This window comes from Psittacula echo, assembly GCF_963264785.1.
Source record: "Psittacula echo genome assembly, chromosome: 3".
Lineage (NCBI taxonomy): Eukaryota > Metazoa > Chordata > Aves > Psittaciformes > Psittacidae > Psittacula > Psittacula echo.
Window position 1 is genome coordinate 117,690,504 of NC_137736.1, and position 576,716 is coordinate 118,267,219.

Sequence of the window (576,716 nt, forward strand, 5' to 3'; positions counted from 1 at the left end):
TGCTGGGGCTGGACTCTTCATCAGGAACTGTGGTGACAGGACAAGGGGTAACGGGTTCAAACTTAAACAGGGGAAGTTTAGATTGGATCTAAGGAAGAAATTCTTTACTGAGAGGGTGGTGAGGCACTGGAATGGGTTGCCCAGGGAGGTTGTGAATGCTCCATCCTTGGCGGTGTTCAAGGCCAGGTTGGATGAGGCCTTGGGTGACATGGTTTAGTGTGGGGTGCCGCTGCCCATGGCAGGGGGGTTGGAACTAGATGATCTCAAGGTCCTTTCCAACCCTAACTATTCTATGATTCTATGATTTCCATAGGAACCCTAGGTTAAGTGACCCATTTCTTAGGGCGTTTCAATCTAAAACTACCTGGTGTTGTATCCACTTGGTTCTTGTATGCCAAGGAAAAAAGGACTGGAACTGGAGCTAGAAAGCAATGGACTCATGGGACTAAAAAGCTAGTCAGACTTGGTGATTGCTTGATTAGAATAGGTAATTTTCTGATAACCATCATCATGTGAACCACATCATGTGCTTGGATTTGTTTTTCCACTGTTACCTGTGATTCAGAAACAGCAGTCTGGCCTTTTCACTTTGATAACTAACGAGTACCAGCGAGTCAACAATGGTTGAGGGTGCAGTGCCATTTGGTGGCAATGTAAGGTGGATTATGTCTCTCAGGGGTGATAGACAGAACAGTAGGTCATGGTGTAAACTGGAACTTCTTGTCTGGATCCATTACCTTGCCTGAATAACACAAGCTGATCCCCTGAATTATCAGACACCCTGAGTATAGCTGCTGTTTGGGGGTAATGCATTTAGAGCGACATATCTCTCTTCAGTGATAGTCAACATGAATTCTAAACACCACTCCGATTAGTGTAAGAGTGTTTAAGACAGAAACATCATTGTAGTACCAGAAGTGGTGTAGTGCTCTTGTGATGGTCTTCATTCCATATGAGTTTCATCTATTAAACTCTTTGAGGTGAGGTGTGTTTTTATGGGTATTAAATCAACCACTGCACTAGACTTTTCTACTTAATGTTGAAATCATGCATCTAGTTTGGGATTTTAGTTTACTGTCAGTTTCAGAAAGGGTTCAAAAGAATCTTCAACTACTTTTTCATCTGTTGTGCCGTAATAATCATGCTTTTCTTCTGGCACTCTCCTAGCACAAAGGATAAAATCATATCAGCTGACAAAGTTATATTTATGGTAAATGTTAACTATTCACGCATAGACTAGAATTCATTAACTGGACAAAATGCCTGGAGGTATACTTGTGGGAATGGTTCAGGATTGTTTTTTAACTCAGTATGATTATTAACTCAAACATTAAGAAATTAAACGCTGCCAGACTTTGTTTTGCTGGCACAGAGGAAGTGACTGAAAGCAGAATGCCAAGTGGAGAATTCAGGAAGCAATTTCGAACACACTGTGGTGGCACTATGTTTAAAACTGACACAGAGAAAAGAAGTCAGCTTATCTAGTTACACGCTGTTGCATGCATTTGCTCTTTCAGTCTTGCACTTGGACTTCAGTTTTGCCTTGAAAAATACATCCCAACAGCAATGGCCAGGCTGAGTGGCAGAAAATGAGCAAAGAAGAACTACCATTTGATCTCAGAGAAGTGATGTAAATGTGAGCAAAGTGCTGTTTCTGTCTTCAGCAGGTTTCTGACCTGCTTCTTCCCTGTCGGTGAGGTCAACAGTGGGCTGCCAGAGGGGATGTGTGTTGGGGAGTGCAACCGATGATAAATGGAATGTTTTCACACATTAATATTTATGCGGCATTCCCACAAATGGCAAAGGAAGGTTCATTTTAGATTAAATTGTATTTCTGTGAATACAAATCTGAAAAGGTGTTGTGGGACTTCAGTGGAATAACTGATATAAAAAAGTGAGGGTTTTGTCTCATCAGGAGTCAAGGGAGTTTTATCATATTAAATCTATACGTTTTCATGAGTGGCTGAAGACACATTTATTCCTCCATCAGTTTCACAGCCTACTGCAGACAGGCACTGGTTACTGTGCTATTAATTATTAAATGATACTGTATACCTCTAATGGGCTTGAACCATCACCAGAAATGTTTTAGCTTCATTTTTGACCATGCTAATAAGTCTCACCTGCCTTATAGCATGCTAAAACTTTAATGTTTTACTTTCTGATTATGCTAGAAGCTGCAAAACTTATTTTGGTAACATAATGGTAGGATATATACCGTTTTGATCTGTATTACCTTTTCAAGTGCCATTATACCTATCCATTAAGTGCTTACAATGGATGAGCTGAAAACATGACTGTCAGAATAATAAAGAGGTGCCATATTTCTGTGTCTCAGTGACTCAGCAGCAGCCTCTGCTGAATTCACAAAAAAATTTGGATTTTTCGTCCTGCAAACTCATTTTCATCTCTGATAGTCAACTGGGCTCTTGACTGCTCAAAGGTCACCATCCCTAATAAAGAAAACGCTTTGAAATGAACACCACCATGCTGCATTCTTTTCATTATCTATAGAATTGCTCTGAGAGCATCCTATCTATCTTCTCTGTGAAGATATTTCTGAATGGATTGTGAGACTTTGACCAGCAAGGACAAATCTCACCTTGATTTTCAGAACCCCTGCTGGAAAATAGGATTTGCAGTTAAAAACCCCTGTAGTTTTAAAATTCAGAGCTAAGCAAATTGATACTGCAGGCAGTGAAAGAGTAAATTCAGAACTCCAATCACCTTGCAGGTTTCTGTAATACTTCAGTTGGTTTAACACTGGTTCTAATCCAGAAAATAAGTATTTACATTTGAATATGCTTTAGTTCGACCATGTGGCTGAATACCTCAGCAAGAGGTAAGTGGAAATCTTGGTAGTGATGTGAATCCTTCAGAGTGAAGACATGAGCTCCAATGAGCAATTTTTTGCTCTAAATGAGCAAATTCATGAGGCTGTTTAATGACACACTCCAAATTGCATATCCTGGATTGCTCTTTTGTATGCATTTGAGTACGCTAAAAGGGTGATTTGTTTTAAATAAGCAAATTACCTTTAGGCAGGAGATCAGTATTGTTAATGGCAGAATTTATGCAATTCGTCTACATAATCACACACGTTTTCCCAGACTGATGCACTTACATGCAGTCTGTTTAATAAAGCACGTCCCCTATCTCCTAGCTGCAGAGATTATACAGTAGCTGGATCAGAAGATAAATGTTTCTTCTAAGGCTTCTTTTCCTTTCAACAAAATGGTTAGGAGGATGGACACTGAAGGCTTTCAGTCAACCATAAGCTTAGGTGCATCTTTACCAGAGTTACTGGACTTGTTAAGCTTTTTGAAGATAGTGTACAGATTCCATTAGAGTGACAGCAACAATATCCTACAGTTGTGGTTGACAGACCTTTAGATCAGAGGACACCTCAGACTTTGTGAGCTCCCAGCATTGTAGCATACTGCAGGTCCATAAACTACTGTTTGATATAGTTTTGCAGACTTCCTTAGACTACACACTGCAGCTTCAAGTGTTTCAAAAAATTGTACTGCAATATGTTGTCGAGAGAGGTTGTGGAGTCCAAGCATGGGTTTTCATAGAAGTTTTCAAGAGTCAAATGTATAAAGGTCTGAATAACCAGGTCTGATCTTGTACCTGACCTTGCTGTGAGCAGGAGGTTGGTGTAGAAACTTCTTGAGGTCCCTTTCAACCTGAATTATTCTGTGATTTTATGAGGCTCTCATATATTTATGTTTAATCCTCTCAGACGTAATTCTTGGCTTTTTTGTTCTAGCCCATGGCTACTTTCCCTGCAGCTTTCGTACTTTCAAGTACTAAAATGCACCCACAATTAGTGCATTGCAGAACCAGGACAGCAACAAGCATAAAACCCCAAACATATAATATGATAGTTACATGCTGTTCCACATTTCTCCTAGGTTTTCCAGATTTCAAAGATGTATTTGATAGCCAGAAACAAACTCAAAATCTTCAAAAAGAAGAAAATGTTTCATTAGAATTTTGCTTTTAATCCAGAAGAGTTGAGTGTGGGTCTCTGTTCATTAGCACACCAGAAACAATGCAGCTTTATTAGAAAAGGAAGATCTTTTGCCCAGTAAGTGTTCTGCCATCTCAAAACCATGGCGGGAACAACTCTGCAGAGCTGGAAAGTGATTTATTAGATATTTTCTTGTCTGGCCTTGGTTACATTTTAAACATGCTAGAGATGTGTTTTAGATGGCTGATGTCTTATTGTGATAACAAAGCTAGTTTTAATTTTAAAAGAGAAGGTCAATCTGAGCCTTTGCTTGCTACCTGTATTATGCATTTGCACCATAGAAGCAGTGAAAAAAAGGAACAGTGGAGAGATACACGACTGATACTGCAGGAATGACTGAGGTACACAGTGTTTCATTTGAGTCAATGCAGAAAATGTGATGTCAACTATCATCAGGTACTTAATTTTAATGACAATGTAGAGGTGCAGAGCAAGATAGAGCAAGAAAGCATCAAAGACATTTAGATAAGTTAGATTCAACTTGTTCATAATTACTGAAATTCACTCTGAAGTCATTAAAGAACTTAACCATTAAAAGTTGCGTGCAAGAATTTCTGTAGGTGAGGACATAAGAGCAGACTGCATGGAGCAAAATTTGAAATCAACAAGATTAAATTCAATAGAGGCGGTTGTGGTGAATGAACATTAGGAAGAGGAGATCAAACACAGAAGTATAAAAATAGTAACTCAGCTGAAGAGCTACAGAAAAAGGATTTAGGGGTGCAATAGGTCAGAAACAAACAAACATATGAGAGAAATTGAGACACAGTGCAATGTTTTTTCCTGAAATGCAAGAAATTCTGCATTAACAGAAGAGGAAGTGATAAGATGGATATTTTTTCAGTCTATTAAGAACTTAGCTAAGCTAAGCCTTACTGAGATACTGCGTACAGCCTAAGCATCATATCTTAAGTAAAATGTAGATAAATTCTGATTGCTCTCAGAGCTCTGTCCAAGAATAATCAAGGATTAGATAACATGACATCAGAGGAAGGTCTAAACAGATTGAATATGTTAGTCAAGAAAAGAAAACATGAGAGAAAATATGAAGACAGAATTCTGGTTGTAACAAGTTGCTATAAAATAGACAATGAGCACTTGTTCTCCACATTCACAATGATCAGGGGAGACAGGAAGCAGAAATCTGTTGTATTACAATGAAGAAAATTCAGTTCATGTTCTAAGAAATGCTTTTAACTGAAGGTTGGACATAGATATTTGTGTGGAGATAATGAAAAATCTAGATTAGGAAAGGCAAACCAAGCTCAGGAAGAGGCTTAAGGTTTTCTACCAGAGATCCAGGTTCTATGAACAAGTCAAGTTTGCACCCTAAAGCAGAATTCGTGCAGGCTCTTGAGTATAAATCAAAGAAAGTCTTAACTCATTCATGTCCTCCCACAGACAGGCCTGCAAAATACGCAATTAATTATTCATGTGCCTGTCAATGCTGATGTTAAAGAGAGTGACTGTGATGCTGTGTGACATGTGGGGTCTGATATGGAGCAGAATGAGCATTAAACCTTGAACGTACAACAAATAGAAATGCAGAATGCAGGATAACACATCACTTCAGCTGAAAATGGAAATATTTTAACATCTCTAGTACTCTCTTCTGCATTGTAATTGTGTTCTCCTTTTGTTCCATTTGCAGTTCACATTAGAAGTCAGCCTGAGTAGGAAGGGATAAAGGTGGAGTAACAGGAAAGGAAACTGTTGAAGAAGTTGACATTATATTTAGGGCTGCACTTGATGGCAATGTGTGTGCCTGTGAAGGCAGGAAGAACTATAAAGCTATTACAGGGTCCTTTAGTTTGAAATGATACTTTCTGTCAAATTGTCACCCATCCTTACCCCTTATGCCTGCCTATGATTGCCATTAGGGGTGCAATATTGCTATCAAGGAGGTTTACGTGACAAAAGATGCCCAGGTTTATTGAGTAAAGAAGGGATCTAAGAGCAAAGGAAGAGACAGGCTCTCTATTCGCCAAAGTTAGCTGGTTTTGGTAATATCAGAACAGCAGGTGTTGGAAAAGATAATTAAGGCATGAAGTTTACAGTGTTGTGAAATACTATGTAAGGATGGAAAACTGTGTTAGCAAAACACCTCTGATGTTCAGTGGGGAGCAGCTCCATGCCAGAATAATCTTCAGAAGTGTGAAATATGATGTATAAGTAAATCTAATGGATAAAATACCCATTAGCTCAAACTTTGTTTACATGAGGAAGACTGACATCCCTGTGAGTCAGGTTTGAGGATCTCATATGCAGAAAGGATGCAGTTATTTTTGAAGAATTGCCAAGGTTTATGGAATCTTGTGTCTGATATATTCAAAGGAAAATTTCCTCCAGAGTTGAAGCTGGTTTCTGTGTCTATAAATGTGTGTATGTGTATGTGTATGAGTACATTTTCTTTCATGAGTAGACTGCATTAAGAACAGTTGTAAAGAGCAGATGAGTGTATCATTTAAAATCTCTTTACATTAAAAAAAAGAAAAATTGTGATGTATCTTTATGCACCACAGAACTCAGTTCTTCCATCAACCAAATAATGATATCATATCAGTGAATTCATTAAATAATTTATGCTGCTAAAGGAAATAATATGTTTAAAACAAAGCTTTTTCTTTTTTTTTTTTTTCATTTTGCTCTTAAAACAGATGCATCAACACAATTTTTCTTGGATTATTTCTTTAGGAATAGGGTGAGAAATTCTAAGAAGGAGTCTTCATTATCTTGTGAAGATGAGGCCTTGTGATTTCAGTGTAAGTTTAGAACAAACTAGAGAGTCCGTATGTCCCAAAGTCTGTCTAGTGCTGTCAACACGCCTGAATGCCCATGCATCCAGAATGGATGACCAGAAAATCTGAGGTCAGCATGATTTATCTCTTCCCTTAAGGATAAGTTTATGGACTCATAGTTAAGCTGAGGAGCAGAATGATTCTTCAGTTTCATTTCATTCTTCTTTATTTTCTACCTGCTTAACCTAAGTACAGGTAACTGGTGCCAGGCTGTACATAGAGACCAAGCCAGAAGGGATTTCTGTTAATTCACTTTTGCTCATGCTAATTCTTTGATGCCTTGAGTAGTTGTTCTTTCAGAATATCTGCAAGTTGATATGGAATATTTATGAATGCTTGCAGAAGTCATCTTGCTCATTGTAATTATGCTAATGCTAAAAGGCTGAAAGAAGCAGATTCATTTGCGGTATCACTACTATGCTGATTAAAGTCAGTCCAGTACTATTCCAAAGGAGACTGCAACTTCTTTGCCATCCCATTGTCTTGAAAAGGCTATCAGTATTACACTGTGTCTGTCGAGCACTGACAGTGTTTAGTGTTAAGACATGAAATATAGTTCCTCCTGCTAGAAATTAAAATTCTAAAGGAATCTGGTATGCAATGCGCAAATCACTATGAAACACCAAAATAAAAATGATCACAATTTTCTATTATGCATTTCCATAGCTTTTATTGACCATTTTGTTAAAGGTAGTATGGATAAATGTAATGAAACTAGGATAAAGCTTAAGAGAACTGTGTAATTCCATTTATCTACAATTGTGTAAGTTCATTCTTTAGCATAACAGGTGTCTTTTGCATTGAAAACAATGTGTCAGAGAAACCTAGGGCTGATTCATCTGATTGAGGGTGATATTTTCAGCTATTGAACTACATGTTCACATTCCCATTAACTGTAAATGAGTGGAGTAGGCATTTCTTTGGTGAAATTCCTTTTTTTGCTAAAACAGATATTTAACATAACGCAAATGAACCACATCTCAAGAGAGGCTTTCGCCATAGACATCAACAGTTGTGGTGGTCCTTGATGGCCTGCTCATGATCTCTGATTGCTTGCTCCAGTCGGGTGCTAGAAGAGGTATCCTGACATAGGATACCTTAAAAAAATAGAAGCACGGACCTTCAAAGAACAGATAAATGGGAAAGCTGTGTAGTAGGCTGGCTTTTTAATAATGATTTCATACCAGATCTTGCTAAAATTAATGATACATATATAACTGCTTTCAAACTGTTGTGCAGGTACTATAAATGAAGCCCAGAACAGCAGATTTCTGATAGGACAGAAATACAGGGTGAAGAACATTTTGCCTAGTTTGACATCTACCCTTGAAAAATCAGTTTCTCTCTTTAAAAGAAGCCTAATCCCACTAGCTGTAAAGTTAGGCGAGATGAGTATGGCTCAAAGAGTGCTAAGAGATTATTGCAAACTTGTAAGACCTGTGTGACTGCAAAGATTAAACTCAAGTTAGATAAGGCATGGAGCAGAATAGGTGAGAAAGGCAGCATTTGGCCGAGCTGATCAGAGAAGCAAACGTGCTGTGTGTGAAAAAAATGCATCTACCTGTGATAGCTCTGCCCAGTGCTCTAACTGCAGCTCATCTGTGATCAGAGGGCAAAACAGCCACCACCAAGGAGGCTTCTTTTCACTTCGTTCTTACTGCTGTTTCTTTCTGGAAAGGTATTACACCAGACATATCTTGCTTCCATATAAACAGCACTTCCCCACACACACACACACATAATACAGCATGTGACAAATATCACTCTCCACTATTTTTTTTTTTTTAAAAGAAAACAGCGACACAACTCTGCATGGTTCGGCTCTTTCCCATTGTAAAGAACTGTTCTGGTTTCGGCTGGGGAAGAGTTAATTTTCTTCCTAGTAGCTGGTACAGTGCTGGATTTTGGCTTTAGTCTGGGAACAATGATGATAACACACCGATGTTTTAGTTGTTGCTCAGTATCACTTACCCCAATCAAGGACTTTTCAGTCTCTCATGCTCTGCCAGTGAGGAGGGGCACAAGAAGCTGGGAGGAAGCAGAGACAGGACACCTGACCCAAACTAGCCAAAGGGGTATTCCATACCTCAGCACATCATGTCCAGTGTATAAACTGGGGGAAGTCACCCTGAAGGGACTGATCACTGCTTGGGTTGGGCTGGGTATTGGTCAGCAGGTGGTGAGCAATTGTATTGGGCATCACTTAAGTGTTTTTTTTCTTGGGTTTTATTCCTCTTCCTCTTTTCCCTATTATTATTATTACTATTACTATTATTATTATTACTACTACTACTATTATTATTATATTTCCTTTATTTCAATTATTAAACTGTTCTTATCTCAACCTGCGGGTTTCACCTTTTTCTGATTCTCCTTCCCATCCCACTGGAGCAAAGGCAGGGGAGAGCGAGCAGCCGTGTGGTGCTTAGTTGCTGGCTGGGGTTAAATCCTGACAAGACCACAGCCACAGTCTCAACCTTAGAGTATCTTTGTCAGACTGATGGCACATGGTCTTGCATTCAGGCATGATCATACATGGAGCCTGTTTGTAGCTCTCATGTCTCTCCAGAGTTTATTAGGGGTTTTGCTGATGTACCCTGTGAACTTAGGATAGAAGTTTTAAAAAAGATTGTGGCCAGTGTCCAGACATTGCTCAGTACATATGCATGGGTATATATACATATATACATATACATATAGGAGCACAGGACTGGGGTCATCAAACCAAATCTCACCCTCTGTAACTGAGGTCAACCATGTAACGTGTGTCAAACACACAAGATCCCACATGCCCTCTGGTCCACACTATTCCTCTGTGCAAAAAATCAATGCAAACAATTTGCAAACAATTTGCAAAAATCCTTTAGCAGGCCAAATGGCCAGAAATAATGCAGTATGTCCAGGATGGTTCACCAGAGCAAGAGTGGTTTATCAGTATGTACCTGGCACAAATCAGTAAGCATTTTCACCACGGTCCATGTGATTTTGGCAGCTAGGGCCCCAGTAACATTTATTCCTTGAAATGATGATGAGAAACATCCTCACATGACATACTGGGTTTATCACAAGTAGAACTGAACTGAAGTCCGTCCTGTCAAATTATAATTATAATTCAAGCTATGTGGAAGATGAAAAATTATTTTCTTTGATGACTTGCTAATTAACTTAGCTAACAGATATGTACTGCAGTGAAGAGGGTGTCTGACTGGCAGTTTATTCTTGAAAACCAGAAATGTTTCTGTCATTTTTCTTTTCTATTTTTCTTTTCATAGCTTTTAGTAGAAATGAGGTTTATAGTCAGAACAGCAACTAAACAATGCAGTTTGCAGCAGCTAGTGAATAAAGTTCATGTAATGTCTTCGCCATTGTATAATGACTCATAGAGGTGCTAATGATGAGTGAGACACGACTCAAGATCTCTAGCTCACTGAGCTCATGTATTTCCCATTCTCTTCTTCAGAGTGTCATCAAGAGTGTGAGCATGTACCACAGTCACCACTGCTCATTACAGTGAGTGTCACTGCTTCTTATTATACCATATAATGGGCCTGAGTGTAATCTCATTGTCTCCTCTAAACACCTACTAGTTTTCCTTTCTTTTGCTTTAAACATCATTGACTGTTCTAGGCCATCCTACAGTTTTCTGAAATTGGCTGATCTCATCCATGGCATGTGGGTACACCAAGCTTGGTAAAGTACAGATCAGAGTTAAGACAAAACTGTGAAGGATTCGGTTTGAAATTAAGTTCTTTAAATTAGGATGTCTGCACAGGGATGTCTATTTGTGAACTATGTGAATTACTTAAAAATCTTACCTTAGGTCTCCCTTAGGATATTTTAAAATATCCTAATGATATTTGCGTAAATGTATTGCTTAAAATCAAGGAAATTGAGTGGATATTTACTAGGCTAGTCACTGGAGTTGTTTTTAATGTTGATTTAATTAGGCTTTCTAAGTGCTTCAAGGTCTTGGTAACATTTTTGTTACTATATCCCAGCAAACAAAACTAATATTCAAGCTCCAGAAACTGCAAGAAAGCCATAAATAAAGAACAGCAATGAACCAAATGGAATCTTCAGAGACTGGCACATATTTTAATGCCAATTTGAAAATCACTGTTTCTTAAATTATAATTAATCACAATTAGCATTTTTCTCCAAAAAAGTGTTGGAAGGGATTTGCTGAAAGGATTTGCCAAAGCGATATGAGAGGAGATTACTTTTAGCATTTAATCCACCAACATAACCTAAAATGGCAATTATCATCTAGCATATAAATAACACTTATCTGATGAACTATGTGTTGGTACTTGGTGTGCTTTTCTAGACCCTTCAGCATTATCAAAATCTATAGTGTTGCAGAGGTTTTAAAGGCATTTAGCACTCAGCATTCAAAACAGCAGAAGCTGCCATTAACACATAATAACACTAAGAACTATGAGATGATTCCACTTGTTTAATTTTTATTATCTCAGTAGGAATGTTAGATCTTCTGTTGGCAATCTGTTGCAGCTTAATTGACTTCTAACATATACCAGCTGGTGGTCTGCCCACTATTTTGGGTTTGTAGTGCTTAGGATTAGAATATTCATATCTCAGTCCTAGACAACTTGAATAAACAAAAATTATGACATAGCTTTACAATCTAGAATCATAGAATGGTTTCAGCTGGAAAGGACCTTAAGATCATCTAGTTCCAACCCCTTTGCCAAGGGCAGCGACACCTCGCACTAAACCATGTCACCCAAGACTCCATCCAACCTGGCCTTGAACACCGCCAGGGATGGAGCATTCACAACTTCCTTGAGCAACTCATTCCAGTGCCTCACTACCCTTACAGTAAAGAACTTCATCCTTATATCCAGTCTAAACTTCTCCTGTTTGAGTCTGAGCCCATTACCCCTTGTCCTATCACTACAGTCCCTAATGAAGAGTCTTCTGGTTTTAATAAGACCTAGCTCTTGGACTCATCAGGATTGACTCCGAAATGAAATTAAGGTGAAACTTAAATAAAGTGTTCAGATTCAAGCTCTTTTCAGTTCTAGGTCTCTTTTCCATGCTGTATTTTGCCAAAATCTTTCATCTAATGAAAGGATTTTTTGAGGAAGCTGTATGTGTCAATGGATTGAGGGCCTCACTAAATTCACCAGCATACTTTAACACCAAAAGGTAACCAGGAGTTGTCTTCTCTGGACTCTAATAAGAGGAGCTGAAAGATGCTTCTCAGGCGCAGCATTTAATCAGTTATGAGATCATTAAAGAAACAGAAATGTTCTATGTTGAATCATGCAGTCAGCTGAGAGTAGGATGCATAAAAAGTGGGGGTTGGAACTGTATGATCTTAAGGTCCCTAACTGTTCTATGATTCTATATCTTCTTTAGCAATCTCCATAGGAGAAAATTAGCAATGTAGTAATGACAAAATTTAAAATAAAGATTGAAAGGAGCTTTGGAAAAAAATGGACCTGGTGCAGAACTTTTATAAATTTGAGGTGTGCTAAGGCACAGATGTTTCGTATTAGCTCATTAAACTGACATATAGCTGTTGCCTCTTTTTGAACCTGCAGGTCCATAGAAAATTATATTAACCAGCTTTCATAATTGACAAGTGAACATCTTTTTCATAAACTGTCTTTCAAATTAAATATAAAAAGAATTGGCCTGGCTTATAAAAATGCTAAATTCAATAAGCGTTTTTTCCCATCGGTTGCTTTTAAGCAGACCTCCAGTTATGAGTAATACTGCTAGGCTGATTCTTTACTTCTGTGATTCTATCAGTGTCAGGCATTATCAACTTACACAAGTGCAGCTCAGACTGCCAGATGTTTCAAAAGTGGTTTCTAAATGGTGGGTCTTTTATTTATGTGTGTTTCCTTTCCCTTTATATGACATAGGTACTGGATTTGCTCTACTCCATTTCTTAGGAAAAATCGGTTCAGAGAAGACAGGCTTGGTATAATTTCTGTTGTGAGCTCCATCAGGCCTTGCCCACTCAAATTCGTTATTTAATGTATTCTTTCTGCATTCTAGCCCACATTCTTCTCCCTTTGTTGAAATTCATATGAATCATTAGTAAGCATTTTTCCCCAAACAAAAATCTAAGAAGCTTCTGAATACTTCAGCCTTCTCTCATCATCTGTTATTTTCTCTGCAAATAATAATAGGTTTTACTAGGCCTATGGTCTCCTTTATTTTTGGTATTTCACACATTTGTAAGAGCCTTTTGTTATTACTTTTACATAACCCACTAAGTGAAGCTGATTTTTTCTGGGTTTTTTTGAGGGGGTTTGTTTTGGCTTTTTTTGATTTATAATTTTATATAAGCTTATGGCATTCTTTATCCCTTGCCATAGTCATGCTCTCTAGTCACCACTTGGTGTGATTCTGTATTGATTTTCAAGTCCTTAAAGACCTGTAATGCAATCACAACAATCTCTATATTTTTCATCTTCAGTACAATGGTTTTCTATGGTATATCTATTTCAGTAACTTTCAGAACTTCTGCTGTCAGAAGTGGATTATCCCACGGAATTGTACCTCATAGCTCTGTGAGTCTGACACAGACTGAAGTTGCTTGTTGACTGCAAGAAAACATGACAGCAGCAAAAGAATCACAAAATTATTCTGGTTGGGAGGAACCTCAGGTGACCACTAGTCTACCCCTTGCCTAGAGCAGGGTCAGGTAACGTATCAGACAAAGTTATTTAAGTTTTCCTGGTTTTTTTCTGGTTGGATCTTGAAAAACCTTCAGGGATAGATATTCCTTTAACCTTTATTGACCACCATTTCCAGTACCTGACTGTCCAGATGTTGAAGAAGTTCTTACAGTATCCAGTTGGAACCTTTCCTCTTACAGTTTATGACCATAGTTTCTTGTCCTCACTCCATACACAGCTGTGAAAAGCCTGGCTTCATCTTGAAAACCTACTCACAGGTACTGGAAGGCTGCTGCTAGGCTGCCATGAAACTGTTTCTTATCCATCTGGAACAAGCTCAGCTTCCTCAACCTCTCCTTACAGGTCAAGTGCTTTATCTCCTCCTGCCCATTTTAGTGACCCTATGCTGGAGTTCATTCAGTTTATCTACATTTCTGTTTAGAGACCTGACAGCTTCCCTGAGCATCTTTTCCCCTCAGTGCTGTCTCCCATGGGATCCCATCTCCCACCTTTCCAGACAGACTGAAGTCCAGGATCTGTATTCAGCTCTTTGCCTTCCTCAGTCCCCTCAAGCCCTTGAAACCCATTATTTCATAGAATCATGGAATCATAGAATAGTTAGAGTTGGAAAGGACCTTAAGATCATCTAGTTCCAAACCACCTGCCATAGGCAGGGACGCCTCACCTGGGCCGTGTCGCCCAAGGCTCTGTCCAGCCTGGCCTTGAACACTGCCAGGGACGGAGCATTTACCACTTCTTTGGGCAACCTGTTCCAGTGCCTCACCAAAGCTGTTCCAGTGCCTCATTGTCACTATAGCCAGGATTATCAATGGGTATCACATCCCCAGCCAATTCTTCCTTGATAGTGAATAGCGGATCAAGTTGCTCATCATCCTGGTTGACACATCCAGAGACCTGGCACCCTTCAGAAATGTGGATTTCTTGCATTCCATTTCATTACTTTTCCAGCAAATGTCAAGGAGATGAATGTTCCCATTAAGAAAAATGGGATCTGTAATCCAGAGACTCCTTCAGTTAGTTTCATATTTCTTCCATGGGTGTAATGATACTGGCACAAAACATTTATCTTTGTCATATTAGTGACAAGTATCACTAAAAGCTACAACAACCCTTCATTTACAATAAGGCATATTACAGTTTATATACTCTTTATATATCAGCATTGTTGGCCTAAGTGTGTAAAAACAATGTTAAAACATTCTAGCTCATCTAAATGCTCATATCATTTTGTTATGCTTAAATAAAGGCATGCATTTACATCTTCACTTCATCATCTTACTACAACTGGAAAATACATCAATGTGTGAAAGATACATGATATTACTTAAGCAATATTTACAATATTTATAATTTTGGGGAAATTTAAACAAATGTATGTGTTAAGAAAAATACACAACCGCCTGATAGAACTGCATCTGTTTAATTTGTTAAATAACTTAAATGAGCCACATCTCAAAGGTTAAAAATGTATTTGGTAATAGCATAGATTAGAAGAGACCTGGGTTACTTAGAAAAGATCTTGTTCAGCGTCCGTCTCTGAACATTCTCCTCACTGTTTCCCTTCTCTCCGTGGGTAACAGCAATGCCACTTTTGACAGGGTAACATATGGCCATTCTGCAGAATTCCTGGAAGGAGATATCCAGAAAGATGACTAAGTATGGGCTTTCCCAGCTGCTCCTGTTTGAAACTGTAAAAAGGGACAGCACCACACAGTGCCATTTGTCAGTGCAAATGTACAAGTGCATGAGCCAATGCAGCTAAATTGGAGAGCTCACACACAGAAGCTGTCCTTCTCTAGTTACTTGTCCTCTATAAATACCCCATGTCAAGTTAATCTTACCACAAGCAGTCTTTTGCTTGATGAAAGTCAAAGTCATGATGCAATCACAGGATTGTGGGATAATTCGGGATGGAAGGGAGCTCGGGAACACTATTTTGTGCACTGATGCCCCATGGGAGCAAATGACCTTTGGGAACACTGCTGCCCCTTCTGCTGTCAGTGCAAGGGGCGTTTCTGTGACCAGGCATTCTCCAACAGAGCAGACACCAACACGCAGCACTGAACAACACATTACAAAGCAATTAAGTCTGCACACCTCGGCTGATAGAATTGCCTCAGCTGGGAAGGTACTAAGAAATTACACTGATGAACACAGACTAAAAATTTGTCAGGAGCAAGAAGAACTGAAGCAGGACTTGCGTTTCTGCATTTATTTTGTCAGCATAGTAACTGTGTACTCAAAATCAAAAGAAATAAAATGCTCTTTTGCTGCTTTATTTCAAGATTCCGGCATATCTTCTAGGAGATTACTGATGTCCTGAACAGAAGTGGGGTGACAATATGCTATTTGTTACTGTGTTAGCTTTAAGATTCTATTTGGATAATTAAATTGTCAACAGCTTAAGTGTTGCCACATTAAACTTGCCTGGTTAAAACAGCCGTTAGATTGCTACAACCCTTTACTGTTACCTGTGTCAACCTAATGTTAACACACTTAAAAACACAGCCGCCAACAAACCTGATTTCAACAGTGCACCTCAGGAACTGGCTGGTCTATGGACCATATATCATCTGAGTGCTGAAACCATAAAGAGGGGACCTCAGTGTGGTAGTGAATTCTCTGGATTTCTCCCTGAAGCTAAGAAGAAATACCAGTGACCTACAATTGGGCTTATGAAACCTAGGAAATAGAGCCAAACCACATAAGTTTGGGTCCACCACAGATATGTTGCCTGTTTGTATGGTATCACATGTTCAGAATCTCTGCTAGTTAACATTGCCTGAAGAACTGAAAAGAAGGTATCCAGGTAATTTTCACTTTGCATGGTATTTCTGTCCATACTTCTAAAATTATGTACTTATCACATAAGACTGTGTGATGGTCCTCTACTTTTTCTTCTTTTACTAAGTCATAAAGCACTGCTGGCGTCTTGTTCTGCACATTAGCATACCTTTTTGCAATGGGAATAGTAAACCATGGATTACACCTCCCCATTCTAGTGACAAACTTTGTACTGATTTGGTACTCACACTTGTACTCACTAAACAACATGGAATGAAGCCTGAGAAATTGCTGTATTTAGAGCCTGGGTGATCCTTCTTCTAAAATTGTCTTTTAAAGAAGAAGAGATAAATTACACTTTAGAAATGCCCATTTTCCCCAGAAAACTGAAAATTTGTTCACTGAGAGTTTAGCTCGTCTGTAGACTGGAAGCATAAACAGTGAACTTGGTCTCAGTGCTTCAAAATGAGCTATTCAGCTAAAAGCGTGATGTCATGACACACGGAACAATAGCGTATTTTAGATTGCAGAAGACCTCTGGAGATCACCTAGTCTGACCCAGCAATCACTGCAGGGCTGAGTTCACAGTTAAATGAGGTTGTTAAAAGCTTTGTCGATAATTCAGTTTTTCTCATCTTCCCTTGCTTTTCCAGATTTTCTTGTGGATTAAGACATGGAAGCAAAGTCCCAGGAACTGCAGACACCAAACCTGCTTCCACTTCTCTCAGCACAAGTTGCAGAAGAGTAATGTCAGTGCTTAGTCAGGATGAATGAATCACAGCTTGTTTTAAGATCACTTATTGGGGATTATCTGTCTACCTTTCTCCATAATATTTGCATCAACTAAACTGCAAAGGTTTGGAGAGGTCAGAGCACTGTTGTCTCATATCCAGCTGCAGGCAGAAAGATTTTGGAAGAGCAAAGGGTAACTATCACTTTCCTGTAAAAGCCTGAAGAATAAAAATATATCCATAGGCCCCATCAGAAGCTGAAATCAGGGAGAAAGAAGGAATTTTACAAAGGAGAAAGTACCACTGCAGAATGGCAGCAAATAAAAGAGTAACCCCAAAACAATTCTGAGAAGCACAAGCTTCACAGGAGCAGTTACTGCAAACAGTAGGAAAAGAATATAGGAGCAGTAAAACAGACTCACAAAGGCAGCATCATACCCAGCTGCAGCTCCATAAAAACATTTAGCTGAAGACACACATGTTGGCCTGGGAAATTATATCATTTCCAGACAGCGTTAAGTTTCAGCATGAAAACATGAGGTACCCCTTCCTCAATGAGAGCATTTGAGAACTTCACTGCCTGGCAGGAAAGCAGCACCACAAAACTGCTGAGGATAAGAGTGTCATGCTGTCTTAAGGAGTTACATCCACACCATGGGTACCACTTTGAGGAAACTTTCCAAAACCAGTATCTATGAGAGCTACATTATTGCAATTCAAATGCATCCAGGATTGGAGGGAACTGGAAAGGCATTTTATGCAATCTCTGATCTTCCTTCAGAGCTGCTCCAAATGTAGGGGTTGGGAACACCCAAAGATGGAGCCATGACTTCTCGCAAAGTTTAATTGATGCAAAATGCCATTAATGACTGAAGAAACAAGGAGAAACAATGAGAAACTGCAGCAAAACCCACCCAGAAAAGCAACCTGAGGTGAGCCATGTCCTCTGCTACCTAGTAAATATTAGGTTAAGAATGCCTCAAATATGTCTGTATGTAAGGTATTTTAAGCAATAATGGGTGTCCCTGCCCATGGCAAGGGTTTGGAACTAGATGATCTTAAGGTCCTTTCCAACCCTAACTATTCTATGATTATATGATTCTATGATTACAAATTAATATTGAGGTTATGGAGCCATTCATTTGTGTGAACCCTCTTCTCTCTTGTATAAGCAATTCAGATTATATGTAATAGACCAGAGTTCACCTCAGTCAAGATATAGCTAATTGTTTTAGTCAAGATATAGCTATCTCTTTTCTGTGACTTGTTCAGAAACAGTAGAACAGGGCCTTGTGTGACTTTTTTCATGTGCTATAGCACATTGCCCGCTGCACTGCAAGGTCATTGAGTTCTGCCAAAAGATTGAAGGCCTCAAATCAAAAGCACATTGCCAGATTTCAGCAACATATGATTAATTTATCCCAGCAGAGCCACTTGATATCCAGTATTTGTTGACGGAATGGTTAGTAGCACTGGGAGAAATACCTGCAGCATGTTTAACATGCTCAAAGTCTTTCTCAAATCAGAGTTTGAAGATAAAAGTGGTGAGAAATAACCTACCGCTGAGTGGACTGGTGCCCTTAGCAAAATGCTGAGGTACATGTGTTTGCTGCTTAAAATAGCATCTGAATGACATCCACCCTGGACTCCTGCCTTGTTTCCCTCCAGTTTCCCATTTCTCCAGTTGTTGTAGGCAATTCAGAGTTGTCTTTGCAACTTCAAGGTATTGTGGAAGGGCAGCAAATGCATGAAGAACTTTACCAGAGATTTACACATCATCTTACCTTTACTTTGCATAATTAAAAAATTCATAATAGAAAATAATGACAGTTCGAAGAAAGCTCATTCAACTCTTTCATGAAATTTTCATTAAAATAGAAATAAATATAAGAATAAGTAAGTCTCTGGCTAGAAGCCATTGTCCAGTTGACCATAAGCATTCATTTACATACAGCTTTATAAGCTATATAAGCTAGCTGTGTATGTATATTCTACATATGAAATTTGGTATATTCTTTGTGTTGAATCTACGTACACCATTCTCCCAAAGTTTACTATTTGGAGAAGTAAAGACTGAGTGTTAAAAAGTGCATCATGTCCTTGGATCTTGCTCTCCTCCTTCCTCCATTATTATTTTGGGACATCTTACCCTCTTTGTTCCTCCACTTGTTTTTGGGCAAGCAACTTCTTTTATGACTCTGTGGAGGGGTATGACATAAATGGAGGTCCTGTTGCAAAGAAATAGAGTGAAAACAAGTCTGACTAATCCAAGCCAAATAAAATTAAATAGACATTCTACAATACAAAAATACTTCCTGAGCACTAAGACACATTCAGGAGATGAGATTGTATAAGGAAAATCATATATAGCTCTGGAAAAAGTTCACAAAAAGAAAAAGTGCTGTTTGCAGTCATTTTTTATTTGTTCTAACATGGCCAGGTACCAGATCCAAATGTCACTGTGAAATTCCAGATTATGGAATAGAGGCAGTTTGTATATATCCCCTCCAAGAAAGTGTAGGACATTTATAAGGCCCAGCGAAAGAAAAGCAGAGATATAGCATACACCAAAAAGAATAGTATATGTTCCTAAACAAATAGATCTAGCTTTAATATGTACACATATTAACTCCAGGACTAAAGAGTAGCTTAGTCATGTTTCACCTTCCTATGAGCAGAATAACAATTTCTCCTAAATTCCGGGATTCTTATGTATAATACATGTAAAACTTTACATATTTACATGTAAAACTTATATTTACATGTAAAACTAATACATGTTTAATTTAATTACATGTAAAACTAATACATGTACATATTTACATGTAAACCTAATACATGTTCCAGAAAAGTAGCTAAAACCAGTGATTATATTGTCAGAAATAAAGGTTTAAGAGAAATAGGTGCCAGTACATATTCATTCTGATGGAAAATATCCAAAATCTACTGTACAACTGCTATAACAATAGCCAGTTTAAAAGCAAGGCGTCAGTGGCTTATGATTCATCTGTGTCCTTTGAGAGGTCAGAGTGTGTGGGACAGAGCTGTCTGTGGATTTCATTTCTTCTTGGCAGGAATGGAGCCACAGGACATGATCAGCTGATACAACATTACAAATAATCTCCCAGACTTCATTAGCAATTACTTACTACAAAGAGATAATGTCAGAATAGATGAAAACCCACTGAAACCTGGAAGAGGCAGATCATCAATGTTGGCACAAAAATATCATTGTAACTTTTGGTATATTTCATTAGTATCACAGCATTTTCAAAAGGAAGCATGCCAATGAATAGCTGGACTACAACACAGACTTTATGGCTCTGTTGATATGCCTATGTAGAAAAGATATGCCAACAAAGTCAAAAAGTGACGATGAGCATTTAACACTTGGTCTAGAAGTGTTTATACAGCCAAAATGTGGTCTAATTTAACTTAAATGTAAGGCATAATTTACACATTTCTTTGGTAAGTGTGAGAACACGATTAATGCTGTCAACTCTGTGATCAAATACCCTTCAAAACCTTTTGGTGTCAAAGACTGATTTTGTTAATGATCTTCCTCAGTGTCACTTTACTGAGTTCACTAAGTCTGTCTGGAATCCCCCATGTGAACACAACATATTTATACTCTCTCCTGGTTGTTTTCTTGCCTTGTGCTTAGAGTGCAAACTCTTCTGGTCTGTCTAGGCAGGACCCATCTGACCAAGTGTCTGCATTGCAGATATTCATCCTGAGTTAGCCACCCTGCTTTACCTCCATAGTCAATATTGAGGCACTTCTAGGGCATGATTCAGATCCAGATCCAGAAGCCTAAGCTATTACACAGTATTAAATGTTAGTTATCATGGTTATACCTTATTCCTAAGAAATTTATTCTTATTTTAATACTTGAAGCATCGGGTCATTATTCCTTTCAGATAGAGGCAGTATTGATTCATGTCTATGGTGTCTCAGGTTTCTGCTGACCACAGACAGCAAAACTTTCTGCTTATAACTATAAAGGAGTTAGGCAGAGATTCCAGCTCTCCCTATTCTCAGATCAGCTCATTCTTAATTCGACTGTGTTCTCTTCTTCCTTCCAAAAAGGACCCTTTTCCAATTAAAATTTTGACTAATTGCAGCATTATTACTGCAAGCCAAATATCCCCCTTCAAGCTTAATCTAAAAATACCATACAGTCTGTATGAAACCATATGATTGCAGTCTGACTAGATAATGCACGGACCCATCTTTGTGTGTGTCTGGACACTCAGACCTTCTAATGTGAGCATCGTAGGTCAAAGGAGGTGATTCTGCTCTGGTGACACCCCACCTGCTGTGTCCAGCCCTGGGGCCCCCAACATAAGAAGGACCTGTTGAAGCAAGCCCAGAGGAGGCCACAAAGATGATCAGGGAGCCAGAGCACCTCTGCTCTGAAGACAGTCTGAAAGAGTTGGGGTTGTTCAGCCTGGAGAAGAGAAGGCTCTGAGGAGACCTAAGAGCAGCTTCCAGTACCTAAAGGGGGTTTATAAGAAAGATGGAGGCAGATTTTTTAGCAGGGCCTGTTGCAATAGGAGAAGGAAAAACAATTTGAAACTAAAAAAGGATAGATTCAGACTAGATATAAGGAAGACATTTGTCACAATGAGGGTGGTGCAACACTGGCACAAGTTGCCTAGAGAAGTGGTGATGCCCCATTCCTGGAAACCTTCAAGGGCAGGCTGGATAGAGCTTTGAGCAACCTGGTCTAGTTGAAATGTCCCAGTGTGCTCATGGCAGGTGGTTGGGCTAGATGACTTTTAAAAGTTCCTACTAACCCAAATCATTCTATGACTATGAATGTGGAAAGTTTTGTCTCTGTTGAATGAAAAACCAATTTTCAGGCTGTATGAGTCTTCCTGTGGTGATTTTTTATCTCTTTCTCTTTCTTGTCATACCCAGGCAGAAAAAGAGCTACAAGATATCAAAAGGAGATTGCCTGGGAACCAGGCTAAGAAAATTGTCATGTCATTTTAACAATATCAGGAAACAACAAGAGTCTTGCAGCAGAAGATGACGGAAGTGCAATTAGGAAGGAAAGTATTTAATCTTCCCATTATATCAAATTTTCATGTCCTATTTCCTCCTTTAATTTAAGGGACTGAACCATGATGTGATAAATGTAGAGAATCTTTCAGCAAAGAATCTTACTGAATAGTGTTCTGAGTGAAGAAAAAACCCTGGTTATACTTCACATCCACAAAAACCTGGAAAAATGTTCTCCAGCTGCGTGCTGTGATTGCATGGGAAGTATTACCCAACTGATCACAAGTCATAGTAGTGGGTTAGGATAGGGAAGTGTGACTGCACACTTCCACAAGTCAGCTCGCCAGGACCTGGTGATTTCAAGAAATGGGAAATTGGAAACAGAAGACTGGATCTGATCTATCCCTAGACACATTCAACCCCAAGAAATGGATTCCAGTGATGTCGGTACATTACAGATATTTGTAGGTGTCTCATCCTATGATGACTCTTGAACAGTGAACTTACCAAATACAAGCTGCTTAGGTTAATTGCATTCTTCAGCTGCTCATGGGGCTGCACTCATGGTACCACTACAGGAATACTTCTGATGTGCTAATGAATCATAGAACCATAGAATCATAGGTTGGAAAAGACCTTAAGATTGTCTAGTTCCAACCCCCCTGCCATGGGCAGGGACACCTCACACTAAACCATGTCACCCAAGGCTCTGTCCAGCCTGGCCTTGAACACCGCCAGGGAACAAGCATTCACAACCTCCCTGGGCAACCCATTCCAGTGCCTCACCACTCTGATAGTAATGAACTTCTTTGTTATATCCAATCTAAACTTCCCCTGTTTAAGTTTGAACCCGTTACCCCTTGTCCTGTCACTACAATCCCCAATGAAGAGTCCCTCTTCAGCCTCCTTATAGGCCTGCTTCAGATACTGGAAGGCTGCAATGAGGTCTCCACGCAGCCTTCTCTTCTCCAGGCTGAACAGCCCCAACTTTCTCAGCCTGTCTTCATATGGGAGGTGCTCCAGTCCCCTGATCATCCTCGTGGCCTCCTCTGGACTTGTTCCAACAGTTCCATGTCCTTTTTATGTTGAGGACAGCAGAACTGCACACAATACTCCAAGTGAGGTTTCAAGAGTGTTTCCCACAGTGCCACTGATAAGGGCAACTATTACTATCTTCATTTGTACGTGCGGAAGTGCAACACTGAAATTAAGTAGGACACAGGCCCAGAGGCAGAGATCTAAATGTATGTGTCTAGAGACAAGTTATGAGTCTGAGCTCCCACAGCAATTCAAGAAGCTCAAAAAGCAGAGAAGCTCACCCTACTGCAGGCATCACTAAATTCTTCTGTAGCTTACATTCACTGTACTGTTCATTCAGTGATTATTATTATTAGTTCATTCACTGGTTATAATGAGAATTTATGTGATTAAAATTATTCAGTTATTTCCAAGCAGGTTTCTAGGGAAACCTGGAATTATCTTTGACCTCCAGCTGCTTTGCCAGCAGTACATGGGTCCTATATGCCAATTCTGTGCAAATGTGTCAAGACTGTGCTTGACAAGACTCATACCTGGGGGCAGAAGGATCAGGCCTAATAGAAACAGATGGGGTATGTTATTTGGGGTTTGGTTTCTGTTTCAAACAGCCTGAAGATAAATCACTGCAAACTGATGTATCGATTTATAGGAGGAGCCTCCACTTAGTGTTAGGAATCAGTTTAGCTTCCTAAACATCAACAGCTAGTAGAATTTGAGATGCTGTAAAATCTTCTGACTAACTGTTGCCTTTTCCAGGTCCTGTGCCAGCCTTCATGGTTGCACAGGTGCCCTGTCACATCCTAAATTACATTAGATATCTCTGTGTGGGCAATTGAATGAAGTGTTCCTTGTTGACTAAGACACTGGTTTGTCTTTTGTGTTGATAAGCATTTCAGCAACCGCATATTGTGTTTGCTTATGTCCAGATCCCTGAGGTTCTGCTGCACTCTGCATGCTCATTAAATACAGTTTCATTTTTCTACTCTAAATATTAAATAATAACTCACTGGAATTGATAATAGTGTTAAGCAGAGGCATTTCAATTGGAAGCCACAACCCTGCATATTCTTTTGGCTTTCTCTGGCTGTTGCATTTATGCATAAGTGAGCCGGCCAAGCAGAACAAAAGTAACTTCTTCCTACTTGTGAAATGTCAATGTGATATCGTGGGCATGGGGTATTGGAATCCCAGGAGAACCTAAGTGCTGTGAGTAACCTTATTCTCTCCAGAAGTAGAGCTGCACCCGTTGGCTAGATGTGTATGACACACTTTCCACAGGCCTTACGTACGTGCTTACATTGTTGATGGGGCAAAAATGACTCATTATTGTGTGGGTTGGCTATCATCTCAGCTGAGCCTTCTAACTTCAATGCAGCTACTTAATTCACTCTGACAAGTCCATATCTATCTTTTATATAATATTTTATAATGCCCTAAGGTTAAAGTTCTGCTCCTCTTGCTTTACCTTCTTTTACAGAACATTCAAAAAATGAACTAAACCAGCTGGAACTAAATGTCATTTAGGTGAATGTACTGTACAGTAACATTTTCTTTCTTTGCTGACAAACAAACTCTGTAACAAACGAAATAAGAAACTCTGTCAATATCAGAAAACCTGAATTGCTTGTTAGGGAATATAAAGCTGGTAAAATGTCATTTTCTGAGTGGGTGGCAGGTGCTTTCATTACTGGCTAGAGAAGTCACTGTGCCTATGTATGTATGTGAAACAACCAAAGCCAATGGCCACTGTTCTGTGGTGCACGGTTGCCCTTACATTAAGGAGTACTATAGCTAGAAAGAGTGCTAATGCTTAGAGTTAGAGAGCAAACAAGTAGATTATGGTTTTAAAATTAAATATTGTTTATTAATATGACACTGTTCAGGAGCTGGATGAAAGAAGTAACTAGAAATGTTGTTTATCAGGAGCTCTTCCAATTTGTATTGCTCTGTTGCTCAACCAGCAGGAGAAAGCTGATTATCAGAGAGGTTTCATGACTACTCTCTTGATACTGAATTATGGGAAACACTAAATTCCACAGATGGAACATTATGAAAATAATAACCAGTGAAGGATAAGGATTCCGGATGCCCAGGCTCTCGAGATACTGTTCATCTATCTAACTTTACCCATCTTGGTCTTGAGTGCCTCGTTCAGGCTAGTCATCTAGTCACCTATTATCCATGGGAAAGAGAGTGGCTCATGTGGTAACTCACAGTTGATTAATCTCTACTTAGACGTCTCTTTCAGAATTGAATGAACCCCTCTTACTAGGTTAGTCTAAGACTTAGCTTTTAGACAACCAACGTTAGAGGAGACTAATCCCATCCTTAGGTTTCATTTGGAGAGGGCAGGTACTGGCCTTTTTCCTATGTTTGTGCAATGACTGGTCACCAGTTTTGGCAAGCAGGCCATGGTTTATGATGGAATTTCTCAAGTGCTATTGAACCCCACTTGTTTTTCTAAAAATCTCACTAATTTCACTGGATATTGCTGTATTTCAGTTCTTTTGGCTGATATTTAGTGGTGTCTAGCCCAAAATGAGGATGTAGATAGATGATCCGAAAGATGAAAGAATAGAAATTGTTTTAGGAACTGAAATAATGAAGATGCCTATATGTTATTCGCTGCAACATAGATAGATAGATAGATAGATAGATAGGTAGATAATCATAGAATCATAGAATAGTTATGGTTGAGAAGGACCTTAAGATCAGCTAGTTCCAACGCCTGTGCTATGGGCAGGGACACCCCACACTAAACCATGCCACCCAAGGCTCTGTCCAACCTGGCCTTGAACACCGCCAGGGATGGAGCATTCACAACCTCCCTGGGCAACCCATTCCAGTGCCTCACCACCCTCACAGTCAAGAATTTCTTCCTTATATTCAATCTAAACTTCCCCTGTTTAAGTTTGAACCCATTACCCCTTGTCCTATCACTACAGTCCCTAGTGAAGAGCTCTCAAAATCATGCACTGCAGGCTGTTTTATCAGGACAATCTTATGAAATTCAGAGAGTTATTTATTTAATATTTTGCTATTTTTAAATTTAATTAAAACTTTTTCTAGTGCTCATCTGTAGTGCACTTACTTAGTCTATACAAGAGTGACTTAAGTTGCAGGGAAAGTGCCAATAATTACAGCTAGGCACATCACATTGTGGGGAAAGTAGATAGTGGTAGAACCTGAACTAAGATTCATGACTTCATAAAATACAGGATTTATATGATACATACTGTAGGAATGAGGCCTGAGGCCTTGAAAGAAGTGATGAAGGGAGTAATGAACTGCAAGATCCTGATACAGGTGATGAAAGCCAGATGGCCTGCATCAGCAGGGTGGACAAGGGAGTGATGCTAATGTGCCATAGTTCTGCTCTGTTCTTAGGTCCCACGGATGCAGTGCCTGGCCAGTCCTAGTCAGGGCTCTCTTTATCTCTCATTTACACGTCTAAATGCACCACAGTGGGAAAGTGGCTCCTCCTCACACCGCCTGTGATGGCAGTCAATGATTTTACTACAGTTTCACCTCCACTTCTCTAAAAGTATAAATCGGGCATTTTAACTTCTTCATGAAGGAGGGTGAGAATACAACCCCACATCTGGGACAATGGGCCTGCTCCTCTCTCCTCCCCAGATCAGGGGTGCCTTTTTGGTAAGATCTGTGCCTCCAGCTATGTTGGGTGATACTCAGGTGAAACTAACTTTAATTAATTGCGACTTGGTTTATTTTGGTTTTCCATATGAGCTCAAGTAATTGTTGCCAAGCTTTTGAATTTTAGTGCTAATGCAGTTAGCGGGTTTATCAATGAATCTGTGTTTCTGTTGCTTCAATAAATCACGCTATTCATTAATCTGCAATAGTGATTGAACATAATCACTTATAGTGCCAAATTCGTTTGAAATCAGAAATTAAGTCCAGACATCCCCAGTCCCTCTGATCTCTGAGGACCAGCTGCAATGCAAGGAGGTTTATTTTTTGCCACATTTCTATACTTTTAATGCAACACATACATCAAGATACATCTAGAAAGACACTCTTATTGGTATAAAATTTCCAAAACAATCTTGGCTATCTGCATGCATCACAACAACATCTCACAAAACAGAGGTACTGTAGCTGAGTGGATGTCACTGCAAATGCATTTCCCCAGTAGAAGCTTCTGCTGCATCATCTTACATGCAGTATATTGAAACAAATGGAAAACAAGGACCTTCCCAGTCACAATCTGTGTTTTATAAAGGCATGTAGTGAAAGATGACTTAACCGTCCACACCACACCTGCTGCTGTGTTTTCAGGTGAGGTATAAAGAAAGGCAAGAAAACATTCAAACAAACACAGTCTTTCGAAGCTCAAATATATTCAAATGTACAAAATCTGGAAGAGTAGTTTGGGACAACTTACACCTTCACGTAACCTAAGGAGGAGACCGGGAGTTTGCTGAATTGAATGCTTGACAAGAAACTGAAGTTGTAAAGCCAGCTCTGTCATCCCTTATATGAGTGTGGGATGTGTGGGAACTTGGAGCATAACTGGCTTTCGGCAAGTTGCAGTGTGGCTCTCTCCAAGCGCTCTGCTGGGAAGCTGTCCAGGGGATATTGACTTGTGGTTTTCTGGATCCAGGAAATAGTACTGTCAAGTCCTGGGGGGTAAAACTAATCCTTATTTAATTAAGAATTTTGATTAGCTGAGTTTGGGTAAACAGGATGGTAAAGTAACGAAAATATCTTGAAAGCAGCATATTGGAACTGAGAGGCATATCCCTGTCCAGCCACTCATCAGTAAAGATACATCTTTTGTCTCCCTGCCCTTGCAGCTGCTGGGGATAAAAATGCAGCCTCCTGGCTGGGGAGGGATCAGTGTGAGCAGAGGTAGGGGGAGATTTTGGTAGCATTCATGAAAGGCTTCTGTCAGCAGTGTTTTATAGCATTAACTGTGCTACCAATTGAATTAGAACTAAAGATGAACTTTCGTACTGGCTCTGCTTGGGATGGAGCTAATTTTCTTCATAGCAGCCTGCAGGCAATTTGTTTTGGATTTGTGACCAAATCAGTGTTGATAACAGGGTTTTATCTGTTGATGAACAGTGTTTGCACAGTGTCAAGGCCTTTTCTTTTTTCCACTGTCCTCTTCCCAGTGAGTGGGCTGGTGGTGGGCAAATGGTTGGGAGGGAACACAACAAGGAAGCTGACCCCAACTGACCAAAGGGATATTCCACACCGTATGATATCATGCTTGGCTATAAAAGCACACAGAAAGACAGAGAAATGGCGGATGCCTGTGATTATGGCATTTGTCTTCAGAGGTAACCATCGCACACAGTGGAACTCTGCTTTCTGGAAGTGGCTGAACATTTTCCTGCTGCTGGAAAGTAGTGAATGAATTCCTTGGTTTGCTTTGCTTGTATGTGCCACTTTGCCTTACTTATTAAACTCTTTATCACTACCCACAAGTTTTTGTTGCTTTTGCCTTTTTGATTCTCCCATCCCAGTGAGGGGGATTAAGTGGGCGTTTGGGTGGGGGTTCACCTTCTAGCTGGGGTCAGCCCCCCACAGCCTTGCAATGAGACCCTCACAACAAGTTCTTCCCCCACCTCTCCCTTCAGATCTTCAGCATTCAATGTTTTTCCCCTTTAACTTATGCAAAAAATGCTCAAGAAATACTCAAAAATGGGTCAAAGTAAGAAACATGTAAGTATGCAGTTGCATACTTCTTTCATGTGCACAACTGTGAGGACACATGCAAAGGAGTCACTCAGAAATGAAGACTTGTATCTCTTGAGTGGGTTGCTTATTGGATTCTGAAACAATCATTTTCCAAATGTTATTTAGTTTGAGTGATGTAACTGCTCTGTTTGTGTGACTGACCTCCTGCAACGCTATGCCAAAGGCTGTCCTCAGGCATAGCCATTCAAGTGTTGATTTCAGTGTGATTACACAGACATGGCTGCAGAGAGAAGCTCACCTCAGTGATGTACCTTCCTCTACTTCACAATCACCCACTGTTTAGGTCCTATTTTTGCTATCATAGCTTGCTTATGCTTGCATAATTAATGTGACAGTGTATGAGTGATTCTGTTTTCCAGCCTGCAAAAAGGCACATTGTCCTGAGCACATGCCAGGTCATACTGGGAGAGCTTCCTTCTAAACTTGTTCCTTTGCTTCCTCATTCATTAGTTTATCAGAATCCTCTTTGTATTTTACCTGATAAAATTGTATTACTATTTTGCTCTATAACAGTGTAAAAAGAATTGATTTAGAGTAGCAATGATGGAGGAATGTTTAGGTCACTATCAAAGCTCTCTGTCAAAATTAAAGGTGGATTTTTTAAGAGCTTAGTGTTGAGATTCTGCTGTCAATACTGTTACTCTGTATTTCAAATGCAGGTGAGACCATGATGGTGGAAGCAGACCCTCAAACTTTGCTAGCTCATTTTCTTAATTATCCTCACTGTTAAAAGGCTGCGTGGAGACCTCATTGCAGCCTTCCAGTATCTGAAGGGGGCCTACAGGGATGCTGGGGAGGGACTGTTCATCAGGGACTGTAGTGACAGGACAAGGGGTAATGGGTTCAAACTTAAACAGGGGAAGTTTAGATTGGATCTAAGGAAGAAATTCTTTCCTGAGAGGGTGGTGAGGCACTGGAATGGGTTGCCCAGGGAGGTTGTGAATGCTCCATCCTTGGCGGTGTTCAAGGCCAGGTTAGGCAGATCCTTAGGGGGACATGGTTTAGTGTGGTGTGTCCCTGCCCATGGCAGGGGGGTTGGAACTGGATGATCTTAAGGTCCTTTCCAACCCTAACTATTCTATGATTCTATAAGTTGCCATCCCATTTCTAGTCAGAATATACCTGTCTTCAGCTTCCAGCTGTTGGATTCCATCAGAGGCATGAATTTATTCCAGCAAGGTTATCTGATCAGGCACCTTGTCAACTGAGGGGAAAGGGGAAGCCAGAAACCAAAATATACAGAGACACAGATCTGACAAAGCAAACACGAAGATAATAACAAGAAACAAACCTTGCCAGTCATGCTAATTGATGGGCTACCAGGAAAGTACAGGCAGCACTTCCAGGAAGATTAACCTTGACTTTGCAACTGTAAACCAGGAGAGACTGCAGACGCCGGGCTGGGAGGGGTACAGGAATTCATAGGATAAATAAGTCCCTGCTCCAAGAAACGCATTGATTCTTAAGGAGAGTGACATTGGCCTCACTCCAAGAAGATGCATTCATTCATGTGGAGGGCTGAATAGGCTTCAGCCTATTCATTTGTATAGAGCTGCCAAACAATAGGATTTCATGCTCCTTTGTGGTATGCGCTGCACAAAACCCAGGAAAAAGGAGGTTGGGAGTGTGAAACAAGCAGCATAGCTGGGGAGCAAAGTGAATTTCAAAGGTGTTTGAAAGACCTTTGCAGTCCAGTTTACTGTCATCAGTTATTGTTATCACAGTACGCCACCACTCTCAAGACTATGTCTCTTTGTCTTTCTTTTTCCTCTTGATGCCTCCTTAGATCATACCAATGCAGTCTCATTTTCCGCTCCCCTCCATTCTTCCTGCAGTCAATTTTCCATGTGAGGTACCATGCCATTGTATTTTTCATCTCTTTCCCATCTTCCCTTTTCAAAGCTTTCTGACTGAGTAAGGATCCTATTCCAGAAACCTCTTTTTTTTTATCTTGGCAAACTACGAAATTCTTCCCTCCTTGATACATAATGTGTGCAATCATTATACACAGCCATCACCTCAAAACGTCATTTCAGAATACACCTGAATGGTTTAGTGCACAGTCTGCAAATGAAGGACCAATTTTATAAATACCTTGATCTTTTCAGCCTTTATCTGTCACACCGTATGTCCTCAGCAACTTTAATGACCTGTTGGAGGCAGAAGACAGAAGGATAAAAAACAACAGTGCAGTGATATGTTTGATAGATAGACAATTCAAAGCCCATTTCGTCTGAGGCCATACATTAGCATCCAACATCCACCTCATAACTCATGAGACACAATTTAAGTGATGGATACTTTTATCTTGATCTTCATGGCTAGAGTTACTATGTACCCAGTTATGCAAAATAGCAGAAATCAGTGTTGTCAGGAAGCCAGTTAATAGCATCTTGGTGTATTCATATGCTGGGACATAAAGTGCAGCAGGCTGAAGGCTATTTTAATAAACTACTAGCACATTGTACCTACACAAGCTCAGCTGCTTCAGCCCTGACAGTTTGCTTCAGCAGGTATCAGGGGCAGAAGAGTATTGATAATGGCAACTCTGACTGTATGCATCAAAGCAACCAGCACCAGCCTCGAGGCCTTTCTGCCTGACAGGAACAATGTGATCCTCTGTATAGGGGGATCTTAAAGGCGAGATGTAATTTTGTTGCTTTGTCATCAAATCACTTCAATCAGGTTTATGGGGGTTTTGGTGGGCTTCCTGCCTGCAGGATTCCTCAAGAGCACTCACCTTTGCCGCTGTATGGGCAAGTTAGGGCTTCTACAAACCTAGCTGAATACTGAAGAAATCAGATGCTGACTTTCAGTTAAAGTCACTGTAGGTGAGAACAAAGACACCTTGTTCTCAGAAAATGAACTGAGAACTATATGAGAGTGTTGGAAGGAAGGAGATGGAAAAAAAAGGAGAAAAATAACAACTCTGTCAGGTTTGTTGTTCAAAAAAGACTTGATGGTTTGAGTCAATTCAATCTGCCTGAAATCAGGATATTTATTCTTAGTAAAAAAATCTTTGTTAGATACTTAATCTAGGTGTCTACCATTTCACTTTTCACAGGACCACTGGGGCTGGACATGTCACTTTTAGGAAGTAACCATAAGATGAGAAGAAACCTGTCATTGGAAGACAATAACTTCAAGATAAGGTTAAGAATTTGCTCTGGTCAGGGTTAGGAAGACAAATCTTACAAGATAAGCATCAGGTGGCAAATATTGTCTGTGTTTCTCCTGTGCTATGCTTAGCACTTGTGGATAATAGGTGGCAAAACTCCAAACTGCTCCAACATTCACGTCAACAAATGAAGCATAGGCATCCAGTGCATGACCCAGATGAACTAGGTCTCCAAGGATAATGCTCAGAGCTAGTTACTGGCTCTTACCCTCAGCCTCCCCTCAACAAGGAATGCACCTCTCTCTTCTTCCCGATCATCATGGGTTAAAACTACTCCTTTCTGTGGATTTGCATGGTCATAAAACTGTGCCTGCATTCAGAAATTTGAAATAATCCAGATCATAAAACATTACAATTCTGAGAGAAGTCTTTTTCAAACCCAAGATCTCTTCACAGAAGCAGGAATTAATGCGTGGGGATGGGCTGGGGGTGGGAACCACCTAAACTAGGTGTAATAAATTGAACAGGCTTTTTTCTGTGTTCTCAGTCTTATTCCTTTGACTGAGACCTTGCCAGAACGTGCAGCTGGCTCTCTGTAAGAACAAGTGCTGTTTAAGAAGCTGAGATGAAGTATTTGCATGGGGTGGGGAGCAGGCAAAGAATTATAAGTAGCTGATCTCTGTTTACTATCCACATTATATAGCCGGGTGTATAAAAGCAGCAGAAAGACAAGTTCCTATCCCTGAAGAGGAATTTGGAAGACAAAGACCAAAGTAATATGGGAGCTACATTTCATATGGCTGTGATTCTTTTGCCTGAATAGGTGTTTAGGGACACATCAGTCACACAGACTATTCTGCTTGTCTTCCAGCTGCCCACCTAGAATAGCATGGGTCTTATGCATGGCTTATGCCATATTTATGTTGGTACAGATATGCTATAGCATCTTCATACCCTGTAGCATCTCAAATGGACAAAAAATAAGATATGAGTCATTCTTGGATGCATCAAAAGAAGTGTGGTCAGGAGGTTGAGCGAGGTGATTCTTGCCCCCTATTCTGCTCTTGTAAGACCTCACCTGCAGCACTGCATTCAGCTCTGAGGTCTCTAGCACAAGCATGGAGTGGGTCGAGAGGAGGGCCACAAAAATGATCAGAGGGTTGGAGCACCTCTGCTATGAAGACAGGCTGAGAGAGTTGGGGTTGTTCAGCCTGGAGTAGAGAAGGCACATTCATTCCATTGCACCTAATTCCAGACCCTAATGCTGCCTTTAGTCCAAATCCTCTTTTTTTTTTTTTTTTTTTTTTTTGTGGGGGGGGAAGTGTTTTAACCATAATTTATGTCTTGAAAGAGTTATGAACACTGTAAAAGGAAAATACAAATTTGAGACCAGAGGAAGGGACATGACTATGAATGGAGTGATGCTTTCTGTGGTGTACATGATGTGGTTTCAGTCTCACTTTGGCAGATCCCATCCTACACATGACACAATTCAGCTGCCCCTCTATTCAATGCAATTACTTTTGGAACTGCTCCAGCAGGAAAACCAGCAAGCAGTTGCATCAGCAATGTGTGTGGGTCATTAAGTTGTGTCTCAAAGGCAAGAATCAGTGACTACAGAAGAAACTTCATATCTTCTATACCCATGGAGAAAAATCTGTATGAAATTTCTTTAGATGAGCTCAGAATCTGGAAATCCTTTATCCTGAAAATGGACTTAAATGGCTGTTGCCAGTGTGTTTAAGAATAAGGGTTATGGATGATCTGGTGGAAAGGGGGAATCAGCTTGTATTTTACAATGAGAAAAAACTCTTCATTCGCTGTCTCAAGGCCAGTAGTCCAGGCCCTAGTGCAAACCCTTGTACCTCTCAGTGCTGTGTCACACAGGCATTTTACTGCTATTCATTACATGTAAATGTTTCTTTGTCCCAACACAAACTTGCAGCTGTCAACACAGCCAGCACTAACTACCAGGAAATGATCTGTCTGAGAAAGAAATGTTGCAAGCTATCAAGTCCCCACAATGTGCTAAAACATCCGTAGAGGCAGACTGCCAGGAGTTTATTATAAACTATGGACCATATGTTCTCTTGGCTTCCATTGGTTTGAACAAGGAAATGTGTCATCAAATAATCCCAAAGGGAAGGGAAGGGAGAATGAACTTTGCAGAAGGAGAATCATGATACTTCACTGGGATGGTACCCCAACATCTGCTTTCCTGAAGAGTGTGAAGGCTAAAAAGACCAATAGGGATATAAAAACGGGGTTGTTACTAGAGTGTGGATAGGAATAAACTTGGCAAGAACTCCACCATATGGCAGCCTCAGGAGATGGGATAGATGCCTGAGAAAAACCTTCTGTCACTGATGTCGGTGTGAGAAACAATAACCTTCTAATGTATCTATCTCTTTTGGCTGTAGTCAAGATAGGTATGTCAAGACTCAAGGCGAAGCAGAGAGGTAACCCCACCATCCAGTCTTGCTGACCATGCTGTTGAACTAGCTCCACACATAATGCAGTGTAGACATGATTGGTATAGAATAAGAACTGAGTCTGGTAAGACAGATCACATAGGAAGGAAACTGAAATGAAGCTACATCAGTCTTTACCAACCCAAACTGGTAACATTTCTTTCTAGGCTCATGTTTTTCTATGCTGATACCAGACAGTGCAGGTAACGCTGCTTTTTCCACTCCTGACTCCTGCTATTGCAAAACACTGAACTGCATGGGCTACAGCATATTTTTCTCTATTTACCTGACTGTTGATGTCACTAGTACTCAGAATGATTGTTACAGTTCAGTGCAAAGCCCTTCAGACCTTGAAAATATATTGACAAGCAGGCACCCAGAGTGAATCAGCAATGCCTGAGGTGAGGAGACCAATCAGCCCACTGGAAACAGATTGCAGGGCATGGTAGGTACCTTCAAACATATGTTTCTTACAAGCCAAGATTAGGGGAGAAGCTGAGTTTGTTCTTGCGAAGTATGAGGTTGGCCAATTGATGACCTTTAAAGGTCCCTTCAACCCAAACTACTTCATTATTCTATGATTCTATGTGAATCTCAGCTTTGTTCTTAGCTGCTCTGTATGATTGTGCTCCAAGAACAGTTTTGGCTGACTGTACAAAGGAAGCAGTTCCAGCAGCACCTCTACCCTCTGGGGGGATACTGACAGAACTGAAACTGGTTCTTTCTTCACTAAATATCTTTCAATCCGTTGGCTGTCTTGAGGGGCTGGGCATTTTCTGTTTGCTTCTTAAGGTTAGTGAGCATTGCAGAAATTCTTATGTAGAGGATTACATATATGAAAGGTTCTTAAATATGAAGGAGAGAAGTTCTCTCCTAGAAAAAAAAACAGTTTCTATGAATTTTGGTATAATATACATATTAGGGTTTATACAAACTATGGCTGTCAGCACTTACACGTCCTTCACATTTAGCAGGGCCTGTTGTGACAAGACAAGGGATAAGGGTTTTAAACTAAAAGGGGAGATTCAGACTGGATGTGAAGAAAAAATTCTTTACAATGAGGGTGGTAAAATACTGGTACCATGATGTGATCAGGACTTCCCTTGTCCTTTGGAACATACACAGAATGTATGGATATAGTGACATGCCACACCGGAAAGTAGCATGTATGGCTTATAGTCAGTTGTTATCTGAGTTTATAAGGTTCCTGTTCAATTTTCTCAGTTCATAAACATAAAAAAAACACATAGATGCTATGTGGGGACAGTCCAACATGATGCTTTTATTTCAGCATTAAATGCCGTAAGTTCTGTATCTCCCAACTGGGACACAAGCACAACTATGCTGAGGAATTCCTTCCTGTGTCTTCACTCCCACTATACTCTGGCTGTGAAGAATGTGCTACTTCTTCATTTTTCTGAATTGGAACTAATAGAACTGACGTGGTGCAGCTGTGGGAGTGACTCAGCAGAATGTCTTTGCATCTTCATGCACATGACATCCTGTGACAAAAAAATCTCACATTTTCAAGGTAAAAAGTGTCTTAGTTTCATTATTTTCTTCTTCAAAATTATTTTGAAGGGGAAACAGTAAAACTGAGATTCCACTCCAACAATCTGTCAAGATGGCAAACACGAGAATTAAATTGATAATGTGTTATACTTCAGATTTTATTGTATTCATAATTCTTCTCATGCTTTCCAGGCAGAATTTAGGAGTATCTAAAGCAAAGCTTACAATGTGAAACATACGGCAGATGAAGTGATGCTGATATCAATGGGGACAAATGAGAAGGGAAATATTTTGCTAACAAGCACATTTTACCTCAGGATTAAGGAATAAACTTGGAATTTGGTAGCTAGAAGAGAAATATGATAGAAATCCTTCAGGATTTGAGTATCTGACTACTAAAAGTCCAAGGTGAATGCACGGTTATTTTCTTTTAATAGAAAAAAAAATAGTAATGTGGGTCAATTAGTGGCTTGTAGTACCTGCTGTTGTTTCCAGCATGCAGATTGCATATGAGAGAACCCTTGAATTGAAAACACATCTTGTGAAAGGTGAAAAACTGTCTCTGTGTATCCTCACAGTGAAAGCCAAGGGTAGGCCGAAGTAAAAGCATTTGCTTTGTGTGGGAAGAAACTTAGGCCAGTGATACAGAGTTACCTCCCACACTTTGGCTGGTATGTGTCACACTTTGAAAAGGGTATTAAACATTAGATGAGACAACAGAGAAACATTCAGTCAGCTGGTATTTTGTTCTGCTCTGTCTACACCCATCTGAATGCCATCCCAGCATTTCCCTCTCAGCAGAATTCTAAGTTTGTTGAATCTTCCACTCATCCAGTGGAAGCTCCTGCACATCCTCGTGTTTTCTGGGTGATGCCTGGATCACTCTGGTAGTGTCCTGTGAGTCGACTGCCCTCCCCATCCCACCAGCTTCCCTCCAATGCCTGACCTCCACCTTACCATGGACAGCTGGTGTGCGATGTGTATGCCAAGATCTTGTGATTGCAAACTTTACCTTAGTCTGCTGGTGAATTCAACCTTGAAACCGAAGTGTGATGTGTAAGGTGGAGAGAGTAAGGACACATGAACAGAGCCCTTGGGTGACATAGCCTTGGGTGACATGGTTTAGTGTGAGGTGTCCCTGCCCATGGCAGGAGGGCTGGAACTGGATGATCTTAAGGTCCTTTCCAACCCAAACCATTCTATGATTCTATGATGCTATGATTCTATGACATAAGACATGCTCTGCCTATGTCTAGACCTACATTCTGGCTTCTCAATGCATCTCAAGCAGCATCAGTGAGAGATGCTGATTAGGGAGAACATGTGTGCCTGGCATGTGCAGTCAGTTATTTAAGAGTAATCATCAAGATTCTTCATCTCGTTGTGAAGTCCAAAGCTGAAAATTACAACAAGCTATTTCTTTTCTCAGAAAAACAAACTGTATCCCATACCACAGGAAGAAAATGCACCCCCACACCCTCCTTGCTTCTGAAATGACTAATTCTGTAAGCCTACAGCAGAGTACTGACCACGCTATATGGTTTCCTTTTTCTGGTTTTGGCTGGTCTTTTGGTTATTAAGAGAAAAGCAACAAAGAGAAATCTAAGCTCTCCAAAAGCAAATACTACTGGGGAAAAACTCACTTATGGTAGTGTAACTGAAAAAAATATTTGGACATATCCACCTATTTCTCCCAGTCTTATCTTTTCTCTACAACCAGCCTCCCACTTTTCTGTGTCGTTTATCCTCTCTCTCCTCCTGCAAGGTTTTCCTTAAATAATGTCTTCCCTCAAGGCTTTGTTATGCATCTTTTCCAAGAACATTTTTATGTTTGAATTCCTCTGGTGCAGTATACTTTTCTAAACAAGGTACCACGTTCGTCAGGATACAGGTCCTGTCTCTTGTTGTGAAGAAGTGGAGAAATTTATAACACTTTAGGAATTATTTACAAGTTTAAGCTTTCTGCTTCATTTTTTTTCTTCCATAAAACCACTTTTTGTTCTCATTAGCATGTCATAGTTATAAACAGTTATTGTACCTTCTGATTACACTTGCACAGCAGCACTTCCAAGCCAGGGATCTCAAAAGAGTTCTGCAGTCCTGTACTCCCCCATTTAAGAGACAGATAGAGTTTATTATTGCCTTCAGACAGACACTAAACTTTAGTGGTTTGCTCAAGATTTGCCAACAGCTGAGATAAAACCTAACCCAAACATCCACCACTTATTTTTCTATGAGCAATATTCAGTAAGATTCAGCTCATCTCACACTAGTAATCGCATGATTGGAACATGGCTTTTGCTGTTGAGTGCAGTGAGATGCTGTCATGGACTGAAGCCTAATATTTCTATCATTAAAGTCAGGTCTCCGATGAATTGCAGTGCTGGTTGCAATGTCATCAGTGAAACCTGGGAAGTTTATTAAGACAGAAAGAAAAATAGGAAAGGATAAGGAACTGGTCCTGCGTATCTATATTATTGAAGTGGTCGAAGGCACAGGACTGATGCCGCACTGCTAGTGTGTTCACAGTCTGTTCTGGGCCTGTGCTCTCTGACATACTGCCCAAGTGCCGTAGGGTCACAGCACATGGCATGAACCATTCTAAAACCACCTGAGCATGACTGCTTCAGTTTTGCACTGACTGCACAGCCCTGTCCTGCACAGCCCTCCAACAGTGCCCCAAAGGCTTCCTTTGCAACACAAACCCTGGGCTTCCCACTGTGAAAACAGCTTCCTACAGGACCAAGACCCGCAGCCTTACATCGTCTGTGGATCTGAACTTGGAGAAAACCTACATGAACAGGTAGGTAACAATTACCTGTTTAAGTAACAAATAGTAAGTACCAATTATGGTAACAATTAAGTAACAATTATGGTAAAAAAAAGTAACAATTATGGTTGAAGGCCTACAAGGGAGACATCACATTGAACCCAGAAGAGACTCAGGGCCTGAGGCTGTGCAGCGTTTCTCTCTGGCCTCATGGCAAGATAGTCCCTCAGCAAGATGCTCACTGGCTTCAGTTTAATATAGCAAGGAGGCCACGAAGATGATCAGAGGCTGGAGAGCCTCTCCTGTGGAGACAGGCTGAGAGAGCTGGGCTTGTTCAGCCTGGAGAAGAGAAGGCTCCGGGACGAACTTACAGCAGCTTCCAGTGCCTAAAGGGGCCTACAAGAAATCTGGAAAGGGGCTTTTTACAAGGGCATGTAGTGGTAGGAAAAGGGGTAATGGCTTTAAACTGACAGAAGGTAGATTTAGATTAGATATTAGGAAAAGTTTTTCACTAAGAAGGTGGTGAGATGTTGGAACAGGTTACCCAGAGAAGATGTTGGAAGGGTTGCCCCATCTCTGGAAGTGTTCAAGGCCAAGTTAGGTGGGACTTTGAACAGCCTGATCTAGTGGAAAGTGCCCCTGCTCATGGGCATTTGGAACTGGATGATCTTTAAAGTCCCTTCTAACCTAAACCATTCATGATTCTATGGTTCTATGATGAAGATGCATTCTATGTTACAGTCCAGAGTATATAAGCAAGGCACAGAATTTCCTGCACTGTTTCATATGTCCTGAACATAGCATCTCTTCAGAGGACCATGTGAAAACATGTTTGACTCAGCTCTGCTCTGCACCAAAGCTGCTGAAAATGATCAATGTTTAACTCCCCCAGACAGTAAAACTAAGGATATGAGAAGAAAAACATTCTCACAGTTTTAGAATGGTAATGTGCTATTTAATTTGAAATACTGTATTTTCATGCTTTCTGAGTTTTTCCTACAATTTAAAACATATTTTCAGCCTGTGCAAAAGTTATATGGATACTCAACCAGGAGTTGAACACTCAAGAGTCTGAACCGGCATCGTTCCAGCTGAGCGAGTGGCATTATAGCTATTAAATTCAAGTATAAATCTAGCCCAATAAACAAAAAAACACCAAGCATCAAATTGTGAAATTATGTGGACTGGTAACTCATTAAACAACATTCCATATTGTTAGGCCAGCACCAGTTGTAATGCAAATGAAATTGCAGAGTTCTTTAGAAATCACATTAATGAATGAAGGATGTTGTTATCTCACACATGGATGATAATTCCATGGCAAGGGAAAATTACACATCCTCTCCCTCTGCCTCTCACTGCCAGCTAATCACTCACAGCGGAGGACACTGAGGATTCCCATGCGCTGGAGTGCCGCCAGCAGCAGGATAATGCAGATGAACTGTAATGGAAGGACAGGATTTGGGAAATTTCAGGAGGATTTCCATTCTCAGCAAAATGTCAGCACTCACTGAAATTCTCTCTCTAATGAGCCAAATGCTGATTGCTGCCATTGCCAGAGCAGCACAATGTTGTCCAGGCCCTTCCTTTGCTTCACATGGGATACTAAGTGAAAGACAGGCTTGATAGATTGTTAACATATTTGCTGTCCAGGCAGGTCAAATATTAATTAACCTCATGCTCATCGCTGCAACTTGGAGAGCTGACTCGGTATCTACCATACAGCTACAGTTTGATCTGGTAACTACCATGCAGGGGAGGTGATAAAAGTTTGCAGAGCATCCCAGGAAAGGAAGGAGACAGGCTGAATAGGCACCTCTTTGAATAGGGTGGACCCAGCTGTAGGAAGCATCCTGCATACAGGGATTGCTGTGGGCAGAGGGGCAATCTAGGACAGACAGGGCAGACTTCAACACCGGCCCTGGCTTTGCAGTGTCAGCCAGCCCTCATGTGCAGCTCCAGCCTTGCCTAATGGATGATTATAATTACTTCTTTCAGAGTTTCATTACTGCCATGGCAGCAATCCCATAGCAGTTTTTCCTTCTTTTTCTGGAAAGGCTGGAATTGACAGCTTGTTTTCTGCAGGGCTGCTTCTCTCTGGCAGAGGCTTGAAGATCCCCCATGCCTTGGTACCATCCTTGATACAGCACTTATAAACTGGGGGAGAGGGGGGGGGGGCAACTTCCCCTCCAGGCAAAGCTGCTTTCTCTGTCCTCTTTTGCGTGTAAGATTTCTGTGCTTTTAAGGATGAGCTGATGGCAACTTTTGTTTGTGGAACAACTGGAGGCACTAAGAACATATTTCCCTCCAGCTCCAAGCACATTTCAGCCTTTAAAGTCGATGGTATTTTACAGAATGAGGGAGGGGAATTTTGCAGCCCCATCCCGGGTTGGCAAACCTGATGCTCCTTTATCATTTGAATGCCTGTTGAAAAACTGCTTGGCTGCCCTGCCTGTGGGATTAGGATTGGGAGATATCACTCTCTAGGGAGGCAAAAGCTGTGGAACAAAGGGCTTTTCCTACAGCTCTCCACAGGTCACTGTCTCAGTAACAGTGGCTTGGCTGATTATATTATAATAATATAAAAGCAATTATATCTATGAAGAGGCATTGAACATTGAGCTCTAGTACTGATCAACTTCAAAACTAGATACTCAAGCTAAATCTGGTCAAATTTTACCAAGAACATAGTGAGAGGCAAGCTCAGTTAACATGTATAAATGTCAGTTAATCAACCAGCAGGCAGTTAATGTTATATGTGATATTTCTGTTATAAAACATACCATGTAAATGTAAAACATTGAAGAGCACTGGAGTGATTCTGGCACTGAATATTTCATGGTTTCTAACAGGAAGAGCTGCCTCTCTTTTAAAATCTGTGTACAGGACTCAATGGGCATGTTAAACATCTCTGTGAATGCTCCATGGTGTGAGGTACAGGGCAACAAGGCCATTGCACACTCCTCATGCTAGAAAAGACAAGTGTTATCCCACAGCTGGAAAGGCTGCAGCTATATCTGGTCAAAGTACTTGGCTCTTTAGGCAGATATTCCTCCTCTGCCCTATGTTAGAAGATGCTTGCAAGGTTTCATGGAAAATTCCAGTATTCTGCTGGCTTTCTCTTGCTGAATGTTTCTGCAAAGAAAGGGACTGTGTGCAGCAGGGTCCTGTTTTCCTTTGGCTTGGACAGCCCCTTGCTTTGCTGTCCCAGTCTCTTCGGGTGCTTGGTGGACTGAAGATAGACACTATGCTTTTAACTAATAAACATTCTTTCATGGTGACATGCTGGTGCTCACGCTGGCCAAAAAAGAAGAGAAGGAAAACATGAGACTTGTTGCACTTTCATTCCCCATGTCTCAATATGGATTATAATTACTTCCTTAGTGCACAAAGCTTCTCTTGATTTGTTTAACTTCACTTTTATTTTCTGAGGAGTTAACAAAATAAACAACAGATTCAATAACAAACCTTCCCTCTCCCAGCTGTTGAAATGATCTGGCAGTCTGGAAGAGCAGCAGTGGAACAGATTAATCTATTACAAACTGATTTTCATCATACATACATAGGGTCCGGACTCTGTGATCAAGGATTCTCCTGATGCACAGAAGTTTAGACACAGAGTTAGAGGCTGACAGTATAAATTGCACTTGAGGAGACCAAACGTTGATCAAGCCTGCAAACTGACTCTCTGGACCTGAGGCCCCTATGTTTGGTCTGGATTCTTTATTACCTGCAAAAACTTTCTTAAAGAATCAAAAACAACTCTTGGATTGGTCCATGGTGGCTATTCAGTCACCATCTCCAAACACATCACATATTGTCATTCATTGACTGTTTGAAAAGCAATGTGTGTGAGTAGAGAATATTTGTCAGTAAAGCAGCAAGTGGATTTTCCAATCTTTCTTCGCGACCGCAGGTAGCTAGTATATCTGGTATGCCTCATAATAAGAACTGCATATTTCTTCATTTTCTCTGTGTAATGCATGTATTTTCTGTAATGTTTGAAACACAGAATCACAGAATCATAGAATAGTTAGGGTTGGAAAGGACTTTAAGATCATCTAGTTCCAACCCCCCACATGACAGTGATCAAAATGTGTTTAAAACAACAAAGCAAATTTAGGTCACATGAGCTTACGTGAATGTTTAACACATGGCCCTGTACCAGGTAAAAGCAAGAGTGTCGCGCTGCAGAAAGCACCTCAGCATGTTTCATGCTATTAGGGAAGGAGCCGTACCCAGCCACAGAGAATCAGCAGGACGCCGGCCCTCACTTTACATCGGTTCCAGTGAAGAGCAATACTAATGTTCTGAGGCCACCTACTGTTTACTTTTAAAATCTACATATTAATGGATAGGGTACCGTCCAAGAGAGCAGCCGTTCCTTAATGGCCAAAAAGTATTCCTGATGGTCCTTAAGGAAGTCAAGATACATCACAAACAGAAATTTCTCTACTTTGCCATTGCTTTGTGACTATAATAATCCCCAGTTTGTTAATATAATTTTTCATGGAAAATAATTATTACCATCTTGATAATTTTTTACTTCATTAACATCTTTTGGAATCTCTGCAAGAATACCATCATAAGTGCCAGATCCTCCCAGAGCTTCCACTTTCAAGTACTCAGGAGGAGTTTAGATGAACAGAGTGAAATCGTAGCTCCACTGACTCACAAGCAATTATTCGCCTTTGTACCAACAGAGCTAAGTTAGTTTTTTTTTCTCTCAGTTCATCATAACTGGAATTTGCTGACTCCATGCTGTTAAACCCATCTGCTGCCTCAATCTTGGGCTTTGAGCACAATGAATAAAAGGGAGAAAGGAACTAAAAAAGGAGGAAGAGAATCAGAAGCTGTTACCCACAGTATGTCTTATGCTGAAAGCCTCAAGCTGAGCCTCTGGAGGTCAACCACTGCAGCACAAATGGAACAAAAGCTGAAGCTCCAGGCAGGACAATCTTCTGCCTATTACTAATAGCATATTTATATGTATATATAAATATGCATATGTATATAAATATATATATGTAAATATATGTATATATATCCTATATATATTTATATATACTAATACTACTGATTATTAATACTAATTCAGTTGACTCTTACACAGTGACTTTCTTCCATTTACACATTTGTTAAGCATTCTCAGCTGCTATTTGGGCATGGGCTCCCAGTTCTTGTGACACAGGCTCCAGGTTTCTTCCCCTTAAACAGGGTCAGTTGGATGCTCAGCCTTCCTCTTTCAGTTTCATCTAGCAAGCAATGGGACACTGAAGTCTACTAACACCAGTCCCTCTCACCAGCACCAGCTTATAAAGTCTTCAGTGAATCAATAAATTGATCAATCAATCAATTATCAATCAGTTAAGACATCTTTTTTGTCCATTTTACTCCACTAAAGCACTCTTCTGCCTAAACCACACTCTTTAGAAACCTGTAGAAATCTGTTTTCCCAAAGTTGCCTCTCCTCAATCTGCTCTACCTCATTCACAAGCTGTACCTTGACTGATAGCAGGTCTTGCGTAGAACCTTTGCTGCTGGGTACAGCCTACAAATCCTAAGAGAGAAGTTATGTAGCATGTTCCACAGAGCTGCAATCACCCATCTCCAAGCAAGATGAAAACAAATTGAGGCAGATGTGTTGTCATATTCTTTTTAACATACATAAAGTAATATAGATATAGAAGATAGTAATTTAAAAACTTACTGTAATGAGTAACCGTGAGAAAGTCACTTTTAGGGACTGAAAATCTTAAGTTCTATACTGATTTCCTCACTGACTGTTAAGCAACACCTTAATATGATGATGTAAGAGGCAGTGGTTAACGAGTGGCTGGTTACTTTGATATATGCACTCCCTTTCCTCACCATCACTGCAAAATTATTAGAAGCAGCTTGCCTTGAATTATTTTTCCCTTTTAGGTAAAAACTGTTACTTTTTTTTCCCCCCAAATCAGCCCTGAGGGTTTACAGGATGATGCTGAATTCAGAAAGGAATGGCATCTCAAACATGAATGACTGGTATTATTAAGTGTAAACCCATTGTGGTAGTTTAAGCCATTAAATTGCTTTATCCAGTCTCTGAACTCACTGCAGGGTGTCAAACTGAAGATCAACCTAGTCACCACAAACAAGAATGTACAGACAGAATGATCAGGACTGCTTAGTATCCTTAACTCATCCAAGCTGTGTTTTGGTGCAGCCAATAGCAAAGTTACACATGTAAAAGCAAGAACAAGCTGGTTGCACCAGACAGAGAATACACGAAATGGGACAGTAACTCATAAGGAGCAGTGGTTGGAAAAGTGTTTTACAGACTGCTTGAACAAACAGATGTGATGTTACAAAGAACTAGCATCATGTCTGAATCTATAATCAGGTCAATAATTAGTAGACATATTTAGACTGCATTTTTCCATTGCTTATTTGGAATACATTAACTCAGCAGTGGAGTATTGCATCCCTTCAGGATTGCTTCTTAAAATCTGTAGGTGATCAATAAAGAGCCACAGAAATATGTGAGGGCTGAAGGAAATTCTTCTTTGGGACCAAATTAATGAGCTCAGTATGTTTAGCTTGTTAAAACATAACCTGACAAATTTCTTGTTTCCAATCTATAAGACCATCACAGAGGAATACTGAGCTTTAAAGAATTAGAGAGAAAGTAATAAGAAGAATCAATGCCAGAAGATGGAAATGATCTTTGGCAAATTAAGTATTTGACAGAACTTCTTATACTGGAAGTGATTAATAAAAGGAAAAACCCAGCAAAAGGAACAAACCAGCAAGGGAAGGAATGGGCTCTCTGTTCCCTGGTATCTTCATATTTGGACAAGATGTCAGTCTGGAAATTTTCTTTAGTTTAGCATAAGGCTTGCCCATAGAATCATAGAACAGTTAGGGTTGGAAAGGACCTTAAGATCATCTAGTTCCAAGCCCCCTGCCATGGGCAGGGACACCTCACACTAAACCATGTCACACAAGGCCTCATCCAACCTGGCCTTGAACACTGCCAAGGATGGAGCATTCACAACCTCCCTGGGCAACCCATTCCAGTGCCTCACCACCCTCTCAGTAAAGAATTTCTTCCTTAGATCCAATCTAAACTTCCCCCGTTTAAGTTTGAACCCATTACCCCTTGTCCTGTCACTACAGTCCCTGATGAATAGTCCCTCCCCAGCATCCTTGTAGGCCCCTTGCATACCTGGGTGAAATACAGTGGCCTGTGTTATGCAGGGCTTAGTGAATCACTGAGGATTTTGCCTTATACCCCTAGAATTGTGTCTTCTCTTGCCTCCACCTGCAGCTTGCCTGCATGAACACTGAGTATAGGAAACCTGAGCAATTCAGACCAGTCATCATTATTCATCTTGTCCACAGGCCCTTTCCTTGAGCACAGGCTGCAGTGATCTATTTGAACATCAGGACGCAGCTAACAGACAAGATCTCTCTTACCTTACACTCATTTGGCATACACTTGTTACAAAGGAGCTGTGCATATTACATGTTGGCATTACAAGGTGCTGTGCTGTCACATGTTACAAAGGTGCTGTGCAAGCACTGTTGCAAACCTGAAAGGAAGCAAAATTGTAGTGGATGCACATTTCTTTACTGCTGTCCTTCATCCTCATTACACTGAAAAATTTAAACTCAACCATTTCATGATCGCTGTGGTCAAGATATCCACCTACCATCACATCCCCTAGGAGTCCTTCTCTATTCACAAATAGGAAGTCTAGGAAGGCATCTTTCCTAGTTGGCTGAGTACTTCTGACAAGAAGTTACCTCCTGCGATCTTCAAGAATTTCCAAGACCTGCTTATCACAGCAGCATGATATTCCCAGCTGATGTCTGAGAAGTTAAAATCTCCAATAAGGACAAAGGCTACTAATCCAGAATTTTCTCCTGTCTGCCTATAGAATAGCTCATCTATAGTTACATCCTTGATGCGTGATCAGAAGTAGACACCCACTGCCACATCTCCTTATTTTTCTATCCCCCTAATGCTTTTCCCAGAAGCTCTCAACCACATCATCACTAACTGTAAGGTCTGTGCAATCAAACTTCTCCCTTATGTATAATGCTACACCTTCTACTTTGTCTGCCTTATCTATCCTTCCTGAACAGGTAGCCCTCCATCCCAGCATTCCAGTCTTGGGGCTGGAGAGGACTTCCTCTCTTTTCTAGGGGGAGGAGAATTTCCCATGTTTTTCCCATGGTTTTGTTCATCTATTAGCTCCAGAAGAAAGTAGAGTGAACGTTGCATCAATACATGCATTTAAACGCTTACACTAGCATAATACAAATTACATGTGCATACAGCCACATATTTTAAGTTCCTCTGTGACAGAAGGTCCAAATAAACCGCAAAACACACAGTTTTATTAACAGCCAAAATTTCATGACAAGCCATGTATAGATCATAAAGTTCTTTAATTGTCAGTTTCATGCCTTGAAAACCAACTGGTGACTCATGGATGTTGTCAAATCATGCAAAGTTTGCAAGACAGCTAGTCTTCTACCTGGAATTGTGCAAAGCCTTTGACACTGTCCCACATGACATCCTTGTCTCTAAATTGGAGAGACATCAATTTGATGGGTGGACCACTCGGTGGATAAAGAACTGGCTGGATGGCCGCACGCAAAGAGTTGTGGTCAATGGCTCGATGTCCGGCTGCACACCGGTAAAGAGTGGTGTCTCTCAGGGATCAGTGTTGGGACCGATCTTGTTCAACATCTTTGTCGGTGACATGGACAGTGGGATTGAGTGCACCCTCAGCAAGTTTGCCGATGACACCAAGCTGTGTAGTTCGGTTGATACGCCGGAGGGAAGGGATGCCATCCAGAGGGACCTCAACACGCTTGTGAGGTGGGCTGATGCCAACCTGATGAAGTTTAACCATGCCAAGTGCAAGGTCCTACACCTGGGTCGGAGCAACCCCAGGCACAGCTACAGGTTGGGCAGAGAAGAGATTCAGAGCAGCCCTGCAGAGAAGGACTTGGGGGTGTTGGTCAATGGGAAAGTGAACATGAGCCGGCTTCAGTGTGTGCTCGCAGCCCAGAAAGCCAACTGTATCCTGGGTTGCATCAAGAGGAGCGTGACCAGCAGGTGGAAGGAGGTGATCCTGCCCTCTACTCTGCTCTCGTGAGACCTCACTTGGAGTATTGTGTGCAGTTCTGCTGTCCTCAACATAAAAAGGACATGGAACTGTTGGAACAAGTCCAGAGGAGGGCCACGAGGATGATCAGGGGACTGGAGCACCTCCTGTATGAAGACAGGCTGAGAAAGTTGGGGCTGTTCAGCCTGGAGAAGAGAAGGCTGCATGGAGACCTCATAGCAGCCTTCCAGTATCTGAAGGGGGCCTACAAGGATGCTGGGGAGGGATTGTTCATCAGGGCCTGTAGTGACAGGACAAGGGGGAACGGGTTCAAACTTAAACAGGGGAAGTTTAGATTGGATCTAAGGAAGAAATTCTTTACTGAGAGGGTGGTGAGGCACTGGAATGGGTTGCCCAGGGAGGTTGTGAATGCTCCATCCTTGGCGGTGTTCAAGGCCAGGTTGGATGAGGCCTTGGGTGGCATGGTTTAGTGTGGGGTGTCCCTGCCCCTGGCAGGGGGGTTGGAACTGGATGATCTCAAGGTCCTTTCCAACCCTAACTATTCTATGATTCTATGATTCTACTCAGTGATTTCCATTTTTAATTCTGCAGCAGTCTGCCTATGAAGTCTTTTTATCAGTTGCTGATATAGGAACAATTGATGTTAATGAGAAATAACTCGCGTACTTAATTCTCCCCAGTCATACACAATAGCACAACCAACAATCAGGCTGACATTTGCTTCAACCCATTTCCAAACTTTTTGCCTATGATAATTACATCTAGAGAACAAACCTGCTACCCATGTACAGTATGTGTGCTATTTTACTCAAGTCATTGCCAAACTAAGGGGGAAAAAACGCTATCAATCTAGCTTAGTTGTCAATTTACCATGCCCTTGTTTATTTTGTCAGCAGTTTAGTCTCTACTACAGTTAGTCTACAGTTAAAAATAAACTTTTAATGCCAGTTCTTCCACAAGGAGGAATACTGAAAAGAAATTTCACTTTTTTTTCAATCAGTTTGCTTCTTTTTGGAACATTTTCTAGGAAGCATTCATACACAGTGTGTCTGTATACACACACTGTGACCTTTCAGTATAAAAAGTGAACTTATAAGAAAGATGGAGAGGGACATTTTAGCAGGGCCTGCAGTGACAGGATAAAGGGAATAGGTTTTAAATTGAAAGGGAATGGATTTAGATTGGACATAAGGAAGACATTTTTTACGATGAGGGTGATGAGGCTACCCAAAGGAGCTGTGGATATTCCATCCCTGCCAGTTTTCAAGGCCAGGTTGGACAGGGCTTGGAGCTACCTGGTCTAGTGGAAGGTGTCCCTGCCAATGGCAAGGGGTTGGAACTACATGGTCTCTAAGGTCCCTTCCAACCCAAACGCCTCTATGATTCTGTGACAGTCCATGATCCTGTGTATGAATAAACTAATCAAAACTACTTGCCAAGGGAATTGGTTGGGTCACCATCCCTGGAGATACTTAAAGGATATGTAGATATGGCACTTAGGGCCACGGTTTAGTGGTGGACCTAGCCATGTCAGGTTTATGCTTGGACTTGATGATTTTAAAGGTCTTTTCCAACCTAAATAATTCTGTGAATTTATGAATGCAGAATAAAAAGACAACAAGGCATTATTATTCTCTAAGAAAAGGGCACTGTCTGTAAATGTGGGAGTGGTTAGGTGCAACATTTATATTCATGACTCCCACTAGTTTTATTGGAAATTTATTTCAGCTTGAAAGTTGTGTTCTTATTCGCAGAATGTAATAAAGTTCCTTTTCAGGTGAGTTGACCAATTTGTATTCTGTGGTGATCATTACAGCAATTTTCTGCCCACTGCTGGTATTTTAACAGAGTAGGCCAAAACTGCTACCAATTGCATCCTGTGCAACCCCTTTGACTTCAGTAAGATTGCAAGGACTATAAATTAGTGTAAAAATTGGTCCAACCTTTGTAGTCTTCTTTTGGAAACATATAACACACGCACTGGTAGAAGAAAAAAAGCATGTATTTGATGGAAGAACAATCACCTGGACTCCTTAATAGCAGTATGAATACAATAAGTCACTTGAAAAATCAGTGTCCTTGGATTTTCTTGCACAGTTGAAAGTGTCATTTAAAGTGGCATGATTCATAACTACTCAAGTCCTGTACTTCTGTAGTTTTACAAAGAGCATTTATACATTAACTTGGAATAAGGGATGCTAAAAATGAATAAGTGCTGCTTAGGGTTATTTTTATTAGAATAGATCACATTAATTAGCCCTGATATGCAGGGGAGGAGAAGTTTCTCTTGAATGCTCCACTCTGTAGTGCATTATTAATTCTCTCATTCATTCCTTTTTAGCTCATTAGCTTTTAAAGGTTACAGTTTAATGCTGAGGTGAAGCTAGAAGTATCTGTTCACTTTTCCATCCGTTTCAAGCCATCTCACAATCATTGTCATGATTAATTCATATTGTCATGGTACCCACTCCAGGGCTGGGGTGCTATTGCCACAGTTTGTGGTGATGAGAAAAAATGAACCTTTGAAGAGAGATTTCTTTCTGTGCCATTTTAGGACTTTTCAGGGTTAAAGTAAATTAAAAAAATTATTAAAACTCATGTAACTTTCACTTTCTAAATGCAAGCAGAGTATTGGGGAGAAGTATGCAGTGGTGAGATTATGGCATATGATGACTGGTGTCTGGAAAGAGAACTGAACACTGGGAGATTTTTCCTCCAGATAGAGCATTGCACTTTGTAACCTACAACTAAACACTGTCTTTGCATGCTGACTTGTAGCCAAAGAGTTAAAGTTTAACAGCTAAACTTTTCTTGGGTAAAAGTTGGAAAAAATATGTAGTAGCAGCCTCATAGAAGGTAATAAGCCCCACTGAAAATGTATTGTGGGTACTAAAGGGGAAAACAAATATCATAGAATCACGGAATCAACTGGGTTGGAAAAGACCTTTAAGATCATCAAGTCCAACCATTACCCCAGGATTGCCAAGACCATCACTAAACCATATCACCTCATCTACATGCTTTTGAACACTTCCAGGGATGGTGATTCCACTGCTGCCCTGGGCAGCCTGTTCCAATGCCTGACCACCCTCTCAGTGAAGTAATTCCGAATATCCAATCTAAACCTCCTCTGTTGCAGCTTGAGGCTGTTACCTCTTGTCTTATCACTTCTTACTTGGGGGAAGAGACCACTCACCTCCTTGTTCCATCTTCCTGTCAGGCAGCTATAGAGAGTGATAAAGTCCCCCTGAGCCTTTTCTTCTCCAGACTACACAACCTTGGTTCCCTCAGCCATTCCTCATCACACTTGTGCTCCAGGCAGTCTCACCTTGTGAGATGGAGGAGCCCGACTTTTCATTCCTTTCCTCTGGCAGCTGGTTATTATAGCACCAGGGCTTGGTTCACCAGGACCTTGAACCTTGTCCAGTGCTTTAGTGAACAAAAATGCATTAAAATTATAGTTTTAAATTAAGTTGTTACGTGAACACCTAACTAAAGGAAGAACCAGTCTGCGAACATCTTCATTGTCCAAATGCTGATATTTTATATGGAGATCTTCATATCACAGTGCCATATTGTCTATGCAAAACACATGTTAGCAGATAGAACCTGCACCAAGAAACTGCATCTACTCTTTGTAGGCAGCAGACTCAAAAAAGATTATTAGAATACAAATACAAATATTGGGGACTTGCATACACAATAGCAGATATCCCTTAAGGAACTTTGAGCTGTTACCTTCATTTTGCAGGATACCCCTTTGATTAAGGAATCACTAGGCTCACACTTTCGGAAGAGATCTCCCATATGAGATTGTACATTTTGTGGCCTGAGGCTGTAAGCAATTTTTTTATGCTATTCTTTTGTTATACACCACGCAGTGAATGTCATAGAGCTCTTCCCAACTGACATACAATTTCTTATGCATAATTACCTACCTGTAATACTCCCTATGTCAAAGAAGACTGTTAGATACACTGCAGAAAGTGGCTCCCTCCACCACTGTGCTAAGGATTAGAAGTACCAGGAACTGTTTTTTTTTTAAGGAGACAGCTGAAATATGTGAATTTTCTGAGAGCACTGTGGCCCTGTGTTTATTTGCTAAGAGTGTACTGCTGAAAGGATTATACAGGATAAGGAAATATTTCCAGGCAGGTAAGGTTTCTCCCACAGAGTGAAAAACACATGACTCACTTCATGCTAATCACACAGTATTTTTGTAGCAGTACATGATGGCAATTTCTTCAGTTCTTGTCAGTAATTTACCTTCCTAATGATGTGAAGGTGTTGAAAGGGAACCAAGAATCAATAGATGTTGAAAGTCATTGAAATCTGAAATGTGAACCTAATGATGAATCTCTTCAGCTTTACACTTTCTGCCATGCTCTCCCCACCCACTCAAATCCCTTTTAGAAACCTCCAATTATTTTAATCCCTCCTTAACAGAGTTCTCAGAAGGGCTTCTCTGCCACATCTACCTTGCTCACAAGGCACAACACAAAGTATGGCTCTGCCCCTGATAATGTGTGGTGAGACACCACACTCAATGTAGGGGATAGACACCATAATGCCCTGTGCAGCACAGCAACCTTTTTCCCATCAGGACATACACTGTAGAATCATAGAATCATAGAATAGTTAGGGTTGGAAAGAACCTGAAGATCATCAAGTTCCAACCCCCCTGCCATGGGCAGGAACACCTCACACTAAACCATGGCACCCAAGGCCTCATCCAACCTGGCCTTGAACACCGCCAAGGATGGAGCATTCACAACCTCCCTGGGCAACCCATTCCAGTGCCTCACCACCCTCTCAGGAAAGAATTTCTTCCTTAGATCCAACCTAAACTTCCCCTGTTTAAGTTTGAACCCGTTCCCCCTTGTCCTGTCACTACAGTCCCTGATGAACAGTCCCTCCCCAGCATCCTTGTAGGCCCCCTTCAGATACTGGAAGGCTGCTATGAGGTCTCCACGCAGCCTTCTCTTCTCCAGGCTGAACAGCCCCAACTTTCTCAGCCTGTCTCCATACAGGAGGTGCTCCAGTCCCCTGATCATCCTCGTGGCCTCCTCTGGACTTGTTCCAACAGTTCCATGTCCTTTTTATGTTGAGGACACCAGAACTGCACACAATACTCCAAGTGAGGTCTCACGAGAGCAGAATAGAGGGGCAGGATCACCTCCTTCCACCTGCTGGTCACGCTCCTCTTGATGCAGCCCAGGATACAGTTGGCTTTCTGGGCTGCGAGCGCACACTGAAGCCGACTCATGTTTATTTTCTCATTGACCAACACCCCCAAGTCCTTCTCTGCAGGGCTGCTCTGAATCTCTTCTCTGCCCAGCTTGCAACTGTGGCTGGGATTGCTCCGACCCAGGTGTAGGACCTTGCACTTGGCATGGTTAAACTTCATCAGGTTGGCATCAGCCCACCTCACAAGCGTGTCGAGGTCCCTCTGGATGGCATCCCTTCCCTCCGGCGTATCAACCGAACCACACAGCTTGGTGTCATCGGCAAACTTGCTGAGGGCGCACTCAATCCCACTGTCCATGTCACCAACAAAGATGTTGAACAAGACCGGTCCCAACACCCATCCCTGAGGGACACCACTTGTTACCGGTCTCCAGCCGGACATGGAGCCATTGACCACAACTCTTTGCGTGTGGCCATGCAGCCAGTTCCTTATCCACCAAGTGGTCCACCCATCAAATTGATGTCTCTCCAATTTAGAGACAAGGATGTCATGTGGGACAGTGTCAAACGCTTTGCACAAGTCCAGGTAGATGATGTCAACTGCTCTGCCCCTGTCCATCAGTTCCATAGCCCCATCATAGAAGGCACCAAATTGGTCAGGCAGGATTTCCCCTTAGTGAAGCCATGCTGGCTGTCACCAAGCACCTCCTTGTTTTTCATGTGCCTTAGCATGCCTTCCAGGAGAATCTGCTCCAAGAGTTTGCCAGGCACAGAGGTGAGACTGACTGGTCTGTAATTCCCCGGGTCACCCATTTTGCCCTTCTTGAAAATGGGGGTTTTATTTCCCTTTTTCCAGTCGTCGGGAACTTCACCTGACTGCCATGATTTTTCAAATATGATGGCCAGTGGCTTAGCAACTTCATTCGCCAGCTCCTTCAGGACCCATGAATGGATTTCGTCAGGTCCCATGGACTTGTGTACGTTTAGGTTCTTAAGATGGTCTCGAACCAGATCCTGTCTTACAGTGGGCCTAGGGTCCTCATTCTCACAGTCCCTGTGTTTGCCTTCCAAGTCTTGGGTGGTGTGGTCAGAGACTTTGCCAGTGAAGACCGAGGCAAAGAAGTCATTAAGAACCTCAGCCTTCTCCAAATCCTGGGTAGCCAGTTCTCCTGATATCTTCTGAAGGGGGCCTACGTTGTCCCTAGTCTGTCTTTTACTCGCTACGTACCTATAGAATCCCTTCCTATTATCCTTAACATCCCTAGCCAAGTTCAATTCTAACTGGGCCTTAGCTTTCCTCACCTGGTCCCTAGCTTCCCGGACAACATCCCTGTATTCTTCCCAGGCCGCCTGTCCTTGCTTCCACCTTCTATAAGCCTCTTTTTTCCTTTGAATTTTCCTGAGCAGCTCCTTATCCATCCAAGGAGGTCTCCTGGCCCTCCTGCTGCACTTCCTTCTAGTTGGGATGCAACACTCCTGAGCTTGGAGCAGGTGATCCTTGAGTAACAACCAAGAGTCTTGGGCCCCCCTGCCCTCTAGGGCTGTGTCCCATGGAACCTTACTAAGCAGGCTCCTGAAGAGGCCAAAGTCTGCTCTCTTGAAGTCCAGGGCAGTGAGCTTGCTGCACGCTCTTCTCACTGTCCCGAGGATCTCGAATTCGGCAATCTTGTGGTCACTGCAACCAAGGCTGCCCTGGAGCATCACATTTCCAACCAGCCCTTCCCTGTTGGTGAGCACGAAGTCAAGCATGGCACCTCTCCTTGTCGGCTCCTCTGTTACTTGCAGAAGAAAGTTGTCTTCCACACAATCGAGGAACCTCCTGGATTGCTTGTGCTGGGCCATACCTTCACTCCAGCAGATGTCAGGGTGGTTGAAGTCTCCCATGAAAACAAGGGCTTGTGAGCATGAGGCTGTTCCTATCTGCCTATAGAGCACTTCATCCACAGATTTCTCTTGATCAGGCGGTCTGTAACAGATCCCCACAATAATGTCCCCCATCGCTGCTCTCCCTTTAACCTTGACCCACAAACTCTCTGTCGACTGCTCACCCGTCCCCAGACAGAGTTCCATACTCTGTACATGCCTCACATTGTACTGTTGGGGAAAAGAGATTATTTCAGTCTTGCTGAAAGCTGTGGAAAGTTATAAAACTTTACATGTTTAGAAGAAGTTGGGGGAGAAGATCTGCTGCTTTTCTGGTCTACACCTTTCATTCCTCTTCATGTCTTCACAACAGCGTTGCCGCCAGTAAGCACCCTCTTTTCCATGCCCAGGTTTTTGTTTTTATTTCTAATAAGAAAAAAATCTTATAAAATACCTTATCTCCTGTTTCCTGATCGCAAACATCATGTCTGAAGTCCAGTCCACTGCCATATTGCACAAGTTGTCATAAAATCTGCTCTCGATCCCTTTTCCCAAAAAATAATTGAAAGCTTCATAATGGTTCCTTTGGAGAGCTGATTTGGCTCCTGAGTCTGACTGTACCTGTGGTTTATCTCCTGGAAGCACAGTGGCCTTGGGTGCTGTATCAAATCAGATCAATATCCCTATTGACAGAAACAAACCTGTAAGTATTGACGTGGTTCTGTTGCTGGAGGCTTTCCGTAGAATTCTATGAGCTGTACCTATTCATTGTGATCCTTTCTCTTCAGCTACTGCTGTTTCAGCTTCATGGATCAGTCTTGAGCAGAGCTATGTTTCCATCAGGCATAACAGCTGACTTCTGCCAAAAAGCAGGAGTCTCGCTTCTCCCTCCTGGCCACGTTTCTGATGCTTATCTTCTGCTAGCCGTTTCTGGAGCTCCTTAACTTTTAATCACCCAGTAAACATGGTGGATATTCTTTTGCTACAGTAGCAAGCCAGGTGGATCGCAGTGTACTCCAGTGAGCACACAGCCATTGTGCTCTCTTACAAGAGTGAGTGCATAGTTTGTAGCAGAGGAGGTGAAGCAAGGCTTGCCTTATTTGATGGATGTGATTGAATTAGCTTAGACGTCTGCTAAACATCTTGCAAGCGTACTATGACTTATCAACAGGAGCACCTTATTACATGACTTTGAGTCCACTACCTGGAGATAGATGGTAGTCAGGATGCGTTTCTGGACACATCCTTATTAGTAAATGGAATACAATGCAGAGATACAGAGCAATGGATTTGCTACTCCATGCCTGGCAACAGCACAACCTTTCTTCCAGCATGCTGTGTGAACACCAGGGTACCTTGCTTCCTTAGAGTGACAGTGCATCTGTTCGCAAAGCAGCTAGCTTCAAAGAACACAGCTGAAGAAGGAACTAGCTCCTACATATACACAAATATATGAGGTCTGAACAAATCCTCCAAGCTGAGAAGGCTGAGGTCCCACTCCTACTACAGATATGGCCTCTAGGAAGCTGTCAGTGTAGTATGATAATGACTTGCCAGCTCAAGTTCAGAAACAGGTCTGAATGGTCCCTCCCAGCTCAGTAGTTCAAGCACTGCGTCACCCAAAATACCTGTCTTGCTTCCAGTAATGAAACATTCCACAGACCTCAGCTTTGGGGTTAGCACTCAGCCATGGAGTTGGAGCTCTCTGTGCCTATGACATAGGTGGTCTGAGTCATGTGACCATCATGGACTGTTAGGTGACACTTGGAAAAGGAAACATTACACCTATTACAATGTTCCAGGGAACAAATTGTTTATTAATTTATATATGACTTTGTTAGCACGATTCTTGAACAATAATTATTCTCTTTGTATGAAGATATTTTTTGTCTCTTTGCTGTAATAAAAGTTTCAGTGAATTTCACACTGGCCTATTAGAAATAAAAAGTTTCCAGCCTCCAGAAATTAAAAGTTCAGCAGGTTCATTTGAGAAATGCAGTGTGCGACATCCTAGGAAAACAGTAATTGTGTATCCATTAAGTTACCACTGTTACTGCCTAAAATAAATGGAAAACCACTATTTTACTTATAAGTTAAACCAGTGCAGTTCTGTACCAATGGCTAGCTCAAGACAGATAAAAAAGGAGGTTGATGCAACAATGACACGCAGGCCATGTGTCTCTGAACTCTCTTCCAGATCAGAAAGCCTCTTCATTCTGAATGTTCTCTTACTCTCTTCCTGGAAATATCAGCTTAGTTTCTGAGTCAGCCAAGACCACATAGGTTGATTTAATCACCAAACCCAATGCATCTCACTGACAATTTCCTCAGCACTGAAGGAGGCCAGAACCTCCATCAGACCAATTACTGCAGCCCCAGCTGCAAAATCTGGAAGGTGAGAGCTCATCTCACAATCAGCAATATCTGGATGGTTCTCTTCGTTGCACAAAAAATAAACCACTTATCTGCAATTCATACAACCTAGTGTTTATAATGTAATTTGAGATGTAGCTGCTACAGCAAAACCTTGCATTTCCATGGCATTGGCATGAATTCCTCCCTGTCCATCTGCCCCCAGATCAGTAATCTGGTTCTTTTGTTTTGTTTTTGGTTTGGTTTGGTTTTTGAAAGGAAATGTATTGCTGAATTAAAATAAACACTGCTGAATTAAATGATGTACTATTTACCTGGAGGGCTAAATTCACATAACATGTTTCTTCCAAGATATATCTTTGCTGTGTGAAACAGGCATTCTTTCTATTTCCCAGCATATTGTCCCTGAGTCTTCTTCACAGTCATGTCCTCCTTATCTTGATTTAAAAAAGAGGTTGAAATAACCCTACAGAAAGAAACTCTGCATTTGGAATAGACTTATGGAAATTCCTGGGTCATACAGATGACTAGATATTTAAGAGTTTTGGCTCATCTTGCTTTTGAACTGTGGCTTATTAGAGTTAATTGATGAGCAATCTGACAAAGAATGAAGCAAGAAAATCCCTCCCTCTCGCTAAAGCTTTTTAGTTTTTATTCATTTATCTTCTGTTATATGGAAGATTCATCAGAGATATGTACTCTGAATCAAGGTTGATGTGAATCATCGCAGTAGCGTGGTAGTAGTAGAAGTGGAAACAGAATAGTGGAGGAGAAGACCTGAGAAACTGGAGCAGAAAGGAAACCTTCCTGAGGAACCTCAAGTTGTCCAGAAATGCTTCCAGCTGGAGACGTGACTGGCAAGAGGTTTGTCCATTCATGAATGCAAACAGACCTTCTGGAAAGCAAAACATGCGAAAGGGAGCCATTTTTATTTTAATATTAGTGGGTTGGACTCACGAGATTTAATAGCTATATTTAAGTGAGGAACAGTATGACAGCTAGACAGTCATACCTATTTAAAGAATACTGTGTTCAGAGAAATAACAGTGCACTTGAAAGATAACAGCTTGATAGGAGAAGCTGAAAGAAAGAGGGGAACTCCTGTATCATTTATAACATATTTGACAATGTGGAGAGGAATACACAGTTTTGGATGCTTTTCAGAATCTGAGTCCAGATGGGGTATCAGGGACATAAAAAGAGAAACAGAACTACTAAAGCTACTTTTTTAAGCTGAGGCAAAGCAATCAGAATTTGTCAGGCAGCAAAAAATAGCTGCTCAGGAAGAAAACTGATTAATAGTGAATATCTGAAGAGGGCCTAAAAGGATGCTGGAGAGGGACTTTTCGTTAGGGATTGTAGCAATAGAACAAGGGGTAATAGATTTTAACTTTAAACAGGGGAAGTTCAGGCTAGATATAAGTTTTTTACTTTAGATAGAAGAAGTTTCTCACTGTGAGGGTGGTGAGGCACTGGAACAGGTTGCCCAAAGAAGTGGTAAAATCTCCATCCCTGGCAGTGTTCAAGGCCAAGTCAGATAGAGCTTTGGATGACATGGTTTAGTGTGAGGCATTCTGCTCAAGGCAGGGAGTGTGAGCTCGATGATCTTAAGGTCCTTTCCAGTCCGAACTATTCTATGATTCTATGTATAGTGGACTGCAAGATCAGCAAGATCCTACAGAATGTGCAAAGGAAAAACAAACTCACATATTCTAGGAAAGGATTTGAAAGATAGAACTTGGGTAGATTTGCAAGGAGAAGCATGATAAGCAAAGTGAGAGTTTATTTTGAGGAGAGCCAGCACACCTCTGAAAAGCAATTATTTTTCAAGAAAGAAAAGAATGTACTTAAAGAAAAGGATCCCCAGTCTACTTGGAGAATCAGAAACCTTTGTGAGAGCTGTTCAAGATACATCAAGGTGCATCCAGTGTATAGATAATACTTTAAGGACAAAAGAAACTCTCTAAGTAGGCTACTGGGGCTAAACTCTGTTGGGCATTGTGCAGAGAAAATTGCATCTGTTGGGACAAAGAGGTAAACCTCAGATCTTACAATGGGAAATCATTCTTTGTGATTGAAAGTCTCTTAGCTATTAAAAAAATAAACAGAAATAGTAAAAGGCCAAAATTTGCAGATCTTTCTGCAAACAGATTACCTGCCGTTGAGTGGGAACACAGCCCACACCAGGGTTAGGAACAGTCTCACCCTGAGGTGCCTGCAGTGGACACATCTATACCTGAGTGAGCACACTGGGTCCCCTTCAGTCAAACAGAGAGGATTGCCTGAAAATAATTTCTTCTTTCTCAATAGACTTTACCTTAAATATTTAGGGCTCATTCCTCTAACAAGCCCCAAACAGGGTAAGGAGACATCAGGTATCCCTTTGTTCCTTCATGTGGCTGCCTGTAACTGTATTCTATAGAGATGGGAGAATCTAACTGCTAAGAAGCTGCTGTTTCTGCGTCAAAAATGTTTCAACATAAAAAAAAACCCAACAAACCCAAAATAATTGCTACCTTTAAATTTGAATGATAATTGAGAATCTAAATTTTCTTTGTGAACAGAAATTATTTTGAGTATTCTCAGTCATCTCGAGTATTTTAGGCACATTTTAGTCCAAATTTTAATTTTAATTCATTAATTTTAATTCATTTAATTCATTAAATTCATTATGAATTTAAATTCATAATTTAAATAATGAAGTTTGTGGCTCAAATTAAACCTCTAAAGGAAAAGCTATTTTTGCCTGACGAAAACCAAATCCAACAACATTAAAATTAGATGTTTAGACAGCTTACATTGTCTAGACCTTCTCCTACAAGAAAAAACAAGTTTAGCTTCACTAAATGGGCACATTGATAAAAATACATTAATTTTCTGGCAATTCTTTTTTATTTTCATAAACAAAGTATTATGTATTTAATCTGACATTGACCATCTCAACTGTCTTGGTAGAGAGTTTGGAGTGATGTTAACCAGAGAAAGACCTGGCTAGCCTAACTTCCTTATCAGTGTTTTAGGAATAAACAACTGGATATTTTGGCTCAATCCCAGTAAGAAAGACTGCAAAATCATTCAAACTTATGATAAAATCTTTATTGTATGTCAGCACAGCATCCTGTCCGAAGGAGTTTTACTCTCAGCTGGGGTCTTGAAGCAGAACTCTGATAATAAAAGATAATAAGTAACTGGAAAGGAAGGAAAGCAGAAATGCAAACTTTGGGCCATGGGATCTCTCTCTTGCTCTGTTACACTGATGGAGGTGATTATCTGATTGGACACAGGAAATTTTTTCACTATGAGAACAACCAGCCACTGGAATAATGGCTCCAGGGAGGTAGTGATTCCCCAACACTGGCCACTTTTAAGATTCATCTGGGCAGGATGCTGGGACTTCTAGTCCGAGCCGTGCTTTTGCCAAGAAAGGTTGGACCAGATGATCCTTGTGGTCCCTTCCAGCCTGGTATTCTATGATTCTATGATCTGCCATGTATATTTTCAGGGAATAAAATGTGAAAGTATTCAGATGAAGAAATACAAATCATAAAATTTAAGTAAGTCTTGTATCATCTTGTGTTGGATACCAACTTTTTCCAGAACACATAGATGCCTTGGGAACTTCAAAGGGAGAGCCAGTGTGTTTTAAATAGAAACACTTTAATCTCAAAAGTGTCTTTTCAAAGTCCAAAATGTTCATGAAACACTTTAACTTGTTTTGAAAGTGTCGTGTTTTTTCCAAGGGGTTCATCAGAAGAATGATGATGAATTCTACCTGTATATTTTCCCTCTAGTACAACAGATCTAATCCTCAGTAGCTGTGCCAGGTTAGGTAAGTTGCAAGTGAATTGGTGCAAATGTTGAGCACTCACAACTGCTCAAGGCTAAGCAGCCACATGAGAATAACTTATCTGCATGAGAAAATTATCTGCATAAAGATGTTTACTTGGGAGTAAGTATTCAAGCATGAAATAGCTACTGTCCTTTACCTTCATAACATATATTAATCTGACTTAACTGCTAGATGCAAAAGGACACACTATAAAATTTTCAATTTCCAGCCAAATGTTGAACAGAGGATGGAGGCACAGTAAAGGCTTTAGTGAGAAAAGCAAAGCTTTCCCTTAAACTGAGCTGCTCCATCAGGTACATCCTCTGGCTTGTCCTTAGCTCAAACGTGCTGGTGAGTAAACTCAAAATCCCTGCAGAGCCTCACCTCTGGTTTTTGTCCCTGGCCAAAAAAGGAGGCTTTGAACCTCCTATTGGTCTGGGCAACAATATCACTCCTTTTCTGAAGTACGTGCTATAGTCTAAGAGTAGAGCTTCAAAGCATTTTTCCCATCATCAGGGTCCCAAGAAAAGTGTTTTTTTCCTTGCTTTGTTTTAATCCCAAACCAAAGCATATTACAGACCCTTCTGATCCTTTTATAGCTCTGTTGCCACAACAGGGGGATGGGAAACTGTGATGCTCAAGTGGCTACACCATGAGTGAGAGCAGGTTCGAAATTCGTAGGAACACTCATTTTAACATCTAAAACCTTTTAAATCTTTTTACCTCTTTGGTCAAGGAATTCTGTGTTCCCAAGACTGCAGGTTCTGCTGCTGCACATGGTTCATTGCTTTTTAGCCCAAGAAATGAAAATGGCCCCATTAGTAGAAAGTTATATTAATTTTATTAGATTGTTATTCAAGAACATTGGAAAATATTGATGTCTTTATATGGTTCTGATTTTTAAGATGCTTTTTATTTTATCTAACAAGGATCATTAACACTAATAGAACAGTTCTGTTTTCTTGCGCATTGTAAAACAAGTCATAATATTTCAGGCATATTACAGAGAGCACATTAAAATGAAAGACCTCACCTTTAAAAACTCACAGTATCCTCATTGTAATTCATGTCCAAATTGTGATAATTTTACTTACAATAAATATGAATTGAATATATTATTCTGAAAGCTGCACCATTAAAAAGAATCATAGAATCATAGAATAATGGAGCAGCTTACGTAGTAATATACTGCTTGCCAGGAGTAGGGATACCTGCGTTGGTCCCTGTATGTTGGTGATAAAATAAAACGGAAATACTAATGTAGGCTTATGCTAAAATAAAATATGCCATCAGACATCATGCTTCATGGGAAATAAGGCTGCTTTCTGCTCCTCCAGACTGCTGTTATCCTTACCTTGTGGGACTAGCACATCTGTCCTCATCTTTTCTTGCATTAACCAAAGAGGTCACACTGTTCATCTGAGCAGGAACAGTAGAAGTCAGCCTGGTATTTAGGGCTAGGAAGGGGTCTGAACAGAGATAACTGGACACTTTATGAGGAGAAACATCCTGCTCTATGCACATGTGTCACTTCTGCGCACGAATAAAAGAACCATAATTGCCAGCACTTTATATAATGGACTGTTTTCCATTCTGTCTTCAGCTTCAGAGACATTATTTTTCCTAAAGCTGCAATGATGTGACAAGCCTTTGGGCTCAGGTGAGACTGAAGTGGTCCAGGGGCCAAGTTCTCCAGGGAGAGTATTGTCTCTCTCCATTTGCCCTTTTCAAGCATGCAGAATTCATATGCATATTATTGCTGTCCCTTCATTGCCTCCCAACCACCAGCTTCTTCTCATGCTGCCTTGAATTTCATGGTAAACCTGAGATGCCTTCAACAGGTTACAAAGGAAAAAAGAGACTTATAAAAAGTGGAAGCAAGGACAGGCGGCCTGGGAAGAATACAGGGAAGTTGTCCGGGAAGCTAGGGACCAGGTGAGGAAAGCTAAGGCCCAGTTAGAATTGAACTTGGCTAGGGATGTTAAGGATAATAGGAAGGGATTCTATAGGTACGTAGCGAGTAAAAGACAGACTAGGGACAACGTAGGCCCCCTTCAGAAGATATCAGGAGAACTGGCTACCCAGGATTTGGAGAAGGCTGAGGTTCTTAATGACTTCTTTGCCTCGGTCTTCACTGGCAAAGTCTCTGACCACACCACCCAAGACTTGGAAGGCAAACACAGGGACTGTGAGAATGAGGACCCTAGGCCCACTGTAAGACAGGATCTGGTTCGAGACCATCTTAAGAACCTAAACGTATACAAGTCCATGGGACCTGACGAAATCCATCCACAGTTCCTGAAGGAGCTGGCGAATGAAGTTGCTAAGCCACTGGCCATCATATTTGAAAAATCATGGCAGTCAGGTGAAGTTCCCGACGACTGGAAAAAGGGAAATAAAACCCCCATTTTCAAGAAGGGCAAAATGGGTGACCCGGGGAATTACAGACCAGTCAGTCTCACCTCTGTGCCTGGCAAACTCTTGGAGCAGATTCTCCTGGAAGGCATGCTAAGGCACATGAAAAGCAAGGAGGTGGTTGGTGACAGCCAGCATGGCTTCACTAAGGGGAAATCCTGCCTGACCAATTTGGTGGCCTTCTATGATGGGGCTACGAAACTGATGGACAGGGGCAGAGCAGTTGACGTCATCTGTCTGGACTTGTGCAAAGCGTTCGACACTGTCCCACATGACATCCTTGTCTCTAAATTGGAGAGACATCAATTTGATGGGTGGACCACTTGGTGGATAAAGAACTGGCTGCATGGCCGCACGCAAAGAGTTGTGGTCAATGGCTCCATGTCCGGCTGGAGACTGGTAATGAGTGGTGTCCCTCAGGGATGGGTGTTGGGACCGGTCTTGTTCAACATCTTTGTCGGTGACATGGACAATGGGATTGAGTGCGCCCTCAGCAAGTTTGCCGATGACACCAAGGTGTGTAGTTCAGTTGATACGCTGGAGGGAAGGGATGCCATCCAGAGGGACCTCGACACGCTTGTGAGGTGGGCTGATGCCAACCTGATGAAGTTTAACCATGCCAAGTGCAAGGTCCTACACCTGGGTTGAAGCAATCCCAGGCACAGCTACAGGTTGGGCAGAGAAGAGATTCAGAGCAGCCCTGCAGAGAAGGGCTTGGGGGTGTTGGTTGATGAGAAAATGAACATGAGCCGGCTTCAGTGTGCGCTCGCAGCCCAGAAAGCCAACCGTATCCTGGGCTGCATCAAAAGGAGCTTGACCAGCAGGTGGAAGGAGGTGATCCTGCCCCTCTACTCTGCTCTCGTGAGACCTCACTTGGAGTATTGTGTGCAGTTCTGGTGTCCTCAACGTAAAAAGGACATGGAACTGTTGGAACAAGTCCAGAGGAGGGCCACGAGGATGATCAGGGGACTGGAGCACCTCCTGTATGGAGACAGGCTGAGAAAGTTGGGGCTGTTCAGCCTGGAGAAGAGAAGGCTGCGTGGAGACCTTATAGCAGCCTTCCAGTATCTGAAGGGGGCCTACAAGGATGCTGGGGAGGGACTCTTCATTAGGGACTGTAGTGACAGGACAAGGGGTAACGGGTTCAAACTTAAACAGGGGAAGTTTAGATTGGATCTAAGGAAGAAATTCTTTACTGAGAGGGTGGTGAGGCACTGGAATGGGTTGCCCAGGGAGGTTGTGAATGCTCCATCCCTGGCGGTGTTCAAGGCCAGGTTGGATGAGGCCTTGGGTGACATGGTTTTGCGTGAGGTGTCTCTGCCCTTGGCAGGAGGGTTGGAACTTGATGATCTTCAGGTCCTTTCCAACCCTAACTATTCTATGATTCTATGATTCTAAGTTCCTGTACAGGCTCCCATGTGATCAGCAGCAGACCCAAATGTCCTTTGGCTGGAGAAGACTTTGCTTTAGTTAACACCCAAGGAATATAGGCTTTTTCAAACTGTACCCCAGGAACATGTGGAGAGATCTGTGGGTGACTCCACCTTCAGAAATACCAGCAGCAGGAGGCTAAAGAGAAACATGGATTTGGGAAAATCATTGAATCATATTATCATAGAATGGTTTGGGTTGGAAAGGACCTTAAAGATCATCCAGTTCCAAACCCCCTGCATGGGCAAGGACGCTGCAGGTTGTGCAAGGCCTCATCTAACCTGGCCTTGAACACTGCCAGTGATGGAGTATTCAGTATTAGAACAGGCAACCTCTGCTACGGGAAGAACGGTCAGAAAGGGATTGCATTGAGAAATCTGAGCTCATACCTGCTAGCTAATAGCTGATACTGTTGGCCCTTACTGTAGTTGAGGTCAAAACCACAGCCTGAATGACCAAGGGAATTATTAAAAGGGCTTTCTCCCCTGTTTTGATATCTCTGTTTAATTCGACAGTAGAGTTTTAAACCCTAGTTACTTATTGCTCATCCCCAGCTTCCCCCTCTCCTTGTTCAATGCAAGTGCCTCACTCAAGTAGTCCCTCTATGCCCAGCCAGTGTGGAAGCGCAGCACCCGATGCTGTGTGTAATGTGGGAGGGGGTCAGCACAAATGCCCTTCTCAGCAGCGGAGATGCTGTCAGGAGCTCCTCTAATAACACACCTGATATTTCAGTGTAGGTGTGGGCACAGTTGGCTCTTTGCCTGTAAGTGAGTGGGTTTTCATCCACAATCGGGAGGTGACTTGACCTTTGATGAAGAGATCTGAGCTCTGTGCTTGACAGCGGGACACAGGATGACACACATGCTATTTTTATTCTGTGCTATGCTTTGGTTTCTTTCTTCCACGGGTACATAAAAGAAGAGGAACTCATGGATTTGACTGACATGCTTGGTAATTGTTTTCAACCAGAGCTCACCAATATAGATGTGTATTAAAAAACAAACAAAACCCTCCCTCTAGCCCTTACTGGTAAGCACACCTCCATGTCTGCCTTGTCCCCACTGTCCCCATTGTCAAGTGCCAGTGATGCTGGGGTGCTGGAAGTCTATGCAAGAGCAGGCATTAGACCCCAGCTTTCTTTTGTCATGGGTTCACAGCTTCCAGATACTGCTAACAGGTTCCTACAGTTTGCATCAGTTTTCTTGTAGGCGCTGGAAACAAAAGGAGCTGCTTCATGCTGAGCATTGTTGATAAATTCAGCACACTTACTAGCATTGTGATAAGTATTGCTCTTGGTTGAAACAATCAAACACACAAACAGAAACCTGCTTGGTGGTTTTCAAATCCAGCTGGTTGTTTTCGGCAGAGAGCTCAGAAAAAGGCAGGACATGCAGTGGAATGGATACTAGAAGGGGTTTTGGGAAGTCCGTGTCAGACTCATTATTATGACACTACCCATTCATGTTTGCTCAGACTATTCTCGTAAAGGTTGCAGTGATGGAGATCCACGGCTTCATTCTTCTACTGAATATTTCCGTTATATCTAACTCAAAATCTTTTGCAAACTCTAAATCCATGGGACTTGCTCAGAACACAAGCTTTCTATCTTTGTTTGAGCAGATGTTGATGGAAAATAGGTATGTTATTGTGAAGCAGAACACAAATATACAAATTAAAATACAAAGCCTGAAGAACAGAGCACCAGGTATGGTAGGAGCAAACATTGCTACCTTGATGTTTTCCAGGTCATGGGCTCTGTTTCTTTAGTAAAAACGACCGCTTTCTGCATTTGTCTGGTTACTCTGTGGAGCAGGCAACACACCAATGACTTATTCATATGTTTTCAGATGTAGTATGTTTAAACAATGCCTTTCAAACAAGTCTTGGCAATCTTTTAGCAGTTTAGTTGTGGAGGAGACAAAATTCATTGTGTGCACACTTCTAACATTATGTTGAGTCTTCTTTCACTACATACGGTACATTCTTCCATTAAATGCTTTCTGAAAGTTTTTTGTCTCTCTCAGTCACTTCCTTACAGAGAGATGCACCTGAGATGGATGTGCATGTACCACTTAAGAGAAGAAATGACAATTTTGTCTGCTGGTAGAGACAGTATCACTTTTTGAGGGGTCAGAATCATAGAATCACAGACTGGTTTGGGTTGGAAGGGATCTTAAAGATCATCTAGTTCCAACTCCCCTGTCATGGACAGGGACACCTTCCACTAGATCAGGCTGCTCGAAGCCCCATCAAACTTGTCCTTTAACACAATGGCATTTAAGTGATTCAGTTCAGCTGCGACTATATATTGCTGTACAGAAAAAGTCCTAGTTCTACATCTATCAGTCAATAAGTAGCTGTAAGCCACCTCTTTGTGTCTGAACCCTGAATAATATATATCTCCACACATGTATTGCTCTTCCTTCCCTTCTCCTTTCAGTGAGTGCTCAGAAGCATATTGAAGGAGGGTGAGGTAACCCAAGAGTCTCCTTTATGAACTTTTCATAAACAGCTTGAAAATGAAAGATTCTGGTTTTGCTTTTAAAGTAAGTTGATCCACTGGTGCAAACTCTTTAAGCATTCTTTTATTTTCGAATAGTGTGCTGCCAAGAGAAAAAGAAATGAAGTGCATCCCTGCCTCCAGATACTTGCAGCATTTAATGAGTCATCTACTTAAATGTCAAAGCAGATGCTTGAAATCAGACTGTACTTGCATGCGGATGGGTGGCCTTGTAGCAATCACCAATAGCACAGGGACTTAATAGAGTAGTTGCAGAGCCTAAAATCCCTTTCCTTTTGCACAAATAGCCAGACACCCTTGAGTAAAGTTCCCATTTTGTGTCTTTTTTGTCTCTGGATCTATCCTTTTCTTTCTTTCAATATGAAACTCAATGGACCTGTTTCAGACCCACCTTCCTGTGCATCTGCCACTAGTTCAGCAGCCTGATGCCACAAGTCCATGGGACCTGACAACATCCATCCACAGTTCCTGAAGGAGCTGGCGAATGAAGTTGCTAAGCCACTGGCCATCATATTTGAAAAATCATGGCAGTCAGGTGAAGTTCTGACGACTGGAAAAAGGGAAATAAAACCCCCATTTTCAAGAAGGGCAAAATGGGTGACCCGGGGAATTACAGACCAGTCAGTCTCACCTCTGTGCCTGGCAAACTCTTGGAGCAGATTCTCCTGGAAGGCATGCTAAGGCACATGAAAAACAAGGAGGTGCTTGGTGACAGGCAGCATGGCTTCACTAAGGGGAAATCCTGCCTGACCAATTTGGTGGCCTTCTATGATGGGGCTACAGAACTGATGGACAGGGGCAGAGCAGTTGACGTCATTTACCTGGACTTGTGCAAAGCGTTCGACACTGTCCCACATGACATCCTTGTCTCTAAACTGGAGATACATCAATTTGATGGGTGGACCACTCGGTGGATAAAGAACTGGCTGCATGGCCGCACGCAAAGAGTTGTGGTCAATGGCTCGATGTCCGGCTGGAGACCGGTAACGAGTGGTGTCCCTCAGGGATGGGTGTTGGGACCGGTCTTGTTCAACATCTTTGTTGGTGACATGGACAGTGGGATTGAGTGCACCCTCAGCAAGTTTGCCGATGACACCAAGGTGTGTAGTTCAGTTGATACGCTGGAGGGAAGGGATGCCATCCAGAGGGACCTCAACACGCTTGTGAGGTGGGCTGATGCCAACCTGATGAAGTTTAACCATGCCAAGTGCAAGGTCCTACACCTGGGTTGGAACAATCCGAGGCACAGCTACAGGTTGGGCAGAGAAGAGATTCAGAGCAGCCCTGCAGAGAAGCACTTGGGGGTGTTGGTTGATGAGAAAATGAACGTGAGTCGGCTTCAGTGTGCGCTCGCAGCCCAGAAAGCCAACTGTATCCTGGGCTGCATCAAGAGGAGCGAAGAGGTCGAAGGAGGTGATCCTGCCCCTCTACTCTGCTCTCATGATACCTCACTTGCAGTATTGTGTGCAGTTCTGGTGTCCTCAACATAAAAAGGACATGGAACTGCTGGAACAAGTCCAGAGGGGGCCACGAGGATGATCAGGGACTGGAGCACCTCCCGTATGGAGACAGGCTGAGAAAGTTGGGGCTGTTCAGCCTGGAGAAGAGAAGGCTGCGTGGAGACCTCATAGCAGCCTTCCACTATCTGAAGGGGGCCTACAAGGATGCTGGGGAGGGACTGTTCATCAGGGACTGCAGTGACAGGACAAGGGGGAACGGGTTCAAACTTAAACAGGGGAAGTTGAGATTGGATCTAAGGAAGAAATTCTTTACTGAGAGGGTGGTGAGGCACTGGAATGGGTTGCCCAGGGAGGTTGTGAATGCTCCATCCCTGGTGGTGTTCAAGGCCAGGTTGGATGAGGCCTTGTGTGACATGGTTTAGTGTGGGGTGTCCCTGCCCATGGCAGGGGCGTTGGAACTAGATGATCTCAAGGTTCTTTCCAACCCTAACTATTCTATGATTCTATGTTTCCTTTCTTCTCTCAAAAAGAGATCCCTTCTCTTTGCAGAAGTGCACAAGTACTCTATGCTCAGCCTCAAGAGAGAGCTGGAACAGGTTCAGTCAGCTGCTACTGCTAATTTTCTACAGCACCCCGATTGTCTCTTTTCTTCATTTCCTCTCTTCATGACTTCATTATACTGTTTCTGCAAAGAAACAAGGAGGATGGATTGGACCCATCATATGCTGGCTGTTCTTACCTTGTGTAGTTGGATGTGGACCAAAGGTCTTCACACAGCCTCTGAATTGTACTTTTTCAGAGTCTGTAAACCAGAGCAGAATCCAAAGCACCACATGACCCATGTAGAAAGTAATATTTTAGTGTGATGTGCAGAACAACTACAGTGTTCCTTGCCCTTCACCGACGCCGCCTTTCCACATAGGTGCTAAACATTTTTCACATTTATTCACATTGCCACAGAATATGATGCATACTTCTGCATGACCCATAAAATTGAAAATGGGCTTTCTGTGAAGTTTGAAGAATGCACGTGAAATGGATCTAAAATATTCTGGAGACAGCTCTACATACTTTAATGATGCTTTCTCTGGCTATCTTGCTCACTGCTGGAGTCATGTGAATCAGAAGGCTTATCAGGTGGTAAGCCTGGTCACATTAACGAATCAGGGGACTGACTCATAGGAGGTAAACCTGGAGGTGAAACTCTGGTGTTGGACTAGTATGGGAGACTAGGGAACAAGGAAGAAATTTCACAAAATTCAGTCTAGAATAAATTGGTCCACACTAACATCACCATCATCATCATCAAAACGAACCCCCTAAACTGGGAAAAAGAATTGAAAGGACAATGATATATGAAATAGCGGGTGCAGTTTATCTAACCTAAATGAAGATGTCTAAAACAAGTAAGGGGTTTTGTGTCCTAAAAGTGCTCATTTCTCTCTTTTGAGTTTAGAGGGGAATTTGACAGTGGCTAGTTCAGATGCTGATATACCTCTGGAGGGTATTTAAACTGGAGATAATATAGATTACATGAATCCCACCCCTAAAGTCTTGTTATTTATGTATTTGAAACTGGTCACCCAATGTTAAGTAACCTTGAATACATTTTTCAGAAAACTTTGATTACAGACCCAGTTTAAGACACTGGACCAATCTATTGTTTGAGAACAGTTGGCTGGTGACCAAAGGGAAGAACTGTGTTGAGCATGTTCTCCATCTGAAGAACTGAGTGTGCTCTTCAATCATGCTCATTGCCAGTATGTTGTATCAGGCAGGTTGGAGATGAAAGACTGAGAAATGCTAACATGAGGCTGTTTGTAACCCAGCTAACATCATCTCAACCCAATGGTACAGTGAAAATTACTATTTCATTTTAAACATGGGGCAGTAAAATGTGGTCTTCTGCAGACTAACGAAGCCAGCTCTGTTTCATAGAAGACATCACAGATCCATGCCATGCCAATAAGATCCAGTATACAGAAAACTGAAGAGGGTGAGGATGGGGAAATATATTTTGCACAACAGTATATCCTCAGCAGCCCCAGGCAGTAGAGAACCCTAATGAGAGGTGTATGGATGGAAAATCAGCTTCAGTGAAAAATGATTCCTTTTTCTATATTGAACTTACCACCAAAAAGTTGTAAGTGTATAGCTTACATCGAAACTCCTCAATGATCTGGCAGCTCTTACAGCTGCACTTGAACCTGTCTAATCAGGGAAAGCTGTAATTTATTCTGGGAGCATGTCAGCCAGGTCAAGTCATACTCAGGGACTGCACAGAATGTGTGAACTTCAGATGAACCTGTCCCAAGAACGTGGTGGCAGATGAAGTCAACAATGGAAATGAATGTAAGTGAACATCAATACAATTTTACAGTGCCTAATATAATATTCAGATCAGCAAGACAGTTAACTCAAAATCTTGAAAACACTAATTGAACAGAGTATATCAGCTACAAGTTCAAAAAGCATGGCTCAAAAACAGACCTGTGATTCCAACTGTGATAGGGCCATTAATCTTGTGCAAGACAAATGTCATCTGACAGAAGGCTACCTGAAGTCACATAACTTTGCTAAAACAAAACCCAGGTAATTATTGAAGAGATATTGATAAAAACTAGGTCAATACTGACAATCTCACATTGCAAAGAGTACTGGGTTTTGTGTTCCATAGCATATCCAATTATGAACATAAGAACGTAGGATAACACTAACAACACGCATGTCTTGCCTACAATGGTGACTAGCACAAGATGCTTAGTGAAAGAATGTAAGAAATAGGACAACTCCCAGTATGCAGTGATACTACTGGAGAAGTCATTAATTTAGGCATTAGTCATTAGCCATTTCATTAAAATTCATTAATAGCCATCGAGGGATCTATGAAACATTTGCTTTTTCAGCTTCATATGATTTTGTTCTTATTTTAATCTCCATTTATATTTTGGACTTCATAACTACTTAAGCAAAGAGTTTCACAAGTTAACTATATGTTAAAAAAAAAAAAAATACTACTTTCAGTTTGTTTCAAAATCACTGCTAAACTTCATGGGTCCCTCTAATTCTTTATATGCAGTAGGAACCATAGTAAATGATTGTTTTCTAGGAATGTTCTCTGTACAGTGTTCAATATTTCAAGGGTTTATAGATCTTTATCATAAAACATTTTGCTATTTCTTTCTAAGATGAAATATCTTAATATACATTTTCTTCCTGTATGGCAGAATACCATTATTGCTAATCTTTTCTGCACCTTCTGCAATTCAGATAAGTCCTGTGTGAGATGGAAGACCAGAACAATACACAAAATTGAAGATAAGGGCTCTTTATGGATTTAGATAGAAGCATATGTTTACCTGAATTTTCAATTGCTTTCCTAATAATTCCTGATAAGAACTGGTTTTGAACAATTTCTAAGCACTACGTTGATATTTTGAGAGAAAACCTCATTTTCACAATAACTGCTCACAATGACTCCTAGATTCTTTTTTCCTGAATAAAAATACACCATTAGAACTCATTATCCACATAGTTAGAGCTATTTTTTTGTAATTTGCAGTACCTGGCATTTATTGACGTAAAATTTAATCTGACATTTTATCATAGTTACCAAGAACTGCGATAACCTTCTGCAACTGTTTGCAGTCAGCTTTGATTTTGACTATCCTGAACAACTTTGCAGCACTTGCACACTTTGGTACACCACTTTTCTGAATAATTTGTGAATACGTCAAAGAGTTCAAGTTGATTTGTGAGAGATTATTTCAAACAACCAAATCAGTGCTAACTTTTCTCTAATACTATTCTCTGTCATAGGTTCCAGTTATTTGTTTAGTGCAGTGGTCGTCTTACTGGTCTGTATTTACTGAGAGCTATTTATAAAATTCATCATCACAGTTGCTGACTTCCATTCCCCTGGTATTGTTATCAACTAAACCAATAAGTTTATCAGAAGTGCAGCAAATTTGTAACTGTTTGAACTCTTGGGGAAATTCTAGGAAATTCAGATATCAATTCACAATGGGACAGTCCTGGACCACCAGCAAATGTGTTCACCTTTAGCAGAAGTACAATTTCACTTACTAACCATATCTAGGGCCATGAGAAATCACTTAAAAAACCTAAGTTGTTTTAAAGCCCCAATTAAACGAGTGGTTTTACCCCCTGATTCTATTTGTATGCTTTCAATAGAGTGGCACAAGGCAACTTCAGTTTTAATCCATGTTTGTCTTACTACTTTGTTTATATTACACCAAGAAGCAAAAGCCAAAGCTTTCCAAACTCTCTGTGATCAAATGTTTTCATGATGGAAGAATATAACCCAGGAGGATGAAATGAACTACCAGATGCATCAGAGACAACAAAAGTGACACCAGTATTTGTACAGCAGTGTTGCCTCTGTACAGATAATATAACTTTACTGAGGGTTACAAAATGTCCAAACCACATCCAGCTAAGTACATCTTCAGAGTTGAACATACTTAAGGCCAAGACTACTAGTGGGAAGTGTCATACATGCTGTTGTGTTGTTGCTTTTCCCTGGGTAATCTGTATTGCCACTGAGGGTTGCTTTTCTTTTCCTCTGCACCACACATCCCTGCTTCCAGGAATTATCCCTCTTTTGCAGATGCTGGACAGAGGTTATATCTTTTTGGCAACACTTATACTCTGGTGGCAACAGCCAGAGATCACTGTGCATTAGCCTCATGTGGACTTCAGAACTGGAGTAGGTATCCACGCACCGGTGTTTACATAGGTGCTCCAAGTCCTCACACAGGTCTGAGTCCAGATGGATCTTAAACCTGAGTTATTACAGCCTCTTCTACAGCCTTACATACCTAGGCAAAGCCTCAGGCAATAAAATCTCTGAATGGACTCAAGTTTTACTCCCTTAATTCATTATTTTTTTTTTCCTCTAGTGTATTAAATTTTGTAACAATAGGTTTGGGTTTTTTTTTTTTTTCTTTTGGAAAGAAAAAACTCAGAACTTGATTTTTGGCTTTTGAGGGTGATTTTTCAGCACTGGAATCTGTCCCCAGCTTAGCTACAGACTTTTAGCATAACCCAGCTCCTGAATTGCTGTTGTAAATAGATTGATTTGGTTCACAGAGAGTTAAGTATTTCCACACTGAGCTAAATCCTTATTATCCCTTTACTGTAAGTACTTCATTTATTTTGGGAGACAATGGTACTTAGCAAAAGGGCATCAAAATTATTGCAATATTAATAAAGATGCATCACAACAGTTGTGGAATAAACTATTAGGCTTTAAATCAGAGAAGTAATTACAGGCCTATTATCCAATATGGCTACAGCTGCTCTGTGTATTTATACACACAATTGCTTTCACATATGCACCAGGAGGATTACAATGAAATAAAACCCATCAAAGAAAGTACTTATTCAGGGAGTGAGAGTAAAAGCAAAGATTTCCTTTCCATACCAAGAAAAATGAAACCAAGCAGCTGTTCAGTTATTTTGGATTCTTGCTCTTGGTTGACAATGATTAAAGATGTTAAGATCACCAAAATTATGTGTCAAGATAATAAATGAGATTTTCTTTGCGATCAGCATCTGTCATCAGAATTTCTATTCCTCTCATCAGCATTTGACTACTTATCAGGAATTCCTCCTTCCAACAGAGATTGCATTCTATTTGTTGTTTCATGTCAATCTCTCCCTCTCTCACCGAATATTGATATATTTTTCATCATAAAACTGGAAATCCAAGGACGGAAATGAGAAAATGATCAGTAATAGAGGATCTCACTATTTGTCCATTTTAACTGAGGAAAATTTGCCCAAGCAGGCAAAATGTTCATAGGATTTTAGGAAATAACTACCAATACGGCCATGAAGTCCATGTTGCTCTAGCAGCCAATTTCCTGCAATTCTGTTGTGGCCATGCACAAACATTTTTACCAGTTTTCTCTCTCTACTATGATATTCAATTGCATTCTAGCCTAGTTCACAAGTTAAGCTTTCAAATGCTGCTTATTTACTGCTCACACTGCACTTTGGTTCAGGTCAGTTTCTGTGGGCACAGGAGGATGTTACAGACGCTCTAATCTGCTTTCAGAGAAAGTTTTAACAAAAGAAACTGACTTCTTTGAGGAGTGAAGTTTTTATGTTAGAGTCAGGAATTGGAGAGGGCAAAAGATGAAAAGAGCCTGTATGTCTAGAGGCAGTTTCATCATCAGCCCACTGAAGAGTTATCTAGCTATTGCTTGCGCTGCATCCGGAGGATGGAGGCATCACCACTCTGTGCTTTGGGACGCGATGCAACATATACGTCTGGAATAACAAACCATGCAATCTCCTTAGGCAGAAAGAGCACAGGGAAGAGGAATGCCTCTGCTTTTCACAGCCACCTCAGGCTCCTGACAGCACCAACTTATTATGTTCAGAGCAGTGGCTCCCAGGTAATTTGCTTCTCTCTATGGCTAGATGATCAAAGTATCCTAGATGTGAAAATAGCTTGTAGGACAAAAGCAGGTGTTGTGGGATCATGCCATGACAGAAAGTCATGCTAAAACTGACACCATGAGCCCAGTCTGAAGACAAGAAGAACCCCTTTGGCACAAGCAACAGAAACCATGGCAACAGGTGGTGTTTTTTTGTCTTAGCAGAGGTTTTTCGTTAAGGGGAGAACTACACAGATGGAGAGGACGTGGGAGGGTATAAGGATGTCAAGGAAAGGGCATATACAAGCAGTTCGCTGGTGAGCCACCTTGCATTTGTGCATTGAGCCCACATCAATGCCAACATCACTACCCTGGTTTGTACATAACAGCTCCCACTGCTATGAATCAGCCAGGTCATGGCCAGAATCTCCAACCAGCCAAAACATTGCAGAGTAAAACAGCTCCTCTAACATGACTATTGTTTCCTCCTTGAACCTTATTTTAGTTAAAGCTGCCTTTTCATACGTAGCTTCAATGTGGTTTCCCTGGGCTGTTCTCTGCCTTCATCTCATCCTACTTCTTTGTTTATATATTCTTCTGCTTCTTCATCCAAACAAGAAAGCAAAGGTTAGAAAGAGGATAACAAATGAAACAGGGACTGATGCAAAGTCCAGCCTTTCAGGAGAAAAGGAATAAGAATACTGAGCAACAACAGACAGACACAAGTAACCACCAAAGCACAGAGATGTCTTAGTGTTGGATTGTACTGATGGCTTCTGCCTTGCTGCTTCCCTGGCTCCAGAGACTTGCTGTTTGCCTGTCAGTTTGCTCAGTGCTCCAGGCAGGAGGTCAGGACAATATGACAGCTCAATGATTTGCACCTTTCCTCACAGACAAGGGAAGAAGATGTAAGAGTACTGTTTCTCCATCTTCAGCCTTTGATAGGATTCAAAGACATGAGGGAGAATTCAGAAGGGCTCTAAATCAACAGGGAGAAGGATGCTTTTGATTGCCACTGAGGCAGCTAACCAACAGAACAGCATTTCGTGGAAGACATTGTTTGGACTGGAAAACTTTGAGATGAGTAAGCTAATGTATATTATTTTAGTGTTGCCTAACACATACTAGGTACTTGACTACACTTTCTGAAGAGTTTTACATAACTTTTCCAGTTGTGCATACTTCACAACTGGAAAGGGGTGTTAGCAACATGCTGAAAGACAGTTAAAAGGTCAGCTGAGAGATACTGACTTGGTTACAGTCAATTATAGAGACATAAACTAAAATACACAGCTTGGATTTTTTTAAGTTTCTCAGGATGATTATGGAACCAGGATGAGTAACCTGCATTATTTATCTGCAAGCCTTCAAGTGCTTATCAACACATAAATGGGTGGCTCCTCTTAGAATCATAGAATCATAGAACAGTTAGGGTTGGAAAGAACCTTGAGATCATCTAGTTCCAACCCCCCTGCCATGGGCAGGGACACCTCACACTAAACCATGTCACCCAAGGCCTCATCCAACCTGGCCTTGAACACCGCCAAGGATGGAGCATTCACAACCTCCCTGGGCAACCCATTCCAGTGCCTCACCACCCTCTCAGTAAAGAATTTCTTCCTTAGATCCAATCTCAACTTCCCCTGTTTAAGTTTGAACCCGCTACCCCTTGTCCTGTCACTACAGGCCCTGATGAAGAGTCCCTCCCCAGCATCCTTGTAGGCCCCCTTCAGATACTGGAAGGCTGCTATGAGGTCTCCACGCAGCCTTCTCTTCTCCAGGCTGAACAGCCCCAACTTTCTCAGCCTGTCTCCATACGGGAGGTGCTCCAGTCCCTGATCATCCTCGTGGCCCCCTCTGGACTTGTTCCAACAGTTCCAAGTCCTTTTTATGTTGAGGACACCAGAACTGCACACAATACTGCAAGTGAGGTATCATGAGAGCAGAGTAGAGGGGCAGGATCACCTCCTTCGACCTCTTCGCTCCTCTTGATGCAGCCCAGGATACGGTTGGCTTTCTGGGCTGCGAGCGCACACTGAAGCTGGCTCATGTTCATTTTCTCATCGACCAACACCCCCAAGTCCTTCTCTGCAGGGCTGCTCTGAGTCTCTTCTCTGCCCAACCTGTAGCTGCGCCTGGGATTGCTCCGACCCAGGTGTAGGACCTTGCACTTGGCATGGTTAAACTTCATCAGGTTGGCATCAGCCCACCTCACAAGCGTGTTGAGGTCCCTCTGGATGGCATCCCTTCCCTCCAGCGTTTCAACTGAACCACACAGCTTCGTGTCATCAGCAAACTTGCTGAGGGCGCACTCAATCCCACTGTCCATGTCACCGACCAAGATGTTGAACAAGACTGGTCCCAACACCCATCCCTGAGGGACACCACTCGTTACTGGTCTCCAGCCGGACATCAAGCCATTGACCACAACTCTTTGCGTGCGGCCATCCAGCCAGTTCTTTATCCACCGAGTGGTCCACCCATCAAATTGATGTCTCTCCAATTTAGAGACAAGGATGTCGTGTGGGGACAGTGTCGAATGCTTTGCACAAGTCCAGATAGATGACGTCAACTGCTCTGCCCCTGTCCATCAGTTTCGTAGCCCCATCATAGAAGGCACTAAATTGGTCAGGCAGGATTTCCCCTTAGTGAAGCCATGCTGGCTGTCACCAACCACCTCCTTGTTTTTCATGTGCCTTAGCATGCCTTCCAGGAGAATCTGCTCCAAGAGTTTGCCAGGCACAGAGGTGAGACTGACTGGTCTGTAATTTCCCGGGTCACCCATTTTGCCCTTCTTGCAAATGGGGGTTTTATTTCCCTTTTTCCAGTCGTCGGGAACTTCACCTGACTGCCATGATTTTTCAAATATGATGGCCAGTGGCTTAGCAACTTCATTTGCCAGCTCCTTCAGGACCCATGGATGGATTTCGTCAGGTCCCATGGACTTGTGTATGTTCAGGTTCTTAAGATGGTCTCGAACCAGATCCTCTCCTACAGTGGGCCTAGGGTCCTCATTCTCACAGTCCCTGCGTTCGCCTTCCAAGTCTTGGGTGGTGTGGTCAGAGACTTTGCCAGTGAAGACCGAGGCAAAGAAGTCATTAAGAACCTCAGCCTTCTCCAAATCCTGGGTAGCCAGTTCTCCTGATAGCTTCCGAAGGGGGCCTACGTTGTCCCTAGTCTGTCTTTTACTCGCTACGTACCTGTAGAATCCCTTCCTATTATCCTTAACATCCCTAGCCAAGTGCAATTCTAACTGGGCCTTAGCCTTCCTCACCTGGTCCCTAGCTTCCCGGACAACATCCCTGTATTCTTCCCAGGCCGCCTGTCCCTGCTTCCACCTTCTATAAGCCTCTTTTTTCCTTTGAATTTTCCTGAGCAGCTCCTTATCCATCCAAGGAGGTCTCCTGGCCCTCTTGCTGCACTTCCTTCTAGTTGGGATGCAACACTCCTGAGCTCGGAGCAGGCGATCCTTGAATAACAACCAAGAGTCTTGGGCCCCCCTGCCCTCTAGGGCTGTGTCCCATGGAACCTTACTAAGCAGGCTCCTGAAGAGGCCAAAGTCTGCTCTCTTGAAGTCCAGGGCAGTGAGCTTTCTGCACGCTCTTCTCACTGTCCCGAGGATCTCGAATTCGGCAATCTTGTGGTCACTGCAACCAAGGCTGCCCTGGAGCATCACATTTCTAACCAGCCCTTCCCTGTTGGTGAGCACGAAGTCAAGCATGGCACCTCTCCTTGTCGGCTCCTCTATTACTTGCAGAAGGAATTTGTCTTCCACACAATCGAGGAACCTCCTGGATTGCTTGTGCCGGGCCATACCTTCACTCCAACAGATGTCAGGGTGGTTGAAGTCTCCCATGAAAACAAGGGCCTGTGAGCTTGAGGCTGTTCCTATCTGCCTATAGAGCACTTCATCCACAGATTCCTCTTGATCAGGTGATCTGTAACAGATCCCCACAATAATGTCCCCCATCGCTGCTCTCCCTTTAACCTTGACCCACAAACTCTCTGTTGACTGCTCACCCGTCCCCACACAGAGTTCCATACTCTCCAGCCTATCCCTAACATAAATAGCAACTCCCCCTCCCCGCCTGCCAGGCGTGTCTTTTCTAAAGAGCCTGTAACCTTCCATTCCAACACTCCAGTCGTAGGAGCCATCCCACCATGTTTCTGTGATGCCTACTATATCATACTCCCGTAGTCGTGCACACATCTCTAATTCCTCTTGTTTGCTCCCCATGCTACGGGTGTTTGTACAGAGGCATCTGAGCCGAGCTCCAAATGAAGCCGGCTCATTGGCTGGAGAGGCTGGAATATCTCTGCATCGCTCCGAGCATTTATTGTAGGTGCTGGCAACTGACTGGATGTGTTGGGATGGAACGATGCTCCCCTCCCCCAACACATCTAGTTTAAAGAAACCTTGACCAGCCTGGCAAGCCTCCTACCGAAACCTCTCTTCCTCTTCTTTGTCAGATCAGCTCTACCAGCCCCCAGTAGACCTGGCCTGCTAACTTGGGTCCTGTATTCAAAACACCCAAACCCCTGACTATGGCACCATCCTTTTAACCATTTATTAATCTGGCCAATCCTCCTAGCTTTTTGAAGGTCTCCCCTGTATCCTGGAGAATTGATGAAAAGACTATCTGAGCTCCAGAGCCCCTAACCACCTCTCCCAGGGCTCTGTAGTCCTTCTTTATGTTCTCCAGGCTACTGCTATCAACATCACTAGCACCCACATGGATCACCAAAAGTGGGTAATAGTCCGTGGGTCTCACTAGAGCAGGCAGCCTCTCTGCAACATCCCTGATCCGTGCCCCAGGTAGGCAACACACCTCCCTCGAGACCGGGTCAGGCCGACAGATGAGTGCCTCTGTCCCTTTCCAAGTAGAGTTCCCTACCACTATGACCCGTCTCTTTTTCCTGGCAGCACCAGTAGTGATCTTCTTTACCGGCGCACCAGCCGGTTGTTTCTGGTGCAAGCGCCCTTCCTTCTTATCACCCTGCAGAACAGCAAAGCGGTTCTGGGTGGGGACAACAGCTTTAGGAGGAAGCCCCTTGTTTTTAATTGTCCTCTTCCTCCAAATCCTGAAAGCCCACATTGACGCTGAGCTTTTAAAGAGGTCATAACCTTGAAATTCAGTGACCTGACTTGATTCATCCCTATGCAGAACTCGATTACTGGCTTCTGCTGTTGAGGCCCACTAGACTGTAGCAGTGTCTTTATGAGCGCTTACATAGCAGTTAGCACAATACTTCTGTGAGAGGCAGCAGGAACACCCAACAACAGTTTTCATTATGACAAATCCCAAGATGTCATTGTCATATCACTTCAACACATTCTGATTTAAGGACCTAGCTGAAAGCTACTATGCTGTTGTCTTCTGTGCTGCCAAGAGCGTAGACATTATCTTTCCTCATCTATATGTGTATGGGAATATGCTGGAGCCCTTTTTGTTATCAAAACCATTCAGAGTTTGAGTTTCTAGTGAGTGCTTTTGACAATTTGAAGTTTTTCTCTTTTATTTAGTTCCTGTAAGCAATGAGTAATTCTCCTTAGCATGATAAACTCTACTGACCTCTAAAAGTCATCTCCTGTGAAGAAACCACGTCAAAGCAGTGATCTAACGTCAAAATCATCTCTGGCTCAAGAAACCAGAGCAAACAAGACAGAGAAAAAAGAAGAGAAAGAAAAAAACACCTTCCTTGGCAATTTGGAAGACAATTTCTTTCTTCCTACAGAGCGCATGATGAGTAATTTCTTTGTAAATGCTAAATCCCCTCAGAAAGTGTTTCCGAGTGATATAGTTAAAGTTTTAATCTTTCAATATTGCACCCAATATAATGAAACATGCCTGGATTAAAAATACAGCTTAAGACAGAAAAAAAGCAGGTGGTGAAGGAAGAATGAAATATTGCAAACGATGAATTAGTGCTCATAAATAACCCCCTTCTCCCTCAAGAGTTACCAGCAAAGTTCAGCACTGCTGCACCTCATATGCTCAGCTGCAGACGTTGGCCAAGCAGGGCAGGATGCTGCGGTGGTGTTCACAATGCAGACATGGCCCACGGGCTTCTCCAAACAGGGTTTGCTCAGCACCAAAGGGAATTTTATCTCAGACTTTTCATTTCCTATCTATGTGAATGAATGTTTGTTTTTAATAATAGAAGTGATCAATTCTGACCATATTGACTGGCTTTGTGTTTACCACAGACCAAACAACTTTACCAGGGGTACTGTCAGTTTTGCAACTTTTACCTGAAACACTGGTCATTGATTTATAGTTGGATGAAAATTGCTGAAAATAGAGTTAACGTGAGTTATGGGAATTGTAGAGAAGAAGGAAGCAGAGAGATGACTGTGGCCTTCTTAGTTACCATGCACCTGCTTTCTTATGGTAAAAAGAAGAAAATACCAGGATCTCAGAGGGGAAGGAGCCAGAGGCGTTGCCACGGATTGGCCCTGCAGCCAAAGACAGTGTCTGCATGGAGGGGAGTAAGAGAGTAGGAAATGAAACGAGGGCATTCTAATGGGGATAAATTTCGAGGTTTCAGTGGCATGGAGGTTCAGGAGTGATCTGTGTGGAAGGAGGTAAGGGTTAGGGTTTGCCCTGTGCTGGTAACAGCCGATCCCTTTCAGCTTTGAAGATGATGTGAACAACTGATCAGGTGTTAAAACCTCATGCTCAAACATATTTAAGGAAAAGTGCCAGTTGTAAGGACTAAGGCACATGGGAAGAGACACAAAAGGAAACCTGTGGAAGATGTTGTTGGGGCATGACTGCAGATGGTCTTGGAAAAAAGTGCTGAGGAACTGTGGCAGTAGGCTGCCCACACAAGGGCAGGGACACTCCTGCAGCTTGTGAAAGAGGTGTTTCCCTAGTTTTTTTGTTGAACTGGCTATGTTTTCCTCTCCTTTTTAACCTTGTTACCCAAATCAATAATCGGAAGATCTTGTTAACTAACAATGAATTAAATTAAATAGAATTCCCTAAGCAGAGACGGCTTCAAAAATAACAGCCTCATTAGCATCATCAGCTGGAGCAAGGCAGCTCTCCACTTTCTCTGGATTCCCATTTGGGGAGTGCTGCAACCACACCTACCTATGTGCAGCACAAGAGACAGGCGGGCAGAGGCTGTAGCACAGTGGTGAACCATGCTTTGAAGAGGGTGACCAAGTTGCAGTACCCAGCATTCAAGCTGAACAGGCCTTTGGGTACTTTTGAAGGTGAATGATTATGTTCCCCTTAATTTGTTTCTGTTTGCTATTACTTGCAAGTCACTTTTTCATTAAATGGCTCCAATTTATCACTGAACAACAATAATGATCAAAAGAATTAAACTAGCCTTACCTGTGGCCTGGGAAACAATTATGCCATTTTCCAAAATGAAAGGGCTATATAGCACAAAGCCCAGCACTGAACAGTATTACAGTGCTGTATTTTCCTGTGGTCTTGCAGCACTGCTGTCCTCCTGGAGCCTCTGTCTATGGCTCTGCTGTGTTCTGAAGAAGACCTCCATCTCTGGTCTCATGTCCTCTTGTCATTCCAGCAGTTGCCCAATTTAGCTAATAGGAGATGATTATGGAAATTGTAAGAGGATGGCCAGTAGCTTTTAACATAAAAAAGGTGTGCTTTGTTGGTTGCCTCCAGACCTTCTGTTCTTTGAATTAGACTCTCCACAGCTTAAGATCTTGTATTCTCACTCAGGACTTCTTGATCCAGGATCTCCACTGTTTCATATTTGAATAGTAACATCAGCTCTCTGAGTACATAAGCACACCACTTCTTGCTGTTACACTAGTTTAGGTCTGTGTAGACCCTTTACTCACAGGTGGAGGAAATACAGCTCTTTCCTGCTCTGGAAACATGAGATTTATGTAATGAATGTCTGTCCAGGAACCCATACTACTTGGTTAACAACTGTAGGCCAGTGGAGAAAGCAACATTCCTAAACACTTCCAGGTTTTTAAGAGAGGGAGAGAGGAAAAATTGACTAACCCTGAATGCTGAGCAGGTCCCGCCTCACCAGCTGTATTGATGTACAGCTTGAGTACTGCTGGTTACAACAGGCTATGTGTGGATTCAAACAACAGCAGACAGAAAACCAGCATGCATTAGCAAAACTTCAAAATGGAAATCAGGCCTTAATCGAAGCATTGTCTTCTTGCTTTAGGAATACAGAGCATTGTCTTCTTGCTTTAGGAATAACTTTTGGTTTTGTTTGTTTTGGGTTTTTCTTCATAGAGTAACATGGTTTTGAGTTTGCATTAATTAGCATTATGAAAAGTGAACAGTAAGCAGAAATAATACAAGGTAATTTTCCCTGAGGATCTATTAAATAAGATTTATGTTTCCAGTAATGCATGAAAGGCAAATAGTATACATGGCAAAGAAGGAATTTCAGTAGAATAGGAAACATACTTTATTTCTTGGCGCAGAAATAGACAGAACCACAGAACAGAGTAAGTTGAGTCCTTTAAATTCTTCCCATATGTCATATATTCCAGCCCCTGACCCTCTCGATGGCTCTCTTCTGACCTATCTCCAGTTTACTAATCTCTTTGTTTTGTAGCAGTAAATATACTTAAAACAATTGCATTACAAAATTCCCAATAGAAAATTATGCACTGGGGATGGAATCCATAGGACCCAAACAGAAGTTCATGGCTGAGATTATCCTCTGGAATCCTTAAAGGTCACTGAAGACAAATCATCTCTTCTCAGATGGTGTCCTTCTAAAGTAGATATTAACAATAGGTTAGATGACTTTGCATCCTAGATCCCTTCACTGAATATGAAGAAGCTAAGAGTGACTACCTTAGATGGAGGAACTATCACTGTGGATATCTGAGGGTAGATGTCAGGAATCATTCCCCCATGACTGCATTTGGTCTTTACTGGGAAGGAAGCACAAGGCACAGTTTTGCACTGAAAGCCCCACAGGCAGCAGCCCCAGTACTCCAGGTATTAATCTTTGACCACAAGATGTACAGAAAGAGCTAACCCTGCTTTGCTCTAAGTGGGATGGAGAATGGCAGGAACTTCGTCTCCTTGCAACCTCTCAACTCACACCTAACTTCAAATAGCATATTTATGTTTTCCTAACAGATAATTTCCAGGAGAAACCCTTCCTCCTGCTATTTAAGCAGTGGTAATGTCCCAGCTGCTGGGTTACAAGCATCACATTCTCAGGGAGACCCTGTGAAGTTACTAAAGACAACAGGAGTGGACTTAAAACCAGCACATCAGCTTTTATGTGTTTCAACGCTGAATTACTTGTGCTGCGTGTATTTAATTTTCTAAGTTATTTCAAGTAAAATAAATCCCTTAAAGTGACTCAGGGGAAAAAAAATCCTCTCCACAGTTTCTTCTTTATTTGCCATATAAATGACATTGCAAACCCTCCCACCTGCTCGGTAGGTTGCAGCAGGCAGCTGCTTTCTCTCTTTTCCCAGTTTACAGCAACAGTTTTCTCTTGGGAGTGATTCATGACATGTCTGAGCAAGCCAAGAACTAGCCAAGTGGGACATCTGGAATTAGGCTCTGTGCGGCTGGTTCTTTGTACCTTCCTTCTTCCCTAGGCAATAGCTTCAGAGTAGCTGTGTCCACAGAGATCAGTGGATTTACCCTGAGCTTGTAAAGCACATTTGATGGAGGTGCCTTTGGCTGTCCTTTGCTCTAGTTGGAGCTCGAGTTAGGTGTACTGTAGAAAGTTATTCCAAAGATGCTGGAAGCTAAAAGTCATATCAAGCTTGCAGTGGACTTACAATTCACATGCCTTTGAGCTAAGGTTGTGAATGCTCCATCCTTGGTGGTGTTCAAGGCCAGGTTGGATGAGGCCTTGGGTGGCATGGTTTAGTGTGGGGTGTCCCTGCCCATGGCAGGGGGGTTGGAACTTGATGATCTTAAGGTCCTTTCCAACCCTAACTACTCTATGATTCTATGATTCTAACTGGCTTGCTTTTGATCGTCCTTGGCCATACACCTATAAGCAACATGGCAGCTGCCATGGTGACACTAGGGTTTTCCCTGCCAGGACTGGTCATCACATCTTTATGTGTCTGGCTCATTGAGTCCTATAAGGAGCCCTACTAGATGACTTCTTCTCCACCCCGTAACCAGAGGAGTGCGAGTTTCATATGCTGGAAGGAAGAAATTTAGGTAGTCTCTGGAAGCCTAGAAAAGCAAGTTTAACTGGAGACATGAACTAAATATACGTATAGAAAGACCCTTGGTACTGCTGGGGAGAACACACATCTGAAAGAGTTAAACTAAGAGCAGAAGAACTCGATGTTCACCTGCAGCTACATTTTCCTTGCCTCCTCTCCTATGAAACCATGCATGTTCCCCTCTGCAGACAGGAGCCCTTCCTTCAGCAGGCTGACATGCCTTCCAGAAAAGGCTTTCTTCCTTGCAGTATATGACTGCAGGCTGAAAACAGGTAGGGGGGTTCTAAATTGCTTTCTTTGAACTTGAGAGAAAGTCACAGTCATTGCACTGATTTTTTACTCCCACTGCATGATAACAGTGGAGGGAGGCAGGAGGAAAAGTGGAAGCAGGAAAGGTGTTACCAGCAGGGAAAGGTCTTTCTTTGATCTGAGAATGGAGATGCTCAGAAAGTTTGCAGATAGGAAGGACTGTCTCCTCTTCACATGCAGCAGGCTGATCCCTAGGATACTGCAGGAGTCTTCCAAGGTTTTCAGAAGGGCTGGAAATGCCACAGCCAGGTACCTAACTCTGATTTTCACATTGTTTTGCATTACAGATGTTCTGTGCAATTAAAGAAATAGCTTCTGTATAAATAACTCCAGGTCCACTGAAATCACTGGAGCTGTCATTTTAGTATCTGCTCCGCCTCATTTTTTTCTCATTAGATGTTTGGAGGTGGTTTCCACTGTGCTGGGCAGGATACACTGCAAGTTTACACAACCTGTTACTATAATACATTGGCCCAAGAGACAACCAGTGGTGGTGGTTCCATTTCGAGAAGTCACTTGCATTTGTTTTGACCTGTTTGCCATCTCAATTCTCATCTTTTCCATCTTAAAAGACAAGCTGATATTATTCCCTACCTTTAGTTTTGGATATGAAACAGAGGCAAGCATTTTAAGTCATTTATTCTTGAATGTTATCCAAACTACTCTAACTTCCTAGTATAATGCTCTGCTGTGTCTCACTGTAACACTGAGCCTCACTGAACTGCTATTCTCCTTCTGCTGCCACAAATATTACCCTAGGATTGTGTCAAAGTCGACTGGGGAAGGTGGAAAAGAGGAGCACCTCTATGATCGCGGAATATAGAAACAGAAAATTACACAGGAAACTGGCCAATGTAAGGGACTCATTCATTCTAGGAAAACCCCTTAGTATTCTTAAGGAAAGAAAGACTTCTGATGTTGATATTTTGCCTTTCTATAGCTAACACTTTTGTTTCAAGAATGTCGAGAAAGGGTGCTGGTGCCCCAGCTGGCAGGTTGGTTCAAACACTGCTATGAGTCCTACACATTTTAATGGGATACTATGCTGCAGGCAGCATCCCTCCTCTGCAACAGCATGAAGTGTGCTTCCGGCTGCATCATGGCAGGGTGTTCAAAGAGCTCTGGAAGGAACATCTCTCCTTCCTCTCACATTGCAGCTAGGCACGTTTCAGTCCAGCCCAGCTGGGGCAGCTTGGGCTGTGGAGCTGAACAGACCTGAGGAAGGAGAAGTAAATGGGATATCCCTGAATGCAACCCCCTGAGCAGGCTGAGCATTATGCCTAGCACAATGACAGCCCTTCCCTGGGGCAGTGCTTACACTTGAATTTGTCCCAGCTGGTCCCAATCAACAATGCTGAAGGATAGAGATGCCCATGGTAGGAGGCAAATCTTCCCTGCAACACTGTAGAGCAGGCTGCTGCTTTATGCACCCATCCCTTGTACCCCCACTAAACAGCTGGGTTGTCCCCGTCAATGGAGCTCACTGCCTATGGCTACACGATGTGATGACGCCTTCTGCACCACTTGAGTATGTGGATTTAAGTAGGCAACTTCCTTAGCATATACACACCAGGTAAGCACCTCTTGGTAAGAGAGCTCTGCGGTGTGAGTAGAGGCCCCTATGGAGGAATTGTCATGTAATACTGAAATTAATTTGAAGAGTCCCAAAAAGTAGCATTTTCTGCAGTCCTGTCCATAGGGAGGCAATGACATGCTACATTCCTTGCAGAACTGATGTATCTCATCTTGTTTGCTCCTTTGGAAGTAGGAGAAAAATCAAGAAATAGTCAACACAGCTGGGCTTTTCTTTTTGTTTACTTGGAAAACTTGTTTTAACCATCAACTTTAGCAAATTTTGGCAGTTACAAACCTGTACACTTTTTTTTTTGTTGTTTTGTTTTTATAGCAAAAGAACACAAGACAATACTGCCAACAGCAATTATGAAGGAACAATTAGTTTCTGAATGAAGGAATATACCCACTCAAAGTGATTAACCTTCCCTTTTGCATAAGGTTGATTTTGTTGTCATTGGAGAAATGACATCTCTTAATACCTACTTGAAATGGCATAAAAATCATATCTCCATCTTTTTTGTGCAAAACACATTCATTTAAAAAAAGTCAATAAAAACCATCTTCTTAAAAGCAGAAAAAAGTTAAACAGAAAGAGCTGAACCCAAAGGAAAGTTACAGTACAGTTTGAAATCATTAAAAAGTTTTAAAATCTAAAACCCTTTGTTTTTTCTTTTTATTTTTTTTTTGCTGTTACTTTAAAAGTTTAAACCAATTTTGATGACTCTTTAGAATTACATCAAACAAACAAACAAAAAGAAATTAAAGCGACCTGATTGGCATCAAATATCTACAAAAGCCTGGTAATTTGAAACCATTATATACATTATTTTATAAACTTCTTTTTAAACACCAAAACATACATCTTTTACAAACCAGCCTGCTTGCAACAGGTAAAATTTACAAGACAATCTTTTCCGATACAGTGCTTTAAAGAGAACTGCTTTCACTCCTAAACATCTTTGTCACCTCCTGAAAAGCGGCAGTATGGGCTCCTTGCATTGTTAAGTAATAGCGATTCAGGTATTCCTATGACAGAAGAATGTTACAGTTCTGAGGGCTCCAATCTCTTTCCATAATACAGTTCAAGTGCACTCTTAACATTGGTGAAGATTACATATGGCCTTTTGTGTAACACAACATACTTGCAATTATTGCTTTTCATTATTACATAAAGAAATGAAGTTAATTTCATTTCCTCCCCATCCACCCATCCCTTGGATGATGCAGTTAATTTACTAACTGAATGGCCCCTCTGATAATGGAGATGTCAAATGTCAAGTTTATGAAACACAGGCTAAAAGCCATGGATAATGGGCAACAGTCTAAATTTCTAAGGCTCACATCACAGTTTGGTGTATTGAGAGGAACAGAGATGCAAACAGGCAAAAAGCACGGTTTTACTGCATGATAAATGATGGTAAACCATCAGAAAATGAACCTGAAGTTGTAGCTCTCTTGCTGGAAACCTATGAAATGTGCATTATTAATTGATTAATATCTCCAAAAACAATACCAACGAAGCACATAGGTACTTCAAATGGGTTTAAAATAGCTGTTTATCTCCATTATTAAGGATGCTATCTTTTCAAACGAAGCTTGGCAGAACTGGCCCAGGGCACCTTCAACTCACTCTCCCATGACTACAATTATTATCAGCTGTAAGAATACACAATAGCATCCATTTAGCCTTTTCAAGCAGGAGTTCGATGAGGAGTAAAGCTTAAGCATTTGTCCTGTCCAGCCCACATTTCTCTTTACAACTGAATTTATATTGAGCCATCAGCAACAATTTTTATGTCATATTCTCATGCTTCCCACCTGCCTGGCTCACAGAGACAACAGGCTGCTGCCTCCCCCTTAATCAGCATCTCAGTGGCATACATTTTTTCACTGCATCTACTCTGAGTTTCTGACTGGAGAGGGTAGCAATACATCAAGGCTAGCACTACTTCAGACTAGACTGCAGCATTTAGACATGGGGAGAAAACAATTCCGAGGACCAAAATTTAACCTGTCTGTGGGACATACAGAGGGAGAAAGCCCACTTGAGAGATGAAGCACACAACTTTCTGACTTCAGGAAAACAGTGGTACTCAGAAGCCTTTGACTCCTTACAGCCTTTTACTGAAGCTGTAGGTTAAAGAAACCCATGGGACAATTGAGGATCAAAGATGTCACTGAGCTTTAGGAAAAATAGCTTGACTGCCTGGAATGGCAGTACTGCAATGAATCTCTGCGTTTCAGCATCCTCCTGGTTGCCTTCTTACGCTGCATCCTATAGGAGGGTCCTAGAGGAAGGCAACTTTGTGATGGTCTTCTAGTGGGGTTGTCCATCTGCCTCCATGGTAGGGAAGTGATTCTGCAGCTCCTTGGTGTCACCTTTGGCCCTCTGCCCTGCTATAAGATACTGGCTTAGGACAGCAATCACATCCAGTATCTAGGGTTTTGTGTTCTGGTTTGTGTTTTTTTTTAACCTTTTTTTAGGATGTTTATAATACAAAGTCAAAAATTAACATATTTAATAACATAAGCCTAATTTTTCCTTTTGCACAAGGCTACTTAATGTGGTATTTGCAGCATAAATTATGTTGTCAGTCACTTCAAGGCTCTTTCCACTGCCCAAGTTATCCAAAAGGCTGTCAAATGTGCATGACATTCTCAACCTGATCACAACACAGAAAACAAGCACCCTCAGACTCATACACCCCTGTTGAAGTTAGTGATTTCTGATACAAACATGTATTTGCATTTTAACAGGTTGCTTATTTCTTTTGTTTCTTTACAGAAAACAAAGACTGTCTTGATCCTAAGAGTTATAATTCACTGATACTCGAAAGTACTTTATTAAGTCAATGAAACCTCTCCTACAGACGATTCCGAAAGGAAATACTGTGTAGTGGAGCCATCTACAGGAATGTGAACTGAAATACAGACACAGGATAAGCAGATATGAGGGGAAGCTCTAACCGAACCAGGGACCAGGCAATGATAGCAGCAGCGATATAAAAATCATCATAGGCAGAAAAAGAAATATATATTGGATGGATTAAAATGAACAATAATTCTTACATTAGGTTATGAATGTGTTGTTATCTTCCAGGTTAGATGATTATGACCTGTCCACGTTGAGCAGTAATTAAAAAGAAAATAAAATGGTCTGGATTAACAAGAGACATTTTAATATGACAACTTTACTCCTTAAGATGTGCATTTGAGACCTTGAGATCTGCATTTGGATCTTATCATTATCAAAAATAGCCAGAACAGAACCAGAAAGGCCACAGAAGTACCAATATTCACAGAGGGTCATCTGCTTGAATATGGATTAGGCCCATTTGATTTGGAGGGGAGGAGATACTGAGGTATAGAAATCATGAGGGGGTCAGAGAAGGCTGAATGATCCTTGGCACCCTCCCAACAGCACTTTAATAAGTAGGCGTTCTGTGAAATGAAATGGCAACAACATCAAAACAGAAAAAGTACTATAGATCGTATTTATGCATATTTTACTAGTAAAACTCACTACCAACAAGATATTATCGAGACAACAAGCTTGGTGAGAAACACTGATTTTTCTTTTGTATGGCAATTGCCAGGTTGCCATGGTGTTCTTCCTCATGACGTTTTTGATATGTCCCAGTAAAGTTTTGATATAGGTGTCTCAGGCTTACTCAAGAATTTTCACTACAGAAAACAGATGACAGGTACACTTCCAAACTAGCTGGGGGCTCGAATAGAACTAATTGCACAATGGATAAAAATGCCTCACATCAAAAGTGAGCAAGAGGGAACCTCATGTAAACTGAAGCCCGATGCTGAGAGAGCATTACATTCTCAGAAAGTCATTCCAGCTTTAAAAGTGCAGCTAAATTTACAGCTTTGTTTTTCAAACTCAGGTGTTCCTACTCTTGAAGAGATATCAATCTAATTGCATCTGCTTCCCTGCAACATAGACTTCGTGAACAATGCAAGTCATCCTCTATCTGTGCCTCTAGGCTTGCCAAACCATTTCATGGCTTATTGGCAAATCCCTCAGTTCCTTGCAATCACAATGTAAATTTCCATATTTTTTCCTTCTTGAAAACACAGGGATAGTATCATGGAAAAGGAGTCAAAACGTACCATGAGCACATTCAGAATATATCACTGTTACAGAAGCGTGTTTACTTTGAGAAGACTGAGTGACGTTCATAAATTCAATGGACAGGAACTATTTGCAGACAAGTACTTGACAATACTTGTATGTGCAGTACATTCTTTCTAGAAGTTCACTCAATTTATTCATGTACCTGTACAATGAGCTGTTTTTTAGTGAAGAATTGCTGCAAGATCCCTATCTGCAGTGATCTTTCACAGCTACATGAGCTATTGGAGGGAATCAGCAACATACTGTACCTACTCCGAGAACTTTAGAAATCCTGTTTTATTAAAAGTGTTACAAGCTGCAGTCATTTAAATTACATTCTATTAATAATTTCTTTCTGTTGGGGGCAATTTGTGAATAAACACTTGCTGTATGTCAACGAATGGCCCACACTAATTTTGGGTGAAACTCAAGTCAGTTAAGCACATGCCCTGGAATACAACGCTGAAACAACCTAGTTAAGATGTCTGACCAAGAGACAGAGCCTGGAAAGCAGCAGAGGAATGAATCTATTTATCTATAACAACGATTTATGCATTCAATAGCTTTTCAGAATGACTGAATTATGCCATGGAGGGAATGGATGAAACCCCAGCAGCAATGCAGACTGCAGGCCCACATTCACTGTATAAGATACACAGATGCTGTAAAATGCAGCGGTAAAAACATTTTCATAGCACCGAGCAACAGGTATGTATATTCTGCTTTAATACATTGAGTGAAACCCCCAAATTTCCATATTGCACTTGGCTGCTCAGGCCAAATTAGTGTGAAAGGCCATTTATTCCAATCAGATTGCATAAAAGCACACAGATGCCATGGGTTTCCTCATCGCACCACAATATTCTGAAGTCTGCAAACAACTTTTTGAAGTCCTCAAATCCTACGAAATCACACATCCAGCAGAAAATCTAGGGCCAGATCTTTGGCTGCAGCCCATCTGTGCAGTTCCACCAACAGTCAGTCAGTTTACAGCAACTGAGAACTCATCCCATAGACTAAGGATGAACATTTGTCAAATGACATTATGCTGACGATTTGAGGTTACAGCAGCATTATATGCAACTTAATTGCAACTAATTTCACTGCAATAATTGTAGCATGATGACTGTTGTTAAATAGGTGATTGCCCAAGCAGGGAATTCCAAGGAAGTCAGAAGCGTTCTGTAGGTAGTTGGGTTTCCTGGTGTTTCCAGATATATGTTCACGTTGCATACCGAAGTCAAGGGAGGCTGTGCAAACACAGCTGGGGCAAAATTGGGCCACCACTGAGCCAAAATCTGACATTTCTAGAACTCCTCATGGGTGAAGTTATGCACATGCACCTGACATCAGGTTTTAAAAAGCGGCAAACAAAACAGGCCAATTTGGAGAAAATATATGTTGTATATATGTTGCTCTATATGCATACAAAGTAGAATGAAATGCTATTATGTAACAAAGAAAACTATAGGTAGATATTTATGGACAAATGACTGGTCGCTTGTCTTTGATAGGTTAATTTGTAAGTGATGCTTTTTCAGCCATCTGACGTGTTGTACACAGCAGCCTTAGCCATCAATCGCTTTCACTCTTTCGTTGACACAAAATGTCATGAACCAGGGTATCTTGGAATAATCCATACCAGTTCCTTAATACTGTGGGGAGTTCATAACACTGTAACACTTTTAATAATACAATACAAAATAAAGATACAAATAATCAAACTTTAGGGGGAGAGAAAAATTATTTAGCAATTATTGTTTCCCCCTGCCTCAAAAGTGGAGTTTTACTCTTGGTAATAAATAGAAGGTACATATTCTCCAGATTGTCTGTAACAATTTCGTGATGTATAGTATTTAGCACAATTGGTCTCTTCCGTGTCTGCACATACAGTATCATTTCTGAACAAGTTAATAATGGATTATACTGTATTTCTGCCTTGCCCAATATATATAGATACACCTTCAGCAAAATTTCTTCTCAATATTTATACTATTAATTGGACCAAATGGCAAAAAGAAAAACCCCAACAAAAACCCCAAACAAACGAAGAAGAGGAGGAAGAAGAAGGGAGCTTCCTTTACACTTGTGTCTGATGCTGGGTCTCCACAAATGGAATGTGAACATTTTCTAGGTTGAGTTCCTCCACGCTTTCATAGTCACTCATGGCTACTTCAGAGTCATCAAAGACGCCGCTGGCTGAGACATCAGAGGAGGAGGCATCTAGAGAGTTGTGCAAGGATAAGGGCATCTTACCTGCACTAACGTTTTCTGTGTTCTGGCTTGGGCCAACAGCAAAAGTACTAAATTCATTCCCAGTTTGAGACCCTGTGGTGTCCGTCTCGTTGGGGAACTGGTGAGGAGGGAGGTATTGGCTAGGGTGGAAGTGGGGCCGTCGCCTGCAGTCGAGGCTCAGTGTACTTGCCATTGAGACTGGCTGTGAGGGCGGGAGGGTTTCATATTGATCTGGATAATCCCCTGGAAGAGGAGGTGGTAACTGGTCCTGGCTTAAAAACTCCTCTTCGTGGGGCGGAGGATAGTCGCTGTCAATGTCATAGCCACCAAGGTAGTAATCTGTTTCCAGTTCTCTGGTACTGCCGTGATGAGCTGAGCCTCCATCTGCTGTCTCAAAATTGGGCACTTCCTCAATGTCGGACAAGCGAGCACTTGGCATCCAGTCAGAGGTATCCCAGTGATACGCTGCAGCATGAAACAGAACCACAGCACTCTGTTAGGATGGCACCACTAATGAGAATGAAGCGTCCTGCATGCACTCGCCTCAGTCCTCACAGCACGTTCAAATCACAGCATGCCCCACAGGCCATCACCACAGGTCAGCCATGCTCTAACTGGAAGGGCAGGGCAGGAGAAGTTGTATTATGATACTAATGCAAACAAGCAAAGAAATAAAGCATGGCCACTCTCAGGCACTGTGCTCTTTAGGATGCTACTGGGTTGTATTAGAAACTATGAGTCCAAGAAATCAAAATGACAAAAAATCTCAGACTTCATGCTTTTCACAGTTAATTGAAAAACCCCCTAAGTGCAGTCAACATGCTTATGGTATCACACCTAGTCTTCTCCCTTTCCACCTCCAATGACTTCATTTAAGAAAAGAAAGTGCGCAAGCAAATAATGTGATTGACTGAAAACTGGATCCTGAAATAAAAAAAAGTGGCTGGCCATTTTCATGCAGCATTTGAACCCAGCAGAATTCAAACAAAAAAGGATGCATAACACAGTTAAAGAAAACACCAGATCGAGTCAGTGCCTTGCCCAGCCCAGCCCAGTCCAACAGGCAGAAAGTGTCTCAGAAAAATCACCTCTGTTGTAGTTCTGTCCTTGATCCATAACAGACACTGTCAGATACAAAGTGAAAGGTAAAAACTGGTAACTTGGAGCTTGTTACCAGCACTGTATAACACGTGAAAACACAAAACTCTGCATGCATACTTCTAAAGTACAGCTGCCTTAGTGTCATTTTAATAGGATCTTTAATTGTCCTTTATTTTAGCATACAAGATAAGCTTGCCCAGTCAAATGCAGACATATATAAAGAAATTATTATGTCATGTCTATTATATCCCTTTTCTACCATAACTTAATTATTTACCCTCACTGAACAGATACGGAATTATACTAGAGCTGGAATTCTTAATACGTAAAGGGCTATCCACCATCTCTACGGTTTATAATTGCAAAGTACATTTCTCTCTCACTTGTTCACTTTGAAACAGAAAAATAAGAATCTACCATTCTCAGGGCCGGTTCAAACAAATCTGGGCCCACCTGGGCTCAGATACCATGGTGATGGGCACGGTATAAGAACCTGAATAGAATAGAATACAAAGCCATTTAATGGGGCTGTCAGCTGCAATGCCCCACAACCCCATACCCACCTCCCACCTGCACTGCCATGCTAGCTGGTGGGGAGGGAGGCATTCCAGTATGGAGAGGGTGCAGCGGTGGGGGAGAGAGCAAGGAAAGAGGTTTTATGTGAGACAAGAGCGGGGAATAAGCTGCAGCATTTTCTAGATGAGATGCTCTTGTTCAGCCACATGTTACTGGGCTTCATGCAAGAAATCACTGGGCAAGGTCTCTGGAGATAAATAAAAAGGCCAGACGAATGGGCCTTTATGGCATTACAGCACGTAACCTCTGGGGCTCAGCCATAGATGAGGGCAGAGAAGACTGTTCTCCAGGCCTCCATCTACTAACACCACTCTTGCCCTTGCTTATCACCACATGGCACATGTGGTGATGATGATTTCTTCATTAGCTCGTTAGACAGACAGTAGCTTTCTACCCACTCTGAGTTAGGCTGGGGTGAGGAGGGTTGGGGCTACTGCTGGTTTAGCAGCAGTGTCTGAACCGGCCCTAACCACTCTTCTCCTTCAGTTCTTTCTTTGTAAAGCAGATTTTGCTGTCTTTTGGTCAGTAATGACACTGCACCCAAGATGCGTCAGGTCCCTCTGAGCTGTGTGGATTCAGGATCCAGGAGAACCTCGCTAACTTGCTGACTCGCACAACCCCTGGCAGCTCCCTTAGGACCAAGCCTCATTCTGCCCATCATGCACTGGGATCTTCTGCTTTCACCAGCTCCACTGCAGGTTTCTAAGTCACATATAGGGAACTGGGAAGTGGGCAAAGCATTTTCAGTGACAGCCTCTTGAAACTGCTGCCAGACTGGCTTTTTCTGCCCTGTAAAGCATGGTGGGGAGCCAATGTGTTTGCTTAAGCTTTCCTTTAGGAAGGCAAGGCCATTTACTGTGTCTATAGTTCCTTTTCAAGGTTATTTCCTTAGCTTTGAGTGGGACTTTATTTTTGAATTAACCTTGGCTAGTATTGCATTGTAGTAGATAATGAAAAGAATGTCACTCTTACTCTTCAGGAAATCAGTAAATACACTACAGACAAATACTCAGGAGCCACCACTTGGCAGGAGTAAAAGTGCTTTTCAAAGTTACCGTGATATTGGCTCAAGAAAAAAATCAGTCATTTCACAGAATAATCTACTTGATCATATTTAAGCATTATGCAGACTGGATTAGATGAAGTCTGCAAAACTTGTCTTAAAATCTGCTGAAGACAAATACAATTTTGGACTTGTGGATAACTTGAGTTGATGTTGAGTTGGCATTTTCCCATTTATAAATAAATGAAAGTAATGTTTACCTACAATACATCGCATTTCCTCAGCGCTTTATGGAAGAGGAAAATAGGTCAGTGGCAGAGCTGAGTGTTGGGTCCCTGGATGGCCATGCTGTATTTAATGGGCACGTCAACACCAGGGTAAGGTAGCAGCAGCGGGCTGCCTTGCTACATGACATTCATGGAGATGTGTCTACAACTCTTCTATTTGCCAGTGCTATGTGCGAGAAACCAGCCACTCGTTACCACCACTTTTCCATGTGGGCCTTTTGGAATGCCTAACCCAGCTCTACTACTGCCTGGGATACTTTACAACCTTTCTGTATCTTCTGTTTCACACTCTCTGCAGCCAGGATAATCTCAATGATTTGACTCCATCATCAACATAATTCTTTTCTCTGAAAGCAATGAGAATAAGCAAGCAGGAATGTTGACTTGAACATAAGAGGATGAAGGCCTTGACACCTTTTCTACCACCTCAAATTACCCACAGATAGTTTGTGGTACATCCCTCTGGTGTTTTGGTGTTTGGTGGTGAACATGCTGATCTGCAAAACCCAATCCTTGCCACAGGTTTGCTGGTCAGTGTAGATTAGTGAGGTTCTGCTGGAATGTTTCACAATGAAAACAGGAAGCATTGTTGCATAACAAGAAAGAAAAAAGTTTAAATACCTTCATTTTCTATAGTGTCAACTACATTGTTGACAAGCTGTATGACAGTCACTATGGAAGCTTTCAGGGGAGGGAAAGCAGAAAACAAAGGGAGGGGAAGGACAGCTTCAGGTTAGTATTTAAAACACACATCATATGTTACCACAATAAATTCTCTCAAACAGAACTGACATTGGAAAAAAAAAAGGCTGCTGACCAGTGCATGATTTATGTGGTGCCTTGCAGGACATTTCATTTCAGATAATCCCATACGTTTTCACAGTGGTGATAAATTCCATACCAGCATCTCCAGAAAGGCACAAGGGATGATGTGTATCACCTCATAAATTCAAGAGGACTGGCCAGCTGATTCAATTAACCAAAGCAGTATCTTGTCTACCTGACACTAATTTCTAATTCATTCTGGCTTAAAGGTCTCCAGAGACTGTACCATGCGCTCCAAGGATCATTATCTTTTAGGCCATCACACCATCTAAAATGGCGCTAAGCTCAGCCTATTTCCTAAGAGGCACGTTTTACTTATTTACTGCTTGTGCTGTGCCATGTAATACCTCTGGGACATTAAGCAGTACTGTTATAATTAGGAGGACACATCCATGCAGGTTTGGTTCAAATTTTACTCTGTTTGACAGATCATTTTCACAAATGCAGGTGTTTTATTAAAATATACTTTTCCCTTAAAATAATTAATACAGACTGTGCAATTGTTTAACATGGGGTCCAACAGGCCTAGAATGTGTGTCCTCTAGATCATCTGCATTTTGCATCACCTAACACCCCTGCCCTTCCCCAGAGGGAAAGCTCTGGTTCAGCGGGTACTGGATCCATGCCTTTTCCTTTGTCTTTAAGTATGAGAAAACCAATTGCTTTGGAGCAGGCTAAGAAAGGGATCAGAAATGTTGCTCAACACATACTTTTTTTTGTTTCACACAGCCAATAGACTTAGAGGTCACAAGAAACAACAGTAATAGTGCCATTCAAATATACGTTGAATATTTTGACATCTTTGTTAAATCTGGGGCATGGGATCAAGGATCTCATCCAATTTCCTCAGTCCTTGTGAAGGCTTGGCAAAACCAGCCTTGATAAAACAACGAAACCATGTTCTATCTAGGGCCATGTTGAGCATGTTTATGTCATTGACAGCACTGGTAATTGTACAGGGGAGGACTGTATAAGCCAATGCATAATAAACATTATGGAAAAATAAGTGACTCCATGTAATTAGCTGCTCTATGGCTGGGAAAAGAGGTGGAGGGCAGCTGTAAACTCTAAGAGGAGAACTGAAAGTGAAAAATAGGAGGTCAAAAATCAGGGCCAGCAGAGTCTCTACTGCAACTAAGGACTGGCTCTGTTGGGAGTTCATGGAAGGGAGGGAAACTTTACCCCAGGCAAGCTCTCCCCCAGCTCAGTGCAGGGCAATAGCCAAATACAGCATTGCCCAGGGGTAAAAACTGCTGTCATTGACGGGATTTCCCTGGCCTTCCCAGCACAACCATCCACTGGCCCAAAGTGAAACAGTAACTTAAAAATATACCTTTGTCACATCTCCCCCCCTTCAAAACAGCTTATCACAGAAACCGGTAACTTGCCTTTGAAGTGACTTCTCAAAATATTATTGCTGAAAGTGGACAACTCTTTTTTTTCATTTTTTTTGTATTTGTGACTAGTAAAAATTTTGCTTTTTGATCACAAAAAAGTGGTTAAATACTCTCAGCAAGCCTAGGGGAGCAGAGTAATTTTAATGCAGTAGAAATAAGATGTCACCCAAGGCTCTGTGGAGCCTGGCCTTGAACACTGCTGGGGATGGAGCATTCACAACTTCCTTGGGCAACCCATTCCAGTGCCTCACCACCCTCACAGTAAAGAACTTCTTCCTTATATCTAACCTGAACTTCCCCTGTTTAAGTTTAAACCCATTACCCCTTGTCCTAATTTTAGGCTCTTTCACTGCAAACCTTCCCTGCTGCTGCAAGAAAACCAGAGATGCAGACTTGCATTAACCTCAAATGACTCAGATAATTTAAGTTTCTTCCCTTATTCCCCCTGAAGATATGGATTTGTTTAGAGCCTGAACTAGAACTGTTATCTCTAAAGGCTGCATTTTAAATGCAGCTTTCACAGAAAATGAGCAGGCACAGAAGGTCCAATCTACCTTTAGTGGGTACTGTGTCAGCAATTTAAATGGGGGCAGGATCAGATGCTTGAAAAGCCTAGTTAGAATTTGGGAGACATAAAAAGTAACCACGTACAATAAAAGACCAGCTGGATAATTATTCTAAAGGTAATGTATATTAGAATATACATTATTATAATATAAATATATATTATTAAAATAATAATTGTAAAAACTACTCTAAAAATCACTAAAGGCTTTGTTTTGAGTGTAGGGGTAAAAAAGCACTGAGAAGCTTGACAAAAATACTCATGATGTGTCAGGCACAGCTGAACCAAAAGGAACTGGAAGTACATTTTGCTTCAAGTGCTTTTTCCAACATTTAGGAGTACCTAGGGAAGAGCTGCATGACATGACCGAGGAACTGAGTCTCCAGACAGTTCATTAACTGGCAACCGAAGAAACTAAATACAATTTCTTTGTGCTAATCTTTTTCTGTGTATCTGAATGAGGCTTCCCTGACATCCATCATCCCTTCCTGGCAGAAACATCTTGCCTTTTCTCAGACCCAGTGCTCAACATACATGGGCTGCAGGAACAAAAGTTTGCTCTGACTTTGCAGGCCTCTTTTAGGCTGTGCATGGCTCTGCTCATGTCACCCACTGAGATAATGATGTAGGACATGAAGAGCAGGCAACGAACATGCACTGAGCAGGGCTTTAATGGTGCTCTATTATTTGCTGAGCTGTGATTGCCAGGGAAAGGCCAAGCCACCAGGAACTGGCTCATCTGTTCATTGTTGCTGCTGAGCACCAGCAGAGATTTGTGGGGATCATGAATGAAACCTGGCAAACGGCACAGACAGTCCCTTCAATTTGACTGATGAAACATGAAAGTCATCCTCTTCCAAGAGGCAAAATGATAGAAATTCTACAGTTTCACTTGCAACCTAGTAGTCAACTTATATCTGGGCAATGTGACTCTGCTGCATCATACCTCTAAGTCACTGTAAAGTTTTTAACTGATACAACTCCAAGCATCAAGATTTTAATTACATTCTTACAATTCAGAACTTGGACACAAAGTAAAGACCCAGGACTTTCTAATTTCTAGCATCATTAAAAGGTTTCTAGATGTCACCTAAATGTTTTTAATAATATTAGAGAGCTGAATGGCTTTTTCCTGAGCATAATGAACATAAACCCATTTCTTACCATTATCATCACCGGAATCAGACTGGAAGGAGCTGAGGGACTGTACTTCAGAGTTGCTGCCTTTATTACTTCCTGCAAAACAGGTCACTTCTTCAGCGTCATCAACCCCTTTACCTTCATTGACAGCAAAAACAAAGCAAAATGGTACTCTCTAGGTATGCACATTTGTCTATTTACACCACAAAGCCATTTAAAACTTGCCAACAAGTAGCCTTCTATATTTTGTCTGAATAAAATGATTTTCTTCAGACAGAGGAAATGACCTATTCAGCAGACAAGGGGATGAAGATACCTAGACTCCTGAGGTGTTTGAAGTCCAAAGAGTCTTTCAAGTGGCTGATACCACAGTAATCAAGGAAGAAACATCTGTACTCAGTATTGCCTTTTTAGATGACATGTAGGAAAGAAAACATGTAGGAAAGGTAACAAAAAATGTGGTATAAACATCTTATACAAGATAGTACAGTTACATTTACCTTTACTGTTCATTTCCTAAGTTTAGAGCCTCACTGAAGGCTTATTCAATGCTCAGTAAAGTTATTGTGCATCTTATTATTCATATCAGTGGCCCTTAGATCAGATTTTAATGGCTCCACCACTGACATAAAATAGATTATGCTTCAATTTACATTGCTTTTCATCAGGGACATTCAGTCCTGACAGCTGTACACTTTAGACATGTAACTGCAGCGCATGGTATAAATTCTCACGTAATTAAACACACATGAATAAACACATTCAGCTGCACATTATATGAGTGATAATAAGGAACACAAAAAGTTATCCTCCATAGTAATCACTGAGATAGATACCTGAAGCTAATTATAAATGAACAAGCTCTGGTGCTGCAAACACATAAAGGCAGCTCTCCATCTGCTCGCTATAGATATTTCTACCCAGCATGGGGCACCTCCATACAGTAAGGGCTGATTTGCTCCTGCTGAGAAGCAGGGCATGTAGTAGGTGGAGTGAGTGCTGCAGTAATGAAGCTGCACTGCTTCCCACTCCTTGATAGCACAGGTCCATCTTCGTGGCACGGCCTCATGCTGTGCAGAAATTCATACAGACACCAGCAGCGTCTGTGGCAGAAACAGGAGAATACAGAACAGAGCATGTATGGCGGACAGCATGCTGATGCTTTTAATCAGCAAAACTATATTTAATAATTAAAAAGATCAAGCACAACACAACTTTGACATACAGCCCAAAGACATGAAAAATAAGTCCTGTTTTTCACTAGCAGACCTAAGCCAGTGTGCTGCCATAGATAAAAATGTGCAGGCCAGGGCATAGGCACGGGGCAGTGCCAGATTCCTCTCTCTGTTCCTCAGTTCCTACAGCTTAAAACTACAGGACTGAAAGTTTCTGGATGATGTAGTTGTATTTGACAGTTTTGGTTCAAGATGAGTTGCAATGGGGTTGAAGATGCATTAAAAAAACTACTAAAAGATAAAATATCTTAACCACCACAATATGCTAAAGCAAACATCTGCCAGTCCATATGACATATTCTGACTTGCAAGAATAGGTGATGTAGGGCTGTAACTCTGTCCCAGCAAACTGGCATTTCCTGCTATGACAGAATATGTGAAGTTTGCTGCATCTCAGCAACCTGTTGTGGAATGGAGGGGGCACTGTGTGAAGAAATCAGGTGAGAAACCATCAGAGCACAAATGGGGTAAGCGTGGGGATCAGAAATTTTGTGATCACTCTCATACTGAATGCAAATAGGAATGCAATGGACTGAAACGATCCTACAAGTACTACATGATTTCCTGATTCATTTCATAGACACTGGAAGTAGAGAATATTAGTTCATTTGTCCCTGTTGCAAAACAGGATTGCATCTTGCAGAAGGTTTAAATGTTTTAACTCCCTCGGGACATAAACTGCCCAAACATAGCAGAGTTTATACCTGAGAATTCTGCCCCAAATTACTGTTTTTCTAATAGAAAGATGATTACATCACTTGAAGAATTAACACTCGGAGCACTTACTCATATGTGCTTTCTGAACAAGGGGAATAAATGCATTTAGTCATCCGTAATGCATAGAAGTAGAGATCTTGTATACTTAGTTAATTATAGCCTTTCAAAATTAAGCCAAATCACTTCTTGGAGAAATGTAACAATTGCAAATGGATTAAGTTGGAGCATTAAGAGTACCTGTGCCACTGTACCTGCTGCACCCTGAAGGCAACCCTTACTTATGGCAAGGAAGAGCAAGACGAGCCACACAGCGGTACTTACTTTCCATCCCGGTATCCCATGTGCTCTTCCTGATGGAATCACAGTCGGAGCGACAGGGGGACACAGCGGGCAAGTTCGGAGCTACGCTGCACACCACCACCCCGCGCCTGGCTGTCAGGATTCGAGGGGACTCGGGATGAAACGTCGTCATCTCCTGGTGCTCCACACCAAGCCCATCCACTATCTTATCCAGGTTATTCCGTGAGTCACTCTGGAAGCACGGGGTATAGGCCATTGGCCTCACTGGGACCTGCGGAGGCCCAACCTCTTGGTAGATATTTCGGCTGTCTCCACTGTTCCTGATGTTCTTGAACTGGACGCCATTGCTCTTGTTGAGCAGGGCGGCTGTAGCCGGGTCCTGTACCAGAGTGATGTTGTTGCGGGAATAGTTCTTCCTGAAAACTTTCTTGCGAAAAATGATGAAGAGGATGATCAACACGAAAATGACAAACAGGACCCCGGCTATTCCTATCAGCTCCTCCTTGCCAACATAAGAATGCCCAGCTTGTATATTGGGAACCACCACAGGGCGAAGACCACAGTATTGCCCCACATAGCCAGGGGTGCAGTTACACAGAAATGAACCAAACATGTTGACACAGGAGCCACCATTTTCACATTCTTCTCTTTCACACTCATTGATGTCTTCTTCGCACCTTAAAAGAAAAGGAGAGTTTGGAATTAGGAGAACACCTAGGAAAAAGCCCAGGTTGTACATGATGACTTACCTTGTCAAAGTGGTATCACTTTGATGGTGCTTGGCAAATGATCTTAATATTATCATATAATTTAATAGTATTTATTTTTTTCTACAGCATTTCCGTTGCTTTTCAAGATGATAAAATGGAAACATCAAGAAGGAAGTAACATTTTTAAAGCATCTGATAGGAACAAGCTCCCTGGCCCTAATCAGGCTTACTGAATGCAACAAAGAATCTCAGACTTTTTATATTGTTTTTGGATGATCCCATGGGATTCGGTACAAAATATTAGGAGGATTCAAGGAGAAAATAGTTGAGAAAAAATCAGAGTACTTATTTAAGAGGAAGATACACTGACTGTGTAAAGTTATTTAGGCCTGGAGAAAAAAATGAGCAAATATTAGACAACCAGGGGGAAAAAAGAACAGGAACCTGAAAAAGAGGAGAACTGGAAAGAAGAAAGGGTGATAAAACAAGGCAGAACAGAAAGTATAAACAGCAGACAAACTAGATGAGAAACAAGCATGTTGATGGGCAGGTCAGAGGATTTTCTGTTTCTACAAATATATGATCAAGGCTGGGATGTTTAAAATAAACATGAAGAAATGAATGCAATGAATTAGGCTTTTATGTTAGCACTAAAGTGATTAAATGACCCATTTAAAATACTCCCCCGAAACATTACACAGCAGTAATGTTTTGATCAAATGCTCAAAAAGCCTCTAACACTTACGTGTGTATATCTCAGTGAAAACTGTCTGGAGATAACATCCTGAAACAATAATTTAGGAAGCCGGGTTCAGAAATGCATTTCTGAACACGCGAGCCTCATGGATTTCTCAGCTGTCATTAGCTTAGACTTGAAATAAGCACTAAGCCTTGGGTTATTCTTGTGCTAGGTGAATCATAGCTTTTTGTTACAGGATGTGTGATCAAAAAGCCCATCACTGAATTGAAAAGCTCCCATTGCCCTCCTGGGGAGGGTCACTTACGTTACTCCTGTCAAGCCATTTTTGCAGTTGCAGATGAAAGCGTTGCCAATGGGATCGCATGAGCCTCCGTTCCGGCAGGGGTTTGGGAAGCAGGCTGTGATCTCTGACTCACAATTCCTTCCTGTAAACTGGGAGAGGCAGTTGCACTGGTAGCCTGGGAGGTGAGGGACACAGAGAAATAAATGAGAAGCCTACCACTGTATCTGTCTAGGAGCAAGGGGATCCATTTGGATACTTTACTCAAAAAAAACATGCTGTACTTTCAGGGAAGGCAGTATTTATACTCATTCTGGTATGTCTGTGTGGTCCACACTAATGCCAATTGCAAGTTCATTTATCTGGGATGTCTGGACAATTGGACCTCATGCCTACAACCAGGGACCAGAGGAATTGCTTCAGCCCAGACCATCCCAAATGTTACAACCCAGGTAAGAACAAATGTCACCCAGGAACAACTCTGGTTAAAAGAGTTATTCTAGATCAAGAATGCATCTCCCAGTGTTTCTGAAAATACAGAACATCTTTGCTGATAGTGGCAGCCCACTCTCCTTCTGGGGCTTCTCCAAACTAAAATACATCAGCGGAGAGCTTTTCCACATCTGCTTTTCACAAGGACAAAACAGTAGGGATGTGACAGTGATAAAACACTTGATGGGAAAGTGATAAACCACTTTCATGAAGCATATCATGCAGGCATGAACTATAAACTTCATAATACCAGCAGACCTGAGCAATGCCAGCCCTAATCAGAGCTGCTTATGTGCAGTGTGTGCTATTAAAATACTGATTAATCACTGGCTGCAATACATCAGACATAACTCCACTGAAGTGGAAGGGGACCCTATAGGGGATCAAAGTCCTACTTCCATGTTTCTTGCCAACAGAAAAGCAACATCAGAGTAAAAAACAATTCTTTAACTCATCAATTCTCTCTGCCAAGTATCAATGACAAATACCTCTCTCCCCCTCTTTTTTTACTCTCCTTGTGATTTTGTGTGGCACAATGCCATTAATAAAAACTTTATTTAAGGTCAAAAAGAAATCCTGTGAGGTAGTGAACTGGGTATCAAGACCTGACCGCTTTTTCACCCCAAAAGAGCAAGGAACATGTAGGCTGTGAAAGCCATGAGATAGCTAACGTAGTCCCTGGGATGGAAGGACTCCTAGATTAGAGCTGTTGAACTAGCAAAATTATCCTGGACATCTGTAAAAACCTCTGACTGATTTTTAAAAGAAACTACTTACACAACCCAAATGTCCTAAACAGATGTTTAGGCAAGGTTCAAGTTCCAGTGATGGGGTTCACATAGTTACTGAATACAGCATATTAAGCAACTGGAGCAAGGAATCTTCCTGCCATTAATCCTGCTGGAAGTTAGAACTGAAATGGTTGAATGCAACTCAGTTCAGTGTCAAAATTATTGGAGATCAAGCTGATGTAGTTGAAATACCATCCCAGTGGCGAGCCTTTTAAACTTATTTTTAAAAACTTTCTGTATCTATGCATCTGAAAAAAACAAGCCACTGTTGTAAGAACAAGGCAGGGATTTCCAGAACAGTTGGAAGGAGAAGAATTTAATGGAAACAATATGGGAAAGCCCAGTGGAGGCAAGAAGCAAAAGCAATTCTGCGTTGACTCCCACATCTTTTATGTCCTATGCATTTCAGTGTGCCTTGTTCTGTTACTTTAATTGAATTGTTTCATGAGGATGGGCTTTTGAGAATAAACTTGGAATCAGATTTGCTGGTGTATTCAGTCAAGAGTCCAATCCTATTTAATTGAAGATAAATGAAATAGATACTCAAATATCATGCTGTTTTGCTGTCTGCTACAAGAAAGGAGATAGAAGCACTGTTGTTTTCAAGGCTGCAGGGTTAAGAAGAGAAATGGGGATACTTAGAAAGCACGTTTGGTCAGGATCAGAAGATGGGATTATGTTTTGGTCACTCACACAATGCAAACAACTTCCTGGACCTGCAGATATCTGGGTCTGAAGAAATACAGAACTGCTACTGTAGGTAGAAATCACAGCATGAATAAATAAGGCTGTTTCAGTGCTTCATTTTATGACTGAACAGTGACATCTATAGTCCAAAAATTTACAGTAATGTTTCATATATATATTTATGGTTTCGATGAATTTAAGTGAGGTGAAAATGTTCAAGTATAAAACATTTTATTCATAAACAAATCTGTTCCCTTATATAATAGCAGAATAGGTATGTTCTATTTGTTATCTGATGTTTTAAACCTTCATCATTTTAAAGGGATTCTAGAAGCCAACTTTCCGTACCTAAGTTGCTAGCTGCCAGTCATTTGTAAGACAAAGCCTTTGAGTTGCATTCTTTTCACGTCTTGTATTTGTTTCAGCTGATTGATTCCTGGGTTCTCACTCTGTAACATATTCTGTTACATTTATTACTGCAGAAAAGCTGAGAAATATTGATTTGTTAAAAAGAAATTAAAAACCTTTTACCACCAAGTAGAAAAGGAACATGGATTTATTCATTATTATTATTGCCCAATGATTTTATTAAAGATGGACTAACTTCAATTAACATTTTATACTAAGAGGAGATGAAACTGAATGCTTCAAATGGGTTAGAGATCAATTGGGCAATGTATGAACAAGACCAAAATGAAAAGTGTGCTTTTGATAGCCTACATTTTTGATGGAATTTGATCTGATGATGGTGGAACACAGATATTACAAGACCAAAGTATTCAGTGTAGACTCTAAGACTATGGATCAAAGTTAGAAATAAAAAAGGCAACAAACAAAGGCAGCATTACATTACAATATTTATCACTGACTTTTCCTATCATTGGAAGCACTGCCATACACCTGCCAACTCCGAGCCTCTGGCAAAAGACAGAACTTCCCAGTGACACACACGCTCAGAGCTGCAGAGCATTCACCCAGGAGGTCTCCAACACAGCAAAGCATATGTCGAAATTCATCGAGTAGGGATGTGGAGAGCTGATATGATGGCTCAGTACACAGCTTACATCAACTGAGCCAGCAGACTTGCCAGACCTTTTATGCTTCTCCAAACCTCTCGGCAGAGACTGCAGTTTTGCCCGCTACTGCACATTGTAGCTACATGGCCACGGATTAAGCACAATCGTAAAGAAAGCCCTTCTGGTCAGGAGTGCATTTTGGGTCCCGCAAACAACTTTTAATTTAATTACACTTTTAATATCCTGCTTATGTATCATGCATTTCTTTGCACCCATTTAGCACAAGAATAACAAGCACACTTCCACATCTGAGGACAAAGAGCTCTGTTCTCTCAGCAGGGAATGAAAAAACCCTTTCAAGCACCCTAGGGCTTGCTCCTGTTCACCATGGAGGTACTGGATGTCTTGGAAATTCATCAATATTTAAGATCAATACAGTCCACCTGAGCTCCCTCCAAGAGACATGAATATTTCATTTTGCTAGTAATGCTGATCAAAATGTTGATCTGGCCAAAGCAGCAAATTTTGTGATATCATCATTGCATTTCTTCAGAGGGAACCAGTAGAAAAAGATAGAAAGTGTGGTAAACACACCTGCAGTGGTGCTGGGGTGGGACCACAACACCCTCAGCATGTGCCACAATAGCCTGTACCAACAGCTGACCTGAGAGCAACAACAAGCTATGGGCAATGGTATAGCCCTTTTAGGCTCTACATATATTAGCAAGCCCTGCAGAGCAACAGCAGTGGGTCTGTGGAGCAAAATAGCTGGTGCTGAGGACACAGCACCCCCAGTGCACCCATTTTAGAGCTTCGGGATCATGTTAGCTGGTCCCCTGGTGTCCATCTTCCAGCTCAACACTGTCCAGAAAGAAACCTCGCCCTGACCTGACCTCTCCACAGTGGGAACCAAAGCACAGTGCAAGGAGATGATCAGAAGACTCACATCAAAGCTCATTTGTGATCTAAAACATTAAGTAGACATAGTCCTCTCCTGCTTAGACTTGGGCTTTCTGATTGTTTTATAAGGCTTCTCTCATGCTTCTCCACTAATTAGAGTCTGCTCTATGGAGCTGAGTCTCACCTCTCTTTGAATCCAACAACTTCTCTTCCAGCCTTGTTGGCATGTCCCTGTTCAGAGCTAAAGGGACTTTCCAGCTCAGACCTTACTGAAGAGCAACATGCTGTAAGCAAGGACACTACACAGGCTTCCTGCCTATACCTATGTTTACTTGGCACTTAATAAGCAGAGACAGTGGCAAAAGGCAGGCATGGTGCCATCAGCAGATGGAATGCTGTTATGCAGCGAACGCCTCTGTTGGTAGCATTCCCAGCCTGAGCATCTGAATGTCTGTCTATCCTCAGGTTTACTTGGCTTTATTAAAGAGGATGCTCCAAACTGCTGCCAATTCTTTTTTTGAACATGTGTATGCTCCTGTTTGTATCTATCACATGCAAGAGAAGCTGGCTTTTATCTGTTATGTGCTTTGGCCTCTCATTTTATCTCCCCTTGTAGCTTCTTTCCCTGCTGTGTGCCTAGACCTGACAAACTCGATGTCCAGAAAGAAGCCTGGCCTTGGGCCTGCTCACAGCAATGGCAAGTTAACTGATGTGAAGAGCTGAAGGTGAAAAGGACCTCTTCCAGCATTTGTATTTTGGTATGTTTATAGACATACCAGGCCTTCAAGAACTGTGTGATCTTCAGCCACACATATTCCTGCCACTTCAGATTGAACTCATTCGTCTTCAAGCAGATGACTGCCTCTTGCCACTAGTTGGTATGAAAATGAACCTCAGTCTTCATTAAACAGGTGCTTTCTACGAAAAGGATTGGCATGAATGTGCTTTGAAAGCGGGAATTTAAATCCAGATGTCTAAAAGCATAGCTATTAAAAAGATTAAACCACTCCAAATTTCTAAAAAGCTTTTAAAAATTAACTGATGTGCATGTGGTGTTCTCACATTACAGCATGCTGGTTTATTTGTGTGTGTGAGAAAGCGAGACCAAGAACATAAATAAGACCAGGTCAGTTCATGACTATTAATACACCTATTTTTCCCTGATATCATTCTTATGAACCACTTAATACTCAAAATCACCTCTGTGTCAATGTTGCCGACACGCTTTAAACCACGTATTGAATCTGCCATCTAAGTGCCACATTGTGTTTTCTCCTCAGTTTAGATTTTAATTCTGTTCATTAAAAAAAAGGAAAAAAAGAAAAAAAAAAGGGAAAAATGGGGGAGGGAAAGCAATGTCTTTCTGTCCTCACACTTTGCCCACAGTCCTTGACTCAGTATTTCTGCTCAAATAAAATTGCCTACTCATATAAGCTATTTACTTCAATCAAAGCCAGATGTATATAGGACTGATCAAATTAAAAGGAAGCAACTATACTTACAATTGCAGGCTTTACAAGCATGAGGTTTCTCTCTGTGGTTGAAAACCTTGGCTCAGTGTTTGCATTTGATTACAGTAAAGCCTTCTATTGCTGTGATTGCTCATGTTGTTATTCATGCAGATAAACATACATTTACCACTGGCAGACATGGTAACGCCACTCTATTATTAAGATTGTGTGACATTTCCCATTTTAAGACCTCTTATTCAGCAGCTTATAGCTTAACCACACTTTAAACACTTGGTTGAATTTTCTTGGGACAGTTCAGTCCAAAGAGCCAAGCTGTTTCTGAGAGTCACGCTGTTTGTCAGGTCTCAAAATGCTAACAGCTCTCTTTAAAAATAGCTTTACTGACCCGTACTTATGGGTAGGTCTCCAAAAGTCTGGAAAAATGTGGCCTGTATGTCAGGGCTGTGGTTTCCAGAGTCTCTCAAGAAAATTGTCCTAAAGCCCTACGTAGCTCCTTCTGTCAGACCTAGTGAGTGCTTGTCTCCCTTTCCCAGCCTTTTTAAGGATGCATGGGATCTCCCCATGGGGTCCCTGGACACACAGTACCTCTCTTTAACTGTTGACAACTCTGGGCATACACTGCTGCCACAGAGCTGGATTCTGTCCCGTGAGAACACATGAGTGCATGCCATGGGCGTCCAGAAACCATATTTTGAAAGCAAGGAGTTTTTTCTGTGCTCTTGTGATTTCTCAGAGCATCTAAGTTATCCATGCTTTCCTACAGGCTGAGATCCTCAGACCAGGTTGGACAGGGCTTTGAGCAACATGGTCTAGAGGAAAGCACCTTGTCTGTGGCAGGGCATTGGAACTGGATGAGCTTTAAGGTCCCTTCCAACCCAAACCAGTCTGGGATTCTATGACTGGTTTTGTCCTCTTGTTCAATAGGCAGAGGTCAGACAGAGTCAGCATTACTAGCTCTGTGCCAACTCTCTTTTTGAGACACCACCTTTGCAATCAGTCCTGAGCTCTATGCAGCCCATGCACAGCACTGTTCCTGAGACAGGTTACTTTGAAGATGCTCTGGATTTACCCATAGGAAACCTAACAGCACGAGCATGGACACATTCCTAGTGCTTATAAAGCATCGCTTTAGCAATTCTCCAAACAGAGTTGTAATATTGCCCTATTCCCATAACCACAGGATGAAGTGGAAGGTAATGAGAAGCAGCTTTCTATTAATGGTGAACCGGGCAGTAGGCACTTCTACTGAACGGAAGAACTCACAACAGGAATGCTACTATGGATCAATTTATGCAAATTACATGTAAATTAGATATGGCCCCTCTGATTTCTGGCATGTAGCCAGCAACTCTTTCATATTATAATGTTGAGTAGCCTTTGTTTGACTGTTTTCTTTTAAAGTCAGCTATAAATCTGATCTTTCTTTTTCTCTTAATTTTCTTATAAAGCACAGTAGGGTTTCTGTAAGAACAGGATGTTAACAGTATATGAAATCTGCTCAGTTAAATTCGAATTAGAGGCTTTATTTATTAAAATAAATCCTGTCAATATGCCAAATACTTTCTGTTTAGGAAGAGGAAACTTTATTCTCCAGAAACTTTAACAGGAGGATAATATCATGGAAGATATTAGTCAAGAGATTCTGATGCTACTGAATAGGACAAGGGGTAATGGGCTTAAACTTAAAGAGGGGAAGTTCAGGTTAGATATAAGGAAGAAGTTCTTCACTGTGAAGGTCGTGAGGCACTGGAACAGGGTGCCCAAAGAAGTGGTGAACACTCCATCCCTGGCAGGTTGGACAGAGCTTTGGGTGACAGTGACATGGTCTTAGTGTGAGGTGTCCCTGCCCATGGCAGGGGGGGTGGAACTGGATGATCTTAAGGTCCTTTCCAACCATTCTATGATTTTATGATTCTGTGAATGCCTGGGATTAGGAAAAGGACCTCTGCACAGTACATTTTTGAATGCTTCTCCCCAGAAAAAGAAAAAAGCTGCCATTTTCTTTCTTCAGGTAAAAAATGAAGTGTTATTACTTTTTTTTAATATGTTAAATGAAAGTCAGCTGCCAACGTCTCCGTCAGCGAATACAGTGGCTGATGATTCTTAAATGCACGTTGCAATTTGTGGCTTCGCAACTAACATGTGCAATGCTGTTGGGCTCTCACCTCTATGGAATTTAATTATGTGGCCTTTTTGTACACAGAGGACACCAACAACGGCATCGCTTTGCTGGTGGAAAGAAAAATGCCCATGCCTTGTCCTTGTGGGCTGGGCTGCAGAACCACCAGCGTACAGTCAGGGCCCATTGCCCTGGAATTATGGCTTTATAACAATCCTTTATTTACATATACTGCTGAGGCAGTAAAAACAACAGACAGATTTTTAGCAGCAGGCAGCTGAAACATCCCTGCAGGGCACGTGCCCCTCGCCGAGGCAGGAAAACAGGCAACTTGAATCAGTTCCGTGCCTGCTTTCCAGCAGCGAATTATGTTGACATGAAAATGGTGCGTGCCATTCCAGTACTAAAATGGGTCCAATCTTCAGCACCGCCTGTTTCTCCCCAACCCCGCATCTCCCCTCAGTTTGAATTGGTATGTACGTGGCACTAGGAAAGAAAGAATTACTGTAAAGCCTTTAGTTAGAAAGGTTTCAATTTACTCATCACGAGATTGCTGAGCAATACTGTAAATAGACTGAAATAAAATCAATAGAAAGAGCTGTTCTCATGCTTCCTAGGATGCTAGGCGAATGGTTAACCTCATTTATTAAGTATGGAGTCTGAATCAAAGCCATGTTGCATTCATGCACATACTACAGCTGTATTTCCTAGGGATTTAAATAATCTTGCTTAGCAATTCTCTCAGTGGCTGCAGCATCTTTCTGCCTCAGAAGGATTTACTTTTGCCCTTGCTATGTATCACTCTCTTCTTAACTTCCTTTGGTAAATGAAGACCCTCAAGGACACACACAAACAGCAACATTTGTCCTTGTGCTGCACATCAAATCCTGGCTTGCCAGTGCTGTGCTTCATTCCTCCCAACTGTCCTCCCATCTCTATCCACCCACAGCAAAGCTGATAGCATTCCTGATGCACCATTTGCCTTGGTATGGGAGAAGATGTGGCTGGATGAAAGCCAAGGATCCAGAGGAGATGCTAGCTGTGATAGCTCAGCATCAGAAAATCCACACTGTCAGGGTTTACCCTACAAGGGCAGGGTTATCCAAATGAGAAACTTCTGCCTGTCAGTTTTGCTCAGATCTCACTGGATTTCAGCCTGGAAAACGAAACTGTTCTCAAGTTTTAGGAAGTTCCTAAAGTTCAGAAAAATCTATGGGAGGAAGGAGGGTCAGAAAGAAAACATGAGAACAACACCTAAAGCAAATAATAACTATGGGTAGAAGGGAACTGCAAGAACACATTAAAGCAGAAAGCCTTGGGACAGTGGCTAAATGTTCCCCATAAAAAAAGTTTAGTGGGAACTTCCCTAGGGAGCTATGACCAAAACCATTGACAGCGAGTGGATGGAAAGCTCTGAACTTGCAGAACACTTCTCTGCTGAGCATCCTCCTTTTCAGAGGAATTTTTGGTCTATCAGAAAAGGTGAGCAATGCTGCTTGCTAATAAAATACAGAGAACTGGAAGGGAAACTTGTACACTGAAGAGACAGAACAGCCCTAGAGGGAATCACTCACAGTTATGGCATTTGCTTTTTTCCTGCTAAGATGCTGACTGTTATTACAGTCTGGTAACTTGTGCACTGCATTACTGGGTAGTAAGTCACTCATACCAAATCACACAAGCCACTGTATAACCACTGGGTAGGAAACTCCAACACGAGCACAGTTTAAATCAATGCCCTTATAAACTCTGGATAATATTACTTAGACCTTGAAGCACTCAGGCCTCTGAGGAGGCTGTAAAATACACTTCTAGGGGGGGTTTATAATGGGGCTGACTCGCTATTTTCCATGTAGACACGTAATCAAATTACTCACTCACAAAAGGACCTAGGTGTTTGTGGACAGCTCAGTAATTATTTGTGACAGCTTCAGAAACAGAGAAAGGCAACAGTGCCATTGCATCTGTGATGGATGTTTGAAATCACCATCTTTGTGTACAGCCTTCGGTGCTGTAAATGGATCCTGAAAAATCCAAGTGAGCATTACAGTAATTTTAATTCTATTGGTTTCTATAGAAATAGGATTATCCTAACAGCCAATAAATCAATTTCCTCCTGGAACACTAATGCAATAAGAAGGGGCGCCATTCCACTGTTATTTATAGAGCAAACAGCTTTTACACAATTTGCAATACCTATCAGAGTTTTATGGACTTCATGAGATTTTTTCAACCATGTTGCGGCATAAAACCGTCTCCGGTAATAAATTATAGAGGAAAACAGGGAGTGTGGGGGGGAAAATCCATAAAGTAATGCAAAACATTTACCACCAGATGGCACGCTGGTACAGGTGCCGCCGTTCTGGCAGGGATGCCTCTCGCAAGCATCAGGATATAGGACGCAGCCAAGCTTTAACTCGGTCAGGCCAACCACTTCTGCGAAGCTGCTGCGCTTGTTTTGCAGCGGCAGCTCGTTGTTATTGAGGACAACGGAATCCAGGCAGCCCTGAAAGCCGCTCAAGACCTGCGTCGTTCTCTTGTCAGTGAGGCTGCGGACGTTATCCACTTGGACCTGGGCGCCGAAGTAGATGGAGCTATCCGTGCTGAGAGTCTGGAAGTAGAGGGGGGCTTTGCGGCGCTCCACGTAGCTGTCGTCCAGGGACAAGCTTGTGAAATTGCGGTTCAGCTCCAGGAAGACCGAATGCCAGCTTCCATCATTAACGGCCCTGCCAGAAATTCCCAGGATTCCCGGGCCACTTCCGCAGTCCAGCTGGAACCACAGTTTGCCATCGACAGTCTGTGGGGGGAGAAACAGAAATCAAAGTGCTTCAGGCACTCAGCCGTCCAGTAATATGCTGGCACGGAGAATGTGGGCTTCTAGACAGTCTCTACACAGTGTTAAAGCTGCTCTCCTACATGACACTGAAATAGCAAAAAGCTGTGCCTTTATCATCAGAAAAAAACCCTGATGATATCAGCTTAGAATTTACCTAAAGCTGCTAAAGCAGGCAAACTGAAAATATAGAAAACATAGAAATCCAGCACACAGGCAAGGACTGGGATAACGATATGTCTCACTGAACTGGGCATGAACTGCAAGACCCATGTTCAGCTCTTGGTTCTGCTGCTGAGCAGCTGCGTCTCTCTGAGCAAGTCCCGTCAGACACCCGTGTGCTGTGATTCTCCTCCTGGCGGTTGATGCTACCAAAAGACAAGGAACCACATCAGGGTGTTTGAGAAAGGCTTGTAGCAAAGTCAGCAGCCACCGTTTTCAGCTGGGGACGTTGGGTGCTCTGCTCGTGCACACATCCTGTGCCTCTGTGACCTTTTGGAGCACCTTAGTGAGGAACAGATTTGCCCCTAAGATTAGTAAGTCCAGTTTCATTAAGTACAACAGTAAGATTCTGCGTGGCCTGAACTCAGATATTTTCCTAGTGTGCTATATTTCATGCTCTGTGTGTATCTCACAGATGATATAAGATGGTTGTACTTTTCTTTCTTGCCTCATATTTATGCTGGGTTGATGGCTTTAGGGATGATGTTAGGATTTCTCATGCTCCCTCCTGTCCCTCACCCATCTGTAGTCTTCATAAAGGGAAAATCTGTGTTAGCCTGCTGGGACAGGCAAAGTACAGAGTGAGGGAATAGGTATGAAGTGCTGCTTTCCTGATTAGCAGTTTTCTCAAAGATTTTAGGTTCTCTAACAGATGGCAGATAAGTTTAAAATGGCTGACAAGGCTGGAAATAATTTCTTATGACACATTAATTGGATTCAAGCTCTCCAAAAGCTCTTGCAATTATTTTACCTTTATGTCATGCTCTAGGAAGTATTTATTTCTGCAAACCCCATCTCGAGACAGTTCTGTCCCATTACTTATCCCCCTGAAAAGTTCAGGGGCTGTGTCCTTTTTAATCCCTCCCTGCAGCACACATTGTACACAACCCTACTGCTCTCCCCGAGCAGGGCAGAGTTGCCATAGCTGTCAATGCAAGAACCCCTCCACTGGGCTTTGGCGGCCTGCTAAACTTGCATGGCTAATGCAAATGTGAGAAGGCTGCATTGTGTCCATTTCTCTTTGGCCTTTTTTGACCACTTCTGGCATGAATAGCCATTTGAAACTGTGTTAGCTAGAGACATCCCTTGGCATGTCTCTGAAATGATGTTCAACTTGAAGGTAAATGTTAATCTACAGAAGCAGACTGTGCTGTTGTGTCATTATTCGCATTTTACTGTCCTTGCAGGTTCATAAAACTACCTGGAGAAAGGTTAAGGGTAAAATCTTGACTTCTGATGATCTCTGGACTTCCTTCTCCACTTCCTTCTCCTTTCCAAGCCTCAGTCTCTTGACTGGCTATAACCTCAAGCCAAGTCACACTGAGCATGAGGGGTGTAAGCCACACTGCTCTGCAATCACTTGGATCGGGGGACACAGAGATGCCAAGCATGTGATAAGGTCCTTATAAATGCCAGCTACCTACTTACTACACATGGCATAAGGGGTGTTAGAGGGATATACACGAAGCCAGAAGAGCAACAATTAGCCCCTGCTATGGACAGCTGGCTATTTACAAGTCTTTGACCTGTAGGATGCAATGAAACTGGGAAGAAATTAAATCTATGGTTGTAATCCTACATGTTAGAGGGATGGATGTTGCTTGGTACTGCTAGAGCTCAATCAAAAATGGCTAATGGATGTATAGGAATATAACTCTGGCTTATTTTTCATTTGAAAATCTTCTCTTACAAGACCCAAATTGTTTACCCTCAGCTGTAAACTGTTTCTGTAGATTGAAATTGGGCTATTGAAGCATCGGCTCAGGAGGAATCTCGGTAAACAAGATGTCCTGACAAATTGAGCTGGTTTCTCTCCAGAGATGGAGCAGTAGTTTCTTTTCTCCCTGTGCAACAAAACAGTCCACAAACCTTGAAGATGCTGCTCAGAAAGTGTGGTTTGGCTCAGCAGGAATACAAATCATTATTCTAGAAAAATACATGCCAACATATAACACTTTGAAAAGCAGCCATCATCAGATAAGCAGTTAACTTGCTTCTTACTCAAAAGGCTTTTTCCTATAGAAACTACTGTACTGATTGTGTATAATATACATATACCTCCCCTAAGAGTGCTTATACCCTGAAGGACCTACTGCTGCATGTGTGTTACCCTTACTCACAGAACATGCTTTTCCAATTATCTTTATAAATACAACACTGCATATGAGAACCTGGGATAAATATTACACCATTTGCATGGGAAATGACGATCTAAAAGATTTGCCATCAAAATATGTTTTATCCATCTTTCTCACCCACTTTTATTTCTTTTTACCAGCAGATGATCTGCAATACACAGTAAATACATATTGTCTGAAAGGCTTTGCTTCCTTCCTTTTATTAAAAAAGCACTAGTAACCCCCACCTCAGGCTGGAGTTAAAGATTGAAAGGATGGTCTGACGCTTACAGTACTAGCCTAAGATGTGATAGATATGCATAGGAATCCACACTCTGCAGCACTCTTCCTCTGAGATCTCAAACAAGTCATTAGTTTCAGGTCTCCATCAATAAAAGAAGGATAACGTCATTTCCCTACCTCAAATCACTGCTTTATGGACACATACATTAAAGACTGTGACATGCCCAGATACCCCTAGCAATGGGACCATAAAAGTACTTTCATTAATCAGATGGTCAAAGGCCTCGCGGCAATGGGGCAGGGAGGAAATATTTGCCCCTGATGGCCCCGTGCCTCTAGGAGGAAGAGGAAGGGCAGGAAATGCTGACAAGAAGACGGTACTGCAAAGGGCTGCTGTCCTTCCTCCTTAGCAGCAAGCCTGGCTGGGCAGGGAGAAGAAGGTTCCTCCACTCAACAGGTCAAAACAATGTTTCTTTTCCTAAAGAAGGAGAATTCAACCTTGGATCCTTGATTAATCCCGGGTGTCCCTGTCATTACTCATAACTGCTTTGATGTCAGGGACACTGTTCAATCCTCAGAGGGGGCTCTTCGACTATAGCCTGGACGTTGGTACCAAGAAACGCTGAACATCAAGTTAAACTCTTACTAAATGATGTACATTTGAGCAAATAGTATAGAATTCCAATGAATGGTCAATGTCCAGACTCAGCAGTTATCTGGACAATAACCTCAGTGAGATGACTGGTTTGATTGAGGACTGGTAGCATCAGACTCCTAGTTCAGGACTGAACATGTGGCACTGCTTTTTTCTCCGTCTATGTGATGCAACGCAGCAGAGAGGTTGAGTCACTCCATCGCACAGCAGAGAGATGCAAACTCTGCAACCCTTCACCAATGCAGCCAGACACTTTCTGCACCAAGATGAAAGCGCAGAGATGCTGCTTCATCCTAGTGGAGCAGAAAATTCCCACCAAGCTTCCACCTCTCAGAGCTTTCTGGGCTACACTGTCTCTCATTGTAACTACTGGGACAGTGAGGTCAATGCATACCTAAGCATGTATGCTCTTACAGACACAAAGTTCCTCACCTGCAGAGAAGTACAAAGAACGGAGAAGGCTCCAAAAGCTGATGCAATCTGTTACATTTCAACAGTTTCTATTCAATGAGAAAAATTGAGCCAAATACATATTGTAAATTATATTAGAATATTAGCCTGGCTAAGATGTTTGGCCAGCATCCATATTTGTGTATCAACACAGGTAATAAAATGATGAAATGGTCCTTCTGAGACCACCTTTGGCTCACACAGTCCATCTGCAGTCCCACACCATGGATACAGCATGCTGCCTACTAATCTATCTGGGGAAATATTTCGTTAGCCGAATTACGTTTCAGGTTCGTTTATGTAAAACGGTGTATTTAATTAAAATATTACTCATTTCAACTCCAGCTGTAACTGGGATCATATCCAAGCTTCAGTCTTACCCAGCATAAGCCATGCAGCAGTAATGCATTAAAATGTATGATATACACTTAACTAAACCATGCAAAGTTTCATGTTAACTGCCTGGACAGAGGAACATATGCTTGCTTTTTACCATTTAACAGCTACATTTCTGGTATGATGGAAAAGTCTTTCTTTACCTATTTTTAATCCTCTACATTTCAAAAATCATAGAATCATAGAATAGTTAGGGTTGGAAAGGACCTTAAGATCACCTAGTTCCAACCCCCCAGCCATGGGCAGGGACACCTCACACTAAATCAAAGTAAAATCTCCACTATATTCCTTGAAAAAGAAATGAAATTAATTAAGGAATTCTCTTCTGCAATAGCTTTGTAATGCTTTGAGTTGTTAAATCTTACTTTTCCCAGATAGATGCTATACAGGAAAAAGGAAATGGTGATAATGTTTTTTGACATACCTAATCTTTTCAAATAGAAAAAAAGGCCATCAACCTGAATCTCATTTTGCTTAAATTGTCTTAAAAGCAAGAGCAAGCAACAAAAAAAATGGCCAACCTCTTAAAATCAATGGAAGAGTTGCTTTATTTGAAACAGCTGAATAAATAACACCCTTATTATATTGTATCACTACAGTGTGGCTAGTACACTTTCAGTGAAGTAGTAGACGAGTGGTTCGCTCTGTGGAATTGATTATTCATCCAAGGAGGACATCGTGTTATGACTACGAAATATTTCCATCCCTGGAGTTATCACAAATGTATGAGCTCCCAAAATTAAGCTGGTCGCTTAAAACACCGAAAACCATATTGCAGCATTAATTTTTAAATAGACTGCAATGGGAGAGACTTGCTTCAAAGAAATCAATGCCAAAATATGTCCCAATAGTGGTGGTGTTTTCTGCCTGTCCTCCTATGGGTTCAGGCTATACGGTGGGTCTAAATTTCTTCCACCTTTGCCTTTGTTTGATGCTCAGTGATGATACTTGGCCCTGTGCTGCTAATCCAGAAGATACTTAAGTATGTGCTTAAAATTAAGGTATATGAGTAGTTCCAACTGCCTTCAAATACAGGAAGTTAAGCAAGTGATTAAGTGCTTTGCTGGAGTGATGCCAGAGTGCTCAAAAGAGCACAGGATCCTATCCTTTATCCTGTATTTGGAAAGCTTCTCCTCATGTTTAATTTAATTGAAAGCAATGCTCAAACGATAACAACTTCACATTTATAGGCCTCTAAGTAATCTATTTAATGGCCTCAATTCCAAGTGCCTCCTTATCTCACAACATACGTACCTGGTTAAAAAAATAAAAAGCCCTACTTCTGGTTTACAAATGAGAAAACACATGCTCAGAAACCCTAAGTGGAACTTGCTTGAAAACATCTGAGTTAGGGATACCTGAAGTACAGTTCATGAATCAGCTGCCATCCCTAAAGAGACCTGCTATGGCCACCTATATCTCTTGAGCATAATGCCATTCATCTGCCATAGAGCACTTTTGTGAGACTGTAGTCTGATAATTTTCTGCTAAATGACCTTCACAAACAAAACTCTAGCAATTCCTGACCTTTTAAGTGATGTCATTTCTTCAAAAAAGCATGATGAATGTAATGATTTACTTTTCTTTAAGTAGAAGCCAAGGGCCAGACTTAGGGAAAGGACATACCCATTGCAACAGGAAATCCTGCCCTAACTAACAGCCAAGTGTGAGGCTCAGGGAGGGAATTCCCTGTGTCTTTCCTTGCTCAACGCATGCGAGAAAACGGAGGCTTTGCATCCATTCACCACACTGGACCTCATTCGTTGGACACGTGAGTCTGAAGCTCTCTACTAAGTGCCTCTTGAGATGGGTTCAGAGCTGGAAATCCTTTGGAGCTAGGAAACAAAACAGCACGACCTGGAGGTTGGCCTTTGAGATCTGAGCAGAGTTGCCACAAGTCTTGTCACTGCTCCTTCAAGTATTATTTTTAGCTACTAGAATCTTTCAAAGCAAAATGGTTAAGATTCTGTGAAGCGCTGACTGAAAACATGTAACCCCTACCCCAAAACTCAAAACTCAACCCAGGTGACTGCAATGAGGAGCTCTTTTACTTAAAGTATTTTTTGAATAGCATGTTTTTTTCTCTTTTGGCAGTAAAATTTACCAGCTTCAAATGGAGTTTTCCACCCAGCAGCCAGTGACCTGACTTGCTGTACTTCTTAATCATGATAGTTTTATACACTAAACTCTACCAAAATAAATTCTATCATCATTCTAACTCCATTTCAGTCTGCCTCTGGATCAACTCCTATTGTTTTCAAGTGGCACCTTCCAGCAGGGCCATTTGTATTTTTTCCAAACTGAAGCTTTTGAAAACTTCAGAATTGCAGACATTCCCTACTGATATATGGTAAGAGCAACCATGATGAAGACTTCGAAGGCCTTCAAACCTGCAGTTTTGTTTTGGGTTTTTTGAACAACGAAAGTATACTGAAAAGTTCAAACTGTGCATTTCTATGTGCTTCAAAGCACAGCTTAATCGTCTTGTACAGATCTGAACAACACTGAGTGTCCCCGGTGAATGACAATACTCTTGCTCATGAAATATTTCAGTCTAACAGCTATAAAATTATTTCTTGCCCATTAATAACTCATCTAGCCATTTTAACATTATTTAATCGTTCAGCCAAAAGAAGTCTGAAGATTGCAAATGCAGACACAAAAGGCTCTGTGCCATTTCTCCCACTGCTGAATTATAGGATATGGCTGAGTTACAAAAGTCAATGTCTTCATTTTGTACCTTAGAGGCTCTTGCAGAAATACTATATATCCAGGCTCTTGGATGAGCCTCACACTCCCTTTCCATCCGGCAGATATTTACCATTCCACAGAAATCCAACAAAGAACAAACATGCATGGAGAGCTTATCAATGAAATATTGATTAGGTATCAATCTCCAGCTACTCCATGCCTCTCTCAACAAATAATCTTAATTCACAGTGTGTGGAAATCATCACATTCAGTAGGAGACACATTCTAAGCAGTCTGATAACAGTGAGGGTATATCCTGTAACCACGGGCACAGACACAGGGGAAGAACAGCTATCTCAGCAGGCATCATTTTGAATATATGGTTAAGTGGACCTATAGTCAGTGGACCACTGGTCTAGTAGAATGTGTCCCTGCCCGCTGCAAGAAAGTTGCAATGAGATGATCTGTAAGGTCTCTTACAACCCAAACCATATGGATTCTATGATTCTGGGATTCTATGATTCTATGATACAAATGGCCAAATCTTAGATCTCCTGCAGACTGGCTCCTGCATGAAGACAAACATCATGTTTCTATAATGAACAGCACCCAATGGATCATTTTCCAAATAAAGTACTACTAAAAATCTGCTTTTTTGATTGTTGTTGCTGCCATTGTTGAAATCATTCATTTTCCCTGTTAGCATGAAACAGATTAGGGTTCATTTTCTCATCTACAGCTGAAATGAGAACAGCATTCCCCAAATTAACAACCAGCAGAATATACATAATCAAGAAAAACAACTGAGGGAAAAAAAAAGTTATTTTAATTACCTTCAGAATTATACAGGGATTCGCTCTGGTGTACATTATAATTCCATTGCTTTGCAGGGTTCGCAGACGGAGAGCCAACTTGAATTCCTCTTTCTTGCTATTTTCAGAAACCCGGTATTTAATGTAGCTATTCCCAGCAAAGCTAAGGGAAGTGTGGCCTGAAATAACCATTTTCAAAAGACACACGTTCTTTTATCGACATATGAAATAATTCCTCAGCTGTTAAGTTAATTGCAGAATTTATGGCGCTAATGAAAACGTCTAGGAAGAAATAAATAAAACCCAACCGTGATGGGAAAAAAGCTGGCACCTACTACAAAAACATATTGTACCTTTTGAAGAAATATTTTGTCATGGGACGGAGGAAAGTTCTGTTTCTCCATACTTATAAAAAGAGAGGTTTCTCCAAGTGTTCAGCACCTTTAACACCCATGGAGGCATCTATTCGCCTCATAACAGAGGGAGTCAGACAACCCATATGTCTACATCAGGCAGTTGACTTAAGGGTATGAAGTTAGGTGTGGGCCAGGACCGCAGTTATACAGCTCAGTATCTGCTGTGTTTTCATCAGGAAAATAGCACATGTCCTCTGTCATGCAGCCAAGGATTCACTGAAGTCAACAGAAAGCTCCATTTCACTGGCTTTCGACCATATTCCAGGAATCGCACAGCTGCAGAGGACTAAAACATCCTCAAACTTTCTTTTGGGGGTGGTATAATGTTTTCATTAATGAAGATTGGAATTTCAGTAATCTAAATAGTAAGAAGAATAGTTAATTATAGAGCTTTGCCCATGGCAGGAAAACATCTGGCATACCACTCTCTAGGAAAAGTCCTGTTTTCTCAGCAGCCTGTTTTATTGATCTGCGGTTCAACCAAGTCAGTGGGAATTTCCTAATGGAAAATGGAGCACTGTCTTCGTACAACCCCACAAAGACAAGTATTTCACAGGGCTTATAAACAGATACACCAAGTGCCAGTGCTGAGAAAGGTTAAGTAGTGCATCTTCTGTTGACTTCAGTGGCATCTCTACCTACAAAATGATAACGGCAGCACTTTGTTGTTCAAGTATATCCCCCTTTACTGCTGTAACAGGCACCTGAACATTCGCCAAGCTTCCCTGGTGGGCACTGACAGATGAAGGGTCTCCGGTTAGCTTCATACCCCACACACTGCATGTCCCCTGGGCACGGCTTCTCCAGACAGGGATCGTTAGACCCTGGGCAGAGTCCTCCTGCAAAAAGTTAAAATACTGTCAGGGATACACAGTGTAAAGCACGATTTGCAGCAATACAAGAGCAATGAAAGACATTTATTGATCTCACACTTCAGTACAAGCAAAGAATGGCTTAATAATAATAACAAAAAACCACCCCAATTTTCACAGAAAAGACATACTTCGAATAAGTATGTAGCAAAACTGATACAGTTCTTCTTCAAAGGCTGCCCTAAACCCCATGGCAACATACTATAAAAAACAACTGTTATGAGCAGTAAGTGTCTTCTAATTGGTGGTGTGGCTTTTGGGCCATTCATTTTCTCACAAAGCCTCCTGGGTGGGGATTTAGAGATATGAGGAAAAAAAAATTACTTGAAGCTATGTACTCCTTTTGCCGCAGGACATCTATGAGAAGCAAATTTAAGGAGGTAACGCTCCCTAGGAGACAGGAAAAAGGCATTCCTGAGCTACAGAATGAGAAGTGGGGCTGTTCATCCTCATACTGCACAGGACACACTACCAGCCTGATCGTACAGCTTAGGCAAACTTGCCCTGTTCCCATGTTCCTCCTGACATTTCTGAGGTCTCACATCCTATTTTGCATCTTGCCCAGGCTGCCAAAACCTATCTTCCCTTCTCTGTGTGTGACTGCACAAGTCCTGCTGTATCTGGAATTGCATATATCCAGGGAAAAAAAAAAAAGAAACAAGTGGATGACTTGCTCTGGATGCTAAGAACTGAAAGTGAACAAATTCTGAAAATCAAGAATAAGTTGACTGTATTCCTTGGCATTACCTAATTGAAGAAAGAAGCAGCTCAATATTCTAAATAGGCAGTTGCAATTTATAATTATAAATAAGGTAAACCATCTGTCCTTTTGTATTTAGGAATTAGCAGAATTTGGGTAAAATTATTTTGAATGCCCGTGTCAATTCTTTCCTAAAAATCTTTTATTACTATGGAATCTAATTTTGCCCAAGAATAGGTGAATCAGAACTACTACTAACTTCTGTAAGTAGAATGAAGTAATCTGAAGGGATAGATGAATACTGAGTTTTAAATATTCTTAAAATATTTGCATGGCACAATTACATTAAGGTTCTTCAAAACCTCCTAAATTCTAAACATCTATCAAGCTGAGTATGTTAAGGGCTTACTTTAAAGTTTGTCAGTATCAAAGGAACTTCTTGCATTCCATAGGGTTTGGCTATAACTTCTATATAACTTCTAAAAGTGTCTAAATTAATATGTTCTGAGAGCTCTAATCTGAAAAGATCTGCAAACACTGATATGTAATGCAAAAAACAATACAACTATTGCAGCTTCATATATGAATTTTCAGGAATAGATGAGTTCCATAACAGTCAGCCTTTTTTTGGTTGCAATAAGGAACTTGGTCTATGTCGGGCCATCTTGTTGGACATCTGTGTGCAGCTGCTATGACAGTAGCCTTTAAGTGCAGGAAAGAAGGTATTCCTGCCCTTGCTTCTGTTGATTTGCAGCCAGAGCTTGGACAGTGAATGCCAGTTGCTGGGAATGGACAGGCATCTCTTGTTTTGCTTATCAAATTCATTTACTTAATACATGCAGGTGATGATTTTAACAATGAAAAGTCAGCACCTTTCTACCCATCACTTTCTGAATATTGGCAGTACTTGTTTATTGCAGGACCCTTACAGTATTCAAAACTACTTTATGTTTTGAGCATATGTATTTTATTTACAATTTATAAAGGAGGAAATCAACCTGTCACAGAGTATACCTCCGAAAGTAATGAAAGAAAGAATCTTATTGCTCTCACACTTTCGTACAAGCCAAGCAGACTCATAGCAAGCATAGCTGAAATTACCTGGCACTGTATTTTCTGGAAAAAGAAAAATTACTACTTTAGGTTTCAAAGTGGACATGGGCTGACTACAAATATGGCAATGACTGTAAATGTCTTGCTTGATGTACAGCACAGTCAATTTAATCTTTAACATCCTCGCCTCCTTTGTCAAACATTTGTTTGAGAGGTCTATGCAGTAAACGATTTACAGTACTGCCTGTAGCACTCTTAGAAAATGATGCATGGCAATCTTTATTAATCACTTTAGTAGGAAGCATTAACAGGAGTAACAGCTGCAATATGCAGTCACACTTTGAGCCTTACAGAATCAAGAAACAAATGTCATTTAATAGGATTCTGCACCGCAGAACTATATTCCATTTAAATGTAAGATCAGCAGAATTTAACCAAGAATATGATGTTTTCTTTAGTTTGGTGGGGTTTTTTTTAAACAGCCTCCCCTCCCAACATTCTTTGGAATTCAGTGGCAAGTAACATTTATGAAATTGTAACAGATGGTTAAATATCCTATAGGCTGTATTTTCTATTTGGTTTTAACTATTTTAATTTACTGTCATGTGACAAATACACATCATTCTGCTGTATGCAGAGTACAAATCTGAACACACTTCAGCCTTTTCTGAGGCTGTAATTCAAGTGAGCCTCTGCATAGCTGACAGACAAGTTATTGGACGAAAGTCCCACCATTCATTAGTGTGCAGCAGAAAGGGACACTGAGATTTCCAAATGTGGCTCCACAAATTTTCACATCCCCTAACCTATGCCTGTATCTTCGACATTCAGCAAAAAAAGCAGCAGCTTACTTTGTTATCCATCTCTGCCAGCTTTTTTAGCTGATTCTAACTCTTATTTGCACTTCAGAGTTATCCCTCCACAGTCAAAAAAATATATGGAAAGGATCTAACATATTTAGTGCATCTGTGGAGACAGATACACTACAGAACTGCTTATTCGGGCAGACCAAGAAAAGTTCTTTTGGTAAACTACAAGCAAATCAACTTTTTATTCATCCTGCTGCAGCAGGATTTCATAGCTGTCATAGACTCTTTTAAATATTCAGACTTGGGAGAAGAAATGCTTTATGCCTGCCTGCATGGCTGTAAGTGCAGAATCTGCATTATTGCCTTGCCTAAGCTAACACACATTTTCAGGCTGATTTCACAACTACGTGGAGCAAAATTGTGAAATTGTTCAAGGTTACGTTGCCCACATCAAAGATTGATAGCCTGAGTTTAAATGCAATTATCCTAATGTCGCATTTCCACTCTGAAGAGCAGTCTATTTACCATCCAACAAGAGATTCAAGAAACATAGATTTGAATTGATATTTTTCTTCTTCTGCAGGCAAATCCAGGCAATCCGTGGCGTTCCCTTGAAACTCACAGTATTAATAAAGCTGTTCTCTACCAGGTATCACAGAGACACGCGAGGTAGCATCAATCAGTGCATGGCAAGAAAAGGTGGAATAGACTCACTTGATTGTGACAGATCATCGTCTGTTTAATTCTCTAAAAGAAGGTAGAAGTATTACAATTTTCCTACGAGTATACTGAGGAAGAAAACACTTTTCCCTTGCAAGAAATGAGACATTTCATTCCTGTTCCTCCAAAGAAGGATCGCTTACAGGACTACAAATATATTTTGAAAATGGGTGCTTCAAGAATTGTAACTTGAACCTTGTGATACTCGGTGTTCTTCTCTAGGCCCATTCTCCTGAATCTGTATGAATACTTAACAAAGAGTCTGTTTCTCTTGCTTGCAGAAGCAAGCTTCAAAGATGACTCCTCAAGGCCAGTGTCCCAGAAAACACGAAAAGCAAACTCCAAACTGTTAATTTTAAACAATCTAATACCTAATTTAGTGGGGAGGGAAGACTGTCAACTCATGAGCTGCAATTTGGAGCCTGGTGACCAGGTATTGTAAGCAATGATTACTGTATACATATCAGTGCAGATACCACAAACTTATTTCTGCACAGGTCAGTCATAGGCTTCAGTTAGCTGAAGTGTTCCTGAAAAACTCTGTCACACAGCATGTCCTAGGGAATTAGGTTCTCTCCCAGTTTTAGAACTGAGACATTTGACCTCTTCCACCCATTCCTTGATCATAGCTTCCCTTGAGACCATTAAGCGATAGACAGCAATTCCCTCTCGCCCTGACTGTACTGTCATGCCCTCACTTCACGCTTCAGTTCTCCCATGTTTTATACGAGATTGTGCACAGGCCTTAAAATGAGTGATATTCTAAGGGAGAAACATCTCTCCTTACACATGTGCAGTGTTAAAAGGACTATAGCCAAATCAGATCAGTCAGATTTATCTGCAGATCTTTGGTCCCAAGCACAGGCACTTTTGTCTTCAGTTTTCCTGACCACTTTGCCAGCACAATTTAAGGCTTAGGATGTGTCTGCTTCCTGAAAATGTGAAAAGCAGTGTTGTACACATAAGAATTGGGTTCCTGATGTGCAATCCTGAAAAGCACCCGGGACTCTTTAAGAGGCAGAGTGCAGTTTGTGCCCTGTGGAGCTGAAGACACAAACCACCTCTGAAGATTAGGTCCTGTATCAATAGCAGATCATCGCAATCAGTGATGACACATGACAATGTTTTGTCAGAACATTCACAAAATGCTCGAAGTGGTTCCATAAAAGTTGGAATTACCTGGTTTCATGAGAAACTGGTCCAAGACTGCTATTCACTTGATTAAATAACATGGATGTGAGTGTCTGCACTTTCGCTGAACACTTCTGGGTCTATTAGAAAAATTCTTTCAAACTATTAAGCCAGAACCATGTTAAACATTTGAAATGGAATTCATCTCATCTAACTTTAGGGCATGATTCATCCGACTGATTTTAGACATCTAGGGAGAGATGTATCACATCATTAAAAATACCTCATTCTTTCCACTGTCTGCAAATGGGGCCTGGAGTGACCAGCTCAGATGTAAATATATACTCACATTTGTCAAGATGATTTCCATCCAGCCCTCTCCTATAAACTTATTAATGTAACCTCACTTTTGTAAGATTATAACGTCGAACAACACTACATCAAAGTAGCTCTGACAAGACCTGCTTCTTCCCTTCATCTTTGCCTTAAAGCAAAAGAATTTACATCATGAAAAAAATAAAAATATGGAACAGATTTTTGCTTCTAAAAATCGAAAATGTCATGAGAACTATTTGTTATGAATACATTTCTTCCAGTCCTCCTACCTTTATTTTCCACAGGCACTGAGAGATGTCGTGGCAATTGCATAGCCGCTATAGCCACACTGAAACAAACCCCAGTTTGTTACAGCATTTTTCATACACACACAAGCAGATGAGCCAGAAATTGGAGAAACTCCGTTATTGTAAAACTCTTCAGTTCAATTTTACCGATTTTAAAGACTTAGATAGATGCACCTGAACTTTAGAACTTATCTGTCCAGACCTGAGCTGCTGAACCTCCCAAGTTCACTCACTGCCTGCTTTTACAGGCTGCCTGCATTTTCACATTAGATAACTCTGTTTGCTCACAAAGGTAATCTAGGTAAGTTATGCACAGCTGGCATGCATAAATTGTGCATATCTGTGACATCTGCCAGTGGGAAAAACACTCCAAGTATGATACATATTTCAAGAATGAGTGAATTAGTTCAAACTCAAGCTTTCTGGGTCATAATTGAATCAGATCTCTGGAAAACATCTGCAATATTTAATGGCTTTCTCATGCAAGCCATGAATATTTACTGGACATGAAACTACTCTAGTAACAAAGGAAGTATAATACTTTCATTGTATTCATAATATACTGCTAATGTTGTCTTGTTAAACAAGCCCAAATACATTTATGCTGGTATTTTGTGCACCTTTTTTCTTAGGTACTGTATTTATCCGCATGTGCAAGAACTACTGATCAAAGATTCACATTTTTCTAACTTTTAGTGGGCCTAGTCTTTAGCCTTCATGAAAGCAAAACTATACACACGTAATCTAATTAACATACCCTCAGAAGTCTGCTTTACGTCCTATGTGATAAAACACAGCGTGTGACTGTGTGTTTACCTAAATACCAAAACATTTCTTGTGGCTTCTTTAATTAAAAACAGTAGAAGAGGCTGAAGCATTAACTAATGCAGAGAAAGGCAAAACATGGAGTTTTTTACTTCCCACCAAGATCTCTTAGCTCCATGTAAGTAACAGGCATCAAGGCTTACACCTCTTCAGTAGCTACACCAATCAGCACCTCTGGACACATTTTTATTACAGGCTGGATGATGGATTGGAGATGCACAACCCCACCCTGCGTCCTGTGGATCACCCATGGGAAATCAGCACATAGTGGCTCAAACGGGAGCTGTGGGAACCCTTCCAGCTTTCCAGCTGGACCAGGACAAGCTGCCTGTTGCAACTGTTCCCATACAGCAGTCTTGAAGGCCATGATAAATAGTCCAGAGGCCAGGGATCACAGGCCGTCTGTAGAAGCTCACTGCCTTTCCGGCAGCCTACAATGTGTTTTGAGGATTGGCTGGTACATGACAGGCAAATTTGGAAATCACTGTCCCAGCTGAACTGTTGTGCTTCCAGTGCAAACTTGCTGTGCAGGGAAGGAAAAGGGAGAGAGCTGCTGGATCAGAACTGTACAGCATTGCAAAGTCCTTTTTTTTTGAGTTAAGATAAGGGATTATGTGGCAGATCCACTGTTAGTATCCAAAGGGAATAATACATCATTATTGACTTTAATAAGTAGTGAAATGAAATTATAAACAGTGAAAATTTTGGCTGCCAAAAGCCCATTTCTGACAGCAAGGGCTATCACTATCCCCATGGAGATAAAGATTTGTGATTTCTTGGTACGAAAATGAGACAAAGCTATGACTTGGGGAATACGAAAATATTTTGCAGACAATGCTCCTGCACTGGCCCCTGAACTCATTTGAAAGATAGTGCAGCACTGTCTCTTTAAGCTTGTGAAAATCCTTTATTTCAGAACCTTTCAGGTGTCACTTATTGTTATAATACACCTGTTTGAAACTTACAATGCTGTTACTTTAAAATGGACCAGTCTGTTCCTGAATGTACATGAAAATACCTCGGATACAGAAACCTGATACTTCTATAGGACTGAACATCTATGGCAGTATAGGTAGGACACCAAGTCCTGCCGACTGCTGCAAAAACAAAGGTTGGTTACTGAGAGACATGGCTGTGGCATTCTTGTGCTGCTCTGTGTGTGTGTGCATATGCTCATGTGAGCTTCAGATGAGGGAGACTTAGATGTATTGATTTTACAGAAGCTTTTTTCTCTGCTCTTAAATGAAGTGGAATGCGGAGCAAATAGCCTGGCAAACAAAAGAAACAGAACTATTATTGTAACTGCCTGAGGTTTTAAACTCCAAGTGCGGAATCATAAGGAAGATTGGCTTTTGAGTCTATTTGTCATACATGCCCATGTGAAATCTCTGCCAAAATGTGGAGCAGCCTGAAACTCACCCTGTCACCTACTATAGCATTAATGGTCAGGGCTTTCCACCTGCACTGGTCAGGTCGGCGGTTCTTTTCCTTGGATACTGCTGGTGCATTGCTGCAGACCAGGATGTTCTGCTATGGTCACACTCCAAGCTTTATTCCAGTGGTGGCATCAACCGGGTGGGAAACCACTTCTCTTCCTCTCCCCTCCCTTTCTCTCCCTTCCCCTAAAGTTGGTTGATGTCTCTGATTACAGAGCCTCTAGCAAGGAGGTCTTTGTTGTAAAAGGCCAAAGTTCATCAACTTCCATTTACATCAGTAAACGCGAACAATTCTTCCTGAGCCTGAGAAATCAATTCCCCCAATACATCAGCCAGTCATGCTTTAACGGACTGAATTGAAATGCCCCTTCTAATCTGCATCAGAGGAATAAAACGGATCCTATCGCATAATGTGCGAAGATGGGAGGGGAAGAGGGAGAGGTACTCACCATTGCACATGCAGCGCACATTCCTGTAAAAGCGGGGGCACACAAAACTAATTCGTGCCGTGCTATAGGCCATCAGGGAATGTGAATCAATAGACAGACTTTGCTCGCAGTGTTGCTCCTGACAATCCAGTCCAGAGCAATTCTTCTCCAAGATAGCAGAAATACGAATCACATTTTCCAAGTGTCTCCTTGCATTGGTAAGCTTCTGAATCAAATAGGCAGGCTTATAGAAACCACCGTTGTGCATCTGAACTGCAAACAGCATGTCAAGCTGATTGCTGCCTGCCACCGGCTGAATACTGATGATGTGTAGGCTGTCTTGTTTCTGGGAGAGCACTGCATTTCGCAAAGTACGCCTGAACCCGTGCATGTGAAGGCCCACAAAGTCTTCCGGGGAAACGTTATCAAAACGGATGGTGACTGTGTTCTGCAGCATTTCTTGTAGCAATTGCTCAACATGGACCACAACATCAATGGGGACCTGGAACCGGCCATCACTGACAGAGACGTTCAGAACATACTTGCCGTTATCGAGCCCTCCAAGGGCAATGATCTTCCCATCATGGCTGTTGACCTTGAACAAACTTTTCTGCTCTGATTTTAGCGTATACGTGAGGACATCGTACACATCCTGATCTGTGGCATGAATTTTCCCAATGACTCCCCCAGGAAAATCATCTTCCATGGTGACAATGAAAATCTCCAGTGGAATGGCAGTTGGTTTATGAATGCTCTCTTCAATGACCCTCACCTGAACATAGGTGTTGGAAACCTGCTGAGGCTTCCCAGAGTCCTTTGCCTAATGTAATTTAGGAAAGAAAACACAAAACAAACAAACAATAAACCACACATTTAACACACCCAGCAACCATAACTTCCTGCTATACATATCTTCACAGCATCAGTAATTCTGAAGACAGCTCAAAAGAACTTCTCAAACACATTTGAAAAATAAGTATGTAAAGAAAAATCTCAGTCGTTTCTAGCAGCTGAACTTACAAATTCTTTGGGGAAGCACAGATATCTCATCTAAGTGGATTGGAGAGAGAAATGTGTCAGCAGAATGTCTCATTACTTAAACTGAAATGTTCCCAGGATCCCACAGCTATCACCTGTCGTCTTCACAACAGAGAATATACCAATAGTGTGGTATATTCTGCACCAAACGGAGTCTGAGCTTGCTTCTACCCTGGAAAAGAGACTTAAGCCCAGTGAAATACCAGCATCAGTTTGTGCATTGATTTGGTGTGCTCCTGCCTAACTTGTGTGGATGTGAGTTCAGAGATTTTCTACAGTGCTCTGTACTGCTTTACGTGAAGCGGTCAAGAAACATGCTTGAAATAAATGAAATTTATCACCCTCCAAAAACTAAATAGGGTGCTTGTGCTGTTACTAATGATAAAATACAAGAGCAGCACTGCACTTGGACAGATGACTGTATGACCCAGAGCATGTATGATAGCATCATCTGAACTTTTTTATAGAGAATAAAAGAGCAAGTATGACAGAAAAATGCAAGGCCTTCTTGACAGAAAGGTGTGCAAACTTGAATCAGTACCCTTTCCTGCACTAAGGAACATGCTTCATTGTAGTCACTATTAAGATATACTGCTCCACACATTTACTTGCTCTAGAGAAGAAAAGAACACTAAACTACCACTGGGCTGAAATGCAGCACGCAGTCAAAGATCTTTGCATTTGGACATGGGGAGGAAAATTTACAAGCTGAATGACGAAACAAAAGCAGGATGGCATCAGTAATAAGGACATTACTAGGAAAGGATTAGTAACTCTAAGACATGCTAAAATTCATTCATATTAACTCCTAAAAGGGCTGGCTGAAGTCCTTTAAAAATAATTTTATGTATATGCGGACACACACACACACACACACAGAGATTACTTCCCATTCCACTTCCAATTTAAACATTACTTTTTAATAAACCTAAGACAGAGAAGGATGAGAAGGTGAGATGGAGAAGGAGAAGGCAGCACTCTGGCACATATGAATGGAAAGAAACATTTCAGTGGTCTATACACAACAGGAAACTATAAATTACATTTTCACTGCAGAAATCCCTAAAGAAAATAATATTGGGAATTAGGCTTCCGGAATCTAACAGCATGGTTTTCTGAACATGATGGCGCATCTCAAATGTTGTGATCTAATATTTCATTTATATGACATACTTGCATCTATATAGATAAAGGATGCTGCTTAAATTTAATTCTCATGTCAAATTTTGGCTGTACTGGAACTTTGGTTAGTAAGTTGCCCTGAAAGAAGGATATTTCGGGATGAAGGCACGGTAAGAATGAAAGGTGAGGGCTGTATTTTCCTACAAGGCTCAAAAAAATAGGTTTCAGGAATATTAAATGGCAAACTTGTAAAACTCACTTTAATGTCAACTGTTAATTAGTGTCAGAGCTTATAGCTTTTGAATTGTAACTATCTGAGGATGTTGCTGGGATTAAATGCTGTTAATGCAAAGGAGCAGACAGGCTGTGTTTACAGAAATCAAATCCAGCAAAGCAAGTGGAGGAAGCCTGCATTTCAGACTTAGCTTATAGGACCATGTCCCGTTTCAATAAAGAGGTGTTTTTTCATTCCCTAGACTTGCTTATTTAATGAACCCTAGTACATTTTCTCTGGCAGGCCTGAGAAACGTGGACAAATTACTTTTGGATTTACAGTTTTCTGTAATCAAAACTACCCTGGTTACCAAGTTCCCCAACGACTCTAAAGGTAAGTTTGAGCTGGACTTCTACTGCATATCTTATTTTCACATTCTTTAAAAGCTAAGTTGACCCTGCAAATGTGATTTCATGAGTTCTTGGTAGGCATCCAAAAATTTATGATTAAATTTATGACTTAAAAGCAGAAGTGATTTTCCTTCCTAGAACAATATTTTGCTGTCACTTGTTCTGTGGTGTATTTATAAGTATGTAATGCATTTTTGCTTATTTTCCTCACTTAGCTACAGAAAAAAAAAAGATGAAAATCTTAAATCATAATGGCTGCTGCTCAGTAAATTCATTTCATGTGGAGGAAATTGGAAAGGTGGCTGGCTGCCTATTTATATTTATATGAAATTAGGTTTAAGGACATCAAAGGAAATATACCATATTGTGTTCTTGTAAACTGGAATGCATGTTATTTACTCATAGAATACAGTCAATTAAAACCAACCCATACAGGCAGTGTACAGATGAACTACCACTATGAGGGTTTTTCTTTCTACGCAGATGCAATAACCAAGCCGTACCTGTACACAGAGCACATATTCAGTTGCCACCATGTGCTTGAAGATGACTGCAGATCTTAAGACACCATGGGGGTCCAGCGTAAACTCCTCCTCTTCATTGCCAGTGAGGATGGTGAAGGTAAAAGGGGGGCCATTGTGAAAAGAGTCTTTGTCTGTCACTACCAGCTGCAAAATGCTTGTGCCCACTGGTTTATTTTCCTTTACACATATACACAGTGTATAAAGAAAAGGATTAAAATGATACATATATCACAATCATAAAATAACATGTTTCACTAGCAAGAATATTCAACTAAATGCTCTCTGCTCAATATGGCAGTTCACAAGAAGCATTTATTTGACACCTCTTGTGCCACATGGATGGGCAGCAGAGACATCTCCAGGGACAGATGAGCTCTGCCTGATACTGTGTCTGATCACGACTGACTAACCATTTAGTCTCACACCCTGAAGCAAGGTGCAAAAAGTGCAAACTCATCCCAGTTCAGACTTTTTGAGGCCAGAGTACCTGGCATAACAAGGATGAATGGCAAAATGCGTGACTGTTAAGAAGCCTCAGAAGACAGAAATTCACCAAAGACTTAAGAAAGATGTGTTTATACTTTCCTTTAGATAAGGTCACTCAATACATCTTTTGCAGATAAATCATCAAAAGCTACTTAACTGAAACCAAATGTTTTTGTATTTTGAAATTCAGGGAAGTTTCTTATGTGCAGGATAAACTTACTTGAATTACAGCGGTATAGTTAGCTGGAGTAAATACAGGGCCATTATCATTCACATCGGAAATGTCCACGTTGACCGTCACAGATGAAGACAAAGGAGGGGTGCCGCTGTCTCTTGCCTGGACAACTAATGAATAACCAGATATCTGCAAAAAGGTGAAAACACTAAATCATTGTGAAAGCAGTCCTAAATTTTAACTTGGGTTCTTTACATCCAGTGCACCACCTATGACAATCTAAGTAAAGCTGTTTGGCCTCATTACCTTCCCTGCCCTTAGTATAACATTATCCTGTTCATTGCTCTGGTGTCCCAACTTCTGTTTTATAAGGCTATCAATAAACAAAACAACTTTATGGTATTAAAATGACTGTATCAGATGATGCATTACTGAAGCGAAGAGGCAGATAAAAAATAAATAATGGATAATATCCAAACTCAGCCATTACTACTGTAGCTAAAATTTTCATGTCTCCTAGGTGTCAGCTGGGATACGTGACCTGATTCTATTTATCTTGTGGTTGGTTTCCAGGTTATTATATAAATTGCTTATTAGAGCCAACCTCAGTTTCACACACAGTGTTTCTAACATCGCCATGGAGAACCAAGAAAAGTTCACAGGCAGTTGGCTTAAACACACACTGGAAAACATTTGGGACTACTAAGGGCAACAGCGCCTGTAGCAACAGGCTGTTATAAACCATTCAGTAGAAGACAAGGACTTGTTTGCAACAGACTTAAACTCCTCAGCATGGTGTGGGCAGTTCAGTGCATCACCCTTGGGCCCTCCACACACATATGTGCCTGTGCGTGAGGTGTGAGCATATGTGACAATTTGCCAAAGCTCCGTCTATGCACAGCTTATGGATGACAATTTGATTTTATGAACTGCATCCTTATGTTGGACTCCTTAGGTCTTCAACTGCTTCTTACTGTATATTGCTCCCGTTCCACAGGGGTTGCTGCTGACACGTCTGCCCGTGAATACTTCTATGGGGGAGCAAGCAAAGGGCAAAACGTGTGCCAGATAAAACACCCAGCTCCAGCCTTGCCATGCAGGGCTGGTAAGGGGAAAAAGCACATCCCTGCAGAGGAGGACGGTGTAATGCTCAAGTGTGAGGAAATCCAAAGCCATTAGACAAATAAAAGCCATTTGGGTAGGAGGCCAAGTATATGAAACAAGGGGGCTCTTCTGGGATGTGGGACCGACCTAAAGAAAAAAGAAACATTTTTTTTTTTTTTTTTTTGGGAATTGTAAGAAGAAATGCTGTGATTTGGTGGAGGCAAAGTGATAGAGCAGGGAGGAAGAATCCTGAACTATGGAAAGTCGAGAAACTGAGGCAGACAATATTCTTCCCCCTTACCCCCAACTTTGGAGCAGTAATTTCTACTGCTAGCTAAGACTGACAGTTTTGTGGGATCTTTCCCGTGTGTGTTTGCTTTCATTTCAGTGTATCCCAGAAAGGTAGATGGCAAAAAGTCGTGGTTTCTATGTCATTACAGCTTTGGAAATGAGTTTCCTTAAACCGCTGAAACCTGGGAGTCAGCACTGCCTTTGGGGATCTACAGCAGATGGAGCATCATGTATCATTTTCCCTGAAGGGGTCAGAAACACCTGTGTCTAGGAAATGTGCCAAGGAAGCACAGAAAAAGGTAATATTTTATTTTAAACGAGGGAAACTTTGGAAAATGCAGATTTAACAGAGTTGGCATTAAACATGCACACACTGGTGAGGGTAAACGTGTGTGTCTGAATGCTTGTTGTACATGAATGCATGTTGTACATGAGTGCACTTCAGAAACTAAATAAAATCATATTAAGAAATAAAGTCTGCACCATTTAAGAGGAATATATCAGAGCAATGTAACATATACAGCCATTGTTACTTCCCTGTCCTTGTCAGTCTATGGTAAAGTCATTCTCCAACCAAACCCTGAGAATTTAATTCTGCCTTTGTGATAATACAGAAAAGATATTTGCCACTGTATTAAACAGTAGCCCTGCTTCCAGTAGAGAGCTTTTCCAGCTGAGCCCACATTCTGAAGACAGCAATCAGCTTTCCCACTTTAATGGATGCACTGGTCAGAGGCAGGAGGCATAGATGTTGCAGGACTTCTGAAGCCACATAACACTCATGCCCTGCTAGTAGCACAGGCGATTGTGTTTGGGTTTTTTTCCCCAAAAGCTGCTAATTGCTAGCTATGGCAAAACGGTGATAAATCACCCTGAATGAATAATCCAGAGAGCAAACAAAGCAGCAGAATCTGTTTAATGAAGCACTCCTTCACTTTTGGTACAGCCTGGCCACTTCATAACATCACCTCCCCAGTGACATGTTTTGCAGAGCGCTAATTAATGGCTGAGGTCTCAGCTCGGTGCTTGGTGTATGTTCCAGTGTGTATTGTCCAACAATCTGGAGTATGTTGTAATCACTGCATTGCACACACTTCTGCATGTGTGTGCTTGCACGCAACAGGAGAGAGGAGGCAGCTCATTAACACAGCAATAGCGGCCTGTGGCAACACAGGAGAAATCCAGGGTTGCTTTTTTACCCCAGTCTGGCCTCTCCCGCTGTGTTGGTGCAGGACGGGAATGTTTGCAGAGCTTGGAGATAGGGTCAGGATAGGGTTGGGGTGGGTAAGAAGTGGAACAACCCTGTCCTGGGCTGCATCAAAAGAAGCGTGATTAGCAGGCTGAAGGAGGTGATCCTGCCCCTCTACACTGCTCTCGTGAGACCCTACCTGCAGTATTGTGTACAGTTCTGGTGTCCTCAATGTAAGAAGGACATGGAGCTGTTGGAGCAAGTCCAGGAGGCTATGAGGATGATCAGGGGCTGGAGCACTTCCCATATGAAGACAGGCTGAGAAAGCTGGGGCTGTTTAGCATGGAGAAGAGAAGCTGCGTGGAGAAGGGGGCTTACGAGGATGCTGGAGAGGGACTCTTCATCAGCGACTGTAGTGACAGGACAAGGGGCGACGGGTTCAAACTTCAACAGGGGAAGTTTAGGTTAGATATAAGGAAGAAGTTCTTTACTGTGAGAGTGGTGAGGCATAGGCACAGGTTGCCCAGAGAAGTTGTGGCTGCCCCATCCCTGGCAGTATTCAAAGCCAGGTTGGACTGGGTGTTGAACAGCCTGGTGTAGTGTGAGGTGTTCCTGCCCATGGCAGGGGGGTTGGAACTGGATGATCTTAGGTCCTTTCCAAGCCAAATCATTCCATGATTCTAACATTAGAAAGACCTGTTGGAGCATCTTAGCCTGATCACTGCAGAGTATACAAGACCCTTCTTCAAAACAAGCTAGCAGCAGAGTTGAGATCAATACACATCTGTAAGTCATTGCAAGTTAAGAAGTCCTGCATGTCTTACCCTTTCTCTGTCCAATTTCTTTTTAACCTTCACGAGTCCCAAAACAGGATCAACCGAAAATTCATTGTCTCGATCCCCATTCACGATGGAAAAATGAATCTGGCCATTGGATGGGCTATCCAGATCTTCTGCTATCAACTTTATTGAGAAAAGAGTGAAAATTAGAAAAAGTAATATTAGGCAATCTATATGATACATTAATTACTTAACACCCCCAAAAATAAGACTTTGCATTCCATCAGAGTAGTTACAACTGAACTGCTACCTCTACAGCATCAGGACAAGCATCAAGCCAATCAGTTTTTAACACAAGGCTCCCCTTGGGCCTTTTCAAAATCCGAGCCTTAAAAAATAGACAATATTGTAATCTTAATATTCTGTTTATCACTTTCTTTTTGGATCCCAAAGTTCCAAGATGTGAGGTTTGTTTGTATTGTGAGGTTTGGGTATAGCACGCTGCATGCCAGACTATGCAAATACTATGCATTTCACTGAAAAGTTGAATTTTCCCTTTCCATTAAAATCCACTTGTTTCTAGATGACTCATGAAATGCAATTCCTTAAATATACCATTACTCTTTGACAGCATCTTGGGGTTAAAAAGAGACAGTTGGTACTACTACTACTTTATTTTGGGAGAAAACTGGTAGCAGCCTGGAAAGCAGTAACAGATGCAGAGTATTGGCTAGAGAACAGTTAGGGTGATTCAAGATGCAGTAGTTACCATTAGTAACCAGTGCAGCAGTATTTTATTAAAGGTCAAGACTTTTATCCCAAGTAACAAGTGATAGGACAACAGGTAACGGCCTCAAGTTGTGCCAAGGGGGATTTAGATTAGATATTAGGAAAAATTTCCTCACTGAAAGGGTGCTCAGGCATTGGAACAGGCTGCCCAGGGAAGTGGTGGAGTCACCGTCCCTGGAAGTGTTCAAAAACGCCCTTAGTGACATGGTTTGACTTGGCAGTCCTGGGGTAAAGGTTGGACCTGTTGATATTAAAGGTCTTTTCCAACCTATTTGATGCTATGATTCTGTGTGGCAGAGGCCTTCGTCCCACCTAAGGGCTGGCCACAGCCTCACTCACCGTTATCACTGATTCGCCAATGGCGGCGTCCTCACTGATGACAGCGCTGTAGACAGCCTGGCTGAATTTTGGTGCATTGTCATTGACATCTGTCACATTCACGTTCACAGTGGTCACAGCACTCAGGGCTGGAGTACCTCCATCTTTTGCTTCCACTACTAAGTAGAAATCCTTACACGTTTCATAATCCAAAGCATCCAAAATGGAAATCACTCCTTTGAAGCAAGGGAGGGAATGTCAACAGCCAGAGATAAACAAATAGTGTTATGGACTAAGGAATTTGTAGTAAACAGTACACCATGCTATTTATCACCATGGCACACATACAACACTAACTGTAACGCTGCCCAACCTAGTAAAAATATTTGGTCAGGTTTCTACCTCTGTTGCTTGATTAAAGAATGATGCCAATTGCACTTGGGTTGCCTCTGCAGGAAGGACCTTCACAAGGCATGAAGCAATGAATGGTTTCTCATGAAAATAGCTTTCACTGTATGAGTATTATCGATGGAGAAGTGGGGGCCAAATCCACCCACTTAACTGGGCTCATGCACAGAGTTGTGGGAGAATTGGATACCAACTCTGGAAATCAGCCTTGGCGAGTCAACAGAAATTCACTCCCATGTAATTAACTTCTCACAAATTAAATACAAATAAATGGGGTATGAATACCTTTGAGGAATCAGTTGTCTATCATTTATGTGATTAAACACGGACATCCCCACTCAGCTAGGTTTCTAAAGTTTGGGTTCCCTCACTACACAATCACAAGTAAGATTCTCTGTAACTTGACCTACTCCACACACCTATAGCCCCTGTAGGATAGAAATGATTTTTTGCAAGCCCTCTACTTGTTTCCCATGTAACCTTAACAAGAAGAGAGAAGTGGGCTGTGTACAGATAATCAGTGATGCCTTGAAGGAGGTAGTACTGGGCATGGCAGAGAAGACTTAAATGGAAATGCTTAACCCTGGCAAGCTAAATCTTTTCTGATACAGATCCATCAGGCTCAGGGGTGTAGGTGGCTTAAAGGTCAGTTAGTCCAACTGCTGCCCAACACAGGTCAGCTAAACGTAATCATTCTTGAATGTACTCATATCTAATGCTCCCATAAACCTCCAATGATATCAGTTTCCTAACCTGCTTAGGAAATGCACTTCAGTACTTAATAATCATTTCAGTTAGGAATTTTTCCCTATCATTTAACTGAAATAATCCAAATGCAATTTAAGCCCATTCACAACTTCTCATGAGTGTGCACGGAGAATAGTTCATTCTGCTCCTCTTCATAGGTACTTTTTACAGGCTTGAATACTAACAGCATGTTTTTGCTTTTCTAGCTTAAATAGCCTCAACTCTTTCAGTCTTTCCTGGTAAGTCACATTTTACATACCTCGGATCATTCTTAATCTTGTCTGGGCTCTCTCCAAATGAATCCTACCTTTCAGCATGACTTGCTGGAAGCAGAAGCCCTGAAGAGAAGCTTCCAAGTGGCTAGCAGAGAGTTCCCACTGTTAAATGGTGTGAAAGGCATTATTTTTCAAGCCCTGATCAGGCATGCTACATCAGCACCCGGCTGTCTGGAAACTGAGCTCCTGCCTCTAAACTGATAATAATGGAGCTGTCACACATTAATGAATAATAAATAGGGTTTTTTTCTCTCTGTGTGATTAAGCTTCATTATGGTTTTTTATTGATTTATCTCCTTGGCTTCAGTGTTAAATGTGAAGTTAAGTATCGCTGTCTAGGCATATTTATGTTTAAATTTTGTTAGCACTAATCAACATTATGAAGATAACAGACAACACACAATTATGTTAAGTCCCTTACATGTAAGGCAGTGGCCTCTGCAGAGTGGAGAGAGATTTTTGCACACACTAATAGAAATGACACAACACATCATTTTGAGATTTTGCAGGTTACTGGTTATTACAGCTGCAGTCAAACAAGTGATACCTCCAGCTTCCAAAATCCAGATTCATACTGGCCATCCTGAATGTTATGAAAGTAAGGGGATCCACTACAGGAAGCACAGAAGGATCATAGTTTACTGTTGATGGACTAAAACCTCAATAGGGATAAAGAATATATCCCACTAAGGAATTTCAAAGGAAATTGGAGAAGAATTGGAGCCATTTTCACCAAATAAGGTAGCTTTTCTTAGTATTTCTTCATAAGAAGCATCAGTATGTTTTTAAAATTTGTGATGTACAATCAAATAAACCCAAACCCCTAACCATAGCTGAAGCCAACTGTCAGACAACACAAATCAGAAGCAACATAAGTCATTGTAGTTGCATAAATAGCAATCATATGTTAGGACTGCCAGCTAAACACGTTAGGTCCTGATAGCCCTGCTCTGATGCTTGCTAAGGTTGAGGCAATTGAGGCTGTACTCAGCTGGTAAGAGGGTAAATATTGCAAGTGTTCATAATGGTGAAGGTTACACAGTTTGGTTAATGGGTTGTCACATCTACATTGACTTCAACAGACATACTAATGGAGAAAAGTATTCTCCACTCGAGCTGGGGCAGCTGAGTGTGACTGCAATTTACATCACCCTCCAACCTAAAATTGGTTTTTAACTGTGCAACTAATTCCACATTGACAAGCTCTGAGTCTGTTGTTAGAAATGTTTTGACCCAAGAGCTTTCCCCGAAGCATTCACACTTTTTGATGCTTTTATTTTGCATTACAAGCAAGAACCACCTTACTAACCTGTTTTTGAGTTAATCCTGAACTTCCCTTTCTCATTTCCTGATCTGATGAGATAGGCAATCTCAGCATTAGTACCAATGTCTTGGCTTGTAGCAAAAACAGAAAGGACTTCAGTGCCAGGTGAGGTGTCTTCAGGTACTGTAACAAGATAATCTCTTCTTTCAAACACAGGGGGGTTGTCATTAATGTCTAGCACTGTAATGGTAACGGTGGCAAATGAGGACAAGGTCAGCACAATGCTCTGATCTGAGGCCTTCACACTGATGTTATAGGAAGACTGAAGTTCTCTATCAAGTGGATGCTCCAAAATAATGATCCCTGATGACTGGTCAACTGAGAAGTAGCCATCTGCGGAGTCTGCCAGGGAATAGGTAACTTTTCTGTTCACACCTGAAAGAAAAGCATATGAAAATGATAAAGTGAAGAAAAGAAGAACCTCTTCCAATCCAACAGAAACTCTAAGCAAAATCTGCTATCGCACTGATCATTTCCAGTGGGGTGGAGCACAGGGAGGCAGGTGTGCCTATAGGTACAGTATCTCTGAAAGTCTGGGAGACCAGGACCTGCTCTTCCAAATCCCTTGCTCTTGTCAAATCCCTGAGGATAAGTTAAGTCCCTTCCCTCATCATGATATTTTTTTTTTGGAAAATCACTTTGCAGAACTGTTGTGTAATGAAACTTGAAAGCAGAATCCAGATATGGTCCTTGCCCGAGGAAGCCTACAATTGAATTAGATGAGAAAGGCAGAGTGCTGAAATTGGAAAAGTCTCAGAGCACATCTTGAAGGAACAGAAATGTACATAAGGGAAAAATAAACCCATAAAAATACATCAGGTGGCACATAATGTACTTTCTACCACTGCTGCCTTGATTCTACTGTTGAGCAGAAAAATATTATCATAAGACAATATCTGTTAGACAAAATCTGCATCAAAGAACTCCTGCCAGAATATGGACATTTCAGAAAGGAAAGTTCCTCACTCCCCCAGTTTGAGAGGAAAAATTGAGTTTTATGAAAGATGCCCTGTGTTTTTCAAATCCTGTCTGGATTGCCCAATATATAACACCTATCCACGCAGTTGCTGAATATGCAGCTCTATGCTAAGGTTGTTGTCAGTAATAAGGCTTGAGGGGAAGGTACTGACTTGGTTGCTTGCTGACTACAGTGGGATAGCCTTTTCAAATCTAATTAAAACTGAACACAGATACGAGCTAATTCAGCTCCCTGGATGCCACTTGATTTTGTGATTTGGTCCTAGGTGCTTCACTAAGAGATTATAACTAAAACACAAAGGTCCACCAAAATGAAGAGTCTCTGTTTTTAACATCTCCCACTTGAGCATTTGCTGCCCTTTTTGTCTGAGAACCAACTTTACAAGCCTGACACTAATCAGAAGAGCAAGAGCTACCAAGCCCTGCTAGGCATATTTTGTTAATTTAGAATTTGTGGCAGTGTTATTCTGCTTTCCAGCAGCAAAGCATTGTAGAAATATCTGATCAAAAGCAGCACAAATCACAGCTGTTTTCTGCTTGATGTAGCAGGAGTAGAGTATCCACACAAGGGGGAGCTGGGAGACTCTTTCTTCAATCACATGTACATAAAAGCTAGAACAACTACAAAGTTCCAGACCGTACTTGCAGAGCATTTGGAATTACTATTTGGCCCCTTTAGGGAAGAACGTTTTTATGCACTGCTTGAGACACCAGAGTGTATTGCATACATTCAAGTGTCTTTAAATAAGGAAAATTTTAAATGGCAATATTGTAATGAACCAGGTGTTTTGCTTTATCTTTATCACAGCAAAACCTCTCTATTCACCATGGCATCTCAAATGTCAAAACCACAGAGGCCATCTTTCAGTAAAAGCAGGGTAAGCAGCTGAGGAAGTGACTCCTGTCCTACAAACAAGGAATTGAGCTCAGCCCATGAACTAGTCAGAGACTCTTTCATGTGTTGAAACACCTAGACTCTGAATACAGCCTGGTGGAGACCGCACTCACCTCTTCATTTAATCTCTCTATAAGCTTTCAAATGCTCTGTTAGATGACAATCAACCAAACTGACAAAAGTGACGAAGGAGTAAAACCTTGGTAAGTGGAAGGTTTTGAGTGACTAAATGTCTGGAGGTGCGTCTACTTTTCCAACAGGGGAACATCTTCTGCTAGAAATCCTCCTGAAACTTCCATTTATGAAAAGTGACACATCTGACAAGAACAATTAATGAGCTAGTAATTAGAACTGATCTCTAGCGATGCTGGAAAATGGGATATTGCCTGATTCAGAGCATGCAGTTGATCGCTCAACCTACATGAGTTTTAACTGTAAAGCTATTTAGTATTCTGTACTGGGCTCTCTTGATGTTTGCCAGCTTCTACACAGGATTAAATACTTCTCTGAGACAGGGACTTTAACACATACCTCCTTCACATATGTGTCTGTGACTGCAGAAGAGCCTTTGGGCTCTCTGGGTTCTAGTCTGGCACAAACATCCTATTTGATACTCACTACAGCTTACCTGGGCACAAGACCAAATATTTAGATCCCACAATCTTTAAAGGCATAAATTGCTAGAAAGGAGACGGCCTACTCATGACTTGTGTTTTGAAACACCCAAAAACTTCAATAAGAGTATCTTGCAATGGAGAGTGGGCAAAGACAAAATTTGGCGCATGTTACACCATATAGGGTGCATTTACACAGAGGATGCAATAACTCTGGTGATTGCAATCTGACTGATCTATAATCTGACCACTCTCCTTGTATTCCGCTTCCTAAAGTGATGTCCATCAATTAACAAAATATTAATTTTTTTATAAGTGATTGCTAATGATCATAAAGTGGGGACAGTTCAGAAAGAAATTGTGGTGTTTTAGTTTCTATCATCTCTAATAGAAGGGCAGAAAAGGAGAAAACTAGTCTGGTTTGATGACAAAACCAGTCTTATTTTTCCCATGGGACCTGGAGGAAATGCTCTTACAGGTGAAAATGTCATTTTATGCAAGGAGAGACAGAAGATCAGGGTAGAGGACCTGAGCTGAGACACAGATACCAGCCCTTGGTGGCTTTCAGCCTGAATGCAGCAGCAGAAGAGAAGGAGAAATACAGAAGCAGATCTCAGCTGCCTGCTGAACTTCTCCCACAGTGTTTTGTGGGGCTGGAGTTTAACTCTTGCTTCCTGGGAGGAAAATTAAACCACTGAAAAGGTGTGGCAAAAACAGCACTTTGAAGAAAGTGTTGTTATATCAATAGCTGTTTCCACTCAGCTTCCCGACCTGAGGCTGAAGACGAAATAGGCATGGGGCAAAGTTGAAGTAGGAAGTTATTTCTACAGAAATCCAAAATGCTTTAGTCCAGGGGCTAGCATATGATGAGGGAGAAGCGTCCACCAGTGCGTGCCAAAGGCATTCCTGGAGGCAATGGTAGATTCTGCTGTGATTAAAAAGGAGAGGATTTCTGTTGAAAGGAAACAACTGCTTCAACACCATGGTTTCTGCCCTGGCAAAGAGAGCAATCCTCCCACATCGCTTGCCCACAGCTGCTCGGGGATTAATGTTTGCAAACTGCATTGTATCTATTCACTTATCCACTTAAACTCCTCAGATTTCTAAGGTGCCAATCACAAACAAGCTATTTGAACATGGAAAGCTTTGCAGGAATTATTATTACTATAAGAGGATTGCAGTACATTTTTTAAATAAAGGAATAAGCAAGCACATTTTCTATTCGGACTTGTATTAGCATATGATAGAATATTGCCCTTTGCCAAATCTCTGGTGTGAAGAGCTTGTACAACATACAGCCGTGTAGTACCTCAAATGCCATCCTTCAAACAGGGGCTTTTCTTGTTTTCTTCTGTAATAAAACAAAGGGGCATGCACTGAATGTCACATACTGATATATTCTATGCCATTGCTTCTTTAAATAGCACTAGAGAAATAAAATAACTTCTCTTTATAATTCTGGAGTACAAAATTTCTCCTTATCTAACTCACAGAATCATTCAGGTTGGAAAGGAGCTTTAAGATTATCAAGTCCAACCATCAACCTAGCACTGCCAAGTCCACCACTAAACCATGTCCCTAAGTGCCACCTCTACATGTCTTTTAAATACCCCCTGGGATGGTGACTCCACCACTTCCCTGGGCAGCCCATTCCAATGCTTGACAACCCTTACAGTGAAGAAAGATTAACTGATATCCAATCTAAACCTCCCCTGGCACAGCCTGAGGCCATTTCCTCTTGTCCTATCACTTATTACATGGGAGAAGAGACCAACACCCACCTCTCTCCATCCTCCTTTCAGGTAGTTGTAGAGAGTGATAAGGACCCCCCCCCCCGTCTTTTCTTCAGGCTGAACGACCCCAGTTCCCTCAGCTGTTCCTCATCACATTTGTGCTCCAGACCCTTCACCAGCTTCGTTGCCCTTCTCTGGACCTGCTCCAGCACCTCAATATCCTTCTTGAAGGGCCCAAAACTAAACACAGTATTTGAAATGAAGTCGGATGAAAACTGGAGTCACAACACAGTTTGATCCAAACCGACACCAATTAAAAGGCTGTGGTCACTACATGCTGGCTGCATCACACACAAACTGCAATTTACACATATCGAAGACCATACATAGTGTGTCTCTCCTTTCTCTTTTTATCTGCATCCCTTAACTAATGATTTACTAGAGGATAGACTTATATTGGGTATTAGGAAGAAATTCTTCCCTGTGAGAGTGGTGAGGCGCTGGCACAGGGTGCCCAGAGAAGCTGTGGCTGCCCCATCCCTGGTAGTGTTCAAGGCCAGGTTGGATGAGGCTTGGAGCAACCTCGTCTAGTGGAAGATGTCCCCGCCTGTGGCATGGGGTTGGAACTGGATGAGCTTTAAGGTTGCTTCCAACCCAAACCATTGTGTGATTCTATGATTTAATGTGTTTCCCCAAATATAGTTAGCCCACTCCTCTGTGTTTATCTCTGGAAAACGATGCTTAACTTTGACATCTGCTCATTTTCATTTTGAAAACCTACAGAAAGAAAAAAAATGGCAAGCATTAAAAATAAGCAACCAAGAAATAAACTAGAAAGCTGTCCAGAGAGAAAGCTGTGAAAAAAGCTATTTATCGATTTAGCAGTGATTTGCAAGCCTGGTATCTGATTACTGTGCTTCCTCTTGCCTCTGTCTTTCATGGTAAGACTCCTGACACTAGCGTGTACCTATGGCACTTCCTGATTACCCAAATGTTAACCACACCAATTGCTGGGAGTTAAAAAGCTTCATTAACAGGATTTATTCACAACTTCATTAAGAGAAAACAAGACGAAAGATGAATACGAAACAAGATTTTATAATACTCCATCATCTTGAAATGAAACAGAAATATCTTGCCAGAAGTACCTTGCTGAACTGTAGAAAAATATATAGCCCGATAGGGAAAGACACGTCAAGTGATTTTTACAGCTTAAAGCAGAATAGCTGGCCAAGTTCAACCCACAACACTGCTACCAAGACAGGCTTTCACTGCTGTGCCCCCTTTTCTGCTGGGACACTACAGCCTTAACCCCAAAGGCTCACACCACTGCCCCAGCAGAGTCATGTACCATGGGATGAAAGCAGGGGCACAGAGGACAGAGATGAAGATAACCAACCCCTTACTGAAGGGAAATGCTAGATAGAAATGGCAGGTGTAAGCTTTTAGTGGTGTGATCACTTCCACGGGTGTCTAAACTCCTGCTTTTCATTTCAGCTGGGTCAGGTGTTGTCTTTTTTGGTAGGAAGATGACATCTGGATAGTTGGCTCACTCCCCCTTGCTCTTCTAGGAGAGATTTACATAGAGTCATAGAATAGTTAGGGTTGGAAAGGACCTTAAGATCATCTAGTTCCAACCCCCCTGCCATGGGCAGGGACACCTCACACTAAACCATGTCACCCAAGGCTTTGTCCAACCTGGCCTTGAACACCGCCAGGGATGGAGCATTCACAACCTCCCTGGGCAACCCATTCCAGTGCCTCACCACCCTCTCAGTAAAGAATTTCTTCCTTAGATCCAATCTAAACTTCCCCTGTTTAAGTTTTAACTGATTACCCCTTGTCCTGTCACTACAGTCCCTGATGAACAGTCCCTCCCCAGCATCCTTGTAGGCCCCCTTCAGATACTGGAAGGCTGCTATGAGGTCTCCATGCAGCCTTCTCTTCTCCAGGCTGAACAGCCCCAACTTTCTCAGCCTGTCTTCATACGGGAGGTGCTCCAGTCCCCTGATCATCCTCGTGGCCTCCTCTGGACTTGTTCCAACAGTTCCATGTCCTTTTTATGTTGAGGACACCAGAACTGCACACAATACTCCAAGTGAGGTCTCACGAGAGCAGAGTAGAGGGGCAAGATCACCTCCTTCGACCTGCTGGCGCTTGGTGACAGCCAGCATGGCTTCACTAAGGGGAAATCCTGCCTGAAAATTTTGGTGGCCTCCTATGATAGGGTTAAGGAACTGATGGACAGGGGCAGAGCAGTTGACGTCATCTGTCTGGACTTGTGCAAAGCGTTCGACACTGTCCCACATGACATCCTTGTCTCTAAACTGGAGAGACATCAATTTGATGGGTGGACCACTCGGTGGATAAAGAACTGGCTGGATGGCCGCACGCAAAGAGTTGTGGTCAATGGCTCGATGTCCGGCTGGACACCGGTAACGAGTGGTGTCCCTCAGGGATCAGTGTTGGGACCGGTCTTGTTCAACATCTTTGTCGGTGACATGGACAGTGGGATTGAGTGCGCCCTCAGCAAGTTTGCCGATGACACCAAGCTGTGTGGTTCGGTTGATAACGCTGGAGGGAAGGGATGCCATCCAGAGGGACCTCGACACGCTTGTGAGGTGGGCTGATGCCAACCTTATGAAGTTTAACCATGCCAAGTGCAAGGTCCTACACCTAGGTCGGAGCAATCCCAGGCACAGCTACAGGTTGGGCAGAGAAGAGATTCAGAGCAGCCCTGCAGAGAAGGACTTGGGGGTGTTAGTGGATGTACATAGCACAGGGTACTGGCTTACATGAGTGGACTTGAATATTTGTTTCCATCAGGGCCCCTGAGTGATCCACTTTCTTGTGCTGATCAGGCATAAGCTTGATTATTTTTCTGCAGTGAGAAAGGCCACTCTGAGTACACCTGATCTAGGTTTACACACTGCAGCTGAAAACATTGGTAATGTATCCTAAATCAATGGAATGAACATACACACACACATATATATATAATAAAGCATGTATGTATGTATGCATATAAATACACACACACATATATATGTATGTTTCAGTGATCCAGTTTAAATACAGGGCTTATTCAGCCAACAGAATCCAAGAGGTACAATTCTCCTTGTCTAGTTCTCTGTCTCCATATTGTTAACAATGTCTTGGAAATCTCAAAAAATAAAGAAATGAATAGAAATGTCAGAGTATAATGACAGCAGGAATCTTGCGAGGTCATCTAACTTATCGCTGCACAAAGAAAGGATGGATGCAATTTATCCCCAAACACAGGCCTATCCTTTGATTGTGAACTTGTGTAACCTCTTTGGATAACACACTCCAGTGCCTCATTTTTCTTACAACTACAAATCTTGTTCTAACTTTTTGTTGAGACTGAATAAGAATAATAAAAGCCAAGGAGAGAAAAAGAACATAGGCTGACTTCCTTCCTCAGAGCTACTTGTCTGACATCTGAAGACTGTTATACTTTATCATCTCAGTTCTCTTTTCCTGGCATCCCCTCTCAACTGTTTAAGCATTTCCTGGTAGCACACGTTTTACAGACCTGTGATCTTTCTTTAAACCTCCATGTAGCTCATATCTTCCTGGAAGTGCTGTACCCAAAACCTGACACAGCCTTTCAGCTCAGGTTTTGCCAACACCAAGTAAACAGAAAGAACTACTTCTGTTTTCCAGCATTACTCCTGTTTACTCATCTCATTCAAATATTTGACTTTTCACACTGCTATGAAAGTGTAAACACACATTCAGGCTGTGGTTCACCATAATACAGCTGCTTCTCTGCAGTTCTGCTGTCCAGCCAGTCATTACCCAAACAACACTGATGCTCTTGGTTATTCCTGGCTAAACACAGGATTTCACATTTATCTTGATGACCTCAATTTATTTTTCCATACCACTTTTCTTACTTTTCCATTGTTAAATCCCACAACTTCAACTTTGACACTATCCAGGGTACTTGCAGCCCCATATTCTGCTTTCTGACATGTAGCAATACAGATCTTATGCATACCGAACCATCCAGGAATGAAAATAAAAGCAATGCTGCACCCAATACCTTTCTTAACTTATCCCTCCAGCGTAACGGTCATTACAGACTCACCTGACAACAGTTTCATGCAGCCCATGTTTCCCTAGCTTGTTTATAAAAATAGCATGTGGTACAATATCAAAAACCTCACTAAACCTAAGCCATACCACCTGTATTTCTTTCTGTATGTCCTCTTTGCATGTTGCAGAAGGAAATGAGACTGGGCTGATGACTTCTGCTTGCTAAACTTGCTGAACACAGACTCTTAGTCATCTTGATACACATATACACATTATTTCAATGCAAGTTGAGTGGCTAAGTTCCCCTGACTAACCATATGAAGCTTTAAAAATCTGGCCATTTCACATATCCTACAAGAGGGTCATATAGACTGACTACTAACAGGATTAGGTCTCCTGAGTGCCAAGGCATGGGAAGCAAAATAAGCAACATGAAGCAGGGCTTGTTTAGGCAGAAACCTAAGCTTTCTATCACAATCCCCAAACACCTTGTTTGTTTACGTCCTAACACCAGGTAAGTCTAAGACCCCACAGAGCCTATTAAATTTTATTTGGCAATTTTTCAGGGGCCCAATGTGCTGTTTCTCTGCATTCCTAGAAGTGCTTTTGCCTTTATTAAGAAGGCAAAAGCTAGGTTTTCTCCTGAACAACTCACTGGGTGAACCTGTACCTCAGGAGTCCTCAGGACTACTGACCAGCCCACTGGGGAAAGTGGGGCATTGCCCTCTCACTCTTTGTATGGAACAGAAGTCTAATGGTAAGGACACATTTCCAAGGAGGAGAAGTACAACGGTACATTGCCGTAGACTATTAATTGAATAAGTCCTGGGGGACTTATCCACCAGGCTACGGAGCAACATAGCAATGCTCACTCCTGTCTTCTGTAGAAAAAGGAATTAATAATTCAGATCTTTCATATCCTGCATTAGCAATCTAACCCCTGGACTATTTTAAAAGTCACTCAGGCAGAGACATATGTAAAGATATAGGAAGCTCCATGTATGTTTTAAAGAGAATGAGCCATCCTATGCAAAGTATCTTGCAAATACTTATTTTAGAAGAACTCAGACAATATCCAGAAATAACCTAGCCAATGCATCATTGCCAAAGTTATCTGCCTATTAGCTGCTGGGTTTCAGTAAATCTTCCATGCTATCATCTTTGTTACTCTTTTTATTCATGTTTCGAACCCTGTTTTCTTCTTTTTCAGATCTTGAATGCCTCAGAAGTTTCTAAATCCATTTTAAGGGACCTGCCCAGCATAAATAAACATGCTAAGTAGAGGTTTGCTGTATATTGGTTTTGCCAGCAAATGCTAAAATCAATATCTACTTCACCATTTCTATTATTCTGTTACTTGCCATTATACATAATTCAGAGAACTGCTCCTTAATCAAGCTGTGACTATCTTGCTTTCCTCTCTGACACTTCAACAACCTCACTTGGCCCACCACTGAAGTCGGTACTCATTACTTCCATGCACAGGTTCTTGAAAGCAGTGACTCACTGGATGACCTAATGGAGTAATTTTCTTCTGAACTGTGCTTACCAGCACTTTGATGCCACTTTCTACAAACAGCGATAAACCCTGGAGAACGACGCATGTTCCTCAGCCATTATTTCTGACAGATATTTAATTTTTATGGTTTTAACAGTTTCTTCATTTTTCCTACTGACACAAGGAGAGGACAACAAGAAGATACAATATGCTTGCTTAACCACCCTCCTGGAGATAGGTACAATCCAGACTGGATTGACTGGAACTTGAAGAAGTTATATTACCATCCTTCCCTAGAAAAGACATCTCTTATTTCCTGAGCACCTGCTCATGAAAAGGGTTTGATTTTAGGAATTTTTTGATAAACCAAGTCTTTATGGAAAGATCAAAATCACTGAGGTCAAACCTCACAGGGCAAATATCAGTTTTATCACAGATGCCTTTGAAATCCAAGATAAAAATTTCCATCAGAAGATGAAGGAAAATAGTGCTCCTTCCCCACATTTGCCAGGTTCCCCAGCTGCTCACCAGGCCAATGATGTCCCACAGTTTGCTCCCCTGTCCTTCTCTGGAGGAGTTAGGGAGCCAATATCTGCTAGTGAGAAGGATAAACAGCTCCTCCAGAAGGCCTGAGCCCCTTTCACTGCGTGAGTAATTAGCTCCCCACACCAAGAACCAGACTGATTAGAGGCTTGATTGATTTAAACTCTCCCCATTAAACACAAATGCACTAATCAGATGATTGCAGAATCCTTCTCATAAATCTTGGTCCAAATAATATTTAACTCTATGCAACTCTTTAGTAAACACAACCAAATTTCAACCACAACTGACCTGTAGAACCTGGCTGTATAAACTTACCTGTAGGAGAGTCTCAAGTCTTATCTTGGCTCCCTGACTTAAGCTTTTAACACCCATTGTTTTCCCTCACACCACCTACCTACCCAAGCTTCAGACACAGAGAGCAAAAAATAGAAAACCATGGTCACCATTCAAATACCGCCACCCCCAAACTAGTTAAATAGGTTTTTTTTTAACTGGCAAATAAACCTCTCACACTGTTCTCACTGCGCTGTGAGCCTACAGCAGAAGCTGGGAAGCTTCAATTCTGGGCATCCTTGCATAAAAGTGACAAAATGCTTTGACAAAATTAACACACTGCTTATTTTTCTAGGTTGCATTATCAATGCTATTAAATCTGCTATTAGATATGGTAGAATATTTCCCCAAACTAAATCTTGTCTGACAGTGATTCTTCCCTGAATTATGTCCAGCTTGGGAAAAACTGACAGCCAGAGAGGGCATCAAGTGTGGGTTTTCTGCCTGTCTGCACCGCTCTGCCAGTCACCAGGTCACGGTGAGGATGTTATGTTTTTGCCTGTATCCATAGCGTAGGTCTCTGGTTATTCAGAGGGCCCCTGTAGTGCCCCCACTGCACAGCACTCAGGGGATATATCCAAAAGCCATCCAGACGCAGTCCTAGACAACCTGCTGTAGGTAGCCCTGATTGAACAGGGTTGTTGGACCTTTCAGGGGTCCTGTCCAGTCTCAACCATTCTGTGACTGTGTGAACCCTGCAGCATCGCACCTCTATATCCACAAGCCCAGGAGACACGTTTCTAGGAAGGCCATCCAAACTGCATCACCTCTGCCTTGTCACCACGCATAGCACTGTGGTCCTTACCTTCAGCCCACAGTGAGGGCCCTTCCTGACTCATTTGCTATTTGTACAATCTGCAGAAATGGGGCAGTGGAACACATCATCCCTGTTAGGAAGTGGACTGTGAACCGTAACAGATACAAGGCATGGACAAAACAATGTCAAAGTACAGGGCAGCTGGCAAAGCAGGATGTCTTGGCTGGGCAAGGGAGTGGGTGCAGGCCTTTGTTGTTTGGGGTGTGCTGCTATTCAAGGGAGAATCAGATCAGTCTCTGAGAAACTCCTACATGTGGCTTGCCAAACATATCCTGTGCACCAGCTGGCTCCTTGCAGGCTGCACATCACCACAACTCCTCTGCAATGTACTTCTATGGGTCCAGGGCTGGAGAAGCGGCGAGAGAATGAGGGATAGCTGGGGACAGAGGCGTGAGGTCTGTGCACAACAGGGAACTCTTTGCAACCAAATAATGGCCACTCCTACCAGTATGTGTCTTCTTACATGCCTGTGTTTTCCTGCACATTGGCTGCATGTAATGCACGTAATGTAATGTAACTACATTGTACTCCAAGACAACCTAGTCCATCTATACCGGTTGGTTGTGCAGAAAATGGGGGAAGGACCTGCACATGTAGGTACTAGCCGTGGCTTTAACTACAGGATAATGCAGAGCCTGGAAGGCAGCCTCTCAGCAGCAGGCAAGAGAGAGCTGGCTGACAAGGTTGTCCCTTCTTTGAGCAAAATTAGAAATCTATATTCATCATAAACCCAGAAAAAATCAATAGGTCAGTGAAGTCACTAAACTGACGGCAAATGTGGATAGTGTAGAACTGCCAGTGCCCCAGTGGTGATGAAGAGGACTGCAGAAGGACAGGTGACGCACTGTTCATATTTAGTGCAGTGAATGCTCCTGCCTTTTGTAGACTACACCATCAATCATCATGGAATCAGGCCTGAGTATGGAGGTCATTCACAAGGCAAAGCTGGAAGTAAGTCAGCATTTAACCATCACTTAAAGTGCTGCTGAGCTTGGACTATGTTGTCATTCTTTCTTGTATTCTGTGAGCGAGGCCACAACACTGTGCAAGCAGAAAGCATGAGCAGCACTGGAAATGAATATGCACCTGCAGCTCAGCTTTGGGCTCCAGGTTTATTTTGAAGTTTATAAATTTTTTTAATGCCATGCTATCCACAAAGCCCCATGTAGGTTTTCTCAGTGCTGCTGCTCTAGCACAACCCTAATTCTTTCGAAAGGGGCTGATGTTGTAGTTTTCTGATGGGTTTGCTCAGATAATTACACCTCAGCATTCACTCAAACTCTTCTCACGCCTTAATTTGAAAAGGATGGAGCAATTTGGCACTTTGATTTGAAGACAGTGGGAGGTGGAAAATCCTGTGAACTTCTCTAAAAAACTGTAAACCCAGCAATTTCCTTATATTTCTTAGTTTGTACATTACCAATCCTGGTGATGAACTAGCAGGAAATACTATCTTGTGGAAATATTAAGAATTCTAGGAAGCAGGGTGGGAGAAAGAACAGGTTCCCCAGAGGAGCTGTGGCTGCCTCATCCCTGGCAGTGCTCAAGGCCAGGTTGGATGGGGCTTGGAGCAACCTGGTCTAGTGGAAATTGTCCCTGCCCATGGCATGGGGTTGGAACTGAATGAGCTTTAAGGTCCCTTCCAGCCCAAACCATTCTATGATTCTGTTTGCTTTATATTAAAGTTACTAATACATATATTAACACAGGGACGTACATATATTCTCTCTCCTTCATGTGATCATTTAATGTGAGATACCTAACTACATGGAGAGGTTATGTAAAATGATCTTGTGTGCTACTACAGTTAAAGCCATTTCCTTCTGCTGAATACTGTGAAGAAGAATCACATCTCCCCTTCAGTGTCTCCATCTGGCACAGCTAGTTTCTAAGCATGTATCCAAATTACAAAGATATAAAACACCAATTTATGTTCCAGTCCTGAAATTTCCCAGGATGTTATGAGTTCAGGAATTTTAAGAGATATCAAAACCACAAGGCAGATATAACACTATTCTCCTGTTAACTAGAAATGGTCTTAATTATCCAACAGCACCTGACCACAAAATTTTCAGTTTTATGCTTAAATTGTGTTTAGTTACAGACAACAAACTGACCTCTCAAGTTTTATCTCAATGTCTTCTATACATACTCTTAACCTTACAGTACATGGCTCTTTAAAGTCCAAAGCAGAAGAATGGGAAGATTCTAAGACTGATAGCAAGATTTCTCATGAATGTTAAAAATTGATTTGTGTGATGATTACTAGCTCCACTGATGTTTTCAGGATAATGCTCCACAAAACCTTACAGGAATATCATAGCCCATTGGGAATATGAATAATACATTTTTCTCCCTGATCGGAACATTACACTACCTGAACTCATTCAATGTGCAGCAATGGGGAATCAGCGGTTTTACTATGGACTAACAAACAGAACAACAATGAATATAAAATCCATATTTAGAGACCACAGTCACTTTCATATGATACAATGTCTTGTTTGATTTTCAGGTCTAATCATCAAGGAAGTCCAGAGCTCCTTCCCATTCATCACACACATCCCTTTAACTTATTTAGTTCCAGAAGGAAGATGTAGCCATTAGCTCATGTTATTTTAATCCTTTTTTTATTATTATTTTTTTCATTGTTAACCGTATCATTATGTACAGCTGGCAGCAAGAACTTTTACTGACAACTTTTTATTCTAATTCTATCTCCCTTCTCACCTTGAATGTCATCTCACCTATGAGGAAAATGATAATTAAGGCAACAGCAGAAAACAACAACACTGGGTCTTCACACTGTTCAGTAGTTTACTACCACTAATTGGCTTTTCACTGCAGGACAGTATCATAATTTTAAATTTGATTTTTCAACCAAGGCACTTAATCCAGCTTTTCATAGGTACATTGATGAATGCTTGCTGCTCCTTTACTGATACCTGCATATTTACATTATCAGCCTTAGTAACACCTGAGACATCCTGCATGCATTGTACTTAAAAAAAAAAGATTTTAATATGAAATATCTTTTCATTCAGTGAAGTTATTTTATGAAAAGTTATTCAGGCCACAGCTTCTACAAACCATCTCCAAAACCACATGAAGAAAAAATAAACTAAGGTATTTATTTATTTCAACTGAAGTGAATGTGCTAAAAAAACCCACCTGATATTCAGTGGGTTTTATCAGTGTTATGCAAAAAAAAATCCCCCTTTAAATATTTATAATTGGGCCCAGATTTCAAGGTTAAGGTCCTCAATAATAAACTATCACACTTTAAAAGAATGCACAGTTAAATAACCGGAACATTTATAACGTACATTCACAGTGTACAACAATAGTTTTAAGCTAAGTTAACCAGCTGGAACAAATGGGAGTGATAGCGGTTATAAGACTCTAGAAAAGCTGTGATTAATCAGATATAGGTACCTATGGCACGTAACTATATTAGTTACATAAACAGACGCATGGGTGTTCAAAATCATGGCTCAAGAAAAGAGATCAGACCACTGGAGGAAAAATGTTGGAATTTACCCCAAAACTATAATTTATCCCTAATCATAGCTATCACCCATCAAGACAATAAGACTACGTGCTTGTGTGGCAGCTATGATTCTTTTCAGTTTGCAATACCACTATGTCAAGCTCAGCCACGAGCATTTAGAATTAAAGAAATACAAGACAGAAAAATGGGAAGGATGCAGAAGTAAAAGGAGGAAAGGAAAGGTAGCAATAAAAAATATGAACTGTATTGCAATTCCATCAACCACAGAGTTTTCCTGAGCATTAATTATTGTTCACAGTGTTACTGACTTACCAACATCAGGATCCGTGGCTTGGACTCTTGTTAACAAAGCTTTAGTGGCTGTATTCTCATAGACACATGCGGTGTAGTGATCAGATGAAAACACTGGTGGGTTATCATTAACATCTTCCAAAATAAGATGGATTTCTGATTGGCAAAACCTGCCACCACCATCTGTGGCTCGGGCAACCAAGTTGTATGCAGCGATTTTCTCTCGGTCGAGAGGGGCCAAGGATTTCAACTCACCTAAAATTAATTAAAAGCAGCAGCATCATTACTACTGTAGCAGCATTGCTAATTCTAGATAATGTGAGTATCTCAAAAATACATATTTCACAAGAGTAAAAAAGAAAAAAATAATCAACCTTGCTTATTCCAATGAATGGATAAAAATCTCACAGCAGTGTCACTTCTCACTCTCTTTACTCAAGTGAGCTGCCAATATGAGCGCATGGATGACAATGGTGGCTTTTGAAAGCCTGCACCTTCACCCGTATGAACACCACCATGTTTTTCCAAGACTGTCTTTCAATTACTCTAGAGTCCTAGGCACAGAAACATCCTGAATCTGGTGATGGCAGCCATAATGAACTCTGAAGTTTTCTGATGCTACTGTTCAAAAATAACATCAACACCCCTCCTCTTTTCCCCACAAAGCAATATCCAACCAGCTCTGAATTCCTATAGGTACCTCTAGCATCTCATTTGAAACAAACTTCTTATTCTCATACAGAGACAGGTATTGCAAAAAACATTAATAGCAACAAAAATCCATCTTATTCAGACAGTGAGAGCTTTACCCCTGATCCATTCTCCACTGTAGAGATAACTGCCAGACTTTGCCATATCAGCAAGCAGCCAGTATGAGTCCGAAGATAAGTTTTGGATTAATTTTGTAAAAGGTATAATTTGCAGTTAAATACAAAATTTGTTCTTGAGGAAGGCAATACTTCCCCTTCCACACACTGCACACATCTCCAAACACCTCCTTTTTCATCAGTAACACTACAGAAATAGCAGGTCGTGCCTCCTGCTAGTCAGGCGGAGGAGGCATTGCACAGAGAAGGACTTAGTCTATCATTATGGAAAACAAATTCCTAAGAATAACAGGGGTGGGATTTGTATTCAGAGGAAAATGATTTTATTTAGCTTTGCTCCATAACAACCATAAAATCTAGATCTTAGTTGAGATCAGTAAATTTTTCCAGACCAAATGCCAAATGTGCAAGAACTGTGCCCACAAATTCATTACAGACATCCTTTCTCCCTAGAAATATGTGTATAAAATGAATGTCTTTTTTTACAGGGTCTAAATACCAATATGTATGGACCGAGGTGGAGAAGTGAAGCCTAAAGTTGAAGGAGGAGCATGTCAGCATCTTCCCCTCTTTTGTACTATAAATATTCTAGGACACGCACATGGAGGACAGAGACATGATTCAAGACAGCCAGCATGGCTTCATCGATGGCAAATCTTGCCTGAGCAACATAGTGGCCTTCTATGATGGAGTGACTACGTCAGTGGACAAGGGAAAAGCTACAGATGTCATCTATATAGACCCCCAAAACATTCTTCTCTTTAAATTGTAGAGCTACAGATTTGATGTGTGGACTGTTCAGTGGATGAGGAATTAGACGTGTGGTCACAATCAGAGTACTGGTCAACAGTTCCATGTCCACATGGAGATCAGTGATGAGTGGTGTCCCTCAGGGGTCCATATCTGGATCAATACTTTTTAATATTTTCATCAATGACAGAGTCATTGTGATTGAGGGCACTCTGAGCAAATTTGGAGACATCAAGCTGAATGGTACAGTTGACATGCCTGAGGGACAGAATGCCATCCGAAAGGACATGGACAAGCTCGAGACTGGGTCCACGTGAACCTCATGAAGTTCAACAAGGCCAAGTGCAAGGTCCTGTACCTGGGTTGGGGAAAACCCTAGTACCAATACAGGCTGTGGGATGAGCAGCCCTAACAAGAAGAACTTGGTAGCACTGGTGGATGAAAAGCTGGACATGAGCTGGCAATGCGGAACACGACTCTAGTTAAGGAAACTAGCACCCACTGATTTTGAGGGATTAAGAGGACTATTCAAAAACGTTCAATTGTGTTCTTACCATTTTCTGGATCTAATAAAAATTTATTGTTCCCAGGACCATAGAGAGAATAGCGAATTTCACCGTTGGACCCAATGTCAGCATCTTTAGCACTGATTTTAAGAATGACTTTGTTTGATGGAATGTCTTCAGGAAACAGTGCTGTGTATGCAACCTAGAGACAGAAACAAATGTAAGCCATGCTGTAACAGTATTTTATAGTCTTTGCACAACCTTTATTTAAGCTCTCCATAGTTCGTATTTCCACACAGGAAACAATTTTTCTTTACATAACCCTTTCCTAGAAATTCAAATTACTGTGAAGCTCTGAGGTGTTGAAGCCAATGCCAAATTATGACTACTGAAAGGGCTCGTCTTAGGTGTTAAATGCAGTCTTGCTTTCTGTCTTCCATATGTTTTATCAACATCCATGAAATGGAAACTTTAGTGAGTGTGCTACCAAAGGGAACAGTTTTTATCACCTCACCCAGCAGCGTTTGAGGGAGATACAGTCTGTGATTCCCCAGAGTGGTGCTTAAAGTGAAAGTTATCTATCAGTGATAATGTAGTGATGGGAATTATATGAGGATATATACACACACACATATATATATAAGATACTGTGAGCAGTACTGTTAGCGGTTTCATAGTGACTCTTTCACACAGACCTTTCTATTGCAGTAATACCAGTTCCTTTCACAGAATAAGCTGTGGTCAGGCCACATTGCATACATACTGACAATGTGAGAGCAAACTATATTCTCGCTTTTCCACTGGGTCTTTGGCATCTGCCAGGTTTAGGAAGGCTGGACTTAAACTAGATTGTAGACATTTCCACAGTGGTTGTGAAGGGAAAGCACATCTCTTCTGCAGGGGAAGAGTGGCTACCCAGTGCCACTTCTCAATGCTTCATTTTTGACTAAAGCCAGCTAAGGCCACTGCAGACAAGACTCTTTTGCTAGCTTTATTAGACCATTATATTTGAGTCTTGGCTTTACAGGACTGCTTTATCTTGCAGCTCACTCTGGGTTCTTCAACTAAGACCTTAAGGATGAAAATGGGCATCACCTGTGAATACCTGTAAACAGCAGGGACACCCATAGGGAAACTATCACTTTCAATGCAGTGTTTGGCTGCCATAGGTATTGCCCACTCACCTGTTCACAAACTGGACTGTTATCATTAACGTCAGTGACGGTCACTTCCACAGCAGCCTGGGTTACAAAGAGACCATCCGTGGCGGTGATGTTCAGGTAATAAACATCTTGCTCTTCTCGATCTAGGGGCCTCTTAACATAAACCTTCCACTCATTCTGAACCAGTCCCAGAGCAAACTTCCCTTTGGGATTACCTCCTGCAATGAGATAGGCAACAGGGAATGGGTTGGGTGTCCCATCAGAGCTCCCACCTACTTTAAACATCACAGAGATCCTGAAGTAAGCAGCTGTGATTTGTTTTACAGTGATCGGTGCTTTCAAACTTGCAGGCTCAGGAATCTGTAATAAGATTACGCTCCCTGTGTTTATTGCCCCCTGAATGCCTCGTATGAAAGTGAACCAATAACTTTCAGTGGAAAGAAAATCCATTTAGCAGAGCTGAAGATGATCTCTTGTTTAGTTTTCCGTCAGGGCAATCAAATTCAAACTGTGAATAATCAATAGTCCTCTCAGGCTGGTACAATTGTCTTTCCACTTAGTCTCGGGAGAGGATGTAATACACCGTAGCTCTTGTTACCAAGACAATTTCATTAGCTGTTGATTATGCAATCAAGGACTGGAAGTGGGTTCTATTAAGGAATCCTCTAATGAAAGCTTTATCATACAGCTGTGCTGTTCTGCTCATTAAAATTCTAGTTTTAAAAAAAGTTTACACGACACAGGAAGACACATTAGTATTAAATAGTTCTAACAAGAGGTCATTTGAGGAGCACTTGGAAGATAAGCAGTAGAATTAGATCAAATGTATCTGAGAGTGAAAGCTGGTGAAAGGAGTGCAGGAGATGAAGCAGGACAGCTTTATATTGTGCTGTAACACTGACACTGAACCTGGCAATGCTGCTTTTCCACATTATTAAATTGCCTGGTGAAAAAAGCAGGTTGGAACTGGGTAAGCTTTGGTCCACATAATCCGAAGGAAACAAGGAAGCAAGGACATGTTTATATGCAGAAGGGTACAATAAACAAGGCAGACAGTTAATGTTTCTAATAATTCACTCTTTCATCTGAAATGCTATAGTCCCCTGCCTGATCCATGAAGAAATCACCTTCAATAATCTTTCCCTGAACCCAGTCTCAACCCCCTGTGAGAGCAAACAGCAAAATCTTTTAAACCAACGTTTAATGTGGCTTAACCCCATTAGGCAGCTAAGCCCCACATGGCGCTTGCTCATTTCCCCTTCCAGAGAGAAGGGGGAGAGAATTGGAACGGAAATATTGTGGAAAGTTGTGGGTTGAGATAAAGTTGGTTTCATGGGTAAAGCAAAAGCCGTGTGTGTAAGCAAAGCAAACCAAGAAATTCAAGGCAGGTGTTCAGCCATCTCCAGGAAAGCAGGGCTCCATCACGTGCAACAGTTACTTGGGAAAACAAAATGCCCTCACTCTGAAAGTCCCTCCCTTCCTTCTTCCCCTGCTTTTATTGCTGCCCACGATGTCATACAATATGTGATATCCCTTTGGTTAGTTGCGGTCAGTTGTCCTGGCTGTACCCACTCCCAACTCCTTGTGCACCCCCAACCTACTCACAGTAAAGGCCTTGACTGTGCGTAAGCGCTGCTCAGCAATAGCTAAAACATCCCTGCAGAATTAATGCTGTTTTGGTTGCAAACCCAAAACACTGCCCCATGCCAGCTGCTATGAAGGAAATTAGTTCTACCCCAGCCACAGCCGGTAAAGCCAACTACCCAGTATTCTGTGCTCAGCATCCCAGCATCTAACATTACCTTGGTCTGTAAAAACATATTTGCACATTTAATTATTTAGAGCACTACAGTCATAGCAAACTACTATGCTATAGAAACTGTGGAGAGTAAAACATCACACTGCTCCACTGGGTGAACTTTCATTCCAGCTAACCCCATTTCCAGCTCTTTCCCCAATTTATTAAGCTCTCTTATGCTCTCCCACGCAGAAATGCAATCTGAGAATTACTTTCCATGTTTCTCATGTTTAAAAATGGTATAAAAATATTAAGGGAATGCTTATTTTTTCTTGTAACAAGATCAAGAATGTAAGGCATGCTAGTGTACTTTTGCTTAAAAACTTGTTCAGGGTTCTGACATGTCATAGGATCTATCCAAGCTCAATGGAAAGACCAGGTTCTTAAACCTTCTTCTCTAGTACTTGTGTTGAATGTTTGAATAAATAAGCATTTAAAAATAAATCCAAAGCTGGATTTATTTGAGCTTCCTCTGCTGTCAAGTGATTAGGTGTCACTGTTGTTGCTTTTGCTGTCACAATTCTGTCAGTTCCCAGGGACCTTCTAACCAAAAAAGGCAGAAAAGATCTGAACTTGAAACTGATCTTAAAAACCAAGCAAGAAAGTCTAATTCTTTCTACATCAAAAAGCAGAAACGAGGTCACGGGCTAATCTATGCCTTCTTCACTAGCTACCACTGACAAGACGCACTATTTTCTATTAATGTGAAAACTAAGTCAGTTGAGACAGGCTGTGCAAATTTTTCTTGCAAAGTGTCACCATTTGTGCTATCTGTAGCTGTGTGAAAAAAGCACATTGTGATTAGTAAGTTTCCGGAAAGTGTTCAGATATGCATTCTAATTATAAAAGACCCTCTAATCATACCAAGCATAAAACTGGTATCTTAAACATAGTTTTATTTACTGATCACAAAACCGAGCAGATCTGAGTTTTCCCATTGATTTCTATGACATTCTGCAAGAATCTTCAGAGGACTCAGTTAAACCTGGTTTAGTCTGTTGTGTGATAGAAACATACATTTCTCCTACAGAGGGTTTCACATTGTGTCGATGTGTACTACAGGACAGATCTGAATACGGTCCTATCTGAATACAGGGCAGTGAGAATCTGTCCACTGACTTGAATCTTAATGTGACTTCAAAGAAGGTAGAGCCCTTCTGACTGATATTAAATTCTCTCTATTCAGTTCAACAACCGTATAAAAAAGCTTAACTCTCTTTTATGAAAGGCTGTAATCTTGTCATAGTGAGTTTAATGTTGTAAACCATTAATATAAATGGCCTTAAACATTCTTATTTAGCTTCGTGATACCAATCAGTGCTTTCCCGCATATTAGTCCTTTTGCAAAAGGAAATGATTAACTGTCATGAATAACTATGAAGCAATACACTCAAGGTATGGATATCCCATTGCTAAGAAAAGTGGAAAGGTAAAATCTAATTAAAATCAGCTGGTGGCTTTTATAGCTGGCAGTAACACTAGCTTGGAGCAATTTTAAAATCACCGTTGCTTTGTTGTTGTTGGAATGGCTTTTAAATCACACATAGGAATTTGGGGAATGTGTATAAAAAAAGGGTCTTTGGGATCTCTTCTTCCAGCCTTTTACTCCACTAGAAAAGGATCAATCTGAATGACCAATAAACCTGTGCAATAAGCAGCAAATGTGTAACTGTTTTACCTGCATGCGTTATTCATTAGTGCTACCTCTCTATTTTTTTGCTTCTCAGGACTGGCTGTATACTTTGTCGATGAAAGATGTGGAAGTTGTACTATAAAGTGTAACAGAAATAAGGAGATGTAAACACTAAAATAGCATCATGGAAATAGTCTTAAAAAACCCAGAAAGGCAAAAAAAATCCACGCTGTGGCACAGGGAACCATTTTCTAGCACTTATACATATGTCTTGACGCAGACCTCATTCTGCAGTGATTAATTAACTTTTTCACTAATATATGTAAGCAGATTCAGTTTCCTAGGGGCGTTCTAATTAATTAGTTTTTCGCTCTGAATAATGTAGCTTTTCTAAATGGAAACCTCCTGACTCCATGTATTAATGGATTCTTTAAAATCTTCTGGCAGTTTTCTTATGCTCTGCTTTGAATGTCACAACAGTGAAGTGCTGGCTACAAAAAAATAACACTCCAGTAACTTTTTAGAAAGGCTTTGAGGCTAAAAGAATCAGCATTATCTTTTATCTTTTGTTACTTCAAGTCTACATAATGCTCGCCCTCCCTCCCTAGTCAGCAAATAGTACAAAGCCAAATCAAGCTCAAGTTTAAGTAAAGAAAGAAAACAGCCAGATACAAATGAAATGCAGAGACACACTGATCCAAAATAAACAAATCCTGACACACATCATTACTAAAGCACACACAGAGGGAATTATAACAGCTAAAAGGGAACTGAAAACTAGAAGCCAACAGTATCAGTTTTCACTGCAATGTCCCGATCTGGGACAGTGAACTGAATATTTACTAACTTATTCATTTAGTTTCTCTCTTACATTTATGCATTTATTTAAGTACTTTTAATTCCCAATTTGCATTACATAAACCCAATAGGTTTATCCACCACTCCCAGTTTCAGATGTTGCATGTTTACTGAGCTGCTGAAAGGATAAACCCAATGCTCTAAGCTCTACTATCGTAAAATTGCAGACATTATTCTTCAGCCTACACCACAAGTCCTCCCCAAACACTGAAACATCCATTTCTCCAAAACTCCAGGATTTCAAATATAAAATAAACAAAAGCATTGCTTTATTCATACAGGACAATCAACCCTGCAAAAAACCCTACTATGTACAATACCAGTTCTTTCTTCCAAAACACACTATCATCTCCATTGTATTCAGCTGAATCAAGCTTAAACACTATTGTCTGTACCTAGATTTATGTGCCTGATAGAGCCTAATTAACATCACTGAGGAATACAAAATACTTTATGGTACCAAAGTCTTAGCAATTGACATTCTTCTGATGGCTTTTCCTAGTTTACCACTGTTTAAGCACAGTAATATGTGGCTGGGTCTAGACTGGCTGAATATCCCAGCAAAACATCAGCAGAGTCCTGGTTTTAGCCAATATGCCCCAAATGATATAGGCAATGACCTCAAATGAGCCTTCAGAAGAAAACTACTGTGCTCCCTAAGTGCATTTGTGTCATCTGCACTTCCTATTGATTTTCTATTAAGATTTATATATAACGCTTTTGCTTTGCGAACATCTGCAGCTGCTATCAAACTACAAATAATAAAGGGTAAGTGCAAATTTCTCCCCCACCACCTATCAAATGCAGATAAAGGTGGATTTGAAAATGGTGACTACTTGACAATAATCATGGAAACCAACCCTAACCTGAGATAAAACCAGAATGTATTTATCCACCAAAATATATCTACATCTTTCCAAAGTTAATCAGAAGACTGAAATAAATGTATTTCTCAAAAGAATGCAAAGGACTCTTCAGTGATTATGTCTGACCCAGAATGTTTCTTTCTTTCATTTCTTAAATGATGACTTTTTCCATCTATTGTCTGGGTGCTACTTTTCTCCAGGTGCATTTGCACAAAGCTCTTTTTTTTATGTATCCACCATGAGAATGATGTCATTCTCGTAATTTATTTTCTTCTCCCTTTTTGTCAGTGTCCTGGTTTTCTTCTGCGTTTATTTATTATATTCACAGAAATTTCTATGGCACAAAATGCCTCCAGAAAGCCACAGCACTTGAATAATCATCTCCCTAATCTGATTCCATGAAATATTTCAGAGCAGTTTGTGAGCTCAGCTTCAGGTAAAGTGTGAATAGACTATTTCGTTAGTGAAACTATACTTTAATATGTTTTGACATTTTAATCAAAAGATCCTAATTTCTCCTTGTGTCCCCAAATTCAAAGGATATATTCAAAGACAGTGGAATGTCTGAGCTCACACACTTTAGCAGTTGTACAGAAGGTATCAGAGAAAGTTTTGGGCTTTAACATCTAATGTTTTCAGAAACTAAAATACCAGCAAAATACCTGACATATTTTGAACAGTGATAGAAATTAAGGTACACAACAATCTATCATTATTGAGACATGTGATAGTTATTATTCAAAAGTCCAGCTTTTGCTAAATTAACAGCTCAGGGATGTGAAGAAAACATGATTATGTAAATAAAAGCACAATTCATTGTAAGAGATGATTGAAAGACTTCAGAACACAGAGAAGAATATTACCTTCAGCTAATGATCATGGTACACCTTGTTACGAACATCAAGGGTTTGCATTTCCTATAGTACTTTCTATTCTGGGATCCCCAAACTCCTTCAAATACTAAGAAACCTCTAGGATGAGGCATTGGCAGCTAATGCACCTTGCCTAAAGCCTTCAAATCCTGTGCTTTATCCACAAGACTATTTTTGTCTCTACTTCTAGTATCCTACAACACATCACACTATAAGCATATTGTCTTTGTAAACCTTTAAACTGATCCTAGACTTTCAAGTAAACAGTCAAAATGAATTTCTAGTTGCTTTGAAATGATGCTGCTTCTGATGTGTAACACAGGCAACCTATTGCTAACTGGAATATCAGACCTCTCCCTGCACACCATCTCACAGCTATTTCCAATCTGATAGCTAACAACGGGGTAGAAGCCTTGTTTTCTAGAGCTAAATACATAAACTGTCATCCTATTAGTTAAGTCATTTTTGCCCCTAGTCTACTTCCTACATGCAGTCTTGTGTAATTCTAATTCCATCCAGTCAAAAAAATGTGAATTTGTCCAATAAACTTGTTATTACTAGGCTGTTAATAGTAGCTCTTGGATTGTGCAGGTAGAAGGGAGTGACAAAACTGTTCCCTAGTAAAATCTATTGGACAATGCAAACTGTAGGTAGAAAAATAACTGCAGCACCCCAGCACTCATAACGTACACAAAAGACAGTCTGAGTCTAGGAGAAAAGGATGATAATAAATATAGCACAATAGGAAAGAACAATGTTCCCACACTTTGAAAAATATGTTAGTCATGTAATCAAAATTGTTTTGTGCATGGCACAATGCATGGCAGCTGACCATCTTTCTAAAGTGGGTCACTATTTCCATGGCTAAAAATCTGTGCGGATAAGAAATGACATTCCCTGGCCCCACTCCTTCCAATGTAAAATTCATTTCTCTCCCTCCCCTCCCAATAATGGTATTTTGGTTGAAACATGACAGTTTCTAAGCTGACACATCAATTATGATGGGTTGATGGGTCACACTACATTGCACTGCAGCAAATCATGAATCATTAATCTTGGAAAATAGAGCATAACATAGACACACACTCACGCCCCTTCCCTCTTTTTAGCCTTGCAAGTTGCTGCACATTCTGTCCAAATTAAAAATAGATAAATAAATGAAATACAACAGAGAGATATGCAATTCTATGATTTACAGTGATAATTTAGCTGAAACACTGGTAAATGTTCACCTAAAACTGGACACAGGCACAGTTCTTCAGTAAAGCTTGTTTTGGGAAGAAAGCATGCAGGTGGGTTCTTACCTGTAATATGGTAGCTAACCTGACGGTTGACATCAGATGTGTCTTCATCCCAGGTGCTAAGAACAGCCACAACTTCCCCTGGAGGGTCACTCTCCTTCACTGACCCTCTGTACACATCGTGCTCAAAGATGGGTGCGTTATCATTTATATCTGTCACAGTAACTGAGACCAAGGTGGTTGATGACAAAGATAAAGCTTCGCCCAGATCTGAGGCCACCACAGCAAAGGTGAAAGCAGGATCCTTTTCATGGTCCAGATCCTTCAATGTGCTGATCCAGCCACTATTGCTATCAATGGTGAATGCTTCTGTGATCTTCTCCAGCGATTCCACTGCAAGCGTATAGGTGACCTGCCCATTGGCACTTGAGTCTGCATCAGCAGCTTTAACTTGCATGAGTTTTGTTCCTATAGGCATCCCTTCCATTATTATAGCATCATAGCTAGCAGTTTCAAACATGGGCTTGTTGTCATTTACATCCAATACCTTAACCTCTACATCCACAGTCAACACGATGTCTACTCTGTCTAATTGAATGGTGGCTGCAACTTTGAAGTGAAAAGCAGGATTTGCCTCGTGGTCAAGTCTTTTATCCAATTTTATGAGCCCTGTGTCCTGTTCTATGATGAAAACCCCGTCTCTGTTGTTTTCAGTCAGCTCACCATTAACAGTGCTATACAAAGCACCCTGATTAGGCACCACATGCAGAATGTCAACGGTACTACCTATGAGGGTGTCTTCTGCTATGGTAAAAGAATACTGGGGTTGAGAAAAAGAAGGCAAAATAGTTTCTGGGGGTAAAACATGGATGTAGACAGGAATGAGGGAATGCTTTACAGGAATGCCACCATCAACTGCTTTGACAAAGAACGACAGAACTGTGTTTTTCAGCTGGTTAAAGCTACCCTTGGTGACCATCCATCCATTATCTGGATCTATTTCAAGCAGATCAGCTACTGAAACAGAGGCTTCACTATACAGAGAATAGGTAATTCTGGAATTTGCTCCATCATCTGGATCTACTGCTTGCACTTGGGTCACCAAGTGACCTTTCCCAACATCTGCTTTGACACTTGCTCTGTATTCGACCGTCATAAATTGAGGAGCATTGTCATTCTCATCCACTACTATGACTCTCACAGTACAAAATGTAGTCCTGCCACCTCCATCGAGGGCTCTCAAAAATATACCAATATCACTTTCCAGGGGGTTTTCTCGGTCTAACCTCTCAGTTGTCATAATCTGTCCATTGCTATCAACTAAAAATCGGTCCTTGGCAAAGTCGTTTATTATGGAGTAGCTTATCTGGCCATATACACCTGAGTCCCCATCTGTTGCCTTCACATGGATTACCTTAGTTCCAGGAGCAGCATTTTCTCTAACCTCAGCAACATAAACACTCTGTGAAAAGACAGGACTGTAGAGGTTGGCCCCTAGGATCTGTATGTGCACCTGAGCTGTGCTAGTGAACAGCCCATCCGACACAGAGACATTTAAACTGTACATGGGCTCCATTCTCTGTTTGCGATGGTTGGAGAGGGTAATAATGCCACTCCTGCTGTCCATAATAAAACTGGTCCGATCATTTCCTGATAGGATGCTGTACTCCAGTCTGTCAAAATCAGAGCTGTCAGCATCAGAGGCTTGGACGCAAGTCACAAAATGACCCCGAGGTGCCAGTTCACTCACATACGATTCATATATTAACTGGTTAAAAACTGGAGGGTTGTCATTCATATCTGTTATTGAGATACTAACAAGGACCTCACTGCTTAGTGGTGGGAACCCATTATCAGTTGCCCGGACTTTCAAGGTGCACTGCTGTACGAGTTCATGATCCAGCATGCGGGCTGTCAGAATTAGGCCACTGCTGCTGTCGATATGGAAATAATCTGTGCTGTTAAAGGTGTCCTGGACTATCTGATACTGCACAATCTTGTTATTGTCAGAGTCAGCATCAATAGCAACAACTTGCAGTACAGGAGTCCCAATCAAAGACGCTTCAGACAAAGTAGCATTATAAGCTGTTTGATCAAAAACTGGAGGATTATCGTTGACATCATTAATGATCAAGTCCACAGTGACCTCAGCTCGAGCACCAGTGAGGGCATCACTGGCTCGCACCATCAGCTTGAAGAGAGAATTTATTTCATAGTCCAGTGGGCTGATGACACTCAGAACTCCAGTATCAAAGTCGATATTAAACTGGTTGTAGGGATCTCCATCGACAATGATATAAATTATACCCTGGCCTTCTGGACTGGTTGCATTTATGCTTAAAATTGGTGTGTGCATTTCTACATCTTCATTCACAGAAGCTGTATAGAAAGGCTTGTCAAATACAGGCATTGCTTTGTTCACAATAGTAATGGGGAGCTCTACCGAAGCAGACAACGATGGGTTACCTCCATCTTTTGCAAGAATGACAACCACATACTCTATGTTAGACAAATCAGAATTGAAGGCTTCTTTTAAAGTGACACTACCAGATTCTCTATCAATTTCAAAATGTCCATAGTCTTCCTTCAGAAGATAAGACACCTCACCATTTTCACCCTTATCTTTATCAATAGCTGTCACTCTATATATCATGGTACCAGGCTCAGCATCGACTTGCACAGCAGCGTAGTATGGAAGCCCTATGAACACTGGGGCATTGTCATTTATGTCCTCAATGTAAACCCTCACGACCACTCGAGCGACACGAAGGTGATCCAGCTCACGGCTTGCTTCCACCACCAGCTCATACAGCTCTTGTTCCTCTCGGTCAAAGGGGATGCCAGCTGTCTGAATGACTCCTGAAGTGGACTTTATTCTAAACTTGTTGCCGGGGTTTAATATACTGTATTTCAAAGGCTCATTGAGGCGGTTACCAACAGCATTCACCACAGCGACCTTTGTGATATTGGTGCTGTTTTCTGAGATAGAAGTGGAATAAAAATTCTGCGTGAAATGTAGCCCACTATCCATGGCTTCTTTGACCATTATTGTCACCATAGCAGTGCTGTAAAATTTCCCATCAGATACTCTTACTATTAGCATATAATGGTCTTTGGAGAGGCTATTGTTTCTGATGGTGAGTACCCCTGTGGTTGAATCAATTAAAAAATGTTCCATATTGCCTTCAATTAGGCTGTATGTTAGTTCAGGAGGGATCTCTGAATCTGGGTCTGTAGCCTTGACTTTGAGAACCTCAACACCAACATACGTGGGCAGAAGCAAGACTGTCTCAAATACAGCCTGGCTGAAGACTGGTGGGTTGTCATTAACATCAGTTACCTCAATGGTCACTTCAACTGGGCTCTCTGCTGTAAGTTGGGGATTCCCACTGTCTCTGACATGCACGTGGAAGTGGAAGTGGGCTATTGTTTCATGATCTAAATTTGCAATTGTTCTGATTGCACCTGTGCTGGAATCTACAGTGAAATACTTTTTTGCAGTAGATTCAACAATCTGGTAGACAAGCAAAGCATTCTGGTTGCCATCAGCATCAGTGGCACGTATTACAAGGGGACTGTTACTTGCACTCCGGACTATGCTATTCACAGGAGCAGCTTCACTTATGCTGCCCGAATACTGAGAGAAGAGAAAAACCGGTGGGTTATCATTTTCATCCACAATCTGAATGTTCACAGTGGCATTTGATGCCATGCCTGCCATATTTGTTGCCTGTATGATGAGCTGATAGAAAGAAGCACGTTCATAATCAAGGGCCTTTTGACTGGTGATCACTCCGGAATATGGGTTTATAGTGAAGACTCCATCCACATTCCCATCTTTAACCTCATAAACTAACGTGGACTGACTGATTGCAGAAAGAGAGATGACAGAAGTACCAATATCCACATTTTCATTAACCTCTGCTTGGTATTCTTTGAGAGTGAACTTGGGGTGGGAATTATCTGCCATCGTCACAGATATTCGCACTATTGCTGTTGCAGATAGTGGTGGAGAACCTTGATCAGCCACTTTGACTGACAAAACAAACTGTCCCATTGTGGTTAAGTCTGGCTCCTTCAGTAGCGTGATGATCCCTAAAACTGGTTCAATCTTGAATGTGTTTCCTGTATTTCCTAAAACACAAATATTGGAAGCAAATTAGAAATGCAATACGATGTACTTGATGGCATTTTAAACAAGGAGCAATTAGCTGCAATTTGTCAAAGGCAGTTATTGAAAAAAAAGGACAACAAAAGCCCAACACAAAATAATTCTAAAGGCCCTTCCAGCCTTCTTTTCTGAAAATCAAATAACTCAGCACATGGTATAGGTGTTTAAAACTTCAGAATCTCAGGTGCTGCTATCTGTATCATGATTCTGAATATCAACATCTGAGCAGCTGCTGCCTGTACATTTCTCCTACTGAAGTGGGAAAAAACACTCCTAAATTATGGGAATTAGTCAAATACATGTACACCTAAGGCAAAGAAACTAGATCAGAGGCTAACAAGCCAATTACATGACAAATGGTTAACAACTCAGGCTCTTAATTGAAATGGATATTAAGCAACTGTAGAGAGGATTACAGTAGTTCAAGACTCAAAGAACTGAATATAAGAAGGTTAAAGTGGCATTTAGAAAAATAAACCAGAGCAAATAGCATAGAAAAGAGATTCAAGTATCTTGTGGCACAAAGGTTTATCATACGATCTCTGAGGAGGATGAATGAGATTTAGCAGAAAATGTCATGTGTTTGTTATAACATGAAAGCAGGGATATCATTAAGTTCATAAAGGTGAAAACAGTGAGTCTGGATCATGGACCTTGTTTGGGGTTTTTTTTTCTTTACAGTCTTCTTGCCAACCTCTTTTTCAGCAAGACAGATTCAAAACTTTTGATATGTATCCTTATCCTGAAATTAGAGATCACCTTTATTAGGCAATCTGTATTTTGCTAGTTCCTTGTGTGCCTGCATAACATATACGATGCTGCATGTGTCTATGGCATGTATAAGCATACAGACTCTTTCTCTGAATTTGATTCTAAATACAATCAGCATGTACTGAGTTACAGTGATTCCAACAATTATGTGTTCTTGCTACTGTAGTTTACATTTTAAAATCTAGAATTGCTTCCAATCTAGAGTCAAGCATCTATCCATGACCTGGAGAGAAATATGTCTCAGGTAACTGTGGATAAACAAGAGATTTCTTTTAATGGTAATTGTTACAGGCGCTGTGCTCTGTACATACCAACTGTGACAATAGTAACTGGAATAGCAAATACATGGAAACCTAAATGCAAACTATTTTTAAGATTTAATTCAGTATATGTTGTAAATTCTGGGGCTTGGAGGCTAATTTAAGCTACATACTACTGTATGTAGTTCAGTATATGACTGGTAATGCTTTTCTATTTATAGCCATCCTTTCATATCAGTAAAGTTTACTAACTAAAACAAAGATTGTGCTATTCACTGAGGAGCTGAGACTCTGCCAGAGCTACAACCTCACAGTATCTGTCACATTTACAGACACTGCAAATGTTGCTGCAGTTATTTTGTCAGTGTGTGCTAATGCAAATGATTTTTAGCCATTGAATGCCTCATGTAAGGCCAGAGCTGGTTCTTCTTTAGGAATTTCTTCTGAAATTACACAAAGGCTACTTTCTTCACCAACTTTTCCCTTCACATGTAAGGTGATGTAAGCAATTCCCCTGAATAAAAGGCCTGTGTACAATCTGAATGCTGCAGTTAAAATCAGTATCCTCAACTGCAGGTTTTATGGATCATAGAAACTACAGCAGCAGAAGACTGAATTTTGATGAATCTGGGATTGGAATACATGTGGATAATGAGACTGGGGGAATGAGTGGCTCACAGTAAATGGAAGTTTGTAGCCTGACACTGCAGGGAGAGCTCATGATGAAACAGAAACAGCCTGTAATGGAAGAGAGAGCCTCTAGAAAACAGAAAAAAATGTAGATTAAAAAGGACTATCTAATAGCTAAAGCATCCTTTCTAATCATCATATTTTGTGCGTGCATCAAGTATGATTCTATTAACAGTGTACAGGAGCCATACTTCCAGCATGTCAGTCTGCTCTTTACATTGTGGTGGCACCTATAGGTAATTGGGTTGGAGCCCGTAATAGTAATAAGGTGTCAAGAAAAAGCCAGTAACAGTCTTGAAAAGCATTCCACCAGGAACCTGATCTGATCTGCTCTCAATCTGTTCCATAAGGCACAGTGTTGTCCTGCCGAGTCACGTGTAAAATTTTCCCTGATCTAAGTTAAAGGCCACTGGAGAATACTGAGAAATAACTGGTAAGACCAAATGCAGTGCATAAGGGAAACACTTGTTTTGCAGTGCTAAGGTCTTTACAGGACCACAAGGCTGTAAGTTAAGTTCAACACTTTCAGATGTAAAAGACTTCACCTCCTGGTGTGCTTAAGGGACTCTACTTCCACAGTACAGGATAATGACAAAAAATTTCTTTAGGTCATCTGTTAGATTCTATATATATTATATCTGTTTAACTTCAGGTGTAAGCTCGAAATATAGGAAGTTAAATCAATATGAGATGGTGCAGATATTCTTGTTTTATTACTTATTTTTTGTCATTTAGCCTGTTTGTAATTGACTTAAGCCATCCTACTGACAAGTCTTTAAAATAATATAGGGATAAATAATGATACTGTAGGACAAGAGCCTAATGCTGGGAAAAGCTTGTGATCTGATTAATATGGAGACAATCTACAGCATATGAGACTGCAGGTTTGTTAACAAAGGTTACAAATTTCTACTTCCTTCTCTCTTTTCCAGACACCTCTTTTGTACATATGTTAATGATTTATCTCAGAGATAACTCTTAACTTCAGATCCATACATGCCAGAGAAAGTTGCACTCATTTGCATGTGTGGCAGAGATAATGCAAATTTCTCATGGCCGTGCTGTTGCACTTGCAGGGGAAAGCTTTTCAGTACAGATTATGTGCTGAATGTAAATACCCAGAGCTTAACAACAAAAGCAAGTTTAAGCTGGTGTCACCATGCCCTCCCTTAATTTCAAGACACCTTATTCCATTAAAATGCTATGGCTGTTCCGATAGAAGTTTTTAGCATAGGCCTGGCCTTAATCTCTGTGTTCCTCTGATCTGAATATTGGCAAAGATACCAGGACATACCAGCTGTGGTGGCATTTAATTATGGAGGATCCACTGTGTACTAGACTGAAGCCAGCAACCTGAGAAGAAGTCACTGCTGTAGCTTTCAATAACTATCATCTGTGATGGTTCTGAAGCAATGACTTAGCGGTAAAAGGCTCTGTAGCCATCTAGTGAATGTGAATGAGATTCTATTCTGGTGAGGTTTGGGTACAGTAGCTTCAAAATAAAAAATAGCCAACAGGAAGATTTCTCCTTTTCCCAGCTGCACAGTCTCATTTTCAGCCTCTGTTCTAACCTGCTTCAATCGTGTAGATAAGCTCTGCATTTTCTCCTTTGTCTTTGTCCAAAGCTGTGACCTGCAAGACTGCTGATCCAACTGCTGCTGATTCAAACACTGAGGCTTCATACAACGGGCTGGTGAAGTATGGACTATGGTCATTTGAGTCTTCCACATTTATGATGACTCTGGCCAGGTTTCTTCTGTAAGGGAATTCTTGATCTCGGACCTGTAGAACAAACGAGTAAGACACTTGATATTCATCTAGTGAAAATTCATAAATATTTTTTTAATACATGCTAAATGGTCATGCCTTTGCCCTGCCATTCCTTGCTTTATAGCAGAGAAAAATAAACCTTGCTCATTGTTCCTTCTTTCAAAGAGCTACAAACAATTCTATCCACTGTGATCAGTTGTGTGTCAGTCCAGTGCCTGTAGCTGACAACAGATTTATTCATCATTATATATGTACATACCTTTTTGAAGATGAGGATACTACTAGTAAACAGAGTAGGAATTACCTTAAGAAGTGCTGAGTACTCCCAACAGAGGCATCATTTATCACACCCCTCTCAACCCAATGCAAAATATCTCAGCACTGCTACATCGATAATCTTGCCAACACAATTCCCAGAAGTTTGGGTGTTCTTAAATAGAGCAAATAACCTACTGTATCAGGTGGAGAGCAAACCCAAGCACCAGAAAATGACCTCTGCCATCCATTTCTCTCTCTGATTCAGTTAATATTTATTTCTTAGACTCCTTGCCAAAGGACCTGCTACCTTCAAGCCAAGTCCCCTACTCAGTTGCTGCTCACTGGATCTCACAGCAGCTGTCTTGATTTCTAGGGTCCCAGACCAAAGATGGCCCTGTACCTAACACGTAACGAGCTATTCCTAAAAAAGATCTCCTCTGCAGGTGTCTTAAAGTGATTAAATAGTGGACTACAATGTTTAATGTAACACAGATTCTTTTTTTTTATTACCCTCCAGTCTATAATACACAATCTTCACTTGCAAATACACAGATTTATGTCCTGTAATTTGTCCAGACTGAGCACAAAAATGGTATTTTTTTTTTTTTCTGCATACCCAAACATTTGGAAATGTAGATGAAAGCTATTTTGCATATCAAGAGTTTATGTACTGAAATAAGTCCATAAAAGTAAACTACGAACAACACTTCTTTCCAGAAAGGCTGTACCACTCTCTATGGCCAGAAAGCAGTTATCTCCCTGTGAGTAACTTCTCAAATAACTTTCAGCATCACCTGAGAAACTCTGAAAATTACCTTGAGTGAGAGCACCAGATGCCAAGAGATTAAATAATTTCCTGCCTGCTCTCCCTTGAGACACCAAATCACATCATATTCCATACAATGAGGTCACAGTAAATTTCCCAAAAAACTCAAATTAAAAATGTAAAATAAATACACAGCGGGGCAGGAAAGATGAAATTAATGACTACTTACTGCACTAAGAGTCCTTTGCTTGTGCAAAGACATAAAGCATGGATGCACCTGAAGCAGCAGTGATTGTGTCTGGGCTAAGTGAATATTGCATTCTTACCATGATGTTAAGGATGTGCTTATCTTGAGCTTCGTGGTCTAATCTCTCAGCAGTATAGAGCACCCCAGTGCTGGGATCGATTCTGAATTTTCTCATGCTGACTGTATCGATGCTGCTGTGAATAGTGTAGCTCAACTTATGCTTTTCATCTCTGTCTATAGCTTCAATTTGCAGAATTTCAGTATCAGGGAGGATGTCCTCTGAAATGGTGACATCGTAACTTGGGTGAGAGAATTCTGGGCCATTATCATTGTTATCCAACACTTTTATAAGAACCTACAGTTAATAAAAGAAAAACAGTTGAAGTTATTAAAGGCTAGTCAGAGTACTGAATAGGCACCTAGAGAAATGTAATTTACTTTAGATGGCTGATGATGTTATGCTGCTGTAGAGTGAGACTGAGAAACATAATTTAAGTGCTTACTGTTCAGATCAAAAGAAATAGGAAGGATACAACTTTGGAGGCAAAACGTTTCTAATTATAAGACCTCCTCAGACTCTGATGAAGTCCATATTTTCAGTATCTGTAAATTGGAAAACATTCCTACAGGAATGTTATAGGGAAGGTTTTCTCATACATTGTAACTGCTCTAGTCTAGCAGACTTCTAGAGCTATTACGGGATTTCCTTTTCCCTTCACTATTAATAAGGCCATAAAAGAAACCTTTTAATGTTACTTAAATCTGCTTTTTATACAATCAAGATTTGGTTAAATCCTGATTGCTTGCTGCCCAGTATGTTGTGTTTGGACGTACTAGCAATGCCAAGTCGTGCTAGCAGGGGACACTTCAGGTTATGTTGTGTTATGAACATTGACACTTGATGAGGCAAGAGCAGGAAACATGCCCTCACAACCATGTAAGCCCACCCCACACAGATCAATACATACCACCAAGTACAGGCAATCTCAGGGCACTGGTGAGTGGGAAGGATTATTTTTATGGTTTCATCCTTGCTCTTCCTTTGCCAGTGATGGCTGTCTTTATTGCCAACTAATTCACCTTCCCCTTGAACATCTATTTGCCTCCTTTCTGTTGCAATTTAACAGTAGAACTTCTGCTAAAAATGTGAACGAATGAACAGTACCATTTGCTTCTATAAACCCTCAGTATTTATCCTTAAAGAAATTTGGAGAGGAGAAGACAGCAAGGATGCTGTTGTGACTGCCAATATTACACCCATTTCGATACACCACAATCTGACCCAGGTAACTAATAAGAATCCCTGTTTTCCAATCTTTGCCTTTCAAAACTTATGTGACTATGCAATATTATGTGTGTGTGGCTCTGATCAGGCTTTGTGTTTTTCACCACTGGAGGAGTCACTCCCTGGAGAAAATTTGCCTTCCAGACTTTTTATGCTATGGATTACTTTGGGCAGCATGGCAGCAAACCCCTTGACAAACTACATCATAGGTAATGCAAGGAGTTGCCTCTTTTTCAGTACTGGAAACAAAAAGTATCTTTTGTAGAATAAGCCTGTGAAAGCACACACATTATTCTATAGTGAATGAAATGGAACAATCTTTTTATTCAAAGACTTTGAAATGAGTAATATTCCAATGAATGACACTGGAAAGGCCATGCGCAGGACTGTTAGAATCATAGAATCATAGAATAGTTAGGGTTGGAAAGGACTCTTCTCTCAGCTGAGGAGACTTGACCCATCTGCCGCGGTATTTTCATTGTTTTTCTATAAAGTACTTGGTTCTTTTTTAACCAACTATTTTATGACTTTGCGTGATCAAGCCCTGTTCACCCATACTTTCTTAAAAGAAGAAAAATGCAGTTATACTTTTACTGTAATATTGCACAAACAGATGTTGGCCTCAGAGAGAAATGAAACTTTAGATTTCCATGATATGTGGAAGTGTTTGCAGAACACATTACCAGAAGGAACATGAGCAATTCTTAGCAGCAGTTGTAATGATCTAGCCTGGGAACTGTTTAAAAGCTGAAATAAAATGCTCTCTAAGTTAAATGGCGGAGGACTTCAACTGTGCATTCCATATGATTTAATTTTCACCAGATTATGGTACACCACAGTGAAGCAGGGCAAAGCCTGCTTCAAGTTATGCTTCAAACTTGGACAGATAGCAATAAAACTGGGAGGAAATATACATTGCTGAACCTGTAATAATGAAGAATAGTTACATAGCTTTTTATATTTTTGTTGTTGCTATACAATATATCAAGGCATGATTCTGATCTGACTGAGGAGAAAAAAAGCACCATGGAAAAATATGTGAAGAAATGAGTTGTAATATATGAAAGCAAGCCTGAGGAAAAAATGAAAGATTTCAACTCTACTCTAGTGGGACACAGAGCCAGTGCTGAACCACATTTGTTGGTATAAGGAAGATACACTGAAGCAATATGAGTTGCGGATAATCTGATTACCAGTTTTGATACCCTTAGTCCTTGCCATGTACTATTATAACATGGCTGGATTATTTTACTGCTTGTTAACACAGACAACACTACAACTTATTTTACTTTTCGTTAGTGGCCTAAAACTTTGTCATGTATCACTTTAGATAGTCTAATAGAAATAAAAACTTTTCAAATGGATTCAATTGAAAATACCCAGTGTGCTTGACTCTGTTGATTCTGCTAGTACAGCACAAACTACCTTGAATACACAAGCTGACGTGTGAAGGACAGGCTTGCTCTGTGAATTTAACATTGCTGTGTGCAGGCTCAAGCTATTCTGTAAGAAAACATAAAATATACAGACGCACACCAGTGTGACTTAAAGGTTCTCTACAGTGGTGACATGCTGCTTGTTTGCACGGTGTGTGATTACCCCAGTGCTGGGGTTCACTTCCCATTATATTTAATGCGTTTTGGGATCACTGGCAAATTGGGAAAGCAGCAGAGGGCATAAAGGTTTATCCACAGCAAAGTTTGCACCGTGACTGTGCAAGCCACAGCTCCATGATTTATGCCTTCACTAGACTGCAAAAAATCAGTAAAGTGGGTCTGGATCAGCATCAGAGACCAAGGGTAAGCCATGGGACTATGGAAACTATAGTGTGGATTCGCAAAGCAGCATTTCCTGCCACTGAAAAAAGGATACCTAATGCCCTGAGACACACTCATAGACATGGATGATTTGGTGCTTGGGAAGTGGAAGGCATGGAGAAGGGAAGGGATAACAAAATTGAGGTCCTCACGCACTGTGCTTTTCAGACTTAGAGGGAACTACACACTTAAAATTGCTTTGATAGTTTCCAGAAAAGAACTTCTTTACCCCCCTTTTTTAATTTCTTTCACTTCATATTTACTGCAAAACTCTTCAAGTGCCTGTTTAAGTGGCAAGCATCCTCCCCAGAGATGACAGTATTTTAATGATTTGTCAAGTGATCCACATTGAAATACACATTATTTATTACAGACTCTGCATTTCAACAGCCACTTCCATCTGGAGACGGAAAGCGGTGGGTTAGAGATGCTAATGAATAAAGAGGTCATTATTGATTCACAATTTCTTCTATTACAGCAGTTAAGCGTATTTCTGATTTTTGTCATCTGTCCCTCAAAATCCCTGAGAGTCAACTGCAATTTTAACATTATGGTCTCTCTTTTAACAGAGGGGGGTGGATTTTCCTTGCAAGAAAAGAAAGTTAGATTATATACTGATTATATGGAGCTCAGCTAAACCCAGAAGCTATGGAAAAGGAGAAAATGGAACTCTTCTGTGTTTTTAAAAATTTAACTGTCTTGGGAGCTACTTGAAACAAAATCAGGTAAAATAAAATGAAACTTGAATGCCATTTAAAATACATACTAGTCCTTCAATCCTTACAACATTTTTGAGGAGTAAATGACTATTATTATCCCCATCCTTTGCTCAGAAAAACAGTCCCTTTCAGCAAGGTTAAATCACTTACCAAAGCCACAGGAGAAGTACAGTGGCAAAGCCGGGGAAGATGTTTTAGGTTTATTTTTGAGCCACCCCTCTTTTATTAGATCACTTTAAAATGCCACCTTCCTATGCAGATTTCCTGCTCCAGATGATTTCTAGTAAGGTGTTACTTAAAAAGAGGGGGGCAACTTTTTCCCTTTGATGACAGACAAATGTCATGCTGACACAAACACCAGGCTCACAGAAAACCTGATCCTACAAACGTATGTAAAATAGAGTAAGCCAAATGCCACCAGATCATTAATATGAGGAAAGTTACTCAAATTCATTTAACGGCTGCCAAACTTAAGCATAAAATCTTGGTACTCCTGGCAAATTTCCCACTGACTTCAAAAGGGCCAGCACTCTGCTTCTTGACGCCTTAAGCTTTAGCCAGCCTGTAGCATGTCTTTGACCCAAAATGAAGTGCTATTGTATTGAAACAACTCAAAGACTCACAGTGTATTTGTAATTTAATACTTTCTTCACATTTATTTCCAAAGGGAAGATACGGCAGGAATGAGCTGTGTTGCATAAATAACCCTTATTACTGTGTAGGTGTCTGGGGTGTTAAGCTGTGACAATGTCCATTGTGTAAAATCACAGACAGGCTTTAAAAGTTTTCCAACACATCTCCAGAAGGTGATGAATGGGAATGTTTACCATTTGTTTGCTGCTAAGTAGGGATTCCTCTTTGCTGAGGACTGTGCAAGGTTACTGACTAAACAACTTTTTATAGACAAACATTAGCTGTAAGTATTTTTTCCACACTCATAAAGCAAACACGCAGTAAAGCAGTCTCTGACTGGTTATCCTTGAAAGCGCGTATCTTTTCCCGCGTGTCGCAGGCTTCAGAAAGGCAGCCTTGCCTCCTTCTGCTCCCATTGTGCAGAGCCTAATTTGTAGTCTGAACAAGCGCCTCCCTGTAAAAGATTTGCTTCTCCCTGCTCACTTCCTATTTCCCACAGTTAAAGGAAATTTTAAATAAAGGATTCACGGGCCTCCAAGCTTACAAATTAGGCAAAGTAACACTCAGAGCATTAGCAAAGACTTTGCATTCAAAATGGTAAGTGAAAGGCCTAGAGAAATACAATCAAATCAAAGCAGGACAAAACCTAATGCAGGAAGTCTCTCCAAAGCTGTTTTTAATGTTGCCCATCACAAATACCTTTGGTTTAGGCACTAACTTATTTGAGTGAAAACTGGATAAACGCCAGAACTGCTTGAGAGACGTTTGAAGCTGGAAGAATCTGCTTGGCTAATTGCTTGGTCTGGGCACAGTGTTGTAGTACAACGTATTAAGAGCTTGAATTGCTGAAACTTAGGTTACGCTTTTGTACAGATTTTGAAAACCTATTTTGATTTAATATTGCTTTCAATAGCGTTACCACACAGCTTTATTTGCTACTTCCTGATAAGTTTTGCTCGCTTCCAAACCCCAACCTTACCATAAAAATGCAAACAGTTTCCCTATCCACCTCAGTGGCCTGTTATTTATACTTTACCATGCCCCTTGTGTTACATTAAAATGGAGGAAAAAGTCTCCTTTTCACAGACAAGGCAGTGCTGAGATTGCTGTATGGGACAGAAAAAGAATCAAGGATTGGGTTGGTTCTAGTTTGGAGGAAACGTTCAACTGAGCAAACCTGAAAATTGAATTTAAATCCCATGTATTTCGATCATCCTAGAATAATCCACGGCCCAGAACCTATTCTGGCAGGCTCTAATGTCTTTTCTACATTTTGGCCATGGTCCTTTAAGAAGAGCTCTTTACCGTTCATTTAAAAGAACCACCTGGGGTGATCTATCTGCTCCTTTTTGTTAAGAAACAATCTCATAAGGAAAAGGTGTTCTTTAAAAGTTGAGATCAAGCTTGGTATACTGAAGCTCGCAGCTAAAGGTCAATCCTTGAGCAGAAGAATAAATGAAAGCCCACAAGACAGACAGAAAAGGAGCAATGAGCAGTAACTTCTCCAGTCTGCTCTTCCAGCCTGGCTGACTCCAGCTGAAGGTACTACAAGTGACACGTATTGATCAACAAAACCTCAGAGGGAACCGTATGTTCCTCTCCGAGTGTTCACTCTACCAGGAAATAGTGAGATGACTTTGCAGTATGTGAAACTGAGGCACCTTTTGCCTTCTAGCTTGGAAATATCAGCCTTCATGTTTTAAAGCACCTTTTTTATTGCAGTTAGGATGATGAGAAAGAAGGAGAAAATAAACAAGAAGAAAACCTGTCTTTTTCATATAATACCATGACTCCAGGAGTCTGTTCTTAAAAAATTAATTATCTGCTAGTACAACATTCCCAATGGAAGTGAAAAATTATCATCATGTAGATGATTGCTCCTCACTGTACCCTACTTCTGTGGGTATTTTTGCTAAACTCAATAGTATGCACTACAAAGAAATAAGTCCTACTCCTATGTTGTGCTTGCATGTAAAGGATCTGAGTTGTTCAGTAAAAAAAGGAGGCTCTGGGATAAACCTGACTCATGTTTAAGAGAACCTCTTGCATTACATAAAGTTAGTCAAAATTGTGTCACGAGTAGGTATTTAGCTGCCTTTATACTGACTTCTCGCTGGGAGAGTCCTTTTTATGTTCAAACAAGGGCAAAAGACCCTTTCTCAGACTGAAGAGAGGTGGTGGTGGTGGCGAAGAGCAGGGTTCCAACCCTAACTATTCTAGGATTCTATACGCAGAAGCCCTGTCCACTCCCCAAGGCCAACAGCTTGCCTGGCAGCTGTGGGAATCGTGTTTCATAGGGATTTAGAGTCAATGTACGCCTTTAATAAATTACTGCGTGGCCTTAGGCAATCACGAGTTAAGCTAAGAGAAAAAACTAAAGCTCTCCCTGGTTAAGTCAGGAGACAGCTTTCCTAGGAGCTTCATACTCATCCTCCAAATACATAAATCAAAGGAGTTAATATTTCTTTATCTTTTGCCCCCTTCATCCCTCCCCATCATGGCTGGGGCTCCACAAGATGGGCAGCATGGTGAGTGGCAGCATCTCAACAAGTCCTAGTGCTTTGGTTCTCACTTTGGAGATTCCTTTTTGAACCCCTGATCATGCCCAAACCAAACAGGCTTTCAGTTACAAAGGAATTGTGTTGTTTTATTTGTTTTAAATATTTGTGATGCTCTTTTCACCACTAATACAACAGATGTAACTTTTACATCACAATGATTTCCTTCCTCTCACGATAGGCTACTGAACCACGTGCATAGTAAGGCACGAAGGAAGTGAGCAGTTTATCAGAGTTTGAGGCGTGCAGAAACATTGCTGATGAAACTTCTGCAAGTCTGTGCCAGGGATCCTGTTACCAAAGCAAAAAATCTTTGGCATTTTTATGCTATATTTTACTACCTCCAACTGTGTAATAGACAAAAGCCCAGGAAGGAATAAAGGGAAACAGGTGGGACGGAATAAAAACAAGACTGTTCCATTTGGCATGGCGATGATCAGCTGTTTCATAATAAACCATCGCACTTTGAAGGAGGCTTTATATAATTTTATTGTTATGCACAGGGATGAATTTATACATTTGCTTTCGACTCACTTCCTCTTCTACCGTATCTTCTTGCAGTGATAGTTAAAAATGCAGGTGATACTATGTGTATGAGACACAATACTTACAATGCATTTTATCGAAAGAGAAAGTCTACTGAGAGCCATCAGAACATGCTTTTTTGACTCTATGACATATTTTACTTAACCTATCAGTTTGATTTTTTAATCACTGTTCTAAAAGGGAATAAAATTAATAAGGTAACCAAAGGCTCCAAATAGCATCAAAAATACAGTATGAAAGTTCTGTAAAAGGGAGAGATAATTAGGCAGGCCATACTTCTGGTAGCTTTGAGATAATGATCACTTTTGAAATCTCCGTTGGGAAGACCAAAAAGAAACACATTCTCAGATGTTTTCTGGACCACAATTAAAAACTTGAACAGTATCCACGAGGAAAGAGGGTCTGTACCAACCAATGTGAACCTAATGCAATCTTAAATTACTATCTTACATTTTTAAATAGGTCACATCACAGTTACAGGGAATGCTTATGCTTCTTTTAGAATGCAACAGCTTTACTGAAATGTGTTTTTACCATATGTTTTAATTAAAAATGTAGGGTTTTCATCAAAATAGGCTTTGAAGACTGTCATGGGGGTCAATTTATTAAATCAAAAGCAGCAAAAACAATAAACATAATATCCACAAGAAGAAAATTTACTTGTAGCTGTCATGTTTGAAATACTCTGTGCTTTTTAGTATTTGTTTGGCTGAAATGTTTGCAATAAAGAAAAATGTGTTAGGGATTCAACACCACATTTCTGAAATGTGGACTGAGAGTGCCACCGAGATTAAAAACCAAAGCAAAACAAAAGAACTACTCAAGGGCTGAAGAAAATGCCTTATGGAAAGGGAACATGAAGAGGTCAATCATTCTCCTTCGCTTGGCTTCCAGAAGACAGGGAGGTGATTTGACTATTCTGAGTAAGTGCCTTCCTGGACAGCAAATACTGGTTTTTAAAGAGCTATTTAATTGAGTGGAGAAAATCATAACAGGCAATATAGGCAGATATAATCAAGTTAAAAATACGGGATGTTTTTTGCAGAGGTGCAATTAATTACTGAAACTAACAGGGAAAATAGCATATTTCCTACCACCTAACTTACTATAAACTGATGTTTTCTTATCAGTAATGGATTATCAGGAGAAATTATCAGATAGGGATACTCAGGAATTCAGGGATTAGGGATAAACAGGAATTCAGACTGAGAAAGCACTCAATGACTTAACAGTCTTGTAGGAAAGCTTCTGTTGTGACTCACTGAGTACAGATTTACACCTGAGCCATTTGAGCTAAAAGGCAAAGTAAAACAGAAGCATCTGCATGTGCATGGATGTATGCAAGTATAAAAAAAGGCTTTCCCTCTGTATTATAAAGAAGCAAATAACATCACAGACCTATATTTTTCTCATTTCCTCTATAAACCCCATTTAATCTGGGATTTGAGGCTGCACACAGGTGTCCTCTACCAGTATGCGTTTTTCCCTATGTGTCAAGTATCATCTAGGCTATAGGCACACTTTACATTTGGGCACTAATGAAGAGGCAGGATTCCAGGCCCTAGCTAACTCCACCTCATACTGAAGGATTTTGCTCTTGGGAGTCTCCTTTGTGCCACCTGGATCGCACAGTCCCGATCCCTTGAGTCAGGACCAGACTGGTTCCCACTGAACAGATAGCGAGGCTCCACATCAGGGTCTCTTCTGACAATGATGTGTCAGAGCCAGCATTATCCCAGCTCTTCACATTTATCTGACCTGACTTTTTAATTGCTCAAAGGCACTGAGGCTGATAAGCAAGCCTAATTTTACAGGGTTCACAGGGGCTGTTCCCCTGAAGACAATGTAATTGCAAGCAGTGATACTAAAAGGAGAGATCCTCTGAATTTTAAGTTTTGCCTCAGAACAATTTCTTCTCTGAACAATTGATCCTGTGTCCCACATTTGGGTCTTGGGAGGATAAGAGGTATAAACTCCATTTAATACAATCAATAGCAATATTCCCCAACCCCACAGAAGCACTATTGTATTTTGGACCATTATGAGGTGGTACAATTGTCAAAATCTAAGCTTTACGGTCTGTGACAGGGACTCCTTCAGCTGGAGAAAGGCAAATCACTTTCGCATGAGCACAAAGAGGACAAAAGGAGAAATAACACTTTGAAACCTTCAACATCAATTCTTCACAACCAGATGGAAAGGCTTTGAAAAATATCCCTTCCATTAGTTAACAGTGGCCTCAAAGGATGAAGTTTTATTTCAATGGCAAAATTACGATTTTTTATAGCATATACGTTCCACTAACAAATCAAAAACTTGCCAAGAAAGGAATGTGATATTCTACCTGAGTCGTGGCAATGTTTGTTCCATCGGTGACTTCCACAGTCATATTATATATTGACCTCTGCTCTGCATCCAAGGGCTTTGCAATGACAATAGTGCCCACTCCCTTCTCCGCGTCGAAAGAACTATCGTAATTCCCTCCTAATTGTTGCACAAAAATACAATTAAATTAGCCATCTCTGGAAAATGTCCATTGAAAATTTCCTAGAAGTGGGCATATCTCTTTCCTGGCATCCATCTTAACGGCTTGCCTTAGCATACACAGTACATCTAGTGATACTTCTTTGTTCATAACTCATTTATATTTCAAAGCACAGTTTGTATATTGGAAAGCAGATATCATTAAAATGCACTGCAAGAAAAAAAAAAGTCTAGCAGTATATTTAAGTGAACCATAACTGAGCCTATAAAAAGAATCAAATGGCTATAAGCCCATAAGATGTGTGCCCTTGTAGCTTGGATAATGAACAAGCACAATTATCTTGTTGTACAAAAATCATTTTAAGAGGATTTAATTCTGCAACTTTTCTTTTCAGGCAATTCTCATGGATGCTTGTGGGTACAAATACCATCAAGTGAATCTTTAAAAACCACAATTATAATCAATTAAGAAAAAAAATTGCAAATAGAGATTTGTCATGTTAATTTCAAGGACAATGATAATTACTGGCGGCAAAGGTCAAATTCTACTACTCTTTTAGGAATTATTCAAACAGATCCGACAGGATACACATCCTAAATTCCATTAAAAAAACCCTCATAAAGCACTGTTCTGAAACTAATATCCCCTTATCCTATCACATGCTGAACGATGCAGCAGTGGGAAAACCCCCCTGAGTCTCAGGTGAAAAAAAAAACAAAAACAAAAGGAAAAAGAAAAAAAAAGTCTACTAAAAGTAAAAGAAAGCCATAAATAATTTGAGATTAAAGGGTTACCGGATTTCTCAGCTACAGCTATAGTTTATAAATTACAACCGCTTCTTACGTTCGAAAGTAAAGCACACACTCCCTGCTGCTAAGCTGCTTCCTACTCACTCCTCTATAAAGTGGAATTTATTCTGAATTGAGTTTGCAATTTTTGGAGGCTGGCGACAGGGAGAGGTGGAACACAACACTGCTGACAAACAAACTTAAGATATATTCAGCACACAGCAATGCAATGGCACTAGCTACGGACTCTAGCTAGAACTGGGCTCTAGTTAGAACAGTCCTATAAAGAGGAAAAAGGCTTTCAAACTCCACTGGTTATAAAACTGGTGGAACAGCTGCTCTCAAGACCTCTTGAAATTAGATCCACAGGTAGAAAAACACCCATTCCATTGATTTAGCTCATGTGTAATATAATATATATATATATTTGAAGGGGTGGTGTATTATCCAAAAATGGCTCTCCTTTTAGGGCTGGGGACAGAGAAGCAAATTGTATTCCTTGCTCTACCATCGTCTTGCATCTGCGTGGTTTGCTGACCAACGATAGGCATTATTCTCAGAAACAGCCATGCATCTAGTGAGAGGAAAAAGGTTTTGGTATTCCAAGAAATTGAAGGTTAGGAGGAATCACAGTGAAATCACAGCCCCTGAATTTCTTGATGTGAAGAAACCCTCATTTCTCTCTACCTCTTGAATAAGCTATTGCAAAGAAAGGGTAAGCTAGAAGAAGCACTGTTCTATCTGCCTTGGAGTCCATTCAGGGATGGGGAGAAGAAAGAAAGAATAAGAGCGCAGGTGACCTACACCAAGGAAAAGCAGAACTGGTGAAATTCTGCCCACTGAAATGATCCAAATATAGTTGTTTCTGATTTGCAATCAGATTTCCCTACGCTGAATATATATACAGCTGTTAGCGTAATAGATGCAGCTGTGGTTTTCCAGGAAGACACTGGATCTGCTGTGAGTTATAGTGGATAGAAGCATTGCTTATTCCCTAACCTCATTCTGTAAGCTCAAACTGCATAGGTTTCTCAATTGAGATATATGTATGTATTTAACAGGATTTGACACTAGGAAAATAAAAGCATAACTGTCCTTGACATTTAAGTAATAGCAAGGTATTTACAATTTGATCATATCTTCAGTGATTCCTTTATTTATTTAAAAGTTAGGCTGGAAGAAAAAGATACCATCTCCAAATTAATGTTTTAAATTGATTTACTTCAGAAAACTCATACCATGAAAACCAACTGAAAAAAAGCTTTCTTTGAAGAGAAGAGATGGAGATTCGTGCAAGGAAGTTCTCTGCTGGAATGAAGCTTAGCCTTGGGACAGCTGGCACTTGACAAGGAATGTTTCATACTGATAACCATGAAAACAAAATGAAAGTCTGTACTTCAAGATGCTTAATAACCATCTTAATGAGCAATCAAAAATTACATGCTATCAACTGGCATACACTTCCAAAGAAACCCTGACCTTAAAACTTCCAAGAAGTTGCATGGAAGGATTAACAATAAATGTTTTAACTGCCCTTTCTCTTAGAGCTGTGTTTGCAGGGTACTATGTAGTGTATTGCAAATATTCTGAGTTCTTCAAGCCTTTTTCATTAAGTGAGATATGTTCTCCCTTTAAAATAAGAACTGAACGTGCCATATGAGACTTTTTATATGTTATTCACATCTTCCAAAATGGTTTAGTGACAAACAAATAAATCTTGGTTACCAGACATCCCAATCTAGCCTACACCTGTAACTAACCAGGCAACGCACTTCATTGTACATTCATTTTCTATTAAACAAGGCAGAAACTGCATCAGACACTGAGAAAGAGATGGATCAGAGAACATCCTGCTGTGAGATTTGTGATTATAATGTTTTTTGGAGTGAAATCCTGATTTATTCCTGATTCAGTCTGGTACATTTCAACAGACCATGTACAGATGAAGAACCATTCAGACAGCTGAATGTCTGGGAATACTGCCCGAGATACTGGGTTCTGCCTCTCACCTGGAGAACTATAAGCAGTCTGGAAATACTTTGTACTGTTCCTCAGCCTTCAAATACCCTCAAAACAGGTCCTCATATGCTGAATGCTTCTGAAGATGCACTTAAGCACTGAAGAATAATTAATGAATTAGGTATAAACTCTAAGAGTCTTATAAACATGTTGTGTCTATGCAAGGCCTACTATGAAGCACCCAGAGAAGCACCCAAAGCACCTTTTATCTTTGAAAGGTGGGTGTTGGAGGGACACAGCGGGAGAGAGAACATTCTTGTGTGAAAACAAACAGGATTCTTCTCTTAAATACTCCTGCAGCTGAACTACTCTGGGAACTCCTTGTGAAGCGAGCTCATCTGCAGTGCTGTAAGCTCCCACGCTACCAGTTCTACCAATGTTTCTATGGCCATTTAACATTTTCTTTGATCACAATCTTAGGATGAAAGAGGTCTAAGGATGATGAAATTTTGTTCAGCTGCTCAGTTTTATTAATGTGAATCCTTATTACTTATTCCATTTTCCAACATATGGCACACGCTTTCCTTTTTATTGTCTGCTAAAACCTGCTTTCAGATATAAGATATGTAGAAGCTGTCTTTGCTAATGTCCTTGCAATTGCATTAGGAAAGAAATATTTCAAATGAACCTAATACACTGTGAGTTCCTCAGGCACTTTGGGAAAATCAACAACAAAGAAGGCAAGATGATAGAATTGGCAGGTTGGCTAGATGGGTTGCCCTGATAAAGCATTTTACCATGAATGACCTCAGAGAGATGTGAATTAACTGTTGTTTGTAATACCATTGCAGGCTAAAATGTGACGCCGATACATCTTCAATACAGATTAAATACTTCCTTTAAATTACTCCGATTAAACTGAAGCACTTAGAGTGGGATCTCATGAAGGGTCCAGGTCTACCTGCAATGCCATGTTTGTATTATGATGTTGGGATGATATAAATTCATAAACCCATTCAATTTTTCTCTCAGATTGACTTTTAATATTCCCAAGGACACCCAGAACAGATAGTTATCTCTACGCTTTGGACACCTAAAGTTAAATGAGATGACTTCCACCCTTACTTTCTTGAGATTGATCTTAATACTCCTGCCTAAGCCCTGGAAACATTATATTTCTACATCAGGATTTCTTTTTATGTTATCTGAAAGCATGTTATAGCTTGCATAGGATTTTTCAATGTAACTTTAGCCAATTCCAGCTGATACCAAACAGGATGGCTATAAAATAGCCCCTGATACAGAAGATCTTATTAGTTGGCCCTCACTATAGCTTTGTGAGACGTTTCTAGCACAGCCCTGATTTTCAATTTAACATATGTTATAGTATGATCAAGAAGGAGAACTCAGGAAAGTGAACCAAGGCACCTCTGAGCCAACAGCCCATAGATTGTGTTCTTAGCATTAAGTAGCATTGGTTACATTTTCTGGCTGAACTGAAAGTGTTACATTCATTCTTAACTTGTTTCATAGCTTTACAGTCTATGAACACACTTTTCTCTTGACAAAAGTCCTGAATGCTTTGGGAAAAAAAAAAAATTTCTTCTTTATAGAAAAAAGATATATATATATAAAAAAAAAAAAAGACACCGACCCTTGGAATCATGGGATTATAGAATGGTTTAGGTTGGAAAGAACCTTAAGATCATCCAGTTCCAATCCCCCTGCCATGGGCAGGGATGCCTCACACTAGACCATGTTGCCCAAGGCTCTGTCAAACCTGGTCTTGAACACTGCCAGGGATGGAGCATTCACAACTTCCTTGGGCAGCCTGTTTCAGTGCCTCACCATCCTCACAGTAAAGAACTTCTTCCTTAGATCCAATCTAAACTTCCCCCGTTTAAGTGCGAACCCGTTACCCCTTGTCCTATCACTACAGTCCCTAATGAAGAGTCCCTCCCTAGCACCTTTAACAGGAGAGGATCTCCTGATGTAAAGCTTAACACTCACTTTGCTTAATGGCAAGGAAAACTTCCTGAACTGTTAGAAGGGGTTTCTACATGTCAGCTGGAGAATTTGCCTAAAGCAAGATACATTGCAGGTCTTGCAGAATCCGGGCTCTCCATCTCTGTCCCTTTTCAATTTCAGTGTTGGTTTGGGGGTTTTCTGTTTATTCATTGTTGGGTTTTTTTGTTGGTTTTGTTTCATTTGGTTTTGTTTAGTTGTGTTTTTTTTTTCTGGTTGTGCTGTTTTGTTTTGTTTGGGTTTCTTCTCCCCAAACATATTCTGCTTGTGTTTTGACTTATGCATTTGCCGCAAGCAATGATTTTTTTGTGTTTTTCCTAGATGGGGATCCTTTCTGGGAAGCTGCTGAGCTTCTCTATGTTCCCTATTAGCTGCTGATGCAGTTTAAGATGGGATTATGCTGCTGTGAGAACAGATATTCTCCTCTGGGAAGAAAATGTGTCAGCAAATTTGGAGGACTTGTAGGTGAACGAGTCCCATGAGAAGGCCCTTCCCCCTCTTTTCCATTGGAACAATCAAGTGGGATTGGACACACATCTCAGAAATATCTGGAGAATGAGACTTGTTCAGTCTTAGATGCAAAGACGGATCATGCTGAACTCTGGAAGACATTCCCAAATCAAATACAGCTAAAACCTGGCAAGAGTCTTCCTTCAGTGGTAGACAGCAAAGAGCTGTTCAAACTTAATAAAGCCAAGATAGACTGAGATCCTCTCACAAGTCTCAATTGGCCTACCATGCTATGATGGATGAGTAGAGAAGAAGAGAAATACATGAGATGATCCAATTTAGAGAATGGTCCTCTAAAACACATTTTCTCACAGCAGAAAAGATTCTTACTTGTCTTGTCCCAAAGTAAACTAACAACACCAAGGACAGTGATGATAAATGAGGCCAATTGCTACAAGTCTCACATTGCTGACAGCAGAGAATCACAGGAAATGAGGAAAAGAAATTCACCCTAAAACTCCAAGATGAGTTTTCAGGATTTTCAGGAAAAGAAGCAAAGCCAAAATTTCAGGGTTTTCTGTTTTCAAAAAAGATGAAATAAACTTAGTGACTGCCTCAAGAAATACAAATTCAGCTACAGACTTTTGTTAATCATAACATAGTAAATATTAGTAATACGACATGCAAATATTTATTCATTTATTTACTACATCATGCTATGAAAAAGTAGTAACACAGACTGAATTTTCAGATAAAACTGTTGAAAGGGAGTCAAAGCTTTGGGTTTGCTGCTAAGAAGCTGAAAGTAAGGGCATAAAAAGCAGAAAAAAATCAGAAAGGTATTTCAGATAGTTCTCAGAGAACGTAATTCAAAGGAAGGCAGAGAGCTACATGTTTTTGACATTAATGAATACTTGTAGCACTGTGATTTCAATGGACAATTAATTAAAATTAATAGATAGTAAAAGTATTGCCATTTAAACACCCTTGATAAAATGTTCTGATATGCTTTTAAGGTTTGGCTGCTATTATAAAGGCATAGGCTGGGGGAAGAAGGAAAGATAGAGGGAGGCCTGTTTGGAGAATCAGAGAGATGTTGTGCAACATGCTACTTATGCAAAAACTAGCACCATGCAGCTTAGCTCTAGTGTCAAAGTACTCATCACACCATTCCCACCAGTAACAAAGAAAAGAGACAGTGAGGGCTCAATTTACCTGGGAGTAATAAAGATCTCTGACTTGTTTTGGATTTACCTTTGAAAATTAGTTACTCATAAATGACTGAATAAATTTAACACAACTGAAACCACCTACGTTCATGTCTTTCACATTGTGAGATCTGCATGAACTTAGAATCATGCTGAATGCAGTCTGAAAACAGAAACCAGGTATGACATCTCAAACGCTCCCAATTAAACAAAAAGGTAAGCATCCTGTTCCTCTCTAGCCCATGGAGGGAAGATGATCTTCCTGTCTGCAAGGCACCTTCCTCTCTTGGTGCTCAATAACTGAAGAACTTACACAGTTATTTAAAGGGCATATAATTTACGTGCAAATTAGATGCTGAAGTTAGGCATACAGAATACTTCATAGCCAAACTACATCCTCCCTCAGTCCTTTTTTTTTAGCTGGGAGAAAGTGCATGTTATGCATTAAAACAGGGGTCCTCTGAAATTCCAATGTCCATTTAGTTTGAAAAGGTCATAAACATAAAGGTCAAGCTGCAAACTATATTAAACCATGCCTCTACATAAGCCTTCAGGGCTTTTGTTGACATATTGTGAACTGTGCAAGCAGGTCCAAAATCACAAAACACCAGATGGAGCAGGATCAGTCCTAGGTTTTACAGCAGCACACAAACCATCTCTTGCATCAGCAGCTCCATACAGTTTTCCATACATGACAACTAACTTCTACTAATAAGCCATGTGTTTCACTGGGCTTTTCAGCATTAGACCTCAGTGTTCCCCAGAAGGAAAATATCAGCATCTTTTTCCACATGATGATATTGAGGAACAAGGAGAAAAAGTGTTTTTTCATACTGACATTGACTAATGGCAGCAAAGATAATCTAAATATACAGTGCTGTGTCAATATACTTCTTGGGGTGCACCTTGTACGCAGAGTGTCTGGAACGACAGGATCTTCCGTATGCCCTGGATTGTTGGTTATTCCTATTGCAGAAACAGGTGCTGTTGTTAGTGCTATTATTTATAACAGCAGTAATATTTAATGACAAGATTCATATGGTAACAGTACTGAACTGGATGGTCAGGGTCATGGATTTCTCATTAAGTCTAGGGAAGCTCTGTCTCTATGACCCCCTGCAGTGATGCAGCATCTTGCAGCAGCAGGAGCTACAGCCTATAGCAAAACCACTAGAGTTATTGAAATAGCAAAGCTCTTCTAAACCATTTGAACTATTTCACCCACAAAGGTCACAATAAATGACAAATTAAAGTATCATCTCAGTTTGGTAGGTGAAAAGGAAATATTATTATAAGGTGTTGCTTGATTGCAAGCGACTCTAATAATGTAAAAGAATGCAGCAGAAGAGTGGGGGCTTCTCTTTATGCTTAACCAGGCAGCATTTTAATGAGAGTTGGTGAATTCACCAAGGAAAGGACTGAAAAGCCGCAAAAGGCAGAGGAGTCCAGCAAAAAGTTCAAATGCAAAAAAAGTGTCAAAAACATCAATAAAGGTGGATTTCTCCTGGGAGGAAAGTTAGGGTCAGTGAGGAAGACAAAGGGAATGTAAACATTAGCTAATAAATTGCATGTAGCATACCGAAAAAAAAAAGGGAATGGGAGGAAAACTGTAGGAAACATATGCTGTCCTTCCCCAGGGGCTAGCAGGAACCCTAGAACATGATAATAGCTTTGGGTTTAATTTTAATGCGGTTGGCATATTGGAAACCGTGCTACACATTCAAAGAGGAAGTGTTGCTGTCCCTGTCTGTCATCTGCACAGACTAGCAATAAAAGGCGGATGAAAATGACTCTGACAGACCCTTTCTCTTGTGGTCCTTGCCCTTCCGGTTGGCTAAACCCACCCGCAAATAGCTATGCTGAAATGAGAGCCAAGCTCAATCCCGGTAAATAAAGACTGCTGATGCACCCTTTCCACTAAGTCTGTGGCAAAGGCTTTTTGTTTCTGTAAAATCTTTCATACAGTATTTGCTTTATAACCCTTCATTTAAATAACACCTCTTTGTGCAGACACTGTTTTACATCCAGAGGTATACAAGCATTATGTAGAAGTATTTTCAAGTATTAAGTAGCACAATAACTTTGCAGGGTCCTTGTGCTGCTGGGGAAAGTCTCATTTTGGAGATGTTAAATGAGTTATTTTAATGACATAACTGAATCAAAAGCAGAAGTGGGAAATAGATTCTTACAAACATTGACTGTTTCTTCACTGCAAACCACGTCAGACCCTCAGCTCCCTATCTTTTTAGCAGCTACATCCCTACTGGCAGTTCCCTGTGATTTTAAGACTTCTAAGGCTTCTCCTCTTTGCTAAGGATATTTCTCACTCCCTATTTTTATAAGCAATTTTACGTAAGGCAATTTTGTGGTTGAGATCTCACATCAAAACACATTTCTCTTTTTCAGCTTGCATTCAAGACAAACTTTTGGTGGCTCCATTTGTAACCCATATGTTGATGCATCCCATTCTGTTTCACAGTTAAATGCATGGCACTGGACTGTGAAAAGTTTGAATTAATTATTTGTGATAAACTGTGGAAAATCCGTGAATAAAATGATAATAATTGGACACAAATACGGTAAAAGCTGTCATAGAAAGAAACGCAGCACATCCATGTGTCACATCGCATCCTGTCACAGGCACTTATGAAAGATGTAATATAAATTGTCTCAAAGAACTTGCAAAAATAAAAGGCAGCCTGGATAGTTGTATTTTAGCAAATGTGTTTGCACTAAGGGTACCTTCTGTTGAACAGTTCTGCCCACAAGCTGTCTGTAGAATATAGAACATCTCTCGAGCATGCTTGCCACCTTGAAGCAGGGCAGTCGGAAGCAGAAAAAAAAGAACAGAATGCAGAAAAAAAGGTGAAGAAAGAGAGAAATGAGGGACAGCAAGTCTAAGTACCATAAATACATTTAGAAATGAGATTAGCAAAGTATGACAATAGAATTTAAATGACAGACAACATTAAGATTGCAGTAAATAACATAGTATGAAAAAAAACAATTCAGCCATACAGCGCTCTTTTTTCAGCTTAGCTAAGGAGTCATAACAGAAGCAGGAGTATTATTATTATTGTTATCGCTATATTAAAACAGCATTTTCATCTCAGCATTACAAAAGTGGGTTTAATTTGGGGCAGGGGGCACAGTTCATGGTTAGTTTTCTTGCTCTCAAAACCATACATCCATATGCTTTGCTTCCTCACCCCACTTGCTCCCAACTTACCGACAATATCAAACCAGAGAGGAATGTTAGATGGTTGTACAGAGACCACCCCGACGATTTCTGTCACTTTATCACTTTCCATGACGGTGAAGTTGTAAAAGGGTTCATCAAAAGTCAGAGGCACAGGTGAAGGTGCAGGCTTCTTTATCCACTCAATATGGAGGCGTGCAGTTGAGGATTTCTGGGGTCGGCCATTGTCCACTGCTTTTATCTGGCAGGTACAAAGAAAAGAGGACTCTGAGTGAGCATCCCAGTTGGGCAGTTCAGACCTAATTCTATTGCACGAACATGACATCTTGGAGAATGGCCTTTGAAATGCTGTATGTAAAATCCATGGAAAAAAGATAAGCACTTATTTCACAGTTCTCTCTTTTTTTTCCATTACACTTTGACTTTTCATTGAAAACACTGATTTTAAACTGAAATGCTTTGTTTTAGGCCAGGATGCCTCCTACTAGCCTATCTAGTGGGAGGTGTCTCTGCCCATGGCAGGAAGGTTGGAACTAAATGATCTTAAGGTCCTTTCCAACCCAAATCTCTCTGTGATTCTATGAACCTATGACCATGTCACTCAAGACCCTGTCCAACCTGGCCTTGAACACTGCCAGGGATGGAGCATTTACCACTCCTTTGGGCAGCCTGCTCCAGCGCCTCACCACCCTCACAGTATCACAGTATCACAGTATGCTAGAGATTGGAAGGGACCTCAAAAGATCATCTAGTCCAATCCCCCTGCCAGAGCAGGAACACCTAGATGAGGTTACACAGGAATGTGTCCAGGCAGGTTTTGAATGTCTCCAGAGAAGGAGACTCCACAACCCCCCTGGGCAGCCTGTTCCAGTGTTCTGTCACCCTCACTGAGAAGAAGTTTCTTCTCAAGTTTAAGTGGAACCTCTTGTGTTCCAGTTTGTACCCATTACCCCTTGTCCTATCATTGTTTGCCACTGAGAAGAGCCTGGCTCCATCCTCATGACACTCCCCCTTTATATATTTATATACACTAATAAGGTCATCCCTCAGTCTCCTCTTCTCCAACTATATTCAACAGCAACCCTGTTGCCTCCATTCTTGTTTGAATGTCTCAGCAATATAGGTATGTTTTATGTTAATCTTTTCCTGGTAATTTAGCTGTTGTTAGCCATATCTGCATGGAAAACCAAGCTAGCCCTCCAGTGAACATTTCTCTCTTGTCTAACTCTGTGCTGTTAGGTTTATTTTTTTGGGCCTTTTTCTGTTTGGTTGTGGGGTTTTGTTTGTTTGTTTGGGGGGGTTTAACTCTATTATTGAGACAAACACAAAGCTGTAAAGAACTTCTTCCTTATATCTAATCTGAATTTGCCCTGCTCAAGTTTAAACCGTGATGGTGTAAGGCCTCCTGGAAATGCAATTCAAAACTACTCCACAAAGATCCTCCTCTCCAGAACCAGCTTCCTCTTTTGACTTCATCTTCCACTCAGTTCCCTCTTGCAGCAAAGCTGGGAGCTTTATAAGGACCCTGTGGGATGCCATGCACTTGCAAAACATGCTCAGCCAGACCATATTTGATTGCTTTTAAATGGCATCTGTATTGCGGATAAGACTGGTATTCCTTACATTGCCTTCTTCAGGATCGTTAATTGAGTTAAATCAGTTTCAGATCATTTCCCCTATTCTCCAAAACAAATATGATTTAATTCTTTGCCATATTTCTTTTCCTTGCTTTCTCCTCTCTGTTGTGTTCATTAAGAGCTGCCCTGCTTGGTGCAAATTCTTTTCATTATAATGTCCTCTAGAGGGATGGACAGACTTCAGGTTTGGTACGCTTCGTGGTTTTAACACAGCAAAGACAAGATGAGCAGCAATAAACAACAGGCTTAAGGAAAGGAAGAATATAGGTTACAATATCAGTGCTTTGGTGAATCACATCGATGTCAAAGGGTTTTTCTTTTAAAACTGAAAGAAATGTTTCTGGCTACATAGGACCACTGGTGTAAATGTGCTGTTACTATGTCTGTTAAAAATGGGGAATATTTTCCTGGCATTTCTTTCTCTAGAAATGTGCTTTGTGGGTTTGGTGCAAACAGTTGCCACCCTGCTCTGCTCAAGGTGGGCAGGGTTTTAACTACAATTTGTTGGCTTATTGCTGTAGATGAAGAGTGCATATTCAGGTCTCTTATTGCATTACATCAACACCACCATTTTGTATTCTTTCTTTCTTTGACCTTGTCTATGTGGTTTGAGTTCTGGCAGAAGTATTTTGACAGATTTCTTTCAACTGAAATTGCTGTCATACTTACACTCTTAATGTGGTGAGAAGGGTACTACAACATGGACTACACAGTACTCCTCTTCCCTGAGGCCACTTAACTTGGATAAAGATACAAGAAAGAAATTGTTTCCCCATGAGGACATGCAACTGTGGCCACAAAAAAGGTGAATAACCATTCATAGCTGTATCTACCCAGTTTAACATGATAACAACTTTGTGAGCAGGCAAGCCCTTGGTCTTCATTTCTGTGTATTTAAGGGAACAACTTACACCAACAGTTTGCAAGTTGACTGAACAGTCTGATAATAGTTCACTACATGAACGCTCATTCAGACTCAAGTTTTTGGCAGGAGTCATATGTCAATACCAGACTTCTTAATATAGTCAGACCCTAGATATAGGTCATACATTGAACACAGTCATGTATCGCTCTTTATACTGGAGGGCCTATTTCTGAAGAAAAGTCAGATCATGGGTTTGTACATCAATGAACAGGCACTTACAGTTAAGATGTCGTAACTCCCTGCTGTGAACTGCTTTCTGGAGGAAACCATCCCTGTTTTGGGATCAATAAAAAATTTCCCATCGTCATTTCCGTCCACGATGCTGTATGAGATTTCTGCATTAGGGCCTTCATCTTTGTCAAAAGCAAAAGCTCTGTAGATTGGCTCCCCTCTTTTCTTACGATCCCTCTCTGGCAGTTTGATCTGATAGACTTTCTCCGGAAACTGAGGTTTGTTATCATTCTCATCCAGAACCTGGACCACCACCCAAACAGAGGACTGCTTGGGAGAAGTGCCCCCATCTGAGACGGTTACCTGAAAAACAGCAGCAGTAGAGGTTATTCCGAATGGGTACAGTGGGACTTCATCAATTGGAAAAAACCCATAAAATGTAAAGAAACATCTTTCCCTTCCCAAACCTAACTTGGAGTTTACAAAATCTGCGCACACAAGACACGCTCACTATGAACATGCTCAGTGCCTAACTCAAATATTCCCACAAGGGTAAATATAGGAATCCGGAAGATATTTTACTTCTGAGATGAACTTGGAATAGGAAACCACCAACAGATGAGAAATCTATTTCTGAAAACATAAAATCCTTTAATCTCAAGTTCTTCAAGTTTACCTCAGAAAACTGGAATTAACCCATTAAGCAGGATCCCTGCTTTTCTGCAAACATATATTAACGTTTCTTCAGTCAAGCAATGAATTTGAAAGACGCATTTTTTCTTCAATCTTGAGAGAATCTGTCACTTTTTTCCCATTAATTACTTAGACTTTCTTAAACAACAAAAGGATTTCTGTCAGTTCTTCTCATTCATTACCTGAGATGTGACAGCTCATTAATTCTAAGACTGTTTTATATGATTCTAAGGGGCACTGAGAGGCAGGTTAGCAAAAAATTTCTGCTGCATTAAGTGTACTGTAATGCCAAAACCACATGAGAAATAAAATCTTTGAGACAAAAGTTAATTAGTAATTTAGCTGCAACTTAAAAAGAACTACTAATAATTTTCAGTCTGAAACACTGATCCAAGTTCAACAAGAGATTTAATAATATGCCTTCAAAATGCAATCAACATGTTTCCAACTTCTCCCTCAATATTTCGATTGCATTTATTAAAGAAAAAGAAATAAGGCAGAAAGTTATTTCTGTTTGCATGAAAGAAGTTCAAATTTCACTTTCAGCTACATATGCTAACATGCCAATTCCCACAGTAGCAATTTCTGATGATAGTGAGCCAAGATATTGCATCCTCTTCCCTGCTCATACCAATCATTACACATCAACTGCTTTGCTGGGTAAGTCGTCGATGCTTCATTTTCCTTAAGTGTTTCTGTGTTCCCTTAAAATCACGCAGCCCTGATGTCCAATCCTCAGGCAAACCAGAAGTTTTCTGGGAATAATGTCCCTTGCTTTTGTCCCCTCCTTTCAAAAAGAAGTCTAAACTTAGCGTAACCCCAGTGAAGTACTGAGATCAGCAGAAAACCTACAACATTTTCTGTGATAAAGGTAAAAGACCTTTTCAATTTCCTGCATTTAGCTACACTTTTAAAAACTGATGCAGTGGGGATTAAGGGAAAAGACTGACACCCTTAGGGAGTGAAACCCCTTGTTTACAGAAAAATCTGTGGTAGGGCACTACATAGTGGCAATGTAAAATCCCCCAAATTAGCCCATAACTCATTTGGAGAGTGGAGCCTTGTCCTCCCATAGCAACCCCAGGCCTCTCTTGCTCCTAAGACCGTTACCAGGGTTAGCAATTAGCACTTGGGATTGCCACTTCCTGATGGGGATAACTGTGTGCTGGGAGCTGGATGGGGATGGACCATCCCCCTCCTGCAAAGCCACCAATGCGCCATCTTCCAGTTACCATTGAAGCAGCTCATTGCCAGTGCTTAGCCATCCAGTTCCCATTCCCCACACTTCCCAAACTAGCATTTACTGAAAGGCTGCACACATGAATGGGAATCTGCCTTTCCTTTCAGAGTGACACCACTGGGGACCTCAACCTCTCCACTGCTCCAGAACTTCAGAGCTTCCATAGCAAACAAAAAAGCTAATTCTGCCAATTCTCCTATTGCAGGCTGTCAGCAATAAATACCTTTTGTCCCACTTAGAGGCTGATCGCTCCTATATCTGTTCTACTCTGGTGCAACTGGCCAAGCTCTCGGCAAGAGCACAGGTTAATAAAGAAAAATCTTCAATATCTTTGCTGACTCCACAGATACAATAATCAATGGTGCCAAGCAGTACAGGCTTTAGTAGAAACAGAGACACACTTACTAAACACTGATCAAAAATGCCAACAAAATGCTGTTTTGGGGGTTAATGTTTCTAATGCATAGAAAATACCAGCAAGATTCTGGACGCATGTTTCCTGAACAGAACATCACTCAATTTTTTATTTTTTAGGAAAAGATGTTTTCTTCAACCTTTTAGCATTAAAAAAAAAAGAGGGAGGGAGATAAAAAGCTTACAAACAACAATAATAAAATCTCTGAAAACCACAGTGGCAATTATGCTAAAATCTCACTTCAGAGACTGCTCAAGAAGCGAAGCCATCCTCCTCTCTTACCACTACACAGTCTCACAGTTTGTTAGGTTACTGCTAAAATCCTGCCTAAAACAGTGTTGTGGCACATTAGTTAGCATTTGTTTGTTTTTGTAAGCCCAAACCTGTGGGAAATCCATTCAATAACAGAAAAGTTGCACTGAAAGTATTTGCTGACAGCTAATTGAAAATAGCGATGGCTGTAATGCGAAATGCCAGCTAATTAGAAGAAATGAACACAGAAGGCCTGAAGTTAGTCAATTCTACTCTATCTAAAACTTTATGTCCCCAGAGAGCAAAATGTTATGTACGAACTAAGCCTTTTTCTCTGGGTGACACTCAAAACTTTTCAAAGTGACAGGCTCCAGCTCCGCTCGAAAAGCTCCAAGCGCCACACACGGGAGCTGAAGCATGAGTTAAAGCTCCCTCTTTGCAAGCATGTACATTAATTAATTAACCTGCCTTCACACCAGCAATGCGGTTATTTCCCTAACTGTAAATCCGCGCCCTTGCTGACCCCTCTTTTCTGCTCCATCTGCCTGACCGTAGCCTGGCTTTTCAGCTTCCCGCTACAAACAGGGTAAAAGATGCAAAAATTTCCTTTGTCCCTACAGAAAAACATTAAAACTGCTCCTCAACACATTAAAACAAAATAACAAATTGCTGGCAGTCCAAAATTGCTCCCAGACCAAAACTGGGAGGACCAAAGAGGTCATCCAGCACACTGCTCTGCAAATAGCATCTCCATCAGGATACCGTATCACACCAGCACTTAGGGGCCCCTCTAACTAGGGCAGTTTTGATTCAAATATTAACACAGTTCTCAGCAAAATCCTTAAACAGCTAGAAATTACAGTGAAAAGTAACCAGGGAGGGGAGGGAGGCTGGGACGTTTGTACCACAAAGATACACAAGCTAATTCACAGCTGGTATCTCTGGAAATGTGAAAAGCAGATGTGCAAGGCACAGGAGATCTTGCTAGGAGAGAAGCTGTAACTCAGGACCAGTGAGGTTCTTTTGTTTAAAAACCTGCAGATGGCATGGGAAAAAAGCAAACAAAGGAAGGTGATACAGATGAATGACAGACTATCTCAATATATGCTTGTCAAGATGTGCATCAAAAACCCAACAAGATGTGAATCTTTCCGTAATCATGATGGGGAAATGGTGAGGATCAGAGTTAAAACCTTCCTAACAGAGATGAGGAATGGCTGCTTGATCAGCATGCGCTTTCCTAAATGCTGAACACCTCCTCCAGTCTATGTGTTGAGTCTGGTATCCACACAGTGCGGGTCCAGACATGCTGCTTCTGGCCCATGCACAACCTGAGATAGGCCAGCCAGCTGCTATCCCTTGTGTCCTTCTGGTTAGGGACTGATGCTCATCCTGAGCCAACACAGCCTAAGCAGAAGATATGACCTCTCAAGGCTGGGATACAGTCATGAAAGCAGCTGAATTTTGACTCTCTGACCAACCATACAAAGGCTTGGTCCTTTGATCAGGGGTAGAATATCTTACAAGGAATGTGATGGCATGTTTAGTAGTGTCTGAGGGCAATCAGACAGCAAGAATAATAGAATTTTATATACAACTTCCATGGTGAAATCCTAAGCATCACTGCTGTTCTATCACAACTTACAGACAGTTCCACTACAGTTTTCTTCATAAAATGGGCACTTTCTGCCAGGAATCTGCATTTATCCTTTGGCTTTAATGTTTATGACTTTATGGAACCATGTCAACCAATACACATACAGGTACTGGTTACCTGGAAACTTCTTTGCTGGAGTAACAATATTTACATATCCCTTACAATGGTTCCTTCAGCTGGATGGACCAGGACAAGGACTCCTGAAATTCCCTTTACTTACATCAGACACATATTTTTGGAGAAAACCACACAAAAATATCTCCTTCTCCAGGGTATAAAAAGTTCAGTACAATAACAGAACTTTCAAAATCCAAGTAAGGCAATTTCCATTTCTTCTGCAGGATCTGCTTCAACAGGTTTGACCTATAGACATTAACGCTACCTTTCCTACAGGATTGAGGAAATATTCTTTCATATTCATGTTTATTTTCAAGTCCACAGAGCAACTAAAAAAGGAATTCCACAGCAGTGGTCCTTCTCAGTGAAAACCAAGGTTAGCTTTAACTGTTACCATTCAGCAGCCAGAATATTAGATGTGAAAATGTCTTCTCTTTATGACCATGGAGAAGGTAGGAAAGAGATGTCTAGGGTGAAAATCTTGGCTAAAAGACAATACCAGTCTAGCAGAACTCAACACTGGTGACATAAATCATTTTGCCTTGAGTCAGTCACTCCTAAGAATTGGACTGTGAAACTTAATTGGAGGAGGTTTAGCTCTTCTTTCAGAATGCAAATGCAACTGTGAGGACCACCCTCCCGAATTAAAAGTCCAATATTGTGTCTCATTAACAAAAGCTCATGACTTCCAAGGTAATTATTAACTCAGCTGGAGAGAGTAGCTAGCGGGGATCTTACTTCAACAAGTATAACAAGACAATCAGCAGGTGTTTAATGCAAGTTATCAAGCCTTAAGAAGAATGCGAATCTTCTTCCATATCATTCCCTGGCAGAAGGAAGTACTCAGCCTACTCAATTTTAAGTTAAGAGGCACTGCCACGTTACTGTCATTAGCATTGCTAAATGCTGAAGATGTCATATTTGCTTGCTTATTTTAATTCGTGTGGTATCTGCTGAAAGCAAAAAGAGTGAGCTGAGATGCCTGCGTCTCATCTGAAGATTGTGCATAAATCAGGCTTTCAGGTAAAAGTCTTTCCCTTCCCTCAACCACAAATATCAATTTTGCTTCAGAAAACTTTAGAAAAGATAATCTGGTTGAGTTATTGAAGACAGAAAAACGATCAGAGGGAGCCTGAGAGCTGAGACATACCCCTGCTGTTAGTGACTGATGGGTTTGTTTCTTCTGCCAATGCGCAAACGAGCCACAATACCTATTGTAAGAGTCTCTGGAATTCAGGCCAAGTAAGAGAAATAAAAGATTATAAAGGAGAGCTCATTAAGGGATAAATGGAACTTTAAAGTCAAATACACTGAATTACTATCTTTGCCTACTTCAGAGAGATACTGAATTCACAGCTGAATTCTTACAAGGAAATATTTTTCTGAAATGCATGATGTTACTGAACTACGTCTTGGATTGTTGTCACAAACTGAAGGCAGCATAGCTCAAAGATATACAGAATAGGAGAGGAAAATAAAAGGTTTTTCTTTTCTCAACACAAATACTGAGCTGTAGCAAACTAGGTGACTTTTCTTTCTAATCCTTTATTTGGCACCTGTGGAAAAGAAGTGGGCAGATGTTTATTTCACTTATCCTAATAGAATGTAGCATTGTCCCAAAAGACAAATTACTTAAACACTTCTTGTAGGAAAGAGTGCCAATCATATCAGTATGACCATCTTTCCTTATTTCCTTTACAATGTGCTAAACTGAGAAATCTTGTTTTCAATCATAAAAACATTAATCCATCCACTCTGGCCAGCTATGAGAAATAAATAATTTAGAGTACATTTTAAATACAGATTATTACTGACACAAACACTCTAGGTGGCTGATTAGGAAAGTCAATGGCTTCCAGCCACATTCAAACTAGAAAGCAGTGCATAATGGTCTGTTATATCATTTGAGAATTAACGATGACATCAGGTAATTTCAGTGCTGTGTTGCCAAAAGACAGGAAGGAAGGAAGGAAGGGAGGCTTTTTCATTTGGAGTTAAGTGCTCCCTGCAGTATCTACAAACCTAAATATTAGAAGAGTGTACTGGAGAAAGTCTTAGAGGCTTCAAATCTTAGCTTTTGTCAGACTCAAAGTACTGAGACCAGTGGATGGTAATCAAATGATCTGGCAGAATGAAATACCAGAAAGAGTGACTTAAAAGCCCAGAAATATTACTACTACTGCTACTACTACTACTTCTGCTACTACATTTATACTGTGTCATACTTTATTCTACAAACTTTTTGAAAATTGAAACAGTAAACAGGAATGAGAAACTCTGAAAAGCAGCCTAAGACTTGTATTTTAGCTTTAGTAGCAATACAAGGAAGAATCTGCGCAACTCATGACAGTGACACTCTAAAAGAAAAAAAAAAAGTAATTTTCCGTGGGCATTGCTTTGAAAGTTCATTGCAGTTTGGAGATCCAGGCAGCCTTTGTGCATCGGGCTGTATTTATAGTGTTCTATAATGGATAGATGCTAAGGTAAGTGCAGAATCAACCATTACTCTATTAAATTCCCAGGACACCAGAGCAGCCTGTCCTATGTTAAAAGAACCTCCTTTAGGCAACGTCAGAAAGTATCTCCCCCTTCTTTTCACTTACTAAAAATAAAACTACAGTCCTCAGGAATGTCAAGCTCCTGTAAGTTTACTTTTGACAAACTTTTTTCTGGTGGTGTTCAAGGCCAGGTTGGACAGAGCCTTGGGTGGCATGGTTTGGTGTGAGGTGTCCCTGCCCATGGTGGGGGGGTGGAACTTGATGATCTTAAGGTCCTTTCAAACCCTAACTGTTCTATGATTCTATGAAACCGTAGATAAAACTTTGCTCAGAAGTGACTCTAAGCTGATCACTTTATAGAAGGCCAAAAGTTCCCCCTACTTCCAGCGGTGGGGTTAGACACAGAAAATCTTAACCTGTAATGCCCAACAGTAGTGTCTAATCACTTATGATTCAGCAGGAAACATCTGGTAAGAGATAGCATTGCACAGCTAGGACTTTTCATGAGCTTCTAGGTGATAACACCAAGTAGTGCTTGAAACTACACAGATCATATCCCATGTTGAACAGTTTGCAAATGGAAAGTTTGAGATGATCATAAGAGGAACATCAACCTCAGTCTCCAAACAACAACCATAAAGGTATTTTGAGTACATTAAGAACTTCCTTTCTTTTCTCATAAGGCTACAATAATTAATATGCTACCCCAGCAGAATGAAATGAATGAAAATTTGAAAAGCAGAAGAATATACTCCAAATAGTCCTCTGATAATATCTGGACTCAAGGAACCAAAGACATTTACTCACCTTCAGACTGACACCTTACAAACAAGATAAAGATTGGTAGGCAAGTGCTTAAAATAATTTTTACAGGCGTATGAAGCCTCTTTAGGAACAATCTGTTACTAAACAGAATTATAAGTATCCTCATAGCCTCTGAATGCGGAAGAAGATTAAAGTTCTGTATTGATCTTCACTGTAAACTTTGAAGGTGTTTAGCTCCTGCTGATAGCGAAGATTACAATCAGAGAGTTTTGTGAATAGAAAATGAGTAGTCAAATCTGAGAATATTTCACTTCAAGCAGCTTTAAATAACATAATGCTTGCAAATTAACATATTTATACAGTTTAATGTTGGTAGTAATCTCCATGTCAATTGTGATTCCATTCATACCTGGATATCTATTTTAGCCATTTGTGGATTTTGCTTTCTTGTGATAAGAAACACCTGTGATCAAATATTGATAAGTTCCCCTCTACCAGATTCACCACTGCAGATAATGCCCTTCTACAAAATTTTATCTCGGCACTCAGGAAACAGAATAGCTCTCAGGTTTTGTGCTTCAAAAGAGGTGTGCTTCAACTTCTAAGCTCACTGCACTGCTCTTTTCTCAAATATTCAATTACCCTTTTATTTTTATCCACAAAAGTCACTTTATTCTCATTTTCAGTATAAGCAGGAACTGCACCTTCTTCATTTTCCTCAAAATGATGAAGATTGTTACATGTCCCTAACACTTCCCTTCTCATAATTAGACCAGTCAATATGTGTAATCATGTGAGAAAAACATTCTGGCTATTAATAAAGACATAAGATCTTATCCATGCTTCCAAGATCTTTCCCTAATATTAAGAATCTATTTTATGCTTTAATTAACAACAGAAATGCCGTGTTCAAAAATATATGCTGATATATTGCCAAAATTTAATCAAGCTATAGTACTAGTCACAGTGGAGTTAATTAATCAAGCAGCAAAGCGATATATACTTTACATCCTTGCTTTGGTGTGCAGCTGTATCAGTTTGTAGTGTAGTATAGGTCCCCAGATATTCAAACTGATGTGAAATAAAGGCACAGCAACTCTTTTCGTTCTCAAATTGCGTGCAGGTGATTTCCTGTGTGTGGCAATAGCCCTCCATCTATTTTGCAGTAAGTCAGCAGCTCTGCCTCATGCTAATGTGGTATGTGGTGTTGCACTTCCTCCGAGAAAAGACAATGTACAAAGGAGCTTGCTCTGCTTTGCCCTTTGGAATACTATGTCATGCAGTTTCTATTACAATAGAGCAATAACTTGAACTAAAACTACCAGTCTGCAAAGTAAATACCGTCTTCTCTCCTAAACTATAATATTAAAACTTATTTTGAAACAATTTTTCATAGAAACACAGAATCATAGAATGGGTTGGAAGGGACCTTAAAGCTCATCCAGTTCCAACCCCCTGCCATGGCCAGGGACACCTTCCACTAGAGCAGGCTGCTCCAAGCCCCGTCCAACCTGACACTGAACACTGGCAGGGAGATGGAACTATCTGGACTCCAAATTTTTGTCATGATGACAGCCCCTGCCTTTTGATGTTGGATGAAACACCCTTAGGTGAGGCTCTGTGATGGTCAGGTTCGAAACTATATTGTTATTACTTAAGAGGTGGCCAAATGAATTCCCCAATTAACCAATGAGACCAAAGATATACGCTGTAATTCCTGAAAGTTCTTTACTTTATATGAAGCAGAACCAAGTATTTTTAAAAGAAAGATAACACTTTTTTTTTATGCTCTAACAAATAGCACTTGGTTGTGTTAACAGAGGATGACACCACCTTGTCTTCAGCAGAAAGGCGGATTAAGAGACACCCAGCCCCATCTCCAGCTCCTCCTCCAGCCATTTGTTCTTCCCCTGTCATCAGTTTGCAGCCACCTTCACCCGCCAATAAACTGTTTGTGCATCTGTGCTACAAACAGGGCTACTGAAATAATCAGGGCTTAAGATGAAGTGCCGAAAGAGAACAAAATCCCCCAAGAGATAGATGGTCAATGCTTGATGGTGGTGGAAGAGCAAAACGTAGAGTGGCTTGCCAGGTCCCCAAGTCAGGGTGGGGGTCACTGAAGGGAAATGAATTGCGTAACTACAGTTTTGGTGATGCATTCTGCAATTTCATTATAGATGGTAAATTACTCTACACATCCCCCTCCCCCCAAAAAAACGCCCTACCATAGAATCCATCACTCACCAACAAGCCTTTGATCAGTACCAGAGCAGGCAAAGCCAGAACTCAAGGTAAAAGATTTTGTGGCCCATCAATAAATCCTGAAAATATCAGATTTCCCTCTTACACATTTTTTTTCCCACAATATGCAAGATGAATGCTCTGCATCCACACACACATGTAAAATGTTTCAAAGACAGCTTTATAGCTGATAGCCTGATGAGTAGCCTCCGACCTTTAAATGCAATTTCATTTTTTCAGGGTAAAAATGAAGCTCCTACAGTTTTACGTTCAAAATAAAGCTTAACAATTAAAAACCCGATTAACAAAAAATTGACTTCCTAGCCAGGTAGAAAGTACATAAAGTAAGGCCTTTAAGGGGTACAGGCTGTTCCCAACTTTCAATCCCGTAGAGATAATCTAAATTTGCAAAAAGCAAGAATGAATATTTTAGGCCTCAGAATTGTATGTGGCTTTAGTGAACAGTCACTAAACAGGAAGACTGCTGTGATCATTTTCATTAGTCTGAAGGGACAAAATGAAGACACGATTTTTTTTTGTGATATTCAAGTTATTTGATAGAAGTTTCTCTGGTTAGCAATGAGGTGCAAAGTGAAGTTTTATACTCATGCTTGTTTGAATAAAGTAACTTTTGGAGTCAGATGAGGACTACATCTTAAGATATCATATGAAGTAGCATAAAAAATACTCAGAAATTCAGTATAGAAAATAAGTAAAATAAGGTAAAGTAGATAAGAATGAATAAGGAAGTTGGTTTGGGGGCTCTTCCCAAGGCGTTTTTTTAAATGACAGTACCATTCTGGTTTTGTCAGACCAGGTTAAACGAAATCACATCAATAATTGCTTTGATTTTAGCAATAAAAAATTCTGCTTGACTTCTTGATGCCTACTTCACAACTTTCTGTGACAAATTAATTTTAGACAGATAATAGGCATCAATTGGGCCATATTTAATCACAGTTTCATCTAATAGGCAACACAGACAAGCCTTATTATCTCAATCTCCACTTGTCTTCGATTCTAAGTGTCCTATAAATATCTACTATCCAGTTTACAGTGACACAGGGTCAATTTTACAAGCTGGTAGAGAATCAGCATGGGATTATACACAGGCAAAAAATGGAGATTGCGATTTTGAGGCAAAACTCATATTCTTGGACTATCTTTTAACTTTTTCAAAACTCCGTTTTCAGCTTTGAAAACAGCTTAGAAAATAGGCTTAGGTATTATATGCCATGCAAAAGCTGTGAAACTGAAATTCAGATAACTGTTCTAAAGATAAACGATGAGAGCCATCAGCCCCTTCCCTGATGGGTGCATTAGGACTCTGTTTCATCAGACACAGTAAAATCCTCGGTCTTTTTTTTTCACTAGACAAGACTGACACAGCCAAGTGAGCGTTCAGGGACCACTTCACTTTAAGCCTGTTTTTCACTTAGTTTACTTCTCTTTTCTGCTCTGTTGAACCTATATAAGTCTCCAGAAACACCTGAATAGCCTCTGCATTCCCATCCACACCATGGGTGGTGGGTTACATCCGTGCTGCATGGATAGATGCACACAGGGAAAGTCTAAAGGCAAGTGTTTCCCTGCTGAACTGAGCTCATGTTGTCTGAGCAGCCAAAGAATTACAGATATCTTCTTGGTGAAGGACCTGGCCAACTGTGAAACCCTGTGACTTGGAAATCAATGGAGATTTTCCCATTGATTTTGGTGAGAGCAGGGCTGCACCTAGAACTCGACAACTTCATTTTGGTAGATTTTATTTCTCATTCAGCTTTTGCCAACCCCTGGGCTTGAGTGAGATTCACAGAAGGGTTGGAAAGGACCTTAAAATCATCTGGTTTCACTCCCCTGCCCATGGGTAGGGATGCCTCACACTAGACCAGGTTGTTCAAAGCCCCATCCAACCTGGCCTCCAACACTGCCAGGGATGGAGCATTTACAACTTCTCTGGGAAACCTGTTCCAGCCTCACCACCCTCACAGTAAAGAACTTTTTCCTTATATCTAACCTAAATTTCCCCTGTTTAAGTTTGAACCCATTGCCCGTTGTTCTATCACTGCAGTTCCTAACGAAGAGATGAGTGCAATAACAAGAACCTGAAAGCTGTAAGTCTTTACTAAAGGGTAGAGAAGATTTTCACCACTGCAGCACCACCACCGCTATGTCCATTATAAGTGACTAGGAAGAATCTTATTAATACCCAGGGAAGAGTGAGATTTTGATGTTAACTTTAAAGAAATACCAATTTCCTGAGCAATTCTTTCCTTTAATGTAATTGTTTCCCCATTGTTTAGTCTGTTACAGATAGAGCCAGTGATCTTGCGAACAGTGATGTATACAAATAATTTTCAGAATGTGCCAAGACCTTACAGTGTGTACAGGAGCAAGGTCATTCGGGGGTAACAATACAACAGGAAATGCTGTCCCAAAAAATTAATTTCCCTGAGTAACAGAACACATTAAAAATGTTCAGGTTATTAATATTAATTAATCAATTAAGACTATTATAAGTAATTAATCGTGCAGTGCCTGGAGTCCTGGAAAGGGATTTTTATGTGTCTGAATAATAAGAAGATGACATTCTGCTCCTGCAGTGCAGGTATGACTTTAAAAGATCGCAACTATATTCTGCCCAGTGCTGGGGTCCCCAGTACAGGAGGGACATGGCGCTCCTGGAGCAAGTCCCGCGAAGGGGTACTACAGTGATTTAGGGTATGGAGCATCTCTCCTATAAGGAAAGGCAAATTAACCCTGCAGGATCAGAACGAGGTACTGAAAACATAGCCCACAACTCCTAGTAGGGTAATTTGCTCTGTCAAGAAGCAGGATAAATGACTGCCTCATGCTGAGCACTGTGCTGCAGCAGCAAGGATTTCTTTTTGTGAGCTCAGCAGCTCACAGGAAGCTGGGCATCCTATCACCAGTGTGATCCATCACCAGCCAGCCTCCCAGTGCTGCAGAAAAAAACAGATCTTCTGAACAATTCAGACTTCTTTTCATTAAAAAAGCCACAGCTTTCAATTGATACTTTCACACTGAGGGACGCGTATTATTAAGTATTAAATGCCTGAAGAGAAGGCATTTAAACCCAATGTTATTTTACTCTCTAAAATGCGGTTCCCTAGCTGTGGTGCTACAGTTAACACTGCACTCAGGAGGCATCAAGTGCTTTGCAACAAGAATAGTGAAAGATCCTTAACTGTGCGTATACATGTTAAATGCCAATGAAAAAAAAGAGACAAAACCTGGGCTACAGTATTCAATTTAATCCCACAAACATATGGTCAAAGCTACACAGAGAGAGTTTGTGCAGATCCACCTGAACAACACAGTTTTGGTGAGGAGGATACGGACTATATGAGAGTGAACCTCACATGTCAGCTCATCTTTCTATTCCTTCTGGTATACATTATGGTCTTCTTTTGACATGGAGCTGATGTACTTGACTCACTGACTTCTGCATCTCCCTCAGTCAACAGAGGCCAGGCCATTTTGGCACACTTTGACAAACCACACAATAAAGCATCACCTCTGCTTAGCTAAAACGTGCAGTCCAAAACAACTTTCTAGAAATATTTTGAGTGTTCTTTAAACTGTGGCAATGTAAAACCACGTTTAAATTTTTCCATGGGTTTTTTCAATTAAGCCTTTAAAACTGCTGTTTGGCCCTGAGGGTTAAGAACACATTTTTATTTATACAACACCTTAAAAATTATCTGGAAGGACAGTGGAAGGAAACAAGACTCACAGGGAAAAGCAAATATGTTTGAGGATATGACAGAAAGTATTAAGCTATTTGTTGGTATCTGTATTAAGGATACAAGCTGGTCCTCAGAGAAGTCGAAGCCATGAATTGACAGACTGCTATTAGTAATATTTGTATTTTTTACTTTCCTAGACAATGTGAGAAAAAAATAATTCATTATTTTGGTTCTGTCTTTTTGCTCCTAATTACTGATGTTAATCCTGGCTCTTGAGTATTTAGAATATCCCTTGCCAAAGAAAGTACTTTTTGCCAAAACATAAAATGAACTGCTATGATAACATTTTCAGTGTCTCCATATCACGGGAGATTAGCTAACAGCACTATTACATTTCAGAATGAGGAGATTAATCTGTTTCCTGACAACTGAAATTTGTTTGCCTGGGATAAGAAAATTATTGCTTTTGAGGGCAGATTTCATAGCACTTGATGCTTCAAGGCCTTTGCACTTTTCTGTTTAAATCATATCTTCATAAAAAGCAAAAGAATTGTTTGGTCTCTGATTATTATCAAGCTGAAGTCTGATAAGAAAAGCATTAGGATTCCTATGTTCCATGATAATATATTTAGGGAGGAAAAAGGTGTCAAATCTGCTTATTAAGCTGATTCTCAACCTGATTAGAGGTTTTCTTATCTCTAGGTGTCTAGTAAACACTTTAATTTGTGTCATATTATAAATTATGCTGAATACTCCAACCTGATTTCAGCTCATTTCACACAATGATGCACTTTTGCCATAACAAATTATATTTAAAATAAAAAAATGAACAGTGTTTTCAGACTACCATGTTTTTGCATGACATTTTCCTACCCTCTCCGGTATGTCTTTTTTGCTCAAGCTGAATGTTGAAGGATTACGTGGCAGAGGGACAGGGTGGCAATCTGCGAGTATGACAGAGGGAAAATATATAATACTGAAACACATTACAGGCTTTGGTGAGAAGACTGTAAGGAATGCAATGAGACTCAAGGAAAATGTGTATTCAAGGTGTATTCAAGGTGCACACCAAGTGCATGGACTGGGGTATTTTGGGAAATGAAGAGTTTTCAGCACATCACCAATACTGGAAATTATGAGACCCTGGATAACAAAAGCATTAACAAGATGGAGACAAAACCAATCAACCAAAAAATAATCAGAAGAACACTGATAAAACCCAATGATGTTACTCTAGACAGACAGCATGATTTAAGAGAGTAGACCTCAAGAATAAGCATGATCTTCACCATGATGGAGGAAAGAGACCAGTAGGGAAGATAGTAAAATCAAACAGAACTTGTGAAAGGAAAGAATTGTTCCAGTTTTTCCAATGTGGAGAGGTAGCATGTAAACCAAAGGCCTTGGGTGGCATGGTTTAGTGTGGGGTGTCCCTGCCCATGGCAGGGGGGTTGGAACTAGATGATCTTAAGGTGCTTTCCAACCCTAACTATTCTATGATTCTATGATTCTATGACCTAGGAAAGGGACTGTTTAAACTGTGGGTGTTCTGGTAACCATCTCCAGTTAAGACTCCGTGGACACTGCGAGAGCCTGTGATCAAAAGCCGTATTTCAAACCAAACCAAAGTCTACTCAAGTAAAAGGAATTGGAGATTTAGTGTTGGGATCCCTACATGATGTATTGCAGGGTGGCTGGATTTAGTGTCTATAAATGATGGCTGTGCAAATATCCCCAAATTAACTTTTTTTAGAGATAACAAGCATGAATTCCCAAGAGCCGAGTACAGATCACCCTGGAGGAAAGGACATACGAATGCAAAACTTGTTTAAGGGCATGTTTCTAAATGATGGATTAATTAAAAGGCACACTAGGATTTCCTATGACCACACAAGATTTCAGTACAGATGCAATGCATTCCTAACTGAGAAAGAAGATGCTCCCCTGCCTTAAATGCAACACTCAGCTTGGTCTTAGCTAGGAAGGCAAGAAACAGACACCTCCACAAAATGTGTGTGTGTGCATGTGTGTGCTCAAACACTTACAGACATAAATTAACAGTCTGGCAGCTGATGGGTATTGCAAATGCTACAGAAAACATGATATAGCACTAAAGCAGACATGCTTCAGATAACACAAAGGCTCTGTACATCTAAAATAGATTCAAATCATGTGAAAGATTTCCTGCTGCTTCTGCAGAAGATTAAAACATTGGTACATTCATAAAACAAATGGGAAGATTTAGCAAAGCAGCATGTCCTTCACAATGACTCTTTGTCTCACCAAGCACGGAGCCTGGCAAAAGAGACACCCTGAAAGGGTATATCCAACCAATTTAAGCCTGGTAGGTGGGCTCCAGCCCATAAAAAAGAGAGCTACAGATCTCAAGAAACATACAATGAACTAAAAACCTGTTAACCCTGAGCTAATCTGCGAGCTAATCCCCCAGTGAGAAAGCAACATTAGACCAAATTCCTAAATCCTGACTTGAAAAGAAGAACTTGGTATAGACTAACCACAGAATTTGTCTACACAAGATTAGCATGAGGAGGTTAATAAAATGAGAAGACCATTAATATATCCCTCTCTGTTTCAACAGCATTTAACACTTGGGTGCGGACCTAATTTTCAAACCACACAATAATGTTTGGTGTCTTAATAATACATTCCCATCCCATTTGCATTGATCTAATGCTCTGCCACCTCATAGTTCTGCAAACAGAATTTTTAAATATTTATATTTTAAATTTTTAAAGATTTATATTTGTATTTTAAATCGTTTTTCTCTCATGTGTTCACTCACCCTTTTCCAGACATACCTGGAATAATGCATCTATGGGCGCTGATATCTAATTCTCTTGTCCTGGGGCTTATCAGAGATAACTTTTGAATGCTCCATCCCTGGCAGTGTTCAAGGCCAGGTTGGACAGAGCCTTGGGTGACATGGTTTAGTGTGAGGTGTCCCTGCCCATGGCAGGGGGGTTAGAACTAGATGATCTTAAGGTCCTTTCCAAGCCTAACTCTTCCATGATTCTATGATTCTAACTTCAAGAAAATCACTGCTACTAAAGCCAGGCTAAACATACCACTCAGGGTAAGCAAAGGAACTCAACTAGCCCCCAGGATAATAAATAAGACTTTGCCCTCTTCACAGTGGCATCACGTATGTCTTAACATAATGCTAGTTACCCAAAAGGGCAATTTCTTGCACTATTTGACTTCACAACTGCATGATGCTAAATCCAGTGAGATTTTAATTAGGTTCAGAGGGTCTAGGAAATGTTGATACACCTATAGGCTCCCAGAAGATAGTCAGGACCATGCAGGTTGGCAACCAGTAGGCCGTATTTATTTCCCGGCACAATCCCACCTTCTCTGTTACCCCTTTAGAAGTGGCAGAAAACATCTTATAAGACAGCACACTAAGCCTATACACTTCATATCTCCTTCCATGCTTGCAAGCAATGAGGTGCTTAAAGACCTGCCGCTAGACTGCTGTGAGTCCACAAGGAAAATCCTAAAAGAGGCATTTGATGCCCACCATGAAAAAAGCTGACAGCACTGTGCTTTATGGATTTTCATTTCTTCATTTCATGACCCATCAGTTCAGGTCAGTGATTCATGAAATCTGTAAAACAAGCTCCCTCCCCTCTGCAAACTCCAGCTATATGCAAATCATTCCTTAACTAAGGCAAAGCTCTAGGCAATCAGAGATGTGACTTTTCTAATGTGACACAGCTACCATGGTAGACAGCAGTGTGTGAACCAAAGCCCCAGCCATGGACGACTTTGATCTTGCCATGCATGCTCTTCAAAACACAAACCTGCAAAATCATCTGTATCTTTATAGTGTGCCAACTTTTCATCTAAATGGATAATAGGCTCGTGATATCAATTGCTCCCTGCTCATTTCTAGCAGACTCACTATCTGGTGAAGCATGATTTTGTTGAAAATATACTTAGGGCTGCATTCCACTGTAGATGGTGAATCTGTCATTGTATGTATCGATGAACTGGGAAAATCAATTCTCTTCCATGAGCTAACGGATGACTAAAGAATAAATGAGCTGTGCTTTTTTATTGTAATACCCAAATAAATTAGCAGAAGCCTATAATATGTCTATAAAAGGTCTATAAACTCTTTGATTAATTTCTACAGTTGTCAAGCGTTCATAACAAAACCTTAAAAGTTTTGTGTATTGAGTTACAAAGAATTTTGGTATAGGAAGTTCATTAAACATAGAAAAGAGGACTGCTTTTCTTCATTGCTATTGGTATCCTGAATCAATAGAACGGATTAACCAAACAAGTGTGAGATTTTTAATGCTGGACCAAAATCCTGAAATGCAAGAACTTCCATACAGTACCAGATTAGCTGGCTGCCTTAAGCACGCTCCAAAAGAGGCCCGGATAACTTGGATACAAGTGATCGACTAATTGAGCTGTCACTAGTGTGTTTATCCTTGATATCATATTTATGTCAGCATGTGCAAAACATTTTTAAGTTAAACAATCTAATCTTGAAAGATTTAAAAGAATTAGATGAATTGTACCTAAAAAAATAAAGGCTGAAATCAGCCATAAGCACAAGGCAAAAAGCAAAAAAAGGCATCTTCAGGCTTGATTAAAGTCCACAAATTTTGTGGAAATGTCATAGATGTTCTAGCCTCTCAAGGCTCAGTTGGTATTTCACTGAATATATGAAATGAGCTGAGGGCCACTGCTACTATTTGATATATATGGACCCATTCCTGCTCTTTGCCTTTGGTATAAATTATGTCATCAGAGTTGTGTGTATATTTCCCATTGGCTACCTGAATTTAAAATGGAACATTAACAAATTTAAATACCCAAGTATTTTTTTTTAAATTCAAGCTCATTTTGCCGTATTATTATTTTTTCTTATGAAGATCTTTTTCTTAATACGAAAACAAAATTAAAATTCCACATGCATGAAGGAAAATGTTATTAAACTCAGTTTTCCCAATGCTTAGGCTTTGTTGTTTGTGTTACTTCTCAAGTCCCTAGCTAAATTAAAGGGACATCTGGGAGCTATTGAGATTTGCAGTAATCAAAGAAGAGTGAATAATCCGTAAAAATGCCATGCTTTAATTATTTTGCAGTTTACAATTCCTGTTCATATCTCTTGCACTGAGGCCACTCAGTTAACAACTGACTGAACCAGTAATATTTCCAGGGATGCATTTGATAATTCTTCAACTCATTGGATCACATTAGTTAGAGACAATAGTTAAAGAAGGAGACCACTTATCACTGCAGACAGATGAACCACACTAGGACTATTCCCATATTTTGCTGTGTAAGACTTTCTGCCTGAATACACATGAGAAGCAGTGTGCAATGTCATATGCAAATCTGGCTCTGAAAGAGGGTTTTAACCTCCTGTCAACCCCTGCCTTTGGAAAGTTGTTGGCTGCTTCTGAAAATACAAACTTGATGCAGTCCCATGTGTCTCTAGGAAGATGGTGCAGATTAACAACTCCTGAAGAACACAGGGCACAAGATGGAAATCTGCAGCATGGAATGAGCGAACTCCGCATGTTCCTTCTACACTGGGAACTCAGGTCTCTGCTAGATCCACCACCACACTGGCCTATCCCGAAGGCAGCTTCACCCTTTGCTGATAAACCCATGAAGAGGTGGCACAAGATAAACATGGGTCTGATTTTTTTTAGAACTGTTTATTTTCTTCCCTTTCTTTTCTTTCTTCCTTTTCTTCTTTTCCCCCAACTTTGAAGTTGACATTCAAGGTCAATGTGTCACCATTCAAAGCTGACATAATGATACAGGTTTCATTGTCTTCTTAGAAAGTTGCATCTACATATGTACTGTTTGACTAAGAATCCTTTCAAGTGTTTTTGAAGTAATAAATAGTAGTCCTTCTATTTCCAGCAAGCACAGCCAGTAATAATTTTCAAGTTCAAGCTGGAAATAAGAGACTTTTTACCTCTTTCTTTAATTTCCCTTGCATCATCTGATAGGCTTCAATGTTTAAAAGGGAAAGGCATGTGCCTTTGGAGCCATTTAAACCTCAGACAAAATGTTCAATCAGACACACTGCCTCATTTTTACCCCATCACCAGCATGTCACCGAGAAAAAATACAGCTTTCTCTGCCAAATGTGGGCAATGCTAAAGATCCATGAAACAAATGCTTACACAGATTTGTAATCGAGGGTTTAAGCAATCAGTGTTCTGTAGAGCAGTATCCAGCTACATAAACCCAATGAACTTCATCTTTTGTACTTCTCCTGTAAAAATACACGAGTATATTGCCACACGGATGCCAATATGCTTCAGAAAACGCTGCAGTTTCTACAAAGGACCCCTGACTTCAGGCATCCCCAATGGCAAAAGGCTACAACCTCACTAAATAGGCTCAGAAGCAAAACAAGATTAAATCTGCTAAGTTCTTGTATGGGAGATGCAGCAGGAATAGAGGATGGCAGAGAACACAGCGCCAGTCCAATGCTGAACCATCAGTGTGGTGTTTGTGGGAAGAACTGAGAGGCAGCGCTATTTTAAAATGCCACTTTTTGAGATTTAAAACCCACTCTTCCTTGCAAACTCTGGCCGTAAATTTCCAGCAGCAATTTCCCCTGTGATATTCCAGACCAGATTCCAAATGATAGTCCCTCCATCAGAACTCCCCTCACAATTACAATTTCACATTAAATGAGTTGGAAATCTGAATTCTTTTTAGAAGGCTACAATTACAGCAGATTATTATGCTTCCCTCTAATTACTGCATATAAATACACACCATGTAACACACTTTATTGTACCCTGTTAGTGTACTTACAGTAAATAGAAACCAATACTTCACTCAGCCCATGTATTTTGACACATCGAATTTAGCAATCTATCTTCATTACAACCCCTTGCACTGTTACTGACATCCTTCTCAGAGCTACACTCCAGCATCACAGCAGGAAGATTGATGAGGCTTGTATATAGTGATTCGCAGGCACTTGAGAGGCACTGCTACTATTCTGATAACACTAAGTTGGCTAAAAATTAGCTGCACTAAGCCAACACTCTGCTCCCACTTCTCCTCCTCAATAATTATGGTACATGACTCGGACCTTGAAAGGCTGAGGCTGCTGTAACGGTATTTTTAAACCTATTGTCTTCAGTTGCTTTGTCACTCTTGAAGAGATTTAAAGTTCTGAACATGCTTACTAACACCTATTTTTATTCTTTAGAAAGGCTTTGAATGGACAAGATTTTCACCATGACAAATGTTAAAAGATTACTTCTGAATAAATCCACAGTGGTAAATTTAAACAGTTTGGAGGAACAGAGAGACACTAAGGATGCAATTTTCAAAACTGGCTAAATAACTTAAAAGCCTGCATCACGTGTGCTCATCAAGGAGAAACTAAATAGCCTCAGCACTTTAGAAGCATCAACTTGCTATATACTGTTATCAAGAGGATGAAAAGGTCATCTCTCACTCAGGTAATTTATCCCTGCAATCATAAAGTTTCAACGACTCCTGCTAGAATTGCACACTGAAGCCTGTAGTCGTTTTGGCTCTTTCTTTTGCTAAACACAGGTCTTGCCCAAGCAATTCCCAGCCAACTGAACTCCCCAGCAGTAGAAGTGTTTTGCAGAGGCTTTCCGTGATGGAGGCATAAGGAACCCAGCATCCGTAACAGCATATTCAGAAACCACTCAGGGGTAGAAAGCATGTGCTCAGATCCACCCTCCAGGCTGAATGCGCAAGTCAATGAACCGCAGCCCGAGTTCAACAGTCCTCTCCCATTAAACTATACATGTATACAGGAAAGCAGACCAGGAATTATTCATATTCTGGACATCTCATGATCAGCTGACACAATGCAAGGATGCAGATCCTGCACAAAGTGGCTTAATTTCTACATTTGTTACTAGACATTCATCACTCCAGCAGCTGTTGCATAAAATCACATAGCAAAATCACTAGCATTTGTGAAGCTGTCAGACCAGGAGTTGGAGGCATCTACAAAAGACGTGGGCAGAACAAACCAGACAGACTATTTTCTGTGCTTTTTCTATAGCTCAAACTCTACTAATATTCTCCACTTCTAGCTTAAGTAAATTAGCATAATACCATTGCAGATAGAATCAAGTGCTAACACAAAAATTATTAGAAGACAACACACATGCAGAAAAGGAAGGAAGAAAAGAAGGAAAGGAGAGGGTCATATGTCCAATTATTGAAGGAGAATAAAGACAGATCACCCGAAACCTGCAACTGCACCTCATGGAAATGCATCACTATTGTCATTTACTTGCAAAGCAAGCAGGTAACTCTCAGAATTACATTTCTTGCCTCAGATAGGCATTTAAATTCTTCATCCCAACTACAGAATCTTTAAGAAAGTCTGTGAAATAAAGCAATTTGGCTTTAAAAAAATAAAGCAAATTTGGCTTGCTTCGTGTGAGAAAGCAACTTAATCAAGCGGTCATTTCCTCCCGTTTCAGGCAGAACCATTCCATTAGTAAGAATCCACTAAAGTAAGAGACCATCCTGTATAAAATTCAAGACCATCCAATTTAAACCCAAGCAGAAAAAATTCCACCCGATAGAAGGAACTGAATAAAACCTGCAGCCATACAAGACATTACAAATGTGCCAAAAAGCCCCTGAAACCCAACCAAATTAAGCTTTCAACTTGAGAGCTGAAAAAAAATAGCACTGAAAGTGCCACAATCAATGAAAAATCTGGGAGCCAAAATACTTTTTTTTTAATTCTTCTCCCCTCAAAAACCCCCAAACAACCCCAACCCTCCCCAAACAACATCCCCAAAACAAACAAACAAAATCTCCATTATTTTAAAAGGGTGTCTTGCTCATGCATCTTTTAACTCAGGGTCTTGACACGTTTCTGCACTCACATTGGGACATACTTTTTGGTTAATCCTGTGGCATGGAGTATTAAAAAAGTCATGTGGACACCTGTCCATACATCCAAATAAGATAAATAAAGGAGGATGGAGAAGAGATGCACAGCTGACCTGGGCTTAGTACTTCCTTTACAACAGACTTCTTGTGTACTTACAAGGTGAGTCACTTAGATTCACCCTTCCTAAGCATGGCAGCCTTAAAAATCAATATCCAGTCCCCTCTGGTAATTAATGTTTTCTCCAATATGGACAGGGACAGGCATCTCCTAAAGAGCCACCCTAAGCCATTACCAGATGAGGTGGAGATCTGCATGAGCATTGGCACTACACACAATTACAATGACTAACATCTGCTGTCATATTTCACCTTGTTTCCCTAACGATTTCTGAGAAAGAGATGGAAATACTGTTACTAACGGAATTTGCTCAGTAAGTATTGGCTGCTATGGGTATAACGTCCCTGTCAAATTCTGGTAGGAAAAAGACAGGCTTATTAAAAGTAATTAAAAATTTGTATCTAGGAAGGGTCTGTCGGTGCCTCAAACACGCACTGGGCAAAGGGGAGAAAGGGCTGCCAGGTCAAGCACTACTCAGAGTTTTTCAAAGGGAGACAAGTTTGCTCTCTTTTATACCAGACAAACTACTGGAAAAAGGGTATGAAACGAAGCCAGAAGGGAAATACTGTACTATTGGGAGACCATAGTTGTCTTGGCAATTAAGTCCTCTCCAGGGGGTTAATTACACAGAGAGAGAGACAGGCATTTTAGAAAACATTTTCTGAGTGTGCCACAAGAACAAGCACAGCTAGGCCAGCCTGGCTTCAGATCCCCAGCAGCCTATCTGCTCTGATCCCCAGGAACGCGCCTCCCAAGAGGCAGTGATTCATCAGCACCTCAAAGAGCTGATTTGGCCACTGGGGCCATGTCCCCACCAGAGCCCCATTCCCTTTCCCACACACCATTCCCAGGGTTCTTTTACAACAGTGCGGTCCTTTCCATGCTTCCCCAGGACACCTGCTCAGGTGTTTCTCTTCTCTGTAGCCTGCCCTTCACTTCACTCCCCATTCACAAGCCTTGGTGCATCCTATGATACCAACTTCCCTCTAGTGCATCTTGAGTCCTCATAATCTTGCAGATGGTTATTTTCTCAAAAGAGATATAATTCAGGGGAAGAAATATTTTAACTTGTATTGATGACTAAAACCTAATTCCTATAAGTGATAGGTTTTTTATTTTTGCTGTTAATAGTAACACTTCCCCATCTGTATGGGAATCCTCTGGCAAATGTGGATTTGGCGTGGTCTCTGAGGCAAACACGTAACTGGAAAAGATACTTACAGATCTAAGATTCTCATGAATAGATACATTTAAAAATCAATGCCAATTTCATTCAGTTTGTGATCTTCTCTGACAGTATAAACTGTAAAGCTTGCAGTTTTTGGAACACATGATTACTTTACTAACTTTCCAACTTAATAAATCTTAGAAAAGAGAAAATCCTTTTATTTCTCTCCATTTATTTATGGCCTGGAATGTGCAAGAATCTGCAGTGAATTATCAAGAAAAAGCCCAACAAACTTGTAGAGTAATAAATTAAACCTTGTCTCATGTTCTGCACTATCTAAAACAAGTTGGGATTTCTAACAAATAAAATAACCATAGAATATGTAAAAGTGTATCTAACTACATTTTGTTGCTAGATATTGATTACATTGGGAACTCTTTTGTCCAGATGCTTTTTTACTTGCATGGATTTGAAGAGAATTTCCTAAAATACATAGTAGGAGTGGTTATGTGGGACAATATGGTTCTTTCTCACTTGTACCCACACGAAACAAGAATTCCTTATTTCACAAATTCCTTCTTTCACAAGAGAACATAGTCAAGGATCTTCTATACCCAAAGAAAAAAAGCATAGCACAATGTACAGCAATGTGAAAGAAAATGCAAGTAGTAAACCCAGTAGTTTACAAGCATACCACTCCACATCCAACGTATGTGAGCTACTTATAAAGAGAAACATTTACCTAAGCGCCAGAGAATGGTTTAGGCACTCTTTTCAGAGGGCAACTTTTAACTTGAAAATTGTCATTGATAGTCCAAATAAGTGGAAGATGAGAAATTATTCATGAATTCTGATGATGCAGTGAATGTGAGCAACATCAAAGTTTGCGTTCATGCAGAAGAATAGCGTGTATGTTAGATCTGAGATGCAAAACTGAAGGTAAACGTGTTTAATCTGAGAGAGTGAAAATCTTGGCAGGGTTGTGGTGATTCCACCACTTAAAAAAAATTTAAAATTGCTCTGGATATTCTAAACTTCTGCCACAATAGAATATTGTGTGACAAAACAGAATTTAAGGGCTACAATAAAAGGTTTAACTGAAGCAGACAAAAGGTGGAAAACAAGAGTCGTGCATATTTGGTCAATTTTTTCCTGTGCTTGAGAATTGCAAAATGTATTATTTCTTCTGTATAACCAGGCAATTTCCATCTTTGTGCAAGTCATATATTGAGAGAATGGAGAATACTACTTCCGTGGAACATAAAGGAGTGATTTTAAACCACAAAAATCAGTTAACCTTTTAACATATATTTCCCACTTAATCTTACCTCCAAAAAATGCTCTGCTTGCTGTTCCCGATCCAATTTTCTTGATGTGGTTGTAATCAGACCTGCGAAAAAAGGATGATGTTTGATTGTCAATATCCATTGAAAAATACATGTTTCTATCGACCAGAAGTAAATTCATTTTTTTAACACTCAAAGGGAAAAAATCTATTTGAAGCTGTGTCAGACACAGATGTCTTGACATCTGTCAAGCATGTTGTTTCTCAGTCTAGCTATTATGAATTTCTGACTAACTATGGATCTTTAAAGAAAAATGCTGTGAGAAAAGTAACTGAAAAGCAGTAGCTCCGTACCTACAGTTAACATGCTACATTTAAAAACTTCCTAAAGAATCACTATTTGTCTTGTGATTAAGTGCTTCAATGAGTCATTTGCATTTGACTGAAACCCTTCCATAAAAAAAAACCTCATTAAAGATTTCAGAGTTCTCAAACAATTAATGGGATAAGATGCTGATTACTTCCATGCCAAGAATACTTGACAAAGGAGGTTATTTCTCTAATAACTACTTGTATACATAATGATTTCCAAATGTAATCATTCTAACGCATTAAAGGTTTTGTATGACAATTTCATCAATTTGTTCCAAGCTCAAATTGAGCCTTTAAAATAAAGTACCCTTTTACATAAGGATGAGCAAGATATCTTTATTTTTTTTAAGTAATGTACTTTCACAAATTATTAAAGTCTTGTGAGATTTGTACCAAGGAAAGAAAATGAAACACTTACAAAGTTCTCTCCAGGAAAGCAACGCACATCTTTGATGAACACAGCTTAGGGTTTTTTTTTGCTCTCACTAGAGATTTAAAGGGCAGATTTGAGTTTCCTCTCATACAAAACTTTTCTTTGGATCGGAAAATGCAACACGTGCTTGTTTTGTCATAAATTCTGATGAGCATAAAGGGACCAACTTTTCCTATAGATAAAGCTGGGTTTGCAGAGACTGCCAGTGAACAAAGCCGTTCTCAACAATTTCTTGTCTCTAAGATTACCAAGAAAGACAAGAAAAGAAGTACTCCCTAGGTTACCTAATATACTTATTTAATCAGACCAGCCAAGTATCTACATAAAAATCCATGATGACCATAAATTCTCAAAAAAACCCCACATCAGCAACATCTTACAACTACATAACACCTCTAGTGCCAGAAAGCTTCTACAGATACAGCTTCTCTTACACTGTCACCTTCTCCTTGGAGGCATTACTTTTTATCTATTTTGGTGAGAAGGACTGGAAAGTAACAGGATGAAATGAACAAAGGGAAGTCTACTCTGCTTCCAATATATCAGACTTGTTACAAGATCAACTAGACCACGGAAGTGACACCCACGGGGATGCCTCATACTAGGCCATGTCGCTCAAGGCTCTGTTCAACCTGGCTGTTATCACTGAAGGGTTTTTTTTCTTTGCCTTTTTTCAATGAAGAGCCTTTTGGACCACAATAATGGTCAGAGTGCCTTCAGACTTGAATTTCCTTCTAGAAGAGGTATATGAGCACGTCTTTATGATAAAACTGTCTATATTTTAAGCATAGCAGTTCTGAACAGATTTAGCATGCAGACTTAACAGTCAGTCCTAAAGGGCAGCTAACCAGACCATCACCATCAGTTCTGCAGATCAGATCCTTCAGTATGGTGCTAGCACAATTAGCTGATTTTGCTTTAAAGGCAGCTCTACATACAAGTACCAGTTCTGGGCAGTTTCATTACTTTTTTACAACACTCTCTATAAATAATTGGTCATTTGTGTGCAGTCATGGGGCCTCTAGTTTCCAGTTGTGTTCTCTGAGGAGCTCTCCCATCTGACACTCATGGTGGCTTCACTGCAGTCTCCTGGCTGGATGTGTATCTGGTCCTTTCAGATTATAAAACCGTATTTCAAGGAATTCTGTTTAAGATCAATCACCAAAACTGAAAACAAAATAATATTACATTCCAGTTATGTCTAAGACTACCCACAGCTTTAGCACTCCAGTCTCAAAGAAATTAATTTCATGGGGTTTATGAAAACCATGCTGTCTCTCCCTCCTGTATTCAGTACTCTATGCCATAGATACACAATAATAGTAATATTTAGCAGGATGTAGAAATTTATTTTTGAGATATTGGGGCAACTGAGAGAAACTTGGCTTTGCACAAGAGAATATATCCCAGTTTTAGTTTTTCCCTAACTGAATTAACTTGTCATACTCTGTTATGGTGTAAAGGCTTTATCTAAAGGAAACAAAGAGAAAAATAAACCCAAAGAAATGATGCTAGGCTGCCCTGCTGTTTATGATATAAAATCACAAGGGGACAGTGACAAAAAATGACCCTTTCTTTCTTCCTATCTTCAGTATGTGCTGCAGCTTTTCTAAACACAGCCATCTGGACAACTATCCAAAGCCAGTTGGGAAATACAGCACAGATTTATCACAACATAGTCAAAACCACCAACAGGCTTCAAAAGTCACAGCACACCTCTCACATGGCTTCTCTCAAATTTCCAGGGAAAAAAAAAACATGGTCCTGTTAAAGAGGAGGAGATATTCATAACTGTGATGATTCTTAAAGAGTCATGACAGTGAAGAGGAAAACTGAACTCAATAGAAGTTATTTACAATAAAACCATCAGCTCACAAGCAAGGCTATGTGATTCTATTCCCAGCATTTCATATTTTACTTTGAGTTTCTGAATTAAAGCATCTCTCCGTGCATCCTGGCACATCTGTTCCTTAGGATATATGAAAGAACTGTTTTGTGAAACTCTGGAAACATTGCTTGAGGTAACTGTATGTTCTTATATAACTTGCTTTCCTGTAATACCTATCACTTTTGCTGTCAGAGAACTCTTCCCACCCTGAAAAATGAACAATTACTGTTTTCTTCCCATTACAGAGCTTGGAAATGCTGGAAGGTGAATAAGCTCACCCTGCACAACATGTCCCATTGTATCACAGGATACGGTGACAAGTCCCAGCTGATATGGACTGACGAACATACTTCCAGCACCACACTGTACACTGGATAGAATTTTCATTGTCTCCTGCATCATTCCCCTCTAAAAAGAAACTCAGCATGTGGACAGAGAAGAAATGGCAACATCCTTCACCCCATCACCTTATAGTCTGTATGAGAGAACCAGAGATGTGAGGTGGGCAACAAGGCAGACCTGCCCTACAGCTTAGGTGCAGTTACAGTGATACGGAAGAAAGAACAGGACCAACACAAGGAAATATTGACATTTTAACGAATACATCAGCCTATACAATCTTCAGCTGATGCCTCATCTTGGAAACAAATCACCAGTTATTAAGGCTGAGACATGTGATCAAGACATTTGACCAACATTTAGCACTGATGCTTGGGACAACGCTTTTAGCACATCAAAATGCAAAGTGAAAAAAAGGAAAAGTTCAGTGAAAGAGATCAAAACCCATCTGAGTTACTTCCCATTTGCAACGAGTGAACCACGCAGTTACTAGTGTGTAAATGAAGAAACAACTTATTAGCAAATGGTAACTCGATCATAGGTCTTATGTCTTAGAATTAGTGCCAGGTATGTGTGTGGATGCATGTGGATCATCCTTCGTGATTGAAGATGACATAATACTTATGAATTCAACAGTACAACTAATGCTTTATAATAATTCTTCTGGGTAGAAAACTACATGTTTATTAATAATAAAGCCAGCAAACCTGAAAAAGAGAGCAGCAGTTTGTTGGTTCTATTGCTTTACCTAAGATAGGCTTTGCTATTTAGAAGTGGCATAATGTTCTGTCTCAAGCTGAGTCTTTTGTGATATAATGTATTTTCTTTTTAACAGTAGTTCTGCTTGGATGCTTAAACTTTTGGCTATGCTAAATGTCTTTATCTGAGGAATACCCGAAAGTATACATCACGCTCTGAAGACATCCAGGTAATAGGCTCAACCTAATGCAATTCCACTGCAATCAAAGAAACTCTGTAAATTTATGCTAGGAATCTCTCTCAAATGAATGTAATCTTTGCATTCTTATTTTTAGTCAAGAATACATGAAAAAAACACAGAAAATTATTAATTTATTTAACAAACAAACAAGGCAAACAAGTTTATATTCAAATATAATTTGAGGCCAACAGCTTTCATTTTAAAAAGTTCAGTAACTATATTTCCATTTGCATATCCAAATTATTCCTTCCCAAGGAGGCTGTGATATTGCCACGTAATCTCACCAGAGCTCCAATATTTAATTTGAATTCTGACATTTTTGCCAATCTTTATCAGAGTTTGTTTTGTATGCTACTGGAAATATAAATATATTTAATAAGATGGCCTAAAGCTAATAGAGATACTAATGTTTCTGGCTACTTTTATTACTAGGTTGCCAAGAAATACAGGATAAGATGCAAACAAGGTTAGAAGTGCAGAGAAGTAAAAGCAAATGGCGACATTTCAAATCTTAGGTGAATTTGATGCTGATCAAAGTGGAGGTGATAACCAAAGATAAGGGGAAATAACGCCAAAACTACACTAGCCCAGATTGTCATCTGGGGATCATGTACTACTGGAAAACACTGCTTTAGAATTTCCATAAATTATCACTAGTCATCCAGAGTAGAGCATGCACATAAACCTTAATTTATATGCTGGGAAGTTAAGCATGCATTTGTTTTCTTAACACTTTCTGTTCTGGAAAACTCAAGGCATTCGCTACCTCTGTTCTTGCAGTCAGAAACGCTGACAGCACCTGGACAAATGCAAACCTGCCTGCTAACTCTGCCTTCAGTGCTTTAATTAGAGCAGTCAATTGCCAATTAGGATTTTCCACCTCAATAACCCATGCTTGGCCTTCAGTTAGCTCTCGTTTCACAGAAGGGTTCTCATGCAAATAAAACCTCTGTGTCTGTGTGTACTTAAGTTGATAGACCATGCTATACAAATACCTACATATATACTGTATATACAGTCTAATATTTGAGTATGTGTATGTCCGAATGTGACCTTTTACATAGACTCAATAAGTAGAATATTAAAAATTATCCCCAAATACACATATTTCCAGAGGTATATTTAGCTCTAAGGTTTACTGATATTCCTTCTTTCAACATATATACATTATATCAAACATTTGTGTGAGAAACAAATTAAGTCATGGACTTTGAGAGCCGCAGAAAAAAATAATTCACCAAGGGCTGTTAAATGCTATGGCTAGTAGCCTTTTATGGCTATTAAAGGCTATGGCTAAAGAAATCTCTAAGCACTGGATAGCTTGAACACTAGCACACAGAGGGAAACGTTGCAGTGGGTTTGCTGCTTCTGACCGTTGCTCTCTATGCATCCAGAACAGCCCACGGCTGTAGGTGAGACAGCGAACTAAACTGACCTTTGGCTTAGAAGAAATTCACATATTTTTCAATATTATGGCACTTAGTGACCAAAAATCAGTTTGCCACAGGCTATTTTCTAACACAGATTGAATTTGCCTAATATGGCTATGAAGCCAAGGAGAGTTCAATAGCCTTCTCCTTATGAAATTAAATTATTTTCATTCAACCTGTGGATGGATAACCTTACCTAACATACCGCTTAAAAGATAACAGAATCTGGTATGGAGAGACAGTAAATTTTACTGCTGTCTCTTGGAGTGCTGCAAATTTTATGGTATAAAGAATAAATTTTTTAAAAAATTAAATTTTAAAGAACTCTTTTATTAATTCCTCATTTCCAAACTTTGTTTAGATGAAATACGAAGAGAGTATATGACAGGTAACGAGCAGGCTAAAGTAAAAGAAGCCGAATACCCTTCTCTGTTCTAAGCCGAAGGCTGAGTGTCTTCACAGAGGTAGGAAGGTGAATAAGAAAGCAACGTCCTCCCCTTCCCCAGCAAAAGACTAAAAGGGTTCAATTTACTGCCTGTTTTACTTTCCATTATTAAATCATCTTTTTTTTTCCCTGATATGCATATTCATAAACCTCATTTCATTAAACATTACATGTGTAGGATGAGTTAGAGAATGTATTGCCTGGCTGAAGATCATAGTGGTATATATACCCTCTCCACTCGCAGAACAGCCAGGCAGGATAGGGCCATATATTACAGAGCTTGTACATAACTCCCATCCAGACATGGTCTGGGTGGAGTAACCAAGGTCTTGTTCCAAAGCTTTCTAGTCCCTAGTTGCTGAGAGAAACTTTTCTCCTCATTAAGATACTTGTCCTCATCTTCAAAGAAAATACTTTGAGATAGAAGCAAGAATGTAAAATTCAAGAGCTTTCTCTGCAAAGTTTTTGTGCCCCAGGAGATGCTCTGAACATCCTGCAACACTGATGTTATCCTGTCACAGTCCAAAGTGGATATGCTTCCCAATCTGACTTTGTCAAGGATACTTTAAGGAACAAGGATACGGAAAGAAAACCACATGAAGATATCAAAGGAAATGTTCTGTACAGTTACTCTTGAAAGATCTGCTTAGGGACAAAAATGCCTTGGGATTGTTTGCTGAAAATACAGGCCTTTAAACCCAACATATTAAACAGACAAAAGGAATAAGTAAAACAAACACTGCTTTTCCAAAAATGTTCCATAAATTCAGTGGCTGGTTATACACACTGCTTGTTCACCAGAGCCCCAAGGCTCAATCTGCAGAAATCCATAAGGGAATGTATGGGTTTACAGATGAGTTTACTAGAAATCTCAAATATTTATTAACAGTACACACAATGGTGTGTACACACAGCATTTCCATGTATATATTAAACACAGAAAAGAGCACATATCCACTGAGAAATACAGCCATCAGCTGTCAACTGTCCCACTACTCTTTGACAGCAAATTTAGGACTTTACATAGAAAAAAAAGGGCAGCCACAATAAATAGCATTAGGATTTCCACCATATATTCAGGCAAGTAAAACTATCGTGTATTCCTAACCATAGAAATGTTGAAATGAATAGCTATAACCAGGGTAATTTTATTACCCACAGGCAGTGAGAGGCGTTGTAAACACTCTAACAGCACATTCATCTCCTGCAATAAATTAGGGATCAACAAAACGAAATTGAATTTCAAAGATAAATGATAGAAAACAATGGACGTTTTACTTGGAGATGTAAACAAACATAGCATTTTATATAATTGCACATGTAAACCTCTAATTTAGAAGGACTGTATTCTGATCTAAATGAATGATACTTCATTGAACAAGAAGGAGAACCCACCAGGCAAGCCTGTGCAATTACGTGGAGGGCTGCTGCTTTATTGTTTTTCCTGAGGTGACAATGAAAGTGAAACAACCTCTTTGAAACAAGGTAGGTATAAAAATTGATTGCTTTTAAAAACAGTTACGTTTTCTAATGTGTGGTTACGTCTGGGAAAAAAAAAAACAACAAAGGAGAAGCTGAAGCAAACCCTTTTTCTTCCTCTTTGGTTGTCCCTTCTGTCTCTTCTTAAGAGTTCCCTCAGCTTATTGCTGAAAATATCAAAACTCTGCACAAAATGCACAGTAAACATTTGCTTCGATGAAGAATCTGGATTATGTTTTCCTTTAAAGGCAGATCCTGGCTTTTTTTGTTCCTAGAATCTGTTTAGAATGACAATATGGTGATCCAGTCTGTTCAGCGCAACAGAGGACTCGGAGGGACTCCCTTTTGTCCCTTCAAAACTCAGCCAGCACAGTCCTCGGCAACTGTAGGCAAAGCCACCACTCTCCTAAGTGTTCTCCATTTTAAAAGTAGCCAGTTTTTCTGTTCCCACATTCCTCCTGGAAGGCTGTTTGGGAACATGATTGCACAGCTGAAAGCCCTGGTTTCCAGACAGACTGCATTTATGAGCAATTTGCACCTTCATTTTGGTCAACTAAACAGGCCAAGCTCCACCGGCTTCCTCTTGCCCTCATTCCTCCTAAGCCTGATGGATGTAGGCTGAACAGTGCGCTCCAGATAACATCTACATAGCCCTGCTAAAACAGCCTAACTACTGCTTTGAGTGGATGCATGTATAGCATAGAGTCTCAATCTTGTTATTAGTCCTCAAACGTACCATTTTGTGTACTCTGCTAATGAATTTCTACTCTTCAAACCCCCAGGGATGCTTTCTTTCCCCCCCCCCTCAACTTCTCCTGTTTGGGTGACACTTGCCTACCTCTGGATCAGAGTAAAATCCCACTTTTGAAGCCAGCATCATTGAAGAAACCACCAAACAAAATAATTTGCCTTGCCAATACTTGAACTAATCTGTTAACGTGTGCCCTTCAGCATGCAAATTCCTCTTTCAACACTCATAATTTTTATTTCCTCTTTAGCCAAACCCATATGCACATATCAATTCAAATATTAATCTCTTTGTTCTCATACCTCATAAATTCTGCAGTGCAACCGTATCAAATGCATTTCTGAAGTCCAAGTAGATGACATACAGAGCATTTCTTAGAACATCATTTATCTTATCAGCGACATCAAGATAGGCTGAGACAATTTGCTTCTGGTAAATCCATGAGCACTTTCATCCCATTTCTATTTATTTCCATGTTTTTAATTATACTGTCCTTCTTCAAAATATGTTTGAAAGCCTTGCAGATGACAGAGGTCAGATAAATAGTTCTGTGACTGCAAGGCTTATTTCTTCACCCTATTTGTTATCTCCCAGTTGTATGGTTCAAATCCCAGATTTAATAACGTCCCTTAATAATTACTGGCTAGGAGTTTAGTTTAATGTGGCAGTTCTTTCACATTTCTGGAGTGGAGATTATCATAGTTATTCTTACTTGCTGTGGGAGTGATGGTTTGGTCAGGAAGAAGCCAAATCCCAAATAGTTGTGGACAGCAGGGTGAAGTCTATAAACCTGCCTGCATCAAACCACAGCCACCACCTGACTGCAGTCACTTTGGACCATAAAACTGCTCAAAACTGCAGCTCCCCAAAGCAAACTGCAGCTCCCCAAAGCCTACCCTAAAACACAATTCCTCAGGGATAGAGTGTAAATATTAATAAAAATGAAAAGATTAATAAAGTCCAAGTGCCCAAGCTGCACTGGCTCCTCTAGCAGCACTGATGGACAACTTCGCTGTGGTGTCATTGTAGCCTGAGTCATCTCTTAGGGCTGTGATGCTCTGAAACAACTGAGCAAAAGCCCTGGAGGGACTGTCATGCAGCGGCTTAGCTCTCTTCAAACTCTTCACATGGAAGTTCATAGTTTTTGGGATAAGAATGTTTTCAAGTTCAAATCCTTTATCTATGCTCAAATAAATATTTAAGAATAGAAATAGCGTTCATATCTTCTTTTGTCTTCTTCTGCAGCACCGCCTAAAAACCTAACTGCTAATATGATGCCTCAGCACAGATTTTAACATCCCCCTGCATCGCCTTCATTTTCAGCAGAAATTATAGAATTCTATTTGGGTTATAATTAGCATATAATTACTACTGGCAGGAATAGCTATAAATACATGTAACTAGTGGCTAGCTTAGTAACCAGCACACATAATCATTATACAATTTTCTTTAATTTTTTCTGTGCACAAAGGCCTCATAATTCTGCACAAGTGACAACTGATCCTAACTAGGCTGTGCTTATAATTTATGCTAATTCATTTCACTGTTTGCAAGAAAGAGGACTTACATAATAGCATCCGTGGTGGGGGTAGGTGCTGCCACTTTTAGTGGAAAGGGCCTATGCAAATACTCTGCACAGTGGGCCTGAATACATCATGGACTGCTGTTCAATCTCCTTCTCCAACATGTTATGACAAAGGAAGGGAAATATAATAACAAAAATCTCTCCGATGTATGCTTTTGTACAACATATATATAGGTCACAGCACGATGAAGTCCTGGTGTTTTCCTTTCTTAGTTGTGGAAGGAGGTGTGGAGGGTGCGCAGGGCACAGCTGTCGGTTATTCCTCCTGATCTAGACACCCTCATTACCTTTTAAAGAGAAGTGATTTTGCATTTTTCCACACCCATACCCTCAATCCAAGGGCTGTTCTTGACAATAGAAGAACAACGCTGGCTTTTCTCCCGACTGCTCTCAAAAGAAAGGCATTGATCCCTCATTACCAGCAATTGTCTCCAGCTCAGCAAAGCCACAGTGCTGAGAGAGTGGCTCCTTGTGCCGACTGCAGATTCCCCAGGTCGACTCAAACTCATCTTCATCTCTAATAAAAAGAATGATTCATCAGCGAGGTGACCTTCCTGATACAGAGGCAGAATGCAGGGCTGTGGAAAGAAGCCTCATAGAAAAGATATATGGCCGTGTTTCTTGACATGCATCTCACAGATAGACCTTAGCACTGCCAAAATGCACTGCCCTTCCCAAGGGGTCTCCTGCCTAAGAAATAGCACTGAGACACCTCTGCTTGCTTTCCAGCTCACCATCTGTCCTGCTCTGTAACCTTAAATGAGACATTTTCTGTCTCCATGATTCCATTTTCCTCCTATAAAACTGGGGCAATTGATACCATTCTTTGCAAAGTGCCTTGTGATCTACAAAGGAAAAAATGATTTGTGCAGGAGTGAGATATTGTTATTAACTAACAATCTCATAAAGCTCAGCCATAACAGCGCTAAGCATTGTCCAAAATTTATTGTTAAGTAAGTAAAAAAATAAATTCTTTAAAGACTGGAATGAATTCCTTTGCTTTCCAGGGTTTTCTGCTTTCTTTTTCTCACTTCTCTATGCAGGGATTTATTTAAATTGTTATCAGTGGATAAAACACATTATTAGCTCTGACCCCCCAACTTCAGTGGCTCAGCATGTAACAAACAGCAAAAATGCACACTAAAACTGGAACAAGAGCAGTAGCTGCTTTTCTCTGCAAAGCTAGTCCAGTACCTCAGCCTTGCCAAACAGCTATCAAAGCAAAGAGGCATGAGTGGGGCCTGGGTACCAGTAACGGAGCAGAATCAGTTATCTGCAAAGAGCTTGCTCTTGTTTTGACACAAAGTGAGAGATGGGATCCTCATGCTGAGCTCTTTCCACATACACAGGCAGAGGGAGTAGAGGAAAAGCAAGACCTCCCATGTTCAGTTGGGGGTCTCAGCAGCATCCTGAGTACTTTACCTGGTGGCTGCTTTTAAACAATGACACTGATTGATTTATAACTAACTCCTAGAGTGACTGAAGGAGAACCTGAAGGGACTGGGATAACAACATAGAGATGACTGAGGAACAAGGAAACGCGGACTGGGGAGGACGTTAACATGCATCAATCCCAGCAAAGAAGAGGAGACTGAAAGCAGGGCATGTTACGCAAGCCTTTGCCATGCAGAGCAGCAAGGGCAAGCTATCACCTAATAAATGAGGATGGAGTAATGCTACTACATGGACTGCTTTTGGAACACAAGATGTATCCAGAGTCTGTGACAAGCTGCTGCTGGAAGTATTGCAGTGTAGGGACAACCACCACTTGTGTTTTACTTTCTCCTGCCTGAAGATAGCCCTGCTGTTTTGCTCCATCACTGCTTATACACGTCTCCTTTATATTTTGTATCTTTTCCTTTCAACTCTCGATAAGTGCACAAGTCCTCATATTCCACTCTTTTATCCTCTGAAGGTCCCAGATAATGGATGCTCACCTAGCTGATAGATGGATGTGTGTGTCTTGATCCAGGCCTGACCTGTTCTTCTCTCCTGGTCACACAAATGGGGCTCTGAGGTCCTCTCAGACCTGTATGGCCTAACTGTGAGGCTAAGGAGCAACCAAAACTACTCCTCTATTCCTTCCTTAGTCCTCTCAATTGAGTAAATCAAGTCTCCTTAGCTGCTTTCCTCTTGTACTAGGAATGGAAACTTACATGAACAAAAGCACCAAAAGAATCATAGAATAGTTAGGGTTGGAAAGGACCTTAAGATCATCTAGTTCCAATCCCCCTGCCATGGGCAGGGACACCTCACACTAAACCATGTCACCCAAGGCCTCATCCAACCTGGCCTTGAACACTGCCAGGGAGGGAGCATTCACAACCTCCCTGGGCAACCCATTCCAGTGCCTCACCACCCTCTCAGTAAAGAATTTCTTCCTTAGATCCAATCTAAACTTCCCCTGTTTAAGTTTGAACCCGTTACCCCTTGTCCTATCACTACAGTCCCTGATGAATAGTCCCTCCCCAGCATCCTTGTAGGCCCCCTTCAGATACTGGAAGGCTGCTATGAGGTCTCCACGCAGCCTTCTCTTCTCCAGGCTGAACAGCCCCAACTTTCTCAGCCTGTCTCCATACGGGAGGTGCTCCAGTCCCTGATCATCCTCGTGGCCTCCTCTGGACTTGTTCCAACAGTTCCATGTCCTTTCTATGTTGAGGACACCAGAACTGCACACAATGCTCCAAGTGAGGTCTCATGAGAGCAGAGTAGAGAGGCAGGATCACCTCCTCTGACCTGCTGGTCACGCTCCTTTTGATGCAGCCCAGGATACGGTTGGCTTTCTGGGCTGTGAGTGCACACTGCCGGCTCATGTTCATTTTTTCATCAACCAAGAAACAACAGTCAGGTTTAAAAGAATAGTCTATATTGATAAACTGAGATGACTGACAGCAGTCAAAGCAGGTGAACTCTGGGGAATGTGCTGTTTGCATTTGAGCAGTATGCTCTGATAAGGTCCCAGCATTGATGACTTGTCAACAGAAGTCCTGTGATCAGGAACAGGAGGAAGGCAACAAAGTTAAAGCACGTCACATATACTACCACCCTAAGGGAAAGACAAATGACAGCTCTAAAGATATCCCGTATGAAGAAAGTGATCAGTGATTTACAGAGACAGAAGTAAGCAAGACTGTGATGCAAAGATAACTGTTATTCCTAAATGTTTTAAAAGACCTGTCCAAACCTCAGTTCCTTGACAGTCCAGAACAACCCAAGAGACACAGTGAGAATCTGAGCTCCCCATGAGTCACCCAGAACACAGCACGTGGATACACATGCCATGGTGTGTACAGTATGAGAGTGTGAGTAGGTAAAACCAACTCACTGAGAAAGTTAAATAGAAAAATGCCCTTCTCTCTTCACATGGTCTCACACTGAGTTTTTTTACACTTAACTGTGACACTCTTATTTCAGTTAGTTTTAATCTAAATGACCTCTCAATAAAATGGATGCCACGTTTAACTATCCTGCTGACCACAAGCTGAGGAGAACTATGAGGATAATACACACACCCATTGTGAAACCTATTCTGTGCTAACCTATCATGACTCAAAAGCTGGTTGTTATTGCACTACTGGATACAAAGGATCTGAAGCAGAGTGGGATCCTTGGTGTACTCATTTGCATCTCATTACCCAGCATGCTCTTCCTCCTCAGAGCTATTTTCATAATGGCATTGTTGTCCGAGCCCTGGGAACAAGTGGAAAGATTTGGTGACTTTGGATGCATGCAGTTCTTTTCTACTTGCTTTGCTCCCCGTTTATAATGAAAGGCTTTGCAAAGTGGTGAAAATGAATCAATTTTCCATTTTTTAAGGCTGCATGGGTGGGGTTTTCTTTTCAGCAGTTTAAGCTATCAGGAGCAAATCTTGAATAACAAATAAGATTACAGAAATGTGAGCCTAATGCTCCTCTCTACAAGGTGCTCAAGCATGAAGGTTTTGATCAGAGAGGAAAAAATGAGATTGAACTTCCTTCTGACTTAAGTTTCGTTTGTACAAAGAACCTATCCCAGCAAAATGTGATTGCAAGCTCATTATTCACTGAAGGGCAAATATCTTCAATCGCAATCCAGTCAGATCAGCAGCTTTCTCTGTGTGCTACAAACCTCAACGAAGAGAACTGAACATACTGGCTTCTGTCATTGTCTACATCTAAGACTGTGATGATTTCACCCTGTTCAATTCATCTCAAAAGCTGTAGCTTTCAATTAAAAGTATAAGTTGTCAGCCAGAATAAGTGTCTATCATTTGAGCCAGAGCAGTTTTGGTTTCTGGCAGTTTTACTGCATCAAAAGGTTGATTTACAGATCAGTTACAATTTTTTTCTATTCATGTACTAAAGGGAATAAAACTGCCTAAGACACAGGACTGAAAACAACACTAAGTTACTTCAGTTTCCCATAGGTTTTGATATGTTTTATCAAGTTGGAAATAAAACTTAATTCTTCAGTGGCTTTACAGCTTTCAACAGCCCCTTAAAAATAACACTAAAAAAATAAAATCCAGGAAAATCTAAGAACCTCAACATCATGTTATTTAACAACACCTAGCATACAAAGGTTACACTGCACTTCATAAATGTCAACGAATTCAGCACCAAAAGCCTGTGTGAGGTATGAGGTTAACTTCTCCATGGGTTAAATAGATTTCTCCCATTTTACACATGGGGAAACTTGCGTATGAAACTACATGTTAAAGACTGGTGCAAACCAAAGCAGAAGCACATTTGAAACTCTTATCTTCAGTCTCCCAGGTTTGTGTTTTAAGAATGTGAGCAATTTTGAGATTACTTTGTGCGATAAAAAATGGGCAAGTGTAGGTAAAAAATAAAGTACAAATAACATGACGGAAGTCTCTGTAAAAGGAAAAACCACGAGTTTCTGGGTTTTTAAGGCTACCAGAGTAAGGTAACTAAGCTAAGGTACTCAGCACCTTCTCAAAACTTGCACAGCATTTGCTCCTTGCGCTTCATGTGGCAAGAGCTGAGTGGCATTTCACAGCAGGATCCTGGGATGATGCTTGTGTTTGTGCTGTAGAACCATTGATGAATCAATTAAGCATTCTTACCCAGATTATCTATTTTACTAGCCGTACTGTTTTTACAGCAATAGCACAGCTCTAGGTCTAGAAACTGGTCCAGCAGGACACAAAAAGACCATATCATACCTGCAGTATGTACCTGGAATGTGCTTGGTGAAATTAAAACAACCCAGAGATAAAAGGCAAATGGATTAGGTATCTAGAACATTTTAAAATGGAGGAAATCACTGTCAGCTTCTGAAAAGCTCAACTCTACCCCCAGCACACTGTACTGAGTGCAGAGCCAGTGTGTTGGGGTATCATAGAGACATAGAACTGGGAGCAGAGACTGGAGCCTGTTTGGCAGGTGGGATGGAGTCCATTTGAGCCAGGACAGGCACAGATCTAACCTCATGAACACAAAACACAGTTTTCAAAAGGGCTATACTATCTGTTAACAGCAACACACAGGAGTGGAGCACCTGTACAGTCCTGATAGCTACTACACAGAGTGGTGATGCTGGTGCAAAACCAGGGATGCACAGAGAGCTGCAGCAGCAGTTTCTCTTCCAGAGGCAATGCCTCTACGAGCAGGCAGAAATTAATCAAAGCAGCAATAGCGCAAACTAACAAAACAATGAACACCAGTTAATTAAAAAGTGAAATGAGCAACAGTTCATTAAATGTTCACTAAGACACCCTATGCCCCAAAATGATTTTGCTTTGTCAGTTAAAGGAAGGGAGACAAAGAAGCAAGTTTAAATGCATTTTTAGTAAGCAGATTTCTCCAGGGCTCAGTAAGGATTCCCCCAGCCACACCACCAAAACCCCTCTCAAGGCCAAGGGTTAGCACAGGTGCAGTGGACCATGGACCAAAATAAGATGCTGGCTAATGAGTGCAGGTAAAACTCACTGCACTCAGCTGCATTCTACCTTCTACAGTCAAAGGAGAGAAGCAGGCACTTTTTAAGCATGACTTACATATTTTACTTTAAATATCCAAGATAAGAGGAGATAAAACCATCCTATGATTCTATGCAAATGCAGTTTAGGGATGTCTCTCTCCAATCACTATAAAGACACTTTACAAAACTAGCTCAGGTGGAGGTAACTACAATTTGATAAGGGGAGTCCCAGCCTCTGTGTCCTAATATATAAAAGCCAGCAGGCAGGTGGGGGATGCAGAATGGGGTTGTTTCTCATTTCAGGTCCTTCTAGGCATGGGGCTGTCACTATGGCTATATGGAATACGTTACAGAAGCACCAGAAGGCTGTGAAACAGCTCTGAATTCCTTACTTGAGGCTACATCACTCTCTTTTCTATCACTGATATTTCTCCAGGATCCTCTGCTGGCTCCTTTCCATGTCTCTGTGTAGGGAGGGACTGGTTCTGTCCCATAGCTCAGATGGTTCCTTCATCCTCTGGCCACCAGAGTTCAAGGAGGGAGATAGCACCCGTGACCCCCATTTCTGCCACCGAGATAAATTCAACTTTCCACTCAATTTTTATTTCTAGGTCAAGACAAGAAATGATAGATTAAAACGAAAAATAGCTGAGTATTCATTCTGGAAGCGGCTGCAGTGTTTCACTTCCCGCCTGCCGGACCCCAGACAGCCTCCAACTCTGCCAGGTATTGATTTTTGTACCAAAACGTTTACACTGGCACAGCCCCCAGTGAGTGCAATTATATGGGTATAAAGGTGCTTTATACTAGCATAGATTATGAGATAAACACGCTCATTTATACTGCTGCAACTGCATTCACTTCAGGGTATTTGTACCGCTTTAATGATACCAGTGCAGTTAAAGCAATACAACTTGTGTCTACAGACAAGACCTCAGCCTAATGATAATTAACACAGACATTTTCAGCCACCCTGAGCAGCTGAGGTTTATGTTAGAAATAGCAACTGACCCATAACAATTTGCAACAGCATCAGAAACCTCTATAAAACAGCTCCACCCTCAATTGCTTTTGCCACATTTGCAGGAAGGATGTTTATTATGCCCCTTTTAGCAGGAGGCCCCAAGAGCTAGAAGTTGCTTGTGGCCACTTTTCTCTCCTGTCTGGACAGCAAAACAAAAAAAATAATCAATTCAGCCACTGACATTTTGCTGTGAAAGAGCTAAGCCAGCACAAAAACGCTGGTAAAAGTGCCGGTTAACCCTGTGCTACCCTTATTGTTCTGCATTCACCAGCTCCAAGCGCCTGAGCGGCCCATGGAGCGCAGGAGAAGGGGCTTTGCCATCTGTTGCTAGGGCTGACATCACCCCTGTTTACTCAAGCATTGCTTCTCAGGGCTGTGTTTGCATCATTAATCAGTGTTGGCCCTGTGCTGGCCCATTCAGTAGGGCCTTGGCTGTCAGCTCTCGAGCACCTCAATGCAAAAGAGACCTGCCAAAGTGCTTGGCCTCGCTTGGAGAGAGGTTTGGATATACATCAAGATTGCTTTGGACCGAGTATTTGTCAACTCTTCCTGGGAGAGAAACTGCCCTGCATGGTACGTAACTCGACAAAGGGAGAATAAACAACACCTCCCTCTTCCATAATCATCCTCCATGGGTTAAACTTAACTCTAAACCACAGAAAACCAGATAGTGCTTTCTGCTGAGACTGGATTTGCCAAGAGGCTGCTGAACCCATCAGTGCGATAACGGATTCACATTTTGCTTAGCTTTGTATTCCTGGTCTCTTTATCCATTTTCTCCAAATAATACTCAGAACAATCTCATGGGAAACTGCAAGAAATTCCTGGCCCAGAAACAAGAAAAAAAGAGGTTTAATATAAAAAATGGGCTTCCAATGCAGACAGGCAGGAATGCTGCCCTTGGACAGGCAGGGAACTGAGGCACAGAAGAGCTCAGTGACCTTTTGTGCATAGATATGCACAAGCAAGGGAAGACCAAAGCACTATATACAAATACTGCAACACCACAGACACCAACTGGGCATGAAGCTCATTTCCAGCTATCTTCTGTTTTCCAAAATGGTCATGTATCATTAGGACTAACAAAGGGCATGTCATGTTTAAAATATATATGGCATAAATATGAAAACACGTAAAAAACCTGACATATATATTGAAGAGGTTTCCAGAAGCATGCAAAATTTTCATTTGGAGTTGTGTTTCTTCCTTAGGAATGAAGACAGCAACACAAATACAAGTTTCCTTTCTAACAAGCAGACCTGTAATTGAAATACCTTCAAATGTGAAACATCAGATGGGACTCATCTTGAGACTAAGACACCTGAATTTAGTGTCTGCTTGTGATGCAGAGCTCATCAGTACGTGTTCAACTCGTATACATTACACCTAGGGCTCTGGGAACTTCTCTTGCCTCCCAGCCACTGCACTGGAAAGATGTGGCTCTCCTGCAGGTCCTGTGGATGCCTGAAGTATCCCAGGGCTTCTCATTTCGCAGTCCATGCCCATATCTGGAATGCTTTTTTCCCAGTTTAAGGGAGAAAAAGGAAATGTTACTTTGCCTGCACGTTCCTGCAATATGATGATGGGGACAAACCACTGAAGAACAGTTTAGATTCCTACTCTCCCTGACCTTAATTTCATGTTCACGTTATATGGCCTGTTTTCCAGACCCTACCTGACATCAAGTTGTGCTAATTAATACCTTCTTACACTGCTCAGCACCAACGATAGCCTTCCTCCCAAGTGTTCTTGACAAAACTGGGCATCCAATGAAGTGCTTTTCTCACTGAATCTCAGCTTTCCAACATTTGTGGGTTTTTTTAATGAAAAAACCCAGACCTCTTCATTACAGTGTTTTTAATTTCCATGTTTTTTCTCTAAAATTAGGAGTTTAGATTTGAGGATCCCACTGTGCTGGCTAAGAGTTTCTCTTCATGACTTGATGTAACCCAAGTTCCCACAGCCCGCATATCCCAGAATCCCAACAGGACAAAACCTGTTGCTCAGAGGAAGCTGTCTGGGTTGCCCAGCCCAGAGGACTAGGAGCTGTAGGAAAGGCACTGGGTGCGACTCCTATTCCCAAAGGACCAAAGAAATCATTGAAGGGAGAAAAATACTCATGCTCTCCTGTGCTTTGTAAGTGATGTATAACTTTGGAATGCCACCAACTGAAAATCCACACTGTAAGAAGGGTTTCTTAGCAGATACATATAAGGTTTTTGTAGTACTGTCATTCCCTGACTGTGCAATATGCTCAATCTGGAAGGACTAAGGAGCTATAGTTAGGCCCCAACTAGCCCCTGAATGAGCAGGTGCCCAGGGCTGCAAGCAGATATATGTTTTCCTGCCCTTCTCAACACATAGCCAACACCAGCATCAGTGCCTGACTGGGAATTGCTCACTTTTTCCCTGCTCTGCTACCCCAAGCGAGGAGGCAAAGAGCTGGCTTCGGACAGGGGTCTGCAAGATGGATCAGCCACAGGAGATACTGTGTCTCTCTGCTTGCACTGCCCCTTCCACAGTAATGATACCACCAGAATACACAGCCTTAAATGAAGCCGTTTGATAGCTCTATATTAACGCATCTTCTAAGAGGGAAAGAAAAAACATCTTTTGCGGTAAAATTATGAGAGCTACACCATGGCAGCCCCATGCTGTCACAGGACAGGAATAGGATTAGTATTTCAACTGATACGATGCCAGGCACCACAGAGGGTGAAAAACTTGTCTAGTTTTGGCTAAGTGAGTCCGGGTGCCCTGTCTAAGCCTGTAACCCAGGTTTCTGCTGCAAGAGGCACAGGAGGGGCTACTCTGCAGACCAGACCGTCACCCTCTCCACTACCTACAGATGAGTCTGCATGTCTCACCTAGCACAGATGCCTAACACTGAAAAGGTGACTTTAAGTAAGATTAATCCCATTCTTCATGGCCAGCACCACCACAAAAACTCTGCACTTGCTGCTTCTTGCTCTTCTCCCCTCTCTCCCCGTGCTCATTCAGATATATTCAATAGGTTCCTGGGCAGCAGCACACTGGTATTCAGAAGCCTTGGTTTCTTTTGGCAATTTAGTCCCAAGGTTTAGCTGTTTATACAGGAAGATTTAATGAGTACAGCTAGTTGTGTGAAAACACAAGCATCTGTGGTTGCGATTATGGCTAAATTCAGCCTGCAACCTCAGCTGTCAATAGTTTATTATCTTTCAAAAATTACAATAAAATTAAATCACATCCCCTAATTATAAAGGGACTATTTTGAGAAGCCTGAAAAAGGTGACCTGGCACCTTTCGGGCAGGAGCGCGGGTGCTGTGTGACCTTCCCATCACCCGAAGCATAATGAAGCAGAAATAATTGGGAAATTCCCTCCGATGTCACCTCTCAGACTGTGCTTGCCGCTTCTCAAGGCTGTCATCGTGTTGTCGCCTGCTTGCAGTAATCGCTGCTGGCACAGGACCTGCTCCTACCACGCTGCATTATTAGCAAGCTGTCAGACACCGGCGACGCAGAGCCCGAGTGCCAACACTGAGAGTTATAGGGGTAATAATGTTGTTTGTTAGGTAAAAATAACTGAACTTTTAGAGTGGGGAGAAAAAAAAACCCAACAAAAACAACACAACACAAAACTCCAGTCTCTGGTTGAATGCTATTTTTTTTTTCTTTCCCCATGCTGAGCTCAGGAACGGACTAATGTGGTGGATACAAGCTGATGTTTTTAAAGCAGTAATTTACTTGCAGAGTTCTTTCTGCAAGCCTACAAGGGTTGCCGGGGGGATTACCTGCTATGTATTAATTGCTTTTTATAGGCTGCATAGTGCCTGTAAGCCAAGCTCTGAGTAAGGAGTTGAACACAACCTGCACCCCAAGGAGAGGAGCTCCAGGAGGGGCACATATCCCCAAGCCCCTGTTATCCCCATGCTTCCTTATTGCATCCCAGAGGCAGATGCTTCCCTCTGGCATCACCCACTACAGACCCAGGACAGTAAAACAGCTTAGCACAGCTCCCTCTGTCCTGGCTCCATGGAGAGTCCAAAGGCAGGAGGAGAAGCTGCCCGCATGGTTCCCATCCAACTGCTCCCAGCACAGGGACAGAGAAGTGAGCAGCGACCCCCTGCATGCCTGGCCGTGTATTCTGAGCAGCCGGCAAAGGAGGGGGGGGGGTTCGCACTCTCCTGTAAAAAATACCCATCACGAGTCAAAGTCCAGCTGTCAAACAGTTCATTCCTTTATACCATCTTCCCCTGCATAAGGAACAGCCTCTCAGTTCAGTTTTCAACCTAACACCTCATTCAAATCTCTCCTGGAGCCCATAAAAAAAAATCTGCGAAAGGCAGTAAATACTTCAAGAAGAACAACTTCAAGTTACTTCCCTCTTGCAAACTTCTCAGCATATCCTTTCCTTTGCTTCTCCTATTTCTGCTGTAAAGCCAGGATACAGGAATACCATCAATTCGCAGCAACGATGAGTGTTTGAGTATTACAAAGGCAACAGAATAATAAAGCAATTTACAAGTAAGTTGAAGCACTTAACAGCTGACCTCCTCTTTGTGCCAATGAAATCAATAGCCAACGTTTCCCCTCCTACAACAACTGTAGCTTAGGAGTTTGGTTACTGTACCTCACTGCCCAGTGCCTGCATCTGTGTATGCATACAGAGTGCAGGGCACGTAGCATGGGATGGCGTCTTTCCAAAGGATATGTGCTATATTAAATGGAAATAAAATATGACCATATATTTTCTATCCTGTCCAAATGACCCAATATAAGATTCATTTACAGACAGGACTTAGGAAACTGGACAAAATCTGTGACACTTCCATCACCAACTGAGAAATGTATTTCTGGAACATCTATTTCTTGCTAAACACTTGAGTTGAAAGAGGCATTTTAGCCATCACCATTGTCTAAACTGGCACTTAGAAGAAACAGTTTCACACATGGCTATCCTGATATTGAAGACCTATTTTACTGTAATGAGCAAAGGCTGGGTAACCGCTGGACCCATAAGAAACAAATGATAATTCTTCTTCCCAAAACATCTCTGAGAAGGAAGACAGTGAGCAGTATACTGGATTTGGGTCAGCCAAACTTTGAGTTTTGGCCTTGTCATATCAGTTCACTAGCTACTTGGCAAAGGAACAAAGGATCAGTCACACACATCCATTTGGATAAATCTCATCATGTTTCCTAGCACAGGTGTAACTCTTGATGTGCTGGTGAGGTTTCTACCTTCAGAAATCAGAGCCAAAGGCCAGGAGGAGTAATCACCAGTAACCAGGGCTTGCATCTGCTGTGTGGCACAGGGCTCCATTCTTTTTCACATCCATGCAAAGTCCACACAAACATCTAGAACAAATTATTGCTAGAAACTAGAAAAGCCACTGCCTTGAATGGAAGCAGAGTATTGGCATGTTGGCAGTATCTCGCTCTGAGCCAGCTTGCCAAGCAAACAAATCTGCACCTAAAGGAAATGTAGGCAATTGAAGTTAAGGCTCAGCACAACAATTTGTGTCATTATGCTCTTAGGCATAAGGGACAAAGCCATATTGCAATAACTATTTTTAATGTTGCAGAAGTAATAACTTGGGGTGCTACAAATGGAGCTACCTTAAAGAAATCAGACTTTTAGAAGGCTGAAAAAACAGATTCTTCTGAAATCACATTCCTGTTCATTACTTCATTTTGAGCACCCCTAAGATGAAGTAACTATTCCATAATCAACTGTTTTCATAATCAGTCTGAATCTAACTAATGACTTTAAAGTAAAGATAGATAATACTGGTGTGTTTAAATTTGGCACAGAGGCAGAACTCTTAGGAGTCAGTCCCATGTGCTAAATTCCTCTTTCCGTCCTGAGGTCAGGTACAGCTTTTACCAGATACAGTGTCCCTCCCATTAACTGCTGAATGTAAGTTTGTGCTTTTTGTCTGATGCTTTGCAACCACATAGTGACATCTTTGGCTACACACCTCTGGCTCACAGAGATATTATATGTATATACATACATATTACGAATGCAATAACCGAGTTCTGAGGCTACAACCTGTAAAGGTCTTGCAGGGAATATATTTGGCTTCTCTACTGAAAAAATTTGGGACGAAAACAAGGAGAAGCCACAGGGATAGTCGCCTCTCCACGCATGAGGCAGCTGAGGCATCAGATAAGACTTCTCTGACTCTTCTATTAGGGAAATTCTATAAGCATCTGTACCTGATACACTTGTCAGAACATGATGGGTCCAGTTAAGCCAGTGATGCGGCTGACAACTGCATCAGTTTCTCCTTTGCTTGAGTAGCTCCAAGGAGTAATCAAAGCTGCTGTCAACTAGAAACCGTCATTTAAATTTGGGGATCAAGCATATCTTTTCTCAGTAGCTTCACAGGCACCCTCTTCAGTGCCTGTTTGCAAATGAGATGATTTTTTCTCAGCGTAAGTTTATGCGATATCTACACTTCTGCTTACCCATCTGGTCTTATGTGATAATTCTTGGGGATCTTTTGTTCTCCTTATTCCTAATGCACTCTTTGCTTTTTCAGTTAAGCTGAGGAATAGCTCAATTTATTCTGCCCTCAAAAATGAGTATTACAGAAATCTACTTCTTCCTCTGAAGATGCTAAGCTATCCTTTTAATAGACAAGAATTACAAAGGTCATGAAAAATCCCTACATCATTAACATATCTTCTCATATATACAGCATATAGCAGTCAAATTAGGAGATGAATGTCTCATTTTGACAATATCAGGTTTTAGTGGACAATAGCTCTGTGTCCCATTAATCTCTTTTTCTACTAAAGGCTGGGCTATCAAGAGGAGTTACCAAAAGTCCATCCCCAGCTCTGGGGAAACAGCTTTTCGTATCTGTGGCTACAATGCAGTTTACACTGAGGACTGGAGCAGCATATAAAAAAGCACTATTATCTACCAACACTTTTAACACACGAAGGCAGTTCTTCATTGCAATATGACATACACAGTGGACTAACAGGAAGGATTTACACAAATCCCCTGAGCTTTCATAACTCCACATCTTGTTTTTCAGTCTTTGCACAGAATATTGTCTGTCACACACACACACAAGGATGTAAAAAAATGGATAACCTGAAGCTACATGGGCCAAGTTTCTTTGATTTCTCAGGAGGACTTAAAATAATTGATGCTTACACTCATGAAAGTGAGTATCTGCCATGGCTAGACAACGTAGATAGCTCATGGAAAGAAACCTTGGGGATCTCAGTTCAAAGTTATTATATTTGCATCTGCCTGGACAGTCAAGAAGAGGTGGAGAGAAGCAAAAGGGCAAACTGGTGCAGATAACAGGCTGATTTATAGCTGCTCTGCAGATCCTTCCTGAGGCAAACCTTTTTGCAACTCTATAAGGGCAGAGCCACTGAGCTCTGAAAAGGTCAACCCATCTTTCCAAAGGGGACAGAACTAGGGGTTAGGAGACCCTACTCTCTTCCTTTCTCTGAAGATATATTAATCCCCCACATAATGCAGAATATACTGCAGGTAATCTGTCTTGATTCAGGTCTAAAACATAAGATGAAAGTTTGAGAAAAGCTGTAGCCGTGTCAGCATATGTCAAGATTGGACTCTGGGGCACTAAATGCAAATAGTAAATTTAGTAACAAAACCAATGGAAAGGTGATTGGGCAAAACAAAATATTTCCAAATTGTTAGGTTTTGTAGGGAAACTCTTCAGTAAGATCTACAATATGACAAAGTAACTGAAGACAACAGTCATGCTCTAATTCTGTGCTAGCTTAACTCCGCTGACTGTTTTGTGATCACTTTCTATTCATGCTATTGTAACTTGGATGAGAATTAGACCAAGCATCCTAATGAAAATTTAATTAATCATTCAGCACAAGCCCTCAATAACATATTTAAAGCTGCAGCAAGCGGAAGCAAGTACATAGAGTAACCAGTTGGGAATGCTCTAAAGCTGAAACAAAGACACGTTGAGTCAAGCCTGTTTGTGATAGACTGGAGCAGCACCAAAGAATACATCACTGACACAGAAAATTACCAAACATTTATAAATAATACAGTATGCTCAAACCTATCACACTGCAAACAAAACAGATCAGCAAGCTATCAAGCAGCTGATGAGAGAGGAAGACACAAAGTCAGCCTGCAGTCAGCCAAATGATGACAACTGGTGTCAGCAACAGGGCAGGTGAACCAGGGTTTTAACAAGGGCTGTAACAAGGGGAGCTGCAATGGTGCGAGCTGCCTTCATGGCCCTGACTGTTCTTATAATGATTTTATGATTCATTCTATGATTCTATAACCACACTAAGCTTCAGCTCCTGCAGCTACAGCTACGGCTTCCCCCATCAAGGTAGAGGGAGAGGGTTAGGGAGAAGAAAAGAAAAGTCTGGTGCCAGAGATTAACTCCAGCACCAAAGTGGAAGTGACATTGTAAGTAAGCTTCATGGATAAAAGACAAATGCAGTCAAGAAATCCTAAGTAAATGTTACTAAAAGGCTCGGTGAATGGATACGTCTATTATGAGAAGCATTATAATTACTCTTGAAGTCTGAATGTCACTCAGAGAGTTTAGCAAGACAAAGAAGTAGCAAATTATATCTGCAAGGAGATTCTTTTCCCAAACCATCATTGAATGGTAGTGCTAGATAATAGGTCATAATGCTACAGTTTAGTGCTCCTGTCAGACAGAAATGTAGGTAAACTAGTATTGCTTTATTTACAGGATTTGACTGCCAGGGTTGGTGCTCCTGTCAGACAGAAATGTAGGTAAACTAGCGTTTTATTTACAGGATTTGACTGCCAGGGTCACATCACATCAAATCAAAATTGGTAATGAAACTTAATGGATTCTGGCTATATTAATTAAACATAGATGTAAAATCCACTTCCTTTCTCTTGTTGACATCCAAACGCCGCCGGCAGACTGATACTCACTTCACAACATGCCCTTAGTGAACTTTTTTTCTGAGGCAAGATCCTCCTGCCTGATAAAAGCCCTCAATTGCTTTTATTAGGTAATTTTGACAAAATTTAACAGAGGGGTACTGTCTCAATTATACTAATTTGATATAATTCGTTATGCATTTCAGGAAAAACAGCAACTGTAGATGGATGAGATGCAGCCAGTTCAAGAAGGTGCTGGTGGATCTATCCTTGATGACAGGTAGATGTCTCAGTACTGGTAGACACCAGCAGGGATGGCCAGCTCTGAGCTCCTGGCTCTGCCTGAGGGATGAATCAAAAACCTATGTGCTACCCCCTCAGACAACAGCCAACTCAAGGCACGTGTGTTGAAACACACAGAAAGCTCCTTCTTCCTCCTATGGGCACTGCACCACAGCAAACCAAAATATCTATAAGGTACTGGCTCTGAGAGAAAGCTTAAACTGGATCACCAGTCTAGGAGTTCATTCATGGAGAATCTCACCTTGCAAATCCTCCAGGTTTATGTTGGCTAGTTATACGTTGGCTAGTTTAATCCAATTGTGGTTCAGCAAGAAACACCAAAGCTGCCTTAACAGAATAACCACAACGAGCATCCCTTCACAGTCAGTGAAGCCAGGCTGCAGAAATGCTAAATTTTTGGAGTTCCACATTTACACAGTATCACAGTATGTTAGAGATTGGAAGGGACCTCAAAAGATCATCTAGTCCAATCCCCCTGCCAGAGCAGGAACACCTAGATAAGGTTACACAGGAATGTGTCCAGGCGGGTTTTGAATGTCTCCAGAGAAGGAGACTCCACAACCTCCCTGGGCAGCCTGTTCCAGTGTTCTGTCACCCTCACTGAGAAGAAGTTTCTTCTCAAGTTTAAGTGGAACCTCTTGTGTTCCAGTTTATACCCATTACCCCTTGTCTTATCATTGTTTGCCATTGAGAAGAGCCTGGCTCCATCCTCATGACACTCCCCCTTTATATATTTATACACACTAATAAGGTCACCCCTCAGTCTCCTCTTCTCCAAACTATAGAGACCCAGCTCTCTCAGCCTTTCCTCATAAGGGAGATGCTCCACTCCCTTAATCATCTTTGTCGCCCTGCGCTGGACTCTCTCCAGCAGGTCCCTGTCCTTCTTGAACTGAGGGGCCCAGAACTGGACACAATATTCCAGATGCGGTCTCACCAGGGCAGAGTAGAGGGGAAGGAGGACCTCTCTCGACCTACTGACCACCCCCCTTCTAATACACCCTAGGATGCCATTGGCCTTCTTGGCCACAAGGGCACAGTGTTGGCTCATGGTCATCCTGCCATCCACTAGGACCCCCAGGTCCCTCTCCCCTACACTGCTCTCTAACAGGTCGTTCCCCAACCTATATTGGAACCTGGGGTTGTTCAGGGTTGGTCTTGCAGGGAGGCTTCTTTTCCCAGGAGCAACTCTTTCTTATCTCACTTTCAGATTCACTGCAGTATTCCAGGCAAACCCTGGTAACTGTTTTCTCGCTGCCACGACTTACTGCACCACGGCAGAGGCAGCGGCCGCACGCCCAGCGCTGGCGCAGCCCCAGGAGAACAGCAGCAGCCTGCACCCCGCGCCGCGCCCAATTTGGTTGAGTGATCATTTCACACACAGAAACCCAAAACTGAGCCACATTTTCTGCAGCCTGGAGGAAGTTAATGCAGATCTGATTACACCGAGGTGGAAGCAGGCACTGGATGCTCAGAGTTAGAACAACCACAGGAAGAATCGGACAACAAAAGGGAAGGTTTTGCCACACAGTCTGAATGCTCCTTCCCAGCACCAGCACTAGCTGAGGCACACAGCATGCACTTTGATCACCCTTGCATACCGCAGGTCCATCCATCTCACACACACAACACTACTTCCAAGGCTAATCCTATGCAATTTCCTACAGACAGTTACAAAACTCAAACAAGATAATTCCACAATAATCCACAAAGCAATTTTAGTAGTAAAACACTGTTATTTTTTTTCCTGACAGTCTGCATTAGGAAGTAAACTTACTTGTGGCTCCTATTGCACAGCTTAACCTTTTGGATGCCACACGCGGTGACAGAGATGCATCTAGTCTAGGTTTGAGAAGTCACACACTTCTATGCTGTAAAACTGTTGTTTTCCCTGGTCACATCCTCTAGCTACAGACTCTTGGTGACTTCCAGGGGCTGGCTCTCTGGTTTGTGCTCATGCTTTATGAAAATGTTGTCACACAAAAGTGAAGTGAGCAGGATTGGACAGCCAGAAGATCTGGGTCATGGGGAGAGTAGATGGTTGTCATGTGAAAACACTGAGATTACACACGTAATTTTAGGACATTCAGTGGCATTTACTTAAGGAACACTGTCTTCTTCAAATCTGGTGTCTGTGAAAAGAAATGATGATGGGACTGTATCCTGGGCTGCATCAAAAGGAGCGTGACCAGCAGGTCGAAGGAGGTGATCCTGTCCCTCTACTCTGCTCTCATGAGACCTCACTTGCAGTATTGTGTGCAGTTCTGGTGTCCTCAACATAAAAAGGACATGGAACTGTTGGAACAAGTCCAGAGGAGGCCATGAGGATGATCAGGGACTGGAGCACCTCCCGTATGGAGACAGGCTGAGAAAGTTGGGGCTGTTCAGCCTGGAGAAGAGAAGGCTGCGTGGAGACCTCATAGCAGCCTTCCAGTATCTGAAGGGGGCCTACAAGGATGCTGGGGAGGGACTCTTCATCAGGGACTGTAGTGACAGGACAAGGGGTAACGGGTTCAAACTTAAACAGGGGAAGTTTAGATTGGATATAAGGAGGAAGTTCTTTACTATGAGGGTGGTGAGGCACTGGAATGGGCTGTCCAAGGAAGTTGTGAATGCTCCATCCTTGGCAGTGTTCAAGGCCAGGCTACATGGTTTAGTGTGAGGTGTCCCTGCCCATGGCAGGGGGGTTGGAACTTGATGATCTTAAGGTCCTTTCCAACCCTAACTATTCTATGATTCTATGACAAGTGACAGGGGCTGTGAGGACTGGCAGAGCATGATGCCATGGGCAGCGCAGGTTCACCCTTCTCTATATGGAACTGGGAGGCTGATGGCTGTACAAGGTGTATGCATCTGGACACCAGGACTGCATGGGGTATGATGGGGCAGATAGGTAAAGCCTTACACAAGCTGAATGAGGTTCTCAGCATCTACACAGGCCAGGCTTTCCAAGACAAAAAATCATGGAGATATGGAAAAGACATGAAAAATAAAGGGCATACATATACAACACCCCTGCTCACACTGCATTTCCATACTTTGCCCTTTCAAAACAGGACGTTCACACAGGCCTGAGTCTGCTTTGAGATTCAGTGCACTGTTAAATGAGATTATATGATAATAACAAAACAGATGTTAGAGCACAGGAGATGGTTGATACTAAACTTTGAAACTAACAAGAACACACTTGAAAAGAAAATCCTACCTGTTGCACAAAGAGAAGTAAAGGCACCTGGTATCAAAACACTTTTTATCCAAGATTCAATGTCAGGAGAACTTGTTATTTTAAACACGGAACTCTTGTCAGATTTCAAGTTTTGGATTGACAACGTTTAGTTCTGGTAAATCACTCAGACTTGACCATGTTCAAAACCTCTCTAAGGCTCTAAGCCAGTCTTGATCCCCATGCTTTAAAGGGCCCAACTAACCCTTTCCACATCTGCTGCTGCAGCCTCTTCTGCAGCTCAGCACCTCTCTGGTTCTGGCAGAGACGACCAAGATCCTGCTGGGACATTCCTGCTGCTCAAGCTCATGCAGCTTCTCAGCAGAGGGGCATGGAGACCTGTCCCTGGACCAGAGATGGTACTAAACTTGTAACACCACAGTGCTAACACATCACTTTAACAAGACCACAGTTATTCATGTTGGAGTTAAAACCACAGTCAGATTGAGACGGCAGGCTTTAATCCTTGGACAAGGCATCAGAATTAGTTCCTCTATTGCTGTGAAGCAGCTTAGAGACTTTACAACTACTTCACCAACTGATAAACCCACTTCACTTTACTCATAAATGACTTGTGAACCCAAATGCTGGAAAAAGATGATGGAACAATTTAGATTAAAACCCTGCAATCAAACTCAGTTTAAAACACTTACCAGTTTGTAGTGCAAGCGGTTAAACTCTAGGCTGTTTTCCTGCTCTCCTAGTGTTAGCCAATGTCTTTAAGAGTAGGATAAAAACCCAAACCCGGCAACAAACAAAAAGCATTTACAGGTTACTCCTTAACCATGGCTAGATGTATTGCATCATAAAATGTCAACATCAAAACAATATAGAAAAAATAATTACAGACAGTGTTAATGTTGTAAGCTGATAAGGACCAGATGGTCTTTTGTATTTATGGTTTGCCTCGTGCATACAAATGCTTTTGGGATCTAATTAGCCTTCTACAAAACTCAAACTGGGTAATTACTATCATTATCCCCTTTTCAAATAAATCTGAAGTCTAAACTGCAATTAAGTTTTTTATCTTACAATTCATATCCACGCATTTTAAGAATTGTTCTCTGCTATCTTTTCACAAATCTTCCTCCAGTGATTGACATAAATAAAATGAAAGAGCTTAAAGTAATTAAAAAAGGGATGATTTTGTGCAAAAAACAGTTTTCAGTTAGCAGAGTTAAAGCATTTCTGAGAACCAGTGCACTCATGGTGAACAGGCTGCTGGTCTCCTGAGCATTTGACTCTACCCGCTTCATGGCTGTTGAATGTCCCATATTCCTAAAACAAAGAATGAGGCACAACTGGCTGAGCTGCTGACAAATGTGTGTATGGAGATATATAACTTTTCCTGTGCATATAATGATCATCTTTTATACGACACAAAGTGGCAGTATCTAATTAACTTTTGACTTAGGCAACACACAGGCTGATGATGGGCTACAAAAGGGCAGTGGTGCAAGTAATAAGCAAGAATGTCACTTTTATTGGTTTCTTGCCCTCAGGACAGCTAATCACATGACAAAAGGTAGCATGCCACATAAAAGTATGACAGTATAATAATGCATGCCACTGAATTCGTTTAATGGAGAATTAATAAAAATCTGTCCCAAAATAGATAGCAGATGAGATTATAATATTATAAACTAATCTTCTTCCACCCCCACCCCCAACAAACCATTATAGGTTACAGAACTGCTATTTCCCCTTGCAAGAAAGAAAGTAATGAGCTAAAAGCTGATGCTAAAATCCCCCCACTTTTGGGAACTAAGGGAGGACATATCAGGTGGCCAAGTTTTGACGTAAATTACTATTTTCCAGCTGAAATGTTTTCCTTTTACTCTACTGTTTCTGTGAAGTTCATAAATAAATGGAGTATCAAAATCAGTTTTAAAATTAGAGTGAAAGCTCTTATGGTTCAACCCTGATTGGCTTTCTGATAATAATACCAGTGGTTTCTCTAGACAAACTTCTGCAAACACGACCTTCCTCTTGCAAACTGCTTGAACTCGGAAAACATTTAAATTTGACTGCCCTGTGAACAAAGGTTTAAGCACTGCACCTCAAATATTTCAGATATAGGACCACATGATAATTCAGGCTCGGAGGCACCTCGGGAAGTCCACTTTGTTGCATTCGCCACAGGGCTGCTCATCATCTTGGAAGTTAAATATGTGCTTCTGTGCAAATAAGATTCACAATTTCAATATTTATTAAACTTTTTCTTTTTTACAGCTCCAAACTTTGAAGTATTGAACTCAGAGGATAAACACAGGCTCCTATGCTGATATGGAGAGATTCCCAATACCCCTGGCCCAGATACCTAAATTCCCATCACTGATCACATTTCTAGGCCCATATCTGTTGTGTGATGGGGAAGCAGTTTCACACTTGTTTGAATCTTGATGTGACTAAAATCAGGCACCCATCTGTCTATCACCATTTAGCCGCGGCAGTGTTGGGTAAGTGTGGTTAGAGCTGGCCTAACCATCCGGACAAGGACAGGTGAGCATGGCCATCTTACCTCTCCCACCTCCTTATCCAGAGATTAATTCCTCCTGCTAAAATATGTGAGATTGGAATTCAGTTCTTCTTCCTCCTGCCTGATAAGGACCAGAGATCTGAATCCAGGCCTAAAAGAGTACTGCGGACACTTGACAGGAGTTTTCTGAGACATCCTCTCCTACTGCATCCCTTTCATTAGGGAAAAATACTTATAGGAGCAGGGGCAGAAGAAGAGATTTCTCTTTTCCCAGTTGACTGCCTCTACCACCTGGCTCCTGAGTCACTGTAACACTTTGTGGCCTAATTCTGTAATGATTTCCACGACAACAGAGCTATTTGCCATTTGAATATTGTGGAGTCTGGGGGAAAAAAATCTTTAAAGATAATAATACAAGGAAATATCACAGATAATAATAAAAGCAGAAGAAAAAATGGTAAAACCAGCTGCTACCCAAGAAGCAATCATCATCTTTGACTTCAGCAGGGATTTTTCTCTGTGTTTGCAGGCTCGTAACAGAAACTGCTTATGTGCTTTTCTACCACAGTGAGATAAATGCATGCTTTCCTAATCTTCAGTTAAGAAGACAAAAAAAAACCATGACAAAATAAAACATTTTTGAGAGACCTTCCTCTTTCCCTAAATGATACATCTGTAAAGCAGACAGGCTGTGCCTTGGAATGGCCTATTTCTTGTTACTGATTACAGAGTTGGAGAAACACAGCATAATTCAGGTTGGAAGGGACATGTGGAGGACATATAGCTCAATTCATCACTAAAATCAGGGTCAAAAGATCAAGCGGCTCAAGGACTGGTTGAATATTGAGTATCTCTATAGATGAAAACTCCATCACCTCTCTGGGGGCCTGTTCCAGTGTCTGATCATCCTCACAGTGAAAAAGTCCTTTTCTAATATATATCTGGAATTTCCTGTATTGCAACCTGTAAGCATGGTGTGACAGGGACACAGGCTGCAGATGTCTAAGGGTAGGTGAGGTGAATGCTATCCCGACTGTGCTTACACAGGTAAACTACAAATAATACTCCTCCCTGACTGTCATGACTTTCAAATAGCACATGCCCAGCAGTTCCAGGATCTATAATCTGAAAGACCAACAAAGTCTTCTGGTACCTTGACAGTGAAAATAAACAAAATCAAGACAGGATTGTGCTGTGGTTCATTTTTCTATTCCCCTGCCCCTTCCCCTCCAGTTCTTCCAGTCTCATCCTTATGTTTAGAGTGCTACACCACAGTCCCACTCTTCTTTTGGCCATGGGAGCCACTAAAAAAAAGACAGGTGGTGAGAAAGAGGACTACAGTCCTGTAAGTGGCTTGCCAGACTTCTGCTTGGGCAACGCATGAGTGGCAGGCATCTACCACACTGTTCCTGTCCATTCCTGTTCTCTGATGAGAGGATGGGACTAGCTGGCTGATTGCTCCATGGGAATCTGTAAATCTGGACTTCCTCTTCATGCTTTCCTGCCAACCTGTTATGTTGATGGAGTGATGACTATTCATCAATGGAGGGAGATGAGTCAGACAATCTGGAGATCAAATCAGAAAACAACTCTTATTCTATGGTGATGGAACACGAAGACCAAGCGGGAGAGGGCTTACTGTGTAAAAGCAATACATCCTTGGTGGTGTGATGTGCTTATGGAGTCAAGTCTTAAGTGGAAGGCCGGCCCACAGCCAAAAGAGCCATTTTAAGGCAGGACATGTCTCCAGAGCCAAAAAGCTAGGAAAGGTGAGCCAGCAGCAGGCATAATCAAAGGCTTAGGATCTTTTCTTTCTCCCTCAGCTTCTTTGGGAGGTGCTCAGATCTGCAGGAGTTATCAGTATTATCAGTATTATCCAGTATTATTAGATCTGCAGGAGTTATCAATTTCCAGGGAGAGCCTGGAAAACTCATTTTGGTAGGAAATGCAAATAGATCAGAAACTAGGCACAGTTTCCACCTGGAGTTGGAAAGATGGGTAATTCATGGTTAACACTTCTGGACCAGAATGAAGACTTAGCAGTGCAGTTGCATCATTCATGAGGGTAGTTCCGCGAAATGAAGTGACACCTCCAGATCCATCAATATGAAGGACAAGTCTACCAGTACAGAGGAACAATATTCAGTGCAAGGCTACAAAGCCATGCTCGTGTCAGCCAATCTGTCACTCTGAAACCATGCTCTGGCCTTGGATTTCACTACAAGTTTGCACCCACTGAAGCTACTGCATGCATCTCAGTCCTCTGCTCACCTCCCAAAATGCTCTTTCCTGTCGAAAAGGTGGACAATACACAGATAGCTCAATTCCCACAGACATGGGAGTCCAACACATAAACCTCTTGTCAAGAGACTTCAAGAGACCCACAATGTTGACCAAAGGAGGGTTTGAATCAGCTAGAAGATTCCTTATTTATAGAAGCCCATTGGTGCTTGGTAGAAGCACATCAGGTCTTAATCAAAGCTAACCTATGCCCAACTTCAAGTGTGAGTTGGGCTAGATAACCTCCAGGGGTCCCAATCTAAACCTTCCATTATTCTGTAGATAAGAATATATAAATTACCGAAACAAGCAAACAAACAAACAAAAGAAGAGACCAAAGGAATAGAAAGGAACTCATTCATAGACATATGCAGGATGTGAATGCTCTCTTGAATAACAGCAGACAAGGAGAGCAGTAACTATGCAGTATCATCCATGCCCCCTTTGCATGGTGTACTTAAAGCATCTTCATACGCACATGACAGACAGATACACTAAGGAAAACAGTCTTGGCACTTGTGTACTGGAGGTGTGTGGAGGTCTGCAGTGCAGTGCGCATACAGACAGGCACTCTAAGGATAACTATATTTCATTCCCCAGCATAAAACTCAATTGTCCCAATAACGGCATGGCTTGCAGCCAACAGCACTGGTGTGTTTTGCTCCGAACAGCAATTGAGTTGACAGTTCATTTTTTCACTAGGGGTTGAAATATCAAATTTGATCAGATATTAGTACTGATGCTGCTGCATTTTGCCAGCTTGCCAGTTTTTCTGGATGACAGGCAGATTTGTGATCACAGCACCATGACTGAGAGCCACAGCTGTGGCAGGAGATTGCCTTGGTCATGGGTTCAGAAACTTGTGCTGCAGAATATAATATAGCGCAAGAGTGAGAAAATGGGTCAAACAGACAGGAGTCAGACCCATGAGTGACAAGTAACTGAATCCATAGTCACTGAAAACACTGTGGTCTGTGATGTTTTTGCTGCAATTTCCCAATCAAACTCCTGCCCCCTCTGGACTTTGGATGATTTTCTAATAAGAGGGAAACACAACACGGATAAGGAATGTTACAACTTGTGTCTTTTCTGTAGCTCTGTTAAACTTGAGCTGGTGATTACATTTGAACCTTTCCAGTCATTGGTTTTCAGATTATTTTTGTCCCAGGTTTTTATTCAGGGAAACACATCATGCATATGGTTTAGTCTCCTTGTTTTCAAGAATATGCTTAGCTTTAGGAGTGTGCTTAAATGCCTTCTCAAACTGCTTTGTGAAATGTGCCTTAATGCAGGCTGGCAGAACCACTTAGCCATGTAGCAGCTCACCCAAAAAGTTCTTACTACCCAGATGGCTCATTACACCTCTCTCTTGCAATCTCTGCTGGATGCCAAATGGTTCCTAAGTGAAGCTTAAGGAGTGGTACTTGACCTTCTAATGCCATGTACAGTTAATCTTGCTTGGGAAGCCATCCTTCTTCCCCTTTATAAAAGCCAAGCAATCACACTCGCCTTATGCAATGGTGGTGAAGGAAGTAACTCAGAGTAAAAGCTTCATGATCTAAAAAGGATGCAAGCAGGTAGGGAGTTCCTAAATATGTACATCTTGTCAATGCTTCCTGGACCGTGAAATGCAGCTTTGCCCATCAGAAGTTACACCTGCTGACACACTGCAAACCTTAGAGGGTCCCTGTTCCCAAAGAACTGAGAGTTAAGTGAACACATTATGTGTGCCTGTCATTCTTCCCCAATAACATTTTCTTTCTTAGCCAATTTAAACCTTCTTTTGACAGAGAGAGAGTATTCCCTATCCAAGTTCCTATGAATCTGATGAAAACAAGCAGCCAAGTAGAGGATGGAGGCCCACATTACTGCCTCCCTGTGCTCAAGCTGTAGCACGACTTCAGCTGACTTAGTGGTGATCAGAGAAAAAAATCTTTTAGTAAAATCCCCCATTCTTCATAATTATAACTCAGTATCATTGCTCCGAAGCAGCACGCCTTCCTTACAAACTGCTGTCAGGTATTGAGACTAGTCCATGTATGTCAATTTTGGGGGTAATAGCAAGGAATATCAATAGGTTAGCTGCATGTGCACAGAAACAGCAGGACCAATTACATTCTTTTATGGTATAAAACCATTAACCACTCCATTTTCAGCCCAGCAGATGAACAGTGTAATTGCACCCAACTGATACCAATAAATGAGGAGAACCACCTCCCTCAGTTGTAGATTTCCTCTGTACCTACCCTTTTTTGAGGAAACCTCTTCCAACAAGCAAGTTCCCAGACGATGCTTTCAGGCTTATACCGCTTTTTGGACTGGAAATGTATTTAATCCTCCAAGCTGGGAAAGGGGCCCTTAGGCAAACCCCCAGCATGTGCTCTTGATTCTGGTATAGAGCTGAGCCAGCAGGTCTTCCAGGTACTTAAGGACTCTCTATGTTTTGTCACAGCGCTCCACTCATTTCAATACAGAAGGGTACTAAGATGCAGTGTGCAATACTCTCCCCAACCCCAAAATGTTGGCACCCACAGCCTAACAAATTAAGCAGGTGCAAGCAGAATCTTAAACTGAATTTAAACAGGCAAAATGTGCACAAAATCCTGTTTACTTCTTCTACCAACACAAGCCATTAACATTTTCCTGTTGGTCTCATTGCTTTCATAAGGGATGAAGTTAATGCATGCCCTACTGGCTCCTGTAGTTCTTAAGGAAAAAACTAGGTTTGCATTCCAAATAATGATAAATCCACAAACATTTGCCCCAAGAGATCTCTTTGGAGGAGCGATGATGACACAATTATTACAAATAATCTCGCTTCATTTGCCAAGCTGATTTGCTTCAGAGAAATGACTGAGAGATAAACTCAGTAGAGTTTCCATGGGACTTTATGCTACAGAGAACACAGGGAGAGCAAGCCGTGCATCAAACAGAGCACACTGCTAATCCAAAACTGCTGGTGCTGGTTTCCCAGCAGTTTAAAGCATGGCTGCTTCTTAACAAATTAGAAATGACAAATTTAGCGCAAGTTCAAAGGGAATACAGCACTGATACAGGAGCCAGAGCACTACATAAGCTCATGTACTAATATCATTGCTTTGGTTCAGTCAACGCTTCTTATATACAGCGTATCCCACTTCATCATTTCTGTTCTAAGCAATGGGTCCCTCACTCCTCAACACAGGATATTTGATGTTATGTGGCTCCGTCCATTTCTCCTGGCTTTTCCATTCACATGCCAATCAACCACGAGTCTAGTTACTCCAATTTCCCCTGAAAATCAAAATCAGTGCTAAGGTCAGAGCTCTGGCAGGCAGAAATCAGCTCTGCTTCAGTGAAATCTCTAGTCAACCCAAGCTGTAATAGAGCAGATCGACTGTACAGCTCTGTTCAGAAGGGGTGCATCTCTAATCCTGCTCTTCACTCAGCCCATACCCCATTCCAACTGTTACAAGCTTGACAGCATCTGCTACCACCAGTCTGAGAGCAGTTTTATTTCTCTTCTCCAGTGAGACTCCAGTTCTGTATTTTATGTCCATCTACACTCTGTCAACAATTGTCTGTGTTTCAGTACTGGACCTGGAATGCGAACTGGAAGGACAAGGTTGCCTGTGTCTCTTTCCCTCCCTCCAGAATGTCCCTTTTGCAGACTGGCTATACAAAGGAAGCAACAAGCTTTGAGTTGAAGCCAAAAGGCAAAAAAAAAAAAGGACTAGGAATAGAGAAACCGCTCCAAATGTTTTCCACTAAAAATGCCTGGCAATATGCAATCAAGTCTAGAACAGCAAAGTAACACTGTGTACTTCAAGCATGAAGGAATAATGTGGAAAGACTTTCAATGGGGAATTGTCTAAGACAGAACCAGGGACTGCCAAAGAACTCAGGTTCCTAATGGTCCTACTGCTTCATGACAGCAAATAAGCATCTGTATTCCATTATATTATACTGTAATAGGTATGCAATAACTTGTAGGCAATAGATCTTCGTATTTGCAAGGACTCTAAACATGAGTGTATACAATCATGGGTACCAAGAGCATGTTGTCTGCACTCCAGCTTCAGAAGTTTCCAATCTGTTATAATACTACATAATACATGTCAATATATCCATGGAAAAGGGCCATCACACTTTATTACCCATCCTTTTCCATTGCCAGTCTCTTTTGGAGCCATGTTGCTTTGAGCATTTGTGTTTCACCGTGCCTTCATTTCCATCAAGACACCCATAACACATATTGCAGTCTGTTGCAGGCTTCTTTGTGCCCTGAGGGGAGAGAGGGGTGCGAGCTGCTCAATTCCAAATCCTCTCATAAACATGATGCAGCCTCAGAAGCTGAGCCCCTGCTGCCAGCGGCAGTCAATGGGAAAGCTACTGCACACCAAGCACCATTGGGTGGTAATGAAATCCTGCATGTAACACTGGTGAAGGATCTACTGTCCAGATTTAGCACAGGGAGAGCCACTGACCTGGGACACAGCTTGATGGCTGAGATGCTTCCCAGGAAGGCAGGAGACCCATGCTAGAGACCTTACAAGTGCAGAGGCGAACCAAACCTGGCTTTTCCCTTTAGGAATATGTGTTAAGGCATCAGTAAATCATTCTGCAGAGGGGTAATACTGTCATCTCCTTCTTGCAACTCACTTTTTGTTGTAAATCAGTTCTTCCCACACTCACCTTCCTGTAATCCTGAGAAAGGCAGGACTCAAACTACCCCACACGGCCAGAAGCCCTATGGCCCAGCCAGAGCCCTGTTGGTAAATGCTGGTGCTTGTCCCATATCTCAAGTTTTACAGTAATAAGTAGCTGCATGAGCTATGCCCAGCTCCAAATCTTGTTAGGCTTTTCCTGGTCTTGAACATGTTTCAGCTTGTTTTTTGCTGTACCTGCAAAAGTCAAGAAATTTTTGCTGTGCTTGCCGCTTGCTCTACAATCAGATTTCTACTGTCTAGTATGCCCAGCTGTGAAGCGAAATTACCCTGTGATTATTTGCCTTGTTGACTGCCTTGTGGTTTGGAGCTTGTTTTAGTTGCATCAATACCTAATTTACTTTAACTTCAGTTCTGCTTAGCTTTGTGGAATAACTGATTCTTTCCTTCCCCCAAGATCAGGGTTTATGCAGAGCAGAATTAGCAAAAGTAAGCAACTGGGGTACAACTAACCCAGGGAATCAACAGGAAAGTGCAACCTATGAAGTATATCGTGAGGCTGAACCACAGAGAAAAAGTAATTTTGAGTGAACCAAAAACTCAGGAGAAGGAAATCCCCATCATCAACATCATACTCCTCTTGTAAACAGCACACAGCCCTGACAACTCAACCTACTACTGCATTGAAGGATGGAAATACAACATCAGAGGAAAGGACAGATACTTGTGCACATAGTTTTACTGTACTAATAATAATCCTTTACAGAGATTTGATGATCTAGATTCTTGTTAAAACTGGTCTAATAATAAGCAGTTGCTGCAATTTGAATAAACTGGAAATACATTAATTAGAAGTAAATTTTGATTCTTACATTACTGTATCAGATGTGTTCTTTTGGTTGCCTATATTCTGTGTGGAATCTGGAATTCTGTATGTAGAAATATACATGCATTTATACACACTCTGTGATTTATGGGAGACTTTTATTGCACAGCAGTGCAGCTGTGGGAACTATCACAAGGTTGATTCATGAATTTAAAGTAAATCAACAAGGCAACTACTGGAAGATCTGTACACTGCTAGATCAGCAGTAGATAAAGTGCATAAAATACCTGTGGAAGTGATCCTCTGAATCACAGAGCTAATACACTTGGGTTTTAAGTGGTCTATCAGGAATTAAAGTTTTTCCATTAGTCAAAAATATTTATCTACAATTTGTGTTGCCAAGATCACTTCTTCTTAGGAAAGATGATACAGGACAAAACAGGAAAGCTGTGAAAAAGGTCCCTGTCAGTTCAGGGTTGTTCAGAATAGTGGCAAAGCTCTGAATACCTAACCAAAACAGTATCTTTTTTCTTTATGTTACTCATAAGAGTCACTACCAAAAGGTATGCTAGTCAGAGGAAAACTCTTATTGAAGATTTTCACTGCTGACCCCTTCAATGCTCTTAATTTTTAGTGTCACATCAATCTCACTCTCAATGTAACTATTATCATCAAGCAAAGATGATCACTCTTTATAATCAGTCGAAAGAGACTTCTGAGGGTTGCCAGCAAAGAGCAGTTAAGTGAAAACTTGCCCAATTAACAGATTATTTTCCTTTCTTTCCAAAGACGTAAAGTTATAAAATCTCCTTTAAAAATAGATTAAGGTGAAAAGAAGTCTTTGTGATTATGTGACAAATTTCATTTGAGAAGAGGTCAATGAATGCATTCTCAATTCATTATTAGACTGCAGCAGAGCACCGGATGGTCAGGCCCCAGCTCTTGCCACAATCATCTACCACAAGGTAAAATCAAGTCTTTCATTTCCCCTGTTGTTTCATGTTGCACAGAAGGCAACGCAACAACAGTAAAATCCTCTGCATATTTGTTCTTGGCCACCTCTTGCCCTGGTGAGTGATTACTAAAAATACTATGGAGATACTCTGTTGAAGGATTTATTCAGGCTTGCAAAGAGCGTCCCTTTACTGATGCTTTAATCACCCATTAGTAGACATGCCTGCTGCTATTAACTCACTGCAGGTTTATCTAAAGTGAATAAAGACCATCAGCTTGCTTCTGCTTTAGAAAATGTAATAGGAATGAGCAGCACGGGACTGGCTGTGCTAAACAGTAGCTCTGCTTTTATGAGGATAACCGTGTCATGGGTTAGACAGAAAGCAGCAGGCATTCCTGGTTTGTAGGGACTGGACAAATTGCTTCAAAATGCTTCAAGGTTAAAGATCTTTTAAAATACATTCCTGCCAAGCTCAAGACATAGCATGTCTTTTACCTTGTACTGAAGGTAATTACAGAGCAATACCAAAGTCATGATCTATGCAGACATAATGGTGAGCTTAAATCCTAAACCACTGGGGGTCATTTAACAATGGTTTTATTACAGCTGGTTTTATTACACTTTCTGTCTTTGTGCATTGTCTGATTACTACTTTGTACATATCCTGGTCACTATTACAAATGTGTTTTCAAGCACACATCTGACTTCCTGCTTCCAGTCCTATATCATCTCTTTTCACAGATTCTTCCCCACGGACTGATTAACAACACAGAGAAATCTAATACTCCATATAGCTGCTAAACAATATGCAATCAGCATCTTCATCTTTAAATTTATGATAGCCAACTAGTGCCCTGAGAAACTCCTGTCTCTGCCACCTTCATTTTAACAGGGATGAGTACCAGATGTTCCTGAAGAAGTTACAAAAAGCCATCAGACTATGTACCCTGTGCACTGTGGAAGTTTCTTCATACCTCCTTGACAATTAACGGTTGGATCTGAAGCATGAGGGTCTATAATTCTTGGGTTTTTTTCTCTTTATCTTTCCTAGTACAACTGTGGATATTCTCACTAGCTGCTTTCCTATCAAGTTCCATAACTTGAGGCCACAGGCAGCACAGGTTCATTATCTTGCATTACTTTTAATTCTGATTGTTCAGTGCTTGAAAAAATGAACAGTAAAAAACTTCTAAATGCCTTAATGACAGGAGATTCTCTAAGGGTGCTTCTAAAGGGAAATAAAGCCACCTTCTTCACAAGGAATAAAGTATCAGTGGTGGAATAAAGCTTACCATGACCACTGATTGTTCCTTACAAGCCATACACATGCTTTTATGTTCTAAACATTTGTTCCATGGATACAGCTTTTCATCCTACATCTTTGCTGAAGATATTTCAAAATCATTTAAATCCCTAACAGCTTTAGTTTCTTCTTTTTCTATTTTTACAAGCAAAGCATCAATTTAAGTCCACATAACAGACCAAACAGATTTTGCATTAAAAATATGTGACTTGAACACAAAAACAAAGAGCCTTTTGTCAAGCTCACTCTACAAACTGATGAGTATATTGTACCTAACTGTGATGAAACATTTAATACTACAGGCTATTTGCAGTTCACATATAAAAAGCCACTGACAACTCTGAGGAAACTGTGAAAAACACACTAAAGAATTCTGCTGACGAACTACATTTTCAAAGGGAACAGTCACTCTTCTATTTTCCGAACCAACACAGCATTAAGAAACTGCTTATTGTGACTCTGACAATACCCTCCCGTGGTTTTATGCTCACCTGCCTTTATGAGCCGTGTGCTTGTGACTGTACAATCCCAAGTACTACACTGGGAACAAAGAGCCACAGATGTCTGTGCGAGAAGCAGCAGAACATTTGGTGCAGACAAGGTCTACAAAGACTGTTTTTTCAGAAGCTTATGCCAAGAAGAGTAGCCTTATTTCATATAAATCCAAACACAAAGGTTTCCCTCAGTGTTGTACCTCCAAATTAAAGGACACATATGATATTGGAGAGGAAGCTGAAAATGACAGAGGCAGAAAGGAAGGACTCAGGATGCACGAAAGAAGAAAACTGTCCCCTTAGTAGCCAAAGCGAAGAGGCACAGCCAACATATTTTAGAAGAGCAGGGCTAGAAAGGTAGCGCAAATGAGATGCAGGGCTGAATGGCCAAGGATTGCACCCAACGATGGTTCAACAGATGCACAGGGTAGGAGCCCTCTAAAAGCAGGCACATACAGTGAAGATCTCTACAGCTTGCTTGTCTAATTTACAGTCAATGAGGAATATCCTTCCTCCTCACATAGATGCCTGAATTTGGTCTTTGTTTTCAGTGAGTATTTAGGGAATTCTGGGGAAAAAGCTCAAGCACGAACATCTGTATTACTGCTTTCAAAAACTAGGTGACATAGAGTCTAATAAGCCTTAAATGGCTCAGCAAGGTAGCTCTTTGAAAACAGATACCTGTGAAGCTGTTGAAAGCAAAGTTTGTAAATTTGGAAAGTCTGTTTCCAACTAAGACCAGTTTTTAGGAAATGGCAGTGAATTCTAAAATTTAAGACTTCTCATAATATCTTCACAGTGGTACTTACAATTGCAGGTTCTTACTAAATAAAACTCCAGGATTCATCGGAATGCTTATGTAAATCAGGACAACATAAAATAAAACTTTAATGTGATAAATCAAAATTAATCCAAGTACTAACACTTCATGCATACAACCAGCTGCTAAGAGCATGACTTATCACAAGCCGTGATCACGATAGGCAGATTTATCACTTTAGCTGTTATTGACCTGGACATGCAGCCTGGATATAATGATGTGAGTACTGGTAATCTGTCAGCACCTTCAAACCGTTGATCTGATTTACCCTGTCACATGCCCCATTCCATCTCAGTTAAAACCCATGGCCATGAATGCAGTCGTAACAAACTTGTCATCCATAAGTACTTGAGAGCTCTACAGAAATGGTGCATCAAACCTTCTCTTGAGCCCAAAGTAATTTAATATCTGAACCAAGACCATGGGCAGATGTAGACAGAGGTAACATCTGGAAAGCGGCAGGGATGAAAGTTTGTGTCCCCACAGGACCTAGATGAAAACTGAGGCTTGCAGTGGAGACAATCAGGTAGAAGACTACAAACTGACCCAGAATCTTTACAAAATGGGCAAAGACTGCAGCAAGACATCATGGGGTGTGCAGGCCTCCAAGCTATGAGCTTCCTGCGCAGCAACAGGGATTTCTCAACAGCAGGTCAAAGTGCTTTACTCTTACCCCAGCCTCTGATATGGCTTTGTGCTCTCTCGAGTAATGCAAACCATACACTGAGGACAGGAAACCTATCATCTGGGGCCGGACATCCCATGCAGGGTTTTAGTGACACTTAAAATACCCTACTTTTTCAGGAAAAAAAGGATATAAATACAATTGGCATTTCATCATCCTACTTGTGTAGTAGTACCTGTGTAGGACATCTCTTTTTACTCAGCTTAGTTCAGGTATTGCCTCAGTCATCCCAAAATATCATTACTGAATTCCTCTTTGCAAGCAAAAAGCCTTCTACCTACATCACGGTTTAGGGTTTGATTTGCACATCGTCTTATGCTGCTGAGCCTGGACATATATATACACATGCACACACATAAGTATAGCTTTTATCTCATCAATGGAAAGTCATCACTGCCTTTTAAAATACACCTTACCATGTTGCTCTTTTTAACAGGCATTTCATTGTTTGGGCACCCACATCCAGGGTGAACAGAATGTTCATAACCCACTAATCAACAAATTTAATAAACTAATATTGAAGACAAGACCAGAAGGACTTAAAGTTTTGTCCATCTCACAGCCCCAAAGATGGATCCACAATACCTAAGCCCATCACAGCAGATATTCTCTTTACTACTCTAACTACTAAAGATATTCTCTACTACTCCTGAGGGTGTTTCGCGGCATCTCATGTTTCCTCACTGCAAAGCTTAACTATTCTTCTGGTTAAAAAGTTCCCCTGGCAGTTTAGCCTAGATCTCTCTCATTACCATGACACTTACTGAGAAAATGAGCCTGGCTTTTTCTTTTGATCACAAGTCCAGTGAAAGGGTGTCATTTAAAACCTAATGTAAGAAAATCCCTTGGAAGCCTCCAGCCTGAATATCAAGTAAAGAAGAAGAACAGGAGTGATATGAGCTGTTCAGGCAGCGTGCGCTTACAGGCAAGGCAGCAGCATCACCATCTGGAAGGAGATGAATTTAGCTAATGTACCAGTTGCCACCAAAGGAGGAGTGAGAAATGCCTTTGGCAGATAGGCAACATAATGAGAGGAGCGCGGAGACAATACACACTGCCCAGTTCACAAGAAGCACAAAGTCAAATGAGCTTCCAAGCCCAGAGAGCAGAATAAATCTACCCTGACAGTAAGAGTAGTTTCACATGGTTTGTATTTTATCTATTAACTATAGTTTAGATAGAAAACCCAACCACTTTAAAATTCACCTCCCTCCTGGCAGAGGCCATCTGCTCTGGTGGAGGACTTCTGCTCTACTCTGCCCAAGCAAAGCTGGAGCAGACGTGCCATCAGTGAGACGGGCTGTTGGATCAGGGGGATCAGGCCAGCAGGCACACGTGTGCTTGAGGATCTGCCCATCAGTTTGTGAGGAGCCCAGAGCAAAAGGAGTATGAAAGGCTGATAATTGCCTCGGGAACAGATTGGGCTCCTGTCGAAGAGGAATTTAGCACTTATCTGCAAGCACCGCCTGGTCAGATGGTGCTTCTTCGCACTGCAGCTCTCTGCATGTGGCCACGCAGCTACTGCTCACAGTGTCCTCCTAGTATCTGTTCTCCTTCTTGAAACTGCTGTAACAGCTCCAGGGATCCTGAAAGAAGGGAACGGGAGACCACTGCGCACAGTTGGACATGGCACACCCTACAGTGGACCTTAGGGGAGATGGCTGTGGATACGCCTCCAGGGCCACTGCAGGCGCATGGTGCTCTGCGGAGAGACTCACGGCATCAGTGACGATTGCAAAACAAACCAGGGAGAGAGCAGTGTCTCAGTGCATTTGGCTGCTAGATTTAACAGTGATGGCTTGGCTCTACATGCTGTCGTTTGAGCCTTTCTGGAGGTTCATGCTGACAGGGCAATGCAGCCAAGTTTCCAACGTGTCAGCTTCAGTACTCTGCAGTGTCATTGCTGGTGGTGAGAGGCCAGGCTCTGAGAGGTGCTGAACAGGGTTAGCAGATCAATTAATGTCACCTTTCACCACTGATGAATGGTGTTGAGAGTTGTGGTGAGAGGAGAGCCTCTAAGAGAGTCATCAGGGCTCTGGCAGCCACTCATTGATGGGTTTAGCAGTAAAAATGTCTGGGAATTGAGGCTGAGGGTAGGATGTGAATCGTCAAAAAAAGTCATTCTTGCTGTATTGCTCACCCCTCACCCTCCTTTTGTACCATCAAACCTTTCCAAAGTCATGGCTACACAGGCCCCTACACCAAGCACCCATGATACTTAGACAGGAATGCATATATTTTATCTGCAGGATAACCTGTGTAATTTATCCCAGTGTAGAAATGAAGTTGTGACAAGGCCGCTTGGCCACTGTGGAGGTATGGAGGATCACTGCTGCTTATCTTGCAAACGAGCAGTGCAGAGAGGATGTCACACCAACAACTTTACAGCAAAGCAACCACTGTATGACAGCTGTCTCTGAGGAGAAATAGAGAAATACATCCAGCTTTGTGCCAGTGGAAATGGCCCTGGAGCCTCCTTCATACTCCTGACAATGCAGTGGGGGTTTGCAGCATCTTCTCCCCTGTGTACTGGTGAACTGCCCCAGTCACAGCCCCATGGAGCTCCAAGCCAAGCAGCAACACCTCTTATTGCTCATCTGATAACACATTTCCTATCCCAGTCACTTCCCTACTCTTGCCAGGGTAGTGTCTGTCAAGGAGCCCATTCCAGTCCTCGAGATCTAACTATAACAGTGCCCTTAAAATATTTTTGTGGTATTGAATAGCTGTAGATATCAGCAGCCCACACTCTGCGCTCTGCTGAAAAATGGCTTTGCACTTCACCAATATCTAATGCCAGAGTTATTTTTAAGACACATTTGTTTCTTGCTGCAAGAAAAGACCAAAACCTCACCAGTTAATGCCTCCTCAGGGCTCACGAGCCAAACTGATTATCACTATGTGCATGTGCCTGAAATTGCTACGTTTTATTAAAGCTGGCATGTCGCATCCAAAAGGAACTGTAGCAAGCAGCCTGCCTCATGGATGATATTACGGTGGAATCATAACTGCAAGTGTCACAAGTATTATAAATGAGATAAACCTCTGTTTATAGAAAATACAATCATTATCACCCTGACATGCTCGATTAGTATCCAAAAAGTAATGGTTGAGTATGTCAAAATATAGCCTTGCACATTCTACATTTTAGGTGACACTTTACATCTGTACCGTTAACCACTGGTGGTATTACCCTCCTGTGACCTGTACTGTCATGGTGTCCTGAGCTCGACTGGACCCAGTGGGTGCTCTGAGAGCAGAGGTGAAATACAGCAGTGCCCAGAAGTGTACCACTAACACTGTGAAGGGTTACAACAATGCCCCATGCCTATGGTACTGCTTAGCAGCTACCAGCTAGACCTCAGGGGTCATGTCTTCTGGTAGATTTATGCTGGTGTCTAAGAGAATGAAAACCTGGCAAAACGGCCTTGGTCACAATATCTCAAGATCCCTCTGCTTTGCACTCTTCAACCTTTTGACCATCATGCAGCTTTTCCAATAAGTCACAAATTCACTGCACTTGCTTCTGTATGTTCTTTCCCCTTGTCATTACTCATCCTTATGTCACCTGAAAGAGCTTCATCATCTTTAAGATGTCTATCTTGCTGCCAAGGTTGGTGCTGATCAATGGATTAAAATAAAATAAAATATCAGGGGTACACTCAGCCACAGAGACAAAGACACAAATCAGATGATCATGGGATAAGTCAGGCTATAAAAAATCACTGTGTGGTGGAAATATTCTTGATTTATACCAGCAACCATGTCCTTCCCATCAAACCCTTTTTCAGAAAGCAGAGATAACCGATTTGAGAAATGAAGAGCATAAAACTCCCTTTCAAATGTTGCCACAGTATTTCTTTAATATAGAGGTTTGGGTGTATTTAGAGACATCTTCCAGAGCAACACTTTGTATTTAAGCAGGGATCTCCAGAGGGTGTTCATTCCGAAAGTGAGTATAGTGTTACAATAGCAGGTACTCGTAATTCACAACAGCAACTGAACATGATCTTTCTCAGTATTGCCAGCTGTAGAAAAGCAGCACTCCAGAAATACACCTCGAGTAAGTAAGTACTCAGGCCTAGACTCTGAGTTGCTCTGCACCACTGAAGACACTGAAAATGGGGTATTTATCATTGAAAGCCTAACTGAAGAGCATGTTGTATTCATTTCACAACAGCATGACTGCAGACTGCTGGGCTCTGTGGCAAGTCAGGCTTAAACTGCTTATTCATTTAGGACATGGAAAGCTGATGCCAGTGTTCTTGGCTTGTTACTTTGTGGTTAAAAGGGCTCTGAAAGCCTGAGACCTTTGTCTGAAAATAATGTATTTGGCATTAGTTTCAATAATGAACACTTAGAATTAATTTTCTTATTTCTTTCAACTCTTAAAGAAATTGCTTAATGCAGGTGTAACATTAAGCAATGCAAAGCAACACCATTTATGACAGAAGGAGGAATTATAAACAGACCTTAAAAACCCCGAAAGCCACAAACAAAGTGATACAGAAATCTCAAGTAGTGCCCCAGTGAATATGCTATTCAGGATGAGAGTTGACTTGCAGAGGTATTTTTGTCTCTGAATACCCAGACAGACACAATAGGATATTCAAATGCACTAAACCAGAAATGGCAATCAAGTGTCTAAGACTGCGTCTGTAAGCACTGAAGTAACACCTTGGAAAATGCGGCTTTTAGGCTTTCCTGAGGTTCTTACTCACTATCTCTTTAGTTGAGCATAGCACTGGGCTGCAAAAGAGAAACCTGTCCTGGGGAAGTATCACCAGTTTTCAAATGAATACCCTGCCCTGACCACAAGGCAGCTTGGTGGTCACTGTAACAGTGACAACACTTTCCAATAATTATGGTACTATAGATGGTAAGTAGACTGCCAAATATTCATGTTCTGATTTAAATCATTTTCAGTATGAATCTCTACTGGTATTGCCCGCTGCATGAAACAACTGTGTATTGTTACCCGAATCATGCCAACGAAAGGAACCAGATACGTGATTTCAGTGTTCCCACACATCTGGGAAAGAGATTTAAAGCACATTAAAAAACAAAGGACTAAACGATGTATCAGCTGGAGAGGAGAGACTGAAAAACCATGCAGCTGTTTATACATTCAAGTAATATCAAATGTCTGCTACAGAGGAAATATCTTTCCATGCGGTAAGGCTGACCCAGCCTTTGCAATGCAGGTCCCTAGAAGGTGAATCGACCTCAGCGGTGCTGGATAGCTGAGGTTTCAGCTCTTGCAATGGTCATTTACAGGCTGCTCAGCACTGATGAAAACTGAAGCTTGCAGCCTGGTGTCCACAGACAGATAGAAGGGTCTACCAGTGGGATTACAGGTTTCCTCATCATCTTTTGTACAAATAAATAAGCCTCTAATCCCAAACCTCTGCCCAAGAAGAGTTTTTACTATGAAAAGGGAGAAATGTCAAAGAATTTCTGACATCCACTTAGGACTTTTGCTTATGAAGCAGTTCCAACAGAAAGCCTTCAACAGCGATACGGCATCAAACTCGGAAAGCAACAACTGAGACCTGCTGTTGTCCATGAATGCCAGGTAACAGTTCCTGTGCAATCCAGGGACAATCAGTCAACATAACACCTAAGCACAGCTTTCAAAGCTGGGGTTTTAATACTGCTCTCAGCATAAAGCCATGGATCAGCAGCTTTGCTCAACAGACTACTTGAATTTTTAATCACTCTCTTGAATTCAGACATCAGAGCAGGCAACTAAGTTTGACACAGTAAATAATCTGAATATGAGCTATGTAATTGCTTCTGACTACATAGAAAAAGCTTGGATAAAATTGAGATGGGTATCAGAGACATTTGAATAATGTTGTATTAAAGCAAGTAAAGCTCATAAGCAACAGAAAACACAATGCTGGGGAAAAGCAAAATGTGCAATGGTGTCAGGAGGAACCTCTTCACCAGAGAGCTCACCAAGTTCCGTTTGATTCAGAAGCCATTACCCTGCATCTGTATGTTAACGAAGCAGCTGTTCCACTGCTAATTGCTGCTCCGACAAATTGCTTTTTTCCAATTAAGATTTTATTATCAGATTTATCATTACAAACCAAAATAGATGCATTTTGGTTTTAGAAAGAAAACAGAATAGTGCAATTACTCACCAGACTTCCAGACGGGCATAAATCAGGATCTGTAATTCCAAGGTTTTACAAGTTCTTTAGAAGCTGAGCAGACACCTAGATACATGTGTCTTCTGTGAATGTCTGCCTCCACAAGGATGCCAGATTAGCATTTTTAAATTGGGCTGCCTGGCTAAAATCCAGGTGTTTCAAGCCTTATCTAGACTTCTAGGTAAATGGCTTGATTTTTAGAAATGCTGATTAGCTACAAGCCCATTTCAGTTTGGTCTTATACATTTGATGCCACAAAGTAAATTAATCTTAAAGTAATAGTTACAGGTTTTTTAAACATTCTACTATAAAGCTGCCTATCAAAGTGGTAACTAAACTTTCAAATACAGACTTTTAAAGCTGAACTCAGCACTACTTTCGAAATATGAGGTCTGACGAGCCTCTTAATAAGTGTTCATCTCAAAGTTCCTGCAATGGTCCACCACAGCTGGAAGTACACCTCCTTGCTCACTATTTCTAAACTTACAGGAAGGAAATGCACACTGTGTTGACCACAGGATAAGTGTGGTCTCCTTGGATGGAAGATGAAGGCTTCACAAGCCTTTGTCCAGTGTTGCACCAAGACACCAGTTCATGCAGGTACTTCCACAGAAGACCTCCTGTGCTGGATAAGAACACACTCAAATTTACTGCATTGGAGGAAAATGTACAAGGATATTGGGGACCTTGGGGGGGTTGTGAACAAAAAATAAGTAAGGAGGAGACTAAAGCATTAGGCAGCAAAAATTAAGACTTTGGAAGCATCATAGACTTGGATGTGATTTTGGGAGTATAATGTTTCTAAGACACTGTCTGGAAGAGTGATCCCAAGCTTTCTGATCTTTAGTTGTGTACTGCATGCATCTTTCAAAATACTGCTACCAGGCCCTAAGGCTGTGTCTTCAATGGACTGGATGGATATCATTAGTATCCACTGTAGTGGTCTCAGAAGCAGAGAACATTTCTAAGACATCTAGTTTTTCTATTTTTTCTAGGAAGAAACTCTGCTTTATAAACATCTCCCAGCTTGCACAGATTGCATAGAAAGTTCATATTAATTGTTTCTGCTATAGTTTTCTTTATGAACATAGAACACATCTCATATTTCTTAATTTCAAAACACTCTAAAGTTCTCTAAAAAGATTCCACTGGCTTTTTAGACAGCTGGAAATAATGGACAGCACATTTATAACTGGAAAAAATAACTACTTTAAATGCAAGCAGGGCAATAACCATCCATCTATCAAGAATCAGCTTAGAGAAATGGATTACAGAGAAGAGCCAATTTAGTTAATCAGGTTGGACTTTGTAATACTTGTGTGTTCCATAAATAATATTCTAACAGGAGCTTTACTGTTGGAGACCACTTTGAGCAAATGGTGAAAATGAGTCTGTCCTTTGTCAGGAAGCATCAAATGAAACGACACACTGATGGCTATCTCTGCCCTTCAAAGTAAACTATTAGAAAATCAGTCTCATTAAAGATGACCTGCATCAGCCCCAGCGAGAACCTAGCAGCTTCAAAATCATATACTGGCTGTCCAAATAGCAAGGCTAAAAGGGGTAAGTCATAAAGATGCAAATGTGGTTATTTTCGCTACTTAAAAAAAGAAAAAAACCCCACACTAAAACTTTCAAGGTCTTAGAGTCAATGACTTGGGAATACAACATTCACCAAGGAACTTTGCTGAAGACTGTGAGGGATACGATTGAGGGGTTATGTAAGAACAGCATGCCTGGGTCTTTTATGTATTTATTTTTCACCAAAATTGCCTGTAATACATCACATTGAGGTTTAGAGTGGCAAGGCCAACAACCTTCTAGAGACTCTCCAAAGTAAGTTTTCCTGATTAGGCAAACTGCTTGATTCCCTAGGAACATTCTCTTGAGCTACCCTTAGGAAACCTACCCCAAATGTAGTACTAGTGGTAAGTTAAAGTGATGAATTCATTTATAGAAAGGAATCTAGAAAACTTAGAAACAACATATGGTCCTGACACCTTCAAGCTCCACATATCCTTCAGGAGGAACTAAGCCTATTATGATGATCAGAAACTCAATGTCTTTCAATGTGATGTGCACTGCCAAAGAGGTATTCTCCTGATGGATACCTACTACTGCGTTGAAGGCTGTAGGCAATTAGTAAACAGCACATCATGTAAGACAAAATTCTGCCTAAAGTGATTTGGCAAATTTCTGCTGTTACAGAAAGTGGTAATGGAGTGTAATGGCCACATATATCAGATGGGATCTCAGTCATTAAGATCTCATCCAGGAGAAGAAAACACAATAAAATGGCTAGTTTTTAATTCACATAACAGGAATAGATAAACACTGAGGTGATTCCGCCAAGATTTACATCTGTGGTTCCAGGAAATCAAGGTATTTTTGGCTTGATGCTTAAGGTTAACAATCAATCATATCTGGCTATTCACGTATCATCCATTTTTCATCCTGAAGTATTCTATAGCCCTTAAAAAATAATATACAATAACGATCTCTACTCATTGGACCATTCATTTCTGTTCTTCATGCTTTAAGAGCTCCTACCACATGCAACAAAGAGGTAATAGGCAGAGGCAACTTGTCTTAAAGCCAGCACAGCTCATTTTCTGCCACTATGACCATTAAATAAACATACAGCCATCCAACCTCTTCTACCAGCAAGTAAACAAAAGTCTGTCTGGCTGTCTGGTTCCTGTAGTGTGCTTTTGCTTGCTCAAACTGCAGGCCATAATCTAAATGGAGACACACTGAGATTAGGCTTAAATAAAAAGACAATCCTTGATGAAAGAGCAGGATGAACACATCCTTGTGCACTGTTCTTGTGTGTCTGAATATTAGCCACTAACATGGAAAAATGACAGCTACTCTGACGGATCTATTATGGAGGCAACTGAGGTTGCATGCAAAGTCAATGCTGTAAGATTAAAACTTCCAACAATAAAAAAAGATTAGGCAGAAAATAATCTCTTCCATGCAGTTGGTTCCTATTTCACAAACCATGACTTTTGTGAACTCTGGAGCTAGCCACAGGGACTGCTAAATATCCACAGATAGAAGCAATGAGGATGTATGTGTTTTACAATAAGCAATGAGCCTTGCATTCAAAAGTATGTACAGTTTTAATTCAAGTAACCCATATTCTGCCCTTCATTAATTTCCTCTCAGTTTCCCTGCTTAGCTGGGTATTATTTCCCCTATATAATTTTTAAGACAATAACAGTCTTATTCGAAAGAATAGAGTGGTTCACTGGGAGTAATCTAGTATTATGCTTCTAACAATGTCCAATGCTGGATGCTTCCTGCAGAGGTGCAATATAGCTGGCTGCGGAAGCCTAATCTCCATTGGGGAAAATAGCCTTTTCAACTTTATCAAAGCATAGAATTATTTTCCCTTCCTCCCTAAAGCATAAAACCTTTATCTTATCATTTTTATCCTACTGAGTGTAACAGTGACTGCAACACTCAAAATATATACAAGACTTTTGGTTTTTTGCCTTTTTTTTCCCCCATAGTTCTACTCTAAATCACCAGAATTTCTGAGCACAACTCTGGGAAATTCTGGTACTATCACCCCCGCCTCAATGAAGCTGAAATCATTAAGAACCTATGAGTAATCCATGCCTTTTAAGCCATACTCTGTCACTGGGGGTGGTGAGGCGCTTGCACAGGTTGCCCAGAGAAGCTGTGGCTGCTCCATCCCTGGCAGTGTTCAAGGCCAGGTTGGATGCGGCTTGGAGCAATCTGCTCTAGTGGAAGGTGTCCCTGACACCTGCAGAAGCATTGGACCTCAATGAGCCTTAAGGTCTTTTCCAACTGAAACCATTCTGTGCTTCAAATCTCCTGACATAAGAAGAAGGGCTGCTGGTATTTAATAGTTTGATTTGGAAAAGCAAGCGACTGAGGCTCAGCCTCGACTAAGAGACACTGTTAGTTAAAAATATATCAAAATCGTGGGACAGTGACTTTTTTTCCCCTGTTATGCTCAAATTATAAGAGGCAAAGTTCTAAATTCCACTGAAAATAGAAATTACCTAGAAAACTGCCTTGAAAACAGTTTGACATTTAATTCTACAGCAAAGAGGACAGACAGGAAATCACCTCTCCCCCAAATTCTGTTGCATCAGTGAAACAGCCAGTAAACCTGTTCCTATTAATGCAACTTCGCATCCAAAGCAACTTTCCTGAAAGTCAGCAGGATTTTTATTATCAAGTTCGTTAGGAAAAGCTCAACCTGAACAGCCGTCTTGTTATTAATAGCTACAACCATGAGTTAAGGGAAATAAGGACTTTTCTATAAAAAATAAAACCGTATTCACACTAAACAGAATGCACGAGCTCAGTGCATCTCCAGAAATGCTGGTTAGCACTTCTGAACTGATTACCCATAGACATCTCCACTGGAAAATGGACCTGGGAAGACACACTGTTTCAGCAGGCTCCAAGGTCAATGGAGATGTGTCTTTGCCTGTCCTACATGTGCTTATGCCATAAGCAGCTTGAAAGCTCTGACACAGAATGGCTTTAGTAATCTTTTAAAATTATCCAGAAAAATCATCTTCAGCAGCAAAAAATAATCCATCCAAGGAGACACATCATGATTTTTTTTTTTTATATCTACAAGAGAGAAAAAAAGAAAGAAAGAAGAAAGCCAAGTAAACAGCAGAAGGCCTGAAGGCCTTCACTCCAGTTTTTAACGCAACTGAAAGACAATTCATCTCCTCATTTTAAATACATCAGGAAGAATTTGCCAAGTCTGGCCTATTTGGTGCTGTATTAATTCTGGCTGATCTTGGATGAAGCTGGCCTTTCTATCTCTTCCTAATTCCACTGCGGAGTTAGTACCTGAGATTCTTCTGCTGGCTCAGCATGTGAGAAGGATGGAGGAACTGAAAATCTCCATGTGCTGCTTCCCTCTGATACAGCAAAGCAATTCCTGGCCATCCCTGCACTTACTCTTGAACCTGATAGCTGCTCTTCCGAGAACAAACCAAATGCCTCACCTAATCCAACCCTTCACTACAATATGAAATCTCCTAAGAGCACACACAGAACCCTCAGATGCAATAGTTGTCTGATGACAATTTTGAGAAAATAAATTATTTCAACTATTATAAAAATGTCCTTTTTTTGAAGTGAAAGTGCTGTGTAGTATGAGACCCAACAAATCCTGCTCACAGATGCCTAGGAAGACCACAGTAAAAGCTCTCCTTTGCCAAGGCACCTTCCTCCACCACGGCCAGATTTGTGATTCATGAGATAGTGAACCATTGACTTCAGTGCCCAAATGCTACCTACAAATCTGTTCTGGAGAAGGTGCATAGGAGTTCTTGCAGTCTCATTAGCTTCTGAGAGATTGATTTCCCTTACTTATGCTTCCTTGCATGACAAATTGTTCTTGATGCAGAGCCTGATGGAAACATGAATCGCCCCAGTGCAGATTCTCTTTATTAAGGATGTATGAGAGGATACACGAGTTGTTTAGCTGAAGGAGAATGACTCAATCCCTTCTGACATTAATATAAAAATCCTTTAAAGTGTAGGTCAGTCACTTGGCTTATTTAGGGACACTGGCAGCATAATATTGGTTCTTTAAGCTGCAAGTCTTCGATTTTCCTTTCTTTTTTTCCCCTTAAAAAAGAAGAAAAAAGCCCTTTTCTTAAGGAAACTCCACTTACTACTCAGTAGGCATGGATCCTGCTAAAATGCTTTTTTCACAACCGAACTCCAGCCGTCCTATGAAACTGCCCCACATAATTACAGTACGTAATGAGATTATAACCTTCTGAACGTCCTTAACCCCAGGAGTGCCATTACTGCTCTTTGATAGGTTTGAAACAGAAGTACAAAGAGGGGAGGACAGTGCATTTTACATTTCACTTTCCATTACACATCACCAAATTTACTTATCAGAAGAATTATGTTCCAAAAAGAAAAAAAATAACCTTGGATGTCTGACTGAACAAAATCCATGCATTTTCCACCTCTTTAAAGTCAGAGAGCTTCTCATGTTCACTCTTTCAAGCTTTAGGCAACTGATATTAAAAAAGCCCGAAGATTTCATTATGATCTCTTGTATTTTCAGTAGTGGTTTGATGGAGATTAACCTCTAGGTTACAGTGAAAGCTCTCTTGTCTTCTGTTTGCAATGAGGACGAGAGCTCTCCAGCTGTGTTAAGATTATTCCCTTAAAAGAAACTGAAAAGGTAGCACTGAACTTTTATCACATGAAGTCAGACCACATCACACTAAGTCATGCTAAACCATGAGACAGCCAGCCAGCCATAAGAAAGGTGGGACAATCAAACAAATGCTGCAGTTTACAGATTTAGCACTGAACAACCGTGTGCATTCTCCTACTCTGCTGTAAATGCAAAAGCAAGCATGAAAACTTTACCCGCATAGTGATTTTTGTATTGGGCTGAGTCAAGAGCATTTGACGTCCATCCCAATGCTCTGCTGGTGAGTGTAATTCATTAACCACAGTGGCTTTACTATTTAGATCTGTCGATATCCTCCTCCTCCAAGTGCTGGGAAGAGATGTGGAGGAAGGCAGCATGGCAGCAAGGAAGGACAAGTAAAACAAAAGACATTTCAGACTAAAAAAGAAAATCAATATGTAGGTTGAGTGAAGAGGCCAAAGGAAACAGTAATTAGATAACCTGTGATACAAATGAACTTTGTTTAAGCAGGGGGAGACAAAAACATCCTTGAGTAACTAGTGAAGGCAAGAGGACACCGAAATTTAATTGTGGTTTACTAAAGGCAGTTCTGTCATTCTGGGAGAGAAAATAATGTCTCTGGACTTGGATTTCCAGTCTTCAAACTGTGCAAAATGATATAAATAGAAATGACTTAAATCACCCATTTTAATCACGATTTAAATCAGCAAGCAGGAAACATTCATTTAAATAATCAATTCTAATCTCGTTTTGCAGCTGTACTTTTTAGTTATTCCCCTCAAATAAGTTTCAGTCCAGTGGTTGGTAATCATTAAAACACACTGAATTGTAACTAAACTGTAACTATATGTTAAATTGGAAATGTTTCTCTAACCAGGATCGTACATTAAATCTGCACCACTTTAAAGCAGTTCCACGCTTTGCTATGCTGGATTTGTGATTTTGGTTTTTTTAATTTGCTAGATTTCTTTTGTTACATCAGGTTATGTTTTATTCCTCTATCAAATTGCACAAAGAGGATAACTAGACTTTGATTACAAAGTCCATAAACAGTATTTTAAAATCCTGTAGTACTTACTATGAAATGATAGATTAAGTATAGAGAAAAACCAAACTGACTTACTAAACGAATGAAATGCTAGTCAGGGACTGAACCGCTGGTTCCTAGTTAATGTCTCTCTGAAAACTGAAGATTTTGGGAATCTCGGTCTGTGCCTCTCAAATCTAGTCTGACATCATCACATGAAGTCTAACTTCTTGACTTTTGGACTCCAGGCCTGTTTTAGCCGAACAGGACACAACCTGAACTACCAGAAACCAAACCAAACCAAAAAACCCATCTGAAAAGATGCTCTGGTTTCAGCTGTAACAGTTATTTTTCTTCCTAGTAGCTGGTGCAGTGCTGTGCTTTGGCTGTAGTCTGGCGACAATGCTGACAACACACCGATGTTTTAGTTGCTGCTCAGCAGTGCTTACCCTGATCAAGGACTTTTCAGTCTCATGCTCTGCCAGTGAGGATGGGTACAAGAAGCTGGAAGTAAGCAGAGACAGGACACATGATCCAAACTAACCAAAGAGGTACTCCATACCACAGCACATCATGTCTAGTATATAAACTGAGGGGAGTCACCCAGAAGGGACCGATTACTGCTCAGGTCACGCTGGGTATCAGTTGGTGAGTGGTGAGCAATTGTATTGTGCATCACTTGGGCTTTTGGTTTTTGGTTTGTTCCTTTTTTTTCCCCTTGGGGGGTTAGAGTTTATTCCTTCTTCTCTCTACATATACATTTCCTTCCTTCATTGTTGTTATTATTACTTTATTGTTATTGCTACTACTACTACTATTACTATTATTATTGCTATTATTGCGTTATTCTCGTATTTCACTTTTATTTCAATTATTCAACTGACCTTAACTCAACCCATGGGTTTTTTACACTTTCTTCTGATTCTCCTCCCCATCCCACTGTGGAGTATGGGGGAAGCAAGCAAGTGGCTGCACGGTATTTAGTTGCTGGCTGAGCTTAAACCACGACAAAAGAAAACTAAAATAAAGGATCAGGCCAACAATATTTCACCCCATTTCCTGCCTTGGTGACATCCACCCATTCCATGATGCACACAGCACTGGCTAATGCATTGCATTTCTCTTGATTCAGTTTAGGGGTTGAAGTCTGCTCAGAGTCTTCAAAGCCATGCCTGGGAAAGCTGGCGACTGTGCTTGGAGAGGAGCACTCTGGGCTATCTGCTACACAGTGGAGGTAAAGAGGTCTGTTGGCCAATCAAACCAACAAAATGGAGGAATCTGTAGCTTTGTACCAGGGCCAGTGCTCAGGAATGTGAGCCTGCCTGCCAAGTGTGAGGTGCTGGGGAGAGCAGCAAGTTCTGTATCTCTCCTAGTACTCAAGGAAGAGGAACAGCACACGTTTTAGTAGATTCAGGATGGATGAACTCATTGGGTTTCCTAAAATCTTCATGCAAGAATCACTATTTTGAAAGGTCTGCTGCCATACAAACATTACTGGATTGTTCTAGGAGGCAGTAAGAGGAAACTGGCAGTGTGATCAGCGTATAAACAGACTCATTATTCCAAAAATCGCTGTCCTTTTGTGATTGTGATTCTACATAAGGCATAGACAAGGATATTGGTTTTCAGGCATTTTTAAAATAGAGATGTGAAAGAACATCACAGAAATTTATCACTCATCTTACAAGAAGCTGGCTGAATCCATACACTATTGAATATCAATATATCAGTTTCATAGATTATAAATAGACTGGGATCATGCTGAACATCAGAGTGACACTGTGTACAATACGTGCACCAATTTATTCTCACTTGAGCTCAGTGTCTCTTTGTTAAGAGACAGCAGCAGCCAGGAACAAGTACATCATTGATACAGGGCAAACCTCTTTTGGTGCCTTATGGGCAAGATGCAGCCCAAGGGACCCTCCCAGCCGCCTCCACTGTGCAGAACAGGGCTGTGCTCAAGCAGAGAGCATCCTCCCAACAGCCAAACAGCATTGCCATGCAACCGTAGCCATTTAAAATTAAAATGTCCTTACTTTTACTTAATGATGCACTGTACTTCAGTTCGAATATTTACCATTTGAGTTCAAGGTACTTAGTATTTTATGCCCTTGAGCACTAAGCAAATACAAGCAGTGAAACATGTGAAGGGGCACAAGGGTTATGCAGTCTTGCTTAACGTGTGCTACTGAACAAATGTGAATAATTACTACTACCAAAAGAATTAACAATGGGGAAAAGAGAAACCAATTCTCTTTCACACATTAGTTTTATGTTGGAAATTTCAAGGGTTTTTTCTATGTACGCATAAGGTTTTTATCGTACTATGCAACAGGCAAGGATTCAAAACAGCTCTACAACCATTAGTAAGAGAAGATACAAACTATGCCTTATTCTAAGCTGCTGCAGAGAAAATGACTGACGTGAAGAAAACAACAACATAATAATGGGATATGACAAGTTGATGTTTCATGAAAGGCAGATTCTGCTCCAAATTTGGATCTGTGTTGGAAAAAACAACCAAATAAAATAAAGCATAATTGCAGAGTATCACATCAAAATAAAAAATTTGTATAGTTCTCTGCCTACTAACCTATTAATTAAGTGTGTGCAAGTCAGTCAGAAGACACAAACAGCAGCTTGTAGGGTCTTTAAACATGATTCCATGGTGCAAGGGCTCTTTGGAAAATGTAACACATTGTGCTCAGCAATGCATCTCATAATGCTACTCATTATAATACTAGAATATCGTAATTGCACTAATTCTGAAAGACAGTGGTAACTGCTGCTTCTCATCCTGGAATGGGACTAGTGAACTTGTTAGACTGTGTCAGATCTAAACCTCTGGGTGGATTGCAGAACGTAAACCACAAGGGAAACAGCAGCATGCTGGAACATTACCTCTGCTTTCAGGATCTTAACCTCATCACCTTGCTTATTTCTGACCCAAATGTGGTCAGAGCTAAATAAAACAGAAAGGATCGGTTCTGACAGTTTAAAACTCACTCTCCAGATGGCAAATCTGAGTTTTAATAACTGTAAAATATATAAGGTACATTTATCTTCAGTTATTAACTATACTTATCAATGTTCCCCTCCATCTGCACTTTCTATAGAATACTCTGCGTTATTAATGGAATAGAAAATTGCATTTTCAATGTAAAGTAATGACAATATTGAGGGGGTTTTTGCACCTATTCAGAATTCTATATCCATACATTCAAAACACAAATTACAGAACTACACCAGACAGAAATGTGCCAAAAAATAGGTTACTGCCATTTTTTTCCAATCGATCACATTCACGTTTTTTCTTCTTACCTTACAAAGAAATGAGTACAGCAATGAAGTCATACATAAGTATGACTTACACACATAAGTATGCATACACACATAGACAGCAGGACTAGGGCGGTGATTGTGCCCCTGTTCTTGGTACTGGTGAGGCTGTACCTCGAATACTGTGTCCAGGTTTGGGCCCCTCACTCCAACAGAGACATTGAGGTGCTGGGGTGTGTCCAGAGAAGGGCAATGAAGCTGGTGAAGAGTCTGGAGCACAAGTCCTGCGAGGAGTGGCTGGAGGAACAGGGGTTATTTAACCTGGAGAAAAGGAAGATCAGGGGGGACCTTATTGCTTTCTACAACTGCCTGAAAGGAGGAAGGAGAAAAGTGGGTTTCAGTCTCTTCTCCTAAGTAACAAATGATAGGACAGGAAGTAATGGTCTAAAGCTCTGCCAGGAGAGGTTTACGTTGGATATTAGGAAGAATTTCCTCACCAAAAGGGTTATCAAGCACTGGAATAGGCTGCCCAGGGAAGTGTTTGAGTCACTATTCCCGGAGGTATTTAAAAGATATGTAGATGTGGTGCTTAGGGACATGGTTTAGCGGTGGACTTGGCAATGCTGGTTTAACAGTTGGACTCAATGATCTGAAAGGTCTTTTCCAATCTAAACAATTCTATGATTCTGTGATTCTACATCACAGTATTTTTTTTCCACTTTTGTTATTCAGTTATTAATAATTCCAGGAACCAACGCTATGCTGTTTTTAAGCGATATGATTCTAACCAAATCAACTGAGTTACCCCGATTTGCAGGGCACTGAAGAACTCAGTTTTCAGGCACTGTGCTATATTCAACCTGCATTAGTTGTGCACTCTCCTTTTGTATTGCAGGAACCCTTTACGGTGACAAAAATATTGGACAGAGAATACTTCTCAACTTTGGGTTTCAACAGATTTTGTTGAAAGGCCTTTTAGGAAGCCTTAAAAAAACCACAATACACTCTATCAACTGGATATATCCAATTCATTTGTAGAACTCCAGTAGGTTTGGGGACCCTGATATCCTTTATAAAAGCTATACTAACTGTAGTGTTTGGTTTGCCATCCTGAAATTCCTGGAAGCATCTTCTGAGACGCCGAACACTCTAGGTTATGCAGAACTGAATTCTTGGTTGGGAGGGATAATCTGAGTAAAAAGAACCAAAATAAGAAGTTTGTTATACTGAGGCTTGTAGAAGAGGTACCATGTACTACAGCGGGAAAAGCTATGAACAACACTTCTGGTTTTGAAAGTGAATGCACTAGTGAAATTTGATCCAAAATAGTCCAATAACACTAGCGCAGAAAAAGATTCTGTAGTTGAAAAGAGCTTCCTTAAATCAAAACCCGAAGCAAATCTAAAATAATCCCACCATTTACTTATCTTGTTAATATGCAGTCTCAGAGATGTCACTGTCTTGCACAGACACCCACCTTTATTTGAAGAAAAAATAAAGATGTTTAACCTATGTGTGGAATACACAGGGAAAAAACTGAAGTGACTTAACATGCAAAATACATTGTCTATCTTCTCTTGTACTGAGGAAGTGACCAGAATCCCTAATGAAGCTCAGCACACCTCTCTCTTTCATATGCTCAATGCCCTACTTTCCTCACAGTGCAGCCTGCACTAGAAACATCACCCATGTAACCCAGCTTCCCGCACCCAGCGCACCACACTCCTTTCCAAAAAGCCTTATCTACAGCAACAGACTCTGGTTTATTCACCCAACTGTTCTTATTGGATCCTTCTCTCCTTTATCTTCATGCAGACTTGAGTTGAGAGTAACGCACATGTACTCTGTACAAATGTACATTTCTCACCAGAGTTGTTGGTACTTTATACATGCTGACACTCGGGGAATATTGAAAGCCTCAGGCAAACTCTCTCTTAGATTTAGGCATTCCTTTTATATTGAAGAGCTTGTGCCTCTCCTTGAATAGTTCAACAACTGCAGTATAACGTATGTCTTTCAGTTGCTGCCTCATAGCAGTTAATAAAAGTAGGAAGAGAGTATCTGGATGAACATAAGAAGAGGGATTAAAATAACAATAAACGAACAAAGGTGTGTATATGCCCTTTCGATGTGTATGGCAATGAATCCAAAGTACTGTCTCCTCCATATAAAACAATTCAACACTACTCTCAGGTCTTGCTGAACAATGAATTTTACAAAGCTGTTTCTCACAAAATACAACTACAAGTGTTAAAACTTCTTCTCGAGTGACATTTTGGCACCACACTACCAGGTTCTTACCTTTCACCTTACGCTTACAAAAATCCTTTTCTTTTCTTGATAAAACTAAACTCAATAGTTAAATATATGACACACCTTCTATGCACACTATATTTTCTGCAGGGAATCTCATCTGTATCTATCCACAGTCCTAGTGATCCTGTAGCATTTTGGAACTGAAGCACCACAGACTTTGTTGGCTCTGTGTAAAAGCAATGACCTATGGAAAGTTTGCTTTCAAAACCCAGATGGCTACAGAGCTACAGCATACATTGAAAACAGGCAGAAAATACAAGTACTGCGTACATTGTGACATCACTGACTTTTCACAAAATCAATGTCTTTTAACAACGAAATGCTTCGTTTTCTCTCACTCAGTTTGTTATAGACACCAAAGCATATATTGGGTGCCCAAAGACTGCCCAGAAAAAAGAATATTTTTAATCAAAAGCTCCTACATATTGAGTTTTCCTTCTATTATGAAGAATAGATGAGGGGAAATGCTTTGACACTCCCTTCCACTGTGTCTTTTGCAATAAAGAACCCAGACTACCCACCTTTTAAGTCTGCTATTAAAACTGCGATGATCTTCACTACCCATCTTTTAAATCTGCTATGAAAACTGTGAGCACGTTCATTTCCTGATGTTCCAGCAGAGAAAAAACTCAAACACACACTTAATGTGGACAAAAACCATGCTGGCCTGCCCTTTGTAGCTTGTGTGACAAGCACCACAATGACAGACTGAGATGCAGCCGCAGCCTCCCACTAACCCTCCTTCACCTTGAGGCTGAGACATTAATTAGGCTCTGTTCCTTTGCAAGGACTTCAGGATGCTTTGGTCAAGGTCAACACTGGGAAAACGGGAAGTCTGCCCTTTTGTCAAACTTGCCTTGAGAGACATCTTCACCAATTATATCCAGGGGCTGTTCAGAGGAAAGCTTGAACTGTACATGATTTGTACGAAGGCACTTGACAGCATACAAAATGACCAATGACTCACAGAGTTCCTTTCGTGTGTTTTACTGTCTCTTTATATCTTGTTCAAAAGCACTATGCAAAGCTGCAGTGTTCATCATTAATCCACCTCCTAACAGGTTAGGAGCTAAAAAAGCTACCCAGGGCACTCTGAAGCTGTGCTCTTTGTTCTTTATCAGCCCAGAAGTAATTTTGATCAACAGAAGTACGACACTGGGACTGGACCTAGACAGTCATTGCAGGTTTTAAAAGCATGAAGCAGAGCAGGTGAAATCCGCAAAGGATACTACTTCCCTATTACCAGTACTGCCAACCTGGAGAATTAAGAAACTATGAGGTTGCTCTAACCAGAATGAGATTTATAAACAAAACAGACGGGGTGGTCAGATAAGCTGTCTTCTCCTTTCCAATGATTTCAGATTAGAGCCTTACAGCAAGAAGTTCAGCAGACGCTCCCCATCCCTCCCTTTCAGGCTCTTCTCCAACACCAACTTCTTTCTGCACCACAGTGAGCGTGAACTGAGCTTGAGGTGGATCTGCACTCTTGCACTGCGTCTGCTATAGGTTCACAGTGCTGGGACACTGTGAGTGAGTGCTACCGTGCTGCTCGTGTATGGCTTGGGAGATTAAAAAGCTTCCTCTCTTCTCCCATCACACACATCCCTCATCACCAAGCCTCCCTTCCCATCGCCCATCCCTTGGCATTCTCTCGACACAGACACACACAGCCAAAACTGAGGCACTTGCTCTGTATTACCTCTGAAAATGTTAAGCTCTGTTTCTAGCAGCCTGAACAACAGTAGCTTGTGCAGTGTCTGGGTTTCAGCCCATCCCTTATGCTTACAGCCATGTTTAGACAGGTTCTGCAGTGCTCCCCATATCAGTAGTTAAGTGCTGACCGGCTGGCTCAGGTTTAGCAGTGTATGATTAAAACGTTGATATGCACTTCATATGAGATTGGTAGAAGCTACGTTAATGGAGTCATGTGGCTACAGCCCAGAAGTTAAGACAATAAATATAACATGGAGAAGGGCTTTTGACAAGGGCAGGTAGTCACAGGATGGGGGGGAATGGCTTTAAACTGACAGAGAAGAGATTTAGATTAGATATTAGGAAGGAATTCTTCCTTGTGAGGGTGCTGAGGCACTGGCACAGGGTGTTCAGAGAAGCTGCGGCTGCCCCATCCCTGGCTGCCCCATCCCTGGCAGTGTTCAAGGCCAGGTTGGACAGGGCTTGAAGCAACCTGCTCTAGTGGAAGGTGTCCCTGCCTTGGGGAGAGGGGGTTGGAACTGGATGAGCTTTAAGATCCTTTTCAATCCAAACTATTCTGTGGTTCTATGAAGTATTTGTTTAGTTGTCAGAAAACCACTGTGTGATGCCCGACAAAGCTGAGGCTGGGACACAAGACAAGTGCCAAGCAGGACTGAAGTTGAATAGATGGTGCCTCCTTAGACTGTCACCAAGATTCTCCCTTATTAGACAAGTCCCTGCTGTGGAGAGAGTTCAGAGAATGCAGTTGATCATCATCTACTGCAAATGCCAATGGGTTTTATGGCTTCTCCTCCAAACTACTTGCGTGGAGGGTCTCCACTGCCTCACCTCTTTCCCCTCTTGGCTGCTGCATATGGCCTCTGGATCCCAGCTCTTCTGCCTGCCTCTGCCATGCTTCCTCTGGGAAACACCCCTAAACTGAAGCCAACATGATCTAAGAGCCTTTGCAGCACAGAGAAACCCACACAGCCTATTTATATACACACTGACAGCTGCAACAGAGGCAGAACAGACCGAGCACTTACAGACTCACAGCCTCATTTCAGCAGATCATTGTAATACACAAAATGTGTAACCCTTTTTGTTCACCTTTACAGAAAAAAAGCTTAAACTGATCAATCTGCTCTTCACTATGGCTACATACATGTTCCTCCTTAATGACTTTTGAATAGCGAGCATTAGCTAGAGCCCAGAGCAACTGTGGAAACAAAATACTGAGACCCTGATTTAAGAAATGATTGGCAATTTTATCTGCTTCAGTACCAGACTGGTGTATGTTTGCAGTCAATTAGTCACTGCAGATTACTTTTCAGCCCACGTGGCAACAGTTGTTTTACGTTTTACTAAAGAAAATCAGGGCAGAATGGTGAAATTTAAGTCTAATTTTCCAGTGTCCTTATAAAAATGAAATTGTCTGTTTACCTGCAAAAAAAATAGAGTTACATATATTAATTATGTGCATATTAAAATACATATATTAAGGGTACGATGACAAAAGTAAGAACTGGTAATTAAGATTATACTAGGATTCCTTTTTAACACACAGGACAGAGAAAAACGCGACTAAAAAACCCACCAATGCCTGGCACTGCATTCCTCTCAGGTTTCAAATCTAATCATTAAGTAGTGTCAGAAGAATATTCTTTCTCTGGACACTGTGTTCTGAAAGACAATCTGAGTAATAACCGGATTTGCTATGTAAATTAAACCTTGATGAGTCTCACTCAACACCTTTTTTTTCTGTGTAACCTCTTCAGAAGGATGCCAGCTCCGTCTTACGTTTTTCATTAATGCACCAAATCACAGGAGGTTGAAAAGGTTAAAGATGTTTAATTGTTACTTGATGATAACCAGTCAGAAATTACATTCTAACATGTAGCTGGCTAGCAAAGATGTTGTATTTTCAGATACATCCCTCCTAATTCATCCTATCCCTTTGGAATTTATCATTAAGCTGCATTTATGTATCTCGCATGACACTTACGGTTAGGAATCAATCTGAAAAGCTAAATCTGAAAGCTTCTTGTCATTTCTCATTTTCTGCAACCAAGTGAGGGAAAAAACCTACATGACTTCTTTGGTGGAACAGACCAGCTTTGTTATTCTCATCATTTATACTATGACAGCTCTCAGAGGCCCCAAGTGTAGACCAAGACTAATTGTTCCAGACCCAGGGCAAGAAAAGATAAAAACAAGCTGGATGCCAACATATATATACATCATTTCACACCTCTCTCTCCTCTCTCATTACTGAAAGTGTTGCTAAGCCAGGGTTAGAAATGAAAAGGAAAGTAAAGGACTTCTCATGCTACTTGTCCCATGATACCCAGAAGTGGTGAGAAATGAGGAATGGGAGATGAGAAGAGGGCAAAGGAGTCGAAGTCATGGCAATTCCCACCCTGAAGCCTCCCCTTCCTTTTTGGTCTTCACCTGGTTTGGAGCTAAATAACCTACCATGCTGATGGTGAGGCTCCAAACACTATGTTAAGGCACCTAAGCTCTTTCTGTCGGACCTTCAAAGAATTATTCACCCATTCCAACTAAAGAAAGGTAAGAACTACCCTCTGGGGGGGTTTCTCTCTCTGCTTTCATTAGAGGGATGCTGAAAGGTTTTTTCTGGTTTTGTCCTCTTGTTTACACAAACTCTAATGCAACTTGGGTATGGATAATATTTCTTATTTGGAACAAATCTGTACCTTCCTGAAGATGCCGAACGGATTGGTTAATGCATTTCTGGAAAGTGTTTAGATGCTGTGGCATTAAAGGTTTACCTAAAAGTCTGAATAAACCAGACCAAAATACAAGACATTACAGTACAAGCACTACACTATTTCAGGCACCAGTGTAAGTGGCAAATGGTATTTAATCAATAACCTTACATCTGTCTTTGTGAAAAATAAGAATAATAAAAAAAATTAAATAGGTACAAGAGCACAACAGTCTTGAAAGCTGCAAAATATATAAAAGGTCATAGAAATGGATGGAAAAAGGTCATTCAACTTGCAGGATACTTTGAAATTTGCTCTTCTCCAGATACTGAGAGATACTGCAACACCTGCAAATCTCTCTGTGAATGGGTATGAGTTGAGTCCTTGGGCAGGCTGGCAAGGACATGGAGAGCCCTGGGAACAGGCAGGTCCCCCATGGAGAGCAGGAGCTGCTTCGGAGGTGGCAGTCCCTCTGCCAGTAGCAGGGAATTGGTCCTGTGGGTTTGGGCCCTGAAGGCACAATGAAATCCCCATGCTCCAGCCCCTAAGGAAAAAGGGAAACTGCTTTTTTCCTGACTCGGGGTCTCCAACCACAACAACTCCTTGAAACATCTGGCAGCAGGTACAGCTTCCTTCTCAGACTGAGCAGACCAGGCTGCAATAGCTGACCATCACCTAGAAGTCTTTGAAAGCAATCACAAAAGTCTGTAAATGACTGGAGTCAGGCTGCGTGGAGACCTCATAGCAGCCTTTCAGTATCTGAAGGGGGCCTACAAGGATGCTGGGGAGGGACTCTTCATCAGGGACTGCAGTGACAGGACAAGGGGTAACGGGTTCAAACTTAAACAGGGGAAGTTTAGATTGGATCTAAGGAAGAAATTCTTTAATGAGAGGGTGGTGAGGCACTGGAATGGGTTGCCCAGGGAGGTTGTGAATGCTCCATCCTTGGCGGTGTTCAAGGCCAGGTTGGATAAGGCCTTGTGTGACATGGTTTAGTGTGGGGTGTCCCTGCCCATGGCAGGGGGGTTGGAACTAGATGATCTTAAGGTCCTTTCCAACCCTAACTATTCTATGATTCTATAGGGATAGCCCAAATAGTGTCATGACAGCCTCTCAGCATGGAGTGATACAAAATCAGGCACTGATGGAAACCAGTGGAGAAGGATAGGTGTGGTGCTCCAAAGCAAACCACCTCTCCCTGCACAAGGGAGCCCTAAATACAAAGGTCTCAGTGAAAATGATGGCTAAGGGCAACCACAGCTGAAACCATGTCTTAACGCAGAGCCAGGGGCTGTCAGGTCACCCTGCTGCACCTTGAGCTCCTCAAGAGCTGCTGAAGATGGAGCAGCAGCAATGCCAAGCGTGACTTTGTGAGCTGACTTTGGTGATGGAGAGAGTATTTACACTGAATGCAGATTGCATTTCTGGGAAACCCAGTGCTGCAGCATATTACATCCTTCTAAACAATATTATTAAACTGCCATAATCATCATCCTGCTCTTCAATCCAAGGTCTCAAAGCACATTACAGGCAGTAATGAAATAACTCACAAAAGACCACTGCAAGGAAGAAGGGGATCATTACTGCTGCTGCTCACAGTCATAAAGTCGTGCTTTCAGACACAGAATTTCATTGCACGGAGCAAAGTACATAAGTGTCACCATCTACTTCACTGCACTACAGTCAGGTACGGGCTCTGTCAAGTGACTTATCATCACTGTGTTTTGCAGAAAGTGATGATAAATCACTTTCCTGATGCTCAGTATTTTAGCTGAAGTTCCAGGTCTTGAGTAGTTACAAGAGACATTCAGTTTTCATTTACAAGAAACAAAATGCAAACAATCTCCAGAAAAAAAGCTATATTTGTGGATCTGAAGTTGGAAATCTGTTCAGTCTACCCTAAGACAGAAGGCAAATGAAAACAACAAAAATGTATTCTCTTTTTGAGCTTCAGATATTCCCATTCTCTTAAGGAGCTGCAATATCTTCTTGGGGGCTGAGCCAGGATTTCAGCCCTGCACCACTGGCATGAAGTCAACTGGCTGGGACACAGTTCTGACCTCTGTACAGGGGACGCTGCCCCAAGAGACACTTCCAGATTGTGCAAGAGTCTTATGGCAGAAGCTAAGGAGGGAATCCAGATCTTAATTACCCCACGCTTCACATTAACAAGCAATTGTTAATACACAAGTCAGTTAACTGGCAACTCGCTAGAGCAAACGCAATGCAGCATCTTGCAGTTCAGACTTGCAGCAGGAGCTCAGAGAAGCCAAGTTCAAACTCACAATTCCCCCACTGTTTTCCTGCGTCGGCTAAAGCCAGTTCCTCGCTCGTGATGCCCCATTTCCAAAAGCTCGACTTTGTCTAATTATTTCATTGGTTTTTGTGCCATAGCAAGGTTTTACCAGAGGGTAAGGAAGCGAACATCATCCTGTATGTAGGAGAGAGCCACGACTGGATGAGAAAGCACTAAGCAACAACCTGGACACTAGCACTGGCTCTTTGGTGAGCAAATGTGTGACCACAGTGCTAAGGTGATGGATCACACTGCACCGTTCTTCTTCTGCAGTACACAACATCTGTCGTTAACTGTGACTGATAAACCCACATCAGTCAGGTTTCAGTGTGTGCAAATCTAAAGTCAGTAGTATAAGAGGGGAAATAAATGGGAGTTTATACAAGCATCTGCTGTATGTTTTAGAACTTGGGCTTTCATCTTATTTTTGCTTTAATTTTGTACTGTGAAGTTTAGAAAGCTAACATCTGTTCAGATTCTCTACCCTCAAAATGCTTCCTATGGGTGGGTTTAGATGCAACACCAATATTTACAGCTTTTGACAGTAAAGGAAGCATTAAATGGGGTGCTCTCCCCCAAGCCAAAAAGCTTTCACTGCTAGCCACAGAAACAATGGACTAATTTGCCCTTGGGGAAGGAGGGAATAGCCACTGTGGATGACAAATGGCTAAGCCATACGCATCCACTTTCTATCTACACCAAAAAGAAATTAAGCAGCTATGATCTTATCATGGAAGCCAGAGCCACAAGCAATAATTTTTGTGAATGACAGCCTGGCACGTCTTCTCTGCTGCATTGGCAGCTGCTGTTGCTCATGTTGGGAAGGCGCTTGGAGCTACTTCAGACCCCCACATCTGACCCTGGTCTTTCCTGCATGCTGGGGATTTGGGGATGAAGGACTTTGGAGGTCACTGTTGGACTGTGACCATGAATGGCTTTACCAAGGCAGAACAACCTATATTTTCCTACATATAAGTCAATGACAATCTGGCAGTAACAAAATCAATGCTTCTTTTCCCCTCTCTGCATTAAAGAGCTATACTGTGTTTAATTAATTAATAATTGGATTAATGCACATAAGTACCTGCACAGGGGGAAGTTACTAGGGAGTAAAGGGCTCTTTATCCCAGCAGAGAAATGTACCACCAAAGCAAACAGCTGGAAAGAAGAGGCAGACAAATTCAATGAAAAGTAAACCAGACATTTCAAAGAATGCAGGAGATAAGCATCAGGTGAAAAAAAAAAGGTCTTGTAGCCTTTAAATCAGTATCTTCCTGGAATACAGGCTCTAGTTAAACACAAGTTAGACATCTCAGTATAGGAGCAATTAGATGACTTTCTACAATTTGAACTATGTAGGGGGTAAGAGTCGGTGATCTAATAACCCTCTGACCTTAAGATTATGAATCCGTTCATTCACTATCCTCTCACACTGCAAACCTCTGCAAAACCTCTGCTTTCATCTCTAATCAGAAAATATCACAAGCAGGAATAACAGAGGACCCCTCATGCAATATGCTGGGAGGTGTAGGAAAAATCCATCAGCAAATAAAGAAATGTAACAGTATTTTAATAGTGAATAGCACAGTAATTTAAAAACCTGTAGTACAATAATAGTACAAAAATAATGGTATTACGACTATAGGGAAGGAACTACCATATTCAATTAATTATTTTTTCCTAATGTTAAATTTTTTAATTCATTAAATGCATCAAACTTTAATGGTCTTGTTTATTTTCTATGTTACATTATAATCCCCTTAAAGGGAGGAGATGTGCAGTGGGCGAAAGGGTATTTTATACTCATTACATGATTTATGGTCAATATGCTGGACGGCCATGGAAATTAGCTCCAACTGTTATCTTAGATGAGAATTTGTCTCTAGTAGTCTCATATGAACCCAGCTAAATATATTTTCTCATTTCACACTCAGATAATCACTAAGGGTTCAATCCCACACCCATCTGCAGCAATGGCAGAAATCCCATTGACTTCACTGAGAGCAGGATAAAACTCATTCCTTGAAGGTGTTACAGCACGGTTATAGTCACTTTTTCACAAGTAACCATAAGACAAAAGAGTGGGGTTTGTTGTTTTGTTTAAAAAGATTAAATGAGCAAAGAAAATGAAGTTGGGATTCTTCTGTACCAGCACTGATGTAGATCTAAACAAGCCGATGTAAGCACCAAGTGCACAGCACCAAAGCAGTGAACTCAGGAGCTACATGATGAGACCAAATGGAAATCTGGAAAGTATGCATTTTTGAAGGAAGCATATACTTCGAAGGTTCTTAAAAGTCACTTCTAAAAATCATTCACAGGTATTTTTCATGATTTTACCCATGGTTGCTGTGCCAACTCAGTTTTTACTGAATAGAATGAAAGACTGCAACACAATTCAAGGTAGGAGAGAATAAACTCTAAAGTAATATGATCAGGCTGTTACTCATTTATGGTACTTTCACATCCTCACAGTTCTGCAATTTCTGGGAAAGATTTATCTTCTTCTAACAAGCACAATCATTTCTCAAGTGTCATGACTCAAGTGGACCTCTAGAAGAGGCAGGGCTGGTACAATGCGGTGTGCCCATGATGGTCACACCATCAACAACATGGATGCAGTGATAGAAAGCGAATATCTCTAGAGGGTGGGAAAAGAGATCCTGTGGTGATTCCAAAACCATTTGCATGGAAACTACCACCAAATTGGAACAATTTAATCTTATCTTTAAAAAACCCCAAAGTATACACAACTTGCAATTTCAATTCAGTGAATATTTCTGGCAAAGCCTCACTTAGGAAGGGCATTTTGTGGACTCTACAAACCACTTCTAAGGCACTCAGAGTTGCATTTATACCTTTTTTCTTCTTAAAGGCAACTGAATATTGAAATGCACTCATATATTTTAAGTGTAATTTCTAATTACATGCACAATTGCTAATCCATGTGTTTACTACATACTGTAAATGTCTCTACTTATATATGCTTGAATAATTATTGAAAATTAAATTTTGTAAACAGTCAAATTAATTTCTCTCAGCATACCAAATTGCAGGAAGGCTGCAAGATGATAAAATATTACATGCCCCCAGAATGGAACAAGTCACTCCTACCCCACACCTTGCTGAATGCATTTATTGCTGTTCTGTAACAGATAGGAAACTTTTTAATCCAAAAATTTGTAACAAGAAGAGCTCCGAAAAGCTCCATTACGCTCTGCTATCAGCGAGAGAGTGATTTAAAAGGAATGTGGTCTGCAAATGTTTCAGCTGTGCTGGAACAAGAAAATCGTGTTTCTAACGTGAGGCAAGTTGGAGTTAATGTTTTCTTATTTCTATCCTGTTAGAATCACCATAGGAATATATATAACACAATTTTTCTTGTGCTGATTTATTTATGGCACTGCACAGCAATAATGGTATTCAAGAAGGCCAGAGCAGGAAAACACGGGAGCACACAATATTTGAATATACATTATCCATTCCCAGAAGACACAAGGCCTTCCCTCCCAGCTTTCTGTGCGGAACAGAATGTGCCATAAAGAACCTCTACTGCTATGGTCATTTTTGTTAAACTGTGTTCATTATGCAGTAATAGGTTTTCAGTCTAGATCAGAATGTCTATTTTGAGCTCTTGGATAAAAATGGGCAGGGGAATTTAACTGCTCAGCTCCTGTGTCTGGACCATAACTTTGGAAAAGCACCTTTACAGCTAAAATTACCCTGAGCCAGAAGAATAAGATCATTTCTAGTCTGAATTTCTCTAACTTCATCTTCCACTGACTTTTATGCCTTTTATCTGTTAGATGAAAGAAAACTTCTGTCAGAAATCCTATCCCCATGCAGGCACACACGAACTATGAAAGCATCACCTCTTAAATTTTTCTTGACAAATTACACGGACTGAATTCCTTCAGCTCCTCACGGAAAGGTAGTGCAAACCTTAGATTTTAACAAAGGCGACTGAGAACTCCAGTGATATGATCCTTTTAAGTATATGGCTCAAAACAGATCCAGACATGCTTGAAAAGATGTGACAATCAGGCTGTGTCTGACTTCATCATTTGACAGTGAGTTCCGCTGCCTACACAGAGGCAGCTGAGTAAAATTTAGGATCTTAACTCTGATACATGTGTCTACATGCACACCGCTCAACTCTTGGCAGATGACGGGACTGTGAAAATGAAGTCCTTAGGCCCACTGTAGGAAAGGAAAGTCCAAGATCATCCTAAGAACCGGAACGTATACAAGTCCATGGGATCTGATGAAATCCATCTCCATCCACGGGTCCTGAAGGAGCTGGCGAATGAAGTTGCTAAGCCACTGGCCATCATATTTGAAAAATCATGGCAGTCAGGTGAAGTTCCCGATGACTGGAAAAAGGGAAATATAACCCCCATTTTCAAGAAGGGGAAAATGGATGACCCAGGGAACTACACACCAGTCAAGTCTCACCTCTGTGCCTGGAAGGACTCTTCATGAGGGACTGCAACGATAGAACAAGGGGTAATGGTCTTTCTTAAACTTAAACAGGGGAAGTTCATGTTAGATATAAGGGAGAAGTTCTTTACTGTGAGGGTGATGAGGCACTGGAATGGGTTGCTCAAAGAAGTTGTGAATGCTCCATCCTTGGCAGTGTTCAAGGCCAGGTTGGACAGAGCCCTGGGTAACATGGTGTATAGTGAGGCATCCCTGCCCATGGCACGGGGTTGGAACTGGATGATCTTAAGGTCCTTTCCAACCCAAATCATTCTATGATTCTACAATTCTATGCTTTTCTGGATCCTACCCTGGCTGTAGACAACAGGCTTCTTTCTAAATCCCCTCTACAAAAACCCTTGTGCTACGGTATGGCAGGAAAGAATGGACATGCTCCATAACTATTTCAGTTTTTAACTATTGTGAGGAGAGTAGCCAGCTTCATCAGAATACACAGGAATTTCACCCTTCAGGAGCACAGCTGGACAACATGTTTGAAAAGTTCAGCCTTTTGAAAAGTTCAGCTTTTCCAGGTGCCCCTGCCCTCATATCCCAATGAAACAGCAGGTAAAGCCTTTTATTGTAAGACTGTGGCTGTCTCTCTTTCCTCATGAAAATGGAAGAGAAGGGGAAGGCAGGGAAAAAAAACTAAATTTGTATTATATATCTTATATCTTACATATATGCATACACATGCACACCCCCTTCAAAGAGCAGAAGGGAAATCTCTCTACAGATCCACAGATGCAGGATACCTATATCCTATACGCAATTTGGGTAAATCCTTGCACTCCTTCCCTTCCAGCTCTGCAAGACACCGGGAGCTGCAGCCATGGGATGAATCCCATGTCATGCAAAGACATGCCCGCACCTTGCCAGCAAGGGACCAAACTGCTCACTCCTTAAGAAGCCCGGTCTCCACTCCTCACACCAAGAGTGCTCAGGAACAAACTTAGCACTGATCAATACTGCCTCGGTATTTCTGCTGCATCTCCATCTGTTTTTTCCCATCTGTTGTCTCAAGCTCCCATTACACCGCAAGCTTTTCAGTGTAGAAACCATCTTTTTACTTCACTTACCCTGCCAAGCACTGTGGGGTGCCGCCTCATGACTGCAGTGACGAAGGTGGCACAATATTGCAAATAAATACTACAAAATGAAGCCATCATTTCGGCTTACCAAAAGGCAGCACAGGTTTTGCTTTTCCTCACAGAGTTCTTAGTTCTGAATTATTTGTAATTACTAAATGAAGAACCCGCACACACACACAAACCATAAACAAAAACCAAACAAAAGAACATACAATCCCTCTTCCTTTTCTTGCACAACTCAAGGTGAAAAGATTAAGGTACCCTGAGGACAGGTTTCTGGATTGTTTCTTTTTACTCAAAGGCACTATCAGAGGTGATGGTGAGCGTTCATGATGACAAAAGCCAAGTCTATACACATATATGGGAGAAATAGCCTTCAACATGGAATATTTTCTGTGTGATGCAACTGCCTTTATACAGTCAGTTTGACAAAATGTATATTCTTTCCCTAATGTTTTAATCTCTTCCTCATGTTTGTTTATAAACACAAATGACCTCTCTCCTCTCTCTACACATAAATTTTCTGATATGTTTGTTTTCTCCTTAAGTCTTTGATGACATTCTCATTGCCGCACTTCTGCTAACAAAGCAGACAGGCAAAAAGCTTAGGCCGATAACTGTGCAATCCTGCTATTCTGCACAATGACACCAAGAAGAAAGTAGAAACAGAAGTTTTAGAGGTGAAGAGGAAGTCTCTTCCTACAGCCTAAATGAACAAAATGCCCCTGAGATCCTCCCTCCTTCACATCAGTTAGCAGGAGGAGAGGATGAACCAACACACTGGAGCTGAACTCAATGGGGGTGAAGCCTCTCCATCCAGCTGACCAAAACAGGACTATATCTAAATCCTGCCTATTTATCGCTCTAATATTGAGCTGTGCATTGTTCAATAAAGGACTCTGTCCTCAGCAAGAAAATCCAACTCATGCCAAGGAGTTTCCACACATAAAATTCAGCTCATGTGCATCTTATTGAGCCAAAGCTGCAGTTTGCCCCAGTAGACTACTCCACAGTTAATTCTGGTCATGTGGTTGTTTGCTTTAATACATAACATTCTCTTAATCAGTTTGGATTACATTAAGTGTTAGAAGAAAGAAATAAAAAATCCAAGAGAACTCCCCTAAGAAATTATAGACTTACTTGAAAAATACCTACAGCATCGCGTATATCTAAGCTGTTAATGCCTTCTAACATTCTTCCATCCCTGCACCTACTTTGAGTAATCTTGTGTGTGTTTATTCTCTGCTTAGTCAATCTAATCCACACCCACTCAATATATTAAATTTAGCAACAATTATTCTTTATGTCATTTGAAGTATATTCCCAGGTCCTATCTCAAAAACTGCCTCAAGCACATAGAATAATAAGGAAAAAGAGAAAATGCTCCATCTCTGCTTCCTTTTCCTAAAGGATCTTTCTGAATAACACAAGTCATGAGCCTACAGCATTTCTTCAGAGATTTAGTAAAACCCCACCTGTTCTCACATAAGCAAAAATAACTTGAGCATCTATGAGCAATGAAAGCATCTTTCCATAATATCTTTTTTAAGGATACGATGGTCAAATTCTCAGGTGGCACAAACTGCCTCATTCAGCTGAAGCTGTAGTACCATAAGCACCTGTGCTTCTTTAAACAACTTCTTTGTTTTCATACTGCACATTTTTACCATAGGATCTGTGATTCAAATGAAGTTCAGGATTATACGAGCATATGCCGAATGGAAGCAAAATTAATTATAGCCAAAACACTCTCTTGCAGAGCAGACATCTTTTGGATGTCATGGCTACATTAAAAACATTGTCAGTGTGCACTGGTGTTCATACACTATTGGTAAGTTAAAGTTCAGGAAATAATAATGCTTAGTTTTCAAACCAAATCCCTTCAAGATCTGAAAAGCTGACTGCTAATTAGCATACAAATAGATCACTGAAGCACAGATTCCTTGCACCTAACTCATCTGACAAAACCATGAAATTTCTCTTAGATGGCAACAAACCCACAGCAGATCATGACATTGACTCATATTCACAGGATGCAATAAGCAAATGTGCTCTTGCACAGAAAGTACAAGCAAATGTAATACTGAGAAAGTAGTGTGGTACTTCAGGGGGTAGTGTGGTACTTCAGGGCTCAGAGTTTGCTTCCTTGCTCCTTGACAGCATCAGGCAAGCTGCTTAGGACCACACCTGCATTGAGCTGATGGATAAGGGGGTAGCTTCACCCACTCAAAAGACACGCGTCAGCTCTGCCCTTACATGCCTGCGAGGCTTCATCACAGCCATCCATGTATCCTTGTCCCTGTGCAAACTGGAATCCTTCCTGGCCTGTAGGATTGCCTTTGGGCAAGAGAGAAAGCAAGGTGAGGAGGGGTTGAAAAGCAGGGATGGGAAATGGGGGCTAATTCGAAACAGGATAAGAAATAGAATGGGAAATAAGATAGGAAATAAGTGCTACTGTGGCTGCCACATGCCCAGATAATTTCTGTGCACATGTTGGAGAACAGTGGTGCCAGGTCAGCCTTGCATTCAAGGGGAAAGCTGAGCTGGACCTGTGGCAGTAAAGCTTAGTGTCGTGGTTTAAGCCCAGGCCGTAAATCAGAACTACGCAGTCTACTTCCTCCCCCCCCGCAACCTTTCTTCCCTCCGCTCCTGGAGGGACGGGGAGGAGAATCGAAAGAATGCAACTCCCACGGGTTGAGATAAGAACAGTTTAATAACTAAGGTATAACACAAATCACTACTGCTACCACCAATAATAATAACGATAAAGGAAATAACAAGGGAAGAGAATACAACCGCTCACCGACCGGTACCTCGCCCCCACCCTGCAGTGATCCAGCCCTTCTGGGAACTCTCCGTTCTACATCCTGGGCATGACGTGCTGTGGTATGGAATACCTCTTTGGCTAGTTTGGGTCAGGTGTCCTGTCCCTGCTTCCTCCCAGCTCCTCCTCCTCCCTGGAAGAGCATGAGACTCACAAAGTCCTTGGTCAGGGTAAACATCGGTGTTATCAGCTCTGTTCCCAGGCTGAAAGTCAAAAACACAGTGCTGCAACAGCTACTAAGAAGGAGGAAAACTGACTGCTACTTCTGAACCCAGGACACTTAGTATTACATGTGGCCAGTGGCTCTGAAAGCAAATTTAGACCAAATCTTTATTATTGGTATATGATGAGTTAGCTGCTTCCTCTTGCCCCAGTTCCCTGCTTCTAAAACAGAAATAATGGTTCTGCTTTATCTCACCATACACTGTGAAAGACTTATCTACCATGGGAGGAGAAACCATGTAAACACAACAGGTGAGGAAGTACAGGCATTGCAGAATCCACATGATGATAATGAAAAATCAAGGTTACAAGAGCAGGGTCCCTTGTAGGGAGAATTCTTTTAAGATGCAACTTCAGAGCTCTTACAGCTCTGCAGAAAGTTCTCTACAATGTGAAAGCTGTGATTAGGGGGGTCTTCTGCTATTTAACCCCCAGATACTGATTTATTTTTATACATATATGTCTCCTGTTAAATTAAGCTCTGTGCATCTAGACATATGGCGGCACGATCTGTACAATTATACAGATAAGGTCACACACTTAACTGGCAACAGCACTACTATCTTCAAAGTTGTGTCAATCTTCCGAGGGAGAGGAAAGCGTTCTCGTTAACATAAAGGGAGGGGGGAGAGAAAGGGGAGAGTAATTTCACAGAAAATAATTATCTGTGTTTATAACAGCGTAACTCTGATGGAGACACGGAGTCAGAGGGAAAAGAGGAAAAATAACAGAAACCTGCTGCTAATTTCTGAACAGACTGGTTGGGCTGCACTGAGAGGTTATAAAGCTTTGGAGGCTTAGTAGGTGCCGACACAACTTCTTACATGATAGAAGATAAAAAAGGATTAATGGTGATTACTGACATCACGATGGCTTATGCAAACACACCAGTCTTCACAGTTGCCTTCTCAGTCCCATTTCCCAGCTATTTTTTTTCTTATTAGTATTTACCATATGCAGCATAGGCCAATCTAATTCTCCCAGACAGGAAATAGCTCCATCTTTCTTTCTTTGTACCAAGGACTGGATGTTAACTAAGAGTAAACTACAGCTACGGTCCTTGGCTCTAACTTCCAATCCATAAAGAGATATTAGAGAGTGCTCACACAATAAGGTGAAGATACACCATTCAAGACACTCAGATGGCAATTTGAGTGCATTCATTGCGACTGAGCAAAAGGGAAAAATGCTGATTAAATATTGTCTGCTTGGGATTTTCAGAGACCACAGACACGTGTAGTACCTGAGCAAAAGCTAAATGCAACCTGATTGATTGAAAAGCAGTAGAAAAATAAAAAGAATTCCATCTCCCAGCCCAAGTGTTCACCTTATCTGGGCTAACATCATAGTTTTGCTTTCCTTTCCAGCAGGTCCCTCTCCAGATCCTTACACCATGCTCATGGGCTCCATATCTCAGCATTCCAAACTCACCAACCTAATTCCTCCTGCCACAGTTCAGGCCTGGACCACAAGCCATTACTGTAACACAGGGCATTCACTGCTATTGTCATAACACTGTATGGCAGGATATGACAAGTATCTATAGCATATGCCTTGTACATATATTTAACAGGGCTGTGACTCAGTACTTGTGGTACAGTTTCATGCAGTAATCTCAACCACGCTTCTGCCATTGATAATAACTCTACTGACAGTATTTGTCTACCCTTATTACAAATTAGTAAAGGAATAGTACAGCATCTGAAAAAGATATATGGTTTCTTGACTGGTTCTGAATGATTCTGGAAATTTGAATAGAGAAACCAGACTGACAGATGATGTGGAAACATCAGTTTCACAGCTAAGGTGACAGCCAGAGTTAGTTCTGAATAGGACAGAACACATCCTCTTCTGGTGGCTTTGGAAATCATAAATGATTGTTGTAATGTACAAGACTGATGAGATTAGTGGCAAAATTCTTGCTGTTCCAGAGCTGTTGCAGAGGCAGGAAGGTTATCAGGCAGTAACCTTCTCCATCAGCAAACACCAGTTCACTGGCCCTTGCCTTGCTGTCACCTTTAAGATGTAAGTCTCTAGTGAAGCTAATGGGCAGTTCAGGTTAAAAACTAATAATGCGCTGAATAGTGAGCATACAATGGTGCAGCCAAGGCAATGGGAATAATCCTGAAGCTTCTTTTTTCAAAAGAGGACTAAAACAGTCATCATGGAGATCTAAAAAAAGGTTAAAATTTCTATAAGCCATGTTTAAATCTTGCTGATTACAAAGAAATGGCCTTTGCAAGCAGTACTGTATCTTTTAATGCCATTTTAAAAGAGGCACTTGATACCAGAGACATCCAGCAATCTCCACTCTATTCAGTGCTTCAGGAATAAAACCCCACATGTAGCAGAAATCAGTCCTGTTCAAGAGAGATGATAAAGCTGGATTTATTATTTTTTTAATAGCAGCATTACTGTAGCCTCAACTAAGATGCAGAAGCTCACGCCTTTATCCCTCCCACAGATAACACATATGGAGTAAGGAGGGAATCGCTGCCAGATAGGAGGGAAGAGATGTGCTGGCTGAGCCCAAATTTTCTCATTTTCAGTGGAATCAGTGGTCTGACCACCAGACTATACTTACTTAACCTAAAAAGGTTTTATATTCCTCTTCTTCCTACCATTTCGGAAGTGATGCTCCTCTTTGTTTTTATATGCCTCCAAACACAGGACTGTGCGTGGACGTCTGTTAATGCCAAGAGGCTTGAAAAATCAATAGCTTGCACTTTCAGAGCCTATTTGATCTGCAAACTGTCTACTGTGAACTAATTTCCAGGACAATCGCATGAGGTAAGAAAATATTTCCACTTGCACAATAAAAGGAAAACAGTGAGGTGAGGTGACTCACTCAAAGTCAAGGGAAGAGTTCATGTCACTGCTGGGCTGCAGCTCAGGAGTCAACTGAAAAGTTACTCTGGGGAATAAACGTGCACTGGCAAGCAGATGGACCTAATGATTTACATCCTTTCCTCCCATGTTTTCTTCTTTCCCTCTTTTTTCTTAATTATTACTATTATTATTGTTACTATGACAAGCTCCTTGAGGCAGGAACTTTGTCTAGCATGCTGTACAATGCCTAGCAGGCTTCGAGGTCCCACTGTGATTAAGCACGTAACTCTGACATCCGTGGTGCTTTGATTTGCTAGCTGCTAACTCTGGGTTCAAACCACTGGAAGTATGGTATCTAGTAACGAATGAAACATCCAAAAGCAGAAATTCAAGCTTTTAAAATGATCACAAGCTCAATTTTAAACAGTGAGCATATTACAAAGAAGTCACTAAGAGCCACGCTTTTAAATAAGTGAAAGAGAAGAGAGTAGATCATTTAGCACGTGTTGATACAATATAAATTACAGAAGGTGAAAGCCAGCTAAAGTGCTAAGGGAATTACATTGTAAAAATCTGCATTGGTTATGGATGGTTACATATCAGTGATGGATGTATTGGGCTGGACTCTGCAACTGTTGGTGAACAGCATTTGTATAAGAAGCTTTAAAGACCATGGAAGGAAGATCTGTTCCTCAAATTCAGTCACCTTTGATTGGAGAGCCCTACAATCAATGTGTTTTTTTTCCCACTGCAAGGTCTTCTATGGTCTTGGACACATCAGGTGACAGGAACACCTACAGGATGAATAGCAGTGAGCATGACATGATATACATACACAATTTACATTGCACACAGAGCTGCCAAACAGGGCTCCACAGCAAACACATGTGCCAGAGATGCTACCAGGTGCCTTCAGGAGCTTCCAGTGCTACCAAGGTTATTTCCAGTGCTAGAGAGGTACTAAGTTTAGCTTGATATTGTTGATCCAAAGTCCCTTAGAAATGTCATCAAAAAGTATTTTGTTTAATCTTTCCAAATGTTCCATCATTTACTTTCAATTAGAAGGTTTTAAATGACCCTTGCTTTACAGAACAATGTATGTTAATCCTTCTCCTCACTCACTACACAAGGCTGTAGTAGGGACTAATTTGCCTCAGTTTCCATTTGTTGTCTGTATGGACTTTTGCATCACCTATAGTACAGCAGGAATGTTACTAATTAGGTTATTGAGATCACTGAAGTTTCCCTACCAGAGCAAGCTGTGCCCCCTTGAGGTGATATCTACTGCCAAATCCCAGCAGAATTGAAAATGTTTGGAGTATTTAACTATCTTTTCACCACTGCTGGAAAAACACATGACAAACATATGCCTTAGAGAACAAGAATTTATCACAGAGTCCCAAGAGTGCTCTCCTGAACATAAAAGCCACTATTCTTTCTCTCTCCTCTCTGGCATACCTCTATTTCTGGGCTGAGAAGAGGCACTGGGTGCCTCTTCAGGACATGGTGCTGCAGCAGAGCACTGAATTTGGCTCAGCCTGTGGAGCACGGACATGTGAGGATTTCTTGGGACAAACCAAGCAAAAGCATGCGTAAGAATCAGGATGTGTGGCAGGAGGGTGAAGCATTGTTTTAGCACAGCAGGGCAAACGTGGCATCCAGCTCCAGCAGGCTCCTATGTCGGCTGGCTTAGTGATTACAAAAGAAAGCAAACCCCAACCTACTGAGAAGAGTAGCGTTCATATCAATTAAATTCTGACACTTGCTAACCCCATATTAGCTTATATAAATATTAATATTACTTCAGCATGAAAATATCCAGTCTCTTTCAAAATCTAGCTGCAGATTTGACAGTTCAGAGACAACTTCCAGAGGCAGAAAACTGCTGCTCTGGAAAGATCTACTGACCTACATACACTATTTCTAAACCCACTAGTGCCTCCTGCCTTAAACATTGCAGCAAATACTATTTTGGGAGTGCCAGGGGTCTGCCTCTATTTAAAAGATGCCAGCAAGAGACTATGCAAAGTGTAACTGGATTTTTCAGACACATTTCAGCTTAATTTTAGAGTAAATTCATTAACATTGATGTGCACAAGAGTGAAATTTGGTTTGTTGGCATGTTAGTTAAAACATCTCTTAAACTAATCTATGTAAGACTGAAGAGAAGCTTATTGGATTTGTCCAATATATGTGGAACACTAAACAAAGTAATGCGGTGGCTCGAATTAAAATTCATTGTTTTCTTGAGAGCACAGAAAAGTAATAAATCAGTGCACTAAATTACCCCTGTGCTGTGAAATTAACATCCGTATACATGCTATAAAAATAAGAATTTACAGCCCTAATCAATCAATTTTTTTTTATTAACTCCATCTTCTGTTTTATTTACCTCCTTCCACATGCCTCTCACCCCAAAATAACTCACTTGGCTCACGGCAGCTGTGGCACTCCAATAGGTTTGGCTGGGAGCTTGTCAGACCAGCAGCTCTGCCTTCCTCCTCCTCATCATCTCCATTGCAAACCACCCACCAAGGAGCAAAGCCTGTGACCCTGTGTTCTGCCAAAGCAAACCTGAGCTCTCCCCAGCACAATAGTCAGGTTAAGAGGGAAACCCATGGCTCCCCCAGCAGCCACATTAGGGTTTAGGCTGACCCACAGCTGCTGGCGATGCTGAGCACCGGGAATGCCTCCATCACTGCTGTATGTACAACACAGCTAGGAAACAAAGGCAATGAAGGATGCCTTTCCCCCCTGTAGTCATGTAACCCATACAGTCACTTTAAAAACATGTCACCCAGCGCCTCACAAAACTCTGCCTTGCAACACCTCTTTGCCAACTATAAAGAAAAATCCCTATTTGCTCTCTTGGACCTGCTAAACTTAGGCAGCAGCCTCCACCACTTTGCAGAACAAGGCGGCCTTGTTCTCCAGCGTGAATGATGTATGGTTTCACACGTACTCATGCGCTACATTATTCACTTAGTGCTTGTACCTATGAATATCAGCTCACAAGACAAAAGAGCGGGGCTGAGGTGCAAAGTGATGCTCAGCTGTGTTTTATTTAAAATAATTAAGGTGAGAAAACAAAGACCCTCATGGGAGGTTGCCCACGCTGCCTTTCCATACCTAGCCATAGCAAGGCTTCTCATGTTCCCATTCTCCTCCCTCAGAGCACCTATTTAAACCCCAAGCCCACAAGGGAGAGCCCCCACCACACACGTGTACTCATGCTCTCAGCACAAGCTGCCCAGGGTGACTTTACTGCCAAAGTCTTGCTCTCGGCAGCTTTTAGCAGCTCTTGGCTCCTGCAGGAACAACTCTTCCTTTCTCCAAAGCCCATAGAGCAAATTGCAAGTGATAATCGTGAAAGGTCTGAAGACTGCCTGCAAACGGATCCAAACGCATACGATGTATTTGCAGTTTGATAGCACCTAAAATAGCCACCCAGAGCTGTGCCAGTCTATAAAACTGAGGGAAGTGACAAGTTGTCTACTAAAAGCTTTCTTCTACCTATAGACATGGCATACAAGGAGTATCATTGCTTCTGCTATCCAGATAATCAATTAAGATTCCAAGATTTGGCTGCAGTTATAATCTTGTATCAAAACTGGGAACAAAACCTGGACTCTCTATGTCCCTGCTTCATGCCTTGATTAGGTAGCAACACACATAGTGGTGATACGTGCCTCTGGGGATCTGCATGACCTGCACAAGCTATAAAACAGCTAAAAGTGAGCTTTAACAACACTGACAAACACTGTTGGAGCTGCTGAGCTCCAACCACCACTGAGAAGGAGCACAAGACCGTGCAAAGACAGAGAGGGACATGCCACAAGCAGGGTACAGCAACACTCAGGGCATTCCTCTTTGTCCTGGAAAGGACTATGTAAGAAGATGGGATTATCCACCTTTCCCAGGCTGTGCTGTGCCCATCAGCATTGCAGATAACCACATCATCTGCAGGCAGGGCAGAAACGCCTGAAATGCCACCAGACACATGCCATAAGCCACGACATGCCGTGGGCACTCTGAGCTTTGTAACAAAACTGAGTACAATGCACCAAGTCCTAAAAATAAGAAAGAGAGCACAGGAGGACAAGGCCTTGTTCTCCAGCAATAGTGAGAAATTTCTTGCTGCGATAGAGCCAAGTAATCTAAGGAAGCGACCTGTGAACCATGATCCGTGCTTCTTTGCACTGAAAGAAGCCAAACTCTGCTCTCACACCTGCCCTCCTGAGCCTCCAAATAGTCTGCATTTAGGGGATGCTTACTTCTGACAGAGAGGTTTAACCCTGAGCACATTAGCAAAGCCCAACCAGTCAGCAATAGGAGTAACTTCTTAGTACCTCTAAAGCATCCGAACGCTCCAGCCAACTCCCTGTCTCCAGTTGAGGCTGACTTCTGCTGCTTCCCACACAAGGATGTAAAAATGCAGGATGCTGCCTTCAGCACCTGATTACTCACAGGAGCAAGATGTCAGTTTGCTGGCACTGCCTAAACTTCCAAAGTGACACAGAAAATAGAAGCTCCCCTTTCTCACAAACGACTGCTCTCCCCTGATGGCAGGAGCACGCTCGCTCAGCCCAGGTATGCAGCAATCGCCATATATTTGGTTTCACATTAAACCTTTTCATCTCGATTATACAGCATGCTGTTGCATTTAGGGCTGCTGTGCAAAGCACTACATGAGTTATTGCTGTGCTGAATTCCAGCGAGCATGCGGGGCCGGAATGCTATGAACATCTCCTGTGTATGCAGAAGTCGCCTGTATGAAACAACTGGAGTGTGAATTGCTGTCTTAGAGAAACTAGTGCACTGCAGGGAGACGGTTGAAAGGAGCCTGGCCAGAGACTCCCAGGGTACTTTCTAGGGAAATCCATTATGCTTTTATTCCTCAGACATCAGCATTCTATCAGGCTAAAGCCACCCAATGTCAAGGCCAGGCAGGCAGAGCTTGACGCACGCCAATACTTCCCAAGGGAGGTTGAAATCCTTGTGTTCACAATGGCAAATTTCTGGGACAAGGCACCATTGTGCACACACATTCTCTCCATCCCATCATTTTCAAAGGCAAAAATAAACTAGAAGAGGCCACCTTGCCTGGCTCTCACTGCTCTGTGTTTGTGTGGTAGAAGGGGATTGGTTTATCCACTCCATGACAAATCACTGCCAGCCACTAGCCAGGATGTTCACTGAACACAAAAGGGGCTCTTTGGGAGTTGCCCAAGCAGCAACGTTACTTGTCCTAAAGCCTTTAAGTTTTCAGACAGCAATTTGCACAGCAGAAAATGACGATGAACCATCGTCAGTGTTAACTGTGACAACGAAGACCGCTTTGTGAGGAAAAAGTATCCCTGCAAACTGTTCCAGTGGCATAAGGAGCCACCCCACAGGGTGTGCTATCAGGCTAGGGTGCTGTTGGGCTGCAGTGTGCCCAGCTCTGTTCTGGTCATAGGCTCAGACTGGCTGCCACGTGGATAAGTAGAGTTGTCTAAGCAGGTTGCTCTGCGGAGGAGCCAACAGGAGGGAAGTGCAAGCATTAAAGACTGCAGAGTCTTAACTGCTACTTTGCCCAGATGGGATTTACGGGGTGGGGAGGGGGAGAAGAGATGCAGATGGAATAGCCATCTTTGGCCATTTCAAGTGCTAAAAATAAGTGAGAGATATGCCTTAGGGCTCAGCAGACTGAACACAGTGATTATACATACTCCATGATTCTTCACCTGGGCTTATGCCTGGAAAGATCCCGACCCCTTCGTATGCCACACATTGCAATAGGATTGCCCAGCCAAATGCTGAAAGCCTATTTAGTTTATCATTTTCCTACACCAAACTAAAAATGTTCCCTCTCAGATCTATTCCCTCTTGTTTTCTAGCTAGTTAGAAATTTGCAGCAGATATAAATAAACTTTGAAAGACAAATCAAAACCAGGAGTGCTACAACCAGCATAAAGCTGTGTGAATCCTCTGAACTACTTTGATAAAGAACAGCTTGTTGCTGCAGAAGACCCCCTCTACTCTCTAGTTCCAGACCATACTGATGAGTCCCCACCAGCCAGATGAGTGAGGGATGGATGGGTACACACTGGAGTGAGGACCACCTTCAGGCAAGCATCCATCAGAGCATCCACAACCTTGGGCTAAGCCTACTGGAATGACTTCTTGACCAACCAGACACCTAGGACACCTGATTCAGCAAAAAGTCTGAGGGTACGGAGATGTGCAGAGCCAGTCTGCACGGCTGCAATGCTCCACCACCAGCTAACAACAGTACTTTAACTTAAAACAAACACTGTATTTGCAACAGTGCACCCACAAGCTACATCCACGGCTGTTACAAATCAATGTAAACACATGGATTTTTTTATGTTTTTTAAAGGCCAGAGGAGCTTTTAGGTCATTTAAACTGTCTTTTTGTATAGAACAAGCTGAAGAATCACATCCAGCTACAGTAATGCAGAGCCTAATTACATGTGCTGGACAACTGTCATGCCACTCACTTTCAGTGGTTCTACTCTAGGTTACAAAGGATGAAATACTGCTCTGTAAACTGCAATAGCTTGAATCTGCTTCCCAGCATTGCTCTGCAGACTCAGTGTAGCAAAGTCTCACTGCTACAGACACAGGGAAGAGGTAACAGCCAGAAGCTATTTGGTGACCTACAGAAGAGTGACGGCTGCAGCAGCGCATCTGCAGCACATCAACTGCTACCAGGTTCGTGTACCAAAAAGAGGATCCTTTAGACACATACAAGACGCTTTAGGTACATAACTTATCAGAACACAGAGCTTTGGAAAGCAATACAACAGCAGTGGATCCCAAAGGGGAGCAAGGCTGATGAATATTTAAACTGCATTTTCCCACCACCCTAAGGCAGCAAGATTGTGTTACCTGTTTTGGGATTGATTACAAAGAAGTTCTGGGGATTTCCACTTGTAATCCGGTAAGTCAGTTTTTCAGTAGTGCTGGAGTCAGGATCCTGGGCTTGGATCTGAATGACAGATACATCCTTTGGGGAGTTTTCCATGACTGCTGGGTAATAGATAGGTTCAGAGGTGAGAGGAGCGTTGTCATTCACATCCTCCACTTCAATGTAGACTTCGATGGTAGTGTAGAGTGGGACGACACCATGATCAGTCGCATACACTGTCAACCAGTAGGATCTGGTTGTCTCCCGGTCAAGAATATCTGCTGTGTAGATAACTCCTGCAGAAAAACAGCAAACAGAGAATCTCAGGAATAGGATCAGTGAAACATCACATCTATCTTGAAATGCACTCAGCATATGAAAATATTTCACCCTTAGAAAAGATAAAGTTGTGCAGAAAAATGAAAACAGAAACTTGAGCATTTTTTCCTGGACCCCACTCAATGTCTTAATCATTTGTCCCAAGAAATTTAGGGGGGTAGGTAGAAAGACGGATCTTCATAAGTGTCCTAATCTCATAGCCAATTCTTTGTTGGGACTGCAGCTGGGAGAGTAACAGAAAAAACAACATCATTTTAACCAATCAATCAATTAATCAATCATTAATTTTTTGATTTTCTAAAATCAATAATTTTATACAAATTCTGGTGAACTTGTATAAACATCAAGGGATAAACAGAGGGATATCACCATTGACAATGAATTGCACAATAGAAAGTGGCTTCTTTTTCCAAGCTCATGCCAGTGCCCTTGCTAAAGAAGAAAACTAGATGGCAGTTTGAAATTAATCCATTCAAGTACATAAAATAGATGGTAAATTTAATAATGAGATCATACACTGCACAATGCCAAAATTCTGGATAACAAGGAATTGAAAACTCACATCGTAGAAGTTCTTAGACCACGATTATATCCCCTTTTACCATGGAGGAAGGATGGGTTTGACCACTTTATGCACTGATGTAAGAAAACATCAGTTGGTTTCCTACCTGGTGCTACGAAATGATGAGAAAAAGCATGTTTTTGTATAACAGAGCTGCAGAGACGCATGGCACTCACCACTCCATTCAAGTATCACTCCCATGCTCACACGGTTCCTGCCCTGAAGGACTTCACCCACCTCATTTCTGCCTAAAGAGATGTAGAAATCCATCCTCCACCTGACATGAACACCAAAATCATGACAGCTTTTGTACAAACAGATATAGGGCCCTTAAGCCACAAACACCTCCTAGTAATATATGACCCGCTCTTATTTGTGTAGTCTAAACCTTCACTGACTTGAGCACCAACGACAAATGCAGAGGACCAAATACACCAGCACCACACACACAACCACACCAGCATCAAAATAAGCAAATGTACTTTCCCACCACACATACACCAAAAATACTTTCCTACCCAAATACAGCATTATTAAACTTGGGTGACGCATTAATGAAATGGATCTCAAGCTTGAGAAATACAGTTTGCAGGCCGTCAAGTAATATCATTAGTAGATGAAAACTGGTGAAGATGTTGCAGGGCAAAACGGTAACACAAGAAACCTGAATTTAGTCTCAGATGCTACTTGATGCTATTTAAAACAGCATTATGCAGGCAGTTCAGGACACTGGTTGCTCGAGATTGACTCAGGAGTTTACAGTCCTGTTCAGAAACATCCTGGATGCCCAAGCAGCCTTTTTTCCAACCAGATTTGCCTATCCCACATTGCCCTTAGTCATCGTGCTTGTAGCAAGCGTGGGTAAAGCCCTTCCCAAATCCTCGATTGCAAAGCCAAGCCAGTCAGTCAGTTAATCACTGAGGGAAGAGGTGCTCTAAGATCGGTGCTAATAAGGGATGTGTGTGCCTTTTTGGCTTTGGTTTGGGTTTTTCTTTCAAGCATCAGACTGCACTGAAATTTTCTGTGATATCATCAAGTCTTAGAAAGGCTTTCAAGACACTGGACTAGGCAGAGTGGTGCTTTGGACAGACTTTGGGCACTGCTAAGGAGGGTGCAGGCTCCATGCTGAACCACTCTGCAGAGCATGTGCTGTCAAGAAAGGATCCTCCTTGCCAGTTCTAGCAGTAGTCCTTCTTATTAATGGGCATGTAAAGTTCATATGTAATTTATCTGCATTATTCCTTAGCCTCAGTCTTACAAGTTATGCCTCAAATCTGGCTTCTTAGATTATACCAGCAATTAATCTCCTTATGACATTGGATTTAGACAAGACCCTTGATTGAAAAATTAATTGCTAAGTCTATCCTGTTTCTTGGATAGCAGCTATGAAAATGATGGCCCTGTGCTTGTGAGACATCAGCGGAAGGGATGAATTTGATGGTGTGATAGAGCTGCTGATGTTGAACAATATGAACAGCCCTGGCGCAGGCTTTCCCAGACATTTCTCAGCAGAACACATTCTATACTGGAGTTTACAGACAAACTTACTAAATTGCTTTTTTGAGCAGTAGCAGCAAGAGGTGAGTGATATTAACTTCATCCTAAGGGACTGCCACCCCTGTGATAATACAGAGAAGCCCACAGAGCAAGAAGAGATGCTGCCTGTCCCCAGGGAATCAGGATGTTGTTCCTGATATTCCCATCCAACTTTGCTCTGGGCATGCGGCAGTACAGAACCAAGCACACAGGTACAGAGATGTCTGATGTACTTGCACTTGTTTTATAGGACATATTTATTTTATTTTTATTTTTTACATTTTTTTTCCAAGTTTTGGATTTTTTTTTTATGATTTTTTTGATGCTAATTTGAACTGACAAGTATTTTCCTACCATTTAATCAACCCTATAGACGGGAAGGGGAAAGGAGCAGAACCAACTGCAGACATGTACAGGTTTAGGACTTTCTGTAGCAACATCAGATCCACATCTTTCTTGCTTACATATATTCAGCCAACAAAGATGAGCGACACAGCACTGGAAGACAAAGGCAGAGTGCATTCTAAATATTCTGGTCAGCAGCAGCCTGTGCTATGTAATGACTTTCTGTAGAAACATGGGTGAAATATGCAGTGAACTGTGATGAAAATGCCTTGAAGTCCAGAAGAGAAATTACATCGCAGGGTGAGAAGAGCCCATAATAAATGAGACCCTGTGGAAATAAATAAATAAAGAATAACCCACATGGGCAAGGATGAGGGAAAAGAGATGAACATTAATGCTCCTACAGATGGTGATTTATTCAGGAGACAAGAAGAATTATTTTAGATCTTTAAACAAGATTTGAAATAAGTAAGGTTTTCCCCCAGTGAGAGCACAGAAGGTTTTAGCCGATTAACCTGTTTATGAAGCTGAATTTCACCAATACTGAGCTGATAATAAATCTATCTTCTGAGTGAGTTTTTCATTTTATGACTGCTGGCAACAGTTACTTTCCATTTCTGTATTTTGGAAGGAAAGGATCATTGAGCAAGTGTTAGCAACTGCCAACAGGTCTGCTACACTAGTTCTTCTTTTTAGTATTGATTTATTAGAAGGTCCCAGAAATGAATTAATTCTTTTCCTCAATATGTCTTGTCATCTAACCTGTCACCACCACACAGCAGCTTGATAAATACAAAGAAGGTCTTTTCTCCTTTCAAGTTTTCCACGTGGAAACCATCCCATCGCCCCAGGAACATATTCTACCATGCTCTCAAATGTCCCGCACAAAGTGCCTCCTTGCAGTCTACCTAAATATGTGTCTAAAGTTAGTAGCTAAAAGAACACACATCCTTGCTGAATATTTAGCCCATCTCTCCATGTAGGTGACACCTTCCAGATGAATCACAGAATCATAGAAAGGTTTAGGTTGGAAAGGGCCTTAAGATCATCTAATTCCAACCCCATGCCATGGGCAGGGACACCTCACCCTAGACCATGTCACCCAAGGCTCTGTCCAACCTGGCCTTGAACACTGCCAGGGATGGAGCATTTACCGCTTCTTTGGGCAATCCAGTCCAGTGTCTCACCACCCTCATAGCCTCATTATGTTGAGGACACCAGAACTGCACACAGTACTCCAAGTGGGGTCTCATGAGATCTTACAGATATTAACAGATACTAAAGAAATACAGAAGTTTGTTTTCAGGGCCAGGAGAGCAGAGGAAAGGAGAGACCTTTGGGAGCATCTCTATAAGGCTTTTCATGGACAGTTTTTGTGGTGCTCTCTTCCCAGCTGCCCGCTACTTAGAAGAGAAACATGAAAAAGCCACCTGAGCTAAACAAATCAAGAAGCAAGAAGAAACACCAGTAGGGATTCTGAAAATTCCAAAGTGATTACAACCCAAAAAATTCCAAGCTTTTGCAGATGCATTTCTGAACAAGACAGAAAAAACCAGATGTTCCTGTCCACTCGGATGGTACCCCACAGAGGCACTAATGCATTTTTACATGAGGCAGCTGAAATCCAACCGAGCGGTCTGTAAACCAGCTCTTTATGTTGCCCTCAGCCAGATTTTGCTGTATCCCTGAAGGATGGAAGCCAGCATTTCCTGAGGCCCAGGGCAGTCTCAGAAATAAAGCCAGCCATCAATCCAAGAAGCAGTGCCACCAGAATACTTGCCGCTGCATTCCTTCAAGTACATTTGCCCTACGCGATTCACTAAGCACCACGTGCATCTCGAACACTGTAAGTGAAAAATAACAACAGGGTGCATTAACCTCTGATTAAAATCCTGGGCACATTTATATGTAAATTAAGTGCAGCCCTTGGGCATGGCAATGTGCCAGCAATGCAAAGGTTGCGGGCTTGTTTCTCGTAAAGACTTGTTTTCCCTCTTTCCCTGGGAAAATAATGGGATAATGTTTTCTGCATGGCTCCTGAGATTGGCACACACTGAGACACTGTATTATGAAGGGCAAATGCAAGAAAAAAAGGGAATGAGAAGCTAGTGGCTATTGAAGTGGACAAAGAATCGGCAAACTGGATTTCCCTCATTGCTTTGCCACTGATTTGCTGCACTTTTCCGGAGACCACTTCAAATGATGTGGTCCACTCAAAAATCGGAAGGTTATGTATTTACTACAGTCACAAGAAAACCGAGAGGCTCTTAGAACAGAAAGACATTAGCAAAAAGCATTATTGGTTTCCTCACCTCCTTTTTGTCCCATTTGTTTACTTTACACATTTGACAGTACTTTGTATATAGGTAGCATGATAGATGGACCTGCCACAGCTCTGTAAAAGTGTTTACTGGAGCTGTCAGCCTGCGTGTTTACATAGGTGCCCATCACCATGGATATCTGCTTCACACATACTTTCCTTCTAAAAGTCAGATCACCCTTCCTGAATACTCTCAAGAGCAGAAACATTGAAAAGAGTTTAATTCTGTTTAGTCTTTCTCAAGGCAAGATTAAAAGACAACTTGGTGGCCTGTAAGAAGCTGGACATGGAAAAGACAGAACGGAGTAATAAGGTTCTTTAATCCAGCTGAGCAAAGCAAATCGAGGTCTGATGGCTGGGAGTCAATGGCAGAAAAAGGAGAGTGCAAATATGCAACGCAGAGGACATCTGGCAGCAGCAACTCCTTGCCAGGGATGGGCCAGAATCTCCCATCATTTGGCATCTTAGTACTGATAAGACAATATAACCTATTCTTCTACCCAAGTTATTGGCCTACATACAAAAAACATATTGTAGCATATGGTTTTCCTGAGTGATTCAGTAGCCCGACTTTTAGAACTTGCCAGTGTAAGTAGTCATACTCCCAGCAAATGATGAACAAGATGCGGGAAATTCCTGCACAGACAGAAATAGGACTGACTTGAAACTATCTCTACTCTTTCAGAAACTTCTATCATACAGAAGTACCACTGGAAATCCCTCAATTACCTCCTTTTCAGAATACTGCAGTGGTTTTGCAGAGGGGCATCTTCCTGAATACAATCAGCTCAATTGTTCAATTGAGAAGAGCCTCAACGACAAGATGATGCTTGTTCTTCTCATGCCTTTTCAGAAATATGAGTTAATTGCACAAACCTGCATCTCAGGCTGGGAAATTAGGAAAGGCCAGATAAGGTGAATGGTCCCTTATTCCCAGAGCCTGACAGAAAGGACAGGAGGGGTGGATGGCAGCAAAGGCAGAACCTGTCCTCAGCACATGCTGCAGTGCAGGATGGAGGTGACACCCCAGATGTTCCCAGATGCCAGAGTGGAGCATGACCCTTCCCATCCAAAGCTAGACGCTCACTACTGCAACTGCTATGCTTAGTGGCAACTGTAGCTATTAAAATATATAATCTCTAAGGTGACTGAGGACTAAAGGTGATGGATGCACCTTCCTGACTCCAGCCCCAGTGCACCTACAAACTCACCCTCAATATGTGCAAGGGCCATATCAGCTTCTGCCATGCAAAGTGCTACAAAAACACATTTCCTGATCCCTGAATCTGCCTCTCCCTCTTCCAGCTTCAAAACAAAGGGATTCAGTGCAAACCAGCTACATATAGAAGCTGGTTTGTCCCCAGATAAAAATAACAGGCATGAGGCGACAAGAAATGCCTACTGACAGCAAAGTACGTGGAGCTCTGTTTCATCCCTTAAATGAAGAAAAGAAAAAAAATCACTGATTCTAAAATGCTACTAATTATTCATGAGCATCATTAAAGACTGTGGGTCTCGTGGCAGTAAACAAACCACCTTGCTTGTCACCAAGCCATCAGCCGAAGTTCCTTGCATTGCCTTGCTGGGGAAACAGTAATAAATAAATGCAGTTTTAGAAGAAAACTGTTGAATAATGACATTTTATCCAAAATTTGCTGGTCTAAAATACAGAGGGGGAAGAAGGAGCTTCCACACCTCATCCAGCTGCAATAAAACGAAGGCTTTACAGCCACCCACCTGTGCTCCTGCCCGAAAGCTCTGGCCGGATCCTGCCCCTTACGTGTCATTGCACAGGGGGATCATGGAGAGATTCGTGAGTGTAAATGCGATTGTTTGAGCTAATCCAGATTCCTTGCACTGAGCAAAGGCGTGATTGTTGAAGGACACTTAGCAGACAGCTATCATAGGCAGGAAAAGTTTAAAAATGCTGCAAGCCCATTATTCATCAAGCCAACGAACGTAAAATCAACCAAAATGCTATGATTTGTAGACAGGAATTTCACACTCTGTTAAGGAAGGATATTCACGATTTCTCAAAGCTAACATTATGCCTAACTCATACATTTTTTTTCTGTTAGGCCCTTCAAATCGAATGGCTCTGTATATAAAATATCTGTACATATTGTGTATAAAAGCAGAGTGCACACCCCTTTCAGGAGATACTCATTTTGTTATTTCCATTAAGGATAAACTGTAAACATAACCCACAGGATGAAACAGTTCCAGCGTAACGAACCCATGAACCTGAGCACCAATGCCAGACTGATCCAGCACAATGGGGCCACCGAAGCCAGTGGGAATCAGAATAAACCACACATTATATTCACCTCCTTTTTAAGCCTTCTCGAGCCATGAATCACCAGTGCCAGCTGAATACGGACAGCAGTATCACATCAGCCACAAACTCAACTGGAGCATGAAGGAGACTTATCGCTCATCCCCCCCACTGCTCACAGCCAGCAGCTTTGAAAATCAGGCTCCTTACTCTGGTGATTAAATGCTACTTCAGCGCCTTCATTTAGGGTCCCCCATTGTGCAAAGTGTGGCCTCCCGTTTTAATTTTATTGCACAAATTTCATAGGCTTTAATGCATATTAAAACACAAACCCGGCTCCTGTTGAAGCGAATGGAAATATCCCCATTGACTTAAAGGGAGATTAGATCATGCCCAGGAATGAGTCCAAAAGCAATATTAACTTTGTGAGGCTATACATACCTAGAACTTCCTAATATTCTTTTGTGTGGTTCAAATATAAAACATATATAATAAACCATGCTGGTCAAACAACACAAGACAAGCAACAATCCTGTTGAGGGCTTAAATTTTAATTTTCTCTTTTTTTTACTGATGTTCTGAATGTACAAATTTGAGGTAATAAATTGCTACCTCAAAATGCAGTTTCTGCAGTGAATACTTTATCTGAGTTCCCAGAGCAGTAAAATAGAATTAGAAAGCCAATCCTCAGCAATGCTATTTCCACTGACATTGGATTACCCTGCAAATATACCTTTCACCATGTTATTACACACAATATCACCAACATCATACCCAGCCAGGATTGTGACAAGGACATTCAGCATGTTAGTAAAAGTAATATATCCTCATGTAATCAATAAGTGGGTAGATAATGTACAGTTTATAACTCTTACCAGACATGACATGCCACCATGTGTTTCAGGAACAATCTCAAGTGTGGGCTCTTTCCAAAGGAGGGACCACCACTGCTGTTGTACACACAACACTGACTGTACAGAGAGGCTGTAAATCACTTCTGTTTACGGAAGAAACCACCACCATGCAATGGTTTAGACCAAGCCTGGCTGGTTGGTCTGAAATCCAGTGCAGGTACGTATGGAAACTTTCTCTGAAGTCTTGGGCCAGCCAAGAGCCCAGCTGATGTCTGCGATCCTCAAGTGACTTGGATGCACCATACAGCCGCAGATCAGGTCTGGCAGGGGTCATTCAATCAGGTACAGCCTCACCAGCACAGCCTGCATGGGCATGACCTTGACACCAGGCTGGGGATGGTGTCCTGCCTTAGCAGGGATGCTGGCCAGCCTGTCTCAGGCTTCAAAACACAAATGGATTTATTTCATTTACTACAGGTAGAAGGGAAGTTCAACTAATTAAATGCAATAATCAAGTTTAGGTCTGGCCAGTGCCTCCTGAAATCAAATAATTAAGAATAAATATATATGTATGTTTACATGTTTATTTATAATCATATATATGAATATATTAATATTTATGAATGTATCTTTTTTCTAGCTATATATATGAATAACCACAAATATGGAGAGCGTGTGTGTATATATATACACTTATATCTATATTAATAATGTGATTCGAAGGGTAGATGTTGCACACTGAATTAGCAGTGCCACCCATCACAGGGACTGGGTTTTCTCAGGGGTCTGATCGCAGCTCTCCCCATGTCCCAAAACAGACACCAAAACTACAGAACTGCTGCCACAAGGGCAGGCTGCCTAGAAAAGCAGCATTTTAATGGCATTAAAATACAGGCACATCTCAGATTAGGTGCTTGACCTTCTAGGTTACTTATAGTTTGAGTTCTGAGATGACATTCTCTCTTCTTTACCTTCACACGACTTAAATTCAGTGCTACCGATTTCCTTTGCTTGCTTTATTTGGTGCAGAGGGAGCGGGAGAAGGCTTACAACTTGACCTCAAAATGAGTTATCACTTAAATATAGCATCTTTTAAGGTCACTTACACATCAATTCCTGAGCAATTTTCCAAACATATCTTCAAGACACTGAAACAGAGGCTTAGTCAAATAAATTCTCTATCTTCTTCCATTTACGAATTAAGTGAAATAAGATGTGTCAACATTTTTACCTGACTAGGCTTTATTACAGTTTCTGTATCTTTCATCACATCCCTCTACTTATTTAAAGAAATATCCATATCCATCTTCCTTTAATATTTTCTTTTGCTTGGGTGTTGGAAAAAAAGAGCAATCTTATATGGATAAACAAATAACCCGCAATGGTCAGATCTGGATGAACCAAATTGCCTTCAAAAGCACAAGTCCCATAAAGACAGCCTCTCATTTATGAATAATCTCTTTCAAAGCTTAAGTCACTCCATCACTGCCAAACAATACAATAAAACCCTGCAGTAAAACCAAGCTGAGAGGAGCCATGAAGCTCCAGGAATCACTAAACCACTGCCATGTACTGTTTCCTACTCACTACAAGTGCCTGAGAACAGCGGGACAATGCATGAGACACTGCTCTGATCAATGGAATGTACTGCCAACCCACATGGCTTGAGCCATGCCATTCAACTTTTATGAAAGGGGATGCTCCTGGTGTCCCTTTAATGGTGGTAGGTCCACCTTTCTCTTCAATATCAGACAAAATACGATGCCTATTTATGGGATGAACCTTGTGCTATTCACTGGACATGTGTAGGATCAATTTTTCAGCCAAAGGAGCAAGGAAAACAAATGAAAAGTGCATTTTTGCAACTGTGGCAAGTACCGTCCAAAATTCAGACAAATCAAGCTTTTATAAACGCTTTCAGGAAGATCTACTGTGGGAACACAGGCTTAATGCAACTCAGAAGAACAACAGTTGATGGTATAATTTCACTCTATTGATTACTCATTTATTTACCTTTTTTTTTAAGCACTTTTGGCTCCTGGTTTTCCAGCCACACGTGAATTACAAATTGTGAATTCTCTTCAATAAACCTCTCCGTATGCATTTATCCCTCTGTATCTGTTTGTCCCTACAGGAAACAATGAGTTCTGCCCTGTTTTCTGAGCACCAGCAGGATTACAAAACTCTGGCATTCCTGTGCCCACCTCTGCATCCTTTCCATCCAAGCCAAACATGGGGACGGCATCAGCAGAAATCCTCACATTGCTAGCTCCAGCGATGAAAGCTGTTAAACCTCCGTAAGAACCTGTTTGTATGAGGCATTTGTAACCCAGATTTTCTGTGCATCCTCTTCAGTAGATTAATAGAGACCAAAGCCAGACCTATGTGTCCTCTGCGAGGAGGAGTGGGAAGCTGCTTTAAAAAGAAGGGTTTGCTCCCAGTTATTTTAAAAATGAGATCAAAAGTGGAGCAAAGCTGAAGCAGGAAGAAGAGATGGAGAAAAAAGGCTAAGGATGCTTAAAAGGATTATAATAGAAGTCCTGGCAAAGGGATTTCTGTGCAGAGTCCTCTTCCTTTACATGGAGCTCTGTATCTTTTGTACTGCCTACAGTATGAGAGATTGTTTTGAGAACCGTTAAACGAAATCTGTGCCAATCTGCTGCAGCTGGTGGTAAGCAAGGTGAAGGGAAGTGGATGCAGCTCTGCATGAACCCTGGTTTCTGGGGGAGGCTGCCCTGGAGAGTGGGAGATCCCTCATACTGAGCAAGGCAGTGCCTCAATTACAACATAAACAGGCACTGACTCTTCCAATGGATCTCAGCACTGCAGTGTTTGCCTGGGATGGCTGACCAGAGCAGACAATGAGTGCCTTTTGTTGGGAATATTCAACTTAGTAAATGTGTTCCACCTTTTAGTTATATATATTACACTGGAAATAGAGTATTATTATATGTTATACTGGAAATAGAGTCATCCTCCCTTCCGTTTGCTGCTGTTTCTTTCAGCCCACAGCAAATGGGCAACCCTATGAAAAAAGTCACATTAACCCTGAAATCTGTCTTTAACTTTCTCTCTATCCAGACATAAACCCAGAAGAACAGTTAAAAAGCAAATAATACCTCTGAAAGGGGTTTAATAGCTACACTGCACTTGAACATGAACACTGCAGGGAAGAGCAGAGTGTGATGCACAGAGAAAACACCAGCACACCATGTAACCCCCCTGCACAGCATGGCTGTGTTTCCTCTGTGTTTCCAGGTGCCATGCATGACTCAAGTCTGTTTTACAAAGCATGTCAAAAAATTGGGGAAGATATTAAAAGAAGAGCTCCAAACCCAATATAAGCAGCAGAGACAATGATTTACAGTAAAGAGAATTTATGATATCAATCTGCTAAACTTATTAAAAAGAAGATGGAAAGGCAACTTGATGAGAAAAATCCATGCAAAGTTCATGGGGAAATATTACTGGGAAGTAAAGGGCTCTTTAATCTAACAAAATAAGGTGGAACAACATCTAATGATTGGGAACTGAAGCCAGGAAAAATAAAATTAGTAATCAGCTTGATACCCCTCTTTATTATTTATTTTTCTAAAGCAGGTGATTAATTCCCAGAACAATTTCTTCCTATCTCTAGACATCTGCAAATGAGGGCTACAAACTGCTGGGGGAGAAACGCTTCATGGCTAATGTAAGCTATGCTTTAGTTAGACAAAAATTACCCAGTAAAGAGGCATAAAAGTGATATACAAATATTCCAACTCTAACTATTCTATGATTCTATGATTCTATATAAAAGAGATTAAACCAAATGATCTTGTTTCTTTTGGCTGTAAGCACTACGGATCTGTGAGCACTGTCCAGCTGTTACCTCTAAGGAGCTTTCAGTGAGGAGCTTCACTGGATGGTGCTGGGCTGCTGCAGCACTTCTGACCTGCCCATCTCCACTCCTATGGTCACTCTTGTTGCCCAACAGCCTCTATGTTGCCATCCCCACGAGGGGGAGGAAACACACTTAATGAAGAAGCAACTCCTGGTATCTTCTCACATATGCAAGAAACTGAAGAGCCTGTTTGGGAGATATGTGCAAGGCATTAGAAGCACCACAACTGCTGTCTGTGATAACTTGTGAGCCTGGAGCAACACCCACAGGCTGAGCATCAGGAGGGATATACCTGTACTGCAGGGGTGGCAGGCACGGAACAGCCTGGACCCCTTCTGTGCTTGAGGAGGAACTATTCTATGATTCTATGATTACAAGAGGCTCTTAGGCAGCCAACCTCGTGGCTTTGTAGAAACAATCAATAGCCCTTGTGCCAATTTGAGTGAATTTTCCAGTGGATAAGGGCTCTCCAAGCAGTATGCATTTCATCAATATTGCCCATGACACTGTAGCAGAACCTCGTTGTTTTCAAAGGCAACACGCTCTGTTTCCCTGCAAAATGCAGACTGGATGCACTAAAACCTGAAGTTTTATCTAAATCCATTTGTAGAACTCTTCCTCAGGTCCAGAAAATCTTTTTCCATACAGGGGCAAGGATATGAAACAGTCAGCATGTCAAAAAGAGGTGATTTGTTTTGAATCACGACTACTGCTTTAAACTGCCGAGAAGCAAAGCCTTTCCATTTTCCCTAAGTACACTTCTAGGTGTACTCTCTCTTCTCTAGAGAGGCTGAAGAAGACATCCCTTCCCTTTCATCCTTCATGCCCAGAGGGTGTAAAACCACTTCAAGCTACTGCTTTTGCTCTGAGCAGATGTTTCAGTGGCTGCAGCAGAAAATAACACAAGAGGTTTGCCTGAAGGCCAAAATTTTGTTCGAATCACCTGTCAACGTCAGAAAGATTTGGAACATCTCTTGCTGTTTGCTTGAAAAGCGATGGGATTTCAGTTTCCCTTGTTCAACAGGTTCAAGAGCAGGTTTGGTTGCACTCCTAAGCACAAGAATAGTTCTTACACCCTACACCTCTTTCACTGATGGGGAATTACCCTCCGCAATTACCCTCCATCTTTCCATAGATGCCGAACTTCTGCAGGGAAACCAAACTGGCATCATGTTTTCATCCATGCTATCATTCCATTATTAACCAAGGAAGGCCACAACCATCTGTGCCTGACTGCATACCACAAACCACACAGTAAACTCCTGATGCCTTCATCTGAGCTGGCAATCTTAGAAGGCCACTGACAAAGTAGCCTTTAACTGAGACCTGAATGTGCAGAACTGCAGAACGAGCAAAAAGGGCAGGACAGTCCACTCCAGTCCTTGACTACATGCTGAATTTGACTGTAGCCCTGTTGAAGTAACTGCAGAGTTTAGTCTTTTGAAGGCCAAATGGGCAGGCCAAGGAGAAACCTACTTAGAAATCATCAGTTTCTAAGTCACTTTTTGCACTTCACTGGCACAAAAATCCTGCCCTCAATGTAACTCAAATACTCTCACCTTCCTTAAAAGTTAGGAGAAGGGTGCTAATGGTCTTTTGTATATGAGACAGTAGGCTGCTCCCACAACTTTCTCTGAACCTCTTTTTCCCAACATCTATCCCAACAGCATAGATCTTTCACCGAACACAGTCGTAAGTGTTCAAAGATCACTCACAACTAAGCTGACTCTCTCCTAATATAGCAAAAATATCCACAGAAATTGCCAAGAGCAATTCTGAATGCTTCTAAGCATTTTTCTAATAGGAAGGTCTTAGAGACAGCTACAAGCTTTGCACGTGTTCTTATTTCAGCTTAAACCACGATAGCATGGGAGTCGCCTCACCGACAGCCCTATCTGTGATTGCAAACAGTAGAAGAGCTAGAATTCATTTCCAAGTTGGATTGTTTTCCAAAACCCCTTGAACAACCTTGCGGTAACTCCAGAAAAAAACTGCACATGATCATTAAGACAGTCAGAACTTTATAATTTTCTACCTTTCAGAGAAGAAATGGAGCTGAGGTTATAACGGCAAACCTAGCACGGACCCTGCAGAGACAGACCACAGCTGTATTTCTGTTTCACTCTCCATACTCTATGTGATAATAAATCCAAGCTTCAGAGAGTATAAGGGAATATGCTGGAGTATATTGGTAGAAAGCACCAGTCTTTTAATCTTGGGGAAGCATTAGTCTGACATGTATCTTCAAAAATCTTCCCCTGGTAGGATACTCTTCCGCAGACAAGAAAACAGAAGGGAGTGGGAAGCTGAGATACACAAGGGACCGTGGCAAATCAGAGCAGTACACAAGAGCCTTAATGTGGACAACCCTATCATGATCACTGGGAATGGTGCCAGTGACTTGGTGGGTGCTTCCTTTTGGCTCTGAACAGAGTGAAGCAAATAAATGTGCTCTGGCTGCTGCTCTCCAAAGTGCAGCCTTTCACGTAAGACAGAAAACTCAGCCTTTATACCATCAGAGTCTTCTGAAACATGGTACTTTGTGCCAGCTTTCCCTGCCCTGTTCCAGGAGATGTGGATCTACCCAAAAAAGCTGGGAAGCACAGTGGGCAGCCTGGCACCCAAGGGGTGCTGAGACATCAGCATCCACCCATATGCTCCCTTGCTTATTCGGGGCAAGGCTCTGATGCACTCAATAACAGTAAACATTGCATTCCCCAGCTGGTGCATATGTACATGCACATAAACAGCAGCAGCTCAATTTTAGAGTGTTTTATGAAGAGGCGGACTAAGCTCCCTAAAGAGGCGGGGAAAGTCAGCGTCTTGATAAAGTAAATAATGAAATGCTGCAGTACCAATATACACTCTGCGATCCCTTGAGGGAAACCACAAGCATGAGCTCTAATGAAATAAGACAGAGCAAATAAGGTCTTTGCTGTGGACAGAACCTTTAAGTGCTCATTATGCACTGCAGCGACTTCTATCACTTTATCACACTCATTCATCTTGGTGAAATACTGTATATACATGCAGACAGATACGGTATGTATAAGAACACATACACATACCCCTGCAGATACATATATTCCAAATGAAAGAGGGCTAAAGAAAAAGTGACTTATTTTCATTTCTGTAAATAGCCAGACCATAAATGCATAGTATGCTCTCTCTGCATGGATTGCCTTAAAAATCCATCACTGTATGCAGTTCAAAGCTTTCATAAACACTTAGCATTTGAATTTGCATTTTTGAATATTTTAGCTTTTAAAATTGCCCATGTATTTTATGCTTTAAGTTCTTAAACACTCAGAAATACCAGCGTGGGCACTGCCTAGGGCTAATTGATAAGCTGCACTTAAGACAGAAAAAGTCTATTTATACACAATTTTGAAATGGAGATGATATTTTTCATTGTTTGAAATGCATCAGTATAAGCAAACAGTAAAATTGAATTCAATTATTTATTTATAATGCAACTTTGCCAACTGTGGAAGCAATAAACCCAAACAAACAAAGCCCAGGAAATTATCCCAGATCCAAGAGCAGGAGAAAGCATGGCTCCCTCTAATTGTGTTTCCTTTGCTCTTATCTTTTCAAGATCCCTTAGATTGTTTTCCAATTTTCATTTCCATTTCTTCCATTAAATGCCTCTAACCTATGAACTCCATTTACTGCCACCTATTTATCTTCCATTCTTAACTGAGATGTAACGTGGCCACTTGTCCAGCGCTGAGCACTAAAACTCTGACAGCCCGCTTGATAAATGCTGGCTCCTTCAGGAAAGCTTACTTGGGAAAGTGCAATTCAAAACTCAACTCCTGAACAGGTAAATCAGTTCCATTACACTGTTAAGTCTGTTCCATTAAACCTTATAAACATACAGTGGTGAGGACCAAAACCCCAGTAACAAACACTAATATCTTTGGGTTTATTTGCTTTTTCTGCTACAAGATGGAATTAGATTTGTTTTGACCCTGGGAGGGTATAGGGTGACAGGGCCAGTGAGAAGAAAAAATACAAGGCAGCTTTCAGCAGTCGTTTTTTCTTTACTTTCAGATAGAATAATTTCCAATGTGGTGGTTTGCAATCAAACTCCCTCCCCCAGGACTCAGGGTACAGGAGTTTTTGAAGGATGGCATTGTTTAGAAAATAGTTAGCCCTTATACAACATCACTTCAGAAGCTCTTGACAAACATTAATATAACTCCCAGCAGCCAGGTGCCTCTGCATTATTTAACAGAGGGGTATCAGACAGTCAGAAGTACAGCAGAAGGGAAAGAGGAAAGCTCCAGCTAGCAAGCAGTCATTTTAATCTCACGGAGTAATGCTAAACTAAAGCAGGAAAGAACTGAACGGCAATATCTTAGCCTCTTGGAGCAGTAAAGTAAAATTAATATAGCACCCCAGGCTACCATTAAATTGTAAAACTTAAGAAAACATATTGTGGTCAGGCACTGAACCTCTAAGAATAAACAGATGAATCACTCCATGCTTACTCTAAACGACTCAATGTTTGCACCACTGATACCAAGTAAAACACAAATTTGCTGGGATCCTGAAGGAGAACATTCAAGAGGAAAACTTGTAATTCAAAATCATCATACCAGGGCCTAGGCTGGAAAGATTCATGTCCAAAACATCTGAATGGAGTGTACTCCTACTTCATACTCCAGAGGTGTGACTGCGAATGGTTTTGACATACCCCAAACAGCTTCAACTTAAGGTTAAGGCTTGGTATTGATAGTTGTGCTAGTAAGGTCTGGGGAAGGCTACAATGAACCACAGCAGGGCAGCTGTGCCCCAAGGCTGCCCAGTGGCAGCATAGCCACACACTGCATGAGTGAGCACCAGGCATCTCCCAAACACTCTCCGAGGCCATTACAAAGTGGAAACAGGGATCCAAGGAGGTTGAGGCAGTTTAAGTAGCATCTAGAGGCAGCCAGGAACAAGAAATGCAAGCTGCTCTAACCTAGGGTTGGAATTAGACTATCTTTAAGCTCCCCTCCAATCTAACCATGCTATGATAAAGAAAAAAGGTGGTGGACAAATCAACTCTTCTTCCTGTTTTGCACTAGAGTCTGCAAGAACTTAACTAAGGAGTATTTTGCTATGTATGTGTGCCATTGATGCACACAGCAACAATCAAGTATCCACACGGCTCCCAGCTGAGCAGAAAATTAAACTTTATATTGCACTCATATAAACTGAACACTACACTGGAATTAACTCATGGTGTCTCACTGTGTCTGGATGTCTGATGGACACAATGAATCCCACCTAAAGACCACGTCACCATTTCCCGCATGCCCAAGTTGACTCTCAAAGGCTACATCTGGATAGTTTTGGCACTGGAAGAAGTTTACAGGATCTCCGTTATCTGGCACTATGACCATGCCACACAACAGCAGCACGGACTTTGCCTTTATCTCAACTAGCAATTCCAAGAGGAGCTGCTGTCAAGGTTTCTGATCCTGCATGTCACCAGAGAAGTCCCTGGGAAGACAGAAACAACATTACTCTGGCTGGTCAGTAACTTTCAAGCAACGCACTGCAGTACACAAAGCAAGGTTCTTGCAAGGGATCTGAAGGCACAACCTAATAGTAAAGCAGAGGTTGAGAATGAAGAGAGACATACATTGCTCCAAGGACAAAATGAGAGGCAAAGCAGCAATGGCACTGGGAAGACATTGGCATTCCCGGCAGGAGTATGCCTCAACTCGCTTGCTACCAAACAAGCATCTGGTGCTACCTAATTAAAACACCAGTTCCAGGAGGTGACACCCAGTGTCATGAATCAAATGGAACATCTGCTAATTCTTACAATAGCCAGACAAAACAAGCCTAAAAAAGGCAAAACAAACAGGCATGCATACACATTACCAACTTTGGCACTGACATCCCGACTGCATGTAAGAACTGCATGAAATTCCCACATTGTTAACCAGTGCATCTTCAGTTTCACTGATGGACTGCGTGAATTTGCTACAACACACGTTCAGCTGCTCAACGGGCAAAAATGGAGCAAGTTTGCCAAAAGTGGGTAAACACGCTGCAGCACGCACAGCATTGCACCGAGGAGGGGAGGCCTCCCTTGAGCTCACACAGTCTAATGGCACAGGCTATTAACTCAGATGATTAAAGGACTGGAGACTGCAGAAATCTCAATACATGCACGGCCTATAATAGCACAATGCAGGGTGTGTTTTCCCCAGTGACAAACAGATGCTTTATTTTTATTTTTGCTATAAATAATTGTGTGTCGGTTTTTTAAATAGGTATAGATAATCAGACATTTTCCAGCAGAGTAGCAATATTAAGCCACTAGGTTACAGCCATTCATAAACTGAATACTTTGCTGGAATTACTTTTTATTGTCATTATTATCCAACAATCTCTACACTATGTGTTGTTACCACAGCAGTAAAATTATTAGATTCTGAGCATTGCTGGAAATCTGTAAGTAACACCACGGAGGGGAACTCTGAGCAAAATCAAGTATTTAAGGAGAACTTCAGATGGTCTCTTATGCTGAACCCTGTGGGCTCCTGAAAACAGAGCAGGGACACAGTCCATGGACTAGGTTCTACCATCTTTTACACCAGCAACATTCCATGTACATAGCTTGTCCCTACCAATAAGCCTCCCACATATAGACGTATAATGGCATTTCTCAAAGCACCTCATTTAATACATAATCACATTAGCCCTTTGTTTCTTCTTGACTTTCCTCTTCCCATTGCTCTTACACAAACTTGTTGTCTATTTTGCTTTGAACTTGTCTTTTTTCGGTGTGCTCTACTGTAAGGCCTTACGTGCAGAGGTTGTGCTTCACCTGAATGAACCCTCTGGAATATAACTTGACTTCCTTGCTCTGTTACTGATTTTTAAACATTTTGTATGAAACAGGTAAACAGAAACTGAGCATAAGGACAAAACATATTCTGCATCAACTTCAGAGATCATTAGGTCAACCATTAGGTCAATCTGGTGCTAAGGGCAGATACACAAAGGCATTTTGGAACTGCTGCAGAAGGAGAATCCTACAGTAACCTCTAATGACCTATCTATGTTCAGCCAAATTAACAGAGATGGGTTTGGGTATTTTTTTCCCTCCTATGATGGAGAGGAAAATAGGGATTTCAGGAAGGGATAATACACAAGCTGATTGCAGCAACTTGCAAATGAACTAGCAGGGGGTGCCTGGGAATAGATACCAATTTTCATTCCAACCGGAATGGAAGTTTCTATATTAAAATGTATTATTTCTGAGCAGTCAGCATGGAAGGAGAAGCGGATGCAATAAAACACGTGAAATTTCTAAGTGATCAGGACCAGAAAGAGAAGGAAAGTAACTGAGGCTTCAGCCTTGCTAAGCATTGAGATGAGGGGGATATGGAGAAGACACAGCTGCCAAGGCAGGCGCTGAACAACACACTTCTGAGATAAGAGGCACCAGCCATTCTTCGAAGCAATCATAGCTGCCAAGAGCTACAGAGAAAAGAGTGAATTGAAGGGGATAGAGGGGTCAACTGCAGTGAATATGAAAACAAGTCAAGGCCAAGGACAGGCATGACGCTTTGGGATTTGGCCAGGAGGTGATAATTTGTGGGTTTAGTCAACTGCAATCTCAGTGGAGTAGAGAGGGCAGAAATTCATCAAGAAAAGAGAGAGTTGGCAGTGGGAAGATGAAGGCAGCCAGAATACAGAGCAGGAATAAGGAGCTTGGGTAGGAGGGAAAAGGAAAAGGGGCGTCTGGCAGCAGAGATATGCTTGGAGAACTGTGGATTTTTTCCCTGTCCAGGGACACAAAGGCAGATCTGAACGCTGAAGTGATGCCAAGAAAGAAAACAGGGTTAAGCGAGGTGGCACGAACAAGAACTGAAGGAGGTCACAAGGGATTAAAGTCAAGAGCAGGAAGAATAAGGCTTGTCCATGTGGGTCTCACATGGAAGAGCAAAGGAGGTAATTTCCATCCCAAAACAACATTGGTTGCTAGTCCTGGCCAAGGGGAAGAGCTGTGCCCTCCTACTGCATCCTCCTCAGCTGGCCCTCTGAGACCTCTGCGTGTCAGCAGTTTGGAAAAAGGCTTTCCAGAATTTCTCACAGAGCCACAGCATCCTTTCACATATCCTGTTTTAAAATCTGAACTACATTTATGTAGCACCTAGGTTAAACAAGGTACAGTATACTCTTATTATGTCTTCCTATCCCCTCTGGTTTGAGCTCTGTCTGGCTATAAGAAGCAACAACTTTGACTTGCTGCCATCTACACTTACTACACGGACAGAGGAGTAACATGAACCATTCTCAAGAAGTCTATTTGCCTGAATTTCCATTAAGACTACAGCAATAACCTCTCAGTAAATGTTGCATGAAATCATAATGCCATTCACACTAATCCTAAATCTCTCATGCCCTTGCAAAAAATCCAGTTCTCAACCTCTGGTTTTAAAAATCTGCTGTAAGGGCAGCTATAAAACTACTCCACTGGCCTGGATAACATGTATGTGTCAACCAGATCACAGTTTACACTATATTTATTATTGACTTTGGGATACAAATTGTTATGGTACTTACAGACTGAAAAAATATGTCCTGAAGGTTTATAGGGCAAAAACATGTGCTAGGATTAGACAACAGCATTACAACCACAACTACAAAAAGGCTTCACTTACTGACCCCAGCAACAAAGGAATAGTTGGATGGGAAATCTGTGTAATATTTTATATCCTGAACTAATTAAAGATCTCATTCACCAAACAGCCAGATAAAAAACATAAGCGGTGTCTCCAGATGAAGGATTCCTATTTTGATGGTTACTGTAATGAGCACATTCCCAAAGGAAACAGCCAATAAAATGCACCTCCTATCTGGAGGATGCTGAAGAGAAGTTGGACTTTTCTTAATTTTACAGCAATTCCTTATTGCATCGTATCAGCCTCCACCAAAGGTCTCTGTTCATTTCTTCTGTAATGAATTTGGAGGCTCAAAAGAAAAATTCCACCCTATTTATTGTGCTAGATTTCTCCCCTTGACTCAGAGTCGATGCAAATAAAACACTGTTTTCACATCACTGTATGCAATTTTAATTAAAATTTATTAACTTGAAAGAAACTATCTCATCACCAACAAACACTAGAACAAAAATGTTTTTTATTGTGTTACTAAGCTGATGTTTCAGACAGAACCTTCACTACAGCTCACTGTAGCTCAACTGTCTAGTGGCAAATTAGAGTGATGTTTTCCCTCTGTCCCTGCCTTACTTTTCATGCACATTGTGCCTCGGGCAAAAAAGATCACACTAGCGCCTTCCGCAAAATTTTATACCTACAGCCTGATGTGTCTGCTATATAACTTACAGCTTTCCTTATGAAATTGCTGGACCACTTAGGTAAAAATTACCTACATAATCGCTCACCTCTCATAATAAGAAAAGAAATACCAGGGGCGAGGCTGGGATGCGCTAAACCCTGGACCTTGTGCACTCTGCAAGGATCTTTGCAGTCACTGTTACTGAACTGACAGTTGAAATTAAAAGAGCCAGAGGGAGAGCACAGAAAAGTAAGAAAACCTTCTTAAAGGACTTTAAGAAAAGGAGAAAATTCAAAATGCCAATGAGTACCATGACAGGGGGTCAGGTATTAGGGAATGATGGAGGGAACTGAGGAAGTAAACTGTAAACCAGGAGAACATAATACTCCGAAGTCCAAACAGGAACAGCTGAACATGTTGGATATACCGACAAAGACGTTACTTGAGATGATGTGATGACTTACTAGTGACCTGCCTAGCACCTTCAGTGACAAGGAGACAGAAGAAATTGAGAAAATGCCTCAGAGAACCTATTTGAGGGACTTGAAGGGACGTGCTGCAGGTGTGATTACAAATGAAACTCCTTAATCCAGGATAAGAGTGATGAAGAAGACTCCACCAAAGCAAGAATCAGACTGAAGAGAGAGACATGCTGGGAAGGAGGTGAAAAAAACCACCTGAGATTTCCCAGGTTAGATGGCAGAAGAGAGCCATGGGACCAAAGGCTGGTCAGCCAGGCAAGGCAGGATGAGCCACAGCTGAAAATAAGAATAGCAAGAAACCAGCAGCACTCTCAGTAGTGTAACTGTTTAAATACAATTTTACATGGGGGTTTTATTCATCATGTCTCTCTTGCATGGGGTGCAAAGGAATGGGGACCACAGACAGAGCTAAATACAACTATTGTGACCAATGTGACCACTTAAACTCTTTTTTTGTTTCCTAAAAGAATAACACTGAAAAAAATAAAGGCAGAAGTGGCAAGGAGGTGAGGAGAAATTTTTGTCTCCTTGGTGAGGAAGAGACAGGGGCTTAGTTTGCCACTGGTTAAAGCACAGTTAAGCATGAAAAGGAGAGGCTTCCCAAAGGAAGTAGGCTCACTGGGCTGAAGTAGTTAAAGAGGGAGCAGAAAGAGTATCAAGAAAAGCCAAGCGAGGAATCAAATTGCTTCAGTGATAAAGTACATTCAAGGTGAGAGACAGTATGCTGGAATAAGTATTTACCATAGCGGATTGAACAGAGAGGGATCGTTTACATGAGCTTTCAAAAGCAGCACAAACACAGCAAGCAATTACACTGCAACAAATAAACCAGTGATGCCCGTGCAAATGAGGATGCCTGACACAGTGTGCACAAGAGATACGGCCATTGCCAGGAGACTTCATAATTACTCCCTGGGGCCCGACTCTGAGGGGCCCTGAGGGTGGAACAGGGATGTCATCTCCATCACAGGCAGAGGAAGCAACTGCTGCCCTACACAGTCCTTCCGCTGCTAATCTGCTGCATACAGATACAGAACAACAAATGCCTGAACACAGGAAAAAAAGGATGTTTTCAGTTCCTTTTCTCACCTTCTTGAAGATAATGTGCAAAGCTATGCAAACACAGCGTTAGTTCAGGTTGCCAATCACGAAAATCAATCCACCGCCATTTAATAGGAGTTGGCAATTAGCCACATCCAGGTTCCAGTAATTTTTTATGGCTTCCCAACCAGCTCTTAAACAGTACTGCAAAAGCACAAATATTCTCAAAATCATAACCCTTCCTCCTGAAACATGATGCATGTCTCACCATTTATAGTTAGTACAGGCTCAAGAAGACCTCTCAGCCATGGTAAAACATCTCTGAGTTTGGTCTTATAGAATATAGCTACTTTCATTCATTATCTAACATCACCAGTGCTTAACTCATCTTGTCATCTTGACCAAAAGTCCCCACCAAACTGCTAGCAATCTCACCATCTACTATGGCTGGTAGCACTCCACAACACACCAGTCCATCCCATCCCAGGTTATACCTCTTCCCATAGAGAGCACACTTCTGGTCAGGAAAGGCTGAAAGTTGCCAAAGTCAATCAATTCATCCTATTTAAGTAAAACCAGGAACAAAAACACAGCAACATGAGACGAAAAAGCCTTTCCTCTGTATCCCTAGCCCTAGTTTGAGTTCAGGAGCTCCCAGGTCAAGGCTAAAACTAAGGATGATCTCAGGCACTGTCGAAAGGAATTCTCAGTGAGGGGTTGAAGTTTAGACAATTAATACTTCTGTTATTAAAAATCCATTATTTTTACTCCTTTTTGACAAGGCTGATCATGGAATGCAAACCAAATGCGTTCTTGATTTCATGGCATCCCTGGAAGTTTCTAAGCAAGTCTAAAGGCCTCTTTTATTTCACTACTCATTTAAAGCCCTTCCTTTGGCTGTTTACTGTCTGGGAAATAAATTGGATAGCTTTACGCCTAGCTGAAAAGAAATCACACTGGACCCAAAAGATGGACTCAAAGTGACAACTCTTCAACCCTTGTTGATTGCCGCTTTCCAAGCGCCAGCTGAATTGTGGCTGTACAGTTGTGCTGGAGCCTGTTGCAAGTGATTGCATGTCAGAGCAGCTCCAGAGGTGTGCAGCGCTTTGCCTTCACTGCCTGCCTCCCAGCAGCATCTCCTGCTAATAACCTGCAATTTATATTTGCACAAAGCACTTACCCACACAGCATTTCTGGGTCCCACATTTCATGTCGTACTGCAAGCTGTCTCGAAAAATCCCATCGCCTAAATTAATAGCACAAACAAGTGTTTGACATTAACAAGGCATCTTTTACCTACTTTTTTCCCATTTATGATGAGGCTGAGGAAGGATCCTACCTTCTCAGAGATACAGCTTATACACAGCTACACTCACTGAGTTAAAGAAAAGCCTTTGTCTTCTTTACTCAAAACCATCGTGACTTTGACAAACTGTCGGTCTCAACTGAAAACAATCCACGTAGTGATTGGCACTGGGATGGGCTTTTAAAGCTGGCAGGAGGAAAAGCTCTTCCGCACTTGTAAGCTCAGTGAATCTGACAAAGACGTGTGCTTGGACAGCTACATCTCTTTTTACAGAGCCAGTTTTCAGAATAAAATCACCCAGTAAAGGTTTTTTTTCCTGACAGTCACAAATAATTCCAGGAGCGTACTTATAAAGTGTCTAAAGATGTTTTAACCTGTCTTGAAGAACCTGTGTGACATCTCTGGCTGTCGTGCAAAGGACAAGGATTAAAAACATGGTTACCAGCATGAGGAGGTACTTCTGCAAGCTGGAATAACAGGCATACCAAAAAGATATACAGAAAAACCCAGAAAAAAGGAAATCCACAGCTCCGGGAGCCTCTCGTGCGGAGTGCCCAAAGCAGAGGCTACAGCATCTTTCTCCGACCCAGAAGCTGGGTGCTATGCGCATTGTCCCTATGACACAAAAAACCTCATGAGAAACAAGATGCTCCAGCAACATGCAGCTGTCGAGAAGTGTCATTTTCTTGAAGAGAAATAACAATAAACCACAGCAATGAACTTCTCCAACGTGAATACAGCTGGGGAGGTTATAGAGCAGACTGAAAACTAGTCATGCAGTCCAAAAGGTAGTAGTTTGAACCTTTCATTAACCAACATGAGTCTAAAAGCCTCTTTAGGTACCGTCTTGTCTTCTTGCCCCTCCAAAGCATGCACCTCCTTGCTTACCACTAATATACCATAGCCACGTAGCCACACCAAGTCGGAAATACCCAACCTTTCAAATCACAAACATACAGAAAGCCTGCATTCGGGCTTATCATCATTATTTAATCACATGTTAAACGAGCTAAGAATTAACAGTTAACACATGAAAAAAAGTTGGCTTTCCATCAAAAGCAATTATAATTAATTCTTAAGAAACGTATTTCTGGATGCCAAATCAGATGGAGGAATCAACTGGGGGATAGATACGCTCCTTCCACAGCTCCACTCGAAATTCTAATTAAGACCAGAAATACAAAAGTGGTTATGGTGGAAAGGTTAATAGAAGAGGAAGAAATCTCAAGAGAAACCATGCCAGATACTCAGTCCCTCTTTTTGGCTCTTCCGCACATTTTCCCCTTAATAAACAGTCCCTAGAGACACAGATACATGAACACACACAAACTCTGTCACATGGATATGTCAGCAAGAATAAGATGACCACAAAATCATGTGCTCTGCCATCCTAGAGATCTTGTAGACAAACTGGCTTTGAAATCTTGGTCTCTGATGTACTAAAAATCAGCTGCATCAGAAAACCTGATATCTTTGGGCTACTGGGGAATGGAGAGAAAGGAGAGATCTCTGAGGATGCTGAGTGTGCAATCTGCTCCCTGAGCAACAGCAATGCAGAACAATTATAGTTCAGACAGCGGGATGATGGTGCACAGTTCAGAAAAGCAGGAAATGCTTTTCAGCTAAAAATCCCCTTTCTTTTGCACAGATTCCCCTGAAATATTCGTAAGATAGAGAGAATTGGTACAAAGGAAAGAAGCTTTCTGGATGAAACCATCTGCAGATTGGGTTGAAAAAGAAAAATAAAAGAGGTGAGTGCTTCTAGCCATGTTTCTCAAAGCTTATGGTCTCCCAGCAAGGAAGCTCAGTATACAGGAGAGGGAACATTTCCCTGACCTTCCTGAGATATGTAACCCTTATAAAAACCTCCAAGCCTGGGCTGGGTGCCCCCAGTTTGCAATTTCTGACTAGGTTTGCAAATAAACTGATTGCAGTAGCTCTCAGGCATGAACTACCCACTTCGTTTCAACTGCAGGTATTGCAAATACCAGGAGCAATACCTTCAGCATCACTGTTGTGAAAACCTGGGTCTGCTCACCTTGGTAAAAACAGCCTGGTTAAAGCCAGGCCTTTCTGAGGACAACAAAAAGGGGGTTGGGGAAAAACTACTAGAAATATTTTATTTTCTTTTTACTTTAAATTTTCAACCTCTTCTCCCATTCATCAATGCTGGAGAGGACAGAGAGGAACTAAGACATGCAAAACAACCTCTATTGCCATCTTCCAAATCCTTGTACATATGCTGCATGGTTGGGAAATCTCCTGGTGGAAAATACACCTTTCAAAGACCACTGTTCTGTGGGAAGGGATTTCCTAAAGGATCATAGGACCACTGTATTCTTTTTTTTTACTTCCATTTAAGATATTTTCCTCTTGGAAGAATATTCTCTGGCAAATCACCACAGAGACCCAGCCCATGAATGGTGTAAATGGAACCTCAGTTCACCTATGACTCAAACTAATGTTGTAAAAACCCACTAGTCTTATTTAATGCTCTTCTTTTGGTGACTCAAATGTCCCTCATCTGGAAAGAAAGTAGCACAGAAGTTCCACTGCCTGTGATTTCCATAAATATTTAGCCTGCTTAACCAAAGCACTGTGCGTAAAGGTATCTTCAGGATTATTCTACACTTGTCATCTTATCAGGAGAAACTGCTTCCTTTCCTATCATTTATCTTGCATAAAGAGAGCCACAGTCCTGGTTGCTTTTTTTTTTCTTTTTTAAGATTAATTTATTAGAAATTCTCTGTCTGCATTAAGATTAATTTAAGCCCACTAAAATTGATAAACTGTTGTTATTGGCCTCGATCCACACCACCTTTTAAATCTTTGGATTTTCACTCCAGGGCTCTGATTAAAGAAAGATTCATTCCAAGTACCTAAAGTAATCTCTGCTTTCTACTTTCTCTCCCACATACCACTCTTTTCCAGTATAATCCATTTTATGCTTTCAGTTATAAAGACACAGTTCTGTCTACCTGGCACTTTAGATAACAGAGGTCCCCATATAGCATGGTCTCCCTTGACCATGTTTAATGTCAATCATGTGGACCCTCTCTCTTATTGATGCTGGTCACCTCATTCTTGGTGTAAAAGAGAGTGGGATGAAATGCTTCCATATTCAAGGCACAAAACCAGAAATCATGGCTCGACATCAGGTCTCCACACCTCAGTAAAACACTATAAATAAAACACTATAAATCTATCAGTTTGGGGATCCGACCTGGTGAAAACTGACATTCAGAGAAATGGACAAACTTGACTCAAACTGGGGTTATTTCATGCTTTATTTTTACTATTCTTTTAATTAACTGAAACAGGACAGCCAAGTGCTATATACAACACTTGCTGCCAACAAAAGCTATGAATCCAAGCGCAGGGTTTCTGTAAAACTACTTTTCCAACTATATGATTTTTTATTTTCCTTTTTAAATTAAAAACCAGTGCTCTGGAGAATTTCTGATGCCACAGGAAATAATTATCTGTAAACAAGAAATCTGTCCAGATTGCAATACACACTAATGCACAGGCACCAACACAGTTATACACTGAGAGTTTTAACTTCCTTGGGCATATAGTTGAATTTATATGTACACAGGTACATAATTTATGCCAAATAGGCAGTAAATCTAAGCTAATATTTAGTATCTTAGCGATGTAAGGCAACAAAAACCCGGGTCACAAACATAGAAATTTCACAATACAATATTTATACCAATCAACTTTATTTTTTATGACACTTTGCAAAGGCATAAAATGCTTTAGAGGGTTAAATAATAAATGATAGGAGAGAAATGAGAGGCAGAAAGTTGTAAGGACTAAAATGTATATCGTCTGATGAAATATAAACTGACATGGACCCACTGAGGGAGGAAGATATAAAGAAGTTGGCCCAGATAGCAAAACCTCAGAGGTTCTTTAGTGTTAATAGAGCTTGTTTCTTCGTTTTTATCTTGAATCCCATTTTCATTCTAGGATAATACAGTATTCACAGGACATCTGTCAAAGGACAACATTTATTAAGATATTATCAGATATTCTCCTACTCACGTTCTGTGATGTTTTCAGATCTTGGATAAAATTTAGGCTTTTCTAAACAAGCTTTGCAGCTGGTAGGTTGGTTGTTCATTGTCAGTGCACACAAAAGAGGACAATGGCACATGGGCATCTCCCAGACTCATAGGTTATAGGAGTGTGGTACCTCTGACACACTTCTCCTATCACTATGGTATCATTTACTATTATAGCATTGATTATCATTTTATTCATGATTGTCATTGATTTAGCATTATATCACTGATTGCTAGGTGATCTTAAGGTCCTTTCCAACCCTAAATATTCTATGATTCTACAATTCTGTACTACTGTATCACCGATTGCCATCTCTGCCATCATGATCACAGGCTTCAGCGGCCCCAGAACTACCACTTTGTCCTGGTTTAACAGTAGCAGTCATTTTTCTTTTTCTACTTCTTAGTAGCTGGTGCAGCACTGTGTTTTGACTTTCGGCCTGGGGATAATACTGATAACACCGATGTTTTCAGTTGCTGGTCAGCAGGTTTATCCTGACCAAGGACTTTGTGAGTCTCATGCTCTGCCAGGGAGGAGGAGAAGCTGGGAGGAAGCAGGGACAGGACACCTGACCCAAACTAGCCGAAGAGGTATTCCATACCATAGCACGTCATGCCCAGGATGTAGAATTGAGAGTGCCCGGAAGGGCTGGATCACTGCAGGGTGCGGGTGAGTTACCAGTTGGTGAGCGGTTGTATTCTCTTCCTTGTTATTTCCTTTATCATTATTATTATTGCTGGTAGCAGTAGTGGTTTGTGTTATACCTTAGTTATTAAACTGTTCTTATCTCAACCCATGGGAGTTGCATTCTTTTGATTCTCCTACCCGTCCCTCCAGGAGCGGAGGGAAGAAAGGTGGGGGGGGAAGTAGACTGCATGGTTCTGATTTACGGCCTGGGCTTAAACCACGACACACTTTCACAGGCTCCGTATTTCACTGACAATCAAACTCCAAGAAATACTGTTACCAGATCCCATGAATCATTTTACTACAATTATTACCAAGTACCAAAGTTTCCTACAGATGAGAGTATTGGGCTTCTCAGTGAAGTTTCAGCAAGATGGTTACACAACTCATGCTGTGTTACCGCACACAGCATTCACAAGGTGATACTGCATAAATAACAAGTATTTTCTTAACTGGGTCTTTCAATTATTTACAGATACTTGGCAAATGCGATGCTAACAGCTGTTTTATAACGGATTTCATGGTACCGTACACCTGGTGCTAATGCTTCAGCATGTCTAAATGGTTTTCTAAAGATTACACAATCAAACATCGTAAGATAAAATCACTGTAATTGGAGCCCTCATCAAAGAAGAAATTACTGTTACACTTTACAAACCGTACACGCTGTTCTCCAAAGCTTAGCAAAAGGTAATATTAGGTGGCCACAGAACTAAAACATCTCTCCTTGATCTTACCCCAAATTTAGAGATCCTATTTCTTTCTGTAATAACCATACAGATTCCATGTGATTCTACGGAATATAAAATCCACCTCTGATGCCCTTACTCCATTTTAAGCAATATAAAGATTTCATCTTAATACCTAAAACAGACTAATACCTTAAATGCTGTGTCACAGACCCCTTTCACTTATCTGAGGGCATCTGTACGAGGAAATTTATTAGTGACTTTTGAGTCATGCCTTAAAAACTGATTTCCTCAGCAGTGATACTGTGTTGAAAGCATTTATTCTGATCCCTAAATACTACATAAACAAGTGGATAGCTTTTAGATGCTGGATATCCAATTGGTGCCAGATAACTTTCAGCTTCACCCAGGTGTTTTTAATAAAACAAGCTGAACACAAGTAATGCAACACAGATTTGATCAATCTGGTGATGGCTTTAGGGAATTTGCTATTAAAACAACACATGGCAATCACACACCTATCTCCAGGAATACTAAGTTTGCCTCTAACTTCAACCAGGATTTTGAACACAAACAGATTACGTTAGATGAGATCACATTAGATTGCAGAAGATCAAGGACCACATTGCACAGAATAAAACAGAAAGAGGACCACTGATGGGCAAAGCCATGGACATGCAGCTCCGTAGGCAGCATCTCCTAGGCTCTGAAAGCCAGTAGGGTCAACTGGGAGAGTCACCACTGTCCTCCATTAATCCCTATGAAAAAGACCATGATATTGGTCTACAAGTGAAGTAACCTCCTCGGTGCAGACCTTTTCATCACCACCAAGATTAAACACTCAGTTTGTAGCCGCTGTGAATGTAACCAAATGCCCACCTGCTTCTTCGAGTGGCTCACTAATACTGATTGAGTTAGAATAAAAGTTATTCTGATTAACCCCTTCTGTTGTCTTCCCCTTGGGGAGTTGCACTCCCACTCCAAAAGGCTGGAAATAAACTGGTTTTATTAAATCACATTCAATTACAACAGTATTTATTAAAACCAATAACTGCAATTGGTAAGAATCCCCCTGTGCTTGTTTCTAGGTATTTAAATTAAGTTAAATGCACAATAAACTTTGCATTGTTTCAATTTACATGACCCCAGAGTCTTTAGACATCCCGTAGGCAAAATTCACAGACTTCTAAACTGCTATTAAACATGAACATATGGTGGACTCGGCGTCCTGTGCTGTTGCTGATCTTACAGGAGGGTTTTGAAGTGCCTTGCTGCCTCAAAATCCACTAAAGCAGCCTTACACCAAGCCAAAATCCTCCTTCATCTGAAGGAAATGTGCTTTATTTCTAGCAACAGCTCCAGTGAAACAGTGACAGTCCCACTGATCAGATATTCACTTTCCATATGTCCTGGCACATGCCGGGGTCTGAATGTGTCACTGGATCTACATTTTCCGCAGCAGACTGACCAATATCCCCGTCATCTGGGTCACTTCCACAACTCACAAACCTCAGAGTCCACCAGGGACATGGATTTGCATGAGCAAAATGACATGAGAAAGTCTTCTTACAGAAGGATATCCCCTCAACTGCAGCTGAGGAGGTGTTTCTCATGGCTTTTTCCAGCACTGGCTCACTAACTGCACAGTTAGTGGTACCCAGGCTCCCTTACCCACCCAAAAACCCCAATTGCTGGTATCCAAGAAGAGATTCCTTGTCCTTCACTTGCCATCCCTTCTCACTCCTCTGTGAGCCATTGCTCTGCATCAGCACTGCTTGGGTTTCCATTCAGAACAGAAGCATCATTGAATTTCTCTGGGCAGTTCTTGACCCTGCCTTTCTTTTTGCCTCTCCTTTTTTGAGCCCCATTGCAGGATTCAACTCGCATTCAGGCAAATACCGTTTCATTCCATTCCCTTGGCAATTCTGCCTGTAACATTTCTCTCACGTTCAAAGTCTTCTTGAGTCATTTTTCACATAAAATTCTAACATTTTGCAGATCTTTCACTCTAGAAGTGCCACTTAGTTTCCTTGATAACGACTACTTTGAGTTCTACACTAAAAGCAAAGCCACATCTTGCCTGTACAGCAGAAAGTTCAGATGGCATTTTCCGAGAACTCACAAATAGGGTCATTTGTCACTTTATGAACTAAATTCAATTGAAAATGTGTTGGTAGCAACCTTCCTCAGACCCTACTCTAACCATATCTTCATCCTGCAGGTACAACTTAAAATGAAAACATTTTTTAAAAGACCAATTTAAATATTCCAGGACTTGAAGAATAAAACTGTATTACTCACTCACTGTAACTATATAGATATTACATGACCCCAGTACAGAACACAGTCTAATTCTTTGGGTGAACTGATTTTGCATTTCTATTCTTTAACATCTTTGATTTCTTTTAAGGTTAACCTTAACTCTAGATACACTGCATTTATTAAGTTTGTTTTGGAATAGCTGCAATATCCCCGTGCTGTGCCCAGCCCTAAATTACTTTCACTCTAATCCTTATCTGCCTTTTAAACAAACTTTAATTTTGGAATATGTTTTAAATTATCCCTTTGCAGAACACAAAGAAAAATTCAAGTTTACTTTGACTCTATGACTCTTAGAAAACCCTTACTCAAAGTTGAATTACCTTTCAGTGTGCTCGGACATGTCTATTTTGCTTTGCTAAGTCCCTACCTCACTTCAAGGGCTTGAGAGTATCAAACCAACCTCATTTCTTCCTCTGGAAATCAGGACTACACTGTTCCTACTTCAGTCATCTGCTTCCTATGTGGTTTTGCTCTCCTCGTGAGATATAAAACCTTGCAAAAACTCATTCTACTTGCAGCAGTCAAACACCAGCACCATGGTATTTGTGTAATATATGCTAGTACAGAAAGAACACTATTTATTCAGTCATCTACACGATCGCCTGTAGTACCTGGATTCATCACTAATGGTCTCTCCCCAAGTGATGATTAAGTCACATCGCACTTACCTTCTGACAGCAGGCATTACATGGTAAAACTCAAAGAATGAAAATAATAATCCTAGCCCATCTCACAAGAATTTTAAAATGTCTGTGCCATTAATCACTATGTTCCTTTCAACAAACTTTATCTGGCAGCAAGACAAATCACCAAAGCCAGAGCCTGTATCTATATTAAAAATAAAAGACCTCAGGAAATTTCCCCAAAGAAATCTGGCACAAAGCTATAAAAGTCAGATTCTACTTATTAATTTTGACATTTTTTCTCCAGCCAAACAGTATCATAACCATGGACTGTGCGTAACAGATGTGGCCTATCCATAGCTGAAATGGATAATGGAACATAATAATGGGTTTTAAGGTCAAAAAGGATCATTAGATCACCTAATCTGACCTCTCAGACAACATAATTTCACTCATAACCCTTGATTCAACTTCAAAACCTGGGCTATGCAGCTTATGTATTCCTGATTTTCCTGAAGACACAGGGAGATGGAGCACAGTCTGTTCCAGTGTCTCATGCTCTGACATCCAACCTCACATTATCTGCACACAACCTCCCCTCTTTTGGGTCTTTTCCCCTTTCTCTGTTGCAGTGAAGACACTCACAGCACTCTGCACTGTACTGGGTGAAAGCTTTTACCATGTCCACCAATCACTGCTTCATCTGTTTTGATAAATTAAGTACCAGAAACCCTACAATTTTAAGATCTCTCACTGAAAAGCAGTCTTTATTACTCCCATGACTAGCCATTTTTCTATTTCCTCACCATTTTGTCTGACTCAGGCGGGAGCACAGATACAACCTCTCCAAGACCTTGTGAACCATATAAGAAGTCACTGGTTATTTTTTAATCCTTTCCTTTTGCTGTCAGACAGCCTGATTATTTCATTAAGGTATCATCCAACCCAAAACTTAAATATTCAGTTCTGTACAATATTAAAATAGTCACAATATAAGTATAGGTCTGCAGAAATAATTAGAAGGCCAACAGGCTTTTTGCAGCTTGAGCCAAAAAGACTGAGACATTTCCAGACACCAAATATCACACTGTGTGCTACCAGCCTTCACGCTTGTACACTTTACTATCCTGTTTGATTCTTAATCACCAAGCAACTTGGCAGGCTGCAGTGTCCAACAGCTATGAAATGCATGGGAAAGCAAAGGAAAAGTGGGCTGCTGTCAGCTGCTTTAGTTGACCTTAAAAAGAGAAAAAAATAACAGATACTCAGTGTTTCATCCTATAACAATAGCTGTCAGTAGAGAAGGATGATGAAAAATGAAGGTTAATTTATATTTATGGCATGTTGTTTCCTTTTAAGCTGCAAATGTAATAATTATACAAGCCCCTCATTTCATTAAGTCTTAATAATCTGTGGCATTTGTTTTCTTACACTTCGCTACTGAAACCTCTACATGTTCCCATCTGCTTCCAAACACCCATCTCCCCCCTTCCTTGGACTGAGCAATAATCTCCTGCTCCTGCAGGCCTTACTTTTCAGCCAAAATCCAAATGAACACAAAAATAATGGCTAGCTATAATGATGAGGTGAGGAAAAAACATCTGCAAGCTTTTAAAAGCACACGTACGCACACAAATGCAGATAAAACAAAGAAACCATTTCAAAGTGAAAGCTATAAGAAGAACAGTTTGTACTCAAGTCAGAAAATACTTATGGCAGGAGGCCTGGAACAACAAACATCAAAGCAGAAAGCATCTCAATTGGGTTTTTGTCTTTTGATAACTTAGATTCAAATACAAATTTCTTATATATATAAAAAAGGAGGGTTAGCAATTGTTAGCTGCTGGGTGCAGCCATTAATCCAAGGGACTACGCTGATGTTAGAGGCAGCATTTTTGTCTGGTCTTGCTTCAAGGAGGAGTGAAGCTGCCTCTGCTCATCTAGCCTCCAGTTGCTGGAGGGAAAGAAACTCAATGAGCTGGACCAAAAGCAGAATTACTTTTGGGATGTTGCAGGAAATGTGCATTTTTCAACCTTTTTATTGAAAATTCACTGCAAAACTGAGGAAACTAGCAAACTCTTGACTATGGCTATAGAATGACAAACACAGGATGCATGAATTCACATATTCCTTGACTATGGAGAATTGTTATACTAAAATTACAATAAATAATCCTACCTGGTGAAGTAAGCATGGACTATACGCAACTGTCTTCCTTCATGTCGCTGATAACCTAGTGCAACAGAGCAGCAGGGGAGACAGCCTAACCACTTGGTGATACGCTTGGGGTGAGCATCATCCCTGCATCCTGTTTGTTCTCACCCTGTGATTTCCCAAGTGTGCAAAACCCAGCTGCTGCCCTGCAAACGACTGCCTGTTGCCCACATACAGTTTTAACGTACCTGAGTCAGCATGAGTCTTTTATTTGGGACTTTTTTAACTGGGAAGGCTTTCTGAGCTTGAAGTTTACCATAGAAAACCATGAAGACCCAGAAATATGGTCATGGGTAATTGCCAGTGACTTACCTCATGGGAGATAAATGATTAATAATAGCCCATTTATATCTTACAAGTCTTATCTTCTGCTCCTTTGCTTTGCCAAGGCAAGGCAGATGGTAAGTCAGCCTACAACTAAGACATGAAAAAAGGAAAAAAACCTTCAAGACAAGTAAGTGCAAACTGACCTACTTCCAAAAGGGAGTTACAAAGAGTTCTGGAGTTTAATTACAGTTCTAGTAAAGCAATAGCTTCTCATAAACGTCTGAAAATATGAGAAAAGACTAATTTAAAAGCTCAGGAAAATAACAGGCAGAAGGATGGCTGGACTGAACCAAATCATGAGTTCATTTTTGCTGCTGCTTGGAGCCAGGTGGATGGCTACATGAGCACAGTGAGTCCTGCCCAGGCAGACCATACCAGCTTCTGGCAAGCTGAAATTAGAGGATTCCTTAGCCATCAGAAGTAACTGTTTCTTGGTAAGCAATAGCTCCCGGAAGGCTTTTCATCCATACTTTCTGTAGCCCTTTTGTGAACCTATTTCAGTCCCATTTCAGAGCAGAGCTGTGCAACCCCAGTACGTGGTGCTGGGGAAAACACACTCTCCTTGTTTGCTCTGGTCATTCCGTTTGACATCCCTAGACCTTTTAGAAGTATACCCATGAAAACTCACACCTTTCCAGCTTCGCTTTTTACCACTGCAGAAATGCTACCTCTGGCATTTCCATTCTGTGTCACCTCTCTACAAGTCACAATTCCCATCCATTTAATCTCCTCTCACACAAAAGCCACTCCACACATGAGCATCCCTGCAGCCTTGCTGCAGCTCCCCCCTTGCCACATCCCTATGATCTAGCAATGGGTGTATTTTCACATGCAGTTCTCATTCTTTCAGAGGCTCCATGTCTTGGCAAAGGGGTAACACTGATGACTCAGCCTCGCACGGTGCACACACAGACGAATGCATTTGCTCACATGCTACAGAAGGAGAATGTGAGCTTCAAGTCCATTCACCATTAGCGTACATGCTTTTGGCTGCAGGACTCTGCTCCTTCACATTTTGCCAAACTTAAATGGTTCAGCATTTAAACTTTCATACTAGAGATCTATATCAAAGAAAATTAATTATCATCACTCTTTTGTTTTAGGCCAAGCCAAAACTATCTAATTTTCTGGATGGAATACTTTGTTTTGCAAATTGGGTGAGGAAAATTGCAATTTTCATGGGATGAGTAGAGATGCACTTGTGTTTGACTCGTCAGGATGCTCATGGTGTCTGAGCTGCAGATCCAGGGTGAGATGTTCTTGTAACTGCTGCTCCAGACCCCTTGCTAGTCATTCGGTTAGGGGTATTTTTATATGGAATATTATGTGGTGTACGATCATAGGATCATAGAATTGTTTAGGTTGGAAAAGACCTTTTAGATCATTGAGTCCAACCGTTAACCCAGCACTGCCAAGTCCACCACTAAACCATGATCCTAAGCACCACATCTACATGTCTTTTAAATACCTCCAGGGACGGCAACCCAACCACTTCCCTGAGCAGCCTATTCCAGGAAAGGGAAAACTTGGGAGCACTGTATTGGGAAGACAGAGATGGACTAGGACAGACAAACAAGAGGACAATGAAGCGTGAAGGCTTGTGACAACTCCTTTCTCCACACCTGGGACTGGAATCTGGAAATCTCAGTCTCACCACTTCAGAGTGCCTTCAAGTATCTGCAAAACTCACAGGCAACTCTTACCCCCTGCTAACCCTGTTTGGTTTTCCAAGCACATAGAGGAATAATAACAACAATAACAATAATAATAACAATCATAATAAGAACAACAACAATAATAATAATAGAAAACCACTAAGAATGCTGACAGTCAAGTGGTCTAACTTGGAAAATGCCAGAAGCTGCCATCATATAAAACTTAACACATCCCATATTCACACATTCATTTTGTTCCATCAGCTTGTGTCTTGAATTAGGCACCAGAATGTAAATCTGTTCCTAGACTTGAGACCCACAGTATCATCCCACCATAAACGTATGTGTTCATTCACCACATACAAACTCAGTTTAAATGACCAGCACAACAATTCACTCTGTTTACTGCCTAGCACACAAAGGCATCTTGGCTCCCATTCCTATAAAAAGGGAAAAAATAACAGGAAGAACAATAGAACAACCCTATAAACCCTTTAAATAGTGCCTCTGTTTGAGAAGAGAGCATTGTGGTGCTATGCAAGGAGGTGTAGGAAAGGGGAGCAGCAGCACACACACAAAGAGCTCCAGATAAAAGCTTGCTCACAGGACCCAGCTGAAGAAAAGGAAAGGAGGCCAAGAAAGCAACTCCCTGCAAAATAACTTACCCTCAGCAATGCATCCCTTCTGCCAGAGCATTACAATTTTGCTGTTCCCAAGTTTTGGTTATTTTCATTTCTGTTTTGAAACTGGGGAGGAGATGAGGGACCTCGTCTATAAAATGCTTCTGTGTACTAAATTAAGCAGCTCATTTGCACTCTGGTAAAAAAATCCTGGTGGTGTTACTGGTTTGCTTGAACTTTATGGTGCAAAGCAAACGGGAGTCTTTCAACACTTCCAAGACTCAACTATAATTCCATTAGTTTTCAATTAGCAGTTTGCCCACGTATATGCAAAATAAATTGATTTAGCACCTTAGGCCTGAGATACCAAAATTTAAATGGAGGGCTTTTTTCTTCCTCTATTGTATCCTGTCTGCAAATATTAGTTACCATAACGGAATATCACGTAAATCAAATAATCTCCTCTCTTTCATAATCATGCTGGCAGCTGCAGTGCCATGTTTCAATGGCTATCCACTGGAACTCATTAAGAAAGCATTATGTATAGTAAATTAAAATGCAGGGTCCATGATCTGCAGACAAAGGGATGACAAAGCTTATCAAATGTGTGCTGTGGACTTTTCATTAACTTGGGGCTTTAAACGGCATTGTCCTCTTCAGGCAGGTTACTGAGCTCGAGCATCGTTCTGTTTGTAATGAGCAGCCTGTATCTGGTCTCATGGAAATTGCTCTGAAGAAAAAGCTGTGTTCCCTAATGGAAATAAGACAAAATTCTGATTGGGGTGAGATTGCACTCTGCGTCAGCCACTAGAAATTGATCATTGCTGCCCATGCATTTGGAGAGCACCAGCAAACAGTTCGACTCATGGCAATGGGGGCAAAGCAGAGACAAGCAGCGTTTGTGAGGACTTGCCGCTGCAATCCCTCATAATTTTGGGGAAGCAAGAACTGCAGCATATCTGCAAAGGCAAGGACAGTCAAGAGCCCGGTCCCTCTGAAGCTACTACCAGTAAACCTCCCTGGGTCCATAGGAGGGTTTCTTCTGCATCCTTACAGGGGACCATGACCAGAACCCTTTCTATTTACAGCAAAACAGGATTTGCTTTCTGTGCCTCCTTTCCCTACTTAACACAGCTCTGGGCTGCTTCAGCATCACACTTCAGAAGTAATGCTGCAAGAGACCGATGCACAAGGCTTTCAGAGCAACACAGGGAAGTTAGTCATACACTGCACAGAGTGAATTCCTTAAGCAAATCAAATCCCATCCTTGTCTTACAAAATGTCATGGGTTAGTTCCACATGCTGTGGCAATCTTACATTCTTCACTCCTGTATTGGGTTTGCATGGCAAGGTTTCTGTAGCAGAGGGGCTATAGGGGTGGCTTCTGTGAGAAGATGCTAGAAGCTTCCCGTGTTTCCAGTAGAGCCAATGCAGTCAGCTCCAAGACAGACTCACCAACTGGGGAAGGCCAAGCCCACCAGTGACGATGGGAGCATTTCTGTGATAACATAGTTAAGAAGTGGGGGATGCTGCTGCACAGGAGCATTTGTAGCTGGAAAGAGGAGTGAGAATATGTGAGAGAAGCATCCCTGCACACACCAGGGTCAGTGAAGAAGGAGAAGAGGAGGTGCTGCAGGTGCCAGGGCAGTTGTTCCCCTGCAGCCCATGGTGCAGACAATGGTGAAGCAGGCTGTCCCCCTGCAGCCCATGGAAGCCCACAGTGGAGCAGATCTTCACCTGCAGCCCATGGAAGGGATCCATGCTGGAGCAGTCTGTTCCTGAAGGATGCATCCATGGAACAGACCCATGCTGGAGCAGGGGAAGAGTGTGAGGAGTCCTGAAGAGGAAGAAGTAGCAGAGACAATGTGTGATGAACTGACCACAGCCCCCATTCCCTGTCCTCTTGTGCCACTCGGGGGAAGGAAGGAGAGAAAATCATGAGTCAAGTTGAGCCCGGGAAAAGGAGGATCTGTGTGTGTGTTTTAAGATTTAGCTTTTATTTCTCATTATCCTACTTTGATTTGGTTGATAATGAACTGATTTTCCCCAAGTCAAGTCTGGTTTGCCAGTGATGGTAATGGGTGAATGATCTCTCACTGTCCTTATCTCAACCCATGAGACTTTCTTTACATTTCCTCTCCCCTGTCCAACTGAGGAGGGCAGTGATAGAGCAGCTTTGCTCTATCCTGGTGTCCAGCCAGGGTCAACCCAGCACAGCTCTGATTTTGTTGTACAGATGATTGTCTCCTACATTATAGATGGTGCACAAAGCATCTATGCCTCACAACATGGTGAGCTGTTGTGAAAACAACTCGAAACCCCCACAGCTGACACAGATTTTCACAAGTTTAATACAGGGATGCACACAGCATTTGTCACTGCATCTGACAGATGCATAATTAGCTTTGCCCATAAGCTTCATTATAATACTGCTGGACTTGCACTGAGCATGACAGCACAGACAACACTGGTGTGCGTCAGTATGTCTCTGATTTCCCCAATGACAGCTCTCTTTGAAGAACATCATTCATTCACCAGAAAATTAAAAAACACATCAACAAACTGCCAGGCCCTGGCAACTGCTTAATTATCTATGACCTCTTTAATACAACCAGGGGCATCAACCTTTATGCTCCTTGCCTCACCTCCGAAAAGAAGAAGAAATCATTTATTAAAACTAGTCAGTGAATACTCATCTGGGCTGCAAAATGCACAAGCAGAAAAAGGTAGGGAAGGAATAAGTGTTAGGGACAAAAAGGTCCCTAGTTTCCTTAGTTTCTGTTTAAACAATAACAAGCGAACATGTCTTAGACCTTAGTAACTGAAGAAGATTTACTGTATCCTGAGGATTTTTCTGTCTATTTTCAATGTATCTGAGTAATTTCTTTTTGCTACTTTCCAATGCTAGGCGTGCTGACAAGTGGTGCTACTTAAAATACAGCACAGCAGCACGAAAAATAGCACATGACAGTGTCATGTTTTAAAATTACACAACACTTTGGCAGCTGTTCAGATGGCAACACAAACAGAAGTTTCCCATTAGAAAGCAGCCACCACGATACCAGGGAAGCAATCTCTTCTTTCAGCACCACCAGCCTTCCCAAACCCAGGTTAAACAATGGCAAGACAAATGTTGCCCTGTTTCCATGTGCTAATGCCTTCCACCTGCAGGTTTTGCACAGCAGGTACCTGTCCTGGGTTCAGCAGTAGCAGTCATTTTTTCTCCTTCTTAGTAGCTGGTGCAGTGCTGTGGTTTTGACTTTTGGCTTGGGAACAGAGCTGATAACACCAATGTTTTTAGTTACTGCTCAAATGTTTACCCTGACCAAGGACTTTGTGAGTCTCATGCTCTGCCAGGGAGGAGGAGAAGCCGGGAGGAAGCAGGGACAGAACACCTGACCCAAACTAGCCAAAGAGGTATTCCATAGCACAGCACGTCACGCCCAGGATGTAACTAAGAGTTGTCAGGAAGGGCTGCTTCACTGCTCAGACCGGCTGGATATTATCGGTCGGCGGGTGGTATTATATTCTCTTCCCTTGTTATTTCTCTTATCATTATTATTATTGGTGGTAGCAGCAGTGATTTGTGTTATACCTTAGTTACTGGACTGCTCTTATCTCAGCCCATGGGAGTTAACATTCTTTCAATTCTCCTCCCCATCCCTTCGGGAGCGGGGGGGAGGGAAGAAGGGGGGGAGTGAGCGAGCGAGACCGCGTGGCTGACAGAGTTTAAACCATGACAGTAGCTCGCTACCTGAATAATCCAACTGGATGCCCAAACCACCTGAGCTCTCCCTGTTTTCTACCTTCAGCTCTTCAAAAGACCCTGACCAAGCCTGATGCTGCTGGGAGCTGCCCCCAGGTGTCCTCCTGCATCACCTCGGTCTCTCTGCATCTCTTCCCGTGGAGTGCCATCACCCACAGGATGGACCTCCCAGAGCCCACCAACACTGTCTTCACAAATGGAAATGAACAGGTGGAGATGACAGTGAAATCCTGATTCATTTAAATTTGCTCCTAACTCCACAGTGTATTTAGCAATCAACATAAAGGCATCAGAGGCTCTCAGGTGGATGATGCTGAGCAGATACTTCCTTGCTCCAGCCTAAACACCACATGAGGTGTTGGGACAGCCCATGTAGCCCCAACTCCCCTGTGGCAAAGCCAACACTGTCCTTGAAAACAGTTATCGGAGTCCTCCCACAGTCAAACTTGTGGACAATTGACAGGTTTGAGTCTGTCAGTGCAGAGGAAAGAGCTCACGGGTCAGATCACATCACCTCTTCTTCAATTAGATCCCACTTCATCTTCAGCAAAACACTCCTACAGCGAAATCCATCTCCTCAATGCCATCTAAAATACCTCAATTGTATATTTTGTTTCCCTTTCCTTTCCCTCCCCCCTCTCTTGGCTGTCTTCTACTGTAAGACTGAGAAGGTCTTTATTCACGTTTAAGGGATATAACACAGCTGGAGCAGGAAAAAGTTAAGATTAGAGCCCTAGAGCCTTGCCAAACACGTGAAGCTTATAGAAGCTTTATAGTTTTATTCACTGAGCACAGATGTGACTGAGGATATGGAGCCATTACTGCTCTTCTTAAATACTGGTAGGACATTATTTAACATTGACTGACAGCATGGAGGCCATGAGACCTTACAGAAGCAAAGACTGGAGAAACAGGGTCATGCGAGGCCCGGCTCCCACAACTTGGCGTGTGCTTAACTATTCATATGCCCATAACTTTCCAAGAGTATTTTACTTCATTCCTGAATTGAGCCAAAATATTTGGAAACCATCAGTAATACAGATAATTTTAATACCAACAGTCCTGGAAAAAACATAGGAACTCCTGACAGCATAAAACCTTTAGGTAGGAAAGACCATGCATATAGAAAGACAATAAAAAGACAGTGTTTCAAACAGAAAGTTTTGACAGGATGGACGAAAGAAATAGAAGAGATGGAAAAACTTGGCCAGCAGTTGGTCAGCCAAGTTGAAAGCCAAGTTGAAGTCTGTTTCTGAGCTGAAACAGGCTTTTGCATTTTCACAAGGCTAGTGAGCTATAAGCACCCTCGTGCCCCTGAATCACAAGCAGAGAGCCAAGCCATGTGCAAATGCCAAGCAATGCTCCCAGGGAAGGAGGAGGAGGAGGGCAGCCTGTCCTCCTTGGCACTTCATTACCATTTGATGTAGTGGTCAACTCTTGCCTCCAGTGGAGGGAATGTCCTGCACTCTGCATCACCCAGTTGCTGCCCAGGGAGGACCAGAGGTTGCAACCCCCCCCATAAAACAGATACACGCTCCTGCTGCGATGCCCTTCAGAAGATCAAAAAAGGGGAAAGAAATAGCTTTAGATAGATGGGATGAACTGAAGGGCACTGCAAGGCCTGCATTCGGAGATCTCACAAATGTTTTTCAAGACTTCATGCATTTAAGGGCTTGGTTGGGTGCGTGCCTTCGCATTGATGGGGCACTGCTGTTCGGTCCTGCTTGCCAAACACACAGAACAGGGCCCCTATAGAGTTAATTGCCAGGCATTGACTCAACCTTCCTGAAAGAGTAAATACTTGAACCAGTAAAAACAGAGGTTGGTTTTAATCTGCACAGATCTCCTTGCAGAGCTAAGGAGGCCAAAGCAAAGCTGAGCTGAGCCAGGCTGTCAGACAAGGAGGATACCACTGTGCCTGAGGTGTTTCATTGGTTATGACCCAGGGTCATAGCAAGCAGCCTTTACAAATATTCAGATGTGGGAGTTGGTTTGTTTTTGTTAACGTTTCCTTCTTTCTTGTGGGTGTCACTAGATGGCAGAGCCCATCACTGGGCTCCCTAATGACACATTCCTACACCATTCAATATTTGGATTTCAATTAAGCTGTAAATTCCTGAGGTTTTCAGTGGCTATCTCTGGGGTAATCACAAAATCAATGTCCTTTAAAACAAACAAAGCAAGCTTATACTTTAATGATATGAATGATCGACCCATTTGAATACACTCCATGTTTGGGATGAAGACATAAATTTAACCTTTGACTCAAAAACCATTCAAAATATCATGCCTGAAGACCCAGGAGCCTCTGAGAAGGCACTATGTGGTCTTACAAGTGTCTCAAAGCTCTGAACCGACACTCTCTGGAGCAAAGGCAGCCAGAGAGCCCAAGCTCCTCATGCTGGGAAGCTTCACATTACCATCGCAAAGTAAACCAGCCCAGCCTTGACAGTTAATCTGTAGCTCATTTATGAGCTGAAGGTACTGATAGCAGATGAAAAGGAAAACTCACCAGCAGCAGATAACCTGGGAAGCAGCTTGCACAAATCCCAGCGTGAAAAGTTTGCAGAGGTTCTGTCCTGCCATTATTTAAACTACATGGGCTGGAAACAGGTTTTAACAAAAAAACCCCTGTTAATTTATTGTGCAAAACTCATTTAAAATATTTATAATATGGAGACCACTTAGTCAAGAGACCAAACCCCATTCTCAGCAAGTCCTGGCATCCACAGGGAACCCTACCACTTGGGGAAGGACCTTCAGAGCAGACTGAATGTCTCCTCTGGCTCCAGATTCGGTTTCCAACACAGGGCCAGGATTGACAACGACCACAACCTAAGCATGCACATTGAATGACATACACAGAGATATGATATAAAAACATGTGGGAACAGGAGAGAGCAGCTCAGCCACCAACTACTGCTAGGAACGACAGGTTGCTCAGGAACAACAGGTTGCTCAGAAACGGCAGACTCCTACTGTGTGCATCTCCGAGTTGTTTTGGTTTTGCTTCTCTCTGCTTTCCAGTAAGGTTCCCCTTCACAATACACTTTACTGTTGGAAGTTATAAACCAGCTGCTTGTTAAAGCTCTTAGAAAGGAAGACAGAGGCAATCCTAATGTCAGCCGGAGTTCAGCTGGAAAATTTTGGCCTTTCCAAAACAAAACAAAACAAATCAAACAAAACCAAAATAAAATAAAACAGTTTACACAGCTTATGAGAAGTTGTTCTCCAGGAAATTAAATCTCTGTAACACCTTCATCCTATTAGTCTACTTGCCAATTACTTCCCTCCCCTTGATTACAAAATGCTCAGAGATAGGAACCAAGCCGGAAAGCAACATGTGTTTGCTGTATGTGACAGCCCATCCATACTCTGCTCGTGGTGAGCCTAAACCTCTGGTTCCAAGAACTGCCTGCTGGCACAGTGTGCCAAACCCTTCTCACTCTGTGCTGCAGATGGCCAAGGGGCACCAGCAGGATGATGTTCTCCTTCTTACCAGAGGACACCTAGGACTGCCTGCACACCAGAGCCTTCCCATGGTGGAGGAACTTCCTTTTCCATAGCAAGAGCAAAAGGGTCCCAAGGAATTCAATTATTCCCTAAAACCCATCAGTTTTAATTAATATCTCTGCTGCAAGTGAAAGTAGCACTATAGTCAAATCCAGGGATTATAGATCCAATGCTCAGCAACCCAGCTGATTCCAGAAACATCACAACAAAAGCTCAAAGATATCTGACATAGAAAATAACACCTTTGAAGTGCAATCCTACATGAAATCCATCCCCTCAAGGTTGCCTACATTGAACCCTTCAGGATATGACCAAAATCAGTCAACAGCAAAAATAAATGGCAATATGGGACAAGTAATCCCAGTATATCTTTACTGGATTTGGCTCTAGTGGTCAGCATTACAAGCACCCACATCAATTCCCATAGGAAAAAAAGGCAATTTCACAGAAAAAACAAGCCAGCTCTGTTACTGACTTGATCTTTCTCTCCTCAGAAAACTGCTCCAGGGTATTACTTTGACACTGTTTACTTCCAAGTGCTGACTTATTGATTTCACTTGCCCTAGAATTTCTTTTACTGCCCAGGGTAGGCAGCTCTGGCACTGAGTACATCCAGAGCTGTCTGTGGTTATTTATTGGAGAGAATCATGTCTCTATAATGTCCCCTCCTTTCCCCCCCTTTTTCGTTCTTATACTCAGCTCCTTCACAGAGCTCATTGGAAAAGCCTATGAGCAGTAATTAAGCATGGAAATCGCCTTAGCTAAGCAAAATTAAACAGCTCCTTGAATATGCATGATACGCAACAGGAGCAGTTTTGAAGGACATGAGGACAGCTGACAGTATCTTGAGTTTGTAAGCGCTATGACCACAAGAAAAGCAGAAAAAAGGTGTGAAAATGCATCTTCACCATTTAACGGTGTATCAAAACCTGCCAGAACACCAAGGAGCAGGAGCATTTGCTAGCAAACCCTTTGAGGAAGGAATGGCTCCGTGAAATGCATGAAGGTATTAATCCTTCATCTTTCTGTCTGCTAGCCTGAATCCTCAGGTTAGCAGCGACAGCAAACACAGCTCTCATAGGGCACAGGTGGTAGCATCAGCAAACACCTAAGCTGAAAGGGCATGGAAGAAATACTGTTCTTTCTGCAGGCTACCCTGCCATGCCGAGTGTTGAAGAGGAAGCATTGTAAGCATTTGCTCATTGGTGGCATGTGCTTATGTATGTGTGAGAGACTCTGTGAGTGAAGGTGTCCTTTTCCTTTAGAATATAAATTTCCTTTTCTATCTAAATCCAAGAACAGAAGGAAATTGTACATGCATAAGAAATCCCTCCAACCTGCACCCGGACACACTATACTTCCATTCATTTTCTCTCCTGATGCCTTTGTCACTCTTTTCTGGGAGCATGACTTAACATCCCCATTTCAAACAGACCTCACGCTACTCTGTGTGGCTTCACCCTCCCTAGTATCTCTCCCATACGCAATCAGCCCATCAGCTGTGATTCCAAGATCCTTGAACCATATCATTTAATCTTTGCTATACCTCTGTTTAACAATAGTCTTTAAATGATAATACAATACAGTCTTTGACTGTAGTATCTGTATCAATGTGGTACCCTCAGCTAGTAATAAGTCTCAGTATTTCTGTGTGAGAATAATGGTATCAAAGCTATTGATAGCAACAGGGTTTCTCCCTCCAGTTCTACACAGCCATACACAGAAGCCTCTGCAAACAGACTAAAGCTAGAACTCTGCAAGCTGCCGTTAAACTGAGGTCCCAGCTGCTCATCTGGCACAAGCAGATTCACCACTTTCCCTGGGGCTGCAGAAGCAGGTTATTTAAGGATGAGTTTTCTTTCTGTTTGCTCTGCAGGTTTGGAAGCTATGTCAGACTCACAAGGTTCCACTGCTTTACAGGGGCAGGCAGTGCCAGGATCATCTGAATGTAGCTGGAGCACAAACATGACTTAGAAAAGCAACCACCACCTTGATTATAGCTCAGATACTGCAGTTTCCAAATCATCTTCCAGTGGCATAGTTCAGTGATTGCAGATAGGTGTAGAAAAAAACCTGCTACTTTACAGATTTCTTACTAAGCAGCAAGACTTCTTTCTGAGCAGGAAGGAGGACTGTTGAGAGATGCTGATATATACATTCCAGATAATGTCAGAATCACAGAACAGCCCAGGTTGGAAAGAACCTCAAAAGATCATCAGGTACAACCTTTCATGGAAAACAGAGCCTAGATGAAAGCTGTCATCAACCCCAGCCAGCTAATCAGTTGTCCATATCCTTAAACTGCTGCTATTTAGCATTATGAAAACTGTTAACAACAGTGATAAGACTATTAATCATTCTTTATTTACCTAATGATCATCCCTCTGACATACTGCTGGTGATAATACTCATCCAGTAAAAAGTAGCAGATGCTCACCTAAAACTGGCAAAACCTCAAAATTCAATTACACCCAAATAAACAGCATCAATACAGAAAAAAAGAATAAAAAGTAACAGTAAAACAGTTCCTCATCCTGCCAGATGAATAACAGCTTTTACAATGATTTTTAAATGGGACTGAATATAGGAAAATTATTTGAAAGCCTAGGAGATATAGACTAACATTATCACCTAGAAACATGTGCAGTCAAAACCTATTTTCGGCGTGCTCAGCAATGTTGGTGCCTCCCCTGACCTCAAGTCTGGACCTGCATGACTTCAGCCACACCAGTCCCCCATTGCCTCTGGAGGGTCCCTCTTAATTCTCAGGAGCTGCACATGATCAGGAAGACAGAGGAAAAATCTGGGCTAATAGAGCTTTGCTGAGGTTTTTACATTTCATTTGCACTTACAATTTAAGTCAAATATGAAGATGATAAAATAAGAAAACCCAGCAGACCACCTCTGCATTCAAAGCCTGCTGAATTCAACACAAGTCTTTGCTTCTGGTGGGTTTTGGCATGAGCTTGTCTGTGGTTTTAATCCTCCATTGATTGCCTGCACTAACCCCTTCCAGCCCTGTGGCTGCTGTAGGCAGATCTGGTCATACCCTTGGATGGTGGGGTGCAGGTGACACCCTCAGCAGCACCCGCCTGCTTGCATTAAAATGAAAGGCTTGATGAAGCTGTATTTAAATAGCAACATATGGCCTCCACCTCAATTGTTCCAACTTTCTGTTATCTCAGAAACATTGACGTTAATACGCTGGCAGCAATTTTAGAGATTTTGGGTTGTTTCCTTTACCAACACTGAACCTTCATGCAGTTTAACAAATTTCAGCTGTACAAGGTGCCTGAGAATGATGTCTATGCCATAAGCATCTCCCTCAGGAGATTTTCAGGTCAGCAGCAAATGCATTTCAGGAATTTCAGTTATTGGCATCATCTGACAACTGCCTGACTGCTGGGCAAAAAAAAGGGAAAGGTCATTTTTAGGAATGAAAAACATTCTTTTGCATTAATTTTTCCTAATGTTGCTATAAAGTCTCATAACTTCCATGCAAAAATAAGGCAGATGAGTTATTCTTTCAGCAAACCAAGCCAATTTTCACTGACAAAATTCCACAGCCTCATAGTTTTGAGGGTTGTTAAGGAAGAAATTGTTAGGGAATTATTAAGGAAGAAGTTCTTTACTGTGAGGGTGGTGAGGCACTGGAACAGGTTGCCCAATGAAGTCATTAATGCCCCATCCCTGGAAGTGTTCAAGGCCAGGATGGACAGGGTATTGAGCAACCTGGTTTAGTGGAAGGTGTCCCTGAGCATGGCAGGGGGTTGGAACTGGATGATCTTTACAGTCCCTGATGAACAGTCCCTCCCCAGCATCCTTGTAGGCCCCCTTCAGATACTGGAAAGCTGTTATGAGGTCTCCACGCAGCCTTCTCTTCTCCAGGCTGAACAGCCCCAACTTTCTCAGCCTATCTTCATATGGGAGGTGCTCCAGTCCCCTGATCATCCTCGTGGCCTCCTCTGGACTTGTTCCAACAGTTCCGTGTCCTTTTTATGTTGAGGACACCAGAACTGCACACAATACTGCAAGTGAGGTCTCATGAGAGCAGAGTAGAGGGGCAGGATCACCTCCTTCAACCTGCTGGAAATTCTTTACTGTGAGGGTGGTGAGGCACTGGAATGGGTTGCCCAGGGGGGTTGTGAATGCTCCATCCCTGGCGGTGTTCAAGGCCAGGCTGGATGAGGCCTTGGGTGGCATGGTTTAGTGTGGGGTGTCCCTGCTCATGGCAGGGGGGTTGGAACTAGATGATCTTAAGGTTCTTTCCAACCCTAACTATTCTATGATTCTATGATTCTATGACTATGATTATTACAGAGTACATGCATTTCAGCTCAAATCCCAGTGCATTTGTAGAAAGAGCCATTAAAGATTACAGAGGTGCTTGATCAATACAAGTTTCCATCAAGATCTTCACAAAGATCCTTTTCTTCTTTCACACCAACAGCCTGTGCAGCAGACCTGTGCCTGGTACACACAAGCTGATCATGGCCAGCTTGTCCCAGAGAGTCCCAGGCACGGTGAGGGGCCACCCTGCCAGCCACAGCCAAAATTCAATGTAAAACTGAAATGAAACTCAAATAAACTCAGCCACACGGGAGCACAAGTCACCCCTTGGCATCATTCATGAAGCACCTTTCCAAGATGCCAGCTTACCAAGCGATGAGCTTGCCTGGGTGCAGGCAGCGATGATTTAAGGTTAAGGTGCAATCCATGCCTGGTGTTGAACACTTCTGAGCAGTGTTTACTGTCTCCTGGCGATGATTTATGGGGTTTGATTACCCATTTTTCATTACGACCAAAAGTGAGATTAAAATGTTTCAGAGGCAACCGCTCATATTCATCTCTGCAGCAGAGGCTGGGACTGGGGCTGTCACTCAGAAAAGGGATGGCATAACAGCTGCCAGCACTGCTACAAGGCAAGAATCATTAAAAGCAAATACCTTATCATAAGATAGACTGGAGACGGAGAGAACTGCAGCCAGCCAAAGAGGGTTTCTGAACGGTAGCCAACACACACAGAAACTCAGCCAAAATTCACTGACCATCCTCTGCTGATTTCATCTCGGAAAGACATAAAAAGAGGCACTAAAACAATACCAACGCTTTGTGTAAGAATAGCACGTGCATTTTAAATAGCTGTATTTAAATCACCTGTCCTTTTGTGCCTAATAAGGAGTAAAAATTAAAGTGCAGGTGGGATTAATAAGCTGGGTTGGAGGGAGATGCTTTGGTGAGGCACCAAGCAAATTCAGCTCCAAATAAGGAGCACTGAGATGCGAGGAAGCAGCATGGGTGAGCAGCGGGCAATTGCCCCGCTCGCTCCCAACCCAAGCTGTCTTTGGCAGGGAGAATTTATCTTATCTTTCCAGTGTGAAGAGGCAGGAGAAAAGAAAGAGAACATCAAAGTGACTGCTTACGAGACTTCAAGCTGCACAATAATATCCTCTCCATGTGGGAGAAAGCATTAAAAAAGCCCCAACAAACCCACCAACCCACAAGTAATTCTGTTATTTCCAAGGGATTTTGCAAAAACCTGAACAATCACAGTTATTCCCAGTAGCTGCATTTCCGTGCCTGATCTGCAGAGTAAGAAATGCGGCTCAGAGGGGAGTTCCGTGTGCCGCACATCAAACCTAAATAAATCATAATTATAGACTGCTCTATTTCGTCGCAAGGGGAGACAAACATTGCTTTCCCCGTCTGCCTGCCCACCCCCTGCCTGATACCACCTTTTTTGTTCATTCCCAAAAATAAAAACATAAAAACAAAAGCGTTTACTGTAATAATTTACTGCTGAGGTCAAGAACGTGCTCCAGGGGTGGTGGTGGTAAAGAGGAACTACAGCGGGAATACAAACAGATACTTTCCCCCTAAGCTGCTTTGATGTGCCGTTCCTAGCAAGACTGGCTTTCTTCCCTTTATAGCTGTGGGCCTGTGAAGACTTTACACTTTTTTTGCTCCTTCTTTCCTTGCTTTTTTTCTTCCTCTCAGATATCCTTAACACAGGGCCCTTTCCCGACCTCACAGTAATAACAAACAGGAGATGAAAAATCAATGTGCTGCCTTATCAAAGCCATCTGCAGAATTTAAGCTTTCATTTACAAAATCAAAATTAAGCTGCTGGCCTTTAAAGGTTGCAGAGATAACCTTCTCTATGTGATCTGACCCACAGCCATCCTCTGTTTCTACTCTCCTTTGTCAAGTTGTCTTGAGGTCCGCAACTGCTCCCAACAGTCAAACTGACTATTTGGGGAAAAGTGTTTACAGATACTGTTCGTTTGTCTTTCCCAAGTGAACTAGCACTGGTTTCACACTGCTGATGCATAAAGCTGATAAGCAGAAGCAAAGCAAGGCTTTTGCTGGAATCTCCATAAATTCACAGGACCAAAACATGGGCATCTTTAACACTTATGTACTCAACACCCACGATTCTCCCAGGTCTGCATGCACAGGCTCGTGCTTCTAGGTGTGACTCTTCAGACACATTCAGACATTAAGGTGAACCGATCTCAAGATGCCTGAGACTGAAGGAAAAAAATGGCCTTGGTGCTCACAGCTCCTACTAGAGACGCGGCAGTGAAATGAGTAGGGAAGATGACGTCATCTACCTGGATTTGTGCAAAGCATTCGACACTGTCCCACATGACATCCTTGTCTCTAAATTGGAGAGACATCAATTTGATGGGTGGACCACTCGGTGGATAAAGAACTGGCTGCATGGCCGCACGCAAAGAGTTGTGGTCAATGCCTCAATGTCCAATTGGAGACCCATAACGAGTGGTGTCCCTCAGGGATCGATGTTGGGACCGGTCTTGTTCAACATCTTTGTTGGTGACATGGACAGTGGCATTGAGTGCGCCCTCAGCAAGTTTGCCGATGACACCAAGCTGTGTGGTTTGGTTGATACGCTGGAGGGAAGGGATGCCATCCAGAGAGACCTCGACACGCTTGTGAGGTGGGCTGATGCCAACCTGATGAAGTTTAACCATGCCAAGTGCAAGGTCCCACACCTGGGTCGGAGCAATCCCAGCCACAGCTACAGGTTGGGCAGAGAAGAGATTCAGAGCAGCCCTGCAGAGAAGGACTTGGGGGTGTTGGTCAATGAAAAAATGAACATGAGCCGGCTTCAGTGTGCGCTCGCAGCCCAGAAAGCCAACCGTATCCTGGGCTGCATCAAGAGGAGCGTGACCAGCAGGTCGAAGGAGGTGATCCTGCCCCTCTACTCTGCTCTTGTGAGACCTCACTTGGAGTATTGTGTGCAGTTCTGGTGTCCTCAACATAAAAAGGACACGGAACTGTTGGAACAAGTCCAGAGGAGGCCACGAGGATGATCAGGGGACTGGAGCACCTCCCATATGGAGACAGGCTGAGAAAGTTGGGGCTGTTCAGCCTGGAGAAGAGAAGGCTGCATGGAGACCTCATAGCAGCCTTCCAGTATCTGAAGGGGGCCTACAAGGATGCTGGGGAGGGACTCTTCATCAGGCACTGTAGTGACAGGACAAGGGGTAATGGGTTAAAACTTAAACAGGGGAGGTTTAGATTGGATATAAGGAAGAAATTCTTTACTGTGAGGATGGTGAGGCACTGGAATGGGTTGCCCAGGGAGGTTGTGAATGCTCCATCCTTGGCGGTGTTCAAGGCCAGGTTGAATGAGGCCTTGGGTGGCATGGTTTAGTGTGAGGTGTCCCTGCCCATGGCAGGGGGGTTGGAACTAGGTGATCTTAAGGTCCTTTCCAACCCTAACTATTCTATGATTCTGTGATTCTAAAGATGGCAAAAATGATGGCCCTGGATGACAAATGAGCCCTGCTGCAGGAATGAATTTTTTCCAAGTCCTCTGTTGATCATGTCATGGGAAAAATGCTGCTCCCTTCAAACAGCTATTGCTGTGATCTTGACCACAGAATCAAGCCTCCCTGGCCAAACTGACAGGACCAAGCATTTGTTCCTCATCTTCAGTCTCTTATCTCCAAATGAGGACCCCCCCTCCACAGGGAAGAGACAAGAAGAAAAAACCCAGCCAAAGAAAAAAACAGACAAAGAGACCCAGCACATCCCACGGTAATTACGCGTTGAGAAAGAAAGTGGCGATTCATCCATTCTGACCCTGGTAGAAAACAAGTTTGAGAGAAGAAATACAGAATTGATTATATTTATCAGCAGCACAGAGAGCCTCAAGTATTAAAAACCTCCTGAAGGCTACACAGGTAATCTTCACCCTACTCAAGGGACATCAAGGGCCAGGGTGAGCAGTGGATATATGACTTCTAGATTTCAAGGTCAAGCACACAAAGCACAAATACCCAGTAATATATAAATGCTTTTCTTTTTCAGAAATAACTAATCCTTTTCAAAGCCTATGAGCCATCACCTTCCTCTGCAACCATTCTGATATTTAGTGGCTTTCATTAGTAAGTACCAGTCCAGAGGAAAGATTTCTCACATCAACTTTCAGTCATTGGATCTTGCCATGCTTTCACCAACAGAACCACCAAGATTCTAGTCTTCAGTAACTCTTCCACATATATCCACATGGAGGAATGAAGACACCAAGCAAACTTCTGTTTGACAAAAGCAAATACATTGAGTCCTTGTTTTTGTATCTTTTTGCAGTGACTGAAGTCTCCTCTGGTCTCTGCTCAGTACCATATTGCCAGCACTAGAATGTTGTTCTGGCCAGTTCGGAGACAGAACCTCCTCTCACCTTCTTGGATGCATTAGAGGACTGAAATAGCTCTTTTTGCCCACACTGACAAATGATCTCATTTTTAGCACCCTCACCTATCTCTATGTCATCTGCAAAGATGTTATTCCATATTGAAAATATTGAAATATTGAGCAGCATCAGCCCAGGAACTGTTCCCAGAAGTATCTAGTGAGAAACAACTTCCTCACTGATATCCCTTCCCAACAACGACATTTTGACACACATCACCCAAACAGTTTTAAATCCCTCTATTATACGCAGTTATGTCTACGCCAGTTGGCATCAAGTCCAAAGCCTTATAAAATGTAAGTACATTGTAAAAGCAGACTTCATGCTATCAAATGGCAGTAACCACCTTTATAGATGACGTAGTTTCATAATGGAGCGACAATACCTTTGGCTTTACCTAAAAAACAGGTGAAATATGGAAGAAGATGCAGACAAGGGAGTAAAAAACCCATCCAAATAGGGCCAAAAAAGCAGTTGTCAACAACTGTGGGAATAAAGAAGAAAATGCCAACAAATTCAGAATAGAATTGAACCCTTTATTCACAATAAGAGTAGAAAGAAATCCATCATATTAATCTATAAATTGATTCATTGTTTCCTTGACCAAAATTGTTTAAGCTGTGTGTGCTATCATGAAGCTGAAAGAATCACTGAGTAATATATTGGTTCCATTATTCAGAAAGATGAATAATGGTCGTTTCAGGTCTTAAATTCCATTACTTTATCAGGTAGAATAAGACTATGCATGGGCTTAAGATGCAATTGCAGTGGATCTGTACAGCAAAGTAATGGGTTCTGAGGAGCCCAATGCCATCCTCTGTGTACCAAGGGGCTGTGCTCCAGCCCGCTCCCATGGCTGCATACTCATGCTGCTGGAGTGCACCATGTGCATATGAACATGAACCTAGTTCAGTTTTCTGAAAACAAATCAGATTTGGGCCCTCTGAGATGGTTCCCAACCTGAACCAAAGCCCACAAAGTGAGAACAACCTGATTTGCTTCCAAAAATCCCTCTTGATCCAAACATATCCATTCCCAAAGAGTTGGAGGACAGCAAAAGCTACATGCAAAAGGTGAGCAGAGATCATTAAAATTACCAGAATCTTTTAAAAGTTGGGAAAAACACTTCTTTACTAGGGTGACATTTGGGGGCTGACTCCATACTGACAAAGTTCAAAGCTATTAGTAATAGACATAAGTAGGAAAACATCAGTAATAAGCTTTTCAGTAACACAACTGGCACTGGGTCACACCATATCAGCCACTGCAGGGACACTGCCTCAAGGGGACTGAGCACCTTGGTGATCTAATCCCAGGGTATTAAAATATAGGTACCTCTGCCTGAATCTGTGAGAATTACAGCTATTTTTGTGTCATGCACATCCCCCAGGACACGCATCCACTCCCACAGCTCACCACCTCCTGTCACCACCGTGTAGGAGAGGCATGTGGTCACACCACAATGCCTTCAGTGTAGATGAGAACAAAGCATGAGGCACTTTCTTGGATTAAAACTCCCACTAAATACCACAGTATTTCCAGACACTATTTTTTCCCAGCTTTAAGCCAATTTTTTCTTTTTTTTTTTTTTTTTCTTTTGGTACTCTTTGACTGAAATTGTCTGGGTTTTGGACAATATATTAGATGGTTTCTATATTTAGCACAAACAAAAAAGGCATGATCCATGGACTTAGGCACACCCCCTCTTTTTTTTTCCCCCTTTCTTTTTTGGCTTTCAAAGCATTTTCTCCATTAGATCATATTTGTTTGCTTTAGACTTCAGAAATAAATAGCAGATGACATTATGCTGCAGTTACCGTATGTGTTTGCTTTATCCATTTTTGTATTTATTGCAATGAAAATTTCCATGGGTGAATGTTTCCCAAAATTCTAATATCCCTCCCTATACACCCTGGAAATGATGTGCCCCTTGTTTCTGGATGTAACCCACTCCATTCCCAAACACAGTGGTCAGCTGTAGATACAGCCCTTACAATACTTAGGGGTCTGCCCTTAGTTTAACTCATTTTAGTTCAAGATTTTTGTGAATCTGACAATGTTCCTTTCGTCCAGTCTTCCTTATGGGATGGGAAAGAAACAGGACTAAGTTAGTGTAAGCTGAAATGTTGCATTCAAACAATTCCCAAAGGATCGCACTGGAAAACAAAGGACAACAGTAAAATCCACAAACAAAGCTCAGGCTTGCCCTGCTACTAGTGCTCCTCATTGTTCTGAGACACAGCACACTATGGAAGCCATCCCTGAAGAAATGGGAAAATAAAATTAATTAAAATTAAAAAATACCATATAAACAGGAAAATCCCAGCACAACAACAGCCTTGAGGAGCCTCCCACTGAAAGTCACCAATGGTGGCTCTGGCCACCCTCCAGACATGGCTTTCTGCCATGGCAGGTTTGAAGACTTTGACTCAAAGCAGTCAGAAGCATGGGAAGAACTGAGGTTCAACTGATGAACAAGGCTTTGGCAATTCCATGGCAGCCAAACACCTATCTACTTCAGGCCAGATACTATTGTGCGTGATGATGGCAGCACCTTCTTCACCCTCCAGTATCCTACTCCCCACAGCATCCTGCAGGTCCCAGGCATGTCCGTAGGGGAGAGAGAAAAATGTGTCCTCTCCTTCTCTGTTTGCATAAAGCAGGACTTTAAAAGGAGCGCAACATAGATACTTTCTTCAGACCTGCTTTTGTCTTTCCAGCAGAAGAGAAATATCTACCATAAGGGTTAAATCAATCAGTGCGCTACAGTAAGGGCATCCTTGGGGCACAGTCCAAGACCGCAGATTTAATTCCTCCAGGAATAAAGGCATGGAGTAGGCATGCATACTTAAAAACAAAAAGCAAAAATGCTACCAAGCAAAACATTTCCCTGCACGCACACACTGCTCCATGCAGGCAGGAATGAACCACACAACACAAATTCTGGCCATCTCACTTAATGCCCAAGATTATAGTTGTGAAAGCAGGGAGGCAGTCGAGCCAGACTATCTAACAATACATTAGGGCACCATCGCTAAGGTTTAATGCAAACGCAAGAGGACTGCATCTCAGATTGGAGAGAAAATAATCTCACTACAGAAAACATAAGGCCATAAAATGGGTAATGTGCTATGGAGTTGAACTTGGTGCAGTACAAGTTTGCATGCTGTATGATCAGACTAATGTCATCTTATAGCCAATATACAGATTGAGGGCTTTGCAGTGGAGGGAGAAGGGGGAAGGGCGGGAAGAGTTCCACTCATTTTTGTTAGGATGCCTAATGGTGTTAGAGAAATATAAATATCAATATCATCACGAGGCAGAGATTAGATCTAAATTCTTTGGAATGTGAAAAACAGATTCTTAGAAAGCTCTGTTTTGCAGCATGTGGAATAAGGCCATTATTTGACACACTGCCCATAGAAGTGGCAGTTTGTGGAGGAAAGGTTCATGTGAGCATTCTTCTCAGAGACAGCAAAGAACACTTTGAAGTGTTGTCAAGAAACATATTACTATCTCACCTGGAGCAAGAGTGATTTCTCTCTAATATGCATGTGAGAAGACACATAATTCATCCCTAAAAGTTTGCTTGTTTCCCCACATAACAAATGCCGAACTTCACAGAAACACAAATTTGTTGTTGATGCAGTTTGTGTGTGTACCAGTATTTGTTCTTTTTTTAACAGAACCCCCATAATTATCAATATTAATTTTCTGCTAAGTAATCATGGATCCATTTAATATCATTTGTTACAGGGCAAAGAAGCCTTAGCATGGGCTTGCTGAACTTTAGCAGGTCTTTATGGTTCCTTTCTCACTTCCTCCAGTGCATCCTACAGCAGGATAACTGGCAAGTTGTTAAAAACTTAAACTGTTTACCCCAGGATGATGAGTCCTAGTAAATAATCATACTGAAAGCCCTGATTAACATTTTCTTCAGAAATCTTGACAATGGCATTAATGTCTTTCAAAACCTTGAGGATTGTGTATCCTCTCTGCCATCTCACTGGCAATATAATGCCATTCTACAGCAGGATGATGCTCAAACCATGTTTTTAGCAGCAGAAAATGCCAGTCAAACAGTGTAGTAAAGCCTGTCACTCACGTGTGAAATGAAGGAGGACTGAAATGCAGAGTGGAGTCTCAAGCGCTGAATATTTACAAAATATGACATTAACTGCAGTGCTGTACCTGGGATCAGCCTCACTGTTGTTGAGATCTGCTTCCCTTTTCCTTCGGCTGAAGCATGCAATGAAAGAGGGTCAATTCTGAAAGCCCATCAACCCCTACCATCATGACAAAGCATATCCACTGCCTCCAAGAGAAAAGCTTATTTTGCAAGAGTATTCCTCTGGGGAGTTGATGTTTCATTGTCCCAACCAATTGCCTCCAATGAAAACACCATCGAGCCTCAAGTGTACTCTTATCCTGAGAGGGCTCTCATCTCCCTTGAATTGAAGGCCCTCACAACAGCTAATGCATTTAGCATCAGCATAACTTCAGTAAAATACACTTTTATCCCTGCTAGCAGATAGAAGCATGAGTCTTGGAAATACTCCATAGCAGACTCCCTCCAACATCAGAAGGAGCTGCCTATATACTTGTCAGGGAATTTGGACCTACAGATTTGCTTAAAATCTTCCAATATATCATTTGCAGGGTAAGAAATGGCACTCAAAGCCCCCAGCCTCAGCAGTTCATACTGTCCAGGGGACCCACCGAATCTCTATCTAGCATCCGTGAGACCTCACTTGGAGTATTGTGTGCAGTTCTGGTGTCCTCAACATAAAAAGGACATGGAACTGTTGGAACAAGTCCAGAGGAGGGCCACAAGGATGATCAAGGACTGGAGCACCTCCCGTATGAAGATAGGCTGAGAAAGATGGGGCTGTTCAGCCTGGAGAAGAGAAGGCTGCGTGGAGACCTCATAGCAGCCTTCCAGTATCTGAAGGGGGCCTACAAGGATGCTGGAGAGGGACTATTCACTAGGGACTGTACTGATAGGACAAGGGGTAATGGGTTCAAACTTAAACAGGGGAAGTTTAGATTGGATATAAGGAGGAAGATCTTTACTGTAAGGGTGGTGAGGCACAGGAATGGGCTGCCCAAGGAACTGGTGAATGCTCCATCCCTGACAGTATTCAAGGCCAGGTTGGATGGGGCTTGGAGCAACCTGGTCCAGTGGAAGGTGTCCCTGCAGGAGGGCTGGAATTAAATGATCCTAAGGTCCTTTCCAACCCAAACCATTCTGTGATTCTACAGCTAAGAAAAGGTGAAAAAAAAAAATCAAATAAAGACCATGAGTAAATAGTGCACATGGGTACCAGGACAGAATGCCATTAACTTCAGATCATGCTCAAGCTTGCTTTATTTGTAGAAGTACCTGGCAGGTTATCAGTTCTCCATCAATAACTGTTTATATTGTATCTGAATTAGACTGTCAGATCTTAGGCTTCCTCTAAACTGAAAACACCATATATACATATATATATATGTATAACATGCAGCCAACTTCCATATCACATATCAGCTATGTGTGATACCCAGATAAGATGCCAACACCTATCTTGCAAGCAGTTTACGAAGTCCTCAAAGTATCTGCTCCCAGTGGTGCTGGGAGATCTTTCCAATAATGGGAAGAACAAACATACTGAAGTATAAAGCACATTATTTTCATTGTGTAATCCAATGATATAAAGCAGCATGATTGATGGAACCATTACAAAATCAGCTCCAAAAAAATATAGCTGATGCTCTGTAAGGGTTTTTTTCCTTCTAAGTGAACTGCAACAGATTCTTCAGCTAGTGTCTCCCTCCCTCCCTTCACTTTTCTTCTTCTTTTTGTTTTTTATAAATCCCCTGGGGCAGAGCCAAGAATCTCAATGTGCCACAATAACCACGTTTACTTATTTCCAACTCCTGTCTGTAGTATCATATCGTATCAGCTCAACCTGGCATCAACATGGTGCTCTTCGCCGATGAGCCCAGTAAGGAATCCAATCTGTTCCTCATTATGTGGTGCTTGGGAGATACAGAAGGGTAAAATAGAAACAGAAAGAAGGAGGAGCTAACCAGGTCAGAAGTGGACAGAAGTAGGAAGAAGTGAGGAATGACTGAAAAAAGTGTCAAGGAGGAATGTGTTGCTGGGATGTAGAAGGAATGAGAAATAAAAAAGGTGAAGCAACGAGGGAATGGGATGGGTGGGAAGGAGAAAAGCGACAAGACAAGCCTGAGTCTGGAATATTGTGTCCAGTTCTGGGCCCCTCAGTTCAAGAAGGACAGGGACCTGCTGGAGAGAGTCCAGCGTAGGGCGACAAAGATGATTAAGGGAGTGGAGCATCTCCCTTATGAGGAAAGGCTGAGAGAGCTGGGTCTCTATAGTTTGGAGAAGAGGAGACTGCGGGGGGACCTTATTAGTGTATATAAATATATAAAGGGGGAGTGTCACGAGGATGGAGCCAGGCTCTTCTCAATGGCAAACAATGATAGGACAAGGGGTAATGGGTATAAACTGGAACACAAGAGGTTCCACTTAAACTTGAGAAGAAACTTCTTCTCAGTGAGGGTGACGGAACACTGGAACAGGCTGCCCAGGGGGGTTGTGGAGTCTCCTTCTCTGGAGGCATTCAAAACCCGCCTGGACACATTCCTATGTAACCTTATTTAGGTGTTCCTGCTCTGGCAGGGGGATTGGACTAGATGATCTTTTGAGGTCCCTTCCAATCTCTAACATACTGTGATACTGTGATACTGTGAGTCAGAGGAAAAAGAGGAAAGGGCAAGTGAGAATCCCTAACGAAACCAAACCTTCCTGGAACAGAGTCCTGTCCCTCCATAAAGCACAGGCTTTCTAAATAATTCTTCCCTGAGCTTAGTTCGTTGATGGAATTAAAAAAACCCAACAAAAACAACTTTCAAGGCAGGTGAAAATTGCTCCCACACCAACCCACTCTCAATGAGCTATGATTTCCTCTAATTGCAAGTGAATAATCAGGTCTCCCCTGGGCAAAATGTTAGTGAAAAACCAGAACAAAGTGAGCAAGGGAACACCTGCCTAATGAGTGGATTTGCCTTTCCAGAAAGGCTGGTGTATAGGAGCATTATGCAGAGCCACAGCAGAGTTTAGGTGTGGGCATGATCTTACACAGTCAATTAACCATAATTTAATTACATTTAAATAATTAATAACAAAACATTATTTTAATTGCATGCAATTTCTTTGTTGTGCAATGCTATGCACCTTGCAAAGCCCAACTCGCTAACACTCAGCAATGCCAGATCTCAGCATGCCCAGGCTATCTGCAGCCTCCTGCACCCCTGCCTTTGGGCACAGGGTGCAATTAGCCCAATGCATGTTATTACTTCCTCCTCATCCCTGCCCACCATAGGGCACAGAATGGGCACACCTCCTGAAACAAAGTCACTGTTCAATATAGGTTTCAATCTGCCTTATTCCATTGTGCGTCACCTAAAAGATAAAGGCAGAGGCAACAAGATTCTGACTATCTACCTAAACTGAGCTTAAACCGGTGGTCAGGTAAATGCATGCATGTCATCCCAAGAGCCCAGTCTCAGGTATTGCCTAAAACCAAGAGGTTCTTCCTTGTTATCCCCACAAGGGTCCCTGCTCAGCTCATGGATTCAAGGATCATTCTCTTTAGGCTCAAACCTCTTTCTTTTTTTTAGGATACAATAAGGGAATCCAGATGCTTCATGTCATTTGCCTGCTGGAGCTCCATGCTTACCACCAAGGCTTTATTTAGCTGTCAGAAGTATGTAAGTATGGCTCTTGTCCCTATGCTTTCAAGTCTCCCAAAGCTTTTGAAAGCAGCTGCTAACTGGATTTGCCATATATGGTTTTCATGATGGTGTGATTAATACGAGTTTCCTTGGAACCAACTCAGGTTGGTTTCCACATCTCACAGCCAATTCATCAGGAAGCAGAAGAACCCTTTTCAGGCTGGAGGCTGACACATATAGGAGATTTTGAGCAGAGTGCAAGATAAGGGCACTGAGAGATGCTGGAGGCATTTGTGTTATAGGAGAGTGACTATTTCACTCCTTTCACACATCATCACACTTCTGATATCACCTGTGCCTGGAAACAGTGAGGCTCCAGATGATGTTAAAACCCACCAAAACCAAAAGTAAGGAGTTCTCTGCACCAACGTGCATGTACAAACAAGGTAGAAATCAAGGGAAGGAACATGGAGGATAACTTGAGAAACTTGAGAAAATGCACAGACAAGCATTTGCTGTTAAATTCCCAATATTTAAGTTCAGAAAACTCCATCAACTCATGTAAATTGTTCTGTATTTTACAGGTAAACATAAACTGCCAGCTACTCCCACACAGATTCCAGTAATTTGTGTTCACTGAAGCATAGTTTTGTTGGGCTAAACCAAGAGTCAGCGAGACACCAACCTTAACTTAAGAACAGAAAGAAAAAAACAACACTTTCAATGATAATTTGTTCCAATGGATTGTAACACTGTTAAAAGTGTTTCACATCCCATGCACATTTGTCTGTCCCAGCTTTCAGACACCCCTTTCGTGCTATGCCTTCCTCCGTGAGATTGAAGAGCCCTTTAGTGCTTAATGTTTTCTCTCCTCGAAGGTCCTTAATGCTTGCAGTAAAGAACAAGCCATTTCAGACAGTTTTCCTTTCAAAGCCTGTTATTTCAGAGTAACCGCATACCAAAGTTAAAAATCACAAGAAGTGTCTAGACTGAGTATTCCTTCTGATAATATGCTTACTAAGCAGGATTACTGGCTAAAGGTCAACTTAGCTGGTCAACTGTATAATAGTGCCTTGTTTATTTAATACTATTTCCAAAGGCTTTACAAATCGCCTGTATAAAGAAGTCTGCCCGTCACTGAAGCTGTCCTCTTCTTGGTGACTGAGTGAGCCTGAGCAATGCTCCGTAACAGGGAGCACAGGCAAACAGCAGGCTGCAGCCTGTCTCAATCACAGAGTGCCTCTACACAACACTGTGGACATCTCTATCTTGCTTTTCTAAGCTACTCCTTGAATAAATGTTAACTATCACATTTATAACAGAGGTTATTCTATTCCAGTGGAACAGCTGTCCAAAACTAAGCTGGTATTTTAACCTTAAAACATAGCACTCCTAAGCAAGAAAAGATTTTGTTGATAGCCAACTGTATTAAATGCTATATGGGAAGTAACTGGTTGTTCTATGCAGGTGCATGCACAAACCCACGCTTGTTAAAGCTGGGGATGGTATCACCAACTGGTGTTTTGGTTGCCTGAAAATGCCTCACACAACACTGGTTTTGATGGCTTACTTGCTACTTGTCCAAACTGTAACATGTAACTGGCTGAGATTTTCCACGCCAGACTTCCTGCACCATGGTGAGCACCTTTGAAATTTATTGAAGGCAAAACAACTACTTCATTATGACTGATAATAAATCAGAGCTGTCTGAAAATTTCTACTATCCGCATCTTTTGGAAGATGGACTTTTTATTGGCATGGGAGCAGCCTTTGTGTCAGATGTATTTGATTTTTCCTCCCTTAAAATGCTGTCCATTTTCTCTCCCAAATTATAAGCCTTCAAAAAACTGTCACTCACAAACACCTGCTGCTCTTTTTCTAAAAGCTCAGAGCTGATCTGTGCAATATCCCTGCAAGCCAGATGTGATCCACTCCATATCAAATAGGACGCTATTGCTGGTTTTGGCTGACTGGGCTTTGCTACCTGTTTGTCCAGAGCTGAGTGCAGGCACTTACGCACACCAGTGCTCTCAGCAGTCTCCCAAGATAGTAACAAAAAGGAATGATTCAAAAAACATACACAAATTTGAGAATAATTAAACCTGCAAATGAGGATGAAGGGGAGAAAGAAGTAGAGAATAGGGTGAAGAGGTTATGTCAAGGATGCTGAGGAGGAAAAAAAGGGAATGAGAACCTGAGAAGATGGAAGAGGAGACTGGAACTTACAGTACAGGAGGAAGCTGGGGCTCCCACAAAACCAAGAACATAGTTTTCTGGATATTGGAGAAAAACAGGTCTGAAAATGTGAGCCAAGGAAGGAAAAGGATTTAGTCATAGAGTCCAGCAGGGAAGATCCCGGAAAGCAATGAATGCCCTGCTGAGGAGGATGGGACTGGAACAAAAACCTAAATAGTGCAAAGTACAGAGTACTAGGCTGGACAGATGAGCCACAAGAGGGGACAAAGAGGACAAGAGAAGGAGAGGATAAGAAAAGTGTTTTACCAGGGATAGGCAGAAAAAGCCTGTGCCTCATGAGCTCTCATTCAGAGCCTACAATGAGAAAATTCCTGAATCTCAGTATTTCATAGAAGAAAAAATGCAAAGTCTGATGGAAGAGTGGGTTGCACAAGTGCCTAATGATGGCTTGTACTAGACTGTTACTAAATGTATTTGCCATTTATCATTGCCACACAAGGGTACTTCTTTTACATTTTTCTTTCCAAACCAAGGAAATCACATGCTGAAACCTCTGCTGAAACAACACAATCCCTACTACAAAGTCAAGTGCTGGAAAACAGAAATTAGCTTCCAACTTGTTTTAACCCTGAGCTCTTCCCCCCCATGATCGCTTTATCCTTGCCTGTGGGCAATGAAGCTGCTCTCAGATAAGTCAGGACCAGAGAGTTGCAAAGGGCTTATTGTCCATGAGGATGCTCGTGCCACTTGCTACACAAGCTGGAAGGCAGGCAGGGAGAAGGAAAAGGGATTGGAAGAACAGAGAAGTTCATCTGAAGGCTTCATGGGCAAATGCATCCCAGCCCTTCTCCTGCCATAGACACATACTTTGAATCAAGTGCTTCAAGGGCAGCTTCTACCCACACTCCAGAGGGTTTAAACTACATGATCTTTAAAGTCCCATCCGACCCAAATCATTCTACAGTTCTATATTCTTCTGATCTTAAGGTCCTTTCCAACCCTAACAATTCTAAGATTGTATGATTCTCTATTCAAATGCTGCTCTATAAACTTCAAATTGAATATGGAAAAGAAGTTGAACAGTCACTCAAAGCCCAAGCATCACTCAAGGAGAGAACTGAATAAGGTAATCAGCTCACAGCAAAAATGACTGTGAGATTCTTTAAACTCAAACCTGTGCATACTGCAGAACACAGAAGAGGCAAGGCACCATGGGCAGCCTTCTCACCACCACTTAACTGTGAGCCCTTGCCTTCATCACCTTATTAATCTTTTAACATAATTGTTTGCAAAGCATAAGCAAAGACACAGTTTGTTCTCTCAGTGACAGGCAACTTGGCTCCCCTATGCCTGTGATAACTTTTTATTTCATTTAAACAAAATAATAAACACCTATCACTGGTCTGAAATTTACCTGCCCAAACCAAGACCTGTTGTGTTTGCTTTTGCTGGGAAACACTGTTTTCTAACAGGAAGGCAGAATTATCTGACTAACATAGCACAAGCAAGTTATTAAATGGAGTCCAACTGGGCACTTGATGAGCAATCCCAAAAACATAATTCAAGGGGGTGAAACACCACCATGCAACTGAGCATAATAACCTGCTTGCAAGGCTTAGAGACTGTGTGGGATAGAAATAATTTTAAATCAATTGAGTTACTGTTTCTTGGCAATTTGATAGAAAGGAGAAACAGTGTAATTGGCAATCAAGTACTCCTTTGGGAGCTTCCAAACAGCCAGCTGGATTTGTAAATGCATGTTAATCTGCTGGGGCCAAATCCTGCAGGCGCTTAAAACAGTGGGGTAAATTGAATGCTGGGTGTAAATTACTCTAAATAGGGATGTAAGAAGTTAAAGAGTACAACTCGCACGTCAAAGGAATGCTGCTTTTGTCCCTAAAAGTAAATACAAACCTGCTTTCACCCCCCTGCCAAAACAGAGTTCCCTGAATGTAATCAAGCACAACCCTACTCACCTTTTACTTGCTAAGCAGACACCAAATATAGCTCAGGCGCAAACACGCAGTCTGCATGATTAATTAGATGGCTTCTTTATCTAACTTTCCTTCAACCTTTATATAGAATCATAGAATAGTTAGAGTTGGAAAGGACCTTAAGATCATCTAGTTCCAACCCCCCTGCCATGGGCAGGGATGCCTCACACTAAACCATGTCACCCACGGCTCTGTCCAACCTCGCCTTGAACACTGCCAGGGATGGAGCATTCACAACCTCCCTGGGCAACCCATTCCAGTGCTTCACCACCCTCTCAGTAAAGAATTTCTTCCTTAGATCCAATCTAAACTTCCCCTGTTTAAGTCTGAACCCGTTACCCCTTGGTCCTGTCGTATCTATTAAATCAACGAGCTTATGTATAAAACCGAGTCCATTAGTTTATTTGAAGTCACTATATATATAGATGGATTTCACTGCAGAAGCAAACAGTGTGAGCAAACTTCAGCAGTTGTCTGGATCAAGCGCTTAGGAGTAGTGAGGTGGGACACAGATGCTGACCTCAACTCAAAAGGACATGCATTTCTGTGGCCCTTTAAGGGCTGTTTCAAGGTTTGCTTTGAAAAGAATAACATTCCAACTGAGCCAATAACTTGCTTATATTCCCAGAAATTATTACCTTCTAGTATTGATTGTCTTTATTTGAAAACCACAAAATTTACCTAACGTCCCATGCTGTGAAGGCAGATGAACTAGAAGTGACTTGCTTACTGACCAGACTGTTGCGATGAATGAATTCAAAGAGAAATATTCTCTTCTAAGGGAAAGATGCTTCTCCTCCATGACTGGATCTCAAGACCATACAACAACCATATCAGATACTTGACTTAGGAGTGATGGCGCTGTGCCCTGAAGAAGACTACTTCTATTAATTATAGCAAGAGCCCAGAAAACTACCCGAAATTATGCATTTAACCTCCAGATGGCTAAAGTCAGGTGAGGTGAATTCCATCCCATCCTGGGATATTCCTGAAGAAAGGGCAGACCTTCCACAAGGCATCTCCAAAGAGCTTCCCTTTGGTGGATTACTGACAGAGACCCCAATCTTACATAAAATTAGTAAGTTGCTTTTTTTTGCTTTTTGAATCCATGTATCTGCTCCAACTGTCCTAAAAAGGAGATATGGTGCTGAATCCTACTCCCATTGCTGTCTCCAGAGGTGTCTGAATTCACTCTAAACCCAGACTTTGTATTTTCAAGGACAGGCACCCTGCAAATAAATACCCCAACGCTGCTCAGAGAAGCCATGGGATGCCAAGCCAGGCCAGCATCTCAGGAAGGCCCCAGACAGTGTGATAGCCCACTTATCCCTGCACTGAGCACAAGTGGTTTCTGGGGGGTCTGCAAGCCAATATAGGTCAAATATGAGCAGTTTAGGGAATAGCAACTACTGTGGGACTGGTACTTTACAAGCAACACAAAAGCTGGGGAAGAATAAGTTCTTCCCAGGTGAAGAATAAATACAACATATGTCCTGCCCCATGCATTTCTCCCCTGGTAAAGAACACGCACCCTGAGAGGCCAAATTTTCTCTGACCCATTAATATGTAACTCTTTGTGTTAAACAAAGCAAAGATTCTACAACTGCAAAATAATTCCTGGGGAAAACAAACAAAAAAAACCCCAAATAGAACCCAAAACATCTTCCCCAAAAGGTTTCACATCCTCTGAGGGAGCAAAAGCACGTTGTTGTGTCAGTTCCAAAGGTTCAGAGTGAAATGAGCTGCCTCCAGGTGTAGCAATTCAGTAACACAGAAACTGAACATGACTTTTGTTATTCCTGAGCCATTTGAGGAAGATCATTCCGCATCTGGCCACAGACTGTTATCCAAATGCCTCTCAAGCAAAGTGCTGTAATGTCCACAAGAAGCAAGTGGTTTAGAACTAAAACAGACTAAACAGTAGAAAACATAACGGGAAGTAAAATACAGCACATTTTCCCCAGAGATGGCTCTATTACAGCCTCCAGGAGTGCAAAGTACCACAGGATTACTTCCCTTCTCCTGATTATGACTAAATGCTAATTCGGAAAAAATGTACCACAAAAAAAAAGACATCTTAAGAGCTGAGAAAAGACTCCAATGGTCTCAAAGCCAAGGCCAAATCCCATCACAATTAACACAAGCTGCTGGCTTCCTTCGTTTACACTTTCTTTTTCTTTCTTTCCTATGTTCGTACCTTCTTATACGTTTCTTCACTGGCAAGCCTCCAAATCGTCCCATCTGAGCTCGAAGCTTATTGGAACACCTCCAGCCACTCTTGCTTTACATCACCTTTCCTGTAGCTGAAAGGTCAGGTAAGTAAATCTCCTCTGGTGTGCGAGAAGCAGGGCTGCAGGAGTAGCACCTTGGGGCTCCATGCTTTATTGCCAAGGGATCCAGATGTGGGTGCTCCAGAGCAGCCCAGCTGGTCCCCACTGTTCGGTGACCATTGGCACAGTTCCACCAAGCCACAAAAATGATCAGAAGGATGGAAAAGGGACACAAAAATGATCAAAAATGATTGGAGGAATGGAGCACCTCTCCTATGAGGAAAGGCTGAGAGAGCTGGGTTTGTTCAGCCTAGAGAAGGCTCCAGGGAGACCTTATTGTGGTCTTTCAGTGCTTAAAGGGGCCTGTAAAAAAGATGGGGAGAGACTTCGTAGCAGGGCCTGTTGTGATAGGACAAGGGGTGATGATTTTAAACTAAAAGGGGGGAGATTCAGGCTGGATGTGAGGAAAAAAATCTTTACAATGAGAGTAGTAAAACACTGGCACAGGTTACCCAGAGCGGTGGCGGATGTGCCATCCATGGAGACATTCAAGGTCAGTCTGGGCAACCTAGTCTAGTTAAGGATGTCCCCGCTCACTGCGGGGGGGTTGGACTTGATGAGCTTTGAAGGTCCCTGCCAACCCAAACTGTTCTGTGATTCTGTGATTCATAGGAACACAACCAACAAGCAGACGTTGAGATGTACCTTCTAGCCTCTGTTGAGCAGGATGTAAATCAGCAGTCATTGGAGGTTTGGGATGAAAGTAGGGAAATTCATTTTTTTGCTCGTATGAAGGACAGATGCTAAAGACTGAACTGCAGCACACCATCAGGAAGCAAAGCCTCTAGAATGGGTCTATTGCACAGAAACATGAAACCCAGGAGTCTCCTGAGATAAGGAACAAGAGAAGAGCTCCCTAAAAGACATGGGAGAAAAAAAGGAGCCGGATAAGACAGCTTATTTTTGGCTATAACTAATAGAACATTCCAAATAAATGCTTCATACCCAACTTGAAAGAGGAAGAAAAAAGAAAGAAATTAGTTTGTCTCTATTAACAGCCATAAATACAGCATTTCAGCTGTCTCTTTGAGTAACATTGTGATTAAAAGGTATAGAAAAAGAGCAGGGAATTTACATTTGAACCTGAACAGCAGGGAAGGAAATCATCTTATTTTAGCTTTATAAAGATTAGGAAGTCTATTGTAAGGTAATCATGTCAGTTCCCATTATAATTCCTGAAGAAAGAGGCCCCCTATGTGTGCCTCCAAACTGCAACTTTTTGACTTACACATTAAAACGCTATGGATACTGCTGCTGCGTACCTAAGAGATAATAGTGTGAAATAGTTGAAGATTCTTCTCTCACTATGGCAGCTATTTGCTCTCCAGAGAATAGATGACATTTACTCATCGGAAGCTGTATGCAGCAGAGAAACTGGAAATAGCTTGGAATTTTACTCCAAAAATGTTTAGAGGTTGGACACACCTTTTTGTCTCTTTTCTCCTTTCTTTTGCTCTTTCTTTCTTCTTTTCCTTTTTATTTTCTGCTAAACCTGCAACTAGTTCAATAAATTCACAAGTCAGAAGTTTAAACAATTTAAATTATAAGAATTTTCTACTTTGAGAGCTTCAGAATGAAAAATTCAGTTTCTCAGTTCATTGAAAAAGTCCAGCTTAAAAAGTAACCCAAACTACAACATGAAAAATTAAAACCCTGAACTGAAACAGTTGACTTCATCCTGTCCCAAATTTGCTGGATTCTTAGTCTCAGTTTGGGCTTTTTGGATCTATTCAAGAAGGAAGAGCCTTCAAAATATCAAAGATACTTCCAAATGAAACTAATTCCTACCAAGAAGACACATTTGTGGCTCCTTGCCACTACATATTTGGGATTAAATTCAATGTAGACAAACAATATTCTTGCTTATTGCTTGGCTTTCCACTTCTAGAAACTTTAGCAGAGGGATAAAATAATAAAACTAACAGAGCTCCTTCCCTTACCTAATAGGATGTACCTGAGCAATCTCTGAATTCAGCCTTTCATTGTGCGATGCCAAATGGACTGTGAAATTGTTTACCTTAATGGACAGTGCTAGTTACTCATGGAAACAGAATGAAATTTATTGGGTAATCTAAACCAAAACCAAAGGATTTTATTCATTTTTAGTGGAATTGCTTCTGTCATTTCGCTGATCACATGGTCAATAATTCACTAGGGAAGGTGAAACTTCAGCAGTCACATCTGCACCTCTGTCGTGCACAGGCAGTGCCAGTGAAAACCTTTGTCACTGACACCCACCAACAAGGGCAACACATCCAAATGAAATACATGGCATAGCCTCTGGATTTTCACTTCTGAAGCAAGAATTGTCATTTTTCAGCGGCTACACTATTTTATGTATTTAAATCTTAGACCATAAAAATAAAATCTGAAAGCAAATAAACATAAAACACAAACTAAAACCTGAAAAGTCACCATATTTTCATCTAAACAAGATTAGACCAAAAATACCACCAGTTTACTGGCCTTCTGCAAGGACTGCATTAGCAGGTCCCTATAAAAACACATGGAATAATCTCTCTTGAAAGACTGTACATGCACAGCAGAAATCACAAAAGGGTCTAACACAGAGCCACAAGTAGGGTTAAGGCAGTGACAAGTGGGGTTATAAACCACCCAGAATTCAATCTCATTTGATGTTTAGGTTATTATTAAAGTAACATAAGGCCACAACAGAAGACAATTCAGAACCCATTGGATGAAACTCTGAAGCACAAGACCCAATATCCCTTCCAAAATGGTTAACATCAATAATGATAAATCTTCCCAGCCTTACAAAAAAAAAAAAGAAAAAAGCCCTTATAAAATACAGGATCCCTTCAAATCACTTCCTGCAAGTTACCAAGCTGATATCAGATGGCAACATTCTCCGCCCAGGGCTATAAATGAAAAAGTCTGTTACAGCAAACAACGCCATAAGCCCTTACACATTTCTCCAAATTCCTTTTTGGAAAATGCTGCCAGAAGCAATCCTGTAACATAAGACCAGGAAAGAGGCATGTAAGGAGGAAACCTCCTCCATAAATCTAGGCACTTCTCTCAAACTTCTAAAGCAGAAAGATGCAGCCTTTGGGTTCTTCTTTATTTCATTTTACTTTTTGAGGAAACGTAAGAGGAAAAAGGAATTTGAAAATGCTATGACTGCCATAAACACCAGATGGAAAAAATAAGGCAAGCTGTAAGAGATGAAGGATAGAGACAGAAAACAGGGAAAACTCCAGGATAAATGCTTCTCTGATTCTTCATCCACCCTGACTGTCCGACATCTCACAGCATGAAAAATAATGAACATGGAGAGCAGCTGATTTTCAGTATAGTGTAAATGCCACAATTGATACTCTAACTTCTGAATAAACAAGTTCAAACCCAAGGAAAATTAGAAGGGAAGAGTTAAAGCTCTTTGCTATTTATTCTCATATAGTTCATACAAACAATTTACAGAACATATCTGAGCTGTTCTACAAGCTTTGTTTTAAATCTATCTTGCTTTCAAATTAAAAGGAAATAACATTCTTTGACTTCAAATGCATTTAAATTAGGGTCTTAACCTGAAATCAGCTATGGAAAAAATGCAAGACCTTATCTTGAAATCTGCTGGAATAAAAGCTCCTCTTTACAGCTTACAAAATTCTGACATAATTTTGGGTTAAAGAAGGAGAGAAAAAGATTCCTCTTCTCCAAGGACACAAAACCATAAAATAAATCTTTTTTCAGCAAAGATACCAGGGTTCCTACCAAAAAAAAAACAAAAACAAAAACAAAAACAAACCAGAAAAAAAAGACTAAAATTACCTGTATGTTATCATCAAACTCTTCTATTCTGAAATAACATCTTTTTTTCCTTAAATCTCAGAAATGTAAAACTGTTGCCATGTTTTTCTAAGACTAACAACAAAACAAAGAGTCCATAATGCACCTAAAATCATGGCAAGAAGAAAATACAGTGCAGATGAAGAGATGAGGTCCATTCAAATGAGATGGCAGCAGAACCAGAAGCCAGGAAAGTCCACCAGACCTAAACATGGTTGGAGTAACAGCTGACCCTTGAACTTGATAACTCAAGGACTGACTGACAGATGTGCATCATCCCTAAATCTCATCCTATGTGTCCAGAAGGTTGAGAAATTTCTGAATGATATTCCTGTAAAAATAAACAAAGATTAACTAAGACTGCAGACCACAGAGCCTAAAGGCACGGATCAAAAGCTTCCTGGGCCTGGTTTCCTAATGAAAGAGGCAAACGTTAAGCAAGAAAATTGGTGTCATTTTCTGGAGTCCTAGAAGTCAGTTTGCATTTGATTTAAGGGTACAATTTCTCTCCAACTCCCCTTATGTGTCTCAAAATTCAATGTCTAGTCCAATCTGGTCTGACCAACTGTGCAGCCAGTGGAAAAAGACATTTCCAGAGGACAAAATACCAGCAGCATCTCAGAAGGGTCTATTACAGAGGAAGTGTATCAAATACATAACCCAGAGTAGGCTGCAAATAAACCTCTTCTTGATGCATTCTTGCTCCTACAGCTAAGAACAGGTTTCAGCCTTCCCACCCCATGGGTCTTAGACCAAGCTTGTACTTAACATGAAGATCTTAATATCAGGCATCAGAAGCTCAAGAGTGGTAAAACCAAAGTGTGCTGACATTTAATACCACTGTGAAGAAGATTATTAATAAATATGACAACTATTTCAAGTAGCTTCTAATAAAAAGAATCCCTCTGTGATTAACATACGCTGATTAACAACAACAAATCTCATTACAGGCATCGCAAGTCACCTTTTCAGTTTAGCGTTATCTTTACAACCATGTCTGCTTTCCCTATGCAATCATTGCATTTCACAGCAATCATTAAATGTAGTTTATTTCTATACATAACTTAGGGAAACAGCCAATTTGCAAAACTGGAGTTCTCACACTCGGTGTTCCTCTCATATCATAAAATAAGTGTACACATGCAATTTTATAAACACATTTTATGAGCTTGGCTAAAACAGCTGGGCTGTTCTACTGGCAATAAAATTGCTAGAAACCAATTTCAGAAGTATCTCTCTTCATTTGTTTGAAATTTTGCCCTATTACTAAACATTTTTTCACTAAACCATCTGTACCACATACCTGCCTTCAACTCAGCCTTTTTCCTGTAGTTCAGTTTAAATTCATAACAAGAATTGCATTGGTGAAAAGTATTTTTAAATGTTAAAAACCAGTAATATTTTCTATAAGGCCATGGCATTTCCATGATTCATACCAGGGAAGGGTTCAGAAGCGGCAGTCAGGTACAGAGGTAACCAAAGTTGTTGGAGAGCTTGGTCCAGGCTGCTGCTGCCCAGGCTGGATCCCGCTGCAGAAGGCAGCATCAGGAAGGGCATCCCATGCTCACAGAGTGAGCAAAATGTGCTCAGGAAGCAAAAGGCAATGTGAGGAGTTGTCAGCCAAGAATAAAAAGCCTGCAAATTTTCTGTCTTCATTTCTTTAGGCCTCTGCTCCCCATGTGCAATGTGTTAATAACATTAACATTAAGGATGGAGTCCAAGTCCAGATTCAGATTCCTAAATGAGGTGTCTCCATGTGAGCCAAACACCTACGCTCGCCTCATGCTCAATGAACATTCAAAAATCCAGTTCCCTCTTCACTGGCATCCAGTGACATTGAAAGTTCCCCAGATGTTATCTGAGATACCCTCAAGGGACTGGAAGATGTGCCAGAAATCATGCATGTACCGATACTGCTCTGCAGTTCTGGCAGGAGAGTGGGCAGGCAATGCTGCGGTGTATGAAATAACTCTGCTTCAGCAGGTTCATACTCAGAAAGCCCTGACATCAAGCCTGCATATCTACATTTGCAAGTCTCAATCTGCGGCTGAATCCTAACCATAACTTCCACAGCTAATTAGGGTCCCAATGATAAGAAATACAGACAGACAGTGAGGAGTAAGAAACATAAAAGGAAGCCTGGTTAAAAATAATGGCATTTGTCCTGTTGCAGAAGATCCTCAAGAATGTTTAAAAATAGTGAATCAGGCCCAAATGAATGACAAGGGAAAAGCAAAGTAATGAACGGTGCCCAAGAAACTGTGCCTTCAATAACCAAAATAATGCTAATATACTACTACTAATATTGATAGTATAATTACAGTGTGCCTGATACTGCAAACAGAATGGACCACATTTGCACAGGCATTTCTCTAACTTGAAAGTTTTCTGACTTTGCAAACTTAATCATACTTTCATTCTGCAGTATCGCAGGCAAAGTCATGAGAATATGAATACTAAAGGGTGAAGTTTTCAAAGACACTCAGTGTTGGATTAACATTTCTCTCCCTGAAGACCAGGGTAATTTCTTTATGTTTCTGACATCTTCCTCCCACTCCTCCCCTCCCTGGCTTGAGATTTATAATGTAATTTTATACAGCCTTACTTTTTCTTCTTGAAATCATTCCTGCAGCTTTATGAATTATGTCCATAACATCATGTTCTGAATACCTATTTTAAAGAGTTTCTTTTGTCCTAATAGTTCATACAGAAAATTGGCTGAAGCTGGCAACACTCCAATAAAATCCACATTCAGTTACTCCATTAAGGGAAAAAGTGAGTACTTTTGCATATGCGCTACCCTGCAACATAAACTAGTGTGTAGCTGTGAAATACTGTCATTATTTTACAGCACTGATCTAATTTCCTACTGAATACCCTAAAATGAAGGGCTTCTTCAGAGTGCAAAATACAAGGATTTAAACTTAAAAAAGGTAATTTGTCAGCACTTAATGTTTTTTAAAAGAAACTTATTTCCTATCATATTAAATAACACCAACTGACAACGGCTCTACGTGGTGAATGAATCCAGATATATTTCCTGACTATAAAGAATCAGAGAGAGAAAATATGGCAAGAGATGGGTATTGTGCTCATTAGATCACTTAGCAGCAGAGCTTATAAACAGAATATGTAACTAGATTCTACAAAGACATTCAAATGTAGCTGCTAGAATGTACTTTGAAATTTTCTGCCTAATACAAAAATGCAAGAGATGAGAAATTATCTCCCTTTCAAGGAAAAAGTTCAAGGTGAATGTTACCTGATTGACTCACTTTGTTATTAATTAGATTCAATAAAAATCCCAAATATGGCATGCCATTCCTTATTAGCATTTCTGCAGAAATAAGAACCATGCTTATCATTCAGCCAACACAATTTAGTCAGAATTAATGAAATATCATAGAGTAATAACAGTGGAGGACGTTCAAAACATGACACTAAAGGGAGAAAAAGCAGTGTCTTCTACAGAGATTTATAAAGAACCTGAGGAAAAGTATTACTATGCAATTTGCATACATTTAAACATATGTAAAATTCATATATATATAAAATATCTTATTACATACACTCTATGTACTGCATACCACTCCAACAGCAATTTCTTTAAAAGTGCTTAAGATACTTTAAGGGCAAAAAATGTTCATCTAAGAGCAAGAGGACATCAGAAACCTGGTTCCTTACTCTCCTCCCAGTCTCAGCTGGACTTTGGCTTTTGATTTAGTTGTGCAACGCTCTTACCATACAGTACAAAGATTCTTTTATCTGTACTATGAATTTGCCTGGATTGTATTTGTCTGTGAACCCACTCCAGTTTCAGCACTCACATTAGCCACGTACCACACCTTTGCAGCAGAGCAGACAGATTTGTATCAGCATTAAATGGAGCAGCATTGCCCTATTCATTCTGGACACTAGCAATGAAATGCTCTGATTAGCCCGGGGAATTTGGCATCTCTCCTTTGGTCATCTGTATCTTAAACCTTTTGGGTATAAGCAGAGAACTACAGCCTTTATAGTCGTCTTTCAACAATACAGAAATGAACATTATAAAATATTCCATATAAATCTATACTTTCATCAAAACGGAAAATAAAATCAGTTGAAAATATTATTTTATTTAATTTTTTAAGCTAAAATTACTTATTCCCCAAGATATGCTCCCAGTAGAAGGAACTTTCCATGGCACAACCTTCTTCTAGCATTACTACAAAGAAGGCTGTCTCCAGGTATTTGGGTGGAAGAAGTAATACAGAAAGACTCACTTCACAATTTAGCAAGAATTAATGCCCACTTAATATAAAAGCATTGTTAAATCTCTGTCTTAAGAGAAAGCTATAGCGGCTATTAATTGATGTCATCCGTACACAAGGAAGAATCCATTTGTGACCTAAATGTCATGAAAATCAGCATAATTACACACTTTATCGTTTGGGTGATTTTTTCATTAAATCAGGAGTTCAAAGTGTGACTGCAGCTTCATCATTTGATTACCTTTATCTCATGGCGAGCATTTCCTGCCAGCTAACTCCAGAGAGCAATGCTCCAGAGAGTTAAATACGTATTCCCAAAGTGTGAGACATATGGAGGACATTAAAAGCTGAAATAATGCCATTTTTTTTCTAGTTTAGGAACTAGTAGTCAACCAGAAAGGAGCAAAAAGTTACCAAATTATACCACATTGCTGGAATATAAGAAACAGGTAGCTCAAAGAGGGAGAATGCTACCCTCAAAGGACCAAGGAGCCCATCACTAAGAAACATGACTCCATTCCTCCTCAAAGAACGAGACAGAAGTAGCCTCCAAAAAAAGAGAAACCTCCAAAAATGTGAGATTTGATTCAATAACATAAACATGCCCCAAGCTAAACAGTTATGAAAAATGTTCCCTGTAAATTTATCCGTGAGACAAATCCATCATTCCCATGCAGCACAAACCAGATCGGATTCAGGAGACAGACAACTGCATTCCCTCATGGCGCGAGTAATTTGGGAGGCACCACAGTATTTACTTAGGGAATGACTAATTAGGTATGAAGACAAGGGGGGGAAGGAAGGGGCCCTCTAATGTGCTAAAAATATAATTATTTAAACAAATACATGAACTTCAGCTAAAAACATGGTCTCAGGGAGAGCCCAGGGACATGTCAGGATTCAGCTTCAGCTCTCTGAACTAGTGGCGCGTGAAGGGGCTTATTTGTCACCATGCCAGACACTTGGACATCACTGAAGTAATGATGAGGCTGAGGAGGGGGGTACCAGAGTGGGAGAAAGGACATCATCCTTAATCAGTCCATCGTGCACTGTGGAAAGAGGGGCAGGTATCTGTTCACAAAGTCTCCCCAAGATGGAGAAGAGAAAAGCCTTCCTGCACTTCGATTGAGTATCAAAAATACTTTTAAGAAAAAGCAGGATGAATTTCTATGCCCTGCCCAAACACAGTCACACAACCCTGCACTAGTAATAACAAATCTTGCAGGGTGAACATCCCCACATTTGGAGGGCCCAAGGTCATAATGCAATGGGTTAGGAAAAGCATAAAATGACCAGTGTGGTCAAGGTAATTCCGATCACTGACTTTGATGACTTCATCCAGTACTCAAAAAAGTCAGGAAATGAATTATTTATATTAAAAAAAAAATACCCTTTTCAGCAGGCTTCTGTACTCATGCACTTATCCAATATATTAGTCACGTACCACTACCAAAACAGAATAAAAATACATTTTAACAAATCTTACACAAAGTCAAAATAATTCCTCTCCAGGCATGTTAGTCCACAGATCTGCTCTTTCATTCAGCTCTGGCTGCCAGAATCTCTTATGGACATCTATGACACAGCTCTGCCAAACCCATACTTCACTTCTTGACATTAAGTACTAAATTCATAATGCAGACACACATTTGTCCTTTTCAAAATTCAGCTGAAACGTATTTCTTTAGATAAGAGCATGACCTGCCCAAATCACCTTCCAAAATTCAGAGTATCTCCACTGAGGCACGTGCTCCAATCTTCATGTCCTGGCTCCTATTGAAACAGGAGCTATGTACACCCAAGCATTTGACATTAAAGTAGGATTTATGGCTGCTATGTGTGCCATGGGCATGTGGAAGTGCCATTCATAAAGCAGACACTCATGGTGGAGCTCACTCTACATGCAGAACCAGAGGACACCAAGATCTTTCTTGATCCTTCCTTCCTTCCTTCAGGATCCAGGATCCTGAAAATTAAGATTTTCACACAGAAAATATCATGCAGGATACTCCTGAGCTCACAAAGCTCTTCATTTGAACGTGTTTAACCTTACACGACGTCTACTGGCCCGGAGGGTGATGGGTTAAACTAATGGTGAACTCTGCGCTTTGCAAACAGACTCAAATTGATTCCTTAAATTTACTTCTAAGAACAAACATAATGTCCACATATAAGGAAATATCTGCCTCTGGACTGCTTAAAAAATGTAAGCATTGCCTTTTTGGGGCTAATGTAGCTAGAAAGGGGTCTGTACAATACAACACTTCCTAAACCTCATGGATACCAGCCCTGCTGATTAGTTGTTTCAATTTTGTAATCAAATGGAGGTCACTGCAGTAGGTGTTTTGCAAAGGAAATGATGAGGACGGGGAAGGATGTAGGGAGGATTTGCAAGAGATGAAAACAAATGACACCGGCCTTGTAATAAAAATTCTGAGTGCAGCAGGGAGGGGAAGATGTATCATCATTAGCTCATTTACCGGTTGCGAACTAGAGAGGGCTATATCCATGAATCTTTCCACGCTGCATGAGCATTTTTAAGAAGGCAGTGAGCTCTAGCATGTACCCATAAGATCAGACCCAATGATCACGAGTAATACACACACAGAGTGAAAAATAACAGTTGAAGTTTTCTATCTGGAGAACTGATGCAGTCTGCCGCACTTCGAGGAAGAGCCATGGCAGGAACCTCTGAAAAATAAGCCATGCTCTATTGGAGGAACTCTTCCAATGGAAGAGGTAGAGCAAATGCCAGCTAAGGACTAAGCTTAGGACTAAGCTCAGTGAAGTACTTGGCCCTAGTTAAGGTCAAATACAAATTCTGACCCAGAAACACATAAAATTAGGCACAAGGAAAGCATGAGGACAAAGGTATTCTTGTGATTCTTGACTTTACTACCCATATAGAAATAAGGTTGGATTTTCAAATCTAACAAAAAAGAAAGATTAAGCAAATCTGACTTTCACTGGCACTTGTGCTCCTTCATTACATGGGCTACTCTGAAGAACAGCAACAGCACAATAAAGCTGGTTAATAACAGAAAGAGGAGACTCTAGGTCCAAGCAAGGAGACATCCTTTCAGGGGGAGCTACCACTCCATCTGCCACCCCCAGAAAGAAAAGCCTGGAGTAATTAGGAGAAGACAAAAAGAGATCATTACAAGAGGCATTGTGAGGGTCTGGCAGTAACTCAACACGAACATTTATTGGTCTTGTTTTGTGAGTAAAGGCAGAAGACATCACAGTGCTGGCATCTTGTATACAAGGAGTAAAGACTTAAGGATCATGAAAGGAAAGAGAAGAAACAAACTGCAGCTGTGAAAGGAGGAGGGGATGATATGGGAAAGAGAAATCACCCTCAGCAAGGACATTTTCATGTTAGGTTAAAGCATTGGCATTTACATTATAGCAAGGCTAGTCATTAACTGCTTCCTCCATGATCAGTCACTTCTCTGCCTCAGGTAGGAACAAGATTGTGCTGGTGAAGAGAAGATGGACCTAGCATGATGGGCCAGTTCTATGACTGGTTCATTGGCTTTGAACTCTGGCAATAGGCATTTGAAATTACAGAGGAATTTGAAGGCCTAACCCACACCAACAGAAGCTCCTCAGCATTCAGTGGTTGCAAGCCAACTGAGAGAACATCTTTCTTCTCAGTGGCATCTTCTCTCTGGTTCAGCTCTTCATTTTCACAACTGAAGATGGAGACTGAAAACTGCTTTCAAAAAGGGCTGAGCTCAGTAACGCTAATCCCATTCCAAAACACTCAGACAGATATTTAAATCCCAATGGCTTTAACAGGTTAAAAGCACTTAACTGAATCAGGGCTCCATGCTAATGGCTGGGACAATAAGAAACCCCATGACAGATAGACAGGACAAGAGGACATACATACATACAGGGCATGTACGATATTGCTGGAGAAGGGCTCGGAAGGGAATAAGACACAGAATTTAAAAAATGGGAGAAAGCTTTCTACCTAATTGAAGATTAAGAAGAAGTAAAAATAGAAAGTGCAACACAGCTGAAGGTACAATAGGTTCACAGCAGAAAGCAGGAGATTACTTAATAGTTTTACACAATTAAATTAATTCCTTTTAATCTTTTTATACACATTGTAAACAAGATCTTTCTATCCCATGAAAATTACCTTTTAAAGGCTGGGTAAATACATTAACTAATCCTAAAATCCCAGAAATCCCAGTTTATTTTTTTGTCTGTTTTGAGAAAACAGAAGCAAAGCAGGGAAGATCTCTGTAAACAGTTCTGACCTTCAGCGAGCCTGGCACTCTGTTTATTTATTCAAAAAATAAAACACTGTTTCAAGCAGCTACGGATAAAAAAATGGTAATTTAAATGGAAACGGCTACACCATATTTCCAGTAACCAAGAGGATGCACCCGAAACATTGATAATACTACATAAAATCCACAGAGCAGATAGCTGGTACCAGCACCCAGAAGTGAAGTCAGGTGGAAGATAAAACTCTCGCTTCTCTTTCTTGGAAAATAATTTAATAATCAGTCTAAAGGCATCAAGCAGCACATGGCAGTAGAAGTAACTTTGATCATAGAATCATAGAATGGTTTGGGTTGGAAGGGACCTTAAAGCTTATCCAGTTCCAACCCCTGCCACGGGTTGGGACACCTTCCACTAGACTCCAAGCTCCAAGCCTTGAGCACTGCCAGGGATGGGGCAACCACAGCTTCTCTGGGGAACCTTTGCCAGGGCCTCATCATCCTCACAGGAGAGAATTTCTTCTTTATATCTAACATAAATCTCTTTTAGTTTACTATAGACAATGACTGAATTGTTACTATCCCTTCATGTGCCCATTCATTCCTGTTGATATTAGCACATACCTTGTACTTATGAGCCAGGTGAAACAGCAGCACTGCAGGGGTACAGACCCAACGGGTGCTCGCATGCTCATCTCAGATATTATGGAAGGACCAAGGCCACCCTCAAGATCCATCACTGCCATAGCCTGAGCAGCCAGGTCTAGGGGTGATCAACACAACCTGACCCCGTGCTGGTGAGCAAAGAACTTTTGCAAAGGACACTTCCCAAGCTACCACTACAACACAGTGATCTGAATTGTCTCATCTCATTTTCACAGACTGCTTTTTCAGAGCAGAATATCCCAATGAATAATACAAATATACTCATTTCCTTCTGCTCATTTTATATACACATACACCAGATTTTTGATTACTGCCTAAACACCCTAACATTAAGGGTGCAACCCATCACACTCAGCAATATAGAAATCTCAATTAACAGCAAAATAGAAACATTAATTCATCGAGGAGTTTCTTCATGAGGACAGAGATATCTGTGTACTGCTTACTGCCCAGTTCCCACTCAAGACAGAAACCATATCTAAATACATAACTAGAGATGAAAAGGCCAGTGCCTCCTGGCGTGAAGAGCTCTAAAGGCAAATGGCAGGAAGGTTACGGGACGCAGATATTGCCACTGATGAGAAACATGGTCTGAAGGATTCTGAGTTGAAGTTTCATGACAATAAAACTCGAATTCAGCAGCTGCTGCCAGGGTACAACAACTGGCAAAGACAGTAATTCTGGGTTTTTTTTTTCCTGTTTCTTTTTCATCTGCAATACTGTACATTTCGCTGCCATGACAACTAAACATTTTCTGCCCATCTGTATGGTGACAGAATAGATATATACATCTGTTCATGAATCTTGTTTTTAAAAGACAGATAATATTTTCCCAACTTTTGTGTGTTTTTTTAAAGCTCTCTTCAGAATGAAGCAGAATACTGCAGCTCCTCTAAAATACTAGTTCATAAATCACACCACACAGGCAGTATGTTGCCCAGGAGACACTCTTTAACACCACTCATCACCACCGCAAATGAAAAAGTCAAACCGGAGGCTGATGACAAGGACCAAGGAATATTAGCTTCAGCACATGTTCCCTCCCCATGTTGCCTTTGCATATCACCATTAGCAATATCACTACCTAGAGACCTGCTTCTTTACTGGCTGATTAGAAACAAAAGCCATTTTCACATACAAAAAGAAGGACAATATCTGAATGACTAGGGACAGGGAAAGACATCTTATTGCTGTGTAGTTTAATAATTCTTTAAAGTCTTTGTAATATCTCCCATCCCAAGGCTTCCACATCTATAAAACACATAATTCAATAAATAAATTAACTTCAGTGACATCAAGCAACTCAATCAAGGCTGTAGTATCACTAATCTTTGTGTTTCCCTAATTCTTAGGCACCTCCTCTTAGGCACTGATCTCACAACCAGGCTGGGCTGTGACACTGGCAGATGAGATTATTCCCAACCACTATAACCAATAGATTCCTGATATCTGCAGGAAGGTTTCCAACTTGCATTTTAGCCTCAGATTAGTGAAAAACTAGAAAAATAAATAAACAAATAGGTTCTGGAATTAAAGCACTGCAACATGGAGAAAATGGGGGGTTTGATAGGGAATAGCTTGAAATTTAGATTGTACTGTACGGAAGATGCTCCTATACTGACGTAAGAAATAAAAACCAAACAAAAACCCCACAAACAACAAAATAGAAAAAAAATCAAATTAAGCAGAGAAGGTCAAGCATCACATGAAAGAAGTGAGAGGTCTGCAGCTCTGCTTTCGGGGTAGAAGGCAATAGGGTTATTGAAACAGAGTGGAAAAATGGGAGCAATATGAGACAGCAGAGCATCCTTCCCTACAAGACCTATTACTGTCTCCTATGCCACGTAACACAGCAAATGCTTTGGCAAGGCGGTGAAGCCATGCTAGACACATTCCTTCAGCAAATTTTTGAGCCAAAATATCACGTGCTGCAGGCAGCATTAATGTGCTTCCCTGGCTTCAGCATGCTGCTTGAACCGCCTGGCCCTGAGCCCAAAATTGGGAATTAGTTGCTCGGATTAATTCCTGTCACCTCTCTGGTGAGCCTCAGACTGGATTTAAAACAAGGACACCATGGCAGGGCTCCTTACTGACACAGAAACTACTCTAAGCAGGCAGGTTGGCTACAAGCTGCTGAAACTGCTCATTAAGGTAAATGAAGAGAGAAGCATCAACCAAGCTCCCAGTGTGCCCACCCTCGCCTGCAGCCTTCCCACCCAGCTATGCTCATGCTACGTGGATCAAGCCATGCCATGGATGCACAAGCTGCATCTCTCTGGCATGCTTTGCTGTTTGCTGTCCTGCAGCTGGGCACACCACTGGTCATACAGGGCTGGAGGCCTCCAGGGGATAACCTGTCACAAAATCTCTGGTTCTGGTTAGTAGCAGAGCCCCATCTCACACTGTACCTTCCATAAATTACTTCTGGTATCACTGAAAGTATTATCTGACTCAGAACATTTAAGTATCTTTTTCCTACAGCGCCTGAGAGGCAGGACCACAGTGGTCCAGAAACTCCCATGTCCATCGAAACAGTCTGCCATTATTTCTTACAAGGAATGCTTTACGAAGGGGAACTTCCAACAGCCCTTTCCACATCTGGCCATCAGCTCCACCATCACCGGACTACCAGCAGCATGGAGCTATGGCCAGTCCCTTGGCCAGGCCAAACAGACACAGTGGTTACAGCAGGCATACAGCAACAATATTCTTCTCACTCGATCCTGAAATATATTCTGTATTTTGTTTCCACCCAACACTGCAGAAAATCAGGATTCGAAGCATCATTCACCTCTGGAATACTGAAAGGAACGATTGGACAACCTGAGCACACGGCTGTTGGGTTTGTCTACTGCAGTGAATGTAACGTTTCTGTAGTTAATTATTTGGAATAAATGTAATAGCTTAAATAGGTCACTGTGATGCTACAGCTCTCCTTGGAGATTAGACTGGGAAAGAAGTGACTCCCCAAGGAGCTTCTCCTTTAACACCCTCCAACTCAGAATACCAAGTGACTGCATTACACACAACTGCTGCAAGGCATTTTTATACGTGTTCCAATCAAAATCACTCATAGCACTTTAAAGCCATTAATCATGCGAGCATCATAACTGGCACAAAAATACCTTTGACAATGTGATGATCATTAGATTTATTGTACAGGCAGGTAAAGTGAGGCATGAAAAGGTTAGCCGCACTGCCAGGGGGATTTCATCTCTCTCTGTAACATGCAGTAAGTAGTTTTACCCATCCAGTCAGAGCAACTATCAAGTTGTTTTTCAACTTGAATGTTGTTGTGATTTCAGCTCGAGGCTCAGGGGCCCACGCCATAAACACCACGTAGCAAATAAGCATCCTAATCAGCTAACGCACCAAATCCCCATCTGTACACATATCCTGCCTGCTCCATCACAGCTGCTTCTTCCACACCAAAGCCAGGACAAAGCTGCAGCTCTCGCCACATGTTATTTCCAAGCCATTCTCCATCTTCCTTCCAGTTTATTAGGACAACACTCCATCGAGCAACCTCTACAAAACAGGGAACTACAGATTTCCTATATGGGCAAGTTGTAAATGTCTATATATGGCTCAGGATGTGTTCTAATGACATGAGTTACACTTCTACAGCTCCGTGAATGGATGCTCTCAAGCCTATAGGGTCACAAACATCAAAAGGGCAACATAAGTCTTAGCTTTGTACCTGTTCTCCTTCTCTACCTCCACCAAAATGCCTAGTGTTTGTGGGGACCATAAATCCAATCAGGGAATTGATCCCCTCACTCAGGAAAAGAAGAGATTAATTCTTCTCTTACTGCTTTCCTGAATTGGCTCACCAAGTGGCTAGGTATAAAACCAGAGCCACTGCTGAGAGGAGGTAAAAAACAGCAGTCAGGACAAGGAATGATCTGTCTTTACTGTGATCAGAACAGATGTATGCCAGGTGTAAAGGGAGCTGGGAAGAAAAGCCTCATTTTATTGAAAAGATGGGATTCTTCACAAGCAACTCAAGTTAATACACAAAAAACTGGTTTGCTTGTTTGTTTTCCTGTATTCATCAGCCCTTTAGGAACTCTGCTGGGGAAGGCAGTATCTCCAGATGACTAGGAAAAGGCGATCACAGCTCCTTTGCCAGAGGTTCCCACCCCCTCCAGGAACTTCTCAGGAGAACCAAAACTCTCTTGTCAAAGTGGATTTGATTATGACTGACAGTGTAAAGCAGCGTAGTAACCCTCCCTGTGACCACACAGTTATCCCTAACCACATTCAATTTCTAGACACAGCTTCCAACTGGAACCAGAGGAGTTTTAATTCGTGGATACAGAGAAGGAGAAACAGATTTTCTGAGAATTAGCTGGATATTATCTTTGCCAGTGACAGATTAATGTTCATTATGAAAGATTAAGCAATTAAAGGAAAAACTCGTGAAAGAGCCGAAACATATGCAAAAGGTTTCAAACACTGGTATGTTTACACAAAGACAACACAAACCCTTCTGTCTTCCTAACAATTCATACAGCACTTCGCATTGCAGCAATGGCTACAGCCAGCAACCTCCACCAGCAGAGCAGGTTTTCTTCCGCTTTCAGCATCAACAAATTTGATCTTTATAGTTCATATAATTAAGACATAATTTAGGTATTACCTTCCATCTTTAGAGGGAAGCAGCAATGGGTTTTGACAATAAATTGATAGGGGCCAAACTCTAGAGTCAGAAGTCCTAAATTCATTAGGTCACATTCACCAAACAGATTTTGCTATTTATCTTTCAGCCAGCACAACTAAATGCCAGTCCTGTTCCTGCCTCATAAATAGTCCCCATCTCACCTCCAAATGTCACTGTGAGCACAATCTTCCTTTCTGATTATTTTGCCTTTCTCCAGAATGACACTTTGAACCTCAGAAGCAGCTTGCTGGCCACACTGAACTACAAGTTCCTAAAAGGAAGATACCTCATTAAAGATAGAGCCACACAGGGATGCAAAGGAGCCACACACTCACAAAAAGCACTTAATCTCATTAGCAACTGGCTGGTGTAACTGCTCGTCATAGAGATGAAGGCACACCATTAGCTCTGCATGTAGGTATTGAAGGCACAGAACACACTTCACTGGTACTATGGGAATAAAAATCACACACTAACAGTCTGTGAGGCTTCCAAAGGTAGCAGCATCAGTAGCTCAACGGGGGATGAACTTGCTGTGTTCAGGACCTCCTTGAAGAGAAGGATGAAGTGAGTGGCTCTGAACAGCAGCACTGAAAATGCTCAAGTGAAGGAGGCTGCTCCATCCCTGAGAAGGATGTTGTAGCTGCTCAGAGCAACAAGTGATGCTCAGAAGAATGAGCCCCAGAGTCCTGCTGAGGTTTTGTTGTGATTCCCCTCCAGCTGCCATCAGCCCATAGAACGACCACAGCAGCTCGGGGACTCCAGCTATCCAAGTATCGGGTCATGCTGCTGCTGCTTGTGACTATCCGGGGCTCCTTCCCCCACAGATGATCATCCCAGAGGAAGCTGCACTAATCACTGACAATGGCTTGGACTGTGATCTGCATCACCTGAGAGTTACTGCTTAATGATAATTAAGGCAATGTTAAAAATCCACAACTAATACGGCCAATAGAAGCAGCGCAGCACAAACCTGCTCATCTTTACAGACTGTCTCAATCCAGTCCTTTTAAAACCAGCTCCAAGACCCTCCATAGTGCGAGAAGGGTGGTCTCACATGGAAAGACATGCCGAGAGTTGGAAAAATCTGTCCCATCCATCACTGGTACGCTATGGCATTCACAGAGATGTTGAACACTTCAAATTCCCACCTATTTTTAATGCATTTCTACACTGCAATTTCCCTACTTCCCAAAGAAGAAGAATCAAACTATTAACTTATCTACACCTCTCACACCCTTACAGTAAAATGGGAAACTACATAAATGTTGTACATCAAAGAGCTTCCTTCATTAAAATGTGAAAAATAATTTGTGTACTTTAGATGAAAGGTGGTCTGGGACTGTGAAGTATTCTGGCAAATTTAATTAAATCCCATAGTTATTCTCACATAAAAATAAAGCTTTTTGGGGAAAAATATTAATTTTTTAACTGACTCACAGTTAGGGTTTGTTTTCTTCTTTTTCCAAAATCTTTACCTTATAAACTGAACCAGTGATAAGAAGCAAAACTATTTTTAATGACCTATGTGTAAAGTTACACTCCCAGAACAGGAATTCTCACTAAAACTTTCAAACGAAGAAGAAAAACCCACAAATAATTATGCATGCAGTTCATTATGGGCTGCAATGATCTAAAATCACAAATTAATTTACTATGCAAATTTTAATAAAACTGAAAAATCTAAAGCTCCAATTGTGCAAGATGAGCAGATCTGAGCATCTCATTGTGGAAGCAGAGAGCTACTGAAACCACATACAATCAGATTACCCTGAGGCCAATGTAAACACTTCTTCTTAATTAGTCCTGACATAAATTAAAGCAGGAAGGTTTAATTTCACTCCTTACAGTTGCTAACATAATTATTCATCAGTGACAACGGCCACGAGCTCAGGTTCATAACTAAAACCTGATTTTCACTGGCAAAAGCAGCCACCTATGTTGAGCCAGACCCAAACCTCAGCATCTCCTTAGCCCCAGAGCTGCACACCTCTCTGCGCCCTCACCTTGGAGAAGTCTTACTTTTACATGCACAGTGAGCACGTTTTGCCCAAATCCAAGATGACAGTATCATCAAAGTAACTGAAAACATTTCCTAACAGAAGCAGCTTCAGGCTGCCTCCCTCTTCAGTGGGTCTTTGGGTAACCAAGCTGCAAAGTTGAGACAAAGGTGGCTACAAAGTTTGGTAGCATCTTCAGGACATGGTACAGCCATCAAACAGCAAAATCATCAATAAGTGGAGGTGGCAGGTAAGCTCTGCAGCATGTCCTGATGTTTCCAATCATTTAGATGGGGGATGCTCTGGAGGGTACCACAGCTCTCAGAATACTCATGCTCCCCATTTTCTTTCTTGTTCTCCCAGTGTAGAGAGCACGGAGGACACCAAGCAAAGTTCCCGTCTCGTTCAACATCTTTGTCGGTGACATGGACAGTGGCATTGAGTGCACCCTCAGCAAGTTTGCCGATGACACCAAGCTGTGTGGTTTGGTTGCTACTACGCAGGAGGGAAGGGATGCCATCCAGAGGGACCTCGACACGCTTGTGAGGTGGGCTGATGCCAACCTGATGAAGTTTAACCATGCCAAGTGCAAGGTCCTACACCTGGGTCGGAGCAATCCCAGGCACAGCTACAGGTTGAGCAGAGAAGAGATTCAGAGCAGCCCTGCGGAGAAGGACTTGGGGGTGTTGGTTGATGAAAAAATGAACATGAGCCGGCTTCAGTTTGCACTCGCAGCCCAGAAAGCCAACTGTATCCTGGGCTGCATCAAGAGGAGCGTGACCAGCAGGTCGAAGGAGGTGATCCTGCCCCTCTACTCTGCTCTCGTGAGACCTCACTTGCAGTATTGTGTGCAGTTCTGGTGTCCTCAACATAAAAAGGACATGGAACTGTTGGAACAAGTCCAGAGGAGGGCCACGAGGATGATCAGGGAACTGGAGCACCTCCTGCATGAAGACAGGCTGAGAAAGTTGGGGCTGTTCAGCCTGGAGAAGAGAAGGCTGCGTGGAGACCTCATAGCAGCCTTCCAGTATCTGAAGGGGGCCTACAAGGATGCTGGGGAGGGACTATTCATCAGGGACTGTAGTGACAGGACAGGGGTAATGGGTTCAAACTTAAACAGGGGAGGTTTAGATTGGATCTAAGGAAGAAATTCTTTACTGTGAGGATGGTGAGGCACTGGAATGGGTTGCCCAGCGAGGTTGTGAATGCTCCATCCTTGGCGGTGTTCAAGGCCAGGCTGAATGAGGCCTTGGGTGGCATGGTTTAGTGTGAGGTGCCGCTGCCCATGGCAGGGGGGTTGGAACTAGATGATCTTAAGGTCCTTTCCAACCCTGATTATTCTATGATTCTAAGTTCTATATCTTCACACACTTCCTGCTCCCCAGGTACACTGCAGCAACACTTGCCTGAGCAGAGGGCAGACACCACTGGCAGGTCTCACCCAACCAGCTTCCAACCACCTAGGGTTGGGCTCACCTCCCCTTAGCTGAGCACCATGTTCATATCCAACTTGTGTGATGATCTCCTAACCACAACTGAAGGGATCTACCCACAGACAAAACAATTAAGTCAATGCCAGTGGACAATTTAATTCTGAGAACCACAAAAAATGCATTAGCGCAAACATCTAATGCAAACCAACTGCAATGAAAACTCCCTCCTCACATGCACTCCATTTGGCTTTCTCTCAGTTATTTCTTATTGGCAACACTTTAATGCTAATAAGACACCATAAGTGTATGAAATGTAACAAATATGTTTACATTAAACAGCAGACTACAAACTAAAAGAATCTGAGCTAAAGAAGCTCTTCATCCAAACATCTATTTTCAGGTAAACACATATATATGAATAGAAAGAGATCTGAGAGTGGAAGAGTGTGATTATTTTATTTCAGTTTTACCTTGTTGGCAAAGACCTAAAAAGTTCCAATTTCTCAACACTGAAATTAGCCAAACAGCCTTAAAATAGAACATAATTTTTCAGCAATGAGAGCTTTGAAAGACTGGAAGAATTTTCCAAGCCAGTGCTGGATTCGCCATTACTTGTAGCCCTTGAACGGCAAACAGCTTTGTAAAAAGTACCCTTTAATCTGGCTTCCAAGGTAAATCCTGGCGCTTGCCTGTGTACTGAAGCAGGGAAATTGGTATGTAAACTTCTATTTTTGATGAGTCCACTGTCACCACCTGCCTCTGCTCCAAACTGCTCCACAAATTCCTGATTAACTCTCTCTAGTTCTACTGCTCCCTATAAAGCCCCACAATGTGTTGCAAGGGTCAGACAGCAGGATTCATCCTTGATTTTATTTGCCACTTTGTGTTCCTCTCTTCTGGACTTGTTTCAGGAAAGGATTAGGCAGCACACCAAAGTGGCTCCATGTAATCTTAGACACTGTTGAAACATCCTACTCTGTACATCCCAGCAAGACAGGACTGCTCATATTGCTCTCCACATGCTCATAAACTTGCAGTTTTACATTAACAACATCACTTCTCCATGCCTCTGGGCTTCCACTGGTGCCTTGGAAGAGCTAAAATGGATTTTTATCCAGTTTTCTCTGAAGTACAAGAAATTGCTCACATGGGAAGGCAAAACATAGTCTGAAGTGATGCCAGGATAAAGCTGGTGCTCAGATGCTCAGGATGAACACCAGGCACTGAAAGTCAATTTTCCTCTAGTATTATCTGACTACTTTGTGGTGTGGTCCCATCACCAGCACTTTGAACATATGCTTTTCTGCAGGAGCACCTGGGTATAATATAAAGGATGATGATGCACAGCATAATGTAGGGGTCACTCTGGGCTTACACACTGAGGGAGAGAATAATATAACACACAATAATACAAAATACTCTCGCAAACAAATCTCAAGGGTGGTAAAAGTTAAGAGGAAATGCAAACTGCACATTAGTTATTAATAAATAACTTGAAGATTGATACAAAATGTGCCATCACCAGGAGCATCCTGAATAATAAAGGAGAATCTCTAAACATTTTCCAAAGAAGGGAAAACATGCCAACTACAGCGAGCTATAAAACTGTACACTGTGAGCTGTTTTATGGGGTGTAAAGCCAAGAAAGCTGAACAGTTTGAATGGAACAATTCTGCACGACTGGCCTCACTTAGGAAACTTTGAAAGGATGTCAAAATGATACTAAGGGCCCTTTGAAGTAAGTGTTTTCGTAAGCTGATGAATTGTTTTACGGTTCATATTACTAAATAAAAAGTTAAAACAAATTCACTCCAGTGGAACCAAGACAAGCCTTGTTCCTTTACTAATTCACAGCTACAAATGACAAAGCCTTTATAAACACAGAGAAAATATAAAAAAATTCTTCTTTTTCCACCAAAACTTTTTTTTTTTTGCTTTTAAAGACAAAGAAAAATGTTAACAATTACTTTCCTAAAATTGGAAATCATAAATTAAGGAAAGCTTGCACTGTTGAAAGCTGCCAGAGATAACTTGCAGAGCAACGATAATGCGGTACTGTAGATTCAGAAATAGCTGCTCCTAGGAATGCTTTATTCATGCCTGACACAGGCACAGGATGACAGACCACATTTTGGCCAGGACCATGCTCTGTGATCTGCTTGGCATGCTCCTTCCCAGAGAGGCTGCTCACAGCCAGGCTGAGTACAGACAATATCCAGTGCCGTGCCATGAGCATCCCCCTTTCCAGAGTCATCTCCCAGCAACACCCATTGGCACTTCTCTTGTTGTATGGCTTGAAGTTACTTTGAAAACTGGTTTTAGAAGCCTAGGATAATTAAGTGGCTCAAAAATACCAGCCCCGGGCAATGAAATTTGCCTACACTTACCAGGAAAATGAAGAACATCTGTAATAGCAATGCCTCAAAACTCTACAATGAATTCAGTTCTACCAGTGAGTCTGACCGGATTTATCCACCAGCTCCTACAAGCTTTCATAAAATTAAACAAGCAAGAGGCAAAACCATCATGTATCACAATCCATTTTCATTTTCACTTAATTTTGTTTCAAGGAAACACTAGTAATGGCCCCACATAAATATTTATCAGACCACTCAAATTGTAATAAATGAAACTATCCTTCAACTTGCACACACAATAACCAAAAAGCATTTTAGAAGACAGTGACAAGATGGGAGAAGTCTGAAGCAATAAATATATTCCTTTCTGCCAAATAGGTATAACATTGCAGGCAGACCTGGTTTATTGTACACTATATCATCTGGCATTTCTAGTTTCCATTATTAATCGTTTGAAGCCATGATTAGGGTTTTCCAACACCGACTGGCTTCTTTTTAGACTCCAGCCACAGTTTGTCAGGAATTTCTATCACTCTTGAGGTACCTTAAAAGGTATCAAAATAGAAGATCAGACTGCTATCCCTGACACAGCAAATAAAACCACGTAGTCTGTAATAATTTGAACTCCATCTCCATTTAATAGTATCTGCAAGATTTCAGTGCTGTGAAAGACAGGCTTAGCTTATTAATTTGAATTTCAGGGCTGAAAGCACCTAAAGATAACAAGTTAATAGGGTCATCTCCAGCTTGCATTCTTATCAAGAGGGACTTTATCAGGTGAAAATTAGTGCTGGCTAATGCCTAAATTTAAAGTCCCAGTGAAAATCAGGGGACTCAGACTCCTGAATAACCTTAGGAAATGAGGTTAGTAAGTTCTGAAAGCGTTGCTTAAGTCCCTACTTATGGGCTTTGCAAGAACATTAAAGATCCCCTAACCATTTCATTAATACCACTATTTTATCTCTGTGTTTAATTTCAATGGGACTTAAGAAGATGTTTCAATCCTTTTCTAAGAAGCAGCAGCAGACTTATTGCTTCAGTTTTCCCACCTATACAGGGGAATTAGTCATCCTGGAGCACTGCCATACCACCTCCCACCAAGCCTACAGAACTCACTGCAGCAGAACATGCTGAGCGTGTCTAGTCTCTCTGCTCCTCTAGAAGTCATTTTGTTCATTTGCTATTACTAGTACATCTATGGGTAGTGTAGGGGTAAATACAGAAACTCTTTGAACGCCAGGCTGTTACATCAACTGTGCACAGAGCAGAAACACATGCCAGACTAAAAAGTGGAGCTTGAGTCAAAAGCGCTGTTTAGCTGAACCACAAATCATTAAAAGAAAGACTTCAGCATTTAAGCTAGGACTGATCTCATCTAATTTCACCTTTTGAGAAGTTAGGAAGTCCAAGTCTCTGCTGTAGCCAGAAAAGAGGTATTGCTAGATGGTATTTAGTCACCCAAGGTAGGTGGTATCATAAACACATACGCATCTGCTGGACTTACCACCAGCTCTTGAGACAGCAAAAATGCACCACTTTGCTGCAGTGGATCAGCACCATGAGAGATGTGCATACCAGAGCTGAGAAAATCAAAGCTTTTAAGAAGGCAGTAGAGGACCTCTGACAGAGACCATTTCCAGAAGAGTAGTTTATATCTATGAAAGCTATCACTATGATGAAAACTCAGAGCACACTGCCATCCCATGAAAATCTCTTAACAGATCTCTCCTTATTTTGTGTTACAATAATCTGGAAATATAGAGGGTTTTTACACAATTATCTTCTACAGAACTGCCATTAGCAGACTGGCGAGGAGTGTGGAGGAACATGCCAGGCGGGAAGCACTACTAGAGGTGAAGAAATGGCTTGAGCTTCTCCATAGCCTGAGTTGCATAGGTGGAAGGTTACCATCCACTTCCACAAGTAAGATCAAAGCACCAGATCTTGATGACTTCAATAGATAGAAAAGAAGGTGGGATGCTCTGTCTAGCAAAGTATTCTCAGAAAATGAAAAATCATAAAATATTAGTTGCATAACTCTCATCCCCTATACTCTTAAAAACCTTCTTTCCACTTTTTACTTCTTGAAGTACATTTATGTGTGGGTTTCATATTGAGAGATAACTTCCTGAAACTAGGCTGGTAGAGAGTAGTCATCACAAATTACCTTGCATGTAAACCTGACAGTGTATCATAGAAACACAGAATGGTTTGGGTTGGAAGAGACCTTAAAGATCATCCATTTCTAACCCTTCTGCCATAGGCAGAGACACCTTCCATTAGACCTGGTTGCTCCAAGCACCGTCCAACCTGACCTTGAACACTGCCAGGGATGGGGCAGCCACAGCTTCTCTTGGCAACCTGTGCCAGCGCCTCAGCACCCTCACAGGGAAGAATTTGTGCCTAAGAGCTCATCTCAATCTCCCCTCTCTCAGTTTAAAGCCATTCCCCTTTGTCCTACCACTACAGGCCCTTATCAAAAACCCCTCTCCAGCTTTCATGTCAGCCCCTTTAGGCACTGGCAGCTGCTCTAAGGTCTCCCCCTTGCCTTCTCTTCTCCAGGCTGAACAACCCCATCTCTCTCAGCCTGTCTCCAGAGCAGAGGTGCTCCAGTCCTCTGAGCATATTTGTGGCCCCCCTCTGGGTTTACAGGCAACAGGAATGGGAGACATTTGACCAAAACAAGGTGTTTAGTGTAGACCTCTGTCTCTGAGCTAGTCATACAAAAGACCTTAGCACATTTTTAGGACGTGATTTATCCAAATGATTTCCTACTTTTACTTTAGGGTAAAATGAATCATGTTTCTCAATTGCCCATTTCTCTCTGTTGACTATGAAGAAATCCTGCAGTGACTAGTTCTGACTGTGGATGATCGTATTTCATCATACAGATTACATCTCTTGAGTCCAAAAATGAGAGGGATGCAAAAATGAAAAAGGAGGAGACAGAAGGAAATAGAGAACCCATAAATGGCAGGATCATGTTATGTGCTCCTCAGTGCAGGGATCTTAAATGGCAGGCTTGTGACATTTATACCAACAGCCAATAAATAGCCCAATGAAGACAGGTCGAATGACACACCTAGGCTCACAACAAACTCAGTCTCCATTGAGGAAGGAATCAATAAATAAAGAGTTCTCTATGAAAGAAAAAGTTTCTTTTTTTTACCTCCAGAAAAGTCTTAAACCAGATTTTTAGCTATGAATCATGAGTTGAGATGTAAACCCATGCGAAATTTAGTCTGCTGGCTAAGGTACTAGTGAGAAACTAGGGATGGAGTTGGAGGAGGTCAGGAACTGCTGCCTTCTATTTCAGGAGAGATTTCATTGATTTATAAATTTATACTGGCTCTGCCTCCTGGAAAAGGAAAATAAATTCACTGAAACAAATTTGGAAGTGATTCACAAGGCTGTGGGACCAAATTCAAGTAAAATTTCACTTCCTCAAATACTTCTAGCTGGCAAACACTCGCTGTGCTTCTGGTTACTACCACATATGAAGTGGAGCATTTAGCAGTGAATGCTGTAACACAATGACGACAATCCTCAAAACCAATTCTCTATGACATAAGGCAAAAAGTAGCACTGTGGGAAGGAAGTCTCAGGCTCCCCTCCATGTCACATCTCTTACCAAACTGCCACAGCAGCAAGAATTGCACATATACTCTATGCAGAGAGATCCATATTGGCCAATATGGAGTAGACTCCCAAGCTTGCTCACCACAAAGACTGTTCAGACCTGAATGGAGAACAACCTATTGTGGACCCCACACCAAATCCAGGTCAAGCTCAGTTAGATCACAGAATCAACTAGATTAGAAAAGACCTTTAAGATCCGCAAGTCCAACCACTACCCCAGCACTGCCAAGTCCACCACTAAACCATGTCACTAAGGGACTTATCTACACATTTTTTGAACACTTCCAGGGATGGTGATTCCACCACTTCCCTGTGCAGCCTGTTCCAATGCCTGACCACCCTCTTGGTGAAGAATTTTTTTCAAATATCCAATATAAACCTCCCCTGGCACAGCTTGAGGCTGTTACCTCTTGTCATATCATTTGTTCCTCGGGAGAAGCGACCAGCCTCCTTTCAGGCAGTTGTATAGAGCAATAACGTCCCCCCTGAACCTTTTCTTCTTCAGATTAAGTAACCCCAGTTCCCTCAGCCTTTCCTGTCAAGATGCACCTATATGTACCTATGTATCTATGTATCTATGGTGGAACAAGAACAAAGCCATCATGCCAAGCGTGCGGCAGCATGGTGCGGTGTGGATCCACCATGCAGGCCAGCTTCTCCTTGGGCATCTCTGCACCATATCCTCTCCTCAGTATCGACGTGCCTCAGGGAGCACAGGCACATCACGCTCAGCACACGCGTTGACACCATTAAGATGAAATACTGCAGAAGAATAAAAATAATGAACTTGAGCAGAATTTTGCTAAAATCACAGACTTGCTTGGAGCCCCGCCTGCTCACATAGCAGGATGAATTTGGCTCAGTTTATATCCTAATGATTATAATGGATACTGCAGTCTTCTTTTCATTAAGGCAGCCAAAAATATTGATTTGCTGTACTCTGTGCTCCCGCTTACCTTCACAAATTTCAGGAGAGACGATGCATAAGCCAATAGAGTCGGTCAGTTCAAAAGTGACAAATGAACTGCGCTGAAACTAAATAAACAACTATCTCTTGGTAAATTAATTCAGTATGTGATTTGAGTCCTCTTCTACAGCTAGAAAGCTGATTCATCATTCAGCAGCATTTAAGTTGCCACCAGTTCAATAGCACAGTATTAATGTTGTGCCCTATTTGACACAGCAGGTCAAGTTCTGCACTGGCCTTACAACAGCGTAACTTGGAGTAACTCCTGAACCTTCAGCCCCTGCTATCCACATTGCCCAAGCTGCAGCTATGCACCAAGTGTTCTCCAAGTAGGTTTCAAGAAGGTTTCAGTTGCATTGAAAAGTTGGGGAAAACAGATAGAAGAATCCAATAGTCTTTTGATCTGCTGGATTATCTAATGTCTTTGGAACAGTTTAGTGAAACAGCCCAGGTTGATTTTCATAAAAATACTTGTGAAAGAGTGAAAGGTAGAGAAATATTTGCAACTTTTAAAGTTTGGGGGTTGTGAGCTTTTTTCCCCGCACAAACTAGATTTCAGTTCTGGAAAGAAACTAAGTACGTTCAATGTGGAATATTGATAATAATTCCCACTCATGTCAAAACATAGAATCATAGAATCACAGAACAGTTTGGGTTGGAAGGGACCTTCCAAGGATCTAGTCCAACCCCCCTGCCATGGTCAGGGACATCTTCAACTAGATCATGTTGCGCAGAGTGCTGCCTTGAATGTCTCCAGGGATGGTGCCTCTACAACCTGTGCCAGTGTTTTACCACCATCATTGTAAAGATTTTTTTCCTTATGTCCAGCCTGAATCTGCCCTCTTCCAGTCTAAAACCATCACCCCTTGTCCTATCACAAGAGGCCTGCTAACAAGTCTCTCCCCATCTTTCTTATAGGACCCTTTTAAGAACTGGAAGGCCACAATAAGGTCTCCCAAGAGTCTTCTCCAGGCTGAACAACCCCAACTCTGTCAGCCTTTCCTCATAGGAGAGGTGCTTCACCCCTCTGATCATTCTGTGGCCCCTCTCTGGACTCTCTCCAGCAGCTCCATGATTCCTGCTTTACCGAACAGGGCCCCTAACTTATTACAGGCTATCGCCCTTACTAATCTAGGCACAGGGTTAAAACCCTGGTACATTTAATAATGAGCAACATGCACTAACTTACTCTTCCCCCACCAATTCCTTCCAGTTCAATAGATGTTGAATCCTGAGATTTCCAGAGCAATACTGCAGCATTTGGACCAGTCTCCCATTGCTTTATAAGGAACCTGCTTAGCTCAATTTGATGCTACTCAAAAAGCAGTTAGGCCAAAATTTTCAAATGTAGGAGCTTAAAACTGAAATTCATGTTCAAAAGGGTAAATAATGTTGCCCAAATGCCTTTGACTGCTATTAGCAATGTAGGACGCTTGAGTTCTTAACGTTTCTGGAAATTAGAGTAGGTGCCCTCTTGGCTTCTGACGCTCAAGTCTGATGTTTCTGGACACACGGTTTTGACTGTTATCATCTGTGCACAGCTGCAGCAGAGAGACTATGGCACAAATAGAAGAAAAATATTTTTCCCTGCTTACGCTCAGATGCGATCCACAGCATTTGCAATGTCATCTGTTTGTCATAATGTTCAGCTTAGAAAGCTGACATTTGATTAAACAGTTTGAATTTGCCAAAACATACATTTTCATCTTATGTTTTAATACCACATTCTCAATTAAAAGCTTTAGAAAAAGACATACAAAGTCTGCTTAAACCACAGTAAACCCACAGACCTAACATATTTAATATAATTTCTGAAACTGTTGACTAATATTTTCTATTTTCCTCACTAGTCCTAGTACCACAGCTGCAGCATGACTCCCCACAGCTATCAGACATTTAAACAGCCAGCTTGCCAAGTGGCTTACTAGACAGCCTTTTATACTTCGTGTTTTCCACATTTTCCAATATGGTGGCATGGCAGTGAAGTTCAGCATCTTCAAAATCTTCTGTCTATTAATAGTGTTTTCTAAGATCAATGTCTACCATACTATCACCACTAAAGGAAAGCTAGAACAGTTGGTTTACAGTTAAGCATTGTCCCCTGTATTCCTACCTGTTCACAAGCATGCCAACACCGATGAACACCGTGCCACAAGAAAGCATATTATACAGAATGGCATATCATTTCAGGCTGCTAACTCCCATGAAAAATGACTCACAATAACAATAAGGACAAGACCACAAATAGGTTTCAGAATGACATAATTCTTGTTTCATGCTCATTTCCTTTCATTGCCTTTAACACTGCATTCAAGGTCATGAGTGTTGTGACTCTGCGGAGATGCCCTGAGTAATTTACAATGATCAACAGATAATACAGTGACTGAAAGCGAGTCATTCTGTAACTATCACTGCTTTCTAAATGGAGTCATCAAATAGCTGCTGAAAAGGAACATGTATTATTTCACACCTATGATGAATGTAACCAGGTAATTAAATCATGTCATCACTGTACCTGGAAAATCCTTATTTATAATTTCAGCTTGCCTGTTAAGAAGAACTGAACTTCTTGTTAAAGGTAGCACATACTTATTTCTAAGCTTTGCTTGTGCAAAAACCTCTACAAAGCGAAAAGGAAATCAGAAACTCACCAGTTTCTTCATCTATGCTGAATCTCCCCAGGCCACTGCCATCCCTGATGGAATACTGGATCTCTCCATCCCTTCCGGAGTCCTCATCTCGAGCAACAACTTGCAAAACACTTGTACCTATGCGGGAGTTTTCCTTTACAGATCCAATGACAGCAAAGTCAGGAAAATAGGGGGTATAGAGATTTTCGTTAACATCCACCACTTCAACTTCCACAAAAGAAACCGAAGAGAGAGAAACCGGGCGCCCCTTGTCCTTTGCACGCACGGTCAGGTTATAGAACTGCTGCTTCTCATAATCAAGCTCTTTGTTCAAGCGGATGGCACCGCTCGCTTTGTCTATCTCAAACCGCCCGTTGTAATCATTCACCAGCGAGTAACGGACTTGACCTCCCAGGCCAAGATCTGGATCATGAGTTTCTAACCAAGCTATGACAGTGCCAACCGGCAGGTCCTCAAGGACCTTCACGTTGTAGCTGGATGGGATAAAGGCTGGAGAACAATCATTGACGTCATCCAAAAACACCTTCAGAGGCACAACGGAAAACTGCTGATGGCCACTCTCTGCTTTGTCCCTAGCCTCGATCTTCAGTGTGTAGTTTGATTTTGATTCCCGGTCTAATTGATCGGCCACATACACCATTCCTGTGGAACTGTTGATAGCAAATTGCTGGGTATCTGTCAGTACTGAGTAGGTCACCTCACCATTAGCTCCTAGGTCTTTGTCTCTGGCTTCTACCTGGATAATCTCTGTACCAAGGCTTGTACTTTCTAAAATATTAACTGAGTAACTGTCCTGCAAAAAAACAGGCTTGTTATCATTTGCATCCTCCACAGTGACAGTCAACAGTCCCCATGCAGATTTCTGTGGATTACCTAAATCATAAATTGTAATATTAAGGACATAAAGCTCTCTTTTTTCACGGTCCAAGGGCATAAGAACATTAAGTACCCCCGTCTCCATGTCAATGTTGAAACAGCTATCTACATTACCATCAGAAATTGTATAAAGCACTCTTCCATTGAAGCCTGAATCTGCATCATAGGCTTTTATCCTCAGGATGGTAGCACCAACTGGCAGATCCTCTGAAACCTTTACATCAGTAGGGAAGGATTTGTCAAAATGTGGTGCCTGCCTGTTCACCGAATAAAAATCGAGGAAACCATCTTCCAAATTCAGCTTCACATTTGCTTTTGCCTTTTTGAGTAATTTTTCTGCTAGCTTCTGAGCAACTCTAGTTTCTCTACAGCTAAAGGTCTTTGAAGACACTTTCCCATGAACTACCGAAATATTGACAAACATAGCATCAGCAAAGTTCTCTCCATCAGTTGCCGTTATCTTAAGGCCAAAATTGCTGTTCTTTATGCCAGAATTAATTAGAGATTTTTTAAGTTGCAGGACACCAGAGTCAGGATTTAAATAAAAAATGCCAAGTTCATTTCCCGAGATTATTTTGTACTTCACGAGCTCTAACTCATCTATGTCTATTGCAGAAACAGCAGTGATGTGACCGCCAACAGGAAAATCAGAGGAAATCACTCCCTGACATGCCACTTTTTCAAAGAGGGGTTTGTTATCATTGACATTGCCTATGTATATGGTGACATTCACCTCGCTTTCGTGGCGGTAGGGAGAACCCCAGTCAGAAGCTCTCACAGTGAACCTGTAGCTTTCTGGTGAGGACTCAAAATCCAGTTCCTCAGATGTGCCAATGACACCTGTAAACTGGTTTATTGTAAATGGCAGTGAGTTCAGACTGGCAATGCTGTATGTTATGTACCCGTTCTCTCCCCTGTCTTTATCAACTGCTGAAACTGCCAAAACACTAGATCCCACAGGGACACTTTCATTGACGAATGCGCTGTAGGAGGGCTGCTGGAACTCTGGAGTGTGATCGTTGGCATCTTCTAACCTGACAGTAACATGTGCTTTTAAATCATCACCTTTGTTCGTATATACTTCTAATTCATAGAGGTCCTTCTCAATGATTTTCAAAGGACGAGCAGTAGTAATGAGGCCTGTGTCTGGATTGATCTTAAAATACTCAGCTTCTTCACTTGGAGAAAGTCTATATTCCACACCCTGTGGCTCAGATATCAGCTTAACTACTGCAACCACCACACCAGGAGGTGAAAATTCACTGATCAAAAAATCATAGGCTTCCTTTTCAAACTTCATGGGGGCAGTTTCTTTCTTGGGACTAGCAATGTGGACCAGTTTGACCGCAGAAAATTTCTGAGGAGATCCTTTGTCCTTTGCTTGGAGAGTCAGGTTATAACCATATGGGAAGCTGTCCCAGTCAATAGGCTTTCTTTCTTTGATTTTATACTCATTCATCCATTTACCATCTTTAGTCAGAAAGAACTGGTCTAGTGGATCTCCAGCCACAATAGAAACAGATTCTATTTCTCCATTGGCTCCCTCATCTAGATCATCAATGTTAACAACTGCATAGGTAGGCTCCTTGTCTGATGGGAAGGGAGTATGGGTTACCACAGTTATCGTTGGTGCATGTTCATTTATACGTTCAATGTGAACATATAGCTTGGCAGTGCTGCTTACACCATTGTTTCCATAAAGCTTCATCCCACGGTCTACAGCCAAAATCTCAAGATCGTATCTGTTTTTCTCATCATAGTTTAACCGTCCACTTAAGGAGATAACACCACTCGTAGGATGAACGGAGAAGAGATCAACTTTGTTTTTGAAGTAATAATAAAATTCACCATTGGACCCAATATCTGCATCTGTTGCAGTTACCTGTGCAATGCTAGTCCTTAAAGGAGTGCTTTCTGCTATTGTGACAGAGTACGTGGTTGGTGAAAACAAAGGTCTTAAGTCATTCATATCCAAAACTTGGATGTTCACTTTTGTCCATGCTTCCAAGTCCTCTCCTCTGACAGACCCTTTCACCATCAATAAATAGTTGTCCTGGATTTCTCTGTTCAAAATAGCAGAATTCCCACCTTTAGTCCTTATTCTTAGGAAGCAAAAGTCAGCAATGATGACTTCCTCTGCTTTAAAAAAGCCCTCATCATCACCAGACACTATCCTGTACTTGATATCCCATGAAAGATCAGCCAAGGTAATGCCCATCCTCGCTTGACTGTTGACGTAGGTCCTGGCTGCAGAATTCTCGTACACCGTAGCATTGTAAGTGGAATGTGTGAAGTGAAAGCCAAGTGGAATGGTCCCATGAACGACCTGGCAAACAGAGGCCAGGAGCTTAACAATCAGAAAGGCGAGGCATGACAGAGGTGGCCGTGAGCCTGACCAGCGGCCCATATTCACCTCCATCACATCATTCTTTCACCCTGTGACACAGAGAGAGAAAACACAAAATAGGTGATCAGTAAGTGTCATGTCAAAATTACTTATTAAATTCCTGATTAAAAATACATGCAACATCTAGTCACTATATATTTTGAAAACATGAAGGGAGAATATTATATACACACACATACACACTCACAACCACATCAGTTTTGGATTATATTTTTTCATGTGTGAGTGTATAATATGTATTCATGTGCACGTAGATACATATATAGGTAACTGTATACCATAAAAAACTCTGAGATCCTACCGCATCTATACACATATGCACAAAGCCAACAATCACAGTGAAAAAAATGAAAATCAGATGCACGCATCTAAATAATTTTATATAAGAAGATGAACCACATACAGAAATTATTGTTTTTATTTACCAGTAGCTCCAACTAAGCCTAAACTTGTTTGAGTTCAGAGCAAACTGAAAAGCCATTTTTAGTTCCAGTGTTTGGAAAGAAGACAGCATTTTTATTATGTGTGCAGTGCTGTGATGGTCAAATGTTACCATTTTTTTTATGGACAGTTAAGAAAGATCACAAGGCTGATGAATTTTGAGCCACCAGCAACAGCCACCAAAGTAAAAGTCACTACCCAGCCATTAGTTTAATTACAGGTACCTTCAGAAAAATCAAAATTAAGGAAGAATTATAGCTAATTAAATGCAATTACATATATATGCGCACACATACCCAGATACTTAGAACAGGCAAGATATAATTAAGAAAATAAAACTGCTCAATAAAGCTCCAAGGTGAAGACTCAGGTTAGGAAACAGCACAGCTGATTTAGCCCACAGGATATAACCCTACCCTTGCATATGTACCACAACACATCTGTAATTATGGTCACTGATTTTCACCAAGTAACACCGGGTAACATACCGTAAATGAGGCCACAGATGGAACAGCTTTTTCTGTATGTCCAATAAATATTCTATTTGCTGGATACTATTGACATCCCAACCTAAGAAAGGTGAAGACCTCTCAAATCCACTGTCAAATCCACACAGACCAGCAAGAGAATGAACGCATCCTTGCTCAGACAGAGTGAACTCCAGCCTATACTGCATTTCACTTTGGCAACCCCAAGCAGAATCTGGCTACAAATAAGGCACGCAGCTCCACTGCCATCAGTCTCAATCCAGTCTGTCCCACTCCAGCCACCTCAAAGCAGTGAGAGCCTTTCTACTGACTTCACAAGGCTCATTATAAATGTAAGTATTCAAATGCAATTAATAAGCAGCCATTTGAGGAAGATCTGGAGTTCCTCCATACAGTCCTGTTGTGAAACAGCCTCAGTGCCTCACTTCAGGGATCTAAACTGGGAGGTTAAACAGCGAGAGCATAAGCAGAGACACTGGCAGAAGCTGCTGGAGGGTGCAGGAGCTGTGAGCCAGGTCTTGCTTAGTGCTTCCCACCGAAAGGAGAAGAAAGGTGCCCAAGGAAACGAGGCAGGTGCTTACAGTGAGGCGGTGTGAATAAGCTTCTTTGTTACAGAGTAAATTCTCTGCTACATGTGAAAATCATAAAAATCAATTTTAAAAGGCAATTATTGAAAGACCCCCTGCACACACACATTGTTCTCATTGTCATTTAAAAGCTGCTCAAAAACGTAGCTTTCTCCATACTAGAATACATAGTGGAAAAAGATAGGAAAAGATGTCGATAATGACAGAGGTGAATTTAAATTTCCAACATGATTTCAGCATCCCCTAGGAGATGTACAAATTGCATGCAAGTTTTGAAATATGAATTGATGTTAGTTATCGCTTCCAATATAACTGAAAGACAATTGCAGTTTTAAGTATTAATGACAACCAATTCACGTTATAACGTCCACACAAAACACTTAACTTCCTGATCCCACAGCCTATACCTCATTGCTTAACACATTAATCAATTTAATCAGTTCTTCCAAGTGTTTGTCAAGGCACTCATATTTCAATACACTTATTTTTGCAGTTCTCCCCCTACTTTGTTTTCTTCTTCTTTTCTTTTCCATTGTACCATCAAAAAAAAAAAAAAAAAAGGAAACTCTTAAAAAAGATAATAAAAATTCAAGATTCTGTCATCTCCTGGACCTGCATTCCCTGGTAACAGGCAAATCCCCACAGGACTACATGTGGCAGGTCCTTTTCTCAATATGCCCACTCAAGTGTTGTGCACGTATCACACGAGTCCTATGATTAACATCTCATACAGTTTATATACCAAATATGCACAATTCTCCGATATTCTTTGTGTACGTGGGGAACCAAGTCTCCCTGTGCTCTCCCCATGCTCAGGGTTGATACCCAGGAGACCCAGGATGGATTTTTTCTACGTCAGCTAGGAAAGCCTTTTATATTGTTGCTGCCATTCCACTCAGCTAAAAGATCAGAGCAGTGACACCTTGTTTTTCAGCACAACAAACATTCATCAACTTTAATCCACCGGTGTGAAAATCTCAAAGTCCCTTATTTTCATGGGTCCTTATGTGATCCCTTTGAGTACTACCACTAAAAGCTGCTGCTTCAGCCTAGTGTGAGAGACAACGCTCTCAAGTAGAAAATACAACCAGTATACAGTATGCTGCCAAGGAAAAGCCAGCCAAGGGGAATGAGAAATTCCAATTTGTAAAGAGACCCAACACATAACAAAATAAAGGGCTGAGCCTCTTCTGTGATGAGCCATTATTAAAATACTCAACAGACAAATCACTGTTTTGCGCCTTTCACCAAGAGCACTTCAGCATCCTCCATCTCTACTGCAATACCAGCCTCTCCCCACTGCCAAGAGAAAGTGATTCTTTTGTTGGCTTATGATGGAGACTGATGTTATGTTTCATATGAACACCCAGACTTGTTTTCACTGGAGCTCAGCAGCTTCTCAGAAATAGGTTTCTCTGGTGTAATGAAATTAATTTTATTATCTTATTTACGTCTTGTTTGGTGTTCTAGTTTCTCCTGTCCACACCATAGTTCAGCCTGATATGGTTTCTTTCCACCTTTCATGGCCATAAACACCAGCTTTCCAGGTCCACCATAATCAGAAATCAGTTTTCTTGAGTAATTCATTGCTACAAGCAAAAAAAATGATGTAAAACTTTACCTTCATGCTAACTTTACCCAAGGCTAACCAAGGTTACAGACTCTGCTGTGGCAGACCGGCATCAAAGTAGATATTTACAAAGCTATGTGATTAGGTGAACCTAATGAAAAAGTTGTGTATATCTCAAGCAATATAACATGACAACCTTATGCTCCCATTCCATTAATCTATTTTTAGAGAAAGCCAGGGCTTTATCTCAAACACACTGCTGTAAATTCAGTCATGTCAATAGTCTAAAAAGTTTTAGTGGTTCAGCGCAATCAGGATCACTCCTGAAACACTGAATTCCACCTAGAAACAACATAAGTATATATGTGTGTTTTCCTGAACATGTTTTAGTTATGTATACATATGTACACACAAACACACAGCTTCTGTATTTTTAGGTATAATTTCAAGGTTGGCACTGGAAAAATTGGACCTTCACATCAGACAGCACTTCCAGAGTTTGATTTCATTTCAGATGTGGTATGCAGAGTTGTAACAAGCTCCTCATTGAAGTTATTCATCTATCCATATATTTATATGGCCATCATCATTATATTATTTGAAAGTCCCAATGGATGAGCTATTAAACTGCCACTTGGGCTACCCAAGAATGTTTTATTCATTTACTGAACGCCTTTATTCTGGGATATTTGTTTTTAAGACCTCATAATACATACATACTCAATGCAGAGGAAATGTAATGCGATAGGTTACAGAAACAAAGTACAAAGCAACCCACCATAAATAAAGAGGCATTTCTTTGAAGGCACTTCTTGTCAAAAAAATGTTATGGTTTCAAGTGAAGAGAAAGGTTGTGATTACTTTTGTCTGATTTTAAAATGTTTGGGCAGGAGCTACTAAAAATATATATATATATATCCACTGGTACTGCTTAACACGGTTAGTCTGAAGAAATCACCCTAACAAGAGCAGAGACTAAAAGAAAAACTTCCTAAATACCCAAGGAGGTGACAAGACAGCACAGGAGTCCAGCATCTTTCCACTTTGGTTCACGTTAAATACTCTGGCCTTGAAGTGGGAAAGAGGAATGGAGAAATAGAATGGTGTGTCTTGATTTTTAATACTCTTTAAAATAAACTTGAACATCACATCACTCTATAATTTCACATTCAGTTCTCCACCCGGTCACTTTCCCTCTCTCCTTGAAGAAAGATTAACTATGTGACCCAAACCTTGCAGAGTAGCTGCAGGGACCTGCAGGTGGCTGGTGCTCCTTAGAGGAATTGCGAGAGGTATGAGCATCATTCCTTTTTTCTCATCTTTGCTCTGGCAACCTCCAGTCTGGGCTGCATCCAAGCATAACACCCCACCAGACTGAGAAGAAAGACTCAAGTCCCAAGAACTTCCAGGATTCCTGCCCACCAAAACCGTGCCTCTAATTCAACGTGCAGATATGAGACAAGTGCTGTGTGAACCTTTGATTTCCTCTCCCTAGGTTCTTTCATCTAACTCCAAAGATTTCCATACTATAAAAAAGCCCTTGAAAAACAAAACAATGCATATTCCTCTTGCATAAACATGAGCCAAAAGGAGTTTTATATAATACAAGGAATACAGCAGGTAAACTTCTTCAACAAGCAGTTGGAATAAGATTTTTAGCAGGCCATAACAGGGGAAAAAAAACCCTTCTTCTCTCTCCCTATTTACCATCCAAGCCCAATTACACATATGAGAAAAGGATTTTTCCAGTTGACCATGAGGTAAATTAACTTAGGCAACGTGACAAGCTAATACAACACATCTATTTAAGACTTTCTACAGGTCCTTTGAAAGAGAAGAGAAGAAACTAATTTGTACCTTAACTTCCATCTTCACCAAATGGACCCAATAAAGCTTTAACTGCAGGGTCCTCTAGGCTGGGAGGAGAAAAATCAGTTTCTAAACTTCAGATGACAAATTTCTGAGAGTCAAGATGTTTATGCACCTGTATATGGGAAAAAATGGTCACAAAACCTAGACTTGAAGGTGTTTATCTTGACTGCTATTTCTCTTGAAGAAGCTGGGAAAGGGAGAGTGCCTCTTCACACAGAAGAACACGGTGACTCATGGTATGGAAAAATTTGTCAATTCGGAGTCATTGCTCCTTTTTCAGGAGAGTTGCCACAATTCTCTCTCAAAAAGTAGCTATTTAAATTCTTTTACATGAGCAGCTTTACAGCAAAAAGGTATATTTGAAAATATAAAAGTCCCCTTCTAGGAGGCAGAAGAACATTAACTTCACATGCACACGAAGTCTTAATAGGAAGAAAGCCATGCATTTGCAGCAAGAATAGAAGCTCTTGATTTTGTTGGAAGTGACCTCAATCTTAGAAGTAACTCTTTCTTTCACTCAAATGTCACCATTGGCAGTACCCTATTCTTATGGTCTAATCATCAAAACACCAAACTTACAAGCTTGTCACACAGGCAAATCCATGCACCTGAATGAAGCCTCTTATTCAGTGCTGTTTTCTATCAACAACAGGCATCTGCTTCAACAAAAACTCCTGCATGACCAGGCTGGGAGGACCTGCCAAAAGGGTGCAATGAAGGTTACAAAGCATCTTAACTGGTTTGTAGTTGTCACCTATTAAAAGCTTTGGTCAAGCTGCATCAGTGATAGGAAAAGATGTTTTTCACAATCTGTTATCCATATGCAAAAAGTAGGAGAGACCATATAAGTCAGTCCCCTTTCTTGGAAGGAGCCTCTTCAATAGCACAGACCTATAGAAAACTTCCAAACTCATGGAAATTCGTATTTAAGGAACACAGAGTTTAAAGACCAAGATGTCATTCTACCAGCAAAGCTCTGGCACAGACTAAAGACAGCCATGGATTTCATACCCTCCCCCCATTACACAGGCATTATCGCTAGCATGTTGTCAAAGCAGAATACGGGAAAAAACACATTTAAATGGCACTTCATCTAGCCAGACACCTTTCCCTGAGCTGCACTCCACAATAATTTACCCAGCTAGGAAAAGCTAACGATCCACTGACCAGGAAAAGGAATTAGAAAATAGAATAAGAAATTCAAATTTGTGCCATACAGAAGTGAATTAAAAATGTGTGTTCAACTCTAGGCAGGAGGGGGGAAAAAACCTGACTGACACCAACAGATTTACAACAGGGAATACACTCACGGGGCTACCTGCTCCCCGATGAGCACAAAGATCCGCTTTTCCATACATATAATTATATCTTGATGTGTCTATCCCAAAAAGAGAAGATGAACACAAACCGACCATTTCTGCAGAGTAAGTCCTTGCAGAAGACAGCACTATAAATCCTAACCGTCCTTAGAGCTGCAAATCCTCCTGCTGCTTGCATATAATTCCACACTGGAGAAAGGCTGCTCAGTATGTATTGAGTGTAATTCAGGCTGTCCCTAGGAAGTGAAGATTTAACCACCCAGCCGTATGTTATGAATAACTTTGTTTTGCTAGCAGGTGCTGGGATTTTTTCCATGCAACACCAATTATTGCCGAGTATCAGTTCATGAGCAAATGCTTCCACTTGTGAGCAGGAGCCAGGCGTCATCTGTCTGCCCAGGGAGAGGATGCAAAGGGTCTCTTGGACTCTCCCTTCCCCCTCGAGGATGAAATGTGGCTTGGGGAAAGGGTAGGGGAGGGAGAAAGGAGGAATAATTCGCCTCAGTGCGAGATCTGTTGAAACCGAATTCCTGGGAGCCACCTTACAAGGGATTTGAGCTTGTCCCTTGGTGGTCTGCCCCCAAGGAAACAAAGGCTGATATCCAGTTTTCATGCTTTGTGTATCTCCAGTTCCCCCCGGCTCCTGCTTCTTAATCACTGTAAAATGAGGAAGCTTTGGGCAGTTTCAAAATGAGCCAATTATTTTCAAGGGGACTACGTGCTTCCTTATGAAACATGCTCAAGGATACGATTTGTGCTTATTTGGTGGTTTGAGGTCGTTTTTCCTTCAGTTTATATCATAAATCTACTTTGAATCCCATACAAGGAGCCCTGGCTTGGAAGTTCTTTCTAGGTACAATGTCAATATGAAAAATCCAGGACTGGTTAGTCCCACTTCTGTCACTGCTGGTCTTTCCCCATCTCTCCCTTTGCCACACATTAATTAGGATCCCCATAAACAGCCCTTTACCAAGCTGTAGCTCTGAACCTCAGAGGCCCATCCTCCTGAATTGCTGCTGAGGACCCACAGGCAGGATCACACCCTGCCATGCAGCACCATGGAATGAGCACTTAGGAGGGCCACAGTGCAGCACAGATGCAGATGTGTCCTGCAGCTGATAAAGCATCTTTCATCTTTCCCACTCAAGGCTGTTCCCATCGTGCACTCTTTTCCATGGTAGTTTTCCTGCAAACCCACTCCTGCTTGTCCCAGGCGCTGCCAAGGTGCTGCCGCCAGTCTGCTCTGTGTTCGGGATGCTGCACATGTTCCTTCTGACAGCTTGCACAGACTTGTATAAACTATTTGGATATAGTTTATAGCAAGAAAGAAGTCTCTGAGATTTACAACTACTGTTTCCAGAGCCATAATAGGTATGTAAGTGTAAGGACTGGGGTAAGATGTTACTCTCAGGGGGGAAAAATACTATATATATATATATATATATATATCCCTCAGACACTCTGTGTGTGGAGGTAAGGCAGCTCAAATGGTCCAGATCTTTATATATGGGCAAAAGGAAGGTGTTTAAAAAAAGAGATGAATATACAAAAGCTTCTTTTCAGTTGACAGCTCCAAGTAAAAAACACAGTATAAAATAGAGACCAGGAGACTCTGGAGAACTAGATGATCCTTAATGGCCCTTTTCAACCCAAACCATTCTATGATTCTACGATGACAAGATGCCAAGTCAAAATAATAACAGTTCAGTAAGGATTTTACAAAGGGACTGTAGAATAAAGCATTTCACTCCACACATGGACAGAGACAGAGCATGGGACCTGGTGAGGAGGGCTGGTGAGCAGCACTGTGGGACACGACCCACTAACCAGCAAGTGACAGTTACCATGCACAGAGACAGAAGCATCATCTTGCCCACCAGGCTTGTTGTCCAAATGTGCAGCCAGGGTTGGTGATCCTCCAGTTTCTACCATAATTTAGTTGTGTTTGGTCCATGCAGGAGCAACACACAAAGTGACCTGAGAAAATGGCATTGCCTGAGCAATACAGGAAGAAGTCTTGGAAGAAGGCACATGGATGCATCCAGGTGCCGTTAAGAAAAACAAAAAACATAATTGAACAGAACAACCACCTGAGAAAAACCTAAATCTTACAATTCTAGAGGAAAAAAAAGAAAGAAAAATTATTTCTTTCTCAGGTGTAGGAAGGGGATTGTTGGGTTTGCAATGTCATTTCTCTTCAAGATGGCTGTGACACACCGCAATACAGAGAGATCATGCTTGAAGTGCAAGGCGCAAATATTTTGATTGAGATTCTCAACAAGTTTGAGATCTGAGAACGAAACCCAGATTTAGCAGTGAACATTTTTCTCTCGACAGGGCAGGAATCTGCAGGGTGCTGGCACCTGCTGCTATGCCACAGGCTTAACACAGAGCTGCTTCTGCAGCAACCCACTCGAGTTGTCTATGACCAACTAGAGATGCCCACATGGGTCTGACTTCCAGGCATTGCAGAGCAACCACCTTTCTTAAAGGCAGCTCCCCAAAACCAGCCTCCCACTGGCGCTCTGATGAAGTAGCCTCTGAAAACTTAAGGAAAACTCTAAGCCCACAACTGTTCACAAAAACACAGAGAAAAACAATCACTGGTAAATACAGTGGTTGCTTTCTAAATTGCTGTGCAAAAAAAACCCAGAAAGGTTGCTGCTTGTTAAAACAGGCAGTGTTCAGAGAAAGGGTTATTGCTACTATTTCTTAAAATCATCCAGCTCAGGCTATGGAAATTGGTTAGCCTGCCTAATAAGCAACTCACAGATACATTGGGTCAAATACATCATGGTTTCTTTCAGATAAGTGGAATCCACACTGCAGATGTGTGGGAAACAGAAAGGTAGATGGAGTCAGCCTTAAACCAAACATAACACGACAGAAACCTAGAAACGTCCTTCCTTTCCAGCCCATGTGTTAAGACCCAGTCACTGCAAGGAAGAAAGCTTTCCAATATCTACATTAGAAACAACTGAATCCACATAGGATGCTGAATGCCATTACTTTGAATGGGATACTATAACACGCTATTTTTGATGCATACAAGGGAGCGCTGGTGCTGCTCAGACAGATCTGCCTTGGCTGCACAACACTGGCTATGCTACCAGCTCCACCAGGCATCCACTCCACAGCGAGCAGCCAGCAAGGGAAAGGCATTCAAAGTCTTCTGCACGCTGGAACTCCCACCGCATCCATACTGAGACCATGCACGCTTCTGCCCCCCTCCAATGGCTGGCTCATGCAAAGATATTTGAGATGATAACCATTTTTCAGCTAACCATACATTAACTCAAACCACTACAGCTTCAGCTTTCCAACTCGCCCAGTCCAGCCGCCGCAGCTGGGAGTCCCTCAAAGCCCGTTGCGTGTTTGGAAAGGCTCAACTTTGCAGGCACAGCTCAATTAAAAGCTCCGCAGAGCAGAGATCACTACTTAAAGCTGAACTGTTCGCTTTTTGTTTATTTATAGCAAAACCATTAATTGCTAATCACACATTTGTTTGCTGGAAAACCAGAGCTCCAAAATAAACACCAAGTTTAAAGACCATTCCCAGCACACTGAATGGTATCAGGAACAGCGCTAAAAATGTAAATCAGAAACATCAAAACACATCAGGACTTCAACTGGAAGAACAAACAGCCCATTATTTCTGTGCCAGAAAAGAGGTTACGCATAAGCCGCCAGCTACCCACACAGTCATCTACAGTCCAGCAACTATTTATGTCCTGCAGAATAACAGACACCATGGTACAGTATCTGTTGAAAATCTCTTCATGGCAATCAGCATATGCTAGATTAAATGAGGTATATCTTAATACAGAGTTTCAATAATCACCTTGGAAAAGCACCTTTAAAAAGTTTGGCATTACAGGCAGAACCTCAGGAAGAGTATAATTTCATTATGAGCAGCTTCATATGTCAAAATCAGAATTGATTTTATTTTTCTTTTCTAAATAAGTTGAAAGATTTTTTAGCCCTCATCACTAACAAAACTCCATGCTTCCCTTGGGAAAAACATGTTCCCTCAAATATCCACAGGATTCCTGCATGGAAGACTCGGGAAAATAGCTTTACAGCACTATGATCTGCCCTTTCTCCATGAAAGGCTTTTTAAACAAGCGCAGCAGCCCTGTCTGCACAGAAAGCCCCTTACTTCAGGCCACATAGAAGACACCCATGTAGAATCAGAGAAAAGTTATGGTTGGAAAGGACCTAAAGATCATCAAGTTCCAAATACCCTGCCAGCTCTTACCACCTCACTACACTGCCCTCTGCACCTGCATGATGTATGGCAAGAAGGTTTCTGTACAAAGCAATGCTCATCAGCATCACTGTCCTACATCTCCAGAACAGAGGGTGTCCTGGGTTCAGCAGTAGCAGTCATTTTTCCTCCTTCTTAGTAGGTGTTGCAGCACTGTGGTTTTGACTTTCAGCCTGGGAACAGATCTGACAACACCGATGTTTAGTCTGAGCAAGGACTTTGTGAGTCTCATGCTCTGCCAGGGAGGAGGAGAAGCCGGCAGGAAGCAGGGACAGGACACCTGACCCAAACTAGCCAAAGAGGTATTCCATACCACAGCACGTCATGCCCAGGAGGTAGAACTGAGAGTTCCCGGAAGGGCTGGATCACTGCAGGGTGGGGGTGAGGTACCGGTTGGTGAGCGGTTGTATTCTCTTCCTTGTTATTTCCTTTATCATTATTACTATTAGTGGTAGCAGTAGTGATTTGTGTTATACCTTAGTTATTAAACTGTTCTTATCTCAACCCGTGGGAGTTGCATTCTTTTGATTCTCCTCCCTGTCCCTCCAGGAGCGGAGGGAAGAAAGGTGGGGGGGGAAGTGGACTGCGTGGTTCTGATTTACAGCCTGGGCTTAAGCCACGACAGTTCTTTTTGGTGCCCAACGTGGGGCACGAAGGGCTGAGATAACAACAGATCTGACCAAGGAACAATGCTGATTTATTGGCTCTCAAAGTTGTTTCTCTTGATGTCACAGTTTCAGTATGCTGTAGCTTACTTAGAGCTGGTATTTGCTGTGTCAGTGTTTATCAAGTGTGGGCCTTGGGCTAAGGTTCTTGTTTCACTGTACTTTATGGTAATGGCTTGTAATACGGGCGGGCTCCGGCAGCAGGGCAGGATGGACGTGGCCGTGGACTTGTACCTGGCCGTCCCGCTGCTCTTCACCGTCCTGGCCCTCGTCCTCGCCTCCGTCTTCGTGAGGCTGCGGGGAGCCGAGGGGGAGCGGCCCCGGGAGCCGGCGGCGGCCGAAGCGGCCCGGGAGAGCGGCCCCGGGAACCAAGCGGCGGCGGGAGCGGGGCCGGAGGCCGGGAAGGAGGCGGCTGCCGAGGAGGGGAAGGAGGCGGCTGCCGAGCAGCGGGAGGAGGCGGCGGAGGAGCCGAGCCCCACGGCCGAGCCCAGCCCCGCGGCGGCCGACAGCATCCCCCAGCAGCCGCCCGCCGAGCCCCGTGAGCCTGAGCCCCAGGAGGATGCAGGAGACCACGCAGCGCTTCCCAGCAAGGCAGAGAAGGAAGATCTGGACTCGGAAAAAGAGAAGCTGGTGGTGAGAGAGCTGGCAAGCATAGCCGCATCATTTGAGAGTTCTGAAGGTTTTGAATGGCCTTTGGGTACCCTTGGAACCTGCCTGCTGATTGTGACAGGGATCACCATGTTGGCACACGCACAGAGTGTGTTTTACCCACGGCCATTTTGTCTGATCCCGAGAGTTAAGCAGAGTCAGGTTTGGGTCTTGTCTGGGTTTAGACAATACAGGGGGATCGAGAGGTTTTCCCCAAGGCTGGACAGTCATGAGTGTCACGGTGTGTGGACAGTATGGGCGAGTATCTAATCCACTGGGCCCCTCCAGTGCTTTGGAAGCATCGGAGATGGAAGGCAGCTGTGTGGAGTCCCCGACAACAAGTTGCAGAGACTGCTGCAGGGGAGGGTGAATTATTTTGAGCCTGATGGGCCCATGACACTTCAGGCCATCAGGGCAGAGATGCAACACAGAGATGGACTCATGATCGAGGGGTGGACTTTGCAATGGGCCTCTCCTGCTCTGAAAGACTGTTACAAGAGATGGAGCCCATCATGGACCGAATGGACTCAGCAGCTTTATAGGGATTGGTCCGTGCACTAAGATAAGAGTGCACTGAGATGAAAGTGATGCTATATTGAAAATGTGGTATCTGAGCATGACGTGAATGATATGGAATAAGGGGTGGATACTGTCCTGGGTTCAGCAGTAGCAGTCAGTTTTTCTCCTTCTTAGTAGCTGTTGCAGCACTGTGGTTTTGACTTTCCGCCTGGGAACAGAGCTGATAACACCGATGTTTAGACTGAGCAAGGACTTTGTGAGTCTCATGCTCTGCCAGGGAGGAGGGGGAGCCGGCAGGAAGCAGGGACAGGACACCTGACCCAAACTAGCCAAAGAGGTATTCCATACCACAGCACGTCATGCCCAGGAGGTAGAACTGAGAGTTCCCGGAAGGGCTGGATCACTGCGGGGTGGGGGCGAGGTACTGGTCGGTGAGCGGTTGTATTCTCTTCCTTGTTATTTCCTTTATCGTTATTATTATTGGTGGTAGCAGTAGTGATTTGTGTTATACCTTAGTTATTAAACTGTTCTTATCTCAACCCGTGGGAGTTGCATTCTTTCGATTCTCCTCCCTGCCCCTCCAGGAGCGGAGGGAAGAAAGGTGGGGGGGGAAGTAGACTGCGTGGTTCTGATTTACGGCCTGGGCGTAAACCACGACAGAGGGTCATACAGTTATGTTTTTCACCACCATTGCAGTGGCAACCATTCAAAACTCGTCATTTATTCACAGGTCAGGAGTTTCGGTTCAGTCTTCAAAATTATGTGTAGATCTTGGAAAGTTAATTGGAGACACTGATTATTAAATGGAGGCTACTAAGGCAGGGGTAGCAACAACAACAGCACCCTAAAGGGGCCCACAAGAAAGCTTTTACAAGGGCATGTAGGGAAAGGACAAGGGGGAATGGCTTCAAACTGAAAGAAGAGAGATTCAGATTAGATACTAGGAAGAAGCTGTTTACTGTGAGGCTGCTGAGGTGCTGGCACAGGTTGCCCAGGGAAGCTGTGGCTGCCTCATCCCTGGCAGTGTTCAAGGCCAGGCTGGATGAGGCTTGGAGCAACCTGCTCTAGTGGAAGGTGTCCCTGCCCGTGGCAAGGGGTTGGAACTGGATGAGCTTTAAGGTCCCTTCCAACCCAAACCAGTCTGTGATTCTGTGATCCCATGATGTCTTTGAAAACAGCAGCCACTAGGAAGAACAGCCGCATCTCTTTAATGTCTCACCTTTCCCCACTTGCTCTCCTGCAGTCAGGATCACCTGCAGCCCAAGATCAAGTTGCAGGCCTGTACCCTCAAATTCTGTACAGAAAGCAAATGCCACATGCACACCAAACACTGGCTGGGGACGCCTCACATCACACAATGCTGAACATCCACCTTAGCACTCACCGATAAATGGGGCAGGTCACACATCCCTGAGCTGCTGATCCATGTCCGCAAAACATAGCAAGCCACTGGCTCTACATCTTCTGTTTGTTCACCAGGAGGGAAGAAGGAAGTGCTGGCAAACCCGTATCATCCCACCAGATCCCTAAAAGTCCAGGCCTGGCTGTGCCAAGCTGCTCCATTGCTCCCACCTTGTGCCAAAGGTGCCATGCTGGTGCACAACTCCCAGGGACTGCCCTATAAAAAGGCATGTGGATGTTCCTTCTTAGAGCATCTCACAGAAGCAAACTCACACCCCGTGCCTCCCAGCCACATGCTCACCATTTTCCTATCCTTTTTGTTCTGATAAGAGATGGGGAAACCTGCTCAGCTGAAATAAAATAGACTCCAGCCTAAATAACAACTCTTAGCCCAGTGAGGCTCATTGCTGCTGAATTTGAAGTTTCACATAGCAAGGCATTACTTGCATATAGCTCTTCCTCGAGCTCCGCTACGCACTGATTGAAAGTCAGCTGCCAATTTCAATCTGACCCCTGCAAATCTCCAGAAACGTTAAAAGGTGAAAGAATCAAAGTCATCAGGAATAACTCTGCCTTATTTGAAGCTGCACTACCTCTTCTGTCTGTATTTTTAAGATGAAAGTAGGGAACAGAAAAGGTAGAAGAGTTGTAATATAGCAATGCATCAGCTTACTAAAGCAAATCCAGCAATACTACACATCCATACAAAAAGGCGAAAAAGGAAGCATGCCTCGCTTGTGAAACTATAATGGGTAAGGACAAAATGTCTGTGGATATAATATACTTCTATAGCACTTTTATAAGAAAAGACTCTGAATAGCTTTTGGCATATGAAAGCCACTATGAGGACTGCAATAAAACTGAGTGTACTGTAAAAGAGCCATCTCACATGTATCCCTAGGATTTATGATCAAACGCTACTGTATTAAATTCTGTATTCTGTGGTTTTTGGACAAACGATTGTATTTTATTTTATTAAATGAACTATACAATTGTTCCTCTGAAGAAAAAGTATTGAGAGGAATATAAAGTAGTTCTTTTATCAGTAAAAAAAATTGGTTTGAACTTAAAAAAGCACTTTCATTCAGTGAGTACGCTTGTAGTGAGTGGGGGTGTTTGCACACACACATACAGCCTATTTCATCATGCCCAGCTGCCCTCATACCTCATGTAACTACATAGCTTGTGACAGTTACAGTCATTTAAGAGTTTAAAGCCTTGTTGCTGTGTTTCTAGGGGATATCCTGAGGTCCAATGAGGTTTCAGAGAACACGAAAGCATTAATTCTTTTTTGACATGCAGAAATATTGCTCCCGGACAGACATTCCTCAACTGCATACAAATGCATCCTTTGCAGCCCGAGCATCACGGCCTGACACTCCTACAACCTTCTTCACAAGTGCAGCAGACACTCTGTACAACTAAGCCAAATTATACTCAGGCACAATCACTTCAAGCACAGCTTGGTGATCACTTTACAGCCGGATAAGCCACCATGGCCACCAGCTGTCCCGGGCTTACCCCCCTCCCAATCCTTTCCCTCCTTTCCCCTCCTTTTTGGAGTATATTTTGTTGATTTTGTTCTCACTGTGGATTGAGCTACCCTATTGCAAACATGCCTGTGAACAAAAGGGAGGGAGGGAGATGGGAACGGGTGCCTGGGCAGGCAGGAGGGATCCTTTCCATGTCCATGGCAGATCAAACTGTTTGTCAAACAACAGCCGGAGTTGAGGCAACCAAGATGGTGTGTAAAGAGCAGAAAGTACCTTCGAGAAACATACTGAGCACTATCAAAATACCCAAGTCTTAAATAGACACATGAAGTATTTAAATGCTTTCACACCCATAACAAATTTTGTTTACTGCCCAGCATTTAAACAGCTTTTTCTTTACTATTGTAAGATTGTTCCCAAACAGTGTGAATTTGATGTTGCGATGAATAGTACCACTTCAACTCCTATTTACAATCCATTCAGTGACATAATTCTACAAATAGCGTGCAGGATTTCCACACTTTATGAAATAAAACCTGTTCTTGGCTCCAAAGAAGTTGTGCAAACTAGCTGACAGAAATCACTTCCTTTTGTTTTTCCTCTCTGATATAGGAAATTAAAAGGAAAAAGAGAATCACTAACCAGGTAATATGAAAAATGTTATTAAAACCATTAGAACCACCAAGCATTGTTAATGGCCCTCTCGCAATTATATGCAAAACACTCAGTATCCAAGGAAACAGCGTAGTAATGAAGTGGGAAACTACTGTATAAATGCACCTTCTAAATCACCACCAAGAATGTCTGTTCCGAATGGGCTGGCCAGTTTATTAGTGTGTGACACCCTGATTGCTTAGACATGCTACAGCTTAAAAACAAAAAGCTAACAAGCTACTTTTGCATAAAGGACCCTTTTGTCTCCCGCGTATGAACAGCCCCTTCTTAGCATCCAGTTACAGAGTTCCTCTGCAGTTACGGATTCCATTAAGCCCATATTCAGCTTCCTGAGAGTTGTTCAGAAACGTGTAATGATTGGCACTAATTAAACTGCATAACCAGCAACAAATGAAGCAGAGATGCGGCCCTTTGCTCCAACTTCTCAGCAGACTGAAATGTGCAACAGGGGAAATGCTGAAGCTCCACTCTTCCCCAGAGCCTGTTGGTCTGAAATCCATTTCATTAACATCAAGCGCTAACACAAACTGACTTGTGCCCACATTATTCAGATTAATTTAAAAATGAATGCTTGTGCTCCAATATCAACAGCTCATTCTCAGGGATGTTTCCCAAGAAGACAGGCAGGTCTACAGCAAGGAGGCCAACGCAAAATTAACTCCTGCTTTTTGGTGTTAGCACTTAGATAATCATGCCAAATCCCCAGCTTTTAGTCTCAATTTCAGCAAGCATTCATTTATTCTCCTCATTTCTGCGGCAGCTTATTCCACCCAACAGCCGCTGAGTACAAAGCTGTTCCAGCAGGTTCAACCACCCTGTCACTTTGTGGATGAACTTTGGTATTCCTCCCTTCCAGCACGTGTGACAGCTTTATAAGAGCATATACCTCAATATCCCTGCTTCTTCCGTTGGATGCCCCTGTAATCTTTCTCTGTGACCTTTACATTCCCTTTGGCTCATTCTTTTCCATGACTGTAACACTTTATATAAAAGCAGATAGCCTAAGCTACACACAGCATTTCCAATGTGGCCTCAGGCAGAGATAGCCAAGTGCTAGAATAACCTGGCTACCAGCCCCTGCCCAGCAGCACATGCAGTGATACAACTCGGTCACTTTTTGGGATGCTCTCAGGCACTGTGCTGAGTTGGTACAAAAGGCTCCATTGCCTTTGTGCCACCTCTTCTTTTGTGCCTTGTCTCTTTGGTTTTCCCAAACTTTACTCCTTTTCCGCTGTAACCCTCACTGCCTCTTTATGCAGACACAAAGGCAACTTGTCTGCCCTTCTCCTTCCATCTGCACACTGCTTTGAGGGTCTTGCATCATTGAAACAACATTGACATCTTCAGTAAATTCTGTCTGTTTTCTTACACCTCCCCTCTTCCAGACTGGGGCTAATCCTCATTTCTCACCACCACACAAACAGCTTCATCTCATGAAACACCTCTCTGCTTTGTCTGATGCTTTCTCCTCTCAAGCTCTGAAGCTCACTTTCACACAGCACAATAACTGATCTTGCCCAATTAACCTTTTTAGCTGGCTCCTATGCCTAAGACATTTTCTTGAAAGGCTGTAGAAATTAGAGCCATCGCTTTCTCTCACTACTGCTTTTTCCTCTCTCTTTGTCAATATATCCCAGTTGTACAGCACGCCCTAATGGAAACCTATGCATTGTATCCGTGTATCTGCAAACCTGCTTATAGTACCATAATTACCTGATGCTTTCCTACATCCCCCTTTAGATTGCTTTCTTTAAACCCCCTCTATAATTACATAAATGAGTTACCAGACTGGCTAAACCTTTGTTTTCTAAAGGCATTGTCTGGTACTCCTGTACTTGAAAGAACTGTGCACCCGAAGCAGTTAAGCAAGTGAACTTTCTCATTCCCACTCTGTTTAACTGTACTGCCAGCTCGTTCACTTCACCAGCACTGTTTTTTTCTATTGGCTATGACCAACAGTGACCACATCAGTAATTTTGCGCATATCAATCCTCTCTCAAAAGCCACATCAGAGATAGAATTACTGGAAACACTACCCCAATGAAGTTAAAAGCACAGCAATTTCCAAAAGCTGTTAGCACTGTAAGAGCTGGCGCACCTCAGTCAGGGACTTTCTGCTTAATGCAGAATGATACTTAAAAGTTATATTTCCAACCAAAGCTGGACAAATGAGAAAACTCAAGTCTAGAAGGGTAAGAAGGCATTTCAGTAACCTCCCAACATGCTGCTGCTTGTCCAGACTCACCAAGAACTCACCAGCAAGGACACATCGATGGAATCTGAATTAATTTGGTCTCTAAAAGGCAAATGCTGGATTGTAAAACTGCAAATATTAACTGCCTCCACAAAGTCCATCTCCAAACAGTAGCTCTCCAGTCAAGCCACCAGTGGGCTCATTTCCAAGGCACCTACAACTCCATTCAACGGGGATGTCATTGTTCACTACCACAGAAAAGTTGAGCTCATCACCTCTTTCTGTTTTAGCTTGCTTACAGTGGCTCATGCTTATCTGCCTGCCATGAATGTCGTGAGGTTTAATTAGTTTGGGTCTGTGAAACACACTGAGATCCCCCAGAAAAGCTGTATATGCATTCACAGTGGGATCCCTGCAAGATAATTTCCTTGGCATCCCCAGAGTAACCAGCACAAGCAGCCAACAGACAACTCCAAAGACAAAGTCCTCAAAGCACTAAGCTGCCTGCAATCCCAACCTGTATCTGGAGGATCAAAAGTTTCAGGGGCAGCACATTGCTGCAACACATGCTGGAACTGATGTGGGTGTTAACAGCGGTGTTACTGAAAAGTGCTGGCAAAAACATTCTCATCAGCATCCTTCAGCAAAAATAAAGGAAGTCAAATAAAAGCCCACCTTAAAATGGAAATAATGGGGGGGAGGGAATGGAGGAATGGAAATCAACAACACTAACATGAGCACCATATGAGTTTTTCAAATATCCCAAACAGCTTAAAAGTTGCCCAGACTTCTGTATTCATTAATTGCTCGGGATACAGATTTATTTATTTATGGAAAAGAATTCCCAGCTCTGAGGCTTTCCAAAGAAACCCCCCCAGTTCTGCATGGCCACCTCGCCCTGCAGTTTCTTATTCTGATGCTAATGCAGTTCAAACAACCCAACCCTGCATTTTTATGTGTGCAATAAGCCTATCTCTAGGTCACTTGGTGGTGTCAGTTTAAATCACAACATTCCCATAGAGAAAAATCTGATCATTTCATTTACTTCTGGAGACAGAGGAGGGACAAGAAAAAAAAGTTCATGATAAAAATGCTTTTTTTGTTGGTGCTGCCTAATTCAAGCCTCACTGAAACCTGCAATCATTTAAACAGCAGTTAAACTATGAGGAACCACACATTTTAATTAAGACTTGCAAAGCCACCTTCTAGACAGGTATCCTGAAAATACCTGACCGTGCATAGGCCTATCATAATTGTATATATGACTAGGTCTTATCTGAAGTCTGCTGGAATAAAGGAGGAGATCCCATTCATCTCTGTGGGCTTCAGATCTCTCTCTTTTGTAAGGTAAGCCTGGATTCTGCAACTTCAGCTTCCATGAGCCTCCACACAGGGATATTCATAGGGCTTCTCACAAGAGGGGAAACCCATGAAGTCGAAGCCATCCATGAGAGGTACTGGATTTATTCCAGATGTGGAACTGTTTTTAATTAATTTGGAAGCATTTGAAGCATTCTCTCATTAAATATGCTTTGCGTTTCACACATGTACATAAGACAGTAAGAAAACCCAAAATTGAATCCAAAATCATAACGTCTTATTAAAAAGACTTTGCCACCACTTTTAGCAAAATGAGGCTCACATGTAGACAGGAGTTAGGGCACTGCTGTAACACACTACACCAACAGCCAAATCACATGGTTCCTGTGCTGCCCAACCCCAGGAAACCTCACCTTGACCTGGAGGATTCCCACCTCCACTCTACCTTGTGTTTCTGCAGAGGATACTTCTCAGTGTGCCCATTCCCATCACTCAGAACAACACCTTAAGTTCTACAGAAGGATGAAACAATTTACAGCAAATCTATGTGGCAAATCATCATTATCTGTAGAAGTTTTATGTATCATAGAATCATAGAATGGTTTGGGATGGAAAGGACCTTAAGATCATGGAGTTCCAGCCCCCTGCCATGGGCAGGGACAGCTCACACTAGACCAGGTTGCTCAAGGCTCTGCCCTACCTGGCCTTGAACACCACCAGGGATGGAGCATTTACTCTGGGCAATCCATCCCAGTGCCTCATCACCCTCCCAGTAAAGAATTTCTTCCTTAGATCTAATCTAAACTTCCCCTGTTTAAGTTTAAACCCATTGCCCCTTGTCCTGTCACGACAGTACCTAACGAAGAGTCCCTCCCCAACATCCTTGTAGGCCCCCTTCAGATACTGGAAGGCTGCTATGAGGTCTCCACACAGCTTCTCTTCTCCAAAGATTTAAGCAGCCAAGAAGGGAAAAAAGATACTTTCTTTAATTTTTGAGGTCTTGAGCCAGTGCATACCAGCCACCTCTCACCATTAACTCCAATTAAAGCAATCTATGAGCATACCACTGTAATCTACAGATGTCTGAAGCAAACAAAAAAGACAGTAGCCTCCTGCTTTTGTCAAGTCCTCAGCAAAAAGTTCCTCTACAGAGACATAAGAGTGAATCTGGATGCCTTCAACAAGCTTGGGCTCACTACCACCCAAGAGGGAGGCTGTACAGGTCCACACACACAAAACAACAAAGCACAGACACGTTTCTGCTATATCCAAACTTGCAATGGAGCACCATTCACCCCAGAAGCATGGTGTTCCTTGAGGACAAGGGCTTGTATCAGCCCATGCTACACCCCACACGAGCACCGCTGGATGCTCCCAGCATGCAGAGGATGCAGGACAGGCTGGCTGTTTCCACCGCATACCACAAACCCATACATAGACATCGCTGTATGTGGTGCTTTGTGGTGGCAGACATTAACATAGCGCAGCTCTTGTCTCCCCTCTAGTGGCTGACCCACCATAACCGCTCTCGTGTCTTCTGCTGCCGCTGCCAACGGCGCCAAGGGCTGGAGCGGGTCCGCTGGCAAAGCCATCACCAGCTGAGCTCCTCATCTCCTGAGCCCGGGCTCGGTGCCACGGCCAGGCAGGGATGTTGCTGCGCAAGGGAAAGCCACAAGGCAGGAATTAGCACATCTGGGCAGAAGTGCTGCTCTTCTGCTTCCACGGGAGAGCAAGTCTCCGGGTTCTGAGGTGAGCAGAATCACCTCTTAGTATGAAGAACCACAGCTAAGTTCAGAACACCACAGCATTTTTTGATTAGTATTTCTCTGAAACCCGAAAGAAACGGGTATTTGGTGACTATGAAACACTCAAACTTTCCTGCCTAAAGACCAAGTTTTGTATGGGACAACAATGGTTTTGTCACCAAGGGTCAAAATTAATTCTAATGATCACCAGACAGATCAGTCTCTCAAGCACCTCTAAGCAGTTTTACCAAGTGCTACCGAACTATGTGATGCCCTTCTGTTCAAAACCAGCATATAAACATTAAGAAAACCCACCCAAACTTCACATTTCTGTACAAGTCATCTTTTTTTCTTCCTCACATAAAACAACAAGCAGGAACATTCCAGTTGCTTTCCTTTGGTTGCCAGTGCTAAAATATGCTAACAGCATTAAGGCAAGGGACGACTTGGAGAGCTCACAATATGTATTCAGTATAATTAGCAGATGCCAATTTAACTTATTACTGCTTCTTCCTTTCTATATTATAGAAAGGATGTCAATGAAAACCTGTTATCTAAATGACTGTTTTCTCAGTGCTGATATAAAGCAACAATCATGGGAAAATAGAGTCACAGAGCATGTGTTAGGAAATAATCTGATTTTGAAATGACATTATAAACAGCTACAGTAAAGAAAGAAATTAATGCCTGCAGACAGGACTTTCTTCCTTCACACTCTGCATTTTTAGACTTCTTAAACTAATTACGTATTTGGTGCCATTCCTACTTATTCAAATAAGCAATGCAACATTCAAGGTAAAGCGGTATTATTAGATATGAGGTTGCTCAACTGTCTCAGCCACTGATCATTTCAAAGCATGAGAAATGAACACCCTGAAGATGCATCTTCTATGCAGAGAACTAACAGCTAAGAAGTAAGAACTAAATACCTGAGAAAGAAACCAAAGCAAGCCCTAAAATCAGCCTCCAAATAACAGGACTGTGTCACAGCTAAGGGGACAGTCAGAGTGCACTTCTGCTTGCAAAGCTGAAACAGATTTTATAAAACAAAGCCCTCTTGAACTAAGAGGCTGTTGAAAGATGCATCCAGCACACACACACACAAAACAGCAGTGCACACCAAGGCTGTGGATTAAACAGGTTTCTAATGCATAAATGATATAATGATCCAGTCCAGACATCATTTGCTGCTATTTCTGCTTGGTGAAGACACCTTCCCACTAACATTTCTGCATATTACAATGCAGTGCAATAGAAAAAATGCTTTCATAAACTATCTTCTGACTCTCAGGGCTAAGTTGAAAAGCCTTGTAAGGATATGCTTCTCTACAGCTTTAATCGATTTCAGCCATAACTTCATTACTTATGCCTAACGGACAGTGTAAACTTCACCCTTCCCAAGAACTAAGGGAAAAAATAACATTTCATACTCTCCCACAAGCAGTGCATGTAAAGCACAAAACAGAACCGCTGCACACATACCCCCCAGTTAAATCGGTCTCTGTGGAAACTAATAACTTTCCACACTATGCACTGTAATCCAAGTAATAATTTTAAACAGGCATAAGCTGCAGTGTGCTGAACTAAGGCATTCTTACCTTGCAAAGAGTGTTTGAAGACGTTTAGTTACAGTAAATGAGGAGAACGTGCATGTTGCCAAGTATTTCCCATGTAAAGGGGATATGCTCTACCCCACACATGCGCACGCACACACAGACTGGGTGCGTGTGCTGCTGAGGTAGAGAAAGAGCACCAGGAAAGATAAGCAGCAGCGATAATGCCCCAGCTTTATGTCTCAATCAGCAGCAAGGAAAGCTGAAGGAAACATCTGAGATGAAAAGGGAAAAAATTCCAAGAAACGAGATGGTTTTTTCCCTCCTCTGATGCAAACAGCTTTTGCTTGGGTGACCGATAATACCTTAACACAAAAATCTTCATAACCCACCTCCCTCCTGAGCCAGTTAGTTGCACATGTCAAATGACACTGCACAAACAATGCACAAAGACTTTAACAAGAAATCTACAGAACAGAAACAGAATCCCTTACCTTTTAGTCAGAATAAGTGACAGGTAACAGGCATGAGAAACTCAGTTGGCACAGTTGCTGTACATATTTCTCTGCGGACTTGTCTTTAGTGGTCCCAAAAGCACTGAACAGAAGAAAACTCCAGCCTGCCTGCTTCATTCTTCAGCAACAGAGATACATGCTGTCACGGTAACATGGAAAAGCAAGAAGGAACTACAGATCTTAGTTTTTAAAGTCTTTGTGCTTATAGGGAAGAAAGAGAGGGAGTGGGGAAAAGAAGGCACAAACACTTTTTTTCTAAGAGAAATCTGGTCTTGGCTGTGGTTGTAACCATAGCACAGAATCATGCAGTTTGAATTTCCCTGTTTGCAAGCTCCTTGGGAAAAAATACATATATAAAAATAACAGTCTTTAGGGGGAAAAAAAATATCAAATGCATGGAAGGGGGGAAGGGAGAGTAGGAGGGTACTGCTCCTATGTGACATACATATGGAATGAGCATTAGAACAATGCTGACAGGACAGCTAAGCAACTGCACTCTAGGGCAGCAGTTTTCAAAGCAGAGCTTTTGCAGCTTTGCAGAAAGGAGAGGAAAACAATAAAAAAAAAAAAAAAAAAAAAGAAAACGCTCTACAAAAGGGGAAAAAAGACAAAAAAAGGGAAAGAAAAATAAGCGAGAAGAAAGGAGCTGTTAATGCAAGAAAAACTACCAGACTAAAAACAGAAACGAGTTGCCTGATTCCTGAAAGGGGGGGCGGGTGGGAAACGCCGCGACTGCTTTCCAGCGATGCAAGCCGAAGCCTTGATGTCTAGTGCACTTACAATTTATGCGGCGCACAGTGGGTCCCCTCCTCCCTGCCTGCCTCCCCTCCTTCCTTCCCTCCCTCCCTCCCTCCGCCCTCCCTGCCTAGGAAGCTCTCCCCTCCCAGGGGACAAGAATTCCAGTGGACCCAATTAACACTGTACTTTGCTGGCTCCTTGGTATGATCGATATTAAATAAGCAGAGTTTTAGCAGCAGTGAAAAATAAAGCAGCCATGTAATGTGTAGCTGATGGAGACGGCGGGTTTTTTTTCTCCCTGCTCCCCCAGTCTCCAAATGATCCAACGCAGCGGAGAAAAAAAATACATTAAAAAGCACATTGCAGCACCAGTGATACAAGCTGCATCAGATTATTTGTTAGGAACTTGATGGAAGCCCAACATCAGCTGCTCATTTCACTAGCCTGGGCAGTACTTTATTAAAGTGGATTTACAAATCAATGGAAGGAATCCAAAGGTTCACAAACAGGCTCTTTCATCAGGTCCGCTGCCTGACCGTACAGGAAGTTTGCTGAAGGGGTCTGGGGGCTGCTTCACCAGCACACTTGTTTTCAATGGCCTTCCAACAACATGACTTGTTTGGTTTGATGAAAGAAATGCAGTAAGAGGTTCACTGCTTTAAGGGAACGCAGCCCTAGTGTGTTTACTGCTTCGCTCCCGCAGCACGTGCGACAGGGCATCCTACAAATTGCAAATTATTTTAATTTGAAGGGGGAGGTGGCTGGGAGGCAGTAACCTTCTTTGGTCCTGTTTTCCCTGATCTATCAATCACAGATTGCCATGTAAAAACAATCTACTACGGCCTCTCTCTATAGAGGAAAAGCAATTACTAGCATTAACTCTTGCCGTTGCAAATTAATGCAGTGCAGTCCACAACTGATAGAGTCTGCCTGCAAGCCATTAATCTAAGAATAAATGGGTGGTTTGCTTAAATCCAACTGGTCTGAAATTCTCATGTTAAGAGCTCCCCTTCTCCTTTCCATATTTCTATTTGTGTTTGTGAAACTCAATGGAAAGAAAAGAAAGCCGTATTTATTTGCTATAATTCCAAGTATAATAATAGCATAATAATAGTATAGTTCCAAGCTAACAATATCCACCAGTGAACCTGCCTACAAATACAGGATTTCACCAACAGGACCTGTTTTTCCTTTTTTGTTTCTGAGGTGGCCATAATCTTCAAACCAGACCAAATAAATAGCACTGAGCAATATCCTTGATTGAACAGCTGGGTTGGCCGGTAACTTGAATTCGTCTTGTTAAATTAATGGGAGACTGCATTTCCATACAAATAAGATCAATTAAAAGTACTCATAAAACCATACTACCAAAGTCAGTGGAGAGTTATGCAAAAAAGCCTTCAATTAAATAATGTTAAGGTCATGGCTCTCCCTCTAGCTAAGGAACGAAAAACCCCAACAGCAGGACAAAATACTACTAGTTAGTGACTAGTAGTCACACTGTTTGTCACAAATTCTTTATGATGCCTAGTAACATCCTTCACAGTTAGATAAATATGGAGTATGCAGAAGTCCCAAGCAGTGGTCTACCAGCCCAACAGATATCGCAAACCAAAGGCTTATTTACATGGGAAGACCCAAAAAAGCACAAGTGTGTTGCCTGTGCACATGAAATCCATGTTTCTTGAGCTACATTGAGCTACAATTTCAGGCTTTTGTACTCAGGATAAAGATGCTGCACTTTACATGTATTCACTTCACAAATATAATCTAGCTGACGTGGTTTTGGTGCAAGAAGGGTCAGGGAAGCAGTATCCCTGAGAAACAGCACTAAGCAGGACAACACTGGGTTGCAATTTGAACAAGAGGAAAACACAAAAACATTCATAGGACATCACAGAAAACAATGCAGATCGTTACGCTTCATACTCGCTATTGACTCAGCACCACATACTGGATTTGAGATGAGATACAGAGATTGCTGATAATAACAACTGGATGGCCCAGAGTCTGTAAAATGGCATCCCCCTTTCAATCTCCTACTCTAACTTCGGGGCCAATGTCAGCTGGTTAAAGTGTCCCTGAAAGTGGCCTCAGCCTTGTATAGAACACTTCTCTTTGCAAGGGGATCAAAGCATTTGGCAAGTTCTTTGGGATCCCATCTGAGTGAAAGAACATACACATTCCATCTGCTACAGAAAATGTGCCCACATTCCATGAACGCATGAAACATGAAGCCAAGCTTCAGCCAGGATAGCTGAGGAAAGTCTTGAAAAAAAGGGAAACACCCTCAAAAGGCACCAGGCAATGGCCCTCTTCCCCACAATTATAGTCAGGCACTGTTGGTGACTTCAAGCCCCATCTGACAACAGGCAGGGGAAACTCACCCTAGCAATCAAATTATTTACACAGAAAAAACACTGCAATAAGGATTATAGTGATCCACTGACTATACCCAGGCTGAAGAGGTCCAGTGCGTAGCTGCATTTTGGGAAAGGCTGAGGTTTACAGCTGCAGAGGGGATCATAAGTGCTCTTGGAACCCATAAATGATCCATCAGTTGATCTGTCATCTCAACACTCCCAGGCACTAGGAAAGACTTTATTATCCCTATTTTAGAGATGATGATTTGAACACTGAAAGCCTAAACTGCCTCCCCAAGGAGATGCAAGAAGTGCTGGAGAATAGCAGGGAACTGATTCCAGGCTTTTCAAGTCCCTTTACTGCAAAGGCTGTTCTTGTTTCAAACACAAGCAACTGAATTTGACATATTTTGAAAGTCAAGCTATTTGTTCCTTAAAAAAAAAAGTATCAGCATCATTCTGCTCGACTCTTAAGCATGAATCAAAGCACAGTTCATGGCATTTAAGGAGCTTCTGTGGTGCCTAAGAAATCCCCGCATGCGTATACACTGACAAGTTTTATTCCAAACAAAATTTCATCCTTCACATTATTTTAGTGGAAAATAATCTCAGCATCACTCTACAATTAGAATCACAGCCCCAGTTTGGCAGGACATTTCAAGCCAGTGGGGAACTGCATGGAAGGACACCTCATATGTGCAAAGAAAAATGCATAGAAAACATTTCTCAAAATAAGCAGGCATGCCAGAATCAGACCAAATTGTTGGTTAACATCTAATTAAATGCATAAATCTTTGAGTGCCATAGTGATAGTCCTAGTCCCCACCTGCCAACAGAATCACCCTTGCTGTTGCTGGAAGGAGGAAAGGGATGTGTTGTTGCCATGACTTGGGCAAGAGGTTCCTACAAAGGGTCTCCCATTCACAGACACCCTGGTGAGCTGCCTGAAGTCCTGCTCTCCCCACAACAGCCCTTAGACACCCTACCCCATGCAAGGGCCCTCAGAGATCAGCATCATCCAATCCATGAGCCCACCAGTGCTGCCACCATCAGAGCTTGTGCCCTGATGATACCCAAAACGTAATCCACAAACCAGCACATTTTTAGCCTAATATAATTTGGAGGAAGGACATATGCTTGCATTGTTCTCAGAATTTGCTTTATTCACATGAAAGCCAACTCTACGGAAGCTGTAAAGAGTACTGAACAAAAGTCCAGGCTGGAAAGAAGTATCAAAGTAAAGAGCTGCTACCAAAAGAGAAGGAAATCAGTATTTGCTGCTTGAAGGCAGACTAATGACTGCTAGCGGGGCAGAACCATACGATCCAGAGGAAATACTATGAAGATTTTCTTGTTTCTCCTTCAAAAAGTATATGGGGAATTGTCAGTGTTTGCAACACTCTTTGTAGAACTACAATCTGTGTGCTCCCCAAGAACCTATGACCGAAATTGCAAACATGAGAGATTAGCTATGTAAAGATACATGGTTTAACACAATTTGGAACAGCTAATCCACTTTATTACAGACATAGTCAACTCTGTTCATTACCTAAACCTTCCAATTCAACTGTTCTCAAAGACGACAGCCTTTGGCACTATTTAAAATTGCTTACATTTTCCTCCTAATATACTCATTTTGATTATTAAAACGCAAGTAATTTGGCAAGGTTTTTTCTCTCTTCATTTATATTTGGTTTCATATAGTACAATAAATACTAGAAATTACAAAATAAAAACATTTAATTAAACAAAACGTGGCTTCAAGACATCAATACTTAGAAATAAGGGTGAACACATGGTGATGTGGTCTTTGCTCAAGAATGTGAAAAAATATCTGTGGATATTTTAAACATTTACCAAATGAAGGGGATGTATATCAGGTTGCAGAGCTTTGGATTACACACACTTCGAAGAGATGATGATTCATGTTACTTTACATCAGTAGGGTTGGAGGTTCGCTTTGTTCTTTTTAATTTCTAATTACATTTTAGTAGCAAAATAAACAGAAAGAACACATGAAGCCAGAAACAAAAACTAAAATAAGATAAAGGAAAAACAGCCTTTTAAGGCACTTAACATCAGAGAAGGTTAGTCAGCCAATTACAATTTACAACTGCGCAATAAACCATGGTGAGGTTCAGCTGACTAATGCCCTGCGCCATTAAGTAGCGAGTGCCAAAGATAAAAGGCCAATTTCCTATTTGAAAATGGGGTTTCAGTAAATGTGCAGCCACCAGTCTGTGGGGCTGGGTGATTACCTCCATGGCAGCATCCATCACAGAGGCCCAGCAAACCTAAACAGAGCCATGGTACCCGCTCCATCCACTTCCATGCCCAAGCTTTCAGGAGGTATCCGTACCTCCCAGCTAGGCACAAAGGCCTGACTGCACTCTGTGCAGAAAAAGCCATGCTCCAAAGGCAGTCTTGACCCAGCTGAACTGGGATTTGGGATATCTTGTTTCAACCCTCATGCTGCCAACAAACTCTCCAAAGGTGAAATATGCAGAAAGGGCTTTTTTACGTTGAAACCAGGTCCTGGAACAATTTTGCACCCACAAAATGCACAGCCCAGCAAGCACATTATGTCCCTCCAGCCACCAGCACCCATATATTGTTCCTGAAGCTTTCCTCCAGTCCTGACATGTTTTGGGGGTGCCTGATATTCACACCACAAAGGCACTTTATTTCAACTGACCAAACAATCTTGCTGGATCTAATTTGCACATCTTTAAGCAATTTAGTCAGTGGTCACAAACCATACTCTCCTGAGAGAGGAACTGCAAAATAAGGTAGAGCACAGATTTCAAAAGCAATAGCTATTTCTCAGCATTCCCACCAGAGATGCTCTTGCTCTGCACTAGCAAGGTGCTGATGCCGTACATCTGACTGAAGCACAAACAAGCAAACCTAAACTAATTTTAAAGTAGACTGAATAGCATTGCTGTTCACACCAGTGAAGCAACAAATAGGAGCATGGGACACATAAATCTAATCAGGATCCCGGAGACTGACCACTGACCATACCACGATAAAGCAACCACCCAGGCAAGCCTGGTAAAAGCTAGCTGGGACACTTTTCATGCTTCTGACTGTAGTATTAGAAATATCTGTAATTTACTGGGGTGGACAAAGCTCCTTCTAGAATGATCTGAAAGCAAAAGAAAAATAAAAATGAGGAGATTTAGGTTAAATATAAGGAAGAAATTTACTGTGAGAGCGGTGAGGCACTGAACAGGTTGCCCAAGGAAGTTGTGAATCTCCATCCCTAGAAGCGTTCAAGGCCAGGTTGGATGGGGCTTTGAGCAACCTGGTCTAGTGGAAGGTGTCCCTGATCATGGCAGGGGGGTTGGAACTGGATGATCTTAAGGTCCTTTCTAACCCAAACCATTCTGTGATTCTATGAATCTATAAGTTGGAAGAAATTCATACCACTTGATTTTAAGTGCTTGGTTGTGGTTCCCAGGGCACCTGCAGGTAGTTCAGGTAGGCTCCCAGAGCATCTGCTCATCTCCATAAAGTGCATGGCCATTTGGTTCAACACTGCTGCCACCTTCACAAAGCCCATCCTACCATGTGTTTAGGGTTACATTATATATGTCCCATCCCTACCCTTAATCCTGCTCACACTGAGCACTAACAGAGGACAACTCTTCTCAGTTTTTCTATACAATCACTTCTCCCAGTGCAGACTGAGTCACTGTGCTTCAGCGCCGCCTCTGCGTCAAGGAAACCTCCTCCCACAACTCCAGCTTGGCAGCTTAGAAATGATGCTGGCTCAAAGGCAAAGAGATTTATATCATAACACGAAGACCAAAAAGCCCCTATATTGGTCAAGGCACACCAGCAACTGCCTACTGGAAAATCAACAACATGGGCCCAGATAGTGTGGAGAGAATGTAAGTATGAGTAAAAGCATTACAAGTACCTAAGTAAATTGCTGTGTAGTGGTCTGTGACTCCACTGAGGAAACCCATCTTACATGATGATACGGCTCCACAACTAATTTTGGTTACTGATACGTCAGGCCTTTCTATAAGATATTGGCATACAACGTGGAATATATGCTAAGTGTCACTTTGCTTGGATATATACCTCTAACACATGCTAATAACAGCTTAAATGTAAAACCCTGCCACATCACAGCTGCTCACATCTATTACTTTTGAAGACAGAAAGTAACTGCTAAGCATCATTCTTCAGAAATGGAGAGAGAATGTGGGAAAAGAGATGGATGGATTTGGCAAGAGATCACAAATGCCTAGGATTTCTGTCTCCTGCTCACTGCAAGCGTGTATACTTTACTCTTTCTCCAGTTTTGTTTCAGCAGCAATTTTTCTGAGCATCTTTTGGAAGCCAGCTCAACCCAGCACAAAGCATGTTGGCACATCCCACCCCCACTGTGGTCAAGCAGTCAAAATCCTCATCAACGTATTTGCACAGAATATACATTGCATCGGAGCAATCAAAAGAACTCGTGTTATACATGCACAATCCCACTGAGAGTCTCTTTCTGGTGAGGTACAACTTGCAGGGGGCTTTCAGGCACACCAGGAGGGGATGACTACTGAGCTCACCTTCCCATTTCAGGGGTAACCCTGGAGGTCAAGCTATAGCTCAAATATATTAGTCCCAAACTAAATAGGCAAAATGATAATTCTCTCCTCTAAAGCCTTATTGCCTACTCTTTTGGTACTGCTTTTTTCACTGAAGCTCTTTTTTCTCCCCTCTCCCTACATATTCTACAATTTTAAGTACTTCTATGTGAAGTAACAGGCCTCAGCTACCCCTCAGAGAGGAAAGGAGAGAAAATAAAGAAACTACTGTAACAGACCATATATTTCTAACAGGTTTCCAGCATGGCCAGATGATGGGCCTGCTATTAGGAGAGGGTGGATTAGCATAACTGCCTCACAGTTTTGACAGTTTCTGTCATCTTCAGAACAGATGTTCTCAGAGTTCTGCCCTATTTGCTAAATGCTATCAAGTGACAACTCCCATCTCTCTCAGGAAGGACTCCTCAAGTGAACTGCGTGGATCTTTAAAGAGACTTGTGGTTAGAACTACCCTTTCAGATGCTGCAAAGCTGTTTGCTGTGGTTGTTGGAGTTTAAACCTGGCAGGGATGGTGTCTTTATCAAAGCCAAGCACTGGCTGTGAGAACAAGCCCTGAAAGCTCTGTATGATCCACAAATGCAAACTGAGGTCCTGGCACAGGGAGCTGAAGTAAGCAGGTGAAAAAAGGAAACTGGGATGGTGTAATCTTGGTGGACTGGTAGAAGTGAGGAACTTCCCAGTGAAAGAGGAAAATAACAAAGAATCAGGTATCCCCTTCCAAATCAATTTCAATGGAGATGACTCCAAGTTTAGCATACTAATAGACAGGTATCAGCTCTCTTGTAATTCTGGGACTAAACAGTATCCATCAACATGGGCTTCAGATCCCACAGGCAAGGAGGATGGTAACTCAGCAGGTACAGCCTACTTCTCAAGGCAACCCTCATCCAACAACCAACAGTATGGAGGTCTCCATCTCCAACAAAGATGCAAAACCAAAGCCTAGGAAAATCCATTATCCTTAGACAATCCCATGTTATTGTTACAAGAAGAAACGACAATTTATAGCTTCATCCATTTCCCTAGCATGCCTTCAACTCCCTAAACCAACATAAGGAAGAGGGGAGAGAAGCAGGGGTGGATAAATTTAAGTTGCCCTTATTACATTTTGGTGGGAAAGACTGTTACCATTGTCCTAATCCATTTAGAATCCATCCTTCCTCAGCAAGTGGAAAGGTCAAAAGCAAGGCTGTGACATCCACTACAGAACAGCCCCAATGGACAGAGCAAGGAGCAGCACCATTTCCACCATGTCTGCCATGGCTCAATTGTGCCAGGGCTCAACAGCCTTTACTCCAAAACTCAGGTTGGGTCTTTACCTTACAAACCAAGACTTTATAGAATCATTGAATCATAGAATCAACTAGGTTGGAAAAGACCTTTAAGATCAGCAAGTCCAACCGTTACCCCAGCACTGGCAAGTCCACCACTAAACCATACCACTGAGGGCCTCATCTACAAGGTTTTTGAACACCTCCATGGATGGCGATTCCACCACTTCCCTGGGCAGCCTGTTCCAATGCTGAGCACCCTCTCAAGTGAAGATTTTTTTCCTAATATCATCTCTAAACCTCCCCTGGCACAAGTTATCACTGTTCCTGCCCTTTTACACAGAATAAAAACATCAGAGCAAAGGACATCCACATCACTGGCACTGAGTCACTTCGCATCCCATCTGAAGACAGTAAAACCCAGTGAAAATGTGACAAAAGTGAGAAGAACTGCTGCCCACAATATCCAAAACTACACAAAAACAAGAGCAGAAAATGATAGACTAATGGTATAGCATGCATATCCTGTGAGGTTCATGTTGTGGCAAACGATGGAGACAAGAGATGAAGGTTCACCATGTAGAAAGCACAGACTTCAGTTTAATTGTTACGTGCTGTGTAATTTGGTTTATGGATGTTCCTGGCAAAGACAGAGGGGAACCCATCCTCTCAGGGCAGCTAAGTGCTTGACTTCTGTGTGTTTTTATGTGTTTGTCAAACACTTAGACACTACAAGCACTTAGAATCCTTTAAATAAATAAAATGCATTGGGTTAGCTCAGCACAAAAAAGGCACTGTATCAACGTATGTTAACTACTTTCAATGCAAATTATAACAGGATATAGGCACATAAGTGCAGCTGAAAGAAAAGCCTAATAAAAATAGGGTAGCAGGGAGAGAGGGGAGGAAATGTAAGGGTGACGGAACTGCAGCCTGAAAGAATAAGAACAGTAGATCTGAGAATAGCTCGTATCGTAGACAGAGAGGGAGAAAAAGCACCTCCTGATTTACTACTATTGGGCCAGCTTACATTTTGTTACAGGGAATCCAGGATAGGCAATTATGTAATCAAGAGCCAGACAGCTTTACTCATTTATAATTAATTCAGAGTACTTTGAAAGCGAGCTTAGAAAATAGCCAAGTGCTTCCCTTTAAGGAAACCTCTTGTAATGCTTCTGCAGGGCACCGCAAGCAAAGCAGAAGTTGTTTCTGCTGAAGACAAAAGGTTTTCTCCTGACATAAATGAATAAAGTGTTACCACAGGCAGTGAAGCAGAGAACATGGCCCATCTTGAAGGAAGGCTTTCATCCAAGCGCTGTGATTTTACAGCAAGAAACACCGTTCTGGACAGTTTTAGAGTCAAGAGAACTTTGAGTATGTTATGGACTGAGATGCAGACTGTTAATTCTTTTACTTATTGTACATTGGCAACTGCTCCCTTAGAGGCAACCATGATTTTTGGCTCCAAACCCACAACCACCACTTCCATTTACTCACAGCACTTGCCAGAAGAGTGGGTGTTAAAACCCAGTGCAGTTGCATTGTCCCCCACACAGCTCCCCACCTTCTCCAACCACCACGCTGCGAGCCCCATGGAGAAGAGAGCCCTACATCCTAGCACTGCTCATTTTGTTCAGATCCTCAGGTATTCATTAGCTGTCCTGTGCCCACACAAATAATCCAGAAAGTTAAATGCCGCCTTCCGTTCTGCATAGATACTAATTTATCTACACTTAGCTTTTCATCTGTAATCCACATTGACATTAATGGAGAGACAAATATGTGCATAACAGAACGGAGGCAGACCAAAATAAATGAGAAAAGATGCGGTCACCAGAAACCAATTACACATTCAAAGCTGCAAAGTGGAAACCACCGGAGTGTTGAAATCAAGTGAGGAGGAAAATGCACCAACACCACACTTGGACTGGGGGGATAAAGGGGGTGCAGGGACAAAGTTCCTAGCACATACAATCAGTCTTTTCCATGAGAAAAGAATATAAATATTTAGACATGAACAGACCTCTTAAAATACAGTTGCAGAGTCTGCTGGCACCTGGACAAACACACAATAAGCCCACCAATGTAGAGACACAAATCAGGTAAATCAGACATGAAATTGGCAGGCAGCATGCGCAAGATGCGTTTCGTAAAGGCAAAAATGTGTTTAGCACCAAATACGAAGATGAATTTACCCAAGACAACCTGAAGCTGCACTGTGAAAGAAATACACATTAAATATTTAAGGCTGTTCACCTATATGCTATCACTTGGGGCACAGGGTGGCTTTTGCCTCCACCAGCATTCTTCTTGCTACAACAGAAAAATGAAGGCTTTAAAGATAAATACTCGAATGGCCTTGCTACTTTGAAAGCTGAACATCTCCCCAGATGGTCCTGAAAGAGTTAACTGCTTCAGAGCTCAGATATTCTCCTTCCCATGTCTCAGGATAAGTACTAGAAGATTTATGTGCAATGAATTTCCAATTACTGATCTGCACCAGCTGGGCTGTCAATCAGCCTGCCTATACTGTGCATGTCTTCACCTCCCCATGTTCTCCTTGCATGTAGAGGCTCCTTCTTCCCCCAGAAACACACACAAAAGCATGTAATTCCCACATTCCTATCAACCGGAGTAGGTTAAACGTTGCTTTGGATTTCCCTTGCTCCTCGTATCTAAGACAGGCATTATTTTCTCACAATAAGTCCAGGAGAACAATTATAGTGAAGACTCAGATATCAAATAGTATTTTAAAAGCAGAATGACATTTCCTCCAAAGCTCTTCCCATCAGCAGTCACTGGCAGGGAATGCAGGGTATGAGGGAAATCCAGGAGGGAAGCCCTAAGGTCAGGACACAAACTTCTACAGTGGTGCACAAGGTCCAGATACAAGGACAAGAAAAAACTCACCACCTTATGGAAGTCTTTAATTATGATTTTGCCAAGGTAAAAAAGTACAAAGTTGTCAGACAAGTAGATCTGGTAACTTCAGGATCTCCAAAAACCGCCTCAGATTCACCTAAAAGGTGAATACTACTAAATTCCTTCATAGATGTCTCACAGTTTTAGCTCAGTATGAAGAATTCATGGGAACAGGGGTCCTGCTCAAGGTCAACATCCACCCCGTTTGCATGGATTATCATTTATTTCTTATTTATTCATACTTATCATGTATTTCTTATGTATTCATAATACTTGGAGTTGCTCTTAGCACCACCACCCATTCTTTACTTCATTTCTCAGCCACATGACTAAGGGAAATGCTGAACCAATAAGCCTTTGCAGAGCAACACTAAGCAGTATAACCAGTGATTAAATCTTGTTTTCAATGTAGAATTCAGCCTGAAGAAATTTAATTAAGAAAACTAACCACAAAGCTCAGAAAAACTATTTTTCTCTCCTGTTTTCTAGGATTTCACTAAGCCCTATCCCTGGAATAAAAAAAACCCACAGACATGGCATCATCTTTGAGACTTTGCCTGTTACAACACGGTATTACCCCAGGCTGTTGTTTTTGCACCTGCATTTCACTTCCTAACCTGGCTTACAGAGACAATTATTCTAGAGAGGTTAATTACCAGCTATGCAAACAGCAAATGCTCTCTATGTATCACAGTGAATGTGGTTTACTGCAAAGCTTGAGCATCCCGCAAAGGGCACGGCTCTCAGCTACGGCACCAAGCCAGATCCTCCAGCAGGACCCACAAGTTTTCTGTTCCTATAGAGGCCTTACCAGAGCTCTCTGGAAATTTTCATCCAGGCTCGACTGCCTATAAATAGAGAACTGCAGCCCCCAGGGGCTGTGTGGCTCTGTGCTGCTGGTGTGCTCTGAGTTGCTAAGGAGATGGCAGAGCGAAGGCTTGTGAACGCGTGGGGGAACCAAGAGGAGAGCAGCACAGCTCTGGGGTTCGGCCAGGGAGGTCTCCTCCTGCGGTAAACTCTGGATCAGAAATTAAAAGAGAGGAAAAATAAAGGATGGAGGTTCCCTCTCAGCCTAACAAAGGCCAGATGCTTGGAATGTCAGGGCAGGCTTTCCCATCGACAGACTCCTGAGTAATTATTACAAACCAACTGTCTGGGCTCTTGCAGCATCCCTGTTTCCTGACTCCAGACCTGGGTTCTTTATCTCAGAGGAAAGTAATTATAGCTTATAATACACAGAGCCATCCAAAAGGAGAGCAATTTCTGAATCCTTTTATTCAGTGCTATATAGCCTTGTAAACAAGACTGATACGCAAAAAGTCAAGCTTTGAACTGTAGCACTGGAACAAACTATCTAAAGGAACTGAGACTAGGATGACCCCTTGAACACAATCTTCTTTCAGATCTGAACCAATTCGTTTATCTTGGGCTCGAGGATGACAGAATGGAGACGGAGTCTAGTTCAAGACACTGGAGGAAAATAAGGGTCATTCTGAACTAAGGTTGTAGGTAGCTACTACTGTCCATTTCAGCAAGTCAAATTACATTTCTAAATAGGAGATGACTCACATCACTGTGATGGTAGCAAACACAAGCAAGACTGCACACACACCCTGAAAAGAGGAGGTTTTGCATTTCCAGCATGGAGATACAATTTTACAGGCATATATAAGGCTCAGTTACAGTTTATGCAGAAGCAGCTTTTCAATTGCCCCTGCTGGATTGGGAAAACACCTGAAGGCAAAGCAAACTATAAGAAAAATTCTAGAGCGGCTTCTAAGAACAAAACCATCAGGAAAACTGCAACAACAACAACAAAAAGTGTTGGAATTCCTCAAAAGAAACAGGCAAATACGAAAAGAGCCAAGGTTGTTCCTGCACATGCAGCAGGAACGCTCTGTGGTGTTAGCCAGGGTTTCTCAGAGAGACCATTCAGTTGTGATAGAAAATTAAATGCTTTTATATTTTTCCAAGACTCACCCACAGCTCAAATGATACATCTTAGTAGAACAAAGGCAGCATCTCTTGCCAGCAGTGTATAAGCTCATTTCTCACTGAAAAAACAAAGACTTAGCAGAAAAAGGTGCATTTTTCTCTGCATCCAGTGCTGTTCCAAGCCATGGAAGTATCAAAGTGTGTCTGAAAGTTGCTCATTATTAGTCAGGTGAAAGAGAAAACTTAACTTTCTTTTTTCTCCCAGGACAGTAATGAAACCACATTATGAATATCTGACATAAAAAGCACACAGAGCAGCCGAATGATTTGAACTTTTCCTGCCTTCCATCTTTTACAGACGCTAATGCTAACACTAACTCACTAGCAACAAATCGACAGAACATATGATCACGGCTTATTTCCCAGTGTACGTATTTCTTATTATAGAAAAGTGTATGATAGATCTGCCACCATCTGATCTTGATTGTTGTAAAACCAGTCATTCCGCCTTCATCTGCCAAAAGAGTTTGAGAATTACTGGGGATATTTTTGGCAGCCTTAAAGCACACAGAAGCACTAAGGCATATTCCCAGAGGACAGCTGAAAGTTTCTTATTAATTTCCATCTCTTAGATGCCACTTCTGCACATGACTTGAGGATTGTCCAGTGTGATTTTGAGTTATTTAAGGATAATCAAAGTGGGGAAAGAGGCTTCAGGTCTTACTTCTGCTACTGCATTTCTTTTTTTCCCACAAAAGTTACTTTATGACAGTCTTCAAAAAATCAGAAATCTGATCTTGTATGTACTCGATTGCATGACATAATACATTCAGTGAAGAGACAACTTACTACAAAGATCTGATAAAATGCTCTTTGGTGATAAATATCATCCTTAACTGGGAGGAAAAAAGAATTAACAACCCCCTCACATATGTGAAAAACACCTAAACCATGTGAAAAAAGGTAGGTAAGAGTTCTTATTCAATGACATAGACTAGTCTTTAAAGACCTATCTTCACATTGTGATTTCTGCAAACAAAATTATTTCTACCCTGATTCAGACACATTCCCTATTGAAAAAAAAAAAAATCTTAATATTTCAGGAAATTACAAGCACAAGTGAACCAATATAGTTTGACAAAAGACTGAATACAAATTATTCTTATGAGGAATATTATTATGGCCAAGAGGCAATGGAACCAACTGAAGTACGGGAAATTCTTTTTAAACATAAAAAGCCATAATCCCTTTTCCACTTTTCCCTGCTTTCCAGGGTGGTCAGGCACTGGCACACCAGAGAGGTTACAGAGTCTCCATCCCTGCACATATTCAAACCCCAATTGGACATGGACCTAGGCAACCTGCTGCTGCTGACCCTGCTCTGAGCAGGGGCTTAGACTACAGGACTTCCAGAGATGTTTTCCCATCTCAGCTGATCTGTGATTCTTTGAATATGAAGCACAAAGACTAAAAATTACCAACTCTGTTAAGGCTGAATATCAAATTTAAGCTAATTTCAGCTAAACAAGTAAAGAAATTGGTTTTGGAAACACAGGTCACAAAACTGTTAATAAAGTGTCACTTTACATGAACAGAAATCTCAAGTGATCATTGTACATATTTGCTAGCCAATGGAAAAGTACATTCAAAACACCATTCCTTCTTATATATCTTATATTTCTAACACATGAATTGCTGTGCCAAGAAATTCTCCGTTTTCCAATCAAAGGAACAGGTTTGCAACATGGATTCTGGATTCCTCTCTGCACATTGCTATAATAGTGTTGATGGCTATGACCTCTTTTCCTGTCAATCTTCCATATGCTATCTGATTGACTGTCAGACTTCCTATGTTTCCCCTTATACTTCGTCCATTTCTCAAGCTTTAAACCCATGTAAACGTATTAAAGAGCAATAATACAATAAGGCAAATACACCATGCAGCCCCTTGCAACAGCAGGAAGCTATAGAAGCCCCCTCAGTTTCCAACCATGTCTGAAAACACCTTTCACATCACTAAATGATGCTCAGACCAGCATTGTCTGTGCAACTCTACAGTGATTACATCACCGCCAGTGACAAAGGGAGTTGGAATTAAGTGACATTAGAAGTTTTGCCATCAATGCCACCCGTTCAGCACAGGTAGATTCACAGCTCTCTTAGGTCAAAGGGGTACAGAAAACACTGCAGGAACTCAGCCTCTACAATGAACACAGGCTGGAGCACGGACCGGCAACCAGAATCTGACGAGCTACGGTGAACAGTAACAGCTGAACAAGCAGTATGTACACACACAAATCTAGAAGATAAGAGTAAGCACAGCAAACACACTGGTGCAAGTCACTAGAGCGCAGTGTTAGAGAAGGCAAAGATTTGATGGCCAGCAAACTAAATTCAAAATCACCTGAATTCAGGTATTTCTACAATGCCAGACAAAGAAAGCTTTCAGGCAACGCAGTTTTCCTCTGATATGCAGATGTTAAAGATAATTAAAAATAGTGCAGGGTGGTGGGAAAGAGTCAAGTTAAAGTATATTCACGATAGTAACGTCCTCACATACATTGCACAAACTCTTTCAACACTCACCATGCTGGTTTACTCTGCACAATCTCTCAAGACAGGCTACTGCAAGAGGGGGAAAACGTGGCCAGACTCCATGGAACTTTCAGGTTTGCATGCATTAAGCACTGTTGCAACATCCAAGCTGATGAGATGCAAGGGGTTTGTTTCTCTGCAGAAGAAAAATCTTTCACTGGGTTAAATTGAACTGAATTTCCATAAATCTGTGCATTCATACAAGCATGTCTGATAAAAACTCTAAGCCTCCTGAGCATTCACTGCCATCTCCCCAAGGTTCAGGTCCCCACTGCTGCCCTGCTGAAGCAGCAGGGAAAAACAGGTGCAGAAAGTATTGCTTTGCTGAAAATGGGCTCAACAGAGCTCTCAGAAGCTTATTGCTATGAGTGCAAAGAGTTAAACACCACAAGGCACTGCTCTGATCTCACACATCAGTGAAAAACCAGCAGCAGCTCTACCCAAAGCAATGCTGCAAAATAAACACGAAGAAGAATCAGACCTATAAGCTCTTAAAGAGAACAGTGAACTGGATACAGATAAGAATTTTCTAAGGTGAACCCCTTTTGTCCCAATGCGACCTCTGAACATTATTCATTTAACCTTCAGGATTTAGGCTTGATTTAGGGCTAACAACAGCCATTTGGATCAGCCAAAGTAAATCTGCAGCACTCCCAAGTACTGAAAGGAGATGGGAGAATCCACCTGAAACAAACATTTTGCCACACCTCCGCAGAGCTCAAAAGCAAAATTCCTGTCGGAAGAGATCAACTTTAGTTACACTTTTATCAATAACACTGAATGATCCATTTGCCACCTGAAGTTGATACAGGCTAAGAAATTAAATGATGAAAACTTATAGGCACACCTTTCCTTATCCAAGGTGACAGTGCTGCTATTGAAGCTACACATGATATTTCTCACAGTATTATCACTGCCCATCTGCAGTCCCCACAGGGTTAAAGCTGGAAAGCCCAACTCTGCTTCTCAGTTTGGAGGTTTTTGCCACTGTGACCAGCTGTTAGAGCTCAGGCATACCATCAGGAATCCAGTGACACAGCAAAGGTCTGAATGCACACATACATTTCTGACTCCCTGTAAGCAGAAAGCAGACCTGAAACTTATGCCCATGACTAACAAGTCCCATCATGCCTCCTAAGCCTCTTCAGCATAAACCGATTTGAGAATGTAACAGTCAACAAAACCAGTACCTTTTCTTACAGAACTTTTAAGTAAAAGTGAGCTTTTTATTCTTTTTTAGCTTAAAAAAATCACAGATACTCCTCTGTATCTGGGACAGAGACACAGACACTGGCAAAACAGCTCAGTCCTGTTCTGAACCTTGCAAATACAACGAATTCTGCTTCCTGCATTGCTGTAAGGTCAGCGAGAAGTCAGAATTCAATCACTAGTGCAAGCAGCAGCACATTTTTCTCTCCAAAATAGCTGCCACCCCGGGGCCATGAGGCACAGCTTGGACATCCAGGTCTGCAAAGCCAGTCCACCTCCATGCACAGGCTTCTCCGTTCATGGGGCTCATGAGATGCGTGCTGTGAAAGCAAGGGGAAGATCCTACTGGGGGATGGAAAAATGGATAAAAAATTACTATCAGTGAATTAATATCAAGCTAGAGGCAAAGGTTTCCTTTTTTTCCTCTGTTTTTCTTTAACTTTAAAAGCACTGCCAAGAGAAGGAAGGGGAACAAGTAGGATGAGTTAGTGAGCATGACAGCACCGCTGGAAGACACAAACTGGAAAGCTGGCATCCCAGACGATGCGCAGCCAGGGCAGGACACGGCGGTGGGTCATGGTCCCAGCCACTGGCCATGCTCTGGCATGCAGATGCACCTTATAGGAGCTGACAAGGTCTCCTCACAGAGCTGGGCCAGGCTACACCACAACTGACAAATAAAATTGGGGTTTGAGTGTGAAAAGTGGGTCACAGCTACATAGAGGAGGATGCACAGCGCTGCATCGCGATTGATGGAGGAGCAATCAGCAGGGACCCCAAGGCCTTCATCACTGGAATTGTTATGCAAATTTGGCAGCACCCATCAGCCTGTCAGCCCAGTAGCACTGAGCTGCCCTCAGTGAATGCCATTACCGAATGCTCTTTCTCCAGCCTACACTTCTTAATGCTCCCGTGCCCCCATGAAAGCCACATTCCTCCTCTCCCAGCACTGCACTTCCCACCCCAGCTCCCTGTCTGCCCCATATGACTCCCATCACCACTTGTGGGCGATCTTCTCCTTCCAACAGGGTCCATTTTCAATCCCACATCCCCAGACATCCCCAGGACTGAGCAGAGGGACCGTCTGGGACAAGGACACAGGGGTGGGCTCTCTTGATCACCAAACCCCTTTACCTCTTTACCTCTTGCAAAGCCAAGAGATGGGTGCAGAGGAGCAAGCAAAGGCACACTGATAAGCATGGACTCTTCTCTAAGCATTCAATTTTCCCCCCAAAGGTTGAAGTCACCAGATGTATCTGGCTTCAATGGAAAGGGCACAACCAGGCTGCTGCAGTGAGTGCAAGCAGCACTGTGCACAGCAGCCTTGGCCAAACTGTGAGCTTTCCCAGTCATCCCCTTACATACCATTATAATCTTCACACACACACAAAAAATCTGGACTTTTTAAACAGTGCTTAAATGATTCTGTCCCCCAAAGAATTAAATTACCATTTATATCCTATTCTTCCTATTAAAAATTTATCAATTTATTCATCAGTTCTAGGACTGAGACCTTTCATTTGTTTTACAATGAAGAAACCTTTGATCTGCAATTCTCCAAGGCTACCATTTTTTATTCTTTAGTTCTTCTCATTAAAAATAAAATACCTCTATTCTCCAAAATGCCTTCACGGCACTCTCACAATGCCCATTTTAACAAGGAACTTTTTTTATCCTTACCTTGTGATAGGCACTTTGCAAGTTTAAAAGGCACTTTTTAATTTTCTTTAATTATAACACTATTTCACTGCAAAAAAAATGGGGGTTTACACCTAAAAATCACCAGGCTGGAAGACTGTGACTAGGTATTTACAGAGTGAGCCAGAAGAATGCCTTTCTCCCAAAGACAGGGAATTAAATAGCAAAAATAAGAGTTCCATAGGATTTCTCCACCCGGCATGCAGAACTAGGCTAACCTGAAATGACTTCACCCTGCAACACCTAACCTACACCCCAGCTTGCCTGAGGGGCAACTCCTAAACAGAGCCCAAGCCAGAGCATGTGTCAAGACCCAGAGGCGCAGCCTGCGGGAGAACATTTGGAAACCATACTTGAGCATTTTTCCCTGTGGTTCATCCTGTTCTCCACAGCTGGACACACAAAGACCCCTCTCAGCAAAACAATCGTTAGCACTTGGGTGTGACTGCGACTGCAGAAAGCAGATTTACCCCTACCCAAGCTGCTAAACGTGTGTTTCACATCCGCGGCCTCAGGCTGCTCCTACCAAGAGCAGGATAAGATGTCAGAGTGGATTTGCTTGACTGTACTCCTGGTACAACTCATATCTCACCTACAACAAGCACCATGCAATTTTTTTGTATTAGTTTACTCCATCAGGTTTTCTCCATTGAAGTTATTGGAGGCACACAGTCATACATTACCAATCAATAAAACATGGACAAGGACCACTCGCCCAGCCCCAGGCTGTGTGGCACAGCCTGGCCATATCCAGCTCTGCAATACTTTGGTCCTGTACAAAGTGCTAGGACATAACTGCTATCTGGCTCTTGGGTTTCAAAATCTGAAATGGCCTGAGAGTTTTATCACCATTTCTTGGCAGAGAGGCACCTTCATGCCCTGGGGTGCAAAGTCTCAGTCCAGATTCGGTCTTGATGCTGCTGCCCCATCACTTATGGGGAATGGCCCATGAGATGCAGGAGAATACTAGCTGCTGTGGACCAGGCAGCAGACTATAATGTCTTCAAGCTTGCTCTTATTTAGAGGTGTCACAGTAAGGGTCACACTTTGCTGCTGATCCAGCCTAAAGCCAGCATGCCTGGCACCAAGCTATTCCCTGGCATAAGAGCATCTCGTGGACTTGTGCTGGTCCACTGCACACAGTCATGCATTGTGCTTCGGTGTGCCACAAGCTTGCAGGGCTTTCATTGCATAAAAGTTCCTGAAAGGGGATTTTTCAATAGACCTAGTCAAGGATTTTCCTTGAGAAGCATCCTTTCAGGAAAGCTGGATTTTTATTCCAAATACACATTTCACTGCATTTGCTCTCCACAGAAACTCTGACATCTGTCATGAAGAGCAGTGCTTGAAAAGCAAAATGTGCTGTTTGCAGTTTGATTTTTAACATAAAAACATTTTCTATAGAATTAAATCCTATTTTCTCTGCACCTCTGTCACAGCTGAAGAACAAGCTAAAGCTGCAGTCCCAACAGAGACAAAACCCCATCCCAAACCTCAGTTCAGCTCAGAGGTAAATGCTGAACCAAACCCACGGTCATATTCTGAGAGGTCAGGGAATAAAGAAACCTAAACCACGCAATTCCCAGCACTTATCTTCAGCAACACCAAAGCAGAACAACCAACTAACTTGGTACAGAAACAATAATAGACTTCACTACCAAAGCAGAGCATATCAGAGGATCAAAACCCACTTAGTGTCCAAGCTTCTGTTTAGAGCAATGTAAACCCTCCACCTGCTACAGAGAGAGAAAAGGCAGCTCCTGCCAACAGACACATTTGTGTAGAAGCCCCAGCTATGACCACAGGAAAATGCCAAGTGTAGCTGTGCTCCTTTCCTCTCATCCCAACAGTCATAGCTACCTGCGTCAGAAGGGAGCAGAGGAGGAACAGAGCCAGTGGGAAGCACAGAAATCCAGAAAACCACTCCATAAAATAGCACGTGGCTAAGTGCAGCTAATTACGCTTTTGTCACCAAATACAAGATGGACCAAAAATATTACTGTCTTGTAAGTCTCTTGCATATGCCAGAATATTTCCACTCTGCATAAATGGATTCCATTCAAATATTGTGAAAATGAATTCAGCCCAGAAAAACACAACAGGCCTAACTGCATGTCACCAGATGTCACTCGGGCTATGATACAGCCACTTGAGTATGCTCTTCACCAGCATCGCATAGGAGTCGTGAATGTCTGATGAGCCTCAGGAACGCAGGCTTGCCAAGCACTTGTCAATCTCCAGCCCATGTTATTCCTCTTCAGCAATCTAACACCGGCATCTTGTTCCTGTGTACATAAAAGCTTGCTCAGCGTGTTCAAATTGCTGTAATTCTGACAGCCTAATCATTTGGCAAAATGCTGCCATATTAACAGATAACAGCTTGCCCTCTCCGCAAACAGGAGGCTCCCACTCCGCATCACTTGCTTCAAGGAAGAGGATGGACAAGGAGGTTTTACCTCCTGATCCTGCATCATTAATATTATCCTGACTTAATGCCCACTATACCCAAAGCAATGCTCAAATACAGGGCGGGGGGTCTGTTCTACTTAGGCCAAACTATGCAGAAAGAGAGTAATTATTCCCATTTTACAGAGTGCTTCACAGAGACAGAAAATAACTTTATGTGACAAAGGAAACATGTGGGCTGAGAAGAAAAACTGACTTCAACCCACCCAGTCGTTGTCCAAATAACCATAAGATTATTGAATTAGTGCTCTGCTTAAAATGAGTGGAGATTACAGACCCACAAAGTGAGGTTTGCAGTTAACCTTTGCTCCATGAGTCACAGGAACAACTGACAGAGGTCAGGCCAAAGGTTTCCCTAGCCCAATATCCTGCAACAGATGCGTACAGAGGAGTAAAACCAAGCAAAATACATTGCAATAACTGTACACAGCAACATAACAATTTGCAGCTCCCACATTTCAGGAATTAGAGGAGATTTCTCTCTTTTTAAGAGCATTTGATAAATTTCTCTTCCGTGACTTTGTACAGATGCTGTTGGCACAAAAACTTCTGGTATCCACAAGGTCCAGCGGCAATGAACTGCACAGCTTCATTACAGATCTCCATCAGGTCATTTTAAACCTGATGCCTCAGACTTAAAACAGCTGGGACAAAAAGTAAATAATCCTTAACTTTCCAGCTAAGCAAGTTTTCCTTTCTGACAATAGTTATTTTAGATTCCATTACTGTGCATACAAGGTTAAGGTTATTCTTTGCATAACTTTGCACTCAGGTCTGCCCTGTCGACAAAGCTAAATTCTGGTCAAAAATGCAGCAAAGTTTTATGGCAAATGGTACATTTTTATGTTTTTATTTGTTTTGGTTTGCTTTTAAAAGCAGGAATGTATTAATGTCTTCCCCCTTCCACAGGGTATGACCGGTCAGGAATGACTCCCATCACAGGAGGAGTCCTGCAGCAGGTCTTCCTAATACAGTAACTGCAAGGAAAGTGCTTGATTATTTAGGCCAATGGTTCCCAAATGGTCTCTTCTGAAGTGTGAACAAACTTCACCCCACAGTGCTTCTTTCCACAGAAACCCCTCCAAGCATTCTTTCTTTAAATAGAGGATCAAGTTATTATCAACCCTGTCCTCTTGTTTCTCTTTGCATTTTCTCCACAACTCAGACACCCATGTTAGTGCACACAATATTGTTTTCAAGTTCGAGGCCTCTCAAACAGCCCAGTAAAGGGAATACCTTCACTATATCAACAATACATTGATCAATGTACAAGCTGGTTTGTACAGGAAATAAACAACCTCCATCCTGATCAAAGGTCCTGAACATGTAGCTTGACAGACTATAAGGAAGTGTTTTAAACACTGCAGGGCACTATGTTTGCATTTAATCTTTTCTTTTTTATTACTTTCCTTTTTTCTAAAAACATTTTTTCCCCAACCTGTCAGTGTTTGCTTTCCAAGATTTGTTTATGCTATGTAAGCCGTAGGTTATTTCTGTTAGAGACCCTAACTTCCTCCTCTGCTGGGACTATGGCGATAGCCCCAAGGAAGTTTACACTGAGAGAGAAGAGCATGACAGGCAGTGAATTAAGTGGTTCAGAAAAAGATTCAATTAGCTTTCTCAGTGGAGGAAAATGAAGATAAAAAAAGAAACTCTTGGCAGTTCTACTCTCCTGCCTCTTTCTCAACTTCAGCAAATGGACATCGAGAGACAGTCAAAGAAAATAATCATCAATATTTGAAACCTAATCTGACACGTGATTTATTGACACAGGGCTAATACCAAAGTCTGTCCTTTTTTCCTTCTTTTTTTCCCTTTTCTTTTTGTAGCCAATTCCCCAGCTGGTTGAATTCAATTCATTTGTTTCTACTGAATGTTTGCTTTTCAAGCTGCTGTAAAATTAGATGGCAGGAAGCCTAGAGCTCCAGCACAGGCATCTTCCTTACCATCTCCCAGGCCGCGAAGCGCAGAAATGGTGTGTTCATTCCAGTGAAGAAAGCGGGGCCAACATTTCCACAAGACTTAGAATCTGAAACCCAGCGTTGAAAGCTCCTGGGCTGATCGGGACTTATATTCAGCAGAAGAAATCCCAACCTAACCAAAGAGTAACACCAGTATTGAGAAGGAGCCAGATTCTGAGAGGTGTTGCAGCTCTAAGTTTTAAAACACCAGATATTTCTAGATCTGATGCCTGAACTACTAAGCTGTCCCATCAGGCCTTAGTGGAGGTATTTCTTATTTTTAATACATGATGCCTGCAGAGGCAAACAAAGTAAAAGAGAAACAACTGCCCCTTCAAAGGGACTGACAGCTGAAAACAAGAAAGCTGTATGTATAGTTCAGACTTTGTACTTCTGAATGCGTGTGCACCTACAAGGAGAAATAAAGCATTACAATCATGCTATTCCTGACACCAACCATTTCTTTGCACTTAAAAATACACAGAATGCCATGAACATTCATTACTCTTTAAAGGCAAATTAAAGAAGCAAAAGCAGGAAAATGAAAGACCTGAGTTGCTATTCCTTGGTCATGTCTTACCTGAAATAGGACAGACATAAAATTTAGATCATGTTAGTAACAGGCATGGTATATGGGACATCCACTTCACGAAGACTCATCCATGGAGAAAAAGTTATTCCTAGTTAATCTGTTTTGTGCACCACAGTTTTGCACAATGTGTAGCAGAAACCTCCCAGGACTGATCCCAAACAACCCAACAGACACCCAGAGCTGGATCTTGCAGCATCCTGAGGACTCTGGAAAAGGCAGCAGCTCTCAGCTTCCACTTGATTTCTACTGGCACACGCAACCTCTAATTTAGGAAAACAGGCTACAGAGTGGCACACCCTCACTGGAAAACAGCCAGCACCTGCTTTACAACAGCCCTTTTAAATTCCAGGATCTCTTCCAACCAGTTTCATCTAACTTCCATTGCATTTTATTTCTACAGTCTACAGCCTCTTTGCTCACATACCTTTTAAGTCATTATTTCCCAAAGTGAAAGATAATGTACCATTATTATCCCATAGCTTAAGAAAACGTGACACAATACGAGATCAATATCCCAGCCTACTATTAAATGGCTACACAGCCAGACACAAATCTTCCTGTCCTTATCACTCAAATACTGAAACATTTTATAGAATCATAGAACGGTTTGGGTTGGAAGGGGCCTTAAAGCTCATCCAGTTCCAATCCCTTGCCATGGCAGGGACACCTTCCACTAGAGCAGCTTGCTCGAAGGCCTGTCCAACCTTGCCTTGGTACCTAAAGTTCTCTCCCACAGAAAGCACTTAAATATTAGTATCTTTTCCAATTAATGGCTTTATTCCTTCTTGAAGTCAGTTGTACATATTCTGATGATGCATTTCCTCTATTACTCCTCCATCTGCAATTTATGTATTTGCGTGAATCTATCTCTGGTGAACAATAAATTCAGAGACAGAAGGAAACAGCAAGCAGTCATCATACAAACTTCTTTGAACTCATCTGCCTTAGTTTTGGTACAAGAGCAATCAAGCATCTAGTGCTCAATGGGGAACCATCCTCTGTTACAGCTGACATACCATAAAGTCTCAGATGATGAGGCCAATGAGAATAAAACTGTCATCTTGTTTTAGGAAAAGGTTCCCAAACTATTTTTGTGTGCCACTCATCTCACATGGGGCAGAACCACCACCCCATGTTAACTGCCTTAAACCAGTGCTCTCCTGAGTCAGGCTTGAAGTGGCCGCCCAGGACTGAGCTGCCCTACCCAGATGGTATCATTAGACATGAAATCACAAACTGGTTGGGGGAGCACATAAGTCACAGACCTACTTTATATACAGCTTACTTTGAGAATGGGGGTCCTTTGGAGAGGAAAGGTACAGAGAACATTTCCTATCATAATACTATTACAACAGCATCAAAAAATTGAAAACAGTAGTCACAAAGTATGATTCCTTACCAGTGTTACAAGTTGCCAACACCTAACTTGTTTCACTTGGTGAAAAAACAGAAATCCTCTAGATAAACTGTGGTTGTTTAAGTAAAAGCACATCAGGTTTCCAAACCCATGCACTTCTTTCCAATTGGAAGAGTTCTTCCACTCCTGACCTTCTTTTTTCCTCTTGCTTTTTGCCCAGCTGTTTACAAAACCATATAAACACAGGGGAAGGTCAGCAAGGACTGAGAAAGTGATAGCTCAAGTCATCAGGTCATGAACCTTTCTACCACATGGTCCCAGCAATGCAGAGTCTTATAATGCCTTTAGGAAACCTTCAGTTTCCCCATCACCAACACAGGACAACTACTCCCATTAGAGTTCATACACATGAAAAAACCCACTAAACCAAAATAAAAACAACCCAAATATTTTGGATAAAATTATTAAAGGATTTTTAAGAGATTTTTTTTTCCACTATGGAATTAAAGGAAGGGTTGGGGTGGAAAAAATAAAAAGGATCAAGAAAAGGCCTTCCTCTTCCTGACAGCTTTCAGCCTGGAGAGGGCTCATGGTCCAAATGCACCAGTTGCTTGGCCAAAACCTGGCCAGCACAGCCATAGCGTATGGAACCCTTCCATCTCATGAGGGATCCATAGTGGGTCCCACAGCCCCACAGATGGGCTGCGGAGGATCTCCCACCCAAAATTTCCCAACCAGCACCCACAGTTCTGCAGCATTTCCAAGCACTTCAAGGGGAAGAGCTCCAGCCATGCCCGAATATAGTTAATAAACAGAAACGGCTCAGATGGCTCCCTCAGCCTGCCAGAGGATGTGGGGGATCCTGCCACCAATGGTAGCAGGTGTGGAGGGAGGAGGAAAGGAGAAGAGTTCTGGTCTCTGGTGGATGGGCGTTAGTTTTTGCTCTGGGCAAAAGAGCAAAACCTTGGCTTGTTCCTCAGAAAGATATCACTATTCTCCATTAATTCAACGCAGTATGGATCCCCTGTCTCCCAGGAGAGTACAGGGGGTGACACAGCCACAGCCACATGCTCTCCATATGGAGTTAGGAGATAGGAAAATGGGAAAGAGGAGATTCTCACACAACTGCAGGAATCAGGTCCTGATCCACCAGACCACCAGACTACGTCTGCAGCCTGGCCCAGCGACAGCCACATGCTCTCCATGTGGATTTCGGAGACTGCGGAGCGGGAAAGAGGGGATTCTCACACAACTCCAGGTCCTGATCCTTCTCCCCAAGACGGTGGGGTTTCTCTTTGACCATTATTAATACACTGCACTGATTTCTAATTGCAGCAGAAAACACAAGAAAAATCCTGTGGTATCAGTAAAAAGCAATATAACATGCAAATATTCAGGTTTTACTTTGCCTGTGAGTGTCCATGTGGGCATCAAGGGACTGTAAGCAAGTCTGGAGTCCCCCTGCCCTCTCTTCCCAGCCATCCCATGCTGAGCCCAGCCACTGCCAGCAACACAGCACGAGCTCTGCAGCCGACAGGCACCATCCAAGGCCGAAAACCCTCCAATTTGGTTTCAATTAAAAGAACTATTTTGAAGACAATTCAATCCCAGTTACAGGCACAGCAATTCCCAGCTCCCCGTTTTAGAAAGCTCCTCTCCAAACACTGCTGGTCTCTGGCCGCTGCATGAGCAAAGCTCTCTTTAGGCTGCGGACGTTAATCACGCTGCTCTTTATTTTTAGACTTTCTTCTTATGACTTTACGCCACAAGCTCTATTAACGTTATGTCTTGGAACATCAAAGTTATTCGCAGATCCATCAAACTGACAGAAAACGTTCCTCCTGCTTTGGAAGAACTGAACTCAAGGCGGCTTTTTAATAGGAGAAGCTGAGAAAAGGGGGAAGAAGTATTAAAAATACCCCACATGCTATAAATCAACCGATTGGACACCTGACTATGAATGAAATTCTGAGGAGGAGGTGGGGAGGGAGGGAGGGAGGGAGCAGAGCAGGATTTTTTCCCCCACAGATGCCTGAGTGCGCAGGTTCACCTCTCATCCGCGCTGAAGGCACTTTGACTTGAAGGCAGTGCCCAGGGAGGACTTACCTCTGTATTTCCAGCCCATTTAAAAGCACGCTTTCTCTCCCTCTCATTTCCTTCCTCCGTCTCTCTCAATACACTGAATGATATCACAGCTGTGAGAAATCTCAACCCCCAAATCCCCTGCAGCCCAATAGGAACCTTTTAATTCACCCAGTTCAAAATGCTGAATTATTCAGCTAATAGGGTCTGACCTAGGGCTGTTGCAGGTATGGTGATCCCTGAGGCAGGGGAAAGGGAAGGAATGCAACCTTACATTGCACTCCAGCCACCCATCTAACCCACGCTGTACTCAAACTCTTCATTCTTCATTCCCCACTCCCAAGCAGAATTAAGGAAGACTGAAAGTGAAAAACACAATCACTTCAAACCCATTCTTTTTTGTTTACTTTACTGAAGCCTACTTTTGAAAACAATCCCACTCCTTCTCTCCAAAACCAGAAAGAAGTCACAGGTCAGCAACATGCCCTGTACAAGAGGTGGAATTTTCTTTAGGCATCCTCACCAGCACTCAGAAGTAGCAGGGAACCTCCTTCAAGGTAGACTTTTGTTGGCACTTGGAGGCACAGGCAAGCCATTAATCAGGAAAATCTACTGCTGCACATGTCAACTGATGGGAGAGTGGGAAAAAAAACCCTCTTGTAAATGCAAATTAAAGATTAAAGATACGCTGTCAGTCAGTACCGTGATTTCTGACTGGCACATTCTGACCTCTTACCAGCAATACCTTATACTGTGTAAAAGAATAGACATTAGACACTCTTTTTCCCTTCCACATGCTTACTCTGAGCACAAAAGCAGAGCCAGTGACTCTCCTTAGCGCCATGCAACAGCTCACATGATGCCACAGGCATTTGGGATGAGACCCAAACCCAAGAAGGGAAGTTCCAGCTTCTATAGATATCAGCAGCTGTAGTATCATCAGAAGTATGCAGGGAAGTGTTAGCAGTTACAGGCTGCCTGCTTAGGGCAAGCAATACAAAGCCAGGCTCAGAGTAGCAAGACACCTTTTCCGCCTTTCAAAGCAAAAATACAGAATATTACTATGTACATATACTTCTTTACATTCAGTAGGAAGTACTGAGTACTTCTGCCTTCTTTGCATCCCTCAATGTGAGCCAGCAAACATGCTTGTGCTCTGCTACCACAAAAAACCCCAAAACAAAACGAACAATCCTCAGATACAAAACAGCAGAATAAGGTAAATATTAAAAACATTACCCCAATCCCTGGGTAAATTAACACAGGCTAAAATTTCACAGGGGAAAAAGGATACAAAAATTTGGCTATGGAAACCTTCCTCTGTTTTGAATTCCATGCAGTGACATGTAATTGGGTTAGTCCTTCTGCAAAAACTTAAATGGCAAGCTACAAACTCTGGGAAAATCCTGTCACTGGGCAAAGGAGGGTGACATCCTCCAGCATCATGTTTATTATGAAGGGGATTGTCCTCAAATTTCTCAGCATGAACAGTTTTACTACGCAAACCGCACTCCAGAACAATTCATCCCTATTCTAAAGGTGTTGCAACTGATATCTGAGTTATCTAACCCAGGGAAATGAACCAAAAGCAGCAAGCAATAAGCTGTATGTTCACACAGGCAGCTCCTGGCAAAGCTCCAGGCATGTGAGAGCTTCCACCCTCACTGCCTGCACCATCCTCACCACGTTAACGGCAGGATCATGCACATAAGGATCAATCACGGCACCGCTGAGCAGTGCCATGTACCAGGGCCCTAGGCAGCACCTCTAACTTGAATTCATCTTTTCCACATAGAAGAAAAACTATAGTAACTGTTGGCAAATACGGAACTTTTACTAACAAAGCAACATTTCTACTAATAGGAAGAGAAAAAAAAGGAAAAAAAGAGAAGAAATCTAACTAAAGCTGGGCTTATGATTTAAAGCCACAAAGACGCAAGTTTAATCTGCGAGTATTTTTTGTCCCATTACCAATCAAGAATTACTGGTTCTGCCATGTCAAACACACGGGGTTTCTGTTACGCTTTCTGAAGTGTTGTATTTACACATCGTGATGATATTTTTTCTGGCTGCTTCTCTGATGCTGAAGGAATGATAAGGATTCCCTACCACATTAAAAGGGTTTAAAATGCAGTGCACAGCCAAGCAATTTGGGAAGCAATTGCTATGTTTCTAAAGTGAACTTTAATCTAGAAATGCTCATAAAAATCATATGATGGCATACGGAACAATAATGTTAATTAAATAATTTGCATTTACATAGCAATCGGTCCCAAGGGCCAAGCATATAGTAGCACAAATCACATGAAGTACATCACATGCTCAGCAGCAACAGATCTTAAAGGTTTGACCTGAAGAAACCCAAGTGCATGCAGTATCTCCTCTCCCTTGCACCTTCTACCCTAAGCCCTTACATGTCCAAAGGCAGCCACCAGTTTTTAGCTGCCTCAGATTATCTGTCATGGTTGGTGGTTAGCTGCACGAGAAGTACCCACCCACACCTCTGGTGCATTCTATGTTTTGTTTTACTAAGCCATACATCATACTAGGCCTAATAGCACACAAGTGCTATTAGGTCTTTGTGTAGCAAGAAGATGCTCCACCCATGCACAAGCACCTCGCTTAACTTTCTATGCCAGGTCCTCTCCAGGTTACAAACACACAGAGGACTGTCCACACTTAAGCCTTCCTTCATTTGTTCAACCCAACCAAAGATAACTGTGAAGATACTTAACACCCACAAGCCAGCTCTAATTCAATATTCTTGGTCAGACAGGATTTGTACATGACAGAAATAGAACTAACCGCATTACAAGAGAAATGAACTCTTTCCAAGATCCTGCCCATTTAAAGAGCAGTGCCAAGCTCCTTATATTTATGTGGGTCTCTTAACAATTTAGGAAAGAATTAGTAGTGGCAAGAACCAGAAACACTAAAAGCACGCTATTGTTTTTAAATAAGGACACTGTCAAGACAAAAATGCATGTATACACACAAACACTTAAAAAACATGTAGACAACCCCATCTTCATTTGTGTTGCTAGATTTTCTGCCCCATTTATTAGCTCTGTCAGGGAAGCAGCACTAGCTAATTTCATTATTTGTTCTCTGCCAATTTGACTTTTTGGCTTCCTTCCTATGCCCTAACAGAGTTGCTCTGTTTCCAAAGAAGGGAAAACAGCCATCGCATTACTGGAGACCGGATAGTTTTCCCAAATCCAGTCTAGCTCCGTGGGAGGAAAACATCCCATCAGCATCAGGGACTGGCACCTGCAAAGCCACCTCCAGCTAGGGCAAGAGCAGGTCATGGTATGGGAAAGCTCTGGAGCTGGAGCTGCTGAATGAGTGAGAAGAAAGAAAACAGTTATTTGCAAGACTGGAAAAGCTCTTGGTAAATCAGAAGGGCTAGGAAGTGGAAGTACACAGGATACATTTCAAACTGGAACTTGGTTATCGGAGATGTTTTTGCACCATGGGATGGCAACTCTTCCCATGAAGGCTGGAGCCCCAAGGCTTTGCTGGGGAAATATGTTATGCCAGTCCACACCTTCTTCTGGCTGCTACATAAACACACCATAGACACAAAGGGGCAAAATGAAACACGTGCAAGCTTTCCTTGTAAGTTGACATTGCATGAAGTCAAAAGACTTCAGCTAGTTCCACACAGGCGTAGCTTTGATCTAAATCACCCAGTTCAATCCCATTTAAATCAAAGGAATGTTTTAAGTAATGCAGGTCTTCATAAGCCTGAAGATCCCAATCTTGGGTAACATACCCCTTTATCAGACCTATCTTGCCTCTTTGTTTCTGGCAAAAAAAATGGCACCCAGAACCAATAAAAACAAAATAAAGGATAAAGAACTAATGAAAGGTAGGCCTAATCTAAGTTCCACAAGTTTCAAAGGGCTTTGCATATGGCCCAGTGCTGCCACAGTGTTTTTCACATCTGTGGGGCATTAAGGGAAATAACCAAATCTTGAAATTAAAGTTGGGTGTCCCTCGTGGCACCATGAGGAACTAAGCCTTTTTCCTTGCTCCTTCATTTTCTTTTCATCTTCAATTTTGTTTGCCACTGCTAACTTAATATACAGGAGTTAATTTCTTTCCTGACTCGAGGTACCACTAGGGGAATATTGTGTGTTACTGTGGCGGCTGGAAGTCATTACATCTATATAAAAATTAACCTGTGGCACCACTCTAATCTCTTGTTTTTTTTCCTTTTCTTTTTTCTCTTTTTATTTATACAAAAGCACCTGCCTTATTAATACTGGGGTTGGAGCAATTCCTAATGCAAGTAACTGAAACTCTAACTACATTAAATATGCAAATACAAACCCCATAGCATTTCCCTAAATCAATATAAATAAAATCCTAATCCTTGAGTGCAGAAGTACGAGTTATCCTAAAGCAATGGGGTGTGCAACAAGAAGAGATTGCTTTTCCATCCCACTCACCTTCACGATAAGCCTTTCATATGAAATCAAGCCTCCTATTTAAGCCAACCTCACAAGCAAAAAGAGAAACTAATATTTATATTTCAGAAATGGATATAAGACTAAACCCTTAAGGAAACAAGTTAAATGGACTGAAAAACAGGAAATGATGGACAGAAAACAATTTAAGTTGTTGAACACATTAAACATAGTGGTTATCTCAATTCAGACATTCAACCCATTAATCCTTAAACTCCTCATTTCTGAAACAAATTCTTCCATGCTCAAATACATTGCAGGTCTAAACATGGTAGGGGTGGAGGGAATCACCCCCCAAAGCTAGCTAATCAGAGTATTTTCATGTATAACACTCCTCTTCCAGAAGCGTTACGAGTATATCTGGGCTATTTTCCTAGATGTGTAGTTTTCACAAGCAGCAGGGAAAATTAGCCTGTGCTGAGCTCCATGCTGTCACTGCTAGATTGCAGCTAGTGCCCAACGCACCATTTTAAAGCAAGCTGAGGTGTTTCTACATTGCAGTGTATTTTTGAGACTGCTGTGATCACACCTGTGAGGCTACCCAGTAAAGAAACAAAACTTACAGGCATGTGCTCATCCCAGAAGCATGTAATAATCTATCCAGCCACTGTCCATTCAAAACCATTTCATCCATTCTGGGGACACAAAAGACACGAAAGGATGTGTTTCAAGATTCAGTGCCCACAAGAGATCTTATCGGGAAGCTTGGCACAGGAGATGCTGTGCGTTTTCACCTCCCTTGACACCTCAAATGAACATGGTGATGCCAGAACATGGATAGCAAAAATGTAACAAAGGAAAACCCTCAAACATGCTGAAAACAGAACATGTTCTATATGTTAACAAATCACATGTGGTGCTGTCCCTAAAGACTATGGCAAACTCCCTAATCCATGGCAGAATGCAGTTTCCCACCTGAAGAGCAGCACAAAGGAATTCCAGACACTCCAGACAGGAAACTGGCTTCATCAGGGGCCCGACTTAAACGCCTCCAGACAAAAGCACAAACATAGGGAATACACAAGAAGAGTTAGAGACACACACTCACCTGCAAGGCCACGATCTTACTGGCATCACAGAGACGTGATGAGATGGCTTCTATGCCTGGAATGTTGGAAGGGAAGCATACAAGCTCTTCAGGAAGCACAAGCAGGGGAGATGAGGAGGGGGTGTCACCCTCTATGTCAGAGAGGGGAGATGAGGAGGGGGTGTCACCCTCTATGTCAGTGACCAGATGGAGTGCATGGAGCTGTACCTGGGGATGGATGAGGAGCTAACCAAGAGCTTACGGATCAGGATTACAGGGAGGGCAGGGACAGTACAGTGGGGGGGTCTGCTAAAGGCTATCTGATCAAGAAGACTAAGCAGTCAAGACCCTCTACAGACAGAAGCACCATCATGTTCACAAGCCCTTCTCCTCACGTGGGACTTCAACCACTCCAGTAGCAATTGGAGGAACAAGACAGTAAGCAATCCAGGAGGATCCTGGAATGTGTTGATGTTGGACCTTGTTCTCACCAACAAGGAAGGACCTCAGGAGCACCTCTCCTATAAAGACAGGCTGAGAGTTGGAGTTCAGTGTGGAGAAGAGAAGAATATGGTGAGACTTTAGATCAGTTTCAAAGTACTCAAAGGCATACTTGAAAGCTGGAGAGGGACTTTTTGCAGGGGCATGTAGCAATAGGACAAGAGGGAATGACTTTAAACTGAAAGAAGGGAGATTTAGACTAGATATTAAGAAGAAATTACCCCAGGTTCCAGTACAGGTTGGGGAATGACCTGTTAGAGAGCAGTGTAGGGGAGAGGGACCTGGGGGTCCTAGTGGATGGCAGGATGACCATGAGCCAACACTGTGCCCTTGTGGCCAAGAAGGCCAATGGCATCCTGGGGTGTATTAGAAGGGGGGTGGTCAGTAGGTCGAGAGAGGTCCTCCTTCCCCTCTACTCTGCCCTGGTGAGACCGCATCTGGAATATTGTGTCCAGTTCTGGGCCCCTCAGTTCAAGAAGGACAGGGACCTGCTGGAGAGAGTCCAGCGTAGGGCGACAAAGATGATTAAGGGAGTGGAGCATCTCCCTTATGAGGAAAGGCTGAGAGAGCTGGGTCTCTATAGTTTGGAGAAGAGGAGACTGCGGGGGGACCTTATTAGTGTATATAAATATATAAAGGGGGAGTGTCATGAGGATGGAGCCAGGCTCTTCTCAGTGGCAAACAATGATAGGACAAGGGGTAATGGGTACAAACTGGAACACAAGAGGTTCCACTTAAACTTGAGAAGAAACTTCTTCTCAGTGAGGGTGACGGAACACTGGAACAGGCTGCCCAGGGAGGTTGTGGAGTCTCCTTCTCTGGAGGCATTCAAAACCCGCCTGGACACATTCCTGTGTAACTTTATCTAGGTGTTCCTGCTCTGGCAGGGGGATTGGACTAGATGATCTTTTGAGGTCCCTTCCAACCTCTAACATACTGTGATACTGTGAAATTCTTGACTACGTGAGTGGTGAGGCAATGGTTGCCCAGAGAAGCTGTGGCTGCCCCATCCCTGGAAGTATTAAAAGCCAGGTTGGATGGGGCTTTGAGCAATCTGGTCTAGTGGAAGGTGTTCCTGCCTGTGGCAGGGGGTTGGAACTGGATGAGCGTTAAGGTCCCTTCCAACCCAAACCATTCTGTGATTCTATGACGTATGTTCAACACCAAGGAACTGAGCAGCTTTTTCTAATCAGAGAGGGATTACTCTTACTTAAAATCAACCCATCTGAAGACTAGTCCCCAGCAAGGCTCCCACCCTTACCAGCTGAAAGCAACCAGCATCTTCATAAGCACTCCATTTCAAAAAAGATGCCTCAAAATATGTGGCAAACCACTGCTGGGTACCAATTTTCTCTCTCCACAAGCTACAAAGGGAGGACAGTGTTCCTGGATCTCTACTCTCCCATCTCATGAATACTGATGTTCAGCAAGATGAAGCCCAGCCTGGTGGACAACTCACCCCAGCAGCACAGCAGGATGGCTGTACTTTCCATATAGCTAGTATTGATTCAGGCTAGAAAGGAAAGCCCTGGGTCACTGGGGGCAGCTAAATGTTTTCCAAAAACTGGACATAATTAAAATTATAGCTGTGCAAGAACATGAGGTAAGGAAAGGTGGAAAATCACAGTGTGTTTCTGACTGCTCTTGTGTATTTTGCTATGCTGAGATTAAAGGGCAGGTCACTTCCCTGCCAGCTCCCAGAGAGAGGGATATGTATTTACCAAGGCAGTTAACACAGAGCAAGTTACAGCTGGGAATGTAACGCACTAGCAGTCACCACCTTGGTTTACCCTCTGGAAGCCTGAAAACTTACCTGACACTTTGAAGCCGCAACACACACATTTGCCAGCCCTGAGCTCCCTCCTCCTGCATCCTCCTTCACCGTCCACTGAGCTCACTTGCACAGACCTGTACCCTTCTTCAACTGGCAACTCCTCCAGCCAGGGAGCGCATCCGTCTCCTCTGAGCATCTTGTGACTAATACAACCGGTAACGGAGCCCAGACACAAATTTAAGTGCAACCCAAAGGACACCTTCACATCAGATCTGCATGGAGACATGAGACTGCGTCCCAGGCATCAGGGCAGAAGGCAGCTCTTCATTAAGAGCCAAGCAGAGATGCTACTCTGGGGCCTTGCTGCAGGACAGGATGCTTTGGTCAGGGCTACAGGCCATGCTTCTGACCTGATCCCATTCCCTTGGGTGTATGGCTTGAAGGGAGCTTGCAGCAGCCTGCCATTGTAAGCCTTAAACAGTCTGAAATGCATCATTACTGTTCTCCTCTAATGCAACTGTGTTATTGTTATCACTTACAAATGAAAGCAATCAGGCAGCCATTCAACACTATATTTTTTTATTGTTTTCTTAATTCCACAGGACCAGGATCTTACATGTTCTATTCCACCTATAAAGCCCTGGCTCATTCCCTGTCCCCAGCATCTATACTGTAGCAGTTGAGAAATCAAGATCAACGCTGCAGCACCTAAGCACCTTGAGGCTAGAATGTGAACTTGGAAGAGTTTTCTTCTCTGTTTTCTTCTCCTAAAGCTATTTCCAAAGAGGCTTAAAAAGTGAGAACTTTTTAATGTATTTAGTTTTTTACATCCTCCCCAACTCTACCTCCCTTCAAAAATATGATCCTTCACAAAGACCTTTAGGGATCCCATCTTCTGATTTATCTGAATAATACTGTAGTGCAAAAGTAGAGTGTCAGAGTTTGGGGATATGAAAAATGATAAAACTTCTGTTCCACTGACTCTCCCTTTCCTGTAATAAACTACTGTCGCACTACCCAAAGATAATAAGACAGTTTTTCTCCAGCTATCCAAACTGTTTAGTATCCACCCACAAAAACTGAACTAGATACCACTTTTTACTATTATTGTTTGGCATCTTTCACACTGGCACAAAACCTGATGAAATCCAAACCATTTCTTAGGTTTCATCACTCAAGTTGCCATTAGCACAGTTTTGATCATTACATAAACTATTTATTTATTTTTGCTATTTTGGGTCCAGTTATTACGCTCATTACAGCCAGTCTCTACAGAAGCAAGATTGCTACTGCATGGACCCAGCCAAGAGGTAAAATAAGTGAAGCAAGGACCATAAGAATGGAGGGGAAGACAATTTTTGTTACACCCTGACAGCACTGGGGTTATTCTAGGGATGATGTTCAACGAACAGTTTATTAACTCGTAACTCTGTTTTCAAAGATACAGAAATTCAATTTCCTAATGAGTTTATTGCAGTATGTGTGGTTCTTCATCATTTCAGAATAGGCCATCAGATTCAACATAACCTATGCAGCAAAAGTACTGTAGGCTGTGGCATCCGGTTTATGAAATTCTACTTTGACAGCTTACAGAAAGCTGTGACAAAGCCTCTCCCGTTTCCCCTCCCTGGTTTTGACACAAGCTGAATATTTCTGACATTAGAGTTCAAAATGAAGCTATCCTGTTCCATATTCAGAAACTGTGAGACTCTGTTCAGATGCCAAATCTGCAACATTAGCATCTTCTCCTGCCTTCCCTGGTGCACACGCAGGACTTACAGGCTGCTTCTCTGGGTCCGCAACTGGTACTTGTGCATCTGTAACATACCTGTGCAGCTGGACTGTGGCTGGGAATGAGAGTTCAATTCCAATGAATAAAACAACCCATTCCCTTTCTCCAAGAAAGACCCAGCTGACAGCATGGTCCGACAGAACAAGACACACCAAATGCACACAGTGGGCTGAATCTACCATGGAAGGCCTACAGGCAGGAGTAAATTAGGCAAGCCAAAGAAGGTCAAACTTCAAGCTCTTAGTACACCAGTACTTCTAATTTCAATGAAATGTACAACATGCAGGATGCACTAACTTCCTTTTTCTCTCTAAAAATGACCTGCCAGTCCAATAAAAACTGCAGTATTTGTATTCAGCTCTACCTTTCAGCACATAAAAGCTTGCAAAATGGAGGAAAAAGACTGATTTGCCCTTCTCTTTGCAAAATCCCACATTGCTCCCTCTAGGCCATGAAGACAGTGGTTTGTGCAGCCAGTGCCCCCCAGCACCAGGGGCCACTGGTCCATGGCTCACAGAGGAGACCCTCTGATGCTGTTTCTGGCTGCTTAGAAGCAGCAAACCAAAAGCAAAGCCTGGGTCACCACTGAAGGAGAGCCATGCTGCTTGCCAGGGGAAGCACCTTTGGTGCTGCTGCTCAGACGTCAGGGAAGGCTGAAGTACACACTTGGTTTCCCTGCATAAATGCTGTACTTTCACCTTGATGGCACCAACGTTTCACAGAGGAACCAACTGGAAGACAGTGATGGCTCTGAAATTAAAGCCTTCACTGTCTACATTTAAGATCTAATCCCACTACGCAAAATTACTACTGGCTTTGACAAACCACGTATAGAAAGCAGAAGCTCCTGGTGGGAACAGAAAGTCCGGCGTTCAGAGTGGAGATTTGGGGTGACCCTCATCCAGGGGTTATATGCGCTTTCCTTTTGCAGGGCGAGTTCAGCCTGGAGGCTCACAACATCACTTCTGTGGGGAAAGGTCATTGCCAAGTGGTAGCTAAGCAACAGCTGAAGAGTTGTGGCAATCAGAAAAAGCCACAGTGTTTTCTTTTGTTGAAGTTCACTTTCTAAGCGATGGACAGTCCTCAGAACAGCCAGTGACATCCCCCACAGGAAGCCAGTTAAGGTGATTTCATTTCTTAAGTAGCTTATGTGTTTGAGCCAAATGAAGCTAGGAACTAATCTGGTAAAATACTGAACAAACACAGAAGAGCTACTTGAATTTCTCCCTGACCATGTTTTATATTACACCAAAAATTCCAGCTGCCATAAGACAACACTTTGAGGCCAGTGCTGCTGCTCAGAGGAGAGCCTGCTCTGTGCTCCCTTCTGTGCCACTTCACAGCACCCATCTGTTGCAGCCAGGACAAGAAAAAACTAGTCTTTCCACTGCTCACATGGAGTGCTCCAAGGCATCAGCCCCAAATCCTTCCACATCACGGAGCACAGGTCAATGTGGATGGAGATCCTCCACTCTGCTCCACTCCAACCACTGCTGCATGAACGCAGATGTCAGTTGCAGCTGCACATCCAAGGGTGAGCCAAACATTCCTCTGATTATCTGGGTAACAACAGCATTAACCCTGTCTTTGGGAAACTTTGGGCATGTTAAAGCCTCAAGCTGCACGGAGACTGAAGCTAACTGCCATGCAGTTTATTAATCATTTTCATCCTTTATTGCCCCTTCCAGTGAACACCCCAAACTTTGTTACAGGGTTGGATTCCCACTTTGTTTGCTTTCCTCCCAACCCTTAGATCGCTGGCTACCACAGCTTTAAATGGAGGAGCAGGGGATGCTTCAACACTGCTGAAATGCAGGTGCTGCTGAGCTGCCAGTGCCTCTAGGGCTGGAAGGCCTTAAATCGGTGTCCTGGAGTGCTTTCTGCAATTCAAGCAGCTAGATATTGAGCACACACTTCAGTAGCCAAGAATTTAAATGCTTTTGTGCTTCATCTGTACTTTGACTCATCCACCTAAAGCATTTACTCTTTGGTACAGCCTGAACAGTCTGCACAACTCCTGATGTTAAGTCATACCCAAACCCTCTGGGCCTCATTGAAATAGTAGTAACAATAGCAGGGAAGTCAACGAAACCTTCCAGCATTTCTCCCCCAGTCAAATCCCATGCCAGGAACATGAACACAAAGCAAAGGGGTGAGAAACGCATTCTGGCCGGCTGGATCCTTGTTGCCTTCAGCTCCCAATGCAGCCTTGCAGCCATACAAGCAAACACCATCAGGGCAGTCTGTGACCTACTTTCCCTCCCTCGCACGGGGTACTGTGCCATTGTGAAACTGCCACTGGATTTCGGCTTCATAAGGATGACAAGAAGGGTTTCAAAAGGCCACCTGCTGTGCAGCTAATGGTGCGAGGGCAGCCGCTGCCCCAGCTCTATGCCTTCTGCTGGGAGCCTCTGCATGGGGCAGAGGGGCAGCTCACACAGCAACCCACTCACATCCCTAGAACTGTTGTACCTCTCTCCTTCCCCTTAAGATCTGCCAAGAGAACTATCTCTGAATGACCACACTGAAGTTTCTTGCACATCCTTTCTTGCCCCTGAAGAAGTTTATGCTGCTGAGACCACTGCCACCTCCCTGCTGTCTGGCATAGAGATGACCGTACCATCAGTGCCAAAGGGAAAGAACCACCGTTCAGATATGATCATTGGTATGTGTTGCTTATAGAGGTCCCACAGAAGCCAGCCCTACAGACAGGCAAACAAGATATAAACAACTATTGGAGCAGTTTAAGTGGAAACACTGGCGCTTAGCACAGCTCAAAGTGACCCAGTGGGTGCCTAAGTGTGGATTTGGGAGCCTAACTTCAAGCACATGGGTTTGACAAGGTTGGAGGACCCACATAAGGATCTCAGAAAGCAGCATCTGCACTGCATGAGAGCTCACAGCAGACAGCCAAGCCTCCTTCAGGCACCGAGACTGGTCTTGCATAGGAACCCCCTGCCCGCTGCACCCACATCACCTCCAAGTAAGACATTTTTGGGCAGTCATTGAGCAGTGCTACCGCAATGATGCATCCTCCAGACCAAAGCAAGTCCATCGGTTGAAGAGGGTGAGCTTGGCCCATTTGCACAGACGTGCGCCTGCTGCAACCAGTGTCAGCAGCTTCTACATAGCAAAAATGCCCCTCCTTTGTCAGGGATCCCAACTCTCATTCATCTATGGGAAGGATGAGCTGTCCAGGCTGCCCTCCCTGAGGGCTAATGACAGTGTTCCCCTTCATTACCATTTCTCACTTATGCTTGCAGCCCTAGGGAAACCTTCGAGTCTATACTGGTTAAAAACCAGTTCAAGCAGGGGTCTATTATGTTAACTGAAGGTAAGCCTCATTCAGTGCCTCCATATAATGTTAAATGAAAGGGGAATAAGGAAGGAATAGATTGATCCCTAGATGTTTTTCTTTTCCCTGCTATGATTACAGAGTAAGAAACAGCCATAACTCCCACCAAACATTGCACCTAACTATCCTGGTCCAAATGCACTGAAAGCCATTATAATATTTTGATAGGCTGACACCTACCAAGGGTAGCAGTGTCCCCTGGAGCACTCCTCCTGTTTCTGCAGAGGGACTAGTTGTGCAATACTATCTTGGTATTGCACAATCCCCTTCAAAAACAACCCAAACACAATGCTATTAATGTAATGAGCTGATTAATCTTTTCAGCCTCACTTAGCATGAAATAATCACCTGGATGCAGAATGCTTTCTCCACAAAGAGAGTGCTCTTCAAGTGTTTATCCAGCACACTAATGCAAGGGATACCACCAGCAATCCAACTGGTGGTCAAGAAGGAAAGCAAACAGTGCTGCTGAGCACGCTGGGGACAAGCTGGTATCAGAAAACACATCTAAACAAAAAACAGAATACTTGTCCCTTTACACTTACCACCTCCTCAGGATGACACAGTTCTCATTTTCTAACTATAGAGGAGTTTTAAAGGAATATATTAAAAATACACATACAAGAGTGATTCAAGTGCCTCTCAGAATTTAAGGTCAAGAGCACACTGCTTCACTCATCAGTTCAGACCATGAACAAGTTCAGGCCAAACGGCTCCTGGATCAAGTGTGCCATTGCTAACTGAGCTACAGCACTTCTCCCAGAGGCACCCAGTTGTGAAAGCAGGTGACAGCCACACATCACACTTCTGGATGAGTTCTTCCCAATGGCTAATTGCTCTTACTGTGAAAAGAAAAATTCAAGTGTGCCTTATTTCCTTCAGTGCTGCTTTCTAGAACACCGGGTCTCATTCCACCTCCACCTGACAGACTGAAGTACCACCTAGTCTCAGTAATCTTTTCTCTATGAAAGCACAAACAGAACAGACCGTGAACAAATACCTTTTTCAGTATTACTTTAACTTTCTTTCCGAGAGTGGGCTGCAGGGTTGGTTGGGTTTTGTGGGGTTTTTTTTTGGTTTCTCTGAAAAACAACGCCTACTTTCTGCCTTGCAAAATTACAGGGTTTGGTCATCAGGTGAACTTTCCTTAAGCTCCCAACTTTCGCTCACATTGCCTCCTCCAAAGCTTTTGTTTTCAAATCACTTGCTCATAAATGGTGTAAATGGTATGAGATGCCAAAACCCTCCTCCAATTTTCCCTGCAACAAAGATGGGTGGAATATGTGCAGCAATCAGAAGGATATGGAGCAATACGCAAACAAGCGAGCAATGACTGCTACTTGTCTTTAAAAAACGCTGGGTTTGAGTATGTCTCCAGAGAAGTGAAACCTCTGAAAGCTCCACCAAAAGATTTCCCTGAATCAATACTGAGGATAAGGCCCTGCTGCAGTGTTTCAAAACTTAGTGCAAGGCTGTTAAGAACTAAAACAAGACAAAACACCATGTAAATGCAAGACAGCTAGAAAGCATACACATTCACTCTGCAAACTTACAGAATCATAGAATGGTTTGGGTTGGAAAGGACCTTAAGATCATTCAGTTCCAACCCCCCTGCCATGGGCAGGGACACCTCACACTAGACCAGGTTGTTCAAGGCCCCATCCAACTTGGCCTTCAACACCACCAGGGATGGGGCAGCCACAGCTTATCTGGGTAACCTGTGCCATGGCCTCAGCACCCTCACAGTAAAGAACTTCTGCCTAATATCTAGTCTAAATCTCCAGAGTTTAAGTTTGAACCCATCACCCCTTGTCCTACTGCTACAGTCCCTGATGAAGAGTCCCTCCCCAGCATCATTATAGGCCCCCTTCAGATACTGGAAGGCTGCTAGGAGGTCTCCACGCAGCCTTCTCTTCTCCAGGCTGAACAGCCCCAACTTTCTCAGCCTATCTTCATACAGGAGGTGCTCCAGTCCCCTGATCATCCTCAAGGCCCTCCTCTGGACTTGTTCCAACAGTTCCATGTCCTTCTTATGTCGGAAACACCAGAACTGCACACAGTACCCAAGTGAGGTCTCACAAGAGCAGAGTAGAGGGGCAGGATAGAATCATAGAATCATAGAATAGTTAGGGTTGGAAAGGACCTTAAGATCATCTAGTTCCAACCCCGCTGCCATGGGCAGGGACACCTCTCACTAAATCATGCCACCCAAGGCCTCATCCAACCTGGCCTTGAACACTGCCAGGGATGGAGCCCAGGATACAGTTGGCTTTCTGGGCTCCGAGTGCACACTGAAGCCAGCTCATGTTCATTTTCTAATCGACCAACACCCCCAAGTCCTTCTCCGCAGGGCTGCTCTGAACTTCATTAAGGATAGGTCAAGATAATTATTGCCAGTAATATGCTATCAGTGTACCAGCACCTTCCGCTGTTCTCCACTCCTGGGTGATGCTACAACATAACTCAAATGGCTCTTGTAACCTTAAAACAATCCTGTTTTCTACTTGTAACAGACTTAATAACACAGTTAATATTTCAGATGGGAAAGCTCATCTTGTTTCTCCTTTCACTGTCAAGGAACAAAACAAAGTGAGAGTTAAGTATCCTGCCACCAGGACAGGCATCACAGAGCATCCAGCGCACTCACACGCGTCTCCCCACGCCCTGAGAAGATGACTCCATCAATTACCAACATTCTATTTAGCTTATGTAATTGATTTAGATACACACATAGGCCAGTAACAGTATCTTCAGAGAAGAATTTCCCCCCTGTCACTATAAATGGGAAGAAAATGAAAATTGAAATTAATTTTATTATTGCATTTACAAAGTAACACACACCAGAACAAATAATTAAAGTTTTAGTAATGCTCAAGCAACAATTTTTCTTCCTTCCCCCCCCCCCCCCCCCCCATTTTCTGCACTTTAAGCAAAACACAAACAAAATCACATTCTCCATCTTGTCTCTGGCTTTTGTTGTTGTTGTTAAGTTCTAGCAAAATCCCTTCAGGCATATTAGAATGCTGCCAGGGCATAATTAAACCTTCAACAACCATGAAGGATATTACCTTTCACAACAGGAATGGGAAAGAAAGTCCTGTACCTCCCTAAGGACCAGATCTGCTAAGTATAACACTTATCGGCCCCTGAATTGAGCTTCCATTGTGTAAATGTGTAACTAATGGCGATTAATACTAAACATATGAGATGTAATGGAAACCTTCATATGCCAGCAACATCCAAAAGGATCACCAAGGTGTGGTACCACACATACACACATAGCTTATATTCTCTGCAGGAATTTCCTGAGCTTAACAAAAGCTCCCTCTCCTGTAAGAGATAACTTCCTATCCTTTTCCCAGGCAGTGAATGGCTCAAAGATACTGTATTGCACTGTCAGTGCTTTGGTCTGTGTAGTTAGCACTGCGCTGATTTACAGACTCAATCTGGAGCCTTTTCCATGATTTCTTGTCACCTTTACATGTAATCAGCCAGGGTGGATGATCTCACACTATGCTCATGGTTCTTCCCTGCAGCTCAAGGAACCTGCTGGGCACTTCTTGCATCCACCCAAAAATCCATTGTCCTGGGCACCAGAAATAAAAAGTACAAGCCAAACCCAGCCAACCATGCCAACGAGTTATTTATGAACTCATAAAACTTCAGAATTAGATCAATAATGAAGTAAAACAGCAACGACGACAGGCCGCTGATGGCTGCTCCTGACATCCCTCTTCCAAAAAAAAAATAAATCACAGAATCATAGAATCACTGAGGTTGTAAAACACCTTTCAGATCACCAAGTCCAACTGTAAACCCACCACTAAATCATGTTCCTAAGCACCACATCTACACATCTTCTAAATACCTCCAGGTGGTGACTCCGCCACTTCCCTGGGCAGTCTGTTCCAATGCTTCACAATCCTTTCAGAGAAGAAATTTTTCCTAATATCCAGTCTAAATCTGCCCTGGGGCAAACAGAGGCCATTTCCCCCATCCTATCACTTGTTATCTGGGAGAAGAGGTAACCTCCCTCCATCCTCCTTTCAGGTAGTTGTAGAGTGATAAGGTCTCCCCTGAGCCTCCTTTTCTCCAGGCTGAACACTCCCAGTTCCCTCAGATTCTCCTCATAAGACCTGTTCTCCAGACCCTTCACCAGCTTCATTGCCCTTCTCTGGCCTCGCTCCAGCACCTCCATGTCTCGTAGTGAGAGGTCCAAACCTGAACACAGGATTCAAGCTGCAGCCTCAACAGTGCAGTACAGGGGGATAACCACTTCCCTTTGTTACCATTACTAGCAGCTGAAATCCTTGTAGTCCTACAGTTACTGTCAGACTAGTTCAGTCAACATGGTGGCTATAATGAAGCACAAAGAACTTCAGGGTCATTTCACCATGAGAGAGAGCCTCTGCTCCACATAATCACTGTGGCACACAGGCATATCTACAACAGTGCTCAAACGAAGGAAGATCTAAAGGCTGGAACTCGACATATCCCCAGCTTCCATTTATACTATCAACAGAAATCATCTGGTCATCTCTCCTTTTCTTTGACAGCTGTAATATCTGCAATTAAAATCTGAATCAGTGGGGGCTATTTTAAGAACAAAGAAGGTATTTCTGCTGACAGATTGGGTAAGATATGCTACAATCAGCATTCCAGCTCATTAAAACAGCTTTGCCATGGACTATTCATTCTGAAAGCGTTCTGCAACTGTATGTACACAACACAAGAACCACTCAGCACCAGCATTTGCTGAAACCCAGCCAGCTTCATGATGTCCTTTACACATGAAGGAACTTTTCACAGCAGCCCTTTGGGGTCAGGTGAATAACTGGGAACCACCATGATTCCTTATTGAGGGCTGGGAATAGTAATATCTGCCCTCTCACACAAGGCATCACAGGAGCATTGTTCCACCAACTAGACATGGTCAGAAATTTGGTCCATGCTGCACCCAGGAGGTACCATATGAGGTGCTCTTGCTTCTTCCCTTCTCCATGGCAGTAACAGTTACTGCTCTCCTCCTTCAAAGCCCCACACAGCATCTTGAATCCCCATTGATAACTGAATCCCCCATAAGAATGAAAACTGGTGATAACAAAATTCAGACATAAGAACCATGCTTCAGACATACTCAAGAACCATACTCAAGAACCATGCTACGCTCTGAGAGCGTATAATTCAGGATTTCAGACTCTATAAGCCCATCTTCTCTGCAGAGAAAACCCTGAACAGATTCCCCAGATGGGGATGCAGCAAGGGGCAGATGTGCACATCTCTTTCCTCTGAACGCACCTTGGAGTCGTGGCAATGAGGGATTTAGCATAGGGGATGCTGCTCACCTTGATTTGAGTGGAGACACGCAACCACACTGCTCAAAAACCGAAGTGCCTATTCTACCTGTTCACAGAGATGCGTTCTCGTAAAGCCAGATGCAAACTGCCTACCACAGTGCCAGATTAAGGCATAGAGATTTATTATTTTTATATTCTTTTTCTGGGGGGAGGGAAGAGGGAGTAAAAAAAGCCAACACCACAACAAGGAGATTGAATTCTTCTTGAATTCTTCTCTCATTTAGTGTTTGAGCTCCTTGCTCCTTTCAGTTATTTTTTCCAGCTTCCCTTTGCTAAGATTTATTTTAACAATATCCAATTATTAAATGCACCAGATAGCAGGAGACTAGAGATAAGCTTGCAAGACATGACAGCAAAGAAAATTAAAACAGTGGAATCTGTCAATGCACACCTAACTCCTGCGCAATGCCAAACACCTGTCCTGCTGCAATGGCACACTATGGAAGAATAACATACAAGCACATCCCAAGGGGATTTACCACAGGGAATTTGTTTTAATATGTTGCTATCTTTCAACTCATCTTTATTGCACTTTTATCTAAAGAAAAATTCCAACTTCCTTAGCAATGGATATACTGAATGAGCATAATGGATCAGTATCACGTAAATTTCTGGTTTGCCAGGAAAGAATAAAAAATAGTGAGGCACCATGCTGCATTAAAACAGATGGCTTTTCCTCCTTGCATAGCAACCTATCTCTTACTTAATAGAAGCATTCAAGAGTTTCAGCAGCCCAAGCACTGGGGCATGGTGGCATCTTAGACGCATCTTGGAAGCTCAGAGGGAGCCATGCCCTTCTGTACCAACAATGAAGTGCTACCCTAAAGCTTCTAACATGGCAGTAGATTCCTCCATTTAGGCAACCCAGCTCCAGCCTTCATGCCTATTTAAGCATTGCAGTGCTCAGTGAGCACTGCACCAGTTGGCTTCGGGCCTCAGTCATTTGCATGCTCTCCAAAAAGAGTCCATGGATGCTGCCAGGACAATGGATACTAGTCAGAAGCTTTCAAACAGAGTCGAGATAGAAGAGGAATACAGAATGCATCCAGACACTCTCAGAATGACGGACAGCTGATCTGATGATTCCTTAACCCAAAGGAAAATAAAATACTCATGAATTTTCATACTGTATAAAGTCATTACAAAGAGCAAGGCTGGGAGTACATGGTCTCTGCCAGCGTGGGTGTACTGTTTGGGTCCCTGTGTTTGGCACCATCTACTGCACCCATCACTTGTCTTCTAGGAAGAGACTAAAAACTGCAGCTCTGAGAAGCTTTCAATAGATTAGCTCAGAAATTCTCTTTTGCTTGCAGATCATATCAATTAAGCTCAGAGCAAAGAGAAATGTACTGACTTGGGATGCGGACAGCCCAAGTTCAAGCCCCTGAACCACTTAATTCAAAGTAACTAGGAGGAGAAAATATGCTTCAGTCAAAAAAGGCATCTTAATTACAGTACCCTGACACTTCTGATTTCATGGAAAGGAAAGCAGAGCACATTCAGACTGGTACAGAGTAAAGCCAGATTTCAATCTTTGCAAGCTACTGAAAGCACAAGTGCATTTCTCCAGTCAGCTCGACACTCCCCAGCAGAGTTAGCACAGATAAGAGCACCTGGGACTAACTCAGTCTTGCCAACCTGCCAACAGCCATGTTGCCCATATGTCTATATAACCTTCTTTGGCATTCTTTGCCTTTAATGCCCCTGAGTGAATAATCACAAAGACTTTTTCATTGCTGGGTCAAGCACTTCTCTGGTTCTTTGCCAGCAAACCAGGAAATTCATCCACTCTCTTTCAGGTATCCAGGAAAAACCCAGGAAAGCCCTGGAGAGCTCACTGGTACTCAGCTGGATTTTGCCCGAGTCTTGCTGGGAAGTAGGAGGGTTACCAGCTTGAGTGAAGGAAGAATATGGGATTGAAGCCATCACCAGCACAGTCAGCTTGAAAACATCACTTCATGCAAGCAGGGGGTTTCTCCATGGGCACAGGAGGAGTGAGACCAAGGATTACAAGCAAGCAGTAGGCAGCACATACTCTGCAACTCGGGCATGTTACCAGTGAGCTGGGCTAACCCTGCTGCTTCTCAGCACTGGTCATGGAGAAGCTGCTTAGGCTTGGTCAGCACAAGCAGTACCATTGTGCCCCTCAGTTACATCCTGACGTCTCATCTCAGGACTAGACCTCGAACCCAAAAAAGCCAATTCCAGCCCTACAGTACAATAGCTTAATCACAGCAGCAGTCCCATTGGCAGGAGAATAATAAATTGGCACAGGTGATGCTATATTCTCCATCAGAAAGCCACTAGCGAGAGAGGCCAACACCATCAGCCTGAATGCTGTCCACTCATGGGCAGCTCCTCAAGTAAAATGTCAGGAATCCATTTAAAGAATGAAAACAGTGATAAATAAAAGTGTTTTGTTTGTTTCCCAAATGATATCCCTCATTGATGTCGAGCAAATCCCATCTGATGCCCTGCCTCCCTACAGGAGCAGCTTTCTCACCTCCAGCGGTGCTTAGAAGTGAGGAATTAAGGTCACAGTGCCAATATATAATATGTATAATTGTCTCAGGTTTAAAAATATGAGGTTTTATTCCTAATGATGGCATGGGTAAAGCGATTTGCCTGAATAGTCTGTGTGTGGCACCCATTTACATGAAGGCTCTGAGCATCCTGCCTCACTGCTCCCTTACCCCATGGAGATAACAAGACAAAATAGCAGTTATTAATAAGTCATACGCACAGGATATTCAGGGTGCAGAGGAGGAGAGGAAGAGGCATCACACTACACCTTCAGAGACACAAGTTCACTTCCCCAAAAGCTGCCTCCTGTCAATCCATCCATAGCGACAACCACACTGCATTTCATCAGATTCAGAAACTTGTTTTAACTCCAATTCAGTGACGGACTAGTGAAGTTCAGGTGGTTCCAAGACCTTCCACTGCCTCATGCAAACAGGAGCCAGCACTTGCTATTCAAAGGCAACACACTGCATATGTATTCATTCATCTTTACAGGTGGAGAAGTGTCAGGCTCACCCTGATAAAACTCATCAGGCTCCATATCTACCATAGCTCCTCTGCTGCCATCAGATTCTCACACAGAAAGGAAATAGTTAACTCTCTTGCATTTGTTCTTGACAAGTGTTTTGGACTACAGTTTGCTAGCGCACGCAATAGCCGACCTCTCCTCATCTCCTTAAGGCTGTACTGATGGGCGACATAGTCACAAAACACAATTTCACTCCTAATTCTGGCTTTATTTTCATTCAACACTACACCAAGCTCAAATTTAAGGTTACAACGCTTTCTCCAGCACAAACAGAAGTGAAGAATAACTTAAACTACAAACCCCAAATGTTATTGCACTTTCCCCCTCTCAAGTCTAGCACTCCACAGTAACAAAAAGTCTGGAACATTTCCACAATGAATATATGTAAATTAATTACCCTCTTATGTTGATTGATGCAAGTTATTTTGGTTGAGAACAATGCAAGTCACCCGCAGTTTACAAAACAATATGTCAATAAAATGAGCTAGACCTGCTGAAGAAAATATTTGTTGTAGCCTACAGCTATTTTTGCACATGCATAACCTTGAGTCAGTTTGGGAACAAAAAAGTAACACCACTTCCACCTTCTGATTTGCAACTAGTACACTGAGACTTGCTTTCCCGCAAGTACTAAGGAATCCATTAATGTACCAGACAAAAATACACTGAAGAAGGTTACAGAGAGCATATTATCATCTTTCATGATCCCAGCAAATGAGAAGTGACAAAACTGAAAAATTCACAGGAAAAGCTTTTTTAATCAAGAAAATAAAAATGCTCCAAGGCACCACGTGTTACTCTCTCAACATGTTTTCTCCTCCTTCACCCCCAGGCGTATTTGAATGAAGGAAAAAAAAATAACCTGTATAAACAAATATTACTACAGATAAAGAAAGAGTCCAGCGCAGAGCCACAAAGACGATTAAGGGAGTGGAGCATCTCCCTTATGAGGAGAGGTTGAGGGAGCTGGGTCTCTTTAGCTTGGAGGAGATGAGGGGTGACCTCATCAATGTTTACAAATATGTAAAGGGTGAGTGTCAGGATGATGGAGCTAGGCTTTTCTCAGTGATGTCCAGTGATAGGACAAGGGGTAATGGGTGTAAACTGGAGCATAAGAGGTTCCATGTGAACATCAGGAAAAACTTCTTTACTGTGAGAGTGACGGAGCACTGGAACAGGTTGCCCAGGGGGGTTGTGGAGTCTCCTCCGTTGGAGATATTCAAGGCCCGGCTGGACAAGTTCCTGTGTGATGTACTCTAGGTTACCCTGCTCTTGCAGGGGGGTTGGACTTGGATGATCTTTTGAGGTCCCTTCTAACCCTTGGGATTCTAGGATTCTGTGAAACCTTTTAAATGCTTCATAGGACCTTCTGGAAGGGCCAGAGCTGCCTGCTGCTCCAGCCTGACCTGTTATATCCACATCTACTCTCCCTGGCCAAGAAATAGGAGTCCTAGTCTTGGTCCAAGTATTGCTGGGAAGGGCAAGAGGGACTCATCAGCGGTGTTGGTACAAAAGGGATTTAGGGTTGGAGACGATCAGAGAGCAGCAGTTAAAAGTTCCTTCACGTTGTTCGAGGCGTGATGTTACCTATAGCTATCACTGAGATGCTAACAGCCAGGACCTGCAGATACACCACCTCCCCAGATGTGGGTAGGACAAGCGAGACCTTCACAATGAGGAGCCCATGTATGTCTTGAAACCGCTACACAGCGATCCCATAAAAAATAAGGGCCTTGCTGGTTTGCTCAATTTAAGACTTGGGCAAACTACAATGAGCCATAAGTACCAGAAAGCTTCAAATATGCAAATATACGCTGCAAAGAATCAAAACATTTACCCAACACCTGCTAGCTGGAGGATTTAACTCAGTCAACAGAATTCTCGGGTAACTCCCTGCTGAGCACCCAGCTTTTTGTCACTATCTCAGCTTCTGGGAATGAAGGTTCTGGGATTTCTGTCAGAAAACTGTCTCCCAGTCTTATCTATTTCTTGTGTTAACTTTCAAGAGCGAGATGGGAGAAAACTGTAAAGTTTCACATTCCTGTGCAATCCAAGTTGCTGGAGAAAGCTCACTTTGTCACCTCCTCCCTCCTTTCAGTGCTTTTCCTGACTCAGAGCTATAGGAAATCTGATTTTATTCACTCCCTTGAACTGGCAGCATCCTGTATTACAACAACTCTTGTGGAATAACTCTGGCATCACTCAGTGCCGCTTGCTGCTCCCCAAAAGGGCACCAGCAACAATGGGGAGCAGGGGGACCAACCACCACCCCTGGCAACCACAAAGCTCCCAGTATCAGGTGCAGAACAGACCGTGGGTCCTGATAACTTCACTCTCCAGCTGCTAGGAGAAGTATTTCAGCTGCCAATCTGCATTACATTAAGTTGTTGCCCTAGAAACATAAGTGATAGTGATATTTCAGATTCAAGCTTTAGAAAAAAGAAAGAAATATCACATTTTGCAAAAACTTCACAATCCTTGCCATAGCTTTCCTACTCCTCCCTTCCCCCCCCCCAAACTTCTTAAAAGGCCTAAAACCCAACAAATGCAAATAAAATCACAGAAACATGTGAAGAAGCCTTCCAATTGCAGACAGAGAGTAACTTCCAAGCTCTAATAATACCTACATCTTGTTGGACATCATATTGAGACCTAGCAAACTAAAACAATTTTTGCAAAGGGTCTATATTATTTGGGTCCAATTAATGGTGGATGTAAAACTGAAATGAGATAAACACCACTTTCTGTTAGCAGTCTTACTGAGTCTGTGACATTACCAAAGATCAAAAGAAGCATCGTAAGCAAGCTATTCACACTGTAAAATAAATCACAGAATGGTTAAGGATTGGAAAGGACCTTAAGATGATCTAGTTCCAACCCCCCTGACATGGACAAGGACACCTCACACTAGACATTTTAATGAGAAGGAAAATATCCTGCGCATCAAGAATTAGCAACTCGCATGCAGAGCAAGTCTGCCTTAGAATAGAAAGCAGACCTTGGAAAAATCAGATTAGCTAGAAGCTTGCAACAACAGCTCACCCTATCACTTCTCAAAGCTCAAAATACAGAAAGCAACGTAAACTAATATTTATTCTATTTCTGCAGGATACATATTTTTTCTGCTCACCTCTTTATAGACAGATATTACTTCCCCGTAGTTGCATTATCTCTCTCGATTCCAGAAAGTAATAAAAGTATTAATCTGAGGTCAACTCAGAAACAGGAAAAAAAGTGTCCCTAAAGTCACCTCCCCACTTCCTCCAAACTTAGAGCAGATATATCAGAATGAAGATGCTAAATCAGAAAATCCAAAAAAGGCACATGTGACGCGATGGTTTTTCATGACTTCTATAAAATAGGGTAAGCAAAGTGAAAAATCTGCAACCTCCTAAAAAAAGTACTGAAAAGTTAATTCCAAGGATGACTGAATAAGTTCAAAGTTATCAGTTATACCTTTACTGAACAAAAAGCAAGACAAATATATATATATATATTGCAGTTCTTTTTAACTACTGACTTGTTAAAGCTATGAAAGGCAAAGCCAGGTAACAGTCCCAGAAAGGAAGGAAGACTTCACCCTAACTGCAACCTGGGCTTGCATTAGAAATACCCATACTACACTAACCTAACATCCACACCAAAGCATTTAATGTAAGTATTCTCTGTGCATTGAGCTGATGAGGACTCCCTCCTAAAATGGAATACTGGTAAGGAGCTGTGCTATCAGCTAATGGTATTACAGTGTCCAGTTTTGCTTGCTTTAATTTTATGAGCATACCAAGTATTTTCCACTTTCAATTTTAGGCTGAGATTTTACAGTGAAGATAAAATCTCTCTCAGACAGCTTCACCTCATACTAGAAACTTTATTAGGTCACTTTTTCACTTGTATTTGCACTCTGCCTCCTAAAGCCAATGTTTTTGCACAAACATACTTCCAATGCTTACAACTGGGCAAAAAAGCCCAACCTGATGCAAGAGTACCTAGCCTAAATAAACTAGCACCATATAAGATGAGAGACGTTTCCAGCTGCATGCTACTACCCCAGGCTGAACACAAAGCACCCACAAAGAGGAAGAAAGGAAAAGGAAAATGTGTGTCCTTTTTATTGTAAATTTATTGCAACAAAGCCACCAACACACAAATACAACACTCCAAAATATCAAGTTTATTTTGAGAGCTCTGTGCAATGAGGTAGTTCTAAAATCCCCCATAAGACAGCCTGCAGGGACAAAATCCAATGGCAGAGACAGACTGCTACACCCCTCCGGTGGCACCTGAGCCACATCCATGCCTCTAATAATGTCTTTAATTTGCAACTTGAATTAATTTATCCTAAAACTTCTGTGGATTCACTCAGTAACTTGAAGAAGAGGGGACTTGTCTCTTAGTCCCATTCATTTGGTGGGTTGACTTTCATTGCTCCTGCAACTGATTCTTCTACAGAACTGTGTATTAAATGAAGATCGATTTCTTCTCCGAAACTATCCACTCCAAAATATAACCCTGTAATACACCAAGGAATGATTTTAATATGTCATACCCTTTTAGTGCTGCACCACTGTTTTGATATACCTCTAGAAGATTCTAGAGATTGTGTATTTAAACTCCTTAGCCTGCAAAGTAACAGGACGACTCAGTTAATTTATTGACATTTTCTGTAACGCGGCATTTGAGCCCATGGAGACACTACTTTGTTGTCATCTCCACTCAAATTCTGCCTTGTTAGCGTCTAGAGAAATCAATGCCATGAAGCACTTCGTTTTTATAACTTCATCTTCTTTCAACCTAGAGCTTCATTAATGTGAAAAGTAAACAAGTACACAGCTTGCTGTTCCTTTCCACAGCTCAGAATGCTTGTTAATTCTGTGCATGCACACACTTATTTTTTATTAGTGTCCCATTCAAGTTTGATGTGCAACAACCATCTTTTGTTATTTCTTTTCCACTTTGTCCCCTGAAGAATTGGAAAAAAAATATTGGAATAGTTGGAAAATGTGAGAAGTGCATTCTTAAGTTTTATAATGTTCCTAAGCTATTCCATTTGGGTGAAAGTCCTATTCTGTCAAAACCAAAGAAACCAAACAAGATAAGTAATAATTTAAAGGTTCCAAATCATTTTCCGAACAATGGATCACTCGGGATTTCTCATCATACCTCCACTGAAATAGCAGACTGGGCTCCTCAGGGTGCTCACAAGTCTCTCGCAGCTTTGTAACCACCAGTCAGGCCCAGAGCACTCTTGGCTCATCACTACCAATGCTTATCCCACCTATTGCTGTCATTTCACCAGCATCCCACCCCTGTGCAGCAAACAGTTCAGATCCTCCAGTTGTTTCAAGTTTCGTATATTGAAATATCACTATTTTTTCCCCTCATTTAATAAGCATTAATATGCATATAGGTTTGAATTTTTTCTTCCTAAAAAGGTACGGTTAATACTAATACATTTGGTTCTACATTGTAATTCTGCATTTGCATGTCCGTATTCTGACCCATAAATAACTCTCCTCCTCCTTTAGTCCTAGTATGTTTCAAAAAAAGCCAAGATATACAGTCACACACCCCAGCAACCTGTTCTCTACACTACCTTATGTGATCCCCAGATACCATGATGATCGCTGACTCCTTTCAAGCACTTTCAAGAGCCAGAACTTCATTCATAACCACATAACTAATGAGGTCTCCCAGTACAAAATGGAAGTACGAGAAAGCTCCCGTTTTGCCCTGCCAAATTCCAGTCCCCCTCTTCATTATGTGCAAAATAATTGGACTCCTACCCTTGTGTTCACTGGAGAGAGGGAACTGGTGCTCATGGCGCTCACGGCTTTCTGTAGGTCCCGAATCAGGGCTCTTCAATCCCTGCACACAGCCTGTGACTACAGCCCTGCGTAGGGGGTCCCACGGTTCCTCCACCACCGATGCGGTGGCTGGAACACACACAGAGATGGTGCCACACACCAAGGTCAGCAAGTATATGTGCCATACAGTAATTTGGCACAGCCTCAATTTATGTGCTGCAGTCCCTCCATCCATAAAACCCAAAGACAACGGGTTTAGCTGTCTCTGTATGGGAACGCAGGGCTGACATCAGCTTCATCTTTATTTCCATAATCAGAATGTGAGATGTTTCCTGAAATTTTGTCTACATAGCCAGTGTCCTTTACTTTACACCACCAACCCCTGACTAAATCACCGCCTCTGCTTCAGTATCTTTCTTCCAATCTTGCTGTGTGAGAACTGCAAGTCTGCCTAGGGTCTCTCAGCTCACTGACCTACTTCCTACCACAAAGACAGGCATTAGTAGAATTTTCTCTCTTAATTTCAACTGTTTTCTCCTTTCTTATTGCTGCTTCCCAACTAGAGTAAGTTAAGTGTGCTTACCTTTGTCAAGAACCTTCATCCAAACCCCACTTTCAAAAAACACAACACCCACATGCTCTCAAAAGCAGACATCTCCAGGAAAGCACACTGGCAACTGCTAACCATCGTGGGTCTTCAAATTCAAATAAAGCTATTTTAGAGACAGCAGTGATGCTGTCTCTCTCTTCTACATGTTTTATTTATTATTATTTTTTTACCTATAAAGACTTCATTCTTTTCTTTCACCAGACTCCTTTCCTAACAGACACTAATGTGCTAGCACTACTAGAGGTCATGAAACCCACCCAAAATGGAAAGTGGGTAATCTTTGTCATCTGATTTGAGCCAGCTGAAAGTTATCTATCTAATCTAAGTTAGTCAGCGCTACTGACTTCAGTCAATAAAAGCAGAAAGAATCACCCACCTCAAGTGCCTTGCCTTACCTGGGAAGGAAAGAAGGAATCTCACCTGGAAGTGTTTATCATTAACCATAGATGAAGCCTCTGCTACTATTCCGGAGTGACCCTTCATAAGTAGAATTCCTTTATCTCCAGCTCTGCTGATGATAAGGACCCAGGAGACCCTGGGGTGGGACACCAGTGCAGAGCCTGGACTTAGGTAAACTGCATCCCTATGAAGGCTTGTGTGTGACTACTGACTACCTGAAAGTCTGGTTCTCTTTCCTCTAGAGAAATACCACTTAAGTACTTTATGCTGTTATTAAGTGCCTCTTACAAGACAGGAAAAAGTAGGAGGGAAACCTTGACTTAGATCAACATGCACAACATCCTAATCTGCACGACTTACTTTGCTACCACTGCAGGGCTGGGCTGAGCGCACACAATGCACAGTCAGGATGTAGCCAGGGCTTGCACTGCTGGAGGGACTTGAGAGCAGCAAAGCAACAAACTGGGACTTCTTCTTTACTCTCTTCCTGTATGTACTCCCTGTTATACATATAAATACACACTCTGCACAAGCACAGCCCAAGACAGTGCAAATTAAATAAAATGACAAGAGGAAAGAGAACCCCAAAGGCTGAAATCACAAAGCTTTGTTTTCCATAGAAAATGCAGGTGATTCTTGGTTCCAGCCAAACTGGATTAACAGAAAAAATGGTGGCAGCAATGGAATGTGGATCCAAAACATTTCACACAAATCTCTGTGCCATTCTGTTCCTAGACAAAACCAGTGGGCACGTTAGATACTGGTTCAAATGGAAGGAAGTGGTTATCAGCCTATGGCAAAACAGAGAAGAGAATTTTATCCAACACAAAAGGAGTTTAGAGGTGTGCAGTGCCACCAAACCCACCTCAGGACTGGTCTCTATATCTTAAGTAAAGAGCTCCCACCATAGGAAACTATGCAGCTACCTTGTACTGTCTTCTTCCTCTTGAGCAGAACTGCTGCTCATCATTGCTGCTCATCAAAAACCTGAAGGCAGCAGGGTCCCATACCTCACACAACCACTGATCTTTGTGTGGCCACAGAGCAAGTCAGTTTGTCTGCCTCTGCCTCAATTCCTGCATTACTAAAATGAGAACGAGCGAGGATCCTGTCCTTCCTCATGAAGCCTTTTGATACTTATCAGTGAAACAAAGTGCGTGTTTGTGGGCTGAAGCAGTGTCCCTATCACATAAGTGCAACCAAGCCCCTAGAAGCAGGTAGCTGTGAAGACCAGCAAGACCATACCAGACAGCAGCAGTTCAAGGCCATTTAGCAGCACTTTGACTCATTATCAGTCATTCCTATCAAACTTCTCTATAAGCTCTCTCTTTCTGAAGGCTCATCTTCTGAAACACCCACACACTAATTACCAACATGTACTAGATGTTTTATGGGAATTCGTTAGAGAACTCTATCACTAAAACAAATCCGAATCAGTGTCCCTGCAGTACCACTGCATGGTTCATATTTAAACAGGGGAAGTTCAGATTAGATATAATGAAGTTCTTTACTGTGAGGGTGGTGAGCCACTGGAACAGGCTGCCCAAAGGAGTGGTAAATGCTCCATCCCTGGCAGTGTTCAAGGCCAGGCTGGACAGAGCCTTGGGTAACATGGTCTAGTGTGAAGCATCCTTGCCCATGGAATGGGATGGGGTTGGAGCTACATGATCTTAAGCTGCTTTCCAACCCAAACCATTTATGGTTCTATGTGGAGTACAAATACATCCATTTCAATGACGCATGAGGGATTGTTACTAATCTCTTCCTAAGAGATACAGCTTTGGGACTTACTGCTGAAGGCGAGCCGAACCCACCAGCCCAACGCTTACATTGAAAGCTTGACCCCCAGAGATTCTGAAGTGTTGCACAATACAAGAGCTGAAGGTGATAGGCAGTAACATCTCTCTCCAAATGAATTAGGGAAATATTCCCAAAACTTGTTAGAGTTTCAGAATTTCCACTTTTCCCTTCAGTTTCTTATTTCAATAGGAAGCACCCCAATACATGGTCAAGGCTGGTAAAGCGGCTTCCCTGGGAGAACTGTTGCAGACTTACTTCTTCATTCCCTAACTGTTGAGTATCTCTGGCTGGATTTGAAAGTCTGGATATTACAGAAAATCCAAATCTTTAATATATTCACAATACAGCCAGCAATGAAATCTGCTCCACTCAGGGCTTTTTTAGGGACAAAAGAGTTACTGGTTTTGGAAACAATGGCAAAACCCACACTTCTCATTCCTGTTTGTTGACCCAGTGACCCACTGTCAAAGTCAGCTCATGACTGGCCACGGAAGAGACACTAAACTAAAAGAGAATCAGCAGAGGAAAGCAAGCTAGGAAAAGGTTTTTGTTTAAAATTAACAGATTGACTGATAGTTTTAAAACCCACAGTCTGGTGCATTTTTAGCTTAATCCTGTGATTTTGTCTGGCTTGTGATAAAATAACATTACTTCAAATGAAAGGCTCTGACTGGCAATAGGGAATTACAGTCTATAGCATTTCTGCATCTAGATCTCAACAACCTCCTGGTTCCTCTCAGCTGCACCTGGGGTTGACCTGCTAGAATAAGCAGCTGAAGTACCTCCATTTGCAAGGCATGGCATCTGCATGATGGTTGCTTTTCAAAACCTGCTCTGCAAATAGCAGCCACTCTGTAATCACTCTGCAAAAGGCTCTGCTCCCATCTCCACCCAGGAGATAAGCTTCAGCCTTATGCTCATTGCATCACCCAAACAGAAGGAAGGAAAGAGCAAACTAACCAGCCACATCTCCCTCAGGAAGCATGTACAGAATTAACCTAACTTTGTAATTTTCACAGGATCTCAGCCCTATGACTTCTTAAAAGGTATGTGAAAGGGAGATAGATACACTCAAAGACTTGATTTTTCCTTTGGATGTGGAACCTCACACTGATTTTATTAAGGCATATTTGATCAAATGCCACGCCACAGGCAGCTCTGGCTTTAGAAGGCTGTTTTGATAGACCTACAGCTGAATATTACTGCAGATAAAGCTGCCCTAAAATCCAGCCCTAAGCTGTCACTCCCATTATACTCAGAACTGTATAACCAAGCAAGGCCTTAAATTACAACCCAGGCTTACATTCTTAAATATTTGTTATAGTTACCCCTAGATACTTTGCTGTGAAACTTGATCAACGTGTTGATATATGCAGAGATTAAGTCATCCAGGCTGTACTGGCAGGGAAACGAACACTCACAAGAAGTCACTATTCTTTTTGTCTGAAATTCAAAGAAATCAGATTCTAATTTCAGCTTCACTGAGATGGATTGAAAACGACTCCACAAATGCCAAGAACTACTTAACCAAGAGGACAGTACAAACTAGGACTAACCTTCAGCAACAAATACAGTGATGCTGTCAGTACAATAAAGATAGCCCACGCATAAAGTGCACTCTGAAGGTGGCCAGTCCTATTATGAATAGCTTTAAAACACGCAAGAGCAACATTATTTAAACTCTGTGAGGATGCACCACAATAACACCCACAATCCTCCATGTACACAGGCACTGCACAAGAACTCCCACTCCACACAGTATAATGACCTACATAATTTCTGCTTAATGATTCCTATTAAAGCCGATACACATCTCCATACAACCCCTGAAGGGCACCTGGAAGAACGACCCTGAGCACAGTGTGACTGTCACAAGCTCACTGCCCAGCCTGCCTCCTGCACAAGGCTGCCTGTGCAAGCCTCCAGCAGCCACCACATGTACTGTGGTTCACAAGCTTCTGACTCAGTGGAGGACTAACCTCTGGCTCTAGAGAGCAATTTTGGTCCTGATAGCAATATGTGAACAACCCTCAAGAGGCAGGGTTGACATACCCAACAGGACTTCCCAAATGAGTAATGATGCTCTTAAGACTCCAGCAACACATCAATTGGAAGACAGATTACTTTTGATATAAAAGGCTTAGCCCTCTTCCATGCTGGCACTGAGGATTTCTCACTGTGGCTGAGCACACAGTAGATGAGAAACAACAGAAGTGAAAAAGGTAAATTATGTGCACAAGAGATCATTGCAGGATACTTCAGATCCCACTCTCTTGCCCATGACACCCCTGATGCAGATGTGAGCCAGGCCAGTACGCTGGGCAGATCAGTCCCTTGCAGGGTGTAGGCTGCAAGCAGACTGATAGATCTGTTACATCTGCAGGAGTGATGGAATGCTGAATTAGTTTTATAAATACTCTGGCTAGTACTTGTGACGACAAGAAATTAGAAAACCAAAGGAAATCTCTCAGAAGAGTCAAGTGATGTGATGTGTGCAGAGCAAAGTGATGTGGATTTCTGCAACACACTCCTTGAGTTTTTCTCTGCCTATCACAATCATGACTTAGCCAAAACTTCTGGGAATAGGTAGTAAAATTGCTATTATTATCATCACCATCATCACAATTTTTACAGATAAAACAACAAACCAATAACAGAAGGGATGAAACATGCCTAAAGTTACCAACACTTGATAAGAGTCAAATCTGCTTCAGTCTCAGCCAGATCTTACATACATCAGTGTCTCCCAGACTCTATGTGCAGACACATTTTCTGCTTGCACACACAGTTAGCTAATGAAAAACTAAGTCTGAAAACACATTTTAGGCTTGTCAATCTAAGAACACCAAAGAAAGATATTAACTATGTTGTTTTAGACATGCTGAAAGTCTCAGGTATTTAAGAGAGCTTAAAAAAAAACCCAAAACCAGCTAAAGTAAACACTAATATAGCTACAACTGCCTATTCGTCTTTCTCCTTCTCCCCATTCCCCAGACAGGTACCTAGTATAGTCCAGGATCCCTGAACTTCCATGTTCCTTTTCTCAGTCACCACCATCAGAAACCAGCACCCTCCCACTGTTTCTCTTCCTATCCTTTGCTCCTCAATGTTCATTAACCCATGCCCAGACATGGAAGTACCCCCTCTACCCACTCCTTACTCATCTCAAAACCTTCTCCCCACTCCCCATCCAATTTCTCCTTAGCCTTCACACACTCATACCCTATACCTTAAGAAGTCAGCAGTGGGTCAACTCATATTTATTAATGCTCAAGAATCATTCTGTCACCAACCACCACCACCAGGAAACAGCTCTAGGAAGGATGACCCATGTTGCAGCTTCTGGAAACAGCTGAGGAAGCAGAGAGAAAGAAACTGAACTCCGCATCCCGCTGCTTTAACTTATATATTTTCCCCTATACTCTACTAATCCATAGGGAATCACCTATGGATTAATACCTATGGGTTAATTTCCAGTAGGGCCCTTCAGGCTCTGTCTGTCTGTATTATCCTTTGGCTTACTCCAAAGCAGAGCCCAAGCATCTGTGTAAGCTGAGGACCAGGGCTCCAACATGAAACCAACTGAACCTCACCGTGTGAATCCACCCAAAGACAAACCACTGCCAAACAGATGCATCACATCCTGCCACGAGTCAATTCTCCAAGCCCTGTCAGCACCACACGTGCCTCGTCATCTATTCCTGACCTCACGATATGGCTGCAAAAGCACACAGAGTATTTGCTTATAGCCCTAATGATCTGTATCACAACTTTTGCTTTTTTACTAATGCAATAACCCACACCAAAGGAGCCTTATGGGCACCTTTAAATATTCCCTGCACAAACCATGCTCAGCAAAGAACCTCCCAAACAGATGCTGCCGTGCAAAGCGGAGGGAAGCGGGCCAGCAGCCTGCTGCAGGGCAGCAAGGCAGGCCAGCAATGCACCAGAGGTGATCCAAAGCTCACACATCATTTGGAGACAGCTGTGTCCACGCATGGAAGGTCAATAACAAGCCTTTAAAATCAGCCTGCTTCATGAAGATTCACAGGAACTCCAGCATTATCCAAGCTCCCGGCTCTGGGCAAGCGGCAGAGGTGCTAGGATGCTTTCCCAGCACACTACCCCTCATGTCACCCTCCAGCTATATGGTATCTGATAACTTTGAGGCTTTTTGGCTGCTGCAGAGTAGCAGCTGCCTTTTCACTCTCTTTGCATCCTGGCCCTGAATGAAAACCTCCAGTTTAAAATAACAATAGTAATAACTACTACTACTGTTGTTCCACCCAGAGGAACATTTCCTTCTGGGTAGCAGAGGCTTTTTTTCAGGTCCACACCACTACAATAATACAGAAACCCACTATCAAGGGCAAAGCAGGAACAGAAAATTACTTTTTTTTTTTTTCCAAAGCACAAGAACAAATAAACAAAAAAAACAAATAAAAAGGCTGCAATCAGGCTCCCTTCAAGGTCCTAATGGTGAAGAGTGATGGCTGGATTTTGACTGAAAAATACCACAGCAAACCTCTAGAAAAAATAGAATCACAGATTCAACTAAGTTGGAAAAGACCTTTAAGATCAAGTCCAACTGTTCCCCTAAGACTGCCAGGTCCACCACTAAACCATGTCTCTAAGGGCCTCATCTACATGGTTTTCATAGAATCACAGAATGGTTTGGGTTGGAAAGGACCTTAAGATCATGAAGTTCCAACACCCTGCCATGGGCAGGGTTACCTCACCCTAGACCATGTCACCCAAGGTTACGTCCAGCCTGTCCTTGAACTCTGCCAGTGATGGAGCATTTATCACTCCTTTGGGCAACCTGCTCTAGTGCCTCACCAACCTCACAGTAAAGATCTTCTTCCTTATATCTTACCTGAACTTCCCTTGTTTAAGTTCCAGTGGCCGCATAAAACCTCAGCTCTGGTCTACTGACTGCCAGTGAATCCATCACATATGCACTGCACTGTACTGAAAATCCATAAAGCCACGTCATCCCCACGCAGGTTGGGAACTCCACCTCATATGCAGTCACACCACAAAGATGCAGCCGTGTAAGCAGTGTCTTCACTCACCTGACTGCAGGACAAGTTACCATTATTTAATCACCACTTAGAGGATGCAAATGAATTTCAAACACCAGCTTTCAAAAAGAAACAAGAAAACCTCAGACATGTAAATCTCAAAATTATTAAATTATTAACTAATTATTTAAATACAAAGAGTCAGCAAATAATTTTACCCCACAGCAGAACACACAGACATCCTCTTAAGACTCTGGGTGCTGTGATTTGTTTAGGCAATATGGGACACAACACATCTGATAGCAAACCTGACATTTATATAGTCATTATATGCACTTGTCGCTAAATGTAATCTGCATTATCATGAGAAGTGCTCAGATGGTTCGAAGGCAAAAATAAAATGTATGTTCAATGTTATTTAGCAGTATTAATCAGCTCCTTCATTTTAAGATGTAGAACAGTTTAAGATGTAAAAACAGTTGTTCTGAAGAGGGCTCACTTTTAACCTTTAACAACATTCAAGCTCATGTAATTTCTATCAGATTGTTTGGATTTTGATTTCACTCAAGTCCTGAAGCTACTATTAAACTTGCAGCTACCTTCTCTCACTGGGCTTCCTCCAACAGCTGGAATAACCTCTGAAGGCTGCAAAGACACAGAAGAAACGTTATTTACAGCCAGTTTGCACAGTGCAAGCAGAGACAAGTTGTGTTGTGCATTTCCAGGGCTGGTGACAGACCATTTCTCACCAGCGCTACAGGAAGTCATTGAAACTATTTTCCTCTTTCCAGGTGCTCTACAGCACCAAGGTAAGGAGCTGGAAGTAGCGCAGGGCAAGATTTTAAGTGCCCTGAACAGCCCAAAACCAACTCCTATTACAGTCTGCATTAAACCCCACCTGCTGCAGTAAACATAGAAGTAGGTGGCTGGAACTGGATGATCTTGAAGTCCTTTCAACCTTAACTATTCTATGATTCTAACTCAGCTGTTTGATGGCCACCTGCCTGTAAAGACCAACACATCACAGGATGGGATGCTAAACCCAGATGCCTTTTGACACAGATATAAATGCACTCAGATAGTAGGGAAGAAAGGAGGACTTCAGCCCAGAAGCTACCCCATGTGTTGATGCATCTCTAAAACCACCTCTGCAGCAAAAGGATGGAGCCATGGCATCGTCAGGAACAGAGGGGCATCACCAGAGGCTGCGCTGCATTGGCACACATGTAATGATCAAGGTAATGCTCACTGATGTTAAAGGAAGTTACACTCATGCACTGACAGCTGTACAATTAGTAGTGTCATCATCCAGGAGAAAAAAAAAAAGAGATACTGCTTTGTCCCAGGGAAAGCCACACGTGTTTTCCATTTCTGTTAACTTGCTGTAAGTGCCTGCAGGGTCCATGCTTTGATTTACTGCGGATGATGGGCAGGACAGGCACAGACACGTTTAGGTGTAATTATTATAGTAGCCAGGCTCATGCACCAAGAACAGCAGCAAAATCAACAACAGCTCAATAAGACAACAGAGGATTTTCCAACACAAACCACTACATCCCTCACACCAAGGTCTGCTCTTGATTCTTTTGAGAAAAGAGTGAAATCAGGTTTTGAGATCAGTGATGGCCTCGCTACTAACCCCATTGCCATCAATTTCACCCGAAATTACTCTGTATTTTGCAGTTTTCATATGAAGCTGAGCAAAAAAGAACAAGCTAAGAGCAGTTTGTCCCTCAAACCACCACACGGTGCATATTCTAGTCCAGGACCCAGCAAGTCCAGCTCTCAACTCGGTCATCAAGTCCAAGCACTAAATAGAATACGCTACTTAGTGTCCAGACAACACACAGAGCAAAGGCTATAATAATGGTTAGCATGAAGTGAATTGCACAAGAAGCAAACCCAGAAGCTGGAAGTGTGTGCAGATCCCAGAGCAGAGGTTTGAACAGCAGCCCAGAAGGGTTTGCTTGGATCCCTCTTCACAGCACTGCCATCTTTTGCATCCTGACAGTACTAACAGCACCGAAAACTTACTTGATCCACTCATCCAGATTTTAACATCTGATTTCAGAGCCTGTTACAGCATCTGTAATTTTTTATACTGGGACAAAATGAGGCCAATGCACTTACCTAAATCAAATAAGAATTAGGACTTTTTTGGTTTAGATGCATAAATTCTCATAGCAAACAAGCTAAGAGGCACTAATAAGGTATAAAACTGTTTAATATATTCTCCTTATTTAAGTCTCTTAAAGGACAGAAGAATGCACATGAAGGCCCATGTTAGTTTTTATTTTCATTCCTTTTGTCATCATACATGAGCAAAATACCTAAAAGTCTGGGGTGACTGTACAGTAAAAGAATGCACTGTAAAAGCAATCTGTCTGCACTGGAATTAGACACCAAAGTCTTTCCATTGTCAAAAACAAAGAAAAATCAGAGTATCAGAACAATCCTAATACCTCAATTCCAGACAACATTTTTGTTGTATATTAACAAATCCTCTTCTATGCCACTGAATATAATAAACTGAGGCAAACATTCCTGTTGAAAAGACCAGTTTTATTACATGGCCATGACCTGGACCAGCTTTCAACCAGCACTGATTAAATGCAAATTCTGATATTGTCCGTCACACATTTTCCATGTCATAAAAACAAGTATCAAAAACTTCCCATTTGTTGCTGTCATTTCACGTAAAACTGTATCTGGATGCCAGATATATGAAGCGTCTCCGAGAACAGCTCGCTAGATCACATCCCCATAGCAAACTCAGCGTGCACAGGCTAAGGAGGGTTGAATTGATGAATGTACTGTTGCTTCACATATTGAACGCCTGTCACTAAACCAGTAATTTGCAAATGCAGAAGCAGGGACTGGGGGATGCACTGGCTCCAGCCACTGACAGCTCCCTCAACTGCAATCTCAAGAAGCTAATATCGCTTGGTTCAGAGTGCTTGATCCATGCTCCTGGGAACGACTCAGGACATGAGCAACAAGACAGCATGTGTCCACATTTGGGGTTTTATTTCCACTCCTATCCACCCTGATTTCCTTCCCAGGAATGCTGTGCTTGTGAAAGGCACAGCGTGACATCCTAGAAGACTTCCATCTTCTCTGCGCTAACACAGTCTGGGTGAGAGCAGAAAAGCAAAAGCTTCCCCACGGCATACACCAGGATTACCAACAAGAAGGGAGGACTGCTTCTGGATTGAGGACTTGGCCCATTGTCATCTATGGCAGAACTCCCACTGAAGTCAGCGCAGCCAGGACTTCACCTCTGTCGCAGCAATTTTGATTCCCTGCCCATTCTGCCTTGGGACTTCCAGCCAGCACTGTAAAGGTCTGAACAGTGCCAGCAGCTTTTGTGTTATGAACTGCAGGCAGAAGTTGTAAAACCCTTCACATAAGCAACCAAATACTCATCAGACAGTTAAGAAATCTAAGATACCACCATTCTGTAAGGGACTCAAAGCTACATCCATAAGTATGATGCCTCACACTGGCAAGCCATACTAAAACAAACCTTACCCTAACCAACTTTCTGTCCTTCAGAAAAAAAATGACTGTAAATGCAAGTGGTATGAGTGCATTTGGCATGTGTCAGAAGACATTTGAGAACTCAGCACAGAAACACATCCGTACTGGAACAGCAGCTACAAACTGCTCCTAATAAGCAATGGCTAAACACCTTGACCCTCTCCTAATTGCTCACTTCATTGTGTTTGACAGAATCAATCAACCAGAGTACATCAGCTCACAACAGCATAACTTGATGGTAGGAATCATGACAACATAACATGATGAAATAGAAGGCCCTTGTGTCAGATACAGAGCAAGCCAGCACCTAGGGATGTTGAGGAGTTATACCCCATCAGTGCCCCGCACACATTGCATAACAGCACAGAAACGGGACAGCATCCTGTGTGGTGCCATTGGCACACAGGTACAGAACACAGTCATTATGATGTCAGCAAATGCTATGTTAAGAATCAAGCTTAAAAAGAAGAAAGGAGCAAAAGTAAAGAAAAAGACAGTGTGATTTCCTGCATTAAGGCAAGTACAGCCAACCTGCTGATTTTTCTACAACACTAGCACCACCAAAGGATCAGGCAGAGGGATATCCATCGTTTCCAGCCCTGCAGTACACACTGGCTCCTACCTGGCTCTCTCAACAAGATTCCAGTGTTTCTTGAACACAAAGATCACACCTGCAAACTCTTTCTCAGCAACATTCTCTAAAGGCAAGCATTCAGGCTCCGGAGGGATCATTCCTTCTCTCCTTGCATCCACCACCAAGTCCCAAACAACACAACTAACTTTCTGTTCAACTGAAGGACAAGCCCTAGGTATGTCAGGAGAAAGAAAGGAAGCAAGAACTATCCAGGTTATTTTGCCCTGTTCTGCCTTCCCAGCTAATGCTTATACCCTTCCCACAACTACTCCAGAGCAGGAATAAGCCCCCAGTGACAGCACACAGTCCGGGCAGCGACTAGGAAATGGTACAGCACTTCTGCTCTGCACTCCCCACTCACTCTCTCCTTTGCTAAGAGCACAAATCAATTTCATAAAGCAAAGCATTTGCTAAGTGAGAGATGAGTTAAAATGCCCGTGCCTGTGAAAGACATTTCTCTCCCTCTTCCTTTCTGCTGGACAGAGATTGGTTAAGAATCCACGAAACGCCGATCAAATGATGCACCTCTCTAAGCCTGTCTGACAGCGCTGCAAAGGGAAAGCAAATGAATACGAAGGAAAGCATTCATTTCCCCGAGTCTCTTCCTTTTAACCAACCTTGATGCTTTAGTGCCTCTGCCGGGATGCCCGGGCCGACTTCTCTTTATGTCCCATTTACTTGCATTTATTTTAATTGGATCTGGGACTAGGAACACTCGGCAACCCTTAATCCTTCCCAACAACAAAGCAAGGGCACGAAGCCACCACGAGCAATAACCAAAAAGAAAAGAAATAAAAGGAAAAAAGACACCCACTGATGCGTTTCTCGGGGCAGCGCGGCTCTCCTTCTTCTTCCTGTAAATAATCCAGCGTGGTTCAAGAAGTGGGCAGGGGAGGCTGGATTATTGCCTTTAACAGCATAGATCCGGGATGGGAAAGCCACATTTAACTCCCCTTCCCAACGGAGCTGGTCCCCCACAGGCACGCACCTCACCTCGCACACACATTCACACATAGGCGCTCACTCGCGGGACGAGTTCCGGGCGCCCCGAGGCCAGTCCCGCGGCAGCACGGCGGGGATGGGAGGGACCCGGAGGGGGACATCCCGCTGCTGCCCCATGGGACCCGGAGCCACCACCGCGGGCAAAGAGCGCTGGGACCGGGGAGGGACCACGGCTGCTCCCCTCTGCCCCAGAGCCCTCTATGCGAGCGGCGAAGGCAAGGCGAGCCCCCCCCTTCTGAAATAATTTAGGGGGGAAAATACCTATGTAGATACATACATAGATAAAAATACGAAGAGGTAGGTCCTCCGGTAACATCCCTCCCTCCCTCCCCAGCCCAAGCAGCTGCAGGCAGTCCCCAGCCTCAGCCAAGAGCAACTGCAGCTGAAGAGCAGCGACAGGCACGCACACCCCCTCTTTCCCTCGCCCGCTCCCTGCAAGCAAAAAACAGGCAAAAGAAGGAAAAAAAACATTTAAAAAGCAGTGAGGGAAGCATTAAAACATGAAACCGCGGCTCCTTCCCGCATGAGAGCCGAAACCCGCTGCGAGGCGGGAGCGAGCCGGGGGCAGCCGCTCGCCGCTGCACCTTGCAGGACAAAGTAGAACGGGAGCGGGCGATGAAACAGGGAGCGGGGGAACGAAGAGCGAAGCGTGCTCCGCGCTTGGCCCCGCTGCTCTCCCCGCTGAGCCACAGCAGAAGTTTGCTCCAAGCCGCGGCCGCAGCCCTCGGTGCCCCCGCCCGACCCGCAGCGCCGAGTTCGCCTGAAGGAAAGTTTCTCCGCTGCCCCTCCGCACCCCTCTCCCGATCCGCGCTGGGTACGCACCGGCCGGCTCAGCTCCGCGGGGCGCCCCGCCGCCTCCCGCGCCGGGTCTCCATGCCGCGCCGCGCGATGCGAGGGGCCGATGCCCACCCGGTAGCTGCGCTGCTCCGCGCCGCGCTGAGCACAGCGCAGCCTGCCGGGAGCACGGCCCGCACCCGCCTCCAGCCCGCGGGGGGGGAGCGAACGAGGGAGGGAGGGACGGACCGACCGCCGCCCGCCCCGGCCCCGCCCGCCGCCGGCTCCCACCGCCGCGGCCTCGGGGAAGCCGCTCCCGAGAGGTCTCTTTCCTTAGGGACTCTCACCAAGGTCCCCCGCTCCCGGAAAGGCGCCGCGTGTCCCTCCCGTGGGGTCACCGCTCTATCTCCTGCCGCCGGAGAAAGGCGCTGGCCGGGCGGGCGGTGGTAGCTCTGCGCTCACCAGCTGACGGCCCCCGGCCCCGTCCGGCTTTGCGCGGGTCTGTGAGCGCTCGGAGCGCTGCAGCGGGAGTTGGTCCCCGCCGCCTGTAACCCCCTTACGCCGGGGGGAGCCCTTTCCGGGGTAGACTCCTGGGTACCAGCGCCGTGCAACTTGCCTCGGAGCACAGTTAAGCTGCTGAGCCCTAAGTCTGTGGTAGCCTGTGACACTGCTGTCCAAGGCTCTCCCAAGAGCTGCTCCCTTTGGCTTTACTAGCGACAAAATATATTTAGTGTCTTCAGCATATTTGAACTGATGCCCAAGTTACCATTCTACCTATTTTAATAGGATGTTGTGGTGAGGCACCTCCTTGATCATGTTTGGTTCCTTCTCTGGCAATTGAGCTCAGGCCCCTGCCTGACCAGGTATCTCGCTCAAGAAATAGAGATTGCTTTCACATAGTTCTCACTTTTTATTTCTTTTCCATCAAACAATGTCCATCTTCAGCTGTTCCATCCTTTGCAAGAGCTTTGAAGTGCTGCTGATTTTATTTGGTTTCTAGTCTGCTGCTCTTTCACTTTGTTCATGCCTCCCACTTGGCTGCTGATCATTAAACCAAAGAACAGGTAAGAAGGTCCCCATGAGGACCAGCAGCGTGGTGCCCTTCACCAGCTCCATGAGACACTCTCATGCCACAGTCAATCTGCTTCTGTAATTTAGTGCGAAGGTGAAAAAGCAAGTGAGCAAACAAAACCAACCAGCAACTCCACACTAATCACAGGGACCAGAGTAATAATCACAAAGCATGGTCTGTGCTATGAAAAATGCAATGGAAAATAAATACAAAAAGTTCTGATGAAATTTATCAATTGAAATTAAAAGTTCTGCAATGAAAGTGTGTGGCAAACACCATCTTTGTCTAAAATCTACTATAGAGTTAGTGATCTTATACTCACGACATGGTTGCATTGGCCATGGAAGGTGATCTTGTGCAAGTCACCTTTTCTAGCAGGTTATCGATCGCATTAAAAAGCTATCTGGGAGTCACAAGAAAAGATCAGAGCCTCGCTGTGTCACTCACTAAATAAACACAGCAAGGAGATGTCCTGTTCCAAAAAGCTCGCAATCTGCATCGACAAGACAAATTTAGAGTGGGAGGAAAGCGTATTATGCTGCAGATGGTACTGAGAAAGAAACCGATTTGCCCAAGGTCATGCAGGAAGTCTGTGGCAGAGCCAAGAACTCAACACAACTCTCCTGAAAACCAGCCTAAAAATAGTGTTTGATAATTGCACAAGAACTCCAGAAAACACACATTACACAGATAATCATCTTCTGACCAGTGTTTTCGAGGTACTGGGCTCCATTTCATTATAATTCTCTACCGCACTGATAACTGAATGGTCACTTTCTAAATTTAAACCACATTATTTGAAAGTCCTCTCTACAGAACTTGGTATTGTGGAACAAAAGGCACTAACAGATAGCATCTGAGCCAACAGAGATGCTTTCTGTGTGTCTGCTTCTGCTGCCTCTTCCTAAGGGGAACTAGAAGGGTGCCCAAATCTGCACCGTGTCCTTTGGAGGGAGACATCCTGCTCCTCAAAGTGGGTTCCTGAGGCTCCACAGGGCTGTGTTGTCCATGCCCACACTCTGCCTGGTAGCAGTTCCCTAGATTTGACTCCTTATTCCACCATCCCCTGTTTAGCCCTTTCAAAATAGTCCCTGAAATACAGTTTTCACTTGCTCTTAAGGCAAACCTGCCTCAGAAGGTGCCTCCCTCTGTCCTCTTCCTATCTCGGCTCCCTTTCACTGGTTTTCTTAACCAATTCAGGGGCATTCCTTGCCATGCAAAGCCCGCACAACTGGAAAACAGCAGCAATATCATGCTGCACCCTTCAGGCATCCTGACTTGTCACTTAGGAAAGCTATTTACACATAGATTTAGCAAATGTTACGATGTAAAAATGCTAATGAGTATTAGTAGAAGTAGTTAATGCAGTTTTCCTTATTAATCAACTCTACCAGCATGGTAATGATTTCTGTTGTTCTTCTGGAGCTTCCTCCAGCAGGGATTGAGCTCTGTTGATTAGCAAGACCATTTTGCATGTGTATAACATTTTTGTTCATCTGTAACAATCTCATTATCGTGTGTTTTTTTCTTCTCAAGGAGGTGAGCAGTTCCCAGTTTATGCTTAAGGAGTAACTAGGGCAGAAGGAATTGCGTTGTCTCCCACACCACCATTTTACAGTCATGTATCTGTCAGGTTCAGTAGAATTTACATCACTGTGAAAGAGTGGTGTAAATCCTCATCTGTGAAAGAGGATGGGGACAGGATGGCTGAGATTGCCGAAGTCAGGTAACAAGTCAGGGATGGCCAAGAGCAAAGCTCTTAATACCTCAGAACAATTTGCTGTTTTCAGCATGTCCTTAAAGGTAAACAGCTTCAAATGACTACTGGAAAGAAAGAAACGTAACTATTGTGTCTGATTAATAATGTCATCATGCTCTACAGATACTGCTCAGGAAACAGCTTTTAGGTTCCCTCATCCTGAGTAGCGAGAAGAGTTTCTCTTCATTTTCCTGCCAAGATGATCAGGTTCAAGAAGACCTGAGTAAACCACTGCGACAACAGAGTATTCCGCTTTCTCTTTACTCAGTAATTTTCACTGAAATGATAATAAATAATTCAGCCAGTATAAACAAAAATAAATCCAAGCAGAAAGAAAAGGTTTTCCCAAAGTTTCAAGGTTCAGAAGACAGGAAGTCAGGTTTCAGACCTGATGTTAACTGAACCAGTAGTGAGCTATTGAAGCTGAATCTCAGCATACTACCATAAATTATGAAACACTGACATTTCACTTTGAATTAATGCAAAAGGCTATTTATGCACTGTTTTAGAGACAGTTGCCTGTGCGAATTAATACACTTTTTCCTTCACCAGGCCACGTTAGCAACACTGCTATTTTTCAAAGTAGCAAACTGTTTGCATATTGAAAATGTTTTAACGCAATCTGTCCCCCAGGGCTGCTGTGTGAGTTACTTTGAACAGGTGATCAGTCATAATTCACTGTCTCCTTGATTCAAAATCTAACTTGATTCAACATACTACTGATGTTTTTCAGTGTGAGAAAGCTGTTTGTAGGGCCACAGGCCACCAACATGGGAAAAGGTGTTCCATGGGCTACATACACTTTTCTGGGCTTGCTATCAATAAAAGGTCTGGATAGCAGGTAGCAATGGAAGAACTAGGCATGGGCACATAACAAAAATATTCATTGTGCTTGCCTGAAATATGAACTTTGGATGTGATTGTGTAACGATTGTCAGCTTATTGCTTGTATGTATTGGGCAATGCTTTTGTATTTTCTTTTTTCTAAAGGGGAAAAATCACAGTACTCCAAAGTGATTTTTTGTGAGACTACATTTCACAAATCAGTGTTTCAGATGTCATTTCAGTAAAGCATTGGTTAAGAATGGGATTAAAACCTGAATGGTTAGGGACTTGAAACAGTGTTTAAGAACTTCACTAAACTGGGGTTTAAACTAACTAAAATAATTCTTTGAAATGTCATCTGAATGATTTGAAAATCACTATAGTCACTTCTAGCAAATTCCATGGGTTTCAGGTCCATCATTATGAACAAGATCCTCTGGTATCTCTGCTCAGAGCCTTTTCTTTATCTCAGAGATAAAATCTTCCAAATCAGAAGTGCCTCAAGACTGATGTGAGCAAATCACTGTCACACATCCCGCAGGTGGGTTTCTCTCCGACTATCTGATTCCCTGTAGAGAAGCAGCATCCTGGTCATACCAAGGGCTCCCATACAAAATTCTTGCAGCTTTTTTGTCTCGCCTCTCATCTCACAGTGTTAAGAGTTGTGTTAAGAGTGTTAAGAGGCTTAAGAAGTAGCGACAGTGCTCATAGACTTCTCCAGTAACATGATGTAGAAGCACAAGATAACTCAATTGTGATGACACCAGAAACGTGCTTTGAGGCCATTCTGGGCTTTTCCTCAAAGAGACTCCTGCACAAATGTTATCCAGGGGAATACATCCTGCTCTGCAGGATGGTCAGCAACAGAGGGGCTTGCAGTTGCTATCACAGGAATAATTAAGGGGATAGGTACAGCGCATAGCTTACGGCTAGCTAGCAGTGCTGTTCAAGAACAAAGATCTCCTGTTAACGCAGAAAACATTGCACTGGGGTTTTACCACATCTCTCCATCTCATTTAGAGATTGTGATGAGATCACACATCAAAAAATCCATTTTGACAGTGTATATTGAAGCATTTGTCGCGTATTATGCTGTATTATGCCTTGCAGCACAAAACTGTTATCATTTCTAGCAGCCGAATGTCAGACGTTTGACTTAAACTCAAGGAGTGAGGCCATCCCACGTAGACAGGAAACATTTGAGCTGGTGTGTCTGCAGCTTCCACCATTTGAAGGATACAGGAATATTTGTGAAGGACTGGCTCAGCTTTGATTGTTTAACTTTGATTATTTGAGTTTGCTTTTCTCTTTGCTCTGTTTCTCTCATCCCAGCTGCAGCCTGGCCTCATTCGTAGCGCTGACTCCAAGAGAAGTGGATCAAATCCACAGCATCCCTTTGCAGGGAACAGACCAGCCAGTCAAAGGGGGTCATCAATGAGCTGAAGGAAACATGGGACGTGATGCTGGAATGATTGCCTTCCATCAGGGTAATAAGCTGCATTTAATGGCTTGATCTAACATACCAAATCCTGCTTGCAGAAAATTGAGAGCAAGGTTTTCTGGCTTTTTTTCATCTTATTTCTTTGAAACAGATCTGAGAGAGGAAGGAAGTGCTGTGTGGAGCCAGAAGTTTCCCATTCCTCAGTTCTGCCAATAAGTTTCTAGGTAGCCCTTGACCTCTCCCTTAACCTCCGTGGGTTCGATTCCCCATTTTGAAAGAAAATGAAGAGAGTCAGTGGGGATCATAAGACAAGAAAAGATGAGCTTTTTGTGGATTTACCTGTCAATTTGCAGTTCGATTCCCTATTCTGCTATCCGTACCTTGCCAGACTTTAGAGAAAGCGTGAGTTATCTTTGTGCCTCAGTTTTTCTGGAATGCAAAGCTATAACCACTTTTGGTCTGTCTCCTGTTTCTAGACAGATAAACATACCTATTGTTATGTATTTTACAGTGATTTACCTTCTAGAGGTCTGACTTGGACTTTTGACTTTAATTTTACATATCACACATAACAGGGTGTGATGAATAGTTCTGATATTTCTCCTTGGAGCACCCTGAGATCAGTGGAAAGATGCTGCAGAAATACATGATGTTAGTTAATACACAAGAAAGAATGAAATGAAAGAACTTGACTATATAAAAAATGTGAAAGATCCTGTAAGCAAGCAGGAGAAAGCCCTAAGGATTCAGGATACCGTGCAGTGTAAGGGAAGGACTAATCTTACCCACAATAATTCTGGGATACATTTGTTTTTGTTCATTGTACCAAGAGCCGACTCCAGTAAGCATTTGAACATGTGCTTAACTTGATAGACATGAGTAGCTTTTTGACTTGAATTTTAATGCACATTTAAGCTTAGGCATGGCTGTTTGCAGGGTGGGGATTTAGTACGGGATTCCCTGGTCCTTTGCACACATAATTTCATTAGGTGTTGTCTGTTTCTGTAGCGCTGCCTCAGGGCATGAGCCAAGCCCAGCTGAAGTCAGGGGGAATCTCTACAGATTTTGATAGCAGTTGGACTGGACCCTTTATGAGAAACAAAAACAGATTTTGTGGAACTTAAAAGGAAAAAAAAATCCTGCTAAATTTGTGGGGATGAAATACTCATTTCCTGTTTTAGGAATAGAGTCTCTATAAATCAATCTTCGAACCATAGCAAAATTTTACCAGCTGTACTATAAGCTTCTGCAAATAAGGGGAAGGTATAACGTACTCTGAGCAAACCCTTTGCTTTAACTGAACAGAAGGCATTGCTTAGGCTGTGCATAACAGTTCCACAGGAAGTAATGATCGTGTTTATTTGGGTTCACAGGTTCTTTTGCTGTTGCATGCTTTCATGGTACCTGGTTTAAAAAAAAAAAAGGATCTATAAAGAATATATTTACAAATGCCATCTTATCTGTGCTTTCATGCCACGGCTGTCATCTCACATGAGGTGAGATAATTTTCAGTTGCCATGCCAAGCAATCCTAGCTTAACTTGAATCACAGCTCCAGTTTCTGCTGTTGGCATCAGCCTGTGATAGAGTTACAGGATTAAAAACTTGTCATTCCTGAAAGGCTTCTTGGTAATGAGCAGAGTTTGAGACGCGAATGTGAGTCCTATTTGACTGCATTGTTGTTCTCCCTCTTTTGGTGTCCACATTAATGACAGGTTGGCAGGTGTAATTCATACTTGCAGTGCTGGCTTTGCATGCTGTATTCTGCCCTCTGTTTCCAGCTGAATCATTCTGTAACTACAATCCCTGGTGTTTGCACTCAGTGAGATAACAAACAGAAATGATGGAAATCAAGATGGAAAAAGAGGATAAAAGAGAGAGGGGAAAATTAAACAAATAGCTGGTCAAATAAGAGCATCCAATGTGCCAGTGGTGGATGACTTTGGTAAAGGCAGGTAAGAATGGTCAACTGTCTAACAGGACATGAAAAGGAAACTAAGGACCATAAGGAATTAAATAACAGCTGAAATGAAAGGATAGCGTGGTGGAAGTTAATCAAGACAAATATAGCATTGCCAGCTTGGACTGCCATTGTGTTTTGAGTGCTGGTACCTGCTGAGTACCTGCTGCCTCACAGCTCCTTCAGTCAGAAGATCCAGCTTTGGAAAGCCTCTATTTGTTCCTGATACCTTTTTCCCAGCTTTCTGGAGATAGCTGCAAAGGTTTCTGTTGCTACCGATTGCATGTGCTGAAAGTTAGTCTCTGTCTGGGGGTTAAAGGAATATCTAAAGGAAGAACAAGGGCTGAAGATGTTTAAAAATGCCTAATACAGGTGCTTCAAGTTTTTGGAGGGCAACTTACAACAACTAGAAAGGGACCTGGTTAATCATTGGCTGTTCAATACCCACTGAAAATCAGGAAGCTCTGTTATTTCCTTCCATCTGGGAAACAGAATCATAGTTGCAACTCTTATCCTGGGGCCAGAAGGGCAGAAATGGATTCTCGGGTTTCTATTAAGATGCAAATTGAGATCTTTTCCACTTTAGAGAAATGATGGTATCTCTTTGTAAAGTGAATTCATTGGTATCTAGTAAGTCTGTTTCAATCTTTTTTTTTCCTTCTTGCAACATATTTTTATAAGTCTTACAGGAATTTAATATCTTTGAGATCCCTGCCTTTCTAAACAGGGATTCAGAAGTTTTGGGAGCAGACTGACTGACAGAGGCAGTCAGATGCAGTGTGACTGAACAATGTGTTTCCTCAGCAAACCAAACTGCAAACACAGAAAGCTTGAAGGGAGCACTACACTGAGGTCCATGCTGGGTTTGACATTTGTGATTTAACACCTGATGAAAACAGGGCCCTTGATTGAAGTCATCCTGGTTTCAGTCCTAAGTCAGTGGTGAAATTACTGTTCCCTCCAGGTAGACCAAGCTTTTGTCTCTTAATGCCCATGGAAAAGGGCTTCCTATCATAAAGTACCTTGCCAAACCTATATGAGAGGCAATGTCACAAGAGGCTCTGTAAAACAAATCACACAAAACAGCAGCTCTTCCCTTTCCCCCCACCCAAATATGCCTCACCCAGCCACCCATATAGAGACAACACAAACCAAGACGGATCCCACTCAACAGAGATCCCATCTCCTTCCCTCACCAGCACCTTTTGAGACAGAAAGGTATTCCAGCCTGAGCAGGTTGTGTGATGAGGTTATGGCTATTTCTGTCTGATGGGAAACCCATCAACCCATGGGAAACACAACCCCAGAAAGTAGCACCAGCTTCTGTGTTATATTTAGGAGGTTACCTTACAAAATAATCCAGTAATATCAATTAACAAGTGTGCTTTAGTGCAAACAGCAATCCTATTCCTGGTAGCAAAATTTCAAGCCTTTTTAACGTCTTTGTTACACTACGCTGTTACTCAAAATATTCCACAGGGCTTCTGGAGCCATTAGGGTGTGTGACATGCATTCAGTAAGGTTGTCAAGCTACTCTTATTTCGTGTATGTCAATTAGCTGCTGAAATTAACTACACTAGGGAGAAGCAGCAAGGGCAAAGGGAGAGAACCAGCTAAAGGGAAGCTTAGGACAACAGGAGGAAGTAGACAGGGGAGAGAGAAAGAGGTGAGTGAAGGTTTAAGAAACACACAGCTGGAGAAAATGGGAAAGAAAGGAGCTTGAGGAACACAGGTTGGGTCTGCCTGAGGAAGAATGGGAATGATGCTTCTGTGAGAGGCATGCTAAAAGGCTTAAACAAAGTAAAACTTGAGAGGAGAGGTTGAGGCACTTGAGGCATGGCATTCCAAACGGAAAACCCGTCAGATGGGGTTAGGAAAGCTGGAGGCTATCTGCAGGGATGTGTGCATCCTAAAGATTGGTAATGCAGTGTTTTGAGACAGGGAAGGCCCAATAGATTTTACCAGAGTCACAAGGTCACAGCTGAGGATGTGACCTTGTGGACTGCAGGTTTCATCACACTGTTAGGGTCCTCTTCACCATCTGAGAAACAGGAGCTTATTGCCATTTCATCTGCTACTTGCTTGAACATAGCAAGGAAATCTGAACTAAAGTAACACAAAGTTGAAAAAGAAGATCTATATGTTTGTTTTAGAAAGCATAAGTTTCATGGGAGAATTCCTGGATTGATCTTCACTGGAGATCAATCATTTGATAAAGTGAAGTGCCGCACTTCATTTATGCATTGCAGCAAGCACAGGGGAGTTGCTAAGCTGGACCCAGACAGACACTGGGGGGGTTCAGCAGCCTGTCTCTGAGTATGTCTGCCTCCTGATGTTTTGCAGAGGGAGGCAAGAAACGCCCTAATAGATGATGAGGGAATAACTTGCCGACAGAAAGTTTTTTCTGGATAACTCCAGACAGTCATTGATTGGCTTCTGCCCTGAAGCATTACGGTTTATATCCCTAATATCTTTTTATATTGCCTAATAAAACTGTTGGCTGTTGCCATTACATGGGTAATGGACATTTATATAAAACTCTTTATGAGCTGTAGATGGAGATCATCCTCTTCACCACACACATGGAACCACATCTGGAGTAAAACACAGTAGACTGGCACTATTAATAAGTCACAGTTACACTGATGAGGAAGAATGGCTCCTCATCAAGCCAAGGCTGCATAAGAAATTTAGAAAACCAGATTTTCCTTCTCCCAGAAGAGGTTAGACCAACACAGGGCCTTTCTCTGCTTGACTCCAGGCAGTTTGGGTTGCTGTTGTACATTGCCTTTAGAAAGAGAGAAAACAATGGCATTTCAAGTGTACCATGAGGGAGCTCCTCTCCAAGGGTCACCTGCTGCAGTTTGAGAGGGACAGCATATTCCAGCATTCACTGAATTAATCCAAATATGCTTCTTCAGTGAGATTTGATGTAGGAAAAGATGCCTGCTCAAACACCTTTGCCTTTAGTAATTTATTATTTTGTGTTCTTCATCTTTCGTCACTTGAAATAATTTTCTGTGATTTTCTTTTAATTTTGCTTTTGCAGATCACAAGAAATTATTCCTCTAGGAATAAATAAAAGCCATTGTTGAAACTAAAAGTGATAACTGATTGCCATTTCCTTTCATAGGGCCATTATTTAAAAGACAAAGTAAAATGTAACTGCAGAAGCTATGAAGTCCTTGGTCTTGTCAAGGGAAAGGACCATCTGAAAGAGAATAGCTAAAATATACTTTTAAAAAAAGCAATTGAAGCAATATTTGCAGAGTATACAGAACGCTTCAAGACTGTGAGATCAATTTTTAGTTTGTTTGTTTTACACAGTATAGAATACTTGATGCAAAAATCCATTTCAAAAAGAAATCATTGTGGGGTTTTTTTCCTCTCATTGCTTTTGTATACTTAATAATATCCAGCACTCCTGTAAAGATTTCTATCTTCAAAAGACAAAGCTTAGTTAAAAGCAAATTAAGAAATTAATCTCCATAATCTCCCAAGGATAAATATTCCCTTCTTGTGGCAAATGGGGAAACTGGAAACAGAGATTAAGTGGATTGCTGGGGGATTCCTGTACCTGAACCTGTGTTAGAACAGCGGAGTCCTTGTCTCACAGGTTTTCTTCCTAAAAAGGTGGAGGGGGGTTTACCTATGCCATTAATTTCCCTGTCTTTCTTAAATACATGCCATCATTATAACATATCTTACCCATTTGAGTTAATCGGATATAAACCATTAACTTTTGCAGAGGTATTAGAGCTTCACCAAAGAGCACTTAGAGATATTGCAGAGTAACATCAAAATTAACATGGAAGCAATTTAGTCCTTCAGTTTAAATGCCTTCAGCAGAGGATAAAGATTTTCCCATCACCACTCAAGCACTTCCTTACATATTCCCTGCTTATCGTGCTCCCCTTACTTACTGTGCTAGTTACCTTTTCAACATAAAAGTGATACTAGGAATCTTTCCTTCAGTTACATAGAGTCTCATCATTGGATTGGAAAAAGAAAGTGCCACTGCTTTTATCAGTGCATGGCTTCTGCTTTTCTCTAGATATTATCTACAATATCCAGATGACTTAATATTTGTGAAGCTTCCTCCCCTTCCAGGGCAAAGACTGAAATTAAATGCTGATTTGAGAAGGATTATGGGATGGGGAAGGCAGCGTTTATTAATACAGCCCAATCATAGAATAGTTAGTGTTGGAAAGGACCTTAAGATCATCTAGGTCCAACCCCCCTGCCATGGACAGAGACACCCCACACTAAACCATGTCACACAAGGCCTCATCCAACCTGGCCTTGAACCCTGCCAAGGATGGAGCATTCACAACCTCCCTGGGCAACCCATTCCAGTGCCTCACCACCCTCTCAGTAAAGAATTTCTTCCTTAGATCCAATCTAAACTTCCCCTGTTTAAGTTTGAACCCGTTACCCCTTGTCCTGTCACTGCAGTCCCTGGTGAAGAGTCACTCCCCAGCATCCTTGTAGGCCCCCTTCAGATACTGGAAGGCTGCTATGAGGTCTCCACGCAGCCTTCTCTTCTCCAGGCTGAACAGCCCCAACTTTCTCAGCCTGTCTCCATACAGGAGGTGCTCCACTCCCCTGATCATCCTCGTGGCCTCCTCTGGACTTGTTCCAACAGTTCCATGTCCTTTTTATGTTGAGGACACCAGAACTGCACACAATACTCCAAGTGAGGTCTCAAGAGAGCAGAGTAGAGGGGCAGGATCACCTCCTTCGACCTGCTGGTCACGCTCCTTTTGATGCAGCCCAGGATACGGTTGCTTTCTGGGCTGTGAGGGCACACTGAAGCCGGCTCATGTTCATTTTTTCATCGACCAACACCCCCAAGTCCTTCTCTGCAGGGCTGCTCTGAATCTCTTCCTTGCCCAACCTGTAGCTGTGCCTGGGATTGCTTCGACCCAGGTGTAGGACCTTGCACTTGGCATGGTTAAATCAAGCCTAATGAAGAAGCCTCGCATATCAGTGATGTGGATTAGAAATGAAGGTGAAAGGAAGTTTCCTACTGAAAGATTACAAGACAGAGTTGGAGGTGAGCAGCAAATCGAAACATAGAACCAGAATCATGGAATAGTTAAGGTTGGAAAGGACCTTAAGATCATCAAGTTCCAACCCCCCTGCCATAGGCAGGGACACCTCACCCTAGACCGTGACACCCAAGGCTCTGTCCAACCTGGCCTTGAACAGTGCCAGGGATGGAGCATTCACAACCTCTCTCGGCAGCTCGTTCCAGTGCCTCACCACCCTTACAATAAAGAACTTCTTCCTTATATCCAATCTGAACTTCCCCTGTTTAACGCATTCCCCGTTGTCTTATGACTACAGTCCCTGATAAAAGGTCCCTCTCTAGCATCTCATCCAGACTGCAAGAGAAGTGCAAGAAGTGGGGAAGTAGATTTGGAGGGAGACCTGGCATCAGAGCTAGGACTACTTGTGTTGTGCTGCTCACAAAATTCTACTCATTAAGGAAAAAAAACCCAAACAACTACATACAGCAGCTTGAGCATTGTTTCAAGAAGAGTCCACGGTGATGTTGTCCAGTGTTGAGTCTGGCAGGCAGCCCTGCCTTACAGTTTATACCCAGGTATGGGATTGCACATTGTTAATACTAGCGTTGACTTGGACCTATGAGGCCAGTGCTCAAAGCTGGGGCTGCCTCCAAGGTACAGGTCAAGCTTCATATTTGGGCTGCTACCAAGGGGACTTCTGGTCTTTCTCTTGGGCTGTGCTTGTAAAGATTGTTGAAGCAAGAGTGAGAGTATCCATATGTGGATATTTCTTTCCCATTTCTTCCTCCCCAGGTGCTGTCCCAAGCTGCGTGTCTCTCACAGAGTCAGATGTACTTCTTTCTCAGCAGTGCTGACACCAACATGCAGTTCTCACAGTTCCCCACAGCATCATCATCCTTTAGTCTGGCACTGGGCTTCAGTGCAGACAGAGCACATGGCATCCCTCCCTCAATGCTGGCTGGTGAGGTCTGCTGGAAGAGTACTGCTCTGTCATGCTGGGCTGTCTCCAGGCTGTTAAACTCACTACTTTTTTAACCCTACAAAACTGGGAGGCTGCCACCAAGCTGTCTGTTGGCCTTTGGTCCATGCTAACACTGATACATGGCTGGAGGAAGGTGCTTGGCCTGGGATGAGTGATGTCAGGGACTCTCTGGCAAGTTAGCAGTGTAGAGGACTGGGTTCCAGCACTTGGGAACATTCCTGGCGCTGTTTGTAAGCAGAAGTGTATATAAGTTTATAAGCATATGTGTAAGCATACTCTCTAACTACTGTTTCCCCACAAACCCTGTCATTTTTCAATGATCCTTCATTTATTCAATCCAGATAGAAGCTGGTTCTTTTGATTTACATTTTTTACACTTTTTCATGTTCCTGCATATTTTAAATCTGGAAAGAGTGTTTGTGATCTTCCAGTCTGATTGCCCACGTAACACTGCATTTCGCCATCAATCGACAAAAGTGATAGTTAAATGGTTAAGGCGTTCCCTTTATAAGAAAACAACCTGTTCTTTTGGCACTTCTGGTGCACTTGGAAATGTTCACTGATAGGTTTAAATTAGCAGGATACCACTCTGGATGCAAGTATACCAGCTTTTAGTCTACTCTCATTTTAAAACAGGGCTTCTGTGCTCATATTCTCTGAGCATCTATCTGTCACTCTTTTCCCCAGGGTTTTTTTTTTGGCTTGTGCACTTTCAATCACATTTAGCAATGGTCCCAAGGAGATTATTTTTTGACAAGTTCTAATATAACAGAGGGTGGATTGATGAGAGAGACGCTGTTAATATCCCTGGGATAAAGGCCACAACATGAACTTAAGTGTTATTAAAGAATCAGAGAGTATAGCTGCAAGGTACAAATCCATAGGAGACCAGGCTTCCCCCGTCACTCACACTGTCTGCTGATAGGCATGTTGCATGTTTTGTCCGTATTTACTAACCTGTCTTATTTTCAAATTCACCCCCCAATGGGAGTCCCGGATTAATGGGATTCCTGCTTTTCCCACTCCAAAGCAAATCAGAAGATATTCCTGGATCTCACCCAAACAGGTCTTTTTCTTTGGGAACTGAGTACGTCTGAATATAGAACCTGCATCAATAGGGCAAAAAAGCTAAAAACTGGTTTCCGTGTGACTAAGTAAGGATCTCTCCATAATTTTCAGCATGTGTCTCTTCTGTTCATAGATCACAGCAGAGGGGGAAAAAAAAAAGGAAAATATCAAAATATTTTTTGGATCTGAATTAGAAATTGAAAAGATGTTCCAGAAATCACCTCTGCATCGCTCACGGTCTCTGGGGCTGGCACACTGTGCCTCGGGACTTGCTGCTGGGTTTCTGAGCAAAAGCTGTAAACTGGAAAACTAAACCGGGTTGCGGCTCCAATTGTGAGATGTCTATGCACTGAACTGGATCCTAGCAAGATGGAACAGTCTTCTCTGGTAGCAAGTGGCAGAATATGAAGCAGCTGGTAGCAACAACAACAAAAAAAAGCAGGAAAAACTGGGGGAAAAATTGGAAAGCCCTCATGCAATCACTGGTGAATCATTCCCACAGGCTTTCTGCTTGCCCAGTAGGCTTCCTGAGTGCCAAGACCAAGGAAAATCACACCACTTCATTAAGGTAAGCTGCTTTCCAAAGGCAAGCCTGGCATCTGCATGATCTTTTTGAGGGAGGACATTGCAGCCTTAATCTACCCACTATGAGGATGTCCAGATGATGGGTGGCATGAGGTTCTTTGTATAAGCAGTGCTGACAGTGTGATAGCAGAGTTTACTGTTCCAGTAAACTCTGATTAGCAGGCTGTGATAGCAGAGTTTATTGTCCTTCTCAGCCCCACTCTGATGACAAGTGACCTATAGTTAGATTAACCCGGCTGCGATTACCCTGCTGCTAGATTGACAAGAGAGACCCAGCATGCAGCAAAGCCTTGTCCTTGCTATGTATGTGTGTGGCAGACATGGTGTAAGTTCACCCAGATAACCTTTCACTTCAACCTGTACCCACAAGGTTCATAGCTGGCACACAGAGTGGCACTTGTGAGTTTTCAAGAGCTTATATCACCTAGTTGGGGCTGAAAAGAAGATAAGGATCCAAATGATAGTAGCAGATAGGGTGGTTTGTCCTTCAGTGGGATTGATCTGGGAGGTGCAGACGATGTTGCTGCAAATCAGCTGCAATCAGGAGGATCAATAATAGAATAACAGAATCATCATAGAATGGTTTGGGGTGGAAAGGACCTTAAAGCTCATCCAGTTCCAACCTCGTGCCATGGGTAGGGACACCTTCCACTAGACCAGGTTGCTCCAAGCCCTGTTCAACCCAGCCTTGAACACTGCCAGGGATGGGGCAGCCGCAGCTTCTCTGGGCAACCTGTGCCAGTGCCTCAGCACCCTCATAGTGAAGAATTTCTTCCTAATAAATAAAAAGAGAAGGAAAACTCTGTTTGCAAGATGGATTTGCTATGTTGAGCTAATGTGGAGATGGACTGAACTCAAACCAGGTCATTAGAGAACCAGGGTTAAATTTTTGCCTTTTTGCCCTAGCAGAAGTATCTTGAATGGGACATGCAAAGATTTGTCATCTGGCCAGTGCTGGGATTAGATTGCTTGGGAAAAACTCATTATCCCAGGTGCTGTCTCTGAGGGCACTCAATTGGTTTCAAATGCCACAAGCACAAGTGAATGTAGCTTCAACAGGCATTCACTGGATCAGCTCGGATGGGGATGGCTAAAATCTGGTTACTAAGGGGTGTGTTTTATCACCACTAATTGAAGTTGGTCATATTTGTTGACTTGTTCCAGCTTATTTGTGTAAGCACTGATGCAAAGCCTGGTTAAGCATTGACTCCAAAACATACTCCTTGTATGAGAGATATCATGGCTGGTTAAAAAAGATGCATCTGTGCTGTGTTTAAGAAATGTTTGTGTTACTTATATGCAATGATGATTGCACTAGCGTTCAAATATGACAAGATTCCCAGCACAAAATAAATCCTGAGAAAATTAAGTTCAGATTTTGGGACATGCATTGCCAACAAATGCTACTCCAGGCACCAGGAACAAGTCCTGATGAAGTCGGCTGATACACAGAAATGAATATAGAGTGAAAGAAATAACTTCCCCTTTCATACCACTGCCATTTGCTGGTAAATAGATTCTCAGTTTCTAGAAATCAGTAGGTAATTATCCTGAAAAATCTCGATTCTTTAAGAGTATAAATATCTTTAAACAGCAATTAAAAAATAATTATAACTCAAAAGCAATCAACAGATTTGAGAACAGAATCATGCTAACTGGTACAGTACATGCTGCAAACTGAGGAGAAAATTGTGTTTCAGATTTTGTGAGTGTTGTAGTACCAATTTTGTCTACTGCTATGGGTTACATCTTCAATGCCTGTCTCTTGATTGTAAATGACCCATGTCAGCTGAAAGGCTCTTGATGTACCCCTGACCTTTGCAGCATGGTGGAAGCACAGTTTGTTTTCTTGGGGTTCCTGCTTGTATTTTATGTTGCAGCCCCACAGTGGGTTTTATCTATGTCAGTGCTTTTGAGGAAGTTGGGGGTTTAGTCTGAAAAAATGTGGTTTTTTCTGCCTGTCAGATTTACTAAATTATTTTTTATGAGCTAGACAGGCTTGAAATTAGAGCAACAAGCAACATGTTAGCAGGATTAACTGCTTAATTATGAAGTTGGTAGCAAGAAGAACATCATGGAAGGTAGCCCTTGATTATATTTAAACCCTTTCTCCTTCTCAGCTGCTTTAGTGCCTCAGCTAGGCACTAAGCTAAGAAGCTGCAACAGCATTGGATTGTACCCACCATTGGTCTGGCTTGGTTTAGGGACCTGATGCTCCATTTGTCTGATTCCTTTGTTAGTGATAAACCCTGCTTTGCTTTTGCTATCTTTCTCCCAACTTCTCCTGGTTATTTTAAATAGGAATATAATATTAAAATTTATACCAAATATGATTGTGATGACTCACAGTTTCCTCCCAGGTGTCTGGAACTGTGTTTCCCTGCTGTGTACTATTTTCTTTTAGTTGAATTGGAAAATACAGCTCTAGCAAGCTGGACCTCCTCTTTGCTCTCAAGGTGATTCCCCAAATTTACTTCTTGGTTATATTGCACAATTACCTAAATTTTTGCCATACCCTACAAACCCCACTAGAGTTTCACATTACACAGAATTTGCCCTTAAACATTCCTTCCCCCTTACACAGGGTATTTTTTGCATCCCCAGGCTGTGGTGTGCTGCCTCTCATCCTGCTGACAGAGCTGTTGTGGGATTGTCCTGTCAACTGCTTCAGGAAGCTGGGTTTCTTTGCCTGTGCAACACCTTGCATTCTGAAACCACATCCTCACATGTTATAAAAAGTAAACTTTTTCAGCCTTTTTTAGTTTTTTTGGGTTTTTTTTGCATTTTGGTGATGATCTGAGAATCAAGCGAGAAAAGATGAACTAGGTTAATGAACTTGTATGTAGATACAGAGCTAATTTGAAGTGCACGTAGGTACATAAACCCGAAGTCTAAAAATGCCTTACATTCTCCTCAAAACTTGCATGCAATGCTTAATTTATTTATAGGGGAGGATGGGGTGACCAATACTCAAGATCAATCTGACATGCCTCATAATGCCACATACGCAGAAAGTAAGGAAGACTCAAATCCTGCAGAGAACTATGATGAATTATGCCTTATTCTTGAAAAGTCTTTGAAAGGGCCACTCTTCTGTTTCACACAAGTTGTGGGTGAAAGTGTTTGCAAATGATGCTGAGATCCTTTCCATCCCTATTTCTTACAATCTCTATTGTCTCCTTAAAGTAATTTCCCAATTTACCCTTGGCTTTTCCTTGAAAAGACACATAGTGTATTAATAATAGAGATGACAGATAAAGCATTTTGAGTAGTATTTCTAAGTTACCTCCTCTCTCTGACAAGCACTTTCTGTCGGGTTTGGGGTCCTACTGTCACGGCAATACCCTTCAGACAAGACATAAAGTATTGGTTCCAACTTCAACTATAGATGCCCTAAAAATATCTCTGAAGCCCAGACTGCAGATACATGATGCTTGCTTTGCTTTTGCGTTGCTTTAATTTATGCTGTGAGGTTCATTGCTATTTGGCCCCAACCTCTGTCCGTCTGTAAGAGCCATAGGTTAGTTTTGCCAGGCTGTTGGGTACTGGGCAGGTGAAAGGTAAATCCTTGCTCCAGGATGATCCCAAAGCCTCTGGAGATTGCAGGAAAATATCTTATGTTTTGTGCTGTTCTCTTTTACAATTGAAGGCTGCATGACTAGGGTGACACAATACAGCATGGAAGATGAATTACTGCAGACTTTATATCCACATGCATATACACAAAGGTAAAAAAGAACAGGATACTTTTCAACACGACTTAGTAAGGCCATAGTTATGAGCAGCTGAATGCTGAAAGTTGAATGCAAGGTGGGACCATTAAATCACAAAACTTCCTGCACATAACAGGGTATTGAATTTCATTTACTTACCCTGCAAGGAGCCCAAAACCTGTGTTTGTCTGGGGCACAGATTCCAGAAAGGCATGAAGTCCTGCTCCAGAGGCACCAAATGATGGGGAGGTCACCACTTCCTTTAGTAGTTTGTTCAGGAAGTTAAGCTTTCCCAGTGTTTTAAAAATGTGTGCCTCACTGTATTTTCATGTTGTATGTCCATTCTTTAGCTTCCGTTTTCATATTTGGCTTATTTCTGCTAGGATGAAGAGGTTTTTTTATGGCTTATGTTGGGTGCCTTTATGGCGCAGTGAAGATTTAAGGAATTTCCCAGTGATTCTTTTTGATCAGTGTATTGAGCTTTGTCATTCTTTCACCACCAGACATTTTGTCTGTCCCTCAGATATTTCCACGTGGCCTTTCTAATTCACAGCATAATTTTGATATCTGAGCACCAGATCACGATCTGGGATGGTGGGCCCTGCTTTGCTTGTGCAATGCATAGAAAGAAAAAGACCCCACAATCATCTCCTTACTTCTCCTGTGCGTATATATATAAAGATAGTTAGATTTTTTTTTTTGTCAAGCATTGCTACAGAGAAGAAACCATGGCCCATAGCACAGGGTGTAGAGTGGCTTCTGTATACACATCTCAGGGTGATAATGTCACATCTCTTTTGCATAGTGCTTGGTTGGGATCTCTTCTGGAGCACATGAATTTTTACCCTATGTTTCTGACTAGGCTGAAGAGAAATGGAGAAATGGGGGGAAAAAAAAGAAGGAAAATAATAAAAAAGAAGTGCTTAATGCCTTCATTTTAAATAGGAAGGAAATACTTAAAAAACTGTGGGGTGAACAAACTTGACTTAAAACCAGAGTAGATCATCTGTAGCTGATCTTGAGTAACTTAAGAGATAGCTTTAAAGAGCATCAAACTGAGCTGCAAGAAAAGTCAGTGATAAAAAGTATTTTCCTTCAAGTTTTAATTTCTTTAAATTAAAAGCACAGTATCCCAGCAGTTTGTATATAGACTTTGGTCCTGCCAGTTCAGCTTTATCCGGCCTCTAGGCAACCCATCACAAGTATTAATATTTTCAGCTTCTGCCTTCTCTGAGTGTTATAAGTTTAGTTTTCTTTAAGCTTCTGCCAGTGTACTATCACACCATAATAGCTGGGAATGCAAAGGAGCAGGATACCATTCTTATTGCTGCTTTCTGCAAAGTGAAGCAACCTCATTTACCCATTCTTTTGCTGTATTGGGAAGGCCCATACCTCTGACAATGATAGGGGTTGGGGATGTTTAATGGAAAGCCTTACAGGTGGAGAAAAAAATTAATGTATCCTTAAAAAATGAAGCTAAGAATATAATGAGTGGAAAGCACTTGCTTTTTGTCTAACCTCTTGGAGTTACTACATCTTTGTGCCAGCTGGTGGGCCCTCTAGCCATGTAGTAGAAAGGAGATGAGCCTCCTTGAAACCCAGAAGATATACCAGGGCCATCTACCATGGGCCTGGAGGAAATCAGTGACCACACAGCTGCACAGTGCCCTGTCCATACTTTGGATGCTGGAAGCAGTATAACCAGTATAACTTTGGACCCAAGTGCTCAGTGTCCCTTAATCATGGATCATCTCTTCTAGTTCGGTTGCTGTGTTCATGTATCTGAGTTGCTTCTGCTTCTGGAAAGGGCTCAGATAATTTTTCCACCTGACTCAGCACTGTCCCATGGTAAAAGACCAGAGAGGATGGGTCAGTCTGGTTCATCAGCAGCACATGTGGCGGAAAGGCTGCTCCTTTGCGAGGTCTCCTGGGCATTGCTGCAGGACAATGCAAAAAGTAAAGGCATTCAGCACAAGCTGTGGAGAGCTTCATATGCTTTCTGCTACACTCTGATGGGCTGTGAAACAGTTAACAACAGAAGCATCTGAGCTAGCATCTTTGCTGTGAGGAGTGCAGCAGTTTATATTTCGTGGAGCAATTGTTCCGGGCTCCTCTGCTGTTCCAAGCCCCCACCGCTGCTCCAGTGAAGCTCAGCTTGGGTTTTCTTCACAGTTGTGACAGCCAGAGATGTCTAAAAATACAGAGTTGAGATTCCTCAGAACAATTGTGACTTCTGTCTCCGCTTTCTCCCCACCTCTTCCTTCTGCTTGTCTGGGAGAAAAGTTGGGTTTGGGGGGATAGGGAAGGGGGTAATTTCTTTCCATTTTTTTTTTTTGCTTTAGATTAAAGCCCAATATGAAGGGAATCATACTGATAGATGCACTGTCTATAAATATACAGTGAGGAAGACACACAAACAGTTTGGGAATTTAAATCTAAAGACCGGCAAAATCCTTGAATAAATAGGTTGTGTTGGTATGTAGCATAATATATAACCACACAGCAATAAACCTGAAACATAATGTTGTAATTATATAGGTCATATATATATATTTAACTTTAGAGGGAAGAGAGATGCCTTTTTCTCTGCAATCTGTGTTTGCAGAGATGGTTTCTCAGGCATGGAAAGATTTTTTCTCTGATTCTATACACACCTTTGTTTTCGTTTTTAGTTCCCTGGGTGCCATATTGCCATAAACTGTGAGCTTTGACTTGCTGTTTGAGAGTGGCATATGGTTCCTCCCTTCAAGAATTTTCATAAGCATATCACTTGATCTTTCATGTTTAGTAGGAATTTGTGAAACAAAAGAGATGCCAGGATGCTGGTTGTTTACAGAGAATCTGTTGCTGGGTCACTCCTGTCAGTTTATTATCAGCATCGTGCTGTAAATAGTTCCAAAGGCAATAGCAGAAGGAAAGCAATAGAGGCACAAAGTAAGTGAAAGGGACTGCCCAACCAGTTAGAGGGAGGATGGGTAAAGTAAATTCCCCACAGGGCTTAGTCCAAGCACACTGACGTTCGTGCTCTGTCATCATTCGTTAATGTTAATATTCTTACTGCTTTTGTGGCAATTGTTACTTTACACATTTCTAAGCCATCAAAAGAGATGTACTTAAAAAAATGTCCACCCCCAAGCAAAAAAAATTGAACACTTGTTTGCATTTAATAATCACTAAAACTTGAAATTCTAAATTGGATTAATTGTGTCTATTATAAACTGATGGGGGAATAGCTATGCATTAGCCTTGAATTCTGATTACCTGAGAGGTTCCACTTGTAGTATAATTAAGAGCAACTTCATAATAGTGGTAGGTGTATGATTGAATAATACATGCATCCCCTGCTGATGAAATTCAAGGCAAAGTGCTCATAAAGAGGGAGAGCTCTTTTTTTTCTTGTTCCTGCACTTAAAATGCTGAAGGATTATTGCAATTACAGCCCATGTTTACACTATTAACAGAGACATGCCAAAGCCCTTGATGCAAACACCTTTGAGTGTAGGAGGAATTGGCAAAAGAATCCCAGTTTTGTGGCTCAGCCCTTGTTCTGCATAGCATCTTGTTCCTGCGTGCCTGTGGTGACTGGTTTAATTGGGAACATACATAGATTAAAGCTCGAAAGAGGCACACTTTCAGTAATACAAGGGGCACCACTTTGTTGACAGCTCATTGCTTAACGCATCTGCCCACTAGATGGCTGTAATTGGTGTGGTCATTTATGAATTATAAAATACTGTTCATGTTCCTGTCTTCGAAGCCATTTATATTCCTGTCCTTTGATGGTTTCCTATGCTTTCTCAATATATAAATGTACCTTCTTAATGTATAACCCCCAACTAACCTGCAGCCATTTACCAGATTGAAGCTGAATATTTATAAGCTCCAAGACTGGATGAGCCCCTTGGGTGCTCCAGTCTGACCTCTTGTAACACAGCATGAGGTTTCACAGCACCATACTCACAGGCAGATATGATTTAAGCCTTCCATCCCTCTGAAGGAGGCAGCCCAGCTACACGTGTGCTTCACTTCAATTGGCCAAATAGTTTCTGTCCCCAGTGAAACTGCCCCTGTTTGAGATGTCAAGCTGTTGTGGTTCAGGAGTAAGGGATGGGAGAAGGGAAAACTGAACCATGAGAAGGGGCCAAATGTGTGTGGTGGCACACAGAGGCTGTGTCACAGGTGCACCCGTAACATGGGACTGTCCATTCCTCAGTGTCACGCTCTGAGCAGTGCTTCTGGGACATCTTTTTCTGCTGTTCTGTCCGTAGATGTTTAATTTCAAAATGATCCATTTGTCATTCTTGTCACCCCAAAGGATAGCTGTTCAGCTAATCTCTTCATTCAGCATATATCATCATGGTGAAGGGCTTATCATTAGTGTGAAGGCACATCTAATCATGTTTCACTGATATCAAAGCAGGGGAGGTGGGGCAATGCTTAGCAGTTTTGAAGTTACCTTCATATTGCTGCTTTGACTTCCAGTTTCAGTGTCAGAATCCATCTTCAGCAGTGATGCTGCAGGTTTTGTGCTTGTTTAGTAATCCCAAAATTATAGCGTGGTGATCCAAGGGAAATAGCCCGCTGACAGCTTTGGCAACCGTTGTGAGCAGGATTTAACACAATTCCTTCAGCCCAAAGCTGAGTATAATGGCATATGATCCCCTGCAAGGGTTTTGAGCTGAGTTGGCCCAGAAAGTTTAAGGACCACCACAAGTGTTTATAAATATACATTTACAGTTGTGTGTATACAACAAATGATCACAGAAGCCTGCTTCAGTATTTGTGGGTTCAGTAGGAAGAAACTGAACCCAGGTCGCTGTTGGTCATTTTTGGTGGACAGTCTTTCAAAGTGCTGATGACATTAACCTTCTGTGACCTTCTTGGCATTTGATGGCACTCTGGTCCTGTCTGCACAGTCAAGTTGACAACACTAAGATCACTTCTGAGGTACAACACCAAACACCTGTACACCCAATACTTGATTTCACTGCAATCTAACCTAGGTTACCACTGTCAGCTTTAGTGTGGGTAAGGTAAAACCTTGGAAGGCTCTAACCAGCACATGAGCTCTGAGTGACCCTGCTGAAGATGTTACACTTGTTAAAGTGGGCAGTAGTACCTGAATGATCACTGCACCTTCACTAACTTTGGCACCACAGTAAATACTGTATTTTCTGATTTGCTTCTCTCCGAAATCTTCCTGATTACTCTCTTGGGGCTGAAACCTCAGCTGCATCAATGGCCTCAGCTCTAGCATCTCACCCAGGGTTCAAGCATGGTGCTTTGTGGACAGACACAGGATCTTCATAATCCTCAGCAAGTCTGCTTTTCTCCTGTATACAAAGCGTAGTTTTCAAAAGTACATTTTGATGTAACCTAAAACTTTCAAGTAATCTGTGCCTTGAGATTACCTTTTAACAGCTCGTCCCTTATGTTGTTGGCCATATCTTTCATGTACAGAAATGGAATAGAAAATGAACAAACAAAAAACCCCTTATTTGGAATGTTTCCAGGGGCTAATGCTTTCATTTTGGTTTAAGGGGCTGAAGCATTTTTTCTTTGTGTTTTTTTTTTCCTTCCTTGCTTTTTTTGGCTGGAAATGTGTAATATGCCTATCATGGATACTGTGACAGAAAGAGCCAGTCAGCACATTTTCTTCAAACTGACTGGTTCATAACCCAGTGATAAGTTTTCCTGTGTTTTTGTCTGAGAAGTGAAGGTTGAGATTTGCAAACAAGACTCTCTGTATCTTCAGTATATGAGGATAGAAAACAGTAGAACAAGTCAGCAGCAACTTGTTTGTGAGAGACAACATGCCATCAAAAAATGCTCACTGTCTGCATGTCTGAAAAATGTTGTCTTTATACTCCTTTTACCACAATAGTGATATGTAGTGAAACAAAAATGTGGTCCCAGTTTTCTAATATGGAAGAAGAAAGAGTCCCTGTTCCAGAGAATATCAGGAAGGGATTACAATACCAGGTCGTAAGGGGCCTCAAGGGTCATCTGGTCCATCCTTTCTAGGCAAAGCATGACCTAGACTGGATGTCCCAGCACCCTGTCCAGCTGAATCTTAAAAGTGTCCAGTGTTGGGAATCCACCACTTCCCTGGGATATTATTCCAATGGCTGATTGTTCTCACTGTGAAAAATTTTCCTCTTGTGTCCAGTCGGAATCTCTCCAGGAGTAACTTGTGCCCATCGACCCCCATCTTTTCCATGTGACTTCTTGTAAAAAGGGAGTCTTCATCTTTGTGGCCACCCTTTAAACACTGGAACATAGTGATAAGGTCTCCCTGAGCTTTCTTTTGTCAAGGCTGGACAAACCCACTCTTTCAGCCTTTCCTCATATGGCTTCCCAGCCCTTGAACCATCTGTGTGGCCCTTCTCTGGACCCTTTCCAGCCTGTTCACATCTTTTCTGTGTGTCAGGGTCCAAAACTGAACACAGTATTTCAGGTGTGGCCTTTTCTTAGATATGGGGAAAGTGAAGTCCAGCCCAGTTAACTGACTTGCCCACCACTGCACGAGGAAGCATACACAAGAAATCCCGGAATTAGACCTCTCATGTGCTAACTCTCCCATTGTCCCTGGTTCTCCTGCCTTGGAAATATTGCACAGCACCTGTGCATCATTAAATCTCTTTCAGTTCTCTTGCTTTATAGAAGGAAGCTCAGTAACACCACTTCAGTGAGATTTTTCTAGAAATGTGATGAACTAAACTTTATTCATTGAATATTTCAATGAAAAATTGAAATAAATTGCAATAAAGTATATTTCATCAGAAAGATGTCACCCATTCCAAAGTCAGAACATTGTCATCCTTCTCTAGAAAAAAACTCATGTTTCCCACCCAGCCTGGGCCCACTAAATTTTGACCCAACACACACTTTCTTTCATAGCCATTTCCATGTTCTTATGAGAAAAACATCTTCAGTTGATATCTGGGGTTTGACTGGGGACATTTAACTGTGAAGATCAAGGATTGTATTGGTTGGTTTAAAGTCAGCAGTTTTCTGTCACTTTCCTCTCTAAGCAGTTTCTTGTGGCAGTGAGGAAGCATCATTGACAAGGGTCCTCATCTCTAGACCCAGTAGGAAAAATGGAACAAACTCTCGTGGCATCTTCTATGGCCAAGGCAATGGACGTTGCAGCTGGGACGACTGCTCCAGAGCAACCGGTCTTTTGATTTCGGGATCAACTCTTGAAAACCATTATATCTTAAGGTCCTTTCCAATCCCAACCTTTTGATGATTCTACGATTCTATGATTCCTGCCCATTTTAAGTATGTCAGTATCTACACAAACAACTAATGTAACAGAAAAGCTACAGGAGTAGCATTAAAGTGGGAAGACTGTTTGGCTTGTTCCTTCCCAAACACATCCAATCTGTTTGAGTACCTGCTTAATACCATTCTCCCACCCCAGCACTGCACATTCTGCACATTGAAAATCTAGGATTCACAGACATCCTCCCGAGGCATGAGATAAATGCAGGAGGCTGGCAAATCATTGAAACCCCAATTCTTCCTCCCACCACCCACTGTATTCTTGGCTTCCTTTTCTACTTGTCTTTATACTTTTCAAACTTCAAGCTTTCTTCTCCAGGCATAAAAAATAGAAACATTCTTTAAAAATGAGAATAAAACAGACATATCGTCACCAGACCCAAGAAGCTGCAAGTTTAAGAAAATTAGTAAATATCTCAAGCCTCAATAAAACAGCAAAAGTTGGCAGCCCTGGAGCATTAACTGTGCAACTCTATTTATTTTCTGTTACTTCTTTTCTATGCATGTGTCCAGAAAGCAGCACAGCATGCTATAAGCAGTGAAAAATCCTTAGCTCTCCAGAACCCTCTCTGCGACCCATTGTGATCCCATTCCCTTAATATGCAGATGTAAAGAGAATCACGTCACTGATGGGGTCAAGAGCACAGCAGTTTGGGTGCCTGAGTTAGAAACAGCCGTGTTCTGGTTCTGCCACCGTCAGCAATGGGGTAGGTCAGTTTCCTAAGATGTTTTGTATGATACTGAAGCACATATGTATAGGGCCAAGAAGCACTGCATTTGTTTTGATCAGCAAAATACAGAGATACTTTTCCTTTACTCTGCCTCCATGATGCCTTTACAAAGTGCTGGCTATCATATTTCAAAGCATATGCTTTTTTCCTAGCATAGACAGAGTTGAAGACAGTTTTGTCTTCTGAGTTCTTCCTTGAACTTGTGCATAAGCATGCATTTTCCCTGAGAGACGGAAAATATGAGAAGCTACTTTTATGTTCTTTCTGCTTTGGAGACACGAGGATTTTCAAAGTTTCACATGCTGAAAGGTGATGTATCGATGGTAGAAAATGTCGCATCCCTTGGCATTTGATTAAGCTAATGGTAGTTTCCCTTGGGCTGTCTAACATTGGAAAAAAACCAGGAATTCTGACATTCAACTTGCTAGAAGTGGAATTACAGATGGTTGCTGAACTTGTTTCATTGAGTATGAAAATTGAGGGCAGGGGGTAAGAAGTAGAATGGCACAGCAGCTCCGTATTTCCTGCTGATATAGTGGAAGTCAGATCTAAATGCTATTTAGCATAGAAATCTGCTAGAATGTAGAATGGAAGAGTCATCCTCGCCTTTCACCCAAAAGATATTAATGTAAAACAATTTTGGAAGTAAAGAGAGGGGGGAAAGGTTATATTTTCCTGTTACAAAAAAATGGGGTAATCTTTGCTAAGCAGGGACAGCTGGAAGATGCTGTACTGTATTTAAATAATCCAATCAGTTTTTCTTCTGAGGAAAACCAATGCCAATTTATTTGAGCATCTGTCAAGTTTAAAAGAATAAATTGAAGTAGCCAAAAATACAGTTTGTAATTGTTTATAGAAATGTTGCTGTAGTTTTCCTTCCTGGGGTACCCAGGGGCTAATGACAGGACCATGTAAACTGTTATTTCTGATTGCAACTTGGACTGTAAAGGTTTATTCTTGAAGGATTAATTTTATTTCCTTCAGTTTCCACAAATCTTCCAGGTAAGTCCCTGACCTCTGACCTCAAATGCATGTCTCTGTAAGGAAAAATAATAACACAAAAAGGTACTTGCTCTATAATAGCTTGCTATAAAATGTTTATGTCATTTTGAGGAGCTTGGAGAAATTGTGCCAAGTAAAACTTCAGCTTCAAGGTGTCTCCTGAAAGATCTGCAGTTCTGACAGCAGTAGGATGATCTTGGCAGTGGTATTAACCCTAGTGCATCTTGACCAATAGGCACTGATTTCTGTTAGATTAAAATCATAGGGCAAAATTTGTTTCTGATAATGTTACTGGGTTCTGTAGGGTTGAGAATACAGCATCACTCTGCACGATGCAAAGTGTGTTGGCCCTGATCCAGCAGCACATGAAAACCATGCTTCTATAAATATATGCTTAATCCCCATTTTCAATGGAGTTGAAAGGCCCTCTTTATCTCTCAGCACTGAAACGCAAGGGAGCAATCCTACTGCCGTTGAGGACAGTAGCAAAGTGTTGCAGACTTAATGGTGAGAATGGAGTCTAGGGTCTAACCTTACTATGTACTGAATGGCCCCAAATGTCACTAACACAATAGAATAAAACTAGCCATTAAGAGCTTTGTAGTACTTAGTTCTATCCAGGATTTATCTGGAAGGGATTTATACTTTCCCATTTAAGCTGGAGAATGTGTCTTCTTAGATGAGGATGTAGATTACAACTGATCTGGTGCACTTTTTCTTCCCAGTGGGCACTTTCTTCAGCTGCCCTGAACAAATCCTCCTAGTGTCTGGGGCACTGGGGCAAGTTAATGCTGTTAGAGTATTCCCAGATGTGAGCTGCCGACCTTTGTCTTGCACTGTCAAGTCAGTCTAAGATCGTTAGTTCAAAGTCCAATAATAATATAGAAAAAAAAAGAATTTGTTCATCTTTGAATAAAATGCTTTTTTTTTCTTCTTAATCCAAGGGTAAATGTGAATTGTGTGCTTGGGCTGTGTAATTGAAATCTCTTGACTGAAGAACTCATATTGCAGACAGAAATGATCATTTTGTGGTGAAGTGAATGGGTAAATACTCGGGAGACTTGCCGTCTATTCCTGCTTCAGCAACAGTTGTCAAGAATGGTTTGAGACATGTTACTTAATATCTCTCACCAACCTCTAATATCCTAAATCCAGGGTGGTGGTGAAAGTGTTTGAAGAGGAGTGGTTATTTAATTTGCTTATGGCAAGTTAAATGTAAGCTGCAACAGTGCAAAGTGTTACTGCTATTACTATATTTATTTTGATATGTTGCTCCAAAGTAAGCCTATGCAGAAGAAAATGTTATCATGAACTGGGAAGAGGATATGGGCATTTCCTTCTCTTAGCCACTAAATATCTGCAATGTTGAGTTCAAGTTACAAATCTTCAATTTAAATGCTATTTCTATCCTAACATATGGATAAAAGCTGGACAGTCATCAAAGTTACAGCCATATGCATAAGTGTAGAAAAATATTAGGTACTAAATGGATTTATAAAAACGTGGAAATTCATCAAAGAGTTCACTGACCTCCTTATCTTTAAGGTTATCCACCCAGTATCTGGGAAATATTAAAAATGAACCCAGAGTCGTGGTTGTAGGAGACATGCTGGTGCACAACTGAGAACCGGAGGGGAAGAACTTCCTTTGATTTCCTTCAGAGAGGAATGTAACAACAGTGGTGACTTGCAAGGTGTGTCTTAGAAGTGATTGGCATGACAGAGTCTTTCTGTCTTGTGCAAACAGACTCCTGGTGAGATATAATCTACATATGTCCTCATCTCCTCTCTCTCCTTCCTCTATCTCTATCTCCTTCCCATATCTCCCTACTTCCTAGCCTCTATCTCCTTCCCTCCCCTTACGTCCTTTCTTTCCTCATATGTCCCCTGTCTATGTCTCTTCTTCACACCATGTTCCATGTGCTTCTTTCATTTCCTACCACTACTAAAGGCCTAATGCTTCTTTTTCTGGGTGTTATCATAGAATCACAGAATAGTTAGGGTTGGAAAGGACCTTAAGATCATTTAGTTCCAATCCCCCTGCCATGGGCAGGGACACCTCACACTAAACCATGTCACCCAAGGCTCTGTCCAACCTGGCCTTCAACACTGCCAGGGAGGGAGCATTCACAGCTTCCTTGGGCAACCCATTCCAGGGCCTCACCACCCTCTCAGTAAAGAATTTCTTCCTTAGATCCAATCTAAACTTCCCCTGTTTAAGTTTGAACCCATTACCCCTTGTCCTGTCACTGCAGTCCCTGATGAATAGTCCTTCCCCAGCATCTCTATAGCCCCCCTTCAGATACTGGAAGGCTGCTATGAGGTCTCCACGCAGCCTTCACTTCTCCAGGCTGAACAGCCCCAACTTTCTCAGCCTGTCTCCATACGGGAGGTGCTCCAGTCCCCTGATCATCCTCGTGGCCTCCTCTGGACTTGTTCCAACAGTTCCATGTCCTTTTTATGTTGAGGACACTAGAACTGCACACAATACTCCAAGTGAGGTCTCATGAGAGCAGAGTAGAGAGGCAGGATCACCTCCTTCCACCTGCAAAAAAAAAAACCTTATCAAAAACATGCAGCAGGGTTTGGATATATTTATTGCTGTGAATTCTTTCTTTTCCCTTTTTCCAGTTCTGTAAGCAATGCCTTGTCAGGCAGAAGGATCCCAGTTCCAGCTCTGTGGGAATTTGTCCTCTGGAAACATTGATAGTGTCATGATGAACTTATTGAACCAACTGAAGCCATGTTTTGACTCCAGCAAAAAAATTTTTCTACCATATATAAGAAGACATTTTTGCAGTTAAAACATACTTTAGTCTGTCACACACATTTGTGAAACTTGATATGAAAAGGAACTGATGTAATTTTCTATTCTAACATCCCTACAAGATAAACCACAGATCTCTTCTGATGCAATACATGTTCAAACTAGACATCTTTCAAACGTCAGAAAATCCACTTTTGGTTTAAAAACCACCAGTGTCTGAAAGCCTGCTACAGCCACAGCTACATTGTATGAACAAATAATTGCATTTGCTAAGAAAAACACAGCCCCTATATTTGAGTTCTTCTACTTTAACATTTCAGCCAGTGGTGTTCATTGTGTAAAGGTCTGTAGGACTGAGAATGTGTTACCAATGTTTCATGCAGATACGTGTAAGCTATGAACAACTCGCTCTCTGATCTTCTGATCACAACACTGCTGTTACAGACAGTCCAGGTTTCCTTTAATTAGAGCCACCTTCTAATAGCTAGACAACTTTCAGATCTAACAGAATTACTTATTATATCACTTATTATATTATTATATTATGATATATTATTATAATCACTTATTCTAGTCTCTTATTTTCTGGTTCAGATTTTAGAAGTATCTTTAGTAGTATTTCTTAACTATAAGATATTGAATCTAATCATTCAGAAGCATTTTGTTGTTCAGTTAGTGACAAGGTTTTTGTTTTTTTGCTTTAAATAAAAGGTTTTTTGTTTCTTTGCTTTAAATAAAATCAATTGTTTTGATGCCATTTGCAAAAGATTGTGTCTGGAATTCATTGAAAATTTGCAGTCAGGAAAATCTTTGCAGGAAATCAAGTTTTAACGAAGCAGATACTTTTATGAGTGTTATCTGCTTTCCATAAAAGTCATGCATGTGTTTTAGTAAGAACACTGAACCATTGAAAACAAGTCCTGAAACACTGTGGATCTAATTGCGTTTGCAGTTCAGACATCTCCTATCCTCCTGGGTGTATGCCATGCTTCTTCACTGGGCTTCCTTCCTCAGTACCCAAGAGGATCATTTTACTCTTACTGAGATAATTTTTCTTCACTTTACAAAAATATAATGGTGGTCTGAGGTGACAGAGAGGCTTTTTTGGGCAGTTTAGCTGCTAAGGGAATATGCGAAGTTGAGGGCGGTGGACAAACCCATGCAAAGTGTGGCCAGGGTTTTATTTCTGTAGCACTGCTGGACACTAACATGCAAAATACAGTCAGCGGCATCAGACTAACTCCCCCCAGTGCTTCTGTCTTCCCAATGTATTTTAAGTGGCACCCAGTGGCTGTGGATACTCCACCCCAGTCCAACTGGCTGATCTGGTGCCCTTATACAACATCCCAATTCCTTAAACTAGTGTCCACAGCCAGTTGTAATTGTGCTTAATTGCTGATTCATATGGCAAGGAGTATGGTGCCTCTGTGGCAGTGTGGATGTGAATAGTGAACTTGGAAGGAGTGTTGTAGGCTCCTTGGAGGCCAACGGACATATCCATAATGTTTTTGAGAGTGGGGAAATACAGTTTTGCTTATGCTTATTGGGGTAGCCTCTTCATATAACAAAATCCTGTTGCCTTCTTTGAGGTAATTCTTGTTTGAACTGGAGTAAATGTTTCAGAAAAAAGCCTCAAAAAATAAATGTAGTCTTGATTTCAAAATTACTAATAGGAGAAACTCACTCCAACCATTGTAAACTCTTTCAGCTACACGCATCAATGAAACGAGGTATCTCACTTCTAGCCTGAATTAATCTGTGTTCAGCTTTCAGTTGGTGATGACCAGCTTCCTGCTGTCTCTGGGACTGTGTGCCTTTCACCTAGGCTTTATTCCTTACAGGTTTATTTATAAACAACTTCTATCTCCCAGTTTGAAGCCCATCTCTGGGGATACAGCTGCTTGAAGCAGGAACATTGCAAGCAATGTGGAAGAAAGCTGTCAACCACAGCATGGGCAGTGAGCAAGGCCAAAGAGCTGCTCTGGTGAGTTGTGTGAGAGAGCTGCAGCGGTGGGAAGCTCCGGCAGAATACAAACTGAGTGAAGGGACAGCTTGGTCACTGCCTGGTATTCACGTTAGATGGAGAAAGTGCACCAGGATCTTTGGAAAGTTTGAGGTGTATAAAAGACTTCATCAAGGAAAATAAAAGTTTAAGGGGAGCAGAAAAGATAAATATTACAAAGCTTTTATTAGCTTGTGTCAAACCTGAGAGCAGAAGGAGAACATCGGAACACACACTTAAGTTAAGTGAAATTCCTTGCCTGGGGCTTAGTTATGTGGAGAATGTACTCACAGGCAGCAGTGGAGACTACCCAGATAAATAACAAGTTGAAAGCACTGGAGGGTGGCATGAGAGAGACAGCTGAGGACTTCGACTCATCCTGACACTTAAGCACCTATCTAACCATGACTGCTAGAAGAAAAGTACTCATGCATTTGGATGCAGTGCTCAACGAAGGTTCAATCCAAGGCCAATCAGGAGAAATGGTGGTGATATAGTGCGTATATCACATGTACAATTTTCTAAACGTTACATATACATTTTCTGTTTCTCATTTCAAGATCCCTTTATCCCATAATTGTTCATGTCTCCTCCAAGTCCCACATCTGGTTTGTAGCAGAAGGTAGGGTTTCTCTTTTTTGGGCACCTTTCCCCTCTAGCAAGGCTCTGTGTTTCTATGGCTTTGGAACATGTGATGAGTCATCTGTTACTCTGACGCTTCCCTTTGGTTCATTAATTCCTTTGTGGTTTGCATTCTACAGTTTTTGTCTTCCCTTTTATCACTTTCCACACACCTAGAAAACAGGATTTCAGCATTTTTGTTCGTCACCTTTAAATAGGGTTTGACAAATAAATAAATACATAATTAAAGTGCTTGGGAATCAAACTTGGCTTCTGAAATGTTTTCCCACTTACCCTTTTTTCCAGCATGAAGAGAAAAGGTTCACTTGTGGCTCCTTTCTGTGTGTTTAGTGCTTTGTGCAGCCAGTTTTTGACAGAGCCAGAACCAGCAAGTTCTCCTGCCATATTCATTAGACATTAACCTCACAAGGGGAACCTTCCTGAGTACACACTTGAAGCTGAAAGGCTCCAATGGCTATTGCAACACTTTTGTTTGTTTTTAACAGGGCATTGACATAGTTAAGAAGTTTCAGCATTTTGCTGGGGTGGGAAACATTCTGTTGTTTACTTCGCAGGAGTAATAGGTTTCTTTCCTAATGGTTTTTCTTGCCATGGCTCTGCTGCATTTGCAGATTAGGAGATTTCTTGGGTTGATTTTCAGAACAGTAGTCCCAACATCCATCCCAGTGGGAACCAATAGCTGCAAATGAAACCCCAATATGCAATCATAATTAACTTGACATGCAGCTTATTTTTATGTCCTTTGCAAAAGTAAGTTATCGTATATGCACACCCACATTTCTTAAATGTTTCCTTGAGTTGGAAGCTCTTCTTTCCCCCCTGTATGAACAGCCTTATCTTGTTCAATCAATGCTGTTTGCATGTAGTTATTATACCTTGCTGCTGAAGAAGGTTAAAGATAAAAGGCACCACATTTGTTTTGATGTTAGAAATTCACAGGTTTTGTGGGTTGTTTTTGTTTTCCTTTTTTTCCCCCCAGGAGAAGGAATAAGAGAACTCATATTACAAATAACACAAGGTTTCTATTTCTGGGCTCAGAGACAAGATGCAGATTTTATGAATAGCAGAATTGAAGAAGAAATTATGAACTATCAGACATGCAATAAATGAAATACTTTGTTGTGGTATTCAGTATTCTTCACCTCAAGTGACCAATGATATCTGCATGCTAAAAGGGATATTTAAATTGCACATGTAGTCTCTTCTTCCACCATTGAAATGCCTCTGTCTCTGAGGGGAAGCTTCTTAAGTATTTGACAACAGTATTTAAAACCATCAAAGAAGGGTATTTTAGACATGGAATACAATGGGTTAAGTAGGAATATGATCCAACATCAAAATGGAGGCTATATTCTTGCATAAAGTAGTCAGGGATCTTCAGTGAAAATTGCCAGAGCTATAATTTAATTTCATATATGAAGAATAGCTATTTCATATCTTGCTTTCTCCTTTTCTGGAGCTTTCAAGTTTACTTTGGAAATGCAAAGAAAACCAAATCACAAAACACTTCACAGGTGATGAAACAAAGACACAAAGCTTGTCCTGCTTTACATCCCATTTACCCCACAGCACTGTTTACACCTCAAACAAGTACTCCTAACCTGGCTGTTCTGATTTAAAGCCCTTTTGCACTGAACCTCTCTGTTGTGGCACAGACAAGGCACAAAGCAGAGGAGAATACAGCTTTTTTTCCCTCCAAATCCCCCAGACCTCTGGAGAAGAAAATTAGATAGCCAGTTCTCTGGCTTACAAGATATGGTTCAAGAGCATCCTTGCCTTCTTCTAGGAGATCCAGGTGTCTAAAAGCCCGTGCAGTCTTATATGAGGATCAGGCAAGTGGCAATTTCAGTTGATGTAACCTGGCAGCTAATATAAATAAATAAGAAAGAACAAACTCTTCTCCCAGTTTGAAAGTCCTCTTCAAAGTCCCACATAAGCTCAGGGGATATGTAGCACAAGTGCAAATCAGAGACTTAATGTGATTTCCCAGTCCTCTCTATAGATATGTAAGTGCAAATGAGTAAAGGAGAAGCTTAAGCTACTGAAAAATTCAAAGAGTCTCTGAACATTTAGACATTTCCCTTTTGGGGGAAGGGAAAGAAGTCCTTTCAGAGCTGCTGAGAGCTGCAGTGAGAAAGAATGGTTCAGTCCTTTCTGCTCATATATGAAAGGTAACCATGCAGAAAATCAGCGGAGTAAGCCTGTTGCTGAGAGGTGTTACTGTCTGTTTGTTACATGTAGACAGATGGTAAAGATCAGGTGTATGCTGTGGATTGATTAAAACATATCTTTGGAGAGGAGAAGAGATTTCCTTCTCCCTTTTCTCGTATCTCCCCAATATCAGTGCCTGTAATTGAGAGGGGTGTGAGTGATTTAGGTGTGTGATTTAGGAGTGATGCACTGTCACAGCTGATCTCTGTCTCAAGAGTGGCTCAAACCCATCTTTTAGAATCAGAGAAGCTGCTGTGCTCCGTGCACGTATGCGTATGCATATGTGCAGTGTGAAATCCAAATTTAAATCCAAGTTCACTACATCCCATCTGTGATTTTAACTTCTTTGGATGCTCTTCAAACCCTACAAAAATGAAAGTCTTGAGCAAAGTTTCAAGTAGCAGAGGGGTTTGGCCCTGCCCCAGTCTGCAGGGCAGCCCCATTCTGTTCAAATGGTCCCCAGAGTTTCAGCCCCATGGGTTGTCATCACCCCTGAGATGGAGCAGTGCAATATTGCCAACACCTCCAGCTATCTGGTCTGGCTTTTTCAGCTAGCTAATGCCTGTGCAGAGGAAGAGTATGTGCACACCATGCTGTTTCAAAGTGTGCTACATCCCTTCCAGAGCGCCTGCTGCTTTGTGCTCCCCAAGGGATCTCTCTGAATCATGCTTCCCACCCAAATATGCATGGGCCTCTACTTGTGAGAAAAGCAGAGCAGTGATTATTTACACAGGGATCTCCATTTCAACAAGAGTGATCCATTTTTATCCTTCTTCATAGATGGCTGCAAACAGGAATGTTATCAAATAGTGCACCAAAACACCCACAGTGTGCAAACATGCATGATCTTTCTTGTGAGAAGCTTCACCTTAGTCCAGGGATGTAGCTGCACAACTGTGGAGGTCATAGGGTGCCAAGCACTGTCCCTTCTGCAAGGGCTCCTTTGCAGATGGAGACCTTCTATGGGAGGCTTTTTCTTCCCAGCTTCTGAGCAGTGTGTTCATTAGGAGCAGGAGTTAGTGGCCATCATCCTATTTTGAGATCCCCCATTGTGTACAGTGGAAACTGATGCTGGGAGTCACAGAGTGGGAAAGAGGCCCCAGAGTTATATTTCTGCTCTGTGGGGGGAAATAAAGGGAAGGGTTGAAGAAGAGGAATAAAGGGAGGAATAAGGAGCAGTGTAGCAGTTCCTCAGCCCAGCTTTGGCAGGGCTTCATGTGTATGTGCTGCGTGGCTGTGGCTGCATGTGCCTTCAAGGATTCACTATTTGGCAGGCATGATTTAGCTCCCTTCCTCTGAAAATCTGACTCCAATTTTCGAGCAAAAAATAGACAATTTCTTTTTTCCTTTGGGTGTTGCATTTTATATAATGTTGCTACCAATGCCAGATGACAACATTCCCCCCTGCCACTGTGCAATGAAATGAAGCATAAAATGTGGAGACAAAAGAAAAAATTGGTTTGATCTGGAAGCATTTGTTAATGATTCCCCTTTGGTTCCAGGCTGGGCTGGTTTTCTTCCTTCACTGCTTTGCATGTATCTAGGTATGGAGAGGCTGTATCTGGCAGCAAGAGTGCCTGGGTTGCCGTAATTTCACGAGTCAGCGTTGCAGAGATACCATTAGCATTCATGATTATCAAAGATGGAAGAGAAATTGTCTTACTCTTGTCATACAGATAGATCTATTTCCCAACTCTTTTGAAGGCAGATACAAGGCAATCACTTGTAAGGCTCGAATTTTATGTTTTACTACCACTCTGACCTATTTTTATCTGTTGCTGGAGACATCCTGTCCCTAAGAAAATCAAAAGAGTTGTAAGATGAAACACAAACTCTCCATCGCTGCTGAAATGGCCTCATATCTAAGTGTCAGTGGGGATGTTGCACCTCTGATAAATTCAGCATTTAACATATTCATGGTTGCTTGCCCTGGGGAGGTGGGGGGAGAACAGATTATTTCACCTGATGGCGTCAAGCGATGATTTATGGCCTACTATCTTTTCTCTGACATTTATCTAGAGTTTTAATTCTTCATAACCTTACAAAACGCTTATCAGTTTCTCTTGCTCTTCTGTGGGTGCACTAGAATTTTAAATAAGAGCACAATTATATGGAAAGCTGATTTATAGTCAGCAGGATGTTCACAATAATCCAGTACACTGGGGGGCTGTGCAGTATTGGTCTTCAGATGTTTCAGTGGGAGATGACTTAAAGCCAAGCTTCTTTATAAAGGTGCAGGTTTTTCATTGAAACCTCCCTTCGATTATAAGGGTGAGTCTGTGCCTGGCTTTAAGTTGAAATAATTAGTTCTGATGCAAAACAGAAGTTTAAGATTGAAAAAAGTATCTGCCTTGATTGTTACTTAACTTTGTTAACGACTGAGCTCGGTTGGGTGTGACAATTTCCATTTGTTCATTACCATTAAAAAACATTAAAAAAACTAAACTAAGACCACAGCCCTCTTCAATAAAAAACAATTCCAGGCTGCAGACAGAAAAAGGAGTGAGGAATTAATCCATGCAAAGATGTAGATGGTTTCACAAGTAACGTACTTTCTACCTCAAAACTGAGAAACTGCCAAGAAATAAATTGGCTGATGCAAACTGAGTTAACTCGTCTATATAAAGGCACTAAACTCACATGCACAGATATTAGAATTCACACATTTTCTAGATTTATTCCTAAAATGTTGGCAAAGCCAATAAAGGAAGGAAAATACTGCACATCATTCAGTGTAAATCACACCTAGGGCACAAACTGCTGGGTTTTTCATTATAATAAACAAAACAAAAGGTAGGGCATCATCTTTTATTTTCCAGCCTTTGAGGTGCAGGTCAGGAGATCAGTGTGCATGAAAAGAGAGTCCCTTGTCTTTACAGAGATGCAGCATATAAATTGTGTTGTACCATATATTTGTAGAAGATGGAAAGCAAGGTGGGGAAAAAATCCTGTCTGGATATAGACCTTTCCAATAGGGATGCCTGGTTGAGAAACAGTCAGTCTTGAATCCCTGCCTAATAAAAGGAGATGAGCAGGAACCTCCAGGGTGTGATTCATCTCTTTCACAGGTGGATGTCTAAAATAGATGAGATGAAGCATACCTTGGCAGGGGCAATTTCTCTCCCATTTCCAAAGGGCTGTTGATGTGTGACCACAGAGTCATTCATCCATTCACCCAGTGCATCCTTCACCTACAACAGAGGGTGGCGACCTGTTAAGTCAGACATCAGGAGTATTCATGAATGTAGTCATGAGACCCATGGCTACAGCATGGACCTACAAGGACTAGCTCAGATGTGGAAGTCTGAACAGCAGAGGACTAGGAGGGAGATAAATTGCATCTATGTGCTTGTGGACAAAAGTCTTGATTTGAAATGAAGCAGCAATCCTCAATCACATTTCTGGTAGGTGAAGATCCAGTGAATCACGATGGAGACAGAGGTGAATTTGGCTTCCTTTTCGAAAAGTATTTATGAGTTTTCCTTAAATTAGTTTAAAAAAATGAAAAAAGGAAAAAGAACTGATGACGGTACCTGACCTTGTTCTGTTCCCTGGTGCTGTTGGAATAGAAAAGCACTTATGTTCTCTCCATGCCGAGAGTACATTCAAGACTTTCAATTGCCAGCGTCCCCAAGGACTTAGGAATTAGGAGAATATCAATCTAAAGCTGCCAAAAAAAGCGTGATGGGGAGAGAATCTGAAATCTTTTTCTTTCAAGTGGAACTAAAGAATTAAAAAGAGAGTGAGTTAAAAAATGGGCCATAGCCATTTCATGGAGTCCCTCATGATTTCAACTGAGTTTAAAAACACTGAACAAAGTACTTGCAATGATGAGATCAGAAACAGGGTTAGGGCATCATATTACATGGAATCTAATCAGTCAAATGGCCAGACTTACGGTATTGTGATTCATCACCTTACTGCTGGGTACTTCTTCCTCTGCCTAATGCAGATGCAGACCAACAGCCCCTGATGCCCAACTGCATCTTGGGGTCCTCAAAAATCCAGTTATTTTGACCAAGAAAAGCAGCATAAATATCTGCTGGATTTCATTCAAGAAAAAAGTCATTGGCCTGTAAACTTGGATGGATGTTGGCACTGGGAATCCACAGATTAGGAGTCTCTTTCTTGATTTCCAGGCCTTTTGTAGACATCAAACCTGTCTCTGTACACCTCTGGCAACCTCTGTTTCTTAGAACCACGTTTGTGAATGATCTTGTCTGTCAGTGTCCTCTACAAGCTAAAATTACCTTGACCAAATGCTCTAGCAGGAGGATGCCATATGTGAAGTCCATTAGTACCACTTTATGATGGGGCTGCTCCTACCACACATCTGGAGTTCAAGGCAGGTGTTTCCTACCCCATGAATGCAAACATACAAAAAGATTGAGTACGTCAAAATCAATCATCTTGAGCAAATCCTCACATATTCCATTAAGAAGTGGCAAGATGCAAGTCCACCACATAGCCAAAACTCTGGCCTCTTCTGACACAAGATAGGAATGAGCTAGGCCCTGTGACAAGGCTTGTGGGCAGTCTTTGTTCACCTGGTCCAATGTCCACAAGCACTTCTGTGTGCCTGGATGGATGTACACTCACCATATGTTGATCTCTTAACAACATATGCTAACAGATACTTTGAAGGAATGGATGAATCTACAGTCACACAGCTGAAAAGGCTCAAAACAGCCCTCAGGAAACAGAATGATGAAGTCCAAGCTGGAAGCTGCCTATATAATTACCCTGGCTTGCAGCTCAATCCTGGTATATACGAAAGCTGTTTAGAAAGATGGCAGCTGGTTTGGGCTCTGGGCAGATGGTTTGGCCCTCTGACAGCTTTGTGGTGGTACTATTGGAGGCTGCAATGCTTCTTGAGTGAAAACTCAAGAGGCTGAAGTCTTGGAATGAAGTAAGAAGGTATTTCAGAAATTACTTTGGTGACAGAGTCAGATATTAATTGCTACTTCATATACTATGGGAAAGATCTGCATCAGGAGTTGGGGTCAAGACATCAATCCAAGAACTAGCTACCCTACAGACCTGCAAATATATATTGTGTCTTTTCTTTCCTTCCTCTTCTGTACTTAAACCTAGAACAATGGATGATCCTGTTAGAGGTTTGTCTTTGCTCATTTTCCTGAGACTTGACAAATTGCTTTACACAGGCTATGGAAACTGCAATACCTCACTCCTGAAACAGGCTGCAAAATTTCCTGGAGTAAAAGCCAGAACAAGCCAGTTCATCGTCTAACCTGACCTTTGCTGTATCCATCCCAAGCTAATGTATTTCATCCAGTTTCCATCGCACAGTCCCAGTGTCTTGGCTTAGAGTTATAAGCAGTTATTTCTGGTCTGGAGGTGAATGACTGCTGAGTGAAGCTGCGTATGGTCAAGATTTTCTGTTTTCTGAGTAACTATGTGATCTTGATGTATTTTGCTCCACTCCAAAATGGAATGAAAGCAGTGTGCTTGTTAAAATAATACCCATGAAACTCCTTCAAAAAACCCCATGCTTCAAGCAAAACATTTAATGCAAAGAAAAATGAAAGGATTTATTTTGATAACAAAATATAAAGCATTCAATTATTTTAAAGTTTTTTCACTTGCTTAGTATATAATACACAAGTTAAATATGGAAACAAAATGTCATGGGAGGTCAAAATGTTCTGTTCCTTTTTTGAAGTGAAGTCTCAATGAAATCAAGATGAAACATTTTCTATGTAGCAGGGAACACAGAAATCTTTTAACTCTAGGTGCGTAATACAATTAGATGGCCTCCTCCTGAACTTTTTTTAGTTCTTGGAATAGAGGTGAGTCAGAGATCAGAATAACCTGCTTTTCTATGCAATATAGGCAAAGCAGCAGTGGAAATTATATAGATAAGTTGGCCCAAACTTGGGTGCTGTGATTACTCCCCTTAATGGTATTTCTGGATAGTAAGCCAAACACTAGAAAATTCCTCATCAGTCCATCTGCTGAGCTTTCACGTGAGAAGTTCTCAGAAGTGCAGGAGCCTGTGGACATTTGGCATAAAAATTATGTAGGTGGCAAATCTCCACAAGGTTTTATTGTGTTATGTCTTCTCTTTCCCAGTTAATGAGATTTTCTCATAGGTCAAAGGGAAGGATCACTTAGTGGTTAACAAGGGTGGTGATCCAAGTACATCCGACATATGGTCTGTGACTTAGTTCCCGTTCCCTTCTCAGCCTAGTGACTCAGCCAAAATTGTGAGAGACTGCCTCTCGCAGGGGATCATGAGAGTTAAGGTCTATGTTCAAGGGAAGTCCTAGTGAAAGACCCATACCTTCCTTGATAAGCTGCAGATTGTTAATGAGAAGTGTAATACAAGGAGAGTGTGTTACCCAAATTGCATTAATATAAATGCAGCATGTTATGTGACATTAGAGGACTGCAAATGCTTCCAGGAAGGATGTGCCTTTTAAGAATTTACATGTGCCTAGAAAAATGGGGCCATACAAGGTAAATCACAACAATATTAACAGCCAGACAAGAAGAGCCACCATGAGTCAGGGTTTTCTTTGCAGATCATCATCCTGAGGGTTGTTCTAAGTTATTTTTTAGAGTGCATCTCACCCCAGGAAGTCACTCTGAAAGGGTACCTAGGGAAGTGTTCCGCTGTTTTTTTATTGTTGGATTATTGGCATTTATGCAAAATGAACACTTTATTTCCCATAAATCTGCATTTAATATTCCATCTGCCTCTTAATTCAGTTCTGAATGCAAAGGAAGCCAGTCCTGAATAGTATCTGAAGATGCCTGGTGTAGACCATGTGTCCTATGACATCGCAAACCATTGAGAGCACTTTAATGGTTTTCAAAGAATCAAATATAATAATGTGACTGGCTACCAGTGTTGGTCATTCCATAAAGTCAGTGTTTTGCTGAGAGCCACCAGAAATGAGCAGCGAAAGGACATTTTCATAAAATGGGTCTGTGTTCCAGAGAACATCTGTGACTATGTTTAAGTTGAAATATTCTATTTTCAATCTATGAACAAAACCAACAAATGCTCTTGGAGAATTCCCCTTTCACACAGCTGCCTCTGGTGCTGCTTCTGCTGCTGTTTGATTTGGAGTCTTATCCAGAGCTCAGCTGTAGATTGCAAATCCAAAGCAAAGCACCACGAACACTGATCCAGGCAAATTTGGGTAAAGGGGTCATGACCTACTCCCTGGTGTCCTGTGTGTGTTTTTGATCAGCTATTAGCTGGGCACAGAGTGTTTCCCCCTGTGTAGTAATGCATCCCTGTGGCCAGGGTAATGATGAGTGAGATTAGACTTGCTGTCCTGCCAACCCCAGCTGTTCTCCTTGCCACAGGGAAACCCAGGCACAAAGTGGCATTTTGAGGTTGATGTTCAAGGAGAGGCGGATTGAACCATCATTAAAGAGGTGTCTGCCTCTGCAGGAGCTATATGAGAGTATAGGCTATGTGGTTGAAGGTCTGCAGGAGCTGTATGAGAGTATAGGCTATGTGATTGAAGGTTACATTTGTAAATGGGTTGGTTAGAAGGGGGCCTTGAATTCTGAGTACATGCCTGACAACTGTATTCTACGGGGCTCTTCATTTACAGCCCAGTCCTCTAAATATCTTGGTCCAGACACTACCAAAGGAAGAGCTGGATGAACTCCACTGTGCAATCTGTTGGTGCAGTTTGCTTTTTTAATTGAATTCCTTCCAATGAAACCTAATTCCTTTTGTTGTGATATGGTGTCATTTTGCTGGACATACCCATACAGATGATTTTCAGCTTGCTAATATGAGACGAGGAATTCCTGGCTGAAGTAAGTGTAAATTAAATTGTTCTAAGTGAAAGAAATCCATCCTTCTACAGAAGTTCAGCACAGAACATATTCACCTCTTTCTATTTATGGTAGTTGGTGGGGTTTTTTTAAACCTTGTCATATATAGGTCAAAGAATAATTTATGAGAGTGAGAATATAATTTTCCCATGTAGAAATGTAAAGCAGCAGTGCAGAGTTTTAACATCTTAGAAATACTGATTCAAAAGCTCACATTTCTGAATTTTAATATGAGGACCTTGCCCACCGTGTGAAGCAAGGCCTCAGGTGGTGCATAGTGATATATGAACCATTTATTGATCTTCTGTAATGGGATGAATTTTGCCTATCAGAATTAGTGCAGAGCAGTCCAAGTTTTCACTCAGTGTCTCATCTGTGCACCTAATTTTAATTTCATTATTACAAGCAGTTTGGAGTCTGACTTGGTTTGGTATTAACAACAAGTATTTGTACACTAGTCTTCCTAATTAAACTGAAATGTCAACTTTATGCCTGTATGTGATTTCATTTTCTAATTTAAAGTTCTGTTCTGCAGGAAATGTTTTAATTTAAATAACTCTCTTTGGGGAAATTTACTTCTTTTGTGACTTTCAAGTAAATTATTGTGTTTGAAATAAACAAGCTGTGCAATAGGATTACATTGCCTCAAATACATGAAATGGAATTTGGTGTGTTGCAGAGGGGACGTCTCATGGCCTAACTAAAGGGCACCCTTCCAGATGGGCTACTGCAGACTCCATAGCTCCACTGGCTGTGAGGCTGAGGATTTTAGGACTTGCTTTGATACTGAGTCCATAGATTTCTCTTTTGCAGACAATTTTAAAATATTGGAAGTTTTTTCTGGATTTGGATGGAATTTCAATGTCTCTGTTTGCCCTGATGAAATGCAATGACCTTTCAACACAGAGCTCTTGTAAACACACACTTAACTGCTTTTCTGAATCAGGACTACACAGGGAGATGCTGAGAAAGCTGGGACTGCTCAGCCTGGAGAAGAGAAGGTGGGGAGGAATTTTATGTCTATGAATATTTGATGAAGGAGACTAAACGATGGAGCTGGACTTTTCTCAGTAGTTTCCACTGAGAGGACAACAGGTGATGGACATTCACTCAAATACAGGGAATTTTGTTTAAATGTGGGAAAAAAGCTTTTCCACTGTGAGGGTGGTCAAACACTGGCACAGGTTGCCCAGAGAGGTTATCTCCTTCATTTGAGATATTAAAAACCCAGCTGGACACAGCCCTGAGCAGTCTGCTTTCACTGACTCTTCTTTAAGAAAGGGAATGAACTAGGCGATCTCCAGAAGTACCTTCCTACCTGCACTGTTACGTGATGCTTCGAAGCTGGAGGGAGCTTAGTCCTTCCTCACCCATTCCCAGCTGGGGAGGCTGCGGGAAGAGAACTTTTGATCTGGAAGCTGATGTTCAGCCTTCATAGCCATTCTAGCATGATGCTGAGGATGTGGGGCTGTTGCTTGCATGATGCTTTTGAAGTGAATCTAAGCATTAGATCTTTTTTTTCACTGGGGGATGTGCTGCAGTTCCCGATGGTCCTGCATGAAAACAGAACAAATAGTTGAAATACTGGCCCCAGACAGGTCAATGGCAAAATTCCCAGCAACTTTAATGGAGCCAAGAATACACCAAAGACAAGGTATTTGTAACAGCAGTGCATTTAGGTTATATCTGAAGCTTGTTTACAGCCTTCTGTAGTTCTTTGATAAACAATCTTTACAGAGCATCTGAGTGTCTGCCTTGAAGCAGAGCCATTTGCAAGTGGTTACTGAGGACAGTATTTAAAAATAAACCAATATCATTCACAGTGGGACTATATTTACAGTGAGAAGAAATGCACCAGACATTCCAAAAATTACAGACTCTTCCATCTTTGCATAACTGAAACACATAAGCAGCTTGAGAAATCTGAAAGACAACCCCAACATAATCCTGACAGTTGGATGTTAATATGGCATCACAATAACAAACATTTTTAAAATAATAGCAATGAAAAGTTTGTTCTTTTGTCTGATTTCATAATCATCAGTATTGTGCCAATTTCTGCACTAAGTGTTTCTGAGAAAAATGCAATAGGAAGTACTAATACATTGTCCCTGGTGAGATTAACTGCATTTTTCAAACTGAAGGTTTAAAGGTACAGGATTTGCATATATATTGTAATTTCAGGTGCAGTGATAATGCACATGTGCATTCAACACAAGAAGTTCAATGAAATGTAAATGCATGTCTTAGTTGGAAGCATCTTTTGGATTTCAGGGTCTTCAGGTCCTAAAAGTGAGGTGCTCAATGTATGTCGAGAGCTGAAAATCTAATCAGCTTCAAGTCCTCCTGGAAACATGCAACCCAAGCATAACCCAAGCATACTCTACACTGAAAATTCAGTGTCAAGCATTTACTAGATAATGGTATAGAAAGGATCCTTATCTGAAAAGGCACAAAATTTACTTTGTTTTAACTCTTTCAGTTTTGTGATGGTTCATTACTAAAAATGTACTGGGAAATATTTAGGAATAATAGGCATTAGAATAAATAAATATAACATATAAGTGCAAAAACTACATTCCACCTTGAACTGTGTAAAAGGTGAAGCTCAGAAGCAGTGGAAGTTTTGCTACAAAGTTTGTTTCTGGCTGCAACTCAATGAATCACCTGCGGTGCTGCAAAGCATCCGTGGTGTATGGAGAAATGCCGTTCTCTGTAACACCGTCTGCCCTGTCACGTCCTCTAGCCTGGGCAGCACAGGCAAGCCATTTCATCTCCCTCCTAGCCTTCTATGTCATTACAGGAGCAGAAAGAGGCTGAATCACAAGCAAAATCAGGCCCTTTTTATTCCACTTCCAGATATGTAGTATTTGGAAAGTTTTTAATTAACTTAGATTTGAACCATGTTCAGAGAATGAATTCTGTATTAGAAAATGTTTAGTATTTCCCTTTTAGGCTGCCACATCTGCTCGAGATGTGTTCCTAACACTCGCTTTGTTGTTGGGAGTGGTGGGGAGATATAATCTGTTTGATTGATATTTTCTTGAGCAAGATATTGAACATCCATAACAATTCTTCACAGTTATTAAATTTAGCCATTTCCAAAGAACAAAGCAGCAGATTAAGCTCCTAGTTAATTTGTCATCTCTTTAATAGCTTCTAAGATGTTTTTTCATTCCAAGTTTAAGAAAAACCCGCACAACCCGCCTGTGTTCTCTAAGTAATATCGGTAATGTTGTTCCTTACAACAGTGACAATACCAGCAGTTGTTCCTTGGCTGTGTTCCCAGCAAGTATAATTTAACAGGTGAGAAATAAAGTATGTGAGTGAGATAACAGTGTGAAACTCTAAATTTAGGTGATATTGAGGGCTTTTTTGTAAATTGTAATGATTCTTTCTGGTTTTCCTCAGAAGGCATGGAGAGACTGAGTGTCATCTTTATTAAAATTGAAGAAGGTTCTGGATTTTGACTGAACTAAAGTTCTGGCTTTTACATGTTGTTATAAATCAAAGAACACTTTTCCCTTTGTTTGCTTCACAGCCTTTGTATGAAAGATAACTCTTTTGGAGCTGGTGTTAAGAATAGCCAGGGTGTTACTGTAAATGATGCTCTAGATTGTACTTGATTAAATTCCCATTTTAGCTGGCTGAAGTGTGTTTTCTGCTCTGCAAGAAGTCTGGTGACGGGTCATGAAGCCACATAGCTTTCTGCCTTGACTCTTGGCTTGGACACATCCAGGAACATTAGGTCTGCCCAGTAAGTTCTGGAAAACCTTGCTACCTAAATGCCAAGGTTTTTTATTATTATTGGTTTTTTTACCTCTCTCTTTCTCTCTGTGTTTTGATGAAGTCTCTGGCTGTGTGCTGGGATTCTGTGTTACCTTGATCTTCTCTAGCCCTGGTAATAGCGTTTTGGAATAAAGGAACATCAGGTGGGATTTTGGCCTGTGGAAAAGCAGAGGGTCTGTCCTTGTGTTCTGATAAATGGGCAGAAGATGTCTGCCTGGTAGTTTTCTACAAAGGAGCATGCTGAGGTTATGGTAACAGTAGGAAAGCTTGTTTGGATGGCTCTTACACGAAGTGACCCTGGAAGTTCAGATCATATTCCATGAACATGAAAAGTTCTTTCTACTTGAAAAAGCATATTTTGAGGCACAGCAGAAGGCTCTATTGTATCTAACTGATATGGCTAAAGGTAGGTGTAGACTTGCTGAATTTAGGATTCTGATTCTGCATTCCTAAAAATGCAACAAGAATGCCTATCATCAGGGCAAAACTTGATGTTAAGCCACAAGGACTTACAGTCTTACATCTTGTAGATACTTTTGGAAGCCTTATCCATTGTATCTATGACCAAGAGTAATTATGTAGCAACTTTGATTATCAGATTTTTCTGTAATATTAATACAGTCTATTCCTAAAAAGATAATGATCACTGTTTCCCAAGACTGCATCTTATATGTAAAATGCTAATTGTCATTGCTTTAGAGAGAAAGTAAAATCTCCAATAATTTGCATCACTGTCCCAATTTTACTACAGTGAAAGACAGGATGTAGCTCTTTGTGAAGTGTATCTATTCATTTCCAAAGGCCTTAAGTTGCATAACTAAGAAATAAAAAGAGTCTCTAAAGGATGTCTCCCTAAACTTCTTTTAATGTTTCTGCATTTTGTTAATTTATTTGGAAGTGAGTTTTTAAAGCCAAATGTTATTACACTATAATGTGCAATATTGAGCTACTTTGCTTAAAGATATGTTATTGCTTTGAGCCTATTAAAAAAAATTAAGCATCTCAACCTTGGAATTTGAATTGAAATATGTAATGATCCATGTATTCTCTGCTCTGAGTAGCCTGTCAATATATATGGGTTTCAATATTATATTTTAATAACTCCCTTTCTTACCTTTTGTTAGTGTTCATCATTTTGATGGTCTCCACAGTTATCTTAAAACCTAAGCACCTTCTGCAAACATTATGAGTATAATAACAAAACTCAAGCAACATGAAGTCATAAAAATAATATTAATGTTTTCTTTCCATTTTAATGAGCTAAAGTTTCATATTCTTTCACCACTATCTCTTTAATTCAGGAGTGATCCCACTGGTTTCAGTAAGAATGCTTGGAGAACAGAATACTATTTAGCGTCCATAAAATGACAGAATATAGCCTCAGAATGCAGTTATTTTCCAGTAATAAGTATTCACATTGTAGGTCTCTTTAAAAACAGGGAGAGAGAAAAAGGTATAAGGAAATAAACTTTCATTCATATTCATGGAGAAGTTAATGGTAGCAGAGAAGTTGATCACTAGACAATGTTTTCAGTACTAGCCATCTTTTACATTAAAAAGGAAGAAAGAGCTGTTGCAGTTTCATCCTCTGAACTCTTCTTTTGATGACTCCTGCTCATTCAATTTAGAATATCAATTACTATATATCATCCAATCTATCACAGTTACTGAATTTAAATATAAGTAGAATTATATGACTTAACATTTCAAAATCCTTCACCTGTGCTTATAGTGCATTAGTGTTCTTTGTATACAACAACTGGTTACATGTCAGGCTGAGAAGAAGGCTAGATCAAAGCTAAATCAACCTGTGGATATCTTGACAATGCTGCTCTAATGTCTTCAACCCCAAAATAATCAGTTTTGGAGATTCTATACTTTCATGAAAGCAACTTCAGCAGAGTTGAAGCAGAGAGCTTCAGCAAAGGACCTGAAGCTTTGAAAAGATATGGATAGATACCACTCTGCATTTTGACCATGATGCTGAATATCAGCGACAATGAGTTGTACTCATGTCATACATTATTATTGTCTGTGGCTTAGAGAACTGTGCTTCTAGCAGTTTCATCAGTCTTTGTTCTGACTGCTGCAGCTTTCTGTAGGTGGCTACACTTTATTAACCAGCAGGACAATGGTCTGTTTCCTTGGAAGGGAGCAGAAGAAATCACTCTGCTTTTTGACACTTCACACTGTCATCTGGAAGGAAAGCAGAGTATAACCACCTCCTCTTTGCAGTAGCAATAAGTGTTGAAACCTGTTTTCTCTAAGAACTGGCTGTGAGAATATAGTGAGCTGGTATATTGACCTTGCTGCTTATCTTGCAGAATGATCTTGTTTTGTTACAAACTACCAAGCCTTACATCTATATACTTCCGTCATTGTGTACCTAGGGTTTGTGCTTGATCATACAAGTGCCATGTAACCATAACATGCATTAAATGACTCATCTATAACCTAAGGTTGGTCTCTGATCCACCAAGAGGGTTCATCTGGCTTGTGGCCTGCTGCTGACTTCCTTGTGAAGGTCTCTCAAAGATAGACAGATCTGTAATTTGGTGTATGTCTATCCAAAGCTTTTGGTAAAGAAAATGAGTTATTTTACCTACAGAGCTAAGCTGCTCACTCTACATACCTGCCATCACATGGCAGGAAATTAGGCTAAGGTATACGCCATGGCAGGGATTTTGGGCCCTGCTGGACTTGCACCAGGTAGATGAGGTCTCCTGGATCTGTCATAATTCAAATAGTTAATGTCACAGCTCACTGCATATATGACCTGGGAAAATAAATATCCATAAAGCTTACCACAGAGAAAGCTAGGCTGTCAAAGGAAAGGTTCAACAGAACTTCACTTGAAATTACAAAATCAGTATGATAAATGGCTCCAAAATAATGCAGCATAAGACACAGGATGATCTACCCATGAAATAAATATACAATCTATTGACAGCAAGCAGGAGTGAGAAAAACAAAAGTTTAATACACAGAAGATTTATAATTCCTCCTTAGAAATCACTGGCAAGCTGGTGTGCCTACAGGAGAAAAATTAATGCTTTTCAGGAACTGAGTTTCAGAAAAGGTCCTGAGGCATGCTGATGGGAGTTTCTGCATGAACGTGTTCATTTAGAGCAGAACGCAATATAAAGCTGTTAACTCCAACTAGTTATTTGTGCAGAGGCTTGTTTTCCTAGTCTTGATATTGCAAGATGTCTGCTTATCTCTCACTCCTCACATCTCTGATTTGATGCTTTGCTGTCAATTTATGACATGACAAATGGAAGTGGCCATGGGGACCTGGGCTCCAGCTATCTGCCTTCTGCAGCTCTATGTATGAAATAGCCGAGCCTGCTGTGGTGCCTGTCCAGGCAATGGACATAGTGTCCTTGCTCCTCAGCAGTGTGACCAAAGGCACTGCTGCCAGGCTTCCTACCCCACCGGAAAGAAAAGATGGAGTTGACAGGAGCTTATAGGCTTCAAAAGCACATAAGTTTCATGTTGTTAAGCTTGCTGTGAGGGAAGAGGAACTTGGAGGGAATATCTTTCAGCAGTCAGCTTCAAGATATAAAGAAATATTAAAACCATAGTTTTATTGAAGCTCTCTAGTCTGACTTTCAGGATGGTGACCTTGTTGGGATGTCAGTCTGAGACAACACAAATACTGGGGTACAAAACCAATAAAATTGCTGCTATAACCAGGGAAGGAGTTGCTAAGGGACAGAGGACATAGAATAGCTACAGCCCACCTCTCTCAAAAGGTGGATATTCTCCTGGGCATGGGCTGGAGAAGCAGCTGAAAGGCTGAAGCTGGTGCTGCTGTGGCTACTGCAGCAGTGGCGAAGCCTGTCTGTAGCTACAAAGACTTTGTAAACATTTCAGTTGTACCATTTCTATCAGCTTCACATTTTTCCTCTGTAACAGTAAACAAACCAAATGTTTCTGTGTATAAAGGCAGATCATCTGCAGTGAGGAAGGCTTTCTGCTCCAGAAGTTACAATTAAAAACAGTTTCTTTGCATCAAAAAGAATGTCTGAGCAGTGTATCTGTCATCTCTTGGGTAAATTTATAATGGTTTATTTCACCATTAGAGATATAAAAGACATATCGAGTAAGCTGATACTAACCAGAGTTATAAAACAGACAGAAACCTAATCCAAGGGGCTGACAGCTATAACTCAAACCCAGATCTATCAGGGAGCTTGAGGGACAGACAAGTAGGCAGCAAATCTCAAGGACAACCCAACCGTCCATCTCCTCTGGAGGCTTGTCTGGGGATATCAGCTGCTCCCTGTCCATATGGGCAAAATCTTCGCTCAATCCCCTTCCACCCTTCCTCTTGCCCCATTGTGGGTAGACAGAATCCTGCATGAGGGACTGTGTGTTTTCACTGTGCTCCATTCAGCCCCACGGATACTTTTCCTTAAACCACTGGTGGATTTTTAGGTGCTGAATTGTGTGATGCACAGAGCAGGGCACCAAGCTCAGGCTGGGAAGATCAAGCTCTCTTCCTCTCCCTGCAAGTGATCTTTCCACCCAGTGCTCCCGCTTCCATCATCCTTTTGTTTCTTCTTTCATATTGAGAACAAAGTGTCTAAAAAATGCTTCTAAAAACATAGTCTAGGCCCATCCCAAAGCGGCATGGGAGCTGTCTGGGGCCTTCAGGAGCTACGGGAACACCAGAAATAACTATTTTCCCATCTGCAATTGAAAAACAAAGCACAAGTGACAAATACTTTTGTTAAGGTGACTGATCTTCATGCTTGACAAAAAGCTGACTGGTGAGGCAGAGCGCTCTCTTTGGGACAGCTACTATTTACTGTCAACGAGCAACATCAGCTGCCAGCTATCTGCATAAAAAGGGAAAGAAGGCAAAAGAAAAACCATTTCAAGCTTTACACTTTTTGCACTCTGCTGGGGAAAGGGTGGAAGTTATAAATGGGGTGCTGTGGTCAAGCATATGATTGGGACCCAGCAGGAGATTTTTCTTCAGTAATATAGGCTTTGGGGCATGAGCTGGTGGTACTCAGGAGCCACATTGTCTTGGGTACTCTGCTTCTTGTGCTGGAAAGCCCACATGAAGCTGGTGGCTGACTCCAGCCACAAGTGATTTTCCATAGGCCTTAGGAATAGAACATAAAACTGTGGGAAATGAGGAATGTCACTGAGTAGCTCAGTTTCTTTTACTGGAATTAATCATCAACTGGTGTACTCTTCAGCTTCAGTTTGGCTACTGTCCACAGACTTTGAAAATGCTTATCAGGTTGCACTCTTCATACTTTCATTTGCTTTATCTGACCTCTTCCACTACTGCAGCTGCTTTACCTCAAAATAACAGATAGGAAAGCACGGTTTCAGTATTTGGGTTTTTTTTAAGTCCTCCCTTCTCAATTAAAATGATAACCCATGGCAGATTTATTATTAATTTGTGAGAAGAATGCCTAAGAACTGCACTTGTTTTAGATACTCGTGCAAAACCCTTATTGTTTATTTCATTCAGACACCTTACAGACGTCATTCTGTGTCATGTCCACCTCTTTTAGTTTTTGTGACCTTCATGGGATGATTAAGCTGCGTTTGGAAAGCTATCACAAGGAATTCAAGTAGAAGATGTGAAGAGCTCTGAAGACTTACATTGGCGCATCAATCAGAATCACTGGAAAGCTGATTTTCTTTTTAAAAGATTTGGCCCATTGTGATTTATCTGAGGATTATTGTAGGGTGTTTGATTGTATGTGTCTGGCTTTGTTTATTTTTTTTCCACAGTGACTATGGGTAAGTGGAATGCAATTAGGCATTGTAAAAACACTTGGGTAATACTGTAGTCAGCAACAATGATGTATCTGAATACTTTACAGGTTGTTCTTCCAGTGTGTGTTTACTGACATCGCTCATTTAAGATTGCTATGAAGCTGGAAATGTTTTAAAGATGATTAACTAGCAAACTATTCAGAGCAGAAAATGTATTCTCTTCATCAGAACAAGGACGGAAAACTTGGGAATCCTAAGAGTTGGTTTTGGTTGAATGTTATAAATATACAAACACTAAGACTTGGAAATAGAAGGAAGAAAAAAAGGAAGTGATCCTCATGGCTCTGCCTCTGAAGGAGAAATCTGCTCTTAAATTTGCCATTCTCTCTTAACTGCAGGGTCAGTGTAAGAAAGTGCTGACAAGTTGTGAAACGGGTTGGTGATAATAACTATTAATAAATCTGATAGCTGCAATAATATCTAACTGCCCTTGGTATGTGTTTAATGGTCTCTTATTGTACGAATGCAACGGAAAGAAATGTCTCTTGTACAAGAAGTATCAAAACCACACATATAGTGTCAGTCCTCAAGCATAGCTCTGAAGTAGAGGTTACTGTGGGGAAAAAAGCTTAAATAACTTTAGGGTGTTGGGTTGTTTTATTTCTCCTTTCAGTATTTAAGATGGGAAATTCGCATGTGAATCGCAAAGGAAAGTTGCACAGTGTGGGTTAAAAAGCAAACCCCAGAATTTACAAGGATAAGTTAGGCCACAAACACTTCCTCACATGATTAAATCCTACTCTAAGTCCTTATAGGCCAGTGCCACTGTTACAGGAACTCCTCTGAAGGTAGCTGGAGACATCCTGTCTTCATTTCATCACTCAAAACATTTGTGGGTTTTTGCAGCTAAAAATTGTTTGCTTTCATAGAATCATAGAATAGTTAGGGTTGGAAAGGACCTTAAGATCATCTAGTTCCAACCCCCCTGCCATGGGCAGGGACACCTCACACTAAACCATGTCACCCAAGGCCTCATCCAACCTGACCTTCAACACTGCCAAGGATGGAGCATTCACAACCTCCCTGGGCAACCCATTCCAGTGCCTCACCACCCTCTCAGTAAAGAATTTCTTCCTTAGATCCAATCTAAACTTCCCCTGTTTAAGTATGAACCCGTTACCCCTTGTCCTGTCAGTACAGTCCCTAATGAAGAGTCCATCCCCAGCATCCTTGTAGGTCCCCTTCAGATACTGGAAGGCTGCTATGAGGTCTCCACGCAGCCTTCTCTTCTCCAGGCTGAACAGCCCCAACTTTCTCAGCCTGTCTTCATGCAGGAGGTGCTCCAGTCCCCTGATCATCCTCGTGGCCTCCTCTGGACTTGTTCCAACAGTTCCATGTCCTTTTTATGTTGAGGACACCAGAACTGCACACAATGCTCCAAGTGAGGTCTCACGAGAGCAGAGTAGAGGGGCAGGATCACCTCCTTTGACCTGCTGGTCACGCTCCTTTTGATGCAGCCCAGGATACGGTTGGCTTTCTGGGCTGAGAGCGCACACTGCCAGCTCATGTTCGTTTTTTCCTCAACCAACACTCCCAAGTCCTTCTCTGCAGGATACATTGTTGTACTTCCCATAACGTACTCTCTGTTTACTGGGAGCAAAGAGGGGAATGAGTGCTCAGTGTGATGGGCAACATATGGGATTGAGTGAGACATCCAATGAATGTGGATGCAGTCAAAGCTGTTCTTTCGCTCAGAGTGAATATTAATGATGTTTCCAAGGTTCATGAATAAACTCACTCAGAACATGAAGTTCTCAAGGGGAAAAAAAAACAACCTCTCCTATTAAAGAAATATGCCTATGTTGCTGTTGAATCAGAACCCTGCAGTAGCAACAACAGTTGCTGACAGTATATATAAAAACATATATAATCTTGTGCATATCTTTTGATACAGTCAGTTTAAAATCCTTAAGATTTTATGCAGAAATATCCTAGTTCTCTATGCTGACAGTATGTGGTCCAAGCCCACAGGATCAGGGCATCAGCCAGCTCGTATCTCTGGCTTTGTCAAGATTTGTGGACTTACCTGGATCCAGATCAGGGTTTTCCTGGCAATGCTGTATGCCAGCATTTTCTTTCTGTGGATGTAAGGGAAATGAGACATGCTCCACAGTATTGTGCCAATACTCAGTCCAACAGCGAAGCTGGAATGTGCTTACCTTCCCCATCTAACCTCTGCTTTCTCTCCTGACCACTTTGCCATTTTGGCTACAAAGGTCTCCCATAAAAGCACCCTTGACGTGCTCAGCCCTTCTCTCCTTTTTGGATGTAGATATAATGTATGAACTCTTTCTTTCAGTCATCAGCAAGAGTCTGTCTCACAAAAATGTGTCTGTGTGTTTATAGCCTGGGGAAAAATAGAATGGAATTTTGATTTTGGTGTAAAACTGTGGCAATCTGGAGACGGTGAAGCTTTTGGTATCATGGAGCTTTGGTCAAAGGCTGGAGCAGTCAGATATTATTGTAACACAAACAGGTACCTAGAGACTACAGTAATGGTTCTAACAATTATTATTAGTATATGTGGCTAACATTACAAACTATCTTCATCAAATAAATACAAGTCTTTTAAAGAAATGAAATTGAGAATGCTTTTCCATACATTTTGATATTGCTGTAAGTGCCACCAAAACCAGTGATCACTGCCTTCATTGTGAACACCCCAGTGCAAGGGCAGCTCTGGGGAAGCCACAGGAGTGCAACTCCACACCAGCACCCTTTTCAGTTGTTCTAAACTGGGCTTAGAGAGATTAAGATCTCACAAGGCTTCCTGAAGGTGAGCTTTGAGGATGCTTCTGAGTGATGCTTCATTTTTATGCCTACAGTGGACAAGGTTTCTGAATATTCTAAAATTGAATGCATAATTGTGATAGGAATGGGGGGGGGGGGGGGTGTTAGGTGGTTTTTATCCTTACCTGATCATGCTGGTGGCAACACAATCCCACTGGCTTTGCTTATGCCTTGTTTCCCATCTGCAGTTGCACCCATGAGGCTCTGTAGGCAGTGTGCCACATGTGGATTTCTTTTCTTGTCAAACACCAGAAGGAGATAAGAGTAGTAAAGACATAACAGCTTGATGTGATTTCTTGAAATGATGATAATCTGTAAATGCTGGCTTTTGGGGTTAAGTCTGTTGCCCACTTGTCTTTCAGGTGTATTATTGGGCATTTCTGAAAACATTGTCCAAAGTCTGACTTTAGAGTGCACACTAAAGTCCTGTGGTCTAAAGCTCTGAAGTGCAAAATGCAAATCCTGAGTCAAATCCCTGAGATTTCAAATGTGTCCACCGTGCTAAAAATATATTTCTATAAACTCTACTGCATATAAATTCATTGTGATGGACACCAGCCATGTTTTCTTCTTCTAAAAAGAAACAGTTAAAGCAAGGAAGTATCGAGTAATAATGAGCTTCCAGAGCTATAATTTACAAGAAAAGCATGCTTCATGATGAACAGGAGATAAAAGCTGCCTTGAACATCTCACGGACTAAATAGACAAATAATATATCCAGAGACAGGCTCAATCATTCAATAAAGGGCCAAAAAAAAAAAGGCTTTTTATTGAATGTGACTTTGATTTTACTCAGTGTATTTTCACATTAACAAGCTATCCACATGTGGTTTTTTGTCTCTTTATCTGGATTATAGAGTAAGGAAGTCTTTCTTAAGCAGGCTGCATTACTCCGGGCATTCCAGCTAAAATTCACAGTGTAAAGTCCTGCAAACTGCTGCAAATGTTTCATTATTGGACACATCCTTTACCATTCCTGAAGGAAAGCATCAGATAGGAACAAGAACATTGCCTAGCATTTTAGTGATGTTTTTATTGGATGGAAAGAAAATATATGACTAATTCTTAGTTGAAGGAATTGCTTGCAGTTATGTAGTTAAATTCTAATTTATTGCCAAAATTTATTTGCTGTTAGGTGACATTGACTCCGGTGACCAATGTCTCATTATTTTTTAAGGAACAATTTTATAGCTGAAAAGACCACATATTACAGAACCATTTATAAAGTTTAAATGTCTTAAGCTAACAATGTGTGATTGCACAGCCAAAAGTGAAAACATTATGGCTTGCTAGGAGAACTCATAACTCTAATACATGGTTATGAAATTGGGCTTATGACAACGAAAACACAGCTTATGTCAGCACACTTCCTCTAATGAGGCTGCAATTGTAATCGAAATCTCTGTGCTTCATCTTACCTAGGCGCTCAGATTATGCGTGTTCCCTGATTGTTCTGATTTCATGCAGTCACACTATGAAGCTTTTGTATGAATATTTAATACAGTGATTTGCATTACATTGGTGCCTCATTGTGCGAGGGACTGAGCAAACCACATACTGAGAGCCAGCCTTGCTGCAAAGAGTTTAAATTTTAAATTGACAAGAAGACAGGGAGAGTGGGAGAGGGAAGAAAAGTATAGAGAAAGAAAGAGGCACACCTAAGGTCTCCCTGCAAATATGTGGCACAGACAGTATTTCTGAGCCCTGTGTCCTATTCATTCCCTCTCTAGGAAGCTTATTCATGTCTTTGGGTTGTGAAAACAACATTAAGCACTCTTGATAATTTACATCTTTACTCATTAACTAGCTGTTGACTTCTTCAAAGTGATTGTGTCTGTTCGTGTTGTAAAGGACACCTCATCACCAGCAAAAGCAATGCAAATATTTCATTCACAAAAGGAAGCTCACAAAGAGCCTGTTTTAAAGCCACAGAACTATCATCTCTTCTTGTGTTTTGTGAGCTTTTGTTCTTGATCCAGCCTACTTTATCTCCATTCTTGCCTTATCTTGTGTTCGACTACCACTACACTGTGACACCTGCAATTTCACAGCAAGGCTATGAAGCCACTGAAAAATTTAACACTTTTTATATATATGAGACCGATAATGACGCCGGTGGTTTCTATGCCGAAGTGATAATCTTTTTTTCACTCCTTTTTAATCATCATCATTCATCTGTGTCATCGTGAGCGCTAAAACTACATTCAAGAGCAAATTTATTTTGGGAACTAGGTACAGAAATTTGTAATTTGCTATTCCCAGCCCATATTTTATTAATGGCTTTGATGTTGGCAGTTATTACTTTAATAACCTTCCATTCAAGCAGTTAAAATGCAGATGATATATTTGTCTCATAATGGTTCTTCATCAATTAATTGGCAAAGCTGGAGATGTTCTAAGCCAGATGATAGCCAAATGCGTTGATGAACTGTGGTAGTGGAACACAAATGCAAGTGAGAAGTACTTGTTTGTGACATGATAGATATATATATATGAAGAAAAGTAAATTGAAAGACATATTTTTGAAATTATGAAGAAACACATCAGAATTAAACTTCACAGTGATATAGACATGGCAGCTTATGTACTATTGATTTTTTTCCAGTACATCCTAAAGTTTATTCTGTGTAATCAGACTTAGGGCTTTGCTGGCAGAGCAGAACAGAACAGAGCAGAGCAGAGCAGAACAACAGAACAGTACAGAACAGAACAGAGAAGACCAAAGCAGAACAGAACCGAACCGAACCGAAAGGAACCTGAAGTGATCATTTAGTCCAAGTATGTGACCATTTCAAGGCTGACCAAAAGTTAAAACATATTATTATACTTTGAAATAATTTTATTATTATACAATGGAACAGGCTTTGTAGAGAGGTGTTTGATGCCCCATGTCTGTTGGTGTTTAAGTGGCATTTGGACAATGCCCTTAACAACATCCTTGCAAAGAAGTGTGCATGTTTTTGTGAGCATGCATGTATAGATGTAGCTGTCTGTCTGTCAATCTATACCTCTGTCCACTTGATTTTAAGGCTGTCACTTTCTTAAAGGACATGATCACTTAAAATTTCACGCTAACAGTAAATAAGAGCTTAGTCCACATGCAACAGCATTCATGTGGGTAGATCCAATTCTTCCTAGTAGAAGGCAGTGATACAGATGCTTTGTATTGCTACCTATATATATTGTTATCATATATATCTGTATTTACACGTTTCTATATAAAAAGAAGTGCTCCAGGAAGGTTTTTCAATGTCCAACCTAGGGCTGGAGACTGTCTTTCATTAGGCAAGCGGAGTTGTGCTTACCTTGTATGCAACTAACACAAGGAACTTTCAGGATCCAGCCTTGTGGTCTTAGCCATGTAGCTTCTAGAAAAATGTTATTTGCATCCTTTGGCCTGAATTTTCTAATTTCTTACCCATTTTCATAGACACACACTTAAAATGAACAGGAAATGAAGTTGTGCTTCTTTGTAATAAAGCCTTACCAGATATTCATTTCTAAGACATTACTTACACATGCACACAAAAGATCAATGTTTAAGATGAAAGAGCAATCATACATGTCGAGGTGGAAGAACCACAGGAATTTTCATATTAAAGAATGTGTAAAAATGTGATGTAAAAATGTGATGTAAAAATGTGATATAAAAATGTAGGTTGTGTCCCATTCAAGGAGAAGGTGCCTAAATTGTGGCTCTGTTCTTGCCTTTTATATATATTGTTATAACCACTTCTGCATATCAGGTGAAGGAGGAAAAAAATTAAAGAAAGAAAGAAAGCCCAACGACAACAGACATTTCCTAATCATCTTGCTTGAAGATAGGCGCTAGCTGTGAGCCATCAGTGTGTGTGGAGAGAGATAATTAGAATAAAAGCAGAGATTAAACAAGAAAATTTAATTTATGTGTGAAAAAGCAAATGCTCTAAGATAAATGTTTAATCCAGAATATTTAACTATTTCATTGTTCAGCCTCAGTCCACTAGTTGAAAACAAACTGAATGAAAGGAAACGGAAGCTCATAGGCTCTTTGTGCTTTCCTAGCTGGATCCACTTCTTCTCTTTTGTTCTATATAAACTCCAACAGATAAGACACATTTTTCCCCCCTTTTCAATACCTACATCAGCCAAGGTCTCTTGACTGTAAGTATACGAATGCATGTGTATTTATAAAGCTGCAGACTAACTACCCTTTGTGATAGTTCAACACATTATAAATACGTTAGGCAGCTAGTTATTTCTTTCCAGGAGATTTTTATTATCTTTAAGAGGAAAGGTGCTACTGAAGTTGCAGAAAGACTGAAAAGCTGAAGCTATGGTGTGAAAATGATACTGTTTTCTGGCTATTCAAAAGGTGTGAGTTATGCAGACTGTTCAGTTGTGCTGCCACCACGTTGGTTGCTGTTCAAAGACCCTTCGAGGAGTGGGGTGCTTCCCTTGCAGACATCTGCCAGACAGATGGACAATAGAGACAGGTAGGTCCTGACTGCTGGAGATATTATTGAGCCAGAGGGAGATAGATTTAGACGTTTAGTTACATGAATGATTCTTTCCTGAATCAGCTTCATTGTCAAAGATAGATTGAATTTAAAAAAGAAAAAAAAAAAACCAAAAAGCTGAAAAGTGTCAAATTAATCCTGAGATATATCCCTACAATACAGTATCAGCACAGTGCCTTGATGTCTATGTATCTTACCATTTCTGTTACATGACTGGAGGCTGATTCTTAATCTGCTGTACCAAGGCTGCTTTACACACATCTGTAAAAATCTTGAATTATTCAGTAGTCAAAAACTGTACACGTATGACTCAAAAACACCTTGAGCATAAAAATACTTGCAAAAAATCATGAGGTTCAGTATATTTAGGGCACATGGGGCTTTGCAGTTTTGGGACGTGAAGCTCATATAGCTCCTATATCGGTTCCAGTATTTTTCTTGACTGCGCTGCTTCTGTGTGGCATTATTGACCAGTCTGTGATTTACAGCAGTGTAATCAAGTTGAGAAGCCAGACCTTAGCAAGCTGAAAACACAAAGGGCTCTGACTAGCTCTGAGTCTCAGCACATCTTGTAATTTACTATTTTGGTTTTTTTTTAATATTTATTGGGAAAAGGAACACATTAATTAAAGAAATAATTTTGGATCATAATAGGTGTGAATTTGAAGTCTGCCTGGAAGAAAAATATCACAGTTCTCCTGTCTGGTCTTGCTAAACCTACTAATGAAGTAAAGAGGATTGAATGCAATATTTTATTGTTTTGTCTTCTTTCTAATTTCATTAAAGAAATCTTTTCTAAGGCCTTTTTAAGTATATGTCACTACAAAACACTCAAAACTGCAGAGGAAAACAATGTGATGAGGGTGCATTGAATTGCACTCTTTTTATCCTTTGCCAAGGGGAGGGTGACTGGTTCAGCTGTAGATGCTGCAAATAGAGGTCTGCTCTCAGTCAGAGGAATCTCACCAAGATGTCACTGAGATCTGAGGGCAGTTGCTTCTGGGAATGGTAAAAGGTTTAGGGATTTCCTGATGTCAGTGAATCAAAAATGGAGTCAGGACTCAGCAGGGCTGTGAGATGCAGTGATGGGAGAGTGACAGGAGCGTATTGCTACACATGTTAACAATTAGCATCACTCGTGATTTCAGGTACAAGAAAAGGAAACTAGCAAGGGCTGGTAAAAATCAATAGTAATTCCAGGTTCAGTTATGTGGCAGAGAGGAATTTTTCTAAAACTTGACATATTAAATCTTCTATTATAGCTCAAATTAGCTGCTAATGTACATGGATAAAGTACCAGTGAAGCTAAGGAAAGGAATGTGTACAGGCCATAGCAAGCTGTTGTGAAATGTAGGGGGTGTCATACATAACTTTTAATGTGCTCAGTACAGCTTAGATGGCAACAGACCAGAGTGTGAGGAACAATTCTTATCAGTAGGTCATCACACAGTAGATGACTATTTTTGATCCAAGTTATCACTATAAACTACTCACCATACCGACTCCATTTACTACATATAGATCTCAGTTAATAATGGAAGCAAAGACACTATATTAGCCTCCAACAAGGAAAAGACCTATATTTCAGTTCATAATATAGGTTTTCTGCATCTAATAGCATTCCATCTGCCTTCTGATAGGAAGCAAATCTATGATATCGGTTTGGTCTTTTTTTCCCCTGCAAATCAGATATTTTAATCAAACACTTCTGGCACTGTGCCATGGAAAAGCTGTCTCTTAGGACATGTGCTGGCTTTTTATGTAGCCCAACAAGCGTGTGTGTGCGTGTATGTGTCAGGAAGGCAAAACTCTGCTTAGTTTATGCAAGTGCATTATGCAGGTGTCCTGAACCATCTGCAGGTGGTACTTTGTATGATATCTGTCAGAAGCATCTCATTCTCTCCTGTCTCAGCATTGGGGTAAAATTACATGATCACTGGCTTGTTGCATTTTGCTTTTTTTATTTGTTTGTTAAATAATGTAGGTTTATATGGTAAAGGAATGCCCAGGCAGCACAGATATATTGTCAGCGACTAAGCATTACCATACCAATACCTAGTGCTCTAAATCATGGGAGGAAAAAGAGGCTGCAGTGGACCATATGGCAATGAAGAGGTCCAGAACCAAGTTTTGGAAGGAAAATATGTCTTTTTAAAGTAAGGAAATATGGCCCCTGCTGCTTTGCAGCACCATCACATCTCTTCTCCTCTGGTACTTTATGTGTCTAATGCAACAAGCTCTAAATGGACTGCGCAACCTGTGAGCTACCAGCCTTGCTGCGGGGTGCAGGAGGGGAAGCATGTGTAGGAGGAAATATTGGGCTCCATCGAGATGCAGGATTGATCAGACCTGAAAGCATGTCTGTCTGGAGGGATGCAGACAGTTCTGTCTGCACCTTCCCCACATGTGCTTTGAGCCGTCTGGACTCCAGCCACCCCTGAGAGGGAAGCCACGCCATCACAGTTGATAAACAGGATCTGAATCAGTTCTGGCCTGTGTCCAGCCAGCTTTGAGCCATGAATGACTGTCCACACCTTCCCACCCACACTGAGTGCTCTTCTCAACTATCCTTGCACAGTGCAAGCTTTGGATTAGCCTTTAATAGGCTAATTAATTTATTTCCTAAGTTAATTAAATTAGTTTAATTCCTAAGCCTTTAATATGGTATTTAGATGAGGAGAAGAGCACCTCATATACTCTTCTGCGTGCCCATGCAATGGCCAAGGACATGATGGGCTGTTCCTTTAGTGCAAAAGTAAAGTCTCTGCTTAGACACTTTACCTGAGGGCCTCCATCTAGCCATTTAGCATCTGGTAAAACCAAACCAATGCTTTAAATATGTCCTGCTGGTATTATTCTTTGTTAATCACTGACAATGGATTTGGCAGCCTATAAGGAACGGCAGAAGATGCTGTTATCTATACTTGTCAAGGTGGAGAATGGGTCAATTGGCTAGCTGTGTCACTGGACTTGGTTTGGTGTGTTTCTCACAGCAGTTCATATGATGTCAGGAGCAGTATATTTCTGAAGCACTGAATCACAGAGCACTGTAAGATGTTACCCATGAAGGAATCAGTTACAGTCTTTCAGCTGAGACTTTATGGTGGTGGACTTGAGCATCTGCCCAAGGACTCTGAGGTTTGCTTTTCAAGAGGGCTTCCAGATCCAGTAGGAGGGCCCAACTCCCAATTATTGTACATGGAAAGAACAGTACATCTGTCATCAAGGTGTATTTGGAGATAAATATTAAAATTAATTTCTGATCTGAAAGAATAGTATCTGTCTGGAATGTTTTCCCTAAGGACGGCAGTCTGGCTAGACGTCAGTGTGGTCAAAAGTTGGCCTGTTTCAGAAAGGGAGCAAAAGGAGAAGGATAGATTGTTTTTTATATATATGCATACGTACATAAATATATGCATTATGTGTGTCTATTCATGTATGTGTAAATATACATATAAATGCATATCTATACACACTGCAAGCAAAGTCAGTGATTCTGTCAGTCCTGTATACTTTGAATGAATGCAGGGTGAAAACATTTAAAAATTTGAAATCCTTCTTCCAATTTATATTTTCTAAACAAATTTTCTTCCAATTTATTTTTCCAAAACTCCTCTTCCTTCAACCAAACTACTGCGATGAGAGCACCATCCACCTTATTTCATGAAAATAGATATTTATTCTAAAGAAACAATAAGATGCACCTTGGTCTCAGATATGGACCATGGGCTGGTATAAAATATCCTAATTAACAGAGCTTCCATCTCTACAACAATTTACAGTCAAGCTTCTGCCTTTTATTATTATTTTATTTGATTTTACTTTGGGAAGCAGTACCTTTTAAATCTGTCTTCCCCCCCCTTTTGTACTCTTGCACTGGTGAAAGATATATTTTTTAAAGCTTTTACTGGATTAAGCTATGTAAGCATCACAAAAATGAAACCACCAACTTCATCATACTGAGATATGACCTTTTTCTGCTTAAAAAAGTCTTAAAATAATTAGGTCAAAGTTTTCATTGTTGGTATTTGTGCAACAGTAATTCATGGCTGATAATTTAATTGAATTTTCATATGTATGAAGCAGATGTTATAGGTTCTCTGCTACATCACTATGGTAGTGTTAGTCATGCAGATTTATAATAAAGCAAACCTTTATTGTCCCTTCCCACATTTATCTACATTTTGTGCTGCAGCTGATTTTGCAATTGTCTCATTTAATTATGAACATTGACATCATTTACAGGATTTATGCATCTAATTAAGTGGGCTCTAATAGAGAAGTTTCAGAAATAAAGCCAAGAGACTAATATATGCTTGCTAGTGGTTACATGGGTTTCTATTTTTTCTCTTAAGCAAGAGGAGTGAGGAAAAAAATGTCTTTGTTTCCTGGTATCAGAAAGAGTCTTCAGATAAAATATTTCCAGTCTTCTCAGTCACATTATGTATGAAGGAATATTTTAAGATGTTGCACTGATTCTTAATAGTAAAGAGTATGTAAAAGTAACACAGTAGAATACAAAAGCAGAAGAGGTAGTGAGAGCTGAGTAGCCATGGTTATAGGGAGTCTATTAACCAAGGAGATTTTATAACAACTGGCAAACCCTTTATTAAAGTGTATATTGTTCCTTGAATGAGCCTGTATAAGCTATATGTGTGTGACACTAATACAAAGTGTGAACTTTTTCGTTTTCGTTTTCCAGTCAACGGTAAAATGAAATAAATTCATTGATTAATGATCCTCTAAACTGGTGGAATAGCCCAGCAAGGTCAGGAATGAGAAAAAATCCAGTTCATTAGTCAGCAAGTTTTCCTCCTCATGGTTTTATTGCTTGAGCTTACTTATTTATTGGTCAAGACAAGGGAAATGAACAGGAAAAAGACCAGCTAGGGTTGTTGTCCATCTCTGTAAGAGGCAGATATGGCTTCCTGCCCTTCAGGAGTTTCCATTTCTGCTCACCTCTCAGCCATCAAGTGTTGGTGTGGTCACAATTCACTGGAAAACACAAGTAATATTAATGTAGTCTGACCTCCATCATAGACTGGACAGTAACTGTGTTTGTTCATTTCCATAAATCTGTCTAAGCATGATGTCTCTCTAGCTTTAAAACCTTCAGGTGATGAGAGAGCTTACTATGTCCATAGATGGTTTGTCTGATCCTTTATTCAGGACTAGGCTCATCACCATGTGCCCTTTGTTGTTAAAGATGACAGTAGGGTAATTGGTGTGCCACTGATGGAAGTGTAAATGTTCAAAGCAACCTATGTGTGATAAGTATTGTCTGTTTCATGGATATATATCATAACATAATAAGTCTTGAGGAGCTAGTGGGCATTCCTAAAGATTTGAACCTGGAATAACCTGCAGCTGATGAAAAGTGATGCTTTGTGAATCACGAACCAACAGAGTTCAGATGGACATCAGTCATCTGCCCCATTCCTTTTCCTCAACTGTTATCCCTCTTTACCTATACTTACTTTCTTCTTTTCCCTCCTCCGTCAAGCAATTCAGCAGTCTCTCATATGTTTGCATGAGTAATAGCTGGGAAATTCTATGAGTTTAAAATAATTCTCTCTTGTATTGATTTAATCTTATATTTTTTTGTGTCCATTACCAGAAAACATGAAAAACTATTTATTGCTTTCCTTTACATATTTGAAGGCTCATCTGTCTCCTTTCAATCTTCTGTAATTAGATCAGAACTATATTCTTTCAGTAGGGATGGAGTGGGGTGCTCAATACCCTCAAATTGAATACCTATGCGCAGTGCTTTTTCATTAAGTAGCTGTCATCTGTATCCCCCAAGTTTTCAGTGTAATTGTAACAAACACTATTTCTTTCCATTCATTTCATGGTTTTTGTTTTGTTTTGTTTTCATTAAAGTCACAGCTTCAGGACTCTTGGGATTATTGAATCTTTTAACTTTTCTTAGAAGAACTTTTCAGAGAGAAGGATAGCACAGAAGGGGCAGGAAGCAGGAGAAGTTTGTTCAGGCCCATCATGCACATTCTTCTTCTCCCTCCCCATTCATATATAAAAAAGCAGATCTTCAAAAGATCTTATTCTTCTTATTCTAGGAATTCACATGAAAGTACATTTGCTAACTGGCTAACCACACAACAGATGTGAAAGCTTCCCATCACCTCTGGTCATGAAATAAATGTCTACTGTACTTGTTGACAAACTACAGTGGTTCTGAGAAACTCATTACCTCCAGGAGAGCTATGGTATTTTTCTCAGAATGGAGGAAAATCTGATGGCTGGATTATGGTATCCTTCATCTTCATGCTTTCAATTTGAATAAAAACCAAATTGAGAGGTACTAGCTTTCATTGCTCATAATATCGTCACTCTTATCATCAAGCTGAACTGATAAGATGTTGAAAAACTGAAGCTGGGTGGCCATTACATTTAATCCTCCAACAGTTATTTTTGTCCTGTTGTTTCTCACCCTCATGAAACTGCCTTGCGAATACCCTATGGTTTATCCACTGCCACCGAGGACATATTTCTGCTGAAGTTCTTCTGTAATGACACAGAAAGCAGATCAGGCTAGCTGTAAAGTGAAATATGGATCAGGTTGTGTGAGACCCACAAGGTGACTTTACAACAAGAGTGCTATCAAGAGAGAGGTGTGACTAGAATTAAGCAGAAGACAGCTGTGGCAAGAGGGTGCGAAATGACAGGATGGAGTCATCTGTCTGAAAATATCTTAATGTCTGCCACTTAAGCATACACCAGTGCTTGAATAGGTAATTTCTTAGGCAGAATATTGCTGTTCTTGTTTGTGTTCCTCCGCGCATTAAAGGAAAAGTCATGTTTCATTTTAATATGCTGAATATGTTTTTCTTCTGTCCACAATCCACAGTTAAGTGATTTAATTTTCATGTCTGGCTTCTATTTCTTCCACAGAGCCAGAAATGTTACATCTGTAATGATCTGATGCAAAATCCTTTAGAATTCAGTGGAAAGTCTTCTTCTGACATTAATGAGCTTTAAATTACATTTTAAATCAAAGTTTTAAGTGAAGAACTGAGTTGGTAGCCACTGTATTTCTACAAATTAGCTTATTGATAACATTGGGCTATATTTTTAAGTGCTGAAGATTCACTTTACCATGTAAATCAGCTAATTGCTCTTCTATCTGCAATATCTGAAAATGAGCATACTCTTTCCTGAAAACATGGTGGACTTTTTTTTTATTAATATGGCTTTATTGTGTTAAACCAAAAGGAAAATTTAATCATTCTATTGCTGTAAGCTATTCATATTGTTACAATCTGGGTATCATGTCTACTTTGAATATTCTTAAGGGGGATAGTGACAGTAGGGAATGAACTCATCTGAACTCAGCAGGAAATTAAGAAGGTACTTGGAATAAAAAAAAGGGAAAAAAGAAGAAAAAGAGCTACAAATAGAAATACTTGCAATGAAAGAAGCAAGGATTAATGCAGGAAGCATCTGGAAGTACAGAAGAAAGAGTTTATTGGTCCTCAGCTAAGGGTCCATGCCCAAAGAAAAGATGAGAAAAGAGGTTAAGTGGGATGAGGGGACTTTGTTCTTTGCTTTCCTGTGGGATCTAACAATTGCTGATGCAAGAGACTCACAAAGTGGGTTTCCTGCACACTCTACTGTGCTCTGGTTTTGGAAGTGTGTGAATTTCCAGCAACAGAAGTTTTTGCATTCCCTTTCTTTGTCTTCTGCAAATGTGTGTGAACCTGAGGGCTTCTGTTCATTTTAGGTTTTGTCTTGTCTTTCTGTGAAGGGAATAAAGAGATGGTTGAAATATACCTTAAAGACGGTGCTTAGATATGGGAGGTGAGAACAGGTACCCCTGATGCATATCACAGACTCTAGTCTGTGTTAGTGCTGCTGTGTAGCAGTGATAACAAGAAAGCAGTTCACAGCTTTTTGAGTTTCCCTCCTCCCATCTATATTTATATCCAATGGATTTTCTCATTCTGCTGAGTACCATATTTAGAGAAACAATTTTCACACCTGTAATTGCCACTTACTGTTTGCACCTTGGAATAGAGGTGCTAACATGTGAGGACATAGATTACATTTGTGATTATTTTTCAAGGGTCTAATGAAACCCTTGAAAACATTTATACCCTCCACAAAATGCTTACAATGCATACAACGAAGGAACATTTCAGCATATACACAGTGGTATCTCCATGCAAAACACTAAACTACTACTTTTGTGCTTGATTGCTCTCTTGTCTGATAAACAATTTTTCTTCCTCACCCCAATATCTTGCTACCTTTCCAGCCTTCCTTCATCAAAACCAGATAGACAAGGTAAAAACTAAACCATCAGAGCAAGCAAACCAGCCCCTTGGAAACAGAGTGTCAGAACTTGTTAATTGGACGTGAGGCTGCTCACGATGCCCCATGTCCTTCTGCAGTGTTGAGGTCAGTGTTGAGGTCCCTCACCTCAAACCTCTAAAAGCAAATGCAGGTGAGGAGCACATCCATAATTCTGCCACCTCTAAGTGATATACTGTGCCTTTACCACACACGCGCGCTCCCTGTCTGTGAAATGAATCGAGCGGGAAACGCCTGCTGTGAAATACTTTCTGTGCTCTGAAAAAGCAACTATCTGCTATTTATGGTTCTTCCATTTTCCCCTGCAATCCCCTCACCCTTCATGCACGCTGCCATCTAACGCCCCGCTTTCATTTTCCCAGAATAAACCCCACAGATTTCACTCATCTCACATTTAACAGATTATAATCCCCAAGACAAAAAGAGAAATTATGTTAATCTTCTGGAACAGTCTATTCAGCACACTGATGAAATGAGGCAACACAGCCCCTGCTGAGGTGCATTTGCAGCCCTTCCTTTCTCTGCATACACAGAGGATGCCTGAAGCACTTCACATCACAGTCACAGCTCTCCTGTTTGCTCCATATTATCTCCAGCCCTTCAGGACACTTACAACTAATAAACAGGGTACAGCTAAACTACCAGAAGGTGCTTCCTCCTTTCTATCACTTTACTCAGGGTCAGCAGAATTAAAGTTGCTTGTGTAAATAGTGTATGTGTGTGGCTTATCTCTGTTATTTCCTGGGTTTCAAAGGTCTGAGATTTAGGAGCTCAGTTGCAGAAAATACTGTTGCTAGCTGCAGATAGCTCTGGGCTTTTGGGAAGTATTGTGTGCCCTGATGACTCCGAGTATTTTCACAAGAAAAAAGAAACTCCTCCATAAGTACTGAACTAATACACTCCAACAGCAAGTGAAGGTATTTTCCCTGCCTGTCTGAACTACAGCTGAAATCTGCATGAGGAACAATATGATCTTTATGTGACTTTCTTGTCTTGCAGATACATGGAAAAAGGAAAATTATGTTCAAGCTCTTGCCCTTCAAACACCAGGCCCAGGCACCATGTTCTCACTTTATAGGCTCTGAAAGTCCCCTATACAAAATGCTGAATCTTTCTTTCAACAGCTTAGCGCACCCTGGTTTCGTTTTTGCTTTAGTGGATATTAAGGAGCCAACCAACTTCCACCCTGCAGCAGCTCTGGCCACTGGTGAGATTTCTGCATCAGAGAAGAGCATTGCTTTTTGTAGGGCTGCATCCTGCTTCCACACAAAGTTGCCCCATGTCAATGTCTGTGGCCTCAACATGCAGCTTCCTCCTTTGCCATTAGGAAAGCACAGACGAAAATGTTTGTTAGAAGGGTTGCAATCACGACTCTCACTTTAAGGAAGTGAGGCATAATCTGTCCTTAATTAGTTTAACAGGTAACTTATCTTTCTTTCACATGAGCTAATGAAGCATTTCAGGCACCTTCTTTTAAACCACATGGAAATCCCATAAAGCTTGGATAAAATGAAGCAACCATCCCTGCAAACCTCCTCTTTTAGTGAAGAGCTGGTTTTGATTAAGAGGTGTTTTTAACCTGTTATCAAAGAGTCCTTAATAGAGCTGTACTGCACAGCATCCAGGAGCTGAGTGTATTTTATACATGCTCTTCAAATCCAGAGTTTACCTGAGCTGATCTCCCCTTTCACTCAAGGTATATTTAAAGGCAGAAAGATGGGCCAGCTTGTATTTTCTGTATGTACCTCAGCATATTTTCTATAGAAATCACTGAACTACTTAACACAAGCTTACCTTCCTCTCCCTCTTCTGACCTGTATCTGGAAATGAAGTTGAGCTTTTCAGACAAAATAAGGATATCAAAGTACCTGACTTCCAGGAAGTCCCGCACGTCTCTATTCCCATATATCGCTGCTGTGATGGCTGCCTGAAGCCGTACAAAATGACCTAATACCTCATTTAATCGAAATTTTCCTATGGATTTAGCTGGTGCAGGATTTTTTTGTGGGGAAATGAATTATGCCAACATAAGCAGAGTCCTGTCAGTAATGTTCATTTAGTCCATATGAACCAAAGCCATAAAGGCCTTAATTTCTAACAGTAGCCACCAAAACTCTGGCTTTTGCTGTGGCTCTGCTGGATCACTTTTCCACTCCTTTTGACTGATCTTTCATATTCATGTCCTGTGTGCTTGCAAAACACTGTTGCAGTTAATTTTGTGCGAGTGATAATTCCCATGGTTCCCATCTCACCCCTACACTTGTGCAATTACCCTTGCTCCTTCACTACAGAGAATTAGTCCCACATTTTTATATTGTTTTTGAAACATTTCGCTCTCAGAACTCTGCTTATGTCTGCAGATTTAAGACCTGTTCCAGCTTGCTGTGCTTGTCCTGCCCTTGATTTACTATTTGAAATAATAAATGCAGAACATTTATGTTATACTTTGCCTATGGAGGCTCTGCGGTGCAGAACAAAGAAGACAGGTAACGCTATCCCTGTTTTACAAGTGGTAAAACATGACATAATGGCAGTTCCAGCCGTTTCAGGCAGTCCTAAAATTAGGGAG

The 576,716-nt window shown here is 41.7% G+C and overlaps 1 protein-coding gene across 4 annotated transcripts; it reads right to left on the reverse strand.

Annotated features, from left to right (window-relative positions):
- Positions 1 to 93,532: 93,532 nt before the first annotated feature.
- FAT3 (FAT atypical cadherin 3) lies at positions 93,533 to 414,055 on the reverse strand (the record flags this gene model as incomplete). Of its 4 annotated transcripts, XM_080612350.1 has the most annotated exons (28): positions 93,533 to 94,152; positions 94,776 to 94,811; positions 97,276 to 97,335; positions 100,606 to 100,719; positions 102,855 to 103,510; positions 104,548 to 104,701; positions 114,329 to 114,797; positions 122,441 to 122,598; positions 123,540 to 123,674; positions 131,454 to 132,252; positions 134,720 to 134,917; positions 135,447 to 135,590; positions 138,810 to 138,947; positions 139,893 to 140,107; positions 142,611 to 143,000; positions 157,925 to 158,158; positions 160,035 to 160,188; positions 161,171 to 161,367; positions 168,481 to 172,551; positions 175,881 to 176,091; positions 177,430 to 177,705; positions 187,253 to 187,392; positions 196,566 to 196,634; positions 197,053 to 197,263; positions 199,804 to 200,118; positions 224,865 to 224,926; positions 312,340 to 312,654; positions 410,761 to 414,055. In XM_080612350.1, 28 exons carry the CDS (start codon positions 414,053 to 414,055, stop codon positions 93,533 to 93,535), a joined length of 13,836 nt encoding a protein of 4,611 aa, XP_080468476.1. The 4 variants fall into 4 exon arrangements, with proteins under 4 accessions (XP_080468476.1, XP_080468477.1, XP_080468478.1 ...); XM_080612351.1 differs by lacking the exon at positions 196,566 to 196,634; XM_080612352.1 differs by lacking the exons at positions 94,776 to 94,811; positions 97,276 to 97,335.
- Positions 414,056 to 576,716: the final 162,661 nt, after the last annotated feature.